Consider the following 576,716-nt stretch of genomic DNA (forward strand, 5'->3'; position numbering starts at 1 on the left):
ACTGGCTAATATATAAGGTCGGAAAATTAGATTATTAAAACTTAGTTCTGGATATTTTTTTATTGTTTTTATTTTGATGAACTTAAAACTGCTAGATAGGCTGATGGAATGCAGAAATCAGATCTAACTTTTATAAATCACGACTGCTATGTACATTTAGACTTTTTATGTTTATTACAAATGCGAATAAGATATAGGTATTTCAAATAAAATTAAACCTTAAAGCGGCTTAAAATATAATATGAATTGAAGTTTTTTTTTAATAATATTGGATTGGATTGAGAAGCCATTGAAAAGAATCTCTTCCTCTCTGCAAATCTTCGTTTTTTTATTGGATGGTCTTGGATAGAGAGTAAAAATATTTTCAACCAATCACAGAGACGATGCCGGTATATTTGGCATTCAAAGCCAAGATGGCTCACAGTATAAATATGACCGAGCGTGGTTGTACATCCGGGAGACATTTATTTATAAATAATGAGTATTTATTAATTAATTCATGTGCAAATCATAAATTGCCATTTGATACTGGTTAATAATTATTGAGGTTGTTGAAAAAAGCCTGAAAATTGAATAAAAAACGTGAATTTAATGCATTGATTGCATTAAAAACTAGTGAGCGATTTCAAGTGTTATTATACGTTTTAGATCGTTTCAGCAAGAATTATTCTTGAACCTAGTATATATATGCATCATTTTGATTAAACTAGTATCTGGAAATGCATGAGATCGATGTGTGACTTAAGTTAATGATGTTTTGTTTACATATTAAAGATTCTGTAGATTTGACCTGGTTGTTTGTTTACGTCCTCACAAATAGCCATCATCCTCAGCAGCTTCTGAGTTGAAGATAGATTGTTACAATTTATTATTTTACAATTATTGAAACAAGTATATTCTTGATATAGTACAAGATGACATCTAGGTAAGCAATTATTTTTTTAAAAAAATTATCTTATTTTTAATTCATATTATAATTATGAATTTCTTCAATTTAATTTTGCTAATGTGAAATAACTACTTAACGAATTAAAAATGAATTTTGTTAATTCACTAATGGTTAATTGATTTGGAAAATTAATTAAGCGCATTAATTTAATGAAGCAATTTGTCAATTGCAGGCAGATTGTGTTCTGTACTGAATCATAATAATTTGACATTAGTCTCTTATAGAATTTATGATGCTTTATTGTAAAGTGAGCGAATTTTGCATTGAAAAATTCAGTTACTAAAGGATTTTAAATATCACCATTATTTTAGTTGAATTTAAATTAACTTTTTGGGAAATTTTATTAATTATTTTCATAAATTTGTTCATTTATTAAACTTATTAACAGTATTATATTTATCTTTCCCTTTTATTATTCAAGAATAAATTGTATTTAGATGACAATTAATTTTATTTGCAATTAATGCATTTAAATGCCTTTTTAAATTATATTTAAATTGACCGTTATTTTTAAAAATATATTACAGCACCATTTGTTCATTAATTTCATTTCAGTTAGTTTTATAAAAATATTTTAACTTCTTTTTTGCTGTAATTTTAAATTATTGGTTTGATTTTTATGAAGTGAAACCATTATTTTAACAATATTTTTGTTACTAAAGATATTAAAAGTAAATTTATCAAAATGAAATATAAAATGTATATGATGTAAACAAAAATAATTTGTATATCTTGATTTCATTAATCAATGAGAATGTTTCATTCATTCAAGAATATGAAAGCATTACATATTCAAAGTGACTGTGAAGATAGAATTAAAAAAGAAAATGCTTATAGCAGATAGCAAATGAGAAATTAACTGTATATTATATTTAGTTATTAATGGGTTAAATTTTTTTATTGTATGCTGTTATGTAAATACAGGATATAATTGTTTTTATGGATTTCATGTCCACTTTGAACAATTTGAAGTATGTATGATTTGTAATGGAACATTGAATGCTATGCTATCTACGAAACAACTTTAAATGTAAAGGTTATTTTAGAATTGCTCTTTAGTCTTTTTTCCTTTTGTTATTGTTTGAAGAAATATCTACATCTTACAAAATTCATTTTTAAGATGACTCTATTGAATAATTGCATGGATATGAAAATTGAATTCTCTGATACGAATTTACAGTATGCAAATTCATTGTAAAAATTTTGAACTGTTATAAAACTCTTAAAATTTTTATCATATCATATAACATGAAATATAATTAGCAATAAGTAGCATATAATTTGCAATTCTGTTAGTTCAAGCTTACTTAGCTTATATGCCCTTTCGAAGCAGCTGAAGTATCAGTAATGAGAAATTGCACAACTATGTATGAAAGTTCTTGATTTCTCTAAGTATTCAAAAATGGATAAAGTTTGGCAAATGCTTTTCTACCAGTTGCAAGTTCTTTGCAAGCAGGGACAATAGATGAGGACTATTTTGTTAAAACACATTACCTATATTATTGTCTTCATAATGAAATTGCTTAGCAGGTGTTGGTTACTTCCTTAAAAAGTAATTGTACCTTCATCATCTCCATATAGTGCAGGAAGCTGAGTTTTCAGATATATTTTAAATAATAGTGGTATTTTTTTCCCTTAAGTGTGACAGCGCAGCAGCAAGATTCTTTGTGGAATTCAAGGAGGGAGGGAAAAATACCAAGAAGTGACAGATTTTTCTGCAATTTTGAAACTTAAGATGATGCGATTGGCACAATTAAGCCTCTTTGTTGGCTGCTGTATTATTTGTTATCTGATATTTAATGGCAGCTGTTGTCCAACTAACAGAAAATGAGTTGTTATTAATTTTTTTTTGCCATGCAAAACATCTTGGTATCTTATATATAAAGAACTTGTGTGATCTAAAAATCGCGAAGTAAAACATAAAGTTGTAAGTAATATAAGCAAAGTATTTTTTTTTTCTTTAATGATCACTTCTAATTTGACTTCAATTTTTTAATCTTTCTTTTTTGTGTGCTACATATTAAGACTTAACATTAAACCAGAGTGTGATGTAATATCAGTTTTTTTTTTTTTTTCATATAACAGACTTTAAATATTTTTTTTAAGTCATTAGAATGTATTTGTGTGCTTGTCCATTATTCTGTTATTCTTTTTTATCAAGTCTGAAAAACATTATAGATAAGTAAAACCAAATGGTGAATATATTTATATTTTTTTTGTTCTTTAGATTGGATCGCTTGTTTCTTTTACTGGATACTGGTTCTTCTCCCCTTACTCGAAAAGCTGCTGCTGTTCAGCTTGGAGAAGTTCAAAAACTTCATCCTCATGAATTACATAATCTATTAGCTAAGGTAAAATATATATATATATATATATATATATATATATATAATATTTAGTAAAATTTTTAATGGATTAAATAACTTTCAGCTTTTTTTTTTTTTTTTTTTTTTTCTAAAAATGACTGAGTAAAACTCAATTTGCTTATTTTACAGCACTATTGGGTACTTTTGAGTAATTCATTGGTCCTTAAATGTCAATAAAATATTCCATATAGAACAAAACTATACATGGTTGTTTTATTTGGTGAAACTGTGTAAATTTCAATGGGTACATTACTGACAAAAAATTGCTATTTCACTTTTGTTGTTAATTATTATGTGATTACCAAAAGTGTCCGTTTTTTGCATTGCTTATCAAACCAATTTTATAAAAACTTTTAGAACTATATTTTGATAAAATTCAAGTCCTGTAAAATGAATTTTTATTTATTTTTAGAAAAAATTCTTTAATCTAAAATTTTTTTGAGGCTTGTAATCTAATTTAGTGATATTCAGTACTGTAATTTTCACCAGTTTCAATAATTTTAAATTGTAATGTGGTTTAAATTCATTACCATTTTTATAAATATGATTCATTCCTTTATGAACAGTATTCCTAATTTCTCAGCCTTAATTTTACTTTAAACTGAGCTGAAAAATGAATTTTATATTTGAAAAATAATAGTGGCTACTTATATACTGTTTTCCTTTATTATAATAGTTTTATTCTTGTACCTATATTTTTTACTGAATATATATGTAAATTAGTGTCAAATTTTTTTATTTTTTTTATTTCCCTTTTATTGCTTATTGACATATTCAATTTGCATGCATTGTTTGGGCAATGATACGTGTTTGCTTGCCAGCAGCAAGAAAGAAATGAAATTGAGATCAGATATTAAAATGGTTTGATAGTAGCTGGAGAGTATTTTTATTTTATTAATTATTTATTTAAAGTTGTCAAAAAGACTATGTAAGTGTGTTACTAGCTGTGGGCTTGTATTTAAGCTCTGGCTTTTTATTGCTTGAAATCGCACATCATATTCCTCATATTTATATCCAAAACTCATTTCTTCTCATGAGTTAAGTACAAATGCATGGTTAAGAAATATGGATATGTCCTTTAATTTCTGCTCTATTTGCTTCATAATATTCACTAGCCTAGTTAGATTAAATGAACCAAATGATGGATTGCTCATGAGTGAATTTCCTTCATGTCTCAGTTGTGAGAATTGAGAGCTACATATTCATGTCTCCGAAGATCCTTTTAAAATTATGACTTGGAAGGCATTAAATGCCTGTGAGTGTTATCCAGGATTCAAATTATTATATCTATTCCCAGATTATCCTTGTATTAAGGCAATTTGAAACATTAATATGATAAATTATTTACTGTTGGATTTGTTGCTTTGATTCCCTTTTATTAAGAGACTTAATTGGTTTATCATACTTCAATTTAGTTTTTCTTGTTTTCTTTATGGTTATTGAAATTAAAATCATTAAATAAATACTATTGACTTTTATTATTTTTAGTTAAATAATAGATGTACTGCTGAAATGTGCAATCTTGTGAACATGTATCCATTATTTTATATTTTTAGGTTCGTCGTTATTTATATAGTTCTAATTGGGATACAAGAATAGCTGCTGGGCAAGCAGTTGAAGCTATCATAAAAAATGTTCCAGAATGGAATATTCAAAATATTAAGCAAGGTTGGTATTTCATCTGCTTCTTATTTATACCATTTCTCATTAGTTCATCAAAACATGTTCACGAAATTAGTATTTTTGTTTGTAAGTTGTAAATTGGTTTAGAGTTTTTAAGATTTGCAGTATTATTTTAGAAATCATTATTAATGAGTTGGAAAATTTATAATTTTTTGATTTGTGTTGTTTTATTTTACCACGCAAAAGTTAGCATTACTGACAAATTTCATTTTCTCTTACTCTGATATAAGTATTTTGTTGAAAATTTGGTACCTCATTTTGACTGAAATAATATTTTTATTTTAAAAAAGAATTTAATATTTTCACAATTACAAAGGTTATTTATTAGAAAATAAATTCCTCGTCAATTAGGATTGAACTGTCCATCCATTTTGGATTGATATTCAGAGTAAATAATGGATGATTTAAACTATATGAATTGCATTAATTTAACTGTGAACGTTATATTGTAAATATTGAGGCCTTTTATTAATGTAAAATTTGTAAAAATTTATTATATGAAAACTGTTTCTGATATTTAATAAAAGAATTATACAAATTATTACTAGTTATGTTTTTTCATGTTTTTTTTTTTTTTTTTTGTTATTTATGTAATTTGATCCTAATTTTTACTGTTTTGTAATTTCAGAGAAAAATTCAACTTGCCTGAATGATTTATCGTTAACTGGTCGGATGAAATTTTCAGAGTTTGATGTAAATAAAGTGATTCAAAATGGTAGCAATTTGCTTGCCTGTGAGAGTACAAAAATTGATATAGCTGAGCAATCAGGTAATTAATAACTAAATATTAATACTTGTCTAGTGGTGGTGTGTCCATTATGGATTCAGACTTCAACATCCCTGTGTTATATCAAATCATTAGTTATTAGTTGATCTCTGAACATTTGTCAACTTTTTCTTCCTAATATTTTATTATTTTGACTGACTGAAAATTAAAGCATAATTAAATCATTAATCACATTCTATAATTGTAGCTAAGTTGAAACAACCTTTTATCACTTTCCATAGCATTATAATTTGCCTAAATTTATATCACTAGCTTCTATTCCAGTACAGAATGGTCATGATTTTGCTCAATATGCATCCTGAAGTGGCATTAAGCTAGAGAAAAATCTGGGTGGAACACTCTTTCATCAAGGGCTGCAATGATAGGGATTGGCCAGCATATCTCTAATCATTAGGGAAAATCACAAAGTGGCATTCTTCTTTTCTCTTTTTCTTCTACTTACCTTGTTTCTCTTGGTTTATTATTATTTTTTTATTATTTATCTTTATTAATTGAATGAAAGAAACACTTCCAGCTTAGCAGCTCTAAAATGATTTTCTTTGCTTTGATCAATCCTTCATAAGAGTAAAAAATAAATATATCCTGGAGATGTTTTGTTAATTCAAAATGGGAATATCATTTTATATGTGCTTGTGAAATTATTTTGCCAATGCACTTGCTTAAATGTAGTTTCTTTTTCTATTTAGTAGATTGACAAAGGTATTGAATACTGATCTTTTAATTCTTTTAAAATGCAAAAATATTCAGCTTCTTGCAATCATTTTTTTTTTTTTTTTTTAAATTTAGCAACAATTTTTCTGGTTACAAAAAAATAGTTGCAATTGTCAAAAAATTTGACTTTGAGATTTTTATAAATCAGAATGTTTTATTGACTTTCTTGAATAATAATAATAATAATAATAATAAAATCAGCAAAGTACTGTTCTGAGCATAATAGTTCAAAAGCACGATTATCATGATCTTTATTCTAGAATATAGATATATCACTAATTTTTTACAATATCCATTAATTGGACAGACTATCACTGTTCATGAATAGTTTTTATCCATGAACATAAGAGTATAAACATGATAAATGGATTTTTATATATTGTCTGTATGGAAGAAGATCCAAAATCCATGCTCAATTATCTTCACTATATAAAGTCAAATGCAACACATATCAGTATTCAAGAAATTTGAAGGGGAGAAACTCCCTTTGGTTTAGATAGATAATGAATTTCAGACCTCCAAAAATGTCTTTTGAAGCACTCTGGATATTGAGTTGACAAGCCACCACTGTGCCTTTTTAATTTTTTGTTCAATAATTTAAGAATAAGTAAACATTTAATGTACTTATTTTTTATAGTTATCATTTAAGGCAGGTGTTCTTCTTTTACTGTTTTAACAAACAGAATTATTAATAGTTTGCTTTAGAAATAAATTAAGGAATAAATATTTGTTATGGTATACATATTTTTGAACTATTTGTTATGGTATACATATAACATATTTTTGAAAATTGCTTTATTTTGTAGAGAATTCTTACTAAAATTCGATATCTTTAATTACTTTATTTTGCTTAAAGGCAGTTTTTGATTCCATTGTATATTTTAATACATGAGAATGTTCGCTTTTATTTTGAAAATAATATAAATAATTTTCAGCATGCAAACATTAATTCTTTAATATAAGAAATCATCTTTGTAGACAAAGATTACTTTTTAATATCAGAATTTTATTTTGGAATCTAGATGCTTTTTTTTAAAAAAATCAAATTTCTCAGAGCCATGTTAATTTATTAGAATTACTTTTTTATTTAAAAAAAAACTGAATTTGATTTCACTCTAGTGTTGTATGAATATTTTTAGCTTTTATATTCTGTGATGTTCATTATATATAATATGTATTTTAAAAATACCTTTTTGATGTAATAATAATTATAATGGCGCTTCATTATTGGACTGTCGTGAAATGTTACATTGCCTTAAATTCTGATATCGGTATTCTTTACTGTCTGAATTGCTTTAAATTTACTATATGAAGTTGATTAAATTTTATGAATGAACTATTTTCTGTCACTGAATGCATAGTATCATGAAAAGTGTTTTGAAAATCATTGTTAAAAGTCCTTAATTTTGATTGAGGTCTTTAAAAGGTCTGTAAAACGGCTTAATTTTCTTGATGCAAAGAAATCTTGATTTGTTTTATTTTGCTCCCACATACATTGAATGTAATGAATTGAAAGTAGTTCTAAGGATTTGTTTACCAAATGTATCAAAAAAGAACCTCCCCCCCCCCCAAAAAAAAGAGACAGAGCGAGAGAAGAATTGGGATAAGGTACCCAGAATGAAATAGATTTGGAGGTATCAGTTTAAGTTAAGATAATGCTTAGTGGACTTTTTTTTCTCAGTTGCCTCTTTCTTCAACAGTATGCATCACCATTTATTAAAATACTCAACTGGTTATCATAAAGGGATAGTACAAAATACTGATTATGCCATACTTGTTTCAATGCGAAAAACATTCAGATTTCAATGTTTAGTGTTTTAGATGGTGAATTTATTTTAATTATGCTTGATAAATGTATGTTTAATCTTTTATGTGTTGTTAAAGATGATATGCAGATTAGGCAGATGAATTTGGTGGGCCAAAGAGATATATTCAAAAAGATAGAAAAGACTGCTCTAAAAACACTTACAGTGCAGCCTATCAGATGCATTATACATTCTATAATTGTTTTCAGTAACATGCTATTTTGGAACAGTTGCTTCAAAGACCTATTATAAAAATTTTAGTGTACTATATTGAATTGTAATTTATTGCAATGTACAATTATGTTTGTCGATTGTGTAAAATCTTATATGATGAAATTTTAACTTGAAACCATAAGTTTTCAATGATTGTGATTTCTTTTTTGTTTGACCCCTTTCTTTTTATTGACTTCCTACATTTAAGAATTATTATGTAATAAACTAATCTCACCAAATTTTACTTGTTATATAAAAAAAAATCTGATAGATCTAATACTTAACATTTTCAAAGATTCTTAATTTTCTCTCTTTGCAACTCAGATTTTTAAAAATCGTTTTTAGTGAATATTTACTCTATGCAAGTTTGTGTAAAGTTAATCTTGATTGACAGAGCAACAATGTAGTATAAAGCATTGAAGTTAGACACCTGAGATTTAGCAGGAAGCTGCTTTTTGAATATTAGAAGCTATTAAAAACGGATTTTTCAATTTTAATGTAGAGGTTTAATTAAAAAATAAAAATAGAATTTTAATATTTTCTGCCACAATATCAAAGCATATTAATGCATAAAAATTATTTTTACACTATCTTAAAGATTAAAAAAAAAAAAAAGTAACTTTTTAATGACATCAATTTTGTTTAAATGAATGCATTTGTTTTCTTTGGCTTCAGTGATTTTTAAAAAGAAATTATTTTTGATGCAATTTATAACAATGATTTTTATTGTATTGATATTAAAACCATACCATTGGTTTATTGAATCATTAAGTCATGTGATTTTACTGCTTTTAATACTATGGTAAAAATACCTTCTTTGCTTTAATTATTTTTGAAAACTTTAAAGCAGTTTGTGGAATAAAGTTCTTCACTTGATGTATGTTAAATTTTGAGGCAGTCAGATATATTATCTCATGCTGGCTTTAAAAAGTGCCTATTCTAAATATGCAGATTTTCATATTCATGCATGTATTAAGATGCTTATTTACTTATTTCACTTATTTATTATTGATATTGTTTTTGCTAAGAAATTTTTAAAAATCTTTAGTTTTTGCAGCAGTTTCACACTATCCACTCTGTGTCATTTTTACCTTTATTTAACTATTACAGTTATACCCGAATAAAACCTCTAATAACAAACATTCTGCGTAATAAGTAAAAGAAAATGTTTTTAAAAAAATGAATGTTTCACATTAGAAGTAAGATTAGGAAATGAATTGTACTCATTAAGAGTGGTTCCTTTATATTACATAACTCGTATATGAATTTTCAACTTTTCCAATATAATTTTAAGTATTAAATATTTATTTCTTATAGCTTCAGATCCCAAAGAACATCTGGCAAAACAGAGGGAGATGTTGAATAAGCATTTGGGATTAACTTTTTCATTCATGGGAATGGACTCAAATTATATTTCAAAAGAAGATTTGGAATTAAACCATTGCCCCTCTGAAGATAAAGTAAAACAGGAGCCCAAGGTAAATAAAACTGCAATTCTTAAAATTAAAGAAAAATTAATTGTTGTAGTTGTAATTGTTATAATTTATTTTTGAAACCTTGCAACTCATAAAGTGATGCTAGTTTCTGTATTTTCTTTTATTTAAATTGACCTATCAGATATAACAATAATATTTTGTGGGTTCTGAGAGAGGTAACTTAACAACAAGTAAATGTTGTTATAATCTACCTTTCTAACAAACCTCCTAATACAAGTTTTTTTAATGGATATCTTTAATTATTTGATTGTTACAAAACACTCATTTTGTTTTAATCTATAATGTGTAATATAGTTTCTCAGATCTTATTCCATTGGTAATCTAAGGTTTTTAATCTGACATCATCATATTGATGAATCTTTAATGACTGAAGCACTAACTCAACTGTTATCGTCATCAATAGAAACATAATTGAAAACTTTGTGAAATATTGTGAAAAGGAGATATTAAAAGAGGCCATGAATCATGGAAAGACATATGCCAAAAGAGATGATGGGACATAAATTATAACAGCCGTATGTAGGGAAACTTAAAATAAGAACATTTGTTTCTGTAGAAAGTATTTTGTTGGAGGATAGTTTTAATAATGTATTTTTAAAATGAAAATTTTTTTTCTTTAATGTATTATTCCTCAAAAGGTTAAACATGGAATTTCCCGTACTATAATAGATAGAAGCCAATACTATTGCCCCTTTTTTTATGTTTTGACTTTAATGGATATTGCAGATGTGTTCATTCCAGATTATCAGTAATCATGGGATAGATTTTATTTGTTTTTATGTTGTAAAATTTAAACCATGAATTTTAAAAACGAAACCTATAAAATAACTGGGACATGCTGTCCTGTTAATGTTTCCTCAATTATCATCAACGTGTGTTCAGTATAACAAAAAAATATATATATATTTTTTTTAAATGAGAATCTGAACTACCATTTTATTCAAGTTTTCCTTCTGCAATTTCCATCTTTTAGCATCCAATATTACTTTGTGTTGAAAAATTAAATACATTTAATTGAAATAATTTTGTTAGGTCGATGGAACCGAAGGACTAAGCAATGACACTTCTCATTTATCTTTGAATTGTATAAAAGCTGAAAATTCCAATTGGTAAGTAAAATTTATTCTCTTGATTTGTCTTTGAACTCAAAACTTTAAATTCTTGAAAAGCATTTTTTTTTTTCTCTCTTTGTCTTTTCGATTAGCTCTGAACCAGCACCTAAGAAACGTAAAATTTCTACTTCATTTGCCTCATTTGAAGAAACAGGTGTAGAGAATAATGGTGTAAATCTATGGGAAGAAGTAAGAATTTTTAAAATGTCATTTTTTTTTTCCTGTGAATGAATATTTTTTACAATTAAAAGAAATAAGAGTAATTCATTTATAGAATGGATATCTTGAAACATCTGTTAAAATATATATTTCATTCTTCATGCATTTTTTTAAAAAGTATATCTTTGAAACGAACTTCTGAAAATTATCTTCAGTTTTCTTGTATCATTCAAAATTGGAAATGGTAACCTTGTTTTATTGTGCTTTTTTTAATTCCTTAATAGAATTAGTGAATGCATCAAAAATAAAATTTAATAAAATATTCAAATTGCTTTTACATATGATAACCTTTAAAAAATTTATTTATTATCATAGATAAATTTCAATTTATAAACTATCATAGATATTTTGCTCATAAATCTACCTCAAGTTTTCTTTTTAATATTTAATAGAATATAGAATAGTTTCTAAAAATGTAAACTAATTTGTTTCCTTGCAATATTCATTGTTTTATAAATGATAGATATAAACTTTTGTTTTCTATATCAATATTGTATTCTTACTTTTAACCTAATTATCTATTGTTGATTTAAAAGTGTACTCTGAATTTTTAGACAAAGCAGTGGCCACTAGAAGCATTCAGTGATTTGTTAGTTCACGACCTTTTAAATGCATCTTGGGAAGTACGGCATGGGGCCGCAACAGCTTTAAGGGAAATTGTGAGGATTCATGGTAAAGATGCAGGGAAACGATTGGATGCATCTCCTGAACAAGTAAGATGTAATTTTTCTTCATTTGTTGACTGTTGTAAAATCAGTTTTCTTCAATTATTTATTTTATTGTTTCATAAAAGTAAATGATCCTCCTCTTTTCAACTTCATACTTCAGTTCTATTTTAGTGAATAGGTTTTTAATGATTTTATTATTATAATCTTTATTAATTCTGATTGTGGACATATTTACTTCTCTTTTTTAAAATAACAAGCTGTTTTTAATCTTTGTATATTCTTTGAAAAAAGCTGCTTATTTGATTTTTTGCAACAAAGATTCATCTTCTGTTTCCAAAAAGTCACAGCTAATTGACTTATAGTTAATTGGCAACAGCTTTAATATAGTTAACATTGAAAAACAGTAGTGTTTAAAAAAGATTCACTGTTACTTTTCTATAACAATCGTTCTAAAGCCCTGTTCCCATGGCCTGTATGTGCCTTGAATTCAGCACATTTTGCCCTCTTTTCCCTTATTTGTGGTTATCTGGATCTCTGGTGTCTGTTCAATTTATTGCCAATTTGTGAGGAGCTCCTAATCTAGTCCACAAGCACTAGGGGTCCTACAATGGGTCAGATGGCAAATTTACAATCGTATCCATAAAGACAATAGGCCATGGAAACAGGATTTAAGCAGAGTGCTATAATTGCATTATTAGTCTTTAATTTTTTCAGAATTTTGATGGGTTCAATAGCTGAGTTTTTACGTGTATTATAGTGTTATCTTCTCAAATGTGATAAATCTTTTAATTTAAGAATCAATACTTATATGCAATACTTTTTTGTGCAAAAGGAGTTGCTATTTATGATATAAGTATCACGAAAAAGTGCATTGAGTAAGTGTCATTTGATTTCTTTGTTATCAAAAGCGAAAGGGTTGAATCTACTTTTCAATTCATTCAAGTTATATTAAATTATCTTAAAATCGTATCAAGTTCGTTTAGAAATGTTTTAATAATCATTTTCAAATCCAATTGTTTATGAAATATGATTATATTTTGTAGATGGATTTGCTGAATCAACTTTGGTTAGAAGATTTAGCTCTTAGGCTTGTATGTGTACTTGCATTGGACAAATTTGGAGATTTTATTTCGGATCAGGTATGCTTTATTTCGTATCTATTTTGGTACACACTGAGAAAAAAAAAATCTGTTTAACCCATTAACTGTGTGGGATAATTTATTAACCACATATGCATAAAAGTAGCTGTAGTTAAAGGCTTAGTAAAAAGTGATTTCTTCTTAAATTAATGTATTTATATTAGTGATATTCAAAATATAATACTAATTTATTGTTGCCATTTTATTGTTTACTACATTATAGTTACTTCCCTTCATTAATAATAAAAAAAACTATTTCATATTACTTAAATGATGTTTATTTTCATAAATGTTTCAAATTAATCAGAATTTAAAATAAGAAAGAAATGTTCTGTATTGTATTTCTTAATTCTCTTAACTAATCTATATTAGTATGGAGGGTTCACAAGGCTGAGTTCTGTTTATAACTTGCAATAAGAAGAAATAAAGGCAAAAAAAAAAAAAGCTATTGCCTCCATTGTTCTTTCAATTGCCATTTAGTTTGCTTGTAATTAAAAAGATTTTAAATGCAATAATAAAAATTTTAATAATTGCCAAAATCAAGATGGAATAAAAAGTTGACCACAAAAATGGATAAAAAAAAACATCACTCAATTGTAAAATTTCACCAGGATTCAACTTTGTCAAAATGTAAATAAAGAGAACATGAATATATTTAAGGATTTTTTAAATACATTTTATTCTTTACATTTGCACTATGTGAGCTAGCAATCATTTTACCTGCCCCATTTATGAACTTATGAAATATTTTGAATTTCCTACTTACCCGAATATTATTTTATGTATAATATTTATTTCTTTTACTTATTAGATAATTATTTCCTTCCTTTATACAGGGTGTCTCAAAAACCTGGACCGCGATTTTTCTTCCTTAAATATTGACCACAGACATATACTATAAATTACAAGGTTGCGTAAAAAAAGGTGCAAAATGTTATGAAATCGATTAAAATTTTCAGGGGATTAAACTTCAAAAAATACAAAATTTAAATTGTTATACGGGCCCCAAACAAAAAAAAATTCCCTAGTGTCAAATGTTCCCCATTCTCTAATAAGGTCATGTACAAAATTTCAGCCATTTATCACAAAAATTCTCAAAGATATAAACTACATAATATATATAAACTACAAAAGTGCTGACTTAAACCACTTTTCGATGCCTGAGTATGAGTTCGAAAAGATGAAAAATCATATTGGATGTTCATGTTTTAGGGGTCGTACTCAAATTAACATAGAAAGTAATGATTGAATAAATAAATAATTTTACTATTTATTGGTTCAAAAGTATTAAGAATTTCTAGAAATAATAACTTAAAGGAAAGATTATATAAGGAAAGGTTACTTAAAGGAAAGATTACATAAATTTTTCTACAAATTCATTAACTGTGCTATTTTTAAGTTATATTCTGTAATTCACGATATAAAATTTTAAAGTATTTTTCAAGAAGCATAGATTTTAAAATTTGTATTTAAAACTAAAGATATAAAGCATATTTTATTTCCTTATGATGCATTATTGTGTCGCGTCATCTGCACTGAAGCTGCAAACATTTGCATTTTAATTTGTGATTGACCTTTCAACAACTTTGTTTTAACATATCATTGAGAGTTTTCATGATAAAATTCTGAAATTTTGTACATGACCTTATTAGAGGATGGGGCACATTTTACTCATTGGGGAATTTTCTTTGTACGGGGTCCGTATAAAGATTTAAATTTTGTATTTCTTAAAGTTTAATCCGTGAAAATTTTAATCGATTTCATAACATTTTGCACCCTTTTTTACGCAACTTTGTAATTTACAGTGTATGTCTGTAATCAGTATTTAAGGAATAAAGGCTCTGGTCAAGGTTTTTGATACACCATGTATAATTTCCTATTTGTTTGTATTAAGTTACTTTCTGAACTCCAGATTTTATTCATTTTTTTAATGCTAGTTTAAAACATGAATTTACATATAAAAATATAGAAAACACCTGAAAAAATTTTGATTCTTACATTGCTTTAAATCACAATTTTTATATTTTTGATTTAAAAATTTAAATGTTTAAGTTTTATTTCATTATTGAAGGAAAGAATGCTTTAACTCTATTATAAAAAGTGAATACAATTTTTGTAATAAAAAGTATATAAAAAAATTTGAGTATTTTTTAAAATTATTTTTAATGTATCATCCTTATTTTTCACTGATTAGTTGTTTTATTTTCATTAGAAAGTTTCATATTTGATTTCTTATTAGGTTGTTGCACCTGTAAGAGAGACATGTGCTCAAGTATTAGGAGCAGTAGCAAATATCATGACTAAGGATCAAGTTAAAAATATTCTTCAAATTTTACTTCAGTTGTTAATAAGACCTGAATGGGAGGCTAGGCATGGAGGTCTTTTAGGACTTAAATATATACTTTCTGTCCGAGAAGTAAGTATTTTTTCTTCGCTTTTTCTTTTTCGGGTATATTTTTTTGTAAGATAATTAATCATACTTAAAATGTGATTGATATGATAAGAGATTTTATATCTCTGCCAATAAAAATAATAAAATTATTTTTTAGGATTGATATTAAGACATATTTCCTTAAATTTCAAGCATTTAATGTTTTTTTTTTCCTTTTACAGTTTATTTATCTTTTAAAACATAATTTAATTTCTTATTCCGTTTAATTTAATTCTTCTTTTGAATAGAATATAAAATTTTATTATTTATATAACTAATACTTAGGTAACTCCAATCTTTTAGTAAATATTAATTTTAATTTACAATTACCTTTTTTTAGTCCAAATTTATGTAGTAAATAAAACTCAAATTCAACCATTATTTATTGTCCATAATAAATTAACAAAATAAATTTGTTTCCAAAAGGATATTGAAAGTTCTAGTTCCAACTTAGTTGTAAATAATAAAACTTTAAGCAGTTATTCTTTCCACTTTATTTAATCCTAGTAAACTAGTTTTGTCTTTAAAAAAAAAAAAAAAAAAAAAAAAAATGAGGGGAAAATGAATATCCAAACAGTTTTTCAAGAAAGACATTTCATTCTTTTAGAAAATGTTTTAAAAATCAAAAAATTAAACTGCCATGTAAATATAGCTTCAAATTTATTAATACTTTTTTTTATCATAGTATTATTTTTAATACAGTTCTGATTTATGAAAATGTAACATTATTATTAACAGCAACATCAGCAAGATATTACTAAAGATTATAAAACAACAAAGATTATATGGATAAAAATTCAAAGTTCCTTCTGTAAATGTAATGAATTTCTGCAGGATTTTTAATTTCAAGTTTCCTTAAATCACCTCATTCTGATTTATTTTAATTATTCTTTCAGTACTTTTTTTTGTCTTTTCTCTCTCTCCATACCTTGAAAAAATTTAATGTGATCAGATGTGAAGCTTTATATTTCTCTTGCACATTCGTACCAATCTCGTAGATATGTAATTTATCAAAAAACTCTTCTTTATTTACTCACCATTTAACATCTATTATTAAGATATTACTCGTTTTTCTTCTACAGCAGTGAAGACAATAATAAACTTAGTATTGTTACAGAAAATTTTTAATCCAAAAATCCAATGTCCCACAAAACCAATGGATCCAGTTTAGTGGGTGTACAGTGAAACAGACCAACAGGTTCAATAACAGATTGAATGCGTATTTTGTATAAGCAGCAGCATACAAAGCAAATCACTAGTAAATAATTGTAATATTACAATATGCTCATAGAGAACTCAAATAGTCTCTCTCTCATCTTAGTTATTCCTGACTCCATGATTCACCAGCTAACTTAATACAGACTGTCTGCTCAACACAGGACTGAATGCTGCCTGAATATTACAATGGACTTCAGTTCTGTTTCCTGGCTTTTGATAGTTTCCATGACAGGCCAAAGGAGGTTCTTGAAAGATTATCACGACTCCTGTTTTAATGGACTTGTCAAAATTCCTGTATATTCTAGAATCTTTCATTTTGTTGCCAAGTTTGCCATTAAGGCCTGGGGTCATTGATCAGACATCCATCAGAGCCTTCTATAAAACTACCTTTCTTACCATGAGACTTCCTGCAACTAGAAGCAATATTACAAATTCTTAACAATATACATATTCCATTAAAGACTATCTGTGAAAGGGGCTTCAGTAAGTAATCTGAAAATCATCAACCTTGATTTTATTTTCATTACTGAAATATCATCCTGATACTTTTTTGTCATTTGGTTTTGTTGTTGTTGCTATTGTTGTATATTTAAATTGTTTCTTAATTATTTTACTTATTTATTTAGGATATGAAGGAATTTATGATACCATTAGTATTTGAATCAACTTGTTTATGTTTGCAAGACAGTGTAGATGATGTGAGTGCAGTTGCAGCATCAGCCTTAGTTCCAGTAACAGACATCATTGTCACAACCTTACCTGAAAAAGTATGCAGTTTCTTGTTATATTATTTCGAGTATTATATTTTTAGATCATTTTGATGATTATATATAGCCATTTGAATTGTGTAAAACTATCTTTAAAGCTAATTTTATATTTACCGGAACTTTATTTTAGGTTCCATCTGTCATATCATCGTTATGGAATGCATTGCTTGATTTGGATGATTTAACTGTCTCAACAAGCAGTATTTTACAACTTCTTGCATCTTTACTTTCATATACTTCTACTTACTGTTCAGAAAGGTATTATTTGTTAAATAAGGCTAAATCAGTATCATTTTAAAATATTGTTATTACATAATTTTTTAGGGAAAAAAAGTATTTTTTTGCATTTGTCTAGTTTGAAATTGTTTATTGAGAATGTATGAGTTCATGAAAATTTAATGAGTTTTAAAAGATTCTGAAATAGTCTTCAGAGTTGAAATTAATGATAATACAATTTTAAATTTTAGTGCTTTCACTTTAAAAAATATTTTAAGTACTTGTAAAAATTCATGGGCTCAATAGGTATCTTTAAAATGGGTGCATTATGTATAATGGGGCTTCACAATCTTGGTATAATCTGAACATTGCTAACTAAACCAAGCACTGTAAATATCCACAAGTGTTATTTTTTTATTTAAATTTTGATATAACGCATAAAGGAAAAATATAACATATGATATTTTCTGTAACTGAATAAGTAAGACTTGCAAAATGCCTAGTAAAGAAACTTTATTATTTAGTGATATAGCAAAAATGTTTAGATTCCACTCATATATGCACATATATAAATGCATTTTAAATTGCATTATATAAATTCCATGTTATTTTTTTATCTAACTCCCACTCTATAAATGTGCCAAAAATTCCATGCTAACATGTTAATTGTCAATGAATTTTAGAAATGCTATCAAGTTCAATTCTCATCTTGCTGTCTTTGTTAAACTGCTAAAATACTGAAATTTTATAATTTCTTCTTAACAAATTCCTAATCATACTGATTTATAAATACTTTTTTGGTTTCACATACATTCTAAAAACATTTTTGCTTTAACCTATGTTATCTTTATCTGTAATTAAATATTTTGATGTGCTTTCGTGGGAGATATGGTATAAAATAATATTCAAATCTTCTTATTGCTCTTTTTTTTTTTTTTTTTACAAAATTAAGCTTTGTATTTCATATTGTCTGAAAATTTGTGTGATATATATAATTTGATAAATTTTAAATAGTGATCTCTGTCTCTTTCACAGCTCCATGGGAAATTTGGAAGAATTAGTCCCTCGTCTTTGGCCTTTTCTGAGTCATAATTCATCCGTTGTTAGAAAATCTGTTCTTCAAGCTCTCATCACTTTAACATCTACTAATAAAACAGGGGTATGTAGTTGGTTGAATGGTTTGTTTATTATTTGTGGAACTGGGAGCTTATTCAAAGTAGGTTAGAGAATTTAAAAAAAAAAAAAAAAAAAAAATGAGCTGTTCAAAATTTGTATTTAATACAAATTGGACGAATTAAAAAAAAAATCAATCATGATTTTGCTGAAGAGGGCTGAAAAGTTCCACAAAATCCATTTTTTGTGTACTGCTCACTTTGTAAGAAAATTATAAACTTAAGTAAAATGGGAAAACAGGCGCTTACTAGTCACACAAGAAGAAAACATATAAGACTGCATGCCAATTCAAAAGAGTCATCGTTAATATTGGATTTAGTATTTAAAAGGAATACGGGAAAAGATGACTAGTTAAATTTAATGTCCAAAAATAAACAGATTTCAAACTTTTCAGTTCAAGAACTCTAATTTAAAATTGAATTCTTATGGGCATTGAAGCTTATGGCTTCACTTTTGTCCTTTAATGCGTTCAATGATATATCGGAAATATTTTCACTTATGTTCACTGAAAGTGAAATAACTAAAAACATGTACATTAGACAGTGCAGAAATGTCGTACCTTATTTATTACAAATTAGGTCCATTAGCTTATGGCTGAAAAATCTGCAGAAATTGATATCCAAATACTTGAATTGGCAAAAATGAATAAATAATAATAATAAATCTTTCTTTGTAATGTTTTTGTTAAGTAATCATTAAATGATTTGTATCATAATAACAAAAATTATTTGTGTTTTATTTCTCCCTAGACCTTCATTTTGAATCCTAGTTCATAATAAAAAAAAATCGTTAAAAAAAATGTTTTATAGAACGAATATCAAAGGGACATTGCGATGCCACATATTGGATTGGATTGTGTATCAGTCTTTTTTGAAGAGAACTATTCAACTGATCTTGTTTAATCAATGAATTTCTTTGGTCAAGATTATAGAGCAAAGATGGAGAGGAATAATATTGTTGAGCTGGTGAAAGAACATAGTTAGAACTACTGAAAAATTTATGAGTTGCATTTTTTCTGTGTCACAATAAAAAAAACTGCTGAGAAAGAAATTTATAAGCTCGACAGAGCAATTACCTTCCAATGAAGGGAGGCAGATGCCGAAAGGATGGGAAATTATTGCATTGTACATTGAGAAGCATCCCATTAACTAGGCAGTAGCTATGCACGCTGCAAATTCATGTAACGATAATGTGGTGTTCCCCACCACCAAATTTTGAAGCTTATAGCAAAAGCAAAGACAACTTTCTTGTAAAAAAATGCATGTATTATCAATAATAAATTACTGTAATGTAAAGTAGTTTTTATTTTCTTTCCTTTTTTTTTTTTTTTTTTTTTTTTTCTTTTTAAAATTAAACGCATTGTTCTGTTTCTCATGCATTTCTATAAGAAAAATAATACGTTTAACAAATGTTTCTCATCACAAGTAAAATTTGGGAACAAATTATGTTCGTTATGTGAGGTTTCACTGTCCTTTATTTTCTTGTTTCTTTCTATAAGAGTATTCTTTAAATATGCCCTTCCTATTTTTAAAGTATATATAAAGAATCTTGTAATATTAAACTAAAATTATAATATATATTTATATTCATAGGGTGACATATCATGGCTACCTAACATATTACAACCTATGATGAGACTTTTATTCCAACGAAGTTTAGTGGAACTTCATTCAGATATACATAACCTTTTATATGAAGTAAGTGTAACTTTTACGCATTGGTTTTTCTATAAGATTTCTTAAAAACAAATAAAAATAGATTTTATAAATGATGAATTTTTTTGTACAGTCATTCAGGAATTAACAATATACATCTATAGGTTTGCCCCATTTTTACATAAATTCATTTCTATTTATTTTTTCTTTTTATGTTATTTTTCTATTCCAGGCATGGAAAAACTTGATTGCCAATTCTCCTCTTGTATCTGTGGCTTTTGCCACTATACCACTTCTTAGCTCTTGGATATCAATGCTGATGCAACCAGCCAATGTACCATACGATTCCAATACTAATCCAGCATGGCTAGATGTTCCACACAAGATGAAGGTTTGTTGAAACTGTTCCTTCCTTTCTCATCTACAATTTTATCATTTTAAATTTCTTTTAAAGACATAAAGTAGGCATTTTCACTCTTCTACTAGATAAGTATATTGAGTTCAATTGCATTGCAGTATTGAGGAACAAGGGATATATAGATGCCCTGAGCACAAAGAAAACAAAATATGAATGTATTTATTTTACTTTTCTAAGGATAATATAAAGAATGAAGTGAAAAAAATATACCTGGCACCATTTATCCTTTTTATATCACTGATTGTATAGACTTAGAATAGTAGATAAAATAATATTATTTTTATTTAAAAAATTTCGATTTTATTCCTAGCAGGGGTGTGTGTGTGTGTGTGTAGTTGTAGTAGCTTAGAATTTAGAAGCTGAAAAGTGATTTGAATCCCACTTATCAACTTCCATTTCTTCTTAACTTAAATTTGTGACACCTTATTAGAAAGCTCTCATCACTTGTATTCTTTCATCCTTTTTTATCATAATGGTTTTAAGGGGTCAAATAACCGAAAGGAGGGAGGGGTTTCTAATATTTCCAGACAAATGAAATATGCTTCTGACTTATTAACATGATTTTTTATAATACACATTATTATTAAACAATTAACAATATTATTAAACAATAGAATCTAAACTTTAAAGAAAAGGATGTGTGTAAAAAGCATGAAGAATTATTAAAGATGACAAGTTAGATAATAATTTATATGTTTTGCTAGTATAATAAACTTTTAAATTACCAAATTACATTGGATGGATAGAACTTGACTACTGTTTTTGCCTTTCAGATAAGTTTGATGCTTTTTTAAACCTTTCTACTGTTTAGTTATAAAGAATTGTCACTAATAAGTATAGTTTTTGATTAAATAATTATGATTACATCATAGTATTTATTCAAGTGTAATAAATACCCTTATTAACAATATTTATAGCACAATTCATAATTTCATGGTCTTCAGATTTTATGAATAGTTTGTTCCAATTAGTTTTTTTTAAATCAAAATTAGTATAACTGTATCATAAACCCAGAGTTATGATCAGAATAAAATAATAATATGAGAATTTATTTTGAAGATTGCAATAGCCGTAAGGTTAAGGATAACTTGTGACAATTCCAATCTGTGCTTGTCATCATTTGATTGATATTTTTTATGTCAATAAGTATTTTATTTATTCTTGTTGAAAATTTTCTTCTTTGATATGAAAATTAGTGGGACAGATAAAGGATATTCGTTTGAATTAAGTAGTTATTTCTATAACAACTGTCAATTCTGTTGTTAAAATTTTCTGTGTTAACAATGTCAATATTATCCATTATAGCTCAATGGGAGTTATAATCTATATTACATTGTGTAGTGATTTCTTTCCGTATATCTTATGATTGATCTTATCTAATCAACTTTGGATAATTTGACAGAGTGCATAGCATTGTTAAAAGTCTTTAAAAATTGCTTATTTCTTATGGTCCTTATATAAGGACCTTTACATTGCTGACATTTTTTGGAATAATACAAGGTTACTATGATCTTTTTTATTTATTGGCTTATTATTATGAAATTATTAAAAAAAATCCAATAATTTGATTTTAATTAATATTTCTTAAATTATTAGGTATGTGTCATCATATATATGTCTTGTGGTATCTTTGAATGTTTCATATCATCCTTTTGCATATTCAAACTTTTATTTATTTGTGACATGATATTATTTCTTTTCATTTTTAAGGACAAAATTTTAGGACGATTTCGTAATTCATCATTTCCTAAAGCAAACCAAGAAGTATATTTCATAGGAGGAAATGATAATGGTAATGAAAATTCTAAAGAAAGAGAAAAAAGCATTGTGAGAGCTAAATTGACGGCTGCCAGGTATTTTGAACTTTGATATTTTACAATGACTTATGGCACCATTCATTCTGAATTTAAAAATAAAACATAATTATATATAACATTTTCATTCCTGATACCTGTAATATTAAGCTAATCCAAAATTAATTAATGGTATTTATCTTTGATTTCTCTTGCCACATTTGTACTAAAAATTTTTCTTTTTTTAAAATTTATTTTTTCTTTTAATTTGAGCTAAATTTTGGTGTGCTCATAAACTTGTGTTTTTATTTCTATTTAATTAATATTCTTGTTTAATATTATTTTAACTCTCCTTTTCTCTGAATTATATTTATCTTATTCATTTATCCTTATTTAAAAATTCATTTCTTTTGTATTTATTGTTAAATTTTAATTTTTCTAATGTAATTTTCATATGTAAAATTTTTTAAGCATTAAACTTTTGCTGAATTATGTAGTAAATGCTTTCTATGTGACTTATGTTTATAAATAAACTAATAAAAAAATTAATTTTTTCTTTAAATCTAATACTATTATAGAATATAAATTACTGATTTGAAACAAAATTCTATTGAAATTAACAATTACTTTTAACTCTAATAGTTTGTATGACCTCAAGCAATTGAAAATGCTTTCTGCAAGTGCTTGACTAATTTTTAAGGAAAAATAGGAATTCAAAAGCAAATATTGCACTCAAGACTGTTTGGATGCTAAATTTACTATGGCTTGTATATGGCTTGGCTTGTATTTAGTTGTCCATTATTAATTGCTTTAGAAAAATTAGAAGCCTTCATGGCATTTACAAAATCAGATTTTTATTAACCTGCTGTTTCAAAAGCACTAGGAAATTAATTACGCATCAAGTTAACAGATTATTGAAACAATTAATTGAGGATATAATTAATGATTTATTGCTGTTGGTAATCGGAATTGGAATTGACTGTAAATTTTCATTTATAAAAGAATGTTATATTCTATTTGTATTAAATTGGCAAAAAACTTTCTTTTTATTTACATGATGTGATAGTTTGATGTTACATGTGGTAGTTTGAGGGGATTATTAGTGATTTAGATAGCCTGCAAAATGCACTATCTTATTGTAATCTTACTATAGTATATAAAGAACTTATTTCTTCACTATATAATTTTTTTTTTCTAGATTTCTTGGCCTCTTATTATCTTATATCATGAAACCATTACCTGATTTCACTAAGTTATTTGGGTATGCACCTGATTCTGAAACTCCACTTGAATCCTTTGTGAAACTTATTGTCTTTCATTTGAACTTCAAATCTGCCATGCAGAGATTTGCAGTAGCATTGATTTTAAATGAATGGGCCAAATTCGGAGAGGTAACTATTTATTGGAATATTTTGGATGTTTTATATTTTAGAAGGTTTAAGAACTGGAATACATTATTTCAGTTATTTTATTGATTAAGTTGTAGTTAATTTTCCCTGATTCAAATTATTATTTATTAATTAAAATTATTCATTTCTGTACAAATCCTGCTGCTGTCTAAGAATATATAAGTGCAATTGATAATATGTATTGATTATTTAAAACAAGAAGAAAAGATTGAACCTCATTAGTGTTATGAAGAGGGGGGATTCTGTGTTCTTGAATAAAAAATGCATGTAACATACATGAGTATTAAAACTGATGTACATTAATTGAAAGGTGATTCTTAATGGAATGTAGATGCTAGCTCATTTCAATACAGTATATGTTGCATATATATTGGTATATGTAAGTATAATAGTTTCAATTTATTTGTGTAGTAAAAATAAGTATTTACACTTTAACATATGAGTTGTGCAGTCTTTTATATTCCCACAATGATCTCTACTTGTTTAAAACCAAAAATGTTTCTTTTGCAAAATTTTATTCTAAAATTGTATAAGTGGAAAGAGACAAGTGAGAAAATATCTCTGCTCTGCCTTTGGACTGCGTTTACTACTGGTCATGACTCCTTACTACAAGATCTTGATAATGGATAAAAAATTGAACTTTTCATAATATAGGGAAGAATAAAATAATGTTAAAGAATTCCGCTACTGCTTATCCTTGAGTTAAAGAAATATTTTACATACTACAGTTTCCCTTTTGGGGGAGGGGGTACAATTTTTGACCAGTTTAAAGTATTTTGAGAAATTTTATGTCTTCTTTTCCATTATATAAAATTGTAATTGTAGCATCATGATATGAGAAAACATATATTTCATATTACTTTTGTATTTTTAGGATATGTGTCCTTCAGCTGCAAAGGAAAAGTGTTTAGAATGCCTTAATGAAACTTTGTATTATGATGAAATAGGTACTGCTTTTACAAGACTCCAACAGGAATGTAAAGATTTCATTGCTCTTGCAAATCATTATTCTGCACCTTTAGATCTCTCCTTTCAAACTGGGTATGATTAATTGCTTGCCAAGATTTTCATTTAATTATTTACTAGAATATTTTTATGTTCACTAAAACATTTTATTTTAAAAGTGTTTTGCAAGTTTTGCATTTTTTCATGGAATCATAAGTTGATATTGCTTTAAAAAATAAAGCAACTTTGAAAATATATTGGATTTGGAGTTTTTGTTAAAATTTAAACTGCACATAAGATTTTAATAGTTGTCTGAAATTGCAAAATAAAATGTAAATCTTTTTAGTAACTGTTATTAACTACTATATGAATGGTTAAACTAAGAAAACTAAAACTAAGAAAATCTCAAATTATTAATTATGTAATATGAGAGGGGTATGTTGCCATAATTTGGTATTTTTATTAGTAGTATTTCCAATTAATATATTGATGTCATTTGCACTTGTACAATTTACTGCAAATGTAAATTAGAATATTAAGTGACAAAAGAATTATTTATGCTTTTGTATTATTATGAATACTGCAACTTACAACTTTCAGTTTGTAACTTTAGTGGTAGTGCATTATTTTATTAATTTTTAGTTGTTTAACATATATTTTAAAGCATCTTTTAATAAAACTGCTGTTATATTGTTAAAAAATTTTACCATATTGTTTAAATGAAATCTGCATTGCTAAACAAATTTGGCAACATAAATGCAAATTTTAATTAAACTTCTAATGTTATGTGCGATTCCATGGTATTTTTAATACTTTTTATGTTATAATTTTTTAAAGTAAATTTTAATTCAAGCCAATTTTAAATATTTTTCAGAGCTGTATTTACTTTTGAACAAATTATCCATCTCACTTCTATAGCTTCCAGGGCATTTTCTTCTACAAAACTGAGACCTAAAATTCTTGAAGTAAGTCTACATATTTACAGAAAAATATGTTGTGTGCTGTAGCAAAATGGGCAGTTTTAACTCCTAAGGTAGCAAAGTAGTTAAAAATAGCAAGTCACTGAAGGCAGCTGGTATTAAATTAAATGGTTAATAATATAAGGAAAAATGGTTAAAATGGGGGGGGGACTCCAGATTTAATTCCAGATAGTGTTCAAAGCATCTGCCAAAAATGTTTTAAAATCTACACATTTGCACTTATCCATGTAATACTTAATTAGTGCCAATTAATGGTGTATCCAATACTTTACAGCTTCTGTCATAAATTTCAAATATAATTTTTTTTTTTTTTTTTGTGTATAGATTCATAATGATATTTTAAAATCTCTCTTTTTCTATCGCATTCTATAACCAAGATTTTTTTAAATTTCATTTTTAATATCTTATTCATTTTGAAATTGTGTAATTATATCTAAATTTGTAATGGTAAATGTATAATAATTTCTACTTTTAGCTTTCTACTACATTAGCAAAATTATTGATAGCTTGTTCACTTCTTTAATTATAGTGTTATAATGTGTATATATACATTTTTTAAAAATATATTTTGCAACATAAATACTCTCTACTACTTATTCGCTCTTAATTTTACTATTCATTGTTTTCCTTTGAACTATGTTTCTCAATGAAAATATATTTCTTCAAGAGTAATATTTTAAATCAAAATTTACATGAACTTTTTTAAAAATGAATTTTTAATATTTAGACCTTAGAAGACAGAAGAAAGTCATTACTAAGAACTGCTACTCAAACAAGCAATGATTCAGCTTCTTTAACTATAATGTAAGTTGATTACCATCCATTTTTGTGCATTTTTAATACATTGTTAATTCTGCGATTGAATCTGTTGAAACAACTTGAGTAAATCATATTTTTAATTTGGTATTTTTAATATGTTTGTCAAAATTACTTATACCGTGTAAAATTTGTTTCTTTTTTACTGTTAAAAGTTTTTATTTTGTAGAATTTTATTGAATATCTGATTTAAATATTGTATTTGAAAACTTTTATTCCGAATGGGATACAAATATGGTTAATGTTATGTACATAGGCTATTGACTCTTTATCAGAGTATTAAAATCTGTTACCTTTGTTGTGAGAGGAACCTTATGAATAGTATATGAAAAAGGCTTGCTACGCCAATGGAAAAATACGGGGAATTTAAACATCCTCTAAAAACAACCAGAAAAATGCAGGGAAATTTGAAAATTTTCATAAAAACCAGTAAAACGCAAGGAATTTTAAGTTTCTTATTTATTTATTTCTTCCATCTCAAAAAGAAAATGTCGATCTCTAAAGATTGCAAGAATTGAAGGTCATAGTTTCTAAAAAGAAACAATAGTGAAAATCTTTTCCTTAGAAGCAAACATACAAAAATATTTAAAAAGATATGATTTCTCTTTCAAATCTCAAGCCTTATATAGGTTAAATATATTTTAATACTTTGTAGCTCAAAAATGTGAATCTTTTTTTCAATTCAATTTGAGCAACTTGCTTACTAAAATAAAAATTAATATTTTGTAAGCTTATGTCTTAATTTTAAATTATTTTATTGTCCTCATTTTAATGGAACTATTACTGTGCAGCGTTATTCATGTTTTTTTTTTTTTTTTTTTTTTTTCTAATTTTTTGCATGTAGAGATCAAATTACAATAAAAGAATGATAATTTTGTTATAAATCTTAATTACAGGAAATGGATACTTCACTTAAACTTTTGAGTTGCTTTTATTTTCCTGTCTTAACTTTTTAACACATCGTGAACTAAAATGCTGCATTGGCAAATTCATTTTTATAACTAAAAATGCTTTGTCCTATTCTCCCCCCGCTTTCAATTTTTTTAAATTGGTATGCTGTGCTTTGCTTATCATGGTTTTGACAAAAGATAAAAGTTGTTGTTAGGGTCTTGATAAAATTTAAGAATTATTGAAGAACTCCCAACTCTAAAAATTCCTTTAATAGATATCAGAATAAACTATTTCTTATTTAAAAAAAAAGATTTCATTTTACTTGAGTGGTATCTCTTAACACTGTTTCAAACAACAAACTATTTATTGTTGTTATTATGTTAATAAATAATATTGCAAAATAATATTTATTAAAATAAGATTTAATACAAAATAATATTTTTATTTCTGAGAGATTTTTATTCCTTAGGGTCCAGGCTTCTATTGCTGGTGCTTTAGTGTCTTTGAAACATTTGCCAGAAAAATTGAATCCAATCATTAGACCTTTGATGGATTCAATAAAGCGAGAAGATAATGAACTCTTACAGGTACTTTTTACATACTTTCACTTAATGATTTACCATTTGTGTCAAAATAGAATTTTTAAATGTTTTTATTTATTCTGATGTGCTAGAAATTTCAATTTGATGCTTATGGGCTCTTGATGACAGTATACTATTTTAGTATTTTCAGAACTTAATAGTCATTTAATTCAATTGAATTTGTATTCCAGTCATGTAGCAACAACTGTTAATAAATGATTAAGGAAAAAAAATTATTTCTAGATTCTATAATTTGTATAATAATCAATTGTAAATTAATGATTGAGGGAAAATAATCAAAATAAGAAAACCTCTTCTATTTTTAATAAAACAATAAAAATACGTTTTAAAAATATCAACCTTTATAAATCTAAAAAAAGTCGTGTGACCTAATTTTAAAAGTTTAATATGCAGTCATCAATAAAAATGATAGAATACCTCTGCAATTTTGTTATTTATCACCATATCTTCACAAAATTGGCATTGAAAGTTATTCAAGAAAACAGGTTGATTTAGATTGAAAAATTGATTAATTAATATAATTAATTAGTATCAGATTTTTTCTCATTATGGAAATTTTTCAATAATTCAATCCAGTATTCCTTTTTACGCTTATGTTTCAAATTCATTCTAAATTCTTAGTAGTTCTTGAATAATAATTGATTTGGTTTTCTTAAAACTCCACATGAAAGGAGCCAAACGTCTAAGGATCATATATTAAGTAAACCTCAGATTTCTAAAAACCAAAGGTGTCCCCCCCCCTCATTCATTTCATTTTCTAAAAAAATTAACCAAGTGTGACTCAGATTGATATTTAGCATGAAAGCATTTCAAATTCCAACTAATATATGGTTTTGGAAATTTAAGCATTTTATTATATATCAAATATATTTATTATATATCATTTTATTATATATTTTTCCCAATCAACTTCTGACTAATTTGTGGCTTCATTCTTTGTAGTAATTTGTTGACTACTATTTAACCTAAATTCAGTTATTTAATTTCTTTGAGTTTCACTGTCTTAAATTACATATTTCAGGAAAAATATAAAATCATGTTTAAAGCGCAGATAAGATAATGATTCCAACCAACGGAAAATCTTAAATAACTATAAAATGGCACTAATTTTAATTCTTCAAAAAAAAAAAAAAAACCATTTTCAGTATGAAAAACAAAAATTTGTAATTATAATTGATAATCCCTTTATAGGCCCCTCTTTGTAATTCTAATGACCAAGGAAACCCAAAGTACTTGCTTTCCCAGAAGAACCAATTAATGCATGAATTTTATTTAAAAATTCATAAATATGTATTACGTGCACATCTAGCCATTGATCATTAAATCTTAGACAGTAAAATGTTAAAAGATTCATTAATAATCACAATTCAGCAACATAAGTATTCTTTTCTCTAATTCTACATCTTTTATATCAACATATTAAATATATTTATTTTTGATATGTAAGGAAATCTTATTTTATATAAAAATCATGTTATCTGCGAATTATCCAATGATTATTTTAGTTGAAACTTGCATATTGCAATGATTATGATCAATGAAATAATTAGAAATAATATAAAGTTCTTCAACAAATAAGCCCATCAAAGTGTTTCTAAGCAATAGTAAGATTTTTTTTTTTTTTTTTAATATTTCAAATTATTACAGATATGCAAGTAATTTTTAGGATTCTAAAACTAGAATTCCAACTTTGCTCGTATGTAAAAATAAAATTCACTATCCCAACCATTTGTTTTTAAAAAATTTAATTTATTTGAACTATTTGTGCAGCAAAATTGCGTTCTTTAAATTATTCAAAGAAAATTTGGGAATTATAATTTCCAAGATATCACCAAAAGTTTTTATGATTCATTTAACATTGGATGCCATTTTTTAAAAACTTATAAATTTTAAAATTTCTGTAGGAAGCTTGCAGATTTTTTCCCCCATTATGAACAACTGATTAATCAGGGAAAAATTGGTATTTGTAATGGGAAAATTTCAAGATACTAATTAACTCTGTAAATTAGCTCAGTTTATCAATGTATCTATCTAAATAAACTTGTCCTGTTAAGCCTTTTTCATCAATTCTAGCTTTGTGTAAATAGAAAGATGTAGAGGTGTACCATTATTTTTGTTGACATCAATGCATGTGTATTGTGCTATAGCATTTAATGCAAAAGTTATTGTGTATGTATATATAATCTGATCTGTATTTCTGTATTGTCTTCATTTTGCATTGAAAATTGAGTTAATCCTGTATTGCAAATAAAAGATGGATCCATTTCTAATTCTGTAAAATTATTTAGTGAAACATATGAGAAATACATTCATACCTAATAATACTATTACTATTTTATATTAATATTTTATTAAAAATGCATTTAACACTAAAATAACTTTTTTGTTTTGTATATTTAGTTAATATTCTTCATACTTTATTTTAGCAATCATCTGCTCATCATTTGGTCAATCTGATGGAACTATGTTTATCTCGAGCAAATTGCCCAAACCCAAAGATTTTAAAAAATCTTACTAATTTTTTATGCTATGATATTGTATGTATAAATTTTGAAACAGAGTCGAATTCAAATGCCCAAACAGGAAATAATAGTGAGAAGTCTCTAGTGAATAGGTCACTCTCTCTGAATGAAGATAGCATTATTACATTAGCAAATATGCAAAAGGTAAAGTATGTTATATTAAAAAAAAAAAAAAAAATGTTAATACAATTTTAGACATTTATATTACGTATGTAAACTAATTCCTATGTTTTTAATTTGAATCAATGACCATAAATATTTTTTTTTCTTTCTATAGTTTCAAAAGATATATTTAAACTTTAGATATCATTTTTAATAGCTATATAAAAGGGTATAATTTTTTCAGTTGTTTCATTGTATCAAAATATTAATATACTTTATTATATTTTCTGCTAATTACATATAGGATAAACTTAATAAATATTTTTTAGAAACCTAATTTTTGGCGGCCTAATGAATTATTTATAATATTACATCAGAGAATACTTTACTTGCAAGTTCTTTTTCTGCATTTATGAGTTTGGTTATATTCTGCTTTTTATGTTATTGTAAATTATTAATATAGTCTTTCCTGATTTTCCAACTCTTTTCTCTTCTTATGATTTAAACAAGCTTTTATATAATGTATCAATTCCCAATAAAGAAATTACTATTTTAGGCTTTTTAAATGCTTAATACATCATTCAATTTATGAAAGTTCAACAGTACAAGAAACTAGTTGTCAGGTGTTATGATAAATTCTTATAGATTTTGGTAGAAATGCAATTTTTTCAAAGAGTTATATATAATAGAGCATTAACAGGCAATTGAATTTAGAAGAAAAAGTATGAATCTGAGCTAATTCCTTTTAATAAGGATATATAAAAAGAATGATTAAATGTAAATAAAAATACCGAAGATATTACAAGAATAATTTATGATTTGTATTATTTTGTTATATGTTCAAAGCAAATTTTGTTAATTTTAACATGCACTTAAAAATAATTTTAAATAATTTTTTAAATTATTATTTTATATTTTTATAATGCATTTCAATAACTTCCTTAACTGTTGCTATTTTATTTTCATTTTTTTTTTCTAAGAATACAAGATATTTAAAAAGATGTGAATTATCGTAATTTTAATGTTTTATATGGCCTAATTTGTATGAGTTATTCTGAATTTTATATATTTACTTTTAATTTGTAGTCTGCTGAAAAGGTGCTTTTACGGAGAAGTAATTCAATTGCTTCAAAAAAGACTTTGCAATCAGTACCTTCAGAAGAAGGTTCCCCTGATGATGAGGTATTATTTTAATTTTCTATAAACAATATTTTTGTTAAATAGAAAAAATTCAAAATGAAGTTGCTAATAATAGAGCAAATGAAAAGCAATTTTTCATAATTATATTCTTTAAAATGTTGATTAGTTTAAACTTTTTTTAAAAATTAATTGCAATTTATGCTTATATTATGATGATTTTTATATATAGTTACAGAAGATTTACGAGTTACAAGCCCGTGGATCTACTTATGTATTTACACATGCTGTTGAACATTTTGGTAAAGGATTGCCTGAGAAATTGCCAAAACTCTGGGAATCAGTTTTTCAACCTCTAAAGAATTTTATTAACCCTGAGGATTTGGGTATGTGCTTTTTATAATTAAAATCAATAATGTTATTTATGTGGTGGAACTTATCTGTTGATTAAATATCTCATTATTTGCATAAAATCATTACTTCTTTATGCTTTAATTATATTTATAGAATAATTGTTTTAAAAGTTTCATGTTAAATGTATTGATTTAATATATGTTCATAAGAAATATATATTCTCATTTAGATTATTGTGGTTGATTATATAACCGTAAGAGAATTGTATTCATTTTTAGGTGAGAAAGTCTTCTCTTCGAGCTTAAATCTGACAGAGCTGCTTTGCAGTCTACAATTACTTAAAGTTATTTGTCCATTTATAAATGCAGAGCTTCATTCAGAGGTATATGAGAATTTTATTATTTTTAATAGAGTTTTAATATAATTTTTAATAGAGCTTAAAAATTTGCACTTATTTAAATTTTATGTTTTATACTACATCATTATTTTAATAATCCTAATTCAATCTTTTTAAAAATTTCAGTGTTAAATCTTACATGATCCATTGTATGTTTATGTCGGCATCTTATATTATATATCATAATTCTTGTTTCTTACTTTATTGTAATGCTGAATATTCTTAATTTTTGTAACAATGGAGATTTGAAATCTTGGATAAAAGATAATTTTTTAATAAATTTTCATTAATATATTGAATTTCAAAAAGGAATATTTCATTTAAAGGGAGAGGGTGCAAGTGGAGCTCATTGTTGGAAAAAAAAAATTAAAATGGAAAGACAAAAAAAAAAAAAAAAAAGAAGAAGAAAAGAAAGAAAGAAGAAAAAAAATCTTAACACATTTGAATAATTATTCATTAACTTTAATATTTGAATTGGATAATTTGTGTTGTTATTGTGCTTTTAAATTATAGAAATGCTCATATTTAATTTAATGTAATTCATAAATATTAACTTTATGTTTTTTTTATTTATATTAACTATTACATGAATTCATAAAATTTAATTATTGTATGGCTATAGAAATTTCAAAATGAATATAAGTGACAGTAATAAAAAAAAAAAAAGTATATTTTGATGTATGATTTTATTCTGGAATTAATAATGCAGATATTGTAAATGGTCAACTTATAAGAAAACTTTTTCTTGCATTTAATTTTTAGAAAATATAGTATTTTATTTCATTGCTTTGAAAATTTCACATTTCTATGTTTAATTTGCAATAATAGTTAACTTAATTTTTAATTTGATCTTTTGCCCTTGTGATGGCACCATGTTGATAAAACCTAATCTTAAAGAAGCATTTACTTTCCTTTTATTTAGAAGCATTTACTTTATTATTTAGAAGCATTTACTTGCAAAATATTTTAATGTATATTTTATTAATCCCTTTAACACCCATCTTAACTGAAAACAGAGATTTCAGTAAGTTTTAATATATATATTAAAATGTTTTTTAAAATTTAGTAAATTATTACAAATTAAAATTACTTTCAAATTCTTTGTTTCCTTGAAAATAAGTTAGAATGATAATGAAAAAAAAAATCAAAAAGATTATACTTTAAAAATCTAGCTGATGAGTGGTATATGCTATGCTACCTGAAAATTGTTTATAAAGCTTCTTGACCTAATGCCAAAGGAACTAAGGAATGCATTAGGTATAACTAATGGGGAAAAGGCTGTTGGATGTAATGAGTTAATATTCTAAAATACAATACTCATCTTTTTTTCTTTTTTTTTTCTTCCCCAGCTTGAAAATGTTTTGCCTCATATATGTTGTTGTCTTGATCATCCAGTTTCCATAGTCAGACACAAAGCTGCCAATTGTTTGGGAAGACTGAGTAAGGTAATAATTGTACAAACAATGAATGTTGTTTTGGATAAGATTCTTGGAAAATTGGGTGCATCTGATAATGAGATTCAGAGACAAGGTTCTGTGGAAGCCATTGCATGTATCCTTTCAAACAAATAAATATTTAATTCAAATATAGTTGTACTCGTCATTCTAGTCATATTTTTGCATTTTATAATTGCAAAATTTTTGTTTTTAATGATATTAATTTATTGTTTTATTTGATTGTTTATTGTTTTTAATGATATTAATAGTCTTGAATATGATTTTTTCTAGTGAAGTTTACTTAATAAAGGGGCATTATTAATTTATATGTTAAAGCATTATGAATGGGAATTGAAAATTATAAAAATAATTTCATCTATTAGTTTGTAATCAAGTAAATTAGTTGTTAAAAGATAATTTTTAGCAAAAAAAAAAAAAAAATACTGTAAAATGTTTTATTCTGAAAATAGAACAAAATTTGTTGAACACAAACTATATTTGAAAAAAAAGTACATTTTAATATAATTTTGAATAGTATGTTATTTTGGAATCAATGTTTAAATGCCACTACCAAATATTTTCTTTATATTATATTAAGATTATAACAAATTAATATGTTATTATTAGTTTCATAGAGCATGCCCTCTGTTATTTTGCATATCAGTTGAAAGCTACATTTTGCAAAAAATGTATTATTTTTTTATGTATATGAATTTTGCAATTAAAGAAATAAGAAACAAATATATTTTATCCATCACAATTTGTGTTTCATTGGGGCATTTTGCTTATGTTTTTATTATAATGAAAATGTTTAAAGTTACTGTTATGTCTGCCTTAATCTAAATTCTAGGCATAATTGATGAGCTTGGCCTTGATATAGTACCCTATATTGTTCTTTTAATTGTTCCAATGTTGGGTAGAATGTCTGATCAGAATGAACAAGTTAGATTGATGGCTACTCATTGTTTTGCTTCTCTTATCAAGCTGATGCCACTTGAGGTAAGACTGAATGATGATTGAAACACTTCATAAATTTTAAAAGTAATTGTTCTTTAAGAAGAACAAACAGCTTTTTATTGCTGTTAATTGTATATGATTTTATTGATATTTCTATTCATTTTTTATATTTGATTTGTTAGGGTGGAATCCAGAATCCTCCAGCTTTAAATCCAAAATTGATGGAAAGAAAGGAACAAGAAAGACTGTTCCTGGATCAGTTGATGAATCCTAAAAAAATAGAAAATTATTGTGTTCCTGTACCTATTAATGCTGAATTACGTTCATACCAACAGGTAATTTCTATAATTTAGTTTCATTGGATTTAAATTTTATATGCAATTACCAATTAGATAGAATTTATAAATTAAGTAAGTTCTACTTGCAAGTATTTGCAATGTTTATAGTATTTTTATATCTTTCATTTTAAAGCATTTCTATTATAAATTTTGTTAAGAAAAGCTTGTCCTATATTATTCCATTTATATTTTGATTGTTTAGTTTATTCTTGCAATTATTTATTCCATTTTGTACATATCGCATGCATTTTGCATACTTGTAAATTTCATTACTTTTTTTAAAAGAAAAACTTGCAATCATAAATATAAAAAATAGAACCTAAACATCCACTTGGTATATATTTTCTTTCCAAATTGAAATTCATTTAGAATATCATTTTGAAATTATTGTAAAGTAGATATGCATTGTTCCCATGCTCTGTGAGCTCTCCTTAAATTTATTGTTAAACTCCACATCCCCAAAAAATATTTGATTTCCATTAGTCCTTTGAAATAGTTAAGATGTTCAGTCATTATGCTTTAGAAGATAAGTGAAAAAACATTTTATGCTTTGAGAATCCCTTCAATCCTAAAAGAATGTTGATATATGACTACAGCCAATCATAGATATAATACAATTGCATCATCCATTATGGTTTTGCAGTGCATTGATTGATTAAGAATTGAAATAGCTAGGTTTTGGTAATTTCTCTTTCAACTATGAATTTCCTTGGAATATAAATTGCTTAGATTCAAGGAAATAAGTCAATTGAGCCATATTTATTGCAGCAAGATAAAGACCTCCCCCCCCCCTTGTATTTTTGGGAGTTACCAATGTCTCCAAGAAAAATATCTTATTTTAATTCAACTTTGTAAATGATTAGGCTTGCATTTGTATAGATTCAAAACAATAACTTTTTATCAAAATATGTAAAAAGTCATAGCAGAAATTGCAGGAAATCATTGAAATTTTGGTTCTATTCCATATTCAAACCATAACTGAAAGAGGATTTTCTTGAATTAAAAATATTGAGATGGAAAGCCATAAAGAAAAAACATATGTTGCAACATCTTTGGTTTTATATGAATTAAAAATTTGTGGTGGAATTGGAAATTTTCATATTGCAAAACATCATAATTAAAAGCAAAAATGCTGTGTTTCAATGTATCAAAAACCATGCACAAATGAAAATTGTGATCTCAAAATGATGGAAAGGAAACTCATTTTGTATAAATTAAAGGATTTAAACTACAAAGACTAAAATTGGAGCCTGTAAAACAGAAGGTAGAATTTACCGAAAGTAGAGACAATAGGAATTTTCTATGCATAACAGAATCAAACAGTTTTAGGAATTGATACTTTAATTCTTATGTTTAATTAATTAATTAATTACTTTTTTTAAAAAGTAAAGTAGAAATATTTTAATACCATGCTGTTCATTTGTTCATTAATTAAAGGTTTAGGGATTTGTACCTTGAATTTTTTTTTTTCTCTTTATATTCTATCTGTGCCAGTTCAAAAATTCAATTAGAAATTCTTTTAGGATGATCTCATTTTATTTTTAATATTTTTTTTTTTTTACCTTAAGTGTGAATGCATTTGTGTAGCTTGTTGGAAATTAATATCTAGTAGTAGGCACACAGGCATTTACATTTTTGATTTTAAGATCCTCTCTGAACTCTTAGATATTTACTGATGTATGCATAATATTGCATATATCATTTATCTTTTGTAAATCATTTTTCGTGTATAGTATCTGACCTACTTTGCATAGTTTTTATTGTGTCATAAATCTTTAACCCAATACCTGCTTCACATTATAATTTCAGTGTCTCGAGACTCTTTGGTTTAATTATCTCATCTCTGATAAATTTAATGTTATTCTTGTTGATTTTAAAAATAAGGAATAGATACTTCCTCTCTGAAAAGCAATCAAAATATTCTCTAATACAGTTCTTAAAAGTTATTATCATTTTTTTTATATCCAGATAGTGGGAATCCGTTGAATATGGTTTAAGTTGAATTTGATTATTTTTATGTATGAAGATCTTTTTACTTATTATGTATGATTTTTCACTAAATGAATTAAAGTTGTTAAGCAATATATCTTGTTTATAATTTAATTTTTTTAGTAAATTCTCTCAATCTCTTTATGTAGGAAGGAGTAAATTGGTTAGCATTTCTGAACAAATACAAATTGAATGGCATATTGTGTGATGACATGGGGCTTGGAAAAACTTTGCAATCAATTTGCATTCTTGCTGGTGATCATTTTTTACGGGAACAAGCGTATAAGGTAAATATGAAGCTATTATTAAATAAAAATTTTAAGAGCATATCCTATGCTCATTTGTTTGAGAAAATAGTTAAATTATAAAATTTTCTTACATTTTCTCTTCAGGAGCATAAACAAGCTGATTGTAGACCTCTTCCTTCATTGGTTGTCTGTCCACCTACTCTTACTGGGCATTGGATGTATGAAGTAGAAAAATTTATTAGTTCTACTTTCTTGAATCCCATTCATTACACTGGGCCACCTATTGAAAGAATGAGGTACTATTATTTGTTCAGTATTCTTTTTTAATTAAAATATAAGTTCAAAGAATTCTCTCCGTGTAGAGATATATGTATTTTCTTAAATTAAATGTTCATCTTTTTTTTTTTTTTTTTTTCCTGTAATAATATCTATTGAAAGCTTTCTCACCCACACACATTCCTTCTTTTAATTAATTAAAAAAAATCATTTCTTTTTTAGTTGTCTTTAATTAGTTGTTTAATTTTAATAGTTGTTTAATTGTCTTTAATTAGTTCCTTTGGTAACTAGTTGATTCACAAAAGAAAAAGGGTAGATTTTACTTTCAATTAAGTCACTTATGCATAACATAATGTTTGTGATTCTTCCAAGAAAATATTTTTAAGCATCAAAATATGAGACATCAAAGCCGTGTGATTTTAATAGCCTGATATCTTTTCTTTTCTTTGTGTTTTTAACCGAATCACTGCCAGGCAAATTTAAAGCATCTTGCCAATTGGCACCCAGAGTCACTTATAATTGCAGCACACATAGACAGCAATTTTGATACACATGCTTACTTTAAGATATCTCATTGTTGGCAGTGTGTGGGTTAATAGAAGTAAATCCTATGACATCATAATACTATTAAAAACACAGCCTTTAAAATAATCTTTCTGTAATAATTTCAGTTTTTTATTTCACGCCAGGTGGTTTGCCAAAAGTACTGATTATATTAATTTTCAAATGAATTTTTAATTAACTTTATGTCTACATTCCCCCAAATTATCAAGTATTAAAACATAATATTTTACATCTGTTAGTCTTGTCTTTAGTTCTATTTATTGTGTACATGAACCATTAATCGAGATGGTCCTATAGCATCATAAGGCCAATAAACTTCACTTTTGTATTGTAACTTCACTATTTTATTCATTCTTGTGAACTTCATAGATAATAAATAGATTCATTCTACTTTAACTTCTAACAAGTGTAGAAAATCGCATGATTAAATATTTGATGAAACTATGAAAACAGTTTGATTTTCTATTGTTGAACTGAGGTAAAAAAGACTAAATAGACTTTTTTTTTTTTTTAATTTTGAAAATAAATGGAAAAGTGCCAAAATTCAGTTTAATTTTTGTTTCAGTAAATTTTTTTTAAAAAAATTGCTCCGAATTGCGCATTTCCACCCTCTAAAGTTTACATGTACCAATTGTTAATTCTCTTTTATTATGTCTTGTCAAACATTTTCTTGTTTCATCATTTTGAGGATTTGCTTGATAAAATTGAACTTGTATTGCAGCCCTCTATTCAAGAATCTACCCTTCAATTAATTTTGTTATATTATTAATTTTTAAACTGTGTCTTGTAATCTTAGAATTAATTATGTAAATTCAAAAATTTCATTAGTTAAATATTGATGAAATTAAAACTTGGAGTAACGAAATCATATTTTATTCAGATATTTTTATTACAGCTCAATGATATAATTTTATGCATTTTTAAAGCATTTTTTTAATTTTATTTTTGTTAATCCATTGTTACATCCTCCTATCTTTTTTTCCCCCTATTTAATATTCTTATATTTTCATTTAATCTCAAAAAAAATCTAATTCTTCTTTTTATTATCACTTTCTATTCACTTAGAAGTATCCCTTAATTTTTGTAGTTTGTGTAGCAAACTTTTATTCTTTAAGAATAATTTTTATTTATAATGGTGTTCTGATGTATGATGTACTTCAGATATGTGAATTTTTTTTCTGCAAATTCAGAAACATAATATTTTTGTGTAATTTCAGATCAAGAGAAGTTTTAGTATAAATTTTATGTTTCTTTTTTCTCTTCTTAGATTACGTGCAAAAGCAAAAACACACAATTTGGTTATTGCATCTTATGATATTGTAAGAAATGATATTGACTTCTTTGGTTCTATACATTGGAATTATTGCATCTTGGATGAAGGTCACATAATTAAAAATGGAAAAACTAAGGTAAGAAAAACTAATGTATTTTAAATTCATTGCTTGGTAGTTATATACCTTTTTGGTTAGACTTGAGCTTGATATCATTTATCTGAATAAATGTTTATTTGAACTATTTTGATTGTCTTATCACATTTGTCCATGTAAATTTTCTAGATTATCTATATAAATAATAGTGAAAAACATTAATAGTTTTGCACTACAGAGATTCAAATTACCGAATCAATTTTCTTCAAATTTTTTGCATAAAAACTATTAGATATAAAGAATAAATATGAAAATCAATTAAGTAATTTAGTTTTTTTATGCAGTGCTGCTCTCTCTTTCTCTCCCCATAAGGTTAATAAGTCAACTATGATGGTAGAAAATGTTGAGGCCTGTTATTTAATTTAGAAAGATGATTGTATTTCTTTATAATCAGGGATAATGTACAAGGAGTTTATTTTTATAGAATTAAACATAGTAGGTGTTATTTTGTTTTAATATTACTTAAAATATATATAAAATTATTGTATATATGTTAAATTATTTTTTTATTTTCAAATTGTCTCTCAAGATGTTAAAAAACTTAAAAATTAATAACATGCAAAGAAAATTGGGTTTTTTTGGCAGTTTTTTTAAAAATCATTTACTATATTAAACTTTTTTGGAAGTTATATGGTTAAAATATTTTTATTTCAAGTAAAAATTTAATTTGCATTCAATAAAGGAAGTCTTTATATACTAATATTTTATGTGCATGCAATTTTGATTTTGAAAATATTAGTGTGGGTGTTTTTTTTTGTGTGTGCTTGGCATTCTGTTAAATATATGTATAAATATGCTTAATTAATAATATTATATATATATATATTTACTATCTTGCATATGGTGTTCACATCGTGTAACTGTAAATAACTAATTTCCTGTAGAATGTAGAATATTTTTATAACTATTTCAAATTCAGGAACATTACCATTACTTAGACACGCTAATATGTTGTTTATAGCTCTTATCAGAGCAAAATTATAGGTACAAAAAATTATAATTATAATTGGTTTTTCTTTTCTATCTTAAGAGGTATGTGAAGGTATATAATAACATAATGCTCTCAAAACTTTCTTCAATTTATATTCAATCATGTTTGCATTTACATATATTGTGTAATAGAATTTTGTGCAATTTTTTATACTACTGATAATGATAATATATATGTTTCAAGTTATTTTTATTTTTGATATAATAATGATCTTATATATTAAAATTTTGTATAATTTGCAGTTGGCCCGAGCTATTAAACAACTTTCAGCAAATCATCGTTTAATTTTGTCTGGCACACCTATACAAAATAATGTATTAGAGCTTTGGTCCTTATTTGATTTCCTCATGCCTGGGTTCCTAGGTAGTGAAAAGCAATTTACAGCACGATATAGTAAACCTATTTTACAGAGCAGAGATGCCAAATCATCTTCCAAAGAACAAGAAACTGGTAATATGTTACTTTTCATTTTATTCTCTTTTGTTTCCATTTTTTTTTCTGAAACAAGAAGAGTATTTAAAATTTATTTGTTTTAAATATAAATATATATATTAGAAAATTTTGTTTTTCAATAATTTAATTTTAAAAATAGAATATTTGTCTTAGTCATTCATTAGTAATAAAAATATCATTAATCCCATAATAGTGAGATTCGTGTTTCAACTACAAATTATTTTCTGTTTTTAAGTTTTAAATAATTTATATTGGTTTAAAATTAATTGTTTATGATAATAAGGAAACTATAAATAATGAATTAACTATTTTCTATTTATGATTATTTCATTTATGACTAATAATGCTTCTTAAAAAAAATGGCATTTTCTTCTTAAAATACGTTTCTGCTGTATCTGTCTTTTAAATATGGTAGGATTTTTTTTTTTTTTTGCAACATTTATTTAATGTATTTATTCTTTTTTTTAAATCAGTTTTAACATGTGTTCTTTCTTTATATAATCATTGTTTTGTTTCATCTTTTTATTTATTTATTTATTTTTCTTTTTTAGGTAATTACACTTAAGATTTTAAACTTTTTTTCTCTCCGTATTCTCTTAATGTTCTCTTCTTTTCTTAATTACTGTGTTTTATGTATTAAAAATATATTTTCCTTTATTACTCCATTTTTTCATCTATTTAAATTACACAACTTAATTATCAATGAATAAATTGCATCGCGTTTTGCAAGTTTATAGAAATGATAGTAGCTTTATTTTCTGGGCCAAAAGCAAACTAATTCTAATTCAAATATTTAAATTTTAAATTAGTTATTTTTTTTATTTATTTTTTTTCTTCTTTAAATTGTGCCAAGTTTGATGGTTTCCTTCTATTATAATTCTTTATATGAAAGGAGTTTTTTTAAATAATAAAAGGTGTAAGCATTTATTCATTCATTTTTATTTTAAGTGTATGAATCTCTTCTTTACTGTACTCAAACTGCCCTCGGCAGTCAATTACTATACTAGAAATTTGGTTGGATTTAGTTTCAATTGGCTCTAAAGCATAACTTAATATTTATGATTCCTGCAACAAAATACTTTTAAGCATCAAATTATGGTATATATTGAAAATGTGTTATTTTAATAGCCTTATTTTTTTGTTTATTTGAATGGAAACAAGTCTTGTTTCTCATAGAGCAACTGAAAAGTATACAAGTAATGAGAATAATGTATCTCTGGGTAATATGTCTTTTAATTGCACATTGTTTTTTGCTGTACAGTAACTTCCTTTCTCATTCCTTATGCAAATTGTACAAATGTTAATCAAAAATTTCACTTACTTTTTAATAGTGAAAAGAAAATTTATTGCATATACAACGAAACATTGAAAATAGTTTGAATTTCTTAACAGTAATGAAAAGTATGCTTAAAAAATCTCTAAAGAGAATATTTTTTTAAATTATCAAAATCATGGAAGCAATTGCTCGACATTTAATTGAGTATAATAAAAAGAAAATGTTCTGTGTTTTAAAATGGCTTAAAAATTGTTTTTGCGCGATAATACTTTTGGAAGTCACCATGGATATCTCGTTTTATTTTTAGTTAATTACAATTTATAAAAAATGACTCTGAGAAACAACCTTCTAAATATTTTTGTGAAATTAAATCATACTAGATCAATCGGCCTCGCCTATGGAGCATTGACAGTTACACATTCTTCTTTATTATTAATTGAAATCTTTAAATTAAACATAATTCAAAATTATGAAAGTGCATTTGTCAAAAAAAATATGTATCATTGTATACATATTTTTTTAACAAAATAAAACTTTTTTAATTCTACTTCCCCCTTTTGTTATAATATATTTTTTGAAAAAAAAAAGTGTTTGCACAAATTCTTAATTTTTGTGAAAATTTGTCGCAGGTGTTTTAGCTATGGAGGCTCTTCATCGACAAGTACTGCCATTCCTCCTTCGAAGAATGAAGGAAGATGTTCTCAAAGACCTTCCTCCTAAAATTATACAAGATTATTACTGTGAACTGAGTCCCTTACAAGTAAGTTGTATTTTTCTGTAAAATATTTATGAAATAATGAGTAATAGTTTTTTTCTCAAAATTCCATGTTCATGTATATTCTAATCTTCTCTTATTTCCATGCTGTTAATTCTTTCTTTTACTCTAGGTAAGATTGTATGAAGACTTTACAAAGAGTAGAGCAAAACAATGTGTAGATAATGCTCTAGTTGAAGGAGAAAATTCAAATGTTTCTGGGACATCTCATATATTTCAAGTATGAAAAATGAATAATCCCTTATAAAATAAAATTACTTATGTAACTTTTAAATACTCCAATTACTGAACAGTTATTCTGACATTCTTATTGCACAAAGCTATGATAAAAAAATGTTTTTTTTAAAAAAAAAAAAGGGTTTCTTAAGTAAAGAAGTGATTGACTGGCATATTCTTAATTTTTGAAAGGAGTAAGGGAAAAAATTAGCAAACGAATGAAAAGCATTGAAATTTAGAGGTCAAATATAGATTAAAATTAATGATTGAAATGTCCAATTGTTCACAGGGTAAATTGAGATAATGTCACTGTGTTTCAATAATATAATAATGCAAAGGCAAAAATTTTAAATATATTCTAAATATGTCCATTTACTTTTCTTTTAGAACAGTTTTGTCAATAACTCTATTATTTGTTAATCTACTTAAATATTATAATAATAATTATTCTTGAAATTCAAAAAAAAAAAAGTTGTGTGAAAGGAAATATTAAAGAAACATTAGAAATTGGAATATATAGATCTTGCTATTCTATTGTTTTCAAATAATTATTTTATAATAGATTTTGTTGCTGATAATGGTTTCATTTAGGCTCTTCAATATCTGCGGAAAGTATGTAATCATCCAAAGTTGGTCTTGTCTCCCAATCATCCAGAATTCAGTTCTGTTTCCAAAGATCTTAAAGAACAAAGTTCAAGTCTCAATGATATTTCTCACGCTTCAAAATTGTGTGCTCTGAGGCAAGTACCTTCATTTCTTGCTTTAAAATTTTGTATAAATATAAACTTACTAGTAGTAGTTGTAGATAACTAATTATAAAGTAAATTTTATCCATTTTAAATTTAACTATTATGTTTTAATTTTTTTGCCTATCCTTTTATTTTATATTATTATAATATTTTAGTAGTAGTCTATTATCTTATTTCTTTTGTAAATTATATTATTTTTTTAATTTTTATTAGAATTTACAATTATATATTTTCTGTTTTTCTAAATTGGAATTCTTTTAAATGAATCATTGATGAATTTATCCAATTTTATGACATTTTAACCTAAATATTTAAATAGTAGAAAAAAATATTTCTAATCTTTACGTACATTTAAAATTTAGGCCATCAAAAACAAATATATTTAATCTTAAAATGCAATGATAATATAAATATTTCGGGGTTGTATTTTATATCAGTTTTGTTTAAAGAATTATGCTTTAAACAACTAATTACCATTTTTGCAAATGAAAGAAATCAAAGTTATATATTTGCAGGTTTATAGCCTATAAATGGAAGAAAGAATGATAATTGAATGCTTACTTTATTCGTTACTCCATGAAGTAGTGCAAATGTATATATGAAATATTAGAATGTTTATTTTATTTAATCTAAATTAAAATTCATTATAGTTGTATTTAGATTTTTTTAATGGAGTTTCTCTATTTCATGTATTTTTATTATATATATAGTATAAAGCATGTTTTTCTTTGTTTAGACAGTATTTCATTATATTTCAAAATATTTATTTATATATCACGATTTTTTTATAATTGATATTTTTTTTATTAGACAACTGCTCCAAGATTGTGGTATTGGCATATCAAATCCAATTACTGAATCTACTGAGCCTACACCAGTTGTAAATCAACACAGAGCCTTGATCTTCTGTCAACTCAAAGGCATGCTTGACATTTTAGAGCACGATTTATTCAAGTATGTAGAAAAATTTTGTTTTAAATTTTTAAATGTTCATTTATTTAATTTTATATTCCTTTAATCCATGATTTAAATTAGTTATTTATTCAAATTTTAAATAGATTTTTTTAAAGCTGTAAATCTGTCTTAAATGTTGTTGTGCATTTTAATATAACTTAATTTTTATATGAAATTGCTTATATATTCCACTGCATTGATGGGAAGGTTTCTGCATTTTATCTTAATGTAGTTTTTTCTGTCTACTTTCCATGTAGAGGTGTGTTTTAAAAGAGGAATCGCTATAGCAAAAATTGTGCCAAATACTTTATTTCATTTTTTCCATGAAACAAAAGTTAAGATTAATTTATTAGAATAACTACAAATACTGAATTTGTTTAGAAAAACGAAAAATAAGGTGTTCCATAATTATAGACAATATTTGTTTTATGAATTATATTTAAGGTTGAGAAACACTTTGTTAGTATATAATCATGTTTGTATTAACTTTAATTACCATAAAAACATAGCTTCCTAGCAAAATGCTACGTTTTACGTTACCTTTGGACAATTCTTACTATGCTAGCTCTGTCACTGAAAAATATTGGTATCATGTGCTTTTTGTGCTGAATGTCCTCACATATTCTCAACTGAGTTTAAGTCCAGACTAAACTATGTCCAAATAATAACATTGATATTATTCATTTTGAACAATTTATTTGTCTAGTTGGGTATATGCTTGGGTGCCCTGTCTTGTTGAAATACACAGTTTTGTCCTTCCAGCAAATCTTAAAGTGGAGTCAAATGGTCTTCTAATATTTGTTATTATTCGTGGGAACTCATTTTCTTGGATGTAATTTGTCACAAAATACAAAAAATGTCTATCCATTTAATCCAAAACCACTCAAGTCATTCACTGAGTCTCCACCTTGCTATCTAGTGAAAAAAAAAAATGGTTCATGTCTTAAACCATGCCAGTAAAGTTTATATCCAACTGCTCCTTCCACTTTTTCTCGTTAATAAATATTATTGACAGCCATTTATCACAATTGCCGAGTGATTGATTTTCTTTGTCCAGTTTTGTGGTATACTCTTAAGCATGTTTTTTGTATCATTTTCTTGAAAGTTATTCATTTAGATTTCAGTATTCTTCTGTGAATAATATTTTTGACCCTCCAAATTTTGATGTAATTTGTCACAATTGCATTTTTTGTAGATGCTATGCTTTAGAATGATTCTGTTTCTGTACACAGATGTTGTTCTTTATTGAATAGGTCTTTTATTACTAGACCATTGTCATTATGCAAAATTATGTGAACACTTTTTAAAAATATCTTTAAAATCTTGGATATATCTTTTCAGATAATTACCTTTCAAGTTTAAAAGTCCATAACTTTGATAATCTCCTCTTTTGAAATCTCTTTACCTCTAGGTTTTTTGTCAAATTTTTTAATTATGTATTTGTTAGTCGAAAACAAGCTGAGAAATTTTTTTTAACCAAAAAAATCACAAAAGCAGATATAAATACTTATCTAAATAAATAATAATCTGCTGAAAAAATTGTAATATTTCTGAATAAGGTCAGACAATGTCTATATTTACGGGAGAGGGATTTTTAATTTTTCTAAAATTTTTACATAGTTTTTACTTATTTTCTAACATTTTTTTCAATAAAAATAAATAAATTAGTTAAAAAATATACCTGAATCATTTCTAAAAATACACAATGTATTTTAATTTGATGTCATTTTTTTAACTGTGTTTATATTCTTGGGATAGGGTATATAGAAACAAAATCTCTTCCTCCTTCCTAAAAAAAAAAAAAAAAAAAAAAAAAATCTGAACCTTAAAAAATAGTTGAAGTCAAAAAAAGTAAGCAACTATATGAAATGAAGAAAATAAATATATCCATTTAACACCATTTTTCAAAAATCTCTAAAAGCGATAACATTCTAATTATTATTAAAAAAATAATAACTAATAATTCTTTTCAAAAGACATAGATAAAAAAAAAATTGACGTGGGGGCAGTTATAGTGAAAAGCTTACTGTATTTGTTTGATTTTGGTACAAAACACTGAATATATCAAGTTTTTAAAAAAAATAATTTAAAATAAAGATTTTATTATCAAAATTCCATTAAAAATGGAGATTTAGAAAAATACCTTTTTAAATGTGGTAAGCCAAATAATAAATCTCATTCTGAAATAATTTCAATTTTGAAGGTGTCTAATTTGTGCTGATTTGGATTGTAAGCAAATAACTAAATTTCGTTACATAACAAAAAAAGGTGTTTTTTATTTCATTGATCAAATTGTTTGAAAAATCCCTGTTTGATATGAATCATATTTATATCCCAAATTATTTAAGATAGAATATCGATCACTTCTGCTTGTCATTACTATTTTAATTCTAGATACATAAATGCCATTATTTACTATTGTCAACTGAAGAAAGCAATTTAATTCTTTTTATTTCAATATTTTTATAGAACTCTCATGCCCAGTGTGAGTTACCTTCGCTTAGATGGAAGCATACCTCCTGGTCAGCGACATTCAGTTGTCCACAAGTTCAATAATGACCCATCCATTGATGCTCTACTTCTTACAACTCAAGTTGGAGGTTTAGGTCTAAATTTAACTGGGGCCGACACAGTTATATTTGTAGAACATGACTGGAATCCTATGAAGGATTTACAGGTAATGTGTTTCATTTTTATCTTTCCCCAAATTAATTTTTTAAAATGATTAATATATCATGATTTAAATTCTTGGTCTTTATAATCTTTAAATGAATGATAATATACAGATTTTAAATATTTATAAATTAAAATATTTTTAAAGGTTTTTCTATGTTCTTCAGAATTAACTTATTTTTCTTCTGTTAATGGTTATTTTTTTATAGTGCTGAAAATTAAATGAAAAAAAAAATTCTGCCCTTTGTAAAATTATTTATCATAAGTGAATTGGTAAATAATTATTATTTTTAACAGTAAATTTTTTCTGAAATTATAAAATATGTGGATATTATATACAGTACACTCCCGATTATCCGCGGAATTGAATGGTGCGGCCGCCGTGGATAACAAAAATCGCAGATAATCCGAAAAAAACTAAAAACGGGTATAGCAAAAAAGAAAACAATCATTCCAACTTGAAAAATCGTTTTATGTACAATGAAACGTAAAATAAACAGCAGGAAATGTTTAACTAACGCTTAATATTTTAGTATATCACTCAAAACTAGCCTAAAATGCATTTTGTTAATGAAAACAGAAAAGTGCTTTGTACTTACGAGAGGCGTCAAGGATGCACAGAAAAATTAATACATATGTACTGTTTTAATACTGTAATGTATTATGTAATTACAAAAGTATAACTGTAAAACTACACCTTTTTGAAGAAATCAGTCATTTGTGTTTGTTTCTTGCTTTGTAAGCATTTTCTCTTTGCTTGGAAGCAGAAAAAAAAAAGAAAAAAAAACTTAGTGCGGCAGGCGCGGATAATCCGCTCCTCGGATAACCCGCCCGCGGATAATCGGGAGTCTCCTGTAGTTGCTCAAAATTGAAAATCCTAGAATATCTTTACATTGTTTCATTATTGTTGTGGCTCTATAGCTCTTACTCATAACCATTTGATATGAAATATTTTACTTTCGTGTTTTTTGCATTTTTTTTTTCCCACCCCATATAAAAGGTACTTTTTTTTAACATGGTGCTGAGTTCAGTTATTATTATTGCTGTGAAAAGAAATCTGTGAAATTGAGTTAAATTCTAAGGTTTATTACTATTGGAAGAATATATCTATAATAAATGGGATTAGCAATACATAAATTAACATGAAATTTTCTGTTAATTTAAGAAATTTTGCAGTATTCTTTCATTTTTAACTTTTTCAGGTAATACAGTTGCTGTATTGGCACTTCTTTCCTTTACTATATTGCAATGCAATTGTAATACTTGCAATTCATTAGGATTCCATATCTCCTGTCTACTCCTCTCTCTTTCATCTAATCTCTGGGATATTCTGATTACCTTTTGTATTGCTTTATTCCTCTATCCTATTTCATTCCTTTGTATGTGTTAGCTACATTGATAGTTGTTATGAATTGCAGATCATGTAAGCTGCAGTTGTCTATAGCTTCCTATTTCTTCTTTAAAAGCTTTACCTTCAGAGATTTCTATAATTTCTCCCCTCCTCCATTTATCTATCTCTCTATCTGTTATCTTTGTATTCTTTGTTTAGCTTCATGTTGCACTCAACTAATTTATAAATTAGTACAGTTTTTGTGAATGTGTGTGTTTTTATTACTAAAAGATTTATTTATTTTTAGGCTATGGATCGTGCTCATAGAATTGGTCAGAAGAAGGTGGTTAATGTGTATCGGTTGATTACTAGAGGAACACTTGAAGAAAAAATTATGGGGTAAGTGCAGCACTTGAAATTATATCATTAGTGTAACATTATTCTGAATTAATACAATTTTTATGAATTGTTCCAATGCTTAATACTATTTGCATGATTTTGATTAGTAAGAGATTTTATGCCTAATTAATTAAATTGATATTTAATTTTGTTGGATATTGCTTTGGTTGTATAAAAAAATAATGTTTATAAAAATTTTGTTTTAAAAAAATTATAATTTTAATATCTAATTCCATATTTCAAACTTTTTAATTATGAAAACTAGTTTACAAACAATTAATATAGTAAAGTATAACATTTTTGTATATGATATCAGATTTTATATTCTAGAGAGATTCAACTCTGTTGTGAATTGTAGAAAATGCTATTAAATTATTTATAGATTGAATCATCGTCTAACTATAAAAAATACTCTTAAGAAGAAGCCAATTTCCTTCATTTTTTAAATTTATGATGTTATATACTTTACACCGAAAACATGCAATATTTATAATCATCAGTATGGCATAAAAATTGTACCATTTCAATCTGTTAATTTTTTTAAATATTCAAATGTTTTTGTGTTGTAATGTTTACTGCTAACAATAAAATAATATTGGTTGGTAAATTGGTCACACTGATTGTACTGATTCTGCTAGTGCTTGCAAAATGAAATTTGAAATCATTATTAATATTTTGTATGTATCTTCTTAAAATTTTCTAAAGAATTTAAGGCTGTAAATAGAATAATTTTGTTAGTACATCAAATAACTTTTGTTACTTACATTGTACATTTTAAAACAATGAATTGAATTTACAATTTTCAGTGAAATAAATATGTGTATCAAGAAAATTTTTATCTTAGAATTTTAATGTTTGTAATATCACCTGAATAAAATTTTTAAATTGCAATTATTGAAATGTATTAAGTACTTGTGGGGAAAATGTGGATGATAAATTTTGAAATGATAATTTGAGCTTCATGATACTTTTAATTAATTGATTATAAGACTGGAGATTGTTTTATAGAGGTAAACTCCTCAATTATTTAACTACACCAGATTTGGTGTATTTTTCCCCCCTACAGCTTATATAAATCCCATTATAACCATAAAATAACTTTATTGGTATAGGATTTTTAACAGCAAATGTGAAACATATTATTTGGAAATTAGAAAATTAATGTTATAATTAATATTCTTTTCCAGACTGCAAAAATTCAAGCTTTCTGTTGCCAACTCTGTGATAAATCAAGAAAATACAAATCTTCAAAATATGGGTACAGATCAGCTTTTAGATTTGTTCTCTTTGGACATTAAAGGTGAAAAAATTACTCCAAGTTCAAGCAAAGAAGACAGTTCTAATGACTTAAAAGCAAAAAATCTACGGTCAGTCTTAGATAATTTGCCTGAGTTGTGGGACACATCTCAGTATGAAAATGAGTATGATCTATCTAACTTTTTACAATCCTTAAAATGAGAAATTTTTGGACTGCTTTATTTTATTTTGCTCAATCATTTATTCAGACGCTTTTCATACGTCACTTTATGTTTTACTTTTCCTTGGTTAGAATATTTTAGGACCAGATTTGGAGAGCTTTATCTTTAATATTTTCTTTCCTTGTGATATGTAAGAGCATCTTTCTTTACACAACAATGTCTTTTGTTTGAAATAGAACTATCCAAATATTTTTGGATATCATCTGAATAATCTAGAAATTGAAATTAAAATCTTCCTTTTTTTTTTATTTGAAAGAACAGAAAGTTCAGAGTTTTTCATACTAATAACTATTTATTTTGGGTCACATTCTTTGTATATATTTCAAATCTTGGCGGTAAAATATCAGTTCTGCATTTAATTTTAACTAGTTATTAAATGTAATCCTAAACTTTAAATTGTATATTATTCTGTTAACTATTTTTATTTTACTACAAATTTAGCAGCTTTCCATTGATAATTGATTATTTTTTTATCCTAATTTTCCATAAATGTTTAGTAAGTACAATAGAGCATTTATCTTGTATCTTTTACCTTACAGCTGGAATTTGTTGCTATAGATTAGTTTGAATACTCAAAAACAATAAATGTTTTGTAAATAAGTTACTCACTATTCTGTAAATTACTTTTTAAAACATCTCACTAACTTAAATACCTAAAACAGTTTGTTTCCAAGAAAAAATTACTTTGCATTTTTATCCAAAAATGTAATATTGGTAATTGTACATTTTAATCTTGATTCATATATTAATGCACAAATGTTTATTTTCTTCTATTGATAATTGATTTTTTGAAATACTGAATTTTGTTTCTGTTCTATCTGTTTAAAAATTAATATTTTTCTATAAAAATAATTTAATTTAGTTGAGAATAATAAGTATTCAAAATCATTTATTTCAGTCCTGCAAATAGTTTTTTTTTAGTTTGTTGCCTAAAAATTTAGCCTTTTATTGCAATGTTATGCATTAGATAAGAAAGAAATCATTGTTGAGATAAGAACATAAATTAATTTCAACATAAAATAAAATTTTTATTCAAGTCTGAAAGCATATTAAATCTCTCTTTGAACAAGTGCTACAAGATATTTATTGTAAATAAATCAATTAATAAAATTTGTGTAATGATAATTATGTATTGAAATTTAAAATTTCCCCTAGATATTGTTTTTAGATCTGGATGATTAAAATATACAGTAGGCAGAATATATAATAAAATATATTCTGCCTACTGCCTTTATTTCAGTCAATTTGAAATCTCTGTGGTGGATCTAATCCATGCATTTTGAATTAAATGTTGAGGGTTTTTTTTTCTTTATAATTTTTTGATGACTTAATAAGACATTTTTGATTTCTAGTTAGTACATTTGATTTATTTGATAAAGGGCATTCATCTCAAAAGGCAGATTGATTCGTTTTCATAAATTATAAGCTTTATAGTGTTTCATATTTGTAGTTCCTACCATCCCCTCTTCCCCCTTTTTAAAATAGTATAAATTTGTAACAATTTATCTATTTTATTCTAATCTATTAAAAGGAAGTAATTCAGTATTGTATTTTTGAAATTTCTTATATTAAAAAAATACAGTAGGAAGTTTCAAAGTATTGCTTTCAGTCTTGAAGTCATTTTGATATTTGAAATGTTTTAATATTTATATCATAACTAAATTTTATTAATTTAAGATGTATTCTTTTCACAAATTCACTAGTAATTTTTCATTGAAAAATCACATTATCATCTGTATATATTTGCTCATATTTATTGCACTTCTACTGTTGTCTTATTTTCTGTCTATGTGTGCAAGTACGAAAGATAGTTGTCAATTTTTATATAACTCAGCTTCACTGTACTCTTTTTATGAATGACCACATTTAATTACTCACTAAAATGGAAGCCTTAGATCTGCAAGTTGGCTGTTTCTGGTGTGTAAATGTACTATCATTAGATTTTACATTTCTAATTCATACATGTTTTAGTGTCAGAAAAAAAAAAATCTTTACTTTTTAAAATTTGTGGCATTTATTCATCCTTCTCTTTTAATAATTGAATTTGAATATGGTGAATATCTACAAAATGTAACTGCAAAAATGCAGATGTTAAAAATATTTTCTCAGTAAAAAAAAATAATAAAATTCTTTTCAAATTATGTGGTTTATTTTTTATATTCTTCCCCACCCCCAAATACTTGAGTTATCACTGAGCAACTCGGCTAATTTGAAACTGATGGGGCCACAATAAAATTCAGTTTATCATAAATAAAATTTGAATTAAGAAAAATAACAAGTTTAGTAACTGTTAGTTCATAGCAGTAATAGAGAAAGGAAAATGGAATGTCAACAATTACTAGGCTTGTGCCTGGTAAAATACTGAGACAAAAAAGAATAGAGAAGTTCAGTTGTTGACTTAAAGATAAGATTATGAGTGAGAGTATAAACAAAAATCAACTGTGGTGAGAAACTATTTCTATTGTTATAAGTATTTAGACTTGCGAATATTTTTATCACAAGTAACATATGTTATATCATCTTTTTTCCTTTTTGACAACGTCATAATGAATTATTGACTTTCTGGTTCCAATTTTTGTTAAATTTATAAACCAAGCCCATTAAGCATATTCTGGTTGCCATTATTTTTTTTTTTTTTAAATTGGCATATTCCAATATTCAGTTAACATGCTGCTGGATATACTCTGTTTTAGTCAATATATCTTCTGTCCCCCTCCCCCCCAGAAAATCAAGAAATTGAAATATTATATAGTTTTTTATTTTTGTTAGTCATAAGTAGCAAACTGTTCTTACCGCTTTAAACTCTTATATAAATTAAAAAAAAACAAACAAAAAAACTTTCCATTATGATAAAAACTGATGGAATTACGAAACATTCAGTATACCCATGTTATAGATCAATCAATGGACTTCTCGAGGAAATATTGTTTGTTGATTATATGATCTTCTTTGAGGCAGCCATTAAAATTTAGTTCTGTTCAAGAACGTTATTGCATTATCAATAACTGTTGCAATTTTTTAAAAATTATTATTATTTAAAATGTTAGTTTATCAAGAATATATTACTAAATGGACTACTGGGACTGAAGGAATTTATGATAATTTAAACTTTATAATTTTTTAACAGCATATTTATTGTTTAGAACAAAATATGATTTATTTGAATAATGTAAATCATTTTTCTAATTAGAACTTATTTTGCCAACAATGCTTATTCTTAGCAGTTTGGAATTAATTGGAACAAGTTTAGAATGGACATATTGTGTATAAATTATTTTATACATTACAGCACTAAAATTCGTAATAGTGTGGAAGAAATCACGTTATGATGTGTTCATTTTGAATTTTAATTCATTCATTAGGCTGAATTTTTTGATGCAAGTGTGCCAGAGTTTATATAATTTGCTGATTTATGATCACATATTTTGTTTTAGGAATTCATTTTATTTATTTATTTTTATTCTCAACTATCTGATGCATCCAATTTTTCCTGTGGCAAAATTAGTTTCGTGCTTTCTACTAATGAATCTTTAACTGTTTAATTATTGGACAAATATCCATTAAAGCCTTGCTTGTATTTCGGTTTCTGACAGCAAAATTTGAAATATAACATAAACAAATATTTATACTAAAAGTTATATATAAATCGGCTGTTGAAATCTGTATTGCATTAACATTGTAATACAAATTTTTTTCTTCTCTATGAATTGTGTACAAGATAGAAATGTGATTTTTAGCTTGCATCATGCATGTGTGTGGTATATTTAACTCCTTCCCATGGCTTTTGCTTATAAATTCTGGAAATTTGTAAAAGTTTAGACCTGTTACTTCCTGTACCTTTATGGGATGGCTAGAAGAAAAAAAGTTAGAACATCAGAAATCAATGAAAAAATGCATCGCGTCTTTTACTGGGAGGCTGTGATCAAAATGACCCCTCTGTTTGTCAGCATTACAGTGCCTTAGTTGTGAAAAAGAGAACAGTAAAGATTTTTAGAGGTTTTTCTTACAAGTGTTCCTACTAATAATGAAAACGATGATAGTTCAGATTCGACAGATATTGAAATTTGGGGAAATGATCATGATACAGAATCGGAACAAAAGGCAGTTTTTGTATACTTTAGGAAGTCTAATCGAACGTAATTTTCTGCTCAAGAAAAAGCTAGGAACTCCTAATATAAAATGCATTTTCTTATAACATAAACAAATTGCTTTAAAAATTCATTTTATCTTACATGATGAATGATAAAGGTGGATTTTGATTATGTATAAAAGACAACATTTGAGGATTTTCAAAGGTTTTTCTCCCTCAAAAAAAGTTTTCAAATGAAATTTTATATGAATAAAATAGGAGAAAAGGAAATGAATATAGAAAAGGTATTGAAAAAAAGGGGAGTTAAATTCAATTTTTTCAAATTGAAAACCACATTTGTGTTTGTGCATGGAAAAATATTCATATACTCTGACCATATTTTATTTTTATACAAACAATTAATAATATTAAGTATTAAGTATTATTTTAATACTTGGAAAGTATTAAAAAAAAGTGTGTCTGCTGAAATATTAATTTTATTAATTTAATTTTTATATTTAAAATATAAATAAAATCCATTTGTTATCTGCAACTTTATTTTTAATGTAAAACATTCTTTTGTAAAAATATTAAAATACACACACAAAAAATCGAGTTAAGATATTAAACACAAAAGTATTCATAAAAATTGCTTGTAAAAAGATATTCTTTTCACAATGACAGCCTGAAATAAAAATACAATAAAATGATATACAAATTTAAAAAAAAAAGAGAAGTTTCTTAAATACTAGCATTATAAAAATTATTTATAGCATTAATCATATTTAACAATATTTAAAAAAAGTTGGGTTTTTTTTTAAATTAGGAATTACATTTTTTAAAACGTTTGCAATTTAAATAATCCAATCAAATTGTACTTTTCCCAGGAGAAAATACGTAATCACTTTGAAATTTTTCTTATGGATTTTAAATTTCAAAATAAAAATCTACCTTTGATTGAAAGTAATAACTACTTTAATGAATGCATTCGGAATTTCTTTCCTGGTCATTTTATTATTGCTACTGATGCATCAAAAACACTGCAGCACATCTCCATTGCTGGTTTTCTTCCATCCAAAAATTCATGTTTCGAATCCATCCTGTCAATTCCATTTTTACTGCAGAATGTTTAACCATTGCTGAAGCACTAGATGTTCTGTTGTTCCTAGAAAAGATTATCTGATTCTTACAGATAGTTACTCTGCGCTTACATCGTTGAAAAATATCTCCATCCAGTCCCCAAAAATTGTTCAACGTATAGCCTCCAAAGTTGAAGCTTTAACCAAACTAAACCAAAAAATATCCTTCCTTTGTGTACCTGGTCACTCGAATATAATCTGGAATGAGCTTGCATATCACTTAGCCAAAGAAGTTACAAAAAACACACCTTGGAATAAGCCTCAAAAAAAGCGTCGCATCAAATCACAATTAATAATTATAGAAACAGTAAATATTTCATCGCCTTAGTAGACATCCCTAGCATTGAAGCACTATCTTCTTGGTTCAAAATTCGGAGGGAAGATGTTGTTTTGGCCAGAATAATCAGCAAAACAATTATAACACCACGACTGTTGAATCGTTTTAATCTCCAAAATGATCCCTTTTGTCATGATTGTAATAACATTAATGATATTGAACACATAATTCTCTCGTGCAAAAAGTATACACATTATAGAGACAAGTTGTGGACATTTCTACAGTTAGATAAACAAGATATCTCCTTCAAAAATGTTTTGGGTAAAATAACTGCAAACAAAACCAATCTGCAAGTTTCTCTTCAAGCACTGAAGCACTTCAACATCTATTAATTTTACTGATCATATTCTTTTGAGCCCTTTTTGAATCTCTCCTTTATCACCATTCCGAGGTGCGGAAACTGTCCGTCTTATCTTACTTCTTTTCACTGGAACTTTAGGATCTCGAATATGGACTAACAAGGGTAGCGCACGGGGTTGAAATCTGTGTTCGGGATGAGATTTAGTATAATGATAGTGTATATTTAGAATGCTCATTCATGAAAATATTAAAACGTAATGGTCAGTCAATTTCGAGAAAATGGTTCTCAAACTTTTGGTAAAGCTCATATACTGATAACTTGACTCCCGTCCGGATGATCCCAATGGCGTGGTTGTCTAGGTAACCATCTCGTATGCGGAAGGTCAATGTTCGAACCTGGCCGTTAATTTTTTTCCTATCTTAATAATTCTTATTCAATTAAAATAAATTTAAATACTTTTAATTAATATGTTTTTAATTTTTTTTATCCAAAATAAATATTTATTATCGAAATACATAATAATAAAATTAAAATTTGAAAAGAAAAAATTATAAATGCAAATGCATTTTTTAAACAAAATAAAATTATTTAAATTTATTTAACTATTTACCGATAGTTTTAATTGATTTGCTACTTATTTTTATGCAGGATAAATGCTTATCCTTTTAATACTTAAATTATAATTTAAAGTTTAAAGGGGGAAAAACTTAAAAGGATTAACTTGCTTGTATCATTTTCAAACAATTAAGTTTCAAATTCTTGGATTTTAATAATAATAAATTATTAATTCTAACTCAACGAAGCTGTATTTATATCAAAAATTGAAGGGAGCGGCTGATATTTGTTAAATATGTAAGCAAACAAATAGTGGAGAGCAGGTGTTAATTTATTGAATGCGTAAGCATATGGTTCACATTTTAATAATTATTTAAATTCGAAGAAAGGCAGAGAAAGTAAAGATTTTGGTGCATCTTATATGGCTCTTTAACTAATTAAAAATAATATAGATATATTTTGAAGTTTAAATGTCTGTGAATACCGATACTGTAAATGTATCGGAGACTGAAAATAAAATCCCGTTAGAATTACTATACAGTGAAGTGTCAAAATTGAGATTAAAAGATGCAATTGTTTATTATCAAGGATTGTTGGCTAAAAACAATCTTATTGCATCGGAATCAATTTCTGGAGAAGCAATTTCATTGGGTGAAGAAATTTATCAAAATACTCTTGACAGGATCTCTGAAAAAATTATCGTGTGTGATGACGAACTTATTCATGCAAGTGAAAGATGTGATGAAGAACTTTTTGAAAATATTGAATGAAGATAATTCTTATCACATGAGTATGAACCTGAAGGAACAAAAAAAAGGAAAATAAGTAGAATGTATTTTTTTGGATTATAAAATCAAAGCCGTCAACATCGCAAGAGGCAAGCACTATTTCTATTTTTTGAATATTAAATTATAATTTATTAAAATAATAAGCATTTATTCTTGCATAAAAATAAGTAGCTCATTAATTAAAACTGTAAATTATTAATTAAATTTAAATAATTTTATTTTTTTAAATGTATCTGTATTTATAATTTTTTTCTTATAAAATTTTAATTTTTATTATGTATTTTGATAATAAATATTTATTTTAGGATAAAAAAATTAAAAACATATTACTTAAAAGTATTTGTAAATTTTTAATTGAATAAGAATTATAAAAAAAGAAAAAAATAATAATAACGGCCAGGTTCGAACCCTGACCTTCTGCATACAAGACCGTTACCTAGACAACCTCGCCATCGGAATGGGAGTCAAGTTGTTAGTATATAAGCTTTATCAAAAGTTTGAGGACCATTTTCTTGAAATGTCTGACCATTGCGTTTTAATATTTTCATGAATGAACATTCAAAATGTATACTATATCTCATCCCGAACTCAGATTTCAACCCCGTGCCTTCCCCTTGTAAATCGCATCAGCGGAACTGCCTTGTAACTGTTAACTGATTGAAACTTCAATTTGTTTGTGTGTGAGCGCGCGCTCTCTTGTGTTTAGTGATATAAATGTTATGCTCTTTTCATCTGGTAACCGGGGATAACAGCCATTGATGTTATAAATCCCAATCTCCTATTTCTTTCAAGCTCAAGAATCAGTGTAAAAATTTTAAATGAAAATCAATCAATACAATTTTAAAAGTTGCTTAGTTGATACAAATATGTGCTTCTTATCCCCAGTACCATTAATTTCAGTTTATATTCTATTTCGCCTTGATTTCATTGAGAAATATGATACCATTTCATTTGTAACAACTGATACAAGCGATTATTTACACTTTTTGGTATTCATAATTTTTAAAAAAAATGCATCTTTCTGTTAACTCTAATGTTTACAATTTTATCAAAATGACTGTAACGATAGATTGTATTGAAACACTGAAAAGCATTATCTTTCCAAAAAGGATTCAAAACTGGCAGAAAGATATTAAGACAAAATCTTTAATGAAGCAATCAAAAAAAAATTTTTTTTAAATAAAAGCGAACAATGCATTATTTATTCAAAAGTGTTTTGCTTTATTTCATGACAAAATTTAGATGACTTAGGCCCGTAAACATAAAATAAATAGCGAAAAGTGCAGTGGCCGAAATAAAGTTATTGTCGCTTCATATCTCACTTAAAATTGATTCTATCAGTTTGAAATTTTCAAAAAATTTAGTGAAAAATTCCTGAATTTTGAGTTTAAAATTGGAAGATAATACTGTTATTAATTGTAGGAATTCTCTAAAATGATATTTACAAGTTTATATACAAATGTGTGTATTCCGGAAACTTGAATATACTATATATATATATATTCTTTTTAAGTTTGTCAGAATAGTCGAGGTATATCCCCTCTGCAATACTGACGAGGTTTAAAATAAACACTGATGAGGTGTCATCATTAAAATATAAAGTTTACAGCTTTCGATGAAAAAAATATCCACTATTTCCTCTGCATTTTAACCGGATGCCCCACCTGAAAACTTTTTTATCTCTTTCGCAGAAAACTAATCAAAATTACTTAATTTTTCGTGCTTACATGAACAAATAAAGTATTGTATATGTATGATTGCTTCTATGTGTTATAAGATTTCATAATTTCCATGTTCTCCAGGTGAGCTTCGGAAACTATTTTCTAATAGAAAAACATTTATTTCTAATAAAAATGCTTAATTTTCTCATTCAATTTTCTCCCCTTTCTATGAAGCAAGTTTCTTTCATTTCCACATTTTTTTTTTTCATTTGCTTTGTAATATAACAAAAATAACTTATACGCAAATCAATATATTGATATTTCCATAACGAATGCATGTAATAATTGAAGTAAATAAAGACCTTTACTGATACGGATGACGGAGCGCTATTTTGCACAAATGCGTTTTCTTAATTCCTTCCATTTCATTAATGCAACCGAGAATGTCATTCTCGTGCTCTGCGTTACAAAACGTCGGCAGCACTGCCATAGAATTTCTTTTTAATTCAGAAATTCAATATGACCTCTGAGAGGAAAAGATAAAAATGTTTTTTTAAAAAGTCGTTCTACGAAATTGACATTTTGGATGTGGAAAATGGCATTTACCTCACAAGTTCTATTTAACTATATTTACACCCCTTTCAAAGCAATATGAGAGCTATTTTGAAATGGGACTCTTAATTTTGAACCTTGAGAATGACATCTCAGTTAGTATCCTTCAAAACTTCTTCACTGTGCCGCGGTAGTCTGCTGGTAAGGTCTCGGCTTTGATATCGCATTGTTTCAGGCCTGAGACCCGATTCCACCGAAGAACCGTCGTCATTTTCCCCGACGGATGCACGTTAAATCTGTCGGGGCGAAACGTCCCCCTGCTGCTGCTGTGGTGTGGAAGTTTGGAAAGGGGATGCCAGCTCAGGTGTTGTCCTCGTCATCTGACCGCGGTTCAAAATGACTAGGTCCGTCCCAAAAATAGTCCTAGAGTTGCTTTAAAACGGGACGTTAATATAACTAAACTAAACTAAATTCAATTCAAAACTTCTTTACCATACTACAGAGAAGACATTTATTCCATGATCATATTTTACGTTTACCAGGTCCATATACTCAATGGATCTATCGTAGAATCCGGTATCAAACCTTCAACCATCCAGTCGCGTGACCGGGTATTCAGTATCAGGTCACCGCTGTCTTCCATCATTTCTAGTCCATTTATAGTCCGACGCAGAATAGCCCCTCGTTATTAAACCCCAGAATTCAATCCATCATTTGCAAGAGAATTAGTTTCAATCTATAACAAGCATGAGAACCATATGGCAGGATAAAGATAAACTTCGGTCGTCAAAGGATATTTCAGCAACAGCTGCTCAAAAAGCATTGGAATTGTTTGATTTTGCAATAGAGATTTGACCTAAAGAAAGAGGCCGATGATACTTTATGGAATTCATTTGAAGACTATGTTTTTTACCGCTATTAATGTTTTTAAGAATTTTATCAGTCACTGTCCCAAGCAAAAATTAGCAGTTAAAATATAATTGGATCGTGTATTCACTTATTACAAAACGTTTTAGTTATTAGTTGTTTCGTCTTTCTGTTTTAATCACAGTAGTATATACGAGTATAATTTAAGCTATATTAACCACATTTTTATTGTCTCGTATACGTAGTACAGAGAAAGCATAGTAGTCGTTAAAAAAAAAAATTCGAACTCAAGATTTTGACGTATCTCCATGTTTTAGACCACCTTGAGTTCAAAAAACACATTTTTTGGAAAATGTTTTGTAAACGTTATTTACAGGCATTATCATCAAAGAACTTTCATTAAAGATATGCCAAACTTTTTGTGAAAGTTCGGAGAATCTGTGCAAGGGTTCATTATAATTAAAAATTATTGGAATATTTCTCTTGAAGGAAGAAGGCAATGCGTAACTAAAGGAACGTGATAATTAAGCTTATATGATATGTCATAGAAAATTACTGTTGACAGGCAGGAAGGCGAAGCCAGATTCCTTTTGCCCAACGATTCTGAATCCCTTTCTTTACTCCATTTTATTTTCGTTTTTCATAAGAGTGAAAACTATGAAGATGAAAGAAGGTAAAATATAATGCAGTCGATGAAAGCTTCCAACAAAATGCTACAAGGTTAGGTTAGATAACAATTGGAACTTAGGAGTTAAAAATCCCTCTTCATCATTTAATATTTAAATTATAGCAGGCATAGAAAAATTTTACTGCAAATAATGGCGGATATAGGTAATTGAGACCTGGTCAGTGCATATTAAGAGACACTGTTTTTAATAAACTGCTCGCATTTCTATATGTGTTAAAGCTTTATTTTAGTAAATATTTTATTTTAATAGTTTTGTGAATATATATATATTGTTACAAAAATTTTTCTACTACAAATACTGTCAATTAAACGTAATGACGCAGCACATTTAATTGCTAGTTCAGCAGCTTTCTTGCTGTCTAATCCTCCAGTTTCTCTACGTGTCGGCGACTCCGACTCCTCTCACACACGACTTCTGACGATACACACGACTTTTTCCTTGTTGAGAGGGATTACGGCTCATTGGGGCCGCAGGCCCCACCATCCGTAAATCTAAAAATGGTTAACTTTGGAGTGAATAAAAATGTTCTTATTAGTTCAAGGTACTAGTAGATGATGAGAGATTATTAAGATGACACCACAGGAGAAGGGCGCACTGGTTTTCGGGGTTCAGATTAGTAGCCAGGAGCCAATGAGGTGCAGGATATTGGGAGAAACTTGTCAGGACCAATCAGGAGACGGCGAGGTTAAGGGAGGCGTAACAGCGCTGCAAGAGAGAAGAGCTGGGTGATTATTCTAACAGAGCATTAATTAAGATGAGTTTCTTTTCTTCTTTTGTCTTAGCCGCTTTTTCGCTGCATTGAGAAGGCCAGGAAATTCCACCAGCATAGACTTGATTTCTCTTAGTGAATCCAAGAGATCTTGAATAGGCATGTTTTCAGGGGTGGTTGGGTTTCCTTGTTTGGGTGGGTCAGGAGCGATAGATTGATGATTACTGAACTTGTATTTTGCAGCATCTGCGTAGGATTTTCTTATCTCCAGATTAATTTTGATCACTGGGTAGGATTTGCATCCACGCCAAGATGCGAGGTGTCCAGCTTGGTGGCAATTGATACAGACAGGTTCTTCTATCTTTTCTTTTATGTCACATCTATTTGTAGGGTGCTTGCCGTTGCATTTGATGCATCTGGGGGTGCATTTACAGTTTCTTGCACTATGATAAAAACCAGCACAGTTGTAGCACATCGTGGCTTTGTTTCTTTTTCTGTAGGTTTCGACTCTGATCTTTAGAAAGCTATTGATTTCAGGTTGTAGATATCTTGAACAGATTCAGTCCTTTTTAGTTCAACCATGAAAATTGGGTAGAGGGTTTTCTCACGATAATTTCTCAGCTGGGAGATTCTTAATGGGTGGAAGTTCCTTTCTCTAAGTTCCTCATTGATTACACTGCTTTCCCTGTTGAGTGGGAGACCCTTGATGATGATTTTAAGTGGGCGGTCTTCAAAAGATTCAGAAAGAACATATTCTTGATTCTATTCAACTAGGAGGGAGAAAATCTTATCTCTTTCCTCTTTGGCATATGGCGAGATTTGGATATAGTTATTTCTGAAGGTGTTGACGGTTCTTGGGAATTGTCGGCAGATTTCTTGCAGTATAAGGTAGTTTTCGGATATTTTCAGATTGATGGCTGGGATTTTTGACTTTTTGGGATCTTCAGAGTGTGTGATTTCTTGCTTTTTATCGTCTTCCAAGAGGGCGTATTTATTCGCAGTCTCAATGTCAGGTTCATTAGTTGTAGAGAGAGTTCTCTTCGCTGTTTTCCTTGGGGATACTGGTATGAAGTCGTCGACATTCATATCTTCATCGGGTTGTGTGGCATCTGTGTTCTTCTGTGGAGTTTTTTCGGGTGATGAGTCTGCGGAAACAACGGATTTGGTGGTTGGTCTAGGAGCAGAATCGTGTCTGGATGGATCGTGAAACTTCTCGAACTTTCCGGTATTATCCATTTAGTCGCCAAATTATCGCCAAGCTCAGCACGCACAGGACGGATCTTACAATGGGTCTGGGTCATTCCTTGGTCCTTGATGTTGATTTACTGTCAAGATTCGGAGCTTTTCGTAGAGTTTATTAAGCTCTTGTTGGGCGTTTTTCTCTAGGGTGGCCAGTTCTCGGCTGTTGGGGTCCTTTCTTATCATGTAGCAGACTTCTGTTACTTTCTTCTTCCCATAAAATATAGCATCTTTGCATCTCTTTATTTCGTCGCTTTTGGCAATTGGATCCATGTTGTCGAGGTCCATAGCTTACGTTATTCTGCGGCAGTAACTTATTGAATTTCTCGACTACTCACAACTTCCCTCTTCTTTCCAAACTTTCACTTCTTCAACTTCCACAACTCACGACTTCTCGAACCAAAACATCTTACAAACATCACGACTTCTTCCCAGCTTCAGAGTGCTCGTCTTTTATAGTTCCGCGAGGCGGGGCTAGAATCTTCAGACCAATCAGGGCGTACCTGGGTGTATCTCGGTTATTACTGGATGGATCGTGAAACTTCTCGAACTTTCCGGTATTATCCATTTAGTCGCCAAATTATCGCCAAGCTCAGCACGCACAGGACGGATCTTACAATGGGTTTTAACGGTTTTTCCCAGGATAACACTATTCTTGCCGGATAGCAAAATTACAGATTTGTAACAATATATTGTGTGTATTTATCATTCATTACTGTCTACTCCACTCACGATTATAATTAAACAGGTGCTTCTTGTTTATTAATATAATAACATCTAAATAAACATCATAAGGAAATATATAGGAACCTAACTGAGAAATTGATAATATTATAATAATTTTATGAAAATTTATACATTTTATTTGTGTATTTATTACTCCTGACTGTATAACATACAATATTGTTCACAATTAAAGGTTGTCCCAAAATTAACGCAAGCTTTGAATTTACCACCATACGTGCAGTAAAGCGTTGGCAACCCTATTAAAAAAACATTTGACAGCTGATTAGGGTTAGTAAAAATAGAACGTGTTTTTTCATTGTTGAATAATATTTCAAAAATAATGAAAGTTTGGGGGCCACAATTCGAAAATTTGAGAATTGGTTCCCTAGGTCGTATGATTTAACATCATTGAATTTCTTTTTATGGAGTTATTTCAAGTAAAAGGTCTATTCCAACGAGCCCACAAGAACGCTTGCATTGAATGAGGAAATTTAATGCTGCATCAACGAAATTTGGCCACATTTATGCAAAATGGTCATGGAAAATTTGAACAAAAGAGTGCGTACTTGCCAGTAAAGCCATGAAGGCCATATGCCTAATGTGTTATTCCATACATAACCCTATCTTGTGTATTTTAAGATTCAATAAAAATATAACAATTTAAGGGGGGAGGGAAATTGTGTTTTTCTTAAATTTATTTATTTATTCAATTCAAATATTGCGTTAACATGTTGTTCTATCATGAAACGCTCCATTTTTACTAACCTTAAACCATCAGCTATCGAATGATTTTTTAATATGGTTGCCAACACTTAACTGCACGGATGGTGGCAAATTCAAATCTTTCAATAATTTTGCGACATCCTTTATATTCAAATAGACGTTTGGTGTTTATAAATGCTATAATATCTAAATAAACATCACTGTGGAACCTATTATAATTGAAATGAACAATAACTTATAACAAATTATAATTGAGAAAGTAATAAGATTATCGTAATATTTTAAAATTCATGGAATTCGTATTTTTTACATTTGTTTGATAACTATACTAATGCCATTTTTTAATAGAAATGCCTCGGTGCACTGGCCATAGGAAGCTGCCCTATTGGAAATTCTCCCCAGAATACAAAAGTTGTTCGTAATGATGCGTTGCTCATTCGCCTATTTTGTCATAATCGTATACTAAAATTCGTTCATTTCACATACGTTCGAATAAGCAATTAGATATCTTTAACGTCAATTTGCTGATCCTTTCACATCAAGATCTGACACAGGTTGTGGTGAACCTTATAAGCCAGATAACAGCTACGAAACACGAATAATTACTTTTGTCTTGTGGTTTTGGTACTAGGCTACGAACTACAAGGTCCCAGGTTCTATCCTCACTCATAACAATCCGCCACATTGGTGAGTTCGGACGATGAACCTTCAACCTTCGTACACCTGTTGTGGCGCCATCTATCCACAGCAACCCAAAGTCGTCATATTCACTTGACGCAGCAAAACGAAGTCGTCAGACTCACTTGACGCAGCAAAACGAAGTCGTCAGACTCACTTGACGCAACAGCAACCACTCACCCACACACGCTCGCCATACGCTTGACGCTACTCAAATGGGTACAGGCGCGTTAGACTCAACAGCTAATGCATCACCACTCAACAGCCATATCTTTCGTCTCACCTACGACTCACTGGAGGGAAAGTAATGTGGTGAACCTTATAAGCCAGATAACAGCTACGAAACACGAGTACTTTTGTATTGTGGTCTTGTTACTCGACTACGAACCACAAGATCCCAGGTTCTATCCTCGCTCATAACAATCGGCCACAAGGTCTACAAGTCCCTTAATAAAAGTGAAGGCCATGTTTCTTCCACTTAATTCTCTGTGTTCTTGAGAACGTTTACAATTGTTATAAGATATACATTTTCACCACTGTGAAAATGAATTTCTTACAAAGTTTGATAGAAAACTGTAAAAGATCAGAAACCAAATTTCATTTGTTTAACTTGTTCCTTTCTAGAGTTATCATGCTCTCATACAAACTGAATAAAAATAGTTTTGTAAAATTCTAAAACGCAAGGATTTCACCCAAAATTTGATTGTTTATTTATTTATTAGATGAAAAGATTACTTCGAGAAACGAAATCATTAAGAAAAAAGAATCATTAATTTACTACTCTTTTCTCTGAAGTTTTCAGTTAAATGATTATTTTAAAAAATTCTTTTCATAATCTAAAATTTGAGAGCAATTATATTCAAGGTATTGAATTTCAGAAAACTTTTTTTATTTTCTCAGTTCTTAAGTTAAATGTACCAAAATTACTTTAAAAATGGAAAACCCTTACATTTTTAAAACAGTAGCACAGAAAAATGGAACACTAATATGAAATTAAAAAAAGTGCTTAATATTTTGGGTCAGGTTGACAGCTTTTAAAATGATTAAACTGGTTGACTTCTAAGTCCTTAGAGTATTTTTCGTCCTAAAATTCAAAAATATATTTTGTCAACATGCCAGAATTTTTGCTACGTTTCAACGCCTCACCACATTCTAAATAGAGCATGTAGTACCCGGTATTCCATTCTAAAGAAGTAATGAATGGTTTCTACTCTAAAAATATTCTTCTGCGTTTATAATAGAAACATAATTTTCTGTAATGAAAATGTATGGTTAGGAGACTTTTCACATGTATTTATTTGGTTTAGTTTTCAACATTATTCTCCTTTTTTTTTTTTTTTTTTTTTTTTTTTTTGAAAACTATTCATTAACTGAACCGTGGTCAAACTATGGAGATATTGTTAAGGAAAATACAAAATCAAAACTGAAGATCGTTCGATGAAAAAAAAAAATCAGCCTAGCTCAGTAACAGATAAAGGTGTTTTATTTTACACGAAAAGTAATACATAATAACAAAATATAGCCGAAGTGTACTAAAGTACAGCACTTGCAGTAAACAGCTGCACATTAAAAGCAAATCATAACAGCATAAAGTGCTCAAAGAGAACACAACGATCCTCTCTCAGCACGAATACTCCAGTCGAAACTAAACATGTATTAACATGTAAGTGATGCTTATTTATAAGCATTTAAAAACTTCAAATGCATTTTCCGAAGAAGAATTTTTTTTCACAGTTTTACTGTACAAATATCATCATATCTCAAAAATAATCAAAATATCTTAATGAATTTCATAATTAGTGTTCGTTATATTTTGTAAAATGGATTTGAAACGATTTCCATTTTGGAACAATAAGTGAATTTATCATTGTTTAGTATAAATATCGTTGAAAAAATTACAAAACTTTATATATTACACACAAAAAATTTATTTTTGAATATAATTCTTAGATAATAGTTCATTACACTCTAGAATATGTTACATATGTAATGTTACAAAGTAAAAGAAAAAATCATAATTTTTTTTCTTCGGAATAATCTTTTTTTCGCAAATAAATGCTAAAATTTACATTGAAATATGCTTTTTCTTCTAAAGTTACATATATATTTAAATAATTTCACTTTTTATTTATCATTTTATTCTTATATCAATAAAAAACATTATAAAAACATTTTCTTTTCCTTTTTTAGAAATTCCCTCCAAATCTAATCGGGATACCTTACCAAAATCATAGACAGTAAAATCCAACCTTCGTATTTCTTTGCAAGCTCTCAAACTCTTTGGTGTTTCTTAATTGCAACTGCTTTAGGAAATAGAGGATGAGGCCTTTGTTGCACATACTCATTTCAAATTTTCAAGGCTCGATTACTCTTTGAGCACAACTTGTCCAACTCCTCGCAGCTTTTTATCCTTTCGGTAACAGGGTAAAAAAGTTTCTAGAACAAACACGGGAAATCAAATCCTAATGGAAGTATTACCAAGATTCTCATATATTATGAGTCTAATTCTTGTCGCGAAAATCGCCAAATGACCCCAGATCTGTCACCAAGGCAGGGGCCATTGATTCGGCATCCATTCAGCAACCATTACTAAATCTGTAAAGCTATTTTCCTTGCCAGGAAACTTACTGCACACAGAAGTAATACTACAAATTCATAACAATACCATCTCGGACGATAGCTCAAACTCCAATTTGCTTGAATGGAAGGTAGATATAACATGCACTAGATCTTCGTGTATGTCGAATCTTCAGCAGAATCGGGTTGTGTACCACTCTTCTTCAGTCCAAAACCCGAGAATGTCATCAGATCACCACGTCACTCAAACAAATGTCACAGTTCAACAATAATAAAGAAATTATCACCTCTTCTAGATATGAAATCAGATAACTGTTTTGTTTTTGCATAGTAGCATTCACTTAAATGTCTAATTTACTTATGTGTTATTTAATAGTATCTAATAGTATTCAGCTTTATTTCTCTTATTAATTCGGTATGTGTACAATATAAATTCCAGTCTGAAAAAAAGTAGATATATTAAGCAAATATGAATAAAAGTATGTTGTGATGCACACATTTTATGAAATTATTGTAATATACCTCATTGTTTAACATCAGGTATAATCAATATTTATAGCAACAGTGCTCGTTATTCGACAATTTTTATCTATTCTGATGAATTTTGTATGTGTGTTTTGTAAAGTGAGATCACCGGTAACTTCTCAATTTTCAAAAATTTGTCTAAACATTAGTTTTTTTCTTAATTTAAGCAAATTTTTAACATTTTCTGATATATTTTCCAAAAAATATTATTTCACAAAGATAAATTTTTGCATTATTTTTAAAGTTCAATCTGTTCAAGATATTCGTTTGACATTTATACGATCCCCCCCCCTTCAGTTTTAGCAAATAAATTTAATTAATTTTTTTTTTGAGTTACAACAACGATTATTTTTTAAAGTTCAAACTAACTTCATTGTTTGTCAAATATTTTAACCATGTTATTAAAGATATAATTAACCCTTTCTAAGGCCGTGGGAAGTACGCTTGCCACCAAATTTATCAATCTTTGTATGAAATTATGTAGGTTGGCATCAGTTCTGACAAATTTTTTGTAGAAAGACAGAAATTTCGGTGCTTCAGTTCTTTATCTCACGCAAAATGATGTGTCTTCGTTTTTTACTTCATTATTAATTAACCAAATTAAATTTATCTAATAAGCTAAATGAATCCCTTTTCTTATTCTAATTTCAAGCCTAAAAATATTTTAACATAATATGACTAGAAAAAAAATGGCCATTTAAAGGGTTAACAAAATTTTATTTCTTTTGTTTTTTTTAAATACACTGATTTCGAGGTAAATTTTCACTTACTCGTAGTTTGATGTTATTTATTTTTACTTTTTTGTATACAAAATATACAATGTATTAAAATAGTTTTAAAAAATAGAACTCGCTATTTTGACAAATTTTCAAAAGATTCTAGATTTTCCTCAGATATGTTACAATTCAGATCTCCTTGAGTCCGAATAATCCATTTTGGAAATTTTGTCTTTCTTTCTTTGAAGACGATAAATCAAAAGCTCATTCAACCAAAAGGTAAAATTTGGTATGTAGTCTTTACATGAAATGTGTCGATTTTTATCAAATTTCGAACGAAATCTATTCTTAAATAGTATGTCTGCCCCACTGTCTGAGTCCAAGTGGACTCAATAGCAATAAAATGTAAAGAAATGATAAAATTAGTATGCAGGTTTAACATCTATAATGTAAATCCGTACAAAATTTGGAACCAAAGCAGCCAAGATGTTGATCCTCTATCGGTCTATAATTTTTCATGCATGTAAACACGCTAATTCAAAAATGTATATAAAATAAATTTGGTTCACAATTTTAGCATCTAAAGTGCACATTTTTATCACACTAACCAAATATGTCAAAATATTTCTCGTCTATTAATCTGTACTTTCGCATGCATGTAAATTGAATAAATTAAAACAATTATTTAAATGTATGAAAAATTTGATATGCCATCTTGTTATAACAATCTCTGTTCTAAGACAAATATTGATTTCAATCGGTTTTCAAAAAAGGATTAAAAATTAATTTAAAGAATTAAAAATTAATTTAAAGAATTAAAAATTAATTTAAAGAATTAAAAATTAATTAAATTTAATAATTAATGAGTTGATATTTGAAAACACTGTATTAACATCAAGTGTCATCCACTACAAGTTTTAAAAAATGTATTTGAACTTGAGTGGATGAATAAAAAGTATTTTATTAACGTTTGAAAATTTGAACAAAATATATAAATATATATAGAGAGAGTGTGTGAACTAATAGCAGGAATTGAAAAAAAGACTGTACAATGCCTGGCATCTCATTAGCTGCATGTAAATATTCTTTTCAAATCTTTTTTTATATATTTCGACAAAATTCCTTTCTGTATTTTAATATAAACCATGGCTATTAAGCAGTTCAGAAATCTAATGTAAAATTTTATTTCTAAAAATATTTGTTTAAATATTTATAAGAAAAGTTAATTATTTGAAATAATTAACTTTTTAGCTCATATTATATTTAATTAGAACGCTTTTTTTCACTCTTTTGGGTAAATGGACTCATAAATAAATATGTATCTGCTGTCATATCATGAAACACATTTTTTCTTCCTAATAACTTTTTTTAAAAAGTATCTTTTCTTTTTCAACATTATTATTCACAGAACACTTTTCTTTTTCAACATCATTATTCTAAGAACACTTTTCTTTTTCAACATCCTTATTCTAAGAACACTTTTCTTTTTCAACATCATTATTCTAAGAACACTTTTCTTTTTCAACATCCTTATTCTAAGAACACTTTTCTTTTTCAACATCATTATTCTAAGAACACTTTTCTTTTTCAACATTATTATTCAAAGAATATTTTTCTTTTTCAACATCATTATTCTAAGAACACTTTTCTTTTTCAACATTATTATTCAAAGAACACTTTTCTTTTTCAGCATTATAATTCTAAGAAAACTTTCCTTTTTCAACATTATTATTCAAAGAACACATTCCTTTTTCAACATCATTATTCTAAGAACATTTATATTCTAAGAATGTTTCTTCATGACATTGCTATTCGCAGTCTACATAAAGCCGTCAAAATAAAGATTTAATGATTTGTAGAGGTTACAGATTTATTTAAACCGTATTCAAATACATTAGTCTGTTATGTCTGTTATGTTAGCTTTGCATAGACTAAAATATCAATATTTTTAAAAATTTCCCAAGATAAAAAGAAAAGGAGTCTATAAAGAACAAACGAGCACAGAAAACTGTTGATGTCATTAAATTGATTTTATTAATTAACAATTATGGATCTACAACTGATCGCGTCTCTAACGAGATAGAATATAAGTATGTGCTTAGGACGAATTATTCTACCTTTTTTCATTCACTTCTTTTGGAATATGAATATCATCAATATTTTTGAGCTAATATAGCATGCCAATATCGTAAATGGCAAATCGTAATTTTCATTAAACGAAATAAAACTGTTAATATAAAGACGTTATTTGTAAAACGCATAAAACTCCGCGCCAGTTCGAATTTATCATTGCAAGGCACGACAAATTCCAGGAAACAATTCGACTATAATGATGTCACGTTAAACCAAATGCAACTTCGGAATGTCAATTCATCGCTTTTGGAAAATTGCCAAAATGAAGGTGGTGGTTTTCAACGTGACTTGAGTCAATTCAGAATATATCATAATCCTTAAATGATAAGCTAAATTTTAGAATTGTTTTAGGTCTATAAGATTTGATTTTACTGACTGTTTTAAGTCCTTCAAATAGAGTTGTATCTTAATTTTAAAATTTCAATTTTTATAAAACTAGAATTTTGTATGGCTTTGAAAAAGTTTTTGCAAAATTTTATATAAAAATAATTTCAATTAACTCAAAGGCTTACAGTTGCACTTTTGAAAGTTTTCATCATTCACTGTTTCTTGCAACAATTTTTAGAAATTTTTTTTTTCATAATCTAATCACTTCCTTTCTTATTTTTTATCGTTTTTGTTAATTATTAATCTCCTCAGGCAAACAGCTGGCCCACCAGGAATTTTGATTATAATTGTTTTCAGATTTCATGCCCGTGATTCCGTTGAATAGTCCGACATTAAAGCAGTGTTATTTTAATTGTCTTACTGAAATACTTTTTGTTGAATACATGTTTTGTTTTCTTGTATATATACATTACAAATTAACTCTTTTTCCGCATAGAAGTGGGAGAAGATTAATTTTTATCTTACTTGACATATTTAATTTATTAAGAAATTTTTCAGAAAGTGGCTATTTCTTTTTGTAATTTTTTTTCCAAAAGTAGTTATTATTTAAAAAAAAGTTGTTGATCTGAAGTCAAAAATCTAATTAATAAAATTTGCTAAATACTCTTTTTATTTTATATTTAATTTTTATAACCATTCCTTTTTTTCATAATTATTTATGTCAATCACGCTATTTAGCATGTATCACTCACATAAAAAATAAATATATTGGATGGATTGGGAATTTCTGCTAAAGTAAGAAGAGAAAAATATTTAGAATTAACTGGAAAAAAGCGTAGAAAAGTTAGCAAATTTTTGATCGAATTTTGATTTTTTTTACTTCAAGTGCAGCTTGTTGAAAAATATAAAGGCTGAAATTTTGAAGTTAAATTTCCGGTACACAACGATAAAGTGGTTACATGGCGTACGGAGTGATATCTTATTGAGACGTGAATAAATTACTGAATTAATATGGCAGCAATATGCAAACTTATATTCCACTAACATAATTTGATTACTAATATTATCTAACTAATTAAATTCTATAGAAATTTTTAAATTTGCATTTAATATCATTGTCAGTAGTAAACAAAGGAATATAATTCATAGCAGAGTGATATATATATATATATATATCATTGATATTAACTGCTTACTTATTAAGATATATAAATACGGCATAAAATTCTGAAACCTGCTTTTTTTTCATTTTTAAAAGCAAAAACAATTGGTAAGTAAAAAGTTCTGCAAAGAAGAAAGGGAATTCTATAGAGAGAAGAGGAAAGCTTATTAATAAAATTTCATTCTTCATATAATTCCCAGATTCAAATTATTTTTCTTCGCAAGAAGACTCAATTCAAATAAATATAAACTATAAAATATGTTATTATTCATTAAAGTAACGGCTTTAGAAGCATTTGATAAAAAAAAAGGAAATTATTTTGAAGCCTTTAATTTTCCTGTCATGATAAATGAAAAAATTATTTATTTTTATTTCATATTATCATGTTACTTCTCTTAAAATGAATATCGTTCTAAAATACTATAATAATAATTTATTTCACTTTTGTTGGCAACAACAAAGTATATTTAAACCATGCGCTGAAGCAGAATGAAGTTAATTTTAATAAGCAAATCCGACTCCTTTTAAAAGCACACTTACTTTCGCTCCACTGCACAATAATGGAAAACACTCTTCTTTAATTACCTTAAAACATTCCACCTTAATCGTACATGAAAATTAAATATCCGCTTACCACTTTAACTAATGATAATTTGCAAAAATTCTCCCCTGTGGAAATTCTAGATGAACAACAACAAAAAAAAAGTGATGAAACTTAATTCACTTTTATATTTTCTTTCACTTTCCCAATCTATTAAGAACGAACAAACAATCTGCGTTCTTTGAAAAGTCATTTTACCACCTAATGGTATGGCCGTGGTCAGAAGAACAATAATAAACAAGAGGCCACAAAGTTACAACAACGGGGAAAAAGTCATTACGCGCGATGCATGGCGGGTAAGCTAGTCTCTCAGGTAAAGTACGTGTACCTGGCAGCGCTGACTTAGTCTTCACTTTACACATTCGACTTCAGAAAACATGTGCTTCGCTTGATATATGCGAGCGGATTCGAAGACAGGTAATTCGACTTTGTTTTTTACTCGTTTAAAAATGGTAATCGAGTTTCAAAAAGGATTGTTAAAATGTAATGTTAGTGAGATGATCTAAAAGAATTAACATTTCAGAAATTATTTTTATTTAGCTTCTGCTGAAAGAAAAGAAGTTTAAATTACCAAACAATTATAAACTTTTGCTTTTGAACTTGCTTTGTTCTTCGTCATTTGATTAACATTTTGGAACAGGAAATTGTCAAAACTTTTTGCAATAATTAAGTTTGTTTTATGAAGAGTTTAAAAATTAGTCTTATCTTAAATATCCTTATTAAATTAAATTCCACAATTCTTTAATATGAAATGAAATTTTGCAAAAAAGAAAATATGCAAATTTTAAAATCTGTTCTTTTATTCAAAAAAGGCTATAGGAATAAATGAATTACTTTAAAATGTTTTAATTATTTTTGATATAATGTAATTTAGAATTTCTTAAATGTTTTCAACTGTTGTAGGGATGGAAACATGATAAAACTTAACGCATAAATTTTTTCCTTATAATTTCTTTCAATATTTAAACATGTTAGCATCATATTTTCAATAATACATGAGTTACACTTTGAAAAATAAATTATTAAGCAATTAGGAAAGCTCAGTAACCGTGTATAAGAAGACATTAACTTCAGTGAATACATTAGAGCAAAAAAATCTAAAGTTAAAGTTGCTTTGTATTTTAAAAAATTCTTAAAAGAGTTATAATATTCTGCTGGTCTCAATATTAGGATTTAATATGTAAATTTTTGTTGAAAATGAAATAGCCTGTGAGTTAAACCTTAAGCGAGTGCTTCCTTCGTTAAGTAAAATAGTTTAAGTTTAAATGAAATTTTATTATCTTTCCTGTTATTTTTGTTAACGTTTTCACTTATTCTCAAGAATTCACATTGCTTTGTAAATAAGATTACTTTATTAATAAGATATAAAATTTCATGAATTTATATTATCAAATTATTTAATGTGATATAAATAAAATTAGCTGAACTTGAAATAAAAAGGGTTTGAACATTTTTTATTGTTTCATGGTATTCAACTTCTATATTTTATAAAAGTTTTATTTATGTGCAAAACAAAGATCTTTTATATATATAAAAAATAATTTATCAGCATAATTGTAACAAATAAACTTGCTTTATGAAAAAGTTAAGTATTAAAATTATATTAATTCAATTTAATCTTAGATCGTGTTTCAGTATTCAAGATATTAAAACAAGATAGCTTGTTAATTATAATTTCATGTAATTATAAGTCGTAGAAATGCTAATAATTAATTAGTTAATGCGAGAAATAAAATTTCAAACAAAAGAGTTGTGCATGCACCCTAACGGAGATATGTTTATTTTTTATTTCGTTGAAATTTGGAAATATAATGAATTTATATATTTATAATAAATTTCTTTACGTATAATAGATTGTTCCCGGTTGAATCAAAATTCAGACACAATATTATACAATACAATAATTGTTATTTTTTCAGTTATTAATAAAAATGACAAATAATCAAACAAGTTATTTCTTTCATTTATTAACTGTTAATTGACTGCAAATTATATTTTTGATTTGAATAAGTTGGTCTATTCAAATCAAAGTTTGAATTTTTAGAACTGTCTTTCAAAAACTTTTATCATAATTATTATATATCTGTTTTATACTGAAGAGAAATTGACTAAATACTTTTACTTTTTTTAACTCCTCGATTTTTTTATTATATTATTCATTAAATTTTATAAAATCTCACAACGCTCCATACTTGTTGAAACATAACATATAATTGTTTTATTCTAAGTTTTAAGGCATTTCTTATTTAATACCATATTTTTATTTGGTGAATCTGAAAGCACAATTGTTTCTTGAAACACAAAGAAAGACTGATCTTTGAAAATTTTTAAGAGAATTAATTTTAACGAAATATATAATGCTAAATGTCTGTATCATTAATGATCTATTTATGCAAATATTCTATTGTTGTAAGCCCATCCATGCAAAAGAAAAAATTTTTTCACTAAAAGTTTGATGCTTTGGAGCATTTTAAAATGAAAACATAGTAATACTTTTTTTAAGGATTTGTTAAAAATCTACACAAACTGAACACACATAGAAATATACTCTTAAAAATTAGTTACAGATTTTGCTAAATTTTTATTCAAGACTTGGAATACCAAGCAAATATTTAAAATAGGATTATTTTTTCTCAAATTTATATTTTTAATTATCAAATTTTTCAACTAGCTTATTTTTCTTTAATTTTTGATAATTAATATATATGATTTTCAAAGAGTTAATCAATATTACTCTTCAACTTAAAAACTTTAAGCATCACTTAATTGAAGAGTTTTAGACTAATAATTATATCTTAAAAGTTTTATTCTAATTCAGAACTGTATATCGTATCACTTTAGTTATTACTTAAGATTATCTCTTCTTATTAATCAATTATTTTTCATAGCAAAAATTGCTACATTGTAAAATTTTTAATTATACTAATAATTACAAATTAATTTAAGAACGTCTAAAAATTCTCTATAATCATCACATTAATCTCAAATTTTTGCCTGATTAGCTGAAAACTTCAATAAAAAATTGAGTAAAGAATTCTATTTTTTAACGCGCTTGTAAGATACTCTAAATGAAACTTCCAAAGAAAACTTCTTTCTAACTAAATCATGATCCCTTAATTAAATTTTATCTTTATTCTACGATAGAAACTCTATTCTTTTAACCCTTTAAAGGGCCATTTTTTTCTAGTCATATTATGTTAAAATATTTTTAGGCTTGAAATTAGAACAAGAAAAGAGATTCATGTAGCTTATTAGATAAATTTAATTTGTTTAATTAATTAATTTGGTTAATTAATAATTAAGTAAAAAATCAAGACACATCATTTTGTGTGAGATAAAGAACTGAAGCATCTAAGTTTCTGACTTACTAAAAAAATTTGTCAGAACTTATGCCAACCTACATAATTTCATGCAAAGATTGATAAATTTGGTGGGAAGCATACTTCCCACGGCCCTAGAAAGGGTTAATATATAATCAATCTTCATGAAATATGGTTTATGTGAATAAAATTTTTTTATGCTTCGTTTCAGAAATTGCTATTTATATTCTGTCTCGAATGAAAATTGTTTAATTTGAACCCGATTATGAATTTAGATTGTTTATGTTATTTTTTTTACTATCAAGTTTCTCAAAAATTTCCAATCGAACATAGTTTTCAATCGCATTTTAATATATCGAATACAAATCTAAAATTCATTAGATATTTTATTTAAAAAAGGCTTAGATCTTTTTTCAAGAATCCTTTGTTCAGAAATAAAAAGCTCTATTCTTCTAGAGTAATGATATTATTCAATGATTACATGAATTAAAAGGCTTTAAAAAAAGTAATTACTTTCTCGTACAGAAAGTATGCAAAAAGAAGGAATTGTAATTTTTCAAAAATTCAACCTCGAGATTTTGGTGAATTCCAAATTGCAGAACTCTTTGAGTTTGAAAAACACATTATATGTTTAAAACATTATATGCTTTGCGCTAGATGAACGAAAAACGAAACCAGATGAAATCTATTCAGAGTAAGTCTGTCTGTCCGGCTGTCCGAGTACATGGAACACGATAACTATAAAACATAAGGATCTATATGGATGAAATTCTGTATATAGGTTTTTGTTTATCTATAAAGTAGATCTATATCAAATTTGGTTTTAAAACCATGAAGGAGTTAACTGGTCTTCTAAATGCACTTTTGAATTCCTCATCATTCGAAAGCCTATCAACTTAGATTTTTAAAAAAAGTTTAGTTCACAATTTTAGTAATGATAGTTTAGATTCTTATCAACTTTTAAACCAAATTTTTCTACCGATTTACCGTCTATCAGTTCAGTAAATTCGCACAAAAACTGTAATTCCGATACTCAAAAACACGATGATTTCAAAGAAATGAAAATTTGAATGTAATCGTGTTACCATAATTGTAGTTCTATGTCAAATTTTAATTTCATTCGGTCTGAAAAAGCATCCAAATTACATATTCGATTTTTGGGGTACTTTTATGCATTACTTACATGCCAGGGATTTATCACTAAAAACAAATTGCCCGACATCGATATATCATAACTATTGTTCACCAATAACATGTAATTAATACACAAAACCCGATTTTTCTTTTTATTGTACCAGGAAACTCACAATTCTGGCGAGTGGGACTCTAAAAATAAAAATCTGAGCTCTCATGGCGATTTCTATGTTCAAGATTCACAATTTTATTCAGAGGGAGGGAAGGGGATGACATGTTTATTCGAGGGTATGCGAGAAAATGTCTTGATGACCGTTCCCTCTGGATTGAATTGATATATGGAAAGGAAAATATTAGATGGCATCCTTTTGCAATCAGTATTTTTTTAATTTGCATATAAGGAAGGCTCCATCGGTGGTAGCCATCAAACTTTATCTAGCAAATACTTCTTCGCGGTAGTTGTGGGTCTGATGCACGTTAAATCCGTCGGGGGAAAACGTCCTTCTACTGGTTTGGTGTGGAAGTTAGAAGAGGAGGTGCCACCTAAGGTGTCGTCCTCATCATCGGACCACGGTTCAAAATTACCCAAATAGGGTCCGTCATAAAATAGCTCTTGTGTTGCCTTAAAACGAGACGTTAATATAACTGAACTGAACTGAATTCGTGGTAGTCAATTCACTTGTTTAGTTATTTAGTTAAATTATAATTTTAATGCAATAAAATTTTGATAATATAATACTATTACTAAATGAAAATTGAATAAACTCTGAAGCAAAGAATACCAGGCATATATAATATGTAAGGTTTAAAATAAATTCTGTTATAGTTCTTTAAAATGTCACTGATAACCACACATTCTTTTCTTCATGGAGGAGACATTTCCATTACTAAGTCACTAATTTAAAAAAATATTTATTTATGACTTGTAATATCGAATTTATTCATATTTTTGGTATAATGTTTTTAAGCAGGCGATAATTTTATCTAAAATTATTTCTGTTTAAAACTTTTCTCCTCAATTTATTTGTCCTAGCTTACTGGAACCAAAGGAATAAATATGAGCAATTTTTACGGTAATCAATACTCATTAATTGCCATTAAAACCTATTCATATTAAAAAGATTTCAAAAAGTTATTTTTATTCTGTTAGGCACGCACAGTTTTATGAGATTTGACGAAAATTAAGATGAATTGATCCAATTCATTAACCGGATGTGCATTTATAAAAGGACAGAGCATAAATACACAAGTATAATGGCAAGTCTCTTGAGAGTAAAATTCAGTTTCAAATATGTCACTTCCGCATCTCAAAGGATCCATAATGAGTACGTGACTTAATTTCTTAATCAGAATACTAAAGCTGTGCTTCGCTAATAGCTCTCAAAGGTCTACTATCTACATCTACTTTTAGGCATGATGATTCAACTATCACTTCGAGATTGTGCAAATTCTCCTTAAAATGCAATACGGGCGTGCCTCTGAGCAAGTTATTAAAATATATGAAAACAGCCCCTTATTTGTCACGTCTGAATTGCGTCATTAAACATTTCCATTTTAGAGAGTTTAAGGTCCGATAAGGGTGATGCAGCTAATATCAATATTCATTCGATTTCTATCGATGTATAAAGAATTATGGACATTATTAACCCATTAGCTGCCACGACCCTGATCAGGTGATTTTGGAATTTTATGTACATCACGGCGCCAAAAATATATTTGATACCCTTGACAGTTTAGTTTAATTCTATGCGTATCAGTCAATATTGCGTGTACCAAAAAGTGTGTATTCTGTATTTCCTTTCTTTACAACAAGCGCGCAAATTTGAAATTTATCTGTAACAGAATTGTTATATTTGAAGCACTACATTTTTGGTTAGGTTTTTTTTAAAATTATAATGAAATATCGTATATAAATATGTTATTTGAGGATTATAGTAACGATCTGTTTCTTACTCAAATCCTCACTATCTTTTGTTTTTTATTGAAATGATTTTATTGATCTTTTTATGATGATGCTCTTTTTCAAAAATATAAAATATTTTCAAAATATAATTTGTATATAATTATACTACTACACAATGTTTTATGTTTATATATAACTTATCAAGTCAAAAATTTTTTAAAAAATGGCATTTATGAGTTAAAAGTAAAGGGATTTAAATTCTATGAAGAATAGAAGAACTATCACAACAAATCCAAAAACATTTCTTCGAATGAAACATCAAAGGATTCGAAAAATTGAGACTTTCTTCAAAATTATCTTCGCTATATTTTCTATCTCAGTTCTGCAACCAAACAAAATGATTTTGGAATGAGGCGATTCTTTGGTACACAAATAATTTATTTGTATGAAAATGCTTTTCAAACACTAAGAATGCATTTTTAATTTAATTTTTAAAAATATTTTTTCATAAACTAATTTTTGAATAATGAAGAAATGGTTCATTTTTTTTAGAAAAAAGTAATAATAGGTAAATAAAAGTTAAAAAAGTAATTAAAAAGGAAAAATTTTGTAAGTTCTTTCATACCAAACTCAAATTTCGAAAAAGTAGAATGAAAGATTTTCTTTTAACTATACTATCTTCTTCACTTAACTTACTGGCTTCTTCACTTCTATTTATTTTCTCATTATTTGAATTTTTGATAAAATTCAAAATGAATAAGAAAGTTATCCGGATCGATGGTACTGAAATTTTCTTGAAAATAATTACTAAATTTTTAATTATTAATTCGGTTTTGAAATCAAATTGGTTCCTTTAATTTTAAATGCCTTAGAAGGGCAACAAGATAGTGCAATCATATTCGCTGATCGAACTAACAAATTTATTCGTTATTAAAGCGCGAATAAAAAAGTTTATTGGATAAATTATAATTCGAAATTTTTGTGTGGATAACTTAAGTGATTTTAGCTGTTTATTATATTATAAAATTAGAACAGTCTTTTGTATAAAGCATTGCAAAGAAAAAATTACTTGTTATATCTTGTATATCTTGATGTTCACTAATTAGATAGATTCCTTATAGAAAGACTATATATATATATATATATATATATATATATATATATATATATATATATATATATATATAAACAATTTGCAATAAGTATGTCCCATCTTGTTAAAAAAATAATGCTCTTGATTATTCTTTTTAACAATAATTTCACTTGGATTTTAACTGATTTACAATATGTTATAAAATCCTCGGGTAAGTTCGTAAATGGGACTTCTAGTTCAAAGGGGGTGGAAATGGTGTGGGGATTAAAATTTTCATTTTCATATTTTATTCAATAATTATAAATTTTGTTATTCGTTATTTCAGAGCTTTTATACTTTAGCAGTCCTTGGTTGGTTTGGTCCATACTTTCTAACAAAGGTATTATCCCAAAACACGCCTTGCATGGCAATGGCGTATAATAGTTGCAAAATATTAAACTTTGGCGTGAATTTGCATTTTTAATCAATCAATCCTGTCATCCTTGACGAGTTATTTTTGGAAAATCTCTGATATGCTATTAGTAGTATCCGGAAATCGAATTTCTGTTTTAAAGGCGTTTTCCCAACTGATTGAAATAAAAATGTGCCATAAAACTGCACTTGTCGACCCAAAATCTTATACCAAATTTCATATATTTAAGTCATAGCGACTTTGAGTTATCGCGTTTACATCTTTCTAGACCGACAGATGGTCAATCCATCGTTGGATTGGGCTCAAAATTTGACCGATATTTAGATTGGAAATTTTAATTCTGTGTATCGAACAGCAGGAAGCCAGAGTACTTTGAGAGGATTTTAATCAAAATTTGATAGAAATCTACAAATCCAAATTTACAACACATCTTCAAATTTGGTGTAAAAAACGCATACCAAATTTCATCCGTCTAGCTCAAAGCCTTTTTCAGTTATCTTTTTCTCAATTGGACAGACAGACAGGCGGCCATTTTACAAACTTATGGAGGTCTAAAACGTGGATATTCGTTTATCTCCACGTTTAAAATCTCGAGTTCGAATTTTTTGACAATTACTATACTTTCTCTGTACTGCGTATACAAGAAAGTAAAAAAGACAATCGTTATAACTTTTACACAAGTATGGGTACTTGTATTAAACATATAATAAGGGTAAATCGCCAAAAAAAATCTTTAAAGATGTCAGGTATTCTATTAACTAAGTTCGGCAATGGTATGCAGTTAATATACAAATACGGAAGTATAGTATATTTTTAAAAATTGTTGACTTTATTTCAAAAAATCCTTTTTACTCCAATTATTAACTATAAATAAAATATTCAAAACCTCAACAAAAAAACCTTAATTCCAATAATCTATATACTTATAATAAAGGTGTGTGTGTGTGTGTGTGTGTGTGTCTGTGTGTGTGTGTGTGTGTGTGTGTGTGTGTGTGTGTGTGTGTGTGTGTGTGTGTGTGTGTGTGTGTGTGTGTGTGTGTGTTGGCGCGTGTATTTGGGACGTGTATACTTTGGAGATTGGGACCGTGCACCTCGGAGCCATTTTATCGAATTTTCAATTAAAATTTTAATTAATTAAAAATCAAGCGAAATTTTGACGTTTTTCCCGCTATGACTTCCGAAAACATTACAGCATAAACTGATTTTTATATTATACTGAAGATCAAAAAATCATCTTTCTATCATACTAATGTTTTAGCCAACAAATCAAATTTCTATTTTTAATGAATTTTTAAAAGATAATTTAATTATATTTTTCAACAGCTTATTTTGTACAAAATAAATATAAAATTTAAGTTGTACGAGCACGTTATACATGCATGGGGAAAAATTATCTAATTATTAGCTTTTATCGACGTGTTCCCATCATATTGACAAAACCTTTAATAACCTTTGTAAACCTTTAATAATAGAAATACATGTAGTAAAATGGTCTAAATGAAGTAAATAATTAAATTATGTATAACTTGAATCTATAAATACTCTAATAATTGACGAATGTTTAACTTCTGTCTTGATCTTCTTCTGTGTGAATCATATTTAACAAAATATTCTTGACACTAATATTTTAAATAAAAAGAACTAAATTCCAATCCATTAAATCAATCTAAAAAACTAACTGATTTATGAAAATTTGAATATCAATATTCAATAAAAACCGGCGATTTTAGACCACTTCATCGACCGTCTCTAAGATGATACCCCAATCAGCGCCCAGGATTTCTCAAGACTCATTGGCCTAGGGTTATGAAAACGCGGACTGTTCTAAATTACTCTATTCAAAACTTCATAAATCGATCATATTTGATAGCAAAGGATAGTAACGTTCATTTACTTTTTTAAAAGTTGCAATGTCAAGAATATTTCGCAGAATATGACCCCTTAGGACCAAAGTACTGTATAAAATTCAGATTTCATAGTTTTTTAAGAGTATTTATGAACAAAAATAAAATAAAAAATATGTTTAATGTCATTTAAATCCTTTTGAAAGTAAAACTAAACTGAATTTTATGACAAATCTGAGAAATTTTTGTTCAATAATTCTTAAGATACTACATAAATTATGAAAATTATTCTGTAGCGCACTTAAGACTTAAATGCCGAACGATTCTGTTTTCAGAACTCATATTTTAAAAAATGCGTAGTTTCAGTAAAAAATATTCTTTATATTGACAGCATTTTAATCATTTCCACTTTAATTTAAAGTTGAAATTTTATGGGCACTGACAGAAAATTAGACAGATTTATAGCACATTATGACTTTAGGCCATTTTAATAGTATGAGTGAATTATATTTCTATCAAAATTTAAAGCTTAAACTATTTTGATGAAAAAGCAATTAAAGACACACAAAATATTTGTATGCAACTTGAAATTTTAACGAGCATTAAGATCGGCGAACCGACTGGTCGTCAAAGGTGGATAGTATATATATGAAATAATCATGATACTATTCGTTACTTAAAGAAAGATAATAATTCTACTGTAAAAGAGTGACTTATTTAACTATAAATTACAAAAAGAAAATAAAGACATTAAGAGAGACAATTTTGGTGTTGAGTCTATTTTATTTTGAGGGTTGATGGATTAAAATAGTATTAACATTAAATGCTATTGAATGCGCCTATTGATAGAGTCCGAAAGGAGATGTAATCCGGCAACGATGTTCACCTAAAGAAAAATGCTCGATGTAGTCGCTGCATTTCAGAGATTTGATCTTCGGCAATGTCTTCAAAGTTCTGTCAAGTTCATTTCATTCTTTACAGAAATGCATAAGTCACAAGTCGGGTAACCGCATGCGGTCATTTAAGTCAAGTCCGGGGCAAAAAAATCCATCATCAGGAAAAATAAGCACAAATATTTACAAATCAATAAAAAGAAGTCCGCAGTGTGAAAACATATAAATACAAACAATACAAAATATATACAAAAAAAATCTATATACACTATATACACATTTGATATTCATGACTTCATTTCCTTCGAGGTCTGAGCGATCCCCATTCCATTTCTTCTAAATCTGGAGGAATTGGTTTGCAAAATAAAAGTCGTGATTATGGAAAAGCTGGGAACTTTCAAATAACCATACAATAGATAAGTTGCTATTGCAGATAATTCAGAGACATTTTTGTTATTGCATTCAGTTAATATTGAAGAATGTTTGCAGTCTGTAGCTATAGAGGACTTCAAATGATGATAGATTCACTTGGCGTTTTTTCTTTCTTGGCGCTTTTCAAAGTTCAATGATCTTTTGGCTGAAGCTGTCAACAGTAATGCTGAAAAATGTCCATTGCCTTTATAACAGAATAACAACAGATTTGAAATTATATCAGTTTCTTTTATTAATTGCTATTGCAGAATTATCATTGATATTTTTATAGCTGCTTTTAGTTGAAAAATGCTTGATGCTTAAGAACCCACTCTGCACATGCAGAAATCCCATCTGGTTCAACAGATTGAAGATCAGCCAGAGGGTCTACGAAGGTAACATAGTCATAAAACGGATTCGTAAAAGGATTGATGGGAACTGAAGTAATAGGCAGCTCTGGTAGCAGCAGATTAGCAGCCTCGTCGATAGTTGAATCATATCCAGTTTCTTGCTCATTAAGTTGAGTTATAGTTGCATCGACAGAAGTGGCTGCATCTGCTTTCACAATGCGTTGTTCATGATCCATTGATGCTTGGCATCCAACCTGATTTCTATTTAATTCCTCCATAATAGCATTTTTAATCATCAGAATAAATGGCAAGAAAAAGATGCACGAAAGCCAGTCATTTAACCAAAAGACTCGAAAATAAGTCCAAAGGAAAGTGCATAAAGAAGCAAATTCCAGTATATCCATTTTTAACTACGGAAGTTTTTTCCTCCAAGAAAAATCAGTATTTAGAAGCGCTCAAAATAGAATACAACACCTCACTCAAACTGATTGAACTTGAAAATGCTGAGTGTAATAATGATATAGATAAATCAGTTCTCTCTGTTTAAAAATGCATTGTTTACTCTATTATCACAATACAGTAAATTCTGCATTTTACACCGTAACAAACAATGCATATAATAATGCAGTAAATAATATAGTGTAACAGTACATGTTAATACATTATTACACTCACCAAAAAATAAAGCAAATAATTCTTTTAATTTTGTTATTACTTGTACTTATAATAAAGCTCAGTGTGTGTGTGTGTGTGTGTGTGTGTGTGTGTGTGTGTGTGTGTGTGTGTGTGTGTGTGTGTGTGTGTGTGTGTGTGTGCGTATGTGTGTGTATGTATGTGTGTGTGTGTTGGCGCTCTACAGGCCAGACCGTTGTACCTACAACTACCAAATTTGGCACGTGTATACTTTGGAGGCCTGAAACGTGCACTTTAAAGCGATATTTTTGAATTTTTATTAAAATTTTAATTAATTTAAAACTATGCGAAATTTTTTCGTTTTTCCGCCATAACTTCCTAAAATATTACAGCACAAAATTAATTTTTACATCACATCGAAGTTCAAAAAAATAATCTTTTCAATGATACTAATGTTTTAAAGAACAAATTAAATTTCTATTTTTAATGAATTTTTATGAAATAATTTAATCATATTTTTCAAGAATTTATTACATCATATTGACAAAAGCTCAAATTAAAAAATAAGTTAACCATCATACCAAATTAAATATATACAATTGTAATTTTCAGCACGTGTCTATATGAAATTAAATAAATCTGAAACATGTTATTTTTTTGAAAAGTAAATGGAAGGAAACGTTTTCTATGATCTATCACAATACCCATATTACTAATTCAATTAAAAAATTTTATTTAAAGTAAATAAAGCTTAATATGTAGAAGATATCTACTCTAAACAGGGTCCAACAGCTGATTTGTAAACCTTTAGAAACAGTTATACATCTGTTAACAAATGGTCTAAATGAAATAAATAATTATATTTTATATAATTTGAATCAATAAATGTTGATGAATTATGAATTTTAAATTTTTACCTATATCCTGTGCCCTGAAGTTCATATTTAACAAAATATTCTTAAGACGCTAATATTTTAAATAAAAGGAGTTGCACTCCAATCAACTAAATCAATCTCTAAAGCTGATTGACTTATGAAAATTTCAACATCACTATTTTATAAAAAAAAAAAAAAAAAAAAAAAAAAAAAAAAAAAAAAACGGGTGTTTATAGATCACTTCATTGACCATCTCAAAGAAGCCAATCATCTCCCAGAGTTTCTCAAGTGTGATTGGCCTAGATTATGGAAATGGTGATTGTTCTGATATTGTAATATTAAAAACTTAATAAATCAGTCAAATTTGAACTAAGAAAATAGAAATGTTTATTTATTTATTTAAAAGTTGGATAGTCAAGAATATTTTGCAGAATATGATTCTTTAAGACCATAGGACTGTTTAAAATTTAAACTTCATAATTTTTTGAATTATATTTATTAACCGAAAAAAATATTATTATTCATAGAGTTTATATCCTTTTAAAAATAATACTAAAAACTGAATTTTAATTGAATACCTTAATTGAATTGAATTATTCTGTAGTGCACATAAGATTTCAATGCCGAACGACTCTGCTTTCAATTCTCATATTTTTCTTTTAAAGACATGTTGGGATTCACTAAAATATGTCTTTATATTAATCGGAGTTTCAATATTTCAACTTTAATTTTACGGACATTATCGAAAATTAGAAAGAAACGCGTAATACAATGAACAGAACGGCTTAAGGTCTACATAATATATAAGTAAATAATATGACTATCAAAACTTCAAGCTTAAAAATATTTTGCTGAAAAACTTATTATGAGAAAAAGTTACATAAAATATTAATTGAACAGTTTAGCTAGCATTAATATTGGCGAAATGGCTGGTCGCCAAAGGTGGCTAGTAATTAAGAAAAGCAGGTAAATTTCCCTTTCGTTATAATTAAAAAATCAAACATAATTTCATTCTTTCTATCATAAACCGGTATTCTCTGTATTTAATTCAAATCAGAATAATTGCAAACGATAGTTAATTTCTTTAAATACATTCAAAGATAAACGTTTAGTTCTTACCGAATCATACAAACCTTTGGCATTTGCTTAATCATTTCAAAGTTTTTCTATAACATAAGCTTTATAACAAACCTATATTTCTATATTACTTTTATAACATTTATTACCTTAATATTATTTATTTTGCAATAAATATTGAACTGTGCAATGAAATAAATTCATTATCTGTGGTTATTTCAAAATTTAGTATTTCATTGCTTTTATCTAAGGATTAAAATGAATTTGAAAACAATAATTTAAATTAAAAATTATACACCTTTGCCTTCCAGCTTGCCAAGAGGAATGTTTGAAAACTATAATCGATGTTAACAGTTATCAAAAATATCTAAATATCTGTTACACAATTAAATATATAATGTAAGCAGCTCTATAGATTTTCGTCATTTACTTATCTTATGAAATGTATGTCATTGAAATTTGGCATTTAATGACTTGAGGCTTTTTCCCTACTAAATTCTGAGCATAGATATGTTAATTCAAATTACCCGATATTCTAAGGACTCATTGTTTCATGGTCTCTATATCAAATAGAATTTTGAAAAATGTATACTTGGAAATTTTAATATAATCTCATAGCAAAAGGAAAGGATTTTTTTGGGGGAAAGTTTTCAGAAAGAAAATTCGTTTTCCGAAGAATTAAATTACTTTCCATGTCTTTACCTCGGAAATAAGGATTTCAAACACAATTTTTGTGTGATTTATTTCTGTTAATTTTCTGGTTGTGGATTTTTTTTTCGCTCTCTCTAAGAGAAAAGGACATTAATTAAATTTAGTTTTAGAATGTTTTGATGAACCCCTGTAACTCATAGCAACCGAAAATAAAATATGTTTTATTATTAAACAACCCGTTTCCTAATTATCATTTTTATGTTCTTAATGATGAGATAGGAGGTCACTGAATTTGATTTTATTTTTTCGTTCTACTGAACAAAAATTGCATTTGGTGTATTCATAGTTAATTAGTCTTGCATGTTTCATAATAAATGAAACTAAGGAAAGGAAATTTACAACATTGTCTAAAACTCATCATCAGTTCTACTGTGAATCGTGAATCAAATGAATCCATGCTGAATTTATAGGAATATAGTTTCAAGCTTCGAATTGTTAAAAGAGACTGAACTGGTAAAAGCAGGCCTGAAACATTGTCTTACTTTCTTGTAGTACTTTCACTTTTTGAAAGTGGCAACATGTAAAAATCAGAGTCAAAATAAAAGGATAGAGCGAAGTTGCTCTCAATTTAGATGTCTGATCAATTTTACTTTTAAAAGATTTATTAGGAGAAAAGAAAACAGTTTGTTTCTGCAAATCTCAACATGGATCGATTCATTTTATTATTTTTTAATAATTGTTTCACAACTAAAATGTAAGGAACCTGCTGTTTAAGTTCAAAATCAAATGCTTATATCAACTGAAAAATTTTTATAATAAAAAAACAGCTGTTATAACTGAAATTCGTTTAATGCAGTTGAATGCTAGAAAGATAATTTATTTCAGAGTTATAACTACACTATACTACTTAGCTCAAAATTAAATGCACTCACATTTTGTTATTTGCTAAAGAAATAAATATAAAATTAATGCTCTGCAATTTTTGTTGTAAACTTGCATGTCACGTATCACTTGCTGCAAAATGGCGCAGTGTGTATTACTTCAGAATTTGTTCTACTACATCGTTTTCGCATTTGTTAACCCTTTAAAAGGCCATTTTTTTCTAGGCATAGTATAGGAAAAAATTTTTAGGAATAAGACAGGCTTAAGGAAAGTGATCCATTTAACTTATCAGATAAATTTAATTTGATTAATTAATTTATTGTGTTAATTAATAATTAAGTGACAAACCAAGACACATCATTTTGTGTGAGATAAAGAACTTAAGCATCTAAGTTTTTGTCTTATTGAAAAATTTGTCAGAACTTAAGCCAATCTACATAATTTCACCCAAAGATTGATGAATTTGGTGGGAATCATACTTCCCATGGCCTTATAAAGGGTTAAATCAAGTAAGGAGATACTTTTTACAGACAGTGCAGTTAATGTATTGATTTATTTTATGTGATGCAGAACTTATATCACTACAGTTTTATTTCCTTTCATAGTTAATCAAAACGGTTTCTTATCATCTTGTAAATAGTTTAACTTCCTTTTTATATTTTATTACATCATTGCTATAGTTAGTCTTATCACTAAGAAGGAATTTAGTGAGTGAATGAGTAAGTATTATTCTAGCGCAAGATCCATTTTCTGGATAAACTGCCCCACAACTAGATGAAAACTTTAGCGCTACATCTTAAAAATATGTTTAAAATTTTTATAACCAGATATTAAAAGGACAACTACAAATTAAGAGCAACGACAAGAAAGAATCAACATTCCAGATTTCCTTGATAAAACCCGCTGCCATTAAATAAAGGAAAACATTAAAATGTGGTTTATACCCAATTAAAAGCGGAAGACAAGGAACAGCTGAGTCAAAATATTTAAAACGCAATGAGTCCAGTGACTGACATTAGTCACTGGACTCATTGCGAGTCCAGTGACTAATGGACGGATCAAAATATGACGGATAGTCATACCATCACCATAGTGGCCACAAATTGGTGGTGGCTGTTTGAAAAGTATATATTTATCTGTTATTCGAGAATGCACAATACGTAATCGTGTCAGAATAACATCGCATCGGTGATTTAGTGAGGAGCATCAAAGTTCAATAAAAGGTTTGACAGTGTGTAGTTTGTTTTCGGTCTCAAGGTTCCATTGGTTCTGCCATTGGAAAAGCCATTTGCGAACGGAAGAACGTACATCAGCATAAGGAATGGTTTATTTGTAGGTTTCGTTTGCTGATTTTGCTGCAATATCCACTATTACATTCCCTTGGATACCTACATGGGAAGGAATTCAATAGAAAAGAATTTCAAAATCATTTTGACATAATTCCTTTAGCAAATTCTTGATATCAGAAATACATGCATGATCGCGCGACTTTCCAAAGAGGGCTTTAAGGGCACTCCAAGGGAATTTAGAATAAACAATTCTATAGACAAACTGAAAAGCCTTTTTTTTAATGACATAAAAAGAAGATAATTATTTTCTTTTTCTTAGTCAAAAGTCTGTTTTAAGAAGATATGAGAGATTTCCTCTAACCCATATTCAGAAGATTAATTGAATTTTTGACCTTAATTATCTCTTTCTGATGTGATACATTAATTATTCATAAACAAAAAAATCAACCGTGTAACTATTGAGGTGCTTTATCAAGAATCTGAACTGTCTGTTTATTCTTCCTACAAATATCTGATGAATCTGTTTCTAAAAACGAGATTGATTTCAAAGTGACATCCTTCCCCCTTTACTAATATATCTCACAGACAGCGTGCTAATTTCAATTCGAATAAACTCTCGATACTTTTATATCTCAGTGGCATTTTTTTTCGCTTATTCTAAGGATTCATTTGAATATCAGGGCGTTGAATAAAAGATGATTTCCGGCAATTTTTCTAGCTGCCACTTCTTCGGAATTCGGATGAAATTTATTTCTTTATTTCGAGCAAGTGACTAACTCAGCTTTTATCTCTTTTGTTTAACAGCTTTTAGAGAGTCTTTGAATATTCCGAAAAACGAGTAGCACAGCAGTGAAATGTAACTTTTTTAATCAGCTATCTTATATCTCTACACCTATTATAAGGCTGCGTGCAAAGACAAATAATTTATATGTCTTTACTAATGACAAAGAAGAATTATTGTGCAAGCATCTTTCTCTTTTTTTATCTCTCTCTTTCTTTCTCTCTTTCTATAAATAAAATAATATTCATGGCGACATATAAAAAGTGAAAAAAAAAATTAACAGAATCTTTATTTTTTTTAACTCTTTCTACTATGGAATGAAATTAAATTGGACGATTAAATATTTGTAGAAAAAATGGAAACAAATTAAATTTCATTGCAATAATAAAAATTAATGTTGCAAGTATTGCATTTCGTGGTATTGGCACTTCTACCATATTCATTTTCCTTTCTTATTTCTAATGTAAACTATACAGACAATAATTTGTCTGCATGTTTCTTTTTAAGCTTTCCGTATTCGAAGAAAATCATACGATTAAACATCTAACGAAACAGCAAAAATGGTTTCAATTTCAGTGTAATAATAAATCTATTTTTAAAAATATGCAAAAAATTAAAAATTTAAATTTAGGATATAAATGCACGACTGCTAAATTGGTATCAATAAAATGATATTTTTTATTTTATAGAGGGGTAAATAATTTTTTGCAAAATTATTTTCTGAAGTCATTGTCGAAAAACATAAAAATCTTTAATTTTAATTAATTAAATTTTTTTTAAAACTCGCATTCGAAATTTATATTTTTACTCCAAAAAATAGGTACACGCGCAAGTAAGAGGGGATGAACTAACATTAAGCATAACTAATAATTAAAAACAGTCACAGCCTTTGTTAGATGTAGATCAAATTATTTAGCCAAGAGATGCACAACACACATTCTCCTTTATTGGTAGAGGCGGGTGCCAGCTCAGGAGTCGTCCTCGTCATCTGATCGTGGTTCAAAATTACGACATCTGTCCCAAAATAGCCCCAGTGTTGCTTTACGACGGGATGTTAATATAACTAAACTAAATTAAAAAAAAAACTTATTGGAAGTAGAGATATATATAAAAGTTAGCCTGCAGCAATTAAAAAGAATAGCCTTGTTGAAAAATGCAACACTCGCAAACTTAACATTTCTCATTCTTCTAATTTCTTTTTAGTTTCCCTCTGTGCTAAAGATAAATGTTAGTAATTAATGATAAAAAGATCATGAGCTAGTTTTCTTGGTATCATTAGCGGCTTTTTAGGCACAAACTAGTCCAAAATGATAAAAAGAATTGTCTTTTTTGACAAAAGTTAAAAAGTTGGAACTTAGGCTCGAATGTTTAGTTCTTTTAATTTCTTAATTCATTTTAATTCATATCCTTCTTGTACATTTTGTGGTTTCATTCAGCAAAATCTTTTAAAGTTTAAAGTTTGGTAAACATTTAAGAAGTACCATTTTAGAAATCTTAAAATATTTTTAAAAACAATCAATTATTCATTACGCTCATATTCTTTACCGTTGAATGCAATTCTTATGACTTACAATCACATTTTAATATAACAGCATGTGTCATATGGAATTATAATTTACAGTAATGTCACATATTCTCCTCTCCCAGTGATATAAATGCATAATAAATAACGAAGTTAATTTGGCTGGCGCCCTTTTTTGTATATCATGAACATTAATTAATTCCATTACGATCTGCAATATCTTCAAAGATTTAATCTTAATTTTTACTTATTATTATTATTCATTTTTTTATTGGTACCTCGACTGATTCAGTAAAGTGCTAGGAAGGGAAGAAATTCTAAAGGGAAACTTGTCCATAAAAATTATAAACACAATCAGTTAGAATCAAAGCTATATAAGCACTGGTAATTTTTTCATAATTTATTTGCAGATTCTACAAAAACCTTCAAAGTAACTCAGTAAGAAAGGAAAGAAGCAAATTGCCAGAAAGAAAATAATGTTTTTTTAATGAAATTATATAATATAGTATGAATAAAAGCGTTTAAAAATAGATAAATTAACAGAAATTTTCATTTTTGTTCCATTCCAGAAATATATCTTGATTAAAATTTTGAAAAAGGTGAAAATTTTCAATAGAAACATTTGATAAGCAAAGAATAGGTGCAATTTTCATAATTTAGTTTCAAAAAAGGAAGAAAACTATCGAATGGAACTGAGTCCAAGTTAGAACTGCTTCGAACAAAAAAACTATAAAATAAGAATTGAAACAGTGGAGTAATTTTGAATTTCATAACAATAATGAAGTATTTAGCTATGTATGATATTTGGAATTATTATTATTATTATAAAAAATTATAATTTTTAATGACAATTTTCTGACCCAATTAACATTAATGGATACATTATTTTTGAATTTTAAATTACTGCAAAAAATATTTTTGCACTTTCATTTCTCCAAAATTATTTTTGAAGAATATCAATTAATCAAAATTCTAATTCCAGATTGTTCCGATTCTAAATTATTCCAAAAAAAATTCCAATAATTATAAAACTCGAAGATGGATATTTTGCATTCCATAATTTGTTTCTGTAAAATTTGATTGTCCCACATACAGATTCACTTTTAATATTATTATTATGCAGGACTGCAATTTTTAAGTAAAGAATTTTCTATTTACTTGCAAAATAAATCAATCTGATATTCTTAAGAAAAAAATTCCGCCAGATCAGTGAAAGAGCTAACAGGCAGAATCGTTTTATTCTATACAAAATTACGGATACGCAATAGAAAAACGCAGCTAAAGCATATATAAAAATATTTGCAATAAACAGCAGACAACAAGCAACAAATAGTTATTAAACAATAGCAACGGTACAGAAAGAACTCGCTGAAAACTACTCTTTAAAGAGAAAACTCACATGAACATCTCTGCTCTAGACCCGACTGACCGCCGACTCACTCTCATTTGTGCGCCTTTGTTTTTTGTATCCCCATAACGGAATATCGAATGTTCTAGAACGAACTGCAGAATTCAAGTCCTGATGGAGCTATCAAAAACTGTTAATTCTCTATAGTCTTTATTCTTATCTCTAAATGGTTGCTAAATTTGTCTCCAAAGCTGGGAGATATATTTCACAAGTGAGCTGAGAAATATATTATTTTATTTTGTAACCGGGGAAGAATTCTTAATTTCAAGAAGTCATGCTATAAAAAAATATTCAAAAGGATGGAGCCAATAGTTTTGAAAGAGCAAATGTAAACAAATATTATCAAACAAAATTAAATCCTTTTTTCGCACATTTTCTGTGGATGCATTCCTAAATGTCTATCCTAATCCAATTACCATTTTATAATCAATAATAAAGTTTCATTTGAAACATTATGTATCATCATATGTTTGATTCAATAGTGTGGTATTAACATATTTTATGTTTGTTTAACTATAAATAATGTACAAGGTAAAATATTTACATATTAACTGAAAGATCAAACATTATAAATCAAGATAATCTATTTCTATGATTTTAACTCATTCTTATTAGACTTTAGCTTTGCTTTGCATTCTAACTAAAAGCATTATATTAAGTATGGAAAAAATTATCTTAGTGAAATACGTAAACTGTGAAACAACTATATATACAATAAACTATGACAAAACATTGATTTAAGATTGAATAAAACTTTAGATCGTTATTAACAAATCGATGCTAGAAAGTTATCGATGCTATCTTCTATGGTAAATCAAAGACGATAAAACAGGCAAACTAATAATATTTAAGTCTGTAGACTCTATTTATAGCTTATAGACTCTATTTATAGTATACTCTATTTTAGTTTTCTTTTAGACCATATTTATGGCGCAGTATAGCCTATTTTAGCTCTTGTGCCATTAAAACTAACAATCCAATCTATTTATAGCCATTTCTTTTAAAATGTTTTATCAACAGAAATATTGCCTTTTATTTGTATGCATTTTTATAAAAATAAAAAAAATTCAATTCTTCAATGTTTTTGTCAAAAACTGAATTCGAAATATTTTCTTTAATGTCAGTGTAATCATTGGCATTCTAATGAATTTAGACAAAAAAAAATTTTGAAAATAATTAAGCTTATTATATATATCTTTGGAATTTTTCATATGTCATTACTTTGACTTTTTCTCAAATTAGTTCCGATATTATAAGCAAATTGAAACGAATTAAGTCTCAAAAAGATCCAGATAAACAAATCAGTATGTAAGGGGGAAAGTAAGTACTTCTTTATTATTGCGTCATGTCTTAAATGATCAAACAATCATCATTCAAAATGAGATCTAAAATAAATGGAACCACTTTCAATTTGAATAGCAGCAGTCATCGCAAATAACTCAGCACTTGTTTAGATTCCTACTTTTGCAAAAATAGAGTTATGATTGATTGAAGATTATGATACCACTCCTGGTTGCAAAATGAATGCGGAATTGGGAAAGTTGTGGCCTGGAGGTGTAAACCGCTATCTATTCAGCATGCTAAAATTATCTGTAAAACTCTCTTCCTTACGATGGAACTAACTGCACAGCGAAACAATACTGTAATTTCGTAACAATATTAGGTTTATAACTTCCAACAAACTATTCAAAGTCCTTTTAATCTAAAAAAAAAGCATTTCTATATAAAATACTTATGGATTAATTATTTGTTTGTTTGGCAAACGTTGCATTAATTAGTAACGTACTCATGATTTTTTTTAATATAAAATACATTTGTATTATAGAAATGTATTAGATTATTTCAAATTATCCACGTTTTTCTGAAGTCTGAAAACTGTCCTAATGTAAACTCATAATTTATTTTTTCATTCCTCTTATCTTCTTTTTTTTGCCATTTCTTTGTACTCGGATACATTTAATTTTCGCCATTATGCTTTCAAAAAAATTTTTACCCTATTTCTGAACATTTCAATACGTTTACTAAAATTGGAGAAAATCGTTTTAAAATTGCATATATAATTCTGCAAATAGTAGACCTCAGGTCAAAAAAATTATTTAAGATCATCGTAATCTTTAAACTTTTAGCCAAGATTGTCATTTTTAGGAAGATAACTTTATTTTTAAATATTCATAAAGAGAAAAAATTTCTCGTAAAGAGCTATTTGGTTGAAAGGAGAAAGTTTTAATGATGAAAAATTTCATTGAGTGGAAAGATTTTAAATCAGTGAAGGAAAAAAGGATCTATACTACGATGCAGGATGGGAAATATTCTTTTAATTGAAGAAAAGGTGATGGACAGTTGATAAAATTAAGGATACACTAAACGAGTCAATACTCGAGCACAGCGTGCTTTTGTAAAACAAATTAAAATAGTTAAAAAGGTCACTCATATTTCCTACTCACCTAAGAAATAAGCATCTTTTTTTTTAAACAGGTACATTCATCTTTTATTCAAAATTATCAAATACTTGTTTTTATCAGCATCGGCAAAATTACATGTCTTGACCTTACCGAAATGTTTTAAATGTTTCCATGGTTTCAGACTCTTCAAATATTGCATTAAATAGCGCCATTTCAATACATACTTAAAAAATAAAAATTCTTATATGTGCAAGATGATTATAATTAAAACTGTACTTTCAAAATTTGTAAAAAAAGAAACACTGATCAAAATGACCTTATATTTTATTTGAATGTATTCACAGTAATGGGAATTTGTTTGGAGAAAGAAAAAATGTTCAAAAGTTATGTTATTATTCTATGGCAAGAGCAGCGCTATCTATGGCAAAAGCAGCGATAGATAGCGCTGCTCTTGCCATAGAATAATAATAAAAATATGCGACCAGTACTAATAAAAGATCTAATAAAATGAAGTTATTGTGTCATTTTTTGATTAAAATCTATCCAAGATGGTGCTACAGCGGAAAAAAAATATAGGAAAAGAGAAAATGAAATTGGTTTTTAATTGTTCTTAGATCAAAAACCATAGAATATTCAAAACTAAAATCAATTTTTAACTGTTTCCATGCCAAAAACCATAGAAAAAGAAAAACTATCAAGAAAAGGAAGTCAGCGCCGATTTGCTTAAGGATTGTTCAATATGATGTTCCCATTTTCTCCTACAAGCTGAAAGCACAAAACAATATGTTCCACAACAGATAGAAGTGTTTTATTGGTATTATCGTGAATGTGATGATATCTGCGCTGTTGTAGTACTGGAATGAACTGATTGTGCAAAAGAGTTTCATGACTCTCATTAACTATACCGGTTACAGGACCTGAAGGACCAATCTCTTCAAAAAAAGAAAGATTCAGTGATAAAATCTAAAATAAAATGGCCTCGTTTCTCCACAAAATGTTCCATCGTCAGGCATTTTCTATTGTCATTATTTCGAGGAATTGCAAGGCAAAGGCTTCTCTTTTTGGTAGAACGGCAGAAATCACCTCCTGAATATGCATAATTTTGAATGGATAACATTGCAAGGAATTTCTTAAAATTTTACGAATCGTGCTGCCAAGCATGTCTAAATTTCGGGAAATTTCCCGTGGCTAGACAGGGGGAATTTGTTTGGTGCTTCCTGTAATATTACAGACACATCCTCCACTAACGTCGAAGCGATTACTTTCCTCCCACTGCCATATTTCATGTCAACTGCACCATCTCTTCAAATTAAAAAGTCATCTTCATCAGATCAAATGCAGATATCGGACCTGAGCCCCTTTTTAAATCCTTTAATATCTAGAATTCTTCAATGAAATTGCCACTCAGTCATGTTCTTGTAAAGGAGCTTCACAAATGGAGCCCAATCTGTCCAGGATGCCAAGCATTTGATATTTAAATGCACCAAGTTTATTCCGAAAAGACGTAAATTTAGGATGTGCCTACTAAAGAACAATATAGCTTGGCCACCTAATTTATATGCCTTTGTACAGAGTAAATCATCTTTCATTTCCTTTTGTACATATATTAATAGTATTTTCCCCCTTATTATTTAAACTTTACTTCAGTGTGTTTGCCTACATATATTTGCATATATACTTATGTATTTGTATTTTGAATATTTTATTTGATCATGCTTCTTCAATTGTTTTATATCATCTACTGTATGTTTCTGTTTGTATGTGAGCAATTTTGTTTCATTTTGCTTTCGTTTGTGTATCTACTAGTTCCCCCATGTTTCTTTCTCCTTTCTTTGCATTTTTTGTGCCTGCTTCCTTATATTTGAAATTTATTCTACTGTCAATTGTGTACTGACTTACATCTGTAAGCCTTGTGGTATATTTGTTGGCACACAAGGAGTTTATAAATCGAGAACAAAAAAAAATCCTTCACTGATAAAGTCATGACTACCTTCTCAGAATTAAGCAGAATGGCGGCAACTACTTGTTCCCCTATTTTTTATCACAAATGTAATGTACAGAGCGAAGGTCAAGAGTTAGCGAAGGTCACGTGTTTTAATTAGCATTTTAAAAGTGATATATAATATTGTTAAAGCAACCTTTTTTAACATCTTATGACGAGTACAGGGCCATATACCGACCAACTTTTGAACCATCTTTTTCCTTCACAAAATAAATTCTCTTTACTTTACATACACACAGATGAAATATCAATGATGATGATCAATGGTTCTTTTTATTATAGCCTTTTGAAAATGCAATCGTTTATTTTTAAATATAATTACCATATAAATAGTTCTTTAAGACTTTCGTGTATCAAACAGACGAAATACTGAACGTCCAAGTTAAACATTTCAAAACAAGTTAAACAGGATCGTTCGATCAACTAGATTACAATTATTCTAGGAAGGATTGAGTTTCTCGTGACGCGAGCCTATCAGAGCAGCTGTCCCATTTGAGTAGTTGCTTTTATTTGCTGGAATCGCGACCTCGTTTAACTTGTAAATTTAACAGGCAAAAAAATGCAGAAATTCTAATAAAATGATATTAAGGAAGTTAAATAAATTCTGATGTCAAACAGTCGTAGTAGTTAATTGCGCTATAAATGCCACCGATTTCCGCTCATCTTTTTACTTAAACACAAGCATTTCAATGAAGCTCCTTATATAGTGTAGGAACCGAGAAAGCGTGTTTCGCTAAATACATTTCGCTTTCCATTAGCTAAATGAAACAAAATTTACTAACATTAAGTTTAATTTGTTGTGCTCCTTTTTCGGTTGTAATAACATGATAGGATTTAAGCATATATGCTTTCTATAAACTGTGTGATGAAATAGCGTATAGAATGTTGGCATTCTAAATGGAAAAAAAAATGAACCATTTTAAGAATTACCACAGAATACACTGCTCTGAAGAAAAAAAAAATTGAACTTAAAGAACTGCCAAATTTGGTGCATCCTCACTTATTAGATACCAGTGCTCACAAAATTTTAATAAGATACGGCAAACTAAAAATTATTCGAAAATGTAATATTTTTTTCGTGGTAATTTTGGAGCATATTATCGCCTAAAATATTTTTTACGCCACTTTAAAATTCATAAAATTAATTTTTCAATGACTCCGCATATTTTTTCTCCATCAACAGGAATGTCTAAATTTAGTCTACAAATTAATTTAGTCACACTTTCTAATAATTCTCTTTATTGTTGTAATGAAATTCGAATTAATCTTGTTTTCTCAAATCTTATAAATGCCTGCTTTTTTTCAAAATTAAAGGTAAGATAAAATAAATTGTTTTCTTTGAACAATAACTTTAAAACATAATTCCTGCTTTCATTTATATTGTATTAACATGATAACATTTTTAAGCTGTAAACCACTTGATGTTAAATTCATTAATACAAAAATGCAATATTTGTGCAATTCAGACGGAAATTTCATCATGTTACGATGTTTCGGATTAATGGTTCGAAATTTTTTTCCTTCGAATTTTAATTTGAAAGCTTTGAATAATTTTTAGATTCCAATAATTTTACATTTAAAATCAAGAAATTCTGAATAAACGATATTAAATACAAATAAGTAGGAATTGAAATAAATCTGCTAGGTGTTTTATAACAACATGGCATATTTTTAAATATATTTATATATACTACATATATGTAAAAAGGCTATCTTCAATTTCAAATAATTTTTCGTGATTGAAAATATTATGCATTCTTAATAAGGTTAGGCTGTTTTCTTCGTGAAATTCGCTCAATTTCGAGAAAAGCAGCCATTATTAATAGAAAAAAGTATTATCAGAAAAGAAATTAATTAAAAAAAGTATTATCAAAAAAGTAATTAATAAAAAAGGATTATCAAAAAAGTAATTAATAAAAAAGGATTATCAAAAAGTAATTAATAAAAATGGATTATCAGAAAAGTAATAATTTTATGTATTATATCCCATTTCAGTTTTAAAATTCCATATATAAGACATAGGAAATGCTTACCAAGAATCACAAGAAAATGCTTTAAAAAGAATTCCCATGATTTAAATTAATGAATACTTACATTTAATTATGAAATTTGCTTTTATTCAGTTTTATCATTTGATTAAAAAAACATAATTATGAGCATACAACATTATTAAGAATAAGCATTATATGCGACATTACCCTAATAGACGCTTATATTGTACAATATTAAACAATATTTTTAATATAGCATTGTCCACTACAGTATTGTGCAACAGACAGTGTACCTTGATATTAAGGATCTTGGAGAAAAACTATTGTATTTACTGTGTAATTTTTGTTGTCTTTTGTAATTGTTCTGTATTGCTTTATATTCTTCATTAAATTTTTTTTCCATAAACCAGTCCTTGAAAATCCTAATATCATTCATTCTAGAAATGAATATTTTCAGAGATTTTTTGAATTTGAATCTTGACTTCTAATTTTCTTTTTTCGTATAGTAAAAAGATCAAGATCCAAAGCAAAGTGATGAAAATTCCATTTTATTCTTTTAGATATAATTATTTATAACCCAAATAATTTTATCTTTTTTTAAGAAACTGTTCTTTTGCATTTCTTATATTGTACATTTGTGAAATTAGATAAAATATTTTTAATGACCAGTGAAAATTATTTAAAGTTATCAAGTTACAAATATCGATCCCTTTTAATAAAATTGTTTTAAACGGAGTTCAATTGCTGCATTAAACATCTCATCCATTTATTTTTCGCTTAAAATACTTTATATTGACCTGACACATTTCATTTTGAATATTATTTTCTATAATTAATTTCCTATTAAGCGTCAGTTGTGTCACTCAGTTTCGTTTCATTGGAAATCGTTCCATTAACATTACAATAGTTTAATGAGAATGTGATGTATTACTTTAACAACTTAAGTTCGACCTTTTTAGTTTGAGTGAAAATGGATTATTTTTGCCAATCAAACCCCATAACCCTAACTTGGAAATTCATCTGAGCTAAAATAGCCATCATAATTTCCTAAATAATTATTTTAAATCTAACTTTTTAAATTAAAATAAATTTATTTGTAATTTTACAATTAGAGAAGATCAACAACACGATACTTTTCACGAGAAACTAGAATTTCTCAAACACAGATTTAGAATATTTTGAAAACATTTTTCGTCTTGAAATATATACATAAACGTGAAACTTTAAGTTCAATAATATGTATTATTCAAGATGATTTTATATCTTAATATGATTGACTATAATATTTCTTAAAATGAAACTGATTTTATATCAAACATTTCGAACAAAATGAAAGGAATTTTTTCCTTTAATATTCGAAATATGTTTACCTGTATTAAATTATTTTACACTTTTTAATCAAAATTTCCTTTTTAACATAATTAACTATTCGTTTCCTTGACAAGTATTCATTTCGCACGCTTCATAAAAACAATTAAATCAATACATTTTATCAATTAATTAAATCGATTAAAATTTCTTTTTTTAAATTTTCCCTATACTTATGTATTTTTCTTTTTACAGGTGAAGATTTCTGTTACTTCCTACTTCTAGATGGCCTCCAATTCTCAATTTCTTCTATTATAAACACTGTACGCATCAACGATGTCAACTACTTCAAAAATTAATTTGTAAATAATTTTGTAATTCAGTGATTTTTAAACTATATCAGAATTCCAGCAGAAACAGCTTTTAGAAATAATTATTTAATTAATATATATTAAAATTTAATTATGAAGACTCTTTTTTTTTTGAAGAAATGTAGCAGTTAAACGTAATTTGTACTACAATTACCTTTTTAGAAATTTATTTAGATCCACATTAAATTCCTTACATAAATTTTATGCTGCATAAATATTTTTTATTAGTTTTAAAGCAGCAGTCCATTTTTTAATTCATAATATTATCTCCACAATGTACTTTAAAAATAAGAAAAGTATTTTCAATAGAAAGAAACCTTGAATAACGAACTACCAAATCCATCATTAACAATTTTAAAAAATCTTCTTTAAAAATAAACTAAGCTGATAATATGCATTGCAGAGAAATTAAGCTTTCTAAATCAAACAAAGCATAATAAATATATTATCATCGAATCAATTTGATTTGTGATTTTAGTTCTCTATGATGTGAAAATCTGAATATATTGTATTAAGTAAACTCAATTTAAATACAAATGAACAAAAAATTTTCATTTAATTTGACTGAATTTGGATCTATTATATCAACAGATACCTATTATTCTATATTTGTGATATGTAGGCATTAATTGTAATCATTCGGTAAAAATTTCTAAATTATTTTAATTCCTTCGAACTTACAAATATTTTTCAGCACAAAATTCAATATTATATATCTAAAACCAAGTACTTTAAACATATAAAAATTTATTAATTAGTAACAACATTTTTATGATTCTAAATTAACTATGCATTTGTATTCAATTATGAGATGTGATTAGATCAATTAGGAGATTATGTGAGATTACTTTTAAAGGAACATATAAGCAGTGAAGCGAACACAAAAGACAGCAACTTTATTTTGAAAGAAAGATTTCAAAGCTTCATTCGGTCATTTCGCAACATTTAAAATTTTCCATCAATAAAATTCATTGAACAAATAGATATTTTAATGACAGTTCAACAATAAACTTATGGAATGACATTCAAGCTTCAACCTTCAGTAAATAAAATAAAAATTTAAAAAATCCTAATTAGCAACTGACTTTTAAATGAACACTGTATACTATATAGAAAAACATTGCTATAATTACGTCGAATAGTGCTTTAAATATATATTCACACACACACACACACACCAAAAGAAGAGATTCGTTACATTCAGAGAATATTTCCATTCGAAATTGGAAAGCAACATACTATGCCTGACTCGAAAGCACGATGGTCATCTTTACCTGTATCTTCGTATTGCTCACCGTCGTCTTGAGTGCATTGTCCACTGTCTCCCTGACCTTCAGCCTACTTTCGAATGAGTGGGAGACAGTCACCTACAAAATGGAAGGGGTGGAAGAAGTGGCAAGACTCAAAAACCACACCCTGCAATGGTTGCCACAAGAACTAGGAAGGCTTGAAATACCAGAAGACCAATTGGACAAATACGAAGACAAATCGAAGACAAATACGAAGAAGATGGTCGTGGTGTATCTTGTGCCAGCTTATGGTGGCGTTAACAATTTATGCCCCAACATTACAGGTAAGCGGACATTTTTGTTGTTTTTGCTCTTGAAGGTTGCGAAGATTAACACCTTTAGTTATAAAAATTTTTCAATATGAAGTTCGAATTCCGAAAGGAGAGAATATGATGTCGATTGCTATTCGATTTAACGCTTGTTTACAGATGTAAATGTAGATAATTTGAGATAATTCGCCAATATGTTCAAAAGAAATATCATTCCATAATATATGATACATGAGGGAAATACAATATCAATCAATCAGAATATCAGCAATGTACTCTAAAAAAAGAGAGATTATTTTTGAAAGAAAAACGTAAATAATAAATTATTTACTTTCAATAAAAGTTTTTATTTTGTTATAATGCCATGTTTAGATTTTTGCTCGTTTTCAATATTACAACTATTAAACTAAATTTTGTGTAGATTTTTTACCAAGACAATGAATTTACTTCATTTCCTTCTTTGAGTGCTGTGCTTACCTTCTCGAAATTTTGAGCATTATAAAATTTATTTGATTGAAAAATATAAAATCTATGGACTTTATCTATTTACTTGTCGAAAATGAATAAAATCTATGAAGAGAAGCCTGTGAGACAAAAATTTGTTTTTCTGTTCCACGGCAAAGTAAGTCGTTTTCATTAAAATAAAAGCATACTAATTAACTCAATATTTTAAACTAAAACTTAATCAAGCGATCTTATTAATAAGGCTTAAGAACAGATACTTTTGACTGGAGAAAATAAAGGAAAGCCAAAATTTTCCGATGAAACAGTGAAATTAAATTTTGTAATGGAATTAACAATACATCACACATTAAGCTCTTGGTAGATTTAACAACGAGATTCAGGCATCTACTTTAAAAGGAGTTGAAAGAAAGTTACTTGAAGATAATTATCGCTTGTCTTTTTCACATGAACGAAGATTGACGGAAAAGAAATTCAAGAAAGTTGAATTTTGAACTTTCATTCCCTGATTATTTAACACATTAAGTTATTATCAAGTAGTTTGTAATGCCTTTAGTTTAAATTATTTAGTTTTCTAAATGGAAGTTCTGATTTAAATGTAATTTGGATTTCATTGGATTGTTATTTCTACAAATAAGACGGCAATGAAGATTCAGTAATTCTAACATCATCTCCAGTACTTTTATTTTCAATTGAAAATGAAATGGAATCAATTCAAATCAGTTGGGTTAATATTATATTGGAAATCATTATGCATTTTTTAGAAGAAGAAAAGAACTTGATACCAACGGCCAGCGTAGGATAATTTATAGTTAAAAGTTAGATAATATGTAAGTCACGTGAAAAAAATAATTGCATTTTGATTATAAATGTGGCAGCAAGGCAACATAACCAAAATTACAGTGTGCAGCAAATCCAATAAGAATTTCACAACACAGCATGAGAATGAAATTGATTTAAATATAGTGTTATTCAAAATGAGAAATTTAATTGTTTAAAAACAAAAAGGTTTTAAATGAGTAAAAGAAAAGGACATTCGACACGATGCTGCCTAAAAGAAAATATTCTTTTATTTAAGGGGAAAAATTGATGAACAATTGATAATAATAAGGACTTCACGTAAATAAATCAAGATGAAGTAATATGTTGGAGACAATTAAAAAAAAAGAATTTAAAAAAAATATCTCTCTTTTTATGAATTTTAAATGCAAGATGAGTGATATTTAATTTAATAATGCCTTTTGCATGTAATTATTCTTCGAATTATATGATTATTTGAATGTTGAAAATAAAAAAAAATCACTCTGCTTCCCGTTTATTTTATTTTTCACTTTTTCTAAAATTTTGCTTTAGTATTCTTTCACAATTTTTTTTCATTTCCATGTGAATGAAGTAATCCATAAGAAGATACTTTAATCGATAAAAAAAAAATTCAAAGTCGAATTTTTTTTTTTTTTTTTTTTTTTTTTTTTTTTTTTTTGTAAACACAATCAAAAATGTTTTGAGTTGCATGGATGAAATTTGGGATGTTTGCAAAATTTGTAGATTCATAGGAAATCTATGTGTCAGACTGTAGAAATAAAATTTTTTAAAAATACTAATCATGAAAAAAAAAAATTTTTTTTCTGGAATCGTGTTTTTTTAACACAAGATGTTATGGGCCACATGGATGAAATTTGGTATGTTTGCAAAATGTTTTAGATTCACAGGAAATCAGTTTGACAGACTGATCGTGTACAAGTAAACACAATAACTACAAAACGTAAAAAATTATACTGATAAACTTTAGTACATTTGTATTAGATTTTGAATCAAATCCGTCTTTGGGTGACTGTCTGTAGATTTGCATATTTACATGTAGCTCAAAAATGTAAAACTTCAATAAATGAAATTTGGTACACAGTTTTTAGAATTAGTGCATATTTACAATAGCTCAAAAATGTAAAACTTCAATAAATGAAATTTGGTACACAGTTTTTAGAATTAGTGCAGATTCTTGTTAAATTTTGAACCAACTCTGTCAGAGATTTAACCGTCTGGCCGTCTGCGCCTTCTAGTGTGTATAGTTCTATATCAAATTTTGTATTCAATCAGTCAGAAAAAAGGCATTCAAATTATATATTCGATTTTCTGATGCGTTAACTACATTCTAAAGATTAATCGCCAAAGATGGTATGCTAGATTCGATAAAAAGGCTAGATTCACGCCAAATATCAATATTTCATACTATTGTTCGCTATTGGTATACAATTAATTCTGTATTGGTATACAATACAGAAGTCCCTATTTTCTTTACTACACTACGATGTACACAGCTTTCATGAGTCGAACTCTGAAAATAAAAATCTGAGCACTCGTGACATTCAGGATTTTAACCAAGATCCAAAGTTTTATGCGGGGGAGGGGTAAAATCTTTATTGGACAGTATGCACGAAAAGTTTAGAGAAGCCACTGCCGCTGGTTTCCGATTTTAATTTTTAAAAAATCTAAATTGTAAATAAAATGAAAAAAGAGATTTCTTTTAATCTACGTAATTGTTTATTAGTTAAATAAAAATGAATTAAAATGCTTCTTCAATTATCTTTGTCGAATGAAGTCAGTTAATAAGCTTTTCCTAAAGTTATTAATATAAAATTCTAAGAGATATTGTTTAAGTACAGCCAATGTAGTATAAAAGAATATTATAAAAATGTCATTTTTTACGTCAAATAGAGTAATTTTCCAATTTTAATGACAAAGGTAGAAAAGAAGCCTTTTTTTTAAAATATTAAAAAACAGCAGTGGCATTCTGTTTCTAAAATACTATATAAGTGCCTTAAAATTTTATATTTTTATATAAAAATTGTAATTTAAGTACTATTAAATTAAAAACCAAAATTTAAGTAAAAAAACAGAAAGGTACAACAGGTATGTAAACAGTAGCTTGCACAAGGAACTATGCAAAAAAATGAATACGTTTGTAGGCATTTTTTTTAATTCAGTAATTTTTTTTTATTTCATTAAATTTCAATTTTATTATTTAAATTTTTTAATTAGTTTAATTTAATTCAATTAATTACTAATTTATTTCAGTAATTTTCAGTTTTAATTAATTTTTAATTTTATTTAATTTTATTTTATTAATTAATTTTTTAACAATTTTTAATTCATAATCAATTAATTTTTTTTTACAATTCAACTGTTCATCTCTATGCCAAAATTGCTTATCTTATGTGCTTGAATTCAATTTTATCAGCCTCAAAAGAAAATTTTAGTATTTCCTAAGAAGCTAAATAATTCTTCAAAGAATTCTGAAAAAAATTAATCAAAATAATTCTAAAAATTTGATAAATACGCCAAGAAAATAATTCGTTAAAAATTTGGGGAATATGTTTCTGAATTTAACTTATTCAGTCCATGGTTTCGAGTTTAATATTTTATTTCAATATAAATTAATGATATTCATATTCAATTTAATTATAATGAATCCATTCAATGAAAACCGTGTATTCATTCTATTTTCATTTTTTAAAGGCTTAATTCTTCTTTGTAAGAAAGTAAATCTTCTGAAAAATGTTAAATGGTTATGTTATATTATGGTTATGTTAAAGTTAATGCTATTTGTATAACTTTTATGTAAACATTTGTTTTATTCTGGTTTTATAAAAATCGCTCGGCATAAAAAAACTCATAATTAATTTTTTAGGTTTACAACTTTTTCCGTTTTATGTTATTTCTACAAAATGATATGTTACTATAATAAAAACAATGAAAAGTAAATTAAATTGTCCAAGAAATTCATGTTATATACATTATCGGTGTTTGCTTTCCAAACTTTGCAAAAATTTATACACTTTTGAATTTCATTAAGATATGCATATTATATTCTTTCTGTTCTTGAGATGTTAATTTTCATTCGAAAAAAGAATACCAAAAGATCCATCTTTCAACATAAATAAAAAACAGTAACAGAAAATGCCATAAAATGTTCTCTAGTGGCTTGGAAAAAGTGCTTGAAATAACTTCATTATTGACGAAAAATAAGAACTCAAAGCAGAAGATCAAATTTTCGGAACTGCCAGATTGAATTTTGGGAATTCCAAAAGTCTAAATTTATCCCCAAATTGAAAAGAGAAACTGCAGTTTATTGCATCTCTCGATCGTAAATTTATCCCTTGATAAAAAGCAAAGAAATCATTTTATGTTAGGATAGCTGGAATTTCGTAATCTATTTAAAGCATGGGATAGCTTTTTATTATTACAAAGAACAGAATCGTGTTTTTTTTTTAAAATAAAATTAAATGAAACTGCCTTCGAACGTTAGATGTCAGGAAACTTTATTAGAAGTGAAAGCGAAATCTGATTTTTTTTTAAATACTCCTAAATAAATGTAATACTCAAAGGACCTATTTTGTTAGTTACTCAGACAGTTGGTATAAATAACAGAAAGGAAAAAGAAACTATCTATAATAAACATTTTAATGGCATAGATTCTATACTAATACCAAAAAACTTCTACTCTGTCTTCCACTTCTTTGAAATTCATGTTGAATCTAAAGCAAGTAGATTTCAGTATCAAAGTTATTTAAATTGCTAAGAAAGAGTAATAGGTATTGTCCGAACCCTTTATTCGGTTTGCTGTTATTGCATTTTTTTAATTATTTAAAAAGTGAAATTATGCATTTGTATTTCGTCTTTAGTATGTAAAATCTGTTCAATCTTACTTTTTTAAATTTTGGAATAAAAATAAACGTTTATTTGCTTGTTAAAATTTATTTTTATTATTAATTCTCAAGAAATACTAACGCTTCTTAACAAAAAAAAAATCTTAATACAAACAGTCCACTGTATTCTATTATTTTTATGTTAATTTATATGTTATTTGTATAAAAATCGATAAGACAAACCTACGAACTCTTTTAATTCCTAATTTCTTATTTTATTTTTAACCTACGATTCAAGAAAATATGGTGTATAATCGAGTCAATTCATGCTTACATCTTACATGTGAAATGCGCCACACCAATTTCATTTTGAAAGAAGCACTCACGTTTTACAAGAAGTTAAAAGACATAACATGAAAGCAAAGAAAGAAATAACGTATAGTTAAATGTTTAAAAAAATGTTTTGAAAAATGCACATTATTGACATACACTACATTAACATGAAATTCAATGTTCCTTATTGTATTTAAATCATGAAATTAGCATTGTATTCTTGATTAAATTAATTGAGCATAAAATGAGCTTCAATGCGAAAAGCATTCTCCCCATGCTTTAGATCAGAATCAGAATAATATCAAAATTTGCTTTCGTTAGAAGTTTTTAAAGTTTGTTGATGTAAGAAAGTTTGAAAGATTAAAACAAGTTCAAAAGTCCGTCTTTTTTTATATGATGCTCAAAACTCAAGTAATTGAAAAAAAATCTTTGAAACACGCCGAAAACTTTTTGAAGAACATGTCCTTTCTGTTGGATTTATTTTTGATAAGGCTTCTGTCACTAAGCCTTGACAGATTCCAAAGCCACCCCTTTTTTTTCTAAGACTGAGAAACCTAAAAGGCCAAAGCTTCTGAGCCATTTTTCACCACACTTTGTCGTATTTTTTAAGATTTTTTACTTGATGCATCGGTATAGGCTAAAAAGCGGTTTTTTTACGTTTTTCTGTCATATGTGATACGAATGTCAGTAAAAAAATTCTGAAACGGAATTCTTACATTTTAAAGATTCCAAATACGAAAGAATATATTCAAGCATTTATTCCCATCATTGTTTTTATTGTATTTATTGTTATTAACATGATAGAGAAGTTGGAATGCCAAATATTAGAACAATAATGTCATCGAATCACTAAGTTAACATTTCATTCTCTATTTTTTTCACAGTAATAAATTTAAGAAGCTGTGTTAAATTGCATTTTTGTAATAAATGAATGTAAAGTTCGCATTTCCTATCGCTTATATCAATATCCATCTTTTGAGGAATGCAGAATTGAAATTCTTATTTAATGTTTTAAAGAATTATTCAGGCATTTATTATCTTGTTAGAATAATATTTGTTGTTCTCGACAGAAAAGTGAATTGCTTTGGTTTTTTGGCTCAAGACCCATTTGGACCATTTATTACTTATTGTTTATGAAGGAATTATTCAGGCATTCCATATCTTGTCCGAATAATATTTGTTGTTCTCAGCAGAAACGTGGATTGCCTTGGCCCCAAAAGCCATTTTTGACCATACTGCTCTAGGCTAAATACCATATTTCTGTATATGTAAAATAATAAAATTATTAACATCTAAATAAAGCTAAAATAAAAAAACCTTATCTCTAGAGGCTTTCTAGTTGTTCTCTAAAGATAATTTGCCAGTTGTAAACTGATTTTAAAGAAGAAATATTCTCCCAGTACATTAACTACATTTGATGAGTATAAATGTCAAGTTAGTATATAGTATAAAGTATTCGATATTAGTATATAGTATATATTAGTATTTAGCTCAATATTAGTATATAAGTGGAGCCTATTCATCATGTGAGATAAAACAATAAATTAATAATTAACATTAAATTATAGTAAAATCAATAAAAATTATTTTTAAGCAAGCTACTGTTACTGTGAAATGCTTTTTTAAAATTTTCTTCTTCATTATTTTTATTATTTTACAATTTTGAAATTTTTAACAGCAAATTTTCTAGCAAAGAAAATTCTTCTATTCTTTTAATGAAAATGTAAAATTTCACCGTTTTCCTTCAATTTTATCATATAATCTTCTTCGAGGACTAGTTGATAAATTGGTGTACCAAAATTAACGCAAGATTTGAGTTTGCCACTATTCGTGCAGTAAATTACTGTCGACCCTATTAAAAAACCAATTATTACTGATAGTTTAGGATTAGTAAAAATGTAGCTTATACGATAGAACAACATGTTAACGCAAAATTTGAATTTAACAAAAAAAACACAGTTTTTTTCTTTAAATTGTTATATTTTTGTTAAGTCATAAAGTGCAAAGGATAAGGTTTTGTGTGGAATAATACATAAGGCAAATGGCATCCATGGCTTTGATGGCATATACGCACTGTTTTGTAGGAATTTTCCACTTCCATGTTGTATAAATGTGGCTGAATTTCGTTGATGCACCGTTGAATTTCCTCCTTCAATGCAAGCGAGCTTATGGGCTTGTTGGTATAGACTTTTGACTTCAAATAACCCCATAAAAAGAAATCCAATAGCTTTAAATCACACTTTCTGAGGTGGCAATTCTCAAATTTTCGAACTGTGGCCGCCAGACTTTCAATATTTTTGAAATTTTTACTAACCCTAACAATTAACTGTCAAATGGTTTTTTTAATAGTGTTGTCAGCACTTTATTGCATGAATGGTAGCAAATTCAAATCTTGCTTTAATTTTGGAACACCCTTTATTTAATCTCAGTTAAATTGTTTAGATATATTTTCATGTCTATGATTCCGCCGAATTATCAGACGTTAAAGTCGTGTTATTTAGTTGTCATACATAGATTCTCATCGTTCTGTTCAGGAATCTTTGTAATGGAGACCAGTGCCATGGCATCACATTGCTATTAAGAACGTAAAGTGTATCTGTTTTCTGACTTTTGTGGCATGCAGTTTCATATTCTTATTCGGTTGTAAATTACACAAATATTAAACAGAATCCTTCTTCTTTAACTTCCAACAATGAAAGAAAAACGCGAGAATAAATATTTGATGAGATAATGAAAACGGGTTAAATTTCAGGCTAAAGCTGTAACTTATTGTAAGAAATTAGAAAAGAAAACATTTTTTTAAAAACTACTAAAATCCAAGTAAACATTTATACGATTATTAAAATGATATTATTTTAAAAGATAAGTTTGCAAATTTTGAAACAGTGTAAAATTCATTTTTTTATGTAATATTATTTTCAGAAATAATCATAAAAAAAAGACAAAATTAAACTTAATTTTTAAATAATTAAAATTCTTGATACATTTTTTTAAAATTTCATAGTTTATCAACACTATAGATGCTAAATCTGTGAACTGAATATCATCTACCTAGTTCTCTTCGTTTGTAATTGTTGTGTTATCTTATATTCAGACAGCTGGACAGACAGACTTCCTAGGACAGGCAGCTTTTAAAACCACCAAGTAAAATTTCCTTGTTCGAATTAAATGATTCCTGAATAAACACAAACAAATAATTAATTCCTTAATATCAAAGATAATTTTTGTTTATCCCAGAAATTTAAAAATAAGAAGCATGAAACAACAGTAGACTTGAAAAAATAAAGCAAATAATTTTCTTACTGACTTAAAAAATAAATACATTTCGTTAAAAGTAAAGGAAACCCAGCAGAAAAATTCCCAACATTTTCTTCAATACTTTCCAATAAAGGTTTTATCCCAAAGAATGCCTTACATGGCATTAGCTTACAATAGTTACGAAATATTTTTTGGTCTGAATTTAGCACTTTTACTCCATCCATTGTGTTATCCTTGGCGAGTTATTTAGGCGATTTATCTCTGGCATATAGTATCCAAAAATCGAATTTGTGTTTTGGACACCGATTGGAAAAAAAATTTGACACAAAACTGTAATTGTAGTTGAAAAGACTCATATTAAATTTAATATGTTTAAGTCATTGCGCTTTTGGATTATCGGTTTTATATGTTTCTGAAAGTACAGACAGACAGACGGTCAAATTTAGGAAGAGGAGTGCGAATTGAACAATTTCAGAACATATTCTGTTTCTAATAGAAAATATAGGCTTATCAAACTTTCAGATTCTATGTTTAATTGTATTTCTTGGTATATTTCTAAATAATTATAGGATATTTTTATACTTTTGTGCGGGTTGAGGTTCGAACTCGCAACGTTAGGGTTCGTAGCCGAGTAACAAAGCCACTAGACAAAAGTGTACACTCTTCTCCGGAAGTTGTTAACTGGCTTATAATGTTACCACCACACTTTGTTACAGTGGAGTTTTCCCCCTACCATTTTGCAATGATTAATAGAAGTTCAGTGGAGAATATAATTGGGCAAATTAATGAAAAAATGTTTTAAATTCATATTCATTTTAACTCTAAATATCTCCTTAGCTTTAAATTCCTTTTTAAGTTAAAATTATATTTCTCTCAGTAGACTTTTGCATACTTCAAGAACCTACATAAGTTTTTCAAATATGAAAGATGAGATCACTATATGGTTTTAGTTTAATAAATGTTTTACTAGTTTTAACTTTAGATAGATTACTAGTTTCCGCTCGCCTATATGTCACGAGAGAAAAATAAACCATAGCATCATAAACTTTCTATTCTAATATTACAACCATCTTAGTCGGCGATGTTGATATTTTCAAAACTTATTCAGAGTATAATAAAGAAATATACATGCAGCATAGTTCCCTGCAAAAAAAAATTTATATCCTACTAAAGTATATCTACAAAATATTGAACGATTTTAGTAGACTCGAGTCGCCTTCACCCACAAATATGTTATGCATGGACTCTTTCGCTGATAAAGTTAAAGTTTATGACGATGGCCACTGTTCTATATTTATGCTTGAAAAAGCGGGCTTACGTGTCCAGAAACTATGCGAGATAGCAAAAAAAGTGTCGTTGCCCATCGATCAGAATAAACAGTAAAAGGCAACGCCCTAAGAAACCACACGTCGCCCACTTCACTTCATTTCAGTCGCAGTTTCTTTCTTGAAAATGTTTTTAAAAAAAGATTTCATTTTACGGCCATTTAATTTTGCTGTCTGTTTTTGGCAGTTTCTGAGGTCACAAAATACGTGTAGGTCATTAAACATTAACTAAGGTTGTTCTTTTGTTGCAAATTTGTTCCAGATTATTGTTTCAGCCTACTACAATTTGAAATTTATTTAAACTAAAATAAGTGTTAGTCTATTCTCTCTGTTGGTTTTCGCTTTCTACTTAATTATTTTAATATAAAAGCATGCTATGACATTTATTTTTAAGAAATGTGCCCCCCCCCCCAAACCTGGAGAAAAATAATTGAAAAGCCCTTGTAAAACTCATGGCTTAATCAAAGACATTTAAATTTTTCTATTTATTAGAATCATTTTTTTAAAGCTGATGATAACAAGCAGATTGATAATTTACCTATATTATTTTTAATGTATTTTTTATAAGACTATGAAAATCTATTGTCCTTTGAATAAGTACTTGTAATTTAAATAGAAAGCGGTAGTAATAATTCATCAAAAATTTTTATTATAAATTTGAAGACGCGATTATTTTCTTCAGAAGTTATGACCATAATTAAATATGCTTTATTTATCTGTATGTCATTTTTTTTTTCTTCAGGTAAAATAAAAATTTTATGGCTATATACTTTTTAAAGCTAATTATTTTTCTAGCAATTATTAAAAGGTCGTTAATAATTTGATTGCAATTGAAACGAAACATGAATAAAAGAAAATAATTAATTAAAGATAATTTAATAACATTTCTTTATTTATCAATTGAATAATTCTTTAATTTGATTTAACAGCCAACAAAAAAAAACACTATAATATATCCAAATCAGTGGTATATAAAATTTTTGTTTGGTTACTGTTTGAGGAAATAAGTGAATATGCTTTAAACTTTTTTTTAAATAAAATGGAATCTCTGTTCTTACTAATCTTATTTTTATCTAATTTAATCTCAGAATTTAAATAATAATAATAATATCCTCATTATAAATTAATTTTTGTGCTTCCACGCCAGTATTTCGAATATTTAAATATGATTTCATAATTTGCCGAAATACGAAAATCAAATTCACTCTAAATTAAATTCTAGTTAATTTCCTATTTTTTATCTTAATTTAGCCCATATTAACTTCATTCTGAAATATTCCATGGTCCATTTCTACCTTTTTTGTTTAATTAATGCTACAGAAGCTCTGCAAAAATGCTTAAGTCAGCGGTTCTCAGGCTCAGAGTGAAGGAATAAAAATTTATTGATCTAAACAAATTCGTTTAAACGATCCCTATAATTCCCTTATCTAAATCGACACATGTAAAGAAATCTCTATTAGAATCTCACAGCATATAATCATGGGAATAAATATTTCGTTGGCTCTTTTCGCTCTTCTGTCGTTCTGTGAAGTGACGTAACTCGTCACTACTTACTTGTACATAAATTATGCCTCCCGAAAATGGAATAAAGCAAAGTTTTAAAATTACAAAAATGTCTTCTCTCTTCGGTGTTTTATGTTGTGTAATATGTGTTTTACATTGTGTGTGTGTATGTGTGTGTGTGTGTGTGTGTGTGTGTGTGTGTGTGTGTGTGTGTGTGTGTGTGTGTGTGTGTGTGTGTGTGTGTGTGTGTGAGTGAGTGAGTGAGTGAGTAATAAATTACTGTTTACAAATAAGAAATTGAACTATGTTACTATAAGTTTTAAATCGAAATTCAATTAAATGTAGTGAAAGTACTTCTAGTCTAAAAGCTTTGATAAAAATCTAAGCCTCTATTAAGTAATCTACTCTTTCTTATCAAATTTTTGTTGACGATATATATGAAAAATAAATTGTACTCATTTTCATTCTAAATAAAAGTCAGTCTATCGAATAAATAAAAAGTGCATCTTAAAAAAATTTAAAAACTGAAGATAAAAATTATTTTCCCATCTTAAAATTTCATGTAATCCGAAGAAATATATATTATAATAAATTCAATTAAAAGTCTATCCTGCCTCTTGAATCATAAAATAAAACAATGTTTTTTTTAAATTGGGATAAATTATTGAATGAATAATATTTTTTTAAAAAAATTATTAAATTATTATAAAGTAAAAGTTAGTTTCCTACCTCAAAAAGCTTATTTCGTGTTATCCGTGTAAATGTCTATTCTGTTAAATTCAACTAAAGGGTTATACTGTATTTTGCAATACAAAATAAAACGATGGTGTTCGAGCACGGAAATCATTACTTACATAAAAAAGAATCAATAAAATATCACACAAGAAAGTTCAATTGTTTTATAAAAGCATAAGAAAATTAATGTCAAATGCCAATATTCTAATAATATACGTATTTCCAAAATCACTACGCAGGTTTAGAAAAATATACAAAAGGCTGCAGTAAACTTGATTTCTCTCTTTGTCTATCTGAATGGAAGCAATCATGTCCCCAAAGCATAATAAAAATATAATTGCACATAGCAATTAATCCTTAACTGCATGCAGTCTTATTCTGCTAAATTCCGTCCCTTTCTTTCCCTGCGCGATGAATTAAAGGATGCCAAAATTAAATTAATGACAACGTACTCGACGCCTGTTAAATGAGCATACATAAAGTTAACGTAGTAGTTATCAAATGCCTCACTTCGATTAAGCTTTGAAAGCCGTCGAGTTCTTTTTATTTTTGATAGTAATATTTCGCTGCAGTACAGCATGTTCGATTAACTGCTAAAGATCAAACATAGTTTCTTTTATCTCGTGATTGTGTCATCACTTAGATTGATTCTGTTGACTTCATAAAATGGGATTACTCAAAAAGTCATAAAAATTGTTATTGCATGCCGATAAACACATTCAAAAATGATCGCCAGTAGTATACATTGTGCAAGATTTGAGAAAGATGCGTGATACTTTCATATCGTAAACTGAGAACTACTTCTAAGAAATTGAAAATTCGAGTTGAAGGTACCAATCGATATTTCTAGGCCAATGATGGAAAAAACTATTGCAACATAGAAGCTCCATCTTATGCTTTGCATAAATAACGATATAATAATTTAAAGTAAAAACAATAAAATAATAAGTAAAGTAATTTTATAATAATTAAAGTAAAGTAAAGTAATTCTGGTCCTAACCTAATTATAAAGCACTTTTAGAAAGAGTGAGTTGCTTTTCATTCACTACATCAATACTGAAGAAGTTTTAAAATAATATATTTTTTTAAACTTTATTGAGTTTTATGATTAATTTTATTTGTTGACCAAATTTGTTTCTATTTTCTGTCTTCCACTCTTTAAAAAGTTTGTTCGTTCTTGTTCTAGACAGCAGTTTTTCAGCTAAATTTGACGTAAAATCACCATTTGTCACAATGTTAGTAGCCAAACTCCCGCCATTTTTTTAACACAGTGCTGTGTTTGAATGGCAGTCATCATCTTAAATATTAATATCAATAACCAAAATAAACAATATCATAGCATACTATCGGATGCTTGTAACAAAGTATTTAGGAATGGAGGTTAATTTACGTTATGTTTCAGTCACGTGGTAAAAGTCTTTGTGAATGTCATCGAACATCAAATTACACGTGATCTTACTCTACGGATTATACTACAATCAACAAATCCATTAATCCTCAGTCATCAAATCCAAATACAGTACGATGAATTCCAAAATTAAATTAGTTCGATCTGTATCACCTGAGATGAATAGACTTGAAGAAAAGATTTCAAAAATAAAAAGTAACATTTAGTATTAAAATACCAGCAACGTATGGTGCATTATTTACTAAGTATTCATAAAATTTCGTTACGATATTTTGAATTGCCATTTTCTACTTTATTCTGACCAGCTGGATTCGAAAGTACATACTTAAAAGCTTCAATAATGCAAAAATTCCAGATTAAAATTAATGATGGATTCAACTTTGGCACCTAGAACCTTAATGATCGTAACAGTCATTAAGACTCCGATTAGTACATATTATGGCTCGAACCATTCGTTTAGAAGGTATTTAATGCAAAGCAGCTTTCAAAAGAAAATGCTATTAAAACGAAGTAGTTATTTACAGAATCCTAATGATGCCTTTCTCTACACTTTTTGATTAAGAATTTCAATTGATTGTTTAAAAATGTAAAAAATCCTTAAATTAATGTCTTTCTTAAACAATGTGCTTAACTATGTTTAATGTAATTAATGATATTTTCACCAATTAGCAATTGTTTTGAAATAGTGAGTAAGTACATACTATAAAGAAATCGAAATATAAATGAAACAATAAATTCTTTTATTTTTTACCATCGTACCATAAAAAATTATCTTCGATAATTGAAAATCATAGATACCAGGAATTTCTTGATAGAAAGTTAATATTTTATCAGTATTTTATAATAATAAGTACCTCCAACTCTTTCTGTTGCTAGACATTCGCACAGTATCTACATTCTGATAGGTCTTCGGCAGCATGATTTTTTTTTTTGTATTAGAGTATTTGTGATAATATATATGAATCACGATGAAATAGAACGATAGAAAAAGATAGATTAATATTGTTACAAATCTGTAGTTTTGCTACCCGGAATGAATATTGTCATCGTGGGAAAGACCGTTGTAAGATCTGTGCTGAGCGGCTGCCGCGTCAATGACCTGAGAGCTTGGCGACCATTTGGCGATTTGGAGACGAATTTGGCGAGTTTGGCGACTAAATGGATACTACTGGAAAGTTCGAGAACTTTCACGATCCATCCACTAAGACCCAAGATACAGCCAGGTACGCCCTGATTGGTCCGAAGATTCCAGCCCCGCCTCCCGGAACTATAAAAGACGGGCACTCAGAAGCTACGAAGAAGTCGTGTCGTGTGTATCGGAAGAAGTCGTGTGGATCGTAAAAAGAGGCGGTGTGTGGTGAGAGTCGGAGTCGCCGACACGGAGAGGTCTTGGAGGATTAGACAGCAAGAAAGCTGCTGAACTATAGCAATTAAATGTGCTGCGCTATTACAATTGATTAGCGGTATTTGTTGTAGAAGAAAAATTTTGTAACAATATCTTAATAATAGAAAAGATAGATAGATTAATATCTTATCAATATTTTATAATAATAAGTACAGTCAATTCTTTTCAAAGCATTCGCTCAGTTTCAATACTCTGAATGGATTCCGGATACATGTTTTTTTTATATAGAACCATCAGAAATAGTCTTCCTGAAACTTTCTTGCATATTTTCTGATGAAGCTGTTATCCCACCTTAGTTGTAACTCATTTCATACTTACGCGAAAACAATTTTAATTTTGTTGTTGTTGTTTCTAATGGCACTTGCCATGGACAAGCCCGCTGTTACGAAGACAGCGATTTTAAGCCGATGGGGGAGCGTCTCTTGTTTTTATAGTAGCGCCAACTAGGGCCAAGAGTACGACTTTGCTACTCATTTTAATTTTTTTTAAATGTTTAATCGTTTTAATTTTTCAAGTACAGTTGAAAAACATACCAATTTAATAAATAATTTACAAACCTATTTATTTGCCTGTAAAATATTCAGCAAACTTTTATTATAATAGCATCATGTTGTATTAATAAAATACATATAATTATTAGAGATCATTAAATTTATAAAATTTGGCTGTACAACTTATTTAAATTGTACTTTTTTTTCCTTTTACTTTTACCTTCCTAAGTTTCTTGTAATAACAATTCTAATGTTTTAGCGGCGGTTTTAAATAAAAATTGTTGCACTCTTTTTGTGTGTGTGTATTAGCTAAAACATTGTTTGTTTGTTTTTCAGATGCTGCCAAAATTTTAACAAAAAAAGATGGCTACGATTTCGACAATTGTATATCGTACCTCTCAACTGAAAAAATTCTATCCAGAGACTCTTGGCTTGATAGTAAGTTTTCGCTTTATTTTTCCATTTATAAAATATACATGCAAAATTTTAATTGTCACAAAATTTTATCTCTAGATCTCCCCAAATTTTCTTTCAAACTATCTAATAAAGATGTTATCCCCATCCCTCACAGAAAAATTCTGGATTTCCTGGGGAAGGCTTACAACGCTTTGTATGGCATTAGCATACAATCGTTATTAAACACTAACCTTTGGCAAGAATTTAGCATCTTTTACTGAATCGATCGTGTGACATTTGGCTAGAATTTAGGCGATTCATCCCAGATATGCGATTAATACCATCAGAAAATCGAATTTTTATTTTAGATGTGTCTTTCCTCAAATGAAAGAAATCAAAATTTGACACCGAACAATAATTGTAGTCACAAAATTCGCATACGAAATTGGATATATTTAAATGATATTTTATGTATTTTTGAGTTGTCGCATTTACATACTTCTAAAAGTACAAAAGGACAGCCATTCAATTCTTTGGTGGATTGGACTCAAAATTTGGTAAATGTCTACAATATAGATGTGAAATCTGTGCACCAGATTTTATCCATTTAACTCTGTTCATTTTGTAATTACCGTGTTAATTTACATTCAAACAACCAGATAAGCATACAAGAATGGATTTTGCTCAAAATTTGATAGAAATCGACAAATTTGATGTGACGACAATGCACCAAATTTCATCCGTCCAGCTCAATGCGTTTTTGAGTTATCTTCATCATTGACAGATGACGGATGGACAAATAGAAAGACATTTTCCAAAAATGTGTTTTTTGAATTGAGGGTAGTTTAAAACGTGATGATTCGTCAAAATTTCAAGTTCGATTTTTTTGACGATTACTATAGTTTCTCTATGCTTTATATATGAGAAAGTAAAAAAAAATCGGAATAACATCTCTTTATCAATATATTAGAGTGTATATTATCTATTTTTTATATATGAGAAAGTAAAAAAAATCGGAATAACATCTCTTTATCAATATATTAGAGTGTATATTATCTATGCTTTATATATGAGAAAGTAAAAAAAATCGGAATAACATCTCTTTATCAATATATTAGAGTGTATATTATCTATGCTTTATATATGAGAAAGTAAAAAAAATTGGAATAACATCTCTTTATCAATATATTAGAGTGTATATTATCTATGCTTTATATATGAGAAAGTAAAAAAAATTGGAATAACATCTCTTTATCAATATATTAGAGTGTATATTATCTATGCTTTATATATGAGAAAGTAAAAAAAATCGGAATAACATCTCTTTATCAATATATTAGAGTGTATATTATCTATGCTTTATATATGAGAAAGTAAAAAAAATCGGAATAACATCTCTTTATCAATATATTAGAGTGTATATTATCTATGCTTTATATATGAGAAAGTAAAAAAAATCGGAATAACATCTCTTTATCAATATATTAGAGTGTATATTATCTATGCTTTATATATGAGAAAGTAAAAAAAATCGGAATAACATCTCTTTATCAATATATTAGAGTGTATATTATCTATGCTTTATATATGAGAAAGTAAAAAAAATCGGAATAACATCTCTTTATCAATATATTAGAGTGTATATTATCTATGCTTTATATATGAGAAAGTAAAAAAAATCGGAATAACATCTCTTTATCAATATATTAGAGTGTATATTATCTATGCTTTATATATGAGAAAGTAAAAAAAATCGGAATAACATCTCTTTATCAATATATTAGAGTGTATATTATCTATGCTTTATATATGAGAAAGTAAAAAAAATCGGAATAACATCTCTTTATCAATATATTAGAGTGTATATTATCTATGCTTTATATATGAGAAAGTAAAAAAAATCGGAATAACATCTCTTTATCAATATATTAGAGTGTATATTATCTATGCTTTATATATGAGAAAGTAAAAAAAATCGGAATAACATCTCTTTATCAATATATTAGAGTGTATATTATCAATAGATATGAGTTTATATATTTTTTGAGTTATGATACCATAACTCAAAACATGATTTAGACAGGTGAATTTTGTCTCTGTTTTTGCATAAAATTTATAAATTTGCATCACAGTGAAATTCTTCAACCAAAATAGGTAAAATGAATCAGCGCAAATCAATGAGTGGAACAAGATAAAAAAAATTATTTAAAGTAATTTTACTCAAAATTCACTACCTTAGGGATATTTAATACCGGATTAAACCTTTTAGGGACCATTAAACAATGTATTTTTCGAGGGTCCTCACCCTCCAAATGTTCAAATCCTAATATTTTTACTTCCTCATATACGTACTATAGAGCAAGTATGGTAAACGTTAAAAAATTCGAACTCTAGATTCTGAAATACCCCCATGTTTTAAACTTCTCTGAGTTCGAAAAAATACATCTTTGGAAAATGTCTGTCTGTCTGTTTGTGACAAAGATAACTCAAAAACGTTTTGAAGTAGACATTTGAAATTCTGTATGTGGTCTTTACATCAAATTTCTAGACTCATATCAAATTTTGAACAGAATCTGTCCTGAGAAAGTCCGTCTGCCCGGCTGTTCGAATAAAAGTTAACACGATAATTACAAAACTAAGAGAGTTATATAAAATTCGGTACACATATTTAACATCTATAGTGTTGACACCTATCAAATTTTGAACCAAATACAACAAGGAATTGACTGTCTGGCTATCTGTACTTTCAGAAAGATGTAAAGGCGATCACTCAAAAACGCAATGATTTAAGTACATGAAATTTGGTATGTAATTTTGTGAGTACAAGTGCAATTTTGTGTCAAATTTTTGTTTCAATCGTTTGTAAAAAACGTGTCTAAAGAATAAATTCGATTTTCGACCCCGAATGCCAGGGGTTAATTGCCTAAGCACTCATTCAGGATGACACGACAAATTCCGTAAATCTGCTAAATTCACACGAAAATTTAATATTTCGCCACTATTGCACGTCATTGCCATGGTATTCGAATTCCAGTATTGCTCTGAGTAAATCATCTCCAATGCCATTTAGCTTTCCAGAACAATTACACTAGAGAAGACATTTAAGATAGTGATTTTAACTGAATGAAAAAAAATATTTTAAAAAATCTCTTATTACTTTATTTACACCCTTCGTATCTGTGTAAAAAGGCTTTAAAAAATAAGTGCTTAAGAATTTGAAAAAAAAAATCAAAGAATAAATTTGGTAAAGAACATCATTGGTTGGATATTAGTTTTATAATGACATAAAAGTGTGTTCATTGCATAGGAGTTTCCGAAGTTATAACCTAATAAACATCAAATAATGATCCCATAAAACACAATAGTTATAAACAGTCAGTGAAAAAAACTGTTCGAAAAATTTTAACAATTCATATGATCTAACGTCCAAGTCCAATTTTGTCTTCCATTGTACTATGTTTTACTTATATAAAATGTACTACATATTCAAAAAAAACTTGTATGTCAGTCCTACAATATGTCAAAAATAATTTTCCATCATAAATTACACTTTTCTGAAAACAAAATTAAAAAGTAGTTCTTCAATTAATACATACATTCTTGATTTTATTGTATTTTATTTTATTTTTAGAATTTGTTGCATGAAAAGTGAAAACAATAAACGTTTTTCGTAAACACTACATATACTTTATTAACAGAAAGAAGATTTTAATATATATTTTTTTCTTTAAGGAATGCGGAACCTGGCCATGTCATGTGCCATGGTATGTCTCATCTTATTGGCTTTTTCTGCACCCCTCGGTCTCTTAGGTCTCTTCAAGAAACAGATCAGCACCATAATGGTCACAGGTGTTATGTACATACTCGCAGGTAAGTATGTTTTCTTATTTTTATTACATCAAACATTTCTTTAATCTATATCAATACAATTTACTATATATAAAAACACAATACTGTTACGAATCTGTGATGCTGCTTCCCAGCATAGTTGGTTCCATCATCAGAAAGACTGTTTTACAGTCATCTGTATTGGACGGAGTCCGGGTGTCGCGTCGGAGGTCCCAGAGCTTGGTGACAAACTTAGCAACCATTTGGCGACTTGGCGACGAATTTGGCGCCTTTTGCGCCAAAATAAATATACCCGAAACATCGAGAATTTTCCCGATCCGTCCATTGGGAACCGAGATACGCCTCGAAAGTTCCTGATTGGTTGAGAGGCTTCTAGCCCCGCCTTCTGAGACCTATAAAAGGAGGCAGTCTGCAGCTGCCGATGGTGAAGAACGAGTCTTCCAGAGATTAGCAGAGCAGCGACGGAGTCAAGCTAATGCTGTACTAAGCTGTGCGCTACTGTCTGCAGTAGAGTCTTATTGTGTGTACGTCTCGGCTGGAGATAATTGTCTTCTCTATGCTGTATATAGTTGTCGTCTTTGTGCTGTCCTGTGTCGATAAACGTTCGTGTAAATAAACGCCGTTGTTTTTTTGTTTTTTTCTACTGCCGCCTGCTGATTGAACGTTCTCCATACCATATCACTTCCACTATCCAAACGAACCCGGAAATTTCGTAACAATACGTATCATGATCAGCGAATGACATCATACGTATTCCTAAGCTTCTAATGGCTCTGGAGAGAGATCTTCATACAATTCGAAAATACTCGCTGGCATGGTAGTAAGGTCTCGACTTCGGAACTGGAGGGTTTATGGTTCGAGACCCGATTCCGCCCAAGAATCACCATGTAAGTGGGTCGCGTGCATATTAAATCCATCAGACGTCGTCTTTCTCTTCTGATTGTGATTTAAAACTGAAGAGGTCCGTCTAAAAAAATATCCTACTATTGTTTTAAAAAGGCCGTAAATTAAACTGAAAAATCCCGAATGCAAAAAAAAAGAATCTACTTTTTTAACAGAACATGCTAATTTCTAAACATGCAAACTAATAGCATTGAATGTCACATAATATTATTTAAAATTTAAATCCAATAAAACTTGTGAATTACTTTTTAATCTATCAAGATTGTATTAAGAATTATTTCATTAGATATAATATTGCATACTATAGTTATCACCATGCTATCAACCTAAATAGTGAGTCTTTAGTTTTATCCTTCATCAATAACTTCAAAGAAAAAAATACTTCAGCAATTAACAGCATCCCTTTACCATCGGATTAAATGTAAAATTTTAGGACATGATGGTAAAGTTTCAAGGTCGGAGGGTTTCAGGTTCAAGATTCGATTCCATCGAAGAACCACCGCTTAAAGAATGTCAGGTGCTTGTTAAATATGTTTTTACCAAATTTCCTCCAGCTGGTGTGATTTAAAAAGCTTGGAGAAGGGGTTTCTAGATCAGGTGCCATCTTCGTTATTTGACCACGGTTCAAAATCGCGAAGTCTGTCCTTAAATATCCGACTGTTGCTTTAAGATGAGATGTGAATATAACTAACTAAAACTAAACCCAATGTTGGATATTTATATGTCCTAACCTCTAAAAAATGTAAAAAAAAGCATATATCATGTTTTCTTTTCATTTTGCTCCATTTCAAAATTCAACCGTTTCATTTGTGGCTAAAATTAACTTTAAAATTTCTTTTTCGTATATTTGTTTCACTCACAATAGTTGTATTTAATGGGGAAAAAAGAAGTAGATGAATTGCAGTTGATGTTATCTTCTATTTCTGAACTTATGAAATATGCTTCATCATACGGAGAGGAAATTTGGATGTAATTACTTCATAGAAAATTTGACAAATTTATTTAATAGTAAACTGCTTCAATTAACATTTATAATTTCCAAAACTTCTTAATATTCTTATATAATACGTAAAAGTAGAATTAAATATTAAAGTTATATAAATAATCAGAAAAATACCAATAAAAAACTACAAATATTTCATCAGATGACAAAAACTAATGAAAATGGCTTTAAAATGGTGAGGTTTTTTTAATAAAATGGAAGCCATTAACTAAAAAACGTTGCTTTTCGAGTAACGCCATATAATTATTGAAAGAAGACATGCATAACGAAGTGATTATAATAATAATGAATACAAAAAATTTTTGAAAAATGCTTTAATTATTGTATTAAAAAGGATTTTTTTCCTCAAAAAATCTTGAGACTAAATCAAAAATTGTAAAAACATGAAATGTTGGAAGAAAAGCTTTGAGTTAGGATTTTAATAATATACACAATGTATTTTACTTTTATATTAAGCTTCTTTAGAACTTTTTTTCTTCAGCATATTTTTCTTATGATATTCATTGTGATTTTATAGCATTCTCTTATAGTTTTCTGCACCTTACGCTTTTGGTTTTAAATAATCCAGATATTTTTTCCTTTTTAAGCTGCTAAAAATGCGGAATTTTTTTTTTTTAATTTTGTGGTTATTACTTTTTAAATTTTTTGTCTTCATTATTCATGATATTTAGCATGGCACAAGAACTTAGTTTCTTAACAGGAACAACCGCTTACACTTCCGTAAAAATTATGTCACGCAAAATATTCAAAATAAACTATTTCAGGGCACTAAAAAAACTAACTTAACTGAACTCTATGCTTGTACTCGGCAGTAGTTCTCAGTGCTGTATATATATATATATATATATATAAAACTCTTAATTTAAACCAAATTAATTTCCAAAACTTTATCTTAATTTAGCCCAAAGAAAAATATTCTCTTATTTCCTGATCTAATTCCACTTTCAGCTTAATTCATTCCTTTGTAAAAGTAATGCGCCATCAGTACTACATATCGAATGAAAGTGATACTTCCGTTGCCCTTCTCAAAGTCAACACATGTATTGAATTGGCACGTGGCCGGAAATTCCATGTTATATAAGACCAGTGATCATTTGTTTCGTTCCTTTCTTCTTTGCTTCTGCTTTTGTGTTGCACTGCGCCTTCTAGTAAATAATCATGCCTGCCACCCGGAAGAAAATAAAGCGAAATTAAAAAATACAACGTCTCGTCTATGTCTTCAAACCTGTCTTCTGCTGCAACCAAAATAATGTTACATATATATATATATATATATATATATATATATATATATATATATATATATATATATATATATATATATATATATATATATATATATATATATATATATATATATATATATATATATATATATATATATATATATGTACAACTCTATTTCATAAATTCCGATGTGATTAATTTATAGAGGATTCTTCGACACTTTCATTTGCTCTTTCGATGATTTCGATTTATAATCAAGACTGTTCAATTTCATTTTTTTTTTTTCGTATCATTCAACTCCAAAATACTAGGGTCGTCTCATATTTTCCAACGAGATAAGCATGTAAACAAACCGAGTGTGCTAGCTATTGTCAAATGACGATTAAAAAATTCTGCCTGATTTTGCATCCAAATAAGAGTTTTATATGTATTTAGATTTATAAATGTAAAAAACTTATTTGATACTCTTACCACTGTTTTATTCACATATAACTACTTCAATCTTACATTTTAAATGTAACTTGCTTTTATATTTCTTAGGAGTTTTTGGAGTCTTCAACCTTGTCTTCATGCACTTCAAACGTGTAAAGTCGGATGGATTTTACACCAGCACCGTTCTTGATCACAATTTATCAGAAGATTATATGAAGCACAGAATCTTCACAGTGGGTTGGCCTCCAACGGCTGAATGGGCAGGCCTCATTCTATGTCTACTTGCAAGCCTCTTTTGGTTGCTTCTTGCCAAGATCTACAGGTTCCAGATACTCAGTCCAACATAAAACTGGCCTGCCAATGGCCTTGAAATATATGCGGAGTTTAAGTGGGAAATATAATTTCCCATACAACTTCTAAAAATACAAACGGATGGCTGCTATGACAAAAAAAAATCTGGACTTGAAATTCTGACGAGAATAATTTTGATTCGATGATTCATTATCACAATTTTTCTTCTACTTATTGCACAGAATGAACAGAGGTGAACTTCATTTAGTGAGAATTTTCTGCACAGATGAAACTTTTGTACAGATGAGATTTCATTTAAATAAATAAGACTCTCAATAAGGCAGTACTATAACCTTCACTTGAAATAAATCTTCATTTTCAAGCCCCTTCAAATTTCAAGTTCTTTACATGCTGTTTTGCTTAACATCTGGATACAGCTCCAAACACCATACAAAATTTGAATAATGTCATACATGTAATGTTCATCAGGAATGAGAGATGAGTTATTTTAGGCTTTTTAATAGAGTTATGTTCATGTCATCTCATATCTAGCTACATACTTTGTTAAAATGCGCTGTGATGCTGCTTCTTTTTTATTCCTCTGACATAGATCCTAATATTTAACAGGTATGGCTTACTTGAAACATTTCTTTTGAATATAAATTAGCTCTATTGTATCCACGATATTTTCTGTACTGTCTCGAGAACTCTATCTCTGTTATGTGCATGCTCCATTATCTAAACATAAGATCATAGCTGATTACACAGATCCACCTGAAGGCACACTGAAAAATCTGAATGGCCGGACGCCACGACAGCGCATTGGCAAGAACTAAGATTGAATCTTAAAAGCCACCTCCCGCCATGATACAAACCCTCTAGTAGGAGGCATGTTCCATCATCGGTAAGGGATATCCACTCCGCACCATTTCTATACCCACTAGGGCGGTGAAAACCACCTGTCCAAAATCTTCTCATCCCCATGGCTGACATGCCTTTCCGTATATCTAACCAAATGATGCATTAAATAGAAAATTCACTTCAATTCAGTTAAAATAATGACAACTGATACTGTTAACACAGATGCAACTTCTTGTATGGGGCATAAAATTATCATTGTCACTATCTGAAGCCTTTGCGTAACAAAACAATGCAAACATAAGAATTCATCTAGAGAGCTTTAAACATCAAAGGAACCTAATAATACCATCATTGCTTTTAAAAGGGCCGTCTTATTCAATGAGCTGTAATTGGGCAATGGTCCGGGGACTCCTCTAATTAAAGAGGGGCTTTGATCCTAAAAATCTACTTTATTAATATTATTTAAATTTTGAGGCAAAAGAAACTTTTTAATTATATTATTTTATTGTACTTAGATACATACTTATTTTTATTTATAGATTTATATAATATTTTAAATTATATTAATAATTTCAAATATTTTAATAGTAAAATTATGTTTAGAGCTTTAACTAGACAACTATAGAGAATTCATCATTAAAAAGGATTAAGAATCATTTAAAGCAGTTACAAGAACAATCTAAGCTTAGTGACTGAAATATTTTATCAATAGAATGTGACATTTTATAAAATACAGATTAAGCCCAAATTGTTGATGAATTTTCCTCAAATAAATGTCGTAAAATAATTAGAAGTTAAGATAAAAATGCTTTTATCGATCAATCAAATAAATAATTGTAAAATGTATTATTATATTAATTTGCATTTTATATTATCTAAATAAATACAGTTTGCTTACTTGAATAATACTTTTTTCAAGCTATAAATTAAAATAATGTTTTTGTACAAATTAATTATCTTAAAAATGTTAAATGAAGTATTCTTTGTAAATATTTTAATATATTAATTTAAATATTAGGTACGTTACTGCGTTTCACTATTAAATAAGTGTATAGATATAATATAATAGAAAAATATCTTTTTATATTATAACCGTTAAAGTTTATCAAGTAGTATATGATCAACTGTGGCGGAATATGACTCAAAATCCAGTTTTGAAAAGAGCTGATTTATAAAATTTTGAGGCTTTAATCAAGAATCAGGTGATTTTATTTATTGATATATTTATTGCTTTTCAGTCATTTTGTTATTGTGTAGATATTTTCGTTGTACTACAGGCGCTGTTATTTCCAAGTTACGATTCTGATCGGACACCAGATTACGTTAACCCAAGGTGCTCAATTTGGTAAGATGGCCCTATGTGATTTTCAAATAACTCTATAACTTTCGTCTTAATAATCATTCAATACTATACAAATGTAATTACAGACAAAAATCAATTTGAATTGATGAAGATTTCAATCAGAACTCAATTAAAAAACTTGTGATTGTTTAAAGAACATGAACATTATCTTATTTATTGGATTCTATAACATATTTCCTGTTGGAAACGTCGTAATATACAGAGATGCACATAAAAGCACAATGTGCTGAAATTTTACAGCTATTGCATATTTTGTTCCGAAAAAAAAAAACCATGACACAATTGGAATTCGAAACTCCAATGAATATCAGCAGGTGAAATAGATGCTCCAAAATTAAATATTAAATTATTGAAATTTTATTGCTTCCTTGTCATATATTTTATGCGATATTATTTGTAAAATATGGAAGTATTGCTATTTCGTGCTCTTAAAAAGCTTTTAAAAGAAAAGTGCATGTTAAAATAAGCTCTTCAGCTTTCAAATTCAGTTTCGGAATAGTTTAAAGTTTCAACGAAAAGTTATTAACTATGTGTCCTATAAAACACCAACTTTGAGACCGCGAAGTACATGTGTTTTGATCATATTTTTCAATATTTGTTCAAAATATATTTCGAAAAGCCATTTTGGCTTGACTTAATTCTCACGAAATTTCTTTTTATTTATCTTACTTAGCATAATTATCGGGGGGGGGAGTCCCTATCTAACTGCATATTTCAGAGCACTAAAAAAATTCCTTTCACACATTCATTCCTTTCCTTGAGATCACGAATACAGAGAATTTAAGACGTTCTATTTTAGGTTTTAAAATGGAGATTTTACTAGCTATTAAGCATCTTATTATCTTCATTGCTCACGTCTACAGAACAATTCGATTTGCACCCAACATTTTAACATCTCAATTCAATTTTTTATATATTCCAATTAGAAATATCGTGAGTTTCGTAACTGTAGAATATTTTTTAATCGTTAGATCAAAGAAATTAAAATTTAAATGAAATAAGTATAATAATGTATTAGGTGAGACAATGTTATTATTAAATGCACTAAAAATGTTGATAATTCTTTTATTCAGAAAAAGTAATTAGAAATATTTCACTGTATAGTGTATTATACATCATTAAAGTTCTCCTATTCAAAAATTGCCTACATCTGTAACCATGTATCAGAAAAGTATGAAACTTTGTTGATGTCTTCGCTAAGGGAAGGAAAAAGCATTCTGTAGAACAAAATTAGTTGCAAATATAAATATTAGAAAGCACGTTTGGTTTCATTTAGTTTAGTCATATTAACGTTCCATTTGAAAGTTGCACGATACTTTTTTAAGTAGAATCTCCTAATTTCGAAAGGTGATCAAATGACGAAAATCTTGCTAATTCAAGCCAGATCGCCTTTCTCAAAACTTTCAACATACCAACGATTGTAATATTACTGTGAAACTGTATTTGGATATTACTGTGTGTGTGGTAGCTAGCGTCTATGAAAAATTTCTATAATTTGAAGCAGCAGCCATTATGAAAGTAAGAAATATTCGCGCAGAATTTATTTTCAGTCTTATCACCATTTATGATATTTTTAAATGACCGAAATGCCAATTTCTTTGTTAAATTGTTTTTATCAAAGTATTGGCTCCACACCACAGAAATTTCAGACTTGGAATAGTTTCAAACATATTCTATAACTACTAAAGCCTCCAAAAATTAAAAAGAAAAATTTCAGGAAGCAAGATGTTATTTGTTTACCTGGGGAGAGGAATAAAATCTCTTTCTACGAAAATTATACAGGAATTAGTATCAAATAAAAGGGAAAAGAGTTTCAAAATTTCAAATTAGCATCAATATCCGTAACAAGTTCTTGACGAATATTTGTCGGTTTTATTGCATTTACTGCATCTATTGGAAGGGCCAAAAAATAAAAATGTTTACTACGAATTTCTTTTCTCGGAAACTCTTTCCACGAGTAATATTTAAGGTCATATAATTAAACTTCTTACTTTCTCGTATGCATTGTATACAAAGAGAAATTATTATTATCGTCAAAGAAAATTCGAATTCGAGATTTTGATGAATCTTTACATTTCGGACCTCCCTTAATCCGAAAAACATAATTTTGAAATTTCCCTGAACACGATAGTTCAAAAACTCTTTGAATTAGATGTATGAAATTTGGTATGTGGACTTCATACCAAATTTGTAGCTTTCTACCAAATTTTGAACAAAATCCATTCGGAGAAAGTCTGTCTGTTTGTTTGTTCGAACATATTTGTTAACACAATGGTTTCAAAACAAGGAGCACAAAATGAATAAAATTTTATGCATAGATTTGTGAAAGTTTGATGTTCGAACACTCCTTTGCGGAGGTTGTTATATGGCTTATGAAGACCATCACAATATTCCCCCACCAGTGAGTCGGTGGAGTTTTATCGCGCCAAGCGTTATGGCGGCTGACGGCGAGTGTGTGTGAGTGGTTGCTACCGGTAGATGGCGCCACGACAGTTGCAAGAAGGATGCGTTTGTTCAGAACCGGAGTCACCAATGTGCAAGTTTGAGGTTCGAACTCACAATGTTAGGGTTCCTAGCCGAGTAACAAAGCTACTAGACAAAAGTGTATACTCCTTTCCGGTGCTTGTTATCTGGCTTATGAAGTTACCACCACAGATTTAACATTTAAAGTTTAGGTATGCACCAAATTTAGAACCGAATCTGTCAAAGGGTTGCCCGTCTATCGATTGGTACTATCACAAGTTTGTAAAAGCAAATTCTTTTTCTTGTGTATATGTTATAGTAACACCCTATGGATCAATCGTAAAAAAAAAAAAATCATCAAAGATCATCCTTTAATAGACTTTTACATAACTATTGTTCGTCAATGCTTACAATGATTGGTCGTTAATAATACATAAGTACATTTATCGTAGAGTGTGCGAGAAAGTTTCGGGAAGACCAGTCCCACTGTTTATTATTATTATTATGATTATTATTTATTGAATGTTTTTTTCTCTCTATTTTTATAAATCATTCATAAGGCTTTCACTTTTTCTAATGAATGATTGATTCTAAAGTCAGTTCTGAATAAGGGAACTTTAATGATGGACATACTAGTGAAGTAGTTATGCAAGAATAATGTTAACAATTAAATTGAAGATATCGGATATAATGAGACAAGGCCAAATCTATCGATATTTCTATGAAACCTAAATTTAAAAAAATAAAATGAAATCATTTGATGTCTCCAATATTCTTGTCATTTAATACTGTTACGAAGAGTCATCATGGACAACAAAAAGTAGAAAAAATAATAAATGAACACATTTAAATTAGTACATAGAAACTAAAAAAATTAACTAATTAGTTATAGAAAATAATAATGATATTCATTCTCATATTTATTCTCTTATCTTTATTATCATTCTGATCTTACGAAAATTCCACTGCGTTTGTTTAACTTAAATATATGGAACTGTGTGCAAAACGAATACAGTTTTATAGTTTATATAGAGCAATATATTTATCGTATTTATATTATCGTGTTTATATTATCTAATATATTTATATCATGTCGCAGCATTACACTTATTATGAAAATGGGATCAAATCACATGATGTCCCACTTTCGTAGTCAACATCACTGTGCACGTCATTTAATATCTAACTGTATATTGTTTATAAACAACACCGTAAGCAAATGGTACAGGATGTGCAGCATATTTCAAAATAGAACGGGCTAGGCGCACTTGACATGTATCACGTGAGCATGAGTTGACTGTACTTTTCACAAGCATAGATAATGTGCCAAATGTAAATATCTTGAATGATTTGTACACCAATTTCAGAAAAACAAACTTTTTGTCTTCCTTGAATTCCAAATAGGATATTTATAAAAAAATGAATGAAATATAAGTTAATTACGTTCTTAATAATTAGAATTATATTTTTTGAGAAATCATACTTCTTTCATCAAAATTCTATTGTTTAAATGTAATTAAAATTAAAAGATTCGATGTTTTGTAAAAAAAAATTCTCATCATTAAGAAATTTTAAAAAACTAAAGTAAATCAACAAATTACGAATTAATAAATCATTTTGTTGATAAATAATATTCGAAAAAATAATATTCGATAATAGTCGAACAAAAATTGCATTACTTGAATTATTTTTTATTCTAAGTAATAATAAAATTTACACTGTTTACTCATAATAAAATAAAAGAAATAATACTCACAGAATTTTTTATGTAAAATGCATTATGTGATACTTTTATTTGGCAACGATTTAACATCCTAAGTCAAAAATTGGAATATTTTTCTTCTATTTTTTTCCTACAGTTATAATCTTTTAAAAAATGGATTTTACCCATAATATGCTCATGAGTAAGAATTTTCTTTACATGTTGAATGTTTTTAAATAGCGTGTATTAGTCATTTTACCATTCTTAAAATTGTGAATATTTATTTATGGTCATCAAAGATGCCAAACACAGAATTATTTGTTAAAGAAAAAAATAACTGGCCATCGGAATGATTGAGCAAAGTTTTTCTCAGCATGCATTTCTTTAACTGTGTGAATGATCTATTGTAATTTCAAATAAATAAGTATCACTCGATGTCTCTGTTATTAATTTTTTCTTTTTAACAAAAAAAGCTATCATTTGTTATCGTTTTGAGTTCCATCGACAAGCATGAAGCCACCATTTTAGCCCAAGTATGAAAATATATCTATAAAAACATAAACATTTTACAAATGAAAAAAACAACAATCGAAATGTAATAAAGATGCGAGTGATTAAATTTCTCTGAAATCGAGATTTTTATACCAAAATATTAACTGATAAAAAATACGTTGAAACAAGCATGGCATAAAATCTGCTAGACCAAAATAATATTCACATCATTAAAAAAAAAAAAAAAACTTGGTGTGTAGTAAAAAGAAGAATCATGAGCAAGCAATGATAAAATTAAAGTATTTCTTTTATTGTATTCCTAATGAATCCATATTTTGTTCTCAAATTCTTCTCAGTACGTATACCATAAGAAAGATTATTTTAATATATGGGTTTATTTCCTAGATAAATATCAAGAATAACGACAGATTGGACCCAACTGAAATTTAGATTTGGGGAATGTAGACATGTTCTACTTCTACAAATCTTAATTTAGAACAATTAAATGTTTCAAATATTGAATGTGAATTTTTATATATTTGGATGGTATAAGGATCTAACTTCTAATTATATTATCTATACCATATTCTCGTTGAAATAGTAAAATCTTTTTAAAACAACCTCTTCCCCCTGTTCCAAAGGAGTTCATAATTGCGACATATGCTCTTAAATAAGACCTAATTCATTATTTCTGAAGCAATCGTTTTTAAGAAACATTTTCAGAAAAAAAAAATTACGTTTTTGCTAAAATTACTGGACTAAATTTCTGGCGCTTGTGTCTGCGTCGATACTTCCTCAATGAGACGTAAAGTAAGCAGCTCTACAATATCCAGCGAATGTTCTTAATTAAAATAGCGCAATATTTATAGAAATTCACCCACAAATCTTTTAAAATGTCTTGACTGGGATTCTTCGCCTCTTCATTACAACTGAAGCCTTATTCGAAAAATTCCATATTTAGCATTTACAGATGAGTAGATATTTTGTATAAAAATATATCAGTAGTCTTGATTACTTCATATCAGTTGTAAATGTCCCATGTAAAGAAAAAATGTAATACTCAATGAAAATGTAAAAATTATGACTATGTGGTATGTATGGACGGATTAAAGCCTGATGGCAATATTGTAATTTCTATATGTATCTTATAAAATCAAGAATTTTAGAAGCATATTTCAATCCGTTGAATTTGTATAAATCAGCTTTTCAAGGTGAAATTTTGGTAGTTAACTTTTCCATGAGAGGAGTTTGGTGCAAGAAGTCAAAATAAAAATTTGCACTGATAATTTCATTTCTACAGAGTCACTAAAATATTTTTAAGATCTAACCCGAATTCGTGTTAAACTTTAAATAATTTATTAATGATGAGCCCAGACAATGAACATGCCGATCACTTTTTCGAAAATTGTTTCTCTTTCTGGGAAGGCAAAATTAATCTGCCTACTCTTTCTTAAAATAATAATAATAATAATTTCGTTAAAGAATTTTAGGCTAAGCACCTGTCAAAACTATTGGATGGATTCCGAAACAGAAGTATTTTATTGGATCTATTGATCCACATTCACTTCATGTAAATATATATATGTAGGGATTGCAATACCGGACCAAAATTTCAATAACGGTATTCGGTATTTTTTAGATCTTAATACCGGGATACCGGTTTTAATACCGGTATTAGAAATTTTAGAAAAAAAAAAAAAGAAACAAGACACAGGTGTTTCTTTGTTTTATTTGCCAGTTTTATAAGAGAGTGTAAATATCACAAAAAATAATATGTCACTTATAAATTATAACAGTGTATAAAGAATCATAAAAAAGTAAAGAAACAACTTATTTATTTAAATCGCAAAAAAATTGTAAATATCACTATTCAGTCTGTGATACTGATACAAATTTTTGAAATGTGATCTTAAAAAACATAATGCATCCGTTGTACTGTCATTAAGCCTGAAAAGTAATTTTGTGCAAAAATTACTAGCTGTCGAAAACGCTCTTTTGGCATCTATGATAGTTAGTGGTACTGTTAGCAATGCATGATATACTTTTTCCAAGTATTTACCTCTAACTCCCTCATCTTCAAATAAATCGATTTCTTATCGGATGGTTTTGGATATAGAAGATTTCTGTATTGTATTTTGGTTCGTTAAAATTTTCTTATTTATCGCTAATTCTCATTTTTGTTCAAGAGACAATTCCTTTTCACTGTCGACATTAGTGTCATCATAATCTTCGATAACTGAACCGAATTCTTCTGAATGTGGATAGGTTTGTTGGTAAAAAAATGTTTTAGAAAATTTACTATAAACTTGATCAGATTTGAACTGGTTAGTCTCTTTTCTTCTTTTTCCTTTTTAAAATCATTATAATTATGTAAATACCGTAAGACATTTTCTATTTCGGTATGCCTTTCTTCTGTGCGATTTTTCAATGTAATATATAATTCTTCAGATAGTAATGTGTGCTGTTCTTTCATGACTGCAACATGAAATTTATTGTTGCATTAGCTGCTAATAAATTAAAATCTCTCCGACATAATGCCTCTATAGTCAGTTTTATTGGAAGTAGATCTGATATAGTTCTGGATATTAAGTCGAATTCACTATCTGAAAAATCAATTTACAGGTTTAAGTCGATTATTTTTGGATTGGATTTCTAAATTTCAAAAATCGTTCCATCATTAGGAGTAAACTGTTTCAATATGTCCAAGAATCTATTATTAACATATATTATGTTTCATTTTCAGTTAGTATATATTTTTGTAATATGGCATTTTTTGTAGGGGAACGTTTAAATATCTTAACAATTTTTCAAACTTTATGAATTATAGGAAACAATTCTTGATGGGTTAATATTTAATCCACATTAGCAATATCTTCTTCAACAATTACATTGTCATTATCTTCATTGTCAATATCACTCTCACTCTTACTCTCTTCAAAATTTGAATCCGAAGTTTCTATATCCACAGTATTTGGATTCTTCTGTTCTTTATTTTTTTTTTGGTATAATACATCTATTACTCCTAATTGAATTCCATGAGCATAGCACAATTGCTGATTTGCACCAATACACTTTCCAACTTTCTTCATAACTGCTGCTCCATTAGTCGTTATGGATACAATATCTTCTTTCAGGAATAATCCATGTTTCGCTAATTTAGATTTAAGCATTTAATTAAGCCGTTAATTAGCTAATTAAATTCACCCGTTAGGGAGACATAAAAACAAAAACGTATACTATTTTGCTATGTTAGCGACCCTGAACATATAATGGAGACAATTTTAAAAATTTCTAGTAAATACCGAAAAACCGGTATTTAAACTTGTGAATACCGGTATTACAAAATTGTACAAATGCCTCAAAATACCGGTATTCGGTATCCCGGTATACCGGTATTGCAATCCCTATATATATGTTTATATATGTAAATATATGTTTATATTAAATATTAATATTAATTAATATTTAATATAAACAGTCCATTGTTTACTTTTCCCGCTTATAACATTTCACATCACCCAACACATTAAATTGCATATAAAATACACTTGAACAATAGATAACTATGCTTCTTTAATGTATTTTTAATAGAGAACTATTGGCCAACAATGTCGCTACAGTCCACCCGACAGAGGCTTATGATCTGTCCAGCCTGCTGAATGGTGAAGGGTTGTAATGATGATCATCTCAAATTTTAGCAAGATCTTTGTAACTTGTTGTAAATTGAACGGGATATAAAAACATTGTCAAATTTCATAGAGCGATTTTCTATGCAGATTACTATTCTGACTACGTACATTTCGAAGCAAATAGTCGCCTGTATAACTGACAAAGTTGTTGCGATAGAAAGTTTATTCAAGAGTAACTAAAATTACTCATATATTATTAAAATTGATATTACAATATTATTCATATGCTATTATTCATACTGAGGCTACCATTTTTCGACGATTCCAAGGGGAGAAACACGAAGGATGAGCGCACTTTCGGAATTCTTCATCATTTGGCCTTGATTTCTGCCCTATTATCGATACTTTTTCGTTCATGTTTTTTTTTCACGTATATGCCAGTGCTATTGTTTCTGACTCATTTATTTTAACTCAAAATTGCGTATTGATTGATTATATGGTAATTCAAATGGCCAAAAGGCTTTCAAGAGTGGCACGAAGAATATTCTATGTAATATTATCTAATGTAATCGAGCTTATCTATCGCTGTCAATCTCAAAATATTATCAGAAAATTCAATAATAAAAGAAATGTTTTAGCATAAAGAAAGTGAAATACAAATCTTAAGAACTGTTCCTGCAACCTTCCATTTATGCACCATTACTAAATGTTTAAGTCCCTTCCAGTAAAAAAAAAAAAAAAAAAAAAAAAAAAAAAAAAAAACTTCTCTAAAATATTTTGTTATGAATTAGTATCTTATCCCGATAATATTACGAGTTATTCACAGTTTTTACGTCTTTTAAGTTCATTCCAAGTTCACCTTGTGTAAAACATTTCGCCCTTTCATCTTTCCTCTCGCTACTATATTTGAACACATAACTCACCACTATTTTGAACTAAATAAGCGCATGCAACTCAACACAAAAGTTTTGAATCTGAGAATGAACGATAGCTGAAAACTTAACAGGCGCCTCAATCTCAGGAGACACCCGAGCACATGTCGAATCTGATTGGTTTGTCAGATCAGTGAATTGAAAATCGATAAATTCGTTTCCCGCCAATTTTACAATAACCAATTTTTATCTGTGAAGCGGTAAGCATTATTCCGTATTGCAAGGATAAGAAATAAACATGGAATTCAAATGTGCGTTATGCGGAACTGAATTTTATAAAAAACGCAGTTATTTTAAACGCATTTTATATATAAAAAAAATTATAATATTTTCTTCTTAAATATAGAAATAAGAGCTTCTCCCTGCGAAGTTATTGCCTTAAGTTCCGAACACATATGTTAAAATGGATCCAGTGAGAGTTTTGTAGATCTGTGCATTTCATTTTTATTGAAAGACAACATTTATAAACCTATATTATAACAGAAATACAGAAATAAGAGCACACTTGGAAACATGTAGCAGACCCTGATTTCTTCTATATCAGCTTTATTATAAAACAGATGTGAGTGTAAAATTTTATTCAACTGAATTACAAAACAAAATACTCCAGTACTGATATCTATTCCCAAATTAATTTCGCCAAAGTACGCATCTAATTACCAAAAGGAAAAATAAATAGCCAACAGAAGATTTCCCATGACGTATAATATGAAGTCATGTGATCGAACGAATCAATCAGATTCGACTTGTGCTCCGGTGTCTCCTGAGATTGAGGCGCCTGTGAAAACTTATGAGGAGGAAAAGAGTCAGATAGTACTGTCTCTAGCAGACTTTTATTCCTATCAAAATTTAAAATATCCAAAAACGCTTTACTTATTGTTAGCGCTTTTTTAACTTTCTCGTATACGTAGTATATAGGAAGTATAGAAATCGTCAAAAAATTCGAACTCGAGATTTTGATGAATTTCAACATTTTAGACCTCCCTGAGATCGAAAAACACATTTTTGGAAAATGTTCGTCTGTCTGTGACAAAAAATAACCAAAAATGCTTTGAGCTAGACTGTTGAAATTCGTATACGGTCTTTATACCAAATGTGCAGATTTCTATTGGATATTGAGTAAAATCTGTTCAGAGGAAATTCGTCTGTCCGGGTGTTCGAACATAAGTTAACAAGATAACTACAGAACGAAGTGAGCTAGGGAGATAAAATTCCGTATAAAGATTTAACAACTTTAGAGTAGTCAACACTTGTCAAATTTTGGGGCCAATCTCACAAAGGTTTCTGTGGTGGTAACTTCATAAGCCAGATAGCATGAAAGGAGTATACACTTTTGTCTAGTGGCTTTGTTACTCGGCTATGAACCCTAACGTTGCTGGTTCGAACCATAAACTTGCACAGTTTGCTTGTCTGTCGTTTTGAATTTTTGGAAACACGTAAATGCACTGACTTAAATATATCAAATTTGATATGGCATTTTATGACTACAAATGCAGTTTTGCTTGAAATCTTTGTTTCAATAAGTTGAGAAAAATGTATCTAAAGCATAAATTTGATTTTTGAATATTATTTACGTTATGCCACGAATTAATCGCCAAAGACTCGATAGATTCAGTGAAAATGCTAACTTCACGCCAAAAGTAAATATTCGGCAACTAGCGCCTATGTCATGCAAGGCCTTCTCTGGCATGATAAGTTTATTAGAGAGCATGCGAGGAAGTTTTTGAGTGACCACTCTCGCTGGTTTCTTCAAATTTTTTAATAATGTTTATGATGTCCTTTTTTTAACCAAAACTTGTATTTTCAACTTATAATAGTTACCTTTTTCCAGTGATATACAGAAAGTACACAAATTTCCTAACATCGGTTCAGCTACACCATTTGTAGTACTGTACCGATGTAGTACTGTGTGTGTGTGTGTGTGTGTGCGCGCGCGCGCTCTACAGACTACACCATTTGACCTAATGCTACCAAACTTTTCACATCGAATTCGGATTTCAGTTTTCAGAATGAATATTAAAAGTATCACATAAGAAATCTTGAAGAATACTAAAGCTATAAATAAAAGTCACTGTCGGATTGTTATTTTACAATCCGAATTATAATTCTGTCCTTAATGCTTGGCAAAGCAGTTTAAGAAAATCGAGCAAGATGTTTTTTTTAAGAATCCTAAAAAAAATAATAAATATCGTATTTTAAATGTTAACGTGTAAACAACGACGAATTCTGCATTGCTTTGAGTAGAAATTAGATTTCATTGTTAAGAAGTCAGAAATAACAAAGATGTATCATCTCTTATAACATTTCATTTTTGACAGAAAATAAGAGAAATACATAATGAGAGGAATAGAATGGTGTAAGACTTTCAAAATACTAGAATGAAATAGAAGACTATCAAAATATTCAACTGAAGATTAAGATCAAGTTACAAAAAAAATTTTTGATTAAAATTTTTAGCGACCATTAATCCCGACGAAGCAGCTGATCATAGAAGGCAACTAGTGTAAATAAGAATCAGGAAAATTTTCTGATATGCCACCTTTTCTTGATGCCGAAAGCAGGTGCTTAATTTGTTTAATGGTTAATCTACATCATAGACAAAATCTAATTTTTCTATGACTTCTGCTCTTATGTAAGATTTTTGTGGTGACGTCTTTCAGTTCTTTTTCATGAAAATTCTGCAGAACATAAAATAAAACTTCAGCAACAGAAAATATTAAATAATCTTGTCATCAGGAAATGCGAATTTGTTGTTAATGTTTTTTAATTTATTCTTGAACTATTATTTCATGCCCCAGGAGCATTTTGGACTTACATTTTTGGGAGAGGGATAAGTTTTGCATCAATCATTTCTTCATTATAAGAAATCATACATACTATTGTAAGTTCAAATTTACAAATACTTTTGCTAAAAGAATAAGCAGTTGAAAATTTTCGATGATTATATGAGCCTAAAAACGATTTTTAAACGAACTAATACTTTTGATTGTTCGCTATTTCACCTTTCAATATGCCAACCAATAAATATTGAGAATTCAGCATGGTTACACCCACTAGCTTGAGGCCACACCTACTTGTGACTTTGTACCAATACTTTTTGCTGCTTGCTGTGCTCTTTGTACTTCCTTGTGTTTGTGAGTAGAAAATACGGCATGTTGATTAAGTAGGTAAACATGGTGCTCTCAGGTGGTTCAATAATGTTATAATGTTTGTGTTAGTTTGTATTTTATTGGAGTAGTTTGCTTGTAACTTATTTATTGCGCATTTCGTAACCATAATATTGTTTGATAAACATGGGTTTCAGGAATAAAAATGATGCACATAATGAAAGTTTTCTCTTTAAATATGTTTTGTCTTCTTCAGCTGCTACTGTTGCCGAAACAGGTAAATTTCATAAAATTACTCTAATTTTGTTTAATATACTTATTTGAATTCATTGTTGATCAACATTAGGATATACAACATATTAATATCCTTAATATGCTAAGTGCTTCAAATTTGCTCGCATATTTACTTATGAAGTTTTGATGACTTTTAGAATGATAATGTATAATACTAATACAATACTATGTCTTTAACTTAACATTTGCAGCAACTTATCCTTTGGATATAACAAAAACTAGATTACAAATTCAAGGAGAAGCTGCTTTGAACAAATGCAGTGGATCTAATGCTCATGTGTACAATAAAGTCAAGGGCCGAGGAATGTTACATACTGCTATAGGGATTGGTAAGTTTTGTTATTTAGTTTTTATAAACTTATTATTTTTTATATATAGCTTATTATCTCATATTATATATCAGAAATCTTTTTTACAAATAATTAAGATGACTTTTCCATATTTAGATATTTTAATACTGAAATTTATGCTGTTTTTGTTTCAGAAATTAATCATTGTTCTACCAAATTATGGAATTTCTTAAAATTTTATTACACACCAGTTATATTATAATTTTAAAAAAATATATAGATAGATATAATGGAAGGAGATTTAGCTATTTTGAAGGGAAAAAAATTATTATATTTACAAGGGTATGGAAACTCAGCCCTGAGTATGAGTTAGTATTTTGATGGTATATTTCTAGAATAATCATTCATTAAAATATTGAAAAGTAATATTTTCCCAATGTAAGAAAATAACCTTGAAACTTTGGGCATAGTTATGATATATATCAATAAATAAGCAGTATTTGTGGCAGCAAAGCAGTATTTGTGGTAGCATATGAGCCTGCTAAACAAGTAATCAAATCTTAATCCTACATAATTATTTAAATAATCATTTCCAATTAAATTAATAATTTCCAAATGTTATTTATTAAAATATTAAACATACTTATCCATAAAATAACGACTTATTCATATGTTATTTTAAATCATAGTAAAATTTAATTTTTAAGCAAAACAATTTTAAATCTAATTATAATGACGATAAATTACAATAATATTTGATATCATTATGTAAAAAGATGCACATGTTTTATTTATGAATTTGAGATTTCTTTTTCTGCATCCACTAAATTTAATTATATATAAGAATTGAAATTATAATTATCATGGAGATATTGAAACAATAAATATTTTGATACCTTGTATTTTTATCAAATGACAACTCTTGTATGTTTGCAAGAACAAAGTTTTTTTAAAAGATGAAAAAATTTAAGTTTTGAGACCTGCCTTGTGTTCGACAGATTAATATCTACTCTTTTAAGTAATCTCATTTTTTTTTTAATTTGAAATTTTGTAATTATTTTAATCATTTAATTACAAAATTCAATTATAATATTTAAAACCTAGTTAAATGATTTTTTTAAGGATAAAAGTAATTATTTATCACAATTATAATTGCTTTTATAAATAGTTATTTATTAAATTAATTAATTATTAAATTTTAACAATATTTCATTTATCATATGTATGGACAATTATTTTATGCATTAGAATGATTAATATTTTATTCAAACTGTTTGAAAAATTATTCATTGAATATAAAATTATTCAAAAAAAAATTTAAAGATTGAACCTTGACCATTTGGTTAGCATGCTGGTATATTAACACCCATACTGCTTTGCTGCTGACCAACAGCCTCAACTTACTAATAAATAACCTATACCAAATGTTTGAAGGTTATTTTCACAGAATTAATTGACTATTGTACTATAATGATTGAACATCTAAAGATACATTATTAATATAACATGTTTTGTCAAAACTTTAATTTCCTACTACATGTCTATCCCTTGCTAGTGCTTGTCATTTCCTGAATTTCTTTTATGAACAGTAAAAACGTTTTTAGTTTTTCTAAGAAGTTATCCGTGAAACCTTTGCATCATAGTTCAACAAGTTCTTTATAAATTTTCATATTTATTAGAAAATAGCAGGATATTTGGTAGTTCTCAGCCCTTTTTCTATCAAAGCACTGTGAAAAGATAGAGAATTATATTATCTAATTACATAGTATTAATTAATAATATTTCATTAATGAGTCAAGTAAATTGAGCAGTCAACTTTGGCAACTATCTTGTTCAACCGACTGTTTGATTTTGTGACTATTAAACTACTAATTCAGAATACATAACTATTTTGCATTTCATTTTATAAATCTGAAATATATTAATTTAATGGAAATTGAAATTTATGCAAACATGAACATTTTCTTAACATACTCTCAAACTAAAGTAATTATCTTAAGTGTTTTGAGCTGAATGTCTGTCTATGGTTAAATTTAACAGCAAAAAATTAATGGATTAGAAAAATTGCAATATATTTCAATCTTTAAATATTTTGGATAATGAAAAATGTGATGCTTTGAAAATCTAATTAAAATAACGAGAAAAAATAAATTTTTAAAAAAATTATCAAGAAAAATCTTTAAAAAAGAGCTTTTTGAGAATTTTCCAAATAAGAAATTTTTTTGGAGAGTAAAAATTTAAATATGTATATAAGTTTTTAAAACTGGTATGGGTGAATGTTTCAACAATAAATGTCATTAAAAATATAAATTTTGATTTTAGATGATGAATCCATTATATTATGTAAAAATCATTTTTGTGATATATTTTTGGAAAATACTTCAGAAAAGTGTCAAAATCTTACTTTAGTCTTAAATGATTTTTAAACTTCTAATTTTTTGTTCACCTGTGCTAACTTTTTCGAGATTGGCCAAAGACCTTAGACTTGCATGAGGAATATACAATTATGTACAAAAGCAGACACTCTACTTAAAATGACATTCTGTTTAATTTTTTTTAATATTTTAAGTTTGCAAGAGGCCATTTGATATATTTATCAAATATTTATATTGGTAAATTATTTGTATTTGAAAAGTTCATTTGTAATTAAAAAATTGCAAATAGTAATTTTATAAAATGCAATAGTAGAAGGAAGTATTTTTTATAAAATATTTTTTCTTTACTTTGATTATAGTTCAAGAAGAGGGTTTGTTCAAATTATGGCAAGGTGTTACACCAGCCATATACAGACATCTTGGTGAGTGACGCTTATTATTTATCACAATATAATACAGGAAATATGAAATCTTATTTTTTGGATAAATATTAAGGATACAAAAATAATCTTTCAAATAAAACATTTGTGCCTGATGAAATGTTCAACTTCTTAATCCTCAGTCTCTAAATTTTAAAGAACTTTGAAAATGAAATTCTATGCAAGCCCTGTGACTAATTTGAAATATAAATTGAATATATACTTTATCAAACTCGAATGAGAAGCCTCATTAAAAAAAAAAGTAACTATCTGTTCTAGATAAAATACACATATCAACTTTATATATATTTTGATCGATTTTTTTTTTCTAGGGCTTTCTTTAAGAATAATCAGTATTCTGGGAATTATTCTGAATATTTAGTCCTGATTTGCCTCAAGGTGGATTTCGAGACTGAGAATGCCCTGAACAGAACCCTCTCTTGTTCATAGTTTTGGTGGGCAATACTATTAAGTCTCAAATACTGTTTTGCTTTATAAGAGCTTTTAAAATGCCTTGTCAAAACATTGCTACATTTTCTGATCATATTGCTAAACATCCGCATTCCATTTCTTTCATTTCCTGCTTTTCTTCATAAAATAAATCCCAAACTCAGAAATTCAGCCTTTCTTTACTATCATGGTGGCTCTTTTAAAGGTTATAAATTATGTTTGTCTGAACTTTTCTGTATAAAAATGATTTTTGTTTTCTAACCTATACTTAAACTTTTGTCAGAGGACTTTTGACTCACCTTGTATGTAATTTGCAGTGATTTTGATGTATTGATCAAATTTGGTGTCAAATATTTGTTTGAGAATTGAAAGGTCTCAGGACCTGTTTAAGCTTAGTTCTTGAGATGTAGGAAAGTTTTCTGTAAGTTCAACCCCTCACCTCATCGGATTATAACAGGCAGGCAATTGCTCTGAAATTCAGTTTAAATGTCCTAAAGCCTGGTCAGCTTTTCAACTTATGCTATTATATAGTTATACAGGCTACATTGTGGTTGAGATTTTAATTTTAAAACCATTTCTCTTCTTACATCTGAATTTGTCATTTTTTTACTGTGTTCCAGGATGAATTAAATCATTCTAATCCAAAAAAAACCTGCATCGTCATACATACCTTCTTTCACAAGTAAAAAGAGAATAGTTCATGGTGTAACAATATAATACACTTTCTTTAAAATGATCAAATCAAAACTGCAATGGACAGTAAAAGATATTTTTTATTTTATTATTGTATAAAAGGATACATAGTCATATATTATCATAACTCTTAAAATGTAATTTAATAAATATAAATTTAAATGTTTTTCATAAAAATATGTAAATTATGAATTATCCTATATAATATCTAGTTGAAAAAATAATTTAAAAACTTTTTTATTTTTTATTTTAAATAATTTTAACACTCTTTTTATTCTTTAGTGTATAGTGGTTGCCGAATGACATTTTATGAAGTATTTCGAGAAAAGCTGTTAAAAACAAAACAAAATGGTGGTCCGGTTTTATGGTATGAAATCAATTTCTTTCTATAAAAATTTAATAAAAGAAATTTCATTTATAATTTTTTGTAATAAAATTTGAATGTTATTCAAGTTTGGATATTTCAAAAGAAAATACACTATTCACTCTTACAGTTTAAATTGCATATTCCTTTGTTGATTGTTATTTCTAAGGTACCTTTTGCTCCTATTGATGTATACTAATATCTGTAGCAACTCCTTTTTTACCATTTGAGTGTAAATGAACCTGTTAGCTATTTTTAGTTAGTACTTCATATTTTTAGTATACATCCAATCATATTTTTTAGAATCAAGAGAGAAAATGTATTGTAATAATGAGTTTTATTTTAATTTCTATTATTTACTTACTTTTTAAATGTAAGTGATCAGTTTATTTTATTCTCATCATTTTACATATGAAAATAATTAACATAATTGTCTTAATTGATTCTAATAAGAATTTTAAAATGGAAACATACAAAAAAATTTAATAAAAATATAAAAAGAATTCGAACAAATTTTCTTAATCTTTTATATCTAGAACATTTTGAATCAAAACATAATAGCTTTTAACAAAATAGGCAAAACAAGATATAAAGAGTTCTCATCTTATTATTTTTTTAATCAAGAACATTTTGTATCATTTGTGTATCAACAGGAAATCAGTTTTATGTGGCAGTTTATCTGGAGCACTTGGACAATTTTTAGCAAGTCCTACTGACCTTGTAAAAGTTCAAATGCAGATGGAAGGAAGACGAAGACTAGAAGGGCACCCTCCAAGGTTTGAATATAATTCACTTTATAAAATGGGCATTATAACTTAATTTTCTGAGTTATTCAAGTCTCCCTACCTTTTACTTAATTATTTTGCAATATGAAGAAAATGTTTTTTAGAGATAATTGCTCATAATAATGTGTTTTTGTTTTAAATTGACTTGCTTAAATTAGTCAAGAAAGTGCTTTTAAATTCATATTTTGCAAATATGTTCAAAAGATTCTTTTAAATGATTATGCAATTAGCAAGATCCATTAAATAAAATATTTAAAAAACAGATTTTTAAAAAAACATACTATTCTATTTCTATCTAAATAGAAAAAGATTGGATTTACAAGAACACTGCTGCCAAAATTAAATGCTTAAAATGCAGTTTACTGTAAAAAGTAATTTGAAATAATTCAAGGGATTTTTTTTTTTTTCCCTGCGTGATATCCTGTTTGATAGATTTCTGTCTGTAATCAAAATATTACACTTCTCCACTCATTTTGTGCCCTAGTATTGGAAATGATTAACTATAATAAGGAAGCACTTGTTGCTTTTGATCAAGTATGTAAAAGGTTGTTTACTAATAAATTTCTAATATTCTACTTGTTGAGTTTCTTTTACTATTTATCACTTTTTAGATAAAATTCAGAAAATTAGGAGAACAGTGATGTTTAATTTAGTAGTTGTGGCTACTTTATTGCATATAAATAAATTAACCACTTAATAATTTCTTAATTCCTAAGTGGTTAATTTGAATATAAATTCAAATGAACCATAGGTGAATGAATATAGGTGTAATATAAATAATACATCTATATTATATAAAAAATATATATTATTTAAGTATATACTTAGTTAAAGTTTCTTTTGGCATGTCTAAATTAAGTTCTGTTGGTATGCTAGTTAATGAGAAGTAAAAAATTTTAGGTTGTACTTTTTTTTTTCTTTTGTAGAAATAATATTTATTAGCATTACAACTGACACTTTTTGAAAAGATTTTCTTTATGGGAATTTATTTTTTAACTTTTGCAGTTATAATTGTATTGATAATTTGTTTCAGGGTGCAGAGCACTTGGCATGCTTTTCGAAAAATCATTGCCGAAAGTGGTGTCAGAGGCCTCTGGAAAGGTTGGGTACCTAACGTCCAGAGGGCTGCTTTGGTCAACATGGGAGGTATGCCTTGTGTTCACACCCCAATCAGTTCAATAATTTCCTGGGCGTGATTATTTTTCATTACAAATAACAAATATTTATTAGATTATAATATATTTAGACTAGAAAATTGTTTGTAAAGAGTAGATTAATAATTAAGTAGTTACATTGCTTAAAATCTCTTGTTAAAATATGTATCAATAACTATAGAAGTGCAAATAACTATAATACTCATATCTTGTTGAATTGACTTGATAAGCTCAGTTTAGAATTTCTGCTTAGAATACCAATCGGAGTTAAATTATTATTTTTTTATCCATTTATTATAACATTAAATTGATAAAATACAACAATTATTAAAGTTGATTAGAACAGTGTTTTAAAAAGTTTTGTATTAAAAATTATATATACAAAATACACTGCAAAAAAGTTTTTTTTTTTTTTTTTTTTGGTTTTATAAATAATCTTATTTTAAATTTATTTGATGGAAATCTTTAAAAAATGGTCTAGTCGTAATCATAAATTGAAAATATGATTCATGCAAGTGTTTGATTCAAAAATCAGAAATTAAAATATCTTTCTTCAATTTATTCTCTAGAGAAAATTGAAAATTTTTTGAGGATATGGTTTAAATTTTAAAAAATATACATAATTGCACTTTAATGATTTGTTTATTTTCATTATTAAGGGAATAGAAATATCGTTTTCCTATTAAAAACCATCATTCAATTAAGAGTTGCTAAATTTCTTTTTTTTTTCCATTATTAACAAAAAAAAAATATTAACTGAATTTTAAATATTATCACATTTTCCTAACTTTATGCTGATATTACTTAAAATGGTTAATGCTAAGTATGCATGCTTATTGTAATCAAAAGCAAAAATTTCCATAATTAAAAATGAGTATGAAAATTTTTCCCAAAATATTGTATGCATATTTATATTCTTTTTATTTATTATTCATAAGTCAAAAGAAATAAGTTGTAATAACTAAAAGAAGGCTCTATTATAATATTCCAGAATAAGAATTTTAATGATCATCAAATACAAGTAATGGTTATTCTTAGACAGGTGAAGAAAGTAAATTTTCTTTGATGATTGGTTGTCTCGTAAGAGATTTATTCTTTACTTGCATAAGACATTCCATCTTGTTTCAAAACTGTATGGTACCATTATATTTGATGATCTTTATATCTTTACTGTAAGGATACTATTAAGTATCTTTACAGGAAGCCTAAAAAATACTTATTTCTGAATTTCATTATATATTTATTACTTAATACGATAGTATGTAATAATTTTGTTAGAATAAAATTGTGTTTATTACAGATCTGACTACTTATGAAAATAGTAAACATTTTATATTGACTCATTCTACTTTGAAAGATAACTGGTTAACTCATATGTTGGCAAGGTAAATATATTCATAATTGAACTGTGATTAATTGAATTTATATAACTATATCATATTAATGACAAAATTTCATAAACTAAATATTAGATATGTGTAAATATTTAATTATAATTCTTGATATATTCAGCATCTAATTAAAAATTTAAATAGGCACATTTAGACAAATTTACTCCTATAAAACACACACTTTTTTTAATGCAGGCAATATATGGATATATATTGTATGAATGAAAAAATTATGGTCATTTCAGTAGTATATAGATGTTTTAACAAAACATTTAACTTCACTTATAATTTCAATTTAAAATATAGAATTATAGCAATTAATCTTGAAATTCTTATTTCAAATAGCCACATTTTGCAACTAGTTTCTTCCAAGATATTAGCTTCCAAGGTCAATTGGAAGCTAATATCTTGGAATTTATTGCCTATATATCTTGGAATTTATTGGCAATAATAGGAATTTATTGCCTATTGCTTGTCAATTTATTGCCTCATTATATAAAATTTCCTCATTAAAAACTTTGCTTATTTTTAAGCAGGCTATCCAAATAAAACATTCTTATGTAAACTTCATGAAGGTGAAGGATTATTATCAAATTAGAAATATATTGAATTATCTATGCTATTGAATATATCAAAGAATAATATGATGCTTGAAAAATGAGAGAAAATAATCTGATAATGAAATGAAATTTTCGAAAATCATTAAAAAGGAACTAAATATCAGAACTGTTATAGAATACTGTGAGAATAATAGTTTCTTTTCATTGTTTATTAATTATAATGTGTAAAATGAAAAATGAGCAAATCGTAATTAGCCGTGAAGAGCATAAGCAGATACAAATACACAGTTGCCTTTATTAGTAATAGAGATGTCCCCTTCATCAAATTCTATTTCATGTCATTCTTAAAATTTTTATTATACATGATGATTATTTATTCTATTATTATCAGAGCATTCTTTTTGAGAACATACTGAAAATAAAGTGTGCAAATACAAAGGGATTCCAAGAAACATTTTAACAAAAGCCTAATAAAGGTCTAAAATACCATTATATGAGCTTAAAGGTTAAAATAAGAAAAGATGTTTAGCAAGCAATACAGTTCCAAAGTACTTGTATTCTGTTTCATTTTTACTACATTTAAAGACAAAAAAAATTATTAAAATATTTAATAAATTGTTCTACAAATAATATACCAATTCAATTTAAAAATAGACAGTTCAGATTTGCATATATTTTTCTTTAAATGCCATGAGTAAAATATTTTACAATTAAAGGATGAAATTGCATATCAAAATAAATGGCTTCTTTTTTTTAAATTTATTTCTGAAAGTTTAAAAATATTCAAATATTTAGAATATTCAAAATATTAGATTCCAATATCTTATAATTAAAGGGATTAACATCTATTGTAGAAAAGTCATAATTGTTTAACAATTATAAATATATATGCATATAAAAACAAAGATAACCAATCTTTATTATATTTTATCACCCTTTGTGTATAAATCATTTCCAAAGTCTCAGTAATTATGGTGCAGCCTGAATGAACCATAATTTTATTCCTAGCAGCAATTAACCTTTTAACTATCAGAGAAATATGGCAAAATTCACTTGATCCTACATTATATATTTGTATGGCCAACCTTACTGTGACATTTTTCCTTCCATCTTAAGTATTTATTTTGATGTATGTAATATGTTTTTAATTTCTAAATATGAAAGAAGATATATAGATGTAGTATGATAGAAGATATAGAAGAAAACTGCTAGGCTTACTTTTATTTAAATGTCTTCTGATCGAAATATTTTTTCCCCAATTTGCAGTAGCTGCTCAGGATTAATAGCAGCCACCTTAGGGACACCAGCTGATGTCGTAAAAACACGCATAATGAACCAACCTACAGACAGTAGTGGCAGGTATGTAATTTATTTCTTTTTACCATGCTGTCAAATACTTATTTTATCCACTAGTTAAAAATTGGATTCTTAAATTCAGTATGAAAGATTGACATTTGACTATGTGAATACTAATATCACTGAGCATATCTGTAATGATCTACATTAGTATGTTCAATTTATTCTAATAATTAACATTTAAAATTTGGTATGAAATTCATTTATATTAGGTAGGAAGATGTCGATGTGGGAAAAATTATCTAATTCTGCTACTGTTATTCAGCATTTTAAAAAAAAAGTGAAAATTAACCTAACATGTTGGTATTGCACATAATGAATATAATCTAAGAAGAATCCCCCTTGAAAAATAGCACTTATTATTTTATATAAGTAATTAGTCAGAAAAGCAATGTCCATATGCATCAGAATGTAGTACTTTTATTACACTGAAAAAGGCAATTTTTAATCTCACTTTACCAAGCATAACTATGAGAAAAATAACAAAATATGATTGTTGTAAAATTATATTTAGCTGATGGTATTTATGGTATGGTATGTTTTGTGATGTTAGTATTTTCTTTTGTGATGTTTGTTTTAAAAGTGATGGTATCTTTTAACCTCTTTTTTCCTATTTACTGTATTTGTTGTCTCATATTTAGAACAAGGATGAATTCTATTTTCTAAATAAATAGCTGATCCTTCTACGAAATCAAACCTTGTGATCTTGAATAATAGGATAAAATAACTTCTATGCAACATTAAGAACTTAGTTTATAATTATTCAACATACAAAAGAAAAGAAAATCTTTGATAATATTAATTTTCTTTAAACAGCATAACATTAAGGCTTATTTTTATAAATTTCATTACAGGGGACTATATTACAAATCCTCAATTGACTGTTTGGTAAGAACTGTTCAAGAAGAAGGTTTTATGGCTTTGTATAAAGGCTTTATTCCGATATGGACAAGAATGGTAAGGATTTTTTTTTTTTTTTTTTTGCTTTCTTTAAATGGGCTTGAAAGAAAGTATTTGTTTCAAATTATGAGTATCCATATCATAAATTCATTAACACTTGGCAGGATTTTGAGTCAACAGTTACATATACATTGTAAATAAATAAATTTATACTGGTAAATTATTTTTAGTTTTAAAAAAATGAAACAAGAATTCTAATTTTTAAGAAAAATATATATGTTTAGCTGCCAACAAAATTGTAATGACTTGTTGATAATGATTGATGTAATCTTTTCACTGATTTAGCATATTAAAAGGTTTTGCACTGTTTTCGAAACTTGTCAGAGAAAAGAAAAACACAAACATATTTAATTTAACTGTGACATTCTGTCCTTTAAATTCTAAACTCTAAAAAAAAAAAGTTGTGGGTAACCTATCTAAGCCTAAAGGAGGATATTAAATTTCATGATGATACTTCCGTTTTGATTTTGTGGGTGTTTTATCAGCTGGAACAATGTACCTTTAGGGTTCTGAAAAGTGCAACTAAACTAGCAATGTGATAAGTGAGAAAGTGAGTAATATTTCTTATATTTGAATTTTAAAAAAACCACTACTTAATACCTGTGAAGCAGATTTAGTGTGACTCAAGGCATGCTCAGATTCGCTATTCAAGGGCTATGCTTGAAGCATTTTTGGTGCTTGGAAAGATTTAGTTGATGTATCTGTGCCATTTTCAGTACAGTTAATTTACATTAAAAAATTAGCTACTGTTATATTTTAAATTAAAGAAATTTTTTTGCTTTTTTACAGCTTTATAATACTAATTGCTAGTTAAGTATACTAAACTAGAAATTTAGCATACTAGCAAAACTTTTGATCGAACAATATTAAGCAAATTTTTCTCTCTCTCTCTTTTTCTCTTTTCCGCATGTGCTAATTTAGCATACTAAAAAAAATCTTTTGAAACATTTAATCAAATTCAAAACATTTAAAACATTTCCATAAAAGTGTATAACATCATACACAGACCAATTAGCCCCCCCCCCCCAATTTCAAACACGAATATCTGTTGATACTAAATCCATTTTTCACAGCATTATTGCTATGTTACAAGCATTTATTACAAGAATTATCTCAGAAAAATCAGGAAATTCTTCTGACTTTAAATATTAGAATACAGATAACCTTTTTTCATTAAATGAATCAAGCTGTTCTTTATATTCAGTTTTTTAGTTTTTTCTGGAAAATTTCAAATTGGATCTTTGTACATTCAGAACATACTGGAGAAATGTGTGCTATGAAATAAAGAAGTTGAAGCAAACCAACCACTCCTTTTTCACATAATAATGCATTATTCTTTAATAAATATCCATTAAATAAGATGTTGCTTTTAGGACAGCAAAATTTCTGCATATGTGTGCGAATATTTTTTAAAGTATTTTTCACAAATAGAAAATACTCCGCTTAAAAGTCTCTTTTCAGCTTCAGTAGCTCCACTGGGTATCATTATTCCAAAATCAGTACTTTTTTTTTCTCAGTCTTAGATTTTTATCTTCAAGCTCTATCAAAAATAAGCTAATAGTTTTGCTTCTTCAATTATGTTTCTTTTGACAATATTTTTCATTAACTGTTTAACAAGAGTGAAAAGAATTGCATATGAAAAAGATGTCTGAAATTTTAAAAGAAATGACTGCAGCAATATGAGAAGTTAACTTTAGTCTGAATCAATTTATCTTGACAAGCATTTATTATATTATGACTTGTAATAGATCCAAGCAGTTTCTTTGTACTGAAATCTATATATTTCCTTATGTTGTCTATAACTTTTAGAGCACATTTGCACACTCTGGTATTTCCTGCCTGTGGATAGAGCAAAACTGTAATGGAAATTCAAAAGTACCTGTATCTTCCAAGAAATCAGCAGCTGAACTATCTTTAAATATTTTATACATTGCTCTAAGAGTAACTGCTTAATATCCAATAGATTCATGCCCATAATAAAATCCTTAATGGATTATGTGTAGTCCACAAGTACCTAGATCTGAAATATTTTAAAATTTTTTGTTACATTTGGTTAATCCATACTAATTTGTAAAAGTAATTCTCCAAACAGTTCTTGAGCAATGATATGCCATAAAAATACGAAATTATTATATCTTGTGGAGACTATTGGTTGATTCACGCCAATATCTTAAATTAAAATCCATTTGGCATTTTTATAAATTGTGGTTCAAAACTTCATCAAAGCATATTACGAACTTTTTGTTTAAAGAATTCTTAAGACAAAGTTTTGAAAACACGGCTAATTCATAATAAAAAATATGCAACTTTTTTGTAAGACCTCACATACATTTTTTGGCTATTCAACTGTCAATGAACGTATCTGAAAATATTTTCTATCTATTGTTGAATGCATTAAAGGATAAATATGATGCAACAAATTTTAATGCCCATAAAAGTTTAGCTTTAAAAGATTGCTTTTGAACTAAAAGTTCGAAATCAACTTATTTTCAGACATCAAATTTGACATGTCATCTGATGTATTCCTTTTAGATACAAAGACTATGTCAGTTATGACTTTTTTAAACTGTCACATAATTTTACACATTTTCCTCAAATTCCTGTTTTTTTTTCATATTAGCTAAATTTATTATTTTCTAATAAAGTAAGTAGTGCACAGCAAATGGATTTTGTGGAATTTTTTAAAACATTTAGCAAAGTCGGGATTAACATTTTTATCTCTTCAATCCATGTTAAATAAAAATCTTGAGCAGTTTATTTTTGAAAAAAAAAATATTCTAATCTACTCTAAATAGACTCACAATTCCTCAAATAACAAACAAAATATTCAATGAACTCATGTGTGAGCAACTAAACATCACCGCAAGGTTTCCACTGATTCAATTTTTTCTATTCTCCCATAGTAGAAAAGACGAATTTCCGTAATTACACATTACAAATTGTGTTTACTTTTTTAGAACTACTAGCTATGATATTTCATTCTTGAAATGTTTAGATATCTTTTTTATATTTATCTAAAAATGTCAAACTAAAAATTTTTTCACTTTTTATGGAAATTTATAAATTTCCAGTGCCGTGACAACCTTGTATATGACAAAAGAAACTGATAAAACTTCGGAGACCCGGTATAAGGATCGGTCATTTCCTAGTATCCTATCACTCCTAAACAATATTCCTTAAATTGAGTTCATTTTTTTAAAAAGGATAGAAGTATAAGAAATGAAGACACAGGTGTTCTCATATCTTTTCATATCATGTAATTTCAATCGATAGTTTCTAGCTGATAGAACACTTAATTTTATCCAATGATTATTTGTGTGGTCTCTCTTTAAAAAATAATAATATAGACTAATTAGTTTAAGATGCAGCCAACAAAATTAAGTTGTAATTTTTTTTCTAACACTCTTATTAGGAAAAAGGAAGGCTTTAACGTAGTGTGCTATAGTTGAAAATTATGGATCTGCTTGATTTTAACTGTCATCCATTATTAAAGTAAAAAGTGAATCCTAAATTTTTTTTCTGTTTATAATTGAATTTAAAGAATTTAGAAGCAAGTGAAGTATTCTATGTAGTGAAACATTGTACTGTAAAGGTTAAATGCTTGATATCTTCATACACACGGGCGAAAAATATATTATTATTGTCAAGTTATTTCAAATTAATAATGATTATGGTTGAAAGAGCTTTAGCATAATGCATTAAGAGCATTTAACGTTTCAGGCACCCTGGTCCATTACTTTCTGGGTAACATATGAAGAACTAAGGAGACTAACTGGAGTGTCATCTTTTTGATTTAGCATTTTATATTGTGATAAGATTTATAGACAGTTATATTTTTTGTAATGTGTCTGTGTTTTTAAATAAAATGTTGTATAGTTCATAGTTTTATATTGGATAAAGAATTTTAATTTGATAAAGTTGCTATATCTTAGATTAGTTTTATTAATGTACTGATTTTAAAAGAAATCAAATTTTTAATAATTCTACTGACTGAAATTATCAATATTCACAAAGTCAAATATTTACATTTTTTTATTAAAATAAATAATTTTCACTGTACAAAATTTTATTCCATTTGAGATATTAAAAACTTGATTATCTGCATATCTTGGCATCTACGTTGAACTCGTTTATAATGTCTATCTGTAAAAAAAAAAAAAAGTTTATTAGGGATATTGATATATAAATGTTCTTTATTTCAAAAGAAATTTTTAAGAAATTTTACCTAAATATGGTAGAGCTTCTTGAATGTATTTAGACATATTAGGCATTTTCAATAACTCTTCACTATCATAGCTACGGTAAATAAAGTTCATAACAAGAATGCCAGCATAATATCGTTTAGAGTTGGTAATCCATTCCATGGAGAACTTCATGAGAGTTTCTATAAAAAATAATATAAAAATAATTGGTTAAAAATGCAGGAAATTTAATAAATATATTCTCTCTCCCAAAAATAATTGTTTATAATTTAAAAAAAAAACTGAATTATTTTTCTTCTGCAGATTTAAACCTATCTTGGAAAAAAGAGCAAAATATTTTACTTAAATTCAAAATGCATAATTTGAATCAAAATCATTTTTCTGTATTTTCAGTAAATTAATATATAAGCTATTCAATAAAGAATAATCATAAAATAATTACTGATATTTATCTTTCAAATTTTGATGGTATTTCTTAAAATACTTCCCATATTCTTTTTTCCGCTCTACTGATAGTAGAAAATTCCTATCTTGAAGGGAAAAAAAAAGTACAGTAGTGCTATTAGGCTTTGAGGTCACTCTTAATGCTAAGTGTAGTTTATCCGTAGACACACAAGTAGCATCCAATAAAATGTTGTCTTTCTGATAGGTTTCTTAATGAGATTTGACCATCTCTCTTCATTCTCATAGCAGTTGTGTTGATATTTTACTGGGAGAACTGGACCTATAGTCCACCTCAGTATTGTTGGCGCTCGACGGTTGAGTCGAAAACATCGAATTAGCAGGAAATGGGTAGGGCCATAAAAGCAAGCCGCAAATCAAGGTTTCCATAGTTGGCGCATTAGCGGGGGGGGGGGGGGGATTTGTCTCAAGTATTCAGTTAATTTTTTTTTTCAGCTTCTATGATACGATATTTGTGAAAATAAAAAGTCGTGGCGAATGAAATAATACTACAGTTATATGGCTGAATCAATCATTTATCTTATGATTTAATTAATTAATTATCATATGATTAAGTTAATTCAGCATTACTATAATCAATCAAGATAGCTGGTATTTGCATATGCAGTTTCAGACTTTATATAGATTCCCAGGAACTTAGTGAGATGAGGGGTGACACCGCTCCCCCTAGATTTGGCTTCAAATCGGTAATATTTAAAAGGAACTCGAACGTGATATTTTATTCTGCAATATCGATGACATCTAGATAAATACGATTACATTGTTAAGAGAAAACAGTAAAATACTCGAGTATTCCGTGAAATACTCAACTACTTCCTCCCGAAAAGTAATTTTAAAAAAAATGTGTTGCAACTTTATTGAAATAATTTAATCGAAAGAAAAAGCTGTTGCTTCTCTGATTTTTAGAAAAATCTTTATTGCCTTATATAATAAAATTCAATATTATTTAATCAAGTTTTACATTAGCCAGATGAAATTTCATGTTATTACGCATTAGCTTTCAAACCAAATCATTTTTTCAGAGATATTTTTGTCTTAATTCTATCAAAAACAAAGAATTTCTAATTTGAATATTAACAATCTATAATATTTAAGCATCAAAAATATTTAAGCATCATAAGAACCGTCAATAGAGAAAGATATATACTGAAAAACCAGGATGCAAATCATGCAAAAAAAGAGAAAAATCCACAAAGCTGATGAATGTTCAATTTTACGGTGTTCTAGTCGAAACACCGGTCGCTTCTGCAGCTCTTTTGATCCGTTGACAAAGTGGGATACTTAATTCGTTTTAAGAACATTCATTTTCAAAATATCCCAAAACATTCATAATTATTTTTCTTTCTTTGGAAACAATGCGATTCCCAGGCATTATGGCACTGATATTTAGATGGATTTAGATTAGAAATACAAGAAGTCGGAAAAGCACCAATAAACGCAAGGCACTCACAAAGCCAATCGTAAACAAATAATGACGCTTCACGAAGGAAACTTCTTTCGCCAACGCATGATTATAGCAACCTTGGCTCGTTTTGAAGTGGACTCGTCTGAAGTCGAACGCCAACAATCGTGAGGTGGACTATACCTTCCTTTGATATTGACATCAACATTATCAAACAGTGCTCTAGAGGACAGATTCCCATAATATCACTAATGATTTTTTAATGCAAAAAACAATTTCTTTATGTGTTAGTCATTGGTAAAAGCAAAAAATGATGTACTTGGCCAGTTATCAAAATCGCAGTTCTGATATCATAATTATGAAACATGCTCTTTATTTTTCACTTCCCCACTAGCCATTTAATATTAATTTGAATTATTTTTTAAGGATGATACTTAAAAGAAAAATCATAATTTATTAAACAATCTCATATGTATTAAATTCTGAAATAATTTTTTATATAGATCTAAAAAATACTCATTATTTTATATTATATATATAACAATTTTTTTTAAGAAATTCTTTTTATAAATTTAAAGCAATATATAAAATTATTCTGATTCTGAAACACTATGTTTTTTTCTTAATTGAAAATATTCCTTCATATACGAATAAAGTACAAAAATAGTGAAATTTTTTTATAACCTTTCTGGTCCTCTCTCATTTTATGTAAAACATCTTCAAATAAGCTTTTCCCATCTGGCTGGAGTAGAATCTCTAAAAAAATCAGAATATTTATAATACTGAAATATATATAAAATTCTTGAAAAACCTATATATAATATTCTTATATATTAAATTCTTTGCTGGAAAATTATCTATAAAATAATTTAATATGTATTACAAAGCTTAAACTTTTAAGGTTGGAATAAGATTACTTAAAATAGTCAAACTCAAAATTAACCCAAGTTGCCATTGCAAGGAAAGTATTATTTAAAAAATAAGCATTGAAATAAATAGAATTTAATGTTTGACAATCTGTGAGAATCCTCTATACTAAAAATAAACCTTGTATTTCATGGCATCATTTATAAAACTATAGTGCTTAGAAATAATTACTTCATCATTCAAAGGCAATAAGAATGTTCATAAGGTACTTAAATAGATGTAATCAATCGTATGTTACAACTAGTAAAGTATCAGATATGATGCATTAAAAATTATACATGACCAATTCATTTTTCTAAAACTAAAAAATGTCATCATAAAAAGAGGTAATTTTAATTTTTAAATATAATTCTGTACTTTTTAACATTCAAACAGTATTAAATATAATTTATTAAAATACAAAGCAAATGATAGCAAAAATTATCTAATGCCAACCCTTTAACACAGTATGCAAATTTTTAGTGCGATTCATTAATCTGTTCATGTGTAAATGAAATAAAATATTCAGTAAATAGCTTTTAAATTTTAAAAAGTGAAGAAAAATTTAGGCAAGGAAGAATTCTACAGATAACTCTAATAGATGTAATTAGATGCCAGATCAATAAGCTCCATGCTTGGTAACATAAACAAAAAGTTCCTGAAACTGCTAGAATTTTACCAATAGATTGATTAAGAATAAAAGTTACGATATTTTTTTAAAAGTTTCTTTGCCCTCTCCCAAAAACTATAAAAAGCTAAAAAGTAAAACTATAATCAGTTGAGATACGCTTCAGAAAGTTCTCTTTCAGTGCTTTAAGCTATTACAGTTATTTATTACTGATTTGCTGCTACTGTTTACTGTAAGTATTTTGTGTGTACTTTGTCTATGCTTTGCTTTAAAAGAATTTGGATTTCCTGTTGAATAAAGTATTTTGACGTTTTTAAGGCCTATTTGATTCTTTTTCACTGAACACCCATGAGACAGAATTCCATAGTAATAAAAATAAAAAATAATAATAATAATCCCTTGGGTTACCTCAAAGCTAAATTAAGGTTTAAAAAAAAAAGTTTCAAAAGGAGAGCACTTTGACTTCAAAATCTACCTAATGCAGGCTGAAGAATATTTAGGAGCTTTGGAATAAATGATTTCATAGACAAAGCAAAAAGAAGCAACATATTGCATTCAGTTAAACTAAGGAAATGTAACTATAATCCTAAATAGAATGCTGAGGCTGACAGTTTGTTTCTTTTTTTTCTTCCCTTACAAGATTTCAATGGGCTATATTTCATCATATTTTTACAAAATGCTATGTTGAAGTTTGTTATGATATATACTATGAAATGTTTATAACATTATCTCATTCAAAACCTTACTTTCAATAATAAGGTAGGTTTGGTATGGCTTATCCAAAGATATAGCCAAACCCAAAGCTTTGGTCCATTTCTCTTGTTTAACCAAATTGAAAAGCTCCTGTTCTCTGGAAAATACAAAAAAGAAACAACAAATTTAAAAAGGGGCAATCATAGCATATCCTAGAGAATTTTATAATAAGAATTCATTGTAATCTTATATTTTGATATGTGGTAGAAACAGCCTTTATTTGATAAAAGCATGCACTATGGACAATGCAAAATATATATATTTTTTTTAACTGTATTAATAAATAATAGTGAAAAAGTGCCAAAACAAATTATGTTAAATTTTAGCTCCAAATTAATGAAGTATTTAGATCCTCAGTTTTAACTTAAGTCTTTTGATGCAAGCAACCCAATCAATTTTAACTGGATACATAATCTAAATATATGTTGCATTACCATGATGTCATGCATTTACATTTTTTTAAATAAAAAAAATTTACAAGAAAAATAAAGAGAAAAAGAATATTACTGTATAAAAACAGTTTTTAAGTATTTAAAAACCCTGAACATGCAAGACTGAAGGATGAAAAATCTGGGGAATTTTTGCTCCAACATCACACAATGCGCTAGGTTCGTTTAGGCATTAAAAGATTTTTACAACATACTGATTACTAACTGAGATATTTATTTATTTATTAACTAACTACTTTAAGGAAAATAAAAAAATCATCTAATAAACAATTTCAAAATTCCCGAAATATATTTTAAAATTAAAAATAATCCAATGGATACAAAACAAATTTAAGATAAAAAAATAACAAAGCTGTTCAATAAAAGCTAATAAATTATATAACAGGAAAAAAAACAATTGGATCAAACAATAAAAAAATCTTTAACATACCAGCAAATAGAAAATGAATTATAGGTCCTAAAATTTTAATTGCCATAGTAACTTTTACAGAGCATTAACTGACAGCATTTCACTTATTTTTAAAAATTCTGCCAGCTCTTTACTTTGGTAATTATAAATAATAATTCAACATTTATTATTTTTATTTTTTTCCTTTTTACATTTTTTCATGCTAAAATTAACTAAATAAATATCATTGATAATTCAATCAAAATAACTTTCTTACTGCAGTAGATAGCCTTCTTTTTCGGCCAATTTCTCTTGTTTTTCAGTTTCTGTTGTATCCTAAGAAATATATTTAAAATTATCATTATGTTTAAGAACAAAATCATTTATTAAATGATTCATGATACTGAGGATTTTGTTAAATATTGAAATTACTATAAAATTCAACCAGTAAATTAAATTTTAAAAAATTCATTCACCCTATTTAAAAACATTAAAAAAAGAGTGAACAATTATATATTTCTTTTTACAGGTTTAATTAAAAATAAATGGATTATCTTAATAATATCATAAAGTTAGGTCTTTTGAAAAACATGCAAAAGAACTTTCTTATTAAAATCCAAAACATTCACTAATATAGTGGTTATATTTATTATGTAATAAATTTAACATATGTTTAAATTTTCACACTGAAACAGAACAGACATTTTTGTCTGAATATAAAAAAAATTATAATTACTAATAATGGTAAAGTTTCCAATTAAAACATTTTTTTATCTGCTTGTTTTTTAACAAAAAAAAAAAAAAAAAAAACTATATTTATAATATAAGAAAAGGGCAAAAATTATTCACTGCATAATAGTGTGTTTGTACAGCATAAAGTGCATAATTATTCTTTATCCTTTCATTATGACATGAAAGTCTAGTTTGAATGATTATATAATATTTTTATTTCAATGTACCTGTCATGAACATTTATGCATAGCTAAATTACAAGATCTTTGCTTTTCCATTGAAAAAAATATTGCAAATAATTAATTTTCATGAATATTTACATTAATTTCAGATATGATAACCATTACAAAAAATAAGTTCATGTTTAAATCATTATTATTGCCATTACAAAATCAATGACAACTTATCTTTTCCTAAAAATGAATACATAACTTACTTTCCAAACAATAACCGTTGAGTCAGCTCCACCAGATACAAAATATTCTTCAGATGACGATGAGGCTAAAGTCCAGACACGTTGTTTATGTTCATCCAGTGTTTTTATACTCATGCTCTTCATGATGTCCCATAAACAAATATTACCATCTGCTGCACTATAAATACAATGCATTTTGATAGTTTTTCACTGAACTTCTGAATGTATATTTTATATTATGTATTAAACACTTTAAAAGTATCAAAAGTATATAAACTACCCTAAACAGTTAAACATGATAAAAATATTTTAATTTATGAAATGGAAACTTTATCATTCCCTCAATTACTTTTATTTTAATCATTCAATCAACCCACTCTTAAGCGCATGGAGAAAAATTTAATGACTGGTACACAGAGACAGCATTGGCAAGAACCAACCACCATGCCAGAAGCTTCTATTCTCAAATTTTCCAGAGAAATGTAATGAAAATGTTTCAAACAACTGTTTTCAAAATAAAAGTAGGAATTTATACACTTAATAAAAACAAATAATCCATTGAAAAAATATACAATTTTTCAATATGTCACATAATGAATTGAATGAAATTAAGTACCCTGGAACAAAAAATGTCACCCATTAATACCCAATATCCTATTTACAAAAAATTAATTTCATTTCAAATGCTACACAAAATATTTTCCATTGCTTCTTTTTCCTTTGTCATATGCATTCTTAAACAATTCCCCACTATATATGACAAATTACTTAAACTTCAAGATCTAGTTATCGTTAATGTAATTTTTTTTTCTTTTGATTTATTTTTTCAGGATAATGCAAGAAATTTGAGTTATTTTTAATATATATTTTATACTTATTATTTTAAACTGGAAATTGATTTTAGTTTACAATTATATCGAAGCTTTCAATAAAATTTTAAAGAAACTGACTGAAATATATGCTTAAAATGAAGTTGAACATTAACAAATTAATCACCAAGATATAACCCCAAGTTTATAAAATAATTATATTTTCTCTCATTAGTATTATTAAATTCTGAACTGTAAGAAAACAGAAGTGATAGCAAGTAGAGTTAATCCCCCTTCCCTTTCCCTGCATTATTGATTTTGAATTTAAAACTAAACATTTTTAAAAACTTTACTTATGCAAGTTTAAATTTAATACTCATACACCATCTTATTCTAAAAATATAAGACAGTTTAAGGCATCTTTTAAAAGAAAAGTTTTATATGGCACATAAGATAATTAAGCCATCTCACCTGGATAAAAGCTGTGTGCCTCGAGTTAAGAACATCACTTGAAGAACTGATGCTTCATGACCTTGAAGAGTCTGCCAAAAATAAATTCCATTAGACCAAAAGCTCTGTCTTTTGAAATAAAATCACAAAGATGCTATGTTCATAGAAAAATAATTTACCTTTAAGCAAGAAAAATCCACTAAGGACCATATTCTGATTGTTTCATCACCTGATGATGTAACTACAGCCTGAAAGAGAAATTTATAAAAAATGTATAAATAAAATAACACATCTGCGCACTACAATTTTAATAGCCATTTATAAACATATATTTTTAAATCATGAGTAGTATTTATCACAATTATTTCGTTAAAATGTACTTAAAGAAATATAAAATTACTTATTTAATGTTAATTACCCAACCATACTATTAATTCTTAAAAACTTTTCCCCCCACATTATATCAGGGAAAGCTTATTAAAATGGTATATAAAAATTAAAAACTGTAAATTAATTTATAATGTATAGAGAAATAAATGAGTGGACAACAAAATTTAAGTAAGATATTTTCTAATCCCATATCAAACAGTACTTTTGTCACTTCCCTCCCTTTTGTAATTTTCTATAGTTTTTCACTATATATCTGTAATTCTGTAGTTTTTCACCTAATTTCCATAGCAACTACAAAATGTCATAGCAATTGGAGGGTAACATAATAAATGATTATGAACAACTTTCAAAACCTCCAAGATTATGAGGATATGACTAAATAAAAGTCTTCATGATTCATGTGCCCTCACTTGATGAATTGAAATGGAGAATAGTTTTTAATGGAGAATAATAGCAATGATGATGACATTGCTATTACATGATTATACTTATATTTATAAGAAAATATTTTAATTCTTTACAGATGTATTATATACCATAAAAAGCTAATAATTATTTAATTTTATTCATACAATTATTCAAATATTTTAGTTGCCTTTCTGAAATATAATCACTTTTTATTGAAAAAGCATTCTAATTGTCAAACACATATTACACACATTTTAATGAGATTCAGATAATTTAAATTACTTCAAGTAGATTAAATAATTTTGAAATTATATTTATACATGCCAATTTGTCCATATACATGCGAGCATTAGAAATATGCAACACAACTAAATTAAAGGATTGAATTTTATTTTAAAACAGTAGATTTAGCTCAAATTTGGAATTAAAAAATAAATCTGACAACAGGAGTTTTTCCTATGGCAGTACTGAATAAACTAATTGTAGTATGACATTACACACACACACACACACACACAGCACATAAAAAAAATGTGAAATTGAAAAATTAAAATTCAACTCTCCCAATAAATAAAAATGTTACTTACATTCATGTTAGTTTTTTTTAAACACAAAATGCAAATATCTGATATGATGGCTATAATTTAAAGTAATTTTTCAAAAATTAAACTGAGAAAAATGCCACAAAAACCAACTTAATGTTGTTTTTTTCTCTCGGTTTTTTTTTTTTTAAGTTTGTTTAAAAGAGTTAATTTTTTTAAATATTTTATCAAAAATTCTAGGAAATTTAAGCATGATTTGTTGAAAATAATACATACCAAGTCCACAGGAGAAAATTTAACACTCCACACACCTCTTTTATGTCCTCTTAAAGTGCCAAGGAGAGTTAATTCTTCACTGTCCCAAATCTAAAATAATCAAACTTGAATCAACTTTTCTGACTGAATAGAAACTTTTGCAATATTTATCCCATCCCTACATTCACTAAGTTTCATAAAACTAAACCTTTTCAGTGACAATAATGTTTCAGAAGCTATCTCATGGAAGAAGAAAATGTACCAAGGAAATACATAAAGCAAATGAAATAAGTAAAGAGACTGAAAAACTATGAAGTAATTTCTCATAGAGTCACAACATGGTAAAATTACATAAATAAAAACATCAAAATTAAAGTAAACTTAACAACCAAAACTAACTTACTATGATGATATTTAAAAAAATTTATTTCCTGAGTATTTCTACCAATATTCATAACTCAGAAATTTGAAAAATTATTGAAATAGTTTTTCACTCTTGAAATTTAATTTCAAGTATGAAAAAATTAAATGTACACAATTTAAGTTGAAGATGAATAATTATTCCAAGTATAGTCAAGTAATAAAGAATTCTCAATATTCTATCTACATTTACAACTAATACTTTAATATTACATAGAATTATAACTAAATTTCAATAAGCAAAAAAAAAAAAAAAAGGAATTAAATGCCTAATAAGAAAATTCTAGAAGAAGATCATAAAAATTAAAAATTAATTCTCTTTATTAAAAAGATGACATTTTTATTCTAGAAACAGTATTTTATACAAACTTGTATGGCATTTATACTGCCAGGCAGCTTAACTCTCCAAGCAGCCGACCCTGTAATGCCATTAATTCATATAGCACACCATACCCACAATAAACTTATTTTAAGTTTATCTTTAAGGGCATACACATTGAATAAGCACGTGTGCATAAAAAAATACAAAATTCACAGCTGCAAATTAAAAATAATAGTGACACTCAACTTGATAGTAAATAAAAGGGAATGATACATAGGATCATCACTGAATGATGTAATATACGTTTCTATACAAACTGAGGCAAAAGAAAGAATTTGTTGATTTTGTTTTAAATATAATTTTAATATAAAAAATATTAATCATAGGAATTTAAAACAAATATATTAATTACTTTTTAATTCAAAAAAACAATATCCAGGTTTATATAACAAAGTGCAATGATAAAACATATATTGTCACTAGAAGAGCAAAAAGCTGTATATAAAATTTTCTACTAAGTTGAAATTAATTAGATGGTACCCTTTCATATCATCACCCAATACTAATAAATGCCAAGTAGTAGGAAAGTTCTTAAGATAAACAATGCAATGAGCCATTTAACTGCAATGATGACTTTAATAAATTATACATCAGTAATCTAGTATCCCTTGATGATATGGAGGGGTAATAGTGGATCATAATGAAATGAAATTTTTAATATACGATCTCTTACATTTTGGGCATTGATATTTTCATATGCACAATCAGATTGCTTTAACACTACACTACAATCTAAATAAAGACTTAAGTCCAAAAAAAGGAATGTCAAAATTAGGCAGAGAACATAATTTATCTATATGTATTTGTGAATAAAAAGAGCTTATGCTAAATAAAGTAATTTCAATAATATAATTTTTTTCTCTTCTTTTAAAGCCATAATGTTACATTCCTATCATGCCACTAATAAACTAACATTACACACCCATTCAATTTATTGTGACATACACTGTAAATACTGCTGATCAGAAAAGCTACAGTGAATCTTGAGGAAGGTCAATTTTATTTTTAAATTATTTTAAGAAAGGAAGGAGAACTATTTCGTTTTTTTTAAAATTAAAATATTATTTTATGACAGCTTAAATTTCACTCATTTCATTTTAATTCTAAAGCCACACAGGGAGAAAATAATGATTTACATCACTTTATTATAACATCACTAATTTACCTTAGCTGTATGGTCTTGAGAACATGAAGCAACAAACTTATCATTATCAGAAATGTCTATAGCATTTATTAACTTATCATGCGCCTTCACTGTTTTGTATGGAATTAATAAAAGTTTCACAGCTACAACTGGTGTGCTTTCAGGTACTTCCCACAGCTTAAGAGTTGTATCTTCAGAACCTGACACAAAAAATCTGGCTTTGCTCCTAAGAAAACATAGGATGGAAATCAATACAAATAAAATTTAAATATGTGTGTATGCGTAAACAAATAATTACATATAAATGAAAAAAAATTTCGAACAAAAACTGAAAAACATAATAAACATTGATAATGTTCAGGGAATTTTTTCAGTAGGAAAAAAATGTACATGTAAGAATTCATGCATCCCAAAAAATGAATACACCATATGAATATTTGCTACATGGGCATGATACATTGAACATAAATACAAGATATCATAACACACATGTGAGCAATATTTTACTAATTGTGGGTCCTTGCAATTAGTCCAATATTAGCTGATCATAATATGTAAACATTGTGATTCCAGAGTCCCCACAAAAGGAAATTTAAGAATATGTAATCTAGTGAACATGGGATAAAACTCAAGGCTACCCTTTTGGGCATCACCCACTAAAAATTAACCTCACAAACTGATAGTAATAATTGCATTATTTCAATAAATAATGAAACTTTCATATATGAAATTAATTGTTTGCTTAGTAGTTATTCATCATGTGGTACAGTAAAAAATTAATAGGATTGCATTTTATGGTAACATATATATAACATCAAACCAAAATTATGAAATATCAGCAGCACTGTTTTCTACTCACCAATATTCAGAAATAAACTTCAAAAAATAAATTCTATAGACATCAGTAATAAAATATCTAATATATGTAGCATAAAAAAAATTAGTTCTGCTTAATAGACTTGAGAAAATTGGCTTTAATACAATTGAGAAAAACAGCCTAACAATCTTGTGATGGTAAAAAATATTTTCTAGTCCCAGTTTATTAAATATACTAATTAATTAATTAATATTACCTGCAAAATGAACAAAACAATAAATGAAGCATTTTTATAAACATTTTACATACAAAATATTTGCTTGAAACTTATAGTGTCAACAGATATCAAAAATTTCAAGATAAAAATAAAATTAAAACTATTTTTTTCATTATTAATAAAATATATTCAAAACATATTTTATTTAAAAAAATTCCAAGAAATGACTTCTTCCAACTAATATGTAATAAAAAAAGGACAGAACCTTTCTTGCCTAATGACGTAGTTTAGAAATAAATCAATGATATTAAAGCCTCTAGAGATAGAAAATTCTACAAGAAATTTAAATATTGCAAAATCATTTATTTTTTTAAAAAATTACTTTATTATTTTTTCAACTTAATTTACTCAACTTATAATTAAAATTATTTTCTCAACTTAAGTTACATCGTATGACTTCTTTTGCTTTCTTAAGTGCTTTATTTTAAAATGTTCAAATGTAATCAAAAGTAATTCATTATTAAAATTGGTTAAAGATAGAAAAGTAAGAGCAAATATGTCTCTACAAGCATCAGTTCTTTGATGGATTTCAAATTATATCCAATGATGCATATATATATATATATATATATAAATATATATATATATAATTAAATACAAAATTGCAAAAAAGTGAATTTCTAGGGATAATTAATTTTTTCATAAATTATGCTTTCTTAAAGCATTTTATGATCTCCATAATTTAAATAAATCACTTAATTTGCAAACCTATTATATATGTATTGAATTACTGTATTTTAAAAGCTTACAGAATTAAGCAGTAACAGACACTATAATTCAATAAAAAAAATTAATGATATCCATTAACATCTATGGACTTAGATAAATCAAAACATTCCAAAAAAAGAAAGCGTATTTCAATAAATATTTGAAAAACTGAACTTTTAAATAATCAAAATTCTATCTTAATTATAAAAAATATATATCAGCTTATCAGTATCAAAGAAAAATAATATAAATAATAAATCTGATCAGCACTTATACTACCAGTCAAAGTATCACTTATTTTTGCTGGCCTTGTAGTGCTTAATTGCTGTGGCACATTGTAATCAAAATCATGCTATGAAGAGAACATGATTTTTGACAAAATACACCATCATGTGCTTCAGAATTTATGAATTTGCTAAGCATATCTTAAAATTTCAAATATCTAAAAATAACAAAATACATATTAGGAAAAATAAAGAACTACAAATTATCACAAAATGATTTTTCTTGTTAACAATATTAGAAAACTACAAGACAAACAAATTACGTAAAAAATAAAGAAGAATGGAATTTTACCTGCAACAACATACAGCAGTGATGGAATCAGTATGACCATACCCAGTATATACACTGTTTATAGAAGGTGAATCTGAATCTAGAAACCATACCTTTATGTTGTTGTCCTAAAAATAATAATGCACGATAAGAAAACAATAACTAATAGTAGGGATAATCCAAAATTTAAAATTATTTTAATTCCATTTTTCAATCTTTTAAACCATTTTTTTCTACTTTTATTATAACAAGTAACATTAAACTGGAGTGATTAAATCATAGAGATCAGTTCATTGTTTCCATACATTATTTAAACTGATGAAAGATGCTTTTAAAATATTTACACAGTGCCTTAGACATTTCCAAACCAAGGCTATTATAGAAATATTATGTAGAATGTTATTATATATTAATAATTTGTCACATACATTAAACTAATTTTTAAGATTAATCCATCTCATTTTAAAGAGAGAATAAAGAAGCATATGTCTAGTCATACCCAGATCATAATAAAAAATTATTTTTTAAAAAAACTTGTGCCTTGTACATTATGCATTTGCAATCATTATTATTATTTGTTTAATTTACAAAATAATTAAACCTTTTATGTAAAGACTTACCGGAAATACATAAGGTTACAAAATCACAAAGATGGGGTTTTTAAAAAGTTTGCCAAACAGATAAGATAAAAAATACTCAAGTCGGAAAGCTTTAATTACCAATCACATACAACATACCTTGGATCCACTGACTAATATTTCTTTATGTTTAGGAAAAACATCAACACACAGAACAATATCATTGTGTCCTTTCAACAGCTGACAGTTAAAGGTTGGCAACTGGAATATTTTTATTTGAGAACTGTTAGTTGCAACAACTATCTTATCTTCTTTGGAACCAGTAAATTTGACACTTAAGACATCATCTATGTAACCTATGAACTGTAAAAATAACAAAATAAATTACCAAAATCCTTTACTTTACTGCTAAAAAGAATTCTGCAGATTAAACATAAATCAGTGAATAAATTTATTTCTAAAAAAATAATTATAAAATGATCATTGAAAATGTGAGCTGATGAAAGTGGAAGCTTCAAATTAAATAAATACAAAGTGCAATTCATTGATGAAAAATGTAAGTTATTAAAAGAAAGACAATAGTGAATGATGCAAAAACTGACTTTTTCGGAAGAAGGGGCTGGAGGGGGGGGGGGCTATAATTCAGAACAACTACTCGCAATTGCCTAAGAAATGGGAGTCATTATAACCAAATCAATATTTGATGAGTATTCACTTTTGCAAGTGGATTATATCAAAATTTGCTTTAATTTTTTTTTTATTTGATTCTTTTTTTCAAGGACGTTGCTTACAAAAAATGCAAGCTTATTACTGTTAGAAAAAGGTTAAGTTTGAAATGAACTAAGAAAAGTATAAATTAACAATAACTAAAAGAAAATTCAATTTAACACTTATTGAGCTAATTTTATTAATTTGTTTATCATAACTATTCTCCCTTACAAATGTAAAGAAACTCAAATACAAGAAAGCATTGCAAGAAATTCAATGACTGTAAAAAAAAGTATCTGAAATGCAAGTTTACCCAATTTGAGATGGGGGAAAAAGAATTCAAGAGTAATGACTAATGACTAATCAAGAGAGAGAGATTCATAGTATTCATAATAAAAAATTATAATTTAAAATAATGAAAATAAAAGATCAACTTTTTAGTAAAACAGGTTTAAAACTGTTTTTAATCCCTCTCCCCCTCCTTCACTAGTATCAATTTAACCATAACAGTTCTTTCAAATCTGAAAAAAGAAATTAATGACCAGGTGAATGAAAGACAAATAGATTATATAAATAAGGAAATGAAATATTATTTGTTAAATAATATATCAATTGTACCAGTATGCAAAATCAAAAGGAAAAAAAAAATCAGCTAGTATATCATCTATACTACCCACAAGGTAAGGGGGGGGAGGGAGATTAAGAATTCTGTGTTCTTATATGTAAATTAGGTTATAAAGCATATAACAAAATATCAGCAATAACATACAGCTAAAATAAAGATATCAGTTACCTGATTTTTAACAGCAAAATTTTCTACACTGTACAAAATCACATTATGTTCAAAGGTCACAACAGCTATAGCTTCTAATGATGGAATATAACATGCTTGAAAGATTAATGGTCCCTGATAATCAGAATTTTCAGAAAGAACAATTGAAGAATCAGTCTGTTCATATATACATTTACCAGAGAGAGTACTCCAAACCCTTAATACACCTGTAATTGAAAATTAAATAAATTAAAAAAAAAAAGAAAGAAAGAAAGAAAAAACTAAAAAATTAGCAATTAAAAAAAGAAATAAGAATGTTTCTTCAGAGAAAAAGAAAAATATAAACAATGTTTGATAATAAAAATTTATATGTTCAATAGCAAAGCATGCAATAGCCATCATTTGCCAATCGAACTCCACACACAAATGTACATTAACTTCTTGTGAGATAATAAAAACCACCTAATTAGACATGCATCTCCGCATGAACAACTAACTCTATGAGATGTGAATGATACTTGAGTAATATCCCATTCTCCAATAACACACAAACAGGCAGATAATTGACCTCTCTAGGATTAAATGAACACCAAGCTCATATAAAGAAAATGGATCTTGAAACTACATACTCCAATGTTAAAACCAAGACTGACATATGGTTTCTCTAGTTCTTTCGAAACATGAAAATATAAATTAATCAGGGTTATAAATGATTTAATATTTTTTGTAACTTGTCAGTTTTCTAAAATTTAATGATTCATCAAACTGTCTCCGAACTAGATTTAATGTTATCTCACTAAGAATAAATGTTGATATGTCTCAATATGAAGAAATTTATTAGGTTTTTTTTTTTTTTTCCCTTAAACTTTTGATATTTAAAATCTCTAAAATAATTTAGTTGCAAAATATTTTACTTTAGAATGTTGTGAACAATTGAATTTCAGTATTAGAAACAGATCCTGAATATCAGAAAGGAAAATTATGCAAACAATACTTCCTTTTTTTTTCTGGTCAATAAATACAAGAAAGAAATAGAAAAAACTATGTGAATTTTTAACAACCTCAAGCAATTCATGAACCACAGAATGATTATGAACAAGCTATTCAACCTTATCTTAGCCTCTGGAGGTAGCTGAATGATTATTGTCACGATAGCATTTACAAACTGAGAATAGTATCTACATACCAAGTTGGGCCAACCACAAACGTACATTCAAACAATAAAAATGATTTCTAAAAATTAAATTTCTGTCAAAGAATTAAATTAATGAGCAAATGTTGGGAAAATGCATATATGAAAGTTATGCTTAAATCAATGCCTTAAAATGGTAAAGTTAGAAATATGCTTGATTTAATTACTTCAAACATTTTTACATTGATTTAAACAGAATTACAAAAGAGCATTAAAACAGATTTACCTTTATCTCCAGCAGTCACAAAATAAGTGTCAGAACTATTAAATGATACATCCATCAGAGATAGGTTCTCTGGTATTAAAAAGCAAGATTCAACTGTCTAAAGAAAATATAAAATTTCCCATTATTTTAAATTACTTCAATATTAAAATGTTACAATACAAAATCTCGTAATAAGACAATATTATTTATGAATAGAAAACATACTTCATATACAGGGATAGTCTTTAAAAGTTTTAAAGCTGTCAAATCCCAGAGCATAACAACTTTATCTCTGCTACAACTAAAAGATAGGAGAGAAGAAATAATCAATATCAAAATTATAAAAGTAGTTTCAATATGGGCACAGAATTTCAATATTAAAGTATCTATCTCTCTCTAATATTTTTAATTAAATGAATTTCTAACTTTGTTACCTAAACATTCGACTGTTTTCCTTAAAGAAAACAAAATCTGTGATAGTACTATAATGACCAGTCAGAGCAGTCACATGCTGGCTTGTATTCAAATCCCAAACGTGAATTTCATAATCATCTGCAGCTCCAAACACATGATAAGCAGAACCAAGTTTCTGGATTGAAACTTTACTGTAGAAATAAATAGAAAAAAAATGCAAATTAATTTAAAACATGAAGAACATTAAAAATTATAATTAAAGAAATCAGTATAAATAAATCAGAATTTGTAATACTTTTTAAATCCATATGAATTTAAATACTATTAAGTATTGAAAAAAAAAAAGAAAGTTAAAAGGATGGGCCACATAAAAATAAAGAGACAATTATGAAATTGGCATAAAAAATTACATTTAAATTTGATGTCATTTTTTAATTAGTAAAATAATTAAAAATAAAAATTAATTTTAGTAAAAAAAATATAGCAATAATATAAACATAGTATATTCATTCACAAGATATTAAAATTGTTTGCTACTTTTCCAACAGTTCAACAGCAAAGAACTTCAAGTATAAATAATGGTGCAATAAGCTATTTTCTGCCAAAATGGCAGCTACTAAATTATGAACAAGCACTCCAAATATTGCAGTCTAAAACTGCTATGTTGATTAAATGAGTAAGTTGCTGTGCTTGGTGGTGCCTTATGCATGTGATTTAATTGCTGCCCAACTCAAGAAAAAGTACTAGATCCTTCATCAAGTAAACAACTTGCATTTCAGATTTTTAACGAGGCAATGTGTTTAGGCTAACACATATTTGTAAATTCCAAGCTGTACAAATTGCTCAAAAGACACTAAGAGGTAGAACACACAGCTGCCAAATTTGGTACATACTTATTTTTAGTGTTACAAATGCTTACCAAGAAATATTTTCCAAAATGATCTATATGATTGTTTTCTCTATTAATAATATTTTTTCAAATAAATAGCAAAGCAATTCATCATAATGCTTTTTATTATTATAATGAAAATCCAACTAATTATAGTGTTTCAACAAAGTAAAATTGCGGTAAAAAAAATATATCTTTAAAATGTTAATTTTTTCATGCTTTTAATATCATCATAATTTTTTTAGATTGGTATTCTTTCTATAAATGCACAATTTAAAAATCATTATGATCAGAATGCAATAACTATTATGAAAAAGCCATACAAAAACAAGATAGATGAGTAATTAACACATTAACACTTAAAACATTAAAATATTATGATATTTTGAACTAAAGGCACTAATCTTTTTTTTTAATCATTAAATAGTAGTAAGGCTTTTAATATTACAATAACAAACAAAATATGTAATTACTCACCTATACACACCCTTGCCACCTTTTAAATGATGTGTAATATATTTACGTACAATATCCCACACTTTTACTGTAGAATCAGACCCACCAGTTGCTAGCAGAGTAGTAGTGGAATCAAATGCCATACAATTTACAACACCAATATGACCTGACTAAAATGTAAAAAGAATCTCAATACAGTATAGTATGTGTAGAAAAGTTAGCTATCAACTTAATTACGGAGAGGGAAAAGTTAGTTGAACATCAGATAAATTTTGGAAAATCAATGCAAGAATTTAAAAAAAAAAAACTAATCAAAATTACTATCTCTCTCTCTATATATATATATATAGAATAAAACTTAAGCCTGCACAGAAGACAAATGAATCTATTAGCATTTTCCTATATATATATATATATATATATATATATATATATATATATATATATATATATATATATATATATATATATATATATATATATATATATATATATATATATATATATATATATATTATATAAAGTTTTAATCCAATTGTGTTATAATATTACACACTAACAGCTCTAAACAAACAAAAATAACTTACATTTCATTTTTAAAAAACTATACTCTTCACTTAAGCACTAATTTAATGTGTAGTTAATATAATGTATTAATGTTTTTATTAACTAATTTAAAACACAAAAATCAGAAAATCAATCAAACTGGAAGATGGTTTACAGAACCTTCACAAATACACATATGTTACAAAATAAAATTTGCTTGTATTTTAGAGCTTTTACAGCCTTCTTAGTTACAAATTTAATAGCAATCAAAGTTACAAATTGATGCAAAAATGCTCATTATTAAAATTATTACAATTAACTATCATTAATATAAAATAATTGTTTTAAACAACAAATTTAAAAAATTGATTGCAAATGAAAAAAAAAAATTGATTTTTTTTCTGAATTATTCCTATTAGTAAGATGGGGAAATAACCGGTTGGTAGTCGGAAATAATTATACTAAGAAGTTCGAATAACTCAAGCAATGTAATCTCAAAAAATAATGTACAATTTTTTCCCCTTCTTTCTTGTTTCATGAACATTTTCACATAGAATAAAAATGAGCATGTGTTTATGCATGTATATTAGCACTCTTTAGACCAGGCCATTTGACCTAAAGCTACCAACTTGGTAAATATATACTTTGGTGATGAAAATCTGCACCTCATAGCAATTTTTTAAATTTTAATTCGTTAAATGTTAGTATTTTTCTATATAATTCCCAAAAATATTACAGCATAAAAAGGATTAATTAAATCATCTTAAAATTCAAAGAATTATCTTTTCAATAATAAAGTAATATTTTTAATATATAAATTAAATTTCTATTTTTATCAATTTAAAAAGGATATTTAAAGCATATTATCCAACAATTTATTTCATAAAAAATAATAATGATCAACTTGTATAATCATGTTGTGCATGCTTTTCTCACTATGTATCATGAAATTGGCAAAAGCTCAGATTGAAAGATTAAGTTTATTCTTATTACAAATTAAACAGAAATGATTAGTTTTCAGTGCATGCCTGTAAGAAATGAAATAAATGCAAAATATGATATTTCCTAAAATGATAAGAGCTAGAAAAAGGTTTATGTGTACTTTAAAAATATTTATGCTATTAATTCAATAATTTAGTATTTGACTAGTTGATTTATATTCTTTCTTTTATTTAAATTATATATACTGTTTGTTTCAGTATTCTGAGACGACCACTTTTCGATGGTTCTATCTCACTTGGGTTGTGAGCCATTTCCAGAATTTACTTTATTGTTAAATGTAAACATCTCCTCCTTTCCTCTCACCCCTATTTTGTTAAATTAAACCCATCCCAATGCATGTGCAAAAGCGTGGTGGGTTTTCGGGTCCGTAGGCAAATAATATTCAAATTAGTTCTCAACAGTTACTATTAGGCATATGCATCTAATAAAAAATGGTATAAGTGGAGTAAAAAAATGCTATTTTATGCAGTTTGAATTAATAAAAGTACTGATGAATTATGAATTTTATATTTTTTTAGGTCCTCAGTCTACGAGTCATATTTAATAAATTATTCTTATGATGCTGATATTTTAAATACAGAAAAAGCTCTAATTGTGATTAAATCTAAATGAGTTATAAAAAGTTGAATACTATAAAAGTGTATATTTGTATAGTATTATACCACTTCATTACTGACTAGCTCGAAGATATGTCAATCAGTGCCTGGTGTTTCTCCAGGATTAATTAGCCTAAAATTATGAAATTGTCCTTAAATAATGATATTCAAAATTTTATAACTCAAACAGATCTGATCACAGAAGACAGAAGCATTTTCTGGATTTAAAAGTTGGAGTGCCAAGAATAGTTTATTAAATATTCACTTAGAGCCAAAGCACTGTAAAAAAATATCATTATTTACACCATTTATATTCTTTTAAAACTAAAACTGCATTTAATGATGAACCATACAAATTTTTATTGAATAATTCTATGAGATATTACATAAATGATAAAAAATATTCTGTAGTCCAATAAGACTTTATTTCTGTTCGATTCTGTTTTCTATTTAAAAAATATATTTGGTTTCAGCAAAAAAGTTTTCCTATAACTGAAGTTTAATCATCTCTGCTTCAATTTAAAATTCAAATTTTATAGTAGCTCACAGAAAATTAGAGAGGAACAAAGAACAAAATGGCATAAGACTTCTATAATAATATAAGTTATATGGCTACCAAAATTAAAACTATTTTGCTGAAGAACTGTTATAAGACAAAGTTACATAAAATATTTAATTGAAAATTTTAATTAGCATTAATTTTGGTGAACCAGTTAGTGCCAAAATTTTCAGGAGGATAGTTATCAAAAAGATTACTAAGAAAATTGTCAAAGTGAAGATCTTAAAAAATAATCACCAATATTTAATGAAATTATTTCATCATAATAAAATTGTACATCATTCAAATGCCTTTATTACCTATGTAAACAGTGTATTAAGAGTTTTAAACCTTTTTCAGGGAGGGAAAAAAATGGAATTGCATAAAATTGTGATGACTGAAAAGAGGTCAGAAATAGAAAAAATTTAAAGTATTTTTTTAAAATACATAAACAAAAATATAAATAAGACACACAGTCAATGAATATACATGTGTATAATACCTTAAAACAAATAAGAATTGCCTGATGTTAAAAGAAACAAATGATTTCACATTAATATAATTCAAAATGCTAACTGTTTTACATTTCTTCTATTTTCACATTAATACCCAAATAAGGAATTTCTAAGAAATAAATAATAGCACATATAATTTCATATCAGAATCAATAATATATTTTCCCATTAATTATTGAATCTACTACAAAAAATCTAATTGATGGATACAATGAATTCAAATTTAAATACAGAATATTACACAAACTTCACACATCATTTTCTCTGAATGAATATTGCATAAAATAACTTACCTTCCATCCCTTTTCAAGCACTTTTGTTCCAAGATGCCACTGTCTCATAAATCCATTTTTCGTTGAAGTGACAAGAGTATCATCATCATCAGCAAGAAGGAATGAGATGATTTCTTCACCTTCAAACTAAGTTTTTTTAAATGAATAATAAAATAATAATCAATAAATCTGAATATAAACAACAAAATGTCTTTATATTTGATTTAAAAATTCAGTTTGATTGATGATATAAAAGAGAAGGTGTAAACCTAAAATTCTATGTGAGATGATCAGACAGTTTAGTTTGTATTTCAAATCATGTGCAGCAAAAATAATGTATAGAATTTCAGCTTTGCAAAAATTAAAGATGTACTGTTATAAGCAAGGGATGGTAACTAGTATTGCATTTACTGTTTAGTTCAAGATCCTAGCACTTTTGAGTGGTTTTACTTCATAAAAGCACGATACAAGAAAGAGGAGAGCATTTCTGGAATTCTTTGATAGATGTGTCCCATGAGGTACAATTTCTTTCATCTCCTCCCTATTTTAGCAAAATAAATGGCTCCTAGCACATGTAAAAAATTGTGAAGAATTTTCATATCTCAGATTTGACAATATCTATACTTTTTTTTTAAAAAAAAAATTGTAAACATTTTCCAATTTAATCCTTATGGTTGGCCAATACTTTTTAAATTATGGTTCTTGATTAAATAAAGTAGTAGAATAATTGCAGAATATTTAATAGATGAAATGGAGTTCAGAATAGAAAATATAAGAAACATTATATGAATTTGTGTAACATGCCACTTAATGAATTATTTTATTATTAATTTTATTTCATCACATTAAATACCACACTAATTAAATTATGAACTACCATTTGTAAACTCTTCACAGAAAAATATATAGATAATAAAGAGTTTATAATTATCAATAATTTATTTGCTTAATTTAAATTAAGATACCTAATATGCAAAAATGTACTTTTTAAAAAAGTAAACTTTTGTGAAGACTGAAACAAATCATTTAACAATCATTTTTTTTTTCTTTTAAAATTCTAACAAACAATTATTTCAATCAATAAAATTTTTGTAGCCTAAAATTCTAAAGACATTTTCTATTGTCAGAAAAAATTTAATGATAGAAACTTAAAACACATTCACAAATGAAGAATGTTTTTGTTCACAAAACAGTAAACTATATACTGTTTATGAAATATCACTTTACAGTTGCATATGAATTAGACAGAAAAATTTTTTTAATTTAATAATTATTATAAGATTTCATTTTCAAATATCACAAAAAATAATATGCAAACAGACACCACACAAAATTCATAACACTTTTCTATTCCCAACAAAAAGTAATTATCATCAAGAACAGATTCAATAAATAAATAACATTACTTTCATGCTAACAAGTTAAAATATGTACAAGTGCATCAAGCATTGAAATCTCACACCACCATAGCTACCTATTTTGAGATGGTAGTATGTTATACTTGGCACATTTTAAGCCACTTATTCATAAGCACATCATACCAAAACAAAATATGACTGTATCAACTAACCAAACTATTAAACTAGTCCAGATGGAGTAGGAAATTTATAAAGCTACACTGCAGTCCTTTTGAAATTTTCTCACTATCTGTCAGAATAGGCGAGGAAAGAGCTTTGGATACAGATAGAATTGTGGTGTACTGTATCAAGGCATGCACTAAGAGATTTGCAATATAACAAATGTGGAGTACTGAGCAATATCCTTACTAAATAGATGGATGAAAAAAAATTGAATGGCATGGAATGCCACTACACCATTTGTATAGTGTAAATGACTGTCCTTAGTATTCTTTCTAACAGAAAAGAATCTGTTTAACACTGCAAGATAAATGAACAAGAAATTGCCATAAATGATGTATTATGAATTATTTACTACTTTAACTTTAAGGTAATAATTACAAACAGAAGTTTAAAAAATTATAATTACTTATGTCATACACAGAAAAAAATTCATAAATCATACAAGTTTTTATGTATCAAATGGTGAAATACTACAAATCACTTTTTCAACGTTTTGCGTGATAGAAATCTTAAGAATTAAAATATGAAAAATTGCTAAGCTGTTTTACCTATGGAAATTCAATGCCAATGTTTGAAAAAAGATAGTTGAATATAATATACAGTTACTGTAAATAGAAAATATTATTTTTCAAGCTAATTAACAGAATTTTCAAGGCGTACAATAATTTTTTGTCATTTTTCTCAGTTTCTACATTGTTATCATATTATAATATATTTAATTTAATAGTTTATTAGAAGAATATAAAAGCTTAATAAGTTAAATTATTTGTTTATAAAACTGAAAAATAATACTGAAAATATAATTTGAATTTGTTCGACCTGGTTCTGTTTTTAGCTATACATAATCTTACAAATGGCTGAAAATAAAAACTCTACAACACAATTATTGATGCATCAGTACTTGCAAAACTTATATCAGTCTTCATTAATCAGAAACATAATTGACCACAGGTCTTTCTTTCAAAGGATTAAGTAATAACTCAGCATAAAAAAAAGCGACATACTTATAAAATCCAATGATAATAGCCTTTTTGATACAACTTCAGTGATCGACTCACAATGCAACTATTTAATTTTCATACTTTCTATATTGTTACCATTTAAGAATAGTCTTTTTTTATGAAAATTAACCCTTTATCAAAAGTTTGGAAATGGAATAAAACCTAACTTTCCATCACATTTGTGTGAAAATTTTTTTTCTTCTATACATGGATCTTGTTTATTCGCACAAGCCAAACAAATGAATAACTGTCGATTGAAGTCATTTAGCTGTATGTTCTTTTAATCTTTGCATAGTCCTTATCATACTCTTAATCTGATATGACTAGATAAAAGAAAATTTTGACCGATTACATTGATTAAAGATTTCTTCAGCAATCTGTAGCCTGAATATTACTGCCATGTGAAAGTTTCTGCTTTTATCATTGCATGCATCAAAATATGTGGTTATATGCAATATGCTCTTGAGCAGCATTCCATTTTTTCAAGTCGCACATGACGCTATTTAGTAATCCACTAAGATCTCTAAGAGCTACAACCTTTAACAGTGTGTTTCCTAAACATGAAAGCAATCAAACAATGACCTAAACTCACAATTTAAGTTAATAGAAGTCAAAATTCTTTGGTGGTAGTGACTTGTAGCATTTTGCCATTAGAGCACAGATTCAGTAACAACTGTTTTACAAATCTTTCAGTACAGATTAAAAAAATAATAACTTTTCTGAATGTCAAATCCAATTTAGAATAATTTTCATCTAAAGATATATTTAAATTTGCTTAAACCATATTCAATATTTAAAAAACTCTATGAAAAGTTTTTCATGTAAAATATCACATTTTATGAATATTTTTTATCAAAATCAGAAATGTTACTTACATTTTCTACAGCATCGCTTGTTTTTCCACCATCAATATCAAAACGCTTTAAGCGACCATCACACAAACAAAGAATTGAATTCCCATTTTTTAAAAACTGAAAATAAAATAAACCAATATTAGTCCAAGGAGAAAAGCAATAATTAGACAAAATTTAAAAATATTTTAACATTATTAATATTTAATTAATAATCACTATAACAGAATTTTTTGAAATTAAAAAAATTATTACCTAATTAAAAAATGTAACTAACCTGGATTTTTCCAGTTGTATAAAAGGCTTCAACCTTTCCCACAACTTCAAAGCTAGAAAGAAGAAATGAAATGAAAACAAAAATACGAGATAAAGATATTTATTAAACATATTAGAATTTTAATAATTGATTTTAATTATGTAAAAATTGTTATGATTTAGTTTTTAAAATTTAACAATCCAATTTTTTTTTCTTTAAAAAATGCATAAAATTTTAGCATACACTCTTACAGAAGAAAAAAAAATGTATTATTGGTTAAACTATATTAAAATTCAAGTATTATTATAATCACTAATAACTGAAGTTGGCATTCTGTGAAAACTACCATAAGTATAAATATACCCATGAATACATGTTAAAATCTATAAAAATAACTGGATATTTAATTTAAATATATCAACTCTAAAACTAGATAAAAAAAAAATCTAAATTTAACAGAAAATATTTTTTTTTTTAATATCACACACCTTCTTTTTTATATATACTCCTAAGACTGATTGAAAATGGGTATTATGTCATTCATTCAAATTGGAATATCACTGACTACAAATAACACTATGCAAACAGGTATAAAATAATTGCAGTTAAAAACTTTTAAATTATGAATAAAATATGTTTAAAAATTCACAAAAAAATTACATTAGTCTCTTAACATTTAGTAGATGAATATCAAGGAGTGGTATAAATTCATTACCAATAGTAATTAATGAAAGCTCATAAATCATTAAAAATATTTCTACCTTATACTGCAAAGGGAAAAATGCTTGTATTATTTACATTTTTGCCTCTCAAAAATAATTTTGATTATTAATTATAATTTAGGTCTGGAGCAAATAAGTTATTTCAATACAAAATTTTGAATTACACAGTCGTTTTTATTTATTTATAATTAGGGTAAAATAAAAAATAAATATATAATGTGAAATACTATCTGTAATGAAAAAAAGGCCATATGTAATCTTTCTGTTTACCGTAGAGATATATAGAATTTGTATTCTTCTTGCTGGTAGTTTGGCATTTAAATATTGCTCTCTTCAATATTAACTGTTCATAGATTTTGAAAGTAAATTTAATAGTATTATTTTAAAAAATCAGATTTATAAGACTGTCAAATGGAAATAAAACTTTTTTGAACTTCTGGCTCTTCCCCTTCAAAATGATATCCATCAATAATAAACCAATTAAAAATAAAATCTACGCTTCTTGTTTCGATTTCAATGATTCATTGAATTATATTGATTTTTTTTTTCTTCTTCACAAATACACATATGCACACATATAATATAATATAAACTACAACAGCACATTTTAACAATACTGCATGATGATTAAATATGCTGGTTGGATGTGTGACGTTTATTAGTACAAGAACCATTTTTAATTATACTGCACCAAACAAAATAACAACTTGGCAAAAACTTGATTAAATAACAAGCTACTGAATAAATAATAATCGATTATTAGAGCAATGCTGTTAGTATTCTCCAAGCTCATAAGAATGGAAAAATGCCATCAATTAAAGTAATAAACAGAAAATCAAAATAAATACTTGAGATAAAAAAAATAGACCTTTTATCATACAAATATGTATTCACCTTAATTTCTCATACAAATATAAATTATGATATCACATTTACAAGATATTCGAAGAAAAATTCTTAAAATCTTTGCAAAAATAAAAAGGCTTACGTTTTTTTATAAGTTATCTTTTTCTTTGGCATGCTTGAATTCTATTCCATATACTTTCAAACAAATATATATATCAATCTAAATGAAAAATAGAAAAAAACAACATAAGAAAATCAAACTAAGTAGAATTTTTACATTATACATCCGAGAAATAGGTTATTTAGATGAATGCTGTTATCGACTGTAAGTACTATGATTGGCACAATTTAGCATACATAAAAATTGTAATAATCAAATTAATTCCAGAATAGCAAACAAAATATCAAAATTATAGAAATCCAATTACTACAACAATAAATTCTGAATCACTATTTAAAAACTACTTACCGATAAATTTAAAAACAAAGTTCAAGAAATTATATAAAATTGTAACAGAGCCAATTTTCTAAAAATTAATTAAACTAAAATCACCGATAATAAATTAAATAATAGGTGATATTTAATTATATTACTAGTATTATATTTATTATGATATTAGTAGCATCATACTCGAAATTCGAACGGCATGAAAGAATTACAAACATAAAACATGCGGCTGGTGAGTTGAGCAGTATTCATGCTACCGTTTCAGAATACTGATGAATCGTTCACTCCAGAACGAGTAACGGTTCAACCAGAATGCAAAATAAGCGGTGCGGAAAATTCGAGTCCAACACTATCGATAGTTACAGAACTCGATAATTTTAAAATAATCTATAGATATTTCTCGATCAATATATCCATAGCTTACAATTCACTGTTTCGACGTTTGTAATAAAAGCGATTTTTGCACCACTTATGTTAACGTTATAAATAGATGGATTTCTGTATTAGTAGCGTGGCGGATTGTGATGTGCGCGAGGATAGAACCTGGGATCTTGTGGTTCGCAGTCCAGTAACACGACTATGATACAAAAGCAATTGAGGTAGCGTAGTTGTTAACTGACTTATAAGCTTTCATCTCCAGTGAGTCTGAGATGAGACGAACGATATGGGTGTTGAGTGGTGATATATTGAGCTGTTGCACCAGTACCCATTTGAGTATCGCCAAGCGTTATGGTGAGCGTGTGTGTGTGTGGTTGCTGTTGCTGCGTCAAGTGAGTCTGACGACTTTGGTTTGCTGCGTCAAGTGAATCTGAAGACTTTGGCTGCGGGTAGATGGCGCCACAACAGCTGTGCGAAGGGTGAAGGTTCATTGTCTGAGGTCACCAATGTGGCGGCATTTGGGTAGTTTGATTTATTTTTCTATCTTCAACATTAAGGAAGTTATAGCTAAATGAAAATTTCAATCCCCCTCCATTTCCACTTCTTTTGAACTAGACGGCCTATTTACGAATTCATCCGTGTATTTTACATTTCTTACAACATATTCCAAGCCAGATAAAATCCAAATAGATTTACTCTAGTTATCCTATTCACAAGATAACATGGACAAAGCGTTATACGCATATTATATAACCTTCAAATAAAGGGTGGTTTTTGGTTCTAGGAACCATGATCGGAGAAAAACTGCAAACTTCCCAAAGTCTCGTCATGAGAACCATTTTAGTAAGTAGCTTTTTACAAGAATCTACCTAAAATTTAAAGCATGAATAAGTCCCACATATATTTAAGAGCCTTTAATGGAATTTGGTTTTATAATTGTAAATTTTCAATCTCGAATAATATAGTTGAACTAAAGTTGTATTAGAAAAATTGTTCAGGTTTTGCTAAATGCTTATATAATCTTTAGATGTTCAAAACACTTTAAATTTGACTTATGTTCTACAAGTGTTTTTCTACAAACCCTGGTAGTGGTTCTACAGGGAGAAAAACAGGATTTTGCTGTGAGGGTCCTCATAGACACTGGAAGTATTATATTACGAAAGAAACTGCTAAGAAAATGAAGTACCCTGCATTGAAAGAGACAACTCTTATTCATACTTTGTTTGGAGGGGTGCAAAATCCCCAGAAACATTCAGAATATAAGATTTTTGTAAGTGATTTTGAAAAGGATTATCATTGCACTTTTAACGCATTTGATCAAGCGGAAATCTGTGCCGAAATTTGCCAGATACCAACCGGATTCTGGTCAAAGGAACTAGAGGATAATAGAATTCATCTAACGGATCAAGAATGTTTACTATCTTGTTTTTCATCCACAATCCATTTGCTTATTGATACTGACATAGCAGGAAAATTGATGACTGGGAAATGTGGATTAACTGCCATTGAGACTTTGCTTGGTTGACACTTATGCGAAGAGCACCAAGCAGTTCAAACTCTATAAACATGACAGTGACAAATTTACTTATAAAAGAATTTAATATAAGAATGTGACTTATATTACATTATTGTAAACAAATACACCCCACGGTTCTTCTCTCTGCAACCAAGCCAGCACAGTAGTAGAGTCTGTCCAGAAATAAACATTGTCTGTTGGAAACTCTTTCAAGACAGTGGAAGAAAGACGAGCAGATATAGCAGCACCAAGAAGTTCCAGCCTTGCAATAGTTGTTTCCTTTTTCCCACAAAGTGCAATTCTAGTTTTACTCTGCACCAGTTGTATGTGTACAGAGTTTCCACTATCAACTCGTAGGAAAACAACCGCAGAATAGGCTAGTTTCCTTACGTCGCAAAAAAATGCAACGAAATATGCTCAAATCCGCTATCACAGTGTAACCATCTTGGTACTTTAACATGCTTCAAATATTCCAGCTCCATTAGCCACTTCAGAAAATCTTGACGTGTTTTTAGATCTACTTCTTCATCCCAACCGATTTTAGATTTCCACAAATTTTGTAGCCAGAGTTTTGGTAGTAGCAACACTGGACTAGTAATCCCCAAGGGATCAAACACTTTGTGGGAAGCAGCAAGAATATTTCTTTTCGTGATTACCTCTTCCATTAGTTCTCTCAAATCAGGAATATTTATTGAAAGAGTATCACAATGTCTGTCCCAAATCGTTCCTAGGATGATTGTAGGACTTGTTATTGGATCAGATGGGCTAGAGTGCTCCCACCCTCGTAAGTCGAATTTTCTTTCAGCCATGATCTCCGTGGCTACATCAATAAATCGTTCTAGTTCCGACTGGGTTTTGACGCTTGCTAAACAATTGTCCACGTAAAAGCTGTTCATCAACTTTTGAATAATGCACTCAGGGTATCTTCCACGGCCTTGCTGCGCTTCTTCCAACTTTCTCTCCAAGTGGTATTGGATTGTTGACCCAAGCAAGAACGGGCTGCTGGAAACACCAAACACCACTCGGCAATGTCGGTAATGTATGAGCTCTCCTTCTTCACTGTGCCACAAAAATCGCAGGAAATTTCGATCCTCCTTATATAGACTTATTTGTAAGAAGGCCTTCTGTATATCAGCCGAAATGCTTAACCTATACAATCGAAACCTTGTTAACATGGAAGGGATCAATTCAATCAAGTTTAATCCCTTTTCCAAACAGTCATTGAGGCTGACCGCTCCCTTTTGTTTTGATGAAGCGTTAAAGACGGGCCTAATTTTCGTAGTGCTGTTCGGCTTCACCACATGTCGATGGGGCAGATAGTGACAAGCAGACTTTATTTCCTCTAGGGGAACTTCTTCAATTATGCCTTCTCGTTCCCATTCTTTAAAGACATCACCGTATTCTTGAAATAAGTTTTCCTTCTTCAGCTTATGGGTTGTCACTTGCAACCCTTTGAATGCCAAATTGAAGTTGTCTGGAAGAGGCAAATGACCGTCGAGCCAAGGTAGGGAGACAAGGAATCGCTCTTCTTCATCGACCTTGACAGTTCTTAAGAAGTGCTCCATTGACGCCTTATGAAGCTCCTCTTTGGATTTTTGTTCTGAAGGATCTTGGATCGCCAAGGAATCCCATCTCCATAATTGGGAGATATCCATCTCTTTCACAAATAGGGAGGCCACCAGCATAGCATTGTATGACGACATCTCATTCTCAGGAACTTTACCTGACAGAGTCCAGCCAAGTAGTGTCTCCATGACAACAAGCCCACAGGATAGAACTCTGCGCTGGCCAGTCATGAGCTTCCCTATCACATCTGAACCAAGAAGCACTTGAACCGATTGTGGCTCCTCCCCTATATCTGATAGCTTGATCTTCATCTCATGAAGCTCTGTAATCCATGAACCTGGAGTGACAGATGAAATTTGGTCGCATATAGATGGCTGGTCTAATGCTTCCAGGTTGCATGAAACACTGTTGTCTTGATTTCTCAGTTTTATCCTATAGCAATTATGTTCGCACTTGTCAGATTTAATGCCCCCAAACAATGAGTGCATCAGAATTTCTTTTCTGAGTGGGATATATCCCATTTTCTCAACAACATTCTTTAATACATAAGTCTTTTGTGACCCAGAATCTAGAATTGCCCTAACTGGGATTTCTTTGTTACCACACACCATTTTTAATTTCAACGTTTGGAGGAACACCCTGGGACTAGAAGTGTTGTTGGCCATATTAACTTCAACATTTGGACTCTTATTCTCACTCTTGAATGAATCTTGATTCTTAGCCTCTAGAGACTCACACATAAGTGGGACATGCTTTTTCCCACATATTACACATAGGAATTGCAATACCGGAATACCGGGATACCGAATACCGGTATTTTGAGCCATTTGTACAATTTTGTAATACCGGTATTCAAAAGTTTAAATACCGGTTTTTCGGTATTTACTAGAAATTTTTAAAATTGTCTCCACTATATGTTCAGGTATCGCGAACATAGCAAAATAGTATACGTTTTTGTCTCCCTAACGGGGGAAATTATTTAGCTAATTAATGGCTTAATTAATTGCTTAAATCTAAATTAGCGAAACATGGATTATCCCTGAAAGAAAATATTGTATCCATAACGACTGACGGGGCAACAATTATGAAAAAAGTTGGAAAGTTGATTGGTGCAAATCAGCAGTTGTGCTATGCACATGGAATTCAATTAGGAGTAATAGATGTATTATACTAAAAAAATAAAGAACAGAAGAATCCAAATACTTTGGATATAGAAATTTCGGATTCCAACTTTGAAAAGAGTAAGAGTGAGATTGATATTGACAATGAAGATAATGACAAAGTAATTGTTGAAGAAGATATTGCTAATGAGGATGAAATAGTAACCTATCAAGAATTGCTTCCTATAATTTATAAAGTTAGAAAAATTGTTCAGATATTTAAACGTTCCCCTATAAAAAGGATATAATACTAAAATATATTCTTACTGAAAATAAAACAGAATATATGTTAATATTAGATTCTAAATCACGTTGGAACAGTTTACTCCTAGTGATGGAACGATTTTTGAAACTGAGAAATCCAATCCAAAAGCAATAATCGACTTAAACCTGTAAATTAATTTTTCAGATAGTGAATTCGACTTAATATCCAGAACTACATCAGCTCTACTTCGAATAAAACTGACTATTGAGGCATTATGTCGGAGAGATTCTAATTTATCAACAGCTAATGCAACAATAAATTTCATGTTGCAGTCACTGAAAGAACAGCACACATCACTATCTGAAGAATTATATATTACATTGAAAAATCGCACAGAAGATAGGCATACCGAAATAGAAAATGTCTTATGGTATTTACATAATTATAATGATTTTAAAAATGAAAAAGAAAAGATCCAATTCAAATTTGATTAAGTTTAGAGTGAATTTTCTTAAAATTTTTTACCCACAAACCTATCCACATTCAGAAGAATTCGGTTCAATTATCGAAGATTATGACGTTACTACTGTTGATAGGAAAAAGGAATTGTCACTTGAACAAAAATTAGAATTAGCGATAAATAAAAAAATTTCAACGTTCCAAAATACAATACAGAAATTAGCTATATCCAAAACCATCCGACGAGAAATCAATTTATTTGAAGATGAGGGATTTAGAGACTTAGAAAAAGTATATCGCGCATTGCTACCAGTACCACCAACCAGCGTAGATGCCGAAAGAGCGTTTTCAACAGCTGGTGATTTTTACACAAAATTACTTTACAGGCTTAATGACAGCACAATTGATGCATTATGTTTTTAAGATAACATTTCAAAAATTTATAATAGTACCACAGACTAAATAGTGATATTTACACTTTTTTTTGTGATTTAAATAAATAAGATGTTTCTTTACTTTTTTGTGATTACATACTGTTATAATTTATAAGTTACAAATTATTTTTTGTGATATTTACACTCTCTAACAAAACTGGCAAATAAAACAAAAAAACACCTGTGTTTTCTTCCTTTTTTCTGAAATTTCTAATACCGGTATTAAAACCGGTATCCCGGTATTAAGATTTAAAAAATACCGAATACCGGTATTAAAATTTTGGTCCGGTATTGCAATCCCTAATTACACATCTTAAAAATGCCTTACAAGAACGAGATGTATGCTTTGGTGTTAAGCAAGCAAAACAACATTGCTTCTCTCTTAAAATATTATACCTTTCAGCCAAACTCATCTTCTGAGCTTGAAAACAGTCTGGGCTCGAGTGTTTTCCAGTACAGAAAACACATTCTTTCTTCACTTCTTTTGAAGCTGTAGTCAATAAATTGGCAGCTGTAGGTACCTTTTCCATTGGAAAATCTCTTACTTTTTTTCTTAAATGATTGGCGATTTTCATCTGCACCCACGCCAAAACCAGCCATAGCCAAGTTAATTCTTTCTTCGCCCTCCGTTTCTGCTTTAAGAAAAGTCATCAAGTTGGTTAAACGGTCTTTAGCATCAGTTGAGACTGCCGAAGAAGCACTTCTATTCCATGCTTTCAAAAAGTCCTCTTGAAAACAAGACTCCACCATGGGATAAAGAATTGAAGCACATTTATCAGTAGTCACTCCTAAAGTCTCTAAGGCTCTCAGATAAGATTCGAGTTTATCATAGAGAGATGTCATCGATATTTTCTCATGTTTCTGAACTGAGATTATCAGTTTTAATAATTCCCGAACATAAACTTCTACTAATAGTTCATCTCTCCCAAATCGTGCTTTTAAACTTTCAACTGCTTTGACATAATTGGCTGCTGTTGCCGGGAAGCTTTCTACTACTTCTCGGGCTCGTGATCCATTTACAGTAGCTTGCACAAGATATTGAAATTTGTTCTCAGGCGCGATTTCATCATCGTTATGAATGTGTTGAATTGACCCCATTGGGGTCAATTCATGTGACGTAAAAGTCACATGTCATGTACCTCTTGCGCATGGCATTTAAGTTTCATCCGCGCCGCTCTCGTCGATCAGTCTGCCATTAACGTTCTCCGCCAAGTATGAAGCGGATTTTTTGTTTACATTTGAAGTTATAATTTTTGAGTCATTTTGTTTCCTCTTATTATGTGTTAACAGAGGAAATACTGGTGTGCTGATGGATGCATGCTTTAATGCGAAATACAAGAGTGACTGTCATGATAAAATGTTTTTTTTATTTTAATTTCAACAAACCTGACTTGGGTTGATAGCTTTGGTATAGATTTTTTCAAGCCTTCGAAGTCAATGATATGCTCCGATCATTTTGAAGAATTCCTTCAGTTTGTGTCCATTTATTAAATATAGCTGTTCCAGTAATTTGTTAGAAAAACTCTTCGAAGAAAAAGAAATCGGTAAGCGATTTGCCACCAAAAACAATCAAACAAAATCATGAGTGCATTTCTAATTTACTTCATTCACATTTGATGAAATTTCTGATAATTTTGAATATGCTTAGAAGGTTTTAAAATGTTTACATGAGTATTACATTGCATTTTTTTACAAAATCTTATCTAAATTTAATTAACGTAAGTAAACAAACTCCTATTGCAAAAATAACAACTGCTATAATGCTAAACTTAGGTGGAAGGGAATATTACTAGCTTTCTAATTACATTTGCAGATTTGTGATGGATTCAAAGTGAATTTATATCAAACATCTTTTCTATTGTTCAAAATGAAATGTCAATAGTTTATTGTATTTAAACTGAAATTGACTGTTATCATAATATCCTGTTATAACACTGTGCACCTCAGTGATTTCTGTTTTAATAAATAAAGGTCTTTTCATTGAAAATCAATTTCCATATCAGCATTTATTATATAATTTTTATTCCCAACTTCATTGCTACATGCATGTTTCACTTTTTTTTTTCTATTTCTTTAACATATCAATTTTGAATTATAAAATTCTGTGAAAGCATAAAAGTGTTTCTTTCAACTCCTCTTTATATCCTATTTAACTTCTCTCTCTATATATATGTATATATATCATGACCTTATTGTTGTTTATTAAATTTACTCTATTATATGTTTTTGTTTTATTTTATGATATTCATTCAATTTAATTTTTATCAATGTAACTTTAGCATTTAAAAAAAATTTCATAAATGTTCTGCTTTAAAAGTATACTGTTCAACATTATGTTTTTATTAGTGATAAAAAAAACTGTTCTTTAGTATCTAGGATGTTTCTGTTGAAAAAAATTGATTTCATCATTTACATTGACATTCTTGTCATACTGTGTTTATATTATTTCTAAGTGTCTAGAAAAATAAATGTTGATAAATAGTTAATAGTTTTTTTTTTTAGTTTTTTGTATTAGTGAGTACATTGAAACATACATTGGATCATATTTTTTCAAATAATTATCACATATATTTTATATCTCTCTCTCTCTCTTTATATATATATATATATATTTGTAATGTGTAAATAAAAATTATGAAAGCTTGATTTTGTTTGTTTTCCTTTAATGATTTCTACAAATTAAAATGAAATTATTTATTCATAAGTTGCATAGATTTAAAAAAAGGTATCCATACCTTTTATATTTCCTAATTTGAAATTGTAAACATAATTTATTCAATATATACTAATTTGAGTTTCATGTTCTTTCTTTTAAGCAAACTGAAAACATCAAGTAACTAACTCTCAATATTTATAAAAGTAATTACATAAGAAAAAAAAATACAATAATTTCATTAGTAAGCTTTAAAATATTAACTTATCTAAGAGTAATAATTATTTTTAAAAAGAACTAACTGGGGGAACTATATTCATAAAATTCAACATTCAATACTATTTAAATAATATGTAAAAAAGAACATATGTAATTTTTCAAAAACACTGCCATAGTCATTTGTCAAAATGTATCCTTCGGATGAAAAAATGGGGGTGGGGGATATGGGAAAGGAAAGAATAAAGCGGCACCAGACGAATTAAAAAGCGATGTTAGTTAATTTTGCATAAACAATAATTCTATTGAAAATATTAATTAAAATTTTAATATAAGAAATAAAAATATATAACTAAGAAAATTTGGAGAAAATAATTCAGAATAATATCTTTAAAAAAAATCAGAAGTTTTTAATAATTGATCGGCTAGCTTAATATTTACTAAACAATGTCAACAACAATGTAAACAGTGTCAACGTTATCGGCAGACATCACGACATGCGCAGAACGGTTGAAAATTGAACAGAAACGGTTTGTTTGGTACCTGACACGTGACCGTGAATTGACCCCAATCCAAAATTGTAGCCATTCTTTAATATCGCCATTAAACTGTCTAAATTCTAATTTTGGCAGATTAAATTTCTTTTTAGCACCAGATATAACAGTATTTTGAGACTCACCTGTAATTGGCAACGTTGCTCTGATTCTCGCCAATTCCAGTTCGTGTTCTCTTATTTTTCCACTTTCTTCGTATTCTGTTTGCTTTTGTTTTTGTTCTTCTTTTACTTTTCGCTGGCTCACGGCCGTTACTAAAATATTTGTCACAAAGTCTGGATCATCCAAATACTCTTTGCTATTCAAAATAATATCTTTCAGTTCAGAAATTTTTACCTTATCAGGCAGTGTCTCTCCAATTTCTTCTGCTACAAACAACAAGTCCTCTTTCAAGAAGCCCTTAGCTGTTTTAAACATGCAGATTTGTATTCAAAAACAATGTCCTTTCGCGTAACGCCAGAAGATAGAGTTACTCAGACAAAGGTATTTGAAGTAACAGGTGTAGACTATGCAGGTTCTCTTTATCTTAAGTTGAAAGGAAAGACCTGGATTGTTTTATTTACTTGTGCTGTCTACAGAGCAGTGCATTTTGAATTAGTCCGATCACTCACTACTGATACTTTTATTCAAGCCTTAAGACGGTTCATTGCAAGAAGAGGCAGGATTTCAGTACTTTACAGTGACAACGGTACTAATTTCGTAGGGAGAAATAATGCGTTGCGAGCATTAGATTGGGATAAAATTTCTGAGTACTCAACTGCTCAGAAAATCACTTGGAAATTTATCCCACCCACAGCAGCCTGGTGGGGTGGATGGTGGGAGCGTATTGTGAGAATGCTCAAAGAGCTTTTACGTCGAGTGTTAGGAAAATCTATTGTAAATTATGAAGAGTTCCTAACCCTCTTATGTGACTGTGAGTCAATAATCAATGTTAGACCGTTGACATACATACAAGATGATCCAAATGAATTGCTACCTTTGACCCCAGCCATGTTTATTCACGGAAACAGCAACTATGAAACGCCAGATTTCGATAAAGTAGATCTATCTTCGTAGGTAAAGCGCACCAAATATTTGCAGAAGTTGCGTGAAGATCTTAGACAAAGATTTAGAAATGAATATCTTGCTCTTCTGGTCCACAGAGGGACAAGGAAAAGTGATGGTTTAGAAGTGGGCGATGTTGTACTGATTGGGCATGACAATATTCGACGCATTGATTGACCTCTTGGTGTTATCTTGGAAGTTTATCCTGGCAAAGATGGTGTCCCTAGAGTAGCGAGAATTAGAACCTCTCATGGTGAGAGGATACGTCCCTTCCAAAGGCTTTATCCATTGGAAGTGTCAGCAAAAACTGAAATTGGTGTTTTGAAGATCATAGAAAATAGCGACTTATCTGTTGAGAAGACTCCTGATTTACCTACTGACCATGTTCCTGATTCACCTGCTGATCATGTTCCCAATTCTCCTGTTGAAAGGACTGATATTTCTGAGGAGATACACCATACCAAAACCAGATTAGGAAGGACCATAAAAGTTCCTCGTAAATTGGATTTGTGAACTCCTTTCAATTTTATAGATTTCACGAGGAATTAAGTATTATAAATTTCAATTTGTTTTATATTGCAAAGTTCAGTTTGTAACCCATCACTTTGCAAGGTGGGAGTATGTAACATGTTGTAAAATATTTTACTCTGTTTATTTTTTTTAAATGTGTTTGTCCGTTAATAAAGAGCTGTGATATGCAATCAGGTCGTTAATTGCATTTAAGAACACTGATTAATACACTTTTTCATGAGTATATCACTCATCTGGAGATCTTTTGATCATTTGAGTGAATTGTAATAGAAAAGGCGTACGCAACGATATTTTTACTGACATTGTTTACAATTATATTAAGTTAAAAGCCATTAGAATTACTGATCCTGCTAAATCGAAAAAGAAGATTGAAATGCATCAAGATAGAATATTTTCGAAGCACTTTGACGATTAATGAGGAAGGGAGGTACGAGGTCGCCTTACCTTGGGTGTTAGAAACATCCCGGCATCCTGACAACAGACAAATGGCCGAGAAACGACTTTTTTTTTCTGTTTATAAAAAACTTGTAGAATCCGAGAAGATTGGACTATATGCAGATGTCTTTAAAAATGGATTGCTGACGATGTCATTGAAGAAATACAAGACAAAAGAGTTAAATGTACACTATCTCCCGCACAGGCCTGTATTTAAAGAGAACAGTATTACTACGAAAGTGAAGCCAGTTTTCGATGCATCTGCATGTATAAAGGGTATACCCTCACTGATTGCCTACTTAGAAAGCGGTCCGAATTAATTGAACCTGTTCCTTGCCTACTGAATCGTTTCGGAATAACATCAGACATTGAGAAGGCATTTCTTCAGATCGCAATCAGAGAGAGGGACAGGGATTATCTGCAATTTTTATGGCAAACCAAAATAATAATAATAATAAAAAAGAATGAAAATCTACAGACATCATAGAATTGTGTTTGGAGTCTTCTGCAGTCCATTCCTTTTAGCGGCAACTTTGAATTACCATCTGGAACAAGTCCCAGAAGAGCTCTTGAATACTGCAGAAATTTTGAATTTCTTTTATTTGGATAATTGTGTCTGAAGTTTGAAGAATATAGATGAAGCGAATAAATGTATAGTTGAATCGCAAGCGTTGATGTCTTCAGGAAAATTCAATCTACGAGGCTGTTAATCAAATACTTCACTTGAAATTATCGATCAACCCGACAGCCACCAAACTGTACCCTTATTGGGCATAAACTGGGTCCTAAAGCAAGATACTCTGTCTTGCATCATAAACTGTCCAAAAGATGAAACCTGGCTCTTACTAAAAGAAGTCTACTTTCTTTGGCTCAGAGTATATTTAACCCTTTGGGTATATATCTTTTCTCGTAACCCTAATTCCAAAGTTTATGCTTCAAGAATCCTGGACTTAAATGGGAGGATATCTTGCCAGAAGATCTATCAAAACGATTTCGGAACTGGCTGAAGGGCATAAAGAATCTTTCAGAGGTCAAAATACCTCGGTGGATGAAATTGAGTCAAGGTGAAGAAGAAACCGTCAGTCTTCATGTCTTTTGTGATGCAAGTGCTAAAGCGTATGCCACTTGTATTTCCCCAAGAGTGGAGGTTCGTGAGAAATGTTTGTTAGCTCTGTTCAGTCTCGAGCTGGAGTTTCAACTTTAAAGAAATTAATGATTCCACGTCTTGAACTGCTGGCGTATTGTATTGGTTCTAGGTTGAATGCAAGAATTATCAAAGATCTAAAAATACCGAATTAGAAGATATTTTATTGGAGCGATTCATTGACGGCAGTTACCTGGATAAAGAGAAATGCGCCACGGAGAACATTTGTGTGGAACCGAGTCCAAGAGATACGCACCATTACAAATGTAGAAAGTTGGAGACATATTCCCGGCACACAAAATTCGGCCGACCTTCCCAGCGAGGATGTTCGGCGGAGCAATTTTTCATTTGAAATGGTGGGAGGGACCTATGTGGCTTTATGAAAATGAAGAACATTGGCCGAGTAGCACAGAAGGAAACGAAGAATTGATAAATACTGAGAAACGAAAAACCATATTGTCAGTTCACAATCACACCACAAAACCAAATAATTGACATTGCAGATCATTACCTTTTCATTTGAATACTATTCGCATGCTTGCATGGATTCGCAGATTCTGCAATAATGCCAGAAAAAGAGAGGCTTCGAATTCCCCAACTCTTACTTGTTTTGAGCTAAAAGAAACCCAACATCCATCTATTCATTCTGTTGATCTAGAGAGGTGTTTAATGGACCTTCAGATCCGAGGTTGCACTCTTTAAATGTCATAACTAACAGGAATGGCTTATTACGAGTTAAGATCCGAACTATTTACCGTCAAGATACAGAAGACTTCAAGTACCCGGTGATCCTGTCAGGGGGACATCCAGCTGTGGGGAAGTTGATCATGTATAAACATCGAACTCTGATGCATTGTGGAATTCAAATTTTGATGGCCCTTCTCCGAGAGAAATACTGGATTCTGAAAGGAAGTCTATTCGAAAAATTTTAAGCGGCCGTGTCCGCTGTAAGAGTTTTAACGCTAAACCTGTGAAAACAAATTCACCTCCTTTACTAGAAGACCGTATGAAAAATGTAGGTGTATTTGAGGTTACTGGAGTGGATCTGGCTGGCCCATGGTTTCTAAAAGACGATACCAAAACATGGATCGTGCTCTTCACATGTGCTATATATCGAGCGATCCACCTTGAACTTTTTTCCTCGCTGTCAAAGGAAAATTTCCGACTAGCGCTGAGATGTTTTATTGCACGACGTGGATGACCTTAAATAATATACTGAGATAATGGAACCAACTTTGTTGGAATAAGTCGACTATTTCATTGCATTAACTGGCAATAAATAATACAATTCCATGCGACTGCGAAGACATCGTAAATTTACGACCACTTACCTACGTTTCTGAACACGATGATTTGGAACCTATAACACCATCTTCATTCCTCGGATAACATAGAATTCTAGATCTTGACCACTTGGAACTATCTTCGCAAGCGGCGGCTGTATAGGTGTAAACTGCAAGATCTCAGAAGTCGATTCCGACTGGAATACTTGGGGTAGCTGAGGCAACAAGCCAAGAAAATGATAAAAACCCACGATTTTCAATGTGGGAGAAGTGGTTATTGTCAAAGTATCCAATCAAAAACGTCTGACTTGGTTTCTGGAAAAATGACTTGGAAAAATAACAAAAATATTCCCTGGTAAGGACGGTTCAGTTCGCCTTGTGAAAGTGAAAAAGGGAGAACGGCGAATTTCTGAGATCTGTACAACGTCTCTGCGCCCTTGAGGTTCAAATGCCTTCAGCAGAGAATTTACTAGAGAAGAGAGCATCTGAAATTGAAGATGAGAAAGAAGAGGCAGTACAACAGCAATATGTTGAGAATCTACCAGAGTCTGACAAAACTTTTCTACCAAATCTGAATACGATGAAAACTCGTTTGGGCCGTAAGATTCAAGCTTCCAAACGACTGAATCTGTGAACTGTTTGGACTAAAGAACATTTTGAGTTTTCTTGAAAAGAAAATTTCAAAAAGTGGGAGTGTTGCGTGAATACGCGATCTTTGAAGAAACAAGTGATAACTCAACTCAGTATTGGAATTAAAACTGAAAAACATTATGAACAGCAGCTGAAAAAACTCTGAATTATTTTCCTTTCGGAAATGCAATCATTTAAATTTAATATGTATATAGAATAACTTGTCCTGTCATAGAAATAAATGTTATAGTTATTTCAAGGAGAGTAGTTTTCAATCACAATAAAAAAAACCGTGTACATGACACACCTTATACACGGAGAGTCTTCGGCCGGCTGGGTTCGAACTCACTACCTAAGGGATGCCAGTCCAACACCCTACCAACCAGGCTATCCCGCCCACAGATTCTAAAACATTTTTTAACATAGTGCATATATCATAATTTATAAATGATACAACAGTCACAATTATGATAACAATATCACAGGTTTATTCAGAACCGAAATACAGTTATACAGGAGTTTCTAAAATAAATGGATACACTTTTTTATATATTCAGACATTAAAATTATTAATCTTTACTATAACTTTCAAGAAAAATAAAAGCCATGCATATAAGAAAAATAAAAACAATTCAATGCACAGGCCAGCAATGTAAAAATAGAAATAGATATAAATTAATTAAGAAAATCCAATGCAATTTTGAAAATATCGTTACCTTAATAAAAATAAAAGAAATAAATTCATTGTCAAAATCATACAAATTTTGAGTTGCAAATGTTGATATTTAAAAAATATATATATATACTTTTCTAAATTTTTTTCAGAAATATGCTGATATATATTATAAGTGCATATTATATAGTAAAAAAAAAAAAAAAAGGAAACATGCAATAAATATATAGTGATAAAGATTTTGCTTCATTTCTCAAATGATCTAAGAATATCACAGACAAAGTAAAAACAAGACACGTTTTTTTATTTTCCTTCTTTCATAAGAAAGAAAAATAAAACGTTGAGAAAAGATGATGAATAATTTTTCAATATGAAAAGAAATGACTTTCAATATACTAAAGAAGGAGAAGAGAATCACTTGGAAAACATGGAACAACACAATGATTAATTATGTAAATTTATCCAATTAAAAATTAAGATATTTTTAGTAATTCCATATTTATCATGCTTATATAATATAAAAGTCTAAATCAATGTTACATAAGAAATAAAGTATGAAGGAATTTTGTTTTTTATAATAAAACAATTTTTTTATCTACATTTAAAAATGCACTAATAAAAAATATTAATATATTTTAAATTCATAATTTTTCATCAATTAAACAATTTTTTTTAGAAAATAGCAAAGTTTTGTATTTAACCTTCTTACTACAATGGTAAGTAAAAATGTTCAAGATATCATATGCGATGAATGCAGTGGCATTAACACACATCTAAATGAAATTGTCTGAGCAATGATACAGTATTTAGCCATACTAATCAGTTTACATATATATGTATTTATCAGAATTAAGCAGAGTTGAATTGGTTTACAAGAGTAGCAGCCAAGATTAGTGGATCAAAATTATGAAAATTTGAAACAGCAATTTACATTGTTGTTTTGTAAATTGGCCACGATTATGTTATAATTAAAATTATCTTTAAAATAAAATACAAATATCATAAATTGGTAAGGGAAATTTATGTGTATGTAATGTAAAAATATTAAAGAAAGAGTTTATAATATACCAAAGTAGTATATAAAAATAATTTAATTTTTAAGCATACAAAATCTTCATCATTAAAAAATAAATAAGAAGTAATTTCAGATAAAAAGAATACAGATATTATAGAAATAGAATAGTGCACTTATAAAGGAAATTTATACAATATTTAAAAGGAAAGGGGGGAAAAACCCATGAAAAATGTTTAGAATTTAGAACAAGATTAAAATATAATTAACAATTTAAACAATTAATGATTATTAAAATTTTAAAAGTGCCAGCAACATACATTAGAATAGCAAGTAAAAGCATTTCAAATTTCGAAACCTGCTGAAAAAATTGTTATGAATTAAATAATTAAAAATTTTTTAGCATATAGAAATGGAACAGAATTATACATATATATATTAGAATCATAATTTGATTTTAAATAATTCATGACAAACGCTTTGTAATTAAAAAAAAAATCACAGAAGGTTTGGTTTTAGCTTCTATGCATAAAATCCCCAAATAATACAACAATTTGGTTACAAAACATATAATGCAAAAATTTATATTTAAATTTCTGTCTTCTTCAGATAACAGAGAATCTTATATCAATTCAAATAGTCAGTTTATTATTTCATTTACAATTATGAACCTCAAATAATTTCTTTCATTAATTTATAATTATTTATTAGGCCCCTTCAACCTGAAAGTGATCATGAAATAAAATATAAAAGTTATCTAAATTAAAATTTAAACTCAAGGAAAAAATGTCATGAACAATGGAAAAACTCAAAAATGTAAAACAAAAAATAAATTAAGAGCAATGAAAAAATAATACTAATGAAGCATGGAATGTTTCTAATAAGGAGAAAGGAAAAAAAAAAAAAAAAAAAATGTAACAAATATTCAAAAATAAACTTAAAAGTCTTTCACAAACATTTTAATTTAAATTTAGCATTTTTAAAAGACATATAAATTTTAAAAATAATACTGAACATATATTAAGACATATCTTCAGAATTCACTGATGCAGTGAATGTAGAACTGCAAATGTTTGATATCATTAGAAATAATTTATTAAAAAAGTAGCATACTTAAAAAAAAAAAAAAAAAAAAAAAAAGACATATTTCAGCTCATTTTTCAAAGCTTTTAAAAATATTTATTCATTATACACCTGCATATTTTTCTGTGTAAAAACTGTTTTGAGGCATTCATAGAAAGCACATTTACTCCAAAACAATTACATATAATAAAACAAAATTATTATTATCATTTTAATAGAGGAATTTTTTTTTTTCGTATGATGCATATAAAAACTTTTTATTATATCCATCTATTTTCTTAATGCACCACACTCAAAACACTAATTTCATTTAATGATTCCTTTCAAATCTTTTTATAACATCTAATCTAAAAACTTTAAAAGGTAACATTTTTGGCCAGTACAGTGGCCAATCAAGCTTATTTATAGATATAATTTTTTTTTTCAAATAATATACTTCACTAATATATAATCTGATGATATTACTAGAAGAACATCAATGAAAATGCAATTTTAATTACAAAAGAGGTTGAAAACAAGCATTATTCTTAGAACAAAGAATATTTTTGGGTGCTAAAAAATTACAAGTTCAAAGAAGCTCTCCAGTTATACAATTTACAATGTAAAAAGAATAAACAAAATATAGTTTCATTCAGTTCTTTTTTAAATTTATAAAATGAATAAAAAAATCATTCTTTCATTTTAAAATAAATTTATAAAATGAAAGAATGATTAAATAATATCTTTTATTTATCAAATCGAGATTAGAAATAAAAACTTTCTGTACTGATGTGAAAATTAATCTTGCCATTTATTTGCACATCAAGTAATCGATCACATATAAAATATTTTTGTTATTTGTAGGGGAAAAACTAGTTTTTAACATTTTACAACTGGGGTTACTTTACAGTATATATAAAAGAATAATGTAACATATAAAACAGACAAGTACCTGATAGAAGCAACATGAAAAATGCGAAATTGTATAACAATATAAACATGCAGGAAAAAACACTCCATCAGGGTTTTAAACTTTAAATGTGATCTACAAGAAATCTATAAGTCAGACATCAATAGAAAGATATCTTTGAAACATCTAGGTGCAGGAAGAAAATATCTAAATATTTCAAAAGTAAATAGAAATCAGATCTATTCATAAAAAATATGACTACGTACATGAACGCACAAAAAGCTAAAACAGTTAGCATCGCAAAAGCCAACAACAAGATATAAAATTTGGAAAACAATACTAGAATAGTTCGTTCCCGGAGGGAAAAAAAACTGTAAATATAATAAAGCATTCATACATTAAAATCCTAACTGCTTGAAATTTTACAGAACTAAAATAAATCTTTGATACCATGTTAATTAATATAAAAGTTAGGAAGAGTATTATACAAGTAGTAAACCAAGTACATAGAATTAAAAAGCCAAGGTTAGTAAAATGTTTTTCTAGTCTACAAACAATTTTTTTAAATTATGCATCTTTTAAAATTGATTAGATAACTCTGGTGTAAATGAGATAAATTTTGGAACTAATTTAACTTCTATCTTGTGAAAAATAATATAAAGACACACATATGTTTATATATATACACACACAGTAAAGCATCGTTTATATGTTTTACATTGATATATCGTTTCATCACAGTCCTACTTCATTCGCAACTATTGTAATTATAAAATATTTCGTTTATGTGACATAAACTGGTTTTATGTGAATTTCCCCACTTCCAATGTTAGAAATTTTTCCCTCCCACCCACCAATCACTCATCTCCACTTATTAAGGGGAAAAGTCTTCTTAGAAAGCGGGAGTGAGGGGCGGGGGACAACTCTTTTTCATACAAGTCATTTACTTAATAAAAGCAATGATAAAAAAGAATGTGGAAAAAGTTCTTCTACCTTCTTTTGCAGATAAAATGAAAAATTTCAGACTTATTTTGTGTATCAAAATACATTTAATATGCAAAACTTAAAATATATTTCCTTCAATTCACACTGCTGTATTTAATATTCATAAAAAGTAAACTCGTAAATATTTAAAGATTTTTAAAAAAATTAAATGCCTACCAGCATCCATATAAATTATATAAAATAAGAAATATATTATTAGTAGTCAAGATTTGCAATAAAGGAATAATTTGATTTTTTCAATTTGACGATAAATGTTTAATTTTCACATTATTTTTTCAATAATATATTAATTATCATTATCTTAAAATTAGTTCAGTTATTATTATTAAATGAATTCGCACATTAAAAACATTATATTCATAATTAATCACCTTCACACCAGCTGGTGTGCTGGGAGAATTCACTATATCTGATTTCAGAAAAATCACCTAGATACAATTTCAAGTCCATGATCATGCCAAACTGTAAAACAATAAAACATGCAGTTTTATTTATATTTCATATGTTCAATTTATTTTGGATATGGATCTTTACTGTGGAAACTAACCCCGTTAAATCATAGTACAAATGAAAAGGTGTGGTTTATATATCCTCTAAATATAGTAACTCCATGTTCTTATTCATCTTATAAACTCTAAATATTTAAATAGAATCATTAACTTTCACCAATGAAATAAAATAATGTGATTAAATATTTATTAAAATAATGAAAATGGTTTGAATTGCAGGACAACAATGTGATGTAACAATTTTGTTGAAATGTAAGCAATTTTTTTTTTTTTTTTTTTTTTTTAGAGAAGTTTTTTTTAGATTCAGAAAAAATTTGCACGACTATTAAATTGGTATCATTAAACAATTTTTAAAATTTTGAACCCGTAAAAAATTAATTTCTTGTAATCATATCTTTGGAAGTTATTCAGGAAAAACACCAAAATTCAACTTAATTTTTGACTAAAATTTCAAGAAAATTGCTCCAAGATATATTTTCTTATCCTACAAAGTAGATATATTTCCGAATTATACAAAAAAATTGGTAGCTGCAAGGCAGTTTAGACTGTACAGCGCAAATGCTCGTGCACGCACTTACTTTCAGCTTTATTATTGGTAAAGATAAACAAAGTTTTCATTAAAATTTTGATTATAAATCTTTTTTTTAAACCATTTTATGCCAGTCTTCTGGAAGAAATATAAACGCTGCTTTACTATATATATATACATACATATAAAAATAAACATACAGATTCTTTTAAATGCCAATTGCTAAAAATTAAACTGTTGAGTTATATTAAGAAATTATTCACAATAAAATATTATTCTTTGAGATTTCTTTTACTTTAATTAATATTAAGTTGTTCATTCCATTTTATTAAACAATTTTGTTATTATTTACATGATGTCTGAATAAAGCTTCCAAAGAAAACTTTTTACAAACTAATAAGACAACTTTAAATGCATCTGATTACTTCTCAAAATAATTGTAATAAGCTTTTCAAAGCAATAATATTAAATTAATAATACACAATAATTTCACTATAAAAATGATTTTAGGAACATATTAATCAGTTTAGTATGCACAACAATAAATTTTCTCACAATGGAAATTGTCAAAAATACACAGTTTTATCACAGAAACATGTAAAGGTGTTCTGTCAAATTTAAGGCATCTGTTATTTTGCCAAAAAATTCTTCAGTCAGTTGCCTAAGTTTAAACAAAACTAATAGTCACCATTATTCAGTCAAAAGTAAAAACACAATGACTGAATTCTATTCTATTAATACAATAGAATAGTTGAAGGTAACAACAGTTTTAAAATTACTATTTTTTTTTCTTTTTTTCAAAAATAGAAATTCTTCCCATAAGCATGTATACATATATTTATACTACAACTTGTTCATAGAAATCAGGCTCATCTTCTTCATCTGAGCTACCCTCTCCTTCTCCATCCAACTAAAAAAGATATTAAAAATAATAAGAAATAATTATAATCTAGTTTCATGATGAATTTCCTACTTCAAAAAATCTCTCTATCTTTAATATTTATTGTTACTATATTATTTCCTATTTTGATAACATGAACACTACAGTTCTGCCAGTCAGTTTTAAAGAACAAAGATTTTCAGTATTTTTCAAAGGGTAACGTATAGTTACTTAAAATTTCTTTGATTCAATTTGTATATTTATCATTAAATCATTGGTGAATTCAAAGTCAATAAACCAAGTTGAAAGAATACAAACAACAATGATAAAAATAAATAATATGGAATCTCTATTTCTATGTTAGTAAGACAAAAACCGTTTCTCCATTAATAAATTTGTCTTTAATATATTAAAAGTTGTTCAAATTTCATTTTACACCGAATCTATATCTTAAGGTCGTAGATTTGACTTTCAGCTGTTTCTATATACGGGTTAGAATATGAGCTAACTGAACCAATATAAGATGTATAAACAATTATATAATAAAAGTTTTGTGATGAAAAACAGAAATTATTAGACAGAATAAAATACTTAAAAAAAAATTTGACAAATAATTTAATGAACTTCAGTGAAAAAATCCAATAAGTATTCACTTAAAAACAAAACAAATTATATTACAAGTTTACTTACAGCTTTAACTTCTTCTTCAGTAAAAAGGCGCTTTATTTGTGAATGCACCAGTATCATAGATAGGAGAGCAAAAGGAAATGCAATAGTAGCATACATTTTGATTACCCAAAGGATAGCTATACAAAATATTTGTATCAATGTATATAAATGCATTTTGCTCGTTCGCACCTATAAAACATAAACAGAGGGTTAAAAAAATCAAATTGAAGCTTTAATATACAGATTAGATAATCTCAGAAAATATATATTCATGTTAGAAAAAAATTCAGCATTCACCATCCATCATTATCCATAGAAAATAGTTTTTTGCATCAAACTGTCATTTGAAAATGACTTAAAAATGAATAATGATAGAAAAAATTAAAGAAAATATATATTATAGTTGCAAAATTAAATTTAAATAGCTATAAATAATCAATCTGAAAATGAACAGTAATAAAAAAACACTATGATATAAAGTAACATAATGTACAACAAAAGACTTAGAACTGAATAAAAAAATAATTTTCAGTTTGTGTATTATTGCAAAATATGGATAAGAGGAAAACAATTATTATTATTAATTACTCAATTCAAAAATCACTTATCTCCATCAAAGAGCTGTTGTTAAAGAGACACATAAGAAAAATTCTAACTGAAAATATTTTCAAATATTAATTTTTTAAAAAAATTATTTGTACAGTTAGAAAAAAATATTATAGACTTTTGCAATTTTGGTATATAGCCAGGAATCCTGAATTGTAAACAATATTAAACATTATTACTGGTGAACTTTTAAAATAGAAGATTAAATAAGCACAAATAATTACTTTACCTTACGAACAAAGTTGAAATCTGGATAATGTTTTGTTGGCATGAATATTAGAAGAAAACGTTCATATAAATGAATGCCACTTAAAGCTGATATGCCCATATATAAAAACACACCAAATAAAGTAGCTTGAGGTACTTGCCTCAAAAGAGGAGTCATAAACATGGAAACACCTGAAATAAAGAAAACATTTCACTGAAATAACAGTAAGCTGAAGTTATTTACATTTAAAATTAACATACTTTTAGCTATAAATATATTGCAACATATTAACAATCAATGATGTTGCATTTGTAGTCAAGAAAGTATCTAAACTTTCCTTTAATTTTGAATCTCTAGAATAAATATTATCGTATGATAATATTTTAATCTTGCTCTATTTATTTTGATTAAACCAGCTGTAGCATTTTATGTATAAAGATTTCCATATAACATAATTCAAGAACAGAATAAGCCTTAAAATGTTGCCCTGTTCAAAAATGTGAAAATTCAATTTCGAAGTTAATGTGCAACAAAAGCAATTATTGTTATCTAAATTTTTATTATAAGTCCAAGAAAGAAAGATGTGATGAAACAATAAAATTGATTTTCCATTTCACTATTCATTATATTAATAAAAAAAAAAAAAAGATTGTTACAAATTGCACTGAAAATAATTCTCTCTCATTAAAATAAGTAAACAAATTGCACAGAAATAAAATTTTATTTTAAATTCTTGTATTTGAAAGTGATGTAACAATGATGGTTGTGCAATGTGATAATATCTTCCACAGTTATTAAATTTTAAAAAAAGTTAAAATTTCAATTAATTTTTTTATTATTTTAAAATTTAACCAAAAGTTTGAAAAACACTTTCTGAGTGACAGCTATATTACTTAAGGAGAAATTAAGAATTAAATTTAATAGCTCTAAACCCAATGGTTCACTCTTGTAAAATGTCACATTTCAATTCATATTGCATCACACTCCATTTATACAATTTTTACTTAATGCAATTTACAGAAAATATACCAGACTGAAAATATCATGTTAAATAAAAATTAAGGATTAGACCATATTAAATTTAAAATAAAAAAATTCTCTTTGAGACAAATGAATTTTCTCTACATGCACATATAGATCAATGCAGAAAAAGAAAGAATAAAGGATTTTGTTATATTATAAAACAAAAATAAGAAAGAAATAAAATTGATAAAAATACACTTACTTAGATAAATACACTTTTATTAGAATTCTGATATTTTTTTTTTTATTTTAATAACTTTTAATTCTTACTTTGTAATTAAATATTATAAATATTGCAGAATCTTAGAATCTATTTTTTCAAAAATTTATTGCGAGGTGGTACAAATGTTAAAAACTCAAAATATAATAAAATTAAACAATTTATTAATAATTAAGTTCTATCTAGCTCTATATATTAAAATAGTGGTTTTATGATTAAGGACACATAAATTTAAAAAGCATATCAGGAATATATAATATTTAATATAATATATATATATTATTATATATTAATATTTTAATATATATTTATATATTTTAGAAAAATATATCTTCCTAATATATCAGGAAGTTGGGGAAAAAAAGGATTACATAATTTCATTTTTACAAATATAAAACAGAACAAGACAAATAAAAACGTTTAGTTAAAAGAATGAGAATCAAAACAGAAACTTTGAACCTATCAATTAATACGAATATATAAGAATATGATTATAGAGAATGAAAATCATAAAAAGACTAGACACACTATTTTAATGTTTATAAATGTATTAAAAGTGATAAACGTAAAATTTTACAAGGCCATCATTATTGCATAATTTTTTTTTTTTTTTAGTTTAGAAATCGTACATTCAATACAAAGTATTAAAAAAGATCTAATTTGATCCTTAAATTGCTTTACTTAAAAGATTTTAAAATGAGAATGGAAATCAATAATAATAATAATAAAAACGATTATATTATTAATAACTGATTTAATTTTTTAGAAGTTTCAATTTTGCAATTTCAAATATGCAATATTGTTATATTTTTAAGAATTCTATTTTATCAACCTACAGAGAATACAGCTAATTATATAAAAACTTAGTTCTTTTCAAAGGAATTTGACAAATATTTTTCATTATGTAACTAGACACTAATTAATATATTTCCATTAACAATACCTGCAATGATATAACGAATGTCCATAATATAACGAACTTCAGAAAAATTAAAATCATATTAATGCAAAATAAAATTATAAAATGGAATCAAAATAAAAAACAAACAGCAGTGATGCTATACATTTATTTTTCATCGTGATAATGATATTATGTGCTAAACTGCAGACAAAATATTAAAATATATAACTGAAAATGAGGATACATAAAGAAAAAGAGAGGGAAATCAGAAAGTTTAGTGTTATTAATGTTAAAAAAAATAATTTTCTTGATTCTTGAAATTCTAATTTAGTTCCTTGCTAAGTTAAAACTGAGAAGACAATAAGTATCCAGGCCAATAAGTATCCTCAAGCCAATAAGCTTGTAGGGGGGGGGGGAAATCTTTATGCAACCTTTGTATTCAGCAGATTAAGAAATATTTGAAAATAATTAATTAAAAAAATAATAAAAAAGTTCTTTCTTTGTCTTTGCTCCAAATTAGGTATAAATGTACTAGTTATTATCATAGAGAATTTTAAAAAGATAAACTTAAAATGTAGGTATTTTAATATGCACGAATAGTATATAAGAGTTTTAGTTTATTTTTATTTATTTATTTATTTACCTTACTATCATCAGAAATGATATTACAGGCTAAGAAAGAAGAAAAAATACTCAAACTAAGACTAAATATTATATAAAATTTTTACATATAATTTCGCTTTGAGATACAATGAGTCATCATTATGAATACATGTAACCAAATTTCATGGTTACAAATGCATTAGATTCATTTACATACCACAGATGTATGCACAAACAAATACTTTCTTTTATCAGTAAAGATTATTTACAGTTGCTGAAACATTTACATCTCTTAATTTATAAGAAATAATTCAAAACTGTACTGCTTAGCATTCAATATATTTTTTAACAAAATTTTAAATCAATAAAGTTTTAATTTTTGTCTTTCAAAAACTATAAAACAAAAATTAAAATAAGTTCAATTACTACAATTTAACATATATAAACCATAATCAGAAAAAAATAACTTAATATTTTTAAATAAGAGCAAATTTCAAAAAAATATGCAAAAGAAACACATACCAATTAATAAGGAAACGAGTAAACCAGTTAACCGTTGTTCTTTGACTTCAACTATTCTAGGGGTTTCTCCAGGTGCATGTGTTTTGCTTAGCACTATTAAACTTGAAGTATGAGTAATGGATCTCACAGCAGCTGCACACTGCCAAGGACAGCCAAGGAAGCCATTAAGCAAGTTTAATACACCCACAACAACCATGTCTACATGGAATCCAGAGCCTTTTTTTACTTTCTTTTTGCTTATTATCAATCTAAAAAGAGAAATTTTAAATTTATAAATCAGATCATGAAAACAGAATTTATGTTATAAAGATAATTTCTCCTTTTGTCTTACTTTTTCAATGTGCATTAAAAGTTCTTTTGTTTAATTTTTATATATAGTATAACAAACTATATTGCACAATAGAAAGCAATAATACTTCATTTTTCTTGACTTCCTCATATGAAAACAAGTCAGTCGAAAGTTATATAAATTTAATTTTTGAACTTGGTAATCTGAAATTAAACTTTTTAAATAAACACTTAAAATTACTTATACTTAAAATGTGAAAAAATTACTTAAAATAACTTACTTACTTAACTTACTTACTTACTTACTTACTAAAAAATTACTTAACTTACTTAAATTACTTAAAATGTGTACTTACTTTACAGTACACATTTTTTACTGAGAATGTGATTGCACCTTATGTGATTGTACTTTACAGTACATATCACATTTTTTCTAAAGTCACAAACTCTTAGATACTTTATTCCCCCCTGAAAGTCCATAATTTTTCTTCTGTTTTACACTAAGCATTTAATTTAAATCTCAATATATATATATATATATAAATAATTTCAATACAATTTTCAAAAACGGATAAATATAGAATTGAAGAAAAGATATTTTATATTTCAAAATTCAAGTATGAGTGGATAGATGACAGTATGAATGAAACAAATGAAAATCAAATCTATAACACAACTAAAAACATATGGCAGAAATGCAGAAAAAGCTACTTACTCACAAATTTGAGTTTCCATGAACAATAAAATAAATACTAGAATGCCACCAACAGCAGCAAGTGCAACTTCATAAAAAGCAATCGGATATGGTACAAGCCCCCAACTTCGGTCAGTACTAGGATTAAAACCTTCAGGAACAGAAAGTTTCTATAACAAAGGAAAAAAGATTTAATGTTACCATGTACCTGAATTTGAACTGAAACATAATTAATTCTTAAACTTATATTCCTAATTGTATTTTAAAATATATATATGAAATAGCAGTAAACATAATTAAACAAAGCATTCATAAAATTCAGCTATCCATGATTTTTATTTAAAATTTAATTTAAAAAAACAGTTGTATGAACATGTTTTTTCAAACAGAAAAGGAAAGAAATTTGAATATAGATTAACAGCATCCAAAAGAAAACGAATCTGTTCAGCAAAAACCAATCAATCTATTTTCTTCTGCATCTCTCAATTTTTGTGAGTGAATTTGTTTAACTACTGCAAACTTGAAATATATCATGCTATTATCAGGTAGCATATGATAATTTATTTGATTTTAAAGATACTTGAACTTGTTTACAGATGTTGCATTCAAATAAATATATATAAAATTTGTGCGTCATTTTTCAGTAATTATTTAGAAATCACTATAATTATGATTATTATTGCAGACTCTAAACATTAAAAAGGATTATCATGAAATCTAATTATTATTTTTCTCACCTTTTTTTCAAAACAAATAATTAAACATGCATTTTTCCTGCAAGCAAAATGCTTTACTTCCATTCTAAAGATCCAAGTTACTTCTTCTTATTATTTTCTTTTTCAGTTATGGTGAATGATGGTAATGCCAATAATATTTTTTTCTTTCATTTCTTCAAGAAATATATATTTATTTATGTATGACAATATATTTGGATATTTTTTAAATTATATTTTTTATGCTTGGAAGTTGTCAAAATCTTTATAAGGACTTTAGAGATTAATTATCTCTATAAATACAGTATTTTGTTTGTAATTAGCTGTATTTTCTTTCTTTTACAACATTCAATACAAAGAGATCCTATCTTCTCTAAATATATTTATGGAATGGATGATGTAGACAATGCAGACAAATGTTTCTCCATTTCAATACAGACTGATACTCTAATTAAGAGCAAAATTTTTGATGTATTGATCTCACTGACCATGGTTTTAACGGAGAATTAAAATCTAGTGTCTTTATTTGAAATTACACAAAAGATATTACATTACTTATGAATATTAATAGACCGCAATATTATATATATATATATATATATATATATATATATATATATATATATATATATATATATATATAAACTGAATAAAATTTCTTATTAGGATACTCTTACAGAGTTCATAATCACACACTTTATCAATTAAGGAAACACATTACAGAGATAAAATAAAATCCGATCTAATTTCTACTACTAATAAAGAAATGTGTATGTTGTCACTCTACATGACAAAAGCATTTGGTCTAAAGCAACTAAATTTGGTACAGCTTGGATATTTAGAAGTGATTTTTCAAAAATTTTAATTAAAAATCAACAAGATTTTAGTTTTTTTACAATTTCTGAAAATATTCCTGCTTAAAACTGTGATTATACCATTTCAAATTTTAAAAATTCTCTTTTTAATTTAATACTAATTTAATTGTTGTGAGTAGAATTTATTTGAATTTTTAGAATTTAAATTTTTTTTCTACCAAATACAAAAATGTGTGATTTTCTTTAATTGTCACACACTAAAGAGGGTGGATTCAGTTTAATATCTGCATAGTTTAAATCAGATATTAGGAAATGAGGTTACAATAATGCAAAAGTTAGGACAGATTATTTTGAAAATTATTAAATAATGTTTAATAACAATAATCAAATGGTGCTAATTAAATAATAAATTTCAAAAAATGTTTTTTAATGTTTAAGTAGTGTTTAGACTATTAGAATGACACAGTTTTGATATCTGTCATAACCTTGTGATTAAAAATATTGTTCTTTGGAGAATCATGCACATTAAGTTATTAAAAGCAAATTTAATCAGAAATAACACAAACACTAGACAAACCAGCTAGTTTAACATAAAATAGAATTTTCAATGAATACAAGATAATTCTGAATTATTCAAATTTTTTCCAAATAAAATGTTTCAAATTTATATGTGTTTAATAATGAATACAGACTTTTATCATTTAAGATAAACATAACAAAAAAAATTACATTAACTCTCCCTTTTGCAGCTTTCATACAATGTAATTCCAAACTTTTGATAGATACATTTGAAATTATTTTACAAACATTCTATTTCATTCCATAAAAATAAAATATTCTTTCAAATACATATTTTAAATAACATAGAGTTTAAAAAATATTTTGAAATTAAAGATAATATTTATTGTCATCAATTTATCTGAACCATGAGATAAATATTTATCCATCAACTCTAAAAATGTTAAACTATCACTTGATAGAACAAAGTTAAATAAGAAAAAGTACAAAGTTATGTCTTTATTAACATTAATTACTTTAATTATTATAAATAATTTATACAGATTTTATTATTTTATTAAAGCTAATAGGAAAATATTATTGCACAATATCCTTAGCTGCCAATATTATTATTTTATTAATATATGTTGAAATGGTTTTAATACAAACAAAAAGAAGTAATTGATTCTAATTTTAAAACTACTGAAATTACTTAAACTAAGCCTATATATTTAACAAACACCAAGACAACATACCTCTGTATATGTGTTTGGTACAAAATAATCCATAATAACCATAGTAAACAATCCTATTGGTACACCAAAATCCCCTAAGGCTCTCCTTGCCTGAAATATTCATGAAGGTACAAATTATCATATTTTTGTTTGAACAAGATTAAACATATATTCTGGAGATCAATTTTTAAAATTAAAAAAAAAATTACATTACTCTGCATTTATAACATTTAATAAAAATATTTTTTTGAATATTATACACTATTAATGTGTATATTATATATATATATATATATATATATATATATATATATATATATATATATATATATATATATATATATATATATATATAAATTGGAGCAAACCTGTAAAAATAAAAAAATAAATTATAGAAACTGCATTAATAATTTTTTTTTTGCTTTCCCTAAAAAATTATATAAAATATAAATTATGATTTCCTTTCTTGTCCTTCCATATTCAAATTTAAAATAATATTTACATGTTTAAGACATTTGATGGTCACAAAAAATAGTTATTCATTATATTCAAATAAAATTCAGTCTCTCTCGTAAGAAAACTATTAAAGTCTCTAAAGAAAGAAAAAACAAAAAAGAAATTATACTTAAATAAAGTAGAAATGAAGCAAATGTACAATACTAGCTCTGAAAATTTTGCTTTTCACAGAATACTTTTTAAGTATTCCACTAAATCTGCAATTGTGAAAATTTTTGCTGAAATTCTTACTAAATCTAAGAAAATTGTATGTGGGAAGAAAATAAATTACTTATATAGCCCTTTTTTCATAACAGTTTAGGTTTCTTTTGAAGAAGACAACAAATTGAAAATATATTTAAAATTACTCTTCTTTTAAATGGAACTATGTACCTAAATTTAAAATTTGATTAGAAGGGAGAGTGAAGTGGCAGTATTTGGTTTTGAAATATTTAAACTATATTCTCAGAATATTTGAAACTTGCACACTTAATTCTGATTTTATATAAATTTTTCTGTCAGAATATAACTCTGGAAGGAATGGTATATGAAGACAGCAAAAATATATTTGAAACTTCATCAAAGATGACAATTTTTAATTATTCCTTATCTGTGAAGGATTATGCCCTATAATAAATCCAAAACTTTCATAAACTATTTGGAATCTACGAACTATAATGAAGGAATCAAACAGATTGGCAGATCATGCTAGTAATCTGCCAAATAATATATTAGTTCATAATTATGTTTCATGTTTGTATCTATTTCTGATTCAACAAAGAATCTAATATATAAATAAGTATTGAAAGAATTGTCATTATGCAATATCTAAAAGTTTATGCTATCGTAAATTAAATGTTACAATTTCATCATGCTAAAACTAATGTCAAAAAGCAAATTTAGAAAAAGAGAGAGAGAGAGAGAGAAAGCAAAAAAACTTCTTGAATGCTCTCTCTCTCTCTCTCTATATATATAGAATTTATGCCTTATTTACATATATATATTTAAAGAATTTATGCCTTATTCATAAAGAAGTCTACACATGAAATTATTATTTTAATTATTAATTATTTCTACAAATTATTAATATAATATCTACAATTATTATTATATATCTACAACTTTAAAAAAAATCTGATATGAAAAGTACTACAAGAAAAACAAATTTTGGGGACTAAAAAGCAAATAAGCACACTTACACTTCTACCAAGAAATTTGCTGTTTCTAAAATGTCGCAAAAAATAAGCAATATAAAATGTTCCTATCATCAAAATCGTTGAAAATAATGCTGTATTAGGTTTTGGTGAGCCAGGAATACTCTGATCCACATTGTAATATGGACTGCTAATTGAATCAACAGGAAAGGAGGAGCTATTGGTAAAATCTTCATCAAAGGTAGAAATATTACTTGAATCCATGATAAAATATGATTCATTTGAAGCAGCAGCAAAGAAAGAAGTATTACTAATAGTTTCATTACAGTATACTGGAAGTAATGGATTTTCAAGAAATATCTGCAATCAGAGAAAATATAAAATTTTAGATTAGAAATTCAAAACAATCAAATATCTTTTTACTATTAATTCTGCACATAATATATACAAATATTTTATACAAAAAATATAGTTATTTTTGGCCAAACTTTTAGATTAAGAGTACATAGTAAAGTTCACTTTGTTAAGATCATCTGCTGTGGCATTTTCCTCACTGTTCTTGGCGAATAAATGACTTTCATATGTGAAGATTCAGAAACTTCAAAAGGAGTTTTCCAAAATTTGGAGCTACAATGGAATTTCTAACATTTTCTACTTTCGTCACAGGAGCGAATGCCTACCCCCCTGTTTTTTTTAATAGTTTCAAAATCCGTTCCATCATATGAATCAGTAAGAACATTATAATTTGGAATCAATTCATAGAGTTGGTTGGAAGAAGTGGGAAAAATTAATATAATAGACTTTCCAATAGACTTTGAAGAGGTTAACAATAGAATTTGTCTAGTTATATATTGAACTGAATGTATATTTTTATAGAAAAAGTATAACTGATTCGAGGAAGAAATATTTTAGCTTTGATAATTCTCTTGGCTTCATGGTATGAGATCTGTTGATTTACTTATTATTATTAAAATTGATAAATTGATATTTTTAGCAGCAAAGGTTGTCATCTTTCAATGTCAGAGTGTTGATGTACTTTATACAAGATTACTTTTTTGTTTTCAAAACTTCTAAAGAGGATAGGAACAAGATAAAGAAATGCGATTGCTATTAGAATTCACAAAGTTCTTCTGTGCAATACACTGTTGGTTACCGAGATTCTATTCAGTACAACGTCTATGAATGAGGATACTGTGACATGAGCTTCACATGTTTGACAAAGCAATGCAGGCTTATATAAATATAAGACAGTATGGTCAGTTTCATATAGCATGATTTTATTGATTGAAAAAATTTGGAAATGTTAAAAGTCAAGACCAAATACTTAATTTTCACTTTTTAATTCTTCGGTTATTTCATCTATCCTTTCATTCAACGTCAGAATATCAAGCAGTCGATTTCCAAAATCTTTCTGACGTCACAGCGCCCGCAATAAACCGACATTCATTGCACCGAGATCTCCACATTTCCTAACGACTAGGACAAGGAATTCATTAATATATTTTTAATATTCTACACTTCCAGTTGAAATTTATTTCATTTTCTAAATTTTAATATTGAGCGGGACCGAAATGTAAGGTTTCAATCGCCAAAACTGATAGCATTCATTTAAGATTAAAGAACTCGTATTAATCGACTGGCCGAAACAAAGAATAAATGCCAAACAAAGAATCTGCCATATTTTCAAGGGAACAGTAATGATTCTATGTCTCTAAGCAGTGTGTTATGAGTCCAAATCTGCGACAAGAAATATTTGTTGAAAAATTCAGTGAAGCATGAAGGTAAACACTGACCGGGAACGAAACAAAAGACTTAATTTTCACAATTTGTTGAGATTGGGGTTTTGATGACATCTCGATTAGTAAGTTACTTGATCGAAGTTTACACATCCAATCATTGCTTTTTCAATTAAAAAAGAATTTAAAAAAATGCAGGGTGAAATTCTTAATACAATAAAAAAAATCGAATGATTTTTCACTTGTACAAATTTCTATCTGATGTCCACTTCTTGTGTACAGGTTCTTGCGCTTTATCCATTTTTTTTATTGCCTAATTTTTTTATCAGCTTCATTTTTTATTTTTTTTATTTTTTGGCTGATTATTTATCAGCGTCATTTTTTTATTTATAAACTGATTTTTTTCACCAGCTTCATTTTTTTAATTGGCTGATTATTTATTAGCTTTGATTTATTTATCAACTTTATTTATTTACCAGCTGATTTTTTTTATCAGCTTCATTTTTTTTTATTTTTTGGCTGGTTATTTATCAGTTTCATTTTCTTATTTATTGGCTGATTTTTTTATCAGCTTTTTGATTTTATTTATTTCTGGTAGAGGGCGCCACAACAGTTGTATGAAGGTTGCGTATTTTTCCCTATCGGGTCACCAATGTTGCAATTGGCGATAGGCGAGGATCGAACTCGTAACCTTATGGTTCGTAGCAGAATAACAAGACTACAAGACAAAAGTAATTACTCATGTCTCATAGCTGTTATCTGGCTTATAAAGCGTCACCACAGGACATTCAATTCAATCATAAAGTTTATAGAATGAATTTTATAATTGAATGAATTTTAACACGATTTAAATATAGATTTATTTACAATAGCTATTTGCAGTTAATAAAGTAAAAGAAGTTCAGTCTTCAACAGACTCTAAAAGCAACACATTTTTTTTCACTCGCAGAGTATATGGAAAATTCAAGATGCTGTAAGGCAAATCGCTACAGATTCGCGGCCTAATTTAGCAGTTTCGTAACAGTAAAAAATAACGATGATTACACGTCGGTTTCATTCAGTGAAATTCCGTTATTGGCGATTGCTACAAAGTTTTGATATATTCTCGGAAAAGTTAAGAATTTTCTAGAAATGAGTAGAAATTTTGCGATGCCAAAATGACAAATATATTGCCAAGTTTGTCCCCAATTCGTTAAAAATGTCGCCAAATCATCAAACTTGTAGTCAAAAAATTCCCAAAGAAGCTAAAATACTTTCAACTTTGCAGAATTTGTGACAACAGAAAATCTGAGGTCAACAAAAAGTGTTATAAATTATAAGAAAATAGTACAGAAGGGATCGTAAATGCAGAGTAATACTGTATTTCTTTGAAATCAAAACATAAAATTTTCAGGGAAGGCAAATATAAAATATTGTTTAAAATTCAGTGGAACATCTTCAAGTAAATTCTAATCCTCAAGCTTCTCTGTGTGAAATATTTGCACAAATTTTACAGATTCACTTAAAATATCTTTCACCTATTTTTTAAAAAATCAAAGATTATATATATATATATATATATATAACTCTACTTTCAATTTAATTAATTTCCAAGATTTTATCTTAATTAAGCCAAAAGTAACTTCATTGTAAAATATTCTCTTATTTCCTTATCCAATTCCACTATCTCTACTTAATTATTTCAAGAGAAGCTCTGTAAAATTGCTGAATCGGCAAAAAGCCTCACTTTCTCACACTCCGAGCGAAGGGACAAAATACCGCTGACGTGACAAATTCTTTTTTAATAGATCCTTGTGTTTCCCTTGCCTCGTCGGCGCGTGTAGCGAAAATCCCTATCGAAATCTCATTATATATGAGTACTATGGATAAATATTTTCCCTATCAATATCTCAGGTTATATAAGACCAGGGATAAAATGTTCAAGAGCTTTTCCCTCACTTCTTTCTATGTTGTTTGTGTGCTCGTCTCTTGTACTTCTCCAAGATGAAATAATACGACGTCACGAAATCGAAAGTCTCTTCACTGTCTTCGAAACTGCATTCTGCTTCTTATAAGATAATGCTTACATATATATATATATAAATGAAACACTTTATGCAAAGCATCACCATTGCAAATTCTATCATGATTGCATATCACATCAAAACAACTGAAAATTATTACATATGTATAAATACATATGGTATTTTCTACAATGAAAACAGAAAAAAAAAAGTAAAAACTTATACATTATAAAAAGGATAAAAATTCGGATAAAAAAAGCTACATACCCTATGTAACTTATTAAGTGCTTCAATAATAAATATTAAAGAAATGATTGTTGCAAATATTTCTTGCATGAATCTTGAGAAGAACTTTACTAAAACAGATCCTTCAGCAGCAACAACTACAGTTGCAAAAATAGCAATCCATATGCCCATCCAAATTCTTATCACAAGAAAAGGAGATGTGAAGCGATCTTCAAGCTGAAAAAAAGAAACATGATGAAATGGTGAAAAAGTTTATAAATTAATTCTAACTGGTCATTTTTATGATAAGAAAAGCTTTTGAAAGAAAAAAAGCAATAATTAATTTTTTATAATATTAGTGTAAAAATTATTCTTTCTTTGTAAACACAGACACTCTTTAGCTTTTAAACAAAGTAATTTTATTAATTTAATTCGAGTAAATAATTTCTGTAAAACCTTTGTAAATGAAAAAATATAAGGAAAAAAATTAATTTAAAAAAATAAAATAATTAAGCATGGAATAATTACATTCCACAAAGAAATAGTTTTTTTGAATAATAAGAGGATTTCAAATTCTATAGGGATATTATTTATATAACAAAAAAAAAAAATATGGTAAGTAAATATAAATGATATCTTTTTGCTGCATTAATTAGTATCAAAGCAATCAAAAGAAATATTTAAAAATCAATTGTTACTTAAAATAAAACTTAAAACTGATATACAAACCTTATATTATTTGGCTGCAAGTCCAATTCTACACTTAAAATTCTCATTTAATGCTTTATACAACCACCAGGTTAATAATGTTAATTATTTTTTACACAAAGTTAGGATTCATCAGTTTAATTACACTGAGTCATTATAACAACAGTCTTATTATTTAAAAACTGAATATAATTATCAGGAATACAATGCATTTCCAGTTTCAGCATGACTGCTTTCAATTTAAGTAAAGAATAAAACTGTAAAACTTAAGACACGATGAAGAAAAACTATTCATAGAAAGTAATTATATGTAAAAAATCAAGAGAGAAAAGATAATATTGTCAAACTGTAACTTTTAATATTTATTTTTCTCTTAGTTCAACAAAAATTATATACGATTAAAAAATATTATAGTTTATGCAATATTAATATGCATAATAAAAAAACATGGATATTTAAAATCTATTACTTTTTATTTAAATTAGCCACTATGTTTAGTTATTAGTACAAGATGATTTGTTGTAAAGATGGACGGATTGTTAATTTCTTATGCATCGCTGATTTATCAAATTAAAAAACAATTAATATAAAAATAATTATTATTATAAGCAAAAATTGTTTTCAATTAAAAGTTCTTCCTATACTTCTTTGGAAAATATATATTAACTACAGAGTCTTCAAGTTGAAGTTTTTTTAAAACAAAATTTATTAATAAATTTGGAATGACCCTTTGAAGAGAAAAAAATCTTCAAGAATTTTGGTTTTTAAAATTAATTCATGAATTTATTGAAATCTTGCTTTTTCTTCTTAACAATATTCGTTTACAGAGACAGAAATGTTCAGATGTGTTAATGGTGCTATAACATTACTGTAAATATTCTCAATTTTTTAAGATATTTTTCATTGCCAGTTTTTTTAGATATTATTTAAATCATAATGTAAAAATTTTCATAGAGTAATGAAATTTTTTAAGTGCATTCTATTGAGATTACTAAAATATTAGACTTATTTTAAGTTTCTTCAAATTCCTTTGCACATAAATACCTTTGCTTATATATTAAATAGAATCTTTATGAGAAGTTTAGTTGCAATCATATCACTTGCACCACTTTTTGCAATGTTTACAGATTTAAAAATTATAACTTCACATTATAAAGTTTCTTTTTTAGAAATTTAAACCTTCAATCCAGTATGAAGAGAGTTTTTCCCCCTTTACAAATAACAACCATAGCTTCAAACACTGTAATAATGATAAAATTTAAATTTTTTCATATTTGTGAGAGAGAATATAATGGGAAAAATTCCATAAGTAGGATACATTCCTCTTTCTCGTAGCTTGGTAGTAATAAGCAAAAAGTTTGAAACATCAGCTGTTAACATTATCTAAGCAGCAGTTCAAATAGAATTTCAAAATTTTCAACAAAATATTCTTTTTTTATACTCCATAATTTATTTGTTGTGTTTGACTATAAAAACATCAGTATTAACAAACTAAAATTAATAAATTAATCTTTTTATAACTTACTTTGTATAGAGTTTCATCAATTAATACCAAAGGAGCAGTGGTTCCTATAATTATGAGTGGTTGACCAGATAAAAGAGCAAATAATATCCCCGAAATACTTGTTCCTATTAATGTTTCTGATACTCCAATATTATTTCCAGTTTTATCAGCTGCGAATTCAAATACAGTATTAGCATAAATTTTGTCAACACATTCTACCAAATACTACTGGCACATAGAAAACAATCACTTGAAGAGTAACTATATGACTCACCAACTGCTTAGGATATGAAGAAAGTGAATAAATTTATATACTGAAATAGAGACACTTCTGTTAACTTAATTAACTATACTAATAAATAATACATATACTAGACTGAAATGAGATGCAGTTCCAGGTAATACATCTAAACAAATGCAATGAGTTATATTGTAGTTTTAAATAACATTATAAGGAAAAGACAATTTATTGTTATATATTTACTTCAATTACTTGAAGTTTTCAATCTGTATTTAAAATTCAATGGGAAAAAAAACCACTGCTAAAGGTTTAAATCCTTTAAAAGTATTACTTCAAAATGAAACTTTTTCATTTATAATTTTAGCGACCTTAAAATATGAATGAAGTTAATTTTAGATCCCATTTTTTGCCTATTTTAGACAAATCCAATTTCTTGCTTATGATTACATGGCATATATTGAATTACATTAGTCTTAAAACTTCTTTTATTATCATCAATTTATATCTTTATATAAACAAGAACCCTGATTTTGTTTATATGTGAACCAAACAGATAAAGCAGTAAAATTTATTTATGTATACAACATTAAAAAAAATTATTATTATTTATTTCTGCACAAAATTTCAATTTCAGATACCTAACATTTTCCATTTTTCAGTATTTTTATAGCAATATTTATACCACAACTCCTTACAGAATTACTTAATTATAAATAATTTAACTCAGAAGTTTTCAATTATATAGTATTTATTATTTTATAGCTATATCAGGCAGTTAATTATAACTGATTGCTGATTATTTCCATAAATGAAAATTTCTTGATTTAAGAGATTTTTCAGAATGATTTGTCTTTATCATTTAATACTTCTTCATTCAATAAACACATATAGTAAAACATGGTAGTAAAATCTGTTTCTCATCCCCCCCTGAAAATATTTAGTTTCTTGATTCACATTACAATATTCATTATATATGAGGAAATGAACCAAATTTTACTTTCATAAAAACTGGAATTGCAACATCCATTTAATTTTATTAGTAAATTTTCATTTCATCCCTATGATTAAAAGGATGAATTGCATCATCGCTTGATAATTAATCAAGTTCAAAAAGAAAACGTAATGGTAAATGTTGTGATAGAGTCCCATCCTATGTCATGGTGTCTCCTTTAATAGTAGGTAAAAATAAAGTCCAAATGTTAGAATTACCCATTCTAATTCCAATGAATGAAATATTTCTTTAATATTAGTCTCATCATTGAAAAGCCAGCGATTTACCAACTGTGCTGATCAGATTTAGTCAAAAACATGTTATTAATATACTTAAAGTTTGAGAGTCGTTTCCTAGAAATTGGGGTTTTCTAGAATTGGCCGCTTCACAACAAATACGCCTATTTATCTATCAGCACATAAAATTAGACAAGAAAATCACAAAAATAATGTCGAAAAGAAAATTTTTTAGATGCAGTTGAAATGATCAGTAGCGATAATTGTAGATATACACAATAATAATTATTCTAAATAAACACAAATAATTTTACGTAACATTCATGAGCTTTTAGGAAAAAATCGAAAAATATCAAAATTATAAAAATGAAACTCAATTAAATTGAATTTCTGGTCAAAATGATCGCTGCCGTAATGTTAATATGTTGGTAAACCAAATTTATAATTTTTTTTAAATACTACTATTTTGAAAGTTTTCATAAACATTATATGGTTTAAGATTTAATTATGTAAAGTATTAAATTTTAGAAGTGATAAGAAAGTAGCCCTACCTCAAGTTTTAGAAAAGAAAAGAAAATGAAAAGGAATAATAGAGAAAAAAATCATAACACCACTTCTCAAAATTCTCCAGAGATCAGATATGTACTCAGGGAATAAAAAAGTTTTGTTCAAAACAAAATCTTTTCAGAGGAAAGAAGTGATGTGAGTTAGCTAGATTTGATATATATATAATGTTATGCAATAATATTTCATCATACTATTCTGCATAAAGAGAAAAAAGCTCTTGCTGTTTCAAAAATACAAATTTCAACAATCAAACATTATGTTTCTCACTGCCATTCATACAGTTTCAGCCTTGATAAAATAACATTGTTTTATGAAAAAAATGTTTGCTTTAAAAATTAGATATTAAAAATTCCTAAAATGCCCTTTAATTTATTACACACCCTTTTAAAGAATCAACCAGTTAAAAAAAATTCTAATTGGAGGCTTATGCTATAACTTCTGTGTTCAAAAGGGGAGGAAAAATTGACAATGATTAAATATATTACTGTCCTAATGCCTATCTATTATTATGCTTTACCTTACGCATGGTCTCTCTTTAAGAGAATGCATGGGAGAAAAGCCAATGCATATAACCCTTTTAGCCTAGAATTACTGACAATTCATATTTTAGGTACAAGCTTCAAAAACAGTAGTTCTGACACCAAACATTTGTATAAAAAGTATAGTTTTTGTATTGTGGAATGTTTGTATATTTTTGTTTTTGTTGTTTATATATTTGATACAGTTTATTTTTCAGCCACAGACTTATAATTATTATTTCTTTGCATTTAGTCTGTTTTAGTTCTTATCAAGAGATTTCAAGAATTTTTTTTTTTTTTTAATTTATGAGCTTTTAAGAGTAATTTCACAAACTTTTTTAGAATCGCCACACACAAAACAAGCATTAATAAATAAATCTTGAACCACAATAATTGTTTACATCATACAAACCAAATTTATTATTTGGATTAAAATATTTTATGTGTTTTCATTTCCATACTATTACCATATGTTATTTTATCAATTGTATTTGACTTTCTTTCATACTTGAAATTATTATATTATATTTTTGTAAGTTAAATATTTATTTTAAATCATGACTAGTGACAATTTAGTTTTACAAATGAAACAAGTTTAATAAATTTTTCCCATTATCATATAATCAACGGGAGCAAAAAACATCACTTCCATACTAGATTTGTGGAGGGGCATGAAGGGAATTGCGAAAAATTAAATTTATCTTCATTCTTGAAATTCTTTATTTTTTAAAAATTCAACATAACTTCTGAGTCATGTGAAGTTCTGGTTTCAACATGCATCTCAGGTTCTAATTTCTGTAACTTTAATTATAAGCCACATGATTATTATTTGTGGATTATTATTACTATTTATTTTACCCATATAAAAATCATAATCATGTGTCTAAAACAATTGGCAGCTCGGCAAAATTTTAGTAACATTCTCTTTTTGAATGTATATAAATATTGTATGCTTTTACAGAATTTACTCTTCTTGTTTTTGCATTGCTGTGATGAGTATGTTGCACAAGTTCTTGATCATGGATTTAACACAGAACATTGAAAAGATTCTAAAATGGAGCTTTTGCTTAATCATGAAGAACAATAAAACTCTGAATGAAAAGCATGTAACTACTAACTTTCTGAAAATAATCATTATCTAGAGAAAATACTTTTGGAAAATAAGCAGGAGAGGATAACCTTAAAAATACAGCTTTATTACTTTCCTTCATTATTAGATAAGATGTTCATTTTTCAGTGGCTCTTAGAAAGTTTTTTTTTTTTTTTAAACCATGATCAGAAACTAGCACAGCATCTTCTCAATATTGATACTAATACAGAAAAGACATCATGGAAAAGTATTCAAATTTTATGTACAGCATTAGAAGAAGTAAGATTTTCAATTCAGAAGATTCTAGAATGCATTCTGTTGGTCCAAATGAATAAAATTTGAACTACAGATAATTCAAATGATGAGCTTAACATTTATTAAATAAAAAATGTTAGTATAAAAATATACTGAGATGTGGTATTATAATACACATGAAAACATTTAATACAATTTATAAATGTTAAAGAATAGAAAAAGTTAGCATTAAAGCTATTCAATATGTCCCCCTTCAGGTTCAATAATGTGCTCTAACTGCAGAATCATATTTTCCACAAATGAATAGGGCAAGTCTGCAAGAATATCAAAAGCATGGTATCAAATACCGTTTTTCAGATTTGGCATGATTTGATGACATACAGTGTCCTTCAGGAAATACAACAAACTAAAAATCACAGAGAAAGCTTTCTGGTGAATGAAGATACATGCTATTGGAAAACGATGTTTGATCATTCATGTATCTGGGAAATGTTGCCTTAGTAATTGCTTTACATGACAAGTAAAGTAAGGAGGTGAGTAATCCTAGATAAAAATGATAACCTGAAGATATCCATGCTGTGTTCCTCACAGTACCATTGTTCTGTGCAGAACACATTTGGATTCCATTTACAGTTAGCACTTCAAAAAATGTGTCCAAGTATAAAGGTAGCAGCAAAACCATAACCATACTGTCACTTTTCAGGATGCAACGGTTGTTTCTAGACAGCATGAGAATTTTCCTCCATTCAAATTTGACAATTGTGGGTGTAAAATAGTTTATTGAGCTGAAGATAGGTTTTTGTAACCTCGAAGCTCCATGCCCAAATGATGTTGACCATCATTCTAACAAGGAACTGAAAAGCAAAAGTTTTACAAATCTCTGAGTTCTTATCCTGCAATAGGTGCACAGCTTGATTTTGTAGGGACAAAAATGCAAAATCCGCCATATCCAATGCAGAGAAAAAAATTTCCACACTCAAGCCAGCATGCAACGACTGACTGCTAGCTTCAATGATTACGGTAGTAACATTTTTAATAGTAGAAGAGGGGATTTACTTTCATCCTCTACTTGGAAAAATGCCAAATTGCCTAGTTATTTCAAATTTCTATATCATCATGCGTTGATGCACAAGAATGGCATATCTGTAGCGCTTGTTATCTACAGCTCATTAACAAGCAACTGATGTTGCCACTTTTAAAAAGACAAACTGGCAAAAAAAAGATAATAAAATAAAGATATAGCTGCTACAATTCTGCTTCATATGATGGAATTTGAACTGCTAGCAACAAACTTATGCTGGTCGAAGTAGATCAATTTTACCAGTAGCATTTTCTATTGCAATGAAGGCATAATGTGCAGAGTAGTAATTAATGATCATGCAGAATATTTTAGTTAAGAAATGTCAAGCATATTATTTGAATTATCTGTAGTTCAAATTTTAATTCCTTTTTTGGACTAACAGGACGATTCTGAACATTCTCCTGATGCAGGAAACTGAAGGGGAATTTATCGAAATATAGCTAAGCAAACATTTGTGTTAGATACATGTTTTTAACTGTTCAAGCTTAACATTGGAAAGTTAAAATTATGTATCTTATGTATTTCTGTAGTGGAATATGGAATATAAAATAATTTTGTAATTAGTTTATAAAAAGAAAATAAAAATGCCTTTAACTTTAATACATTAGCCCTCAAATTTTTTTAGAGATTAAAGAAATTTTCCTAAGGAGAGTTAGTAACAGTTAAAAAATATCCACTGAAAAGATAATTGAAAAGCACTTACCTTTACATTATTGAAAAAAAAATCCACATTTATAAAGAACCAACAATGTTAAAATTAACTTTAATCACAAGATGATACTCATAATTAGGCTTCAGCAAATTTCAGTTTTGCACATTTAAATCATGTTTCAGCTGAAGTATAAATAGTTGTAGATTTAAATTTCTTAAGAACATGAAAAGAATTTATCACACAAACAATAAAAAAATACTAGAATAAAAACTAGTCACTATAAATAATATTATAGAAAAAACTGAACTCACCCAATAATCCACCAAATGCTACTGCTCCTGAGACTGAAGCAAAATAAATAAAAATTACACTTGCAAGACATTGCAGATTCAGACCATCCACAAAATCACTCCAATACCATGGATAACGATTAACAATATCTTGTATAAACCCAGCAAATATCCGTCCTTTTCGCTGCAAAGGATCATATACAGGTTTCTCTGGTTCTGAAAAGCAGATTGAAAAATATTTATAAGTTTTGGTAATAATTATTGAATTTCAAAATTTCCATATACAATAAAATATAAATTCTATTTAATATTTAATTTTAAAAATATCTCAGGACTTATAAAAATATTAATTCACGAGATGATTATAGGATTACTGTTTGGTTCATTTTTTTATCACTGAAATATCTCGATTTGCACAGATGAAACTCAAATTTAAAAAACTTACATGCAACTAAAAGTGTCCCCCCCCCCTCAAAATTTCCATTAGATATTTAATCAATTAAAAACAGAAAAATGACATTTTCGATCAATAATTTGAAAACAAAATGAAGATTATTGCAAAATCTTTTTTTCTGATTTTTTTTAAAAATTTCTTTTTAGATATGCACCAATAATATCTATTTTTGCAGTAAAGCTCAATTTTTTAGAAACAATACTTTAATCACTTTTTTTTTTTTTTTTTTTTTTTGTTAAACTAGCTTAAAATGGTATTCTTTCATCTATTCTTCAATCAATTTTCAGTTTCTATTTATTTAATAACCAAGAGGAAACATATTACCACAATTTTCTCTTCAATTTATTCTTTTTTAAGCTACACTTTAATTTTATATTAGCAATTATTAGTTCATTAAGTCAATATAATATGTTTACTCTTTACTTCCAAATTGTTATCTCTAATAAATGCTAAACATTTCATTTCATGATATTTTTTGGGTTTGATTGCTTCTATTTATCTTGATGATACTTCACTACTTATCTAATTCAACCAAATGGATCCAAAGAAGGATTTTGCATCTTATTCAGCAGATTTTCAGCTAGATTTATTAGTAGCTATTTCTAGTCATCGCAGACAACGAACCTTTACAATTATGATTGCTATTTATCTTTTATTGCTCCTTAATGGTAAAAAATGACATCATCAGATCAGTTGTTAAATAATTTCATCATATTAATTATGCAGCTTTAGCTAAACAAAAAGGACATTTACAACAAACAACATATTTAAATGAAACCCAATTAAAATAAAAGTTGATCTAAAAACTATATATGGTATAAATATACTTTGAATTATAAAAAGGTATATTTTAGAGCTTTTTTTAAAAAATTGAATTAGAACTTTGATTAAAAATTAAGTCAGAATTTAGCATTTTTCTGCAACAAGCTTCCCAAAAGAACATAAATTATGTTTACAATATTTTTTAAATTATATCAATCTATTTTTATACAGTTTTTTTTCTTAATTTTGACAATTTTTAAAATTATTTTTAAAATAATTTTTAACAATTTTATTCATTATTGCTGTAAAATCATTATTTCAATATCAATCGATATTTAATCATGTAGTTTTTCTTCTTACTGTTCCAACTTGTGAAAAAAATGGCTGCAATATCATGAAATTTAGAAGTCAAATAGAATAGACAATTACATTTTTGATGTTATATTATCCTGTTATGGGACTTGACTCTTTAAGAATGATTTCTACATACACAGTGAACAGAACAAATCTTGTTTTATTAAGCTAATATAGTTTTAATTTCTGACAAAATTTGATGCTTAAAAATATTTTCTTAAATGTAGCATGGATATCAGTTATACTAAAGAGCTAAAAAGGTTTAACTGAAAATAAATATAACCAATATTTACTGCGAATTAGCAGTAACTGAAAGCGACCAGTTTCATAATAAAATTCAAACATCAAAATAATTCAAAAGGTAAAAAAATGTAGATGCCATATGGCAATTATGTTAATCATCAAGGATGCTTTATATCAGTATAAATAATTTTTTTAATGTTCCATTTCAAAGCATTTTTAAGCTACCAGTCTGATTTATATATGCAGTTATAGCAGTCTTTATTATTAATAGTAATTTTAAAAGTAATCAAATATTATGTCCATATTTCCCTGGAAATGAAGACACAAAACTTCTTTGAATGGTTTCGTAATTCAAAATAAAGTTTTCAAGAATTACTTTATTTTAATTAAATGTTACTTATAATAATAATTTTTTTCTTCTACAAATGAGATAAGCAACTACCTAAGAAATGGAAAAAAATATTAAGTTTCAAACCTTTGATAGGTTCATCTTTATAACGTTTAGGAGGAACTAGACTTTTTCTTCTGATTTCATCTATGGGCAACAGAGATTGTTTTTCCCATTTGCCAGGAGGTACAACAGTACTGGTATCAAGAAAACTGTTTATTGCTCGTAATAAGTCTTTTTTGTTATTGGCTTTGTATGCAGCAGTGTGAAAATTCTGTTAAAAAAATTCAGAAATTAAAGAACAGATCTGACATATATCAACATTTAACAAATGAGGATTTTATATGCATGCCATTGATGATCCAAGTTTGATAATAAATGTAACCATTTCTAAATATTAAAGTTTTCTGTTTTTCTAAATTTATAACAGCAGTATAAATAAACATGCAACATTTTATATAAAGTTACCAGTTTCAGATTACCAGTTAGTAAAAGAAGAGTTAAAATAAATTTATTATTAAAACGCACAAAGCAGCATTGTATTTTTTAAAAATTAACTTTCAATTTGTAAAATATTTTTTCCTCTTAGAAAAATAAAATAAAAAAAGGACAATAAATCGTAAAAAGTAAGTTAAAATCGATGCTTTGTTACAATACATAGAACTTCATAAATGGAAGAATTAAGAAACAAATTTCTGAAATTTAATAAATGACTGTTTAAAAAGTACAGTTCAAAAAACTTTCTGTGTAAAACTGAACATCACAAAAAAGGAAAAATTACTTTTACATATTCTTGCTAATCATTCTTATATGTAAATGTATTATTTTATTATATAAATTTAAATTTTTTGCTGAGCAAACAATTATTCTGATTTTATTAAGATGTTAATGTGACATTAAAGTAACATATTATATGCATGTTTATGTCATCTTCAATTTAATTAATAGCTCAAACTTATTAATTATTAGTTAATGGTATAAGAAAGGAAGTAAGGGGGCAAGAGGAATATAGATGTTTTGACTGTCAGTCTAACCAAAAAAGTAAATTCTTAAATTTATGCTACTTTTCAAAATTAATATGATAATAAAGCATAAAAATAAGTATACCATGACTCAGTACCATTTACATTTTGAAGTCACTGCTGCCTATTAATTTTTTTAAAAAATGTGTCGGGCATTATTTAGTCGTCACACTATTGCCATAAGTATTTAATTACAAAAACATACATTTTTCCGTCTGTTAATAACTAATTTGTCTCATAAGTAAATTATTTCCATTACAACATGTTAGAAGAACATAAATAATGAGCTTTTTACCTTACGAGTTTTAGATCTCCACTAATGCATGCATTAATAATGGAAAATAAAAAACATATAAAAAAGAAATACAATTCATAAAACATATAAATAAATATAGCAAAACTTTTTTAAACAGCCACCCTCAAACAGTGATTATCTTTAACAACAGCTGCTTTTGTTTGACACATAGATATAACGTTACATATCTCCTAAAAAAAGACACAATAAAAAGCAACTTCAATAAAATAGCAATTTTCGTCACAAGCACAGGCCTTTGATCTGTGAATGATGTCTTAAGAGGCCTTTTTAAATCTAAATCAATATAAAAAGCATTATATAATAATAATGAGAAATCAACAAACAAGTTTTGAAAACTGAATCATTCAATAGCTGAAGAATGAAAATAACGCAAATCATCAATCATTAGTTCAAAGAGACTGGTAAAAGCTAATCTGATAATACTTAATTTTTCCAATTAAAAACCAAACCGAAAAATCAAAGCACAAACAAATAGTATATTTTTAAAAAAATTATTTTAAGAATCTTTTAATTAAAACACTTTTTCCTTCAAATAAATATTTTAAATATTGAAAATAAGGAATAAAGACTTTTTTCATAATTTTTTTTTTCTAAAACTGAAAATTTTCTTTGAAAGGACAACTACTTTGAATGGTCGATTTTTCTTGAAATAGAGGGTGGCTATTACAGAGAAGTTTTACTGTTATGGAATATAAAACTACAATGGATTTTGCATTAATAACAGAAAAATACTTTCTAAGAAAAATTTCTGTTTTGAATCAATTCTAGTTTTTTCTGAAAAACAGTTTGTTCATTTAATGATATGTTAGAGTTACTGATGTTAATCATCAGTATATAATCAAACTAAAGAACCTTATGTGGGATTAATCAACTAATTTATGGTCTCATTTTGATAGTTTTGATGTTTCACATTTTAAAAGAACAGAACACAAAATCTTTAGATATTTAACTACTTGCTTAAAAATATACAATAAATAATAAATAAAAAAAACTTTTTTTTACCTTTCAAAAAGGAAATATTCTTTTAAAAAATTTCAATAACTGAATCATTATAAAAAAAAGCTAAAAATATTATTTTTCCTAATAAAAATAATTTTTATTAGTTAATTACTAATATAAAGCAAATTTTAGCTAAATTACAATAATGAACTGGCAGGAATTATCAAACAGACTACTGCCTAGAAGCTATACAACTTTGGGATGGATTAAAGATTTTTTTTAAAGGCAAATTTATCTTATAGCTTCCTTTTATTTACAAGACTATGTACATACTTTTATGATTTTTCTTCATGTTCTCAAATTTGCTTGCAAATCAGTGTTATCCTATTTTTGCAGCTGACAAATTAACTTATAAGTCAATGCTATGAAGCTTAGTATTTAAAGTTATAGAACATTCAAAATATTTTGCATAAAACTGCTTTTAAATTAAATATTAAATTTCTTTTATAAGAGAGAGAACAGCTGTCTTGAAAGCAACCAACAATTAAATGTTTGGTTATTTCAGTTTGATGTAATATTTGTTACTTAAAAACTCTTTATAAAGAGATTAAAGCAAATATTTGGTATAATTATTAATAAATTATTATTGTTAATAAATTGGCAATAAAAATTATCTGGTTTGAAAATTAGGAAGGAAGGGCAAAACTAAGATGGGCCTTTGTCAATGTAATGGGTAATGACAATTCTTGAGCACATAATCTGGCCTTGATAATGAAGCTCACAACTTTTAAGTGCTAATGCTCCTCCAAGTTACATAGAAAAGTTCTTTATATCTGAATATACAAGTTCAAAACAAGCAATTTATTACAAAAAAGAGTGACTTAAAAAGTATATTTAATATATGGAAACTCTGTTTTAAAATATATCCAAATGAGGTAGTTATATGAGAATATTAATAGTAATCAGAAAAAAAATACAACACAGAAACATAATAATTTTAAATTTTAAATCAAATATGTTTAAATTAAACAGTAACATACCTCGTTGCTCATTAAAGCACCAATTCCTCTACCTATTTCATGATAATCTAAATCTATATCAGGTTCAGATGGTCCTAATAACACAATCAAAAATCGTACTTCAATAGGTATCTGAAAAGAAATTCTGAATATAAGGAGAAATAGGATTGAATTTTTTACAAATAAGAATAGTTAAAACATTTTTGTCAGTAAATATAAAAATAATCTCAAAAAGGCAAAGTCTTAGATTATTACATAGTAGTAGAACGAACCATATGGCATACATATGGTTTTCTTAAGGCATAATGAATTTCAACATAATCAATACCGCAACATAAAATAAAATTACGAAAATTGAAGTAAAAAAAAAAATAGAAATTTTACACATTTATTTTTCTTTATGACAATGATATCATATAAAAATCGAAACAAATAATTAAAAATGAAAATAAGTATATAAAACACACACACACACACAGAGAGAGAGAATGGAATAAAAATATCAACTACAAAAATGCAGTTAGAATTAAAATTGTGCAAAAATAATTTTTAAAATTCTTGGAATGTAAAAAACACTAATAATTCAGTTAACGAAATAAAAATTTAATTTGTCACCTAAAATGTTTAATACTCTAGATGATATTAATTATTTTAAATTAAAGTCATCCAACAAATGATTCCAATGAACGTTATACAAAAAATTCGTTATTTTTAAAGTGAAAACAAACAAACAAATAAATAAATAAATAAAATAAACACTTGAGATTTATAAGAATGACTTTCATAAACCGAATAAAACAATAAAGAAAAAAAGCTGAATGAAATTTAACATGAGTTAATATATATCAATATATTTTAAAAGACAATGTCAAAAATAGTTTTTAAGAAATTCATATTTATTTGAAATCAACTTAAAGAAAAAGATGATATTTTCAGAGTGATTATTTTAAACTACATTATGCAAATTAGACATTTGATTTCTTTTTCAGTTTCAATTACTGATTTTTAGTTTGTCATTGTGAATTTAAATAAGCTAAGTATTTTGAATTTAAGTATCATAAAAGTAAAAGAGAAGAACAACATCAATTTCTATGGCAGGAGTATGCATATCAATGATTTTATCAAGCTTCAAATAACAGTATTTAACCAGTATAAATAAATGCTTGTTCCAAACTGTATAAAATTACTACAAAGCATTGACAATTTTTTAAAAACATTAGTGTTCATTATGCATTAAAGAATTTACCTCTAAAAAGTGTGGCATCTTTTTGCCTTCAGCTAATCGCACAAAAACAGTTGCTGGCTTATGAAGACAATCCAGTTGACCAACTAAAACAGCAGCACCTTCAGCATTCTCAGGAACTCTACGCTGGATTCCTTGAATGTTTTGTTCAACAGTTTTATCATGGGCTAAACTCTTTCTCTTAGATGAAGGCACAACCTCAATATTATTCTGAAAGTTTTGATACAAAAAATTTAAAAATCTAATTTGGTATTGAAACAGTCAACAAGTTTATGTATTTCCATGCTTATATTGGAGTTTTTAAAAAAACTGTGGGCAAATAAAAACTTTTCTGCTATAAACAAAAGTTCTTAAAATCATGAAATTAATGACATAAAATGAAGAAGACATCAAAATTAATGTTTCTTATTCTCAATGAAGATGTTAATATATTTTTTATGGATATATCTATTAGTAATAAAGAATGTGTAGCTGATCTTAATAAGGCAGACCATTAAACTTAGAGCAACCAAATTTAACTGAGATACAATTTCTTAAAAATTTAATTAGTTAAAAATTAAGTAAAATTTTGCCATTTTGCCACTAGAACACTTAAAAGTATTATAGCACAAACTGAACAGAATGAATTTTTGTACCGTCTTCAAATTTAAAAAAAAAAAAAATCATCTTTTTAATTATACAGAATAGCTTTTCTGCTCTTTGATTTACCCCTGACTTTTCTCTAATATTTTCAGGCTATATAACAAATTTCTCTGAGGTTTTTTTTTTTTTTTTTGACGTATTTAATATTTTCAGAATGATGTTACTTTATTTTCATTATTTATAGCACAGTATGTTTTTAAATGTTTATGAAAAATTGTTCTACTCTTTGAATTAAATCAATATAAAATAAAAATTAATTTATAAAATAAATTTAATTTAAATAAAAGAAAGCACCCTCACCCCATTATTTTCACTTATGAGATTTCAGATAAGCTTCAGTTATGTAATCACTTCCCATTTTTTGCAAAAAAATATTATTCAACAATAGATGATACATGCTTATCTAGATTAACTTTTAATCATATCTCAGAACTGTTCGTAAGATTTACTCACAAAAGATGAAGAACAAAAACACATGTACATTGACAAAATGCATGTGTAGATTTGATGAAATGATTTGAGAAATAAACAATTTGTTCTGTTCTAGTGGGGTCTCTTTTATTCATACCAATTACCAACTTATAAATCTGAATTGAACACTAATTCTATTAACAGAAAAATAAATTCATTTACTGACACAAAATGAAAACACAGTAATATAAATAAAATACTGTATCAGCTGGTCACCAAAGATGCCAAATCTCATATTAATAATAAAAAAAGTATGTAACACAGTAAGAATAAAATAATGACAATTTCTTCTAAGAGGTTTTATATTGTATTTAAATTAATTTTCAAGAAATCGAATAAGAAACAGACTTCTATAGTGGATAAATCTATAAACACTAATTATTATACAATGCATACTTACAATACTGTTCTCACCAGGTGGCATCAATATCACTGTTTCTGATGGAACAGATGATTCTTCATCATTTTGAGGGCGATTTATTTCATTTTCTTGTTTGCTTTTAAAAGATTTTAAAAACAAAGGAGACCTGCTACATAAAAATAAAAAAATCAGTATAAAATTATTGCAAAAAAAAATGAGAAATGGCAAAAAGGCACATAAGTAGCAAGGCCAGGGATTAACTCAAAACAGCAAAAATTAAAGTTTGGGACAAACACTGACAAATAAAGTAGCACCCTTCATATACATAGTTCACAATATATAATGAATAATAAAATCAAATATATATCACAATGATTTTTTCCTTTAATTTCTCTTTTCCCAATGAGTAGTAAATGTATTTTTTGTCAATATACAGTTATGTTCTGAAATTGTATTTTTCAATTATACAAGAATTTAATAAGATGATAGTGAGCTGTCAAAGTTTTCACAATATATTATTTGTCTGTAAACTAAATTAAAATTGAAAGATGCAATTTAAAAAAACTGAAAAATTGCAATGATGTAAAATGACTCCAATTACAATTTAAATGCAGAAGGCATGATTGCCAAGATAAAAAGGATGCCAAAGAAAAAAGAAAAAAATGCTATAAAAATATTCACTGAAATTTTATGAAATTATAGAAAAAGAAGTTAAATCCTAATTAAAATAAAAGGAGTAACAGGATGAGCACAAAATCCTTTTGTTATTACAAAATGTTAAAGCTAAATAACCACTGAAGATATTAATTTTCATAAAAGCAAATTAAACTAAAACCAAACAATTTTTTAAAAAAAGAAAAAAAAAAAGCGTTCTTTTTTTAAAAAAAAAAGAAGGAAAAACCACAGCAAATATTTAATCGAATTAAATTTTAATTTTTAGTAAAAACTCAACTACCACTAACAGATAATTAACTTAAACTACCAAGTTACAACAGCGGCAAACAAAACACAAACACACACACACACACACAAAAAAAAAATCAGCAAACTTCTGCAAATATATATATATATATTTTAAGTAAGCTTTTATACAATTAGCATTTAGTAAAATATCACAATATTTTTTAAAATTCGAATCAACAATCTTCTTGATCAGAATATTGATCTCCATTGTTCATTTATATGAGTTTTCTCATAATATTTTAACATTAACAATTCTTCATATGACATATTCCATACAAAACATTAAAATACATAAAAAGTCACCTGAATATGTCAATTTTCCTTTAAACTAATGCAATCAATTAAATTTTTCCTTTGCATAATGAGTAATAAGTTGATTTCAGCATAATTTAAAATCTATAGAAACCCTTTTTTGGTAATAGTGAAATTTATGGCATATTGATTTCATGGCAGTTTCCTTCATATAATATACTGAAGTGTAGTACATCCTCTAGTAGAATTCATATTACTGAATTCTTAATCTAACAGTTGAACAAATTTTCATTAAATAGGATGAATTATCATTTTTCATGTGGAATGTAGTTTTCTTTTTTAAAAAAATAAAGAGGATAAGTTATACTATGTATTGGTTAGGTCTTTTTGCTATTCCACAGAGAATTCATAGATTTTCAAAAATTATTGAAAAGAGTTTCATTTATATCCTTCACCAAATTACACATAGTCTAACTAACCAAGGAATTCAATTTAATTTCTTTACCATTGGATTTTTTATTCATAAAAAGAGGTATCTAATATTAAGAATATGGTTGCACTTTTGATAACATCACTGCAATATCATAAAATTCTAGAATAGAAAAATTAATGAATTTCCCATCTTCAATCTCCTTCAACACTTTCCTCATACAAAAAAGGGTAATAAATGGCATAACTAAACATTGAAAATTATTTACAAACAATTATTTAAAACAATTTATTTGTAAAAACAACATTTTTTTTCTTTCTCCAATAAATTTTATTTGATATTAAAAAATTGCAATAACATTTAAAAGCAAACTTCATCTGGTTCAAAAATTCTGTTTCTAAAAATATCGGAATATTATATATCATGAAATTTAATATTTAATACCTGTTTTTATCATGACTTAATAAATTCAAATTGCCATAGCCTGAACTGTTTCTCCTTAAGGCAGGAAGCATTTTTTCATTCACATGCCGGTGGCGTAACATTAGACAATTTAAAACTTCTTCTCTTTGATCAGAATCGATTTGATCTGTTTGTACCATGCAATCTACAATTCTCTTGCATATGCTGAGCAGATCTCTTTCTTCTATATCTAAAAGAACACCACCTGTAAAAGAAAATGAAACTTAAAACATAAATCCCATCTTTTCTTAAAACAAAACTTTGAATAAATATTTTACATAATAATAATAATGCATACAGTTCAAAATAAAAAGATTAATCAAAATTATGAATTAATATTTGTAGAAATTTGAAAAAATAACAGAACCGAAACTCAATGAAAGTTTAATTGCACAGCTAATTTTTTTTCGTGATGAATTGTTCCCTCGAATTACATCAAAAAATTGCTGATATAAAAATAATAACACAGAATTTTTAGATGCATAAAACTGCTTCATAAAAGAACAGATATAATGAGTTTCAATTTTTAATACAACATGAGGAAAACTAAATGACACTATCAAGGTTTAGACATATGCTACCAAGTTCTGAAAATGCTACGCTGTTTGTTAGCTTTAAACAATACTCAACACATACTATTCACTACATAATAAATTTTTTAAAAATATGAATCATCTAATCTATCTCCAAATAATAATAATAAAAAAAATCTTTTTTGCATTTAATAGATAGTACATTACATAAGCTTTAAAATTATGTATAATACAGGTGAAGTAAAGTAATACAATATTTTTAAGTTACAATATTTTCTGAAAATATTTTTTTAAGAAATATTTTTAATAGTTTCTAGAAGAAATGACAATTTAAACATGCATATTAAAATAGTTTATAAATATTTAATTACATATGCTGTAATGTACATTAAGAAATATATAGCACAAATTTCAACAGAATTAAACTGTAAGAAAATTGTAGATTTTATTGTGGTTTCATGATCAAAATTTATAATTGCTGAATAACTATGAATATTCAATGGGTTTTATGAAATAACGTATCTCACCTGAATCTAAGCATTGCCGTAATTTCAACAGGCTGTGAAAAGAGAGAGGAGGTACATGAGGTTTCCCCCATTTGTCAGGACCTAATTCTACATCTTCTTCATATTTAATCCATCTGGCTGTTTGTCTCCATTCAACAAAATCAGTTAATTCATGTTCTTTCAATTCATGAAGTTCCACAAATAACTATGAAAGACAATAGGATTCTTTGATTATGACCATTTTCAATCCCATACCACATAAAGAAAAAATATGATTTAGAAATATTTATCCTCAAGAAAAAAATAATTTTATTAATTTTTACATGCATTTTTTCCACATTATATTATAAGAAGAGGAGTTGGCAAGTCATATGATTAAAAAAAATTAAATCAATTTTTACTATCTTCCATTTCAAAAGAATTAATTTCTTTTTATGAGCATTTGAAAATCTATTTTTTCCCAGAAATAAAATCAAATGCAGATTTTTCACTTTCTAATAATAAAACTTAATTTGAATGAAAACAAACAAACAAAGAAAAAAACATTTATGCTCACAAACTTGAAATATACTGCTTTTTATATCATCAGAATTATGCTAATCAATGAATTCAAGCATTTTTTAGCATATTTTCACAAATATTACAAAACTGTAATATTGCTTTCTTATGCAATTAGTTTCATTATAAAAGTTTTACAGATATTTTAATGGCTGCTGAATGAATGCCAGGTAAATGACCCTCTACTTTATCGACAAAAATGTGTGTGTTTACATTGTGCTACAAGAGCAAAATCTGTTAAAATTTTCCGCCGAGTGTTTTTACTAAGAGATTCTTATAAGATTTCTTAGATATATATCAATTTAGTAAAAGAAATCTTGAGTGTCTTTGAAAGTTATGCCACAGGCATTAGGCATTTTTATTCCTTTAATCAGAGAGTGAAAAGTTAAAGTACCAGCAACTTTTAAGAGCATGTGCTAAAAATAATTAAATAAAAAAAGGGTGAATGGATTAGAATGTAAGAGAAAAATTTTGAATAAGGTAATATAGACTAATTTAAAATAAACAAAAAGGAATTTAACTAGGATTTTTCTCAGCTACACCATTATCTATATAAATAAAGCACAGGAACTAAGCGGGACATATTAATTATATTGTTAAACTTCTCGATCAATAAAAAGCTTTATTATAAATACCTCATGAGGATTATGATCAAAGGTTTTCTTGCTAAATGGAAATGTTATTGCTCCAATGTCTTCTTTTTTAATACTAAAGGCTGAGGTTCCATTCTTTGCTCTAATATCTTTCACCTTATGTCTTCGCATTCCTTTTGGATCATCAAAGCGATGACCTAAGAAAAAAAAAAGAAGAAGAAGCCTTAATTGTTTATGTTAGTTTTTACTTTCATACTATTTATTATACTGTTCTCAGCTTATTACGAAGAAAACAATTATTTAAAATAAATTTAGCCTTTCAGAAAAATAAAATATCAGATTGCAAATATTAAGGTTTTAACCTGTTAATGAACATCTTTATTTAAAGCATAAATTTCAGTAAATTAAAAAAAATGCATTAAAAATCAGGATTGTAACTACCATAAGGACAGAGCTCAAAGATTAGGTGCCCCCCCCCCCTCAAAAAAGGATTTTTTTTTATATTGGAAATTTAAAAGTTAAAAAAAAAAAAAAAAAAAAACTGTATATTTATATTTTAAATCTTTAAATAGTGAAAATACATGTATCACTGTTTGTAGAAGAGTGCATCAACTTAAGAGGATAAAGAACACAGGAAGGAAGTTATCGAGCATGATGTCTTCGTAATGTAACCAAAGACCCAGAGATGAAACATAAAAATATAATAAATCAATCCAAATCAACTTGATGACCATTTTCCAAAATGATAAGCAATAATACTAACTTTTATTTAACAACTATCACTATTTTTCAATTAAGGTAGGATTTAAATTAAGTAAAAATTCATTATAGTACACAAAGACACTTGTTATTTATTGTTTGTACGTTGGTTGCTTTCTCAAGAAATTCATAAATTCACTCAAAAGTTCTCAAACGAACTCAAAAATATTCAATCAACAGAATCAAAAATTGGAGAAGCGTATTTCAAAGCATATAACAAATTATACAGTATCCTGAAATCACTAAACAAGTAAAGTTAGATTTTTAAAAAATGCTGTGTGAAAGATCAGAAAGATCTAGCAGTAATGTGCGATACATACTATGGTATGTAGTAACATATAAAAGATATTTAGCAATTTTAGACAGGCATTTGGCAATTTTTTGAGGCTGTCCAAAATATATATTGCTATTTTGATCTTAACATTATTTGCTGGAAGAACAGAAGACATTATACCCTAATTGTGACATACAACATAATTATGATTAACAAGGGGAAAAAACCTGAAGTAATGCAATTATAGAAATAAACTGGAAACATCTGGTTTTTTCCTACTCTTAGTTAAATAGCATAGTTTTAGGATCCCTGGACATTGTTTTAAAACTCTTAGACAGATTTATAATCAAAGCATGGATTACTGGAAAATGCCTTGCTTAAAACTGTAAATAAATAAAAAAATAATTATTATTTGAAGTTTTCTCATAGAGAGATTTTTGAACATAGGAAAAAGTCAAAGATTTTTGTCAGAAAAAGTCTGAAAAAATGAATATTATATATATATATATATATATATATATATATATATATATATATATATATATATATATATATATTATAATAAATTTTGTAAAAACGAGCAATTCAAAGACCTAGAATCTGATATTAGATCATTGTGGCTTATCAATGATAAATACAATATATACCCACCTTAATTATTGTTTTCAAAACCTACCAAGTAACTGAATCTGAATATCTCAGGGCAGTAGATGTAAAAGATATCAATGATAAAGCAGTTAATTTTGTGAGAAAGTTTCCTCAGGATGCAACTTCATTCCATATATCTTTAGCTAAGGTATCATTTAAAGAGAAGTTGGAAAATAATATTGTCAAAGAATTTAGAAAAATATTGTAAATAAATCAGTGTTCACAATGACTGAGTTTTCTTGTGCCATGCAGAAGTGGATTTCTTATAAGACAGCTAGCTGCAGGATTGAGAAAGAGCATTGAGGATCTGCAGGATTGAGAGCCTTTTATATTGGAAATTTTAATATAAAATTTCCAATATAAAAAAAATTAGTACTTTCTTCTTTCCTTACTTATAGCCTTGGAATATAATTCCATTTGCCTAGCAGTAGTTATGATCCTGATGAGTATTTATAGATGTTATATGCACATCTTCATATTCTCCTTGAAAAAATATGGACCCCACACTAAATAATTACTTCTGGAGAATTACTTCTTCCTTATTTAATAATATTAAAATAGAAGGATGAAGCTTTACCAATGACGAATTTATTCATTTTGATGCTATAGGCAGCATACATAATGAGGACCCTCTGTTACTTAAATAGTTAATTTAATTTCAAATTTTCAATACATTTGAATTATTGATCAAGTTAAAAATACATGCAAACTAATGCTTTAAAGATATTGATTTGGACATTTTTTTATATTTCATTGACTTTGAAAAAATGAAGGATTTTATTTATTTACCACGACTGGATGGCATCCATTTTGTACAAAACGTCATTGATGTAAAGTTTGATGTTTAAAAATAACATAATAACCAAGTAAACAAAATGAATCTTCTCTGAATCAGTCAACTTATACTTTAGGAAATGATATTTTATAATGAATTTTTTTAAAAAATTTCCTCAAATCTATTTGGCAACCAGAAAAACTGGAGGTTTTAATTGACCTGCTTGTGTCCTTTCTTGGACTAACAGCCCTAGGCAGTTGTCTAATCAGTCTAGTCATAAATCTGCCACTGACCTCTGCATATTTGGAAGTCAATGAAAATTTGAAAAGTCGGCTTTATATTATAAAGGTTTTTAAAACTCATTAAAATACTGAATATATTTATCAGAGTTTCTCCAAAAGGGAACAAACAGATAATTCTTCACTGTTAGTTTAAAAGTTTCTTGAACTCATGAATTACAAAATTTGAATTATTATAAATAATATGTAATGGTAATATATATATATATCGTCAGCAGTTCCCACGCACCGAGTGAAGGAATACAAAATTGCTGACATAAACAAATTCTTTTCAAAGATCCCTGTGTTTCCCTTGTCTAAATCAGCCTATGTAGAGAAATCCCTATCAAAATTTCACTGTATATAAGTACTGTGAAAATTATTTTCCCTCTCTTTTATGCTAATCTGCTCTTGTATCGCTCTGTGAGCAGACGTGCCCTGTCCGCGTATATTGTAAATAAATCATTCCTCTCGGGATGGAAATAAAACAAAGTTAAAAATTCAAAGCCGTCTTCTCTGTCTTCGGCCACGACTCTACTTCATTTATTATATATATATATATATATATATATATATATGATTTAGTTTTATAGTAGTTTCCATATGAAACATGAGCTAAAAATTTAACAATGCATAAAAAAAAACAACTAAGAAAGAAATTAAGAAATAATTAAAACTTTTCAGATAATAAATGAAAACAATAAATATAAACAATAAAATAATTTTTCATAGGTTTTTAACATTTACTTACAGTCTGTCTAAGCAAAGATTCTTGTTTCTTGGAGTAAAACTTATTATTCCACATTCTTGATTTAACAAGCAATTTTCAATAGTAATCACAGAATTTATAAATAACTATCTGGCAACTATATAAAATTATCTACAGTCTTTTATTATTAGATACCAAAAGCACAACTTTAAACCAGAATGAAATTCACCAAGTTTAGAAATAAATCAAAATTCAAATCTACTTACTAGCCATATAATCCAAATCAGAGATCTGAAGAGTTTCTGCTTCTTCAGGTTCAAAAACTGTATTGTAACATTTCTGATCAATATTAAAACCATGATGCTTTCGTCTTATAGATTGCCTTCTTGGATATCTGTGAATAAATTGATTCAATCCTATATAATAAGATCTCTTAAATAAAAGAGTCAAATGGTATCATGCAAAACAATATAGGGTTGCAAAATATTTATTATTGCAATGTTTTTAAGGCAAAAATTTTATGAAAGCTTTCTTAACATGATGTATTAAAATGAGAGTTATTAAAAAAATGCAATTTTAAATAATTTTGCTGTATATTTACACATAATTTTTTTTAATTTATTCTAATTTAATTAACAATTTCTTTCCATAATTTATTTCTAATTTACTTTTAAACTCAGGAATACCAAAGTATTAAAATTTTTGCAACTTCAAAATTAAGCAATTTTTTTACTTACAATGAAATTTTTTTTTTATTCAAAAATCTTTCCCATTTGAAAAACAAATTACTTTAAAATTCTTGTAGCAAAATATATTTCTGTCTATTTAATATCAATATCATATAATTTACAGTATTTATAGAACAAAAATAAAAAACAAATAGAACAAAAATAAAAAACAAGTGAGAGGAAGTCATTACAATGTTTCAAAAATCTTATAAAAGCATGTACTAATAGTATTTCTTATGATACAAGAATCCTAAATATTCCTCTAAGGAAATATTCTTAGATTAAGGTAAATTAACAGCAATTTAAAAATATATATATATTCATTTTTACTTTCTATAAATCTTCAATAATTTTTCTATTGTAAATACAATGCAACTTCTCTTTAAAACACCACATTATGAAGAATACAGACATTCTAAAATATTCAAATATAGTTTATGAATAAAAGTATGGATATTTTTTAAAAAAATTTGGACAAAAAAAAAAAAAAAGAGTACAAGAAGCTTAAGAAAGCCTTTGTGGATCTGCATCAGCAAATAGCCTTGCCTTTCAGATGTAGCATATTCTGAAATGGACAAGTGTCAGCATATAGCTTCCCATGTTTATTCAGCAGTTCTAAGCAACAAAATATGCAAACTCATAAAGTAACAAAATCCAGATATGGAATCTTCCCATGAAAAGCTATTCTGGTTTTTATAAACAAAGTTGGATACTGAAACTAATGAGCAGTACCTTGGTATGAAATTTTCTTGCTATCATTAATCTCTAATTGAAATCAACACAGTGTTAAATTTTGTTTTGAATAAGTAATAACAGATAAAAATGAAACAATCTGGGCAGTGGATGTGGCATATATGCAGTTACAAATAAAATCAAGCTCTACTCATAAAGAAGCAATATGGAATTAAATTCTCAGCAAATTATCAAGCAGAAAAAGCCAAAGTTTAAACTTACTGAGGACTAAGTCATTAATAACTATGTTTTGATGCTAATACTATTATTAACTTGGAAGATAATAAATGATATATTTGAAGCATTTTCATCAAATTTAACAGTGGTCTCCTATAATATTTGCAAAAGAAAGCAAACTGAAATTAATAAATGATTATAAAAATAATAATCTTACAAAGTTAATAAAATAGCTTTTCTATAATTTTTATAACCTTTGATTTGTTTTCAAACAAACATCCCATTCTAAGGTATTTTAATTACATCTTGATGTAAGACAAAAATATGAAAGAATGCTCACTTAAAACGATTTGTTTCACTGGTCTCTGATGGAGCTTTTTGCAAGTCTTCTTTAGATTCTTCTCCTATATAAGACAGGATGCATTTAATCTTAGAATTTATTATCTATTATAAATACAAATGTGGAAATTGATGTAAACGGTAAGAATAATTGCACATAATACACTTATTAAAGAAAAATCCTTCTATAAATAAATATAACAGGAAATAAAACAAGTCAAAAATATTGAATTATAATAGCAATGCAATTTAAACATAATACATATTAGTGCATGATACTTTTCCTATTGCAGATTATACTAATGTGTTAATCCAATGTTCTATTCATAAAATAGAATTTAAAAAAATACAGAAGTGATTATTCAAAAAAATACAGGTGAAATAACAGAACAATTTTTATATGAAAAATGTCATTGATAAAAATAAGTAGTTTAAATGAGTAAAGCAACAATAGATGTAACAAAAAAACTACACATATTTAGATTTAAGTAATATATAATAATATATTTCAAATAAAAAAAAGTAATATATAAGTAATAAATAAGTAATATTTTTTTTAAATAAAAAAAATGCATTATTTTTCCTTTCACTTTATTATTTAAATAGCAATCATTCAAGAATGTAAAAGGAAAAATAATATCCAAATATTTGCCATTGTCAGTAGAAATGCAATATTCATACCAAAGAAGAATTTCACTTTGTGCATCACTGAATCAATGACTTCTACTGCCTTTTCCTTCTCTGCTTTATGCTGTTTGTTACCAATGGCTTCATTCTGCAAAGTTGTTTCCTCCTGGGATACTCGAGAGCCAATAGGTGTAACTTGGGAAGGGCTGGAAGGTAAGATGGTTTGTCTTCACTGACAGACGCTATATAACAAAAGAGAAATTCTAACGCTGGTGTGAACTTAGAGAAAATGCTTAAAATTAGCACTTTTTTTCCAAAATTCAAACCCTATTCAAAGATCTCATTTTTTTACAGTATTTTAATTGCTGTTGATGTATATGATTTTTGCATTGCAAAAATATGAAAATAACTTTTTTCTGAGAATGGTAGTAAAGATTTAAATATGAGAACACTTGCATAAATAGAATTTATATAGGTCATTAGATATAACAGCATTATTATCGTATATTATATTTATATATATATATATTCTAAGGATAAAGATACTTTAACAGTTCACATAAAAAGAAACAATTAAAATTACTAATTATTTTATTTATTAAAAATATGGGATAAAATTTAGTTATTTCTTCTCTGGTAGTAAATATTTCTAAGCATCTTTAATATTGATGAAATATTTAAGTAATCTGCTGTTATAGATAAATTATACAATCAAAAGACAGTGATAATAAATGACAGTGACAAATAAATTTTTAGCCTCAATAACCATTAGTTTTTTCATGCACCAATACTATTTAATATAGCAGCAAGTAGTTTTAGTATCATATAATAGTACGAAAAGAAATTTTCACATTTAAGAAATAAATTAACAAGAATTTACTAAAAATGAAAACTGTTTGTGATAGTTAATCAATCAATAAATCAGCATCTTGATAAAAAATATGATAGTAAATGAATATGCCACTTAATAAAAGTAACAAATTATAAATAAATAAATCTTCCAAAATTAATTAATAAAATATGTCAATAAATTCCAGCACAAATTCAAAATAGTATAAAGTATATCAAATTCACAATTTTTTTGCCATTACCATACAGAAAAAAAAGTGCTGAGAAAGAAAGATACCTTGATACTTCACTAGGAAATAATTTTAAATCCTTTTAATCTGCAGCATAAGTTACCCTGAAAGCAATTCTGACATAATAATAGAATAGTAGTTTAGAATATAATGAAAATATTTATTACCTGTCAATATTTAGTTAACAAATATTTCAAATAACAGAATTATCTTAAGAAATGGAACTATGAATATTAAATAACACTCTAAAATTTATCTGACAATAAAAGGCCATAATAAAATTTGTCTAAATTTAATTGAATACAAGAAATTCTACTACAACAGATAATATAATCAATGAAGAATTAGATACTTAATATGCATACATTTCTAAACTTTAAATAGGATAATTATTCATCAACAAAATTAAAAATTAAGAACATAAAAACTCAATCAGCTATGTTAGCTACAAAGTATTTAGTAAAAGTTTTATTTAAAGAATTTTCATTACACAGACTGATAAGAATGTTACAAATTGATGATGCATATATTGTTGTTCACTAGCAAATAACTACTACTGAAAGAAAAAAAAATGGATCATTTTATCACTAAGTTAATGCAATAATTTAATAAAGGATCTCAAAAAAGGAATTTATTACAGTGATACAGCTCCTACAACTTCAATAGACATAATATTCTTGAAAGCTCTAAAAAATGAAACTGTTACATACCTTATGCTACTTAATGAAAAATTAGTAGATTCCTTAAGAACTGATTTAAGAGGAATTTTTTCTTTAAGGGATATATCAGAAGATAAGACAGCTGAATTTTCTAGTGATGATGAACTTCCAACATAGAACTGGACTTTATCATCTAGATCTGTTGGTGCTTCCACCTACAATTAACAATACTTTAGAAGCGATTTTTGAATTATTTTAATTTAAATGATTATACAACAAAAATTTCTATTGTATTTGTATATAATATTAATACATATATACATTTGTAAACATAGCTTAACGTTTTTCTTTCTATTTCATGAATGACTAAATGACTTTTTGTCAATTTCAAACAATTAATATGCCAAAATATTCCAGACTAATAATTTTAGATAAGATCTCTTTATAACAAAACAATATTGTAAAATACCAGCCCATTTCCACTTACCCTTCCAAGATAATTATTCATGCATTTCACTTCACTCAATGAATAGGATCATTTCAGATTTTGAAAGAAAAGATAAAATAAAATCAGCAAGCAATATTTATAGATATCTTATGTATATATGCAGATTATTAATATAAGAATGTTTCCAAATTTGATCAGTGCCCCCTCCCCCATTTCAGCTACAACTTTCTAACTTATTTTTTTTTAAAAAAGTAATAAAACAAACATTTTTAGAGTAAATATAATTCTTATGAACAATACATTATATCATTCAGAGCAATTCTACAACATTGTTAAAATTATTCAAAAAAAAGAAAAAAGAAGTTAAACAATACCAATGCAGCTGAATCTTCAGATTTTTTCTCTAAAGAGTCACAAGATGGCACCTCTTCAGGTGGTTCTTTTCTTTCTTGAGAAGGGCTTGATGGGAGCTCTTTACAAGATTTAGATACTGATGAGCGATGTTCTCCTCCTTTTCTGTGAGATGATTTTCTGTGTTTATGGTAAAGTTTGCGAAGAGGCTGATGATACTGGAAACTCTCCCTACGATGCACTGCATTCATAAAAGAAGAAAAAGAAAAAAAAGATATTTGTTCTCTGTAAACACAATAAAATATTAGGAATATTTTATTGTGTTTATAAAATTTATAATAATATAAATTTTTATAAAATTTAAAAATAATAAGTAAAACGAATAAATGGGGAAGAAGGGAAGAAAAAAAAAAATCATATTTGTCAAAAAGATGAATAATAATACAAATAATAATTTGATACACATTTGCAGGGTAACAATATAAAATATTAAAAGGAGCTAAATGTAACAAAGCCAGTAGACTTACAAGTGACCACTTTCAAATTTATTTCCATAATACTGTATTTGGTAAGTTAAATATTATTTTTCAAACTTACTGCTCTGAAAAGATAGATAAGAGTTCTGATAAGAAAGAAAATTAATTGACAAAATGATTACTGCAGCACTAGTAAATACAGTACAAGCATTAAATTGATAAATCAATATGACTCTTAAATTAATTAAATAAAAGAAAATATAAAGAAAAATTTTTACAATCATAATCAACTTCATCCAAATTTGATCTTGTATCAACTGGCTTCAAGTCCAATTTTGTTCTTGCTTCAACTGGCTTTTCACCAGTAAAATCAGGAATTTCAAAATGATCTGATGCAGGATGAAATATTTCTTCCATTTCTTCATCCAGATCCTTATGATCCCAATCATCTCTTTCAGGTTGCCTGGGCTGTTAAAATTTAAGATAAATTTTATTCAAAATAAGGAGGAAAAAATACAAATCTAAGTAAATTAATACAATATTACTGCTAATATTCATGCAGAATTTTTTTAACGCATTCTTTTTCCCATAGATCCCTTCTGTATTGATTTCAATAATAAGTTTTTTAAAAATTATATTGTAGTCTTAAAAAAACTGAGTGTGGAAATTCTGAATCTAAATTTAGTAAGACAATAAATAATTTTACAATTTACTTTTTAATACAAAAATCAAGAAGTTATGAAGAATTGATTCTCGAACCAAAAATTTTTCTAACAAAAACAATTCTTCCCTTTAGAAAGTTGTAAATTATGCAGGAGGAAATGCCAGGTCATTCATTTAGTAAAACACGATGATGCAGAAAATTAAGCATAAGATAAATAAACTTCATCAGTCTTAGATATTAATGCACTTGCTTAGAAATATAGGAAAACAGATTTTATAAATCTTTCACACGACTGACATAATTGAAAAAAATGAGTAACAAAAATTTAAGAAACTGCAATGATTAGAAATTTAATGCCACTATTGCAAATTCAGATAAAAGTCATAATTTTTTTTTAAAAGATAGAACTGGTATATTAACAATATACAATTGAAAACAATAATTGAATTTTAAAACTTAAACATTTATCATAAAAGTGAGAAACATTATTATGTATTTTCCTATACCAATTTTACATTCCTTATTTTACGCAGTTTATATGCATGCAGGTAGGCGTTTTGTTAAGAATTCTAATATTTGCTTGATATGCTGATTGTCAATGAATATCAAATACATTATGAATTTAATTAAGTTCAATGAATATTTTTTCATTAATGTTTTGACAGAAAATAAATTCGCCGTTTTCCCCATGAGTCCATTGCGAATTTGAAGGAAGTCCAAATATTCACATTCTTTTTTCATCATTGCTTAAATTAACATACAATTTGTCTTTGATAAATTCATCAATTGCAAATACATTAAAAATCATGATATTGATACCATGATGTATTCACCAAAAGTAATAAGAAAACGACCAGGGGAATCCGATCATACAAATGAAGTAATTTATCATTATAATGTTTATAAACTGGGACTGATGAAATGATGTATAAATTAGTAACATATAAATTACTTCAAGAAAACCTAGTCATTGATACTCTGTTTGAAAAATATTAAAATTTCAAATGGAAGGTAATACGGTTTAGGATTCAGACAGACGTGAAGAAAGTAAAATTGAACTATGTCGTTCAATTAAAGCAAATATTGAACGACATAGAATTAATGATTAACCTTTGTTTTTCCAGCACTCGACTCTTTTCTGTCCCTGCCATCTTTGGATTTTCTTCTATCCATAACGGAGATGACCAATCTAAAAAATAAACACAAAAATTTGAAAAAAATTGAGAATAGCAAATAATAATATTTAAATTTCATCAATGCTTTCTTTACTATTATATTATTATATATTATTTATACAATTATATATTATTAATATTGATTATATTATATAATAGTTGCTTGTGTCTCTTTACAATATTATAAAGAAAATCGAATACGCATGAAGTAGAAAAGTATCTCCCCAGTAGATAAATTGTTCAAAATCTGACACGGATCAACAATTATAGTGTAAGGACATGTCAATTTCCCGCGTCAAACTTTTTTTTTTTTTTTTTTTTTTTTTTTTTAGTTATTGAGTTCATGTACTAAACATGAGAATGAATTTTATCCGAACGCTTTATTACAACAAAACTTTTAAGTAATAAGCATTTGAATAGTGGTAAGAATTATTTTAAATAATGTAAACGCTAATTTAAAGGACGAATTTTCCCGCCGAAAATGCTAGAATGCTATTAAAAAGGATATAACGAATAACAACAAAAATAACATTTAACCGTTAATTGAATTGTTTCCAAAAATAATTTCGGGCGATTTTTTTACATCTATTTAAGAGAAGAAATTAATTCCTTTCAATAAAAAAAAGCTCCTCCCCCCCCTTTTAATTTCTGCATAACAAAGTTTCTTATTTTGACCGATAAACATCAAAATCAATAGTAAAATTAGAACTGTAAACCAATTTCTATTATTAAAAAAATACCAATGAGTGCAACAGATTTAGCCAGAGGGCACGCGTAAGTCAAGACACTATGACTGGAGAAAAAATTATAAATATAAAAAATAAACGCAATTGATAATTGACTATTTTACTTGAAGATGGAATAAGAGAAGCTGATATCTCAATCAGTATTTATCAGACATAATCACACAGATCTATTTGGATAATTAAGATCATGGTTACGGAAATTAACTACAAACTACGCAAAACTGTAAATAGCACCACGGCTATCTACAGGATGAAGACTTGGTGCTTCTTATTCTTATCAAACAAGATTGGTGCATGCCTTTTACGAAACACGACTTCTGCTAAATAAGTAAAACTGCGAGTGAGCATTACAAAAACAAATCAATACACTTTCATTGTGCAAGACAGGAAGAAATTCCGCCAAGAAAAGAAAAACTCTTCCACATGTGGCATTATCAAAAATTATTGCTCAAGCACGAAATTCAATGATACTAAATTGACTCAAAGAAAGATCTCGTATTATTTTAAACTGTTGAATTTCGCTGGCGCGCAAACTAAATTACAGCCAAGAATCATTCAATCATTTCGGAGAAATTTTATTTTAAAGCTAATAAAGATCTTTCGCGGAAGTTCGGGAAAGATGCACGAAAAGGAAGAACTTCTTCGATCAAAAAGGACAATTTATATAAAAAATAATAATCATATTAAATTGTAAAAAAATTGTTAAAAATCCATTATCTGTCTTTTTAACAATAGGTTTAATTAATTGAATAGAATCATAGCAATAAATAAAATTTCGATTAATCTATTATGCTACATAATATTGCAATTTATATAATATTACATAATATTACAATTTTTATTATTAAAGAATTTAAAATCTTTACAAATTTTATAATCTAAATACTAAGTTATTAAAATAGGCCTCTCAATAGAAACAGTAAAAAATTAATTAAAAAATTAAACGAATAACAAAAATAAGCCGAACTAAACATTCGCCCATTGGAATAATTTATCAATTAACATTAATTCAAATGAGTCATCAAAGGATATATAAAGAATGAGGGGAAAAAAGTAAAAGAAAAGAAAAAAACAATCAATTCAATATATTTTTAAGTTCTACAAAAATCACTTTTTTTAACACAAAATTTCTTATTCTAAGCAAAAAGACAAGAAATCGAACTTACGCCAATTTGTCAAAGAAGTCTATCCTAACATTTCCATAAAAGAAAGAGAAAGGGAGTGAAGTGGTGAAAAGAATTCTTGAGTAAATAACTGGCAAAGCAAAAACCAGATAAGTACACTCGTAAACGCCCGTTTTCAAACAGATATCCAAGAAAAGAACCTTAAAAAAACCTTATAACACAGGAAGGTCGATTGGGCGGTACGTTAAATACGAATCAGTTCTCTGCTATTGGCTGATGACGAATACGCATGCAAAAGAGAAATTTAAGTGACAACAATTTTCGAGACCAGAACATTAGCTCTGTAGCACGTCCGATTTCTGCAGAAAACATTGTTTAAATCTTTGTTTTTTTTTCTATATTACTTTCAGCATTATTATTCCAGCACATATTTGCATTTATTACAACACTGATCATCTTCATTTAGACTTAAATAAATAAAAATTACTGAGATAAGCATTTATGAGATTTTTTCTGGCTCCAAACTAGTGAATTCTTACGCAAAAATCTGGCCTTAAAATAGAACAGTAGAAATAGATTTCGAATTTTACTAAATAACACAAGATAAATAACTTCGACACTTTGGTTAATTATTTAGTCTGATACAAACATATTCATTCGACATTAAATGAAATATTTATGAAATTATTTTACTGGATTTCACGCTTTATAGAAGTTAGAGGCACTCTACATGCTCAATAAATATCTCAAATTTTCTGTAAAAATTTGTTCAAAAAATAAATATGGAAGTAAGCGTTTACACAATAACGACTAAAACAAAATTACTCAACTAGATGATCAAATGCATTTTTCTCAAGGAAGCTCAAAAGTAGACACAAGACGCATTCGAACACTAACGAAAAATATTAATATAACCGCAAGATGAACGGAGGTTCTAGAACATAGTGAAACCGCAAAAGAACTTTCAATTTCGAAAATTTCTAGATATCTTAACCCCATGAACTGAAATGTTGAGCAAACTGATAATAAACAGCTGCATTCTATAAAAAATCAGAGTTCATGACACCAGACAGCATAGTATTAAAATGCACGGTAAAAGTTATATAAAGCATTTAACACAACATTTAACAATGAACAAAGGTTTTAAAGACATAAAATTGTTAGATGCATTTAATAATTAAGGATTTAAAAAGACATAAAAGCATTAAAAAAATGACATAGAAATTTCCCGCCACTAATACTGAAGCATCAGTTCAAAAAAAAATGAGGAACTGGATATTCATTTAAAATACAGAATCGTGTTCCTTAATCGATGTTAAAGGTTATTTTTTGAAATTAGAAATGATATTCATACAGAAATAATACTCATATAACTCTAGTAAGAAACAGCTTCGGTTTCTTCCTGGAGATATTTGCATATTATCTCGACGAAAGATCGTCTTTCAAGACAAAAAATGAAACAGAATGCTGATGCCGCTTACTTTATTTGAATTAACAATATACTATATTGAACGTATACTTTGTCTTTTATTATATTACAACGAAGATCTTACTCTCCAAGAAAAATATTATTTTCCTGATCTTTTAAATTTTAACTTTATTTTTAAAATTAAGTTTTTAATGAAAGCTTTTATAATTTCGTGGATCAGAAATTATTCTTACGTAAGTTTTCATACGATTAATTCTGAAACAGGTTATTACATACAACATAAATTCTAGTTTCTTCACCTGTTTTAAAGAGTAATCCTTTCTCGACATTTTAACTGTGTAAAGAAAGGAAAAATTTTCCTAGAGTAGGTCAATTTCCACTTACCGTTGCTAAATATCCACACCTCTTAAACTGTTTTCGTTCTTTACGACACTGATATAAGTAACCAGTGGGAATAGTCCCCCGGAAACTTTCTCGTACACTCCCTATTAAAAGTATCTTCAGCCTTCCTCAGTTTAAAAATTGTGAGCTTTCAGTAAGGCTATGGATGCTTAGATTTTCATTTTCAGAACACAACACATGAGTGTTTTGTGCTTCGTTGTAAAGATGAAAAGTGCATGTAAAAATTTTGAAGCTTTTTGTCCCGACTGATTGAAACTAAAATTTGGCACAGAACTACAATTTTAACAACAAGATTACACACCAAATTTCATTCATCTAAGTCATTGCGTTTTTAATTTACAGCATTTGCATACATATAAATAATTATAAAAACCAAGATATAGTCAACCTGTTGATGGATTGAGTTCAAAATTTGAAGTGCATTTTATATATTAAAACTATATTAAATTTTATCTTTCGAGGCTTTTAATTTTGTAGTTATGGAATTCAATTATTTTCAGACAGACAGAAATATCTCCTGTGAAAAGATTTCACTCAAAACTTGAAGAAAATCTACAAATTTAGTGTAAAGACCACGTGCCAAATTCCATCCTTCTAGCGCAATACATTTTTTTTTTAATTATCTTATTCATAGACAGAGCGACATATAATGACGGTGACAAGTGTGTCTACTGAACACAAATTTAATATGTGGTGAATCACTAAAATTTTGTGTCCAGATTTGCCGACCACTACAATTCTTTCTCTTTGTATGTTTAATATACGAGAAAATAAAAACAATTTCATTTTTGTGTAATAATAATTCTCAAATTAAAAATAAAATACTTATAAGCAATGAGAATTACTTACAAGTATTGTTGTAATAATAATACGTCGCAATTTTTGTGAAAAGTGCATTTCATTCTTTTATATATATATATATATATATATATATATATATAACCGCTCATAGTACATGTAATACTTTAACACAAACATTTCTTAAATTCGTATAAAAATAAGTTTGAAAATTTAATTGTAAAGTTGGTATAGGTAAAAGAAAACACACTATAAGCTTTAGAAAACTACATATGTTTTTTATAGGAAAAGTCTAATAGCGAGAAGGTATGCAATTTAAAATTTAGAAACAAGTTTCACAAAATTTCCATTCTACAGATAAATAGAGACACTATAAGCTTTAGAAAACTACATATGTTTTTTATAGGAAAAGTCTAATAGCGAGAAGGTATGCAATTTAAAATTTAGAAACAAGTTTCACAAAATTTCCATTCTACAGATAAATAGAGACGTTCTAGTTAGAAGGCGACCACATTTGGAAAAAGAAAAAGAAAGAAACGCAGAATATTTCCTGTATTACAACCCACATAAAACTGAAGAAGCTGTTTATCACTACAGCATTCCAATACACTCATTTCTTTGCTTTGTCTCCTGTAGCCAGACTATAATAAATCTACTTGATGAAAAAAAAAATGTAAATTATCTCTGAGTAGTTTTCTTAGAATTCCGCCTTATAAAGAAACACCTGGTATGTCACTAAAAAAAAAGGACTATTAATCAGAAGTAAAAATTCTACATTTTACTGACCTTTTCTTTTACCAGAAAATATTCACCGAGTAAAAAAAAAAAGATAGTAATAACGTTTTGCAGCTACTTCAGAAACAAAAGGCAAAAAATACACACAAAAATATAGGCTAAATTATAAAAGCTGGAATGCAATTCGAAACTGCTCATGATAAACATCTATTTCCAACAGATATAGAGTTATAAAACACAAACTTGGAGCTAAAGAAAGAAACAGTAATGTAGTGAACGCTACAGCGAGTGCAATTACTGTTTATACATCACTAAACAACATATTTCGCAACATTCTGATGTAATAAATGTAGTTTTAAGTTAAAATGCAAGCAAACTTTGTATTTTATGCTCTGAATAGAAGAGTAATGTAAATGATATTTATGACTAATGTTAAATGAATAAAGTTTCCCGTCATTTCAACAACACGTTCCCTAATCGACTCGTATATTGGTTACAATTATGAGTGATGATATTTCCATTTTTTTAGATAATGGAATCCTTAACGAAAATGTGAATGAATACAAACTGCAAAAACAAATGAATGAATGCAAAAACAAATTCTCACCTTTTGATAATATTGCATCCTTCGAAATTCATTTGTGAATTTAGTAATATTCGCAAATAAATTCAGCTGATATAATTTTATTATGAACTAAATCTTAAATTTGTATGCTGAGTTTCATTAAAAACAAGCCAGAAGACTTTTTTTTTTTTTTTTAAATCCAGGACACACTTTTAAGAAATACCTTCTTCGAAATGCAAGATACAATTCACTTCGGCAGTCGGTTTTTTTTTTTTTTTTTTTTTTTTTTTTTTTTTTGCAGACTTACGGCTGATCGATTGAAGTCTCGCAATGAATAAGGCTGATTGGGTAAGTTCAGATGAAGCAACTTGATTAAGACAGCAATTCTTAAAACGTTGAATGCTACGCTAATTTCGTATGGCAATTTTTCATTATGCGTTGAACATTTTCAAGAGTTCTTGCCACTAAGCCAATCAGGAGCTATTCTGTCTTAATTGCTGCTTTTATAGAAGAGTTTTGATTAGATTTCAATTTAGAAAATGTAATCTCAGTTCCAATTTCAAAAATTATATATTATAAAAAGATTTATGAGTAACATTTAAAAAAAAAGAATATAAACACTTACAAAATTTTCCGTCAGTTAAAAAGGAATACTCCAAAATAATAGATACGGAATTAAAAGTATGCTTTTCCGAAATTTACAAAATTTAGTAAGCGAATGATTAATGTACTACTCTATGAAACATTCTGATGGCAATCAACGAATGAAAATTTCATCGTTCAAAGTGCAGCAAAAGCAATGCTACGGGGGAGTGTCAAATATGATATTAAACTCACTTAGCATTTCTAAGTAATATTAATTCTGTGACTATGCACGAGACATATACACCTCATTAACTTCTTAAAATTAACTTAAATGTTTTTAGATGCAGTAGGTTTTTTAGGAGATGATTTGATTATCATACCCCAGTCTCTAGCTTAAAAATCGTTTAGGGGGAAAAATCGTCTTATTCAGCGCCTATTCTCATCGCTTGTGTAGTAAATAAAGAGAAAAAGATTTTAAAAAAAAATTCAGTTAAAAGATTAAACAATAAAAAAAAAATGAGAAATAAAATAGCTGGCGATGTGAAAAGTCCTTGATATGAAAAACGAAGTTTCTTTTCAACAAGATTTATTCATTAGTCAGCAATTTTCCAATTTGACCCGTGATAACACGGGAAAAGTCGAGCACAATGGAAGGCAGACCGACACGATAAACAAATAAGCATATAATTCCTTTTGGAAATGTAACGATGACATGGGAATTGAAGTGGTGAAACTCGATCTTTATCAATGTAACATCTTTCGAGCACAAAAGAGATCAGCGTAAAGTGAAATTACAAATAAATACATTACTCATTTAAAGGAAAGAAAAAAGTAGTCATATTTATTTTGTTATTAAGTTTTTCTCTAGTTATTGAGCTGCCAATTTATTTCGCTTCAACTTTAAAAATTAAAATATGACCAGTCTTTCAATTTCCTTTATACTAATTGTTTCCCCATTTGTTCTATACCAACTTCCGATAAAAAAAACTGTAATTAAATGCGTAAAATTAATAGAATTGCATTAGTGCAAAAAAAAAAAAAAAATTAACATATCTAGATTACGACTTCACAAATGTTAAATACTGATGATGTTTTTTTAAATTACAACAGAAAAAAATTGCAAAGGCATAATTAAGAACGAAAATAAAATAACCAAACAGAACACTGACTAATTGTGAATCAAAAGAAAAATAGATAAAATATATATATATATATGTAACAGATTTCGAATCCTGTCGGCTCTTTAATATAATGTTACATATTAAAGAGCCGACAGGATTCGAAATGCAAAAGCGGAAGTGGGGAAGAAGGGACGAAATAAATTATCCCTCGCCTTATATAACCTTAGATTTTGATAGGGAAAATATTTCTCCACAGTGCTCTTATATTATTAAGATTCTGATAGGGATTTCTGACGCATGTCAATCACATGTAAGGGAAGCACAGGGATCTTTTAAGAAAGAATGTGCTTACTGGACATTTTTTACCCCTTCACGCCGAGCGTGTGAAAGAATCGGCGTTTCACCAATTCAGCAGTTTTATAAAGCTTATTTTGAATTAATTAAGTAGAGACGGTGGAATTGGATCACGAAACAAGAGAATGAACTCACTATGGGCTATATTAAGATAAAACCTTGGAAATTAATTAAATTGAAAGTGTTTAAAATATCATTACATATATATAAATATCTATATCGAAATGAAACACTTTTCTTCACAAAACTGAAGAATCTGATATTACTAATAAATGTATTCTATATGAAATAACTTTTCAATAAGATGGGGGAGGGAAGGTTTCAATAAGGTGGGTAAAATAAAAGAAAGTATTTTTCACCTGGGTTTCGACTAGATGGAACAGTCCCATATTTTGATTTTTGTTTCGAATTTAACAAGAATTCGAATAAAATGCTCCTGATTTGTTCTAATTTAATTTATTTATTTTACTTTCTCGTTTATAAAGAGAAAGTACTATAACCATAAAAGAATTCGAACAAGAGATTTTGAAGGATTTTTAAATTTTTCAAATCTTTCCAAATCTGAAAAACACATTTCTGAAATTAAGTCAGTATGACTGCGAACATACTAATTCATGAACGTTTTGAGCTAGTAATTTAGTATGTGATTTTAACACCAAATTTACAGATATTATCAAAGTTTGGACATCTGTTGAACAAACGTTCATAAACGTTGTAAATCTATAAACGTTTGTTGGTCTGTACTTCCTCAAGAATGAAAGCGTGATAATTAAAAAAATGCATTCGCTTAAATAAATGAAGTTTCTATATGTGATCTTGTGACTGGAATAGTAATTTTAAGTTAAATTTTGTTTCAATCGTTTGAGAAAAAGGCGTTAAAACATATATCCAATTTGCCAGATAGAATCTATGTCTCTATCGAATCTTGAATGAAATCCGTTCAAAGGATTTTTGTCTGTCTGGCGATATGAATGCAAGTGAACACAAAGACAACAAATTACAGTTATATAAAATTTGAGATACAAGTTAAACATCTAAAATGTAGATCCGTACAAAATTTGGAAATAAATCCCTTAAAATGTTGATTGTCTGTCGGTCTATACTTTCTTAAACATGCATGTAAACGCAATAACTGAAAAATACAATGACTTAAATAAATGAAATTCAATATGTGATTTTGTGACTACAATTGTACTTCAATAACAAATTTTGGTTCCAAACGTCGGAAAAAAAAAGCGTTCAAAATATATATTTAATTTTCTGGTATTCATGTATTAATCGTATTTCAGCAATTAATCGCCAACAAATCGCTAAAAATCGCAATCTCGATTTAGTGAAATCACTAGATTTACTCCAAAGATCAATGTTCCGCAATTATTTTTCGCCAATGGTAAGCAATTAACTTTTGACTGTAACTGTCGCATATAAGTGACCGGCGCAAGTCAGTTCAGTACCTAACAATCGCTACTGCCTATCGCTTACGTGAAGTGCAAGTGCTTCAACTTCAAGCAATTAGCAGGTAAACAGATAAGTATTCGGATTTTTTTTACTATATTAAGAAGCATACTTCAGGTCACTTTATTAAAATGAAGTGACATGAATGTATGTAGAGAACTCTGAAAATAAAACCAGAATATTTGGTAATCACGGCCTTTCTCAAAGTCCGAAATTTTATGCGGAAGTGGAGGATTAGAGTTGCTAAAAAGGTTGTTTATTTTTTATTTTTTTTATTTATTTTTTTTAATATTATTTTCTTGTTTCTGGATTCATTTATTTATTTTCAATTCAATCCAATATTCCTTCTTACATGTCAGTATCTCAAATCACGCGCTCGATCTTAGAATGCCCTTCAATAAAGTTCGAAAATCATATCACTTTATTTATAACACAAAATTTTCATATTTAAAATAACTGTGTAAACGAGATTAATAATCATGTCAGACAAGCATTTTTGCGTTACATAATAGAACATTTATAAACTGAATGGCATTCGACAGTCACTTCGCTCTGGTTTTCGATAAATTTTGAGTTAAGAAACAATTTGTTTAATATTTGTGGAAAAATCTAATCTATCTCTAATTATATCTATGAGAAATCTAATAATGCAGAATGTCATGGTCTATGTTTGAATCAGTAATTCGAGCATAATTTGATTTAATAATGCTTTAACCGTAAAACAAAACAAATTTGTTTGAAATTCTGAACTAAAAGTCTTTTATTGTAAATTAAAAGGAGGATAAAATGTTTTGAATGGATATTAAAAGAAACTGTACTTCTGAGTCAAATGAAGTTATAAAAAAATATCGTACATTCTAGAAACACATTTGAATTAATTAAGCTATAGAAAGATGCTTCTTATTAAATTGATTGGGGAATACAGAAGTTTCAGCTAAGTCTTGAATGCTCAAATTACTGAAAGTCCAAATATAGAATTAGAAAAGCATTCCTTTTATTCACCACAACTTTTGATAATTTCAACAAGAAATTCGAAGAGGAAGATTTAAGTCAACATGTTTTCGTAATTAATTTGCTTTGCTATCTGTAAATATCATCGATCTTAAATTAAATGACAAAAAACTCAAGCTTGCATTTTATAAAATGAAAACTAAAATAAGAGATTTTTACAAAAATGTTAAAATGCTTTCATTAAGGTTTAGAAATAACCATTTTACAAATATAGAAATCTATATATAATTTTGATGTTCAATATAATTCAATGTCTAAAAATCGTTAAATTCATTCTAATCTGAAAGAGAAACGAATACTGGAAAACATGAAATGACAAACCACCAAAACTGTCATCACAATTACTCTTATAAAATCAATTCCAATATTTTTTTTTAAAACTTTTCTCTCCAGTTATAAACCGATTTCAATTTCGAAACGTAACTAAATTCTAAATAAATCATATCTGATATTTCAAATATCAAAAAAGTACTTCAGCCTGAAATCGAATAGTGATTCATATTTTACCGTTGCTATCTCTCTTCAGAATCATTAAATTACAACTACTCTATTAGTTCAAGGTCAAAATTCCTATAAAAATGTAAATGAATGGAAAGACAGGAAGAGAGAGGATGCTTTGATTTGACAGGCGATCAACTCAATTGTTAGCACAATGACCCCCCACCCCCCTATTTTGTCATTGGTTCAATAGAATCCCATTTACCAAAGGTACAAGGGAAAAAAACTAATTCTCAAAAGTTTTTTTAAACTCACGTGGAAAAAGATATCAAAAATATCCTGAAAAATCCGTATAAAATCAAAATCAATAAATCAAGTAATTATCAAGAAAAATTCTTACATAAATCGGTTTTCTACAAATATCGACGAACTAGTTATTTAACAGTACTGATCTATTTAGAGAAAAGGGAAGTTTTAAAAAAAGCATATCGATTAATTTATTTTTCCTTTTTGATCAAATTAAAGATGTTAATGATATCAAATGTTAACGGAGAACGTTTCAACGTTCAGATTCAATATATGATATGCTAATATTAAAAGAATCTTTCGATGGGATGCAAACAAAAGATATCTATTTGTTTTGCGTACCGTTGGAGGCAAAGGGAAAAAAAATTAGAGCTCATCTGACAGATGGTTTATTTAAAACGGACCAATGAAAGGAAGCGATTCGAAACAAATTACGTTATTCTTCAGACTTAAAGTAATGATCATGGAAGTGGCTACAATATTTGTTGAAACTTAATAATAAATAAGGAATATGGCACTTACCTATATAACTACAAACATAATAATAGCCGCAAATATAATATCAAATGATGCATTTAATATCAAACAATTCAAAATACATGAAGAGATAAATCATTTTCATCTAAAGTTGGTTCTAGTACAGTTAACAGAAGACTTATTCTACAAACTGTCCACCAATCTTGAATATATCGGTATATAATTAATTACTCAAGTACTGTGAGACTGGAACGATATGTTGTCTTAATTATACTCTTCATTGAAAATGCAGATTCGCACAGGTAGGTAGAGTCAAAGAACGATGTTAAATGATATACAACTTTTTGAAAATTAGGATACTTTACTTCTTCCGTTAGATTCCAAAAGTTATTCTTAGGTTCTGAACTGCATGCTTGTAAAATTATGCCATTTTGGAAGAGAAAAACTTTGTTTTCCTCAAGAGATAAAGATGATATATAATTTATATTTTCAGTCATTTCTTCCACATCAACATTGCCAAATGGGAACACATGAATTTAAAAACTAGTTCTATAGTAAAATCTCGAATTCAGAGTGAAGTTTTATTATTTCACCATATTATTTCTCTTTGTTTAATGTACCAAGATTTTTAAACAACTCATCAGAAATATTTTTTGAAATTTTTCGTCGGTGTTCCATAAATATGTTTCTTTTAGCATGCACATCTTAGATTTTAGTAAAGGTGATCACCCCAAAATGTCTTGGCGGTCCAGCGGTCGATCACGATCGATCCTGGTCTGCATAATGAAATTTGAAAACACAAAAAAAATCGTGCCGGAATTACACACTAGGAACGTCAATAGCATTAAGTACAAAAACTGTAAATATATAGTATCTTTTATTGTCAAAAAAAAAGCGTGCATAAATTTAATTTGCACTTTCTTTAGAATTTCGATTTTATTTTTATAGTAAGGATAAGAAATGAGAGTACAAGATAAGATCGGACCACACAGAAATACAAAATCTTCAAAACTAACTCAACAGAAAATTCTCTAGTTTCATGTTTGAGAAATCCAAGTTTTTATAGCTCTTGAAACTATGGTAACAATATGTTTTGAAAAAAAAAACATGTTTTATATCGAAAACAATTCCAGAACTAGAAATGGAGTTAAAGCGATATAACATACGATTATTGATTTGATAAGCGTAAAAAGCGTGATGCTACATTTTTCACTGTCCAGAAATAATTTGTCGTCTCAAAATTCGCAAACAAAATCATTGAAATAAATTACCCAAATCATTTTGCAAAAGAGCTATATCTATATCTAATTTTAATGTTACTGTATCAACGTTTTCACTATTTTGAAGGATAAACACGATACTTTACCAGGTTTTGAGTGTTGAATACACATTAATTTTATTTAATATGAAGATGACATATTTTGGATACATATATATATAGATTTAGCGATGAAACTACACCTCAAATTTCTAACCCTGTTGAGTTCCATATCCTAAACAATATTCTTTCCCAATCGTCAAATAACTTTTAATAATTCTTTATAGTAATAGAATATCTATAATCAATAGTTGAAGTATGCTGATTACACCGTTGGAAAAAAATATATAAAAGTTTTCATTGAAAAAATATAGAATAATATACCATTTGAAATTTAACATATCAGGCAGCTAAAAGAAAGAAAATAATTATCCTTGTACAACTAGAGCCAAATTCGAATGATTAAGTCGGGAAAGCGCCAAGTGTTCTGATTCACAAGCAGGTATAGCGAAAGAGGATAGAGGGGAGCAAAATCCCCGAGACCTGGAAGGGAGGGGGCGTAATAATAAGATAAAGAGGAGGGAATTTCTTTTACTTATCATTTTAGAGCATTTTATTTTTAATATTTATAGAGTATTATATTTTTTTATATTTTGGGGCCAGAATAAGTTACATTTTTACATTTATTTTTTCCGAAAATTGGGAATATTTATTTTCTCTGAAAGGTTAGCTTGAAGTGGGTAGAATAAATATACATTAGAGTAGATAGAGTGAGGATGAAGACGGAAGAAACTGATAAGATTACTAGGATGTAATTTAAAAGATTATGTCATGACAATGGGAAAAGGATGGGGGAAGAAATGGGGAAGTATTGAGTGTGTGTGTGGGGGGGGGACGTGGAAGCATGCCAGTACTTTGCTGCGGAATTCTCTTCCGAGTTTGTCATGGACAGTCAGTATATGTGGAATCTTGTTTCCTTCCTCTAAACTGCAGATTTATCTTTTCAAAATGATTTAGTGGATAATTTTCTTATGAAAAATGCCAGTGAAATTCAATTTATTTGATTTTACTTCTTCATTTAAACTTAGTATATTATTAAATAAATTTAAAATAATACTTAATTTTCTTCCCCTTATTACTAACTAATCTTCTAAAAAACTTAAATATTCGTTGAAAAACTTATAAATATTTCTACAGAAGAAGCATAGAAAGAAGGTAAAATATCTGTAAATAATGTTTTATTCGTTGCTACGGTACTTGCAAATAACATTTCATTCACAAGTACAGTTGCGGGGGAAAATGAAAATAACTTTATTCTGCAACAAGACATCGCATATGGAAATTAAAATTAGCATTTTAAAGATATTAATGTGTACTAAAATATTCACCATAAGGAAAAATCTACATATTTAATTTTGTACTAACTTAAAATCTCCTATGGCATTTTCTTTCCTTTTATTTTTTATTTATTTATTATTATTATTTTGATGCTATGAATAGATACTGCATAGGGGGGGGGCAGAATACAGATTTTGGTTCATATCATATGATTATATCAGGAGATATTTAACACTTTCTGTTAAAAGGATGTGTCCATATTTAGATAAGATTTAGATAAACACTAGGTTTCGGTAATAGAATATTTATTTTTCTGACTTTTATTTTTGTGATATAAACAAGGCATTTTTAAAGTTACAATCTATATTTTGTATTCGATTGCTACTTGATAAATAACAAAATATTACTGTGAAAATTTCTGGTACAAATTTATTACTTTTATGTGAAATAAAAACATTCAAGATCATTGAAAACTTTGTATAAATGGCACCTGCGCCTGAATCATCATTTTGCTCAAAGTAGCAAAGTCAACTTTTTTTTTCTTTTCGTATGAGCAAAAGAAATAAAATTAAAATATCTTTCATTGTTTCACAGTGAAAGAAATATTAACTTTAGTGTTAAAATTAATATATTACTCATAGAAAAAATATTAACTGATTTTTACTCCTTTTGCGCTTTATTTCTGTATTTCTTTATCATTATATATTATTCTGAGTATCATTGTTTCCTACTCCTAAACAGACATAAAATGCTACGCCACTTTTTTTTTACGAGTAAAAAAAAAAAAAAAAAAAAGTAGTGCATTTCATTTACTGCTACATGTAAATCACATTTCTTCCATGCTTTATCGCCAACTTTCTGTTTTACCAACAACCAATAAATTTACAGAAATTGCTTGATTGCGAAAGACTTCACTATGCAAAAACATGTAATCAAGATACATGTATATTATAAACATACAATGCAAATCGCGGAATATCACTTTAAATATTCATTCATTGATTCGATTCTTTCATTCCACTATTCTTTTTTGATTCTTTCGTTTCCCTTATTATAGCATCTTTTTAATTAGTAAAACTATTGATTCATCACATTTTTTCCCCATATATGAATAGATATTTGAAAGCAGATCTAATTATAGTAATAATAATTATGTATACAATTATAGGAATAATTATTCTATATATGTAATTATAAAAATAATTATTCCATAGAATATCTTTAAAAAGTAACTAGGAGAATAATCAAAAATTTTTTTGATTCAATACAAAATAAGTTCAATTAAAATGGAATGAAAAATAAAACGTACATATTAAAGGAAGTAAAATATATTAACCCAAATATATTAAACAGTGCAATAAAAATAATAAGAGTTAAAAATTGTAAGAATATATTCAAATGTAATCTACGAGTAAAAACATAGATATATTTAAGTATTTTAAGGACATATATAGGTTTAATTTTTGAATTCTCTTTTAAAACTCTTTTCAAAAGAAAGATCTTCTCTGAGCTAAGAAATGCGTTTTATTTCGTAAAAAAAATATTTGAAAAATAACGACTGCTCATTTACTTGAGATCAAATAAAAATTACCCGCAAATAAAATATTTGAGAAATCACTTATAATCTTTTGTCTTCTATGTAAGAAACAAGCCTTTAAAAAAGTAACACATTTTTTAAAAAGTAATAATTTAAAAATGAATTTCATACGAAATATTGTGCTTTACTTTGTAAGAAAATAATTGTACTTATTTCAAAAGATATTCTCACAAAAACATATTTTCTAAGAAGTTAATATTGACATTCAGAAAGAAAAGAAAAAATTATTATTTAAAAATTTTATTTCAACACATTCTATTTTTCATTTAAATGCAAAATAAGAAATGCATAATTTTAAGGTGGCAAAAATTGTGGTAACCGAAATGAAAATTATTATTTCATAAATCATTAAAATTATCTGAAACGATTTGTTTTCGTAAGTGCATGGGAAAAATATAAAATATATTTTAAATCGGAGAAATTAATACTTAATGCGTAATCTAACAAGATTTTGATACCTCAATTTAATTTAATTTCTAATTATATACAATGTTATAATAGTTTCAATTAACTACGACAGATTAATTTTATGAAATGTGAGACTTAACTAATAAAACTCTTGAACATATAAAATAAAAATCAATAAATATTAAATAAAAGAAATGGATCTTTCTTATTACAAAATGCGGAATTCATTATACATAAATTATCAATAGAAATGTCAGTATATTAGTCAAATTACAATCCCACGATGCATTTCTATGGAAATAAAATTCACATTTTCCATTGACTTTTTATATTCTGCAAGTATCATTCTAAGAACTCACGAATAAAAATTTTAACTTTGCATAAGGACAGAAACACCGTCAGATTTAAAATTAGCAACTATTAATAAAATATTATGGTAATGGAAAGTATTTTTTAGAATTTTGTCTAGATATTTTTTTTTATTGCTGCAGAAATTTTTCATACATTCTTACATTACAGTATATGCATAGGTATAATCAGTAGCATTTGAATGTCAAAAAGATGTTGATATTTTGATATATAAAATGCGCCCCTAAATGCATCATTTTAAAAGCAATACAGAAAACTTAACCATATAAAATATCACGATGAACAAGACCAATATAAGCAAATCACCACTTAAAAATTTATAAACTATAACTCTAAATATTTTTGCATATTAAAAGTTACTTTTTAATGATAAATATACGTGCAAAATGTGTAGAATATTTTAAATTTTCATAAAAAAAGGGTTGAGATCAATAACTATATTATTTTTTCAGATAATAGTTTAAAATTTAATTTTAAATTAGAGCTTCAAATTTTTTTACCTCAAAATTTTGAAACGAAGAGATCTAGACGAATGAAATTTGGTTTCTGGAAAATAACTTTTGATGCAGTTTCAAATTTATGAGGGAAAAAAGGAACTGTCAGTGGAAATTTTGTTTTTATTTCAATGCATAGATGGCCCCTTATGAAATTTTAAATTCAAAATTCTTTAAGAGTACATTAAATCTTTTCAAAGAATGCGTTTTTCTATAGTATGATAAATGCTAAGATAAAGCTGGATGGCCTTATTCCCAACCCCTAATTACTTTCAGAATTTTATCCGTGGGAACAATATTTGCAAATAATTCTATTCAATAAAATACAGCTGCTTTACCTTTAAACTCAAGTTTGCTTTAGCATATGGGTGGGTAAATAATTCATTATTTCCTTTTTCAACGAAAAGTGTTAAAAATGATGAATGAAAGATAAACCACCTGTCTTTTCCATAATCATCAACAAATCTCAAAAATATAAAGAAAATAACTCGTTTGCAGGAGCTATTCACACTTTTAAAAAAGAGATGCTTGAAGGTGATCTTCTTTTACATCTAAGCAAAGATGATGTAGCAGCATAATGATGACTCTTTTATTTGAAATAAAATTGAAAGTTATTTTAAAGGATAGCGCTGCGAATTGAACCAGCAACGCACATTTTACAGCTATTTATCGTTCTACTTTGAAAAGTATGTATTTCAAAATTCATTTTTTTTTTAAATCAATTATTATTTAGCAAATCAAATTAAAGCACTGGAAAATGGAACTTCTCAATATTTTAATTGAGTATACACAAGTGTTCAAAAATATATATAATTACAACTGTCTTAAAACGCTTCGATTATATACAACACTTTTATTGCATGCAATAAAGCATACTTAAAGAGTAATGACAAATGATCTAAAGAATACTTAATATTTTGCATAGTACAACCCATTTACTACCCCTAATCTTTTATAATATAATACATACTTTCAATTACTTAAAATAAATGCACTGTAATATTATGCTAACTTAATCAAACTCAGAAATTTTATTTATTACTAACCGAATGTTTTAGAATTTTATGTAACTTGGTCACTTAGATGCCTTTTTCAGGAAAATATTTTTAAATTTCAATTAAATTTGACAGTTATATAAGGCATACATTATATAAGCCTTAAGTCGTTCTATAAATTGTACTATGTATGACTCTAATTTTTTGAGCTCCCATAAAACTTCAATTTTTAATTGAAGCGGTTAAATTTTAATTATAACTTAAAAATATGACTACAGAAAATATGTCTATAGAGAATGTGTCTACACAAACTTTGACTCTCATTACTTTAGGTCCATCAACCTTGGAGAAATTTTGGGTGCTGATTGCCATACTTTCTTCAAGACACTCGGTGGAAAGGTCCAAAATTGTACGTTTTTAGAGAATAGATACAATCTCAAGAATTTTTTTTTAATTATTAAATATAAATCCAGGACAAGAGATCTGTACAAAAATTTTAAATTCGTAATTCATCAAAGCATTTAAGGAATCAAACTACTTAAAATAGTATTTTTTTTTTTTTTACTTCAATTAAATTATTTTTCTTATTAGATGTATATACCTAATATTAACTACTCTGAAATGTGTTGTTGGGTCCTGACTAAAGTGGATATCCTATATCATAAAACCATACTTCAATTAAATAAAACTGAATTATTAAATTAATAATATAAATATTGTAGAGGCAACAGAAAACTTTATCTAGTATTTTTTTTTTTTTTCAAATCGCATTTCTTATTTATTTCTTTTCATACAGACATAGTGAAAATTAAAATTTTCTAGATTTAGTTAACATATTTTTTTTTAATTTTAGCATCCATCAACATGATAGCAACACGTTAATAAAAGCTAATTTTCCCCTCATATATGCGTAACGTGCTCCTGCAAGTTAAATTTTATTTTTATTTTGTGAGAAATAAATTGTAGGAAAATAAGGTTCAAGTAATTGTTTCATTCATTAAAAATAAAAAAAATAATTTATAGCCTACAACATTGACATCATTGTTTGGTATAATTATATAAACATTGGTGTAATTTTTTGAATTTTAAATTGTAAAAAATCTTTTTTATGTTGTAATATTTCCGGAAGCTAACGAGGAAAACACTAAAATTTCAACTAATTATTAACTAATTACATTTTTTAAAAAATCGTTCCGATATGCACATTTCCATCCTCTAAAGTCTATGTGCCAGGTTTAGTAGTAGCGACAACATAAAAACACATACATCTTTACTATAAATAGAGATTTCTCATTAATTAATTTGGTTTAAAAAATTATTATAAAAAGAACAATAAGCTAAACAGTGTTTTTTTTTTTTTTTTTTTTTTTTTTTTACTGCACGATTCAAATTGCAGAGCAAATATAATTTTTGACATTTTGCCCGCCATTAGTTGCGCTTCTACGAAGCTGACCTACACGTGTACTCAGATTTAGGAAAAAAATTCACCGATGCGTAATCTTTCAATTCAAGCAATTTAGAAGCTCATTCACTAGGTCGGAATTGCTCGTCCCAGTTCCCAGTCAAAGTAAATTGGTTACGGCTAGTAGCAAACAAAGTTACGAAAAGAATTTTAAAATGAAATAGAATTAAAATACCATATATTTATTATAAGTAATGTACTCCATGTATTTTATTTAAATTTAAAAAATTGAAATTTAACTGAATGATCGCATCTATGAAGATACATTCTCCCATAAAATCATAAAAGAAGTATAAAATCAATAGATGCTCACTATTCTTGCTCTCCTTGTAGCACTTCTATGGAATATTTTAAATTAAAACTAAGATAAACAAGAGCAAATTACTAGACATCGCTTTATTTTAATATTAGAATATTTTTAAGCTGGCTATACTTTCTGTATATTGCCTGTAGCCGCTACACAAAGAATGCAGCTCTCTGCAAATTACTGTTTCATGCAGACTGATGGAAGTAAAGCAACAAAATTAGGGATGAAGTAATTTCTTCGGAAATAGATGCTCATAATTAAGGCCTTTCAACATTATTATAAAAAGCTTAGTAAAAAATAAAACGAAATTTTTACTTTTTTTTTCCCCCAATAGCTTCGAAGCATATTATTGAACAAAATCGTTTTTTGTATCATTTTAAAACTCAAAAAATTAACTTTTCAGTCATATAAATTTTATTTTCGTGCAATTTTTTTCGTTAATTTTAATAAATTATTCGAATTTATTATGATTATTTTCTTACATTTTTTTAAGGTGTTTTTACCGTTTTTAGCATTCTTATTTAAAAAATTACTTTCTTTGGGCAATACATTCAAAGAAGCTCCGCTTTTATTAATGTATAAATGTTTGTAAGGCTGGCATTCGTTTTGTAAATTCAATGATGTAAACATCGTTAAACACAAAATGCATCCCATAATACAATCAAGTTAACTGAAAACAAGATAGACACATAAATCCTAATACACTATCGGTCTAAAAGTTCGAATTTAGACTATTTCTTTAACTTATATAAAGCGTATTATATAATGACTAAGTCATTTACGAAACTGTGATTTCTCTATTTAAAAAAAAATGTGACAGGTTAGCAAACACATTCAGATAAAGAAAAATGAACCTCACTATTTGCGGTTTTTTATTTGGCAGGTGCTGAAAGGTTTCTGAGATAAAAAAATCACTTCAATCAAAATGATTATACACTTAAAAAGCTTCGCAAATATTTACTCATTATTATTATTATTACACCTACATCTTGGTATCTGAGCATAAGAAATTGATATTCTAAGAGTAATTTGCGATTACCGAAATGGAAACAAAATTTACATCAGTACTATCATTCTTCTCCGTCGTATCAAGGACAACAGGTTACTCAATCTTTGGAGAATTCCAGTTTAAGTTGACACATTTCTTACGTTCACCTTATCGCTGGTATTCTTTTGAAATAATTTTATGAATTATTAATAGTATGCCAAGAAAAACTTTTCTAAAAGTTACGACGTAGTGGAAGTTTCTATTTATCTGATAAATTATCTTAGAAGCACCTCATTCTCAAGCTACATGTTAAATTTTAAAAAAAAACAACAAAAAAAAAAACAATGAAATCATTTCCCGAATTTAGATTTTTGAATTTTGTTGATATAACTAAAATGGAAATAAAGTAAAAATCTTAGAATATAAACTGAAATAAAAATAATAGAATATAAACTGAATTTGAGAAATCTGTTACATTCTGAAAATTAAATAAAGACAATATTAAATTGAAATCAGACGCACACGTGAAGACATATTTAAAAAAAAAATTATATAATCTTTCTTTCGTTCTCTTTAATCTAAAATGAAAGTTCATCATAAAATATTTTAAATAAGCTCAAGTGTAATATTTCATTGAAATTGCTATTAAGATAACGTAGAACATCAAAATATCCCACAAAATGTATCTATTCACTTCAACAACAGTCAAAAATAAGTAATAAGTAATTAGTGATTAGTTAAAATTATATCATTAAGATCTTAATAAATTATTAATCGAAGATTATTTTTCTATGACTTCTCAAACGTTAAATTGCGCAGTAACCTATTTAAACATTCTTGATCAATCACATATAACTAAATAGAGACATTTATGTCACTAAAGCACTGAACTGAAACGAAAAGTATGCTTCGCTTGTTCCTTGAGTTTCAAGAGTAACTGATGAAATAGAATACTAGTCTCAATAGTAATTTTTAGTTGATTAAATAAGAAGTATCATAAATATATCTAAATATATTAAGTAAAACAAATTTTAATAATGAAAATTAAGGTTTAAGATTTAAAATAATTATCTAAAAATCAAGAGTATGATCTACTATTTCATTCTCTGTTCTCAAATAAAAAAATATATATATTTTTAATTATATGCAAATTCTAAGTACCAAAGTGGAAATCTTTATACAAATTAAAGATTAGACATATATTTAGTAACAAATATTTACAAAGTACAAATTGAGTTAATTATATATTATAATATATTTGATTTATACAACAAACGCTTGATTTGGAGATTTTTTTTTTATATAATTAGCATTAATAATTTTCGCAAAGCAAATAATCTGATCTTTAACACGATTTTAACAAACTGAAAAAGATAAATATGCCGCCTTTTAATTTTATAAATCTTATAAATACTTTCTTAAAAATGCAATTTTATATTAACTATTGTTTAAAAATGAAATATCACAGAGAAGCAAGGAAAGAAGGTGGTCTTTTTATTTTACTGATTTATTATATACAATTTTTTTTATTTATTTATCTAGTTATTTCTTTAGCGAAAGCAATTTTAATACATATATCTGTGAAGATTGGAAGTGGCAGGGATCTCCAAATTGAAAGAAAAAAAATGTATATTGTACATACCAAGAGCGAAAGGAAGATACAGAAATTCGAGCACAGAACGGCAACCACTGAAAACAGATCGAAGCATTTATGAATACAACTTTAATTAGAATTCAGAATTCATTTATCATCCATCTGCTTGCGTCAACAGTGGCTTCGAGCTCGGCTTTTTAAAGCAGGATGTCTGCAAGCTTCGTTATAAGGTGTAATTAATATCCTGAATTAACTTCTGGTTTCCCCAACAAAAGTGATAAAAATTGAAGTTATCTTTAAACACTATAAAAGTGTATATAATATTACTAGGAATCAAAATAAATTTCAAGGAAACACGTAACTTCCGGAGTGTTTTTCTTTTTTTAAATATTACAGAAAATGACTTTCCACAGGAAATTCTGAAGGAAATCTGATTTTAACGCGATATAGTAATCATAAAAAAAGGCAATATCATATATATTAAAAAGAAAAGGAATAAAAAATGGTTCGCGAAGCTATTTTCTTTATTATTATTACTTTACAAAATTAAAGCAGTATTAAAATAAAACTATAGCGAAAAAAAAATTTAAAGAGAACGATAACACAGAAAAATGAAGCTTTGAATAATGTCTTCTAATTCTTCTTCTCCTAATGTTTTCTGTTCAACTGAAAATATTTATGGGTGCATTTTGAAAATGAATAACGAATAAAAAACAGTGGAAGCCATAAATATATAACTTTGCCACTATTTAAAAAAAAAATCTATAAAATTTTCAAATTTGGAAAAATCATGAATTTTCTGCGGTATTCAAGACTTCAAATATTTTTAATTTGCACATTTATCAATCAAACTGATTCTCATTTATTCTCTTTATATACCAGTACAATCCATTAGCCAAATAATAAATCAAGTAGCCTGTGGATAGGCAATTTAAAAATAACATAGCTTCACAAATTATTCGTTTATTAAGCATTTAATGCTTTTTTAATTCGATTTTTTTTTAAATTTATTTTTGTTTACTTTAATACAAACAGATGGTTTACCGGGAATATTGATTTCAAACACATTTCTTATGAATAACTTGAAGTTCAAGTTTCCTTCATATTTTTAAGCATATAAATTGTTATAGGGACTTGTTACTTAAGCTATTTATTTAAGTTTAAGCCTAAAAATGCCATTTTTTTTATATATAACGCTACACTTTTTTTTTCGCTCCTTGTATATACAAGAACCTTCCTAATAGAGTCTCAGCGGTAGTAGAATAGTTGTCATCAAAGTGCCATTAAAAGTAATTTATCGTATAATTGCACACTATCTTTCTCGGTTCGATAACTTCGTCTTTTTGATTGCACAGATAATAAACGGAATTAGCTTTCAACAGCAGAAGGGAATCGCGCGATTAAATATTTAATGAAACAACGGAAATGTTCGAATTTCTGGACAACAAAGAAATGTATTCTTGAAAATGATGCGATAAATAAATAATAAATTTTTTAAAAAAATTGTCTTATCACTAATTTTATATCTTTAAAAAGACAACTATTTCATTTTTACAATGGCATGAAAATCATTACTGTGCAATTACATTTCAGGAGGTTATTGTATAGAAACGCTTAATTCTGGAATGATATTTAATTCACTAAAATATAAAAAAAAAATTAATGTTCCGAAGTTCACATTTCCATCCTTTGAAATACATTTATGTCAGATTTGGGAGTTTTAGCCCGATAAGTAATAATACTAACACTCCGTGAAAATCGCAACCAAACACTTCTTATTGCTTGCGAACAACAAATAATTAAATCAAGCAAAATGTGTCAATGTAAGTTCTTTAAATACATGCAAATCGCATTTCGTTAAAGATTCGCATTTTTATTTTCTTTTATATTATTCAATTTTTCCTAATACCAGCCTCATTTTTCCCCCCTTTTCTTTCTTATTTTAAAAAGATTTTGCAAATTAAAATCCTATGAATATGAAATTTTATGTAATTTGACACAAAGCAACCGGAAGTTATAAAGAAAAAATATACAAGTTGTCTCAATATGCACAGATATATTTATAACTCTTTACTACATTTTACATTTTATTAGTTTATTAAATCATGTAACAGTCAAACTTTCAGCTGTTAGCAACGAATGGAACAATCCAAAAAATTATCGAATTATGAACACAAATTTACAATTTCTATTTTCATATCCGTTTGGGGAATAGGGGTATTAAGAAAAACTACGAAAAAAATAGTATGTAATAATATTACCAAAGCTCTTTTATTTTCCTTTTCTTATCCACAAATAAATTTTGCATGTACCTTTTTTTCAAAAAAGTTTATATTAAGAAAAATTATAATTTTTTGAAAACATCAATAGGATAACAAAAGTTTCAGCTTTAATTTTTCAATAATTCACTCCTGAATTATGAGCAGATTAAGACGAAAAATGCTGGAGAGAAAATGCTCCCTTGTAGTTGCAAGAAGTAGAAGATATTACAGGATGACGGCGACTCCTTTATTAGGATTGCAAAGTTGGAGTAATGGCAAAAATTAATTCAAAGTTTTATTTTTAATTATTTTCATAATAATTCCCGATTGTCCCTCATTGATAGTTCAATAATCTTATATAATGAAAGGTAAGAAGAATTTATTGACATCTTTAGAAGAATTTATTGAATACCACACAGGGTTGTAATAAATAACCACTAAATGGTTATTTACAATTTTAAATCCTTTCGTCAAACCATAATGAAGAAGTTTCACATAGGAAGTTCTGTTTGGAATAAAACCTTAAGGCACTGATGAAATGTGGATGCCACATAAAAGAATGAAGTCGACAGCATTTTAACATGACTTTAGTAACAAAATAAATGCCAACTAATGCATAATGCATATATAGGAAAAATGCATGGCTATATAATAGAATATATTCAAAATTCTTTCTAGCAATTAAAATGCAAGCTGCATAACGTCGAAGTGTGCATTTTCAGACTCGTTCAAATGACGAAAATATGTCAAGGAAACGTGCCCTACTTCTATGGTCCTGGATATCGATGTTCTAGGTTATGGATACAACGTATAATATGGATTTCATGAATTTCCATAAGAAGAAATTCATTTGTGTAACATCAGGAACTCGCAGAGTTCATGGAATTGGTCACTAAGCCAATTCATCAATCAGAATCGGAAAAAGTAGTGGCATATGTCCATGACACATCTGTCCAGTTTGATGCTTTGACGTTGTGAAGCCTACATCGAGTAGAAAAGAAGAATTTTAAGCAAAATTCTATGATATAGCCAGGAAATTTCCATTCATGAGCATAATTACATTAATTTTGTTAATAAAGTCATGTTAATACCACATCGACTTTCTATTGGATATGTTGTTCTTCAACAGCAATATGTTCTTCCTCAATTTATTTCGAGCCTCCAATTCAAAGGACACAGAGCATTCAAACTCCTTTATTAGATGGTTTCGTAAAACTTGAGAATTTTAAGCAAGTCTATTACAGTCTATGATAAATGTATGCACTTTTAATAAAACTAATCACTAATAAAGTTATTGTAATTAAAATTTCATTTACCAAAAGCATAGGATTTTCCATGCATTATGATGTTGAATTCATGTAGTATCTTGCATAATATTTCCAAATTATGATATTTAAGTTAATCAAGATATTAGCTATTAACTAGACGATTTATTTAAGAAATATTTTTAAAAATTTCCAAATATGTCGCTTGATTTTACTCGTTTATGCCAATTAAAATCAAACCTGACTGTGCACCATATAAATGAAAATTTCTTTATAAAGTTAATTAAAAATTAAAAATATTTATTTAATTCAATTCAAACCCACAAATGATATTCTTCTATCCAATTATTTTGATAGTCCTGAGAAATTCAAAATTTAGTTATATGTTTATGTTTACGATAAGAACTATAAATCATTTCCTATCATCTAATAACTTGATCGTCCACTTGAGACTGATCAAGCAGCTGCAATAGAAACATGTTAACTGTGGCCTATTATAAAATGGCCATCAGTGGATTCAGGACCCTCCGTAGGACATATACCTTGTCAGGGAAACGGAGTCAACATAAATCTCTCAATATTACTATGCCTCCAGAAAAAACAAAAATCCGCTTATTTTTGCGGCGACTTCTCATCTAAGTATTCGTGGTCCTTCCCTCAGCGTCATGGCTGAATATATTAAGAACTTCAAAAATATACAGGATTTTACATAAAGCTCGTAGGTGAGGTATACAAAATCATTTTTGCAATTGAACAAGAAGCCATAAATGCAGTGGAGGAAACTGCTACAGAGGACTCTTCATCAATGAATTAAATAAAAGGATATAACAGAAAATATACCCAACAAAGATAAGAAATAATAATTAAATGGTATAATCTAGTTGTACGAATGATAAGTGTTTGCTTTACATCCTACTTGCCGTATCTGTTATGCTGCTATGATGCATAAAATTGTTATTCGCGGAATTGAATGTTATGCTATTTTAATTTTTCTCCCCTTAAATCTGTTGTGAATTTTATCTAATATAACCTTTATTCTGATTTAACCCATTGACAAAAAGCTCTCTGTAATGCACTTCCGACCTCAGGTTTAATTGCAAAAATGCCTTGTTGGAAATGTTTCTATAAACTTATCTTTAAAGTTTCTAATTGCCGCCATTTCGGGACTCTTCGTATAATTTATTTTTATGAAAATTCTTTACTGAAACGCTTGATTTTCTAAAGGAGACAAAAATGCTTGGTTTTAGGATTTCACGACAGAACAGTAAGGCTTCATTAATTTAAAGTTCGACTGTAAAAAGACGAATCATCTCAATAAAATCAAATAAACTACTTCAAATCGTTCACACAAAATTCATTGGCAAAAATTAAAAGCAAAGAAAAAAAAAGAATTTTATCTACATTTTTGCTAAAACAAATACATTTTTATACAGTGCAGGTCGATTAATATATCAATATGTTATCAGTTTTGGAATAGCACTCTTAATTTTTAACAAGCAGTTAACATTCGTGGAATTCCTTGTTCCATTTGTAAGGAAACATTTGGAAGTCATTTTTACCATGAGATAGGGTTCACATTCTTTTGTATGGACCAGAGGACTATGGATTGGTTTAACCCTCTAGCTGCGTAATTCTTTAAAATCGCTATTTGGATGCGATGTTTGCAAATAAGTTCAAATATTTTTCAAACTGATACTATATGTTACACGATAATAATATAATATAATAAAAATCCGTAATCGTAAAAATAAACACTCAAAACTACGAAAAACGCGGGATGCAACAGAAAATGGATTGATTGCAAACCCGCGGAAATCGCGGCATACGCAGCTGGAAGGTTAAAGGAGCAACTTCACTGTTAGCAGGGGTGTTTGTGGGACCCCAAAAAATCCCCTGAAACTTTTACGGACTTACTACCGACATTTTGGAGTTTCGAGAAGGGGGGGGGGGAGAAATGAAAAATTACGATTATGAAGTATTGAATGACCTAATTATAAAAGTTCAATTAATTACTTTTTTTGCAAAATTAATAACCATTAATTTTGCAAAATTAAGACCTTTGAACCCAGGTCACGTGATCGCACATCTGGTCGAACGAAGTCTCTCCCTTTTTTTTCTACCGCGCCTACTTGCCGAAAAGAATCCAGAAGAGAATGTCCGAGAACCGGGGGAATGAGTCATAACTCGCAATAAGGAAAGAACAAAAAAGAAGTTTTTTCCCCCTTTTCACGCATTATCACTGCCTTTGGAGAAAGAAAGGAAAAGTTTTCACCACACACACTGACCTTGCGTTTTCTGCTTTCAAAGCAAACAAAATTACCCAGATCAAAATAAATAATTCATTATTATTCCTACTTCCTTTTGAACGACGATCCCCGGAATTTCCGGGTATCGAAGTTCAAAATCCCCGGAATTCCGGGGTTTCCCCGGAGCACAAACACCCCTGCTGTTAGGTACGGTATCTGTTGAACAGCCATATATTGTTTCCTGCGATTAAATTACAAAGGCAACACGGATAAAAGAAAAAAAAAATTAATTTGAATTTTTTGAAGCTCTCAGAAAGGAAGAAGAGTTACATAAAATAAGTCAAAACAATTCAGCAGCACAATTGAGATTCTTAATCATTTTAAAATCTGGAATAATTGTGAGATTGTTGCAAGCAAGATCAGGCAATAAACGTTAATGATCCCAACTGAAACTAGTGTTAAAGAAAGCGTTTTAACGAATATCAAAATGAATTAAACACTTGATGTGTTGAAACGTGGCATATAGAATCGTTCAAGTTAAAAAAAATAATACAGATTATATATATATATATATATATGTGGGAAGCGCTGACAGATCCCGTATCCTGTATGGCGCCATGCTGGCCATGTTGCGTCACGTCATTAATCACGTGATGCTTTCCCGCCATAATTGGCAGGCGAGAGTGAGGCAGTGAGACTGCAAGACGTGCAGCTCACGCTCATGTATCTTTTATGTTCTATGTAGTAATGTTTTGTCCTTTTTACTTTAATCTTAATAAATATATTTCAAATATTAATGCTGGTCGTTGCCTTTTCCCACATTTTTGGGGGCTCGGCCTTTCTCGTGAATACCCCTAGCAAATCCCGCCAAATTGTTGAAAAGCTGTGGACGTTAGTACAATTTAAGACGTTAAATTGATGCTAAGAATTTTGATAAGAGTGGATTTTTGCCGTGGATATTTTAATGGACGTTAGTGCACGTTTTGGATGGATATGATTCAAGTGGAAACGTTAAAGGTTCAATTACTTCGTGTTCTTGTGCAACTGTGCTGACATATACTGGCTGCTTTAAAAAAAAGGAACTTTTAAGAGTGAATAATTCGACTGCTCCCAACCAGGTAGGCGCAATTTTTTCCCAAGTTTATAATTTATAGTATAGTACGTTACTTTATGCCATTCTCCCTTTAAATTTTAATCCCGAGTGAATGTGCATTAGTTCTGTTTTAATTCATTACAATGTCTTTAAAACTAGGCGATATTGAATTAATCGCTAACTCCCTTAAATATGCAAAAACTAATTCCGTAAAATTGCTTAACTCTGTGTTAGGTTACAGTAATTTTGACCATTCTTCTCGAAAAAGAATGAGAAATTTTGAAAGATTTGAAAATTTAGATGTAGAAAAACATAAACAAGAATTGCTGAAGATTTTTTCTTTATCTGATTTTATCTCCGTTTCTAATTTATTACACTTAGAAGTAACTGAGACCGACAAAGATGCTATGTGTGAAAATATTTTTAAAGCCCTAACAAATTTAAATGAATTTCAGAACTCGCTAGATATTAGTTTTTTATCGGAAACAGAAAAAAAACCTTTGTCTCCTCAAAAGGTTTCTCAAACCGAAACTTCATCTATTAATAACAGCTCTATGAGTAATACGGGTAATAATTCTTCCTTCCCCATCCCCGTAACTTCAGACGAAACATTAATAAATAACAGTCAGGCATTAATTACTGGCGCCAAAAGGGAATCGCTCGAAAATGATCCCTCGAATAAACAAACGATGAATGAAATAAACCTTCAGTTTTGTTTTTTATTACGCGATCTCTGTGGTAGTAGCAGAAACTTCACAGGAAATGATTCCTATTCGATTAAAAGTTTTTTTTATGATGTTGAAGAGAATTTTTCTCTTTTTCCTTCTTTAAGCGAACAACAAAAATTAATCTTTGTAAAGAGATTAGTTTCCGGCGCAGCTAAATCTTTTTTATTCTCTCAAAGAAATCTAAATTCCTATCATGCTTTTAAAAGTGCATTAATTAATGAATTTTCCTATAAAGTAACTTCTATTGAAATACATAAACAACTAGAAAGACGTAAAATGCACTCGAATGAAACTTTTATGCAATATTTTATTGCCATGCGTGAAATTGCGAATCAGTCTGAAACCCTTATTGATGAATGTTCTGTTATTCAATACACAATAAATGGGATACAGGGTTCTCCTTCTGATAAAATTATTCTTTATGGTGCAAAATGTTATTCTGAGTTTAAAGAAAAATTACGAATTTTCGAAACTATCGTAAGTGCAATGAACGCAAATAATTCAAAGATGTCGTATTCTAGATATGCTAATGACGGCCAAAGACGTGATACAGTACATAAAATCCCTATCCAAAAAAGAGAATCAAAATCGAATTTTAGTAATCCGACTAACAGTAACATGCGTTGTTTTATTTGTAACGATTTTGGACATATCTCAAAGTCTTGCCCTAATCGTAATCGTGGTCCTAAATGTCTTTCTTGTAATCTTTTCGGACATAAATCTTCCGATTGTCACCGTACTACTCGGAATGACAGTTCTACACCACGTGATAATGTCAACACTTTACATTTATTGCATTCTCCGTCGAATATGCATAAAGAGGTTGTTATTCTTAATAATACACTTTCCGGATTAGTCGATACTGGTAGTTTTTCGACACTTCTCAAACATTCTGCATGGATTAAACTAGGATCGCCGCCGTTGACGAATAACAAGATGACACTAACTGGATTCGGTTTTTCCCAAACTAAAATAATAGGTTCCTTTGAATCTGAAATTATTATTGACAAACAAAGTTTTCCTGTTTTTATTTCTGTGGTACCTAATAATTGTACTACTTATGACCTAATAATAGGTTGCGACGTAATAAATCAGGCAAATTTGACAGTTAAACCTGACGGTGTTGTATTTTCCAAAATTTCTAAATCTGATGATCCTGTTGAAACTGACAGTTTTATAATGGCCATTTCTGCCGATACTTCCACGTTTGATATAGGTCCGAATATTTCTAAACAAACTCGCCATGACGTTGAGCAGCTTTTGTTATCTTATAAACCAAACAAAACTAAAACCACGAACATTGAACTTGATATAACGCTTACTGACGATGAGCCAATTTTCCACACTCCTCGACGTTTACCCTTTGCCGAACGTGATATAATAAATGCTCAGATAGTCGAATGATTAAAAAATGGAATTATAGAACCATGTTCTTCACCTTATGCTAGTCAAGCTGTCGTAGTTCGTAAGAAAGATGGAAAACATAGAGTCTATATAGATTATAGAAAATTAATTCGTAAATATTAAAAGATCATTAACCACAACCGTCAATTGATAACATTTTAGACCGTCTTCAAAATGCGAAATTTTTTCAGTACTCTCGATTTGCGTAACGGATTTTGTTACATGCCGGTAAAAGAAAAAAGTCGTTGTTACACCAGTTTCGTCACAAATAAAAATCAGTTTCAGTTCCGTTATATGCCATTCGGTTTAAGTTCATGTCCTCCTGTCTTTATGCGATACATAAATGCCGTTTTTCGTGATCTTATTGCAAAAGGCATTGTCCTCCCGTATATGGATGACATCGTCATTCCCGCAAATAATGAATCTGAGGCTCTCGAACGCCTTAACACTGTTCTAAAAGTAGCTCGCGATTATGGACTAGATATAAACTTTAAAAAATGTCAATTTTTGCATAGCCAGATTGAATTTTTGGGTCACGTAGTAGAACACGGCAAATTGCTCCCTTCACCCTCCAAAACTAAAGCCGTTCTTAATTATCCTGAGTTAAAAAATGCAAAAGACGTACAACGTTTTCTAGGTCTTACGGGATACTTTAGAAAATTTATTCCCTCATACTCTACTATAGCAAAACCACTTAGTGATCTTCTTCGTAAGGACAGCCCCTTTCTATTTCAAGCTCAGCAAAAAACTGCGTTTTTACGCTTAAAACAGTTACTTTCTGATAAACCCGTTTTAACTATTTTTAATCAAGGCAGTCCCATTGAAATTCATACAGACGCGTCAATTGATGGCTTGGGGGCAGTCCTACTACGAAAATCCAAAGATGATAACAAATTCCATCCAGTGTATTATATGTCCAAGAAAACGTCTGACAGCGAAAGAAAATACACCAGCTATGAACTGGAGGTACTCGCCATTGTAGAAGCTCTTAAAAAATTCCGAATTTACATCCTCGGATCACACTTTAAAATTATCACTGACTGTAATGCATTCGTCAAAACGTTAAATAAAAAAGAAATGAATTCCCGCATTTCGCGATGGGCATTATACCTTCAGGATTTTGACTACGAAATAGAGCATCGAACCGGTTCAAAGATGACTCATGTCGACGCTCTTAGCCGAAGCCCATGCTGCATGATCATTCAAGACTGTGTCAATCTTCAAATTTTCAAAGCTCAACAGACAGATGAGCATATTACAGCTATAAAAGCATTACTTCAAAATGCACCTTACGAGAACTACATAGTCAAAAACAACATTTTATATAAGAACTTAGACGGAATCGATTTATTTGTCGTACCAGATGATATGCAGGCCAACATTATTAAATCCTGTCATGAACGAGGCCATTTTGCAGTAAAACGCACGCAGGAAATGTTAAACAAAGAATTCTTTATTTCGAACTTGAAAGAGAAAATTGAACGATGCATACGCAACTGTGTAACATGCATTCTAAATAACAGAAAACGTGGCAAATTAGATGGCACTTTGCATCCACTTGACAAAGACGATACTCCCTTTCATACATATCATATTGATCATTTGGGTCCTCTTCCCAGCACTTCTAAGAAATATAAGCATATTCTGGCGATCATCGATTCCTTTACGAAGTTTGTGTGGCTTTACCCGACCAAGTCCACCGACACCGCTGAAGTTCTCAATAAGCTCGAATGCCAAAGATCAGTTTTCGGTAATCCTTCAAGGATTATTACGGACAGAGCTTTCACATCTACGTCATTCAAAGAATATTGTGAACATCAGCATATCACCCACATTGCTATTACAGCTGGACTTCCTAGATCAAACGGTCAGGTAGAAAGACTTAATTCTACTATCATATCTGTACTCTCCAAGCTATCCATAGAAAACCCTGAGAAATGGTATAGCCATGTTGCTTCCGTTCAGCAAATTATTAATTCTACATTTCAACGAAGTATCAATTCTACTCCATTCGAAATTCTGTTTGGAACTAAAATGAAATCTGAGCATGATATAAAAATCCTCGAAATCGTCAACGAAGAGATCCAGTCTGCATTTCTCCAACAGCGTGATGAGCTCCGTAAAGATGCAAAACAGCAAATCCTCAAAATCCAAGAAGAAAATCGCCGTACCTACAATCTGCGTAGGAAACATGCTCAAAAATTTCAATTGAATGATCTCGTCGCAATCAAGCGCACTCAATTTGGCCCTGGTCTGAAATTGAAACAAAAATTTCTCGGACCATATAAAGTGATCAAAATTAAAGCAAACGACACATACGATGTTGAAAAGTATGATTTCTTCGATGGACCATCAAAAACTTCAACTTGTGCAGAATATATGAAACCATGGTCCAGCAATATAGAACATATCACTTGAATTGTGTTTCAAAAGAAAACACTGAACACTACTTAAAGAGAAAGAGAACTATTTTCCTTCTTTTTGTGTGTGTATATTTGGACGATATAGACTTTGATTTTTTTTTCTCTGTTTATTTTGTGTTTTTATACTTTTATATGTTCAACAATAATATTATTTTTATTTTTAGTTAGTTATTCGATATTTCCAGTGCACGCTATTGTATTGCTATATACTTATGCTGTCACGGATGGTATGACTATTTTATTTGTTTTATCTTGTGAATATTTCAATTTTACAAATTATTTTCCTGTATTTGCTGTTTGTTTTATATATTTACTTCATTGTACTGTATACCATAAGGCGAGGTCGCCTATCCTGTCATGATGGCCGATGTGGGAAGCGCTGACAGATCCCGTATCCTGTATGGCGCCATGCTGGCCATGTTGCGTCACGTCATTAATCACGTGATGCTTTCCCGCCATTATTGGCAGACGAGAGTGAGGCAGTGAGACTGCAAGACGTGCAGCTCACGCTCATGTATCTTTTATGTTCTATGTAGTAATGTTTTGTCCTTTTTACTTTAATCTTAATAAATATATTTCAAATATTAATGCTGGTCGTTGCCTTTTCCCATATATATATATATATATATATATATGAGCTATTAAGAGATAATTGTCAATAAGCAACAACTAAAGAATAATTTTTAATTATTACTTTTGCAATAAATTATAGATAGCCCTAAGATAAGTATTTTTTCCCCTTGATCGGATAAAAATACAATGAATTCACCCGATTCGGTTATTATTATCAATTGGTTAATGTTATCGCAATTCTTATGTCTCGAAGTAATCATATTAAAGCGGCAGTTATTGTCCAACAAAAGAAAAATCAAATGAGTTATCCACAGAATAGTGTTATACAAGTACCTTAGGTTCTTTCTAGAAATGTAAAGTCAATGCTGCAAGAAAAAAATATATATATAATGCACAAGTTATTGTATAAGTTCCTGGAAATGAAACGAACCATTGTTTGGATAGTCAAATGCAGAAAAGGGACTGACAAATGCGAAAACTGATTGTTTATCGTATTCCTATTTTTGACACTCCCACTGCTGACACATTTTAAGTGCAAACGCTTACTTTCAACTTCTAACATTTTAAGAAAAAAGCGGGTCAACTTGTCAAATTTCTGTAGGGTGTGGCTTAATTTCTCGAAAAATCATGAAAAGGTCAATGAGTAAAAAGTCAATGTACGGTTTTAAATAAAAAATAAATTTAGAAAAAATGAGCGCTGAAGAGAAGTTTAAAACATATTAACTCAAATCAAGTTTTAATTTAAATATCTAGAGGCATGTGGCTTTTTCGTGCAGTGCCAACAGCATTCTACGGTTATAAATTTAAGCATTTTTTATTAAGTTCATTTACATGAGCAGTTTATCAGTAACATCAAATGCAAATGATCTCTTAGAAGAATACACAAGAATATCTTTAACAATCTGAAAAGCACAAAGTATAGCAGTTGATAACATAAAAAAGGCTAGTTTCGAAAGAATTCTAAATTTCATGTAAGATTTAATATACTATACAATTAACCGCAAACAAAATTAAATGTATTATAAAATCTACCTACATATTATTCCCTGGCATTCTTATGTCATAAATATTTATATTTAATTCAACAAAGATTATAAACAAATGAATTTTATTAAGTGCAAGAAATAAAATAAACTTTATTCTGTTGAAAAATACTTTCAAATTCTTTTTTCAAATAATACAAAATATATTAATTGTTACACAGAACAAGTTGTTTTTTTTTAAATGTAATTCATTCTAGAATTATAACTTACTAAATTGTCACCAATTCTACCAATCTAAAAGGACATAACGTTCACACTCAAAGTGAAAAATAGTTTAAATCTCTCTCTCTCTCTCTCTATATATATATATATATATATATATATATATATATATATATATATATATATATATATATATATATATATATATATATATATATATATATATATATATATATATATATATATATATATTTATATGTAACATTATTTTATGTGAAGCAGGATGCAGTTTTGAAGACAGTGAAGAGACTTTTTATCTTTTTAAATTCTTTTTAATCCATCGGGAAAGCATAATTATTTACAAGCAGAGACGCGGACAAGACGTCCGTCGCAGCGTAGTACAAAAGCCGAAGTGGGGAAAAAGGGGACGAAATAAATTATCCCTCGCCTTATATAACCTTAGATTTTGATAGGGAAAATCTCTCTCTCTCTCTCTCTGTCTGTCTGTGTGCGTGCGTGCGTGCGTGCGTGCGTGCGTGCGTTATCTTGGATATGCAGTAAATAATTAAATATTAAATATCTCTCAGCTATCATCCCTTTCTTTGTACAGATTCATTCTTTTTATAATCTTGTAACATTAAGAAGGGCGTTTTATTTCATGGCGAAACACGGTGCGCAACTAGACCTTACGTATAACTTGTACACGCTTGCATCGTTATTAATCGAAAGGGGGAAAAGATCCGATTCTAGGGATTAAATTACCACTTTAAGCAAACCAGAAATAATAATTAAAAAAAAATAGACAGAGAATTTTATTACTTTTCGGGTTTGCTTTGCTGTCGGGCTTCCATTTGTTAGAGACATTTGAGTTTGTTACTTTTTCACAGAATTAAGAATCCATACAAGCATTTTATTGACTTCTCAAGAAACACAATACAGTCTGCAATACTAGCAACTGTAACTGCAGCTCTGCCTGTATTTTATTTATTTTATATATATATGAAAGAAAAACCAAAACGCGCACTGTTTCAAACTATGCAATTTTCGAGTTCTTATATTTAACCACTGAAAAGGTTTTAGGACCCTCAATCCAAATTAAAAATACAAAATTAACTATCAACTTAGAATTTCTAGGTAAATGGCATTTTTAATCTCATTATTTGGCGCATTCTTACACTAGGAGTCTTCAGTCCAGAACATGCAACATAAAATTGGTCGTAGAAGAAGTGTGGAGCAGCTTTTAAGACACTGCTCTACAGCTATATTAGAAGAAATGTGGAGCAGCTTTTAAGACATTGCTCTACAGCTGTATTAACCATTATTTCGAAAGTAAAACTAACTAGAAATTGAAGACATTAAAAGTAGAACAGGCCTATCACTTAGGAATACGAGAAATGTAAATGCTTTTTCCTTCTCTCTTATTTCCAAAGGTAGTTGAGTAAATTATGGTTGTTATGTTTACTGACGCATAATCTTGTTTTACTGCATAATTTTGGTTACATTGCTACTAATAATAAAGAAGAATTTGGGCGTAGATGCTGGTTCTCTGCAAATCAGATCGTTTGATCTAGAGCAATCTTATTTGGTATAAATATACCTTAAAGAGTAAAAATGTGCTTCTTGGAGACATTGTTTTTTAAAATTTTAATTAATTAAAAATTAAGTCAGATTTTGATATTTTTTCAGGATAAACTGCGGAAATATTATCGCACAAAAATTATTTATATACCTATTTAAAATTTCAAAACTTACTTTTTAACGATATTAATTTCTTTATCGTATAATTTCCGTTTGGATTTTGGCGAGTTTTCAAACGTAGATTTTGGCGAGTTTTCAAACGTATTATATACTTAATTTTTCAACGATTTATTTCAGTATTGAAGCAAGATTCAAAACAATCTCGTTGCTTCTTCAGATATTTTTAATTTTCTTCCACCTAGGGTTTGACGGTTTTTCAAACCCGGTTTTTAAAAGTAAATTTGTTACGTTTGAAAACCGGTTTTTAAATTAAGAAAACCGGTTTTCCGGAACGTCTGGATATTCCTCTTCTTCAATAAAATCAAACAAATATTTTGAATTTTATCGGTTGGAACCAATTCGTCTAGCAGTTGAAGGCTTAGGGCGACGAGATGCCAATTTATTAATAAATGAAGGTCTATTTAAATTTCTGTTAAATGAATTTAAAAAAAATTTAAACACTAAAATAAGTTTCAAATTATTAAATGCTTTAGAAGAACGAATTCAAAAAAGAAGACAAGTAGAATTAGCAGCTCTTTTGCTGTATTTGCAAAATCCACAAAACATTTCTAGATCAGCGAAGAAATCTAGTGTACTTTCTTTAGCTTCAAAAACCGAAATGATCAAGTTATCTGGAAAGATATTGTCTAGAATATTTCCGACTTTTTACGTGGAAGCCAATTCTGATGAAGAGCAAATCGAAGAAACTAATCATCCAAGTGATGCTTTTCTAAAGGAAGCCATGGAAAAATCAATTCATAAGTTTCTTCAAGACCCTAAAGGAAAACTTACAAATCCAGAGACATTGAAAGCAAACGATTCTTATTTCATTATTTGAGGCAAGGAATAAAAGAACAAAAAACTTTTGTTATTTGATGCCATGAAAACTATAAAATCACGTTCAGTAGCTAGTGAACGAGTATTTTCAATTTCAGGCAATATTGTCTCCAAAATAAGCACAAGACTTAGCCACCGTTCAGTGGATATCTTTTTTTAAATCCTATTTCCTTAGGAGAAATTAAAATTAGTGAAAATAATATAAATATTATTTGAAATTCCTGTTTGAGGTTTCGTTATTTTGTGTAATATGTATATGAATCCTTAATTTTTTTTTAATTTTGACTTTGATAATGATTTTGTTTTTTGTTATTTTATATAAATTAAATATTTTTTTCCTATTCTTTTTTTTTTTGATAAAAATTCGAAAACCGGCTAAAACCGGTTTTTTGGAAATACTGAATTCGAAAATCGATTTTTCACAAAGGATATTAAAATTGAATCGATCTAATGCATAACATAATCTGATGATTAAAATTATTTTCTTTTGGGGGAAGGGGAAATCACGGACATTAAAGTTATGCAAAATAGATTTAGTCTCTCCAGTCTCTTGGTCTCGATGTATGTCATGGCATTCTAAGTGGATTCGAAGAATTCAAAAATTTATCAGGATGGTAAACAGCTGGCTTATCATCGATCATAATGTCAACGGATTTGATATTTTTTCCTGTAATATCCGTAGTAGAATTTCCTGTAATATTTCTCTAAGGATAATTTCATTAATTCTGTTAATATTTTCATTCTCAAGAATTTAAAACGTGCATTCAAAAATCATCAATGGTTATAATATTTTTTTTTCAGATGTTTTCCCAAAATTTTTGCATTAATTCAAAAAAAGTCGGATGGAGTAGAAATTCAATTTAATTCGATTTTTTAAGCAGATTTCCATATCCCAACAGTTATTCTGTCATGCTTTCAAAAGGGATATCTTTGAGCATGATGTCCCCCGCATATCAGGCATAATTTTTTTTTCTTTGAATGCATTTTAAAAAGTTCAGATTTTTCAGACATGCGTTTAAAAATCGCCTGCTGGTTTTACCCTTGAAATGACAGGTAGAATTTGACGCAACTCACCTGATAATCGGACTCTCCACAATTTTGTCATCATTTCGGAAACTATACATAGTACAATCACGCTTCAAAAACCATTTTGTTGACTTCGTTACTTATCCCAAACGATGCATTTGAAAGCCTGTACACTGCAATTACCTTACTATACAATTGGTTTGTATTGCTAAAGAATTCTTAATTTCAGTTACTTTTAGAGGTAGCTATAACCTGAATGTGTCATGCATAATTCAGATAGCAAATAAATAATATTCTCGGTGAATAATTCACTCACTAAATGAATTAAATAAACATATTTTTGCAAATAATTTTAATTATGTTTACAGTTTGCAAAAATATATTTGATTTGGTTCAAATCTTGACATCTACATTTACAACTGCACTACTTAAAGTGTCTTTATACTATATCCAAAAAATAATCAATATTTAATCAAATATTCAAAATCCGAATTAAGAATTTTGATATTTCATGATACAGCAGCAATTGGTTCAACTAATGATTGAAAAGGAAAATTTCTGAATTCTAGACACTACGAAGTGTAAAAGTCACAAAAAAAAAATCTATAGTTAGCTACATATAGAAAGTTAATCTTGAGTTTCCGTTGACACACAAAATTTAAAATTTTGTTATATATTTTATCTCACCGGTTTCAATGAAATAAAATATAACAATAAAATAGGAAATACAAAGAAAAAAATGAGTTCTGTTTAGTGAACTTGTTAGAGCTGTGCTGCTTTTATACTGTAACGCAATTGTCCCGATTCTACTATAATTTTGCAAAATAAACTTGAAGTAATGAAATTCATAAAAAGGAAGAAAGATGTCGTATTTAATGGATGAAAAAAAAATTTAACGGAGAAAAAATGAATCACATTGAGGAACAAAAAAGTCTTAATTGCCAGAATGGCATTGATAAAAAAACAATATCTGGATGAGAAAGGGAACAACAAACAGATGTTCTTTAATAAGACATATGATTTCACCTTTCGCACCATCTCTTCATACTTGAAATAATATTATTAGGCAATTCTTGAGGCAAGAAACCCATTTCTTCATAAGTGTCTGTATAAACTGTCTACTCATATCCGGATAATACAATATAATGCAGAGATTAACTAAAGCATTTCAAATGCGTTCATTAGGATTTAAACCAGGAGAGACTGCTGGCCTATCATTCGATATTCACTTTTGAGAAGCTTCTGAAAAATGAATTAACAGATCTTTGTGGTCGTTTATCCTGCCCATAAAGTTTGGGCCAATGGTATCTCAGGACCGACGCACAAGGAGAAAGATAACTTCACCCATAATAATGATCTCTGTTCACCGAGCCTCTATCAAAACTCCATTCATCAAGAATTGTTTGTGAAATTAAAACAATTCTTATTGCTAAAGAAGACGACTGGTATATCGTCATGCTTGCAAAAAGAGACCGAAACTAGACAGCTGACAACATTGCTAAACACTTATATATGGACGAATTTGGATTAATTCTTGAATTATTGAAACTTTTCTAATTTGTACTCTATTTTGAGAAAATCATTACAAATTATAGAAGCATTGGCTTGAAAGTGAATAGGACTGATAATACAATTTTTTTTTTTACTAGTGTAAAAATATTGTTCGTGCGATGGTATTGTTAGGAATCTGTAATTCTGCTTTCCTGTGCAACTGGTCTCAAAGTAAGGGAGAGAGATTTAAATACATTTTAATAGATGCCAGATCAACGAAATCCGACCTTAATTACGAATTTAAGACAAAAATAAAGATTTTAATATACAACAAGTAATAGTTATTCCGATCCAAATTCCGGATATACTTCTAATTTTCCCGACCTATATAAAGCCAATGAAACAGTCGAGTAAATTCTCTTTTTCAAATGTTGATCATGGAGCGAGGTATCTAGCATTCTCTAACAGAAGCACAGAAGCATTCCGAATGCTTCTGTGCTATGCTGTTAATTAATTAGTAATTTGGTATTTGGGTACGTATTGTTAATTTCTGAAAGTGCTTTGTGTTCGATTCTGTTGTATTTTGTGCTTTCTTGTAGAATAAAATATCTACCCAGCTTCTCTTACCAAAATATTTCCGCCATAGTATTTCAAAGTGAAGGCGAAAAACGAAATATCTTTTGGTGCATAAATATTCATTGGCATTCTTCGACGATTCACCCCCCCCCCCCCCCCGATAAAGTTACATTTTCTATAAAATAATGTAAACACCGATCTGAAAATTTTACCAGAAGTCTCTGTTTGCAGAACGCATACTTAAGGTATCCAAAAACGTTAAGAAGGTCGATTTTCGCCAAAAAAAAAAAAAAAAAAAAAAAGAAAGAAAGAAAGAAAGAAAAAGAACATTTGAAAAAGAACATTGAACAGAAAGAAAAGAACAACATCTCATTGGCATTTTGCATTTTGCACGGCAAAATGCAAAATGCCAATGAGAGTTTCAATATTATTTTGTGGACATTTGTACCTAAAGATGTCTTTGTTGAGCTCCGAGCCGTCAGATTAGGGGCATTTATGTCTGTAATACATTTTAATGAAGGTCTTATAGGATTACTGAATATCCTTAAGGTTACTGGAGTGTATCCTAGAGCAAATGCAGTTACAGCATTTAATGCAGTTAGCTCGACAAAGGCCGAATAAATGAATCCAAGCGGCATTCACTGCCAAATGCAAAAATTGCCAGAAAAAAAATGATTAAGAATAGAAAATTATTAAAAGCTGAGGAGGAAGAAGATATAACCTATAAATGTGGTGAATTTCAAGTATGTACACACATAATTTATTATTAAAACATATTATTGTATAGTTTAAATGCATTTTTCTCAAAATGGATTTTTTATTATTTTTTGCTCACTTCAAATCAAATAACTCAAAATATAATTATCATATTATTATGAAATTTGGTGGACTTCGTCTTTATACTATTTTCTGAGGAATAAACTAAAAGAATTTAGATAGAGTGAATATTTTTTTTTTAAATTTACAGTCTATTGTTTGAATAATAACATCAAAAATTTACTAAAAATGTCATGATAAATCTTCGACTGGTTCTAAAATTTTTATTTATTATTATAACCATACGACTGCAGTTTATTCATTCCCTAGAGGCAATTATGTAGTTTATTTTGGTACAAGTTTTGTTCAGATGAGCGTAATAGTTTTTGAAGTATTTGCTTAAATTTATGCTATTAAATGCCAATTTTCAAAAAAGTTTTAATGTTTATTTTAAATACTGACATCCTATTGCTAATTTGGAATGGTCTTAAATCCAGAAATATGGTTAAAGTATGTCTACACCATGTTTTTCTAAAAAAGTGCTCCGAACGTGTTCGAATACCGGAAGTGCAATTCGAAAGATTTCGTAAAAATTAAAAATAGTAATAATAAATATTACTATTAGATTTATACAAACTATAAATCTAATTTATAGTTTGTTTGTTTGTTTCTTCGTATTTACTTCAGTTCTATTTAATCCAACGTCATTAGTCCAATAGCTCATTTGATAGGACTTTTTCATATCAACAATTTTTCGAATTAAACGTATCATCTTAGATTAATAGCCTTTTATTTAAACCGAAAACTCGAAATTACAATTTTTCCATCCATCCTTTTATCTGGTCCTATTTTCTGGAGCAAATATAAAGGACTATAGGATAATCAATCAAGTAATTTTAGCCTATAAAACTACTGTCATGCCTTTTTATTTCCGTGTGAAAGTAAAATTCGACAATGAAACCACTTGAAACTGGAAGACACTTGGGAGTAAGCAACTGTAAATTAAAAATTGACGAAATCAATGCATTGGATGGTCTAAAGAACTCTGTAATTGACGTTCCTGGTTATGAAAATTCACTACGAAAAAATATGTTCGAGATTTCACTCGAAAATGGATTGTATTGGAAGACAGTCGATCTTTAATGGCATATCCTGAAGCCATGAACATTCATATGAAATAAAAATTGATGGAATCCGATCAATGATTGGAGCTGGTTAGATTTTTAAAATTATTTTAAATATGCCGTCAGATCGCATAGCACAATACCATAAAAATACTGCACAAAAAAAATTTAATATTTAATATCTAAAGGTCTGTGCTAAAAATATTAAAAATGCAGGCAAATATGTGAATTAGGGGATAACGGCCTTTGTTGCCAAAAATCCCATTCTCATCCAATTTCAATCAATCAATCATGCAAATAAATAAATAAGAATTCAGCATATTTATTTTCTTCTTTTATGTTTATTTTAAACCGCAACGCATGCCTATTTTTAAGCGTGCTAATGTGGATTACGAATTGTTAATTATGTCAACCCGACGAAACTCAAAAATAATTTCCCCCATTAGTTAAGTTCTCTTTCGGGCTTCATTTATCACATTGTTCGTGTAAACTTTGTTTTTCCTTCAGACAGTAAATAGTTTAAAATACTGTTGGTTTCCTGTTAGCAAATGTGTCACAGTCAAAAAGACAGTTTTACCCCAACGACGTAAAAAGATTAATGGAATTCTCAGACCGTGTAGTAATGTTAGGTTATTTAGAGCTCCTTCTACAAACTGTTTCTTGGCTAGCAACTACTAGATTTTTTTAAAGTTTAAAATTTCTTTTATTTAAAAGTATTATATTTTTAACTTTAGATTTGAATGCTTCAATAATCCTAATCAACTAACAAAATTTATTTTCTAAACACTACGTCTATACTTTAGCTAACACAAAACACAATTTACAGGCAACCGAAGTTTTATTTATCTTGTAAATCTAACATCCCGTAAATTTCAATCTAAGGAAAGTAAAGCTTACCAATCAGAGGCTCGTTTTCTTATTTTGCACATGGGAAATGGATTTTGAAAACTCTTTTATTTCTGCAAGGCCTGCAACATTTGCCGTTTCACTATATGGAATAAATGTAGTAATACGTAATATTAAAATATTTTTAAATGCATTCACGGATACATTTTAAGAACACATTAAATTCATCAACAGTATTCATTTGATTTAGGAATAAAGTTAAAATATATTTACAAAACACAAAACAAAAATTAAAAAGAAAAAAAATGAGAAGGAATGAATCCAGAAAAAAGTACTTTTTAACTAAATAAAAAAATAATAAATAAATAAATAACAATTCTAGTGTATTTTAGAACAAGAACAATTAGAGCAGCCTTTGAAGCAACCTTTCATTTTTTTTTTCTTTAAATTTTAATACCTCATCTGAAATGATTGAAAATAGGATCCAGTTGAAAATAAATAAAACGAAAATATAGCATTATATAATGAATCTAATCACAGAGCTTTCAAATAAAATTGATATAAGTTTACGCAACGTTTCATTAAATAAGAATTATTGCTTTCAAAAGCATAAAAAAATAAATCAGTAGACAATTCATAAGTAAGATTTTGCATTTTAAGACCATCATTAAAAATCAACTCCTAGTTACAAGATGATCATACGGCTCCAGAAATGGAAAAGAGGGAATAATGAATAAATCGTCTACAAATTTTTCAGCTCTTTCATATCTTAGGAAATTTAAACTAAAAAAAAAAAAAAAAAATACTGAAAACAGACCATTTAGAAGATCAAAAACCTAATTTGTAGACAAAAATAATAAATAACTAGATTTTTAATGTAAATGTAAAAATTTTGATGGTGATACAATTTTTATAAAAATTTTTTTCCCCAAACAAAATGCAATCTAACAAACCGAAACACTGGAGTTCATGTTTTATACAATGAAATAAACATTTTTATTACATTTTTATGAAGATATTACATTCAAAATAGGTATTAAAACAAAACAAAAAACATTTTCTATTTTTTTATTCTTTTTTTTAGTGTATTTCTAAAACAGACAGTCACTACAATGCTACGACTCTTTTATAATCATTTTTTTTTTCAGCTCAACAACTGTCACGTCTAGAATGTCACGATGCATTTGAAATATTATTCGAGAAGAAATTTCTGCAACAGACAGATCTGCGATAAACGAAAATATTCTCTGGATAAAATTCAATTTTTCGCTAACAATTCAGTAATGTATAACAATATCATATCAAATTCTAAATAAATTAATACAGCAGTAAAGCTATGTATTTGAAATTTAAATTCACATCGCTACCAGTCACAGCTGAATATACATGTTATATTTAAATGTTCTTTGTGACTTTGAGAGAATCGTTATTTAATTAATCGAATCATTAACAAAACGCATATTTTGCAAATTTAAATACTATATTTTCCAGAAAGGATTTAAATAACTTTTACTTATATTTCTCAACTATTTGAAACCATAACATTGTTTGCAATTTACTTAAAATCTAGTTCTCTTATAACCTAGTCTTAGATTTACTTCATCGTGAATGTTTATATTCAGCCTTAAATAAAAGGAAATGATGAAAATGTATTGTGATATTAAAAATACATCCGAATTCTAAAAGACAGATATTCTGCTATTATTAATTCAGAGTTATTTTGCTATTATTAATTCAGAGATATTTTTATTCATAAATTCGGATTTAATATTTTTAACTTTTTGTGTTATTGTATGTTAAACAGATATTACAAAGATGGTGATAATATCCATTAAATTCCTTATTATCTTGTCTTTCAAACATTAGTAGATATAATAAGCAAATCTAACAGAGTCGAAAAAAAAATTCTCTTTTGGTAGAATACAAAATTTCTCGAAACAAAACTTTTAAAACAACTTACTGGATAAATAATATAATGGTATGAAACGAATAATGGATAATTTATTTCTTACATTTTAAAACCATCGGTACAATTTTTTTTAACACAGTGAAAATTATAATATAACAAGAAAAATGTTCAGACAAGTGAACAGTAACGAAAATTAGAAAAATTAATAAACCACAATAAAATAAATGTATTTATGATGCAGACAGCATTACTCAAGAAACTGTTTTGAAACTCGGTTACAAGTCTTGAATAAGTAAGTATTTTACATGAATTCAAAAACCTATGCGCAACTAGTCGTTTAGAATGGCAGGACTAAAAGAAGTGAAAACCAATCCGATTTAAAAAGATTCCATCCACGTTTTCAAAACAGTCTTATTTTCATAAATGCTACTCTCTGCGTGAAACTTTTTCAAAATTCACTACTTTAAAAGAGAAGTCTAAGAAAAAAAAACTAATAACCTTCGAAGACACGTCGACATTTATTATCGTTAATGGAAACAGAATGTAAGAATTTCTTTTAAATTTAATTAAAAAGTTCATTCTTTTTACTATTCGATACGGCTAAACTCTGAAAAATAATGGCTGCCAGTACTTAGAAAAATAAATATTCGGACTTTATATTATATAGCACGACAACAGTTAAAAAAATTCATAGAAAAATAATTTGCGAAACAGTAGGAACTGATGACTGGCCAGATAATTTAAATAATGGTAGACACATCTGCATTTCGAGTAAAAGCAGACATACTTCATAACCAGCTGTGGGTGAAAGAAACTAGTAAAAATAATTAGAAGTTCGATAGAAAGAAAATTGAACAAGTTCAGTAAAAAAAATTCCAAAGCTATTCGACAGATTCTCAATTTTCAAACAGCTTGTTCATTTTAGTCGGCTGAGATGAATTTTTAATTGACTGACTATTGCTCACTATTACTCCTCTAGGAAAAAGACCTCAATGCTACTTAGACAGACATCTCGAATAAATATATTATAGCAATGCAAAAAAAAAAAAAAAAAAAAAAAACAAGTTGTTTATTAAAAAAAAATGCAAGCGAATTTCCTTCCAAGTATCATACAGTTATTAAGTAATAGTAAAATAAACCAATCTTATTCATCAAATCGATATACTACCTACATTTACCATGAAAAGAATAGAATGTTTTAAGAACTTTTTTGAAAAACAGTTTGCACAAGAAGCAGAAACTCCATCCCTGCTTATAAACATAATTTAGTAATCTTGACTTTCATAAGCGCAAGAACAACGGAATAAAGATCAGCTTCAAATAATAAATAAAAACAACTTTCAAAAACCATGAACAACAATACCAGCTAATAAATTTAGTGACAAAAGTAAGACGAATAAATATATTATGAGTCACGAAAGCAAGCAATAGCCTTCCTTTAACTTCCCGTTCCTTCCAGAGAATAACATGAGAAAGGGAAAAAAATAATAAATAAGAATGTGACGACTCGAAACTTTAAGTTATTAATGTTCCGCAAGCCTTTCTCGAACAACAGCGTAATTTGGTGTAGACAGCGAGCTCTCAAAAATATGATGAAAGACTTTGGAAGGTACGTTTTTCTTTAAGGCTTTTCTGGTTATAATGTTCGGTCGTGACACTGTTGTCAAAGCTAAACAAAGAAAAGTAATATTGAGATAGGAGGAAAAACAGATCTAATAATTCAAGCGACAAGCCAAATGACGAAGATTCTGAAGACTCCAGCGTCACTTCATTAAACATATAAACATGTTGAAAGAAACGCAATAAATTGCAATTGAGAAAAGCTTATGGGGTATTATAGAGAACCATTACTTTGTTTCGTTCCCAAGGAGCATGCCTCGAGCTTTTCCACAAGCGAATATGTCTTTATAATTTATATTTTTATTAATGTTAAGCAGTAGAAAGTAAAAATGCTGTATAAATAATAAAAAAGGTCATCCACCTGTTATCTTATTTGCTATTAATTATAAAAACTGGATTTCAAAAACAAATATTTTTAAAAATACCACAAAAAAAAACCCTATTTTAATATCGTCATGAAAGTTTAAAAAAATGTGCAAAATGCAACTGTAAAACTAACATTCTGTCATTTTGTGCATTCAACACGTTTTTCATTTTCTTACCTATTCAAATAAAATTTCTATACATTTTTCCATGTAACACGATATTTTTATCACATGATTTCAGAACTCTTACACAATACGATATCCTAAGAATAAGGCGCCGCTCTAACACAGTTGAAGAGTCAGAAAAATTTTGATCACATTGCTTAATAAATTATTCACACTGCTTAAGCTTACATTATCAGGAGTCTTTATAAGTTAACACAAGTCTATTAGAAGAAGAAAATTCAGAATATAGCACCGGAAATTCACCAAATGCCCACAAATAATTTCCCTAAGACACAAACTAGAATTAAATAATCAATCGATGATTTATCCCTTTTCTTTTGATTCTTATTTCTCCTCACTATTCAAAATTCTCTTCAAGCTTGTTATGTAATAGTGTTTTATTTTTGCTGTAACTTCATTCATAATGTAAATGAATTTATCAAGTATTTTTCTTTAAACACAATTGTATTTGTTTGGAGGTTAAGAGTCGAGTTCAAGAAGTTCGTCCAATCTATTGAATATAGGTTTAAACCGCAGTTAACTACATCAAGTATCTTGGCGAGATTACGGTTTTTTTCTTTCGATGTAATGTTTATATGTTTTTAATATAATGTTGATATGTTTCAATATTAGTTTTTTAAATAAATGTATTGTGTATATAATACAATAATATAATGTACATAACGTAGCTCTTAATAAAAATAGTAACACTAATTAGATTTTAAACTAGCCGCCTTTTGCGATCAGCAGGTTCGTCGGAATTAGAGGTCGCTAACATTTAGCCTTCATGGCTTCTTCAACAAAATAATTTTAAGCTTTAAATTTTGATAGTTATATAACTCATACTGTTTTCAAAGCTCAGCATCATTCACTTCATTCTCCTATCTATTTCGTCTAATTTTCTGTTAACTCTTCAAAAATTTGTAGCAGCAGTAACATAACTTCAACTAATAAAAAACCCTATTATGTTGAAATCTGAATTTAAATATAAGTGAGAAAATATAGAGTAGGTTAATGAAGTCTGATGTGTAACAACAGAGATTCTTATACAATTTATGCATTCTAGAAGATTATTCAATAAATATATATCTGATTTTCCTAAAATTACTTTACAATAAGAAAGCAATTTTCAAGTGATAAATACGCCAATTTTTTATTTTTATAATCAATTATATAGAGAACGTTTACACATTTTTAGAACGATTTTGGAACCATTTAATTATTATTTTAAATGAAAAGACAATTCTTTATATATGTTCAATCTGATTGTCTTTCATCTGAACTATAAGTCTGGATCGTGATTTCTATGATAGAAGGGCTTCTCCAGGAGTACTAGTTTCCTAATTATAATACTACTGCCCAGAATTTATCAATCGTAGTGGGTTAGTGTTTAGAAAAAGTTTTTTTCCAAAAAAGTTTCACTCTCTAAAAGGCCTTGGGATAAAAAAAAAAAAACGGAATTTCTTCTGTAAATACAGGCGTTTACTAACTTTTGATAATTGAATTGATTTCAACATTTTCTCTCCATTCTTTTTAATTTCCCATTGTAAGAGAACCCTGCGACAATCAAACGTTTTATTAAAATTTTCTTTGCACTGACGGAACCAGGCTTGTAAATTTTTTTTCTCTTTTCGTTTTCGATAATAAATAAGATTATTTTTGTTTCAAGCATTTAAATACATCCATGCATCATCAAGGGTCACGTATTTTCATTTATATCCTGTTAATTAACTTTCATCCAGACTTCTACAAATTGTTCTACATTCAACTACATATCACGGCAAAAACTAATACATTATTTTATTTATTTTTTTTTAATTTTTAGGCTGTAAATCAGGGTTTGCTGTTTTATTTACAGTTGCTAAAGATATATTTAAAGATTTAGCAATTGATTTCTACATCGATGAATTTCCGTTAATAGTCAACAATGCCAAGAAATATTTGAAACAATACATACCTTTTTCGGATATTCATTTTGAGTTTTCTTTCAGTGTTAAAGTTATGATTAGCAATATTTCCCTTTCGATTAAAAATGTAGCTTATCTTGGTACTTAGAAATTTTAACACCATAATTTCACAACGTTTTTGGTTTATGGAATAGGGATATTTCTTTTAGCAAAACGTAAAAATATATTCGTCATTACACAGCTTATTTAAAAGACGCCATTTTAAATGAAGAATAAATTTAAACATAGCAGACGATATTTCACATTTCAAATAAAAAGCTGTTGCCAGCAATTTTTATTTCACAACATTTGCAATTTCAAAATCATTTATCGAAATTGTCCCATAAATATGTAAATACCTTCATCATCACAAGAATCATCATACAATTCAGTTTTCAACTTTGCTTTCAAAGAGATTTAGATGGAAGTAAATAATTATAATTTATTTTGTTTTGATCAATAAATATACTCCTGCAAAAAATTCTGAAAGCTAAATTTTTCATAATCCATCGGTTTTATGAACCATATTTAGTAAAATACTCTAGTCATTCTAACATTTAAAAATAAATTATTGTATCAATTTTCTGCGACCAAATTTGACCGAGTTATAAAGAAAAATATTATTTTAGGATACTTAACATTTTCGTTTTCCCCAATCAGACGGGGAACTCCAGGTACTAGTTGGCGTATCTTCATCAAAACGGTCAATGAAGAGATCTAAAATCGCGCGGTTTTTATAAAATAGTAATATTTAGCATTTTATAAATCAAATCAGTTTTTGTCGCAAAAGATCGATTTCTTTATCAGAATTTCAAGAATGTTTTATTAAATACTAGCCGCCTTTGGCGACAAGCCGGTTCGCCAATCTTAATGTTCGTTAAAATTTTAATAATTAAATATTTTATGCAATTCCAACTTTAATAGATTCTTCAGCAAAATATTTTAAAACTTCAAATTTTGATAGTCATATAATTCACTCATAATATTATAAAGGCCTTCAGTCATAACGTGATATGTATCTCTCTCATTTTCTGTTACCCCTCGTAGAATTTATGCTTTAAATTAAAGTGTAAATGATTAATCTGCAATTAATATAATAATATTTTTTACTGAAACAAAGCATTTTTTTAATAATATGATTACTGATAATAGAGTCACTGAGCGTTTAAACTTTATGGGCACTAAAGAATATCCTTCTTAATTTATGTAATATCACAAGAATTTGTCAACAAAATTTTCTCAAATTCATCATGAACAGATCGATTCATTAACAATGTTTCATTTTAAATGCATCAAGCACAAAAAAAATATAATGAATCGTTTAAAATAATCGGTCTAAAACAGGTTTAAAAAAACTACTTAAAAAACGATGTACTTAAAACTATAAGCATATACAAAGAATATATATAACTATAATAAATACAATTTAATTACAAAAGCATTCAACTAACTTAAAAAAAATAATTTAAATCATCCGTTGATAGTGGTTGTCATGACAACAATCCGAACAATGGGCATGCGTGAATTTTCTTCGCCAGTTAGGTAACACAAATGCGTGAATTTTTCTATGCCAGTTGGGGTAACGCTATGCAGATTATACATTTTTAATTTCCTTTATTCTGTGTTATTTTAATTCAAAAGTACTTCAGAATGAATCTGAAACATGGATTAATTAACAATGTTTAATTTTAAATGCATAAAACATTAAGAAAATAAGCAGAATCGTTTGAAATAATCCGCCGAAAAATGTTAACGCTAGCCTCATGACTGTTGGGAGAAAAAAAAACTGAAGTCTTACTCATTTGGCGGTGGAGAAAATGGAAGATTATTTTGACGGAAAAGTTGGCGGTGGGGAAAATGGAAGATTTTTTTGGCGGGAAAGTTAGTTTTTAATTAATAATTAAAATTCCAATTGAAATTTCAAAAAAAGGGACCCCAGGTGCACATTCTCGACCTCTAAGGTATACATGTACTAAATTTGGTAGCTGTATGTCAAATGACCTGGCCTGTAGAGCGCCAAGACACACACACACACACACACACATTGAGCTTTATTATAAGTACTAGCCGCCTTTGGCGACCAGCCGGTTCGCCAATCTTAATGTTCGTTAAAATTTTAATAATTAAATATTTTATGCAATTTCTACTTTAATAGCTTCTTCATCAAAATATTTTAAAACTTCAAATTTTGATTATCATATAATTCATTCATAATATTATAAAGGCCTTCAGTCATAACGTAATATGTATCTCTCTCATTTTCTGTTAGCACCCGTAGAATTTATGCTTTAAATTAAAGTGGAAAGAATTTATCTTCAATTAATATAATAATATTTTTTACTGAAACAAAGCATTTTTTTATAATCTGATTACTGATAATAGAGTCACTCAGCGTTTAAACTTTATGGGCACTAAAGAATATCTTTTTTAATTTATGTAATATCTCAAGAGCTGGTCAACAAAATTTTCTCAGATTCATTATGAGCAGATCGATTAATTAACAATGTTTAAATTTAAATGCATCAAACACTAAGAAAATAAAACGAATCGTTTAAAATAAATGGTTAAAAACAGGTTTTAAAAAAACTACTTAAAAAAACGATGTACTTAAAACTATAAGCATATACAAAAAATATATAACTAACATAAATACAATTTACTTACAAAAGCATGCAACTAACCCAAAAATAATTTAAATCATCCATTGATAACGTTGTCATGGCAACAATCAGAACAGAATGCGCATGCGTGAATTTTCTTCGCCGGTTACGTAACGCAAATACGTGATTTTTTCTACGCCAGTTGGGGTAACGCTATGCGGATTAGAAATTTTTAATTTCCTTTATTCTGTTTTATTTTAATTCAAAAGTACTTCAGAATGAATCTGAAAGATTGATTCATTAACAATGTTTAATTTTAAATGCATCAAACATTAAGAAAATAAACAGAACCGATTGAAATAATCCGCTGAAAAATTTTAACTCTAGCCTCATTACTGTTGGGAGAAAAAAAAACTGAAGCCTTTCTCGTTTGGCGCTGGGGATAATGGAAGATTTTTTTGGCGGAAAAGTTGGCGGTGGGGAAAATGGAAGATTTTTTGGCGGGAAAGTTAGTTTTTAATTAATAATTAAAATTCTAATTAAAAATTCGAAAAAAGAAACCCCAGGTGCACATTCCCAACCTCCAAGGTATACATGTACCAAATTTGGTAGCTGTATGTCAAACGGTCTGGCCTGTAGAGCGCCAACACACACACACACACACACACACACACACACACATTGAGCTTTATTATAAGTATAGATATAGATAGATTAGTCGCCTCATGCGACCAGCTGTTTCGATGGAAATATTGGTTTCATTTCATTTCAGATAAATCGTTGTTTTTGTTTTTTTAATAACTTTATGATTCCACAAAATTTTCTGACCTTAAAGCCATTTGTCTTAATTTTCTGTTTATAATGTAAAACATTTTTAATGGAGACAGCCCCTATAACCTCATAACGTTAATAAAAAAATTGAATGTCCGATTCTGATAATAATGTAACGTCAAACATATATGCTTGTCGTATATATTTCGCGATATTGTAACTTCACTTTCATATTCGTCTTGCAAATTACACAGGATTTTTTTCATTAGCTTTCAAAAAAAAGAAGAAAATTAGGTTAAAAACCTTAAAAAAAAATTCGCACGAACATTAAATAGGCATCATTAAACAGATCAAATTTTTTAAATTTTAAAACAACGTAAAATTTATTTTTGTGCAATAATATTTTTGGAAATTACCAGGAAAATGTCAAAATTCCGCTTAATTTTTAAATAATTAAAATTTCAAAAAAATTCGCTACGAGGTGTATATTCCCACCCTCCAAGATCTATTACAAATTTGGTAGCTGCGAGTCAAGCGGACTGATCTGTAAAACACCAATAAAGAAACACACAAACACGCGCGCGCGCAAACACGGACATACATTTAAAGTTGAATCCATTAAAATCGAACCTTTTAGTTCCTTTTTTCCCCCTTTTCAGCATATAAGTGTTCCGTTATATTCCGCACCCGCCGGAATTATTTCAGAACCAAAACCTCATACGTAAAACAGCAGATATTAAGTTTTATGAATGATTTATTGAAAATGAAACACGTAAGATTCTTATTTTGCATCAATGCGTAATAGAATTTCATTTTATAACGCAAATTAAAAATCTTTTACTTCAGTTTTTAATATTATATTTAGAAAGTTCTAATTCTTTTTTTTTTTAAGTATGAATCGCGCCAATAGCTTAATATGGCCTTGAAAGAATATTCTGACTATCATACACTTATGAAGTTGGAATGCGATAAGATATAAATATTCATATATTATATATAATCCCCTTCTTTTTATTGGTGAAAAGGAAATAGATTAGAGGGGGAAAAAAGATAGTTCTTCACTTTATGCAGTAAATCATGGCTTCTAATGTAAAATTCTCACGCATGTCAAAACTATCCATTTATTAACATTTATTAATAAAGGTGCACATTCTTTCTGCATTTCATCATTCAATAAGTCAAAAATTTCCAATTTATTAAAGAACTATCCATCACGACAGAAAATCTTTCTCAAATTCAATTTTTTCGCAGAACACATAAATTTTGTAAAATATCTTCTGCTATAGAATGGCCCATTAAAGTTGATATCTCACATCTATATTATATATTTTAAAGATAAACCAGACTCAGACAGAGCATCCTGAATGTATGGAACAATATCAAATATACAAATGCACCCTTACAAGAGCTATACGAATAGAAAATATAACCACACTTCCATTTCAATCCTGCATTTAAGCATTTTGACCCCGAAATAATATCTTCTGTTGATGTATCTGTTGAAGATTCTTTTCTTGTGTGGTAGGTAATCTTTTTTGCAATTTTCTCTTACCCTTTTCAGAAAGAAGATAAGAGATTGTCAGGTCTCCCATTTCAGCACTCCTTTTCCCTTGATAAAATTCTTGAAGCAAAACCAATAGTCTCGTCAAATTGTTATGAAAAGAGTTAAGATATGGAAAAAATGCATAGTGTCCATATTGTTGGTTTAAGTTGTTGAGTTGGCTATCCGAAACAGGTTTCTAAATCTGCATCCGAATATGTTACCGAATTAGAAGTGGAGAGGGAAAGTCGGAAATCGTTTTGTAGCATTTAAATTAATGGGTATTAATCTAAGAGAAAAAATTTCAGACTTGAAAAATTATAATATTAAAAAGATCTATAAAATGAGCAGTCGAATGTTAAGATACCTTAATTATATCAAATAAAAAATTTTTTAAACAATTTATAAGATTTTTTTTAATGAACATTTTGTAATTCCATTTATTACAGATGTGTTAAACAGGAGAAATAACTAATACAAACTTTCAATTAATAAGCATCGATCGAAAATAAGCATTCGAATAAACGATCGAAAATAAGCATCAGTTTTCGAAAAATGCAAGTTTGTCAAAAAAAAAAAAAAAGCAGAGAGGTCGAAAAAATGACTATAAGACCTGTTTAAATAAACTTCTATTCAAAAAATATATATATTTCTACGATTTCAAATAGCACAATAATAATCTGCTGTCAAAAAAAAGTGCTGGAAATAAAATTTCAAAAAAAAAAAATCTTATATATTTTTGAAAATTGTTAAACAATAAGATTTTCGAAGATAACGGTCATCAGAAAAATGCGTTTATACTAAATAAGAAAGATAAAATATTAATTTCAATTTTATTTTTCACCTCCTTTTTCGGAAAATTGACTATTATGATGTCATCTAAAATCTTTGAACAACGTTTTTAGAATAAGATTTTTTTTTTATCCGCAAAACCAAAAACTGGACGCATATTTATTTTTTTAAAGGATTTTCATCACTCCAAATGGTATGGAAATTGATCCTGAGAAAACATCTGCAATGTAGAATATGTTTGAACCCCAAAATGTAAAGCAAGAACACTCGCCTTTTCTACAAACTTGTAACTGGTACGGACGTTTCATTTCCAATTTCTCTGAGGTTGCTTGGGAATTAGGAAATAACTTGGGATTCAGTTACCACTAAAATCTCCACAGTTAAAGTATCAAAATCAATAGAAGAAATATGCTTCATCATAATTCTTCCAACTATTCTAAATAAATATTTCTGTTGCCTTAGGATTAGTTATCATCCTAAGAAATTCATTAAGAAGATTTAGTCACATCCGATTTTAAGTTTGACGAAATGAAACTGGGAATCAAATTTCATTTCAATCGGCCCATTTGCTCTATGTATTTTGGCGACTCGTCCTTATCTTGAGAGATTAAATTAAAGTTAATTTACCCCTATAATTTTCTAAGTGCGTATTCGAAATATGTATCTCAAGTCTCATCAAAATTGACCCAGCCATATTAAATTTCAATCAGTCTTAATCCTCGCCCACCCTACCATGAGAAGTTATGTTGGCTATAGAGTCTTTAACTGGCTAACAAGAAAACTTGTGTGCGAAAGTTTATTCAAATCGCCACAATGGTATGAAAATTCATGTCGATTTTTTATTTCAAATCTTTAGAATCGTAGGTTATTAAATATTACTTTATTTTGAAATAAAAAGGATTTAGTTTTCCCATCACGTTATATTTCTGCTGTATTATATTTCGATAATTATGTGCAAGCTGGATATCTATGTAATACTTTTCAATTCAATATATAAACTATTAAAAAAATAACTACACTTTTAATTTCATTTAAAGATTTACTTTTTCAAATTGTTCTTTAAAATAAATTTATCTATACATATAAAATGAAGTCTCCTGAAAGCGTCTGTAAACTCGAGGAATACTTAACTGATATTGGAGATAATTGTACCATTTTGTAGGGCATTTATTGAGAAAGGTTTTATTATATTAAAGTCATAGCAAAAATAAAAAAATAAAAGAATTTTATAATAGCGATTTTAATCGTTTTCCTACAACGATTCGTGCTGTGCTTTGCACTTAACCGCGCGCGTGCGAAAACCTCAAACTGCGCATGCACAAATAGCAAGAGCTGTGGTATGCATATGCGATACATTTCTTTGTTTACGTCTGATTTTAAACAGCGATTCAAAACTCATTATTAAAACTCAAAAAAAAAATTAATGATATTGGAGATATTTGTACCATTTTGTATGGCATTTACTGGGGAAGGTTTTAGTATACTGAAGTCAAATCAAAATTTTAAAAAAGGGAGTTTTATTGCGTAAAATTGACTTAAGCGGAGAATGTTTTTTTCATGGACAACTTTATGTGGCACTTTCTAGAGTTACATCCAAACAAAATCTTTTTGTCTTGGCGCCAAGAGGAAAATCAGTCAATATAGTTTACAAAGAAATATTATGAAGTAAGCTAAATTTTATTTACATATCAGATTATACAGAGTTGATAAACAAGTGTGGAACAGTGAATGCAATGACTTATTTGTATATTTTTAAATTTTTAAACGGCTTTTCTACAGTATATTTTTAGTAAGTTGTTTTGTCTATGAACATATCATAGTTTTATCTCTTTTTCAGTCTAAATATTTCTGAATGTGTGCTATAAAAAATTGTTTTGTAGTTATTTTTGATGATTTCTAAATATATTTTTATGTTTGATTGATGTTGGTTGTGTGACATGCTCATGTTATATCGGGTAGAGTCTAGTTTAAGAGTAATTTTTCCTCTTGGATACTATACCACGGGCAACGCTGCTAGTATAAGATAATATACGATAGTATGCTAGTATACGACAAATTAAACAGCTACAGCTCAGTAAATTCTAATCGAAAAATAATGATGCCTTTTTTTTTCGCATGTGTTAAATGGTTCGCAATTTTTTAATAAATATGACTTACAGGTCCTGGAGACTGCATAAAAAGTTAAAATTCGCAACTTTTACAAAATTTATACATTTATTTTATTGACTCAAACAGTATAAAATAGAATTCTTTCAGCAATCGAAAGCACTTTTATAGAAATCAACTAGTGGTATCACGATAAGATTGAAGTTGATGCATTTAATCTAGGAATTTTAGAGAAAATCATATTTTGTCATAAAAATAGGAAGGGATACAAAAGTTATAAAATGATATATATTTAAATTTTAAAAGAAATCAGATTGAAGATAGAAAAATTCGTTTTTGAATTTCTTGAATAAATCACTGTTTTCAAATTAAAGTTTCATGAAGAGAGAAGAAAGGAAGTAAACGATACGAAAGGCAAAAGGCAGCCATATTATCTTAGACTGATAGTTCTTTTATGAGTTAGTACAAGTTTCTTTATAAGTTGTATAAGCATATTTTCATACTGAGTACAGTACACGAATAACCAAAATAATAATAATAATAATTTGTAAAACAGGTATCAAATATTATTAATTGTCTTGTCAAAAAAGTATACTTTCTTTTAACTATGCGCTTATATTTTCGAGTAAGAATGGTAGAATCTAATTATTAGAGCATTAAAATTCGCAATTATTCTTGAAAATGTTTTCATTGTCAAAACAGTAAATATAAAATTATTTTACACAGTTACTCTTTAAAGCAAAATTTATAATTATGTTTTTACGTTGTTTGCAACTGCACAATATAATTAACAAATCAAAGCATTTTGCGTCCAAAAAAATTTTGTTAGACGCGGAATTACTTCTAATGAAGTGGAATAAGAACCCACTTCTTCCTATTTCTTATTTCAAGTGAAATATCCTCAGAATTATGTTTCAACACCATTTTAAAACATATTCAAACAATCTGTGCAATGTAAACATCAAATTTGTTGCTGTTTGTGAATCAATGTTATCAATATAGTGTCCGGATCTGTGTGTTTTCCTTGTGCAGTTAGTCTCAAAATAAGAAAGATGATTTTACAGATATTTTAATTAATTCCAGTTCAATGACCCCCAGCATTGGATATAAAAAGGAAGGCTCTAGAAAATAAAAGAATTACGGTGATATCTTTATTAGGAACCAGTTTTGGAGATTCTACGAGATTTTTCAATGCCTATAAGAAAATTTATATAAAGCAAGAAACTAAAACTTGTCGAATAAATTCTCTTTATGGAATGGTACCGTGCATCGAGCTCTCTAACTGTAATTTGAAAGTTGTGATGATATTTAATTAGCGATTTGTCTTTTAGTGTATGTACTGTTAATTTCTAAAAATGTTGTTTTTGAATATTCTTCGGCTGCATTTTGCTGCCCGTGTTTCTTGTCGAATAAAATATTGTTATTTTTATCAAACATATTTGACTTCTCACTGGACAAATTTTCCGTATTAATAGAGTGTTAGTCAACGTATCAGCCAGTTTTTTAATGCATTTATTTTATTATTTCTTCTTGATATGTATTTAAAATTATATCAGTGATGATTAATTATTTTTCTAAGTAACCCAAGTATTCCCTCAAAGCAGAGTAATAATGTAAAAATATATCTTAATTTTATAGCATTATGCATTACTTTTTTACATTCATAATATTAACAAATAATTTAAGATATTACTAATAAGATACTAATAACATAATAACTCGAGATGTTTTCTTCATAATGAAGATTAAGATAGTTATCAGATAAAGTTATTCGTTATTAACTGTCACTAAAACCAGTTTTTTAGGATAAAATATACTATTCTTTAAAAAAATCATGCTATTATAAAAACTTTTAGCTCTAAGCTTTATATCGATTTGATTATAAAAAATTCTTATTAATTTTTTATAAATAATTTTTCGAAACAATTTTGATTTTGTATTGCAAATTCAAATTATTAGTAAAATCGTCAATTACAGTTTAGTTTCGTTATATTAACGTCCCGTTTTCAAAGTTTGGGGACGGACCTCGTAATTTTGAACCGCGGTCAGATGACGAGGATGACAATTGAGCTGGCACCACCCTCTACAAACTTCCACACCACACCAGCGGGTGGAAGTTTGGCCCCGACGGATTTAACGTGCAACAGACCCGCTTACACGACGATTCTTCGGTGGAATCGGGTCTCGAACCTGAAGCCATCCGGTCCCGAAGACGAGACATTATCACCAAGCCACTGAGGTCCCACTAATTATAGGACAGCAAAGATAAAGTTAGTTTCCTAGAACTAGGTCATTCTAATTCTAGAAATTCGAATAACAAATTAGAAGAGTTTCGGCCTTTCAATTCAACCTTTGCGTGAAAAGAAAGCCTTCAATTTTATAGAATTGAAATCGCCATTGCAATACAAAGTGCATCGCGAATTTCATTTGTCACTATTTTATGAAACTTATAATTGGGAGACTGAGGAGAGTAACGGATATAAATCATTTATAATATACATTATAACAAAAACAGTGAAAATATACAAAAAAGTTTGTCAGTCAGGAGTAATTTTTTTCTGCATAATTTATATAGTATGAAAATTTATTGTGTACTGAATATTACAATAGTGAATATTTTGCTTGTTGCGGAATATTTTTGAAAGAAGACTCGTATTTGAACACACAAACATGAGCTTTCCATGCAACCGAGAAAATAACGAATACAGAAAACTGTTTAAAAGTTATGGAAATATATATTCATTTCTTCTAACAAGTGATACATTGAATTCTATCCAGATATGCCCCTAACACTAAACATAACGGCATTTCACTGATACATTGAATCTGCCATTTGAAAACATATTTTAATTGCTCGCGTTAAGAATTCATCATTGTTTCACAGATCAGAAGATAATAGGGAATAACAGAAATCGAAATTTTAAAGTATCAAGAAGGAGACAGAGATCAAAATTCAGTTTATAGAAAACAAACAGGTCAAATACTTCAGCGGGTATTTCAAGTCTTTCAAAAAATTATTCAAATTTCAATCAGTGTATGAAGAATTAAGGGCATAGCACAAAACATCCAACGTAGAAAGGAGCATTAACAGAGTTCACTGCATAATTTCTTTAGAAAAATACAGCAATCCATTATCGAATAATTAATGCATGCTATGAAAAGAAAGTTATGAAAAGACGCATTACCGCGATCAACCCTTAAAAAAAAAAAAAACGAGAAAGAATAGAAAAACATCATTAGAAAGTGTTCTGACTTAAAGACCAGTTGGTTAAACTCAAAACTGGAGAGATATACCGGGGTGGGGTGGGGGGAAGAATACGATATTCATGCGTTACGCACGTGCTGTTCCTTTCAATGGCCGAGACCCAGTGATTCAGAAACGTGTACGTGTTCAATGATCCGTGAGAACAGCGTGTTTACAAACATTCCCATTGCAGATATTAAAATCGCTCAAAATAAGAAGAATAATCTTCTGCTCCAACCGGTTTGAAAGAAGAATTCATCACTTATCATCGCTCGCTTGCCTTTGCCTTTGCATGCAACTGGAACTCATTTGGCATTCCTTAAGAGTCGGATTACTTTAATTTTCGATAACAGAGCCTGTCAACACAACACACGTGGTTTAAAAAAAGAGTTGTAACAAATCATATCAATCTGAAAGTAACATGTTTTTTAGATACATGAATTTAAATTGTGTTTAATTGACTAGAAAACAATCTAGAGTTCCAACACGATGAGGTATAAAATGAAGACATAATAATGATGCTGCAATGTTTGCTTTAAAAAAACAAGCAAGTTTACTCAGAAACGTGAATGAACTATTAAAAATACCACCGTCGTTTTATAACTTTAATCATACAGCCAATAAATCTATGTTTCAGACAATTTTCTTTCAATTTAATATCAAAATTTTTCCTCAAAACAAATAAACGAAGAGAAAAAAAAAAGGATAACATGATGAGAATGAAAAAATGAAATGATGATGAAAGTGAAACGTGATTTCATCTGTTAGATAAAGCACCATTTTGAAAGGACATAATGAATTATTAAAAGGAGACGTTAAAATGTTGAGCTTATAACAAAACAAAGTAGTTCAGCAATTCTTTTTTCAAATATTATCACCTCAATGCAATTAATGATAATTCAGACTATAGTATAGAATGTTAATTACATTAAAAATGAAACACTTCTACTAAAGTATTTATCTTCACTTCGTTGCAAAATTGGGTATATAGAAATATTAATTAAAATAGTAAATTAACTACTACCTTGACATTTTTCCATTACATTAACCATTTTTTTCACTAAATGCATTTACCATTCAGTGGTGGATTTTGTGTAGCTGCTCTGTGAAAATCAAAAATGCATTAATTTCAAACAGTCTGCATATGCATTTGAACTAGAAGAAAAAGTTAACAATGTTTGCGAGAGATTCTTAAAATTAATTCTTGAAAAACAATTTTCTTGTTTTTTTCCTAATTACTAATGCATCTGGATCTTTTCATATCTTTACAAGAATAATGAATTATTTGAAAAACTCTTCCATAAAATTTTAACTCGTAAATGTAGTATTTTTTTTCCCCCTAAGTCTATATTTGTTCGAAGTGACGAATTCGATAATGTTATTAAATATTTTGCTGCTTTAAAAACACATAGAGTATAACTGTAAGTTGGTAATTATTCATTTAAAATATTGAAATATTAATTATTCATCTAAAACGTTGTGTTAGAATCTTGATCGGTCGTGAAAAACAATAGTTTTTAATATTTGTTTATTTTTAATATTATTTTATTTATTTTTATAATATTATTTATATCATAAGAAATGATATTTAATATTTATGACTAATATTCAAGAAATTTATTATTTTAGCAATTTTTTTAAGATGTACTAGAGACCTTTGGCAATCAACTGGTTCACTAAAATCACTAAAAATTAATTAAAAACTATTAAACTCACTAAAATTTTCAATTAAATATTTTATGTAACTTGATCTCTTAATAACTTAACACAAATATATTTTTAAGATCCAAATGCTGATAATCACACACAATTAAAATGGAAATTATTAAATTTAAATTAACATTTAAAAAAAATTCTGAAATCAAGCATGATTTTAAAAAAAATATGAGTACAAAAAAATAGAATCGTTCGGCTGTGAAGTCTTATGTACAATACAGAATAATTTTTTTATAATTAATTAATTTATCTCAAAGAATTAATCAATAAAAATTTCTCCGGTTCATCATATAATTCAATTTTTAGTTTTTAATTTCAAAAGGATTTAAATGACGAAAACAATATTTAATTTCATTTCAATCAATAAATGTAGTTCTGAAAAAAAAATTATGAAGTCTAAATTTTATACAATCCTTTGGTCCTAAAAATATCATTTACAATGAAAGATTCTAGACACTAACAATTTTAAATTAAAACAAAAACATTTGTATCACCTAGGAACAAATCTGACCGCAATCGAATGGAAATACTCACTATTTGAATGACCGTATTTTATTTTTATTTGGGTGCTCAGGTTATTTACTCTTCGAGAAGCAAAAGAATTAACGGCCATTATAAAATCGAGGTTGGATAAATATTTTTATTTTCAGGTCAAACGTTATTAATATAATGGATTTTGCTTTATTTCTAGAAAATTAAATAATTTTTACTCAAATAGCAAAAAATTTATATGTTTAATCAAAAACAATTTTTTATTAGAAGAAAAAAAGTTATTAATAATTATATGTGGAAAAGATGCATATTTAATAATTTTTAAAACAAAATTTTAATAATTATCGACAGTTACAGCATAGAAGGTTCAAATATATACAGGTAATGAATAATGAAGACGTACTTATAAATGGAAGTTAAATATATTTTATAAACACTTGCGTTATATTTTGCGAATTAATTTTTCGAGCATGCAATTAAAAAGAATGCTAATTTATATTTATTTAAAATACTCAAATTTTCTGGAAAATATTTCTTTAAATGTAATTTAACGCTTTTTGAAATATATTGATTAAAATCGCATTATCCAAAAAAGTTAATGACTGAACTAAATTTTAATAATGCGCAGAGAATTATCGAGTTAATAATGAGCAATTATTATAAAATTTGTATTTATCATAAAATGGAACATTTCCTTAATTTACATAAGGAATAAAGATATTCTAATATTCCCAATAAATGTTAGAAAATTTTAACATTAGTCCCTTCAGAACGAACGATGCATAAGCGTGTCTATGGTAGATTCCTTTCAGAGCTTAACTCCGTATCCTTATGGAAAAATTTAATTTTCAGGACTATTGATGCACAAATGTATCGTGCTTTTAAAATGCAATTTAGATGCAATATTTGCAAATAAGTTCAAATATTTTTCAAAGAAAGTAAACTGATACTCTGTGTTATGCGATAAAAATATAATATAATGTAATAAAAATCTGTAATCGTAAAAATAAACACTTTAAACTGCGAAAAACGTGGGATGCAATAGAAAATGAAAAGACTGCCAACCCGCGGAAATTGCGAGATAAATGGTGTTATTAGTCGGTGTTATTGTCAAAAGATTGGTCATAAGCATTAAAATTACTCTCTCCGATGTCAGATTGAGGTTTCGCAAATATCTCTTAATCATTGGATTTTCGCAAATATAAACAGAAACACGTGCTAGGAAGTGTAAATAGAATCTAGTGCTCCTTTTTAAATGGTTATTCATAAACTTTCCTTTTTTGAATACGGCGTATTATGAAAAATATTCTAGCAAAAATCTGTGTCAATAATCTAGAATTAATTTAGGGACATTCCAATGATTATGAAATAGTAGATTTTTATTTGTTTAATATTAGTTAACAAGTATTTTAATTGATTTTTATTATAATTGGAAATGAGATATGTATTTATCACAGATTTAACCAGCGGAACTGGTCTCCCTAAAACTTTCACGCATACTCTCTAATAAACTTGGCATGCCAGAAAACGCCTTATATAGCAATGGCGTACAATAATAACAAAATATTAACTTTTGGCGTAAATTCAGCATTTTTACTGAATCTATCGTGTCATCTTTGGCGAGTTAATTGGTGATTAATCCCTGGTAAACATTAATAATATCCAAAAATCGAATTTGTATTTTAGACACGTTTTCTCAACCGATTAAAACAAAAATTTAAAACAATACTGCACTTGTAGTCACAAAATCATATCCTAAATTTGATATATTTAAGTCACTGCGTTTATATGTTTTTGGAAGTACAGATGGACAGACAGTCAACCCGTAGTTGGATTTGGCTCAATATTTGACAGGTGTCTCTACACTATAAATCTTAAGATGGTGCACCGAATTTTATCTATCCATCTCTTTTTATTTTGTAGTTCTTGTATTAACTTATATTCAAACAGCAGGACAGACAGACTTTCTCCTGAACGGATTTTACTCAAAATGTGTGCGAAATCTGCAAATTTGGCATAAAGGCCGTATACGAAATTTCATCCGTCTAGCTCAAATCGTTTTTGAGTTATCTTTGTTACAGATAGACATACTTTCTCCAAAGATGTATTTTTCGAAATCAGGAAGATCTAAAACGTAGAGATTCATCGTAATCTTGGGTTCGACTTTTTTGCTAACTACTACATTTTCTCTATACTGACTTCATTTTTATGTAAAGGTTATATTTTAAGCAGTATTAGAAACCTTTTAAAGAAATTTAATGTGCATTAGGGTTTAGCAGAACTGCTCCGACCTGTGCGAACAGTCCCGCTTTCTAGGCTTCTGTGGAACCATTATTTTTAGCACGCGCCTGTAAAGTTTTTACGAAATAGACGAAATCTGAAAATAAAATACTATTACAAAAGTTCAAAACAATAAAACTATTCATTTTAACTTATTCTTTAAAGGGATGGAAATATCCTTACTTTTAAATTAATAGTAAACTTTAATATGACTAATAATACTTTGGTCAATGCATTATTTGTTTGAGTTACAAGATTTTTCAAACATCGGACATGTTTGTGACATATCTCATGTCGAAACAGTATCAGAGAAGAACTTCATTCGTGAAGCAAAATAATATTTCACTGAAAATGCATGCGAAATATTTCCAACTAGCAAATTTTATAGCAGACTAGGCACGAAATTTCAAATACCGACGATTACTATCTTCGCAAAAGAATCTGGCAACATTCTTACCGCCATACGTTTTCTCCCCATTAAGATTTTTACAACTCTTATTCTCGTAAATATTTTTTTTTTCTGCGAAGCAGACAAGGCAGGTGTTTCGTAGTGGATTTTGCTATGCTTGAATTACTTTGCAGGGTCTCGCTTTGCATCTGCACTATGTACATACACGAATATTAGCAGAAAATCGAAGCAGGATATAACAAAATGCAAATTTCCTCTGCGTGTATCAACTAACTCTACGCAAGAAAAATAGCATCTCCTGTTCTTCCAGACGTCTGGGACAGCTGTTACTCTCATTATAAGATATTTGAAAGCAGTTAAATAGTATATCCGTCAAATAGTGAATTTAGATATTTTGCGGCTCTAAACAATGTACATTATGAGGCCTTTCTTTTAAGCCCATTTTTAACACATCAGGGATTTATTTTGGGCTAACATTTTTTATTTTTATTTTATTAACTTAGTGGATGTATTTTTATTTATCTATAAGAATTTTAGACTGCCAAGCGTCCATATTTGTACATAATATTATTAAAGTAGATAACATAAATCAACTTCATAATATGCTATTTATATATATTCTAACAGCAAAGAAAAAACGCAATGTAATGTATAAGAATTTGACCATTTATACTTAATAAAGTGTTAATGTTATCCTAAATTCTATAATTCAGTAAATATGCATTTTTTTCAAACAATTTTCCTAGATGCCAAATAAATATTTTTTTTTTCTTACACCCTTACATTCTTGCGGCCCCTTCTTAGTCAATCTAATCGACCCCAGACAACTGCGTAGTCGGAAATCCGCCACTGAACCCATCGTCTTGAAGTATATAAATATGGCCAAGTAATGACTTTTCAAACTAACATTTTTTTTTTGGGGGGGGGGGGGTTGAGGGGAAGGTAATAAAATAGGGAAAACAAAACAAGTAAAAATACAATTTATAATTCAATACAGTACACTCCCGATTATCCGCGGAATTGGGTGGCGCGGCCGCCGCGGATAACTAAAATCGCGGATAATCCGAAAAAAGCTAAAAACGGGTATAGCAAAAGAGAAAACAGTCATTCCAACTTTGAAAAATCGTTTTATGTACAATAAAACGTAAAATAAACAGCAGGAAATGTTTAACTAACGCTTAATATTTTAGTATATCACTCAAAACTAACCTAAAATGCATTTTGTTAATGAAAACAGAAAAGTGCTTTGTATTTACGAGAGACGTCAAGGATCAACAGTAAGGATCAGAAAAATTAATACATATGTACTGCTTTAATACTGTAATGTATTATGTAATTACAAAACCATAACTGTAAAACTGCACCTTTTTTAAAAAAAATCAGTCAAAAAAAAAAAAACTTTGTGAGGCAGGCGCGGATAATCGGGAGTCTACTGTATATATTTTGACAGTACGGTTATTTCAAAAGTATGTGCTTTTTTTTTTAAACTCATAATTCTAATTTTGGGAAAATAGAACAACGTGTTAATGCATGATTTGAATTCAATAAAAACACAGTTCTTTTTCCCTTTAATTGTTAAATTTTTATTGAATCGCAAAATGCAAAGGATAGGGTTATGTATGGAATAAAACATAGGGTAAATCACCTCCACGGCTTTGCTGGAGGCACATACGGTTGGCTCTTTTGTCGAAATTTTCTATGACCATTTTGCATATGGCTGAATTTCATTGATACAGTGTTGAATTTCCTCCTTCGATGCACGCGTGCCTAAGGGCTTGTTGGCATAGACCTTTGACTTCAAATAACCTCAAAAAAAGAAATCCAATGGTGTTAAATCATACGATCTAGGCGGCAGTAAATTCTCAACTTTTCGAACTGTGGCTACCAGACTTTCATTATTTTTGAAATATTGTTCAACAATGAAACACCTTTTCTATCGTGTAACGCTCCATTTTTACTAACCCTAAACTATCGACTGTCAAATGTTTTTTTTTTTTTTTTTTTTTTTTGTTTTTTTTTAAATAGGGTTGCCAACACTTTAATGCACGAATGATGGCAAATTCAAATTTTGCGTTAATTTTGGGACAAGCTTTATAAGCCCTATGCCGTTCTATTCATTCTATTATATATCTCTCTAATTTTCTCGTAAAATTTGACCTTTAAATTGAAAAGGAAATGATTAAATTTCAATTACCACAAAAATTGGGTCGACAAATACATATTTATTTTAAATTATGAATACAGAAAACAAAATCGTTGAGCGCTGAAATCTTATATACACTAAAGCATATGTTTTTATAGTTTATGCAATATCCTAAAAAATTATTCAAAAAAAAAAAAAAAACTTTGATTCATCTGAAATTCAATTTTTAATTTTATTTTCCGAAGGATTTAAATAACATAAATAATATTCTGTTTCAGTCATTAAATGTACTTTTTTAAAAATTATGAAGTCTAAATTTTTTAGTCTTCATGTCATATGGAATAATATTACGTGAAATTTTACTAACGCTCCAACTTTTAAATCAAAAAAGGATAATCAAAAACTTCATAATTTACACTAATCAACCTTGACGAAACTCGGCGAGTTGATTGATTAACTTTTTGAGACGATCAATAGAGTGGTTTAAAATTGCCCGATTTCGTAAGATAATAATATTCTAATTTTCGAAATTCCAATCGCAATAGAATGGACCTTTCTTTTTATTTAAAATGTCAGTTTCTCAAGAATTATTTACTAAATATGTCTTATAACGCTGAGTCTGTATAAAACTATAAAACTCGAAATTCATTAGAACATTTACTACCTTAACCCACTGACCGTCGACTATACAGCATCTGAATTTTTTTTTTAAACCGTATCTTAAAAGAGAATTTTGGCGAATTTCAACGTCAGAGCCGGTTTTAGGACAATATTCACAAAACAATTTTCTACGTTTCAGCCAGTTTTATGATAATCGAAGAACTATTTATTTAGAACCGCTACAGAAGGACTCGTTTAGATGACTTCCTACGTTCTAGTCGGTTAAAAGGTTAAACTCCAAAAAAATAGTTTTCTTTATATTCATTTACAGCATTTTTTTTCTATTAAATGTGTAAGCGTAATAATAAAGAAATTTAGAAATTAAGTGTTGGGACCCGATTGGATTGGATAATCTGTAAATATATAAACCATGTTTATCAATCAATCAATCAACTTTGATCTCCTTCCAGAATTCTTAATTTTGCTCATAGTGTTATCATTCGCGATGCGTTTACAATAATTGTTCAGGATTCTTATCATTCTAGTTGGAAAATGTGCTTATAATAATTTTTAAAAATGATTAAATACTGTATAAACACAGAAAAATATATATACAGTAAAAACTGGTATTATTCAAGATATATATTTTTTTTTATTATTTTAAGATGACGTAAAAATCATTTTTATGTTTTAATATTTTCAGAAATTGTCGCCGGAAAATGAAAAAATGTCGCATAGTTCTTAATTAATTAAAATTTTAATAAAAAATTTTTTTAAAAGCTCTGGTGTGCATATTTTCTTCCTGCAAAGTAAATTCGGTAACTTTAGGTCAAACAATCTGGCCTGTAGAGCACCAAAACACACAATTCATCTCTTTTATTATAAGTAAAGGTAAGGTCATTGAACAAGGTCAGTAAGGCTGCTGAAAAAGTTCCACAAATAAACATTATTCCGAGAAAATAAAAAAAGAGGAAGAAACCCTACGAATCCTGCACAAAATCTGAGCACTACATGAGGTCTAATCAGCAGGATACATTAATCAGCCCGATATACAAAAAGCTATTGAATAGCACAACTGCAAACTCAGCACGCTATATGTTACATAAAAAACACATTTGTAAAAGAAGCATTTCGTTTTATATTCACTTTTTCAATTGAAATATACCGTCGGCTAATTGTCAAAGAACACTATTTATAAAAATTGTAGGGTTTCGGAATATCAAACAAATTTAACCTTATTTTTGTTGGTAGGTCAAGGAATCAATTCTATCAAGGGAAAAAAAATGGAGTAACAGTTGTGAGATATGGTGCAATAAGTTATCAACAATTTTCATATATACTGTTCAACATTATGGCAATATTATTGTTTAGTAGATTAAATGATTTTGAGAAATTATTGGAAAAAAGCGTTTCAATTCCAACAATTGAAAATGCCTCAAAATATCAAAATGTAATCTCAAGCTTTAAATTACTGGAAATATCCTAATACAAGCCTTTTTACATTTTAAAACTAAGATAATATATTCATTTCTTGGTGCTTAAAATACGAAAATTCTGAAGTATAATTTGAACGATCAATTTGAAAACATATTTTGAACTCTTCTTAGTTCCACACATTTAACTGACATTAAATAAGTTTTATAAAACTCTAAGCCGTTTCACAATTTCAATGAATTTTTTAATAACATGTTCACATTAGTATTAGTTGATATTAGCCAACATTTGAAATTATGGTTTATGAAAAATCCCACTTTTATTCAACGAATTTAGACATATTCTATTAATACAATTGAGATGTAATTATCACTAATATATTCCATTAAGATTTGTCATTAAATTTGATTATTTAATTGAGCCTTGAGTATATCTTAAAAGTGTCCACTAGTAAAAAGTATCTTACAACTAGTCCTATTCATATTGTCACTAGCTCTGCACATCGTAAACTGATGTAACTCAATGAAATACAAGAAATGTGCTGGTGAATTACGAGGAATGTAATGGTGAAACACAAGAAATAGTTTACTTTGCTCGTACATGTACGTGTTTGTATGTAATGCCTAAAGAATGGGATTTGTAAAATCTCAAAGATTTAATATCCAAAAAAATAAAAAAAATAATAAGAAACAAGGTGGGTGAAATCACGAATTTAAAAGCATTTGAATTAAACGGATTCTTTTCTTCACTACTACTACTCCTATAATATGTTCTCTTCTGTCAGAGCGAATGTAATACTCGTATATCAAGAGGGACGGGAGTCATTATCAAAAAATAACATCGGACCCCCTTTGACCCCATCAAATAGATAAATAAGCAAGCAAAAATAAGCACTCTTCCAAATTTTATATAGATTAAGCTACTCAGTTCATTTTAATTTACTTATGCCAGTTTCATTTCCTTTAATGTACACATCCAAATCTAATGTCTCTAAAGTGTTTCAACACAGATATGCATCTGGAGAACAGATATGATCAAAGTGCATCTTCTGTGTAATGGTGGAGAACACTTGGTGAGAAGAAGTTTGTTGACGGTTTCCGGTTTGTTCTTTTAGTTGCTTGTACTGCTGTGCTGAGTGGTTTTACATCGCAGCGATCCATTGTTTAAACACACGGCTTCAAAGTGGTTTGGTTTCAACTTTCACTTCTTTTTTAAAACAACAAAAGAGAGGGTTAGTAGTTTTGGGCAAACAATAGGAATTATTTATTCTTGATATTCTTAACCAGCATTTAATATAGTTCATCAAACGTGTGAACATTGCAATGCAGGTCACAACAAAGGATCGTTTCATTCTCAAAATACCGTATATTCAAAATATACATTGTACAAATGAATAATATATGAAAATAACAGCGAACTCATCAAGTTTTCTGCATACACTGTAAATGTTCTGCGTGCGCCTTCTGAATCACACGACACACATCAAGGCGATAACTGAGCTCGTTTCAAGCGTTTTGCCGCATCACCCTGCCAAAGGCCATCACTGCATCATTGTTTCGTTCCCTGCTTTTCGTTCTAATGTTTTTGGTAATGTGGGATATAAACTAAATCCTTAATGTGCTCCCAAAAGAAGTGACAAGACGTTAAATCAGGTAACTTCGAGAGGGGGTGACACAGCCTCACCAACATATCTAATCCACAGATGCATAAATTTATTGTTTATATATCGAGGGATACTTAAATGCTTCCATAAAGAGGTGCCTTACCCTGTTAGAAAAAAAAAAAAAAAAAAAAGAAATCTAAAATCAGCAACCGGTTGCTGAAATAAACCTTACAATATCTTGCACCAGTCACAGTCTTTACACACACAAAAAAAAAGAAAGACGTATACACTTTTGTCAATGTTTATGTATTCCACAACTCAGAACATTAGAAATTATCAAGGTATCCAACAATGCTGCAGTAATGACATTACAAAATATGTGGAGCAGGGTGTACCAGATATTTGACCCACGGGAGGCAGAGTATTTGCAGAAAACCTGACGAGTTTGCGATTATTTTTATATATTACATAATTGTACGTGGAATACTTTTGAATATATAGCGTTTTGACAATGAATACACCTTTTATAGAATCCTTGTAAAATAGCAGAATAATGCAATTTACAAGGTTAACATATTAAAGCGCAGATTAAGTGCAAGGGATAGGTGGAAGAAAGCCATATGATTCACTACTATATCAATTACGTAGTAAAAAGAAAGAAAACAAATCTACTGCTAAAATGCATAACCACCTGTAAAAAACAGGTTTCTATTCTTTTCGTAATAAAACTGTACTATGTTTATTTCAAAATATCTAAGTGATGAAATGGTAAAATAAGATCTAAATAACAACACCAATTAATTTCACACGCATAACACCTGTCGAAAACAGCTTAGCACTCGTGTTTTGCAAAACGCTGGCCTAACTTCCTGGGTCACATAACAGCTTTCGAAAATGGATCATAAATTAAAAAACAGCTTCGACCTTGACTCTTCAGCTGCCACAGACATTAAAAATAAAAGGAGAAATGTCACGAGGAAGACCCACCACCTATTGTGTCTGAAGAAAACTGCTTCCATTCCCAGCCATGAGTGTCTGTCATAATGGGAGAAAGAGAAGATAGAATATATAAGGACACGAAATTTGCATTGTACTCGTGGCATAAAACTAACAACACAGGTATTATGACTTCTTATTGCCTTCTCAAGATTACGATCTTGTATTCTGAGATCTAAAATGAATTTTATCGCTGGGTACTTGGAAAGACAAATAATAAAGATAACGACCAAGAGGGTTAGATATAAAACAAATCTTCGAAGATCACAAAATTCGAAAGAAGAGAAGGATAAGTTTGTCCGCCATTTATGTATATACTTATTCCATGCATTCTATTTTCCTAGAAATGTGCCACAGATGTTTTTTCTAGAAATTTCTCAAGAAAAGAAATCGACAAGTCAATTAATTAATTAATATATATCTGGCCACTTTAGACCATCAGCTGTTTGCCCATCATCATCTATTATTTTAAAAAAAATTAACAATACCTGAAAACTATTCCTCCTTATCTCTCAAGCACAGAACCGATTTCGTCAAATTTTATTTCACATAAAATTAATGCCACCAATGATCATATGAATTTCACATCAAATCAACAATACCCTTTTCTCAACCATTGTCCATTTCAAAGAAAACTTCAACAGCAATACTTTACATTTTCTAAAAGGGGGGGGGATATCTAAAGGGGGAAAGAAACTGCCAGTCACGACAATTAAATAAATAAGATCTAATGTGCCGATTTTCCCCCTTTTTATTTTGCCTGAAAATTAATACCCCAAGATACATCAAAAGACCGACTTCGCATTCAACCATCATTTTGAAGAAATATTGCAAAATGAAACTTAAAGCTTCCCAACCACAACAAATCGGCCAATTTCATTAATTTCCATCCCAATTAATTTTGCTACTATGCAAGCATATCTAACTAATCAGACTGCTCCATCAATATTATATAATCATAAGGAATTCAAGTAATGATTTATCACATTTTTTTGGCGATTAACTCAACATTCATGTTGATAGATGCATCTCAACTGTGCCAAATTAATACTAGGATCCACTGAAATTACACGGAAGAAAAATGAACCAGATGTCCCATACATATAGTTAGACAAAATAAGGAATTTAGTTTATCCCGTCACTACGTCATTGACACCGCGGCAAATTTCCGACAAGGCAGTTGCCTAGAATTACTAAACTAAGAGGAGTTACAGGAAAGTCGATTTTTAAAAAAAGGTTATTAGCCTCATTACATAAAAAGTAAATTTATAAAAAAAATACAAATTCTAAGAATTATAAAATATCATGATTATATTAATTAACAATAGTCAATACAAACACAGAAACAGGAAGTCATAAGAAGTAGTAAACAATAAATAAAAACATACACATTTTCACAAAGTTGCCACAATAAACAATGGAAGTACTGCCCCCAAAATTTTAGAGCATATTTTCTAATAAAAGTATTATCCTACAGAAAACCTCGCATGACATTCATGTACAATTGTTAAATAATAATAATTTTTGGCGTGAATTTAGCTACTGAATCTATCGTGTCATCCTTGGCGAGTTTTTTATTTTATTTTATTTTATTTTGGCGATTAACTTCTGGTATTCCATATTAATAGTATCCAAAAATCTAATTTGCGTTTTAGAGAAGTTTTCTCAACTGATTGAAACAAAAATTTTACACAAAATTGCATTTATAGTCATAAAATCACATATCCAATTTGATATATTTAAATCACAGCGTTTTTGAATTTATGAGTTTACATGTTTCTGAAAGAACAAACCGAACAGAGGTCAACCCTTCAATGGATTTGATTCAAAATTTGATAGGGCATCTACAATATAAATGTTAAACCTACGTACCGAATTTTGTCTATCTAGAATTCTTCGTTTTGCAGTTATTATTTTAACTTCTTATTTTCGAATAACCGAACAAACAGATGCCCTCTGAATCGATTTTATGCAAAATATGATAGAAACCTACAAATTCTGTGTAAAGACAAATGCCATCAGTCTAGCTCAAAACGTTTTTTCAATTATGTTTGTCACAGACAGACAGACATAATACCCAAAATGAGTTTTTGAAATTCAAATCTTGGAGGTCTAAAACTTGGAGATTCCTCTAAATCTCAAGTTCGAATTTTTTGGCAATTACAATACTTTTTCTATACTTCGTATCCGAGAAAGCAAAAATGCAACTTAAACAAAATCATTAACAAATGCTGAGATATGTAACTGGATTGGCGGATTTATTAAAAGAGAGCTCCATTCCAACTGATTTAAAAAAAAAATAGTGTGCATGTATAGTGCGCGTGGGCAATATCGGCTGTGTTTAAGTTATGTTCTGGCGCTCTACAGAGTAAATACCGCTATCAAATTTGGCACAACTACTGTTTCAGTATATTTTGGAGCATGAAAATGTTCATCTAGGTATAAACAACTTCTTTTAATGACATCAATTTTTTTTTTTTTTTTTTTTTTTTTTTTTTTTTTTTGCAAAATTTTCAGCAATACATTTTATTACCGCAATAAAATTCAAACCATTTTCATAGTTTCATCAAATATTTAATAGGGCGTTTGTTTTTGTTCTTTTCAGAGGAAAGAAAAGACAAGCAATGGAATTGACTTTTTTTGTTGTTGTTGCTGTTTGTTAATTTTCATACAAACGACAAATTGTTTCACAAAGCAATCTATCTGTATTTTTTATTTAAATCTTTTATATATAATTTGATGTTTATTATTCCCTCATCAAAGTGTTTTTAAGAATTATGTTATGATAAACATTAAAGCTGTATTAACAGGGCTAAGCTTTTTCTGTTTATTGTAGAATGAACCTTTCAAATGCAATCGATCCGTTGTCATCATAGTGTCATTAAAAATATAACTGACCAGATATTTGATCTTAAAAATCTGCGTGCTGCCTTTCTCCGTACGGTAGCTTCTTTTCCTTCTGCCTGATTGAACTCCGAAAATAATAAATATTTAATCTTAAAGCTGCGTGCTGCCTTTCTCGATACGGTAACTTCTTGTCCTTCTGTCTGAGTGAACTCCGAAAATAATAAATGGAATCTTTTTTTAACTTTCAATTATACATAAAAAAAAATCACATGATTCAATATTTAATGAAACAATAAAAAAGGTTTGGATTCCATTGCAACAATGAAATTTATTGTTAAAAAAATAATCAATTCAGGAAAGGAAAATACACGGCAGTTAATTTGATACTTTTATTTAGTTATTTAATTATTAGAATTTTAAAATGGAGTGAGAATTATTTTTGTACAATTACATTTTTGGAAGATATCGCGTAAAAGCCTTTTAGTTAATACATTTTTTAAAAAAAATATCGCTTCAAATTGCACATTTTCACGATCCACAGTATATATGTGAAAAATTTGTTAGCTCTAAGTGAAATAAATAGTCAGGCCTGTAAAGCGCCGACACACACACAAATTCTCCTCTATTACGAGTAACGACTTGGCAATGCTGCAAAAAATTTTTCTTTTCTAAACTTCATTTTTTTTTCAGAATATATAAACGTAGATCATTAAGATACTAAATTTACTAGAAAATAAACCCAATGTATAAATGATTGTACTTGCCAATCTTTAATTTCTTATGAGTATGCTAACATGTTAAGATACTCATAAAAAAAAAACATTTTTATGCTCTTTTAATCTAGCTAACATGCGTAACTACAAGAGTAAGCTCACATAATGTAATGTTGGGATCAAATAATGCATAAGAAATAATCAATTTGTAATCCACAATTCCTCCAAAAAAAATATAGACCTTGGGTAAAGTAGAGAACGCCTTGTTTGGCAGTGGCGTACCCTAATTTCGCAATATTAATCTTTGACGGGAATTTAGTATTTTTAATGAATATATCATGTCATCCTTGGCGAGATTTTTCGGCGGTTAATCCCTGGTTTGGCGGTTTATAACTGCCGAAACCGAATTTGTACTTCAGACGCGTTTTTCTCAACTAATTTAAACCAAAACTTGACACAGAACTACAACTTGTGTCACAAAATCACATACCAGATTTGATACTGTTAATGCGTTTTTGAGTTATCGCATTTATATGCTATGGAAACCCCTTGTTAAATCTGACTAAAAACTTGATAGGTGTCTATATTATTCTTGTTAAATTTGCGTAAGGAATTTTATATCGCGCTGATTTCGTTTTATAGTTATCGAGTTAGCTTATATTCGAACAGCCACACTTCCTCTGAATGGCTGTTGCTCAAAATTTGATCGAAATTTAAAACTTGGTCTAAAGACCATACGCCAAATTTCATCAGTATAGTTAAAAGCGTTTTTCAGTTACCTTTATCACAGATAGACGAACATTTTCTCAAAATGTGGTTTTCGAACTCGGAGGGGGGGGGGAGCGCTAGATAGACAAAATGCGGTACATACATTTAACGTTTATACTGTAGATGCCTGTCAAATTTTGAGCCACATCCATTGAAGGGTTAACCGTCTGTTCGGTTTGTTCTTTCAAGAACATGCCAATTCAATGATTAAATATATCAAATTTGGTATGGAATTTTGTGATTATAAGTGTAGTTTTGTGTCAAATTTTTGTTTCAATCGGCTGGGAAAAACGCGTCTAAAATACGAATTCGATTTTTGGATAATATTAACCGCAGGCCAGCAATAAATTGCTCAAGATGACATGATAGATTCAGTAAAAATGCTAAAGTCACGCCAAAAGTTAATATTTCACAGCTATTGTACGCCAGTGCCATGCAAGGCGTTCCCTGATAAGAAAAGTTTATTAGAAAGTATACGAGAAAGTTTTGGAGAGACCACAACCACTGGTTACTTAAATAAATATCACAGATCATTTTCATTTTCACGTTGTTCTCCAAAATACAAAGTACAACACAACCATTTTTAGTACGATTTCGCTTTTGTAAACATCATCAATAACAATGAATTCATGTGAACGTTGGTCAATAAATATTTTTACTAAAAGAAAAACTGGCAGTAAAATAAACATAATGCATAAGGGTAATGCAAACTTTGCAGAGTTAAAAAAAAAGAAGCATAAATTTATCTGATACTAATAATGAAAGTATTAACAGAGAAATATTAACAAAAACGCGAAAATAAGTGATTAATAATAATAGATAATTTTAAACTTTCTAGAAACGCTAAAATAATGCTATTTAATTTGAAATTAAGAAGCATTATATTAGAAGTACTACGAAGACGAAACCACGACCATATTCCAGGGGAACCAGATAGTCGCAGAATGTAACTAGTTATAAATATAACCGGAAATTACAATCACCAAAAACTTTTTCTCTGACACGGAATATTAAGTACACTCAAACTGCGGTTTACACAACAAACAACAAAAATGTTATTCCTGTAAAAATAAGAGGAAAAACTTTTAATGAATCAACCATTAATGTTTTTACTTCCTGGTTTAGCATCAATTATCGCATATTTGGGGAAAAAAGAAAAAAAAAAAAACGAAATAAGCTATGATACGATACCACAAATTTTAACCCAAGCGTTTACAAGAAATATTATGTCCTGAATATAAAAATATTTGAGCAATCTGGCTAAAACATGCTTACTGTGTAGATAAGATATATTTCTGAAACCGCAAAGTGCAAAAAAGGTAAAATATATTACATCTACAGTAAATAAGGCTTTCTTTGAACGGCAATCAATAAACGGCATGTTCATAGGAAGATATTCTTAAACTATGTAATTACGAACGATTTGGGGGGGGGGGGGTTCACACAAAACATAAATAAATAAAAGCTACATGTTTTAATACTATATAATTTATACAATTAAATTGTAAATTGTATTAATATAATTATACTGTATTATTATATTTACAATATGACCTACTTTAATTCTATACACCTAATTAATTACAGTATTGACCTAATTATGACCTACTTTACATAACTCAAAAACCAAGCAAAATCAATCTGCATCATACAACATTTAAGTAGAGAACTTTTTCATTCACATGCCTTTAAAGAAAAAACTCAATTGCATAAAATCCAACTACAAAAAAAAAGCACAAAACACTAACACATTTTGGATGTTACTGAGTGCATTATCAGCTAGAAATTGTTTTAACCACCTGAATAGGGGTCCCCCTCCTGATTATAAAACCTTTCACCACTAAGAAAACAAACATTTTCTTCAAGAATCCCAAAATTTAAAAAATGTAATTTACACAAAAAAAATTTCAGAAATCAAAATATTTTTTTAGCATTTTGAAACAGTATAATAAGATTTTAAAAATATTGTAAAACAGATGATATTAAAAATAAGTCTCTCTCAAGTGCTTTTTGTTAAATATTGCATTTTTTATACACTATTTTGATTTGTTGTATTAAAAATCAGGTTATTTCTAACAAATTTGATAACAGCCAGATGCAATCAGATATGGAGACCAATATCTGAGTTGCTATCCTATATTTACTAGCTACATTTCCATTTCCCCTAATAATATCTAATATCCATCAATCTCAAATACGCCTTATATTAATTTTAGACAATTTCTCAAAGTTATATTTTATACACATAAAACAAAGAATAACAGTTCTAAATGTTATATATAACAATACAAAATTACAATTAAAAAAAAACATATAATACTGTCAGATGAGAAAAAAAAATGCTATTATCGGAGTAAAATTGACATTTTATTAATACATAATGCCATTTTAAAATTAGAATAAATAGATGAATATTGCATTGAATATCTTGCAAATATATTTAGCATTGAATATCTTGCAAATAAATTTAATTTAAAATATTGTTAAAAAATAATATTATTAAAAAAAATCAGATACAAAAAAAATAATGCATTAGGTTCATTCACTTAGTGCATTAGGTTCATTTTAGTTCTTAGATTTTAATTCACAAATGAATTTTTTCCCTAAATTTGAAAATTGATTCATAATTTTTTTTTTATTCATAAAGGTAAAAGATCATCTAATAGAAAAAAATATATATATATTTTTACCATTAGATTTCACTAAATTTATAAAAAATATATATAAACTACACAGATAGCAGAAAAAAAAATCAGTAATATATATAAATTTTTGTTTCATTCAATTAATGTGTTTTCACTTCAGAATTTTTCTACACGAACAAGGTAAATAATAATAATATGAAAGCATGGCATGCAAGATTCTAATTTTTAACATTTAAAACAGAAAAATGCCACTTTCACTGCTTTATGTAATTAAGTTTTAAATCTATTCATACTGTACACATTAATCAATTAGACTTGGTCTAGTGGAATTTATTATACAAGAAAAATCATCCAAACACAGATTTTGCAATTGAATAATTTTTAAACTGAAATTGGATACTGAAATAACTTATTGATTTTCTCTGTGTTTTTTTTAATGTATTTATTTATTCTCTTTGCTTTCTGGTTTAATTTGCAATTTACAGAAGAATATTAAAAGGGATAGGAAGGTAAAATAAGACATTAGTATTACAAGTTAAGATTAATGAAACTGCATTAATAAGTTTCTCCAATTATCATAGTAAAAAAAAAATCACTATTGGGCACTAAAAATATACAATTGCAAAGAAGTTTTAAATCATATCTTCATAATTGCCAAACATCACTATAATGGAAATTATCAAGATATAAAAGAAAAAAAAATTAGTTCATAGTATTTGCAATTCTAAAAAAGATTATTAATAGAAATTTATCCTGAGAAATTGAAAAACAATATGTCAAAATTTGCAACAAACACAAAAGAATAACTCCCTCAAATGTAAGCAGCTATTATATTATGATGGAGCTTCCTAAAAGAATAATATCTAACTATTATTCTTTTAGAATACTAAATAAGACTAATTTTCTTAAAAGACCCAAAAATATTTTTCATAATCTTATGAATTCATGCATATAAAAAAAAAGCATAAATGAAGCATGAAAAACAAAAAAGAAATATGGTAAAATCAGAAATGTCAGAGACTTAGAACAATAAAAAGCTAAACTTCACAAAATCATGAATTGCGCCAAATATAAAAATTGAGAAGTGTGATTGTGATTAACTGGACTATAAAATAACAAAAAAATTGTACAAAAAATGCTTAGGCATTAAAAATATTGTAAAATTATTTTATAAAAGAATAATAATCGATTTCACAAATAAAATTTGATTCCCAAAACACAGACATGGGAATTTGGAAGTCTATAAAATGTAATTTTTAATAAAATATTTAGAATTTTTTAATAAAATATTTAGAATTTTTTAATAAAATATTTAGTATTGGTACATTTTAAAATTAATTTTGACTACAGAGTGACACCATATTTCAAAGAGATGCTAGTTATTTATATTGTTGAATGCAAATTTTCTGTAAGTAAACCCCAAATTAGATAAAAAAAAAAAAAAAAAATTAATAAACAATGTATTATTTTAGAACAGCATGACAATTGCACAAAATGCTCTTCAGATAAAAAGTGATAATTATACAAGTATTCAATGAATCTAAAAAGCAGAATAAGTTAAACAATATATTTTGCATGAGTAAGAATATTACTAAGAAAAATCAAATTATAAAATGGATAGATGATTCCTATTTTCAAGGTTATACAAATGAAAAAAAATATATATATAATTAAAACAATTTTTTTAAAAAGGATATTATCTATTTTTATAGCCTATATTACAATCATCAATTCTCAATTTCAATTTTGATAATTTACACACACAAAAAAAAACAAAAAAAAAATTGAACAAAATATATTTTTTAAAAAAAACTACAAAATATATTTTTTTTTAAATTTTTAAAAATTTATTTTGGGGATTTTGGAAAAATCTATATTCATAATATTTTGTGATGATCAAATAAGGGGAAATTATTTCAATATAATAAAACTTACTTTAAAATTTCTAGAATAGATATTTAATTTTGAAATGTTAATTATATAATATTATAAGCATGAAAGGTATAAGAATATAATGTATTGAATGTAAATCTAGTATCTATATTAAAAAAATCACTAAAGAATCTAAACAACATTTTAAAGTCACAACCATGTTTAATGAAAATCGCTAAAAAAATGTTATCTAAATTTATTTTTATTTAAAACCCTTATTCTTCCAAACTAGACTTCTTAAATTATAGATAGAAATCTTAAATAGCAATACACTAAAGAATCTAAACAACATTTTAAAGTCACAACCATGTTTAATGAAAATCGCTAAAAAAATGTTATCTAAATTTATTTTTATTTAAAACCCTTATTCTTCCAAACTAGACTTCTTAAATTATAGATAGAAATCTTAAATAGCAATACACTAAAGAATCTAAACAACATTTTAAAGCCACAACCATGTTTAATGAAAATCGCTAAAAAAATGTTATCTAAATTTATTTTTATTTAAAACCCTTATTCTTCCAAACTAGACTTCTTAAATTATAGATAGAAATCTTAAATAGCAATACAGATAAAATAATTATTGAGAAAATTTCTCACAAGACCTTCCTTTATTCAATCCAACAATAAAAGTTTAAAAAAAACTATTAAAATTACCAAAATAATTATTGATGACATCATACAAAAAAGAATTGGCAGTAAAAAAAAATTAAGGGGTCAAATGTTATCATATATTCTAAGGTTTAACAAAACAAAATTTAAAAAATATTTCAAACCATGCATTTTTTTATAAACCAATAAAATTAAAATCTATTTTAATATAAACTCAATACATTACTAAATCCCAGGAACAAATATTAAATGTAAATAAATTTACATATTATTTTCTGAAATGTTAAAAATCCTTAGAAATGGAAAATAGTAGCAGCTAAAATTGAAAGAACTAGTAAAATTTCTTACCCAAGTTAATCTTTTACAAATTTTAATAGAAGAAATGTTTATTTATTTGGTATAGCAAACAATCAATTAACAATAATGTTTTAAGTTTCAACATTAAACCTCTTATCAAATCAAGATAAGCATGTAAACTGTAAAGTAAATGAAACATTAAAACTGTAAAATGAAATATTAAGATTCTAAACCTTATTAAAAAATAAAATAACTAAATGAATATTGCACATCAAGGATTTTCTTAAAACTAGAATCAGTGACACATTACAGTATGCTATAGTATAAGGCATAGATTTCTATTTTCAAAATATAGTCTTAAATAATTAATTCTTAAATTTAAAAACTATACGTGAAAGTAATTCATCATTGATGTAATTGTTTTCACTTAAAAAAATCTTTCATAAATAATTCAGATTTCTTATTATATTGCTTACCTTAATTATATAAATCATTAAAAAATGAGAAAATAGTAATATTAATAAATATTTTTTTTATTTTTTTCACAAATTTAAACTATTGAAAATGCTAAGCATTTCAAATTTATTAATGAATGTAAAATTTTGAAAAATTAAACTTTATTATAACCATTTAAATTTATTATTTATAAATAAACATGTTTTCACTTTAAAACAACAAAAATTTAATTTTAAAAAAGCTGCATATTTTGAACATGAAACAATGATTTGTGCAAATTCATGTGAACTAATTCAAAAGGAATAAAACCCAGGATATCATTTTTTTCAATACTATGCTTACATGAAAGATTAAATATTGAATGACAAAAAAAAATCAAGCTAATAAATGCTAGTAAAATAAATAAATGTAAGCATAAGAATGGAATATTAATATTCATTTTGAAAATTCTTCGTCTTAAAATCTGCTTACTTCACATTCATAATTTTTTAAGATTATGCATAAAATACGAGATTCAAAATATAGGTTCCTTGGAAGAAAAAAATATTTGAAATTAATTATAGTTCGTCAGCGGTTTGAAATTAGTTTCAGTCTCTAAAAATATTTCAATAGCTTCATGTTCTTTTATAGATTTTAAATAAAGAGCAAATAAAATTTAATTCGATAATTTTTTCGTACAATTTTTATCAGGTTTATGTGTCAATGAAGGAAGTGTCAAAATTCCGGAAATTAAAAGTAAATAAGTACTATAAACATAAAAAAACTAATATAAAAGTAACATCTGAAAATACTTCACAGATCTAAAAATGGTCTTGACACCTCTTATCAAAACAAACAGAAGCTGAAGTGTAAACAAATGAAACAACCTAAAAAAAGAAACTGTTATCGGTATCCCGTGCAATTGCCGGATACTAAAAATATCAGTAAAATAAACATATTTTGATAAATTTATACTCACACAGGAGTAACTGATGAGATAAAGTGCTAAACAAAACGCAATCTGATACACAAATTCGAATTTTTCTTACGTCTTACGCCGATTTAAATCGCCGAAAGAGCTATCAACAACAGCACATGTTCTCGAAGCCGACAAAATATAACACGATCTTGCGCGCCGCGATTTTGGAATGAATTTAGTAGAGGACATAACGTAGAGCTCAATGTTGTAGAAAATACATTTCATATAGAGAAAACACCGGTAGGGTTCTTTGTAGTCTTTCAGTCATTCACAAGAGTGCGCTCTAGAGGAATTATTAAAGCATAACATTATTTTTAATATTATAAAGTGATGAATTATAGAAAATTTTCTGCTGTTTATAATCTAAAATTAATATTATATTCTATTCAACAAAAACTACTGATATTGAGAAAAAAGCAAATTCACGCTGAAACTGGATATATAAACTAGAAAAACATATAGACCTTGATAAATCCCAATATGTCTTCATCCCCTTTCCGATCCTGAGCTCCGAAAGTAGTTGCAGAAGCAACATTTCTCCATTTTCCCTAAATAATTTTAATTATTTTAATTCTTCATAATGAGATGCTAAATAACTAATATTACATCAAGTGAAAATACCAAAATATCTACATGTAGGTCATCGTTAAGTATTAGTTGACTCGCATATGTTTTTTAATCACCTTGGTGATATTTTTTTAAATTTTTTAATGATTTTAATGAATAAAAAAAGTAAGCTAAATTTTTGTGTTTTTTCGTAGTGACTGCCGAAAATATTATCATACACAAATGATTTTTACATCAAGTTAAAGTTTTTTTTTTAAAAAAAATCTTTTCAATGATACCAATGTTTTTAACCTATAAATTTTATATTTTTAATAATTTTTTTAAATATGTTTTAATTATTTTTCCACCACTTTATTTTGCACCAAATGAAAATAAGCACGGTGAATGCATGGAAAAAATTAGCTTTTATCAGCGTGTTGTCATTATGTTAACAAAAATTCAAATTTAAAGATTAGTTAATCCTTTCTGCAAACTAAACGTTGGAAAGTGTAATGTTTAGAGGAGTTTTTATGAAACAGAATAATTATGAAATTAATAACAAAATAATTATCAAAAAATAAATGGGAATAAAAATTTTCTGTGACATTTTCAAATAGTATATTATTAATTCAATAATTCAACTTTGTTTAAGGTGTACATACTTTAATAGGATACCACTCTCATCAGGAACCTGCAGCTATTTCTAAAACTTTATCATTTGGCGTATATAATAAAAAAAATGGTTTAAATGAAACAAATAATTACATTTTATGTATTTTGAACAATAATTGTTCTGATGAAACAGGAATTTTACATTTTTATACAGATCCCATGTCCTCTAAATCATATTTAATAGAATATTCTTGAGACACAAATATTTTAAAGAAACAAATTATACTCTTTTGCAATTAAATTTGACTGAGTTATGAAAATTTGAATGCTTCTATTCTATAAAAAAGTGACACCACTTCATCAACCATCTTGAAGAAAGTACCCGAATCAATTCTTGGACTTTTCCCAAGCCTTAGTGTCTAAAATAATGAAACTTTTGATGGTCCTAAAATAATGATACTCAAAGCTTTATAATTCGGTCAGGTTTTAAACGTTCGATTGAAAGATTGAAATGTTAAATTGTCAGGATAATTTTACTGAATTCAATTTATAGGATCAAAGGATTGTATAAATCATAATTGTTTTCAGAATTACATTTATTGATTGAAATAAAATATAATTTACCACATTAAAATCTTTTTTTTAAGGTAAAACCAAATTTTACCTTAAAAAAAAGTTAGAAAAATTTGGGAAATCTGAGTCAATGAAATTTTTATTGAATAATTCTTTGAAATATGACATAAATTATAAAAAGAATATTCTGTGGTACACATAAGGTTACAATGCCGTAGGATTGGATTTTCTGTAATCATATTTTTTAAAAATATGTTCAGTTTCAGCAGAAAAAAAAAGTTTTAGTTTTTATTGAAGTTTTATCTCTTCTATTTTAAATTCAAATTTAAATCTTAACAGTAACTGTCAGCAAATTAGAGAGGTATTTAGTATAGGCATTTATTAGAGGTATTTGAGAACAAAATATCGTAAAGTTTCTATAATAATATGAGTTATATGACTATCAAAATTTATAGCTTAAAAATATTTTACAGAAGAAGCTATTAAGACTCTAATAACATATAAGGTTCATAAATAATTAGTTGAAAATTTTAGAACACATTACTCTTGGCGAACCAGCTGCTCACCAAAGGCATCTAGTATCAAATAAAGTTCTCTTAACTAAAACCGAAGAAAATATTTTAGCTTTTTTTGGGGTGGGTGGGGGAGAGGGAGATAAAACTGTTCATGATTATAATCAGTAATAAATTTATCCATAAAAATAAATTCCCTAATAGTTTTTTTTTTTAAATTTTACTCAATAAATTCTTATTGCCGGAACTCTGCAAAATTACCACGCATAAAATATTTGGCAGTATGCAGAAAGTATTATCTCAAAAGATAATGTAGCAAAAATGGTCGTCACTCATCCCTCCCCCACCTTCTCGCTTAATTGACTTTTGAAAAATATTTGCCGAGCTATGAATCAAATATGTTATTGATATCGATAAGTTATATATCAATAGGTCAGAGATAAATTGTTATTTATTCTTGGGCTATTCTATGCAGTCTTTTCGATATCGCTAAATCTAACAATATTTATGTCAATCATTGTGCATGTCAAATAAAAAAAATTCGAAATTGTTAAAATCTAATTTTGGTACAAGAAAGTATTATAAAATTTAAATAAGCTGACATAAAAAAAAATGATTTTGCTATGTCATATATATTTCTCTGAGTATTTAATTTCAACAACCAACAAAGGCTAAAATATTTTAAATAGAAGAGAGGTGTTTTGAATGTTCGAAATCTTCTTATAGATTTTCTAGTCTACAGAGTAGTATGCTGCATTTTTCAAAAAAAAAAATTAATTACAAATAAACAAACAAAGATATTCACTTAAGTTTTTTTATGTCCCATAAAGAAAATAACAGATTTTTTTTTTTGCATGATTTTATTGTGGGCACTATTAGTCGTATACAATACATCAAATCTATACGAGATTTCTAGCCAGGTTTTATATCTGGAGATCTAGGTGACCACGGCATTGGATCTGCTCTTTCTCTCCATTCGCCCAGGGAACTTTCATCCAAAATCTTTCTTATTTCCGAACTCCAGTGTGGTGGAGCTGCATCCTGCTGGAATCATTTGTCAAGTTGCAAAATGCGAACATTTTAAGCATATCAAGGTCAGAGCGGACTTCGGAAAAGAAAAAGGACCCAATAATACAATCATGCACTAAACTACACCACAAATTTGCTTGAGGACTGACAACATGAGGCTCTTACTTCCACCAGTACGGCATGAGGACTTTCTAATTACCATGTTCGGATATTGTGTCGTTTAACAGTACCTGATATGTGAAACATTGCCTCATCTGAAGACATTTTCATGTTTATTTATTTATTTGCAAATGTTCGACATCGAAACTTATCAGGTTTTAATTCATACAACCATTGAAGTTTATATGTATAAAACCGTAACCTTTTTTGTACTATATCTTCACAGTTGATCCTGGTATTTGTAATTGATGGGCTGAGTAGCGAATCGATTTACGAGGACTACAATAAAATGATTTCTTGTAATGTCATCGTAGCTTCTGCTAGGTTCATCAGATTTTTGTTCTAACAATACGCTACCTGTCATCATAAATCTTTCATGCCACATACAAATTGTGTGTCTTGAAAATTATACTTCGATTGTAGGTAATTCGAAATTTACACTGCACTTGTGTAGCAGATTTAAATTCTACAAACCATGATACATCTTGCGCTCGTTCTTGTGGTGAAGCAATTTTGAAAAAAGAAGGTTGCAACACGTTGACGTAGCGCCATCTAGTTTACATTTCATTAAAAAGAAACTTTTATCTTTTCTTTATGGAATATGAAAAAACCGTAAATGAAATTTTTTGTTTAGTTTTAATTCTTTTTGAAGGCGTAGCATACTTTTCGATTACCCACTCCCCTTTATTATTTCTGTGCCCACATCCTCTTTTCTTAACTAATCGAAAGTCTGCAGGATGTATACGGGAAATATGGATGTGCTTTCTTTATAGATGTAACATAAAATATTCACTTAAAATTAAATTATGTGTATTTAATGTGAATTTAAATATTTTTATTAATAATTTAAATTTACATATTATTTATCTAAAATTTAAATTAACAGAAAAATTAGGTTCCTATATTCATCGGTAGAAGGTAGCACAGTAGTAACTATACATATAGTAAATATAAATGAATGAATAAATAATTCTGTGGTTATTATTCTTTTTCTTAAAGAGGTGAATAAGCTAATGGTAATAATTAAAAGAAAAGTATTGTACACATTCGGACATCATCGATATATAAAGGAAGGACTGAATGCGTGGAACGTTCGTACTAATTTTCAGGTTGTTTATAAGATATATCGGGTTGGTTTTTTTAATAGAAGCTGAAAAATAGCCATTTTTACTAGCCTTTAATAATTTGAAAAGTAGTTTTTTTGTAGGCATACGTCTCTTAAAATATTCCATTTGCTTATCTTAACTCCGAGCGCAATCCTCATCCCTTTCATCATTTCAATTTAAGTTTTTAACCAGATAATAAAAGGACTGTTCAAAAGTGACCGTGGACTGACAATAATACTTCGTATCTAGCTGAACTAATAATAAACACTCTGTTAGCAGTATCATAGTTTATGCAATGCTATACAATGTTTTCTGCAAGGAAATAAAAATCAAATCATCTTCACAATTTACCAAATTAAAAATATATGTATATATATATATGCGTTTTCTGCTATTAAAAAGGATTTTAACTTTTGTTTGTAAATCCTAAACTAAGCATAAAGAAAATCGAGAGCATGTTTAAGTAAAGTACCCATATGGTAGTCTATTGCTCTAAAAAGATCAAATTTTGTAAAATAATAATAATAATTAAGATAGTCATTTGAAGTGTAGAATTCAATAATATTGTTCCAATACCACTTTTTTGCTTTATTTAAGTCTAAACTTATGTCAGAAAGTCAGATACATTACTGCAATTACTGTGTGAATCACAAAATCAAAATGCGGTTAATACTTCAAAAACTTTCTAAAATCGCAGTATTCAATTGTTTGATAACCGATGTCATAGAACAGTCGGTTCTATTTCTGTCTGCATATAACTGACATTAAAAGTGCATATTTGTTATGATTTTATAACTAACTTTCTTCGCGATTTTTATAACTAATTTTCTTCGCTTTTCAATATATTTACAATTTCCCAGCAACCAAATGTTTTTTCTTGGAGAGAGGGGAGGGGTAAGAAATTTAGGAGAAAAAGACGAATATACCCAATCACTGAGAACCTAGGATACCAGCAGCTTGGCGAACAAAATATTTTCAGCTGTTTACATAATTTTCTTTTCTTTATAAAAATTAATATGCGCATCCTTCTTCAAAGTTGCCGTAAAATAATGAAGAGTAAAAACATCTTATTCATTGAATGTACAAAACGATGAACTTTTTCCTATGCATTCTTCATTTAAAAGGAAAAGAAATAATGTGGCGGACTGGAGATTATTATGATCTGTGCAGTGGAAACAAGAGTACTATTTCCAACTACGCAGGTTAGGCAGCTGTGTAGAAACGCCAGGATGTAAAGGGACCAGACAAAGCTCAATTAAAAACTTTATTTTTCTAGTTTCCAACAAAACAAGTTTATAAGATATACAAATACTTTCAATAATAAAGCATTACAGCAATAATAACAATTTATCAAGTATAATTGGTCAGATTCCTATATCTCACATTATGTTCATTTAGTTATTGAAATATTTATAAAACGTGTTTTAATAATATTGTATACAAACAGGGTTGCTGAGCAATCTGCACCACAATAGATGAATAACAACAGATCTCATTCATGAAGTTAATCTATCTAATCTATCTTCTATAGTTATAATAAAGCAGAATGTGTGTGTGTTTTGGTGCTCTACAGGCCAGACCGTTTGACCTACAGCTACTAGATTTGGCACATGTATACCTTGGAAGTCGAGAAGGTGCACTTCGGGGTAATTTTTTAAAGTTTGTAATTAGTTTAATTAATTAAAAATTAAACAAATTTTGGCGTTTTTCTGCTATAACTTCAGAAAATATTATGGCACAAATAAAAATTTACTCTACCTGGGAAGTTTATAATATTACAGAGATATTTTTATTGATGCTATAAAGATCATGGAGTCTATGTTTTAAATATTCAGGATTGAAATCCATTAAACTGCACATACTTTCTACTCAGGCAAGTCATATTTCTTCAAAGCAAATGCGATGCAAGAAAGTAGTAAATTACATTGCTTTAATATTCAACAGACATTGCACCATAAATAAATATAATTTGTGTTGCAATATTTAAGGAAGGGTGTGAATTTTTGTAACACCGAAATGTAAATGTATATCTTCAAGACAAAAAGAAGTACACTTTTTTGCCAGTTTAAATAAACATTCTTTATTTAAATTTATTGTTGAGTAGCCTCTTAGCCGATGCAGTTCCAGGGAACTGCCCCGTTGCCCAGGGAACACCGCATGGAGGTGTGCTACTCTCGTTCCCCTCTCGCCCCCCCCCTTTTCACCGCTGCATCTGACGGCTTTCTTGATTCCAAGACAGGATCTTTTAACTGACAACAATCTTTGAAAGAGCACTTTGCAATCGATGACAATACTTGAAACCGCATGACAGTTTTTGATGCAGCATCTGGCAATCGAAGAAGACAGTTTTAACATTATTGGGCAGCTGAAGATAGTTTTGATGTTACACTGCTTTCTGCCGTCGTCGGTACTCAGATGGCAAGTCCAAGGCCACACAAAATTGATAGACCGCATAGGATTCCACAACTGGAATTCCTATAGGAGCCAGTCGTGCCGGCAAATTCAAGGCACAGCACATTTTGTAAATCGAAAGAAATTTTACAAGTGGAGCCTCAAACTTCTGAATTTTAACAGGCGTCAGTTCAGAGGAGTTCTAAAGCCTGGCATTAAAGGTGCATAATCCACGATTTTTTGAATAACAAATAATTTTTCTATTGTTATTTTTAAATATTTGTTCCAAATATCTGTTATTTCAATCATATTATTAATTAAAAATTATTACTTAATATTAAATATAAAATTTAATACTTTAGTAACTACTGTACTACTACTATTTTAGTAACGTATGATTGAATTAATTTATCTATTTTAGCTTACTTCTTAAATTTGATTTTTTTCAAAACTATTTATTTAATTTCTTTATTGGAATAAACCATTTTCTGAAAAATTTGAATTAAATATATATGTCATTTCTTTAAATTGTTGACTTTAGTTCTATATTCTACCAATAGATGGCGCCAGCAGTAAACAGAATATATGCAAAGTCAAGTCACAAGCAATAAAAAAGGATTTGTATGGTGCATCATCAAATGAGTATATCGGAAAGTCAAGGTTACTCTCATGAAGTGGAGCGGCAACTTAACACTTTCCAGTGAAGTCACCGCTCCGATAAATTTCAGTGATATGCAATTCAATGATACGATAATTCCAATAACCGGTCCGTTCACTTTTCAATCCATTCGCAGATTTATCCTTTTCTGTTTTGTTCGAGAGCTTCCATTGGACAGATCGTATCGATTGTTACTTCCCAGTGAAGCCACCGCTCCGGTAAATTTCAGTAATATCGTATCGATTGTTACTTTCTATCGTGATCCAAAACCTGCAATCGAAATATCACCAGTAAGATCGTATCAAGGATTTGAATCATACCCCTTTTTGAAAAGTATTGATCACTGGTATTTGTGACTTTATGATATTGGTTACATAATAACCGCTCGTAAAATATTCTTCATCCCTACGTGGCATATCTTATGAACTGTATACGAGCGCACAACAGCAACTCTCATAACAGGCGGACGAGATAGAACATCCGTATCAAGATCGAAAACTAGATATGAATCAACATCTCTAAGAGATAGTAAATTGGGGGGAAAGGAAATACTTTAGCATTTCCCTAATCAACTTTAAGACGAGGTATACAGCAATAGCCGTAGCCTCTTTAAAATTCTCGAAAATCGCACTAAGCATTATTATTCAGCAAAAATAGTCGCATAACGTTAGATTGCAAAACTGTAAATGAATTTTAATAGAAAGCCACATGGCATGGATTCATTGTTTGTTCTGTCAGATTGCTTGAATTTGTAACTTTGTTGAGTAATTAAACAATTATATTGCTATTTATAACAATAACAGCTGATGACTATTGAAATATTTTGAGTTTATTAACAATTGAAATATGGCTAACAATTATTTTCATCTTTATAACTGAAAGCAAACCCTAATGCTTTGGAAATTGTTTGGGGGTGAATGGGCAGGAATTAATATCTAAATGAATTATGTAGATGTAAATATAAAAATTTATTTAAAAGTGATTAGTAATTAGAAATTCTAAGATCAGTTAAAATTCCCCCATTTTATTTGAAATTGCACGGAAAATATAAAAATAATATTTTTATTTCGCTTTACAGGGGAATTTCCCCACTTGCAGGGTGAAATAATTGCACCTTCGTACATCATATCTGGCATAGGAGACATGGAACAAAGAGGGATATGGTTGCGAAAAAAATTAGAAACAAGAAAATCGGGAAATTAGTATTGAATTGAATAATTAAATGTTTAGTAAATTTTAATACAGCAATTTATATTCATTTATAATCAGTCTTTTAAAGGGAAAGAGTTTAATACAAACTGAATAGAAACGCATATTACCGGGAAAATAAAAATTTTGCCATTTTGATTTACATGGGGAAATAAGCATCTGTGGTATTTAATATGTGTGAAGTATGAATACAGCAGTGTGTTGAATTAACGTCATTCTTCCAAATAAAAATGATCGCAATAGTTCGTCAATGAATGTTAATATTTTCAGACATTACAGCATTATCACTTTTTTTAAAAATAAAGACTTTCAGAAATGTTCTTACAGAAATTCATAATGCAGAAATCAAATGAATAGTTTACAAAATTATTATTACGTAATAGTGATTAGTATCTCATTTTCCGAAACCGGCCATAAGTTTATGAATACTTACTACTTCTGATTTTCAATTTCCGTTCTTATCGTTTTGAAATAATTTTCCTACTTCTAAATTGTGGTAAGATTGCTCTAAGTTGTGATACAAATTAAGATTTCAAAGTACATTATAGATTTACATTGTGTTTCTGTTAATTTCAAAAATATAAAAAAAACTATTTTTTAAAATGTACAATTTAATGAGTATTTGGACAATTCTGACGTTTTCCAAATATTTTTGTACTCGAGCAACGAACACACGCCTGAATAACGAACGATTTAATCTAATATATAAAAATGAATTTTTGTTTGTTCATATTTAATGCGTGGCCGTACCGTTCACCCGATTGCGATGAAACTTTGCCGACTTATTGCTTGCACTTGCGCGAAGGTTATAGGAATAGTTTAATTATTAGCATTTGTTTTGAGCACAGTAAAATTTACAAACAAATTGTTTTATACGTTTCTATGATTCAACTTTATTTTAAAATTGACAATGTGTCAAAATACAAACGGTAAATGGCACTTGTCATTCGGAGTTAATCGCACGTATATCAAACAAAATAAAATTATTATCATCGATGGAAATTAATGTGAGTGAAATGAAATCAGAAAATATTTAGAAAGAGGGCAAACTTTTCTTCTTTTCGTTAAAGAATAGTCATCTACACAAGATATTGTCATTCAACGTACACAATATTTTGGCTGCAGTGAACCGCACATATTATTCAAAGTTTATCTCCCATATACAAAATAGAATTATTATTATCGATGCCGATCAAGGTAAGTTATGGGCAATGAACATTTTCCAATGCAAACAGCAATTATTCTATTTATTCAGTGAATCAACAAATGATATTTTGGTTATACAAGCGTACATTGTGTTAGTTGCTTCTTAAAAAAATATGCCTCCCAAACGCTCGTCATTTAGTAGATCTACCACCGCAGCACATAGAAATAAGCAAATTCGAGCTTCTCAAACAAATGAAGAACGACAAGCTAGCAATGAAGTGGATCGTTTACGAATTGCAAATTCACCTGTTTCAGAATCTTAATATCAACATGCGGCAACAATCGAAAGGCAACATTTATGTGCTACCCGATCATGTATATCAGAATCAAAAGATCAATATGCGGCACTATTCTTAACGAAAAATCGATCGGAGAAGTTGTGCTCATCCTACGCAATCCTACCGACATGCCTTTTGATTTCAAACGACGCAGCTCTCCATTCGATTTGCATTCTCAATGACCACAGACAAGGAGGAAGGTCAATTCCTTCAAGTGCGCGGATTGAACCAAGAAAATTCATGTTTTTCACATGGCCGTTGTATGTTGAAGGTTCACGAGTCGGACAGCCAAGAAATTTATTTGTTTTTGTTGAAGACGGAAAAACAAAAAATATTTTCTACCCTACAGCACTGAAATAATAAAGTTAAAAAAAATAGAATAAATAATATTTATATTTCTCCTTTATATATCATTCAATTTCAAGGAATGTATTCATTGTCAACAAGAAAATAAATATCCTTATTTCTATCAATCCTAATTAAACAAGATAGATATTTCACATTTCAAACGATACTTCCAAAATTATTTCTTCTGAGACAGCAACGCCCCTGGTATCGGATAGCAAAATAATTAAATATGAATCTTAACATAATCATTGGTATGTTAAAAATGTGTACCTTGTGTAACCAATTATTAAAATGAAGACCTCATAATGTGCGCTATCTTGAGTTGTAAAATATATGAATCCACAACTGAAAACATACTACGTCCGGCACAGTTACAGAAATATCCATGTATGCTTTCAAATAAGCATCTGATGCAATCATAAAAATTACATCATATTAAGATTATAAACTATAACACTTTTTAAATTTTCCATACTTTTAAATATATTTGAATATTTCTCCTTTCTCAAACTTAAAAAAAATCTATATTTTCTTATTATTATGAATAATGTTGTGCTTTTTTAAAAATTACATATCAGCTATGTAAATTTATTTTTTTCCCGTAACTTCTTGCGCACAAATAAATAGATTCACCGAAAATAACTACTACTATATCTTCTCTCTATTTATAAACTATCTACCAATGAATATTTGGACACTCATTCAAATGAGGATATCTGCGGTCCTGATTTACGTCACGCCATCTATACTTAAATATCGTGTGATAAACAGAGTAGGCATTAGTTGCATCATCCCCCTACAAAATTACATTAATAATCTCGAAAATTGGCTAACCCGCTGGAAAATAAAACTCAACGTGGACAAACAGAGGCAATCTTATTCTTCAAGAAAAATAATAACTGGCCCCAAATCCAAATATACAACACTGATATCAGCTGGCGAAACGAGGTCAAATACCTGGGAATAACACTAGATAAAAACTTAAATTACAAAACGCACATAAATAAAACAAGAGAAAAATTTAATTTGGCTTTCAGAATCCAATACCCGCTAATTTGCAGAAATTCAGGTCTCTCAATAAACAATAAAGTCCTCATCTACCTAGCATTTCTAAGACCAATACTTACTTATGCATGTCGGATCTGGGCTGCTACGGCGAAAACTAACCTACAAAAAATAGTCGCACTGGAAAACAAAACATTAAGGATGATAGTCAGGGCCAGATGGTTCATCAGAAATGCGGAAATCATTAAAGCTCTGAACATACCCCCCCCCCCAATCAAACAATTCATCCTCAAACAAGCCCAAAACTTCTATGGAAACATCATAAATATAGACAACCCCACCCTAAGTAACCTACCGACATATGATATAAACGACACCTGCAACAAACGCAGACCTCGCTGTGCCCTTGCAATTTAAATTGCAGACAAATAATACATAGCCTTTTTTTTTCCACACACAAGAAAACAATACTTCCAAACTAAAATAAACCATGTATGATGCACTATAATTACTAAGGTCAGTTTCATATCACTCCAAAGTTAACCATTTTTAGATTTACGGATGGTGGGGCCTGCGGCCTCAATGAGCCTTAATCCCTCTCAACAATTTAGGCATTAGTTGCGTGAAAGATGCCACGGAATTCAAAGCTGTCTGCCTTCGAGAAAGGCGTAATTGTCGGATATCATAGAAATGGCCGATCCTTAAGGGACATATCTGGTAAGTCAAACATTCCAAAATCCACAGTGGTTTTTGTGATTAAGGAATGGAAGGTGAGAGGTGATAATCGGAATGTGCTTCGACCTTGGACTAAGAGACAGAGAATGACAAGTGCTGTTCAGAGAAATTCAGAAAAGGCGCATCAAACCATTTTCCCACATACTCCAAGAGTTTCAACAAGCATCCGGGACTATTATTTCGATAAATACCATCCGTAAAGAAGCAGATCTTGGTTTCCACTGTCGTGCTGCCGGTCATAAGCCTTTGATTACAAAATCCAACCGCGCTGCTCGGCTGAGGCAGTGTAAAGTACGTCGAAATTTGACCGTAGAAGAGTTGAAACAGGTTCTCTGGGGTGATGAATCAAGGCTCAATTTCTACCAGTCGGATGACATGGTCTGAGTTTGGTGTATGTTTGGAGAACGCCTTTTACCAGAATGCATTGTGCTTACAGTAAAGTTTGGCGGAGGTGGAATTATGGTTTGGGGATGTTTCTCATGGATTGAGATCTTTGGTCCCAATTCATGATAAGTTCAATGCTGACTCCTACTCCATTATTCCAAAAAACAATGTGCTTCCGTCATTGTGACAGTTTTACGGGTTGGATCATGGTTATTTCCAGGACGACAATGCCACTTGTCATGTTGTGTGGTCCACCATGGATTGGTACGATAATAATGGGGAAAACCGCGTGTACTGGCCTGCCCAGTGTCCAGACTTGAATCCTATAGAGAAACTCTGGGACGAATTGGGTCGCCGAAATATGAGGTGCAGCAACCGTCTAAAATCGGTGAAAGAAGTTATAAATACCACTGTCCATCAGCCAAATACTTGTGGAAAGTATGTCCCGGAGGGTTAAGGCTGAAATTATCTGAAATGGAGACTCTACCAATTATCGTTTATGAATGAATTGTATCTATTCTCTCACAGGGTCGCGGTGACATGGTCGTAAGGCCTCGGCTTCGGAAACGCAGCGCTTGAAGTTCGAGACCTGTAAGCGGAGAATATTTGGGATCAATTGTTCTCCCGCTGGTGTGGTGTGGAAACTTGGAGAGGGGGTGCAAGTTCAGGTATCGTCCCCGTCATCTGATCGTGTTTCAAAATTACGATGTCCGTTTTAAAATAGACCTAGTGTTGCTTTAAAACGGGACATTAATATAACTAAAATAAAACTGAAAATCTTTTAGGTGCACAATTACTTATTGGTCGATAGCGTATATGTATATTTATAAAAAAAACTCGAAAATCCATGAATTCCTCATGAAAAATATGTTTATCACATATATGTTTTTAATATCAATTTATCCAATTTTAGTAGATTATTTTTGGAATTTAAAAATTTTATTACATTTTACAATTTTGAAGATAAATTATACAGCATTATCATTTTCCATATGACTTGTAAAATGAGCAACATTGAATCGATAACATTTTAAATTTTTAAATTGTACAAAAATCATTCAGATAATGGCTTTTGAAATTTCCTCCAGAAATAACAGCAATTCTAATCTAAAGCAATATTTTTATAATATTGCTGAAATTACAAATATAATCTCCCTCTATACTTATGCTATATTAGATTAAAATCTGTTTTTTTTAAAAAAAGAATTGAATTGATAACATTTCAAATTTTAAAATGGTACAAAAATCATTCAGATAATGGCTTTTGAAATTTCCTCCAGAAATAACAGCAATTCTAATCTAAAGCAATATTGTTATAATATTGCTGAAATTTCAGATATAATCTCTCTATACTTTTGCTATATTAGATTAAAATCTTGTTTTTAAAAAATTGATAACAGATTGCATTAGAATAAGTTGCATAATATTGAACAATCATCCGACGACAGGGACGATATTTGAGTTGTTAGCTCACTCTCCAAAAGTTCTAATTCACACCAACATAAGGACATTATTTTTTTATTACACATGACATTAATCGATCGTTATTAATGTGCTAACTATATTTTGTTTACTAATGTGCTAATTATGTATATTGTTTATTAAGTGCTAATTATGTATGCTGTTTATTAATGCGCGTCTTTGTAATATAATAATTTCGATAGTCAATTAGATTTAATAAATTTTATGGCTGTGATCAGCAAGATCATGTATAGTTGTTTTAATTCTTCTATGATATGAAGTTGAATTATGTTAGATTAATGTCCCATTTTAAAACTAGACAATGACTATTTTGGTAATGGAGGATTTGGACTGTATAAGACAAAGACAAAAAATTATTTTGAGGACCTATGAAAGCTGTTCAAATGATAAAAACATAATATAAAATAAGTTTTTTTTTATTTTACATTTTTTTCTTATCATCTAATATAATCCTTTATGTATATTTATATTTTCATTATATTTCGCACATAAATTTCTGATTAAAAAACACATTTCTCTCTTATTAATTGAATTAAATTTTATTTTTTTATATTTAAAATTTAAAAAGAAAACTATATGTATGCAATGATATTTTTAAAATCCAATTTAAATTCTAATTAATTTCCAAGGTTTCATCTTAATTTTACCCTTAATAACTTAATTCTAAAATGTTATCTTATTTCCTGATCCAATCCACTGTTTTTATTTTTATTTAATTAATCTTACACGTGTGTTCTAAAATTGCTGAAATAGACAAGTTTCTGCACGTGTCTCGTTCGTTTCCGTTCTCGTTCCTCTCTCCTGCACGTGTTTCCTTCTTGCTTATACAAAAATTATGCCTCCCGGGATGGAATAAAGCGAAATTTAAAAATACCATGTCTCATCTTTCTCTCTCTTTATATATATATATATATATATATATATATATATATATATATATATATATATATATATATATATATATATATATATATATATATATATATATATATATATATATATATATATATATATATATATATATATATATATATATATATATATATATATATATATATATATATATATATATACTATGAATATGAATATTACACTAAATACTATGAAGTTCTTTTTTGGTTTTAGTTTGAATAGGTAATAAATTTTAGTTGCGATTTCGAAACTGTTTTGTTTTGTTTTCAAACTATTTCTTACTTTAGATTGGTTATATATATATATATATATATATATCAAAGATATCAAAAAAAGATTCAAAAATGTATATTTTATATTCCTTCTAAACGTCGAGATGAAATAAATATAGCCAGATCCATAGAACTGAATCAGATGCATATTGTACTAATAATACAGAAGAAAAAAGGAATAAGATAAAATTGTCTCTCCAAAAAAGTTTTAAAAAATTACATTTTTATGATAATATAAAATAATCCTTTAAAATATAATTAAAGAGGAACAAAATAAAATGACCTCTCCAAAAAAGCTTTCATAAAATTACATTTTTTGAGATAGCATAAAATAACTTTCAAAAATATTATCTAGTTTAATTACAAAATAAATCATTAATAATATTCCTGTCGTTTCTTTTTTATAAAATGTCTTTTTCTTTAAAATATCACTAAGAATTGTAAATTAAAACAAAGAGGTAACAATTGAAAGCTAATAAAACCAAATAAGACTGTACATGAATTATACTTATATCCTAAATTTACTTTATTCAAGTGCTTTTTGTGCCGTTAAATAAGCATTTTCAAATAGCAATAAAAGTGAATTATAATATTAAATGATAACAAAGAAATTAAAGTTTCGAGGAAACAAGAAAATTAATGTTAAGTGGCATTAAAATAGTACTTCTTTTGAAATGGTAGTAAAAGAAATTACGACAATTGAGAACAAAAAAAAAAAAAAAAAAAAAAGAAAGAAAGAAAAGTATTATGTTGTAGTAAAAGATATCAAAAATTAAAATATCCATTTTCATGTTTATAATTTTAAAGAATGGAGAATGTATTTTTCATAGGATCATTTCCAGTAACAAGAACTACAGGTCATGAAGTGAGATATTAATCCGAAAATAGTCCTTAAAGCATTTTGGAACACAAATCAGGATTCTGCCCGCTCGCATTACTAATTGGCAACATAAGAAATTGTTCACTAATAAAAATTGCTGAATGTAAACATCTACAGTTTATTTATATATATGTTTGAGGGCATTGACTAATTGGGTCTGAAAATACTGGTTGCTAAGAGGCAATGAGTGACCACTCACGTCAATATTGTCATCATTCAGTCTTTATAAAGCACAGATAAAATTTCCAAACAAATTAATGAATTGAAACAAGAGTCTAAAATTAATTTAACGACTATATATAAATTGAAAATCTAACTATATAAATAAGAAGGAAATTCATGAATAGTTTACATATTATAGAAATCCGTAAATATGCCTCAAAATTTTCTTACAAATACTATAATCATTACAATTTCGTAACAATTAATAAAATGATTAAGTTTTATGAAACAAAAATTATACTTCCATACAAAGAACATTGACATTTAACTTCTATGATGACATTCCTGTTGAATAAAAATACTGTAAATATTTTAAATAATTTTATTTATCTGCCTCCGAGACGCTACTCGCAGTGTTTAATTAAAATCTGTATCATTCTTTAAAGACATTCTTTACAGAAAATATAGTTCTCGGTAAATTTTGAAAATCGTTTGGTAGTGAATTAATTTTTCTAAAACACTGTGAGATTTATTAGTAGTTGGTGCAAAAAATGCCAATGCTTTAATTATTAATATTATTATTTTAATTAAAAATGATTTGTACAATAAGAGTATATTGGATAGCATAAATATAATTTCATTTAAAATTATTATTTTAATTTAGCATAATAGTATTTTTATATAAAACTTTATTATACCAGTATTTAAAAAATGAATTCATTTGTGTGTGCGCATGAATTTTTTGAAAATGTTATGAAATATTAGCCTTCTTTGGCGAACGGCTGAATCATTGGGATTAATATATTTTAAAATTTTTAATTCAATATTTTATGTAATTGGGTTTCTTAGTAGCCTCTTTGTCAAAAAATTTTAGGCTTCAAATTTTGATAGACGTATAACTCACACTAGAATAAAAGCCTTACACCGTTCAGTTTATTGCACTATGAATCTCTCTGATTTTCTGCTAGCTTCCGTAAAATTAGAGCTTTATATTGAAGCGATTCACTTCAATTAATACAAACACATTTTTGATAAAAAAAAAATATGAGTATAGAAAATAGAATCGCTCAGAAACTGATGTCCTACATGCCCTGCGGTGTGTGTGTGCACGCGAGCGAGCGCATGTTTGTAATAATTAACCACCATAAAATTTAGCTATTGGTTTTGCTTTCAAAAGAATTTAAATGATGGAAAATAATAATGTTTTATTTTGTTACAGTCCATAAAGTAACTATGAGTCCAGCTATAAAGTTAAATAAATAGATATTTAGACTTATTATGAAAGGAAAGAAAATTATATAATGTCTTGGAACAAATAATGACGTCTTAAAAAAATAACAATGCAGTAAAAAAAATTGCAAAAATGTATAAATTAAAAAAAGTATTTATTGACTTTTTAAAAACATGAATAATTTAATAAATTGCCTATTCATATAATTATGAATATTATTCAATAGATTCCAGCATTATGCAGACAATTATTACCTTTTCTTTCAAGGAGCACATTGTTAAAAAAAATTAAATTCAATAACAGATAACAACGGTAAGGAATTACTATAGTCCAGATTAGGGTTTATACAAAAACCGACTTTTTGAAAAACCAGTTTTCAAATTCCATATTTCTAAAAAAACCGGTTTTAGCCGGTTTTCGAATTTTTGTCAAAAAAATAGAATAGTGAAAAATATTTTCTCTAAGTTATATAAAATAACAAAAAACGAAATCAATATCAAATTCAATAAAATTAAAGATTACATATACATATTATTTACACAAAATAGCGAAAACTTAAACAAAAATTTGGAATAATATTTATAATGTTTTCACCAATTTTAATTTCTCCTAAGAAAACAGGATTTTAAAAAACATAAAATATCGACTGAACGGTGGCTAAGTTTTAAAGCTAAATCTAATTTTGGACACAATATTGCCTGAAATTGAAAATACTGGTTCATTAACTACTGAGCGTGGTTTTATAGTTTTTCATGGCATCAAATAATAAATCCAAGATTTTTGTTCTTTTATTCGTTGCCTCAAATAATGAAAATTCAGCTTTCAGTGTCTGGATTTGTAAGTGTTTCTTCAGGGTCTTTAAGAAACTTATGAATTGATTTTTCCATGGCTTCTTTTAAAAAAGCATTACTCTGACGAGTAGTTTCTTCGATTTGCTCTTCATCAGAATCGGTTTCTACATAAGAATTTGGAAATATTCTAGACAATATCTTTCCAGATAACTTAATAATTTCGATTTTGGAAACTAAAGAAAGTAGACTAGATTTCTTCGCTGAAAGTGTGCGAATACAGCAGGAGTCGCTAATTCTACTTTCTTGAATTCGTTCTTCTAAAGCATATAATAATTTCAAACTTACTTCAGTGTTCAAATTTTTTAGTTCATTTAACAGAAATTCAAATATACCTACACTTGTTAATAAATTCACATCTCGTCGCCTTAAGCCCCCCGCTGCTAGACAAATCGGTCCCAACCGAATTTTTTTTTTTTTAATTGGAATATCCAGGCGTTTCGGGAAACCGGTTTTCTTACTTTAAAAACCGGTTTTCGAATGTGACAAATTTACTTTAAAAAAACCGGTTTTTTAAAACCGGGTTTGAAAAACCGTCAAACCTTAGTCCAGATTACGATTAGTAGAAAAATATTGCAAAAGTACGCATAATGCTAAATACATCAACAAAAATTTATAAATGCCACAAATTTATATAAATAAAACTAAAATTAAAAGTTTTTCATTTTTACGAACCAATGTAAGAATATTTCTTTTATTTATAAACATCAAACTAAGACCTTGGTCTACCCGTTTCATTTTATATTAATTTTGAAAAATCATCAGATTTTATATATTGTATGATTTTAAACAGAACCATCACGATTGGTTTATTTAATGATACTGCTATATTAAGTTAGATAAACGTCCCATGAGGAAATTAGACGGAAGACATTTTTGAGATGTAAATTGCATTTTTAAAGGCTCAATCAATGATGAAGATATCATCCTCGAATCTGCCATCGCACTCTCGAAATTTCCACTCCAATTTATTTTCACATATTTTATATGCATAACACGCAGACACAATTATTTTTAATCACATATCATAAATGACATTTTTATATGCAAGGTTACGAAAATGTCGAATGCAGAACTCATTTCGTTTTTCAAAATTCGATTTTTTTAAAAATTGTTTTGAATAGTATTATTTTGAATTTGAGTTTGTACCTACGCATCTTATTCATCATAATCGTATTAAATTTCATTGATAACGTAAACAGATTTTCTTTCTGAAAATTTAGTATGAAAGTTTATTTTTCAGTTTTTTTTAAAAATAAATATTGAAAAACCACATTCTTAAATGAATCTATACAAACATGATATTCAAATCTTTAATGTTCAATCAAATATTCACATTTCGGTATCTGAATTTTGAGCTTTGATTATATGATAGTAATTAATAATTAGTAAGATAAAAAAAGAAGAAATCCTTGAATTGTATATACTACGAAGCTAAAAAGCGGTAAAAATATTTAGTTGGTCAAAGCTGAAAAAAGGTGACCATTAATACATTAATAAAAAGCTTAAAAGCCTAGGCTATAAATTATATAAAACTAACTAAGTAAATATGTAAAAAATAATGCGATAAATATAACTGAGAAATATATCGAGTGAAATAAAATCTTTTTCGCTTGAGTCGAATCTAAAAAGCAATCAAACAGAAGGCATATGATATGTCAGAGGATACATTGAACTTTTTGCAGCGCCAAATTATGAGATAAATTTAAGGCAAATAGTAAAAAAAGAAAAACAATAATTTTAAATAACAATATTTAAAGATAAATTATTTCACTCAGCTATATATATAAAATAAAGTCGTAATTCGTGTTAGTTACACCATTTATAACTCAAAAACGGCTGTACCGATTTTAATGTTTTTTTTTTTTTTTTTTTTTTTTTTGGATTCGTCTCAGCCCTAAATAGCAGAATAATTATTAAACAATTAATAAAATAATAATACAAAATTAAGGGTGAATCGTAGTTCAACCCCCGGTTTCTCTAGCCTAGGACTCCTACGAAAAACACGGCGTAAGCTCTTGGTTGGCGATTTTTGAAAAGTGCGCCTATCTGGGGGTTAAACTAGGATCGCGCCAAAATTAATCTTGATCTTAGGGGTATTTTTTTAGGAGTTGGTAACACTGCAACAACTGTCAAATAGGTCAAAACTACTAACTAAATGATTTGTTTTGTTTTTACCAATTTAATGACTGAGCTTCGTAACAATATTAAAAATATTTTAATAGATTGAGAATTCAACTATGCTATTACCGTACAGCATTTTCTTTATAAACTGTAAGAAAAATAATCGCAATTAATTCAAAATGATAATTATTAAATATCCGTGAGCACGCCAAAATATTTTTCAAACTTCTTAAACAAAAAGCAGAATTTCTTTATGCTCTATAAATCAGTGATCCATTAAAGCGTGTGAACATCATATTCAAATAAAATATCTTATTTCCCAGAAACGTCTCCACGCGCAGTAATAAAAAATTCAAACATAAGAAAATAATACTTGATCCGTTGCAACGTATCAAATTTATTCTACGCATTAAAAAAAAAATTCTGGAAAGTGATATCTTATTTCTGAGACACGTTTCAGGATAGGATCATAAATAATTCGAACATTTGGCTTCAAAACATTACAATTTAAAAATAATTGCCACTACTAAAAAAATGAAATAGGTTGAATCTATAGAGGCTGGATTCTAGCTTCCCAGGATACTTTTACAGATTTTTGATTGGCAGACAATTTTCAGCTCGGTTTTGCTTCAAAATGAACTGTGACGGTGAGAGTTTAAATTCATTTCTTGAACTTCGATGGCGGTGTTTCGAATGGAATATTATTTGCAATTTTCCGTTGCGTATTTAAAAATGATTTTTTATAATTCATTATTATTTCTTTAAAAACTTGAAAAATTTACAACAGCGAGATAAAACTTCGGCGCGATGCTTCAAGCGTTGATTTGAATCGAGCACCGTTTCTATACAATTGCACAATTGATTACAGCTCGCATCCTTTCGTTCGCATTGGTCAAATGGACGTTGTTTGCGAGCATTGTACCGCTTTGAAGTTTGCTGGAGAAACGCTTGGATTGTGCTGCCTTAATGGCAAAGTGAAATTGCTATTATTGATTTCGCCACTGAGCCATTCCGTTCATTGCTTTTCGGCGAAACACCAGAATCACGACATTTTCTAGCGAGCACTCAAAAATACAATGGCTGTTTTAAAATGACTTCATTTGGAGGCAAACATTATCCAAGAACCAGGATTTAATCGAACATTCAATGTAATTTAATTTATGTTGAAGAGAGTCAATATTCATTTTCTTTAAAAGATAAGTTTTGTTTAAATGATGAAAAATTGCTCAAATGTAGTTTCAATTACAGACGAAAAAATTTAGGTCAATGTATTTGTTTCCAAAATAAATGAGGCATGCTAGTATAAAAAAAAAAAAGAAAGATTATAAATGAATAGTATTGATTTCGCTTTCCAGCAGATTCAAGGCCAGATTCACCTTCAAACTGGATCATTGCTACCTCTTGATGATGCACAGCATAAATTCTTGCAAATATGCATCATTGGTAATATGGAGGAACAACTTGATCGACGTGAAGAGATCGACCCAGCAATGAAAAGAAACAATTCTTCATGATCTGCAGCAATTACTTCATGAGCATAATGCATTAGTCAGGCTGTTCAGAACGGCGTTGAAACGCATGTTTTGTTTTTACCAATTTAATGACTGAGCTTCGTAACAATATTAAAAACATCTTAATAGATTGAGATTTCAACTCGAGTAAATTCGAGTTCAACTCAGCTCGAGTTGACACGTCACTATCGTGTTTTTTTTTTTTTTTTTTTTTTTTTTTTTTTTTTCATGTTGTCTGTGATTTGCTGTGAAAAAGCATTTAGGTTACCGGTCAGTTTGTTTGTTGTATACTATTATGCCGCGACGCAGAAGATCTAATCTTTCCCAACAAACCCGTAATACAATTAGGCTTCGGAACATTGCGAATCGATTCACCGAAGAAGAACGAGAAAAGGCACACGAAGAGCGCCGCATTAGTATGGCGCGGCTTCGAGCTTTTCAAACAGAACAGCAAAGAGAGGAAGCCCGTGAAACGACCCGGTTGGTAATGAAAAATCATCGAGCTCGACGTAGAGATCTACAGCGAGATAAACTTCGGCGCGAGGCTTCAAGTGTTGATTTGAATCGAGCAGCGTTTCTATACGTTTGCACAATTCCTCATATCATTGCTTTTGGCCACTGTTCGTGCGAGCTCCTTCTGGCATAGCGGTCACATTGTTGGAAGGATGCCATACGGCTCATTCAGCGTTAAAGTTGCCGTTAAACCTACAAAATTCTGAACAAGCGACATGTAACATTTCGAAACAGTCCGCAATGGCCAAAATTTTAATAGCATCTAATATCATCATATAGGACGAATGCACGATGGCGCATAAACGCGCATTGGAAGCACTTGACCGGACATTGAAAGATCTGCCAAGGACTTGAGATACTGTGGAGGCGCAATGATTTTACTATCTGGGGATTTCCGCCAAACAGTCGCCAGACATTCCAAGATCGACTGCTGCCGATGAAATAAATGCTATCCTCAAATCATCAAATCTGTGGCGCTATGTGTGATATTGTTGAACGATCCATCTGTTGAAGATTTCTGCAAGCAATTGTTGACTATCGGTAATGACCGTGTTCCTGTCGACGAAGCGAGTGGATTGATTTCATTTTTTCGGAATTTCTGCAATTCGTTTCATCGAAAGATAAGCTCATTAACAAAGTGTTAACATCATTGATAACTACAAAAATCACAAATGGTTGAGTGCGCGAGCAATTTTGGCGGCTAAGAACAAAGATGTGGATGACTTAAACTTCAGAATTCAGAATCAAATCGTAGGTACTCTGCATTCATTCAAATCTATTGACTGTGTAACAAACGAAGTCACCAACTATTCATCTCAATTTTTAAACTCCTTGGATGTGCCTGGCTTATCACCGCACAATTTACAGCTGAAGGTTGGCTCGGTGGTCATGATGCTTCGAAACCTAAACCAATCAAAAGTATGCAATGGAACGCGTTTGGGGATAGAAAAAAAGCTGAAGATCAATGCGATTCACGCGACTATACTCAAAGATGAGGAAGTTCTCATTCCGAGAATTCCCATGATCTCAAGCGATATGGCCTTTGAGTTTAAACGAATTCAATTTGCATTCGTGTTGCATTCGCGATGACGATTAACAAATCAAAAGGCCATTTGTTGGGTGTTTCTGGTCTGAATCTAGAAAACCCATGTTTTTCTCATAATCAATTATATGTGGCATGTTCACGTGTTAGTAAACCATCCGCATTATTTGTTCTTGCGCCTCATAACAAAACAAAAAAAATGTTGTATATCAGAAGGTGCTTAACTCAAGAGAATAATCCCGAATGTATATATAGATTGAATAAAGAAAATATCTTTATGACAAGCCATTGCAATACTTATTTTTGTAGTTTTATTGAATTTTTTTCCTTATATTATTATTACAAGTCAAATATGATTAAAATCGGAAGAGCCGTTTTTGAGTTATAAATGGTGTAACTAAACTTTTCATTGATTGTTAGGTGGTACGAAGTTCGCCGGGTCAGCTAGTATATTAAAAAGTACTAAAAGCGGAAGTGAAAATGTGCGAAGAAAACAATTTTAACTTTAACAAAAGCACGCGAATGAGAGATATGTAACTGAACAGTAAAACTGACTTAATATTTCAACGGGAAAAAAGACATTGTAATGAATTCTGTTGAAATTAATTCTGAAAAAATTGATTAAAATTAAAGAAATAAACGTTAATTTTTAAAATTTTACGATGCTGTAAAAAAAATTTTCGTGCTTTGATATGTTCCGAAATTATGGCAGAAAAGTGTAAAATCATTCTATCTTTATTTCACCCCTTTTAGAAAGTAGTAGAAATTTTAGTAGCATATTTTGAGGAGAGTATATGACAAATTTTCTTCGATTCTGTGAAGGGTTGTGGAAAACTGTTTAACGCTGTAAGATAAAACAGATATTCAATTTTATATATGTATAGCTTTCAAAACAAAATTTTATGATATACCAAGAATAATGGCTTAGTTGATAAACCATGAGCTCCATACATCTGAATCTTTATAGGCAAGAATTCGAAATGATCATCAATGAATAACAAGCCTTTGATTGGTATAGAACAATCATGCAAAGCAAAAAAAAAAAAAAAAAAAAAAATGCTCTGGCCTTGGACGCCCTTGGACAATACTGGTAAAGAGAATAATAATAATAAAATATGAACAATCTCTTTTAATTCCGATTGTAAATGGGAGGGGAGATATGAATTGTAAAATGATATGTACTGTAGTTGTTGAGACTCTACCTGAATTTCATTTCATTCAGTCGTTTCTCCGCTAATAAGATTCAAAGATGTGGGATCGTAATGTGAAATAATCCACTCGTTATTAATCTGACTCCATTTTATTATCTCTCTAACTATATACAATTCTATTTACATGCTATATTTATATTTAGTTGCCATATGCAAAAACATACATTGGTTTCGCGCGCAGTTAATTCTGATTTTAGAGTTGTAAAAGCAAGTTATAGCTCTAGTATGATTAAAGTTAAAATTAGTTTTTAGCCAAAGGCGCTCGTAACATCCTCCCACCTTTTGATTTTTAAATTAGGAGGTTACAAAATCAAAATTAACAAAATATTGCATTCAAAATATTTAGAAATCAAAACATGAAATGAACATATTTGAAAAGTACATAATAAAGTTCAAAAGTTAGTTAAAACGTGAAGGTTTAACCACTCTTCTTCCACTTCTAGTTTTTGTTTCATAGTTGTTATTTTCCGAGCTTGGGATTTCGATTTCTTCATACGAAGCAACCGGTTCGTTTTTTCTCGCACCCACAGGATCGTCATTGTCTAATTCAAAGGGGTATAACCGTTGCACTGGACGCACAAGATCCCCACTCGCTGTTTTCAGCTTCACTACTCGGATGCAGCCATCTTTCCCAGGAAACACTTCGATTACCAATCCCAAAGGCCAGTCTAGTCGCTTTTTGATATCACTTTCAATTATAACAATATCTCCCACTTGCACTTGTCTAGATTTCTTTCCTTTTGGCTTCTTCTGGATTAACAAGCTTAGATATTCTTTTCGAAATCTTTTCCTCAAGTCCTCTCGTAATTTTTGTTGATACTGATATCGTTTGGAGATATTTTCTTTATCCAAAGTATCCGAATCGGGAACTCCTACCTTTGTAGTCTCTTGAATGAACATTGAGGGAGTCAGTGGAATTAAATCATTCGGATCTTCCGATAGATAATTCAGAGGTCTAGAATTGATGTTGGCTTCTACGTCACAAAGAATAGTGAACATTTCTTCGTAATGAAGCGATGCCTTTCCTAAAACTCTTCTTAAAAGCTTCTTCACCATCTTAATCATGCTCTCAAAAAATCCGCCCCACCAAGCAGCTGTTGGGGGGTTAAATTTCCACTGAATTCTTAAGACGGAGGCGTCATTGACAATCTTGTCCCAATCAAGAGAACCCATCAAATTATTTGTTCCATTATCGCTGTATATAGTCCTAGGTCGCCCTCGTCTTGCGACGAATCTTCTAAAACCTAGAAGGAATCCATTAGTTGAAAGACTCTGTATTAATTCCAAATGAATGGCCCTATATACAGCGCAAGTAAAAAGCAAGATCCAGGCCTTTTTCCCATCCTTTAAATGAAGCGGCCCTGCTAAATCCACTCCAGTGACTTCGAATATCAAGGCTTCCCGTACACGATCTTCCGGTAGTGGCGCAGGAATTGATTCAATTTTCTTGCTCATATATCTTTTGCATCTTATACACCTTGAGAGCACTTTCTGGACAGTTTTACGGCCCTGCAGAATCCAAAATTTTTGACGGATATCTGTTAGGACAACTTGAACTCCAGCATGGGAAGAGATCAAATGATGTTCGAAAATCAATCTCTCCACTAATGGGTGCTTACAAGGCAATACTAGAGGGTATCTAAAATTTTCTTCATCATCTCGTCTAGTAATTTTAGTTTTCAATCTAATTAGTCCATCAGAATCATTAAACACACAGAGTGATTTAAGTTTTGATCTTGCATCTTCGTTATTAAAGGTTTCTTGTTGCACGATTTGTATCACCTTTCTTTCGGCGGCATCTAGTTCTGCAACAGTTAAAAGATCTTTCATCTTGTTAATTGGATTTCGGCAATTTTGTACAAATCGTAGCATCCATGCTATCATTCGCACAATTTTGGAATATCTTGAGAACTTGTACAAATACCAGGATTTATTCAGATCTGTAGAGTTGACTAAAGTTACGACCCTCTTTTTCCTTTCCCGGAAAACCTCTTCAAAATTGTATTCAGAGTCTGTCGCTGGCCATTCTTCTTCTGGAAGTTTCAACCACTGTGGACCCTCCCACCATCTCGATTTCAAAAATCCTTGGATTGAGCAACCACGGGAAGGGAGATCAGCAGGATTGCAAGTGCCTGGGAGATGCTTCCAAGCATCCTTTGAAGAAAGACTTCTTATTTCTTCTACTCTGTTATTCACGAACGTACCCCAATGATCTTCTTTTTGAATCCAATAAAGAGCAACAGAAGAATCTGTCCAATAAAAAGTAGGTACGTCTTTCAAAGACATAGAATTTTTAATATCTGAAGTTAACCTAGCTCCAATGCAGCATGCCAATAATTCTAGACGAGGTATTGTAATAACCTTTAAAGGTGCTACTCTACTTTTTGCTTCTATAAAATATATTTTGACTTCCTCTCCCAAGGTATTTCTCAAAAATACGACAGAACTGTATGCAACTTTGCTGGCATCACAAAAGGTATGAAGACTTAGTCCTTCTGTGCAGCCATTGATCTTTACACATCTAGGGATCTTAACTTCAGACAGCAATTTCAAATCAACAATCAAAGTTTTGAATTTTTTCTGAATGTCATCTGGTAGAATTTCATCCCACCCTAAGTTTCTTTTCCAAATATTTTGCACTAAGAGTTTTAAACATATTGTCACAGGACATAAAAATCCAAGTGGATCAAATATCTTTTGAGACGTTGACAGAATATTTCTTTTACTGCAAACATCAAAATTAAATTCTGTATTTTGTAAATCACAGAAAAGGAAATCTTCATTTGTATTCCATGACAGTCCAAGTACTGAGGTTGGAACGGTTGGCTCGTCCCGACTTAGGTCCCTTGTATATTCCCAACCTCGAAGATCAAAACAAGCCTTAGAAAGCAACAGCTTTGCTTCTTGAATGAATCGGGTAAGATCATCTTCATTGCGCACGGATGTCACACAGTTATCTACATAAAAGGAATTCTTCAATATTTCGGATGTTTCAGGAAAGCACTCTTTACTTTCCTCTAGATGATTCATCAAAACCGCTGCCAAGAGGAAAGGACTACAAGTGAGGCCAAAAACAAGACGGCGGTGACGAAGTATCTCAAATTTTCTTGTTTCGTAATCTTTCCACCAAAGAAATCGCAAAACATCTTGATCCTCTTTTGCAATTGAGATTTGAAGAAAGGCTTTTTTAATATCAGAAATTACCCCAATGTTATTTTGTCTGAATTTTCTTAAAATGGGTGGAATTTGCTCTATTAAATTTGGTCCCTTTTCCAGACAGTCATTTAAGGACGGAACTTTCTTAACTCGACAAGAAGCGTCAAACACTGGACGTACTTTGGTTGATGAGTTTTCCTTAAAAACACCTCGGTGCGGCAAATAATAACTTGGATTTCCTTCCTCCATTTTGGGCACTTTCTCTATTATATTTTCCTCAAGCCATTCTTCAAAAACAGCTTCATATTCTGCATATTTCTTTTCACCTTTTAACTTTTGTGAAGTACGGATACAACGTTGTTCAGCTGTGGATCTATTGTCTTGTAGAATTTCTTTTGCTTCTATCCAAGGTAGCTTAACTATGTATCTGCCCTTTTCATCTCTATCCACTGTTTTCATAAAATGATCCATTGCGTTTCTTTTCATTTCTTCTTTAGATTTAGTTTCAACTGGATCCATAATACCTAAAGTTTCTAATTTCCAAAGATCAGCGATAGAGCTATTTTGTATTAGCATTGAAGTCACCAGTTGAGCGGAAGTATTTTCCTCTTTTCCTCCAAAAACTTTACCCATGATCAGCCAGCCTAATTTTGTTTCATATGCTACTAATCCACATTTCAGAGCATATATATTTCCTGAGAATAACTGTCCGCAAAAGTCAGCCCCTATCAGCAATTCAATGTCAGGACAATCATTGCCTTGATCAGAGAGTATTATATTCTTTTTCTTCAACTCCTTTTGCCAATTTCCTTTGTGGATCCGAGGTATTTTTCCGCATATAATTGGTTGATCGAGGACTTGCATATCGTAAGTGAATCCCGTATTCAAATTCTCAACGGTTATTTCATATAGTCCATGATCTTGTTTTTCTAACGTAGATCCACCAAATACCGAATGTATGATATTTTTAACTTCAATGGGCCTCAGATTCATTTCTCTAATTGTTTTCTCTAATAAGTATGATCGCTGCGAACCACTGTCAATAAGAGCTCGTACTCTGCGTGTTTTTCCTTCTGCTTTAATATTAACTTGCAATGTTTGAAGGAGAACTTCTTCAGCAGCACACTGATTGGATAAATTGACATTTAGATTCTCTTCCACCTCAGGTGTTTTGACTTTTGGTTTGTTTGTTGGCAGATCTGGACACATCCAAGTCCAATGCCTCTTATTACAAAGCAGGCACTGTACATTTGACTTGCAAATTCTTGACCTATGGCTAGGCTTTAAACAAGTGAAGCAGCATTTTTTATTTTCCAAAATCTTTTGTTTCTTTTCAAAATCAAATTTTTTGGCATAGTAACATTCTTTGCTTTCGTGAGGTTTTTCACAAAAAACGCATATGGTATTATGTTTTCTTTTTTCTGTACCTCCTGAAAACAAATCTGTAGCAGTAGCCACAGAATCAGAATTCCTCTTATTACACATCTTGGGTGCAAATCCTGATTTCGCTAAGCGAATTCTTTCCTCACCTTCTATTTCTGTTTTCAGAAAGAGTAATAAGTTTTTCAGTTTTTCTGAATAAGCATTGCTTTCCGGGTCATGATTTGCTATTATCATTGGATTACGCAGCCATACCCTGAAAATATCTTCAGGTATGCAGGATTCCACCAGGGGGAAAAGCATTGCTGAATACTTGTCTGATGTTAAACCAATTGATTCTAGAGCTCTTAAGTAAGTTTCTAATTTATCATAAATTTGCGACGTGCTTAATTTTCTTTTAGCTTCTAAAGCATTTATTATAACTAATTTTAGTAGCTCACGAACGTAGTATTCAATAAGCAACTCATCCTTTCCGAAACGCGATTTTAAACTTTCTATTGCCTTGCAATAATTCGCATTTGTTGGAGGATAACTGTCTATAATTTCCCGAGCTCTAGTTCCTTCACTTACACATTGGATCAAATATTGAAATTTGTCTTCATTTTCTAATTTATCACATCATGAATACGCTTAAATTGACTCCAGAAAGCCAGCCAATTCTTAATTTCACCGTTAAATTTAACGAGTTCTATTTTAGGTAACTTAAGTTTTCGTTTAATTCTAGGAGAAACAGAACCAACGCTTTCCTTTTCAGCGTAAGAGAGTTTAGTCAAATATATGTCCACATTTACTTTCGCATCAATCATTTTTGTGCTGTATTCTTCGATTTTCATATACTCATCTTCATACTTTTCGGTATCCGAATTTTCCAGAAGAAAACTACATATTTCATTATCTAATTTGGCCAAATCCGAATAAATTAGTTCCAAATTGCAGAAAAGTGATTTAATTTCTTTTTCCTTAGGTTCATCGACCTTTAATCTTTCAATTAAAACATTATACGTTTTCGTAAAGTTAGATCTAATAGGTATTCGCTTCTTAACGGACATCTCCATTTTTATTTCACTACTTAATTCTTATTGCAAATAAAAACAGACGTACCGTATTTTTAGCAATCACGTCCGGGACACCACAATGTTGAGACTCTACCTGAATTTCATTTCATTCAGTCGTTTCTCCGCTAATAAGATTCAAAGATGTGGGATCGTAATGTGAAATAATCCACTCGTTATTAATCTGACTCCATTTTATTATCTCTCTAACTATATACAATTCTATTTACATGCTATATTTATATTTAGTTGCCATATACAAAAACATACATTGGTTTCGCGCGCAGTTAATTCTGATTTTAGAGTTGTAAAAGCAAGTTATAGCTCTAGTATGATTAAAGTTAAAACTAGTTTTTAGCCAAAGGCGCTCGTAACAGTAGTATTTGAAAAGCATCCCTTAGAAAGCTGCTCTCGGTTTTCCAAAAGTGTCGATATCTTCGAGTTTTTCATTGGAGGAACGTGTAAAACTACAATTACAAATGAAAAAGGATTGCAGAAAGAAAAAAAAAGAATAAATTTCTTCTTCAGCTAGAAATAAGTACTTTTTATTTACAAAAAATTAATTGTGGGTGACTTCCGTGCAAGTGCAATAAATAGTATTTTGACAGCCTGTTGTACAACAAATAAGAAGAACTTTAAAAAAATCTCAGTAACTTGGCAAAAGATAAGATAAAACAATGAAATGTATTTTGAATAATAAAAAAGGAACTGGTTCCCTGATTGTGTTTAATTTCCATTAAATATTTTATGAATAAGTTTAATGTTTATGATTTATTTAAAGAAATAAATTTAATCATCAAAATAAAATATGCATAACACGTGTTTTTGATTTATAATGACATTTTTATTTATTCACCTATTTTGATTTAGACGGACTTTGCACTCGAGCATATTCTACTTAAAATCAACATTTTTCTAAATTTCAGAATATTTTTTAGAATTTATTTCAAATTTGTTTGCAACTCAGTGAAGTTTTGTTTGCTCTAATTCGCTGACTGATTCATCAATTATTTTTCTATCATAAATTAAAAAAAGAGAAAATATATATTTTTCCTTGATATCATAAAATAAAGAAGAAAAATATGCTTAAACAGTTCGAGAGCTTAGGGTCTGCTACTTTTGCAAGAAATCCTTCACGAAGAAAAGAGACTCTCCTTGATCTTATGCCCAACTGTTGACATTGTGTTTTAGAGATTTCTGCTCATTTTCGTTTCCTATTTGTCCTCATTTATTAAACCAGTATCTTATATATCAGTCGCTGTTTGTAATTCTATCACATATAATATATTTAAGTACGTTAAAACAATTTCTTCGCAAAATGTTACAATATACAAAATTCTTTTATCGTCTGAAAATATTTTAATTAAAATGAAGATATTAACTGAAGTAGACGATTTTAAAAATTGCCAATGAAATACAGAGATGGGGTATAGTAAAATTAATATCATATTTAGATGTTTGGTTGATTTTGAAAAAAGAATCAAAACTATAATTATGGAAGCTGCTCATAAATTTAGAGAATATTGAAATTGAGTTTGGTGATGAGACGGTACATTTTAAATATATCTGTTGCAATTTCTCGAAATAAATGAAGACAAAATAATTTGTGCAATGGATTCATTTAAACTGATATGTGATAATATGGTACAATAATCATTTCTAAATATAATAATGGTGGTGAAAATTAAAATACCTTATGGTCACAAGTACAAGTGATTCATGATTTTTTTTTTTTTTTTTTTTTGAAATTGAAACTACTGAAGAACCTTTATAGATAGTTAACAAACCAAAAACACCTGCACATATAGACAATAAACATAATGTTGAAAAAAAATTGATTTTCTAGATAACTTAACTAAACCCTTTCCTTAATTGAATTTTTATTTAAAAAATTGAGGAGTTGCCATATAATATAGTACATTATATATTATAAATTAAAATATAAATTGTTTTATAAAATTATGCTGCCTTTTTATTTTGAAAAGTCTGATGGTCTAATTAAAGAGTCTTTAGATTGTGTAAAAAAGTTTTTACATTTTTTTAACATTTTGTTTAAAATTAAATATTTTTGTTATTTTGTGATATAAAAATTTTTATTTAAAAAATCCTTTTACTAAAAAATAATTAAAAAAGTAAGTAGTTTGAAAATTATTAATTCCATTCAAAGTAATTAAAAGTAAAGCTCAAACTATTATCTTTAGTAATAATAAATTTATTAATTCAAAATAATTAATTAATTTAAGTAAGATAACGATAGCAATTTGATTATTTATAGCATGCATTTTTACTAAAAAATGTTATTTAAATATGAAATCAAAGTTAAAAATATATATTGGGCTTTTGAGAGTTCAGAAAGGCGTGCCCTGAAGACTGATTTGACTATAGACCCCTACTGGGCTTAAAAGTTATTGTTAAAAGTCGCTAATAGAATGCAAGACTTTGTTTTCATGCCTTACAATACAGATTTATATACATAATATTATTAAAAAAAAGAGCAGCATAAAATTGGGAAATTAAACTTTTCTCCTTAACATTTTCCAGCCTTTTAGTTATAAATTAAAATAAATAAATGAAGGGGGAAAAAAAAAGAACACACCGACAACCTTTTGATTTTATCTAATTTCTGTTATTAGTTTAGAAATAATAGTAATAACAAAAATCGAAAATATCTCAATTAAAAAAAAAATCAGTTTTTAAGTCAAGTCTTTTAGACATTTTAATTCGTTCCCCCAACCGGCGTCCTTGCATAGGGGTAGCGAATCTTCCCCGTGTTCTGGGTGTTCCGGGTTCGAATCCCGGTTCGGGCATGGTTGTTCTTCATCTGTGTTCTATCTGTGAGGTGTGTGAATGTGCCCCACTGTGAAAAAGGGTTATGCATGCGAATGTGTGAGTTTCATATTCAAATGAGCTAGAAGTCAGACTTCTGACCTCGGGTGCTCAGGGGTCTTTACCCTCAGAAGCTACTACACTCCCTTTCTGTGGTAACGCGGACACGACATTATCATCAATTCTGTCCCCCTCTTTTTAATGTTTTTCTGTCATTTACTCGGAGCATTATTTTGAGCAAAATGATCAGTTTACTACTGGGTCTCCAAGATTTGGATAAATTAGAGAAAATAAGAAATATATTTTACAGAATTAAAAAAAAAGTAATAACAGGAGTTATTTTTCATGAATACGTACAAAATATCAAATTATTCTTTCTCTGTTTAGATAGCACTTTTTTTAAGTTGTGAAATTGAAAGAAAGGAATTGTTCATGTTGTTGGTGGGCTTGTCTAGACAAGCCCACTGACTTGTTTATTGCTGACCATTCTGATCGGATATCTTTTATCATATTCATGGTTCTTTGCGAGAAAAGACTCTTTGAATAATATTTATCCTTTCTTAAAAATAAACAAACAAACGAACGAATAAATATAAAAATAATTATAAACGATATTGGATGTCATTTTTAGTCATTATTATTTTTTTTTCAGTTACGCTTTAATACATCTCAACTCTCCTTAATTTAAAAGTGGATGAAAATAAAAATATTTCGTATCAGCGGCGGGGCTTTTAAATTTTTATATTATTGACACAGGATGAAAAATGGAGACTTCTGCCGTTAATAAAAGTTTCAGTTCATCGTCAGATAGTTTTCCAGAAAAGGCAGTTAAGGTAAAATTGTTAATTTATTCTCTATTCGCAATTAACTTTCTGTAAATTTACTTAGAATATCAAAACTTTCTGCGAATATACACTGAATATCTGAACTAAGAACATATTTTAAAATACAGTTATAGTTCTGGTTATTACAACTTAACACACTGTTTATAGTTTTAAAACCGAATTTCAGGAAATAGAATCGAAAATATAGCTAAATCTGAATTTTTTTTTGATTTTTTTAAAATACTATTTAAAGATAATTTAATTTTTAGTTACACTGATCTTTTATTTGAAATTTAGTTTTAAAAATGATTACAAATATTTAAAAGCAATTAAATATTTGAATGATATATTAAATATTTTGTCACTTTAAAAAATATATTGTCACAGTATCTAGTTTAATTTTGCAGTATATTATATTTTATTGTAGTTGTTTAATAAAGATTTGGCCATATAGGAGAATCAGATACACGGTAGTGAATGGTGCCATTGTAACTTTTTTTTTTTATAATAAATGGCCAAATGTATTGAACTTAAAAAAAATAATAATAATTTTTTTCTTGTTATATTAGTTAGTTTGACGAGTCTTGATAGGTTTGGCTTGAACCTGTCTTGGTGAGACCCTAGCACATAATTCTCCTGTTTATCAAAGATTTATTTTAAGAATATATATATACTATTAGTGAAGAACATTTAATTAAAATAAAAAAAAAACTTATTGATCAAATGATAATTTTATATTATTTAGTTTTGTTTGCCTTTGATTTACTTTATTTTTGTTAGTCAGAATTTGTATGAAATGAAGGATATCATTAAAATCACTCTAACATTATTAAGCTAACATATTATGCAGTGTTGAATATATGCAATAGATTATAAATTTTTTATGATATGATATTATTTTTTATGATATGATAAACAAAATGATTGAATGCACTTAGTGCAATATCATTTGATTTGTAACTGTTATTTTCTTATCAGTGTTGGTAATCTAACCTAAGATTTATTTTTCTTTGAAAATTAGAGAAGGATTTATCTTATTTTCTAAAATTGTATCTTTAATAATTTTAGCTATCATTTTTTTCTCATTAGTCATGAACTCATTAAAGGCCATTCATTAATAAACTTTTAAAGAATTAAACTCAAATATTATTATTGTGACTTTTATTTGTATTGTTTTATAAAAAGCAAAATGTGACTCAAACATTTTGTATGCTGCATCTTCATAAAAGGAATGTATAATTGCTAAGACAGACAAAAAAAAAAAGGGGAGGGGGAAAATATGTGATAGATATTGAAAACTATTTCGTATTAAAATACTAGGGGTAATTTTGAGGAAAAAGCCATTTCAGTTTTGCAAGTTAAACCTCGCACATAATCAAATAACACAACATAAATTAAATAAATCATTATTTTTCTTTATTAATGATATAAAATTGATACTTATCGACAGTAGAGATCATGGAAGTAAAACAGTGTGAAATTGTGGCAGCATTTTAAAATCTCAGCAATATCTTTTACACATGCATATTATTATTATTATTTTGCTGACTATTACAAAAAATGGTTGCAACACATACGGTCTTTAACCTATAAATTTAACAGAATCTGCCATCATGGTTTTATCTGCAATGTACTACTTTATATAGAAGTACAACAAATTATTATTTGTTGTATTTGAGAATAGTAGTGCTGTAAAAATATCTACGAGTTTAACCTACGTTTGTTAAACTGCGTTTGTAATATTTTCTTCAAGACTAGAGAATGACAAAGCAGTCAAAATAACTCATCTTGAAACTAACAGTATACTGACCTTGAGAAAAGTATTCCATCCTCAGATTTTCAAACTTATAAAAAAAAATTGTATGTGATGGATAATGGCATCAAAAAGACATATGATATATATGTTAAATATATTGGAACTTAAAAATTTGATAATATAAAGCAAAATTTAACTTTCTGCCTAGTATGGTGAGCATGCAAAGATTCTCATTTCTATCTGCTTTATGTTAAAAAAAAAAAATCAGTTTAAATGAAAAATTATCAGAAAAGAAGTCTACTGTTATAAAGTATGATGTATAGAGTTATGACTGCAATTGTCATAAGGTAACGATTTACCTGAATTACAAACTAAAACAATATTTAAATGATACATACGTAGATTTTCGTACAACAAAATGAAAGTGTTTTGGAGTTAATGCACAAAGTATGAAAATTTAATTCATAACTTTAACTATTAAGTACATGTAATTAAGCATTTTGATGAAATAATGAAGTTATATTGAATTTCATAAAAACTATTAGCATATTGTTTTAATTTACAACTAAAAATTAATTTTTAAAAAGTTTTAGAAATTAAAGGAACAGAATAGATAATTCAGTTTGATAGTTAATTTTCAATAAAAACCTAATTTTTTGAATTTTAAAATTATTTTATTTATTTATTTATTACAATTATATGCTGCAAGTTAAAAGACGATAAAAAAATTTCAGTTTAATTGGCTAAAAATATAATTATGTGAAAAACCATTCAAAAAGTAACTATTTGTTATTTTTTATATCTAAGTTCATACTTGGGGAAATTTTGTAATGAGGTTTTCAGTGGCATTTGCTTTATATACATACATTCAAATAAAATTAGATATAAAAAGTGGACTTAATTTTTTTAAAAATCTAAACCTTTATATTGCTCACCTTTATATTTCACCTCAATATTGCTGCTTTATATTGCATCACAAAATCCATAATTTTGTGAAGATAAACACTGATCTGATAGTTGAATTATTAAACTGTGAAAATGTGATTTTGATACTTATTAATTTATAGTGATTTTTGTCAATTAGTTGGCAGTTATTTTGTTGATTAAAATAGGATTTTCTTCCTCTAAACTTTGTATAAAAAGCAGTTGTTTTTTTCTTCTTCCAAGTTGGAAGTGCGCTCATAGGGTTGCAATGCCAATTTTGTTTTGGTGCTATATTTGTCGAGTTTTGACTCTTTCACTCTTAATTAAATAGTACTCTGATTTCAATCATTATCAGATCTTTAAATTACAAAAAATTGTTGTGTGAAATTAAATTTTAGAGGTAAGAAGTTGAGTTATTGAGAAATGAACACATTTTTCTTCCATGTCTGTAAATTTGGAAAAATCATTTCTTTTAAAATATTTAGATTTTGAATATATCATTAAAATATTTATGTGATTTATTGCTAATCTCTTTCATTAATGAAAATCATTTGTTTTCTTAGTTTCTCACTTATATAATAACGATATGCTTTTTTTTTTTAATAATCTCAAATTAGTTTCAATTTTGGATGTAATCTTTCATTGAAATGGCTTTTCCATTCTCTATTGACATTTGCATCAATTTCCTTCAGTTGTGAATTTACTATTTTGTAATAGATTTAAAAATATATTTAAACAGATAATTTGAAAAATTCTTAATTTGATTTGCTCTATTAAAATATGCAATCTAAAATATTATTTTAATATTTTCTTGAAAAAATCCGAGTTTCTGAAATTGCCATCAAAACTTTATGAATATCTAATTTAAAAAAGTTGAAGGTCAGATAACAAATCAGTTTTAAAAAATAGTCAATAACTTTTTATGAATATCATAATTATGGGTTTTTATATCAAATTAACTTAATTTTCATAGTATACAGATAAAATATATTTGTTTGATATAAAATTATTTAGAAAACTGAAATTTTATCTTTATACTTACATTTTGTAAAATTAATAATTGATCTTATAAAAAGCAGTACAGGCCATTGTAATTGTATAGGCATTGTTAAAAATTGCAAGCAAAAACAAATGAAAATAAAATAAATAAATATTTAAATGCATATTTCCTTCATTAATTTGCATTGCAAGAAATGAAATAAAAATTATATAATTTGTTGGTAGTGGTTGGAAATTGTTCAGTTTTTTGAGTTCTAAAGAATTTTAAATGTTTGCAGTTTGTTATAGTGATTGTTTCTTGATATGAAATTAGTCAATTTATTAAACTATGGAAATGTACTTAAGCAGCATATTGTGTAGGTTAAGAGGCTTCTTTTGTATGCCTTATGAGATTTGTTATTTAATTTGTGAAATAATTATAATTAAATAAAAATAATATGGACAAATTTGTCATTATTTTTTTAGTACAGATGCTTATTAAAATAATTTTTTTTGAAATTTATTTAATGTATTTCCCACCAGTATTTTTTTTCCTTCTTTTTTGCATAATATTCAGTTTTTTTTCTATGAATAAAATGTTACAGTGATTTGAATTTCACATTTTTTTTCCTAGCTTCCAAGCATTGCTGACTTTACAATAATAAAACCTATAAGTCGAGGAGCTTTTGGGTAAGAATTTTTTATTTATTACTTTAAGAATTGCTCTTTATTTTTCAATATATTAAGAATTATATAACTATTTCATACAAGGGCATTTCTTTTTAAAAATATGGAGTATGATAAATGAAAAAATTAGTATAATTTATTGTTACAGTGCATTATTTTTATTTAATAATTGCAAAGCATTATTAGCATTTTAACTGTTTCCCATTAAAATTGTTGACTGCAAAATTAATTTTTTTTTTTTTTTTTTTTTTTTTTAATTTAACCAAGCAGAAAAGGTTAAAGTAACTTGCAAGACTTTTAAATCATCTTTTAACATATAGAACAAGAACTTGAATGATTAGAGATGCTGTGCAAAAATGGTTAGGAAAGAAAGTTGCTTTTTCATGAGATTGATTGCTGCAGTCATTAAGTGTAACTATTGGTTTTATCATTAATGGATCAGTTACCAAAATGTGCTTCAAGTCCTTTTCTGAGTAAGAAGTTGGTGTAAAATCACCAACCTAGAATTTCACTGACAATTGATGTAGTTAATGTTTGTTTTAGCCTTTTCAACCCAGTAGAAAATTATAGAATAAATTCTGTTACAGTGTACTTTTAATATTTTATAACCATATTCCATTTCATATTTTCTCAACTTGTTTTGTTGTTGAAATATAGATTCAATTTATAATTCCAAATAAATCAGGAATCAGGCACATTTTCTCATTTCAAAGATTGCTTGCTGCAGAAAGACAACATTCATGTTAAATATAAATGGCTTTTTTCCTTGCCATTTTCTGGCTGGTATTCTTGTTAATTAAAAAAAAAAACTGAAAGGAACTATTTGTTAAAAATCTTTACGTTTGAAAAGCACATATTGCTTTCCCAATTATTTTTAAAAACTTTTATGCAATGTTGTTTGAAATCATGGGAATTTATTGTGATAATTTTACTTTTTTTTTTTTTTTTTTACTGCTTACATGTATATTATTCCTCTTAAAAAATGTTTTGCATATATTAAATAACTCATTGCAAGTTTTAAAGGAAAGGTCTTTGATTATTGATAGTAGTTAATATAAATAGAGTATAGAAGAATATGAAATTGTCTTCTCTGACTTCTGTAACTATTTTTCTTTTGCATTTATTATATTTATATTTCTTTTGTTATTTATTAGGTTTTAAAATCTAATAAATAATATTTTTAATTAAAAAAAACTGCATATCTGGATTTATTAACTTAGTGATTATAACTAATATTTTAGTCCTTGTCAAATTAAAGTTTTATTTAGTCGGGAAAAAAAAGAAGCTCAAAACGCATATCTAGTTTTCATTACTATATTATGAAATACACAATTGTCGTATGAAAAAAGGGTGTACTATCATATAGCGGCTGTGTTAGCTTTATCACATCTATATAAGGTTTATGAACTGACTTAGAGAAAATAATAGCAATAAAATAATGCTGGCCCTATGGTGAAACGATATTGAGCGTTATGAGATTCCAATCTGCAAATAGATAGAATCCCGACGGAAAAATACTCCGATAGCAGTTCATGACATTGGTAGATATTTCGGAATGATAAACACTTTAAATATGATTAAAGATCAGTTGCACTGGGTCCATGCCTGTGAAGCTCGAAAGAGAAAGTAAATATTGAGACGATTATGACGTAATGCATGTGCCCCATTGGACAGAAATGTTTTGCCATATTCGGATCTTTATCCGTGGCATCTAAAAACCATCTATACATACTGGCAATTATGGACGATTTTACACAACAGCCTGAAGCTGTACTTATAGTGTATCAAGAATCATCGAAAATTGATGATGTACTCTTGGAAAATTTGTAGCATATTTTGGTATACCCCTCATACGATATTAAAATCCAGATATAATTTATATTCATTATTTCCTTTACTATGTAAATTTCTGTTCTGCAGCATTGCATTCACAGTCAGTTGATGGTATGGCAGAAAGGTACAACCGAAATATTCTGAACTGTTTGTCAGTATTTTATTTCAAGGAATCAGACATATGCATACCGCTACTTCTCATGGCCTACGAAAATGCTAAGCATGAAACAAACTGGGAAACATCTACAATTTCAGATCGACATACATTCCAGGCACCTCAACAAGCATCATGGCAATTTATTAACCGCCAGGCTTCTTTTCTGTTTTTTAATTATTGGAGATTAGCTTCTTCGGGGCTAGTTTCTTCATCAACCTCATTCTTAGAACTGCTCGAGTTATTGAATGCGGCGAAGCTTAGCTAGCTCTGTAATATCTGCGATGCATGCTATTATATGTTCGTGTTCCATTGTTATTGAGCTTTATATGATATAAGCATACTTCAAACATTTAAATTTGTGACTCTTTAAATTAAATTATTATAATCCAAGTGTGTTTTCTTTCACTGCTGAAAGATGGCGCACGATGCAGCAGTTTGTGTACTGTTGTGCAACGAAAAGGAAACATATTTTTTCACTTTTTAATTGTACTCAAAACTTGCCTTTTGCTTTAAAAAAATACAAAGATAAAATTTGGCTGTTTATCGATCTGCATATTCGAATGCATGTAAACGCGATACCTGTAAAAAGTAATGACTTAGGTAACTAAAATTCGGCATGTGATCTTGATACTAAATTTGTAGACTTATCCCAATGTTTGCTGTTAATCGGACGACAAAAAGATGTTCAACATGGTTACTCTATTTTCTTCACTATACTATGAAATGCGAAATATTCGTGCCTTCACGTTCTGTAATTTTTATCCGAAAAGTGGAAGGGTATATCACGTTTGTTTAGGGAGTGTGGGAGAAAATTTCAAGGAGACCATTCCTACTAATTGTTCTTTAGATGAAAAAATTAAGGGCTTCAATGCATTTGGAGGACTTAGTTGGAGACTAGGAAATTGTCTTAAATTTCATGTGGAATCTTTTTTTTTTTTTTTTTTCCCAATTGAAAATAGTTTTTTTTTTTTTAAAATTAGAAAACATTACTGATTCAAATACAGGTTAGAAGTATTTCTTGGAAATATATATTGTTTTAATTAGTGAAAAATGCCAACATTAATGTTTAGTTTATAGCGGAGATTAAGTCTAGATTGTTGATAGTGTGATTGATTTATGTCCTAATTTCCCAGTAGATGAATCCAAATCTTTACACAATCAGATTTTTAAATTTGAATAATTTTCTAAGAATTTCAAATATTTAATCTCTTTGTGGAACCTTAAAATTCTGATATAGGGTAATAAAATTTTTAATTTTTTTTTTCTGAATCTAAAAGGCAATTTTTGGCAGTAATTAGAAATTTCGAATTTAAAAAAAAAAAGGAGGGGGCAGTTTTTTGTTTTACTTTTATAAAAGATTCACCCTGAAGTAAGTATGCTAGATGAAATCTAAAGTTATTCAAAACGTTTCCTTGCCGTTCCGCTTAAAAATGAAGTCTTAATAAATTTAATAACTTAAATAACTCTCTTATCGCTTTAAAATAGTGTATTAATCTAATTATTTCCACTTGCTAATCTAAATACAAGTTACAAAAATTTAGGATCTTCTGTAAATATTCCTTTCTGATTAGTGATTCTCTTACATTGTTTAATCGCCTTGAAGTATCATAGCGAATTGAATTTTTTACCTCCATTTTTATATTCAAATGTTTTATTTTGTGTTTTGTAAGTTTACATGTACAGGAACCGTATAAGGGAATTATATATATATATATATATATATATATATATATATATATATATATATATATATATATATATATATATATATATATATATATATATATATATATATATATATATATATATACTAGCCGCCTTTGGCGACCAGCCGGTTCGCCAATCTTAATGTTCGTTAAAATTTTAATAATTAAATATTTTATGCAATTCCAACTTTAATAGATTCTTCAGCAGAATATTTTAAAACTTCAAATTTTGATAGTCATATAATTCACTCACAATATTATAAAGGCCTTCAGTCATAACGTGATATGTATCTCTCTAATTTTCTGTTGCCCCTCGTAGAATTTATGCTTTAAATTAAAGTGTAAATGATTAATCTGCAATTAATATAATAATATTTTTTACTGAAACAAAGCATTTTTTTTAATAATATGATTACTGATAATAGAGTCACTGAGCGTTTAAACTTTATGGGCACTAAAGAATATCTTTCTTAATTTATGTAATATCTCAAGAATTTGTCAACAAAGTTTCTCAGATTCATCATGAACAGATCGATTAATGAACAATGTTTCATTTTAAATGCATCAAACACTAAGAAAATAAAATGAATCGTTTAAAATAATCGGTCGAAAACAGGTTTTAAAAAAACTACTTAAAAAACGATGTACTTAAAACTATAAGCATATACAAAAAAATATATAACTAACATAAATACAATTTAATTACAAAAGTACACAAGTAACCTAAAAATAATTTAAATCATTAAAAACAGGTTAAAAAAAAACTACTTAAAAAACGATGTACTTAAAACTATAAACATATGCAAAAAATATATAACTAACATATATACAATTTACTTACAAAAGCATGCAACTAATCTAAAAATAATTTAAATCGTCCGTTGAAAGTGGTTGTCATGACAACAATCAGAACAATGCGCATGCGTGAATTTTCTTCGCCAGTTAGGTAACCAGGGGTGTTTGTGCTCCGGGGAAACCCCGGAATTCCGGGGATTTTGAACTTCGATCCCCGGAAATTCCGGGGATCGTCGTTCAAAAGGAAGTAGGAATAATAATGAATTATTTATTTTGATCTGGGTAATTTTGTTTGCTTTTAAAGTAGAAAACGCAAGGTCAGTGTGTGTGGTGAAAACTTTTCCTTTCTTTCTCCAAAGGCAGTGATAATGCGTGGAAAGGGGGAAAAACTTCTTTTTTGTTCTTTCCTTATTGCGAGTTATGACTCATTCCCCCGGTTCTCGGACATTCTCTTCTGGATTCTTTTCGGCAAGTAGGCGCGGCAGAAAAAAAAGGGGGAGATTTCGTTCGACCAGATGTGCGATAACGTGACTCTGGGTTCAAAGGTCTTATCTCTACTGGCGTGGCGCCAATAAGTAGAGAAGGGGGATTTTTCGCCGTATTAGCTATTTGTCATTGATCGCTTCGGAACTTTTTTTTCTTCGCTGTGTAAAATTTTCGTTTCATTTATTGATGCACGTGTAAATTTTTCGTTTCGCTTATTGAAATATTTTTTTATTTATGTACGCAAGAGAATTTCATTTAGAAATTTCAGCATATGAAACAGAAATTACCCCTTAAAAATTCATATCTAATTAGTTTTACAGCATTAGATCCAGAGCTAAGAGGTAAAACCAGTACAATATTAGCTTTTGAAAAATTATCATCTTTTATGTCCCATATTTTTAGTGATAATGAAAAGTCAAAAGTAGAAGCTGAAATAAGGTTATACCAGAGTGATATTGATATCAAAAAAGAAATGCTCTACACATCTGATGAAAGTGGAAATCAAGTCAAGTGTACAATTGATAAATATTGGTCTAAAGTTTTTAATTTAAAAGATGATTTTACAAATGATTATAAGTATCCTACATTGGCTAAATTGGTCAAAGCCTGCCTTAGCTGCTTCCATGGCCCATTAGTGGAAAGTGCATTCAACTTAATGGATACACTTGTCACTGACTATAGAACCTCTCTTAAGATTGATTCCCTAGATGCAGTGCAGACTATTAAATATGATTTAATGGCTTCTAAAGAAACCTCATGTGAAAAATATGGCTCAAAAAATCCAATGACTGATCCAATTCACAAAGATCTCTTACTGAATATGAACAGAAGTTGGAAAACATATCAAGAGGACTTAAAAACATGTATTTCAGATGAGTCACCTATAAAAGTCTCTGAAAAACCTTCTACATTAGCAGAAAAGCAAACTGCTTCTACCTCTGCATGTGCAGTTCTCGAGGAAATTTCTTCAACTGTAAATGAGGAAAATAAAAGTCAACCTTCCTGCAATTATGAAGTTCACCACAAAAGAAAGACAAGCCCACAAACATCAGAAAATAAAAAAAAAAAGCAGCAGAAATTAGATAATTTTTTTAAAAGAATTAATTCAGGTAATTTAAAAGATTTGCATAAAATGTAGTAGTTTATATGTTTGAAAATTTATGGTTATTAATTTTGCAAAAAAAGTAATTCATTGAACTTTTATAATTAGGTCATTCAATACTTCATAATTGTAATTTTTCATTTCTCCCCCCCCCCCTTCTCGAAACTCCAAAATGCCGCTAGTAAGTCCGTAAAAGTTTCCGGGGATTTTTTGGGGTCCCACAAACACCCCTGGGTAACGCAAATGCGTGAATTTTTCTACGCCAGTTGGGGTAACGCTAGGCAGATTATACATTTTTAATTTCCTTTATTCTGTGTTATTTTAATTCAAAAGTACTTCAGAATGAATCTGAAACATGGATTAATTAACAATGTTTAATTTTAAATGCATCAAACATTAAGAAAATAAACAGAATCGTTTAAAACAATCCACCGAAAAATATTAACCAGAGCCTCATTATTGTTGGGTGAAAAAAGAAACGGAAGCCTTACTCATTTGGCGGTGGGGGAAATGGAAGTTTTTTTTTGGCGGAAAGGTTGGCGGTGGGGAAAATGGAAGATTTTTTTGGCGGGAAAGTTAGTTTTTAATTAATAATTAAAATTCTAATTAAAATTTCAAAAAAAGGGACCCCAGGTGCACATTCCCGACCTCTAAGGTATACATGTACCAAATTTGATAGCTGTATGTCAAATGACCTGGCCTGTAGAGCGCCAACACACACACACACACACACATTGAGCTTTATTATAAGTACTAGCCGCCTTTGGCGACCAGCCGGTTCGCCAATCTTAATGTTCGTTAAAATTTTCATAATTAAATATTTTATGCAATTCCTACTTTAATAGCTTCATCAAAATATTTTAAAACTTCAAATTTTGATAGGCATATAATTCACTCATATTATAAACGCCTTCAGTCATAACGTAATATGTATCTCTCTCATTTTCTGTTGGCTCCCATAGAATTTATGCTTTAAATTAAAGTGGAAAGGATTAATCTGCAATTAATATAATAATATTTTTTACTGAAACAAAGTATTTTTTTTTGTAATATGATTATTGAAAACAGTCACTGAGTGTTTAAACTTTATGGGCACTAAAGAATATCTTTCTTAATTTATGTAATATTTCAAAAATTTGTCAACAAAATTTTCTCAGATTCATCATGACCAAATTGATTAATTAACAATGTTTAATTTTAAATGTATCAAACACTAAAAAACAAAAACAAACAAAAAAAAACGAATCGTTTAAAATAATCGGTTGAAAACAGGTTAAAAAAAAACTACTTAAAAGACGATGGTCTTAAAACTATAAGCATACACAAAAAATATATAACTAACATAAATACACTTTAATTACAAAAGCATGCAACTAATCTAAAAATAATTTAAATCGTCCGTTGATATTGGTTGTCATGTCAACAATCAGAACACAATGCGCATGCGTGAATTTACAACGCTAGTTACGGTAACGCAAATGCGTGAGTTTTTCTAAGCCAGTTGGGGTAACGCTCTGCAGATTAGAAATTTTTATTTCCTTTATTCTGTTTTATTTTAATTCAAAAGTATTTCAGAATTAATCTGAAATATCGATTAATTAACAATGTTTAATTTTAAATGCATCAAACATTACGAAAATAAACAGAATCCTTTGAAATAATCAGCCGAAAAATCTTAAGCCTAGCCTCATTACTGTTGGGGGAAAAAACTGAACTCTTACTTATTTGGTGGTAGGGAAAATGAATAATTTTTTGTCGAGAAAGTTAGCTTTTAATTAATAATTAAAATTCTAATTAAAAATTCAAAAAAAGGGACCCCAGGTGCACATTCCCGACCTCTAAGGTATACATGTACCAAATTTGGTAGCTGTAGGTCAAATGGTCTTTTCTGTGAGCGGCAACACACACACACACACACACACATTGAACTTTATATATAAGTATAGATGTTTTTTTAAAGCAAGCGAAGAGGGGAAAAAAACTATTCTAAAAAATTAGGTAAAGCAGGTGTTCTTATTAAATAAATAATTTTTTTTAAAAATTAAACGAAAAAGGGGAAAAGTTATTCTATAAAATTCTGTAAAGCAGATGTTCTGTCTTAGAAACTTCTTTTCCCTTTCCAGCTGCGTTGCCATAAAAACCGGCGCACAGCTGTTTACACGTTTATGTTTATCTATTCAGATTTTATAACATCTAATCAGAGTAACGGTGAATATCAGTGTGTTCGTGTTCTTCAATAAATGTTAATTTTTTTTTAATAACATGATTAACGAAAACAGAGTCACTGATCATTTAAACCTTATGGGAACTAAAAAAATATCTTTCTTAATTTATGTAATATCTCAAGAATTTGTCGACCAGCCGGTTCGCCAATCTTAATGTTCCTTAACATTTTTATATTTAAATATTTTATGCAATTCCTACTTTAATAGCTTCTTCATCAAAATATTTTAAAACTTCAAATTTTGATAGTCATATAATTCACTCATAATATTATAAAGGCCTTCAGTCATAACGTAATATGTATCTCTCTAATTTTCTGTTAGCACCCGTAGAATTTATGCTTTAAATTAAAGTGGAAAGAATTTATCTTCAATTAATATAATAATATTTTTTACTGAAACAAAGCATTTTTTTATAATCTGATTACTGAAAATAGAATCACTCAGCGTTTAAACTTTATGGGCACTAAAGAATATCTTTTTTAATTTATGTAATATCTCAAGAGTTGGTCAACAAAATTTTCTTAGATTCATTATGAGCAGACCGATTCATTAACAATGTTTAAATTTAAATGCATCAAACACTAAGAAAATAAAACGAATCATTTAAAATAAACGGTTGAAAACAGGTTTTAAAACAACTACTTAGAAAACGATGTACTTAAAACTATAAGCATATACAAAAAATATATAACTAACATAAATACAATTTACTTACAAAAGCATGCAACTAACCCAAAAATAATTTAAATCATCCATTGATAACGTTGTCGTGGCAACAATCAGAACAGAATGCGCATGCGTGAATTTTCTTCGCCGGTTACGTAACGCAAATACGTGATTTTTTTCTACGCCAGTTGGGGTAACGCTATGCGGATTAGAAATTTTTAATTTCCTTTATTCTGTTTTATTTTAATTCAAAAGTACTTCAGAATGAATCTGAAAGATTGATTCATTAACAATGTTTAATTTTAAATGCATCAAACATTAAGAAAATAAACAGAACCGATTGAAATAATCCGCCGAAAAATTTTAACCCTAGCCTCATTACTGTTGGGAGAAAAAAAAAACTGAAGCCTTTCTCGTTTGGCGCTGGGGATAATGGAAGATTTTTTTGGCGGAAAAGTTGGCGGTGGGGAAAATGGAAGATTTTTTTGGCGCGAAAGTTAGTTTTTAATTAATAATTAAAATTCTAATTAAAATTTCAAAAAAGGGACCCCAGGTGCACATTCCCGACCTCTAAGGTATACATGTACCAAATTTGATAGCTGTATGTCAAATGACCTGGCCTGTAGAGCGCCAACACACACACACACACACACACACACACACACACACACACACACACACACACACACACACACACACACATTGAGCTTTATTATAAGTATATAGATAGATATATATAGTTATGATACCTCTCCTTAATTTACATTTATTATCTGTTTTGAAGTCTTACACATAATTGTTCTTAAGTGAACAAGTGGGAGTAGTCATCCCAAAACTTTCTCGCATACTTTCTAATAAAGGTATTATACCGGAGGACGTCTTGCATAGTAGTTGGCGTACAATAGTTACGAAATATTAACCTATGGTGTGAATTTAGCATTCCGTGTCATCCTTGGCCAGTTATTTGACAATTAAGCTTTGGCATGCGGTTACTAACATCCGAAAATCAAATCTATGTTTTAGACTCGTTTTTCCCAATCGATTGAAACAAAACTTTGTTTAAAAGCTACAATTGTAGTTACAAAATCTCATTACAAATTTCATATATTTAACTCATTGCGTTTTTGAATTATCGCTTTTATATATTTTTGAAAGTACAGATCGACAGGCGGTCAACCCCTTATTGGATTTGGATCGAAATGTATCAGATGGCTACACTATAGATGTTAAATCTGTGTTCCGAATTTCATCCATCTAGATCTCTTCGTTTTATAGTTATCGCGTTAACTTATATTCGAACAGCCAGACAGACATACTTCCTCTGAACGAATTTCGTCTGAAATTTGATAGATATCTACGAATTCGATGTGAAGACCATATACCTAATTTCATCTGTCTAATTCAAAGAATTTTAAGTTATCTTTGTCACAAACAGGCATTTTCTAAAAATGTGCTTTTTGAATTCAAGGAGGTCTAAAATGAGGAGATCTGTCAAAATCTCGAATTCGAATATTTTGACGATTACAATACTCCCTATGTACTACGTCTAGGAGAAAGTAAAAAGCAAAGAATTCTTTTTTGTTGTGACAAAAAATAAGCACACGTACCAAGAAGAGACAGAAGTGCCACACTAATTACAAGAGGTTCTACTATGGTATGTGTCAAGATAACAATAAACCAGAAATGAGTTTTGGGAAGATGTATTTCTCAAACTCTAAGAATGATAGATAATGCGCGTTTAAGTAATTTTTTCATTTTTTAAAAATTTCTAGTGTACGAAATATAGAGAAATTATTATAATCGTCAAAATATTCGAGATTTTGACGAATCTTCACCTTCTTTCTTTTAGACCTTCCTGAGTTTGAAAAACATATTTTTGGCATCATATCTATCTGTCTGTCTGCGGAAATGATAACGCAGAAAAGGCTTTAAGCTAGATGGGTGAAATTTGGCATATGGGCTTTCGACCAAATCTGTAGATTTCGATCAAATTTTGAACAAAATTCATTTACAGGTAGTCTGTCTGTTCGATTACAAGTGAACTTGACAGCTCCAAAGCACAAAGATCTAGGTTGACAACATATAGTACATAAGCTTGTCAAACATATTCTTATCAAATTTTGAACCCAATCTGCCAAATGATTGACCGTCTATCAGTCTGTAGTTTCACATGCATGTAAATGCAATAATTTACAAGTGGAATGACTTGAATTAAGGAAATGTGATATGTTATCTTGTGACTACAACTATAGTTCCCTTTCAAATTTTAGTTTGATGAAGTCGGCAGAAAAGTTGTTCAAAATACATATTTGCACAATACATTCAATAACAAGGTTAGATTCACCCCAGAGATTTATATTTCGTAACTATTCTTCGCTAATGCCATGCAAGGTATTTGCAATATTACCCAAAGGCCATAACTTCATATGAGGGGGAGGGGATAAAACCTTAATTGGAGAGGAATTGCAAGAAAGTTTGAGAGAACTACTCCAGCTCATTTAATAATATATTTTAAGTTTATTTTAATAAGTTGTTAAGTATGGTAAATTATCATTTAAAGCTGATGTCATGTTTCCACTAAAATTACGCTATTATAATACTATAAGTTTTAAAATTATGCTGAAATGAATAAATAAATGAAATCATAAATTTTAAAATATGAAATCATGCTTATTTAGAATTATGCTGAATATGCAATAAATTATTTAATTCTCTTTAAAATTATGTTATAAACATATATAATATGTTCATGGCATGTATTAAATGCTTTTTTTTTCTCACAGGAAAGTGTACCTGTGTCATAAAAAAGAGAAGCCAGATCAAATATTTGCAGTGAAGGTAATGAAAAAAGAAACTATGGTTAATAAAAACATGATGAAACAAGGTAACTTTTAGTTTCATGAATAATTTTTAATGTGCATTTTATAATTTATTTTCACAATATTTGAAATTGTTATTATCTTTTATGTAGTGTTGACTGAAAGAAATGCATTAGCTTTAAGTAGAAGTCCATTTGTTGTACAACTTTTTTATTCCATGCAGTCCAAAAATAGCATATTTTTGGTGAGTTACACTTATTTTAATGGATTGACCTTACAGCATTAATATTTTTCAATGATTTATGTACCTAATTATAAAGTCTATATTTTTGACAATAGTAAGTTTATTGGAATATAAATTTAAAATCAAATATTTTAAATTTATTTAATGATTCCTTTAAATCATTGTATATGAGTGTAGAGCTACAATTAAAGAAAAATGTAAAAAATCCTTTGGTGATATATAATTCACTTAGAATATAGGTACTTTAAAGTATTCTTATTTATGTATCAAAATTTTCTTTAAAGAAATTCTAATATAATTAATAAATTTGTGTTTTAAATTATAAATATACAGGGTGGTTATAATTAAAGTGCAAGTGTTTGAAGGACTGTAAAAGAAAAACTACTTGGAGTATGTTGAAGAAATTTGGTATATGTTATATTTACAACATGGGGAAATTAATAACACAATAAAAAAAATTAGTTCATTTTTTTACGATAGATGGTGTTAAAGATTATTAAAACGTTGTTTTTACTCTGTACTGTGTCAAATGAATACCACTTCAATTTTAAAATCATTATGATGATAAAAGTAATGTATCTTTAAGCTATAGCCATGCCTATCAAAAATAGAACGTGTTCTGTTAGTAAAATATTATTACCAAAAGAATAACATATAGTGCTGCTTTGAAAGAATATCGCTGTCCTAAAGATTTGAGAAAAGGACCGATGTCTGTGAATGGTTTAAAGAAAATGATTAATAAATTCGAACTCGGGTTCCAGGGAGAACTCGGAGTGCTCCCTGGAACTAGAGGAAGAAGATATGTGAATCCGGAAGTTGTAGAAGAAATTAGGGAAGCAATTGATTCAGGGTTAGTGGATGAGCGACCTGTAAGTGCTAGAAGTGCATCAAGACTTTATCAAAACCATGGGCGACCGTACGCAAAACCTTGCGCTACATTTTAAGACGCTATCCGTATAAAATTAAAATTTTGCAACACTTGCAAACCAGGCGATCCACAACAAAGAATTGATTTTGCCAACTTCATTCTTGCCAAAATTGATAAAGACGAATCATAGACAAAAGATTTTATGGACTGAAGAGGCGCATTTTGCTTTATCGGGACAAGTCAACACCCATAACTGTCCCAAGCAGCAAAAGATCGTTGGCCAACCATTGGCCAAGTATCGCCCCACGGAACGAGCGAGATTGGGGCGAGATCGCCTCCGATCTCGCCCCGACATTGGTCATGTCCCCCGGCGGTACGCCGCGCGATGGTCGCCCCGACTTGTTTTCGACGAATTTGCCGATCCTTTGGCGACTTGTTATTATCACGGGCGACGTTATACCAAGCATTTCGCGACCTGTTTTATCAATGGGCGACCCAATACCAATCATTTCCCGATGTGTTTTAACAATCGGCGACCCAATACCAATCATTTCCCCATGTGTTTTAACAATCGGCGACCCAATACCAATCATTTCCCCATGTGTTTTAACAATCGGCGACCCAATACCAATCATTTCCCCATGTGTTTTAGCAATGGGTGACCCAATACCAATCATTTCCCCATGTATTTTAGCAATGGGCAACCAAATGCCAATCAATAGGCAATTTATTTCTGAACACTTGCTGGTGTCAAATTGAAATATTAGTTTAATGGTTATTCAATTTTCTCAAACTCTAGAAACTAGTGTCATAATATTTAAAACTATCATACTTAAAAAATTTTGTCAAAAGACTGAAAATACGAGATATTTTGAATAGTTTACTTTTCTTTTTTACCTATTAATAGTAGTGTTTGTTATTTATTTTGATAAATTTAAAATTCCATAAAATACTTGTTTTCGATAAAAATTCATGGAAAATGTCATTCTAACAATTCTTCCAACCTTTTTTTAACTATTATTATAGCATAGATTTTACCACAATCTTACCCTATAAAATGTTTAAATGACATTTTTTTACTGCTCTTTAAAAAAAATAAACAAATGTTAAAATTATCTGAAATAATTTTAAATTTGATCACCTCAACATCTATTTACATATAAGATTTATTGCCTATATCATCTGTTTTTAAAAGCTATTTTATAAAAATTCGAAACAGAAAAATATATAATTCTTATTAATTTTTTTTTTTTTTTTTACTATACACACTTTTATATTGCTTAATGTGAACAATAAACAAATAATTCCTAAAGAATAATGAATAAAACACAAATTCCTATTTTAACACCCTAAAATTTAATGCATTGGTTAAAAATAGTTTAAAACACTAAATTATATAATTCCTATTATATGTTTCTTCAATAGAAAATATTTTACAAGCACAAATTAATAAGTTACTTCAAATTTCTAATATTTTCATAATTTATGTTTAGTGAGGTTTAGATTCGTAGCAAAATAACAAAATTTGATCAATGTTAAACCCCGAATATTTCACAAATATGTTTCATAAAAATTTCATATACAAAAATGTAACGCTTCTTTCAGTTTTACTGATTCTATTTACTATTGATTTTACAAAATTACTTCATGAAAAAATTTTATACCTCATTATAAATTTTAGTGTTAGCTAATGTCCAATAGATAACATTTTACAAGCACAAAATAATAATTTACTTCAAATTTCTAATATTTTTTTATTATCTATGATTAGTTTAGTTTTATGGCACAAGAATTAAATTTGATCTTTGATTAACACTGAATATTTCTCAAAAATTCCATACACAAAAATGCAGCACTTCTTTCAATTCTACAAAATTCCTTATATTTACTATTAACATGCAAAGTTTCTTCAAGTTGTAGAAATTTTACACATTATAAATGTTAGTGTCGGTTGATGTCCAACATACAACATTTTACAAGCACAAATTAATAATTTACTTCAAATTTCTAATATTTTCTTGATCTATATTTAGTTGTTTGGTTTTGTAGCACAAGAACCAAATTTAATTAAGGATTAACACTGAATATTTCACAAAAATTCCATACCCAAACATGGAACACTTCTTCCCATTATAGGAAATTTTATTTACTATTAATTTACAGAGTTACTTCATATTGCATTAATTTTAAACCTCATTATAAATGTTAGTGTTAGCTAATATTCAATAAACAACAATTTACAAGCACAAACTTACTTCTTATTTAATAACTTATTTCAAATTTCTAATATTTTCATAATTTATGTTTAGTGAGGTTTAGATTTGTGGCAAAATAACCAAATTTGATCTATGATTAACTCTGAATATTTGAAAAATATGTTTCACAAAAATTCCATGCACAAAAATACAACACTTCTTTCACTTATGCGAAATCTTATTTATTATTAACTTACAAAGTTACTTTATGGTGTAGAAATTTTATACCTCATTACAAATGTTAGTGTTAGCTAATGTCCAATTGATAACATTTTACAAGCACAAATTAACAATTTACTTCAAATTTCTAATTTTTTTAAAAATCTATGATTAGTTTGGTTTTGTTTAATGGCACAAGAACCAAATTTGATCTATGATTAACTCTGAATATTTCACAAAAACTCCATACCTAAAAATGTAAACACTACTTTCAATTATACAAAATTTCTTTAGACAAATATTTTTTTTTAATTATTATTTTCCCCTCTTTATTTTTAGGAGAAAAGAAAAACAACTATGCAAAACAATTTATTTACAAAGACCTTCATTAAATAATATTTTAGAAATACAAAGTAAAATAATAATTTACTTGATATTTTTTACTGAATTTTCTGTAATGACTTATACACCCATGCAAAATCCTGAAACTACGACTTATAATTTAGAAGAATAAATAATATTGACACAAAGTAATTTATAAAAAATTTATTTAAACTTTATTTATTATGTAATACTTGAAGAGTTTGAAATTTCTAAAAATCCACACACATTTATATAAATATTATATATATGTATAACTGAATCTTCAGCTACATATAAAAAATTATACATTTATTTATACATTTCATTTTCCCTTTTTGCTGAACCTAGAAAACAATTATAACAGTAATTGAGATTTCGCTTCATTTAAAAGTACAAATAAAACATTTGTTGACAATTGGAGATGAGTAATTAACAAGCAAAAGAGCTTCTTTTTGCAGATTTGATGAACCTAAAAAACATATTCCTTAATTAGAATAATGATTGAGCTTTCACTTCTTTTAAAAGTACAAATAAAATATTTGTTGATAATTGGAGATATGTAATTAAGGAGTAAAATAGATATATAGAACTTCATAAGCTTGATAATGTTTTCAATCTGATAATGAACTATATAGGCAAATATTATAATAATGTTTAGGACAATAGAGAAAAATAATATAAACTAATGGGTGTAAAATTTATGTTACTATTTTATGAAAGGTGAAATAATTATAAACTATTCACATAAGAGTATTCAAATATAACTACATAATTGCAAGTTTTAAAGATTTTTTTTTTTTTTTTTTTTTTTTTGAAATTTACAATAAATATATTCTGCTAATCTATTTTTTTAGCCTTATGTCGAAATAAAAATAATAACACAAATGTTATTGCAAAATCAAAACATAAGAACGCAATTTAATATTTTTTTTAAAACTTTTTTCATTAGAAATTGTTGTTAACAAAAGGAAAGGCATTGTAAATGAAATGGAAAAATATCTGCAATAATTTAAGAACAGACACACACACACAAAAAAAAGATAGGAAATAAAATCACTTGAAAAGAATACAAACAAGAAAAGAAATGATAATGGTCGCTTACGCCTAACGCTAATAATATCACGTGCAACTCCATGTTTCAGGTAAGCAACGAATTCGAACGGCTTCAACAAAAGTAATCTTTTTTATTCACTATTTAGAATAAATAATATATTATTTACAAATATATAATAATAAAAACTTTACACTTACCAAGTTTCTTGAAATGACAGTATGCGTTGCTGGTTGAATTTCAAAATCCAATACACGCCAGGTGATTCTTGGGAAATTTCTAAAATATGTTCGCATAGCGCCACCTAGGAAAAGCAACTTTTCCGACATCGAGGCGACTATGGGCCGATTGCTTTGAGCCGGTCTTTTTCACTAAGTCGCCGTAGGAGTTCGCCCCGATGAAAAAGCGATCTTCAGAGGCGACAGAAAAAAATATGGTCAAAATCCGATGTCGCGCCAATGCAAAGGTGACATTGGCAAAATACGGGCGGCGTATATCAGATGGCTGCGATGCTTGGCCAATCGTTTAGCGACTTCTCTTGCTGCTTGGGGTAGGATATGGGGCTCATCCAACCTGCATACTGTTTTGAGGAACCCTTGCATTCAACGTTTGTTACAGTTTGCTATGGTATGACTGCTGACTTTATTATTGGTCCTTTTTTTTTTTTTTTTTCGAAAATCTTACACCAACAGGGCTAGTTTGCTGCACCGTAACAGGTACTAGTTACATTCAAATTTTAGAAAGTAATGTGATGCCTGCTTTGACAGACAGAAACTGCCACGATTCAACAATATTCATGAAAGATGGAGCATCACCTCTCATTACTCTTGTGTTACACACCTGCCTCACCGAACTTTTAGTGAGGATCGTATAGTTAGCAGATGTTTCCAAAATGCGTAACCACCTTGTTCACCTGATTTGAATCTTTGTGATTTCTATCTGTGGGGATATTTAGAAGATCGCGTCTACAAGGACAAACCTAACTCTGTTGTTGCTTCAAAAAGCAGCATTACTACACATGTCCTAGAAATTCAGCAGGATACATTAGGTATTACTATGTATCACGTTGTCCTGCGTCTGCAGCATTTGATAGGACTTCAAGGATCTCATACTGAAAAAATATTGTAATACATTAAGCATTTCATATTTTATCAAAGAAAAATGTTATAATTACAATGTATAAAATATTGCAATTAAAAAGCGCCACCTATGACAAAAAGTTGAACTAATTTTTTTTATTGCATAATTCATTTCCCCATGTTGTAAATATAACATGTACAAAATTTCTTCAAGATACTTCAAGTAGTTTTTCTTTTATAGTCCTTCAAACTCTAGCACTTTAATTATAACCACCCTGTATGTCATTTTGTTGCAGATTAGTTAAATAATAAGAATCATTTTACTAAATTATGAACTTTTAGTTTTTATCTTACACCATCATAAAATACCTCTATTTTTGAAATAAAATATAAATTTTAAGATTATCTGCTATAAATCTCTGACTGATGTAATTTTCAAATAATTACATTCTTTTATTTTGTTTTTTAGTTTTTAAATATTGTAATTTAGAAATTCCTCACTGAATATAATTAATAATTAGGTTAATTGATTTGTTTGCTTTATTGATTTATTGCTAACTAGCCGCCTTTGGCGACCAGCTGGTTTGCCAATCTTAATGTTCGTTTAAATTTTAATAATTAAATATTTTATGCAATTCCTACTTTAATAGATTCTTCATGAAAATATTTTAAAACTTCAAATTTTGATAGTCATATAATTCACTCATAATATTATAAAGGCCTTCAGTCATAACGTAATATGTATCTCTCTAATTTTCTATTAGCTCCCGTAGAATTTATGCTTTAAATTAAAGTGGAAAGAATTAATCTGCAATTAATATAATATCTTTTTTTACTGAAACAAAGCATTTTTTTGTAATATGATTACTGATAACAATGTAACTGAGCGTTTAAACTTTATGGGCACTAAAGAATATCTTTCTTAATTTATGTAATATCTCAAGAATTTGTCAACAAATTTTTCTCAGATTCATCATGATCGATTGATTAACAATGTTTAATTTTAAATGCATCAAACACTAAGAAAATAAAATGAATCGTTTAAAATAATCGGTCGAAAACAGGTTAAAAAAAATACTTAAAAAACGATGTACTTAAAACTATAAGCATATACAATATATATCTATATATATCTATATATAACTAACATATATACAATTTAATTACAAAAGCATGCAACTAACCTAAAAATAATTTAAATCAAGAATCATCCGTTGATAATATTGTCAACAATCAGAACACAATGCGCATGCGTGAATTTTCAACGCCAGTTACGGTAACGCAAATGCGTGAATTTTTCTACGCCAGTTGGGGTAACGCTATACAGATTAGACATTTTTAATTTCCTTTATTCTGTGTTATTTTAATTCAAAAGTACTTCAGAATGAATCTGAAAGATCGATTAATTAACATTGTTTAGTTTTAAATGCATAAAACATTAAGAAAATAAACAGAATCGTTTGAAATAATCGGCCGAAAAATGTTAACCCTAGCCTAATTACTGTTGGGGAAAAAAAAAAAAAAAAAAACTGAAGCCTTACTGAAGGGGAAAATGGAAGATTTTTTGGCGGGAAAGTTAGTTTTTAATTAATAATTGAAATTCTAATTAAAAATTCATAATAAGGGACCCCAGGTGCACATTCCCGACCTCTAAGGTATACATGTACCTAATTTGGTAGCTGTAGGTCAAATGGCCTGGCCTGTAGATCGCCAACACACACACACACACACACACACACACATTGAGCTTTATATAGGTATCCTAACCACAGATTTTAACAGTTTATATTTTAAATCTACACTATATAGTGATGCATTTTTATTTACATCACAGTAATTTCTTTGCCTTTTTTTTCAACTGATATCGAATAATTTTATAGTTTATTTACTACTTTTTTGACTTGAAGAAGCATATATTTTGAAAAGAAGTTTTAGTGAATTATTAATGCTTTTTAATTTTCTTCTTTTCACACTTTTATTCCTTTCTCTTTTTTATATAAAAAATTAAAACAAAAATTATGCAATAATAATTTATCAGACAAATGGTTTATTTTTAGGTTATGGAATATATGATTGGGGGTGACGTAAAATCTCTCCTTCACATTTATGGTTTCTTCGATGAAGAAATGGCTGTTTTTTATGCTTCAGAAGCTGCCCATGCATTGGAATATTTGCATAAACATAATATTGTTCACAGGTATTCCTTTATTACAAGTTTTTACAATTTTCAAAAATTTAAAAAAAGCTGCAGAATATTATTAAAATGTTATAACATTGATATTCTTATATTTATTTCAGTATTGAAATTTATGTGAAAGACCAATTTGTTTAGAAAGAAAGATGTTGAAGTTCTTTTAGCTATTTCAGAATGATGCTGTTAATTTTTTTAAATTAATAGCATGACTAATTTCAAAATAATTTTTTAGATTTTTTTTTCTTTTTGAAAATACATCAATATGATTGCTGCTAATGTTAAATATTTTTATTTTTTAAAACTGACGCTAATTTGAGTTAACTAAAAACAATTTATAAAAGGCTTTTTACAATTACTATAAATCTGTTCAGAGAAACACGAGTACCTGTATACAATCTAATATAATAATTTTAATACACATCAAGATCGCAAATTATTTCAAGATATACTTGTAAGACAAATAAATATCTGTGAATTTTCTTTTTAGAAATTCTTTGTTAATTATATTTTTTTTTTTGAAGTCACATTGCACTTCTACTATTTTCTAGAGAAATTATTAAGACATTCATTTAAATGTTTTTTTTTTCTATTGTTTCAGGGATCTCAAACCAGACAATATGTTGATATCTGCTACTGGACATATAAAACTTACTGATTTTGGACTATCAAAGATCACTGTAAATAAACGTAAGCTATCAATTGAATAAATGTCACAGATTGTAACATTTATAGTAAAATTTTTATTAATTTCTTATTTATCTGACGAAATCTTGCAGGACTTTGTTTTCTAACATTAACTGATTGGAACACATTTATTGCCACTGAATCCCCTCTCCTCTTATTCTAAACAATCACCATGTCTTAGCTAAACTATTATTCTTGATAATTTTATTGGAGATTCTATAGGTTATATAGTCATAAAAAAAAATGAACAACTCTGTAATTTTGTTATTTTATTATTACATTTCCATAAAATTGGTGTAGATGGAACTGATTCAAGGTGACAGTTTTATTTCAATTGACCATAGCCGAATTAATTAACATAGTTGATTAATTACTATACCAATTTTTTTCATTATGGCTATCTAATTTTTTTTTTGTTGAATTAATTTTCTTCATGAAATTAACCTCTCAATAAAATTTTATAGAGTTCTTATAATAGCTTTGAGAGTTATAGGGTTTTGAAAAATGAAATTTCCAGTGAACTTTTGATTATATCTCTGAAACAATCGCATATTTCTCAAAACGAAGGGGGGAAAAACATTAACTCATTAAAAGAAAATTATTTTATAAAATCATGGAATAAATGGATGAATAATTCACATTAGAAATTTTTAAACACGAGTAAGGGAAACTAGTGAATTGTAACATATTGAAAGTACTGCATGGAAGCAAAGTTGTTATCTGAAAATGTTGGAATTCAAAAAATTATGTGCATGCTCAAATAGTTCTGAAATATTCACAAAAACTATAAAATTTTGACAGTCAATTTGCAATGGTTTCTTTTTGGAGGATTATATAATATATTTATTTGTATTTTTAGATGTACTCTTCTGGAAATATAAACATTAAAAACCATCAGAAAATCACAACTGATTAAATATTAAATTTATGATCAGACAATTTTAATTTAGCATAGATTTGATTAATTTTTTTTCACTCGGATGGCATAAAATTTAATTGTAGGACAGATTGACCATTGGAATGTTTAATTAATTTTTATCCTTTACTACCAGTTATCATTTGAAAGTAAATGAAATGAAAATTCTAGGAAATCTGCACCATTTCTTAATGTTCAGCAAATTAAATAACACTAAAATGGGGAAATTATTTAATATATTATTGGCATATTCAATAACTTAGTGATGAGTACTCACTCATAAATTTCTTTGATTAGATGGAGAATATTTTCGGAATAATCTTAAAATAAATCCTCAGAGTTATAAAGAATTTTAATCTTTGCAGTTATGTTTTAGTAAAAATATAATTTTGGAGCTCTAGCTGGAAAAATTGCACGTATGTTTGTATTTGCTTGTTTTGATTGCATCAATTGTTGCATAATAAAAAGAATATCTGTCAATCTGTTATTGTTACTGAAGCCCTTATTTCTTTTGTTTTAATGAATGATTTTTGCAAACCTCATCGTGCAATTTACGGACAGCATGACAATCTACAAATATTCCTAAAAAGACTGAAAGGTATCTTAGTCCATCAAGAATTTTCATCCAATTCGCAATTCTAAAGTGCACAATTTCTCCCATGCCAAACAAATATGATTTTGTTAAGCTTTTTCGCTTAGGAAATACAGTTCAATATAACTTTTAAGTCTCATCTCTTTGACTGATAAAATCCAAAATTCAATAAAGAACAGTTTATTTGTCAAAAGTATAAATCGGATTTCACGTTTCTAGCATGTATTGTTTCAAATTCTATCAAATTTTTACTATTGGTGTTGGTTATATTTTGATTTATGTTGAATGTTTTTTTATAATAATTCTGCAATGCTAATTTAAATTTATGATTCTACTGTTTTTTACCTATTCAAATATCTCCTTTTGATGTTATCAGATTTTACAAAGGAGTGATGGGAAATTAAAAACAACAATAAAAGAAATATATAATATTAAATTTCGCTCCTTTCAATCTTGATGCATTTCAGTTAGGTAGCATTTTTCTAGTATTTTCTGCATGAACTAATTTTTTAAAAGATGAATTATATTAAATTTTATTTTTGAGTATTTAGTTGTTTGTTTTTTAATTCAACCACAACTTGAAAAAAGTGTAAATGTATATATAGTTTTATATACATTATTCTTCATTGCTTTTATGTGATGAACTTTTTTATTAATTCATTTCCTATGTTTTAGATTATAAATAATATTTTAATTTATTAAATAAAAAAGAAAATATTTTAATCATGATTAGTTTTTATGATATGATTATCCTCATTTCTGTAGAATTCTTTCTTAAAATTCAAAAAAAATCAGTTTGCAGTAACTTTCTGATTTTTTAAAAAAATTATTTTAATTGACCACTGAGTTGACCATTTTGAGACAAGCATGAAAACTTTTATTTCAAAAATATTTACTACTTACAAAGCATTTTAACTTGATTTATAAATATAGAATAATAACCATAATTAATTGATTCAATTTTAAAGTAGTATACAGATAAAACTATTTTTCAGAAAATTATGATATTTTTTTTTTTGTTCAATGTAATAAGAGAAGCAAGTTTGTTGCAGCAAATTAAAAAAAAAAGTTCAAAATTTATTATTAGAGGGCGTTTTCTAATTTATTACATATTCGCGACTGCTTTTAATTTATATTTCACTATCTGTTTATCCACAGATCATTCTAACACAATAACGTTTTAAATTACAAAGTCTGTAAAATGAACTGTAAACATTAATTTAAATACTTAAAAATATTCTTGGTCATTCTTTCGATAGCAGCTGCCATCTATATGACCACATTCGACCTCAACTGAAACTTATATATATATATATTAAAAAAACCACTTTGACAGTTAGCACCAGAAAGCAAAACATTCCAGAGATGAAATGTCTTATGTTGCAGGTACTCGAGTTCCGTAATGAATTAATCTTTGAATGCGCATACGACACTGCTAAGTCTTGTAATGCGGTATCATTCCATAATTGCATTCAACAGAAAATTTGTTCTGTAATTAATTTTCGAACAAAAGATTTAAACGAACCAAAAATAAGAAACAAAAACTCAGATTTGTGTGACTCAACTCAAATCTATGACTCGCAGCAACTGTTATAAAACTTGAAAAAAACTCGCTATTGTCAATCAAAATGTTATCACATTTAATGGATCGAGTTTTGTTACTTAAACTGTTTTATCAAAATGTATTCTACAGTAGATGCTCTATGGAAATATCGATCTTTGAAGTTGATGCAAAAGGATTCATTGACTGTAGAAAGTTTTTGATTAATGATAACCAAACTTGAAGAAACAGAGCCATTTAATATTCGTAGGCTCTGTTGCAGTTGCCAAAAGGAACAATATAGTGTGGTATTACTGAATCATTTATTCTCGGGCCATTTTTTTTCTTTCGAGGAAGTGCTTGAAATTCTGCAACATGTTCGGTCATCGAGCAACCCCATGCATCATTGTTACAGAAAAGAACTATTCCAGATTAGCAAACACTTTATTACATTTCGCGCACAATTTTTGTGCAACATGGAGCTACACCACATATTAGCCTTTGTGGTAAGGACATTCTAAAAAAGAATCACCTTCTAGAAGAACATGTCATCTGCTGTCATTTCCATGATCTGTGGCTTCTCTAATCCCCTGATCTTAATCCATGTGACTTTTTGCTTTGGAGGCATTTGAAACAGCTAGTAAATCGTAACAAGAATTTTACTTGATCTTTAAAATAGCATTTCCCAGAATGCAAAATGGTCAATTGTGGATCATGCTGTCTTACAATTACAGATAATAGATGAAAGTTATGGACATCATACTGAACATGTTTTTTGTAATAAAATTTGGTTCGTAACTAATTACTGTACTGATAATAGCAATTTGAACTGTATAAATAATAGCATACATAAAATGCTGTAAATGTGTAATAATTAAAAATTAGGAAACCTCTGGTGGTGAAATTTTTCAAGTTTTTTTATTCACTCAATTTCCGATCACTTTATTATGCCCTTCATTGATTTCTGAGCAATAGTTTTGTCTGTAGATATCTTTAAAATAGAATCGTTAAGTTATACCCTGTATCAATAAAAGATTATTATGCCATTTTATGTTAAACCATATTAGGTACAGTTATTGCTGACATATATCTATGTGAAATGATAATTTTGTTTATGTTTTAATTCTGTAAGATATATGTAAAAAAATGTGAATCAAATTCAGAACCATTACTGTTAAAAATATAGAAGTGTATTCCAAATATAAAATGGTCTTGTCTCTTATCTAAGCATAGTCAACACTATTTGAACTCTACTGCTTAGTTAAATAATGAATTCCAAACATTCTTTGTTTTGTGATCTATTATCTGAGCATAATTAGCACTATTTGAACGGTACTGCTTAGTTAAATAATGAATGCCAAATATTCTTTTGTAAGTTTATACAGCTCTTGTAAATGCTGGCCTTAAATGCAAGAAAATATCCTGAGTGCTTGGTGAGAAAATGAATTTTCACTGTGGATATTTTACAACTGATTTTAGACAGATAAAAATCACATTTTTAAAAAAAATCAAGATTTTTCGAAAGTCTTGGAAGAAACTTGAATGATGTTTTCTGAAATATACTTACATACATTAAATATAAAAATAAATGGTTTAACTGAAAAGTAATGATTAATAAAAGGTTTATTTGATATTAATTTCAGCTATAAAAATTATTGACCTCCTTGGATCTCCTAACGATAACAGTGAATCAAATGATGGCCTTCCAAATCGCACACCTGGACAACTGCTATCCCTGACATCTGCTTTTGGATTTGTATTGTTCTTTATTTGTTACATTTTTAAAAAAGTCAAAATATGGAAAATCCTGTCTTTAAGCATTTAGTGATATGAATTATGGATTGAGTTGAATTCAAAGAGTTAATGTTGAAATCTGAAAAGGGATAAATGGAGGCACAGATTATAAAATTTATATAAATATTTGCATGATAAAGTTTTATATTACTCTATAATTTTTTTTATTGAAGCTATTGAAAATTAATAAAAAATGAACTGATTATAAAAAAAGTAATGCAACATATAATCTATTGCAAATATATCATAATTGCAACTATATGAATAAGCATCAGCAATTCGATTTAATAAAGCACTAGGAAGAGTCCACAGACATAATGCGCTGCATCTTTCTATATATTATATCATCATAGAATTTATTCCATAATTCACAGCTTTTTCATATTGTCTGAAATTACAGAATTTCTTTTAGCTCGACAATAGGATATGGATCTGTATTTTAGGTGCCAAATCTTTGCCCTAAATTTTATCAATTTGGCTTTTTAAGTTTTATAGTTATGGTATTCATATGGATAGATAAATTTCCTGTGAATATATTCCATTCAAAATTTGGTAGAAATGTATAAATTTGTTGTAAAGACAATATGTCAAATTTCATAAATTATACATGAAAAGTTTTTGAATTATTGTGTTCGCACAGATGGATGAATGCAATTCCAAAACTATGTTTTTCTGATTCAGAGAATCTGAATGTGGAGATTCACAGGAATCTCATTTTTGATGATTATTATACTTTATGTACAAGAAAGTCAAAAACAATGTCTTTTTAGGTATTTTTGCTATTTAAAAAGGAAGCTTAATATGTACAAAAAACTTTAATTAGAAATTTATATTTATTTTAAGATCAAATTTATGTTTACCACTTCACGCACACCAACATATATATACTTCCTTTTACCTATTATGCTTTATATACTATACTCTGTTTCACCCTAACTTGGCAGTATTGTAAAAGGTAGAAAATGTGACGCTCCGCGTTGGGAAAGAGTTCCCCATCAATTCTGACTTTAAAATAGTTAAAATGCGCAGAAATTTATCAAATAATATTATAAATTACAGAAATCCTTTTTTATCAATATGTATTTAAAATTATTCTCAAGTTAGAAGTGCTTATATGTTAAGTATTTTGTAAATAAAGCGAACGAATAAAACTAAAAGATTGACATAATGAATCCCACTTTGGCTAGAACCGGTCTTCAAGGTCAATATTTGGCGCGCTTTTCTTTTACGTCTCCGCCAACTCAACTTCATTCAGTTCGCAACCATTATCATCTTCCGTACTTTTTTATTCTCGCTTTTTTAGCAGCTGATATTTTTGATACTATTAATCGCATTAGTAGTTATTAGTTTTGTTTAGTGAATATTTATTCGATTCGTCATTTCTATTAACTTCTAAAATGTTTGAAAAAGAGAAAGTGTTTTCACCGACTATGCTGTGCACACCTTCAAGAAGAGTGAAACCAACAAAAAGTGCAACATGTAAAAACATATTAAATGTTTATTCTCGACTCCGAGAAAACCCTTAAGATTCTATCAATCAAATCATTGATAAAGTTTCGCATCTTACAGATGTTTCGCAATGAACAGTTTTCCTTTTGAAAAAAGAAATAAAGGCAAAGTACCCCTAGAAAGAAGCGACCAGGCTCAGTAGATAAACATTCAGGTCTTGTAAAATATGATGATTTTACATTATTCTGTATTTGACGAAAAATCCATGCATTTTTTTCGCTGAAATGAGATCCCAACATTAGATAAAGTTTTAAAAGATGTGAACGATGATACAGATATCTTTTCGAAAAACATTAGCCGAACTACGTTTTACAGAATATTGAAAAATATAGTGTTTTCTTTTGAGAAACGGTGAAACGAAAGGAAATAACTTTAATGATTTATTAAAATAATGTGTGAATAATATTGAAAAAATAATGAAAATAAGGAAACAATTAATTCTCCGATAAAGTGATAATATGATAAAGTAAATAAATATTTACTATTTGGCGAAAAATTTTCGAGATAAAGTTTCGCCAGCGATCTGCATTTCTAGTAACATTGTACTTTAAAGTAACCCTGTTCCCCTGACGACGACTGCGATTCGGCATGCCTAGAATATACACTACTGCCAAGTTAGGGTGAAACAGAGTATAACCACCTTTGGTGGCCATCTCATTGAACAAGAATATTGAATGTATTTAGTTTCAATTAATCTCTAATGCATTCCTGTTCATGATTTCCACAATAAAATATCTTTAGTGTCCCATTATAACAACACTAAACTATGTTATTTCAAATAATTTTATACTTGTTCTGTTTGTTATGTACATGAACCTTTCTAATGCAATTGTGTGCCATATCATCATAGTGTCATTAAGCATTTAAGTGTCAGATAATTCTTTACAAATTTGTTTTGGTAGTATGTAGGAATAATATTACACTTTTATTACTCATTTTAACAATGTGATTATGATTAAATAAGCATCTCAAAATACATAAATTTACATTGCTAACAAAAGGGATGTATGGAAGTTCCCTTTTCACAGTGTTTGATTTGGCCATCAAATTGCATGTTTTTAAAGAAAATGAATGAACGTACGTATTAGGAGCCTGGTTCATTAGTTGTCGATAGTAAAATGCAATTGCAAAAATGAAGGGGAAGGGGAAATTAGTGATAAAAATACAGTGGTAAAGGGCTCTTCCTAGAAATACCACAGTATCCTTGATATGTAAAAGGATTAAAGATTTCTCATGCTGATTTCTTGATGTGTAAAAGGATTAAAGGATTTCTCGTTATGATTTCTTGATGTGTAAAAGGATTTATTCTGCTTTGGCAAGGCTTCTGAAAGTAATAAAAAGCTAAGTGCCTTTGGTATCCCTAGCCTTGCTTGGAAGACATTTTGTGTTTATTAAATAAAACTAATTGCTGTGTTATTTATTTGATTGAGAAGAGTCACAAGATACTTGCTTGAACAGATTCTTGCTTTTCTCTTGTTCACACATGCAGGAGTCTATAATTCTTTATGGGTAAGAGACCCATTGGCTGTCTGGCAAGTGTTAATCTGCCCAACTCTTCATTTCAGGTGACAATGATGACATATATTTAGGAAAGGTCTTGAGTTTTTAGATAAAATAAAAATGGTCAAAACCGATTGGTGCCTGAGCTGGGGGGATTGATTTTTGTCAATTACTTTAAAGATATAGATTATTTTTTAAAATTCAAAATTTGCTAAACATCAATTCTAAAAATAATTTAAAAAATACTGCAATTATAAACCTAAAATCCTAATATTTAATAAAAATTTTCAGCATTTTTTCCCCCTGATATTTTAGACAATGATAATTTTTAAAATTATTTTTCTTTTAGTCTTCAAAAAAAGGCAGCTTGAATGCAGCAAGTACTGCTAGCCCATCTTTTCCAGGGGAGTCTTCTGTGGAACGAAGGTCTTATATGTCTGACTCGCGGTGTAGTGTAGACCGTCACAGTTCAGATTTTAGTTCAGTTCTGTCACCTTTGGCTTTGAATTTTGAGACTCCAGACAAATTATTGGAAGTAAAAGAAACAAGTTCTGGTAAATAAATGATAATTTTCAAATGAAACAAAGTTTTAATTATTGATTAAAGAATGAATATTATTTTGTGTTTTTGTTGAAAGTCATTTTTTTAAAAATGAAATGATTAAAACAATGGTATTAAACAATAACTTATAGCAAATACAAAAACATTTAAACATTTTGAATGAAAAAATTCTTGGATAAAAAAATTAATAATATACATCAGTTTCATAAATCATAATAATTAATATTGATGCAGAATTAGTGAGGAATTTAGGTAAAAATGAATTTTTGGATTTGATTGCCCTTTATTGACCAATGAAATTAAGGATTTTGTTATGCATGCCAGTCAATGTTTTGTAGCATTCTCTTTGTACAATATTCTCAACTCATTGACTTTTGCTGATTTTGACAATAAGCATTGTTTCTAGTATCTCTTCCGAAAGAAATCCATTAGAGTGAGATTTAATTAGTGTGAAATAAGTCTTTCCACTTTGCTATGATTATACTTTTGTTAGAATTCTATCAAGATAGATAAATTAATTCATGATTCTGATGAGTTTCTATATTAATTTTGATAGCAATTAAAATTTTTAATAATTTGTTTTTTAAAAATTAATTTTTATTTATGCTATTGATATTCAAAATGTGTATATAAATTTTTGGTGACATATGATTTAAAAATATGTTTTATGCTGTAATATTTCTCTAAGCTACTACTTTTGCTTAGATCTTTCCTCTCAATGACCATTTTTATTTAAGATGGAATTTTCAATCTATAGACATAATGTTGAATCAAACACAACAAATGTCCTTTTAAATTCTTTTGATTGGTAGAATCGCTTGTTCACCCTTAATGAAATTCATTCATCTCCCTGATTTTAAAACTTTTAACAGGAAGGGGTGCAACTGAAAGTACATACATTCAAAAATAACACTGGAGTTAAACCTCTTCCCACTGTGAAGGGAAAAAAAAAAAGAATTTCTCCCTTCACTTTGGTGAGGTATTCAAGCAGCCACAGTTTCTGAATGCATTCAAAAAGCATCTTTGTCACAATTATAAACTTTTAATCTCCGAGCAACATTTAAGCATGTCTTTCTTAATTTAGATGAGCATATCGAAGTGCTATATTATAATAAATCTGCCAGGAAGTTAAATCAGATTTTTCAATTGCAGAAGCACACAAATAATTAAAATCACCAATCATTAATCCAGCTCTGGAAGGGTAGGTAAAAAAAACTTGATACTATTTTCCATTACTTATATAAGCAAGTATCAATGAAACAATTATGGATTTAGTTTGCCAATCTTAATGTAAAAAAGTAATTGTAGCAACATATGCATATATCTATGTATATATGCATGTTACCACACTTCATGTATTTATTCTTTTAGACAAAAGAAAGAACACTGTCAGTTTTTCAAAGAATAAATGTTTATTATTCAATTAATTAAAAATTGACCGAAATGTTGTCGTTCTTCTGCTGTAACTTAAGAACAAATAATCTAACAAGAAAAATATTTTAATACTTAAAAATCGAAACTTTATCTTTTCAGTGATATCAACACCATTTTTGTGTATTTGTTTCAATTGTTATTAAAAAATTTAACTCATTAAAATTAATGGTTACTTTGTCTAATTACTAATCTCTCCAGGCCGCGGTGGTTTGGTGGTGAGGTCTCGGCTTCAGAACCAGAGAGCTTCAGGTTCAAGACCTGAAGAACCGTCGTGTAAGCAGATCTGGTGCACATTAAATTCTTCGGGCCCAAACGTTCCCTTGTTGCTGTGGTGTGGGAGTTTGGAGAAGGGGTGCCAGCTCAGGTGCGGTCCTTGTCATCTGACCACGGTTCAAAATTACTAGGTCCGTCCCAAATAGCCCTAGTGTTGCTTTAATACGAGACGTTAATATAAGCAAACTAAATTTGAACTAATCTTCCACTTAAAAAAAATCTCATTTATTTTATACATAACATTTGCCATCGTTTTTATTGGCATTGTTGTAGTGATTTAACATAGCCTAAAAGCAACATATTAATCTCTCAGATGGAGGAAGGAAAAGTAGATTTTTCGCTAGCAGATTAAATAGATGTTCAACAAGAGACAAAGTTTCAGGCTAAGATAATTTGTTACCTTTTGCAAAATTTTGTCTGTATTCTTTAGTAATTTTGGGGGAGATTACATCAAAAAAAAATTACAAAATATTAAAATTCAAAATTTTATCTTAAATAATTCGACGATATCAATTTCATTTCTGTGCAACTTTTCAATCGGTATTAATTAAAAAAAAATTTCTTTGCATAAGCAGGATAATTAGCCGACCGGGAATCATCAGAGAATTCCAAGAGGTAGGAAAAGTCAGGAAAAATTATTTTAAAACTGGAATTTTTTTTATATCATTAATTCTTATTGAACATGACAATTTGACAGAGGCCATCCAAGTTTTTGTGCATGCACCAAGTGGCTGAAGATTTAAATTCTGAAAAACTGTTGGGCCTCTAGTTTATAATGGTCTCTTATTTATATTGTGCTGGCTGTTTTTTGTAAATTAACCAGTTCATTATTTGCCTACATTACATTGTTGTAGAATATAAAATATGTAAAAACAGGTCAGAAGTTTTTTTTTTTTTTTTAAATTCTTATTGCTATTGTTTTTCCTTGACAGAATCGCCCATAAGATCAAAACTGGCAAGACATGACTCTTTTAGCTCTACGTCTAGCAGCAATTCCACCTTCACACCTTATTGCCCCAAGAAAAAGAGAAAAATTCTTTCCTCTCGTTCTACAAAAAACTTGCGTGAGATTCGTTTATCTGGATCATTAACCACTGCTCTAGAAATGAAACCTGAAACAAATGAAAGTGAATTTAACTGCGGCTCTAATACATCAAAACCAAAACATAAAAGAAAACATTCTTCTAGCTCCGATGATGAAAACTTGCCTAATAATAAGACTGGACTATCAGCTGTATTATCTGATTTGCGCTTTGAAGATCATGAAATTGACAAAGAAATAATTTCAAATGAAACCACAATGTGCAATGTTTTCTCAGACAGAAATGTGAAGAAATGCCGTTTCTCATTGGAAAGTCCCAGACACAAGACGGAATATAAAAATACTCATTCACTTTCTGAATCTATGTACTTAAAAAGTTTCCAGTCTCCTTTAACGGAAGCTAACTATCCTAAAAAATCTGTAAATTTTTGTTTTAAAAGTGATAGCTCAGCTGAACAGTTGGGCAGTTGTTTCAGCAACAAGGTAGATGAACAATCCCTTGCAATGTCTGACCAAAATTCAGTTTTTTCGACTCCTGGAGACAAAAGAATGTTCAGTTCAAGGTTTGTTGTAAGTATTTGTTTTTGTCTGCTCTTAATGCATGTATACATTGGTTTACTATTTTATGAGTTTTTTTTTTTTTTTAAATCTTGATTGGCTTATTATTACCAGACTATCAAAAATATTATTGATCTGGACAGAACATTCAATTTCTTGTGTTATACTTGATGTTTCTTGGATAAAAATATTTTTTCCCCTAACATTCATACATTTTTTTAATAATTGTTTTAATTAAATTTTAATTAGTTGGTGGGTAAAAATTAAAAGGCATCTAATGCTCCTTTAAATGCTTTTTCTGTGGAAATATTTTTTTATAAACATTTTAATATTTAATTAATTGTCACAATAAATTCATCTATTATGTTCAGGCTTGCACAGTCAATATGTGTAAGGTCATGCAGTGCACTACAGCACCAAATTCTATTCTCTTTAAAATTTCTAAACAGGAAAAAAAATTTTCATTATGAAAAATGTAATTTTGCATTATATTTATGATGACGAGGAAATTCTAATACTCATAAAATTAGTAGTCTGTCATAAATTATTTTTTATGGATGAACTTTAGCATTTGAAATTTTGTTTATTGTATATAATCTGTGAAAATTATATTTAAATAGTTAAATAATTGAAATTTGGATAATTTAAATTCCACTTTCATGGTGATTTAGATTTTTAATTCTGCTTTTGCAGGACATCAGTAACTTTAATTCATAAATTCCTTGAAATACAAATCATTAAAAAAATTGCAATAGTTAAGAGAATGACAACTGAAGAGGAAGCTTGTTATTTGATTTCCTTTAGGTTACAGCCTTTAACAAATAAAGAACAAATCTGTCCCATGCTAGTTTTCTATTCGCACATGCACACACACTTGATCCATTTGTAACTGTCACAAGTGTCTATATACTACTTCCTTTTTGTATTCTCTAAATAAATAAGAGTAATTAAAAAAAATCTTTTTCTTATCCTATATTTACTGATGAGCCATTTTTTATATGTTTAAATTTTTTATATTTGGATTGATTATAGATTTTTTTTTAAACTTTTAAATTGCAGTGTTGCAATGAAAGTTTCAGTTTTTTTGCTTTTAATTTTTTAACATATTTTAGCTATATATTATAGCATATCCACTAAATTTATTTCTCATTATTTAGAAAGGCACAGAACAATGGGGTTTGTAGTGAAATATCTCATTCAAAATCAAATAGCAGTAGTTCTAAAATTTGATTCTACTCGAGATTCTTCATGTACATAATCCTTATTGCTGAATGTCTTCCTTCTAATGTAATGTCAAAGTATGAAATAATTATATCAGCTTGGGTGTCTTCCTTGTCACTTGAAAATAAATTAGTATTATGAGATCAGATCAAAATGTTTTATGTAGTTCCAGATTAATATGACTAAATTAAACCAAAGAAATCTTCCAAATCAAGAAGTCCTTTTGAAGTCAAATGTTATGCATTAATTTATTAATGTCAAACTTAATTAAAAGTATAGATTTTAGTAAATTACTTTAAAAAAATATTTTAAAAATATCTAGATAACTATAAAATTAAGTTATTATTATTATTATTTTAAATTTATTTTTAGAAAAAAATTATATATATAAAAAAAGGAATTAAAAGTAACCTGAAGAACATTTTTTCATCGATATAAATTAAACGATTTTCTAATTATTATAATATATAAAAGAGATTGCCTTGGAATTCCTTCTTTTTCTCTGAAAATAAACCAAACCACAGCAAAAAAAAAAAAAAATCCTAGTTAAAAATTATGCCATTTGAAAACAGTTAAGAAATTTAAGAATACATATTGACTTCTTAGCAAAAAAAAGAACATGAGAAAAAAAATGTATTGAAGTTTTGCCACAGAAATAAAATGTAATTTCCTTCTATATAGGACTACAGGCTTTAACGGGTTAATATGTACAATTGTGTTTTTAAATTTTTTTCTTTCTTCTGAATGTAAAAGTGCCTTTGCAGACCCCATTGCAACGTTCTCGAGCACGATTCAGAACACCCAAAAGTGTGCGCAGGGGGCCTGAACCAGATTCGAGTGAAAGAATACTTGGGACTCCTGATTACTTAGCTCCTGAATTATTACTTCGCAAAGAGCATAGTAAGAGATTTTAAACATTACTTTATACCTTCATATTTAATCCATGAAGATGAATTCTAAATGTATTATTTATATTGCACGATTTTTATAAATTTACCCTTGGTTTTAAAAAATGAAACTTTTTTACAAGATAGTTTGATGTTTCTTTGTCCAGGGCACAGAAAGAATAATATTTTTAATTTCTTTATAAATAAGGTATATAGAAAATTGAAAGAATTATATTATCATTACCTTAAAATTAATCTTACTATTAATTATTTTGTCATTATTATTAAATTAATAACAGCATGGCATTTTAGATTAGTTTATTTTTAAAACCTCCAGTAATATTTTTTAGAACATACATGCTGTAAATTTAATATTGGTTTCATTTTCAATTGATTTTTGCATTTAATTGGCCTTATAACATTAACTATATGAATCTTTAGGAACATTTAAAAAATCTTTTCAAAGAGTACCAGATATGTACTACTACTACTTGTCTTATTGAATGTTGAAAAAGAGCCAAGCAATATGATAATGTTTATTTTGTTTGCATTAAAAAAATGCCAAAATTATTGCAACTTCAGGTTTTTTAAAAGTTTGTTTCAGAATTTTGATAGAATCCAAATGCAGCAATGTTTATACATCAAAACCAGATGTAGTGGTGCTTTTTTGACATGAAATTAGAACCTTACAATCATTTTTTACGATTAATAAAAAATTTATGTTTTTCTTGAATATTTAAAAATTCAGTCTATGAATTTTATGCATAATTTGAATTCATTTTAAAGGTTTTCCTGTTGACTGGTGGGCTCTAGGTGTTTGTCTGTTTGAATTCCTGACTGGTATTCCACCTTTTAATGATTCTACAGCAGAAGCTGTTTTTAATAATATTTTGCAAAGAGGTATGGATTTTTCCTCCTAAAGTTACAGTAAATGTATTGTATGTAACCCTAATTTGATGCTTAATACTCCAAATTTTTCTTTAAAGATATTACATTGATATAAATACCATGAATAAATGTTAATTAAAGATGGAATGTAGCATGAATATTAACTATTGACTTTTCATAATAATAATAATAAAATCTTATCTGTAATTTATGCTTACAAGAATCATAAACTAAATTTTTTTTATTAAGTTTGAAATAGTATTTAAATATTAAATAAAAAACTGAAATTTATACTTGTATTTTAATCAAGATACATGTATGCAAATTCATTTACATTTTGAGTGTAATTTTTAAACTAGTTTGCATTCAACATGCAATATTTGATATTCTGAATGTATTAGAAAAACTATTGAATTATATATATATTTAAATTCTCACAAGCAAGTAATTATGGTCTAATGATATATATTATATATATATGATGTACTGGTTATTATTCATAAATAACACCAAACTTATTGGTAATTATGAATAATCACCGGTAATTATATATAATTACTGGTGATTATTTGGGAAGGTGGTCATGTGAATATAATTAAAAAGTTGGGATGTCGGTATGAATGTCCGTGTGGAAGAGCATCTTGTGTGTATTCTTGCATATATCACAAACTACCAGTAACCGTTGCTGGAAGTATGACCATTTCGCCAGTGTTGTTAAATGTTTCCAACATTCGCAGTCACATCTCATAGACAGATGTATTCCTTTGAGCACAAATATATTTGACTAGTTGATATCACCAGTGTTGCTAAAGATTAAAATTTTTTCACGTGTGATATTTTTAATGTAGAAGGTAGTTTTGTATAAAACAAATATGCCTTAAGCAAAATTCAGGACATAGAGTGTATTACTGAACACTTAACAAAACTTGATATTTCAAAAAAGAGGTGACCAGTTATGTTGACTTCATTTATAAATACAAAATCCTCTTTCTTATCATTTGCGGAATTGGCTGACATTTGTAAATATAAATAACATTGCTCTTGTATTATAATCTAGAATTATTGCTCATATTATTAAATAATACTTTATTTGGTATTGTTTTTATTCTCGTTTTCTTCTATTCCCCAATTCTTCTTACCCTCTCTTTTAATATTTTTCACTTCAATTTTTTTCGTTTGTGTGTTTCTATTTACTTTTTCTTTTAAGTTTGTTTTTGGTATTTGCTACTTTGAAACATTATTTCTAAAATCGAAATTTAATTTTAAATTCTCTATGAACTTCTCTTTGTTGTAATTTATGTCTTGTTTTTTGTGTTAGTATATTCCTTTTAAGTGAATCTTGCATTTATATTTTGTCCTATTTTGCTTAGTTTCATCTCTTTTGGGTTTTTTTTATTGCCTTTTAATTTTTTAAAATTTTACTATGACGTTTATTAAATTTTTTGTGTATCTATTTAAGCCTCGTATTGTGGAGTATTGTGCATTAAAAGTATTTAATTTTCAAATACAAATAAATGGATGCAAATTTTAGACATTCCATGGCCTGATGGAGAAGAAGCTCTTTCTGATAATGCAAAAAGTGCTATTGACCAATTGCTTACTCTAGATGCTAACCAAAGGCCTGGAGTCAACGGTAAGAATCTTTTAGAAAATAATCTTCTCAAACGGATTAATTGTGTGTGTGTGTGTGTAGCTGTGAAATTTTAGAAAGAATTATATTTGATTTTTTTTTTGTATTTAACATTAATTATTTGTATTTTATAATATTAAAACATTTATCATTTTTTTTCTTTATCTTCACTGTTTCTATTTCTTCCATAATTGTACTAAAAACAGCCAGTCTAAGAATAATGACCAAGTGAGTGAAATAATGACTAAGAATTAATAAGCAAACTGCCAAATTAAGCAATTTGTGTATATTTGTATTGTAGCAATAAGTGTATTATGTGGGTATAAATACTGGTAGGCAAAACATAAGCAACAATGTAAATTTTAAGCGGCTATCCGTGAAATTGCTGAAAAGGGGTTATTGCGATCAGCACAATGAACAAGCAGTTCAGTAGAAAGGTGATGCATATGCAAATGTCAGGAACAAAAAATCATAGGCGACGTAAGTGTATGCAAAACACGTGCGGTCGGCGCGCGCAGCTCAAGACTACAAAGGAAGAAAAAAAATAGAGGCATAATTAAAGACATTCGCTGCAAGTGCAAATGAGTTCTTTCTTGAAAAATGGCTAGAAGAAATCACCTGGACAATTTCACATGTAGATGAATACTACGCCTCTCATCGAAAATCTCGATGAGAGGCGTAGTTTGACCAGTGTAGATGAAGAGTTCGTAATCAACAAAAGTGTCGTTTCGTGCGCTTGGAAAGCCTTTCAAATCATAGGTACAGCTGTTAGAAAGGTTGGTCGTGGCCGCCCTAGGAAAACAACTGCAGTGGATGACCGATATATCGTCCTGCGGGCGAAAAGAGCTCGATACCAGTCAGCAAGTTCCATTGTTCAGCAACAGGGCGGCAGTGTCGCGGTTTATTGTGGCCAAACGCTTTACAAAGGAGGCCTATTCGCCCGCCGCCCTGAACGCTGCATCCCTTTGAAAGTTGGCCATGACATAATTTAGAGTGGTGTAAGGAGCACAAAAACTGTACATCTTATCAATGGAGTCATGTCCTCTTTACGGACGAGAGTCGCTTCAGTGTCACAAGCAATTCTCAACGCCAGTTGATTTGGAGAGAGATCGGGACACGGGAGGTTTCATCCCAGTAACATCACGGAAAGAGACCGTTACGGTGGTCCTGGAGTTGTCGTTTGAGGAGGCATTATGCTGAACGGGATGACTGAGCTCCCCGTTTTCGACAGAGGTTTTGTAACCGGAGATCGCTATTGTAAGGAGATGATCTTTCCCCATCTGCATTTATTCCGAGGTGCTATTAAACCAGCTACTGGAAAGTGAAGCTATCACTCGAATGGAGTGGGCAATGTTCTCTTAGCTTGGTGATTGAGGAATGGACACTTTTACCTGAAGAACTGATGAACAATTTGGTGCTGTGTATGGAGAGACGGTGAGAAGCAACCATTGCAATAAGGGGAGGGCATATCCCATACTAAGGAACATCTGCTTGTTGTTCTTCCTCTTGGACCATCATGTGTAACGATACTATGAGTTCAATAAAGCCTTTTTGTGTTTGATTCAATACTATATGCATCATATTCAATTTTGCTGAACTATGTTTTCGTCATCGCCAACAGTACAAAATGCTGTCTCTCATTTCTGAATTTCATGTATTCTCAGATCATTTCATGTGGAGTTATGGTAGAAAGCACACATGTTGCTTAAGTTTTCCACACTAGTGTATGTGTATATTTAAAAAGGGCCTTTAAGTCGACTTAGAATATTTTTTTCAATGTATTTATAAAACTGTTTTACTTTTTTCTGTACGAAATATAGAAAAACATAGTATTCAAGTTTTCAAGAATTTGTTGTTGATTTTCATGTTTCAGACCTCCAGAGTCTGAAAAATACGTTTTTGGGCTTATGTTTGTGTGAACAAGATAAATAATTCTAAAACTTTTTAGTAGACAAAATAAAATTTGATTTTTACACCATATTTGTAATTTTTTTAGAATTTTGTGCAAAATCCTCTTAGAAGTTTGTTTGTGTAGCTGTCTGCATGCAACCAAATAGACAACTTTAGAACTATAAAATGTAAAGAGGTAAATAATAAATGGGTAGGTAAAATTTGGTAGACAGGTCAATGTCTTAAATGTTGAACTACATTACCAAAATTTAATGGAAATGTGTTACCAAATCTTTGTTGGAATTGACTGTTTGTCCATCTATATTTTTGCATGTATTTGAATGTGATAACTCAAAAACATACTGACTTAAATAAATGAAATTTGGTATGCCATCTTATTACTGAAATTTTATCTATTAACAGAACTGAGAAAATGGCCATTATTTGGAAAGATTGAATGGGAAAAAATCTTGAAGTCAGCTGCTCCTTTTGTACCTATTCCTGATAGTAAAACAGATACAGGATATTTTGAAGGCAAGTATATTTTTTATAAAAGATATGAATTCATTGTTTGCATTTTTTTACAAATTATTATTTCTAACTTATTGATTAAATGTATGTTATTAGTTTATGTATTATATCTTAAATGTTCATTGAATAATGTTAATGATGCTGCATAAATCATAATTTCTCATAATAACATAACAGATGGATTATAAAGATTATTCAAAATAGTGTTTAATTTAAAATATCTAACATTTCTTTTGTGTTTTTAAGATGTTGTTCCCAAAGAGAATTTTTTTAAAGAAAATATTCAAATAACTATTCATATTCTTTTAGATTTAAATATCTGGTATATTATTAAATCGATTAAGGGTTAAACTGTTTTCTTTGTTTTTATTATAGGTATACTCTTTCTTAGCCAGTGAATTTAATTTCGATTTTTTAATACATAAATGTTCATAAGTTGTAATTTAAAATGATTGTAAGAATGTATTAAGGAATGATTTTTTATTTTCTCATATACATAGTAGGGAGAAAGCATTTTAATCATAAAAAAAAGTTGAACCAGAGATTTTGGCGAATGTCCATGTTTTAGACCCTGAATTTGAAAAGTACATTTTTTTTACACATTTGCACTTTTTTTGTCCCTCTGTCTGTCTGTGACAAAGATAAAGTTTTGGCTTGACGTTTTGGGCTAGACAAATGATATTTATTGTACATTCAAATTTGTAGATTTCTGTCAAATTTTAAGAAAAGTCTGTTCAGAAAAAGTCTGTCTATCCAGCGGTTTTTTTTTTAAAATATAAAAACATGATAACAACAACATAAAGAGAGCAAGAAAGATAAAATTTGGTACACAGATTTAACATCTAGAATGCAGCTCCTTATCAAATTTTGAGCAAAATCCAATTTGAGGTACTTTTAGAAACACTTAAACATGACAATTCAAGATTGCAGTGGTTTAAATATGCCAAATTTGGTATGGGATTTTGTGACTAAAAGTGTATTTTGTTTTAAATTGTTTCAATCGATTTGGAGAAACACGCCTAAAACACAAATTTGATTTTCGGATATTATTAACCTTATGCAAAAGATTGCCAAAAAAATCATCAAGGATGACATGATAGATTCCTTAAGAATGCTAAATTTTCACTAAAGGTTAATATTTCGTAAATATTGCACACCAGTGCCATGTAAGGTGTTCTCTGGGCAAATATCTTTATTAGACCGTATTAAAGAAAATTTTGGAGAAACCACTTCCGCTGGTTAAAACTTAACTTTTAATCTGCTTATTTTTCCAAATCATTTCATGCCTTTATGAAGGAAAATAAAAAATTATGTTCTTTTGATGGCTGTAAAGCACAAGAAAGAACACATGCATTTCATTTTCAAGGGGATAAAAAAGTTTTTATAGAAGTTGGCTGTATATATTCTTTTTAAGTGAAGCTATAAATCAACAGAAAAAAAAAGTAATTTTGTTAATTTCTGAAGATTTGCCTGAATTAGAAGATTAATTCTGAAGATTCTGAAGAAGATAAAAGATATGTCGGGTCTTCTTATCGTTTTTTGGAAATACTTTCACAAACTTGCAAAAAAGAGTTGAAGCTATTTAAAATTATTTGTTTTAGCTATTTTAAACTGTATGCTGTTTCTATGGGCATCCTATACCTCTATAAACAATCCCTAAATCAAATAAAATTACTAAGTGTATCTTATTTTAATTGCTGTTAATTTGTAATCAAAGTAAATTTTATATAGATGTTAAAATGCTATCTCATTTCTTTATTATAGAAATTATGCATTAGATCATAGTCTTTCCAAATCATTTACTAGATAAATAAGTTTTGAGATCTGAAATGGAATTAGTTTTACTGCAGAAATACATGAATCTGTATTCTTTATATTCTTCTTCCCCTTAATACTATGAAACAATTCCAATACATTAAAAATTTGTTAATGTTTTGTAAATTATGAAAAAATTACCATTATTGCTTTTTTCTATTCATGTTTTTGTTTGTTTTGTATTACAGCACGGAATGAAGAACAACATATAAAGGTATCAAGCTTTGAACTGTAACAAATTCTTATGAGCATAAGAAATATTTTAGAATATGCTCTAAAAATGTATATTTTAATCAAATTTGTGTATTGTTGAATTGAATCATATGTAAAGTATGAATCAAACCAATATTTTTGGAAATGGTTCTATAAATATATGGCACATATTGTAAATATTTTTAATGTCAATGCAAGTACAAACAAACCCTACAAATGTATTTTATGTCTAATTTTACTACATATTCTGTACTTCAATTTATTATATATATCATGTACATTGTACTCAATTCCAAATAAGGTGATTTCACATGTAAATTTTTAGTTTTATTAAATTGCCTTATATGTCAATGCCTTTTAGTTATTTGTTTCATTTTAAAATTTAATCTCACCATTTTACTATATAATAATTAACTAACCAGTATATAAAAATTTATGGTGTTACTTATACTGTGGTACATATACCACTAATGGTGCTTAGCATTATTCTGGGTGAATCAGTCTTTAGAAAAAAAAAAGTTTAAATGTATATAAAATGGCACCCTTTTTAATATTTTGTTTTAATCTGTAATATTATAATTTTTCTGTTTTGGATACTACTGTATTTAAAATTCAGTTGAACAAAGTAGTCAGAAGATAATAGAAATCATATGAATGATTTGATAAGCCTAATTTATGAAATTTTTCAGTTTAAGTGAAGCGATGATAGAATTGTATTTTTGATGAAATGGCAAACTGTATATTATCTTTCAACACATCATTCCTTGTGAATTTGGATTTTTAGCCATACTATTAATTAGATATAATTATTGGATGTGATGGTCATTTGAATCTAGCTTATACTTGTCATTAACTGAAAGCAATTACAACAAAACAGACTCCTTTATAACATTAGCTCTCATCAATAATAAATCTTAATATTTGCTATTATGTATTATTGCCCATATTTTGTAATGATATGAAATTTCATTTACAAAATTAAATAATATAAATTGAAAATTTTTTATTTTTTTCTAGGGTGCACTAACTGAAAATGTTTTTGTAAAGATATGAATATTTTAATCTTTATTTAGGTGATATGATACAAAGTTTCAAAAGATTGAGGAATCCTTCAAGAAAATATTCTTTTAAGCTTTGGAATAATTTTTAAATGAATTCTATTTATAAAATTTATATTTTTAAAATTCATATTTTAGTGAATATTAATGAAAATATTTTTCAAAATATAATTTAGAAGGACTTGAAACAAAAAGTGTTCATTTGTTTTGGAAAGTGTCTAAAAGATAACTTTGATGGTATTTCAATACGGTTATGAGATCTGAACATACACACATGGGGTGCATTTACGTTTCTAAATTATTTCCATTTATGATAATTATGAGATAAAACGAATCATGTTTTTTTTTTTTTTTAAATTTAGTTTTAAAAATATTAATTTGAGAAACTTTATTATTAAAAATGAGTCCTTGTATTATTATGATCTCTGGCATTCACATTTACTTAGTGAAATTCAGCTGACAAATAATTTATCATTTGCATTATTGGTAATGTTTTATTTTGATTTAGCCAATCTAATTTTAATTTATCAACTTTAAAAAGTTAAGTCTTATTCATATTAATTATAACGAAGGACTGTTATTGTTTCTTAAAGTAAATGATTTGCATAACAAGAAAGATAAAGCTACTGAACTTAGCATATATATATTTATCTGAGGTTTTTTTTTTTTTTTTTAAAGCAAACAATGTTTAAATTTTTATTAAAAAATTAAGTTTAGCTATCTGTTTTTTTGGGGGGGGGTTGCTTCTAAATTTCTGAATAAATATTGGGGATAAATAATTTTTATGCTATTACTTAGGAAAATATCTGTAATATTAGCTTAAGTATTGTACAATATTTATTCTAATTTTTTGAAAAATGTTCTGTGTTCTGAATCAAAGATATATATCTTTATCTTAGCAAGAATAGAAACACAACCCAAAAGTGGAATATTTAGAATGATTGTAGTGGAGAGGAAGTAGTTCTAATATCAGTAAATTAATTGAGAGTGCCCCAATTATATAATCTTTGCGTCAAATTTGATTTAAGTGAATTAAATTGTTTCTTTTATTTTTTGCTAGTAAGTATCTCATATTTTTAAAAAAAAGTCTTAACTAGATTTAATCTTTTTTCAAATTAATTTCTGGGTGATTCTCCTTCCTATCTCTTATTAGCATATACAAGATGATCAAAATTAAAGCACCATATATAGTGACACCCTGAGCTCTCTATATAGCAAACTACTCAATGTGGAATCCAAAATTGTTGAAATTACTATTCAAGATGTGGGGATCACTGGAAGGGGAAGAAAAAAAAAACTTGTTCCATAAACACTGATAAATGGTGCTGTACAACAGAAAATATGCTAAAAAGGCACACACACACAAACATGTGGTGTAGAGTTTTCCCTTTCTAATTTCTATTGCTGATATGGGGAAGGGGGGAAAAAACGATAAAACAGTGAAGAAACTAAAATTGTCATTGTAATTGCAAAATCGCACAGTAGAAACCAAAAATTTGAAGGAAAAAAAAAAAAAAAAAACCTTGGTTTGCTGATACAGTTCTAGGGATAAAGATGGGGAAATGTCATTTTTATTAGCGATGGCTTCGCGCTTTTTTGCTTGTGAAGTTGCTTTTCGAAAACAAGGGAAATGCTGCAGCTGCACCTTGAGAGTTTCATCGACTTGAGAATTTAAGCACATCACCAGAAGTTACCAAAACATGCTCGCTTATTTTTTTGTACTCCAAATGCAACAGCGCCAATGTCTTCCAGCAGCCTAACCATCTCGTTCTACACATCTTTATCCCTGTGACATTTGGCTTCGGGGATACTTAAAAAATCTTGTTTATCGAGATGCGTGTGGGTTAAGACTTTCCGTTTTAACGTTTCCAAATATGTTTCGAACGGTCTTGAGACAGGTGATCGAGCATTGTTATGGTGGAAGTTAACTTTGTCATGTTCCTGATGTCGTTGTTACAGTTTTCCCCTTCAACGCCCAGTTCAAACGCATCAATTTCATTCGATACCTTGTGGTGGTTTCGTTGGTTTTCAACAGCTCATAACATATCCCCCCCAGCTGGGTACTTGAAATGCAGAGCATAACTTTGGTATCGTAAACATTCGATCTGATACTTTTGAAACCATTCACATGTCTTTTCATTAAGAGCAGACTCACCGTAAGTATTTGAGAACATTCGATGCGACTAAACTGCAGTTTTCTTCAAATGGGAGCAAAAAACAAAAACTTCCCGCAAATGACGAGAACAGATGTCTAAACCTGCTGTGTGACATCTTCAATCGGCTTATTTCGACCAGGATCTAAAATTTATTGCCATAACCATTTATCCAAAAACGGCGAAATAAATTTGTACATCGAATTTTTATTTTTTATTTATTTATTTTTTTGTTAAAAAAAAGTCTCTTGATAAATAATTTTTTTGCAGCAATGCTAATTTTTTAGATAATGACCGTCACTGATCGTACTGCTTGCCAACATCTAAATCAAAGTTGATCAGTAATCCTACCCAAAACTTTCTCGTATACTTTAATAAATGTATCATACTAAAGAACACTTTACATGGCGTTAGCGCACAATAGTTACGACATATTAACTTTTGACGTGAATTTATCATTTTTACTGAATCTATTGTGTAATCCTTGGCGAGATATTTGGCGATTAATCCTTTGCATGCGGTTAATAAATCCGGAAATCGAATCTGTGTTTTAGACTCATTTTTTCCGATCGATTGAAACAAATATTTGTTTAAAAGCTACAATTGTAGTCACAAAATCTCATATTCCTGGCATGCATTAATGACATTCAAAAATCGAATTTGTGTTCTAGATGTGTTTTTCTCAACAGATTGATACAGAAATTTGACAAGAAATTGCAATATCTAATTTGATATATTTAAATCATTGCATTTTTGAATTATCGCGTCTACATGTTTCTGAAAGTACAAACCTACAGACATTCAACCTGTAGTCTGATCTGGATCAAAATTTGACTGGTGTCAACACTATAGGTGTAAATCTGTGTACAGAATTTCATCCATCTAGCTCTCCGTTTTGTAATTATCGTGTTTATATTCGAACAGATGTTCCTCTGAACAGAATTTGCGTAGAAATCTACAAATTTGATGTAAAGAATATTGCATTAAATTTAATCGTTCTAGCTCAAAACATTTTTCAGTTGTCTTTGTCATCGATAGACATTTTTCAAAATTCTATCATAAACTAGATACATGACAATTGCTATTAAGAATTGAATTAAGCGACTCGAATATGTGTGTTGGCGATCCTACATATCAGAAATTTTGGTTCCTCAGGAATTTAAATGTGAACATCTCGTTGTTTAACGTGAGCGCAAAAATGCGAATACCCTCTGTTCCCGATTGTCGGTAAACGACTGTTTTTAATGGTAGCTGATAATGTTTCATTCGATTTATATATATATATATATATAAAAGTGAATTATCGTATCTGATAAGAATAATAAAAATAAAATAACACTAGATTAAGAATTGCGTGATTTTTTTTTTCTTTTTTCTTTTTTTTTCCGATCTTCCGATGCTGGCCACTTTATCACTGTTCCTGAGTCTAGTTTACTTTTTATTTTATCTTTTGGATTTTTTTAGAGTTCTTCTTCTCCTTATTAGCATTCCAAAAACTCGTATTTAAACAAATTCGAAATATTTTCAAATTCAGAAAAACTGTTTTCTTTTGGAAAAAAAGCGCAGTAACCTAATTCTTGGATTCGGTATTAACAGCATGTTTTGGAAAGTTTTTGTAAAATATTAATTCAGTACAAATTGGCATAAACAGGATTTTGACTTTTTTTTTTTTTTTTTTTCGGATAAATTTGGAAATTATTTTAAAACAAAATTTTCTCGATTTCTTACAGATAATATCTTGGTATATATATAATTAAATACATAAAGTTACTTTAGCAGCGGCTATGCTACTGTTTAAGCTGTTTTTTTAATCAAATGTTTAATTCTATTTCAGCTTACATTTCAAAATAATAGTTATATGAAATTGATACGAACATTTCAAAAAGGAAGAAAAGATGTCAAAGTATAAACTTTTTGGAGCAACATTTTTTTAAAAATTAATTTCCAGTTTTAAAGTTTTTTTGTTTGCTTTTAATTATTTTTAAGCACTTCTCTGAAATATAAGTTTTAGTAATAGGAATTACATTTTTTTTTTTTTTTTCATTTTTAAGAAATCTTTATTTGTTATTAATGCTATGTTTTCTTGAAGATGAAATTTATTTTAAATATCGATTATGTGGTTAGAAACTCAAATATAATGTTTAGCAATTGGTAACAAGTAAGAGAGTAATATTAAATTTATTTTGGCTACTGTCAATACTTGAAGCTTGAATTTATATATTTTTCACATTTATACATTTGAACTTTTTTCCCTTTTTCTGGTTGAGTAGGGGTACAACTAAATTTAACTGATGATTTTGAGATCATTTTGTTCGATTTACTAAATTTGAATGATGATTCTGAAATAATTTTATTTGATCGACTAAATTTGACTAATGGTTTTGAGGTCATTTTGTTTGACTGACTAAATTTGACTAATGATTTTTTGATCATTTTGTTTGATTGACTAAATTTGACTAATGATTTTCAGATCATTTTGTTTGATTGACTAAATTTGACTAATGATTTTCAGATCATTTTGTTTGATTGACTAAATCTGATGACTTTGAGGTCATTTTCTTCCGAATTATATTGTTATTTTATTTAAATAAAAAAATATTTTTATTTGATTTTTAGAATAGTATTTAATTTTTCAATTTAATCTAATAAATAGAATTTTTATTTTTGTATTGTTTCTTTTCAAGGAAGAAGAGATTATATGCGAACTATATATATTTTATATAGCTTTATTAAAAGATATTGTCAGAATACACAAAATAAAATAATGAAATAGAAAAGGTAGTTCTCAATAATTTAATTAAATAAAAATTCCTTTGTTGAGAAAAATCGATATAACTAATCTCAGTTCATTCAATTACATCATATCGCTCTCACTTTCTCTAGTCCCTTCATAATATTTTTATGAAATTTCCACTCAGATATCACACCTCTTCCGGTTTGCCGATATCTTCTTTTATCTGGTCCAGTTTCCTCCTCAAACTCGAGTTCCTCGCATCTCTTTTTGCAAAACTAGTTCCTGCGACAGATGTTTGGTTTGCACCGAAATCCACCATCTGAATACTGTTGACACTTTCAGTGTCAAAGGAAGGATTGTACATGGAGTGTCTAGCAGAAACGATTGGTGTTCCGAACGCATTATCCAAGTCTTCGATTCCAGCCAGTATGGTGCTGCGAGGCGTTGGTGATCTTGTGTTGTACATGGAAGTTCGTCTCTTGAGTGCATCCAATGCATCAGGATTTCTACTCATTCTTCTCACTTTTGAATTGAATTTTGGATCTAAAAAAATGAGAATGGGTGTTTAAATTAATATTAAAATTTTGAAAACATACCCGAATAAATTTCATAACTTTTAACTTTCTCGTATACGTAGTATAGTAGAGAAAGTATAATAATCGTCAAAAAATTCCAACTCGAGATTTTGACAAATCTCCCCGCTTCAAACTTCCACGAGTTCCATTTTTCGAAAATGTCTGTCTGTCTATGACAAAGATAATTCAAAAACGCATTGAGTTAGACGGTTGTAATTTTGTATATGGTTGTAGCGGATTCTTATGAGCGAGGATAGAATCTGGGATCTTGTGGTTCGCAGCAGAGTAACAAGACCACGATACAAAAGCAGTTGCTCGTGCAGCGTAGTTGGTCCCAGGTTCTATCCTCGCTCAATCCAATTCGCTCCAGTCTCAAACTTTAGACGGAATGCATGTGGAAGTGAACATGATAATTCAAAAATATAATGAACTAGCTGGGTGAAATTTGGGATATGATTTAATAACCAGAATAAGAGATCAGCATCAAATGTTGGATTAAATTCTTCAAATGGATGACTGTCATTTTTGTGCGAGGTTGTGTTTGTTTGTAAACGGATAACTTAGTAGAGCTAAAGTAATCAATTTTACTATGTGATTTTTCACATCACAAGTGCAGATATATGCTCAATTTTATATCAACCTTTTCAACAAAAGAAGATATTGCTCATTAATGTGGTCTCACTTTATTTCATTGTGTGAAGCAAGTAAAGATAAAAATGTCATGTTGTGAAAATAAATTCAAAATTCGAGGGGATAACAATCACTCTCTTTCGATTACTTCGAATTTTCGTGCCATCGGAGTTAAAAGTTTTGTTGCGATAGTTTTTTTTCTTCTTCCTTGCTGTTTATCGAAAAGATTTATTGTTAAAGATGTTTTAATTTTAAAAGAAAAGATTTAAAAAAATTTCCAGATTTTTTTTTAAACATTTAGAACTTCCTTTCAATGTTAAAAATTGACAGTTGGAGCTGAAACTTATCATCACCAGTCGGCAACACATCAACGGAAGAACGTTTGATTCTCGATTTTAGATTTTGTGTGCTCTAAGCATTCATACATAAATAATTTGCAATGAAATCTTATCGCGAATCTGTGTTTCCGAAGCTGGGATTTTGTTAGAAGCTCACCCGCATTAAAGAGTTAAGAAGTAAAGTTAAGTGAAATTTTGGACTCTGCCTCGGCGGAGCCATATGTTATTTTACTACAAAGAAAAAAGGGACTTTTTGTTGATTATACCTTGTGGTATAACAGTTTTGCATTCTTCTTAACACTTCAAGTGTTAATGCCTTTTTAACGATTGCAAATTTTAAATGGAACTCTACCATTGCCCTTCAAAGTATGCATAGAGGGTATGCATACTTTGTACAAAGTATGCACTGTTAAAAGTAGACAGTATCTTGTGAGTATTAAAAAAAAAAAAAAATCAAAAACCCACAAGCAAAGCGAACTCTTTTTCTAGCCTTTGTTTTTGATCATGGACTCTACCTTAGAGCCAATGTATCTATTTATTTAATTTTTTCATTTATTTATTTATATTTTTCCTCTTTTCTTTAATTTTTTTTTTTTTATTTTCTTTTTACTTTTCTGTTTTCAAAGTTTAAACTGCCTATTTTTTGGTAGATTTTATTATTTACTAATTATGCTTCAATGATACTGTTATTGTGGAATATTATGTACGCTCTTCGGCTTGAGACATTTAGATCTTCTCCACTTTTTCTTTTTATGCATGTTCTTTTATTTTTTGTCCCGGCTTTTTTATTTTCTTTAGATGTTTTTAGCTTCATTTAGTTCGTTGACAGCTATTTAAATTTTATTTGTTTTATCTTAGTTATGAGCTTTTCACAAGTATAACGCCATTTTTGGCACTTACCTAATTATCATCAGAATGCAGTGAAATTTATAATATGGACTTAATGAAAGTCTATTCAGTTAATAGAATAAAAGAAGGAAAAAACATCGCAACGATGTTAATAAATAAAGAGAGCTAGCTACCTTTGTCAAGTATTTTTTGCAGGTCTTTCTCCAGAGCAATACTGAGGGATCGAAACTTTGGCCTCTCTCTTATTCCTGATCCTAACAAAGAAATGTGTTCAGCAAAACCATTTGGAATCATCGTTCCCCTTTTTTCTCTCATCGGTGCATTCATTATCGTTTGGTCCGGCATATCTCCATCAACTTCATCCTCATCGTCATCGTCCTTGAGACCTTGTTTTTGCAGTAGATCTGTCAATTTCGAGAAGTTGATTTCATTGGTGTCTTTATCATTCTGATCGACGAGAGTTGTCGATGCCAGTATGTGGGACAGTGTCTCCAGTCTGTGGAACAGCATGGCGATGAACTGTATGACCAGGATGAGAGTGAAAAAGAATACAAGGACAAGATTAATAGGCTCTAATTGAAGATACGTCATTTCTATTTTGATTTCTGTGTTGATTGCGATATAGGTGATGTTAGCTTTTCCATTCAGCGGCCACTCTACGTGCAGCGTCTCTTTCTGCATTTGAAGCAGGAATACAATGAGGATGAACAGAGAGTTGAGCATCAGCACTCCAAAGACGACTTTGTTTCGAAGCTCTATGAGCTGTCTGGAGACTTTTGCTTTCTCTTCTGGGTTGTCTATGAGGGGATAGAGATAGCGATCTATGAGCTCGTTCCAGAATACCTTTTCTTCATCAGAAAGTTGTTTAGTGTGGCTTTTCTTGAGGGAAGAATCAGATAGCCAATGGTCGTTGTTATCTGGCTGATTGTATGTGTGTTCTTCGGGATCGTCATCTAGAAGAAAACAGTGAACAATAAATAATACTATAAATTATTTTCGTTTTAAATTGTGCTACAATTTTTAATAATGCTCTATTGATATACTGAATATGAAATGATATTTTGTAGCACAGTAAGAGTCATATTTTTTTATTATTTTGGGGTTAAGCATGAAATAAAAAGAGGCGAAGTTCTAATTTATGATAAAATGCAGAATAAATATTGAAGCTCCGTCGTTACTATTTGGAATCGTTTGAAAATGTTTTTTAAAAAATTAAATTCTAAAAACTTAAATAAATAGTATTTTTCAGGTTGTAGTCGTCAGAATGAAAAGGTGTCAGAATTTAATTTTTTTACGCAAGCTTCATATCGTGGGTATACAAGGAAAATCAGCTAATTCAATAAATGTTCTTTTTGAGATAAATAGATTTTAATTTTCAATAAGGTAGATAAAATCAATAAGACTTATTTATTTGTCTTGTTACATTCCCTTATTATTTTTGACAAAAACTTTTAAATATCAACATTATATTATATATAAAATTGTCTATTTATCAGTATATATAATATAAATGTCTGTATATATAATTGTTACCGCCGTCTGTAATGCTTAGCGGAGTTAAAAATATTCCCAGCCCCTTTTGGTCTTTATCATTATCGGATGTAAAATCTCGATTTCTATTTTGGCGTCTAGCAACGAAGATAAAATTTTTTTAATGTTTAAATTGATTCATTTATCGGTGTGCAAATAAACTTAAACATTAATAATAATAGCAAAGGTCATTGTGCTGAGATCTGCAATTTTAATTATTTTATACATTTGCTTTTTCATTATATTCTTCCTTCATGAAACCAAATTGAAAGCTATTGCTAATATTTTTTGGGCATTTTTTAAAATTTTGTATTCGATATTTCATTTGTTTCGTTAGTAGATTATTATTTGTTTCAATTTGATTTTAATAATTTTTACGATTTGAGTGTTCGTGAATGTTATGCATAGAGAAGATCCCTTTGCAAGGAAACAAAGCTTCTAATGTTATTATATATTTACATCTAACATATATTGTAAATAATATATATATTCTGCCAATATGCATGATATACTCTATCACAATTTTCATTAGTTAATCTGTGATAATCAATCCGATAGCAGCCATTTAAAAGGCGTATCTTCTAGTTGATAAGTAATAGAGTAGTCAAATGCTTTTTCCAGGACCAATAAGCCGTATTCTGCAGTTAAAAACAACATTTTGATCTATTAACCATTCAATGTAATTAAATTATTTATCTAATTTAACAATTTTAAAAAAATAATATAAATTTATATATTATTATATCAAATAAAATAATAAATAATTATATCAAATTCTTCTCAATTAGACAGTTCATCTAGCAGTGGCAAATCTGGAACCATGTTTCCAGCTTTAGCAGATACGATTAAGTTCTTGAATGGAGTTCTTTTAGATTAGCGTAAAGATTCAAAATGTATTTTTTTTTCGTAATATATTGTAATGCATAGGTATGTTTCGATTATCGAGTTTAGTTAATTGACAAGGAAAAGTTGATGACCTTCCCTTTTCAAAAACGGAGATCAACTTATATTCTGTGGAATGTTCATGATAATGGATTTTTCTGCAGGAAAACTGAAAATTCTCCACTTTGAGTTAATTCTTATTTCTTCTTTTTTTCCCCCTTGTGAAACCTTAATGTCGAAGGAAGTCCTAGTAATTTAAAAATCCTTGTCATCTCATTTATATAACACTGGTTGCTCCTGTTTGTTTCGATGTCTCTTTGATCCTACAACAGTCTTGGATATACTTTTAGTAATCTCTAATATATTATGCATAATCCACTTCTATGCAGCTATGTCCACTCTCCAAAATTTTTTGTTTGTTATCTTAACACATGTTATCTGTAATAAATGAAACAACGTATCTGTTTAGGTTTTGTCACTACATGATCGGAAAAAAAAAGACAGTTCGGTTATCTCCAAGGGTAATTTAGATGTATTTATAGAGTCCACGGTGGCCTGGCGGTAAGGTGTCGTCTTCGGGACTCAAGGGTTCCAAATTCAATACCGATTCCACCGAAGAACCGTCGCGTAAGCGGTTCTAATACAAGTTAAATCTGTCGTGGCCAAATGCCTTCTCGCTGGTGTGGAAGTTTCGAAAGGGAAATATCTGACCAGATGTCGTTCTCGTCATCTGACCACATTTAAAAATCACAAGGTCCGTACAAAGGTTTCCCATTTTGGACTTGGGTTGAAAAAGCCCTCTGATTTCGGGCATTTCAGTGCAAGATGTGGATTTGGAATATTTTTTGTATGTAGAAAGCAGTAATTTTGGTCTTGGTGATGATAAAATATAATTTTTAAATAAAAAGAAATTTAGCTGATTTTTTTGTACGCCCACGATATAGTTTTCCTTTATTATAAAATTTAATTTCTAAAACATAAAAAAAGAAGAACAATGTATCATTTTCATTAGAATTATTTACATCGAACACTTAAGGATATAAATAAAATGAAAAATTTTAATCGTTTCTTTTTCATTTGAATAAATTTTGATTATTACAAATTTTGTTGAAATACAAAATTTTAGTAAAAAAGACATGCTTAGAATAAAACTTAGAAATTTGGAACAATTATCATTTTTAAATCTATATTTCGTTAACTATGGTTTCTGTTTTTCTTTTCTATATTTTACCAGCAAAGTATGAAATGCCGGCATTCTATAGAATGCTTAGGCATAGTATATAATGCAGGACGGTTTTAAGCAAAGTATGAAATATAAGAATTACTACTTACTTTCCCTAGGAATTGTATATAATACCTATGTATTATATACAATTAAATAGGTAAAAATTATAAGTATAGGTATATAGGTAAAAATTATTCAAAATGCGGAAAGAAAAACAAATTTATGCCTTTCTTTCTAAGGGAAACAAAATTTTCATATAAAAAATGAGAAATTAAAATTTACCTACTCGTTGCACCAGTGTAGGATTGAATGACATTTGAAATTACATTCCATTATATTTTTCATGCAAAAACATTTCATATTTTGGCACTTTATATATATAATTTCTATTTGAATATGAAAATTACAACAATTTTTTTTTTATAAAATGGATTTTGAATCGGAATATTTACTTGATTCTTCTTCATATGCGTCATCTTCTTCTACATTTCCATCCTCTGGAACTGCATTTAGATCCTTTTGCTGTACATTTAAAATGGATCTGAAAGGCATTAAACTGAATAAATAACCCCATTAAATATATTTTACATCATTCATAAGGAATTAGAAGTCTGCCGTTGTCAAATATAAATCTCATCTAGTTTAATTTTGAAAGAACTGGTGATTCCGTGATTAATATAAAAAGTAAAGGTTTTTCGTAAAATGAAATAAAAAATCCGGAATAAATAAGTTTGTAGTATTTAAGGATTCGCTTCACAATGAAGACTTCAGATCTTAAGTTGATTTTCTTTATTGGGCATGAATGTCCACACTGCCTTATTTCTTCAATCAGGTTACAGTTAGGAGAAAACAACAAGGAGGCAGTTGGAACCAAATTTCATTTATTTAATTCATTGTATTTTTTGAATTATTGTATTTACATATATGAAAAACAATCGGACAGTCTTTCAACACCGTGGCAGATTTAGTTCCGATTTTGATAAGAATTTACTCGACAAATGCAAAGCCTGTGTCCTAAATTTTATCTGTTAGATCATATTTTGTTGTAATCGTGTTCATTTATACTCGGACAGTCGAACAGAAAATTTCCTTTGAATAAATTTCGTTCAAAATATATTATATACAAATTTTGTTTATATAGAATATTTTATCACTCAAGCTCAAACTGTTTTTTAATTTTCGTGTTCACAAACAGAGTGACATACAGACATAATTCCAAAAATGTGTTTTTCGAATTCAGGAAACTGAAACCTGGAGATGCGTCAAAATCTCGAGTTCGAATTTTTTGACGATTACAATACTTTATATATTTCGTATACGAGAAAATAAAAAGTCCAGAAATTTATTTGATTATATGTAAAATTTTCTAAAATGTTAATTTAAATCTAACACAGTATATTAAATTCAATTTATCATATCGTATTGCATCTTTTTACCTTTTATATCATGTTTATTTAGATATAATTGAACATATTTTTCTATGCCATTTCGGGTACTACTTCTACGAGTTTTTTCAGGAATCTCAGTGCTCTGGGAATATAAAAATTCCTACATATCCTCTAATTCACACGCTTAACCTTGATATTTACAAAGACCCATTGTGGCATATGGCAAGGCAAATTTTAAAACTATTATCAACTACTTATAAAACTATTATTAACTATTATTTTAAAACTATTTATTACGTTCATAATTTCGTATATATAAAATAAATAAATTTTTAAGTTCATCTACCTTTGTAATGGCTTAGCCTTTTTTAAAACTTAATTTGGAAAGTAAAGAAAAAAAAAATCACTATATTGACATATCCAATTGCAAAACTCACGACTATATTTAATTGGAACCAGACAGACTAAGGTAATGAATAGGGATTAAAATCGAAAATTCGAACTTAATCCAGTAACTATCAATTTTTTGTTGAAATTTTTGGCTGGATAAGTCATATATATATATGCACAAAATTTTGTATAATTATATTCAAATAATGTCTCGTTTTGAAAATATTTGATATTTTTCAAAAAGGGTATTGTTATAAATAGATCTATGAATTTATTTCAACACAAAACAAAATACTGAGTTAGCAACAGAGGGTTACTATAACCTTTAAATTACATGTTTATCTGCTGTATTTCATTAAAATATAAAAACCAAACAAAAAAATAAATGCTTCAAATCTTAAAATTTTGTTCCGTTCAACTTACAGACAAATTTCAAATTTGTTCGCTTGTGGTAAAGAAATAAAGCACAGAATTTACACTTTCTGCTATACACAATATTGTATGATATTGTTACAAATCAGTAATTTTGCTACCCGGTACGAATAGTGTCATCCTAGGAAAAACCGTTAAAACCTTTGTAAGATCTGTCCTGTGCGTGCTGAGCTTGGCGACTTGGCGATGAATTTGGCGACTAAATGGATCATACTGGAAAGTTCGAGAAGTTTCACGATCCAGTAGGAACTAAGATACACTCAGATACGCCCTGATTGGTCTGAAGATTCTAGCCCCGTTCCCAGAACTATAAAAGACGGGCACTCTGAAGCTGCAGTGAAGAAGTCGTATGTATCGTCAGAAGTCGTGTGTGAGAGGAGTCGGAGTCGCCGACAAATAAAAGATTTTAGAGGATTAGACAGCAAGAAAGCTGCTGAACTATAGCGATTAAATGCGTTACGTTATTATGATTGATCGACGGTATTTTATTGTAGAAAAATTTTTGTAACAATATATATATATAATGAAATTAAACTGTCAGGTGTACCAAATGTATTTCTGGAGCCGAGTTGGTTACGTAAAATTCCAAAATACCCAAAATGAGTATCGTAGCAACTAAAGAGTTAATCAGAAATAAAATTAATCGGAATTTGCACATATGAAAAAAAAATTACCTTCTTCTGAATCCCGAAAAGCGCTGATTTGTAGAATCTAATTGTTTTTGCATGCTCTGGATGTTATTGCTGATGTCCTTGAGATAACCTTCCAACTTGATCATCTGCAGAGCAGAGGGATCGGGCTTAGGGTACGTACAGCACATGCAGCGAAACAGGTTGGCGAATCCGAATGAAATGCTACCTTCTTCTTCTGCATTGCTACCCAGGAAGGGCATCCAATCTAGTATACCGCTCTTCTTTGATACCTACAAAGAATTCAATATAAAAAAAAATTATAATTTTCACACAAAAAAAAATGCACACATCATTGTTTTGACATGAGTCGAAAAAAGACATGCGTAATGAAATTGGTAAAATTTTGAAAAAGTTATTCGAAAATTGCTTAAGGGCAAGGTTAATTAAGCGTCCTGCATTACAATGGAAGGGTGAAGTATCATTTTATCAAAGCCATTCACAATGCAACTTCAGAGAGTTAATTAAAGTTTTCTCAGAAATTTAAAATTTCGTTTGAAGAAGCAACTGAAAAGTAAGATAAAAAATAATAAAATTTATAACAAAATTATATATTTTTCTTTTGAGATTCTTGCCATGTATATATATTGTAACGAAACTTGTTCTAATTTGGCGTGGACTGAATGGCTCAGTGGTAGAACTGAAAGCGCCAGTTCGCAAGTTTGTGTCTGACTGCAGGCAAGTTGTCTAAAAATTGCTTTGTGATTGATTTATTTTCTGTTATTTCTCATTTGTTCTAGAATGTTCTTATAATTTCTGTATCTTTCTACATCTGGAAGATTCGAGTCATTTCGTCTTGTGGATAAAAACAGATGTAAGGTTTGGTTCCTTGAATAAAGTCTCGAGTTGAGATTAGCGAATGTTATCTTTGATTTTAGTTAACACACGGTTTATCTAGGCGACAATATTAATGAGAAATAAATCTGATATCTTAATCATAATCTTGTACATAACGTGCATGAATAAACCCAATATTAAATTATTCCTGTCTTTTTTCTTTTCTTTTTTTTTTCGTATACGAAGTATAGAGAAAATATTGTAATCATCATAAATTCTATCTCTAGATTCTCCATGAGTTTGAACTAGAACCCCCATGAGTTTGAAAAATGCATTTTTGGCATTATCTCTATCTACTATTTTTGAGTGAACACTATGATTCAAAACTACTTGAAGCTAAAAGCATGAAATTTGATTGTCTTTACATTAAATTTATAGTAAGTCTGTCAGATTTTGAGCCAAAACTTTTTAAGAGGAAGTCTGTCTGGTTATTAGGATATAAGTTTAAGTGATAACTCCAAAATCAAAAGAGTAGATAAATAAAATTCGGTACATAGATTTACCATCTGTGTAGACATTGGTCAAATTTTGAACGAAATCCAACAAGCGATTGAACGTCTGTCTGTATTTTCAGAACATGTAAACGCGATAGCTTAAAAACGCAGTGACTTAAATATATTAAATTTGATATGTGGTTTGTGTGACTGTAAGTGTAGTTCTGAATTGAATTTCGGTTCCAATCAGTTGGAGAAACCGCGTCTAAATCACAAAATTGATTTTCCGATACTATTAACCGCATGCAAAAGTTTAATCTCCAAAAAAATTCACCAAAGATACACATGATGGATTCGATAAAAATACTAAATTCACACCAAATGTTAATATTTTGTAACTATTGTATGCCAATGCTTAGGTACTTAGATGCCGTCCTCGTCATCTGACCGCGGTTCAAAATTACGAGGTCCGTCCCAAAATAGTCCTAATGTTGCTTTAAAACGAGACGTAAAAATTAAATCTATAGAATAATGTCAGCTACTTCACCTGTTGGGTAACAGCTGCTTGGGCTTGCAGTTTCTCTGCTTCCAGCTGTTTTCTCGTTTTCTTTGTCTGCACTTCTCTAGTCCCCCAAGAGACCACGTGAAGGTTGATGAAAGAATACAGAGCCAGCAGAAGATACATGGATGGGACGCTCAAGAAATAGATGAGTCCGTGTACCACGCACCAGAATTCTTGAGGATGAGCCAGGGCCGCCACTATGAAACTGGCCGTCATCGACAGTATGAAAATGGCCCCTGGCGAAGTGATTCCGTCCGTCACCACTTGAAGAGAGATTCCAACAAGGACGGCCATCATCAGGAGGGCATAAAGAGCGCTGAATATTTCAGCTATGAGAATCTGGTATAGTTGTTGAAATTTTTATTATTAAATTCAATTCTCAATATAAATTCATTATTAAATTTTTTTATTCAATTTATTCTTCATTCTTGTTTTGAAAAGAAAGGATTGATTTAAAATTTTATTTTGCATAATCATTTGTTTTCGAATTTAATTGTTAATATGAAGCATCAGAATTGGCTTTATCGTAAATCAAAAATGTTCCACGTGCACTATCTTATTTAGTTACCAACGTTACGTTAATGATTAAAAAAATTTAAATAATTTAATAATTTAAAAAAAATCGTAACACTCTCAATTGGTGAACTACTAAGAAGAGATTAGTGTATGTTTTAAAATATTTGGTATCGTAAAAAAAAAAGTGGAACAAATAACAAACAAAATTGTGAAATTAATCTTTTATTGCTCTTATCATTAAAATTGAAATTAACCCTTTTATGCTCTTATCATTCTTTCTTTTTAAATTTAAAAACTAATTATTAAAAAAAAAGTTTTCAAATTTTTTTTTTTAAATGAATCAGCTTGAAAATTTATTCTTTTAGGTCAATACCAACGCGCAAAATTCTTTCTATTTTGTTTTGTGAACGACTACATTAATTATTCGTTTGTTTTATTTCATAAAATTTGTTGGTAAGAATCGGAATTATAAAATGAATTTGGATACATAAATTCCTGCTGTATGTGATTTCTATTATAAAAGTTTAATAAATATATTAGGGACATTTCTGTTTTGTATTTCTTGGTTATTTTGTACCTTTCGTAATTCATCGGATTTCACAATTCTTTGTAGCTCACGATAATTCCGAAGTTCAAAACACAACTCGCCTGGATATGCTAATAAAGTCTAACCCTTCTCGGTTTTTATAATTCAAGAGTCTCTGTCTTATATTTTCCATTATGAATTGCTCGCTTCCAACTTACTTGTGTATCGTTTTTGGCATAGAAGCAAATCAATATGAAGAAAATGATGGGCACCAAGTTGGCGATGAAGGACTGCCAATTAGATATTTGAAAAGCAGACACCATTGCTCCAACCAGCATTAGAAATATTGTCCCTGGTCCCAAAATAGTTCCTATCATAAGTAGAACCTGAAAATACAAATTCGAGACCTTTAAATGAGCAGAATATTCTAGATATCTGAATATTTTACTACTCGAACTCGTCTTCATACTTTGAAATTACGTAGAATGTTTTTTCGATATGAAAATAAATAAGAATAGCACATGAGCCAAGTTTAATTTAACGAACAAAAATATTGGAGACACTGATAATTTCATTTAAAGACGTAGAATGCTTAATTTCTCTTGGTCATTTTTTTATTTGTAATATTGTGAGAGCAAGAAATGGAGTAATGTAATACAAAAAAAAGTAGAATAAATTATTATTATTTTATTGATGGAAATTCTCTGAATTAAAAAAAACAATATGTAAATTAAAATACTTTTCTTTCATTTGACTATACAATTTACTACATTTATATTTCTTATGTTATTAGGCCTGTCCCATCAGGGCACCCGCAAAATGGAGATGAGAAACCTCCGGTATGGTGGTTGGTTTTCGCTTCCTTGATGGATAAAGTGATGATGTTATAGTCATATTGAGAACAGGACATAAAAATACATCCCTCACGATGGCCAATAACACTAAACTATGGTTCTCGCTAGAGTGCTGTCCCGATGATGATAGTCATTAAATTTAAGCGCTAAGATGGGGCAAGTGTAGCCTTTTTAAGAGTACATTGTTAGACCATTTTGGGTCATCTGTCTTTTCAGAAAACCTGGATATAAAAATTATATTGGCTCTTTAACATTTATTGAATACTAGTCGCCTCAGGCGATCAGTTGGTTCGCCAGGAATATTGGTTATATTTGATTTCAAATAATTCTTTTTTTATAACTTCATGATTCAGTCGTGTTATTTTAATTATCTTGCATTTGTTCTATTCATTATGTGCATGAAATTTTCTAACGGAAACAGGTCCATAACATTATAGTGCTATTAAAAACATAAATATATGATCGATCTATTTTCTAAATTCCATGAGATGGTAATTTCATTTTTTTATATAGTTGTCTTCTAAACTAACTATACAGACTTCAAACAGAATCCTTCTTTCTTAGTTTTCAACTGTGGAGGAATTATAAGATAATTTGTGAATAAATGAAAACGGCTTAAATTTCAGGGAAACAATGTAATCTATTTTTTAAACTTAAGCAAAAATATTTTTAAAAAATACCACAACTAAGCAAAACGTCGCACGATAAATAAATTGGTATCATTAAAAATACAATTTTTTAAATGTTGAAATGGGGTGAAGCGTATTTTTGGAAATTACCGCGCAAAAATGCAAAAATTAGCTTAATTTTCAATTAATTAAAAATTCTGACTAAAATTTTGAAGAAAAAAAAATCGCTCCAAAGTGCTCATTTTCATCCTCCAAGGTATACAGATGCCAAATATGATAAATGTAGGTAAAACGATATGGTCCGTAGAACATCGACTCTCTCTCTCTCTCTCTCTCTCTCTCACACACACACACACACACACACACACACAATTCATCTTTATTAAGCCGCATTCTGACGACATGTGCACACCTTGAGACCTCCCCTCTCTTGTGGTTTTCCCAGGTTCGTTGATGTCTGTTCATTTTACCGTCATTTTGCTGGAAGTTCCGGATCAACGTCCACAGGTGGGGGGGGAGGGGTCCAACACTGGGTCAGTTGGCAGATTTACGAACATATCTGTAAAGGTCAAAGGTCGTCGGAATACGGCTTTAGTAGTATTGAAGATATATCGTATTGATACTATAGTTGCGAATAAGAAAATTATGTTTCTGATGTGTACACGTAACTTTGAAGGCTCATTACAATCCACGGTCACTTGTGTTCACTTGTAAGTTTTGTGAACACTTGTATTGTGTTCAATAAATCTTAAATTCCTCTTTTAAGCTATCAGACCATTTATTTGCTAAAAGCTGTTCAATGAAAAATTAGTCGAACTTTTAGTGTTCTGAAAAAAATATTTACGTGTACGTTCCTATTTAGGATGTCTTCTCTTATCTTGGTACAATAATTCATTTTTAAGCCATTAGAAAGGTTAATAGTAGTAGTTGGAAAAAGGCTTTAAGAGACGGAATAAATGACATTTTACATTGTTTGAGTAAATCAATATATTTCTCAATAATTTATGAAATCTAACTTTTTATACATTACACAGGTCCTATCAGTTATATTAAGTAAAATATTTTTGACACTATAATATAAAAAAATGAAACTTTTCTGCAATAAAAACTGATCGAGCTATGAAACAGCGAGAATTAATATTTTTGACTAATTTTACACCCACATTCGCGGATTCGAGAGAGATCTTAAATGGTTGTTGCAAATTGAAATTATACACCGTTGTGTTACTTTTTCAAATTGTTCCTTAAAACAAATTTGTATATAACCATTATTTAGATTAAATAGATATGAACTTCATCAATTTTAATCATAAAACAATGAGATTTTTTTTTATCGTATAAAGGGGGTGTCCCAAAATGAACGCAAGATTTGAATTTGCCACCATTTGTGTAGTAAAGTGTAAGCAGCCTTATTAAAAAAAACCATTTGATAGTTGATAGTTTAGGGTTAGTAAAAATAGAATGTTACATGACAGAACAACGTGTTTTTATTGTTGAACAATATTTCAAAAATAATGAAAGTCTGGAGGTCACAGTTTGAATATTTGAGAATTGGCCCCCTAGATCGTATGATTTAACACTATTATAGTTCTTTTTATGGAGTTATTTGAAGTCAAAGGTCTATGTCAGTAAGCCCACGAGCACGCGTGCATTGAAGAAGGAAAATTCAACCCTGCATCAACGAAATTCAGCCACATTTATACAACACGGTCGTGGAAAATTTCGGCAAAACAGTGCGTATTTGCCAGCAAAGTCTTAGAGGCTATTGCCCTATGTGTTATTCCATACTTAACCTGTGTGCTTTAGGATTCATAAAAATATAACAATTAAAAAAGCTGTGTTTTTTTTATTGCATTCAAATCTTGCATTTAAACGTTGTTCTACTGGGTAACTCTCCATTTTTTTTCCACACGATTTTTTTTTCTAACTGACACTAAACTATCAGCTATCAAATGTTGCATTAATTTTGGGATAGCCTTTATTTTACAGCACAGACAAATTTTTATTAAATGACTAATAGGACAGTTAGACCGTATAAAAAATTAGAATCCGCAACATTTTGAGAAATATTTTTATTGACTCAAACAATATAAAATATAGTTTCCCCATCACTTAAAGCATTTTTCCAATTGGAATTATATATTTATATCTAATAGTTTAGAAATTTTGGTTTCTATTCATTCTTCTTCTAGAAATTCTATGCTCTATCTCTAATAGTTTATAAATTAGCTATTGAGTTACGATCAAAGTGGACATCTTGTATGTAGATTTGAAGCTTAAATATATTATTGAACCTAGAAGCATAGACAGCCAACTCACTTGGTAGGCGATGTAAAGGCGAGATATGTTATCGTTGCACTTGATTGTCTTCTTGTAATTGATGAGCAAGTCCATGATGTTCGCCATGGTGGATGGCGCCCATCGTCTTCGTTGAGTGTAAAATTCGCCAAATGTTTCTGGGCAATGTGTGTAGGCGTCAGAGGCGGCACTGTATTCCACCCGATAGCCCCTTTGCAGAAGCAACGTGCACAACCATCTATCTTCACCTGAAATAAGCACCGGATAATGTCAAAAAGAAAATTCTGATGAGTTATAAAATTCATTGTCGGACTTTACAAAGTGATGAATAATCAATAAATGTGACACAATGCTGAAGTTAGCATGAAGTTAAAAATCAATGAAAATTATTCTGAAAAGTTTAAAAATATATTCAAACTAGTCGACTTTAAATACTAGTCGAGAATTAGCGACCAGCTAATTCTCCCAGATGGTTGATTTGCTTAGGCTGTTAAATATTAATGTGGAATGTATATTATTTTTAAAATTTTAGACTGTTATTTAATAAGGCCAAAGAAAAAAACGTGAATTTAATTTAATAAATAAAAACAACTTATAACGCACTCAGTTTAAAAAGTGTGTGGTGAGAGCTTATAATGCCAGTTAACAGCTACGCTACCCGAGAAATTGCTTTTGTATCGTGGTCATGTTACTGGCCTGCGAACCACAAAGTCCCAGGTTCTATCCTCGCTCATATCAATTCGCCACAAGTGTATATGCTACGAAATAAAAGCAGAAATGAAAATCCTATTTCCTAATTAATTTTCAAAATGACGTTTTGTTATCTTAATTTTAATAATGGCAAAAAACATGCAACTGAATATTTTGTCAGATAAGTCTGAATATCATCCTAACCTCACGAATTATGCCCTACACTTAAAAAAATGTATTAAAAATAAAGAAAACATTACACAAAAAAATAAATTGATACCATTAAAAAGATAATTTTTTAAATAATGCCAAAACCCTTTTTGGGAGGTAATATTTTGGAAAATATGATCATCGATTTCCATAGGGAAGTCACAAGAATTACCCATCTGGCAATGGTTAAGCTTATTTACATGTCCGATTAAATTTTTTTACGATGCCTATTTCTTCATTTCTTTTACATTCTTTTCTCTATGTGATTAGAGTTTTTGGTGAGCATTATCCAGAGCATTTATAATACTATTTTTCAGTTTCATTCATTAGCGAAGCTCTTGAATCAAGTGCAGTTGTAAAAACGTTCAATGAAGCACTGTGAAACTTTCATATAATGATTTTCTTACATTTGACTGTTGCTATTCAACAGTAAAATATAAGCAAATCACTATACGAAATAGGAGCAATTTTTGTGCCACGTACGTTAGCATTTTATATATGTATATATTACTCGCCTTTGGCAACCCGCTTGATTGCTCAGCTTTACTTTTTACACAACAAAACTATTAATATGGAATGCATATTAATTACTGCAAAACTGTTAATATGTACCAGCTCAGGTCTCGTCCTTGTCATCTGACCTCGTTTCAAAATTACGTTATATTAACGTCCCGTTTTTAAAGCAACACTAGGGCTATTTTGGGACGGATCTCGTAATTTTGAAACGCGATCAGATGACGAGATCCGTCCCAAAATAGCCCTAGTGTTGCTTTAAAAACGGGACGTTAATATAACTAAATTAAAAAAACTAAACTAAACTATATATTTGTACCGAAAGAGGAATATTGGCCGAGTTCGTGAAAAGACCATCCAATTTGTTGGGCATAGAGATGGAGAGTTTTAATTTTCTTTTCTCCGTAAATTCCTTTACAACTGAACATAGAAAAATAATTAAAATTATTTGAACTATCACCCCATAATAACAACCAACCAAAGCATCGAACGTTTTGCTTGAAAGTGAGAGTCTAAAAATTATTTTCAATTCCTCCTAACTTCAACAATAAATTTGTAATGATAGCTTGTTAGATAATTGTTCAGTTGCTTGTCTTCCATACTATTTCATCCCGATAGTTCTAACCCTTGCGTGTGTATGGTTGTGTGTAAAATTTTTTTATCGTACTATTCGAGACAGACGAAATGTATCTTCGCTTGCCGATAGGATTTTTTTTTTTAAATTCAGTCTTGTATACGAATCCACGTCATCCCATACACATATTCTTAAATTGTAAATGTCAATTCCACTAATACCTTATAGTGACAGGAAAATGCATTATTTGCCTTTAAATCAATTTAAAGAAATTCTAGTCACTTTTATTTCAGCCAAGACTGCTAATCAGATTTCTTTTGAAATCCTCAATCATCTACCAAAGAAATCTCAAAATTTTACTACTTGAAATAACAGTGGGTCGGATTTTAAGCATTTTGCAAGCCTAGGCAGTGGGAATCGTTTTTGATAGTTCTCAAATTTGAATCCATTTTCAACTTAAATCCACATAAAATTTTATTTCATTTTAATTTATTTTACATTAGTAATTCTGTGAAAATATGTGTTCATATTTATTTATTGTTAATGTGTATAGCATAGAGAAAACAAATTAAAACAATAAAATTTTATAAAAAATGAACCATAATTATTTATTAATGTTTTTTTTTATTTAGAAATAAATACTTCTTTTATAATTATTATAATTGATTATAAAAATAACAAAAACTTAACAAATCATTAGAAATAATTATTGTGCAAAACGTTTCAAGTGTGATAAATATAGCATGTCAATTAAATGAATAATTAATATTCCATCATAAATAAGTATTTAATTACACATTAATTTAATAAGAATCATTTTAACAATGCAGTATAAATATGCTGTCTAGTCCTAATATTTTACGCTTCATAGATTTTGTACTTTTTTACAAAATTTATTAATTTGGCAACTAATCTAAAAATATTGTTTAATCTATCTATTTGCGGTCGCTTTTAGCGCAACAGTCTTATGCAACTACCTGATTGCAAATACACAATTGATTAGAACCCACCCGCATTTGCTCCTGTTAGAATATCTTAAAGCAATGTAATTCATCGCATACCTTGATCAAACTGTACATATTCAATGGCCTCTTTTGATTTAGAGGCGTACGTTCGAATGGTATTGTTCTTCATAAGAGCTTCGGCCCGAAAAAGTGAGAAACATCCGGGACTGCAGAGAACGCAGCCGATCATGTGTTCGGTCGCCTTTTGTAGCCAGTGCCCTATCGCGTATTCAAACTTCTGATAATAAACCATAAAACCTGTAAATAGCCATAAGATTTATGATTAGTCACAGAGTACGAGGAACATAAGTTTGGTTTGTGGAAAATATTTAATTATTTTTAGACCTTTATTTAATCAGAATTTCAGTCTTATTATATTTTAACTTTCAACTTTTAATTGTATCCTGAATCACATATTATGTTCTGCGTTATTTCGATATGATGATCGAATACTTCCGTGATTTTATTCTAAATTTTCCCTACCACTTCAAATTTATTGGAAACTATCATCCAAAATAATTCACTTGGAATTTTAACTCAATAGATGGCGCTTCAATTATGATGACGATGCATTATGACGAAACGTGGTAGGCGTATATAGCTTTAAACGCGGAAAAATTAAATTTAGTTTCATTTAACGAAGTGCAATTGCACTAACAAGTTTTTTTACCTCACACTGTCTTTTGGAATTGTACTTTCAAATGGTAAGTGTTCTGCTTTCTTTTTTAAATGAATTTGGTTTTTTTTTCATGGTCTTTTGTTGTTTGATTTGCTGTGTTTTTATTTGGATTAATAAATTTGGAAATGATTTTATTTGTTATTGTATAATTTAATTTTGAGATACTAATTTTATCTCCAAAACCTCAATTTCTTAGGATTTTCGGGTCAGGAGGGGTCAGTTTCTTGGACGAAAGTCAGACCCCTCACAGAAAAAAAATCCCTGGTTTGAATCCTTGCCTGAGTGTGACCCTTGAGAAAGTCTTCAGGCCGGATTCATTATATATTTCTTTTTGATTCTTCGGTTGTAAACTTAAAATTTATTTCTAATAATTATTCTAATTTGGTTCAAATTTATTGGATAATTATAATATGATTAATAATAAAATTTGTCCTAAAAAGTAAATGTGATATTAATAACTTTAAATTAAAGGAGACGAAAAGCGAAAAGTAAAAATCCTGGGTTGACTGAGAAGCAATTCATTTAACTCTTTGCACTTGGAAAAGTAATTCGATGTATAATTATTCTCCTATATCAAAGACTTGTTTATTGCTCCGAAAAAATATATATATAATTGTTTTAAGTTGATTTCTACCGTTTAATTAATTTGTATCTTCTTACTACTCTGTAGCTGTTTTTAATAATCAAAATTAAATAAATGAATAAATAAAACGTCAAAATATTGCACCGGCTTCAATGGTGGATGAGAGGCACTATCCGAGTGCAAAGGGTTAATTTCTTCTTTGACACAAAAACATCAGAAATAATAATACATAATAAAATAATTTTATAATGCGCTTTCATTATAAAATTAATACATCAACAATGAAAAGCATTTATACAAAAATTATATATATCAAATGATTTTTGATGTATTTAAAATCAATAAGGCACTAAGGGGGGGAAAATTCACATTGCAAATTACGAATTTTTCGATTTAAAATAAAAAATTATGGCAATCATTGTCCATCCTATTATTATTTACTTAATCGGACATAATTGACTTGAACGCAAAGAACATAAGATGTATAGCAACAAAAGACTGTTATATTTCTGATTTACAAAAGGTTACATTAATGAACGTCAAAGTACTTGAGAGATTGAATGAAAGTAGTTGGATTATTATTTTTTTTTTATCCGTAAGAGCTTGAGACAAATTTAACAAAATTTTGCTTTAATACATTTCTATTATCGTTTTCTTCAGTTCAATGTCATTAATTTTTTTTTCTTAATAAATACTCCCACGTATATCCTTTCAACCAACAGGGAATCCCAGAGATTCCAAGTTCAGGGATATTCTGTGGCGAAAAAAAGAAAATTCAATGTCATTTGCTTGAAAATCTTGGAACTGCATATTCCTATATTATTTCCTACATACAGGCGGAAAATTTTAAACTTTTCGGAAATACAGGATCTGAAATGAATCAAAACAGAATTTGCTCACTTATTTTGAAGAAGGAATACCTGTTCCGACGGGATGTATCCTTCCACAAGCAGCCCCCAAATTCTTGTTCCTGTTCATCAGGTCAACCAGCAGCTGAACTGCATTGGGCTTGAAATCGATGTCTCCGTCCAATGCCAAGATGAATGTGTTTTTGAGGAGATCAGCGGATGATTTTCCATAGGCCATACTACTCTCCAGACGATAACCAAGGAGGTAATACATGTACATCACCTGTACATTGGAAATTATTATTTTTGTATTGCATTTGTAGCAATGGTATAATTACCAGATCAAATGTAAATCAAGAACTTATCCATTGCATAGAATGCGTTCCTTAAAAAAAAAAAAAAAACTATCTTTTAAACATCTATTTTTAGCTGATTTCATTTAACCCAACGTGTTTCATGCTCTTAAAGATTGAAATTTGGATGCAATTTTTCTCTCATTTGTTGATGTACTAGAGTTTTCAAAATGTGTGTACTTGCGTATTTTGAACGACAATACAATATATTAATAGTTTCGCCGGCGTCCTTTCTTAGGGGTAGCGCTACTTTCCCATGATCTGGCCGTCCTGGGTTCGAGTCCCGGGTTGGATATGGTTGTTCTTCCTTTGTTCTATCTGTGAAATGTGTGAATGTGTCTGTAAAAAGGGGTTGTGTAAGCGAATGAGTGATGCGTGAGTAGCTAAGTCATACTCTTGGCCCTAGTTGGCGCTACTATAAAAACAAGAGACGTTCCCCACCGGCTTAAATCGCTGTATTCGTAACAGCGGGCTTGTCCATGGTAAGTGCCGTAAGAAACAACAACATTAATAGTTTCGGAACTTAATGATCCACTGCTAGAATAATCAAGTATAAAATGAAAGTTTGCATCCATTACAAATGGTAGCATTTAATTTGAAAAAAAAATGAATTAAAAGATTCTATAGTATTTGTATTTATAAATTACTGACTAAAAACTAAAAAATAATTTTTTTTAACATTTCTGTTTTTTTTAATTCACTAACAGAAGTGTGTATCTATCCTTTTTATTATATTTGTAATAACATTTAATTGATTTCTTTTTTAATGCCTTTTTTTTATGAGAGGAGGATTTCCTTTGTTAAATCTCTTTTAAAGAAATAACGAGTTTCGATTCTTTAAGGCAAGTTAATTAGAAAGGAATATTCTGAATGTTTCCAACTATCATTCATGTTTTGTGAACAAGAGAGCTGAAGGAGAATAAGCATAGGAGAGCAACAATGTGGCTAAAGAGTTTCTTAGCTCTGAAAGGTGTCAAATTTATGACTAAAGAGTTTCTTAGCTCTCAAAGGGTGTTAAATTCATGATTAAAGAGTTTCTTAGCTCTCAAATTCAACGTCGTTTCTGATAAAAATGGCCGTGGAGAGAAATAATAATAATAACGAGAAAATAATATCATTTCTGGCTAAATATAGGCATTCTATTGATTTGTGACATAATTTATAAATAAGCATATGATTTGTCATAACATCTAATTTTCAATATCATTTATAATAAAGACAATTTTATCTTTGGTTAAAATAAGTTTGTATTTGCACGAAATATGTGCAAATTAACACTTATCTTTTTAACCCTTTCTAAGGTCGTGGGAAGTATGCTTCCCACCAAATTTATCAATCTTTGTATGAAATTATGTAGGTTGGCATAAGTTCTGACAAATTTTTTTAGAAAGACAGAAACTTAGATGCTTCAGTTCTTTATCTCACACAAAATGATGTGTCTTGGTTTGTCACTTAATTATTAATTAATCAAATTAAAATTATCTAATAAGCTAAATGAATCTCTTTTATTATTCTAATTTCAAGCCTAAAAATATTTTAACACAATATGACTAGAAAAAAATGGCCCTTTAAAGCGTTAAAAGAAATAAGTATAGTCACAGTTCTGGAAATTCATTTTAGGGAATTTCACCGTAAATTTCACCGTTAATCGGGACAATCACCGGGTAGAATAGAAAATATTTCATTAATATCAGGTTACACTGTCAGGTTAATGACAGGTTACACTGTCAGTTTTATAACCGCACGTTAGATGATTGGTGGAATTAATTGTCCTGTTACTTGAATGAATGTAATTGATTTCTTATTGCGTCAAGAAACTTCTCCATTGTAAATTCAGCTTAATATAGTAAGCATTACAGATATTTTAATTCAAGCGTAGCATGAAGATGGATTTGTTAAAGGAGACCTAATAATTAATAATATGTTGTTGAATGATTATTAATTGACCAGGTGGTCAGGCCGATTTAATAAATAAATCACAATGATAATCATATCAGAGAAACTAAACATACTGCAAAATCTTTGCAGGAATTTATATCTGGACAAAGATTCGTTGTTACCAGAGGTTGATGGCTGCATTGAACTTTTTTGAGATAGTAAACATAAAACTTCATACATTATGTTATTTAAATACGCAGTTCTTCCCCTTTATTAGAGCTGTCTTTCGAGAAACAGAAAACAAGTGGTTATTTTAAAATGTTGTTTTCAAATTTATATCAGATTGCAGGTCTTTCACGTATCTTTATAGAACAATAGAGCAAGAATAGAAAAATCTTACCTGACTCCATCGCTTCTTGTGCCTTATGAGTTCTTTGTTCTTCAGGTGGACGACGAGAGCATTGTCTCCTAGCAAGCGCCAGATGAGACGCCCTCCGTATGGTGTCGGAACTTTGATGGGAGGGTCAGGCTGCTGGCATTTCTTGCTATAAACTTTGCTGCAAGACAGTACGATGTGACCGTTAATAATCTCATAAAAAAAGCAGTTAACAAAAATGGCCCTATAAAAACTTTTGAAGTAATTAATAAATTTCATTAGTTTTCTTTTTTTCTTCTGGTGATTCTTAAACCCCTAATACTGCCCGCCTTTTTATTAGGTCAAACAATTTTTCTTGATGCTAATTTTACTACCAGTTTTTCTTGCGCCGTATAAAATATACACGGAGGTCAAAGGAATAAGAAGTTGAAAACCTTAAAAAGAAGATGCATGCGAGGAGTCTGTCTCACATATTTGTAGATATATTCTTTTAAAACTGAGAGTAAAAGCCGATCAAAAGACAAGTTGAGAATATTACGTCTTGCAATATTTGATATTTAGCCTGAATAATATGATATTGTTTTTATACATTGTTAGTGTCCTTGGTGGAAATAAAGATTTTCAAACATTCTTAATGGATATCAAGACAATGACCCCAGAGCTATTCAGTTGCCAGAGTCCGAGATCATTAAATATTCATTAAGAATACATATAAATCTCTCTTTTCAGTGATCATATTATTACGATTCTGTAATATAGCTTTCCTACAAATTTAGTATCATCGTTAAAAAGAGAAATTTACAGATATTCTCACATAAACAATGTACAGATACAGACAGTATCCAGGAATAAGTGTTAATTTAGCTCTTTTGCTTCAAAATAAAGTTTGCGCAAGTTTATTTCAAGTTTTGTCGCAAAATCAAGTTCAGGACGGGCATGAACCTTACTTAGCCATTTGGTTACATTTTTTTAATTTCCATTCTTAAACTTCACATGACTGTTCCAAGGGGCAACAATGAATTTTGAAAATCCTTTTTTAAATGCTTTTCGATAAACATTTGTAGAAAAGACCGATATATGGCAACAGCGGCACTAGAATTAGATTTAAACTGGAAATTTGATAAATACCAAGATGGTTGTTGTATGAATAGTTCTACCACTAAAAATACTATCATTTTTTTCATTGTAAAAACTGGTAAAAAGGGACTTTATTTCCATTACAGAATTGTTATAATGTGATTTGTGTCATTGGGATATTGTTTAATTCATACTATAGTTATTTGGTACATTTTAATTCTATTAAAATTTTACGAAAAAATAATTAAATATTTTTTAATAATCTTCCTAAATTCTATAAATCTTTTCAAAACATATATATTTTTTTGTTAAAAAAAATCATGCATTCTACGGTTAATTTTATGCGGTCAGAAAGGACTTCTTAAAATCTTTAGCGTTATATTTTATTTTTGCAGATTTTAACTCACTATTGATCTTAATAAGTTAAGGTATCATATGGTTGAAAAACATAAATCTGATTAAAAATAGCTATGACTGTGCTCTTAACAAACATTATTAAAAAATCCGTAAACTGGTATCCGCTTTAGTAAACAATTTTTCTTTGTTGATGGGTTGATTATCGGAGTTTTATCTCATGCGCAACACAAAAGTAGGCTAATTTCTCCTGATAGTTTTCTAGACAGCAAATTATCTGCATACTTTTGAACTAAGGCGAACTCCTACCTGAGATGCTACAAGATCAAGTTGACCGATTGATCTGTCTTTTCATCCTTGTATTATTTCCTTACATCTTCGATATGTAGCATTGGGTAGATATGCAAGAGAAATTAAAATCATCACTATAGATTTTAAAGTATACTTTTAATCAAAAATAAAGGATTGCGTCATCCAGTTCCAGTTCACTTTTATCGCAAGGTCAACCACATTGCCGTTGTAGGATCGTTAGTTTCATAAAGTAGAATAATTCATGATTTTATGGTTTTCTTATTTAAAAGAATTCTAAAACTTTTAATTTCTAAACAGAAATTGAAATGTAAATCATCTGTTTACTTAATTGCAGTTAACAGATTTATTTAATTCTTCAGGATGTAAATTTCAAATTCATTAATGGATTGTTCTTCTTTTCTCATTAATAAGGAATTATTGAGATAAGATAAAGGACAAACCTTGCAGCCGTATCAACTGCTGCAATAAAATCTTTTACAAAGCTGTTGATGGTCATTTTGTCGTCGTCATCATCACTCACAACGAAAGCATCATCGAAAAATATATGAGCTGAAAAGAGAAATTGATATTTGATTCAAAAAAAGATTTACTATCAATCTTTGTACTCTTATATTCGAAGCCGCAATTGTATAGTAATATTAAGTATGAATTTGTCAATTTTTTAATGTATATGTCCATGTTTTATAATTTCTAATTGACCTCGTAAAAGAATAACTGAACATGTTTAAGTTTTAAATTTTAAACTGTGAACTCAAGTTTTGCATAATTTTTACTCAGACTTGTCGCATTACGCTTATTGAAATTTGGATAATGACTTATAAATATTGCCAGCTTAGAAAATATTATTTGAACATATGTTTTGCTTCATATATTTAAAATACATTGGAGCTCTTTAAATTTAAATCAGTTACGTGCTTAATGGATCTTTTCATGTTTTATATGTCATATGCTTGACTGATCCAATTTACTACCCACCTTGGAGAAAATAACAAAGAACTTCGCTCGTGCCCCCACCCCCCAGAATTACATTTTGATTCTCTGGGGATCAGTAAGTGAAAACCGCCTCCTTTTGCTCGCCCGCCATATATTATGATTTCTGGTACTGTCGGGATTAGTTACCTTTCCTAACTCCAGGTGGCAGCGGATTCCCGTTGTCTTGAAAGTTATGCAAAAAAGATTTCTTGTTTGCTTGGCAATCAAGAAAAGTAAACGATTATGTGAGAATGAGCGATGAGTAGCTCGCGAGGAAAAGCAGAGCAAATTTATTTTAACGATCACACGGAAACCCAATGATTTCTTGTGAAATTAGTAGTTTATGAAGAAAATAATTTTATTGTCTTGAAGAAATATTCGTGATATGGAATTGCTTATCGGAAATTGTATAAAGATAAAGTGTGGCTCGATATGAATAAATGGATGGCTAGTCAAGAAAATTGTTTCTTAAATTTTCTTGCGTTGAATCTTCTGTATTTTGCAATCAGGAGAAAAAGGTATGTGCTCACAAACAGTACAGAAATACTTCGTTAGGCAAATGTCCCCTATATTCGATAGGTACTAATACAATATTATAAACACATTTATTATTAAAATTAAATTTCAATTATTCCAAATCCAAAAAAATCCAAAGGGTCAACCCTGACTGAAAAAAAAATCAAAGCAAAATTTTTCTTAAGCGAATTTCTAAAGAAAAAAAAAAGCTTCTAAAACTATGAAGCTTTCTAAATTTATTTAAAACCTCTTCTTGTAATACGAACATTCAATTTTAAATCTGCTTTAAATTTCGCTATTTTTTATGGGAAATCTATTAAACAAATATTAATGAGAAATTCATACTTTCAATTTCGTAGTAATCTGGATTTCGAATTACCAATCCATCTTGGATAGTTTTCTGAGAGCATTGGTGAACATCCATTCTGAAACAGAAAATAATTTCCAATTAAAAAAAATTCTTAAAGAATTATTTAAAATATAAAATCAAAACTTTTTTATATTCCATCTTGTAGTCTTACCACTAAGAAAGTTGTCACAATAGCTATGACAGAGTTTGGATTCTACCGTATTATCTAGTCTCCGTTATTCACGTTAATGTATTTTTACATCAAAAATATCAATGTATACTGGAGGCTATGTGTAATTAGCATAGGAGAAAAAAACGTGAATGGCAATAGATTAAAAGAGGATCAACATTCTCCTTCGATTGTTTAAAAAGGATGCAGGCTTCAGAAAGGAGAAAGCCCAAAAAATGGAGTTGAAAAGGGATGAAACAGTTGAGTGCCGTTGTAAGAGGAAGTTGTCAACTCTGAGAAGTTAGTTCTCTTGGGAGTGCCTTTTTTTCCCGGTGTCACTTTCATATTTCAATGTTAATATTACTGTAATTCAGTCGAACACTTCTTGCTGTCTTTTGCACTGGGTCATTTTTATCTCCCAGTGACACTGTAAATTATAGGAAGAGTAATTTATGAAGAATTGCATCAGCCAATCGTAGTTCAAATTTTAAATAGAACCATTTTCTTTTTTTCTCTCTCTCTTTTCATCACAGGCTATTCGCGGCTTCGGAACCTCCCGGATTCCCTATCCAATTGAATATATATATGCGGAAATATTTATTGCTAAAAAAGCATGGGAAAATTATATTACAATACACAATGTTGTATCAATACAACACCTATATAAAATGGAGTATGTTTGGTAAGAAACAATAAGTAAATGGAATTTGATGTTAAGTTTAATTTACATGGAGAAGGGATTGATTGGAAATATCGATATTAATAATCAAACTATTCTGGGTTTGTACTTAAGAAAAGTAGATCTTCATTATTCTGAAGTAACTGTTCCAGATTTCTTGGTTTGATCTTGGACATTTTGTTTTTCATCACTCTGCTCCACTAGATTGGTTCGAGGTTCTGATGGGTTGGTTTAGGTAAAATGACATAATGAGTGGAATTCATAATTTCAATGCGGCCATAGTAAACAGCAGTGGTATGGAACCACTTAATATATGAGGAGAATGTAGCATGCGCTAGAAATATTGAGAAGAAATTTTCTTTGTATACAGTTAAGGATTCTTGACAGCCGAACTAAGAAGCGGTAGATCCAAACGGAAGATCCATGAAAGAACATTCTCTCGGTGATGCTGTGGTAAAAATTTCCATCTTTATCATACCTTCCGAATTCTTTTTTCAGTTCCTATGTTGAGCCAGCAGTTTTTCAGAAGTTTTGATACAAAGGAGTTGCATTGGTTTTGAAGTTGAGGAAGTGAGATGCCCATTTATGTTTATTGTCTGTGATAACACGAAATATTTTAATGATGGATATTTTTATAGAGATATATTTTTTTTTGATTATCACATTGCTTCATATGATTGTTGCTGTAAACTAACTTGATAATTACGTTATTGCAGGATTTTTTAGTTGAAATTTTAAAGTAATATTTTTAGCCCGGCGTTTGAAGATTGAGGACTTCCTGTTTGATTGGTGTGAGTTTATCCTGAGTCGATTCAGTAGAAATAAGACAAAATCGTTTGTGAATGCCTAGAGATTACTGTTGAGTAACAGTTTTTTTAAAGGATTTTTATTAGCGGCAAGGTTCTATAAGATTGATTCAGAATAGAAGCTTAATGCATAGTCTTTTTAATTAGACCAAGAGGCAGTAACTTGAGATATTTGAAGTACTTCTCTGTTGTTAAGAATATATTTAAGTGTTTCAGTAGTTTTAGAATGGAAATTAACTTTATCGAGGTTATTGAAAATAGAAACAAAATTTCTTGAATATCTCAGGACATTAAATATCTCCTGAGATATTCAAGCAATTCTTATAAATATGAGCTCTTTTTAATATTAGAACTAATGGATTTTGTGCTGGATTGCATGTTCTCTAAACCAGTCTCAATTGTTAGAGCCAAAACAGAAGTTTGGATTTCCAACTGATAATGACACAGAATTGATATCTGATATTGACATTGGGGAATATTTTAACCCCCCACCCCCAGCGTTACAGACGGCAGTGGGCAATTATATATATATACCGGTTGCAATCATCTTATGAAAAGCTCAAAGTCCGTGTTCCACTACCCTAGCAAAAGTGTTACTGACCTCATGATGGACTTGAGGAGCTGTTCCATCTCATCCGGGGTCTCATGCCACATAGTTGCGCAAGCAAAAATTCGAGGGACATCACTCCCGTCCATTTCGGACGCATTGCTGTCCAACCGGGCATGGCCGTCCGGTTCCACCTGTAGCAGAACGTAATAAATATAGAAAGTGAATGCTCCTCGTAAAACATTCAAAGTCATTCTTATTAAATGGTTGCATAAAATACTGTCTAATGCAGTTTCTACTAACAAAATATTGCTCATTTTTCTCCTATATAATATTCTAAATATCGCCAGAAGTGCGTAAAAAATAATACTTTTTTTATTAACTAGTCTTATGTATCGATAGATAATATCACATTTATTGGTGTGTATATTGTATATTTTGGATAGAAATCTTAGGTTAAAATCAGAACAAAGAATAAAAAATTATTTTTGCTTAAAAATGAGAAGACACTTTAAAGGTCTTCTTTTTTTATTTAAAGTTTGACATCCCCCCCTTTGTTTATAAAATAAAGCAGAAAATACAGGACATAATTCGTTTGTCGGCCACAAAAACTCCTCCTAAAAGATGAACAGTAGTGACCTGATGGACAGTTTTCACACTTATTCAATGACAATTCAATTAAAAAAATCAAAATAATTAATTATAATTTTTTATTTCTTTTCTTTAGTCTTGACACTTAAACTGCATGTATTTACATGCGTTTTGCAACAAAATAATGATAATAATAAGTAAATAAAAATATCGTATACTGGGGTTAAAATTGGAATTAACAACTTGTATAAATAATTAAAAATATAATAAATAAATAGAGTAAAAAATAAATAATTAAATGTTTTCATTTGAAATAATAAAACGGAAAAACCAAACAATTTGCCAAAAAATTTATTAAAAACAACAACAAAAAGTCTATGTCTGCATAGACTAAATAATAATAATAAATAAAAAAAAACATGCAATGGAGTAAAACAGGAATTAATAATTTATATAAATAATTAAAAATATAATATGTAGTTTAATAAAATAAATAATTAAACGTTTTCATTTGAAATAATGAAATAGAAAGACCAAACAATTTACCAAGAAATTTATTTTAAAAAATCTATGTTTGCATAGACTAGATAATAATAATAAATAAATAGAAATATCATGCAGTAGGGTAAAACTGGAATTAACAATTTGTATAAATAATTAAAAATATAATAAATAATTTAATAAAATGAATAATTAAATGTTTTTATTTGAAATAATAAAATGGAAAGATCAGACGATTTGCCAAAGAATTTATGAAAAAAAAAGTCTATGTTTGCATTGGAGCAATCTCCAATGCTGCTAGTGAATGAGAGTAACAAGTAGGTTCTGAACTTACATAATAGCAAATCTTACAGAAATTGCTTTGTATTTATTAATATGATAAATACACTTTTAATTCTAATCGAATTTAATAATCGTCTTTCGTATAAACTATTGATCATTAAATGTCAGATGATAGTATAAAACATAAGTAAACTAATTAGTGACAAAATGCATATCATTTAAGTTTTAAAAAATCAAACAATTCTTTTGACAAAGTTGTTTTTGAAATCTCGAACATCTCGGAATAATGGTCATTAAGACAAATAAAAGAATAAAAGCAAATGTGAGATAAGAATATCCGTTAGACAGTACCTTTTCATTCCTCCGTCTGTTTAAAGCCAGAGATTGATCAATGAGTGCTGAGCAATACAATGGATTTACAAATAATCTGCAAATGAAAAAAAAAATGAATATTGAAAAACAAGAACATTAATTGTATCTCATGATTTGTTTATCATTACCCCTCCCCAGTTGATTTTGACTGTTTTAACTTTTTTTGAGAAGACATACTATGCATTGTGAAAATACTGTGACTAATAAAGATCTATATTCATGGTTTTCCTAAAAATTGAATCGAAATGAATCGAGCCATTTTTCATTCCCTTATCTGAAATGCCCTCCCCTACCCCCGAGAATTTTTTGATACACAAGGAGAGCAAATATTGTAAAATTTTTCAAAACTTCTAGAAAAGGTAACTATTATATAGTGTTCACGGGGTACTAGAGGTATTGGGGGTACTGTGTACCTCCGCAGCAGTTGTTAATAAATTTGTTTGTTGGAAGTAAGCAGCATTATTTTGCCATTGACATCATCTGTCGATAGCATAAAAATAATACAAATGCATCAATAGTGCTAATACAATGGAACGACGGCTGTATGACCACATTACTGATGAAGAACTTGATATTAAATATGCTCACAAATTCTAATGCGATCATGGACATTAGTTTTCTGTCATCATATAAGTGACAGTCGCAAGTGGCAGTGTGCTTAGTACATAATTTTTAAAGAGAATTCAGTATTTTTCTGTTTCTACAAATGCATCAATAGTGCTAATACAATGGAACGATGGCTGTATGACCACATTACTGACGAAGAACTTGATATTAAATATGCTCACAAATTCTAATGCGATCATGGACATTAGTTTTCTGTCATCATATAAGTAACAGTCGCAAGTGGCAGTGTGATTAGTACATAATTTTTAAAGTGAATTCAGTAATTTTTTGTTTTTAGAAAGCAGCTTATGATGTGTGTTTATCTTGCAAACATTCCCATTTGAGTCGAAATTTCAAAAAGGAAAAATATGAACTTACTTGTTTGTCGAAGCCATTCTTTCATTTTGAGGGTTCCAGAGATGAATTGTGACCAATACTTGAGACAACAACCACAAAATCCAAAAAATTCTAGTTTCCATTGAAAATCCCGATTGATCCTCCGGACAATTCCAGTAATGGTACGTCTTCGTCAATCTTTTGTAGCCACACTCATGTTCGCACGCGCTGTTCAAAAAACTCATTGTCACGGGCACAGTTAACAGGACGGGAAGAGCATAACTGAAACCTTGTATACAGATCTTGCAAACAAACTTGCCGCAAGAATAACACAAAAATGAAGCCGTCATGTGAATTGCAGCTATTATCAATGGCAAATATGGTTCAGTATGGTCATTAAAAAACGTAAGGGTCTTAGGAGGCTTCAAAGTGTCTGATATAATCACAGTATCATCTATATTAGGCCATATCATGGTTAAGTTATGCCGCTTGAAGCAGTTAGGAAAGGTTTTGAGGAATATTCTCACCTCGTCGCTGTTGGACGAGAGACTTAAACAAATCAGAACAGCAAAGTAAACTAAAATTATTTTCCACGATGAAATAAATATGTAAATGAAATTTCTGCTTCTTTCAATGTCATTCTTGAAAGTTTGCAAAATGTGTGGCGAATTGATGTTCACGAAGTTTTCCCACCATGCACAAGATATTAAAATGGCGGCGACTGTTGCACAAGACATTAAAATAGTGGCGGAGTGAGAGTTGGTATCGAATTCATGCGAAATTGCCTCATGTCCATACATAGAGGCCCATATGATAATTATAATCTGGCCTACTATAACGAATAAACACAATATATTGTTCATCCAGGCTTGTACAGTGTTTTGGGAATTCCAGCTAGCGTACACGTTTAGAAAGGATGGAACAATGCACACTGCATTTGTCAGAGCCAATGCTACTATTGAATTTATTTGGGGAAAAACAACGAATACCATGATAGTAAGTCCAACGATATGCAAAGTTTCGACGACAAAGACCTGAAAATAATTATAAATATAAGTTTTGGATCATTGTAGAATTGTTTATATATCATGAAATCAAAAGAACATCTTGTTGCCCTTTTACTAAATTACATTTTTGCGAGATGTGGCTGGAAAATAATACTTTTGATATCTAAAAATTATTTATAGTTTTCAATGGAATAATTTAAAAATGTTGTATAAGATGATACCTTAAATTATCTTTCTATAGGGTTTTCAACTTCATTTAAGTATTTTTCAAAATTGTTAGTCAATTTGTTTCCTTTTTTCAAGGAAATGTTCATGTTGACGAAAGAAGCCATTATTTTCATAATAGAATTTTCCGAAAAATCGATTAGTGATTACACTGAACTGAGGCATAGAAACTGGAGAAATAGGGAAGAACGATGTTATTCGGGCTATAGGGGTAAGCTGTTTATTTCTCATCATAAAGAAATTCAGAGATTGGCACTACTCGATTACTTTTATTTTTCCCCCTCTTTTTCGTCAATTTGTTTTTTTGTGCATTATTCTTAAATAATAAAGCGGGGCTGTGATTGCCTGGTGGTGAGGTCCCGACTTCGGAACCGAAGGGTTTCAGTCTCGAGACCCGATTCCACCGAAGAACCGCCTTGTCAAGGGTCCTAGTGCACGAAACGCCCTTCTGCTGGTGTGGCACGAAAGCTTCGAGAGAGAAGCGCCAACTCACGCGCTGTCCTCGCCATCTGACCGTCTGATTTTTGTTTATTACAGGATTTTTAAATGTTTCATATTTCGCCATAAATATACTATGAAGAATAAATTATTATTCGCTAGAGTAAAAAATTGATATTTTTTTCAATACATTTTTAAATTTACACTCTTTATTCAGTAGAGACAAGGTTATGTAAACCTTCTTGTTATAAAATTTAATTTTAAATATAAAATTTTAATTAAAAAAGATATGCATACAAGATTTTGTAAATATCTTCATCAACACTGCTCGTTTATGAGTTAACGAGTTTTGAGTTTCACAGATCTGAAATACAAATTACGTATCTCCACAGGGAATAAAAGACAATTTTAGTAGATCCTGTTTAAAGTTTTCAAAATTTCTAAGATTTTTTTTCTCTTTTTTCAAAACTATTGTATTGTTAAAAAAAAGTATTTTACGGAAAATAGTAGAGTTAGACAAAACTAGTATAAAACAGTAAAGTTAAAGATTTTTTTTTTCAGAAACTTTTTGTAAAAAGAGTACTGCAATTTTCAAAATGCTTCTTGTTTTTCGTTCCCCAGAAAGACAAACACACACCAAAAAAAACCCACATTGTTTTCCAGAATAATAAGTTTATGCACAAAATTAACTCAAATTCCGATTTTACAGAGGTGTTCCGCAGTCACCTCTGTAAAATCGCTACATGAAATATCATAGAATCGAGAAAACTAAGATCCCTTAGATGCTCAGTGACATGTTTTATTTCATTCTTTGCATTTTCTTGCCATTAAATTTATTAATCGTATACCATTATTATTATTAATAGGAAACCATTATTAAAGCGATAGCTAACATATACATCGTTATCACGAAAAATGATTTTTTTTTTTTTTTTTAATTATGGTAGTTTTTTTTTTCCGCCACTTCAAAATTTTTATATTCCTTTTATAAGAAGTCACATAAATCTATAACATCTTACGTTATTCAGAATCAGAAGCTTCCTAAAGCTAAATTCAAAAGAATTTTTTAAATATTAACTTACCAATATGAAAGACGGGAGTTTTGGCTTTTGGTATTTTTTAAATATGCATAATCTAGCCGATCGAATAAACGTCAATATTTCGGGGACAAAGAAAATGAATAAAAGACACCACATCCAAGAATATCTTTCTTCTTTAGAAAGTTGAACGACATATTTTTGGTCCCTTTCCAAACCTGAAAAAAAAAGAAAGAATTTTAAGATAGATCGTTCAATTTCAAGTAAAATACGAAATAAAGTAAGTAAAGGTAAATATCATGATAGAAATCAATATATATTTTACTGGCTAAGTATAAAATCTGGCATTCTATAAAATGAATTTAGATATTGTATATAATGCCTAAAATTAGCTGGTAATGTGACAAACGTTTCATATTTCACATATTTCCTAGACATTCTCACATTTATAGTTATTGTGTGTTATTTCACACATTTTCTAGGAGAACTCCTTCTCTGTGGGCATTCTATAGAATGCCAAATGAGATACTGGAAAACTATGAAATATATTCGATTCGTTTCGAATATCACGTTGCAAGATACATGACTTTTAACGCACGCCCCATGTATCACCGATTCGTTTCGAATATCACATGGAAAGGCACGTCAAGAATATCTACCTGCTTAGAATTAAGGATATTCTTGACCACGAAATTCCTCTATGGTCAGTTGTGTGGTGAAATCTTATAAGACAGTTAACAGCTAAGCTGCATGAGCAGTTGCTTTTGTATCGTGGTCATGTTACTGAGCTGCGAACCACAAGGTCCCAGGTTTTATCCTCGCTCATACCAATTCGCCATAGTTGCAATTGCTCAATTCGGTGGAAGCGGCCAATGATTTATCAAATGTATGTACAAAACAAAGTGCCAAAATATGGAATGTTTTTGCATGAAAACTTAATGGAATGTAATTGAAAATTTCATTCAAGCAACGAGTAGGTAAATTTTAATTTCTCATTTTTTGATACGAAAATTTTATTTCCCTTAATAGGAAATGTATAAATTTGTTTTCTTTCCGCATTTTGAATAATTGTTTTAAATCGCACTCTCGTTTTTAAAAAAATTAGAATATTATTTCTATTTTTGAGGAATACGCGTCATTTATATAATAGCTTTATCAGAACCTTTTTTCATTGCTTAAATGCATTTGTCATTCTATAGAATTATATTCTACAGAAGTTACAGAATTATACTCTAATATATACAATGCTTAAAGAAGTATGTAATAATTCACATATTTCATACTTTGCCAAAAAAACGTCCGGCGTTATATACAATGCTTACTTATTCCATAGAATGCCTGCGTTTCATACTTCGCCTGTAACATATATATAACACTAACATACGAGTCTCAGAAATCTCTTTTATCGCATACTGTCAAATGTAAACAAATTACTACCGAACAAATTAGATAAGTGAAATTTGTTTCACGGTTGCAGCACCTAAATTGCAAATATCAAATTTTGCATAAAATTTCATAAAAAAATATATCATCTGTTGGTTTGTATATTTTCATGCATGTAAACACGATAATACAAAAATGCAAATAAATGAAATTTGTTATATGATTTTGTTATTAAAACTGTAATTTCATATAAAACTTTGGTATTAATCGGCTAAAACAGTAAGTAATTAAAATCCGTATTCGGTTTTCTTCATTATATTACGCAGCACAAAATACTCATGCGCTGGATTTTGAAAATAAAAATCTGAGTACTCGTGATATGCACTTCCTCATTTAAGAACCACAATTTTTATAGAAGGGAGACAGGGATAAAGTGTTAATAGGGAATATGGGTGACCCCTTCTAGTGATTTTATTAACCCCAATGATTATGAAATTTGTTTTTTTCAGAAACTTACCTGAGATATTGCACGGAGAGAACGTGTTTTTTTCGTGAATTACTGAAGTCATGAAAAGAAGCGTTGCTTTGGAGAGAACAGCACAAGCCAAAATGATGCCGAATGTAGCGAGGTACACGAGGATTTTGAGCAGTTTTACTGCTTTGTTGAATGTGGGTCTATCTTCTGTCAAGCTGTCTTTCTCTACTGCAGATTCATCATACAAATCCCACTTTCTTTCTTCATCAACAATCATGAGCTCGCTGAAACCAATAAAAACCATTAAAAAGTGATGGTGTTTCCAAAGCACTGGTATTTCAAAGATGATTGCTTAAAAACAAACATAAATTTATGGCATAGTGCAAAGAGAAGAATTTAAAAAAAAATTATATATTTTACTATAACAGAAAGTATTATTGTTTTGAGGCTAATTGCAAAAAAAAAAAAAAAAAAAAAAAAAAAACACCATATTGGCCTTTCGTTTTAATGGATTTCAAATTTTCATATCATCGAATTCCCACACGTTGCAATTATTTTGATTGTTAGATCGCGCTACAGATAGCTCAATTTAATTACAGAAAGAAGTACTTTAGATCATTTCTTAATTTTTCTAAGAATTTGCTAATGTTTCCAGCATTTTAATGCAACGAGGGAATTTAGATATTTTTTTCTTTTAAGGTCTCATTCATATAATGGGATAATATTTTTAAAAAATAATGTAGAATTTTAAATAGAAAGCTCGATTGTAATTTTCTATTATTGCTAGATTTTATTTAGTACATAGAAAAATACACATGTAATTGGCTAATAATAACTGCTTTTACTGATAATGATTGCAGTTAAATTATTTAATCTTTGATGCAGGGAAACTTCCTTTGTTGAACACTAATTTTAGATAAATATAATAAAAATTAAGTACTCAAACTTTTCTTATTTAGGTTAATGCAGCAATTTCCAGAATCAGTTAAAAAAATTACATGATTACATCGCATGGTATTTTCCACTTTTTGCAAAAAATGTCATTATACTAATGAAGAAGTTTTGAGCCAAATTTTGAAAAAAAAATATCAATAAAATTGATATAGAGATATGAGAAAACAAAAAATTAAAGTGAAAAGTTCCGGGGAAAAAATGTCAACGAATTCAGAAAAAAAAAAAATTGGAAAGATCTGAAAAAAAATTAATAATTTGATGAGACCTTAAAAATGTTGCAAACCTCTATGAAAGTTATTCAATTTATAAGATATAAAAATGCTGAAAATATTTGAAAATATATTGACATGGGAAAAACGTCAATTAATGATGATAATAAAGCATTTTAAAATTATCTTTTGAGTAAAAAAATTACCTCTCTACGTCTGATACGTTCTCATTCTGCGCTCTTAAGACTTCCTCTAAAGCAGGACTTTTCACAGTAGTGGATTCTTCCACGGTAGCCATCTCTTCACAAATATACACTTTTCATTTGACTAAATAAAGAAAATCACTTTATTTGCAAAGTGTCTATTGCTAGTGCTTTAGACACTATCCAAGAAAGTGATCATTGATTTTAAATAACCACTTATTTTAGAAATGTTTTAGAATGAAACACTTAAAAATTCTTCGCTATTATATATATATATATATATATATATATATATATATATATATATATATATATATATATATATATATATATATATATATATATATATATATATATATATATATATATATATATTATTTAGCAAAATTTCTGGTACGTTAATGCGTATTGAAGATTTTTCATTTGGCATGCTTTAGGTTTACAATATTCGGCAAAAATATATGATTCTACGAGTTTCATGAAAATACAATTAATAATGTAAAATTATTCTTAGTCAAAAAAAATTTTTTTTTAGATAAAACTTTGTTTACCAAGATTTCCGAGGCAGGTAAATTTAATCTCTGATTTTAAACTTTCATGTAATTTTTTTAAAGAAAAAAAATCGCATTCTTTTGCTGAGGATAAAGAAAAATTATCAATTCGCTAAATATATACTTAAAAAAAGCGAACTGTATTCAAACAATACCCTTTTTCTTGAAAAATCTAAATTATTAATTTTATTTTAATTTTTGAAGCATCTGCTAAAGATATTTCGATGTCAACCTCTTCAATAATTTTTAATTTTGTAAACAATTTTAATATGAAATTTAAAACAAATATTTGTTGATGACTGAGATGTTTTATTTTTATTTCCATCAGACTCAGCTAAAAAGAAACTAAATTCCAGCCCTACTTTCACTTTATATTAACTTATTAACTTAACCATATATTATCATTGGTATTTATTAAGAATATAAAAATCTTACATATTTTTAAAGATAATCGAAGCTATATACTAAAGGTTAGCAGTTTGTACCATTCACAAAGGAGATCAAAACGTTCACGCTGGGTTATTTATTGCCTTATCTTAAGTTAAAATAATGGTTATGTCTCAAGAAGTATTTAAATTTTTTTTTTATTAGAGGAGAGAATTATACAAAGTCCTTCATAAGATGTAAGCTATCCTGATATTCATTATTGTCGTTCAATTTTTTAAAAAAATTTGTATTTATCTTTAAAATTAATTTGTAAATAAGGAAAAGTGGAAATGATATGAAAATTTCGAAAGCTAGTGAGTTGATGAAGACTAGTTTTAGCGTCCGCGTTAGGTAATCCAGTCGAATGGATATGAAAAATATCATAATGTTCAAAAAATTCATAACAGTAACATTATTACATTAAATTGTGCAGAAATTGTTGTTCCGAAAAGGCCTCTAATTTTGCACCCCTTTTACTATCGGATAAAGGTTAGGGGTTGTATGCAGAAATTGAGGTACCGGTTTTACTTGTTTAAATAAAAAATTATTATTTTCAGTGGAAAAAATTTAAATTAAACAGTTGTAGATATTAAAACGCTTTGTATAATGAGTCATCGAACATTATTATAGCTTAACTAGGATAAAAAGTAAATTAAAATATTAAGTCGGAAAAATATTTTTTCAAAGATATATTTTACACAGAAAAAATAATTAATATAATAGAAAAAATAATTAATATCAATTGTAATATTAAGAATTGATACTGTTAATATTTAGTAAATGTATCAATAATAATTGTAAAAAGAAACTTGAATTTAGATGAGACAAATTCAAAGCTATTTTATGCTAATACGAATTGCAATGATTGTCTTCTTGGATGTGAAATGTTGTGCACATCGAGGAGTCTCAAAATATGGTACATGTATTACTTAGAATAGTTCATTAAATTATTTTTGGTTGTACGACTTTTATATAAATGATTTAAATGAAATCCAAATTCGATATAAAAAGACATTTTTTTAAACAATTTATTTTAATTTTTACTAATCATATGCAAGTTACAAATATTTTATTGAACTTTATTATTCTAATATATGTACATTTTTTGTTCAGATCACGTGAGAGATATCTTGTGAATGAGTTTAAAAAAAGTCTGATAAAAAGAAAAAAAAAATTCTAGGAGGGCGCTAAAATTTTTTAATGCCTTTCAATACATTATTCTTCTGCGAGACAAAATTTGTAGTCATATTTCTATTAATCTCTATTAATAATAACGGAGAATATGTTTTTCTCTTTCCCTCTATCGCTCTCTCTCTCTCTGAATGTGTGTATGTGTGTATTGGAGCTCTGCAAGTCGAGCCATTTGATTTAGAGGTATTAACTGTAGCACAAAATATACTTTGAAAAATGAAAATGTGCAGGTCGGAGAGATTTTTAATAATTTATTTGGATTTAATTAATTACGAATTAATCGAAATTTTGGTATTTTCCGCTCTAACTTCTAAAAATATCACAGCACAAAATTAATTTTTATATCGTCTCAAATTCAAATAATTATCTTTTCAAGATACCACGTTTTTGTCTTATAATATTTCTCTGTTTTTAAAAATTTAGTTCAAATATTTTCAGAGTATTTTGCTAAATTGCTGAAGTGTCCTCAAATTTTCAATGTTGTTTCTAATGTTTCATCATGATCTTTTTCCATAGTTGATGATGACCGTATGAAGTTTATGAGCCGTATGTACCTACTGTTTATTTTCCCGCAATGAGTAGGTAGGTTTCTATTTAAAGCATGCCTTTAATATGGTCTTTGAAATTTGTTTTACTTAAATGTTAAACTTACTATAATTTTTTTTTAAAATGTTCATTTTCAATGTTTTTAAAAAGTGTTCATTTTTAAACACTGCTACTCTTTAATGTAATATCATGGGATTTATAAAAATATGTTATTGCTAGAAAATTTCTTTCTTATTTTAGTACAATGTATTTTTTGCTGAACGAGTGAAATTTTTATTGAATATTCCTCTATGTTATAACATAAAATAGGAAAAATGTTATGTAGGCCATAAAATTTCATTTCTGAATGATTCTACTCATGACAGGAGTTAACCTCATTTAACCTCATGACAGGAGTTTTCGTAAATAGTTTAAACATTTCTGTTTTAACAATTAAAGTTCACATTCGAGATGAGAGAAGATTAGAGTGATACATTGCACATGAACGGCATGACGCAAACTTTTAAAACAATGTGTGTTACATTCTATCCAATTTGAAATTTAAAATTACATTGCCTAGGAAGCCCTCATGAAAAAGCTGCACAAAGTATTTAATAAAAAATTTTGCAAACATTAATATTGTCAAACCATCTGGTCGCCAATGGCGATTAATCAAAAATAAATATAAGCCATATTTGCACTTTGAACTGACTTACACTTGGTATCAAAGAATATAATGCCCGACATATAGAATATGGTTGCAAGGAAATAAATTCACTCATTACAATAATCTTCTCCATCCCACCAAATGGCATCTCAAGTATGAGGATAAGAAGTTGAAATACAAGTAAGCAGATTCTACTTTCTTAGAGGGTATAATAATGACGGTATTTCTCAAGTGGTCCATAGCCAATGATCATCGTATTTATGCACGAAGGGAGCATGTATTGCTTGGCCTGAAATATTATTATTCGTAGAGACTCGATAATTCAGTCCATACTAGGTGCCAAGGTAAAACGAGGGATCACTCTCTTTATATAAATTTTTATCAATAATAAATCTTAATAATTATTATAATGCTTTATAACCAACGTTTAGTGCAATATTCTATAATTATATTTTATTATAAAGAAAACATTTCATTTACGAGTATAATCAAATAGTTTTTTTAACGTTTTATTCTTTGATTACGAACATTTCATATTAAAAGATCTCAACTTAATCAAAAACATTCTTTTTTTTTAGTTCATATTTTTTTATTCTTAATAAATATGGTACATAATTTAAAAGTTTGGGAACTTCTGCAGTTCATCCATCTAATATTTAATTAATTTTATCAAAAATATTTCCTTAAAGCACAATTTTACCAAGTACTAAACAAAAGAAATATTTCCATTTTAATATTTTTTATATATTTTAATTTTGAAATACTTTTTTTTTCTCAAACTCGGCCAAGTAATGTTATTAATGCATAGTTAAATTTTAATTTAATTAATAATTGAATGAGAATTGAATTCAGAAAATATTAAAATAATATACTGCTACGAAGAAAAAAAAAGTATGCAAAGCTTTAAAATTCTAAATATGAGAACGTGAGCGAAAAATCGATCGCCAACTTCCATCTTTACAAACCTGATGCATATCACATTAAATTAAAGTCTTTAAAACTACGCTACTATGTTTATTCTCCAACCAAGCACTGACCAAAACACTGAACTGAAAGTGATTCTAATAGATTGTTTTTCTTTTGACGGCTATGAAAATGGTCAAAAGAATCTTCTGTTGCGCAATAATAATCAGATTCAGATTAAAGTTAGTGTTTGTCACGAAAACTATAATCTGAAACATCTGCTTAAAGCAGATTTCTAAAAGCAAAAATTTTAAAGATTAAGTTTGCTGCAAATCAAAACCCAGAAAAATGTAATTTTTAGCACTTGTCTGTAAGAAAGGAAATAAACATGAAATACTCTATTTTCTGCAAAGGTAAGTGCAAGAAAAAGGATTCTGTGCACTTTTAAAATATCTACATTATTAATGAAATAATTCTGTAAAATTTAAGACAAACATGATTTACACACACGCGCACAAACACACATACACTGAGATGGCAAAAGTCATGAGATAGCAATATACAAATATAGAGAAAACAGTAGTATCGCATACAAAATGTATAAATGGTCAGTGCATTGGCAGGGCTTTCATTCTTTTCCCAAGTGAATCATGTGAAATAATTTCTGGCATGATTATGGCCGCACGACGGGAATTAAACATGGAGTTCGATGTATGAGACATTTCATTTCGAAAATCTCTAGGGAATTCAACATTCCGAAATCCACAGTGCCAGGAGAATACCAAATTTCAGGCATATCATTGGCAGATAATGACAGAGACCAGAAGCGTGTTCGTGGAATTATCAGTATTAACAGACAAACAATAACTGAGTGAAATAACAACAGGAATCAATGTGTGACGTACGACGGACTTGTACGTTAGCGCAATGAGGAGAAATTTGGCTTTAATAGGTTATAGCAACAGAAAAATGACTCGAATGCCTTTGTTAACAGTAGGATATCGTCTGTAACGTCTCTCCTGGGCTCGTGACTATATTGGTTAGACCCTAGACGTCTGGGAAACCGTGCCTTGATCAAATGAGTCCTGAGTTCAGTTGCTAAGAGCTGATGGTAGGGTTCGAGTGTTTCGCAGACACCACGAAATCATTCACCAAGTTGTCAACTAGACACTGTGCAAGCTGGTAATGTTTTCATAATGGTGTTAAGCTATTTTTACATGGAATGAACTGAGTCCTCTGGTCCAAATGAACCGATCATCGACAGGAAAATTGTTATATTCAACTACTTGGAGACTACTGCAATCATTAACGGGCTTTAAGTACTCAAACAACGATGGAATTTTTATGGATGGCAATGCTCCCTGTACCGGCAACACTTTCGCAATTATGGACGTGTAAAGAGGCAGAATAGCATAACGTCTCAGCAAGGAACTTCCAACGATATTTTCAGTCCATTCCACGTGCAGTTGCTACATTTTTCTGGGCAAAAGAAGCTTAGACACATTATTAGGTGATATTCCATGACTTTTGTCACTTCAATAGCACAACGTCTCAGCAAGGGACTTCAAACGATAATTTTAGTCCATTCCATGTGGAGTTGCTACATTTTTCTGGCCAAAAGCAGCTTAGACACATTATTAGGTGATATTCCATGACTTTTGTCACTTCAATAGCACAACGTCTCAGCAAGGGACTTCAAACGATAATTTTAGTCCATTCCATGTGGAGTTGCTGCACTTTTCTGGCCAAAAGAAGGTTAAACACATTATTAGGTGATATCCCATGACTTTTGTCACCTCAATATATAATATATACATATATTATATATCTATATATCTTTTTCTATCTATCGCTCTCTATATATTTATAATTGGGTCTTAACACCTAATTTCTGAATAATTAGTATAAGGCATATGCATCTAATAGGAAAAATGTTCAAATGAAATAAAGAATACTACCGTTTCAAGCAGTTTGATTCAATAAATGTTCTAATAAATAATGAAATTTATAATTTTATACAGTCTCTCGATTCAATAAGTTCTGTTTAATAACATTTTATTGAGACGTTAGCATTTTGAATAATAAGAAAATTAACACTATTGCTACTAAAATTAAAAAGAATTAAAAATTTGGATATTACTATCATATAAAAACTCGAGAGTTTAGACCGCTTCAATTACTGCTATAAAGAATATTTGCCAATCAGCTTTAGGAGTCTAATTAGTCTAAAATTATGAAATTATCTATTAGCCTAAAATAAGGATATTCAAAACTTCATAATTCGGTCAGATTTGGTAGCAAAAGATAGAAACTTTTTTTATTTAAAAGTTAGAATGTCAAGAATATTTCACTGAATATGATTCCTTAGAACCAAAGGACTCTATAAAATTTAAATTCCATAGTATTTTCAGAAGTACATTGATTGACTTAACCCTTTCTAGGGCAGTGGGAAGTATGCTTCCCACCAAATTTATCAATCTTTGTATGAAATTATGTAGTTTGGCATAAGTTCTGACAAATATTTTTAGAAAGACAGAAACTTAGATGCTTCAGTTTTTTATCTTAGACAAAATGATGTGTCTTGATTTGTTACTTAATTATTAATGAGCCAAATTAATTAATTAATGAAATTAAATTTATCTATCCAGTTAAATGAGTCCCTTTTCTTATTCTAATTTCAAGCCTAAAAATATTGTAACATAATATGACTTGAAAAAAATGGCCCTTTAAAAGGTTAAAAAAATAACTATTTACGTGATTTAAATTCTTTTGAAGGTAAACTAAAAACTGAATTTTATGATGAATGCGGAAAATTCTTATTGAATAATTCTTTGAGATATTGCATAAACTATAAAAAATACTCTGTAGTGCATATAAGATTTCAATGCTGGTTGATTCTCTTTTCTATACTCATATTTTTTAAAAAAATATTTCGCTTCAACAAAAATGTTTTTGTATTAATTAAAATTTAATCTCGATCGTTTCAAAGTTCAAATTTTACGGGAATTGAAAGAAAATTAAGGAGATGCACAGTAAAATGAACAGAGCAGGCTTCTCTAATAGCAAAAAGTATATGAATATCAAAATTTGAAGCTTAAAAATATTTTGTTGAAGAAGCTATTAAAAGAACAAGTGACATAAAATATTTGTTTGAAACTTTTAGAAAGCATTAAGCCTACTGAACAAGCTGGTCGCCAAATTAGCTAGTTATAAAATAAACAGTTTTCTTCTTAAGTATTTATGTTCTGTAAACATAAATAAGAAAATAATTATTTTTAAATAGAAGAATGCAAGAATAATTAAATAATTAGATTTTCTTATTTAAATATTTGCTATTGTAAAGCTAAATAGAAAAACGGCTTTAAAGAAATTTAATAGCTGGAAATTTATCAAATAAGTCCTTTTTCCTGTAAGAATTTATCAAAAAAACTTTTTTTAATTAACTGGATGTAAGAATACTTTACTTTTATTGAATTAGTCATTTTAATTAAGTTGTTTGGTTCTGAAAAAAGATATCTTAACAATCATAATTAATTTGCACATACCTTTCGCAAATGCTTTGTGATGTGAATAGTTTAGAATTATTCTAAATTTTTTGTAAAAAAAAGTAAATATAAATTTGCATACAAACATACCAGCGTATATCATTTCACCAATACAGAAACGGAATTAAATTTCCAGAGTATCCCTTGTTGTTCCACCTGTTACATTTCTGAGCAAAGTGAAAGTTCCAAAAGGCACTCAAAAACGCAACTGAAAATGTATTGATTAGAAGCTTATGAATATTTACAAAAAAAAAGAGTTATTTTCTTATCGGAAAATTACTATCAGTCACTGAAATGCAATAATGCGAATAATTGCTCACTTTTTTTTTTGTTTTTAATACTTCTACTGATAATATAAACTGATATGTAAAAATTGGTATCGTGCATTTTCTTTTTGAAATAATTTAAACTGCATTTATGTTATTTGATACAGCGTGAGAATTTTTTTCTTCAGCAAACTTCTATATTTCCCCTCTGACATTTGATATTAAATAGTGGCAACACAGATGAAATCTCGGTTACATGACAAATGCTTTGGCGCATGTATTTTGTGCTGCGCCGTTTCATCACGTTTTCCGCGTTCTTGTAAGATGTAATAAAATCCAAAATTTAATCAATTTATTTCCACGTGATACACATAAAATGTGCATCGCTAAAATAATTATCACACTAATATCGAATACCTAATTAGATATTCGATAACATAAACAAATATTCGATAACATAGCAGTTGCATTTGTTATGTTACTGTGATCTCGAAAATGAATTCAATAATTTTGGGGGGGGGCTGAGCATTTGACGGGAATCAGGTGAATATGAATTGACTCCGCAGATGCTTCTTTTCATTCATGTTGAAGTGGGAGCAGTGGCCTGGTAGTAAAGACTCGGCTTCGGAGCCGGAGGGCTTCAGGTTCGAGACCCGATTCCACCGAAGAACCCTCGTGCAAGCGGGTTTGGTGCTCGTTAAATTCGTCGGGGCCAAACGTCCTCCTGCTGGTGTGGTGTGAAAGTTTGGAGGGAGGTGCCAGTTCAGGTGTCGTCCTCGTCATCTGGTACATCGTGGTACAAAATTACGAGGTCCATTCCAAAACATTCTAGTGTTGTTTTAAAACTGGACGTTAATATAATTAAACTAAACACATTCATATCGAAGTCTCCTCAATGTTTGGGATTTGGTGCCTAACTTTGAATGGGAAATAATCTCGATAAAAAAAATATTCAGTACGATAAAAATAAATGTTTCACTAGTTAATATTACTCCATTTAAACAAACATCAGATGAAACATTGTTTAAGGTTTCAACTATTTTTCAAAATTAATCTTTTAAAGTTGTCATCGAATCATCTTTAGTTAAATTCAGTTTGACGATATTGAAAACTTTTGCTTCATTTTAGCGCCAGAGTTTTTAAAATGCATCTTAAGTATGTATAAAGAATTGATTAAAATGATCTCATAACCCACTTTTAATGGGGAAGTCATAGACTGACTATTCCCTGACCTGCCCGAAGGCACATGGAAAAATTTCTGTGACCGTACCGCCTCAACAACAACACTGGCGGGAATTGTGGTTGAATTCTAAGGGCCATTACCGGCCACGGTTCCACCTTCCCTAAGAAAATAATACATCCTGTCATCAATGGAAGGAGCCAGACCCTCACCTTTTCGTGTACTCAAAAGGGTGGAGAGAACCAATCACCATGCCGGAAACTTCTCATCCTCATTTACGAGGTGCTCCCCCCCCCCACATGGGACTACTTTTAATAAGGAAAATATCATTCTTCAAAATAGTATTGATTCTATTCAGTTTCTAATTTGCTCACAATTTTGTTAGCAATTGTGAATTTTTCTACTGTACGATTGGGATATTGAATAAAGTAAAATCATAAAATTGGCTCATTATATAATAAACAGCTCATTATTTCCGGTTTTAAAATTCTAAACATTTGTAAGAAGAGTCAAGTATTTATTCAAAGTAATAACTCTAAATAGTCATTTTGTGCTAATATTTGTACAATATTTTAATAATGCATTATTCCGAAATTTATCTTAACAGTTTGAAGTTACAAGGCTTGTTATAACACACGAATAACAAAATAATATTTAAAAATTTTTTTTTGGAAAAGCATAAGGAATGAATTAATCGAATGGCCTTAATTATCTGTGATAATTAATGATCGATGATAAATTTGCAAACAATGTGGACAGCAAACATTGAACGCCTAATTTTTAACCGACCACTCTTGAGAAAAAGTCGGCTCGACAATTTTCCGTTTTAAGAATAAAGTAAAAAATTGGCAATATCTTAAAGAAAAATTATAAGATAAAATATATCAAAATTCTGGTACTAATTATTAAACAAAAATGATATAGTGTAAACATTTTTTCCCATCTAATCTCCAAAACATTTTTTTCCAGGCAGGAATGCTTGATTTGGAGATTAGTACATCTTATGAATGTTATCATTTTCGAGTGCTCTTCAGAATTGTTTTGTTGATCAATTTATTTATCTGTTTCTCCCTATTTTAAGTTCAGCCAGTGAAATGAGATATAACTAGTCGAACTTTCACAATTCATCCCATTAAACTCATTACAACGTCAGTTGAATAATTTTACAGATAGGAAAAAAAGATAAAAAGAAACGAAGGTATATTGGTTAAAAAAGAAACTATTGTACATTCGTTTTTCGATCTACTGATTTTTTTTAGAATATTAATATAAATTGGTTTCATACGGAAGCATGATATGTGAAAATTATTATTAATATATGCAAAAATGAAAATTTTCTACAAACCGCTTTCTTACTTGTTTAATTAAATGTAAGAAAATAAGCAGTCAATTTGATGAAATGAAAATTTTAAAAATTAGCATCATTAATGCAAAAGAAAGAATTCACCTTATGTGGCGTCACCACCCACCTCAAACATAACTGTGAATGCCATGTAGAAGCGGGCCGCGGTGGCCTGGTGGTAATGTCTCGGCTTCGGAACCGGAGGGTTTCAGGTTCGAGACCCGATTCCACTGAAGAACCGTCGAGTAAGGGGGTCTGTTGCACGTCCTGACCAAACGTCCTTCCGCTGGTGTGGAGAGGGGGTGCCAGCTGTGGTGTCGTCCTCGTCATCTGAGCGTGGTTCAAAATTACGAGGTCAGTCCCAAAATAGCCCTAGTGTTGCTTCAAACGGGACGTTAATATAACCAAACTAAACTAAAAAATCCAGGTGCCCTCAGCAAGCATGTTCCGGGTTTGACCAATTGAATGAAGGCAAACTGATTTCATAATTTTCTAATGTACCAAAATTTTCATTCGATTAACTAGTAAAATCTCATATTTAAATATTTTCAATAATTTAAACTATTAACATTTCGAACATTTCCTGAGCAAGTAATACAAAATTTCATTAGAAACATTGGAAATGGTTTTAAGTTTTTTGAAAAACATTTTTATGATGTTGCATTATGATTCCCTTTAGATAAAAGAGCCGCCTTTATTTTACGTTTGTTAACAATTCTATTTAGTAATACTAAAAGCAGAAATGTGTCTGTCTGTCCATTGCGTATGACAGGCCAAACTTGCGATTAAAGTTGTCAAACTTCACAAATATACTTTGGAAGATGGAATTGTGCACTTGAAAGGAATTATTCAACATTTGGATTCGATTCATTCATCAATTATTAGATTAATTAATCGGCGAAATTTAGATTATTTTAATGATAATTTCTGAAACTATTCCTTCATATAAAAATAGTTACCAAATATCATCTTAAAATTCAGAAAAAAATTACACCAATTTAAAATTTAAACATTCATTTGATTTACTGATATATGTAATTGTGCAATTCTCACCTAACTTTAAAAAATATTTTGAATAGTTAAATAAAATTTAATTTTAAAGAAAAATAAATTAAATTTTAAGGAAAATTCTTAGTATAATAATTTTTAATAGGTCTAAGTTAAATCTCAACAAATGAAACTACTGCTAGAAATCATGTTTCATTTCTTGATATTTGAATTAGATCTACTTCCTCATTTCATCTAATTTTTAAATCTTGTTTTTCTTCTGTTGGAAAAATATGATTGCATCTCAGATAACTTTTTAGAATAAGAATTTTTACTTTATTCCTAAGTTCGGTTAGTTTCTTATAAAAGTTGCGATGTTAGTCAGTATTCTAATCTAATTTTTTTATATTTTCAATGATTGTAGCATTGTCTGCTGAGTTATTTTCTTTAATATCATTCAATAAAAAACGAGTTTCCAAATATTTGAAGTCAATTTTTCTATTTCAAATCAATGTACCTCAGAAGCTCATTTGAAATGTTCGTTTTCAAGCGCCTCACTAATATTATGAGAAAAAAGTTTTTTTTTTTTCTTCGCTGTAACCAAATGAGTTTACAATGAAATATATTCATTCTTGCCACAAAAAGTAGCTAAACTATCCAACTGGTTATTCTATCCACGCCTCTTCCATGATGCGTTTTATTTTTTTTTATGTTCTGTTATAATTTCTGTACTGGTACTTTTACTAATGAGGATATTTATTTACAAGTTTACAAATTACAAATTTAATAATAAATTGAATCACTGCTTATTATCAACGACTGAAATTTCATCCAAGACTCTACAGCATATACAAATACAGACACGCATGCGCGCGCGCACACACACACACACACACACACACACACACACACACACACACACACACACACACACACACACACACACACACACACACACACACACACACACACACACACACACACACAAGACTTGAAAGATTGTTCGGTAAAGTCAGTGTTTCTGTGTTAAAGGCTATTCAGACGCTGTATTTAGTGTCGTAACCCACGAGAAGATGATTTTTGCCAATCCCTTTTTATCATCATCAGAGACTTAGAAAGTATAAATGGCTCCCACCTTATTAGTTTCAATTTCCAGCAGAATAATGGAGAATGTAGTTTTACCATTCCCATGATCACCTCAATCTAAAATGCTTTCCTTATAAATATGCTGAAAACTTTCAGCAACAAATGCTTTATATTTAAATATCATACAGGGTACTGCACAGAAACTCGGACAAAGTTATTACATCTTAGAATAGAAGTTAATTCATTTCGTTTTAATTTTTGTTCATTTCTTTTTGTCTAAGACTTCAATTATAACATATTTTATAATGTATCTTTTAGTTTATGTACTGATTTTTGACCTTTTTACGGAAGCCAAGCAAAGGATATGCTATTTTAAAATTGGAAAACGAATAGTATGAAGTCGTTTGTTTGCTTAATGTGCCTCGGCAAACAGTGTCTCATGCAATCTATCGTTTCAAAGAGCTTGGCAATCGGTACCCGTAGGTTATCAACAATCGAGTTCAATGAAATCCGAAGGTTCCCATGGGAAAGATCACTCGTGAACTGGAAATAAGGGCCAATCAGAGCTTGGACTGAAGCCTTAAAGATCCAGAAAGTTCTGCTTCTCACTGAAGAAAACAAATTCGTGCGGCTCCAAAGATGCCAAAAACTTCTGAAACGGGCCGCAGGTCAAAACTGAGAAAGATTCCTTTTCATTAATGAGAAGCTCTTTACCGTCCAAAAGTTCGCTATTCCTAGACCTATAGGATCTGGTCTGTAGATGCACCAAGCACTTCAGCAGTTGGTGAACATCGCAAAAATCCAAAGTCTGTCATGGTCGGAAGCGGAATTTGCGAAAGCTGCAAAACATCTCTGGTTTTTGTGGATGAGGGAGCTAAAATAATTCAAAAAGTGTACCAGTGGGACATTCTAGAAGCTGTTATATTTCCGTGGACCAGAACGCACTTCGGCAGTGTTAAGTGGGAGTTTCAACAAGACTCTGCATCAACTCACAAGGCTAAAAAGACCGAAGAGTGGTGGAAGGAAAATTATCTGGACGTGATATAATCTGGAGAATGGGCACAATACTCTCCTAATCTCAATACCATGATTAAAGTCTAGTTGGAGTCTAGGGCTTGCACTAAAAGACATAAAAGTTAGGATTCTCTAAAGCAATGGCTTCTGTTGAAATGGGATAGATTAAAGGAAGAAGATTTGCGGCCCATCGCTGAAAATTTCAATGAACGTTTGCACTTCTGCATTGCTTCAAAAATGACCACTTTGAAATTAATTAAATTTATTTATTAAAAGTTTATTGTTATTAGAAGTTATTTATTATATTTTGTTTATTTATTTTTAATCAAGTTATATTAAAAAATGTCTGTCTGGGTTTTTCCTGCCGCACCCTGCAGCTTTATTTTTAAAATCTCCTGATGTTGTATATATCTTCAGTTATTGTTAATTTATCAATATAATTACATGTTTTATTCCTTTGATGATGATGATGTTGTGTCCGCGTTACCACGGAAAGGGGATGCAGTAGCTCGGCAAACTGAACGAAAATAATTCTGTCTTTCAGGCAGAGCGGTTGGCCATTAAGGAAGCATGTAACTGGGCTAGCAAATACGATCATAACGCTAAAATATGGAGTGATAGCGAGTCCAGCTTAAAAGTGATCAGTTCATTCTCCACCTCAAGCCCAATTGTTCAGGAAATTCAAGCCATTCTGCTCCCCCAACCTTCTATTAAGTTAGGATGGGTTAAAGCACATGTAGGCCACAGCGGAAACGAGGTTGCAGATTCCCTAGCCAAACAGGCCATTTCTGCAGGTACGCCCGTTCAATACCCAGCTCCTAGAAGCCATCTGAAAAGTATTGTAAATGAATTGAGCCTACAGCGATGGCAAGAAGAATGGGATAATGGCTCAACTGGCAGAAACATCCATCAAATCATCTCGAAAGTGTCCTTTAATCCATCATCTTGGAATAGGCTTGACATTATCTTTGCAACTGGCCATGGCCCTTTCCCTTCATATTTCAAGAGATTCCATATTAAAGGATCTGATCAATGTGGCTGCGGCGAAGTAGGCGATCCCCTTCATTATGCCACTAGTTGCCCTCTCACCACATCTTTTCACCTCAAAAAACCCATCCACGACCTAGAAAATATCTGGTAGACCAACGTTATAAGAAACAAGATGTCCAAGGTTAAAATTAGAAATCTCGTGCGGTTCCTACAAGAGAACGAGAAATTGATTTCTCCAGACCCAAGCCCAGTATAAATTTTCGTTTCATTTCTCAACCAAGCTCTTCTCCAGAATATATTACCTTCAATAGATTTCATCTACTCATACTCCCCACCGAACACCTCCCTTATCATTATAATATTGTATATAGTTACTTTTTATGTGTATTGATGATATTTTATGTCTTTTTATGTGTATATTGATATTTTATGTCTTTTTTTGTGTATATTGATTTTTTTGTCTTTTTATGTGCATTTCTTTTATCTTAATAAATACTCCCACGTATATCCTTTAAACCGACAGGGAATCCTAGAGATTCCAAGTTCGGGGATATTCTGTGGCGAAAGAAAGAAAGAAGAAGTAGCTTCTGAGGGTAGAAACCCCTGAGCATCAGAGGGCAGAAGTCTGACTTCTAGCTCATATGAAGATGAAACTCACACATTCGCTTGTACAACCCCTTTTTACAGGGGGGCACATTCACACACCTCACAGATAGAACACATATGAAGAACAACTATGCCCGAACCGGGATTCGAACCCGGGAAACCCAGATCACGGCGAAGATGCGCTGCCCCTATGCAAGGAGGCCGGCTATATTCCTTTTTAAGTGTGAAATTAGTGTCCTTCACAGAATAGTTTCTTGAAGGTTTTGGATCCATTTATTTATGATATTAGACAAAAAATGTTAGCAGAACTTCTCGACTAGTTTTTTTTTTTTTTAACAAAATCAGTTCGAAAGAAATGGAATATATCTTTTGTCATTCCAGTTATTAGATATCCGAACTCTCTATTTTGCAATAACATCGAACCATCGTAAGATCTGAATTTTCCTGCATTTAATGATTAAAAAATAATTCACATCCCACCAGTGCATTAATTTTACTGGACATGGGAAAAGTCGGATCTGCAAATTTTATTTCACTAAAGAAGTATACATTTGATAACTCAGTTCGAATAGATCAACTCTGACAGCTGTCAACTCCGTTATTCTTTATTATGAATAAAAATGGCACAGTTCTCGAAAAATCATTATTTTTCATGTGATATTTGAAGTTGATTTATTTTTGATAAAAGATTCATTTCTGATGATTCCTGAAATTGATGTATTCAATTTTTTTTCATCTTCTCATGTATAACGATTAAGTAATATCAGATCTTAGAATATTAGCGTCATTTCCACCATCCAACAGAACTTAGTTTTTATCATAGAGTTGAAATAGTGAAATATCATAACAGTGGAATATCAGAATAGTTGAAATATCAGCTCTATGGTTTTTATCTTTCGACAAAATTAATTTCCAGTTTTTGTGGTAGAAAATAAATGGTTATACTGCAATTTGGAATAACTAGCAAAGATCGCTAAAGTACTAGAACTTTGAAAATATTATTTAATGCATTGGGCTTAATTTATTTTACCAGGAATTCCCTTCTGATTTCTCAGTATGTCGAGACTCCCTTAAACAAACTAAAGTTGATTTAGAAGCTTCAAAGAATTTTTGCTCAATTGATGTTCTTTAAGAATTGTATTCGATTCGTATACGAATGCTCATATTTAAAAGTTCACAACAACTACGTAACGAATATTCTATCTTGCATAAGATGCATTGTAAAGCAGTAAGTTTAGTTTTATTTGATTTAAACTCAAGTTCTTATTTATTACACTAAGATATTCATTCTGGAATATTAGAGCATGTTATTAGAACGGATTTCCCCCAAACTGATTTAACATCATTACTTTTGTCTAAAAACTGTAAAAGTCAATTTGAAGAATAGAGTTTTTCGACTCGAGCGATAACTTATAGTTTTTTCTGGTGTTTGTCAAGTGTTTCTATTATTATATTTCTTAAAATAGCTTTTATTAAATCGTTACATTCTATTTCTGAATTTTCAAGATTTTGTTAATTGTATCTGCATTTCTTAATCTCATAGAATTTAAATTTAATATTTCTAATTTTAACATATTTTGAATGGTATAAATATACAACGGTTCTTTAATTCTCGAAATGATCTTCGAAAATTGAAAACAGATTCTCAAATATATCGCCACTTACGTCAATAAATATATCTTCTCTACGAAGAACAGCCTTTAACAAAGATAAAATTTGATCGCATGTCAATACTTATTATTCACATAAGCTGGTTCTTAAAATTAGAGAACTCCTCTTTTAATCCTAAAAATTCGGAACTGGAATTTTAGGTAATTTCAATTTCATTTCAATATGATTTTAGATCTGAATTTTAGTCATTTTTATTTTCCAAATATTTTATCAACTTTAAATGCAGAAAGCGAAGTATTTTGGACTTGCCTCTAATTCTTGGATCAGTGCTTATAAATTTAGTATTTCTTTATCATATTATTTGTTCATTTCTACATCTTCATCATATTTTAAATAATTATCGTTCAATGGTTCTTTATCACTTTTTTATTTCTTGAACATTGTCTTGTTTTTGTTGAAACATACCACAAGTACATTCTTTCTCTCTCTCTCTCTCTTTTCTTTTACTTTTCTTTTCTATTTTTTGATTGAACATTATAGATGACTTTTTTTAAATTTGTTGATTTTGATTTTATTCTCGGTTGAAAAGCTGTAAAATGTTTCATCAAACCGCAATTCTTAAAAATAAATTAAGTTTGATTTAGTATTTTTTCCGTTAAAAGAGAATAGCATAATATTTTTCTTTCCTTGCAATAATTGAAGATTGGGATCACATGTAGGTGATGCTACAAACATGGATTTCTAATTGAAAAATTGATAGTTTATATATATATATATATATATATATATATATATATATATATATATATATATATATATATATATTTGATTATTTGAGCATTCTGCAGTATGTACGCGGAATTAGATGATGATGTTCATGAGCGAGGAATCAACAGTCTTCATGATATAAATGAATCCTGAACCCAATCAAATATTCTTCGTCTCAGATTTTCCTGTATAGTTCAGGTTATTCCAATTTCTTGTATCCTTAGGCAGTTTTTTATTCTTTCTTAAAATAAGAGAAAATACTTAATTTTTTCATTTTAAAACTCAAGGATTCAAGAAAAAAATTTTGGAATTTGTTTACTTTTTACATGACTGAATAACGTGCCAAACTAGGAAAAAAAATTGGTATATGACTTTTACACGGAAGAGGAAGATTTCTTTAAAACTTTGAACAAAATCTATCCGCACATTGGACTATCTTTACGTCCATGATAAATCATGACAAGTCGAAAAGCAACAAGCTAAGTGGAAGAAATATTGCTTTTTATTTTTTACTTGATTTGTAAATCTGTAGGAATTTTTGAATCAAATACGCTATGGGTTAACAATGTATCGGTCTGGGCATCTGTATAGCATCATGTACAATTCGCACTTTATGGGGTTTTTTCTTGATTGACAAGCCAACTAGTTCTATTTAGTGATTTTTTAATAATTGAGCTGCTTTATTTTGGATCCCGTTGAGCTATATTAAGAGGACTGAAAAAGAAAATATAATAGAGAAAAAGATGCTTACAAGAGACAACGAACAAGATTTGCCGTTTTTAGTTGACAAAAAAAACTGAAAATACTTTTGAAATGTGAAATGAAGTTGAGCAGTTTAAGAAAATCATGTAAAAAAATAGAAAATTTAAAAATTAGAAATTTTAAAAATGGATATGGATGCATTCCAAAATATGGAAGAATCTGAAGAGAGAAACTGAGACAAAAGAGATTTTTTTTTCTTTTTTTTAGTTTTTTAGGGACTAAGACGAAAAAAAAATTTAACTTGTAATAATAATGATGAGAATGTTAATGTTAATTCTGCTTTAAATGATTCGAGATCAGATAAGTAAATATAAATAATTCAGGCATATTATTATAATTTGCTTGAAATTTTCTTACCTAAATTATCACGTGATTATGACGGTGTAATTTTAAATATAGTTTAAAACGTCAATAGATTCAAATGATAAAATATTTTACTCTCAAAGGCTCCGCTATTTGAAATCAACTTTTAGAGAAAGCACTTCAGATATTGTAACTGGAAATGAATCCCAAGTTTGACTTTTGGAAACTCGGATTTGAAAATCAACGAGCTATAGTGAATAGTCATATGAGTGAAATATTATTGTTAGTTTAATTATATTAACGTCCCGATGTAGAGCAACACTAGGGCTATTTGGGACGGACCTCGTAATTTTGAACCACGGTCAGATGACGAGGACGACACCTGAGCTGGCATCCCCCTCTCCACACCACACCAGCGGGAGGACGTTTGGCATGACAGATTTAACGTGCAACAGACCCCCTTATACGACGGTTCTTCGGTATAATCGAGTTTCGAACCTGAAACCTTACTGCTCACAAGCCGATATTATTGTTAGAAAGAACAATGGAAGATGTAACGAAAAGTTTAGGGATATAGATGTTAAAAACGTATTTGAGCTTTTATGATTTTTGGATTAGAGCTTAATTAACTTTCAAAATAATTCTTAAAAAGATAGCACTTAAATATAATTAAATATAATTCATAAAAGCTGTAATTCTTAAAAAGCTGTATGAAGGATAAACGAAAAATGAATTATCATTGAAGATTGCAAAATTGGCAAGATTTCATTAATGCAAAAACATTATTGTATAGTTACATTGTAACATTATTGTGAAGTATTTTTAAAAAGCAAGCCTAAATATATATCATGTAGTTACAAGCTTGAAAACTATTTCGTTTAATAATAACTACGCATGTGTTTTGTGTAAGTTAAATAAAATTCCTTATAAATGTAATAAATTCTTGGATCAATTTTTCGGAACTAGATATTTAATAACAAAGAAATTTCATATTTGTTTAAACCGCCTCAGGATAAAACTGCGCAATGCCTTTCGAAAACAAGTTATCGGTTTAGTTCAAAAAACATAGTGCATTATTGTACAGACAGTAACTGGCTAAGAGCAAACACCTGCTAATTCAAAACAAACAAATCAAGGAGAGAAAGAGATCATTTCGTCTCCGAAGGAAATAAGTAATCGAATCAAAATTTGTAAAGATATTACTCAAACTTTTTTGTTATGAAATTTATACATCGAAAGGAAAAGAAAATATGTTGCTTTTAATGACTTGTTTTGTTTACTTAGAGAATTCTAATGGTATGAAGATTTCTTGTATATATTACTCGATAAATGGATTTGGAAGTTGTTTTATTACAAAATATTTTGGCGATTCTTTGAACATTGCCATGTAAACAAGCGTCACCTTTATTTATTTATTTGACAAAGTTTGTTGCCAGATTGTGGCAACAGCAAATAAGATACAAAAATAAAGAGAGTGTTCTGTTGTTAATAACTTGTATTTTTTATTTAAAATAAATTATAAATAAATACCTTGAAGAGTGTCTACTAAATATCCTTTCGAAGCTAAATAATTTAGGTAAAATTATTAGAAGCACGAAACAAAAATTAAGAAAAATAAAGCTTTATGTTTATATTTCGGGTACAATTTTAATATAAAAAGTCATTGTGGATATATCTATGAATAAAAATTAAGCGAAGACCATTTTTATAAACACATCAAAGATATAACACTAGGAGGTTTATATTAACTACATCATTAAAAGAAGACCCTAATGATCTAGGAGAATTCCGGAGTTAATTGCGAAGAAGATTACAGCAATAGAACCGTTTGCAAAAAAAAAAAAATTCCCTTGTTTTGTGAACTTCATTATGATTGTATAGAAGAATATAAAAATATCTTGCTCACATGCAGAGGATGAAAGACGATATAGAAGCAGCATGCTGTTATTATCTCCCGTGTCATGAGGTTTACCAGTCCCTAAACCTTACTGCTAAGTCGGATTACTCCCCGTTTTTTATTAAATATCTTTAGCCCAGTAGGCAATGGAAGGTCGTCTAATGATATTCATTAAATGGTGGATAATATGATATAATGATCCGGTTTAGGAAACACAGATACGTACTTTTAGCTGACATAGAGAAGATGTATAAATTCAGAATAGAGAAAATTGTTAAGAATTTTATGAAAATGGGATGTTGAAGCCCTCATAGAAATTTATAAATTCAATACAGTGATTTATGGAACAACATGAGCTTTATTTTTAGAGATACTTGTTTAAAAACAAGGGTCGCTAAAATCAGACAAGGATTTCAAGGATTAAAAACAAGGATTTCAAAATGTTAAAAATGATAATTTAGATGTCTCTCGCTATATTTTTTAAAGATGAAACCAAAGCCGTAGGAGTTGAGGAAATTTAATTTACATGTCTTTACGATTAAGATAACAACTATTCCGCTAGATAAACGATTTAAAAGTCATATTGTGTCAGATATCGCCACGCTTTTTGACCTGCTGTACCTGTCAAAGGATCCTTGTTGAACCTGTTCAAATGAAAGATAAAATTTCTATGCAAGATTTCTGTGTAACTGAAACTTTGTGGAAGTGATCCTACTCCTTAACCAATGATTTAATGTTGGATTAAATTTGCCTCATCGTTAAAAACTTCAGATTGGTTGTTATACTTTTTGTTCTTCGTCCCCTAACATATATATTAGGGTGTCCCAAAAGTTTCTTTCACATCGCGCTATGAATAGCCTTATCTGGCTCTGCTTGTGTAAACATGCAGACTTATCTATTAGCCGTCTGTGTCATCGATTTCAGTTGTACCAGAGCTCTACTACACCCCAAAAAAGTTCTTCTATCCATTTGGTGGGATTAGAAAGGCTTAATTTTCTACGAGTTCCTCACTCAAGGTGAAACAATTCTACGAAATACTGCCATCAACTGGATCAATTAAAAGCTGCCATAGCAAAAAAAAAAAAAAAAAAAAAAAACGGCCAGAATTAATGAACCGACGAGGTGTTGTTTTTCATCCTGACAACGCGAGACCACATATTGCATTAGTCGTAAGAGAGAAGCTCTTACAGTTTTATTGGCATGTTTTACCGCATCCTGTATACTCACCAGATCTTGCTCCATCTGATTATTACTTCTTTTTGTCCTTAAAAAATTGTCTTCTCGATAAGTGCTTTAAATCCACTAGTGAAATACAAGTGCACCTCGAGGATTATTTCTTATTCAAAACAACAATTTTGGAAAGAAGGTATAATGTGGTTTCACGAGAGAAGGAAGAATGTTATTGAGCAAAAGAGTTCTTATATAACAAAATAAATAATATCTTAAATAGTAAATATTGTGCATTCTTTTCATATTAGAAATAAGAAAGAAACTTATGGGACACCTTGATATTTGTGCGGATTTGCAGATACTTCATTCGTTGCATTTGGAACAGTAATCTAAACCCTAGCTTCTGATTATAGGGAATTTATTATACTTGCATGGGTTATCCCATTGCATGTATTTCATCAAATGAAAAAAAAAAAGAACACATTAGCATTCCAAATTCCTGCTCCTTGTTCGAATTAATAGTATTCAATATTACTAATTCAATAATTCAAAAAAAATTTATGAATTTAAGATGAACTCAGAACTTCATTTCTGATACTTTAGAGTTCATTAAAAATTTTCTTATCTTTCTTATAAATTCTTATCTTTAATGTTAGGAGCCTTGCATGAAAATAAAAATAATTTTTAATTTGCATAAACAATAAAAACCTCTAAATGCGTGAGTGACTTTTATAAATATCACTTCGCGTACAATGACTTTTGAATATATTAATATATTTTTATTTTAAAATATGTAATTAAATTAAAATTGCAATTAATATAAAAAAGAAAAATCAACTGAACAAGCTTATACAGCTATGTGTCCTTTACTTTCCCATATGGATTGAAATTCCAATAAATATCTCAGATAAAGAAAAATTATAAAATTAAAAGACAATAATTTGAATAGAATAAATTCATGCTTCAAGAGATTAAAATTGTTGGAACCACAAGTCAGTCATAAATCTTAATTTCTCGCAACAATTTAATCCTGTTAGAAACTGAAACTCATATAAAGAATACGAAGTGTAATAAAATTCTCAGAATTTTCTTAGATGTGGAATAGAAGTTTGGACGCAAGGATGAACAATCAGGTGTCGTTCTCGTCATCTGACCACATTTAAAAAATTATGATGTCCATTTCAAAATAGCTGTCTTGCTGCTTTTAAACTGACTTATAATATGATTAAACTGAAATTTTTCCACTAAAATAAACCTTCTATCTTCAAGCAATCTCTGAAAATTGCCACTAATCTTTGGATTATTTGCATAAACAATGAATCTGTATTCAGAAAAGAGAAATGTAAAAAGAAAGAAGATACCAATCATATCTAAAACCAGCAGGAATGTCCTTTTCGAAATTTTCTATTGGTTTCTCTCCAGTAAAGGTGTTTTCCCTTCTTTTCCGCATAAAATTGCAGTGAATACTCAGATTTTTATTTTCACACTTGAAAATTGTATGCTTCGTAGTATAGTAAAGAAAATCGATACATACATATTAATTACTCACCATTGGCACAGAATGGTAACGAAGTGTGGATATTTGGTGTGAATCAAGCATTTAATCTCTGGTAATTTTTATGGTGGTCCGTCTCTCACATAAGGTTAATACACAAGTATAAGAAAATCGAACATATATTTTATTCGACTTTTTTCCAACCAATTGATATTAAAAGTTGGTATAGAACCATAATCATACTCACAGCATAACAGACCTTATTTCATTTACTTCAGACATTGCATATTTGAGTTATGATATTTAATGAATGAGAAATTATAGACTGGTAGACAGTCTTTAATTTCGTATATAACGTATTGACAGATTTGGTTCCAATTTGATAGGATCTATATTACAGATTCTAAATCTGTGTATCAAATTTCACCTATCTAGCTCTTTACGTTTTATAGCTATCGTGTTCACTCGTACTCAGATAGCCAGTCAGACAGATTTCCTATAACTGGGTTTCTTCTAAATTGGAAAGAAATATAATTTTGCTATAAAAATCATATACCAAATTTCATCCGGCTAGCTCAAATCGTTTTTGATCTATCGTTTTCACAAATAAACAAAATTCCAAAAATATATTTTTCGGATTCATGAAAGTTTGAAATGTGGAGATCTGTCAAAATCTAGACTTCGAATTCATATCACGATTACAATATGAGAACTTGAAAAACCAATTCATGTCAAAAATCAAAGAAAGGAAAGCCTAAAAGGAATAAAAGTAGAAAACAGCCCTTTAAAAAAATCAACTCATGTTCTATGTACCGGAAAAAAATGTAACTTCTCTTATCATCTAATCAGCACCCGATTTACACATAACTTTGGATTAGTTTAGTTGTATTAACGTACCGTTGTAAAGCAACACTAGGGCTATTTTGGGACGGACCTCGTCATTTTGAACCGCGGTCAGATGACGAGGACGACACCTCATAAACTTTGGAAGCTATAGCTTAGGGTCTCCCGTTTTCTTGAGGCTCTCCTCAAAAATTATCAGAATGAACGTCTGTCATATATACTAATTAAATAGATTTATAAAGGGTCTCCATATCTTAAATAGCTTAAGGCATCATGAATTTTCAATTTTGGCATCTATCATAAAATTGAAACTTGCATATTTATGATATGTTGTTTTTTAAAGTAAATTCTTATTGGAAAATTACCTATTGCAATGGTTTTCATGACTTCGGAAAAATTTTCTTCAGTTCTTTACCGATCATAGTTCCTAAAACACAAAACTATCTTTCGTTCAAATGTTTGTGTGTGTGTGTGTGTGTGTGTTTGTGTGCGTGTGCGTGTGTGTTTGTGTGTGTGTGTGTTTGTGTTTGTGTGTGCGTGTGTGTGTGTGTGTGTGTGTGTGTGTGTGTGTGTGTGTGTGTGTGTGTGTGTGTGTGTGTGTGTGTGTGTGTGTGTGTGTGTGTGTGTAGATATGAATGGAATATGTTGTTAGAAATGTAAAAATCTCGGACGAGTTCGTAAATAGCCCATCTACCTCAAAAGCGGTGGAAATGATGGGGGTGGTGAAATTTTAATTTCATTATAATTTTCTTAATATTGAAGATAGAAAAATCAATCCAATTAGCCAAATTAGTGGCTCATTAAGACGAACAACTTTTGAATTTAAAGCTTTTTGATAACTGCAATATCTTAGAAGTTAGGAGTTGAAAAGTGATTTTCAAGCCGAAATTTTGACTGTTTCTAACATTAACGATTTATGTTGCCAAGTAGTAACTTAAATGTAAAGAAATCTACCTTTGACTTCCAAATTGCCGAGAAGAATTTTTTGCTATTGTAAGGTACACAGTGAATCCTAAAATGTAATCATCAACGCCCACTTTGTAGCATATGAACATGAATTTATTTCATTAGTATTACTTTCACTTTTAAGAATGGAATTTTAAAACAAATTTGCAAATGTTGCAAAATGCTCTGTAAAAAAATTATGCTATCTAAAATGGGAAGTCTACATATTTTATCAACTAAACTTCAAGGCTTTTTCTGATAAGCATTGTTTTCGAATACCTGAAATCGAAACCATTGTTCTGTAATCGATTTTTATTATTATTATTATTTCTTTCTCTGTTGCTTCTTAAATATTCAAAAATTAAATTTTTTATATGGGTATAGGTATTCACATCTTGATATCATAGAATCGTTCACACTTGCAATCATCATCTTAGATCAAAACATTGACTTAATCTTAAGGCGCTGGAAATTTTTCTGCTTCTAGTGATGGTGGAGTTGCAATTCAGAGAACGAAGACATCCTACACATCCTCAGATGAGTTATCGCGTTTACATGCATTTGAACGTGCAGACCGACAGACGTTCAACTATTTTTTGGATCTGGATTCAACTATTTGTTGTATCAAAAAGTCATTCGAGTGATCTTTTTTTAAGCATTCTGATACCAGAAATGTTCGATATAGCTTAAAATTTCTTCTCGTTAGCTATAATATGATGTCCTATGTTTTGATGTTGATGATGTTTTGATAATGTGATGTCACAAGCATAAGAATTTTAAGGCACTTTTATGGACCCATTGTCGTAATTTCGGGTCCAGTTTAGAACTGAGATATAAGTCGAATCAATTTTAAGGCCTCCACAGTCTCGAGATGGAAGGCAAGTTCTCCTAACGCCAATGTGTAAAATTGCCAATGATTTGCAAATAATTCACGATCAAAGTCAACCCTTTAGCCGGCGACCTGGCATAAGGGTAGCGCGTCTTTCTGGTGATCGTTTTTCGAGTCCCGGTTTGGGCATGGTTGTTCTTTCGTTGTTCTATCTGTGAGATTGTGAATGTGCCCTCCGGTAAAAAGGGGTTGGGCAAGCGAATGAGTGATGCGTGAGTAGCAAAGTCATACTCTTGGCCCTAGTTGGCGCTACTAAACAAACAAGAGACGCTCTCCCACTGGCTTAAATCGCTGTTTTTGTAACAGCGGGCTTGTCCATGGCAAGTGCCATAAGAAACAACAACAACAAGCCTTTAAAAGTTTTATGTAAAATTGTTAGACTAAGGTCTGTACATTTCTAGCATATTACAGAATGTCAATCAGAGTTATGTATTTCGATGCTAAGAACTACTGTTATTTTACCCCGAAGCAGGAATTCATTTTTCCAGGAAGTTGTATTTCACAATCGAAGATAAGTAAGTTGCAAATGTGTAAGACACTCCAGAACAAAGAAAGTCATTTCAGGTTATATATGAGTCTTTCAGTTAATAGTACAAAGTCCATTTCCTCTTAATTACTTCAAATATCACAGAGTCACTTTTCTAAAGACCAACCTCTCAGCCGGAAAACGAAATGAGTGGAACACATTAAAACTGAAAAGATTGGCTTTTTCCTTTACTGACCAATCTCAGCAAATCTGTCTGCAGCAAACTGGCATAAGCGAATTTCCAAGGCAATTTTAAATTCTGAAATCGATGTTATAGTAATCTGTTCATAGCTTCCTTGTACCGATAAAACGGTTTTAGAATACAGTTTTGGTTTTGGCTGTTCTTGATTAGACTGCTACGATCTGATCCGTTATTTAATATGTGGTTCCACGGTTTTCATATCATGACAAGGTCATATTTTGACAGAAATTCAAATCCTTCTAAACCTTGTTTTATATTTGATTCCCCGGCCTATTTAAATCTGTTATATCAATGGATCATTATTTTTGTCTTTTATCTAAATGAAGCATTTTTAATCATTATTAATCTCTTTTACTCGTTTAGTGATTTTTAATTTTCCTTTTAGAATTGCTCTCCCAGGAGAACTATCATAACTAATGAATACTGATGTCTCTCAGAAAATAATGTTAGCTTTAAACAAGACTTACATGAATTCTAACATGCTTCTATTGCAGAGTGTGCGTCACTTGCCAAATTTGCACATTTCATGCGGTAAGTATGCATAAGCAGGAAATATTGCATTCATTTACCGATAATTACTTGGTTAGAATATTTTTTTGTTTTGTTTTTGTTTATTTATATTCAAGTGCAATCAACTTTTAAATTCCTTATACATTTTTTATAAATATTTTTAAGGGTTAAAGATTACAAATTTTAAATTTTTACGTAATATGATTCCGAATATATATTCTTCTATGTTTTAATACTTTTGTTAATATTTCCTCTCATAATATTTAATATTTTTTAAAGTTCATATGTTACTACTTTTATTCTTTGTTTAGACTTTTTGTGATATGCACTCTATAAATGATTTTTTAAACAATGTGCCCTTTCTTTAAATAAATAAATAATTATCATGGATAATTAATTACATATCGGTGGATCAATTCGTATAGTTTTTTTTAGATATCTTTACAATTTAGCCTGCAGTATATGCCTACAATTATTACATAACAATAATTAGTTTCTTATGTATGTACGTTATAGTAAAGGTTATCTGGGTATATTATAGTTATTTATAGTAAAGGCGTAAGAAAGCGAACGACAATGGAATACAAATGAAAACTAATTTGAAAAAAAAAATTAGTTAAATATAATTATTTCAATCCATGAAAACCAAAATTAATTTGTTAACATTAAATTTAAATTTTTCATTCATTCACGAAAAATTAAAAGTGAGTTTTTAAGTATTTTTTAAAAAATAATTTATACTCCCCACACCATAAAATGTGAATAGTAATAGAATAGTATTTGAAATTTTATTTATAAATTAAAATTTAAGGTGACTGAATCTGACAAAAATAAATATTTATAGTAAAGGAAATGGTGCGGTGTCATTGAACTAATAAACAAAATCAATAAAGCTAAGAAAACTTCAGAACGCACCAGTCTCCATTCATAGAATCAATTATTATCCAGACAAAAAAGGTAGACGGAAAGAAATATTCTTCCATCAATCATATTCTCAGAGAATTATGTTCTATTCTGACGGTTTATAACAATGTAATAAACTTGTTATGTCTGCACAATGTTGATGGGAATACAAGAGTGCCCTTCCAACTCAAAAACGAACAATATTGAGGAAGATATAATTTTTAAACAGGCTGTTAAGTTTTATTGTTTATCATGTACAGAAAAAAATAGTAAAAACAAAGAATTATTGTAATTGACAAAAACCTCACGGTTTCGTTGAATCTTCACATGATAGACTATTCTGAGTCAGAAGAGTGTATGTTTGATATTATGTCTGTCTATCTCTCAAAAACGCAATGACCTAAGAGCATGGAATTTAATTTATGGCTTTTGCACCAACATTACAGATTTCTATCAAATTTCGAACGAACTTTGTCAGAGTGCATGTAAATATTATAATGCAGAAACACAGCAATCTAGATGGATGAAATATGTCATATTAGCCACCTTCAGCGACCAGTTTGCTCGACATGTGAACCGATCTATTAAACGATTTATATGGAATAGTTAAATTATAGAGATTATCCGTCTCATAACAGTTAAACCTGATTTAGTGCTTCTTAAACTTTCTGTTTGAAGCCTATTTCTTTATTTCTTTTACATTTTCTTTGTTCTCAATTACGGAATGCCACTCTTCATCGAAGCACTTCTGCCTCTCCATTAATTAGCTAAACATTGGATCCAACACAGCTGTAAAAACATACATTGAAGCAATCTGAAACGTATTCTTAGTGATTTGTTTACTATTCACTGTTGACATTCAGCAATCTATATCTATATCTATACTTATAATAAAGATGAATGTGTGTGTGTTGGTGTTCTACAGACCAGACCATTTGACATACGGCTGCCAAATTTGGTACATGTCTAACTTGCAGGTCAAGAATGTGCACCTCGGTAGATTTTTTTTATAGAAAATTATTTATCACTTAATTAAAATTTTAATTAATTAAAAATTAAGCGACATGATACCAATAATACCAACAATGATACCAATATTTTAACCTAAAAATTAGGCATCTATTTTTAATGAATTTTATATATATATATTAACCATATATTTCAACAATTTATTTCGCAGAAAATAAAAATAAAATTTAACCTGCAAGAGCACTTTACGCTTGCACGGGAAAAAATTAACTTTTGTCAACGAGTTGTCATCCCATTGACGAATGCTCAAATTAAAAAATAAATTAACTGTTATTGCAAATTAAACCTAGAATAGTACAATTTTCATGACGTACTTGTATGAAAAGAATGAAATATGAACTATGATATTTTCTAAAAAACAAATGCAATGCAATGTTTTCTATGATCTTTTACATTATCTATATTATTAATTTAATAAATCAGCTTTATTTAAGGCAAACATGGTTATATATAAATAGGAATCCATTCAAATGATGATACAACGGCTAATTTTTAAACCTTTAGTAATAGACATACATTTATTAAAATGGTCTAAATGAAGTAAATAATTATATTTTATGTGTCTTAAGTCAATAAATAATGAATGGGAAAAAATAGAAACCGGAACGAAAATGTCGCAAGGATTGTTACAAAAAAATTAAACTACAATGTTTTCAACATAACTCCTATTTTCAGCAAAAACGTGGTGCAGTCTAAGGCAAAAATTTCCAGACATCCGTGCGAGTATGTCAACTGGAATTGTCTCATATGTAGTGCAGCGTCACTTGTTGGTGGAACTGTTAACTAAATTCCTAGTTTGGTGGAATGACATTCCCTGATTTCCCAAGCGCAAGGCCACAAGCGATACATTTCTATCAAATTCCATTTCTTTTTTTTTTAATGATTTTCAAGATGCATCAGCCACTTTTCTGGGACACTCGGTAGGCGTCGATTTGAAAATGTATTCCGAAACATAGGAATACATTAATTAAAAGTTCCCTTATTCAGAGCAGCTTATAGTCATAACCAATCGTCTGAAAAGCGTGTAATAAAAAATACTTTACAAGAGAATACAATTGAGATGCAATTCTTAGAAAACAAAGCTACCTCTAAATACCGCAAAATTTTAAATTGTATTTTTAAAAGTTTTTACAATTTTTTTTTTGTCTCGAAGAATGATTTCAGTTTAAAGAAAAGAAATTATATTAAAACAGAAGAATTTCCGACCTTAGCAGCGTAAAAGCAAAATCTTGAAGGAATAAAAAGCAAATAATAATTAATTTAATAAATATTTTTTAATTTTTAATAATAATTTAATAAATAATAATAATTTTATTTAATTAAGCGAGTGAAAGTGAAACAATTTCAAAACAGCAAAGCCGAGTTTTGCTCTGGAAAGTCACATACAAAAACAAACGGGATTAGTCACCCCAAAGCTTTCTCGCATGCTCTCTAATAAAGGTATTAATCCCCCCAGCCCCAGTAAAAAAAAAAAAAAAATGTCGATTTTGAGTAAGGCAGAAATGTCTTATATGGCATTGGCGTACAATAGTTACGAAATATTAGCCTTTGGCTCAAATTTAGCATTTTTACTGAATTAATCGTGTCGTCCTTGGCAAGTTGTTTGGCGATTAATCCTTGGCATACGGTCAAAAGTATCCGAAAATCGAATTTGTGCTTTAAACATCTTTTCCTAACCGATTGAAACTAAAATTTGATACATAACTATAATTGTAGTAAAAATCATTTGGCAGATTTTATATATTTCAGTCACTGAGTTTTTGAATTATCACTTTTATATGTGTTTGAAAATGCAGACCGACAAACGTTCAACTCTTTGTTGGATTTGGCTCAAAATTTGAAAGATATCTACTATATAGATGTTAAATCTGTGTACCGTTTATTTGTCTATGTTTTGAAGTTATCATGTGAATTTATATTCGAACAACCGGATAGACAAACTTCCTCTGAATAAAATTTGCACAAAGTTTGACATAAATCTACTATTTTGGTATAAAGATCATATACCAAATTTCAACCGTCTAGCTCAAAGTGTTTTGGAATTATCTTTGTCACAAATCGAGTTCGAATTTTTTGACGATTACAATACTTTCTCTGTACTTCATATACGAAAAAGGAAAAAAAAAAATAATAATAATAACTTACAGTTAACCAATCCTGGTTTGTACTCAAAGCGACCTAGCTACCCCTAAACTCAACATCCTTAACATCTAATGCTTAGCGTTGAGAAAATGTGTTTACGTAAAGTTTGTTTTTCACGATAAATATCATTAGGTATTTGAAATTTTTTTTTTAATTTGTCGAATGTTTTCCCCTTGCCATCCATCCAAAGCCATCCAAAAGGTCTCACGCTTTTTTGATGAATGATAGCTGTTACAAAAAAATTTTAATAATAGAAACTTTAGTTATGGGCACCCTATATGTTAATGATGCACAACTGAAGTCCCTTTACTTTCAATGACACATCAGAAATCATTTTATGATTATCGATAGTTCAAACCGATACTGTAACTAAAACTACAAAGTGTATCAATACGCTTATCTAAAATGATATTGATGATTTGATAAAACAATTGATATAATAAAAATATTATTAATATGAAAGTAATTGGTGTATTTGAACAAATTCTGCATAATGAAATACAATATTTTAAATAATAGTTGTTTACTTAAAATAATCTCTGTGCATCCTTGGTAAAAGTGTCAAGTCATTCAACTATGGATCAGCCTCTCGCAGAGGCGAATTCTAGTACCCGTATTCTAAAAGTTTTAGGAAATGCATAAAGGAAGGCTCCAACTTTAATAAAACGATGAATTTAGTTTCCCGTTTCAATCCATATTAAACTTAATTGACATATTAATGATTTATTTTAAATTATTTCTCCTTTTATTTCATGAGCATTGTAAAAATGGATTTATCTTTCTTTATCCATTATTTTAGTATTTTTCAATTATGATTTAAGTCAGCATGATTTTCATGCTTGCACAAAATATCGTTGTAGCAGCAAGTCTGTGTTTATAAATATTTTAATTACAAGTGAGCGCAATAAAACTTATTTGAATATGACCAATTATACTTGGGAAAGTGATAATACTATCGCAATATTTTATAATCGATAGAATTAATATTTTTTTACAAATTTTTTTGGGAACAAGGAAAATAGAATTAAAAATATCGATATATGGCCCCTTTTCAGCGTCCTGACCCTAGGTAGCTGCCTAGTTTTCTAATTGGGAATCCCCCAGTGGTCTCTCATAGCTTTCTCCACACTATTCGTTTCAATATTATTAATTGACTGATTATATCCATTGAGAAATGATATGCCGACGTCCTGCTTTAGGAGTAGCGCGTCTTCCCCGTTATGTGGGCGTCCCGGGTTCGAGTCCTGGTTCAGGCATAGTTGCTCTTTACCCTGTTTTCTGTCTATGAGGTGTGTGTGAAAGCGCCCCCACCCCCCTTCTGTAAAAAGGGGTTGTGCATGTGAGTGTCATCTTCGTATGAGCTAAAATTCAGACTACTGCCCTCGGGTACTCAGGGGTCTTTACCTTCAGAAGCTACTGCACCCCTCTTTCCCCGATTTCTTGGACTTGGTTTGAATTGGTGTTCAATCCAAGGAGGACAAGCAACAACAATAGCAAACAACTCGAAGGCAACGAAAGTTTTAAATTAAAGAATAAGTGCAATTTGTTCAATAATTAAAAATATGCTTATAGCAATGCCAGCACAAAATGGCCATTCCCACTGAAACCTGCATAATTAATTCTCAAAGTGTACCCACCTTAGAATTTCATTTAATGCAAGTGCTTCGCTCCATAGTTTGATTTATTTGGTCCTCTTAGATATTTATAGTACATTATTCTCGAAGGATTTCTTGTTTGTTTTGCATTGATTTAGAGTAGAAATGCTTAGGCTGAAATAATATCCAATTTCAGTCAGATTCAATTGAATAAAACATAATCAAGGAAAAATTATAATGAGAAGAATCTAAAGAGAACGGAAATCAGCAAAGCATTGTTATTAAGCATTAAAAAAGATTATCCTATTTTAGGTATAGAAAAAGTTGGAAGGAGAAATGCGAAGCGCGTGGAAAGTGCGTGAAGAAAAGTGCTTTTGACAAAAATTGTAAACATTAAAAAAAAATAATAATAACTTCAAGTTTTAGATTAATTTTTCCTTTTAAATTTCTCTAAGCCCGATGAAGAAACATCTTTGTTTCTCCTACACGAAATATAAAAGTCCAAAATAATAGTTATAAAGCATAATAATTTTCCAAATATTTGAACTCACGAATTTGATCAATGTCTATATTTCAAACCTCCTGAATCCGAAAAACACATTTTCGGCATTAAATCTGCTTGTTTATGTTTTAGACAATCGATTTGTCTATAAGCACGGTGACTCAAAAACGCTTTCAGTTAGATTTGGTAGGCATATTTAACATCTAACAAATAGATACTTATCAAGTTTGAAACCAAATATGTTAATGTGTTGACTTTTTGTCAGTCTGTATTTCCATAAACATATAAATGCGAAACCTCAAAAGCCCAATGACTTAAATCAATGAAATCGGGTGTGTAATCTTTTGACTACAATTGCAATTTCGTGACAAATTTGGTCAATTGATCGGCAAAAAGAACGTCCAAACCCATTCTCACGGTAGATTCAGTAAAAAAAAAAAAAAAAAAAAAACTGCTAGGATTACGCCAAAAACTCATATTCCTTAATTATTGTTGACCAATATCATGCAAGGTAATCGCGACCTTACGTAAAACCTGCAAATTTTATGGAGGTGGGAGGATAATGTGCAATACGCCTACCTAGCCAGAGGCCATGTGGGAAACCTGATGGGGCAGTCGAAGAGCAACCCCGTCTTGCACGAAGGAACAAACAACACTTTATGACATTGGACCTTTGCAAACAATAAAGAATTCTCTAGAGAAAATACATATTGGTACAGAAAAAGAATAGAAGGAAAAAAATATATTACATTTTTTTTTATGCGGGAGATGTAAAAAAATTGACTGACGGCGGGAGGATAAAAAAAATATTCGAGAGTATGCGAAAAAGTTTCGGAGAGTCCACTCCAGCTTGATAAAACTGTATCTATCTGTGGAAAATGTAACCAAAATCACAATGAGCTAGATAAATGAAATTTAGTGTTCAAACCTTATAACAAAATGTAGAAAAGTCTTCCTATTTGCCGTCAGAGAACGCGATAACTGAGGAAAAGAATAGGTTAGATAAATGAAATTTGCTAACTGGTTTTATTATTACAATTGTATATTTGTGTTAATATTTTGTTTAAATTCAATAAACTAATATACAATGTTATATTTTTTAAAATTTTTAATTAAATTTTTGTTAAATGTTTGGCTAAATTTTGTCGATAAACTTGAATTCTATTTATCTGCTTTAAATCTATATTGTTACGGATCACCGGGTTCGCCTATACTGGGTGTATGGTGTGAAAACACAATCAGCAGGCCTCAGTAGAAAACAACAACGACGTTTATTAAACGCAAAAATACAGACGCCGAATACAAAGACGACAACTATATACAGCCGAAACGTACTCACAGGACAGCGCACAGCAGCACACTACAGCAAACAGTAGCCCACAAGTAGTAATCGATCATAGCACACAAAGCGGCCAGACAGAATCCAGCAGGAGAGGGGATTCTCGGAGCTTCGCTCTACAGTCTCTCCAAACGGCTGAAGTTCTCACTGTCGCCTCGCTTTAGCGTATCCAATGGTCGACTCACTTCCACACGACTGGCTACTCCATACAAAACTTGATGCTGCTTCCACCATAGACGACAGGACTCGGCACACAGCCCAGTTCAGCAATAGCTTGAGCTCCACACACGCTGGCACTCCGTCTTTGCTTCGCTATCCTCTCGAAAACTCGTTACTCGTCCGATCTGGTTCACCGCAGCTTGAGACTGCCGGTCTTTTATAGCTCCCGGGAGGCGGGCCGAGAATCTTCCAGTCCAGTCAGGCGTATCTCGGTTCCTAATAGACGGATCGTTAAAATTCTCGAAGCTTCAGCATAATCTGTTTTGTCGACAAATTCGTCGCCAAATGGTTGCCAAATTTGTCGCCAATCTTTGCGAATAATGGCTCGGCACTCGAGCAGCATCCAATACAGATAATTGTAAATCAGTCTTTCTGGTGATAGAATTAACCGTGCTGGGAAGCAACTTTACAGACTTGTAACAAAATGTTAGCGCGATAACTGAAAATGCAGCCCGCAGGATAGGTGAATTTTAATATAACATCGTTACATAACAATTATGAATCTCCCTGTCATTTTGACTAATATTGCCAAAAAATAAACTGTCTCCTTTTTGTTCGTTAATGAGTATGCGAACACAGTAATTTAAAAGCTCAACAAGTTATATAAATGGACTTTGATATATTGTTCTCATTTTTATATTGTATGTATGTATAAAATTTTGGATCCAACCAGTAAAAGAATGGGGGTCCAAAAAGCATATTCTATTTTTCTTCCCTTTACTACCAAACTAAATACAAAATGCTTCAAACAGTGTATCTCCTCTCTCTCTCTCTCTCTCTCTCTCTCTATATATATATATATATATATATATATATATATATATATATATATATTTAATGTTAACGTACCTGAAGTAGAAATCGTTTTTATTATTTATTGTAGAATGGCTGTAGTCAAATGTAAACAAAGCGTCATACAAAAGTTTGACTGTGTCATTGAACGTTTTTACATCAACATTGAATTATATACTTAACTAATTAACAAAATTGCAAAATATTATTAGAATTTCATGGGTGTGAACTTGTCATGTCATAAAAACTCCATTCAGTCAGCGGAAAGTATATATAAAAGATGTCAAGATGTTAGTCAAATGTCAAACAAAGTTTGGAACTCAAAAAGTAGGCTTAATCGTCGTCCGATGGATAATCGTTATGGCTTGTCTATGAAAACTAATGTTTATATCTTCCGAAGGTAGTATTTCCCAAAAATGATTTTTACAAAATCTTAAAAATTCAAGAAATGACATTTTAATGATATCAAATTCATTTCCGCACAATTTTTTCTTTATTTTTCACTTTTAAAATGTTATTTTGGTTCTTATCTGAAACAATTTTATAGTAAAATTCAAGCTCAACCATCAAAATACTCTATCGTGAGCTCTTGCCAATGTTTAAATTAAATTTTGGATATTAATGGAATCAGAATAGCCTTTACAAAAGTAACACACTGTTATTCATTTGTTAATACATTATACGTAACTATGAACAAAATATTTTGGATATTAATGGAATCGGAATAGCCTTTACAAAAGTAACACACTGTTATTCATTTGTTAATACATTATACGTAACTATGAACAAAATATTTTGGATATTAATGGAATCGGAATAGCCTCTACAAAAGTAACATACTGTTATTCATTTGTTAATACAATAAACGTAACTATAAACCAAATATTTCAGATAGTAATGGAATCGGAATAACCTCCACAAAAGTAACATACTTGTTGTTATTCATTTGATAATACATTATACGTAACTATGAAGAAAATATTTTGGATATTAATGGAATCGGAATAACCTTCACAAAAGTTGTTATTCATCTTTTTTTTTTTTTGCGTATCGACATACGGATTCCGGCATTGTTTATAGTTACATATAATGTATACGTAACTATAAACACTGTAGATACAATTATTGTAGCGAATATAGTGAAATAATTTACTGAATCTGAAAGAAATATCCAGTAATTGTTTAAAATTTCGAAATGTCAACTTTTTAAAATTTATTCTCTCAAATATCATCTAAATCGTTACTTGAAAATGTCAATACATTTATTGTTTTCAGTGAATTACGTGTATTGGAATGTTTTTGCCGATCTAAATCAAATTTATTATCAGTCATTTTGCGCCACGTTTTAAATCCTTTCTGAAAAGAAAACGACATTTTTCGGATTCTTTTTAGATATAAACTTACGAAATTTCTAATACATTTCCCGAATATTTTAATCTGGAAATATCATTTTCATTGAAAATTTTTGCAGCATTAGAATGCTTATTTGAGTTTGACAGTTGATATCAGACGATTTTCTTATGTAATCTATATAAACCTTTTGATATCAGAATATTTTTTAACCTTAATCCCAAAACAATTACAGTTGACGGATATTCTTTATTGCACTGTGAAACGATGAAAAAAAATCTTATGTTATTCCATATAGTGTTATGCCTCCTGTTTCAAATCCTGTTTGTTTATATAGTCTGTTTAACTTTAAGGATAATTTCAGTTGTCATAAATAACTTCTTAAATTAAATTAGTTGTATTTTCAAATAAAGATGGCAGCGGTTCCTGTATAGGAAAATATACATATATCAAATTACAAACATTGACAATTATTTACCTCATGCAATCAATTGGTTCGTCTGAAATATTAATTACACTTGATTTCAGAAAAATCGTTTAGATATAACTTCATATCTATGTTGATGCCTGTTTAATTTTTGTAAAATTCTTTAATCTAGATTTAATTAACTTTTAAACAAATGTATCATTGCACCATTTTAAAACTCAAAAAATTTTCATTTTATTGATGCCTGTTTAATTTTTGTAAAATTCTTTAATCTAGATTTAATTAACTTTTAAACAAATGTATCATTGCACCATTTTAAAACGCAAAAGAATTTTCATTTTATTGATGCCTGTTTAATTTTTGTAAAATTCTTTAATCTAGATTTAATTAACTTTTAAAAAAATGTATATTTCACAACAATAAAAGTATTGCTATGAAATACAACCGAAATCGTTTTCATTGTTTCATCAATCGGGGTCATAGGATTTTTCTTCCATTGTTGAAAGGCAAAGAAGGATCTTGTTTAATATCTATGTAATATACAGGTCAATAAAAAAAAAAAGCGAAGTTATAATACTGCTAAATTTAGAGACGAACCAGACACAGTAGCGCTATGATGCCATGGAAATGTTCTTAGAGAGTTCATACGTACAACGAATAAAACATTCGTAATTTTCAATAATTTTTCGTAAAAATTTGATACAATCATGGACATGAAGTTTTATCTAAATGATTTACTTGGAATTAAATATAACCAATATCACCACAGAACCAGCTGGTGGCCGAAGGAAACTGGTTACAGTAATAAACACAGAGCGCCTGCTCAAATAATATTGTATACAAACATAGATGCCATTTAACCCAGAGTTATAGCAAATCTCTACTAATAATAAAAATGAATGTGTGTGTGTGTTGGCGTTTCAGATCTACAGGCCAGATCGTTTGACCTAGAGCCACCATATAAAGTTCATATACAATTTGGAGGTTCGGAATATACACTTCGGGGCGATGTTTTTGAAATTTTATTTAGAATTATAATTATTAAAAATTAAATGAAATTTTGACATTTTAAACTTAACTTCCGAAATTATTATAACACAAAAATGATTTTTACGATTTCTTAATATTTAAAAATTATCTTTTCAATTATTCTTTAATATTCCTGCAAATTTTTTCTGAATTTTGACAATTTAAAAAAATATTTTTTGCCTGATTTCCAACAACATTATTGCCCTGAAATTCAAACCGTTTTCTTTTTTCATCAAATATTTAATCTCGTGGTTTTCTTCCATTGTTAAAAGTTAAAGGGGGATTTTATTCAATGTAGTTTAGAAGATAAAACAGCGGAAATGGTTCTCCCCAAAGCATTTTCACATATTCTCTGATGAAGATGCCATTCATTTCCCGGCATAAAATTATAAACTTTGTAGTAAGACCTGGAATGCCTTACATGGCACTGACAAACAATAATTATTAAATATTGATCTTTGGCGTGGATTTGGCATATCTTCTAAGTCACTCTTATGATCCTTGGTGGTTTTTTGGGGCGATCAATCCCTGATATTTAACATTAGATACCTGAAAATCAACGTTTGGGGAAAAAATTGATGCAAAACTACAAATGTAGTCACAAAATCAATATCAAATTTCCATTTTACCATTGCGTTTTTGAAGTATCACATTTGCATGTCTTTGAAAATATAGACCCCTTGATGGATTTGGCTCCAAAATTGATATCTACATTTTAGATGTAAATCTGTCTATCAAATTTTGTCTGTCTAACTGTCTTCCTTTTGTAGTTAACGTGTTAATTTTTATTTGGATATTAAATATGTTGGATATTTGGATATGACTTACATTTTATATTAGACTTCCTCTGAACGGATTTCGCTCAAATTTGGTAGATATCAACAAATTTTATATGAAAATCATCTATCATATTTCATTAGTCTTGCTGAAAGTATTTTTGTGTTATATTTGTCATGGATAGACAGACAGATAAAATGCTGAAAAGGTGTTTTTTGAACTCGGGAAGTTCTAAAATATGGCTATTCATCAAAATCTCGATTTTTTTTTTTTTTGGCGAAATTTTGAATTTTTTGACGATTACGATACTTTCTCTAATACTTTGTATAAGAGAAAGCAATAAAAAAAATAGGTTACAATTCCACGGAATTTAAAAAATACATGAATCGTACATTTATGTTTCTAATAGTGCTATGATGGGACTAATCTCCATTAAAAAAGTTCATATACACAAGGAGCAGAACATATATGAGATAATAAAAAATAGCGTGATTTTAATATCTGAAAATATGATGGAATGGCAGACCTTAAATTATATCTAAACTATTAAATTAAAATTAAATATAGTCAATGCTTCTGACTCACCAGCTGGTCACCAAAGGGAGTAATAATTAACAGTAACAAATACAGTTTCATAAATTTACTAAAATAAAAAATAACTTTAAATAAATTATTAAAATGTTGATTAAGCTAAATATTAAGTCGAAATGTGAAACTAAATTCACCAGTTTGTGAAAAGAATCGCCTCATAAATTCACTCCTAGGGCATGCCGGAATCCACTACTGAAAGATATCGAGAAAAAAATGTACCCGAATTTTTTTTCATCAATTGATATCAATATTAACAATGTATATACATTGAAAATTTTTATAATTCAAACCATTTCTGTTTTTTGCAGTTAAATGCTGAGCATAACAAATTATTTTTTTATGAAGTGTAAACACAGCTTTTTTTTATTTTCATTTTTTATTATAATTAACAGAAAAATAAATTTAATAAAAACAGTTTTTAAGCTCTCTAATTACTATGTTAAAATAAAGAAATTAGTTTTGTTTTAAATAGTTCCCAATTTTAGTTTTTAATTAGTAATATATTGTTCTAAATGCTATGGGATTTTTAAGTCATATTTTTTTTCTCAAATTCACTACTAAGTGGTGTTGCTGCTTTGAAACATAAATTTAATTAAGTTTATTGATTAACTAGCAATTAAGTTTTGAAAATATTAAAATAGAAATCGTGTACAAAATTTGACTCTAGAAAAATTCCAGCATGTCAGAAAGTAAGTGAAAAAAATCTATTAAAAATTTCTATTTTTTCTATTTCTATCTTATTTTTTTCTATTCAAAATAAGCCATGCCAAGTGTGCAAAAGACGCAATAACTTAAAACCAGGTTGATTAATTTATTTATAAATTATTTACTAAATTTTTATATCAGATCTTTTTTGCTATCTTTTTAACGAGAATATTTTTAAACACATTTTTACAGTAAGGGTTTATTGCATCATTGATTTCGGGAATACAGCAAAATTTTGAAGTTTTTGAATATTTCGGTGACATTACTTTTGTCAAATTCTCTGATATTAAAATAAAAGAAATCATTGTCATTACGATTTTTTCAAAAATACTTTAGATATTATTTAACTAGAGCATTAAAATAGGCCAGAAGGTATTTTATATTATTTTTTTCGTTTTATCATTTATTGCTTGTTTTTATACAAATATTTATATTAGATCTCAAAAAATTATACAAATAAAAACGGAATTTAGAAAATTTGGTTTAATCAATAAATTTTAAAAGCCTCGGTCTATAGCTAGAACCAACTTTTAACAACAACAAAAAGCTTACCTTTCACAGATTCAATTTTAGGAAAAATGATTCTTTTCTGTATTTAATAACGGATGTCAGCTCTTGTTCCTGCTGCCAATATTGAAGACAAAAATTATTCCCATTTTAGAAAATAATTGAAGGGACTATATTCAGTTATTGTATTAAATGAGGAAGAGCGATTAAGAAGACAAAATAAAATTAGACAACTGTGTCAAAAACCCTTTGAAATAAATCCATCATCCTTTCCTGTTTAGCGACACTTTTTATCTTATCAATTCATAAAAACCAGATCACTGTTTAAGTAATTCAGCTGAATAGATAATGCCACTGAATTATCTTATAACGCGAATTGCAACATGATGAGCCGTTTTTTGACAGGCGGTCTTTCTGCTTGAAATTCCAGTTCGTTCTTTTTTTTCTCCAAATAGCAATAAAATGAATTATAAAAAACAGTGACAATTAATTATAATGATTAAATATTACTTTCATTAATTATAAAATTTAAAAAAAACTTGTCTTTAAATATTTATTTTGCGTCGTAGAAATTTATGATCTTGTTTTGCTTTTAAATAAATAATTTACATCTTTCAGAATGTTTTAAAAATCGTTTGCAATTGGCAAAGAACTTTTTTTCAAAAGAAATTTGTTGACAATAATATGTAAAAAAATTAATTAAGCTCAGGAAGTTATGATTCAATTTTGTTTTTAAAAAATTTACATAATTTGTAAGCAAATTTTTTCAAAAAAAATGCTGCTAATAGCGTGAAAGAAATTGAATTTTTTTAATATTTCTTTTTCATTGATTAAATCTGATTCTAGACAATTTTATTTTAAAAATTTGCTCTTTAACCCTTTAAAGGGCCATTTTTTTCTAGTCATATTATATTAAAATATTTTTAAGCTTGAAATTAGAATAAGAAAAGGGATTTATTTAGCTTATTAGCTAAATTTAATTTGGTTAATTAATAATTAAGTGACAAACCAAGACACATCATTTTGTGTGAAATAAAGAACTGAAGCATCTAAGTTTCTGTCTTTCTAAAAAAATGTGTCAGAACTTATGCCAACCTACATAATTTCATACAAAGATTGGTAAATTTGGTGGGAGCATACTTCCCACGGACTTAGAAAATGTTAAAGTAATTTTATTTCTTTAATTATATTTGTTAATAATTCAAATTATTCTTTTATGTAGTTTATGTCTCTCAGTTGAATTTCAAAATTTTTTAGGAGATGTAATTCAATTAAAAATAAAATCTTTAAAAATAGATTCATTAAAAATTATGAAATTAAGAAATATCTCTACATATATACGTTATTTAATGCTCTGGTATTTTTCAAGACATTATAAATAATTGGATTCGAATGTCAACTTGGACTGGTGCTTATCACAATTTTTAAAAAAATACTAATGATTTTATTAAGTTGAAGCTTTAGCCAATCACAAAAACCTAAAATGTTCCGAACTGTTAAAATACCATTAATTAATTTCTAGTCAAAAAATTCAATTTTTTCTTTAAGTATCAGAAAAAATATATAGGACAAATAATATGGTCAATTTTTATTGTGTAATGTAGAAATATTTTGTATGCAAAATAGTTAGAAAAACCAACCTTCCAGCCCAACCACTAGCCTCATTTAGTCAATTTTTGTTTCATATGGGAGCTCATGATTTTTAGATATGTCATAAATGGTCTCAATCCCTTCGTCAGTTTCCATTACCGAGAATATTTTTGCATAGATAAAAGAGAATATCTTCACATTACAACAGATATTGAAATTTTAAAAAAAACTTTGACATTACCTATAAATTTAACTAAAGCAAATTTCGCTAATTTTCTTCACCAATTAAATTAGCCACTTTAAAATATAGCTAACCAATTTAGAATCCTCTATCATTGTTGTATAATTTAAAATCCTATTTATTTATTTATTTATTACTTGTAATTATGCTTCCATTATATTTTTATTGCGATAAAATATGGCTCATTAAAATTGATTGGCATGGCTAAATTAAATTTTATCAACATTGGACGCCTATGGCTACCATGTTAAAGGCATTAATGTAATCAACTCGATCCATTTTAATGAAATATATCTTATCAAAATAAAAAAAGAACTATTTTAAATTATGATGATAATAATGCATAATAATGATAGGGAGGTCTCGAAATCCAGTCGAATATATATATATATATATGCTATTCCAGCATACTATTCCAGAAAACACTTGTAAGGCATTGGCATACAATGATTAAGAAATGTTAACCTTTGGCTTAAATTTAGAATTTTTATTGAATCTATCATTTGATCCTTGGCGAGTTATTTTGGCGATTAATCCCTGGAATGTGGTTAATGCTCAAGCGGACTTGCAAAAATTTCACTGAAATTTCCAAAAAATTTTCCGTTTATGCACTTTTAAAAATTTATTCCTAACCTAATTAAACTATGATGACATTTGATAGCTCACTTCATATGCCTTTTTAATATTTACAAATTTTTAAATTCATATTTTTAATTCAAATTAATAGCTTTTTATTTAAACCTGAAAAATCAGCTTCCAACTTGTGGCATATCCGGGTGCTTAGAAACCTATCTAAGATAGATAACTCAACAAGTTAAATCAACGGGACTATTTTTATATAGTCAATAAAATGGTCTTTTTTTATGTCAACCATTATTTTTATTCAACCATTATTCCAACCTATGCTGTCATAGCATCCCAATGATTGAAATTATCAAAATGCCTATGGGAGGGGCTTACTAGTGTGGTTATACTGTCACAAAATTCCAATCCAAGGTCAAATATTTATCACACCGTTTTTTGATGTAGTTCTTATGAGAAGATTAATGTGAAGTTTAATATCTCTGTTGTTGTCATTGCAAGCAATATTCAACTTTCTACTGTTTTATCATGCCAACTAGATGTATAATACAATTTGTTTTTAATATTTTATCCAGTTAACAAAAATATTCTAAGCATATATTTAAGAAATTGGACATACAGAATTAGGCGAGACATTTCTTACTTTCGATACTCGCTTTTTGGTTGAGAAAAAATTCGAGATTCATTCCAAATTTGAAATGCCCTTTTTATTTTTATATTTTATTTATTCATATTTTAATTTTCTATAGTTTTTTTTAATTAAGAGACTGATTCGATTTAAATTCTTACAAATTTAGTTGTTGAAAATAATTAAACAATCCTCCTCACGTTTATAAAATAATATTGGAGTCCCTCTTTTTTTAATTAAATTAATTTACTGCATTGATGACTATCAGATTTCATCAGAATGGAGGACACCAAGTTTTTAAAAATGTAACAGAAACGGTTGTTTTTTTAGAATTTAAAATAAAACAACATAATTTATTTTAAATTTTTTTTAAAAAAATATTATTGCTTTAAAATAAATTTAATGATTTTTATTATATTGAGTTTGCAAAGTGTTAGTATACTACTTAATTTCTTTATAGTCTATATATTATTATTATGATACTAATTACTGCGAGTTTTTAGCTATACGTTTTATATCTCAAAACTATTGCAATGCTTTAGTCACGTAGAACTGAAGCTTCGAAAGACCAAAATTGAAAACAAGTTTTCAACAAACGAGGCTTTGTTCCAGAAAACAGAAGAAAAATATCAACAGGGAAAGTATGATTTCATTTGGAAGTTACTAACTAATATCCTCTCCGAATTTGATGTCAGCTTGTATTGGTTCAAAGATATCTGATGATGCTGACTACGGTATGCTTTATCTGAGAGCTGTCAATCAGAGTTTCCCCTTTTTTGCTCAGAATGCCATGGATGTCAAGAAAACAGAAGCACGATCATAGACTGCGTGACACCTTTCTCTTTCTGTCTGTCTTCATTGTTCTTTGTCCGCTTCTTCTTTCTATCTTTAATACCACATGTTTAACTATACGTCATTACATGCTTTTATCGTTCTTTTTATTTGTCTTATTCATTGAAGTTTATAAGAACAAATTATCAACCGTATAAAAGGAAATAAAAGGAACAAGTAAACATCAAATCAGAAATCATCTGCTAATGACGTTGGCATTCTCCCCCCCCCCCTCTCTGCGCATATTCTGGGAGTAATGCAGAAAAGAATATTCCGAATGATGTTTTGAATACGAATGTCAGGTGCTTTAACTATCGAGTAAAGAATTTTGTAGCAATGTTTAGCTACATAATGAAAAAAAAAAAAAAATTAAAAGGATTCTGGAGGAATGACTGCTTAGGACCATAATTTTCTGTACTTGAGTGTTAACAGTTAATTATATAATTGTTTAGAACATTAAAAAAAAATTATCTAAAACTCAACGAAATTTTTTTTAACGAATGTTAAAACTATTAAGGCAGATTTTAGTTCAAAATTAGAGAACGTTTATCTTTACGTACGTGAAGTATACAAAATATTATCACCGTCATGAAATCTGAATTAGAGATTATCATGAATCTTTATGTTTTAGATTTTCCTGAGTCCATAAAATGAATTTTTGAGTTATTCTGCCTGTGAACACTATAACCCAAAGATGTTTTGAGCTGGACACATGAACTTTGGTATATGATCTTTACATTAAATTTCTCTCAAATTTTTAATGAAAACCATTTTAGGAAGTCTCTGTGTCCAGCTGTTCGATTACAAGAAAACCCGATAACTATAAAACATAAAGAGCTAGACTGATAGAATTTGGTATGCAGGTTCAGTATCTTAAAGTAGATATAGATTTCAAATTTAGAACCAAATCCCTCAAAGGGTTAACTATCTTTATGTCTATACTTTTGCATGTATGTAAGGGAAATGAAACGACTGAATACCTTGTATGCTTCGTGCAATCAGAAGCAAATAATTTGGGTTTAATAGCTGTTTGTTAAGCAACTTTTAAAACAGAACAAAAACTTGTTATAAAGCACAACTTCCTGTAGTAAATGTAAACAACTCCGTGCTAGCTACAACATGAGCGAATGAGTGCAGAACTGGATTAATAACTTGTCAAAGTAGGTAATTGCTTAGGGAATCTCTGATGTCCACAGATTATTATTTTTTTAGAGAAATTTAATTTACAAGGGTCGTGACCTCGAACTTATTCAAATAATATCATGTATCGTTTAATATTTGGGACATTATTCCAACACCATTCCTAATTGATCATCGCTTGCAAGTTTTATATTACGTTGCTGTAAGACTCTAATAATATATATTGTTGCTTTATAACACAAAGGTCTTCCGATTAACTGACTAAATAATATTTAGACTGTGTTTAAAAAAATTTTCATTTTTTAAAAATTTCTTTAAAGTTGTTTTCAATTTTTTATATATTTATATATTTAAAGTTATTTTTAATTTTTTATATAAATATTGAAATCAGTTTCCTTGAAAATAACTTCAAATTAAATGTTTTGTTATTTCAATTTATCAAAATTTAATATTTAAAACTACATATAGAGAAATTAAAATTAATTTTTAAAAATCTAGCTTCCAAAATTGGAGAAGATAAAGTGTGCCTAGATTCACCAAGAAACCACCTCGACCACTATTTGTACTATGAAACTTAATTAGTTTATCATAATTAGCTGATAATTCTAATTGATTAATAACTTAAAGACGCACGTTTTTGGTTTGCAAATAGGTTTCTATTATAAAATATTACTATTTAAGAAAGAAATAAAGGGGGGGGGGGGATAAAGCTTTTACTGAGACTTATGATTCCCATTTGAGTCTTTAATATTATAGATCTTGATATCTTAATAAGCAATTGTAGTCGCTCTTTATTTCTTTTGATTGATTATCATTCCGCACTAAATCATGCAAAAGTTTTTAAATTGCTATAGAAACTACCAATAGTTTCACACAAAGAGACTTTTAGTAACAAGATATAAAAGAAAGATAATTCCAAAATCAAGAACCCATCTTTCATTATACTATCACTTTACAGATATAAAATAAAAAAAGTGAATCCCCGTTAATTTTAAGAAATCGAGCATTTATATATAAATCATTATGATTTTAATGTTGAATATTTTTAACTATATACTTTCTTTTTTTCCCTTCTCCCATTCTCATTCTAAGCTTAGCAGCATTTAAAATTTAATAATGATAATAATAATAACACTCTGTTTATATTTTGAAAAGGCTTTGTGCCAAGCATCTACAATAAAAGAGTTAAAATGCATTTTCCTCTAATACAGAAAGTTACTTTATAATTTGATTCTTTATGAAACCTATATAAAAATAATATTGCTCTATAATACAGGGTGATCATAATTCAAGTGCAAATGTTTGAGAGACTTTTGACGAAAAAATGTTTAGAATACGTTGAAGGAACTTGATATTTGCTATATTTAGAGCATTCAGAAATGAATTATACAATAAAGAAAATTTAGTTTAATTTTTTTATAGATAGGTTGTAGGTTATTAAAACTTTTTTCTTTCTTTATTATATCAAAATGCCTACAACTTCAATTTTAAAAACATTTAGCTGATAAAAGTAATGTGTCTTTTAAATACGTACATGATGTTCTCGAAGGTTGAATATGCTGTGTTAATGATATGTTTTTATCAACAAAAAAAAAAAGTAACTCTACCGCTGCTTTGAAAGAATTTCGTCGTCTTAAAGATTTGTGAAAAGGACAGATGTCTGCGAATGGCTTGAAGAAACTCATTAATAAATTTGAAGCTTCAGAAAATTCCAGGGGGTAAGCTCCCTGGAGCTAGAGGATGACTCGATGTGAATCAGGAAGTTGTGGAAAAAATTAAGGAAGCAATTAATTCAAGATTAATGGATCAGCGACATGTAAGAGCTAGAAATGCAGCAAGGACTTTATCGATATCATATTCGACGTATAAAAAGTCTTGAACTTCATTTTACAACGCCATCTTTATAAAATTAAAATTTTGTGGCACTTGCAGCCACGAGATCCACAATAAAGAATTGATTTTCCCAACTTCACTCTTTCCAAAACTGAGATGACAAATCATGGATTCGAAAGATTTTCTGTGGAGTAATGAGGCGCATTTAACTTTATCAGGACAAGTTAACACTCTGATTTGTAGTATATTTGTTCGATCCAACCCTCATGCTATTTCTGGAAAATCCTTGCATTCAACGTTTGTTACAATTGGTTTGATATAACTGCTGACTTTATTATTGATCCATTTTTTTAAAAATCTTACAAGAACAGTCCTTGTTCGCTGTACTGTGACAGGCACTATTTACAGTAAAATTCTAGAAAATAATGTGATCCGTGCTTTGCAAAAAAAAAAAAAAAAAAAAAAAAAAAAAAAAAAAAAAAAACTCCTAAATTCAACAATATTTATGCAAGTTGGATTCTCATCTCATATTGCTAAGTCTGTTAAACAACTTCTTCACCAGACTTTTAGTGAGGATCATATAATTAGCAGATGTTTCCGAAATGTTTAGCCACGCCGCTCACCTGATTTGAATCTTCTGGCTGTGGGAATACTTAAAAGACAACGTCTATAAGGACAAACCTAACTCTTTTGTCGATTTAAAAAGCAGCATTACTAGAAAAAAGAGGAACCTAGAAATTTACCAAGAAATATTAGGTACTACTATAGATTACACTACCTTGCATTTACAACATTTGATTGGACTTGGATGAATTGAGAATTCTTTTAAATGCTTCTTAACCTTTTATATTCTGACAACAATTTGAAAGTACCGCTTCACCCAAATGTTTATAATTTCGTGACGTGACACTTTTCCTGATAGTATTCACAAGTTCGTGGAGAATGTAGTTCCTATAACATCCAACAGATGGTAGTAAAGTCAGAAATTAAATTATTTTAATTATGAATTGAATTAATCAATTATTTTCCATTTGGTTGTGGTAATTCCGAATCAGAACTTATCTAATGTGGAAAAAAAGTAATTAAAAACTTGCTATTCAATTAATTCAAAATAAGAAAAAGTTAAGTTATGGATTCCACCTATACATTGTCGAACGCATTAACGTTGGGATTGTCATAGCATCATCATCATAACTAAGCTCTTATTTTACATTTTTTATCATACGCAAAAATATTTTTCCATATTCCTAAAAATGAGTAATCCGCTTAAGTTCTACCGAATACCATTCGCTTCTGTAGTTGTAATGAGATAATTTTTAAATTGCATGTCCTTCAAATGATGATAAATAAAAGTTTCAGCGCAAAAGTTGTCGCTGGGGCTCACAAATGACTGTTCAGTAGATCTGTACATTAAATGTGACATCACATAAATACTTAATTTATATGCCCAAGGTGTCATTCTGTTCTTTTCCCTTCTGTTCTTTTGAAAGATTAAAACCAATGTTATTCTAAAACTTAAATTAAACTAAATTATTAAAACTTTTAATCACCAATGTTATTGTTTTCTTTTGCAGAATTCCTTTTGTTTACTCGGATGCTGGAATGCGGCATTGAATTTTATTTTTCAGAGTTATAAATATTCAACTCATAACGTTCAGAATTTTTGTATTTTGTAATACTGTATTTTGCCAATAACTCCCGATCATAAGTTGAATTTTACATTTAACAACTGTGCATTTCTTTTAAAAGAACCAAAGGACCTAGAACCATAAGGAAAGATCGCCTATAGCATCCATCCCATTGCGAAGTCATTACAACCAACCCTAAGAAGATTCTGTCTGCAGAGACATGGTGCAACAGCATTACTTTAGCCATAATATCTTTAATACCCTGAAAGCTTTTTTCATATTCCGCAGCTCCACTGAACCTCTCTTTTATTCCATTTCTTTGCACCAATCAATAATCGATTAAACGGCGATAAGATGCTTGGAATGTTGAGTATAAACCTATGGTAGTAACTAATCATGGTCAAAAACTGATGCGAACATTTAATGACCACACGTTTGATATACTCAGCAATTGCCTTAACCTTATCGCGATGTAGAGTGCATCTCTTATTATTAATTGCAGTCCTAAAAAATCGATTGTTTCGTTGCGAAATTCTCACTTCGACTGCTTTATTACGATTCAATAATTTCTATATAGAATGAAAATTTCTTCCAAATGCCTTTTATGCACAATCTGATTTCCACAGGCAATCAAGAAATTATACAGAGTAAGAAAGCAGTAATCAATTATCTGTAAAACTTAGATAATAAACCTCGGAAACCAACCTAAAATTCAAAAACGGAAATTCAGAAATTTTGAACTGTGTAATAACCATGATTTTCGCTATATCTGGAAAGTGTGTGTATATATATATATATCTGATGATAAGCTTATCAAATCTATTTTTGAAAACACGCCTTTACCCTGTACCTGTACATAGACATACAATCCTAAATATGAGGTATTTATTAGGTACAGTAATACACATAGAATTCTATAATCTTCAGTAAGGCGCCAACCAAATGCTTCTTTAAGGACTTAATGTAATGGGTTAGCCCAATTACTCTAAGATAATCAACAAATTTCCCTTTCGAACATGTAGTATAATAATTTTTAGAAATTTTATTGGAACAGACCAAAAAACAATGAATGATAAAAGCAGTGAATTTATCCAGTGGATTGACCCTAGATCGTAGTGTGTGGTAGGCACGGGACTTGCGGTGCATTCACCAACGGGTTAGAGTGAAGCCGTAGTATGAATGTCCGACCTAAGTGTATAGAATAAAAAATATAATGGCGAGGAATGATTAAATCACATATGCCAAGTATGTTAAAATAAAATGTGTAATGGAGATAGTAGTTTTTAAAAATCTTTCGATTGATTCAGTTTTCCAAATGTGTGTCGAACATCATATTGCAATTATTGATGAGAACTAGAATTTTTTTCTTTATAAATTTGAAATTACATAATCAGACTAGTATGACAACCAAATTTGGTTACATTCGGCTGAAGATATTTTTCCATAATCAAATTTTAAATATGAAATGTTATTTTATGATCATCGTGTAAAATATATTTTTAATTATCAATGATATATTCTGATAACAGACAATGCATTATAATTCGTAGAAAATGGACATAAATTAACAAACTCGGAATGTATTACAATCTGTTGAATGATTTTTAATAACAATCGAATTATAACTTTTTTTTTCTTATACGTAACTGACCATGAGAATTGTAAAAAAATAAAATTCAAGAAAAAGTTCCATGAGTGTATTTCAATCTGTTGGAGATATATTTCACAGCATTGTTCATTTCTAAAGAGATTAAATCACTATTTTTTTATCCAAAAAACAACAAACATTTAGCATCAATGAAACTGCATTTTTTGTTGTTGTTGATATTAACAAATCATTTTACTTGCTATCATAACAAATTATTTTGCTTATTAAATGTTTGACACAGAAAAGATACATCTTTTAATTTTTGCTTACATTACAATTCCTGTACCAGTTTTTTTTTTACCTTTGCTTACAGACCAATACCTGTACCAGTAAAAAAATTGGAATTTCATTCTCCTATGTAAAATTTTCTTCTGTACTCTAATTGCACATGAAATCCCTTCCTTATTATATCGTGCTTCTCTATAAAGTCAGGAGATTTTGATCAGCGTCTATAAAATCAATGTTGGTGCCAATAAATTTTGTGAACCATGTTTTTGTGACTTTCTTTTCAAAGAAGCATTCTTATTAGGGAACACACATATAGTGTAATAATGAAAAAAAATTAAATAAGTAGCAATTGAAAGAGCAGAGTGAAACATTTTTGACGCATAAATCATTTGCAATCGTCTCCCCGATATCTATACATACGGTCTTAAAGTCTGGCAACATTTTAAGAAAAGTCGCCAACTTTTCGAGAAAAATGAACGAGAAATGAATTTTTGGTGAAGTTTCTCCAAGTTTGTGAACAACGTTATCCCGTCCATGACAAAGATTCACGTATTAAGGCTTTAAAAAGCAGCACTTTGCTAAAAGTTATGGATTTCACAGCATATCTCGCTTGGGTACCGAAATTTAAAAATCAATACAACATTGTGTCACGAAAAATCATGAGTTTAGCCTAGAGGATAATTACACAGAATACAGCTCAACAGGAAAAATCGATCACCAGTTTTTCCACTGAAATATGCACAAGCACAAAAAGTAATCCATTCACCTGGTACAATTCAGACCAAAGTGATTTTCAGAAGGAAACACATAGTGGCAAGAGTCTTGATACACGTGGAGTAAAAAAAGTTGAAGTTGCTTCTCAATCAAAACACAATGTAACTCAGAATTATACTATTCAACCAGTGATTAGTGCTGATGGTTGATTACTCTCACCGATGCTTATCGTACTTCAAGAGTCCAAAAGCGAATTGGAACTACGCGTAAGAGAAATTATGTTCAAACCTGATAATTTAAAATTGCAATTCTTTTACTCTTTTGTCAGTAGTCAGCTTGAGTAAATGTTGATTTTGCTTACATTCGTTTTTTAAATGGAAAAGTCACAAAAGCGTCGATAAAGACATGACTGCAAGATATTTATTTTCCCTTTGCTGGAAACGAGTCCCATCTTGTAGTGGATACTGTAACGCAATATTGCAACGACATCATTGTAAGTGAAGCGGTTCCTCAAGCTGGGACATCTCAATTAAAGAAAACTCTACCATGTGCTACTGCCAAAGTTCAACCTTCGGATGTTGGATTCTTCTGAACCTGAAAGCAAATTGCTCGACGTATATCCGATAGGTCAATAACATTGTTAAATTTCAGTCACTTGTTTAATTCCAGTTTAGTGCACAGCAATATTCCAACATTATTCGCTATACTTGGTACAAATCTGGGTTATTGCAAACTAGGTGAAATATTATTCCGAAAATGTAATAAGAACAACTGATTGGAACAACACCGAATTTTATATAATACTGCTCATTAGATATAGCACTGAAACTTCTATATTAAACAAAACTGGATAATTTTGTGAAAAATATATCGTAAATTCCACATTGAAAATGTTTGACAATATTGTGAAAAATAGACTGTAAATTATATATTTATAAACGATGATCAATACTGTGACATAATACTATAAATTATATTTTTAATAATATAATATAATAATTTTTTTAATGTTTTTTACCTGAAGTGATGAGACAACGCGGATACAATTTTTGATACCATGATTCTGATTTAAAAAGCATCCGAGTTTTAATAAAATAAATGACTTAACTGGTCTTTTATTAATTTAAAGTAAAATCAATTAATATTAGAAAATGAAAGAAAAGTAAATGTTAGAAATTAAAGGGAGTAAAATAAAAAAATAATAACAAAATGTTGCTTTTGATAAATTCTTCATCCAACTTTTGTTATAACCTGCTAAAATTATCATGTATAAGCTCAAAACATCTGTGAGCAACCTATATTTTAAAAAAAGAGCATTATTTTACCTTTTCCTTAGTATTGAAACTTTAATTTTCATAAATTAGAAAAAGGGGTCAATAGCGGATAAGACTCCACCACTAAACAAAGGAGCTCAGGTTCGATTTTTGAGGAAAGTGTGAAATAAAGATATAGTACATGAAGATAAAAGTAATCCCGAGAAGTGTCAAATTGTTTAATCATTCTTTCACACTCCAAAAAGAAATTAAAATTAATTTTGAGTATATTTTAGAGCATTGGTAACTGATTTCGTAAATACAATATTGTATCGTAAAAACTATATTGTATCGGATTCCAATATGGATATAAAGGAAATCATATGAATTAAACGATTTTTATATTGTACAAAATTCTTTCCCCAAATTTAACAGTATTGTGTTCTACTCTTTATTCATGGATTCTAAAGCCCTCCGTGTTTTAGCAATAAGATGAAGTCAGAAGCGTAATAATCGCTTATCTTTCTGCGTTTCATCCCTTAGGGAAGTATAATCGTTGAAAAGTAGTAGTCTCGGAATCCTGAAACAAGCAGAATTAAGGCTCTTACAATTTTTAAAGTTTATTATTACTATTATTTTAAATTCATTGTAATTTTTCTTGTAAATGATTCCTTATACTCAAATACTATTTTTTGAAGCATTTTGTTTCTAGAGAACAACACAATTTTAAACAATCGAAAAACAAATCCGTGTTAAATATTTTTTAATTGAATTGAAAAATCCTAATCTAGCCAATCATTTTTTTTCAAAAATTGAAGACGTTTTAACTAGCAATTTTTTTCAGTCATAATATTTTACTGAAATAAATATTTCTTGAAAGTCTCTCATGAATTATCACTCTTGAATATTAGATATCACTTTAATATTTGTTGATACAGGTTGGTTTGATGGGATTTCCAAGGGGACAACAGCCAAATCTGTCCATGCTACACTAAATAAGTTTATTTAAATCATAGGTAAAATGATGTTTGAAAGAAGAACAATGACAAAATTGTATTACAGACATAATTTTTAAAAATTTCAGTTTTGTTAGTTATTTTCGAGCAATACTTACAAAACACAGTTCATAAGATTATAAGCATGGTGGAAATTCTTTTATTTCGTAAGCATTTTAAAATAAATTTTCAGTGTATTTGTAAATAATGCTGATTGATTTACAATACGATACATTACGCTGCATGATGCCCGTTAAGACTTCTCTGAATGTTAACAATAGGGTTGAAGGCAAAATATTACAGCATTTATTTCACTTTTTCAAGCCACGTATGACAAGCTGGTGTTAACTTACAATGTACTGCGACATTACAATTTTTTTTTTTACAAGCGATGTCCAATGAATTTTAAAATTGCATTGACGTGAGGCTTTTGTTGCGTGTTTTTTGATGAACAGATATTTATTCTATGAGAACATTTTTTCTCACTTTTTTTTATTTTGATAACAAAAAATATTTTCAATTTTTTTGATTGCTTATAGTTTGAGTTAATCAACCACAAAATTTCTGAAGTTTCCCCAATTTTTTTTCAGTGGAAATTAGCTCCGCATAAAATCTCTGAATGTTGCCAAAGAGTAAAATTGCTTTTTATGTGTAACTGCACTTTATTTTTATTTTAATTATCTAAAGCCATTGCTAGGAAATTTCATTTATATAACAGAAAATTTTCTGTTCCAAAATAATCATAATTTAAAATTAAAGGATTAAATTTTCTCTATAAACTTTGTTTTAAATTCGTATTTCATTGGCTGCCGCCATCGGAATTTCCTCAATGCACAGCCAATCAAAACTTTTATCTTCTCTTCCAATTCTTTTCTCTTTGCCATGTGGAGCGCGATAAGGCAGATTGCCGGTATTTCGTGTGCTTACTTACGTAGGAAAGAAACTCGAGTTTTTAATAATTGTATTGTATAAGTTAGTCATTTTATTTTATTGCGTTCGAAACCAGAAATCTATGAATTATGGATTTGATCAGTATCTTGGAAAAGACTGTATCTCCAGGTATATGTTTTTTGGAAGTTACTCCTTTTTTTTGTCTTATCATAGGCTTAGTTGATGAAATCCGTTAGTTAGGCTTAATAGGCGGCAAATTAGTGAGATTTCTCTGTTGCCGTATTTCACGTGTATATGGAAACTATGACAATTTATAGAATCTGAAATGTGTATTCAGATGTGTCATTCATTTATTATATATTGTCATTGAAGGGTAGAAAATTAAAGTTCATGCTGTCACTTAGAATTAATAAGTATAGTATTATTTATTTTGACTTGAGTAGTAGTTACCGTATGATTGAGAGTTCTATTTATTAAATTTTACCTATTTTAAGTGTTTTCTCCTGTTAATTGTTGTGGCTACTTTTGGTGCGTAATTAAATGAAATCGTTAGACGATCGGTTATCAATTCGTGGCTGGTTCTAACATTCTCGACAAAGAAAACGACGAAGTAATTATAAATCAGTTTCTTTGATGAATCAGCCGCCTTTTTTTGAGTTGATCGAGTGAAATAATTATTAATTGGATTAAATCGTGGTCTACGCAGTATGCTGTCTTCCAGAAGATGCTTCACAATCGTTATTAATTGCCTGCAAAAAGATTTTATTATTTCATAATACAAATGTTATAATTTTTATTTCGATTGACACATTGATATTTATTTAGAGAAATTATAATCATAAAGAGAAATTCATTAGTTCCGCCTGAAGATTTATTGTAAAAATTATCTTCATTTTTGAATACAAAATCTTTTGTACGTATTTCGGTAATTAGTAGAATATAAGTAAATTATTCTAGCCTTTAGATTGTTCTAGATTTTCTCTTTTGCTGATAATATGGAAGGATATCTTTAGTGATAATTAATCAAATCATTTTATTGATTTGTGATTTATATTCTTGCTTTGTTTCAAAATAGGTTTTTAAAAAAATTCATTTTTAAGATTGTTATGAATTGTTTAAAGCTGCACATTTTTTTGATAAGCTTATTCTTAAAAAAATTGATTTGCTATCACTTTTAGAAGCAATAAATCGCGATAACTTAAAATAATGAATGGGTATAGATAATATCTTATCTGCATTTGGTGAATATGTATGACCAATAGATTTTTTAATTATGTGTTGAAGGCGAGTGACCATTTAAACTTGATTTTGGGAAATCCATTACAAGTCATGTTAGTTTGAGAAATGTAAATAAAATGCTTTGTTAGGGAAAAAATGAAACTGGGAATGTTATTTTTTTATGTATTTTACTCATTAGAATTCTTTAAAAAAAATTCTATTCATTACCCTCCTCCCCAGTAATTTGTAAATTTATAATCTTGTCTTCTTTTACTATGTTGACCATTAAACTGTTTCATTTTTTTTGTACCACCATTTAATTATTATCTCAGCTGGATTGACTAGTGTGTCACAATAATATTTTTCCATAAACTTTATTTAAATACACATTTTGTAACAATGCAATAAAGCCAGATAGATGCCTATTTTTCTACTTCAAAATATACCTTCTTTGTAATTAACAAAAATATATCGAGTACATAAAAGTGAAAAGATGAGTATTTCTATAAAATAAAAAATTATTTCTTACATACTTTATGAATTGAAATAAACTTGTATTTAAATTAACTTACAGCAAACTAGTGTAACATTTAAAAATCTATAATTTGTGATTTTGCCTTATGAAATATTACTATGGCAAATTTTACATTAGTTTCTTGTGTAATTACATTTCCAACATAAAATGATTTGTATGCTGAATTATTATACATTATTTAATTCTTAATTGTGTTAAAGAGGAATATATTGTGTGTTATTTGATAGTTGGGATGTTTCAGTAGTTTATTAATTGAATGAAAGTGATTAATATTCCCAAGCATGATAAATTTAATTTTCTTTTAAACATGTTATTTTAATCATCTAATTAAATTATCAATTTTTCTTAAAATATGTGTTTGGATGTCTGACAAGGAATTCGCATTTTTGCTTGATCTGTAAAAAGTTTATTAGTCAAACTTTATGTTAATAGTTAATAGTAAACATTTAAATTGTAAGTTATTTTAAAGTATGGAAAGTATAATTTTAATTCTATGTAAATACAGTCAAAGTTAATATTATAGAAAATTATAAACTGATATCATTTGTTCTGGCCATACAGAAGAATCGGGAAAATTGGTGTTAAGTTGTAAAGTTTTTTAAAAAATGTTGCAAAATGTGTCAACTTTTTAAAATTTCTCATTATATTAGTTTTGCAAGTCTTAATAGGTTTGACTAGTCTTAATAGGTTCACCATGGTGAGAATCTGGTACTGGATTAATTGTTTATAAGAAGAGATTTAAGAAATAAAATGCCTTCTTTCTAGAATGTGAAATATGTAATATTGGAAAAACTGAACTTATAAACCAGCTTCTTTGTAAATATAACAAAGTATTTATTTAATGTAATAGAATCAAACTTGTTCTATATGATATTCATCTCGCATGGAAAACATTTTACAATGTGTTGGCATTACAGCTTTAAAATGTCTTGGTTATTTGTTATTCCTTTTGCATAAATATTGTTTTACAAACTAATTCCCATATTGTCAACTAGAATTATCATTCGCTACAATTTTTCTTCCCATTTATTATTGTATATAGATTATTATTTTACTGTTTTAGTGCCTAATTCAATTTTCTCAATTTAAGATAAAACTGAATTGGAGGCAGCACAAGTTTATTTGGAACAAGCTGCTGCAAATAATCTGGTAAGTTTCTTATTTACTCTTAATATCTTTAAACATATTTGTGACTGAATTAATTTGATTAATGAATGATTATTTTAAATAGCATTTTACTTTACAAGATTTTTTATCTGTATATTGATTTTAATATTTACTTGGGAAAAAAACTACTTTGATGAATATAAGCTGCATTTATATTTATCTTCCATTTTTAAAGAATCAGTTGGAAATTAGCCTTAATTTAGCTTTATATGTATGATTTGTTGCATGGAAAGCTTTAAATAACTTAGATTTTGATAATTATTACATCTGATAAAAAAATTAAATGTTATAATACTAATAGGGATTTTTTTTTTGTATCTTGAATATTCATGGATAATAATAATTGGTAAAGTTATACCAAGTTATCATATTTGAGTATGTCTTTTACAATTTATTCTTTTCTTCTTTTAGCCTGAATTTTTAAAATCTTTATCTAATGTTCTCCAAAATGCAAGCAATACTCCTGTGGCTCGTATGGCTGCTGGCCTGCAGCTCAAGAATGCACTCACTTCAAAAGATCTTGAAATTCGCCTCAAATATCAAGAAAGATGGCTGCAGTTTCCGGCAGAAATTCGGAATTATGTGAAACAAAATGTAAGCTGAATTTGGTGGCAGACATCAATTTTGGGTTTTTACAAAGATAAATATTTTATGCATTGTAATCATTTTATGTTCCAGATTTCTATTTCTTTTTTAAATTTATGCTTTGATCTAAGAAAAATGACTTATTTTTATTTTTCTGATATTTGATTATCAACTACCTTCCGTGATTTTGAAGTTTTTGGGATAGTGTTGGTAATGTTAAGCAGTTTCATATTGCTGAATCTGGGTGCATTTGATGGAATGTCCTGTATTTGTTTGAATTCATGTTTTTAATTCTAATTGGCTTAAGTCATCTCAATATCATGTAGCAGTATATATTCTGAATAATGAGAAATAAATTAATGAAAAATGCCTAAAAGCTACTGCTTGCACATGTTCAAAAAATTAAATGTGCTGGAAATACAAAAGTTTTCAAATAAATGTGTAGTCAAAGGGTTAATGGTTTTTGAGTGGAGTATTGACCTGGTATTATATATAGCTTGTCCATATAATGAATTTGAGGCTGCTACTAAATAAAATTTAGATATTGTTATTTAATTTTGGTAATAGATTTTGTTTTATAATTCTTTTGCTGAATAATATTGCTAAATCTTCTTAATTTTATATGGGTGTTTAAAAGCTTTCTGACAAATTGATAAAAATATTTTTGAACAAACCACATTAGATTTTTTGGGTTTTTATTTATATTTTACAATTTCATATGCCCATCATTAGTTGAGCCATTAAACTGATTAAATTATCATGTTTCTAGCATTGATGGAATTAAATTAAATAAAATAATACATTATTGAAATCTTTAGGATATTTTTGATTGTTTTACACAACATACTGTTATGAATATTCCATTTCCCTGTCATTCTTTACATATTTTTTAATATATATTTGTAGGTTTTGTCTGCTTTGGGTACGGAAACAATTAGACCTAGTTCTGCAGCCCAATGTGTTGCTTACATTGCTGTGGCTGAGTTGCCAAGAGGAGAATGGCCAGAATTAATACAAATGCTTACTCAAAATGTAACAAATGCAAACAGTACTGAAATGACCAAGGAGGCAACGTTGGAAGCTATTGGTTATATTTGTCAAGACATTGTAAGTATATATTGATGCTTCATAAAAATGGCATTTATATGGGCAATAAAAATTTGTTTTGTTTGGTGCCTGGAATTTAACAGCATTTAATGTACTAATTTCGAATTGATACATTTATCACCATTAGCTGTAATTTTTTAAAGTTAAGATAATAATTGTAATAGAAACTATTTCTTGTACAAGGGAATCTTATAAAAAGAAAGAGGAAGAATATTGGCATAAAATGTCTTGTAGTTAATGAGAAAACTTGCCATAGCTTTGGCTGTAAAAAAAGGTTATAGAGATAAATGGCTAATTTGTGTGAATTTTAAAAATTACTTTCTAATTCAGCAGAGTTCATAAGAAATGTCTTTACTTCTTGAATCTAGAGTAGCAGAGCCAAACAATGAATGACATTGAATTAAAAAAAAGGGACTTATAGGAAATGTTGTTATGGAAGGGGGAATATATGAATCTTTAAGAGGAAGTTAGATTTTTTACTTCCCTCTGCTGAGTATAAGGCTAATTGTGGTTAATGTAACAGTTTTATGAAAGCCTATAATGGTCGCATTGTTTGGAATAAGTAGAAGAGATGAAGGGGAAAATCTAAAAATCGTTAAGATCACCAATTTAACGAATTTTCTATATCACTTTAGTAATACAATTCTACTTGCCTCTGTTGAATATAAGGCTAAATATAGTTAAAATAAGTTTTATGAAAGTTTATAATCAGTGAAGAAACTTAATGTGTTAAAATACCCTATTGCCATACTTTGCATATCGAAGCTAATGAAAAAAATCATTTGCTCTGATTAAATTAGTAGTTATATGAATTTTTCATTTAGGTTATCATAGAAAATATGATGCATTTACTATTATTATTAAATATTTTAGTATGCATGAACAAATTAACTATTTTTCTGAAATACATTATTGTATTCTATATTTTTCTAAAACATGTATGAAGGGATAATTTAGTATTCTTTTCTAGAAGAATTATGAGTGACTTATTTATAATATCTATAGTTTTTGCTGCTTTGATTTTTAATGAATTTTTACATATTTTAACAATTTAGTGTTTTATAATAAAACAATACATGTATATTGATTGCAAGCTATTATTATAAATTTATGTTATAGGTAAACATGGGCAATAATATGTTTTTTAGAAATTAATTGCTGTATCTGGTGCATACGCATTGTTTAGACTAAATACTTGAGTGATATTTATAAATAAGATAATGAACTTATGTGTATGCACTTTATTTAGAAAATTTTTTATACAGAGCTGAATAAAATTTATCCTATTGTCAGTAATGATATTGGCATATTAATCAAGATAATTATCCATTAGCTGAACATTTTTAATTTTCAGATGCTCTTCTTATACCTATAAATGAGATTTGTTTTAAAGATTATTACTGTATTGATTGCTTGTCATTTAAATATATCTTATGATTTTGGGGATTGAATTAAGTGTAAACATTTTAAAGATATTTGATTTTTTTTGGCCGTTAAATAATTGGGGGGGGGGTGAATAAAAATATACTTTGCAAGTTATTTTAAAATGCTCTTAGCTTTTTTAGTTCTTAATGTTTTCAATTTTACATAGATTTTTAAAAGAATCTGTAAATGCCATTCTTAACCTTAAGCTGTATATATTTGTAAAACTAAAATTTGTCTAATATTAGTTAATAATTATTTAGTTTTATGCTTCAATATATAATTTTAATATATATCCATGAAATATTTTTCTTATATGTTCTCAGTTTTAAAAAAATGTCTAGATAAAATGTGATTCATATCCATGGAAGAATCTTGTTTTGTTTCAGGAACCAGAAGTGTTAGTTACTCAGTCAAATGATATACTGACTGCTATTGTCCATGGTATTCGAAAGGATGAGCCTAGTGATCATGTTAAACTGGCGGCTACAAATGCCCTGTTGAATTCTCTGGAGTTTACAAAAGCAAATTTTGAGAAAGAATCTGAAAGACATTTTATAATGCAAGTAGTCTGCGAAGCAACCCAATCTTCTGATACTAAGGTGAATTATTTTTAAATTGAATTATATCTATATGTGCATATAATTATAGCTTTTTTCTAGTAATCTTAAACTAATTGTTTCTAAAATTACTTCCTTTCCTTGTTTCTATAACTCAGTTCATTTGCTGACTCTAATAATATTTCAAACTTGCTTAAAATTCCAAACTGTTGATTAAAAAAAATTGAAATATTTGATATTTAATAGTAAAAAAATATTTTTTATGATTGATAGTGTTAAATTAAATAAAAACTAGATTATTAATGCAGAGCATAAATAGAAAAATATTTACAATTTTCATAATATTTATAAATAAACATTATAAAAATTGTAGTAATGCTTTAGAGCTGTACGAAAAATTTTGAGACGTACATAGATCAGTATAGAAACTGACAAAACAATTGTTATTCATGGACAATGTCCATTTATCTAATTTCGAGTGAACTATGCCTCATCTAAACTTTTAATCATCTGTTTTATTATAAATGACTGAATATTTTATCACTGTCATCAGAAAGGTCCGTAGATCCATCATTCATATATTTACATTTCCTCCTGGAAACAAGCAGTTTTGTAGCGATTGGTGTACAAAGGAAACTGAGGAATAACATCTTATCTCAAGTGAAAATATAAATTATGATAGGCACTTCAAACTAAGCATTTGTTTTTATATTAGCAAACATGTGTTTCTATTTTTATTTGTGAAATCCTAATGATTCAGACATTTGCTGAACCCAAATTTGACTTCAGAGAAAGAGGCAGAAATTTTATGGGACCATTAATATTCCTTGAAAAACATGGATTAGTAATGACATTTAATAGAAATTGCTCCAGAAATCTGACACCCATGCATTACTAAGTCTTTTGTGCCGTTTCTGTGGTGACACAAAGATGCAGTTTCTCCTAAAAAAGAGTGGAATCCATTGTAAACATACATATGTGTGACCTTCGTTTCGGAGAGTTTAAAAAATAACAAGTTTTACCTAAAACATAACATATAATTTTAATATTACTGAATTAATAAAAATTGTTTAAATTTTTTAAAAAATGTTAGGACGCATTAATTTAAAGTTCATAAAATACCTTCATGCTATTTCCTGTTATAGTTGCTTAAAACATTTTTCCTGTTTTAGATATTTATTTTACAATAACTACTTAGATTGTAAAATTCAATGAATTTATTTACTTTAATTATTATTTTATGAAATAGATTTTATACTGTAGTGGTAGCACAACATGACCCTGTTCATAAGGTGGCCATCACTAAATGTTGTAACATTTTTTTAATCTTGAAAATTAATAATTGTATACTTAATGTCATTTCTACAATATAAACAAATCATTTTATTCCAATTGGGACTCTAACTTTATTCTTAAGTATCCTTGATAACATTAACGTAGATATGTTTGTAGTATATCCATATGTTTTAATATGAAGCATTATGCTGATTGTATTATAAAAAATATGATTTCTTGTTACTATTTTGAAAATTTCCTAGAAACAGGGTAAAATAGTATAAATTCATGCTTTTCTTAGAAATTTAAATATTTCTTGCTTTTTAGCCATTTTGGCAAAATATCCCATAAACTTTTAACTTTCTTAAATATTTGATTATGTATTAAATCCATAAATTTTTGTATAAAATAAATGAGAATATTACTTGGAAATCTGAAATGCATCTCTTTTTTCTTCTGCAGGTTCGAGTTGCTGCCTTACAATGCTTAGTTAAGATAATGTCTTTATATTATCAGTACATGGAAGCATACATGGGGCCAGCCTTGTTTGCTGTAAGTTTGTAATGAATAGTTATGAATAGTAATTTTGTATTATTTCTATAAAAATTCATCTTAAACTAGCTAATTCAACTTGTCTAAGACTATAAAATGTTATTATTTTGAATAACTCCATCAAAGATTTTATTTTTTGTTAAGAATAATTTTAAGTTTTATAAATATTAAGGACTTCTTTAAACTGTCGAAGTTACATACGAATCAAAGAAAACCATCTTATTTGATAACTAGCTGCCTTTGGCGACCAGCCGGTTCGCCAGTCTTAATGTTCGTTTAAATTTTAATAATTAAATATTTTATGCAATTTCAACTTTAATAGATTCTTCATCAAAATATTTTAAAACTTCAAATTTTGATAGTCATATAATTCACTTGTAATATTATAAAGGCCTTCAGTCATAACGTAATATGTATCTTTCTAATTTTCTGTTACCTCTCGTAGAATTTATGCTTTAAATTAAAGTTGAAAGAATTAATCTGCAATTAATATAATATTTTTTACTGAAACAAAGCATTTTTTTATAATATGATCACTGATAACAGAGTCACTGAGCATTTAAACTTTATGGGCACTAAAGAATATCTTTCTTAATTTATGTAATATCACAAGAATTTGTCAACAAAATTTTCTCAGATTCATCATAAACAGATCGCTTAATTAACTATGTTTCATTTTAAATCCATCAAACATTAAGAAAATAAAATGAATCGTTTAAAATAATAGGTCAAAAACAGGTTAAAAAAACTACTTAAAAAACGATGTATTTAAAACTATAAGCATATACAAAGAATATATAACTAACATAAATACAATTTAATTACAAAAGCATGCAACTAAGGTAAAAATAATTTAAATCATCCTTTGATAATGGTTGTCATGTCAGCAATCGGAACATAATGCGCATGCGTGAATTTTTTTACTCCAGTTGGGGTAACACTATGCAGATTAGAAATTTTTAATTTCATTTATTCTGTGTTATTTTAATTCAAAAGTACTTCAGAATGAATCTGAAAGATGGATTAATTAACAATGCTTAATTTTAAATGCATAAAACATTAAGAAGATAAACAATCGTTTGAAATAATCGACGAAAAAATGTTAACCCTAGCCTCATTGCTGTTAGGGGGGGGGGGGAAACTGAAGCCTTACTCATTTGGCGGTGGGGAAAATGGAAGATTGTTTTGGCGGGAAAGTTAATTTTTAATTAATAATTAAAATTCTAATTAAAAATTCAAAAAAAGGAACCCCAGGTGCACATTCTCGACCTCTAAGGTATACATGTACCAAATTTGGTAGCTGTAGGTCAAATGACCTGGCCTGTAGAGCACCAACACACACACACATTGAGCTTTATTTATAAGTATAGAAGAAAGGATACAGCTTAACTGTTGTATTGCTTCAAAGCATTAAAAAAGCCAAAAGATTAGTTTCATATTCTGCAATTTAAATTGAGATAAATACTATTCAAGATACTCGTATATTTGCTTGTTAATTTGTGCTCCTTACATTTAATTTTAGTAATCTTTTTGATTAAGACTTGCATTTTCATTTTGAAATTTCTTTATTTTCATTAGATAAGTTTGAATGTATAATTTTATGTATATATTCTTAGATTCAATTCCCCCCCCCCCCCTATAATAAGGATTTGGTCATTTTCACTTGTGTATAATCAGTTTTGATTGGTATTTAATCAAAAATAAAATACAAGTTTTAACCTTTTTTTTAGTTTTTTTGTTTGTTTTTATTTGATTTAAATAGTTTTCTGATTCCATAATATTAAGAACTTTGTTTAGAAATGATACTTTATTCCATTTTAGTAATATAATTGGAAATTTTGTTGATTTCGATATCTTTATAATTATAGATCACAATGGAAGCTATGAAAAGTGATATTGATGAGGTAGCCCTTCAGGGTATTGAGTTTTGGTCTAATGTCTGTGATGAAGAGGTGGATCTAGACATTGAAGCTACAGAGGTAAATGAATGTTCCTCTTCATATAAATGAGTTTGGAGTGGTCTCTTTTATATAGATAATGTCATAAAAAACTTTTATTTGTAGGCTGCTGAGCAAGGAAGACCGCCTGCAAGGACATCACGGTTTTATGCTAAAGGTGCTCTTCAGTATCTGGTACCAATTCTGATGCAAACATTGACAAAACAGGTAACTTGGATTGTGTAATTCTAGATTTCTTAAATGTTTAACATTTTGCAATAAAGGTTAAAATGTAAAACTACTTTTATTGTAGTATTTTTGACTTTTAAAGAGCATAAAAACTTAGCAATTTTGGCTTTGTTTATAATAAGAGGATTAATTAGAACCATATATATGTAAATTAGATTGTGTTATTAATAACCAGTTAAATATGGTAAATCAATCTTTTCTGGTTATTATTTATAACCAATTGATCTTGTTGATTGTAACATATTAATTGAATGTAGGTTTTACTTATTGAAGTATTTCTATGTGAAAAAAAAATTTAAATGATAGTTTATAGTTATATCAATGTACTTTTAATTCATTAATTTTATTCAACTGAGTTTTTTTATCTGATTAAATGTTTGAATATTAACTGGGATGCCATGACACTGGGAGAACCAGAAAAATATAGGGAATTTCAAAATTATGTAAGAATAGGAAAATTTGAAAAATTCCATAAAAACTGAGAAAGTACTGGGAATTTTAAGTTGTTTTTTTTTTTCACCTTTTTGTCTAAAAAATGCCAATCTAAGTCATTCAATTGATCAGTATCTCCCCTTTCCTATTTAATATGTCAATTTTGTTTCAGGAATAAATAAATAGAAATAGTTTTTTTTTCTTTATGTAAATATAAGTATACTTTTAATATGCTGTTTCAAGAAATGTTAAATTGCTGCTCCCTTTGCTTTTTCCATTCATTAAAACTATGGATTCCACTATAACCAACACATGATTGCAGTTTGTCTATTTCCTCTTATATTGCATATGCATACAGAAAAATAGATTTTTTTCTCTTTCTAGATTTGAATGACAACCCTGTTCAATCTGTGAACATACATTAAAAGTGTGTAGCTGTTAGTAAATAAATAATATTTAGCAATTGGTTATAATATATTTGAAAATGATTCATGCAATTAAGTGGTATTTTATTTTAATAGGATGAGCATGATGATGAAGATGACTGGGTACCTTCCAAAGCAGCAGGAGTTTGCTTGATGCTTATGGCTGCTTGTTGTGAGGATGATATTGTTATACATGTCCTTCCTTTTGTAAAAAACAATATCAAGAATCCAGATTGGCGATACAGGGATGCTGCTGTTATGGCATTTGGTAAGGAGAGAAAACCATAACTTTAAAAGTATCTGACATTTTTAAACCCTTTACTCATTCAATAAATTGTCTTTTAACATTGTTCCATTATGAAATTTATGTTCTTGGAACTCTATTAGACTTATTACACAGTTGGATAAATGTTAGTTTGAAGCTTTCATTTAGTGAATCTAAACCTATTTATTGTACATTTGACATCTTGATTTGCAGCTATTTGTAATAGATGTAAATATATAATATACACTTCGTTTCTTTGTGATGAATGTTACAAATATGATGCAGAATGTGGTTATTGAACTTAATATTTTGAATGTTTATAGGTAGTATTTTAGAAGGTCCCGATCCAGCTAATTTGAAACCTGTAGTGGAACAAGCAATGCCAATGTTTATTGAATTAATGTCGGATGAAAGTGTTGTTGTTCGTGATACTGTTGCATGGACAATAGGAAGAGTATGTGAACTGAATCCCGAAGCGGCTGTTAATGAAGCCTATTTGAAACCACTTTTGGAGGCCTTGGTTAAAGGCCTAAGTGCAGAGCCTAGAGTAGCCTCTAATGTGTGTTGGGTATGTTTTGAAGTTTATCTTTAATTGTTTTGTAATTGTGAATAAAAATTGAGTAAATTGACATTTTTATGAAATGTTTTATTACTTTTCTAGGCTTTTAGTAGCCTTGCAGAAGCTGCATTTGAAGCTGCTGAAGTATCAGAAGAGAATCAAGAGCCTAATACATATTGCCTCTCTGGATATTTTGAAATTATTGTTGCTAAACTGCTGGAAACAACAGAAAGGTAAATTATTTTGTATATTAGCAATGATTTACAGACTGTTGAAATAAGAGTTAAAATCTTGGTGTCTAGGTAGTTAAATGTAATTTCAATATTTCCCATACATATATTTCAAATTACAGCACACAACTGCTTTTAAGCCATTATCATTACTGCTTTCGGATATTGGACGAACAGAGAATTTATCGATTGCAAAATCAGTTGCTTAAACTTACAGTGCCCTTGTGTTTGTTTTATGGTTTCTTCAAAATATTGAAATTGTTAACATGAATTCTGCAGACTTGAAAGCAGCATGAAAAAATAAATTAGAATCAATAACAATATTTAAGATAATACAATAATTTTGTCATGAAACAAATATGTAAAAAGATGAATGTTTAGGACTTAAAAACACACCTTTGTTCATAGTTTTAGATAAAGTTTCACTTAGTACAGAGTACAGCTTCCCAGGAGTACAGAGTACAAGAATTTTTTAAAATGTTGTCATCTCTAATGTGATATTTTCAACTTGGGTGAAAAGATAAAATATCTGAAAAGAATAGTACATTTGTGTTTAAAAAAAGTCTAAAGCTGTTTTAAGAATTTTTATGAAAAATGTATTATGTACTATGCATATTCACTTGACAATGATTAATTTTCTTTTCATGAAGCTGTTTTATTTCATTTTTCTCATTATATGAATTGTTTTTATCTAAATATTGAAAAGCTTCTTAGAATAGTCACTGAATTGGAAAATTTTCTCTGAAAATTGGAAATTATTCATTTAAATTCTTTTTCTGTTTATAAAAATAAAATAAAATTTTTCCTTTTATTATATTTTATAGAAAATAATAAAAATTAAAAATAGATCATATTAATGAAAATAATGAAGATTAAAATTTAGCCAGTCTATTGTGCTTTTTAATTAGGTACAATGCAAGTAAGCTTTAACTTTAGAAGCACTTGCCATTGCAAATGTCCTAAATTATTTTATTGATAAAAATATCAAAAATTGTAATCTTATACATTAATATAATGTAATTATATATAATATAATTAAACATAAAATTAACATTTAAAAGATAAAATGTTAAATTAAAATATTTGACATGACCATTTTTATTCTTTTGTAATATATTATGCCTTTTTGCAGCTGTTGTTATGCAATGTTCAATATACTTGACATGTTGTAACTTTTTGATTTTTCACCCTCAAATTTGATATTTTGTTTATAATATATTCTATTCAGGTAGTACTCGGTATAATAAATTCATTTTTGTTGAAATACTTCATAATTTTGATTTGAATGTAAAAATAAAGAAAACTGGACAAAATGCAGTATTAAAGTTTAAGGCACTGTTTTAATTAGAATGAAATATGAACCTCTTCAGATACATTTGGAAGACATTTGTACTTTCTATAATATTTATATTTTGTTTGCTTTGGTCTTTTTTTTAAAATTCATTTCTGAATAATATGCCTGTTAATTCCATTTCCTCTATTTCTTTTTCTCCAAATTTAACTGTCAATACATTTCAGTATTTAGTTTTAATACATACTCTTAATTTTCACCATAGATTGTCCCAGTTTTAATCATGTTTTGTTAGAAAATTCAAGTAATCACTTTTTAGGAAGAGTAATGTTAGATTTATATTGATTTTAAACTATTGTTGAAGCAAAGGCATGATTGCTTCCATCTTTTATTAATGTCTATATTTCAGAAATGATTAATCTTTTCAAAAATAACAACAAAATATTCAAAAGCTTTTCATTCTCTTAAGTGTTATTGACAATTTTATAGCATACTGGTTTTAGGAATGTTTCTTAAGCCTTTTAGAAACTTCAGCATTCGTGAAATTCTGTTTTAAAATTTCAAGGTATGTATTAACTGCACAGCATTTGCAAGCTTCATTTACAAAAGAAACCTGTTAGCATTTGATATTTGGTGATAAATCACGTATGAAGTTACTACACAAGTACAAAAATTTCTTGCTGTGAATTTAAATTATTCTTTTGTATTTAAGATTCTGTGAATGTATAATTTTTTATATTTAGACCTGATGGAAATCAAGCTAATTTAAGAAATGCTGCCTATGAAGCCCTTATGGAGTTGGTTAAAAACAGTCCAAAAGATTGCTATGTTTGGGTACAGAAAACCACAATGATAATCTTGGAGAGGCTTAATCATGTGCTTGCTTTGGAAGGTCATATACAGAACACATCAGATAGAGCCCAATACAATGATCTACAGTCTCTATTATGTGCAACTTTACAGGTATGCATTATGGATTCTGACAACCCTTCTTTAATAATATAATTGAGAAATTTGTGAATATGTAATATTTTGAAATATAATAGCATTAGTATACAAAACATTTAATGCATTTAAGATGGGAATTTTAAACAAAAACTGGGGGAAAAGACTAGTGGCATGGTTGGAGATAAATTTCTTAAATAAAGATTCTTCTATTGTAAGAAACAATGCATTTCTGTGAATTTTTTGTGTCAGCCTTAAATTTGTCAAAAACGATTTTTTTTATCGCATATTAGTTAGTAACAGCTTGTTCAAATAAGGAAAAATGCAGAAATTTTTATCCGATAAGTCAATTTTTCTCTTAAAATGAATATTCTTGCATAGAAAATAATAATAGAAAAATTAAATGTTTTTAAGGAAATCATTTAAATCATCTCGTTGTCTAAGGTTTCTCTCCTATTTAATAATATTTAAATTCAAAGAGTGAAGTTATTAGAAAGTAAACATGCAGCAATGGCAGAAAACATTTATAAAAAATGCCTTTAATACATTTATCTTTAAATATTCAGTATAATATGGGTTCGCTTAATTCTACTTAATCTGAATAATTCTGTGGAAGCTGCTTAAATGTTCAGTATATTAAAAAAATTTTTTTGTCATAATTTAATTATAACTATTTCACACAAATTTCATTCATTTTTTACTTTGTATATAAGTCATTTGATACTTTATCCTTTAGTTTACAGTTTTAATGTAAAGCATAATCTTATCAAAAGTTTCCTGAATGAATCTTATTTGAGAAATACAAAATTGAGTCTTGAGCCTCGTGTAATATCTGTTTAAATTATTCTCTAAAACTAGAGGCTAAATTTTTTATTTTCTAAAATTTCATCTATTTTGCCTTATTATTTAAAAATTTCTAGAGTGTACTGAGAAAGATGACTCCTGAAGATGCTCCTAAAATCTCAGATGCCATAATGTCAGCTTTACTTCAAATGTTCAGTTCTTCTAGTTGTAAATCTGGTGGTGTACAAGAAGATGCATTGATGGCAGTTTCTATGCTCGTGGAAGGTAATCTTTCCTTTATTTCAATTTTAATAGAAACTGCTGTTTTTTTTAACTGTGAAATATTACTGAAAATCGTGGTACCATTAGTAGTAGTAGAATCATTTAGTATTTGAATATTCTGAATTTTGCTATATAGAATTAATATGAATGTTTCCTATTTTCATTTATAGTTTTAGGGGAACAATTCTTGAAATACATGGATGCCTTTATGCCTTACCTTGCTTTGGGATTGAAAAATCATGCAGAATATCAGGTAATCAATATTATTTTGTTGATGAAGAAAAATACCTTTTCAAAGGAAAATTCATTTTATATCATGTAATTACTTTAAGGATAAGATCTAATAAGCAATTGATGACTATTATTAATCGTAATTTTTTATATGCTGATGAAGATTATTTATTACCTCTTCTGAACATGATTGTATCTATATTTGTCTCCTGCTGCTTAATTAAAAGCTAGAGAGGAAACACATTCATGTTGTAATATTTTTAGCATAAAAAGCAAACTTTTACATGAAATATTTTAATGTAAATTTGTATTTTTCCCATAAGTAATCGATTTTTAAATTGTAATATGAAATTAAACTTTAGTTTGTAAGCAAGTTTTTATTTTCAATAAATAAAAATGAACTTATATTTGGGAGCATACTTATTTATGATTGAGAAAATAAGCTTACTTTTCTTCATCATATTTGTAAGCAAAATTAATACAGAATAAATTTTCTTTATCATAAGCAAACAAATGAAAAAAAAAGTCTTAGTGTATTTATATCTAGAGTAGAAGCCAGTGATAAAAGAATTAAGTGTAGGTACAGTTTCATTTGGAATGTCTAATGAATAATAATAATAATAGCCATGCTTATCTATCTGCATTAAGGGGGCAATAGATTCTATCTGGTACTTTTGAGAAGTATTCTTGTTGTGTTATGAAATAATTTTAAAATACTCCTTGTAACTTAATTTTTAATTTTTTCAATTTTTTTCCTAATTTTATATAAATTCTATTCTATTTCTTTATTATCCTAACTCATTTGGAAAGAAATTGTATGATTTTGTAATTCCTAAATAATTAAATGTTAATTTTTAGAAATATTTTAATGCACAGCCACTGAATTTTCATTGGAATTTTGTCTTTCTGAATTAAGATTGACATTTTTCTTAGTAAAATGTGAAATATAAAATGTATATTCATTTTCCTTTTAATGTTTAACCAAAGCATTGATTATCAATTTTATTTAATTCCACAAAAATAAAGACATCTGGCACATATAATTTTTTAAAAGTCTAATTAAAATATTCTTTTCAGAAAACCCATAAAAATGTATTATTTTAATTGAATATAAGCATATTTTGGTGATGAAACAAAAAGAAAATTTCACATTTATGCTTTATTTCAAAATCCACCGTCTTCTTAAAAATGTATTGTAATATGCATTTAAGTCTTAAGACCACGGGTTAGAAATCTTAAGTGAAATCATCTGAAACTTTTAAAAATGGCTAGCTCAAACTACCCCATATAAACTATCTAACAGTGAAACTTTCTGTATGATAACTGATACTAAGCTTGAGAAATAGAAGCTTAATTCTTATTAAAATGAATTGTCAGGATTCTGTAGTTTGGTTTTCTATAGCTTTTGGTTTTCACAGCTTTTTAATTTCATTTTTATTATATAAATTTTCTGAACTTGACTAATATTGAATTTTTACTTAATTTTTTTATTTTGTACTTGAAGTTGATACATAAAATCTGTGTTAAATGTTCAGGTTTGCAGTGCTGCAGTTGGTCTGACTGGTGATATCTGCCGTGCTTTGTCTATAAAAGTTTTACCTTATTGTGATGATATTATGACATTATTAATGGAAAATTTATCTGTAAGTATTGTATATTAAGTATTTTTTAAATACTTTCTGTTTTCTTCACATATTGAAATATTTTGCATTTTTTACATCGGTGAAACTTTTTATATTGTAAATTTTAAATAAGTTTTATTGCCAATGAAATGCTTAAGTTTGTTTAAATAATTCAGAATACGTTTATACGCATTTAATTTTTTTATTAATTTATTATTTACTTATTTTTTGCAGAATGCAGCAGTCCATAGATCTGTCAAACCTCAAATTTTATCAGTGTTCGGAGACTTAGCACTTTCGATAGGTCCACATTTTAGGAAATATTTAGATATTGTTATACAAACTTTATTGCAAGCATCTCAAACACAGGCTGAAAAGGTATGTCTCAATATCAAGTCTTAGATGAAAACATTCTTCAAAAATTACATGTTGATTCATTTTTTATGTGTTTAAGAACAGGCTATTCTGAAAGTTAATTTAGAATTTGCTGCTTTCATTTGACATTACTGTTCATTTAAGCTTATTCTCTTTAATTATAGAATGATTATGACATGATTGATTATGTCAATGAGCTTCGCGAAGGGTGCCTTGAAGCTTACACTGGAATTATTCAAGGACTTAAAGGCGACCAAAATACACCTAGTTGTGAGTAATCTGTGATAATTTATAATTGTTGTCTGGCATATGTAAATTTATTTTTCAGTTAAAAGTTTGGTATTACTGGGTAAAAAGAATGGATAAATTTAAGGAATCATTTATATGTTGATTTTTGTTTTAACTCCAAGCCCAGTTAGAATAAAAATTTAATTTCCTCAGTACCTGGAGTAATTTTTTTTGTTGGCAGAAATAGAGGTAAGTCATCTTTTCCCTTAAAAAATGAAATAAAAAAAAAACATTAAGAGATTTGGGGTGGGTTGGTGCTTTGTGCTATGCTCAAACTGTATTTCCCAGAAGTATTGCTGTTCAGCTCTGAACTGAATAACTTGGCCATTTCAAAATCATCTGTTTTTTTTTCTTTCCATGGGGCCAGAATTTTTTCCTTGAAAAATCAGTTTGAAACAATCGCATGATTATCAGATTATGAATGCATTTGTATTTAAAAAAAACAATGCTCCCCTCCCCATTTCAAAATTGTCTGAGCTCGAAAACATGGAGCTCACACCCGGAAATCCTACTTAAACTGTTTTAGAATGATCGCATGACAATTGCACAATCATCAACGTTTAGAAAAGTAATGGTTTTTTTTCATCTCAAAACTATTTCTAAATGGCAAAAATCATTTGAATTCTACACCTTTTTTGTAAATTAAAAAAATTATATTTTATATAACTTTTGATACCTTCCGTCACTGTTTCCTGTTGATTCCTATTTTCTACTCTGTGTTTCTTTGGGAGATAACTTCTTATGACCCTGCCCTTTATTGCCAAAACAGAAGAATTAGGTGCATGGCGTGTATTTGCATCAAGTTGTGACTTTAACATGCATAAGTTGCCAAATGTGACAAACTTTTCTATCATATTTCATAGCCCTTAAAGCGAAAAATTGATGCCACAAGAGTAATAAATCGCAATTTTCTGCCCATGCATTTTGAGGCTTCAAAACCCCCAAACCAAAACATGTTCTCCCATGATCAAAAATACTATATTTATAGAATTGAACAGATTTTTCTTTGCATGATGTTGCATGCAATTCAATAAAATTTGAGGAGTGTGAAGTATCTAAACATTGACAGGTTCACATCAGAATATTGAAAATGATGCAATCTGATGGCTGTTAGACAATAGTTGAAAGAGAACTTTTCTTAAATAAAAAATATTGTGGTTAAAAATTGTTTTGATATGAAATTAAAAGTAAAAATAAATAATTTCAGATTGATTGAAAAAATTTGTTCTTGAATAGAGTTTTGAATTCATTAAAGAACTTGTGTATGAAGACAAATGCCCATGTGAAAATTACAATCTTAAAATAGTGAAGAAAAGAAAAGGAAACTTTTGCAGATAAATAAATGATTTAAAATCAAAAAGGGCGAAAATTGGAGTTAGTTTTTTTACACTGCGGAAATCTGCAAAAAAACTAATTTTAAGGTAGAAGAGAAGAGATTTTCAATGTATAGCCTAATCAAATTGTTCTAAGAATTTGAATTTATTATTATAATTTAGAATATTTTAGTAGTTAACTGTTTCAAGTTCGTTTGTGTAATTTAAATTTTTTACTCTGTACCTATCTTTTGCATTTTTCTCTTCATTCTGCAAAGTGCTGGTTAAAAGATTCTTCTAGAACCAACTTTTTAAAAATTAATTTTGTGTTATCTGAAATGTGAATACATTTGTTTTGTCAGCAATAGCTTTAGTAATTTGTGTGAAATTTCCTTCTGGTTGTTTTTCTGTGATGGTTAATGGTAAATATGCTTGTATTGTTATCTTGCAACCTTTTGCGAGTTTAAGTTTTAACTTAATAACTGAAGATGCAAATAATAGACCTCTTTATTATTTTCCCCTTATGTATTTATAAATAAGAAAGTAATCATGCATCTGAAAATTAATTAAAAAAAATGTTTTATTTAAAATTAGTATCTACATTTATATATTTATACATTGCAGATAAACTAAATGATTTAATAGTCTTTGAGTTTTCCAAATATGGTCCTTGAAAATCCTTTCTTATATATGAGTGTGACTCAATAGTTAGATTTAGTGAGAAAATATATTTTAATTAATATCATTATAATGAATGAAGAATTTGCATTTTAATGTTTGTTTCAGAAATTAGAGATTTTATTATGCTGATGAGTCGTAATAAAATACATTCTTTGATTGCATTTTTTTTTTCTTCGTTATTTGTTATTTCTGTAAGACGAACATAGCTTTTCATGAATATGTGTATATATTTTATTCCTTTCAAATGATATAAAATCTGTACCTATATATCATCATATTATTCAGTATTTAGCTGAATTTATTATTTTGCTGTGCCTTTTACATCCTCTTATCTCCCAATTTTATTATCCATTGTATAATTTTACCATTTCGTTCTATCAATATTGATGCACATCTAATGTTTCTTTCAGCTGAAGTAAACGTAGTCCAGCCCCATGTACCTTATATAATTCAATTTATTACACACATTGCACAAGATCCTGATCATTCTGATGGCTGTTTAGCTGCTAGTGCAGGTGTTATTGGGTAAGCATCCGATTCTTACCAAGTGTTTGCATTTTTGCTGATTATAATTACTTTGACTTATGCTTTTTTTTTTCTTTTAGTGATCTGTGTTCAGCTTTTGGCCATAGCATGATCAGCCTTGTAGATAACGATATTATTAATGAACTTCTAACTAAAGGTAGACGTTCTAAAACTGTAAAAACTAAAACTTTAGCAACATGGGCTACTAAAGAAATAAGAAAATTGAAGAATGCAGCTTCATGGTAAGTTTTCTTATTTATATTTAAATTGTTAAGAAGTAAAGTATAAAAATTTACGCCTTAATGTTTTAAATTTCTTATTTTTTACTGCCTGGATTCAGTATATGAAATTGAATTATTTTTTTGCCAGCTTTCTTGTAGGGGGACATCTTTCTTTTAAGATGGTTTTGATTTTGGGTTATTTATTTCTACAAAGATTTTATTCTATTCAATATTTTAATATAAATGCCTGCAATTTCATTTTTTGAGCACATTTAATGGCAAGCTTTTGGTTTGAATTTTTTAAAAAAATGGATACTTGCATATTAACCATATACCAGCAAATAATCTCCTTGCCTTAGATAAACAAGATTTTATGGTAATCAACTATCTGCCATTGATAAATCCCCAAAGACCACACAATAGTTAAATTTTTGGTAATTAAAGTTGACTGTATTTGCCATTGGTATGTAATTAAAATGCAAGTTCTAAGAATAGCATTTTTATTTCATATTGTGTTCACAGTTAATAAAGCATTTATGATTAAATCATAAAAATGAAATAAATTTAGACTCAGAATCATGATAAACTTTTTGAAATAATATTGAATTAGAAGTTCATTTCATATCAAACGATGATATCAGAGGAAAGATATAATTTTGATACACAGTTGGAATTGAAAATTATGAGGTGGAATCTTTTATGTAATCTGTTTATTAATCTTAGAATACATGAATGTAAATGTTAAAATGGGCAATAGTATGTTTTTGTATGAATGAATGTATTTGTGACAGTAAAATTAATTTGCATGATTTAAATGTTCTTCTCTTCCTTTCTGCAGATTTTGTTCATGGATGGCAGTGCATGTGCCTCTTCTGGCTGTGCTCTGTCCCATGCAAATTTTCTGTATGCAGGAGAGCATTAACAAAAGAAGCCAAGCGCATTATAGTGTTTGACAGAGAGAGAGAACGCGTGAAAGTGTGCATGTGTGCCCCATCTTTCACACCAGTATGATTCGTCAGTCTCTTTCCGTAACTTCCAAGCCTGCCAAGCTTCTTCATCCATACATAGCCAGCAGCCATTCAAGCAGCAATACATCGAGGATCCGATGATGTCTATGTACACCAGTCTGCGACAGGGGTTCTCGTTTCAACCCACCGCAAAGTCGGTTTTGTTCAAGGATAAATTATTTAACAAAAATAAAAACAAACTTTTATCCTGAAAAGTTGTACTCTTTTGGGAAGTGCCTTTTCAATCGAGGTGCATTTGACTTGTTAGTCTGTTGCCTCGTTTTTTTTGTCAGTCGCCGGCCGATGTTTTTCCGAGCACATTTTCCTCGTTGCTCATTCAGTGTGCTGATTGAATAGGAGTCTGCTGTTAAAGAACAAGGGTAACTTAAAGATAAAGTATTTTATAAAAATCATTAAATTTTAATGTACACACTTTGTTAAATGAACATTTTCTCATGTATTGTATCCAAGATTTATTTTTTGGCAGCTTTGTTTTTCTTGGAGTTACTTGTTCCTGTTTTAACTGTTTTATAAATATGTGAATATTGTTTATTGGGAACTGCACATTACAGCTTTTAAAAAAAGCCAGTGCATGTTTCATTTTTTTTCAAAAATAACAAACCTATGCCTTATGTAAAATATATGGTTACCCTTGTTTTTAAGCAATTGCTGGGATCATATATTTGTTGTGAATAATTTTCTGTACAAAAACTGTAATTTTTAATATTATATTTAGGAATCATTTTGTCTTGATATACACTATTTCATTGTTACATATGTTGGGACAGCCAAAATTATCATAGTCATTTGTTCCCAATATTTTATTTCTGTGATGTATTGGTAAACAATCTCATTCTGTCGACATCTGAGTTGGTGTGAATATTAATTTTCTGAAACTATGTTTTGTAAAAAAATTTGTTTATATTTTTTTAGACTTTTTTTTTTCTCCCTCAAGCAAATCTAATCATTCATGTGTGAGTGGTGTGTATGTAAAAATGTTTGTTTTTCTTTTCCATTTCCTTATTCCATATTCTAAATATGACCAATAAAATTAGCTCAACCAAAAAGTATTGTCATTATTTAACTATTGAATACACCATTAAGAAGTGTTATTACAAAGTGATAATTATTGAGTGTGTAAAATAAATCGCCTAGAAGAGAAGGGACCGAAATTGAACTTGAGTTTAGGTTAATGTCTAGAATTCCAATATTTGTTTAATGATATAATTAGGTTTCCATGTCTAGTCATTTCTGTTTATTTATTGCTAGTCACTTATATTTTATGAGACAATTGTGTATTTATATCAAATTAATAGATAAGAAGAGGCAAAATCACAGATGCACTTCTAGAGAGCCATTTGTTTATACATAAACCAATGCCTGCCCATGAATGAAGGTCAAATGCTATATAATAAGACTGTTAATTATTTCATAATGGAAAGGTAAAATAGATTTAAAAAATTTGCAAAATAGTATGTTGCAAACCCAAAACTGCAGAGGACAAATCTATTCCTCCTACATAAACCACAAGTATTCCATCCTTTCCCCATTGAGTCAAAATATAAACAGAAACACATAGCAAAACAATAATCTTCAAATGCTCCATCTTCTCAAAAGAACCAAACATGTACAATTTTCTTATATGTTTAAGTACTCTGGATCAAGTAAAAAATAAAAGCTCAAACCCGAAGGCATATGTTGAAGGTCAACACTACGAGATAGGCTTCAAAATTATAACGGACTTCAATCGCCATCTAGTGTTTAAAAATTTTAAATAAAATGTTCGAAATAGAAACCATACCGACGTGATCATGAGCTGATAGAGATGGAAAGGCTCATCTCGTATATGATACCCAGGGCCATGAATGGAGAATCGCATATCAGGCATATGTGATCATGGTCCTGAATGGGTTATAAAAATGCACAACAATAAAGAAAAAGGTTTGAAATTCTGTCACCTAATTGTGAAATTTTGCATATAATTCCCCCCCCCCCCCCAGCTTTAAACATTTCAATATTAGGGTTGCAAAGGGCTAGAACATCCTTCAGTCACTTCTATCATTTATCCTCAATGTGTGTAGTAACATTAAAAATCCTTAAACAGGTTTACTTTTTGGTTCAAGTAATTTTTTTCTTTTATCTTTTTTTTTTGGGGGGGGGGGTCTTATATATTTGTGAAAAGCTTCATGCATTAGATTTAAAAGTGATATCAACTCGTGTGCTTATCTGCACTGATTATTATTCAGGGGTGTTTGTGCTCCGGGGAAACCCCGGAATTCCGGGGATTTTGAACTTCGATACCCGGAAATTCCGGGGATCGTCGTTCAAAAGGAAGTAGGAATAATAATGAATTATTTATTTTGATCAGGGTAATTTTGTTTGCTTTGAAAGCAGAAAACGCAAGGTCAGTGTGTGTGGTGAAAACTTTTCCTTTCTTTCTCCAAAGGCAGTGATAATGCGTGAAAAGGGGGAAAAAAACTTCTTTTTTGTTCTTTCCTTATTGCGAGTTATGACTCATTCCCCCGGTTCTCGGACATTCTCTTCTGGATTCTTTTCGGCAAGTAGGCGCGGCAGAAAAAAAAGGGAGAGACTTCGTTCGACCAGATGTGCGATCACGTGACCTGGGTTCAAAGGTCTTAATTTTGCAAAAAAAAGTAATTCATTGAACTTTTATAATTAGGTCATTCAATACTTCATAATTGTAATTTTTCATTTCTCCCCCCCTCCCCTTCTCGAAACTCCAAAATGTCGGTAGTAAGTCCGTAAAAGTTTCAGGGGATTTTTTTGGGGTCCCACAAACACCCCTGATTATTCTAGCTGCCATTGGTAACCAGCTTTGCTTGCCCAGATTTGCGACTTTTTATTCACTGAAGTGCCTAACATGGAATGTATTAAAAAAATTCAATGACTGGAAAACATGGATTTAATTATATCAGTATGCTACAAATTACTGGGATTCAAATTTAAATATATATATATATATACAGGGTGTCTTAAAAACCTTGACTGTGGCTTTTATTCCTTAAATATTGATCACAGACATATATTGTAAATTACAAAGTTGCATAAAAAAAGTTATAAAATCAATTAAAATTTTCAGGGGATTAAACTTTAAAAAATACAAAATTTAAACTTTTATATGGACTCCGTACAAAACAATTCCCAGTGAGTAAAATGTGCAACATCCTCTAATGAGGTCATGTACAAAATTTCATAATTTTATCCTGAAAATTCTCAATGATATGTTGGAGAAGGATCAGTCACAAATTAAATGCTTTTTGTACTAGGTTAAATATTGACGCTTGTTTCTAACATCTTGACTTCTTTTACATATTTTTCTTTTGACTGAATGAAACTAGTGAAACAGCAGGCCCACATCCATGGAAATCTAATATTTTGCAGCTTCATTATTTAGTTCAGCGAAATGTTGAATGAAATGCAGCTGCGAGAGTGAGAGAAGTGTGAAATGAATGATGCTTATTTACATTTGGCTGTTGCTATTCAATAATAAGTAATAAGATTCAGTTCATTAGCATTTTGTGTGTGTGTAAATATATATATAGAAAGAGAGAGAAATTTATATAAAGCATTTCTAACTTATATTTCAACATTAATAAATCTCCAATAGTAGTATATAAATATTTTTACTGCAAAATTTTTTATACAAGAAAATATTTTTCAACAATATTTTGGAATTATGTAGTTTTAAAAATGCATATACTGAACGATTCAAGGCTTCTAAAAATAAAATATAAAACAAAATGTTCATGCTGCTTGAAATTTACTTGTGGGTCATTTCAAGATATCAAAAATAAATGAATATGAATAAAATTATTCTACTTTCCCATGTATCAAAAGGAAAAATTAACTTGTCAAAAAATGTGAGCTCAAAATTTTGCCCTAGCTCCACTATTCTGTTTTGGAATTGCATGTCTGTGAATGTGGTATCAAAAAAAAAAAAAAAAAAAAAAAAAAAAAAGTTGCAAGTTAAATGAATGAAATTTTGTATGATTTCTTAGCAAATGCAAATTGGTGTTATCAGGTTTTAAATAAATTTTTAATTTTTTTAGGAATAAATTTTTTTCAGGTAAAATCATTTTTTCTCTAAATAACTAATGCTAGCTTAATTTTTTTTTTAAATAATGCATTGTGTTCTGTAATTGATAAAGTGAGTGTCGTTGTGATGCAGAGTTGCATGACATCATGGAATTTTGAAATTGCATTGTTATATTTTTTGGTTAAATAAGCATTAAATGGTTTATATTATAACAAGAAGGTTATTTTGAGTATTATTTTATCCAAGGCCTTAATTTTTTCTGACTTCCAATTAGAGAATAAGAGGTAAGTAATCAATCTTTTTTTGTTTTTTCATTTCTGAGATATTCGAATTTAGGTACTTCAGATTACTGAAACGCCTGTGTTCTTGTGTAATGGATAAAAAAAAGGGGATCCATCTTGGCTAATGTCTGGTAAGTAAATGAAAATTCAGTTATCTTTTGAAAGTTTTCAGAAAACTTGTCTGGTCCTCAAACCTATTTAGATGAACATTTCTAATGGACAAAGTGCTAGTCTTGGGTATTCAGTCAATCATACTTACAGAGAAGGTGAAGAATTTTGCAGTGATATGCATGGCATCTGTTGGTAGTTTTGCAAAGAAAATTTTTTTCTTAAAAAAAAAAACTTTTTAGTTTTTTAGTAACTAAATATAAACATTCATTTTATATACTAATATTTCAAGAAATGTTGAACACTTCCTGTTGCTTTTCCCCAGATAAACACTAAGAGGCATTCAGTTTATCAGTATGGTTCATCCATTTTTTCTTATACAGTGTGTGTATATATATAGGGAAGACCTTAGATCTGGTTATTTCTAAATTAAATGCTAATGACAGAAATCGCCATGAAGACATTCAAAATACAACACTTAATACTTCGAAAGGGATTTGATTTTTTAAAAATTGCAAGAGAAAGTGCATATTCCAGTTTGTGATTATAAGAATATTTTATAAATGCTAATATAATCCATTGACACTCAGAAATTATAGCAGTTTCTATATTTTATGCCTTCTCAAAAACTTTAGAGGTAACTACGAGATAGAGAACTGGGAATGCAAAACTGATAGAAAGTGTTTCTGTGAATTACTATATTACTTGGGGAAGAATCAAAATATCTGTACATTAAAATAGTTTAAGGATATTTCCATATCTTGTACTTTTACAGGCCATGTAGTGAGAAATTGCAAAAATTAAGTACTTTTGTATATGTGTGTATACATAAACCTGTGAAATTTCAAACCACAGGAATTTTTTCACTTTATAATAATGCATAGTTTTCATTAAAAAAAGATCTTTAAAAAATAAGTTTTAAATGTATATTCATAAATTTTGTTAATTTTATATTTCTATAATGCTTTCTATTGTAAAACATTGTCATTTTAGTTTTGACAAAAACTTAAAAACTATCAATGCCAAAGAATTATGTCAACTGTTATTACATTAAAGATCTTTTCAACATATCTTAAAATTAACAAATTACCAATTTATTTAAATACAGACATTTTAAAAATTGTCAATAGTGATGTAGAAGTATAACATGATCGAAAATTTTGTATTTGATTTTTAGGTATGCACAACAAATAAGATTCGACATGTCTAAATTTCTTCCTGCACTAATGCATGTTTAGCAATTAATTTTATCTGCAATATTTTAAAGCTAAAAACTAAAGCATTCCAGAATAGTTACCATCATAAGACTGGCAAAACTGCCTTGAAATTGAAAATAAAGCAATGCTATATTTTAAATGATATTTTTAGGTCATTTTTTTTAACAGAAAAGAACAATAATGTTCAAAAAATAGACAAAATGAAAAAAAATTGTCCTTTTGCTTCTCACATTTAGTAAAGGTCTTTTTTCAATGTTTAATGATTTAAAAATTTAATAAAAACTGCTTTTTAACGTATATACAAAACGAAATTTGAAAAATTACAGCATTTACAATGAAATGAAAATACTTTTAACGAGTCCTAGTTTTCATAAATAATGAAAACAAATTCATGAAGTTAAAAGAAGCTAGTTCTGAGTTAGAAGCAAAATGAAAATTTTAAAATTCCAAATGAAGCAGTTATTTAAAAAGTAATCTTTAAAGCCAGTGTAAGACACTATATCATATTGCTTCAAAATTTAAGAAAATCATCAAATGAAGAATCTTATTCGGTGAGCTACATATATTTTTAAAAATTTTTTAATTAAAGCAATGAAAGCATTTTTACCACGACTTTAGCAGTGGTAAAATCATACGAATCAACGTTCTGAAGAAGCAATGATATTGTTTTCAGTTCCATTATAATCAAAATCTTTGTTAGAAATTCTGTCCAAAACTAACTTTTCAGAAATTACTAAAATTAAAGAAGGATGGGGAAAAAATAATATATTCAAGGAAAATTTGTATAATTGAAAAGCTATTTTTACCTTTAAAATGATGTAAAAATATTTTCTGTGTGATAATATACTTTGATGTTGTAGTGAAAACACATTAATTAAAAAATAGAAAAAAAAATTTAAACTTCTAAAAATTGCGAATTTTTTTAATTGCTTCTTAAACTTTGAAAAATTTATTCTTAGTGGACCTCTAATACTCCAAAAATAAATTTCTAATTTTTGTGCTTCAATGGTTTATGCATCATGTCTATCTGACAAATCTTTAAATGTCAAGAGATTTCATTAGGAAAAAAATCGTATGGAATTATAGAATCTGAACATTAAAAAATAAAAATATTGAAGAACTTTTTAAAAAAGTTTTTGAATGCCTCCATTCATTACACCTGGATTCACTATTTAAAATATCACACACACACACAAAAAAAAAAAAAAAATCAAAGAAAATTTATGGCTTCAAGTTAAAATCTCATCATACATTAGATTATCATGTAAAATCTAGTAATTGCATATTGCAATTAATTACAATTCAGTATAATACAGTAAAATCCCTTTAATTAGGCCATTCAAGGGATTGCTCCAAAATGGTATATTAACGAGAACGATGATCAAATGCATGATATATTACGTAGAGGCTCCATTGTAAGAGTAAGTCCGAGTTCAATGTATCTCTAGCTTATCAAATTTATTCTGCTGAAATCTTATTTTCAACTGATTAGACTAAATTGAGTATTCTCTTTCCAACACCACATAATTCCTTTCGTTATGTCAGATAAATGTAATTCTTCATATTTAAATTCTATACAAATCAATACAAGTTCGAAATTTTCCAGTATTTTAATAAACGGCAATGCATACTGTTGAATAAAGAGGGAGAGGGAAAAAATGCCCATTAAGCGTTCTCTTAATATGTGTTGGCACCCTTGGATATAAAAATGGTAGGGAACGGAGTCGGAAAATTGATATATTTCATCCTGGATCCCATCTCCAAATGCTTCCCTTTTGTTGATTTTCTTTCTTGATACATTCGGCAAACAAGCCTTTATGACTCTGTTTTCGAATTATCACAGTTAGTGTGCAAGGAAATAATACAAACTTTATTCACACTTCGAAAATATTAAGCACCTTAAAAATGCTTAATATTCACATTCAGAAATTTAATTTTCATGACGCTCTGCACTTTATTTTATTTGTAGAAATAAGATAATATTTTTACAGTATTTACATTTTAATTATTTCTCTTTTAATGTGAGAATAGGTAGCAGCATCAAAAGATAGTAATCCCCTTTCCTTTAATCATACAACTGCAGGTACAACCTCGTAAAGCACTGGCGCTCGACTGACTTTGACTTGCGTGTATTAGCTGTGAAGCATCATGCTCAGTGTGTCAATTGAATGCACAGATTTTACATTGTTTTTAACTTTAAGAAGGATAAAAAAAAAAATTAGGAATCTATAATTGAGTTAAAATTTGATAGTCTGATTTGCATAGTTAATTTTTAAATAACAGGAGTAGAAATATACTTCCCCTTTTTCAAATCATTTAGGATTTATATTTTCTATCAATTATCTGGAAAATTGCTAATTCTGGTCCTTTCTAAAAAAGTAATAAATTTAGCTATGACGTGTGAACAAAACAGTGAGTAAAATGATATACAAAATTGGTAACTGGTACAGTAGCTGCAAAAAAAAAAAAAAAAATGAAATGATAAAAAGCTAATAAATATCCAATTGTCTTTGAGTCTTTTTTTTTCCCCCATTAATTTAACTTTTGGTTTCAAGATTTTCAAATCAAATTGCAAAAATATTCAGAAAGACATTCACTCTAACAAAGAATTCAAAATTTTATTGAAAAATTTATTTTATTTAGTAATCAATGTATTAACAGCAAATTTATCTTTTTCATTGTCGTTCATAAAAAAATACAACAAAAATGTTCCCAATATAATAATAATAATAATAACCAATTGAAGTATTTAAGGACCTCTTCACTTGTGAAGTCACTGGTCAAAACAATAAAACAATCCCCAAACTACTTCCTTGGCTGATGGATAATATTTGGCTTGGTAACTTGCCTGTAGTCATGGGAAGGAAGAGGCTTGTTATGGAATGCTTGGACTGCTTCTGTAGGAAAATCAGCATCTCCCTAAAATACAATGATATATGAATTAAATATTAAAAAGATTCCTATCAAAGAAATTGAAACACTTATCTAAATTTCAACTTAACATTTTTTTTTTTTTTTTTGGCCTTTCTATGATAATTGAATTACATTGATGTATCTTGTTGTTTGCACACGAATATAATGCAACACAATTTCAATCCCAATTGAAATTTGGGAACTCTTTTGCTTGGAGGAAGAGGATATAATTGCTAAATTCTGTTACACTTTTGCTATAAGGATCTAAGCATGTTATTGCATTCTTTGTAATTATATAGAACTATTTGTATATTGATGACTGTAATAGTTAACATTGATATAGATGCAAATCAATAAATATAATGATAATTTCTCCGTTAAAATAGGTACACATGGAATACCAAAAATTAATCGGAAACTATATCTTTATTTCAAATGAAAATGCTTAGTTAGGTAATTATGCATTTGAAGGGGGAAATAAAAAACATCAAGCAAGGATATATTTTACTCAAGACCATGTATTCATGTTTATATACTTAGGAAAATTAATTCTATTCATGAAATCAAAATTATATTTAAAAATATAATCTTTTTTTTCATTTTTTAGTATGCATTCAAAAGACATTCATACCACATTAGGATAAACTAAGTATGTATACATGCATACACACATACAGAACAGCATTAAAGGAAGTGATAGATTTAAAAGATGTTCTATTGTGTATATATATGCATTAGGAATAGCAAATGAAAAAAAAAGAAATAAAAACTATGATAAAAATTGATGACAATACAGTCATTAAATGTAAAACACAGACATATGAAGTTTGAAATTAAAAAGAAAAATTTGCCTTTTCATTGCCGCTTATTTATAATGGGTTTCCTAGGCACAGAATTTTTAAGAGCATAAAAATAAGCATTCAGATGAAAACGATTCACCCTGAATACTCATTTTCTTTAAGCAAATCTTCATAGTTTTACTAATAATTTATTTTAATTGTTTGTATTTTTAAAATTTCATAATGGAAACTCAATCTAATTTTTCATCTCCCTTAGTAGATGAAACTGGCACAATTAAAATTTTTAAAACACCTAATTGAAATTGAACAATAAAAAAAATTTCACTAACAAATACTGCTCATATATAAAATAAGCAAACTGATAAATCTGATTATCATTAGAAAGATTTGTTACTTCTCATGATACAAGTTTCATTTAGGTTTATTTAAGTCTGAATTCTTAGAAATAAAACGTTTATTTGAAGAAAAAACAGTCAAAGAATGTCAGTTGTTTATTTTAGGCAAAGAATAAAAAGGTAAAATTATGTAAAAAGTTCCTATATGAATATAAAAAGACTGACATATAACAAATAACATAATCCATTGGTCATGTTATAAAAGTTTTAATAATTTTTGAATTCATTATTAAAAATAACAGCTACAGAAAAGTTAAACAAGATATAATTATAACAATGGCCTTACTTCTATGCTTTTCAAGAGACCAGATAAATAAATGGAAGAAAAACTAATTGCAGGACATTTAAGGTATAATCGTAAAAAAGAAATGATACAGTAAACTAATGAAAATACCTAATAAAGAGTTTAAAATGAACCATTTTATGTTTCTTAAAATTCTTTTTTTTTTCTTTCCTTCAGTATCATTTATTACTCCATGCTTTCAAATTCAATCAAACAAAGTAAGCATTCTTTTGACCTAGACTGTCTAGAGATTTTTCTTTTCAGCACATTAAATAAGGGCAATTCAATTCTAATGACCCAATATTGATTGTTTCTATTAAACTATAATTAAAATGTTTAAATTATCCCTTTTATTAGAAGATATTACAATACAAAAATTCAACTAGTAATAGAAAAAGTTCTAAAAATTTTATGTTTAATTAATCAGCCATATTGTAACAAACCCTGTAAAACATTCACACTCTTTTCTTCTCTTAAAAAAAAATGATATTAATGTTAATAAAAATCTAACAGCATTATAAATGAGAAGAGGAAGGGATATATTTATTGAGGTACAGAATAATTAAGAGAAATAGATAATATTATTTCTAATACAAAATTCTAATTCTGGACTTGATTAGTTTAATAAAAGCTCTTCAAGAAATTATTAAAACTATTTAAATTCTTAGAAAAAAAATCTACATTTGCACAAAAATGTCGCAGGTATGCGAATCTATATTTAATCTGTTTCTATGTATACAATATACAGCTTCTCTTAAATGGAATTGTTAAAGACAACTTAATTCAGTAAATCAAAATCATGTTGGGGGAAGAAAGATTTAGTAAACAAGGAACCTTGAAAAATTACAAACTGAAAACATAAGAATTACAATACTTATCCATATAACTGATCTACAAAAGAAAAACAGCATTTTTTGGCATTGGAAATAATCATGTACTAAGGCTGTTGATATAACAGATGAAAAAAATATCTAAATATGATATGCTATTTTTTGAGCAAAATAAATTTTAAGTAGCAAGAAGTAATCAACATTAAAATTGTGAATGAAATAGAAAAACTGAATTCTCCAGTAATCATAAAGAAAAATATTTTCTGCTTTAAATACATTTTGAAGCACACTATCATAATGGATACAATGAAGCTGGTTCTACTGAAATACTAAAGTGAATAAAGGAATAAATATAGAACATATATTAGGAATATAGATAAAAATATTGTATGACCTTAGTGAGGATTCTTTTAGTAGAATATTCTCGAAGGATTCTCGCCAATTCATGCAATTATCATTTTAAAAGTTTTAATATATAGTAAAAAAGTTTTAAAAAAATCAAATATTATTTAATGCATTTTGTATTCTTTAATATAAACTAGCTAAACATACATTTTCTCATATAACACTCAACAATTTAATCTGTTATACAATAGATTATTTTTAGGAAAACTCAACATTTTTATTTCTGCTATAGTAAGCAAAATCAATTACATCTAAAAAAAGTATCTTTGAGATAATATTCTATTTCTTAACTATGTAAAATTTCTATCAATATGAATCACTTAATAAAATCTACTTACCCGTGCTGGTACACCTGAAATAATCAGCTGCTGCTTGGGAGGGCTGGAAAAAAAAGTGTACAAATTAGTATTTTACAGTTGGTGATTGATTGAGTTAAATTTAATATACTTTTACAGCCATAATAATTTGAAATATGAATGGTAGTATGCCAAGGAAGATAATTTAATAACACAAAATCTTGTAAGTGCATCTTACATATGTGAAAACCCAAATTCAACAATTTTTAACACATTTGTATAGAGTCTAAAGAAAGCAGTCAAATACAAATACTTGTCAATAAAAAAAAGTGAGTTTCTTTTCTATTTTTTTGAATTGTCACATCAACTAGGATATTACTTTATAAATATTTTGAAAGAAAGACTAACTCAGAATATAAAAATTTAACGTTGCTAGTTTTACTCACATTTTAAAACTGTCTGTGAATGTGTTAAAAAGCATCTTAAAGTGAATTTCTTAATGTGTGTTTTATCAGCATTTATATATCATTTGACTTGGAAACATTTAATTGTAACAAATACAATTTGCATATTGAGATTGTCAATATCTTTTATATAGAATAAAATTTTGTGCATTTTGCTAATAACTCCTCAATGCACTTCTAAAAAAAACTTCTTGATTTAAAATGTATAGAAAACTGCAATTTTCACAATATTAATTTCAAAACTACAAATATAATGCTTAATTTTAGTAACATTTAAAGGCATATTTTTCTTTTTATAAATGCATTTTAATTTAGAACCATACAACACCATTATTATAATAGGTAATGAAATTTTGAATTTTAAGAATCAATCTTTTTGTCACTGTTGAAATTAAAGTACACAAAGTTATTTTTATTCTATTATATTTCATGTACGAGGAGGATTTGTAAATATTACAGCTACCAGTGAATAAATATTATATTTCAAATTTGACATTTATTCATTATGAAATCTGTAACATACTTCAATATTTTCTTTTTGTAACACCAACCATTCTGCAAAATCACACTTCCTATTTAGAGCAACAACTCCCTAAATGTATGTATATGTACAATATTGAAGTTGGTGAAAAATTAAGATTATAAGTGTTTATTCCAGCTGCTATCCATCCAATAGGAAAGTAATGAAGTTTTAAAAATCATTTCTCAATGGAATTTTACTTAATGCTTTACACATTTTAACTTAAATTTACTAAAAAGAAGAATCAAATCAAAACAAAGGATATAAAATTATTTTGAACTTTCCCTTCAATTTTAACAAACAGTGAATTTTTAGGCTTTGAAGATCAACATTTGCATAACTTTAAATATAATTAATATTTAAGAAATCAAGCAGACCACTTAAATTCTCTTATTTATAATTTCAGATGACATTCAATCAAAATGAAACAAAACCAATAATAGAACAGAAGGGCTGCCAAAGAAGAAATCTATTCATGATAAAGAACAAAAATGCATGCATGTATAAAAAAAATATAACTTGCGCATTGTAAGTTAACTGACTGAACAAAAAAAAAAAAAAAAAAAAAAAAAAAAATAAAATTAAAATTATTTAAAATATTCAATAGCCAATGTCTCTAAAATATGTTACATAATTTATTTTCACATAAAAATGTTACAATAAAAATTAGAACAAATATTTTAGATTTATCCATCAAAAGCTCGGTAACCAGGTAAAATATGACAATATAGTGATCATGCAAAATGCATTTAATCAAAAATGACAATATGCAAATAAATTAGGATTAAACAAACCAACATTTAGGATGGAATCTACGTCACACTCAAAAGTTTCACAATATAATTTGATTAATAATTCAACTTTTTTTTTGGGGGGGGGGGCAAAATTTTCAAACACACAATCTCTATTCAAAATAAGGTAGAGATTTTGCAACAATTGCACACAAAATTTTTTAAATAACATTTATCAATTTAATAAAAATTAAGAAAACAAAAATTCACAACCATTCAAATTATCATGCAGGTGCCTAGATTTAAGAATATATCTGACAACTTACCCTTGAGAGCTTGAAAGGTGAACCAAGAATTGGATCAAGTTGCCTTTTTGAAACTCATAATACGGTGTAAAGCTAGACAACTGATATTATTCCAGAGCTAAAGATTGAAAGAAGAATACGAAACAACTTGTCATTGCAATAAACACAACTTCTAACCACAGAGAGTACTTTTGGAACTGTCTTTGTAAAGTACAACACAAAGTGGTTGAGATCTATATGCTCAAAATAATCTTCAAAATCAAAATCCATCCATAATGTGATTCAAAACGGTGGTTCAGGATTGTCCATCCACAAAAATCAAGGTCTGTTTCAATACTTTAAAAAAAAATTCCAATTGTTAAATCTTATATTATGAACAGTCCCTGCCTCAATAAATTAGAAGCCATCTTTAAATATGCAAAACACTCACATTAGGTCAACAATACAGGCATATCTTTACAGCTTCATAAAGAAATCTTTTCATTAAATGCATTTTGAAACTAAAAACCAAGTCCTTTAAGAAAAAAAAAAAAAAAAAAGTTGCTTGTAAATAGATCAGGTAATTAGCCGAAGGAAGAGAGGAATGTATTAATGCCATCTCACTTTCTTAGAATAAATTTCCATACATAAAGAAGGCAAAGTATTTCATTAAGTTATGCTCAGTACACATTCAAAAAGAACATCTAACTTTTTCACTTATTTATTTAGATAATATAGGTGTTAATTGGTGGCAAAACAGCTCTAACAATTTATAAAAAGGAACAAAAAGTAGAAGACTGAAGGGAGGAATAAAACTAGACCAATAAAATACCAGAAAATAACAAACCATCACACCTAGACAAAAAATGATCCTAAAGAATATAGATAACTACGAATATACAAAAGTACACGTGTTATTAAATATATTTTTATCCATTAAATAGTAAAAATAGAAGGTTAAAATATTAATTATAAATAACACATTTCTAAATAATGTAATTCCTTAAATATGACATACATATACTTGAGTAAAAATGTATTACATTTTTTTATCAGACTGTCAACAACACTTCACATTGCTTTATCTTTTTGTTGATATCTATCTTATAATCTTATCCATCTTATTATATAATCTCTCTTTTTAAGGTTAAACACTTGAATGCATTTTCTTTTCTTACATTTATTTTTTACACAGGCTAATAAAATTAGAAAGACATTTTTTAAAAAATTTCTGTACAAGTTTTTGGAACTTAATGCATAAATGGTGGACGGTAGTATAAAATTAAAAATATATATATGCTAGAGAGATAGATAGAATTTTACAAGTATGCAAATCTTTTTTTCTAAAAAAAAAAAAAAAAAAAAAAAAGCTCAAATAAATGTATAAAAACTTTAATTAAAATGAAATATTTTATTTTTAAAAGACAAAGTAAACTTTGATTTGTGTAGATAGAAAAAACCAGATTCAAGTTAATAATTTTAATCTCTTTGTGTATTTTAAATATGTTATAAAATTATATGTTGTAATACTGATTATGCTTCTGAAATATTCAAACATTATTATGCTTCAAACATTTTATTTTCAATAATATGTCAGTGAAAAAAAGCTATATTCTTCATACGATCAAATCCTTTACAAACATATTCTTCCTAAAACAATGACAGTTGAATGCAGAGAGAACAACTTTCTATATTCCAGCTGGTTGAAGGGTTAAATTACACTTGTACAGTAAAAAAAAGTATTCCGGCTGATATGCACACAGAGAGGCAAAATTAATGAAATCAGTCTAGTGGTGGCTATGTCATTTTATTTTACAATATCTTTTAAAAATGTGACTTCCTAATGAGGGTGGGGACAAGAAATCATATGACATATTTAGGCATCATGAGGTTTTGTATGAAAATTGGAGTAATAAGTATTTGGGACAGTCAGTTTTTTTTCAAATTGTGTATATATATTTACATTGCGGCTTTGAGATTACGCTTCAATTTTTGAGAGCAATGATTAATATATTCAGGGGTGATGAACTTTCAAACAAAATAAAAATTGGCGAAATCGGTATGCAAATTAATTACTTCACATACGATATACAACTCTCAAAAATTTTCATGGCTTTATTTTTATTTATCTATTATTTTAAGCTTCTTGGGTTCAAATTATCCTCAAAACTGCAAGTCCAGTTTAAAAAATGAAATATTTAATTGATAACATTTAAATTTGAAGAAACAGAATTTTGTTGATAAATGCAAGATGTTGAGTTAAGAAATTAATCAAAATTTGCAAAACTTTAATAAAATTACTCGAAGTTCGGAATGCCATCTATTAACAACCTACAATTACTTTTTTCATGTAATATTATATATATATATTTAAAAAGTTCAAACTCGTGTATATTAATTAATCTCTAAAATTCTTTTAGAATTAAAAACAACACACAAAACATAATAAAATACATTTCAAAATTAAACAAATATTTATTTATATTATTTTTTGGAAACAAGATAATCTTTTTGGAATTACAAAATATTGGATGCCCAATTTCAATGATTTGAGATAGTTATTTATCCCAAAAGATAGGGATGCAGTTAATTTTGGAATTTTAACTGACTGTAAATTGACTAACTTATTGAAAATAAAATCACGGTTTAAAATTTTTTTTAGAATTTTAATAAATATTCTATAATGCCTGATTCTGATTTTGTTCCTATCAATTGAACTTCTGGTTTTGTTTGAATTAAAAGATGGCTATACTTTCAAGTAATATAATGGATTATTTAAAGTTAATATAAGAATACTTTTCAATGAAATTAAGAAAGGAAAAATTACCTAGGTGTTACTTCCACTTCCTCCTCTTCTTCTTCACCTTCAGTCTTTTTCACCTCTGGAGGTTTATCATGAGATGGAACTTTGTGCTGAGTAATTCTCATGCCACCAGCTTTCACTAGAAATTTAACATTACGTTAACCACCAAATAATGATAAATTCTATAATGAATTAAGTATAAGGAAATTATATAATGTTAACTTCAAAAGATTTTTTTTTTTTTTTTTTTAATGAGTGCTTTTATTTATTCAAGGGAAGAAAGGTCCCAACCATTTGACAACTGGAAGAAACAAATCTGTGGACTTTTATCATAGACGTATCAATACTCTTTATTACTTGAATGACAAACAAGTTTTGCAAGAATTTCTATCAATACAACAAACCAAAGTAATATGCATTCACTCTGAAATACATTGAACAGAAATTTCTTGAACATTATCAAAGTACAAGAAAAATTTATGACTCAGAAATGACAAACCATGTCATGCATGTAACAACTAAAATTTGTAAGCATGTCGTATTCCTCCTTCTGCGGAATTTTCTTTTAAAATACATATAATATAAAGTATGAAACATTTAAACTTCATATGACTATATTATAAACATTATGTCTTTAAATTTATTATACATTTAAAATATTTTTATTTTACAAATAATAAAATTTGAAAAAATTCATTAAAAAAATAAAAATTTGTATTTATTTCTATGGATGAAAATCATATTTTTTTAAAACACAAATAATACTACAACTGGCATAACAATTAGGATCAAGTAAGGAGCTATATTTTATCTTTCTAATGGAAAAATTGAAAATAAATTCTATTAAGTCAATTATTAAACATGCAAATTTTAATAGTTACATTACTTAAAAAGTATTTTTCTGTTCTATACTATATAAATATTTAAAACAAAAAAAACACAGTAACATTTTTTGTACTTAAATTAATATAATAGAATAAATAAAGAGCCCTTTAGAAATTATTTAATTGATTTAAAATACATACTTAAATTATTACAAGAAAAGCATTATTCAAGTATATAATTTTTTATATATTCAAATAATATAAAATATAAATTAAGCTAACAATATGTATATAAATATACTAGTACAATTTTAACATTTTATTTGAAACTTTCATATTATAATAAATGTATATTAGTGAAAACTACAAATTCTTAATCTCTGGAATATTCTTTTTAATTGATAAATATATACAACATAACAAAATTAATTGGGGTCCAGCTCGATCAACTCAACATACTCTGTAAACTTCACCATCTCAGATTTTCATAAAATTTGGTACAGATGTATTGTTAATATATATGGAATAAATCCTTTTTCATTAAGATATGTGAACTTGACTTTGAATTACAGCTGTGTAAATGTCCAAAAATTTATGAAAAACTATTAATGGAAATTTTTTAATGGATCAAAAAGCTTTCTTCATTGAGTTAGAATATTAGTAAAGTGTTATTTTACACCTTACAAATTTTATGCTCTTTCTTTTGATATCCAATATGCTACAAATTAATACACAAAAAATTGTCAAATTTTCATATTTTTTTAAATGGGAGAGTTAAGAACTAGTTGTAACAGGGATAGGTCCTAACATCATAATATCCAAATTATGAAACAGTTTTAAAAAATTTGTTATCAGTATTTTTACTAGACATGATTTTTATGATGGACCCTGTTATGTCCGTACAGTCAGCAAGTAACCAGAGTAAATAAGAATGAGATGATTATTAGAACTTTGGGTTTTACAATTATCTTTGAAAAATAAAAGAAAATTTGAATTGAATTCTTTTCAAGAGGTAAAACGAAACAGACTTGACTGTTGGATTGAAGTAGCGATACCTTAATATAGTATATAAAATAAAAATATTTCTTTTGTACCATTAAATGTACAATAAGAATGAATTAAATGCTAAAAGCATATATTTTATTCCCCAAAAACAAAATTTTTATTTCTTTGTGGAGAAATTTGTACTCCATTTTGGATAAAATGCAGAAAAAAAATACTTTGTAAATTTTCATTTGTTTGATGTTTTCTTCTTATTTTTAATGTTAAAAACTGAACAAAACTCAGGATAAGTTACAACATATTACAACTAAGAAAATTTAATTTTTGACTCGTGTAGTCTTGTGACTTTTTCAGGGTTGCCACTCAATACTCAAAGGAAAAAAGAAAAAAAAAAAAATCTCTACATTTTTACTGTTTATATTTGCAATATAAAAGGAAATGCGTGAACAGCACTCCTTTTATAAATGTGGCAAAAAGCAAGGTTCTTTTATAAATGTGGATTTAAACAAAATGCAATTTTTGAAATGGTAAAATGTTTAGACATGCATTCGAATATATTTTAATAGTATTCTTCACAAATATAAAACCCTCAGTTAAAAAGGTGTCCCCATCCCACCCCAGTTTCAGTAGCTCAACTAGTAATTAAATAACTTGTATTCTTTATTCCTATATGGGTATTTTTTCTCAACCTTAGATTTTAGGATCATTAAGTTCTTTCAAAAATAAAAGTTTTGGCTTCTTTGATTATAATTCTTTTGATAATGTTTTTAATTAAACATTTAACAAAAATGAAAAGATTTCCAAATAAAAAAGGCCCCATTGCTTCAGGTGTTTGAATTTTTTAAAGAAATGGTTGAAGAATATTAACAATATAAGAAAGGCTACGTTGTTGTTATAAATTGTCAAAAACTTTTTAAGTACTTTCGTAAAGACTGATATTTTCTACCCAGTGGAAAGAATAAAATTTAATGAATATCCAGACCCAGAAATTTCCAGGATATTGCCATGTCTAGTTAGAATATCTTTAAATGTTGTATACATTGCTCTAGAAAAATGTCTACTTTCCATCAGTAGATTTACATTCATACTGATATGTTCAATAAATGTGTAGTCCACAAGTAATCTAAAATTCTAAATTTTAGTTATTTTGAAAGGAAAATTCTTCTTTGATACGTTTTAAAAATTTTAAATTTACATTTAGTTCATTCATACTAATTTGTGAAAATAGTATGGTCAACTTCATATAACCTCTATAGAATTCTCAAACAATTCTTGTGCAGAGGTATGCCTTGAAAATATTAAATTGCAATATTTTTTGGAAAGTATTGGTCGATTTCCACCAATATATTACAATAAGATCCATTGGGTATTTTTGTGAAATGCAATTTAAGGCTTCATCACGGCACATTATAAATTTTTTATTGTTTAAAGATTTCTTAACAGATTATTGAAAAATTGAAGCTTATCCCAACAAATAATGTATGGCATTTTTATACAACTAAAAGTAAATTTTTGGTTATTTCACTATAAGTGAAAACATGAAAATATACGTAAAAAGATATACCAATGAAGTGCATTAAGGGACAAATATGATTCAACAAGTTTTAATGTCCATAAAAGTTTAGCTTTAAATGAGTTCTTGAGGCAAAAAGTGAAAAACTGGCTTATTTTCAAACAGCAAATTCGATATTTTTGGACTTAGCATAACATCTTCCTTTTCGATACCAAGTCCTATATCAATTATGACTTTTTTTAACCAACACACAATTTTGTATGTTTTCCACTTTTGGCATGACTAATAAGTGTCTGTTTTCCCATATTACTTAAGTTTTTTATCTTCTTACAAAGCGAGCAGTACATAGCAAATAGATTTTGCAGAACTTCTCTAATCCAATCAGTAAACTCGGGTTTGACATTTTTATCCATTCAATCCATGTTAAAAACAGATTTTGAGCAACTCATTGTTTAAAAAAATTATACAACCTACTTTAAATAAGCTCACAATTTCTCAAATAATAATAATAATAATAATAAACCATTCAATAAATTCACATGCAAGTGACTATACACCATTTCCATGCTTCCACAGATTGAATATTGCTATTCCAGCCCAAGAAATTTATTCTATTCTTTCGCACAATTACAGTACTCTTATGCATTCCCATCAACTGCAATCTGGGAATCGCATGGGAAGAGAACTACTTCTAAAATCTAAATTATACTGATCTGTACAGAAAAAAAAAGATGAGTTCCACAATCACACAGTTGTATTATTTTTAATGCTATGACTACTATCTTTTGTGCTTGCAATGTTCAAAGATTGGCACTTAGATGAGAAAAGAACTAAGAGACTTAAAATTTCCTCTATTTTACTGTTTTTATGGAAATTTAAAAAAATTCCTGTTTTTCAAATTAAATTCCCTGCCTTTTTCTAGCTAACCCAGCTCTCCAAGTGCCATGGCCACCCTGTTTCTGCTTTAAATATTAATACGTACCCTTAAAAATCAGACCTCTCCCTAGAGATTCACCCTTGAAAGAATGCAAAACTCAATTAAGAGACATTACAAACAGGCCATTGCACTCTGCAATTCTGATGCAGATAATGGATTTAATGCTTAATTTACAAAATGCTAATACAAAAAGTATTCGAATATGTATCATTTGCTTGATTAACAGCAACTAATGCAGACTGACTTTTATGTTAATCAGCTTACTAATGTTTATTTTACTGTAAATCACTTGGTATCAGTTATCGTTATGCTATCAAATGCCTTATTTCTTTTATAAAAGGATGATAAAAAGAAAATTTTAAATATTTTTGGTTTTATCGTTAAATCTTGACTCCTATCTAATAAAGTTGCAACAGTTCACAAGATCAAAAAAAAAATCGTCTATATAAATGGCATATCCTCATAAACTGCTTTAAAAATCATTCATGGTAAGAAATTGTTGATTTAATCTAAATTGGCCCAATGCTATCTATCCACAAACAAGCTTTAATCTTATTTTGACTTTCATAATCAAAATTATATACAATTCATTTTTAAATATTCTAATGCTAAGCCCAATTAACTCATTGTAAATAATAATTTAAGACAGGTAATAAAATTAACTCCTCTAAGAATAGAATAGACATCTTCAAATACTTAAGTAAACATTTTGATTTACGGTTTTGCCATAATCTAAATAACTTATAATGCCTATAAGCGGCTATCTCATTTTCTTTATTATTGACTTTTATTATTTTTTTACATGCATGTCGCTATCAACTATAATTTTTAAAATTTTTTCATCTATTTTATAAAAAAATGAATGAACTTATAATAACTGCTTCACAGCAACTTAGAAAAAACATGGAAGTATCCAAATTTTTAGCATTAAAATGTTTTTTATCCAAAACTTGCAAGCAAAATGAATTTATAGAGAAAAATGCATAATTCAGCATGTATTCCATATTAAAGAGATATTTAAAATGTATGCTAATTAATAATTAATACATTTATAAAAACAACGGTAATGATATTCTTCCAAAATTTATTTATATTTCAATTTATCATTAGATTTTATCGGAAACAGGGATTTTATTTGTTTATTTGCTCGAAAAATTGCCCTTACTTTGTTCCATGCTAATTATTAAAGGTTCACGAAATGACGCAATGATGTACAAATGATGAAAATGAATGTAATTTTATAAACTCAAGAAATACAAAATAAGAATTCAAAATATTTATCAGAAGAAATGCATCAGCAGAAGTAGAGCATGCATAAAATAATTAGAGTATGAAATGATCAAATAACTCGACAACAAGCAAAAAGAATTTTTTTCTTTATATCAAGCTTATAAAAGAAATTGAAAAAACATTGTTAAAAGGTATATGTTAAATGATCTTAAAATTTAAGATCATTTCCTTTAAACAAAATTGCAAAAAAAAAAAAAAAAATGAATAATAAGAATGTTGCTAAAAAAATGATGTATCAAGAAAGAATTTTATAGTTTAAAGTCCAGTTTGCATGCTTTCTTTCAAAGACAACTGAACATAAACCATGTTAAAATTCAGAATATTATACAATACCTGCAGGAGGATGTCCTGCTTTTAATTCACTGCTAGAATCGGGAGAAGACATTTTTCAAATAAAACGTTGTTTAATTGCAAAATTTAATCTTCAAATACCATGCCACGTATAAACTATACGCACATCTGTCACCTTTGCACAATACACACAAATTTTAATAGCGGTTGCAGTTTATGCGGAGATTTAAATATTGGAATGTTTTTATTTTTGTTTACGTAATAAGTAGAGGTACTTTATTTTCAGCAAATGAAATCGGCTTTACCTCTGTGACGTCAAACCTTCGGAAAAGAATCTGGTGACTAGAATATAACTAGAAAATAGCAAGTGACCTTTACTCGAAAATTTACTTTTCCGCGGTTTCCACGCGAGCTTAAATAGAATGAATTTAAACTCGTTAAAATTGATTTGAATGAAAATCTTTGGTATAATAACTTTATATAATCTTTGCTATAATTAATATATTCACTGATAGAAAAACAGAGCAGCAAATTAATGCTGTAAAACAAACTAAAGAAAAACTGTTATTTAAAAAAGTAGAAAAAATTCAAAATTAGTTTAGTAAGGGGTCATCAAATAAGCAAGTTAGATTGACTAGGAGGCCTCAAGCCCTAGATATATTTTTTATGGTATTTTTAAGAAAATGCTATTTCGTACTTTTGTTGGAATCAGATGTTTAATATATTGTTATTGCATACTGAAAATGATGTGCACACATAATGCGTTGCATCCAATAAGTACTACAAATGCATGTATTTAAGGTTTTTTTTTTTTTTTTTTTTCTTTTTTCAAACTTTAAGTTAATCTTAATTCTTTATTTTTATTTTCTTTTGAAGGGGAGAAATGGGAAGAAAACGTCCTTTTTCATTCTTAATAAACAGAGTGTCATTTTATAAGTACTGTTTTGATCTAAATTTCATGAAATTTGATTTATATTACAAAACTTTTACAGGTTATGAAGAGAGTTTTTTGATGGAAGAAAAATTACACCGATACATTTTCTTGATCACTGTATTTATTATTAGTTATTACACCGATATTCGTGAATGTTCTAGACAGAGAAGTATGGAAACGAAATTTTTAATGTTACCATATAGTATTTATATATGAGTGTGCTGCAAATTTTTTTACAATGACTTTCATTGTTTAATCTGTTGCAATCCTATCCGACAGATATTGTTAACAGGATTAAAGCCTGCCTAGATATGTACATCTTTTAATTTTGTTGATAACTGAAGTAAATCATGATTTTTCTCTAACGCGATTTCATTTATTAAGGTAAGAACAGATGGATTAGCTTAAAAAATTTTTTGAGCTATTTTGAATAATACATGTCTGTAATCAGTAATCCATTCCAGTTTTCTTTTAACCAGAAAATTAAAGAGCACTCATAAATAAAGAAGGTTTCTTTAAAGAATGAAATTCTTTATTGCTCTTGGATTTCTTAGAGTGGGAATGCTAACAATTACAGATTAATTTGATAAAGTACAGATTAATTTGGTAACAACGATATTCGAACTTGATCGAAAATCAAAACGCTAAACGGTGCCTTGATAATCTTTAACAGATATTTAGTATGCTTTCATTGAAAGAAATCTGTCACAGGCAATAAGTGAGTTTTAAACAATGTTTTTCTGCAATTATATTAGCACATAGAATTCCATTAAGAAAATTAAATTTTTCGAATTTCATAAGAATGCAAAAAATTTTAAAGCACAGAAAGTTTGTCCCTATACATTAACATCAATTCAAATATAACACGCTAACTTCGCTACCGTCATTAAATTTTAAATTAATGGATTTGAATTCTTAAAAAAATTAATTTGATAAAACTCTTTTTACTGCTTTCTCATATAAGTCTTTTAACATAGTTTCTTTGCTTATTTGCATATCGTAGAGTTAAAATTGAATTTGAATACAAGTATAGATATATTTTTAAATTTGCATTAATTTAAAAACTTAGTAAAATTCTTTATAAAGTGCACAAAATTTTATTATTTCATAAACTTTTGAATTCACAACTTAAAGCAAAGTAATAACCATATATAACTTCATTTTTATGTTTGTGTTAAATTCTAATTATTACAGCATTTATGGTTTCCCTTTTTAATAGCTGAAATTTCCGCATAAAGAGCAAAACTGTGGCTTTCCAGTTAACCCTTATGTTCATTTTGTATAGTATACCATACATACAACTTTATAAAAATATACTACCACTATAAAATAATTTTTAACTTAGGTTTATTAAACGATTTTTATTACACGATTTTTTTTATGTTTTTTATAGCGTAAAGAAGCTACCTATATGCATTTTTTTTTTTTTTTTTTGCTTTTCTTCAAAAAAGCAATCTTGCCACGATAAGGATCAAGCAACTCGGGTATAAAAATAGAATTAATTTTGGGGATGAGGCATAGCAAATGGGAAGAGAATGATTTGCTAAATGTAAATTATTTTAAAAAATTGATAAGTTATTCAACAAATTATCTTAGGGTTTGGAAATTTATTTGCTGATCCAAACACATCACATTTTAATCACAACACAATGCACTTACAAAATATATCATAAATAATATTACAATATTCTTGATGAGATGCTTCAACTTAATACAGTCTAAAAATTTAAATTTATTTAATCTCTGTAGTATATTTGTCCTTTAATGAATTTTAAGAAGGAAGATAAAGAATTCATATTTTACAGCTACATTTCACAATTTTTACTTTTACAAATCCCGATTTTAGAGAGTAAATATTCATAATATATCCGAACCATAGTCAATTTTTTTTATTCAGTTGCTGTGCTTTTTCTGTTTAGAAAATACTTTAAGAAGTGCGTAAATGGATTTTTTTTTTTTAAAGCATCATTTTGTGGAATATGTTGTGATTTATTTACTTTTAAATTATATATAATTAAATTATTAATATATTTTTAACAAGTTTTCTAAAGAACTTAATATTTTGAACATGCATTTTGAGTCATTTTAAAATTAAATGTTCAGACTTTTTAAATTCGTAATATTTTTAAAAAAAATTCTTGTAAGGTTGAAAGCTATTATTACTTTACAATTTCAAATTTTTTTTTTTTTTAATTTTTAGAATTTTTTAAATTTTAATTATTTAATATGTTTTTTTAATGTATTTAGTTTTTACAACTTTTATTCTTTTATTTTTTTATGCTCATTTTGTGTATAGTAACGTTATACTTGGAATCTTTTTTTCTATAGTATGATTTTTTTTCTTGCAGTAATCTACAATAATTATCTACAAATTTTAGTCAAAGGAGATTGTTTAATTCCAACAATAATAAAAGTTTATCCTTACTACTAATAAAATAGAGTATATGCGTACATCCAGTTGTTCTCTAATGAATATATGACAGAATGTAAAGTAATTAAACTACGCACCAATATACTTTGAAAAAAGAGAAAAGTTTTTAAACATTTAATTCAACAATTAACAACACTTTTGTGTCTCTTATTGATAATATCTGGAAATATTAACACACAAAAATGCTATTAGCCTCTTTTTAATCCTTTGCATTCTGAAAATTACTTCTTTGCATAATTATTCACCTAATACAAAGACTTGTTTATTGCTCTTAGAAATAAATATATATAATTGTTTAAAATTAAATTCTCCCGTTTAATTACTTTACATTTTCTTACTATTATGGAGATATTTTTAACAATCAAAATTGAATAAATAAAACGTCAAAATGATGCACGGTTTTGAAGGGTGAGTGAGAGTTCAAAGGTTCAAATAAATAAATTACCATTTTATTTTAATAATCCTTCATATTTTTTCTTTATTTTGACAATTATTTTTAAAAATACTTTTGCATATAGCTTGTACAGCTACTTTCATTATTGAAATGATATTGTAACATTTTTTATTTTTTCACAAATCTTAAACACGCGTTTTCTTTCATTGTAAAAACTTAAAGAATCTGGATTATATTTATTTTCTTACATTCTACAGTGGAATCTTTATTTAATTATTATTATTATTTTTTTTGTGTGTATGAAATCTTTTAACACGTCCACTATCATGATTTATAGCTTTAATTCACATCTTCCATATAATTAGATGACTGACTGCTTTTTGCTGCCTATTAAGTATAGTAAAGAAGATGTCTCCTCATTAGGCAGTTGCTCAAGAAAATAGTAACAGCATCAGCCAAAATGTTCGAAAAGACTTTTAAGATATTGTAGTGAAACTTACCTTTCAAGTGTGAAACTCTGGAGCAATCGGTGGTGTGGTAAGCTTACGTACCTCAGGTCGAAGCTACGAATCATCGATTCAAATCCAGCTATAATCAAAATTGAACAAATTTTTGAGCTTATGTTGTTGCCTTTCGTTTCTTTCTTCTAAATTATTTATTCAGATTATTATTAGTATCAACTCTAATTATCTTTGTTAACTGTAGCTTTATCTCATCTCTAAAAGTACTACAAATTTTTATTTACTGTTTATAATGATATGCAAGATTGAATTCTACTTTATATAAACTCTCAAATTAAGTTAAGATAGCTGTATTTTCCTTCTAGCTTAATTTAAAAGCTTCTTTAGCTACTTTTATCTATGCGGCCACATTAAGCAATACATCCGGAATGCTGAAAGATTGTAACTGCTATTCTTTAATTTCGTTTTATCATCTGTTTCAATCCAGTTTACATGTCGTGAGATATGCTCATACAACACAAGTAAAATACATGGCGCTATTTTATTACTGATCTTCTGACGGATTTCCGACTAAGCCTAGAGTTGTTGGGTTGAAAAGGAGCCGCAAGCAGTTCGTTTAAAGAATAATATTTGGCAAATAAATGTAGGACTCAGGAATCACTACTATTTTAGAATCACGCACATTTAATTACATTTAGGACGGACAATTACATTAATATAAAGGAAACGAACATTAAACAGATTTCGTCGAATACGTCGCAGGATTAATTCACATGTTAATATCGCAGTCATTGCATGGCAATATTCGTCGTTTCGTCAGCTGCATTCATCGTCTCACAGCTCTCGTCCAGATCTTTCGTTCAGAGACCCGTCTGATCTCAGACGTCTTTACTTTCGTTCAGACCCATCTGATCTGTACTCCGTCTAACAAGCATCAACACCTGTTGGCCAGCAGATGGCGCTCGTCATCAGGCGTTCGTTATTACATAAATAAATTCGGAAAAAAACATTAATTCTCTAAATTATGAAAAGTTAGGTTTAGTTAAGTTATATTAACGTCCCGTTTTAAAAGCAGCGTTAAGGTAATTTTAGGACGGACCTTGTAACTTTGAACCACGGGCAGATGACGAGGACGATACATGAGCTGACAATCCCTCTTCAAGGTTCCATGTCACACCAGCAGGAGGACGTTTTACCCCGACAGATTGGGCGTGCACCAGCCCTGCCTAAATAGCTGTTCTTCGATGGAGTCGGGTCTCGAACCTGAAACCCTCCTGAACTTAAACCCCGTTCCGAAGCCAAGACCTTATCACCAATCCACTGCGACCCTTATAAAAGGTTAAGAAAATAATACTTTGTCAAGTGTAATTGTTCAGGTACCTATTCGTTTCATTATGTTCACTTAATTATTACATTATTTATAAACACTAAGGGTCTGCTTATGATTAAAATTGTGTGCGGAATCGAACATTTTTATTGAATTAGAATTGAGGCATTCAACTTTTCATAACTCAGTCAGTTTTCATTGAAAAAGGGTGAACTTTTATTATTTAAAATATTAGTGTCTATTTAGTGAATTTATAGTCTATATTAGTGAAGATTTCATTAAATATTACATCCAGAGCAGGGAATCTGTAAAAAATTTTAACATATGTAATTCATTAGAATATTTATTTTTTCAAACTGCATAAAATATGATTATTTATTTCATTTAAACCATTTTTTAGCAGTCTATTACTATATGTTTACAAATTAGCTGTTGGACCGTGATTAGAGTACATATCCTGTACATATTAAACTACGAATGTCTTAAATAAAGCTGAAATATTTAATTGATAATATAGCTATTTTAAATCATTGCAAAAAACTTTTTCACCCATTCATTTTTTAAGAAAATATCACATTTAGTACTTATTCCATTTTATACAGACACATTCTGAAAATAATATTATTGAAAATTAAACAAAGAAAGTAAACTTATTTTTTTAAAATTTGAACTTTTGTCAGTGTGATGGCAACACGTTGATGAAAGTTAATTTTTTCCCATGCAGATTCAAATGCTCGTGCTCGAGCAGATTAAATTTTCTTTTTATTTTGCGCGAAATAAATTGTTAAAAAATATGGTTAAAATATTTTTTTAAAAGATTCATTAACAATAGAAACATAATTTATAAGTTAAAACATATCATTAAAAAGACCATTTTTTGAAGATACAAAATAATTTTTGTGGGATATTTTCAGAATTAACTGAAAAAACACCGAAATGTTGCTTAATTTTCAATTAATCAAAATTCTAATTAAAAATTAAAAAAAATAGCTCCGAGGTGCACACTCCCGACCTCCAATGTCAAATTTGGTAGCTGTAAGTCAAACAGTCTGGCCTGTACAGCGCCAACACACACACACACACACACACACACACACACACACACACACACACACACACACACACTAAGCTTTATTGTAAGTATAGATAGATTAAACATGCCATTTTTCAAAAATCTTTAATTCTGGAAATTTTCATAAGAAGCACAGAAAAAGAAATTTGAAAGCTAATTTCATGACAAGCAGTCGATTGAACGAAAAACATTGGCAAACGTAATGGAAAAAATTGGCACAATTCGTTAAAATGTCTAAACTAAGATGTCTTTTTGAGCTATTTCCAAGAATACCAGCTTTGTGAAAAGGCGATAATAAGTAGCAAAGTTGAAGATGTATCCCATTATTTTTGTTGGCGACTGTACAATGTTTTTACTTTGTTTTGTTTGTGATAAAGTAATTTTCTAGAGTCGGTGTACAGAGAAACCCCCAAAATCTGTCCACTGCATCCTTTAAAGTTTCACATATTTTTATTTCTCTTTGTCTTCCATTGTTTCTGAAAAGAGGAAATCAGATATGTTTTTCTCTGTCGGTGCCAGTAAAAAATACCCTCTTTCAATAAGGCTTCTGACAGATTTGTAACTTTGAGACAGATATTTGAAGCATTCCACATCCTCAGACGGTGATTTTATAAACAGCTTAACTTTAAATAAAGAAGTGGTAATAAAATTTTGTCAAGCTGTAATTACGGCATTTTTCCGCCAGACGTTAAGACACTTTTAAATTGTTGTTAGTTTTAGACCAGTAAAAATCTGTGGCTTTCTTCCATTTAGATATTTTGTGTAACCTACCTTTTGTCCCTACAACATGGTTAGTATTTTAAAATTCCCATAAAACATCCAAAGATAGTTGATTAGCTGAAGAGTCGTATACAAATCATTATACTCGATGCCTACCTGCATCGAGTGTCCTAAAGGAATACGCTGCAAGATTGCTTTGACGCTTTTTCTAAACAAACTTATGATCTGGTGTCTGATAATTCATATGTGAAAAGTATTTGATTAATTTCTAAACATGCTCACAGACAAGTGAGAAAGGTTTTCCCAAAAATTCCTTGCATACTCTGTAATTAACCAAGAGAACGCCTTTTATGGCACTGGAGTACAATAGTTATGAATTTATTAAAAGTCTTTGGTTTGGATTTGGCATTTTTACTGAATCTATCGTGTGAACTTTGATGAGTGTTTCATCGATTAATTTAAATTTAGGAAAATTTAGACCTTTAACTAGAACCTGAGGCTCATTCTGACAAAGTGGTGGGATTTTCACGTCAGCAGAAAAATCTGAGCTAGATTCGTTCTGGGGTGGTAATTTGTCTTCATCTTCAGAATTACTCCGAATATCAGTCAAAGTGGGTGTAAAACCGATATTTCTGAGGTATGAGTCATTCGGTGTATGACTGGATTAAGGTTTGATTAAAACATGTTCTTTTCTATTTGATAGCAATTCTAATACTAAAATATCAATCAGTAGTGTAGTTTTTCTTACACTGTACGTCATTGGAATACCAAATCGAAAGGTTTTTCATTCCCTTTATTGGATTGCGGCAGGAAGGAACACATATTTTTGCTCAGTTTCAGACTCGAAATATGCTTTTATATATATTTCATATATATCAAAGCATATATTATATATATTTCTTTCTTTTTAATTATCATGTGAGAACATGACGTTCTTTTCGTTACGGGGTTTTGAATAATTGAAGGTTGAAATCGCATAGGCAATGAATAAAGCATAAATGGCAATTATTCATCTTCATCTGCTTCACCTGCTTTTACCAGTATTGTATTATTATTATGTATTCTTCTTTGAAAGCAAATATGTTTTTAAAAGGTTGACCTGCTATTAGAAACATGGGGTTTTCGCCGTAGTAATCCTACGGGGCTATAGAAGACCGCCCCATGGATTCATATATTGCGTATGCGCAGATAGTTTTCGTTATATCTCGTAAACTACATATGTTAGAGACACGGAGTTTTCACTTAGAAGTACCCCCGGGGATCATCTACCCCCCCCCCAAGTTTGGACCCATTGCGCATGCGCAATACGAATTTTGCTTAATATTGGTGAAATCAATGTCGGATCGATACCATAGAGTTCCTATGGGTCTGGGGATGTCGATGATGTCAACTTCCGGTCAGACCGGAAGTTATTATATCTCGGATTCTATGCAACGTAGAGACGAGTGCGATCCCTCAAAACACTCGTCTTGATGAATATAGTCGAATGATGTTTCTAGCAAAACTCTGGTCTCGATAGGGTCTCCGTTTCGATTCTGAGTTTCAAATATCGCTTTCTAGCTCTAAGCAATTCATTGAAAAAAATTTTTTATCACATGATAACTTTAAATTTGCGATAGCAGATTCCAATTTCTTTTTCTTTTTCCTTTTGAATATTATTTTTTATACTAATACTATAGTTACACTGAATTATTTCGAACTTTATATTTTACAAATAACATTTTACGTTAAAATATTAAAATATTTATTTGAAGATTTAAGTCCGAGGATCAAGCACATTTTCAGAAATAATTCCTATTGTTAGCAATGTGCCTTTAGACTAGATTCCCACCATATTTGAAACTTAAATTGGATTATCGTATTAAAAATCTTAGACACTTCACCTGCTGTCGTGATATGTTGCTCAATGGATAGCGCTGCAGGGAGGGACACATACTTTTGCTGGTTTTCAGTTCGAGGTTTGAAACTGAAAATGCTTTTATATATATTTCATCTTTTTTTCCCTTTTTATTTATTTTGAATACTAATTCTATAGTTACATTGTATTATAACAAACTTGATGTTTTAAAAATAAAATTTTACGTTAAAATATTTATATATTTATTTGTAATTTTATGTGCCAAGATCATGTACATTCGCAGAAATGATTCCTATTCTTAGCATTGTGCTTTTAGACTAGATTCCCACCGTATTTGAAACTTAAATTGGACTGTCGCATTAAGAATCTTAGACAAATCATCCACGGTCGTGATATGTGGCTTGGTGGAACATTTATTTTTACTTGTCTTCAGTTCGAGTCTCGAAACTGCAAAATACTTTTATATATATTTCATATTTTTTTCTATTATTTATTTCCATATTAATTCTGTAGCTACACTGAATTACTCCAACATTTAAATTTCAAAAACAAATTTTTACATTACAATGTTTATATATTTATTAAGTCCCCAGATCATGCGCATGTGCAGAAATGATTCCTATACTTAGCATTGTGCTTTCAGACCAGATTCACACTATATTTGAAACTTCAAATGGATTTTCGTATTAAGAATCTTGGACAACTCAATCGTTATAGTGATATGTGGCCTGGTCGCTAGCACACCAGGGACTGAAACCTATTTTTGCTGGTTTTCAGTTCGAGTCTTGAAACTGCAAAATGCTTTTATATGAATTTCATCTTTTTTTCTATGATTTATTTTGAATACTAATTCTATAGTTATCTCTACATTTATTTGAAGTGACAAGATCATGCACATGCGCAGAAATGATTCCTATCGTTAGCATTGTGCTTTTAGACCAGATTCCCTGTGATTCCTGTGAAGTTTACAAGATTAAAAAAAAAGTGAAGTTACAATATCGCAAAATTTAGACTAAAGATGAATGAAATATTTACGTTTTAATAGCGCTATGATGTCATGAGAGTACCTCCATCAATAAGGTTCCTGTACACAATAAATAGAATTCAATTACGACAATTAAAACACAGGGCTTAATGTCAGAAAATTTGGAGAAATCAAAGACATGAAAATATAAAAGACGTTTTTTTCTGAAATCAAATATAACCAGTATTCCCTGCTAACCAGCTGGTCGTCTGAGACGACTAGTAATACATATAATATTTAGTTGCCAGATTTCCAAAATTTTCGGAATCCGAATAACATTAAATGAGCAAACTTTTATTGTTTGCGTGTATGTTTTGTCTCATTGAACACAGGAACAAAAGTTTAAAAATGCACGACAAAGCATGTTTCTTCCTCTGGCGAGCAATTTTTAAATTTGAATAATTATTTATATAAAAGGAACTAATTAAATAACGAGAAATAAGCAAGAAGTTGATTGACTTGAAGTTTATCAATGAATTTTGAGCAATGAAAAATTAAATAATAACCAAAAAATGACCCACTCTTATAATTTAATGTGTAATATTGAAATTTCTGCATTGTGTTATACTAATTCTATTATTAAATAATAAATGTAACGATTTTCCTTTTTTCCAGTATATAAATATGATCAGAATTAAGATTCTTTGTGTTGTGGGTGTCTTAATAATTATTGTACCCCATTAAATACATTAATAAGTTTTAAATCTCGTGAGCTAAAAAATCCGCTTCTCTTTAAATGCAAAACATTTTCATTTAATTTAATATAAAGTTCTGACAATTTTGTTTTCAAAACGAATTTTTCCAAACCGATCCGATTTTCATACTAAAATCTGTTTCACATGTAAATAAGCAGTAAATATTCACTTAACTATAAAAAAAAACGATAAATGAATGGATGCAGCTTGTCCTAAATGGAAATTATTCCCCGAAAACACCAATCATCCTGTCCGATTGGATTGAAAACTTTAACTACGTTTTCATCTTTCTCTAAAGCCATTTGTTAATTTTTCGAATAAATTATGCTAATCAGTGTTTTGTCGTCATATGTGCTCGCGCATTCCCGTTTTTTCCTGAACTTTCGCGCTTTTCTCAGTTTGATTTCGTCCTTGGATCGGAGTTGGTGTTCGGCTTGTTTGAGTTAAATTTTAATATGCTGGCATTCGAAAGTGGACTTATGCGAGTGCAATATTATCTATGGATCTTTTACCTAATTATCACTCCGTATTGCTTGAGCTCTCAATTTTACTGTAACTCTTCAATTGAACCTTAGAAACTTGAACATGGACTGAATCGCATCAGGGTATCTGCTGTATAACTGATAACTGGCTGAATCTTCAATTTATTTTTGTGCGCTCTCTTGTATTTGTAAGGGATAACAGCCATTGTTATTATAAATCCTTACCTACAACTTCTTTCAAGTTTATCGCTAGCTTTCGTATGAGCCATACTGGAAAACTTTTACGAATACAGCTTTGATTGCTTAGGCTGCTTTTATCTTAGATGTTTGGATCATTTTTAAAACGCAAGAAAAAAGTTTATTTAAAAGAATATAGAAATAACCATAACTTATACAAATAAACAATGATATTAAAACTAAGTTTTCAAGAAAAGTTGATGAATATGGAACAAATCTGCCTGAAAGTCATCTATGAATTCTATAAGCTACGGTAAGTGGATATTTATTGTAATATTTTTACTGTTAAAGTTCTCTGATTATTGCAGTAATAAGCTTGATTTTGTGATGCAATTATTTTATTTATGCATGCAGTTATTTGTGCATTAAGTTAGTAATTATTTTAGAGACGAAAAACTTTTGTATATTATTATAATGAATCGGCATTAAAGAAAGATAATTAATTTTAATAATACAGTAAAGCGCTGTTTATAACCGTTTTTCAAGGGATTGAAATATTTTTTTAAATGAAATAATGTGCAATCGAAATCCTAATAAGCTTATTTTATTGTGTTATGCTTATAATCTGATTTCATCTATACTACTATTATAAATGTGAAAGTTTGGATGGATGTTTGTTAGTCAATCACGCCAGAACGGCTGAACAGAATTGGATGAAATTTAGCTGAGAGATAGTTTATAGTCTGGAATAGGACATAGGCTACTGTTTATTCCGTTTAATTGAGTGGTTAATTGTTTATTAATTAAAAACTAACTTTCCCGCCAAAAATCGCCAAATGAGTAAAGCTTCAGGGTTTTTTTTCCCCCACGCCAATGAGATTAGGCTTAACATGATTTTGACTATTATTTCAAACGATTCTGTTTATTTTCTTAGTGTTCGATACATCTAAAATTAAACATTGTTAATGAATCGATCTTTCGGATTCATTCTGAAGTACTTTTGAATTAAAATACAACAGAATAAAGAAAATTAAAAATTTATAATCTATATTGCGTTACCCCAAATGGCGTAGAAAATTCATACATTTGCGTAGTCCCAATTGGCGTTGAAAATTCACGCATGCGCAGGAGTAAAAAAGATAAAGTCATTGATACTATAAATTCCAAACTATTTCCACGCGTACGAAGTCGCGGGTAAAAGCTAGTATATAAATAATTTTAAATTTTTTAAGTGAGTGTGGTATTAAAAACAGTAATTCTTAAAAATTTATCGCAAAAGTACAAAAAAAAAAAGTCGCCATATAGTTGTTTATCCTCGGTACTTAAATATTCTATATTTGATATGATTTTTATATGCATGTAAATACGCATCTAATTGGAAAATTCTTCGTCTTCTGTTTTGCTGATTCTCTAAGCCTTAAAATCAGAATGCATCTGTTTAAATTCTTTGAGCATTCTGACACTCGAAACTTTTCGAGTTCTGCTGCATCTTTAAAGAAAAGTGATAATCATATTCTTTAGCATTGGGTGTATTAATACTAGATAAAAAATTTCGCATTTAATTCATCAATTGTGAATAATTCCGATGCTGTCATATCGGTTTTATAGTTGCCATACTCCTCAAATGTAATTCCCTGCTTTAGGAGAGTCGAGTCGAGACGAGTCGAGTCTTCAAAACCGAAAAAGATATAATCAAAGCGTTTCGTCCATTGTAGGTTATTAACGAAATACTTATTCCTTACAGTGATGACGAATGAAGCGGGTATGTGATGAAATAATCTATAAATGAAAGCAGCATGAAAACGTATAAATGGTGCTTTACCGCAATTTTAATAGAAACTCATTTACGTACCGCATGTTAAACAATTTCGTCAGAATTGTTCGAAATAATTAGATTCGTAATTTTTTAAATTTAAAACTCGTTTATCATTAAGTGGCAGCAGTAAAGTTTTTATTTTCGCGTTATGACACAGATTCAATATAAAACAAACCAATTTATCTGTGAATTATCTCAACATTTTAATTTTTTTGGAATGTGACTTTCTTGCTACCATTAGTCAATGATTCAATTAATTAAAACTCGCCAAAAATCTGCAAAACAATACATGTCAATTAATATATTTGGCAATTTTTCACTTTTAAAAAAATTGCAGTTTTGGCTATTTTGTCGTATTCTTTAGTTTATGTAGTTCGAATTCATATTAAAGAACTCGTACTAACAGAAACAAACTATCACTCCTTTGGATTTTAATTGTTTGTAAACTATCTGGAAGAATGTGTATTTTGTTAAGCAAAACTAAACTAGTGTTAGAAAAATACAATATAGGTTTTTGTGTAGTGCTAAAATTTTGGAACGATGAGTATTTGAATTCATTGTGATCTTTTTGTATAGTAAAAAAAATCATATAGATCTTATTTGAAAATTCTGACCATCTGCCCAAATCTGAAAGGTTTTTCTATTGATTTTGATCTATATCAATCTTTAAAAAAAATATTTCATTGCGCTACGAGGATTCTTAATTTTGTTGACGCTTTTCTTTTCGTATGAAACTTGTATTTGATTTTTTTTTTTCCGTATGAAACTTGTAAAGGAAATATTTGTACACGAAGTGTACAAATATTTCTTTTAAGTGATGTGTAAAACTCGCAAAAATTTAATTGTAATTTTTTTTTTGTATTTCCGGTATATTGTATTTCCGGTGTATTGTATTTTTTGTATTTGTATTTGTATTTTGTATTTTTTGTATTATTTGAAGTAAATCCAGTTTTGAGGTTGGATGAATCTAATGCACAGAATGTCTAAATTCAATGCTCAAATTTGAGTGTGTATAATTTTAAGTATACATTTCAAAGATGCCAATTGTTCTGCATTTTATCAGCTAAAATCGCAGATATGTCTATTCTATTTGTAATCCAATACTTAATTCCTAAACGGTTATAAAATGCATGTACTTCTAATTGACTTCTTCTCTAAACTGATTTAAATAACATAAAGAAATATATTCAGTGATGGTAAAGTCATTAAGTATTTTGCTGCTAAAATGATGAAATCTGAATGTTTTATATTATTTGCCAACGGATTCTAAAACCTTCCGCTCTTTTTCGTGTGCATCAGGATGGGTTTAATTTATCAAAAAAGGGGTGAGAGGGAAGATGAAAGGAGTTGTTTTCATTTAAAAAAAAGTAACTCGGATTTTTCACGGATTTATGAGGCGTAAATATTGCAGATAATTCGCAATACTGTCGGAAAAAGATACTAATTCACAATAAAGTATTTTAGAGCACTTCTTATTTACTATAAGGGTCATAACCATTAAATTGTGATGAATAAATGGAAGATTTCATTATAAGATTAAAATTTGGTAACACTTTTTTTTAGAAGATAACGATTTTTTTTAACTTAAAATGCTTCTTTTAGGATATGTTAATGAACTTTTTGACAATATTTTGAAGTAATCGAGAGTTTACTCTATTTAAAACATTTTTATTTCATTTATGGAGTTGCTGTAAATACGGAACGTCTTGAGAAGATTATAAATATTATTTTTAAATGGTATGTTTAAAAATATTAATGCTGATTTTCTTACTTCAACATATTATTATTATAAATATATTACATGAAGTAATTAGCGGAATTTGAACCAGTACTTTAATTAGCCACATAAACAATCAATACGAAATTTTGAACTAGAATGAAATAATGTGGTCAAAATCGAAGCACGCGAAAGAAATTTGAACGAAAAAATATTTCGTAGGGCGGAAATCAAGATCTAAGTATGACGAAGAATTCATCAAATCCTTCTTGCATTCTCATCCTTCCGCGTCTCACCCCTTAATGAGATAGAATCGTGGAAAAGTAGTTTAATTATGTAAATTATACGTTAGATTATTATATATTTTTATATTAGTTTGTCTTTAGTTTACTTAAACGATCTCTGTCTATAAGATGCGTTATAATTGAAGGAATCTTGATAGAGGCCATCTTTGTTTCAGGTAATAATAATTAAATTTAAAGTTAGTGATTCATTATGTTTTAGCCGGTGAGGAGTGAAATGCATTTTCCTTAAAATATTAAGAATATTTTTTTCTATGATGGATGTTGGACCAGGAACTAAAAAATTTAATCTCCCATTTTTCCCTAGCATTACATTTATTGATTCAAACGTCATAAAATTATCATTATTTACATCATTTAAATTATACATTTAAGCCGCGATTCAAGTATAAACACCCTTTATGTAATTTAATGGGATTGATATATAAGTCTGTTGAATGGAAAAGTGTACATTTCGATGGAATTGTTAAATGAATCAACAGTTAAAGTAAATATGAAATGGATTAATTTCAAAGTTGAATGAATTTTTATTCATCTTTTTTTAATTCTATTTTGTTAAACGAAGACAAACGATCCTTTTAATAATTATAATATGGCATTTGAACTTCCTGACTAATATATAATGTAATGTAATGATATTTTAACTCTAGTTTCAATGTGATTAATTTCTAGGATTTTGTCTTGGTTTGGCCCATGGTGAGTTCATTCTCTTATTTCGTGATCCAATTTCATTTTCTCTACTTAATTTAAGAGAAGCTTTATAAAATTGCTTAGCCAGCTAAACGCTGATATTTTCACACGCTCGGCGTGAAGGGGTAAAAATGTCCAGTAAGCACATTCTTTCTTAAAAGATCCCTGTGTTTCCCTTACATGTGATCGACATGCGTCAGAAATCCCTATCAGAATCTTATTAATATATTGGCACTGTGAAGAAATATTTTCCCTATCAAAATCTAAGGTTATATAAGGCGAGGGATAATTTATTTCGGCCCTTTTTCCCCACTTCTGCTTTTGCAACGCGCTGTGGCGGACGTCTTGTCCGCGTTTCTGCTTGTAAATTAATTATGGTTTCCCGATGGATATTAAAAAGAATTTAAAAAGATAAAAGGAATCTCTTCCCTCATTCCTTTCTGTGTCGTTCTGAGTGCTCGTCGCTTGTACATATGCTTGCTTCTTCAAAATGAATAAAACGACGTCACGAAATTAAAAGTATCTTCATTGTCTTCAAACTGCATCATGCTTCACAACAATTATTATATATATATATATATAATAATATAATGTAATGATATTTTAACTCTAATTTCAATTTAATTAATTTTCAAGATTTTATCTTAATTTAGCCCAAAGTAACTTCATTCTAAAATATTCTCTTATTTCGTGATCCAATTCCACTGTCTCTACTTAATTCAAGAGAATCTTTGTTAAATTGTTGAATCAGCTAAAACTAACTTTCCCACACTACGCGTGAAGAGATAAAATACCGCTGATCAGGCAAATTCTTTTTGAAAATCTCCCTGTTTCCCCTACCTTCTCCGCACATGTAACGAAAATCCTTATCGAAATCTCGTAATATAGTAGCACTGTAAAGAAATATTTTCCCTATCAAAATCATAGGTTATATAAGACCAGGGATAAAATGTCCAAGAGCTCTTCCCTCATTCCTTTTCTGGGTCGCTCTGTGTGCTCATCGCTTATACATATGCTTGCTTCTTCAAAATGAAATAAAACGTCACAAAATTAAAAGTATCTTCACTGTCTTCAAACTGCATCATGCTTCACAACAAATAATGTTACATATATATATAATATAAAAT

General features: G+C 28.5%; 11 protein-coding genes across 18 annotated transcripts; 6 read left to right on the plus strand and 5 right to left on the minus strand.

Annotated features, from left to right (window-relative positions):
- Positions 1-443: 443 nt before the first annotated feature.
- On the plus strand, positions 444-52,251 carry LOC129960990 (TATA-binding protein-associated factor 172-like). Its single transcript, XM_056074781.1, has 39 exons — positions 444-925; positions 3,177-3,300; positions 4,872-4,983; positions 5,627-5,767; positions 9,832-9,992; positions 11,043-11,119; positions 11,215-11,311; positions 11,896-12,054; positions 13,053-13,148; positions 15,388-15,564; positions 17,424-17,564; positions 17,695-17,822; positions 18,816-18,939; positions 20,546-20,650; positions 20,841-20,999; positions 22,737-22,879; positions 24,018-24,210; positions 25,103-25,269; positions 26,048-26,138; positions 26,881-26,957; positions 28,330-28,447; positions 30,889-31,128; positions 32,173-32,268; positions 32,456-32,609; positions 32,856-32,959; positions 34,324-34,525; positions 35,261-35,409; positions 35,550-35,702; positions 37,844-37,981; positions 38,087-38,238; positions 40,050-40,191; positions 41,443-41,650; positions 43,559-43,689; positions 43,817-43,924; positions 44,512-44,660; positions 45,480-45,623; positions 48,093-48,300; positions 49,934-50,025; positions 51,213-52,251. Exons 1-39 carry the CDS (start codon positions 915-917, stop codon positions 51,481-51,483), a joined length of 5,442 nt encoding a protein of 1,813 aa, XP_055930756.1. The 5' UTR covers positions 444-914; the 3' UTR covers positions 51,484-52,251.
- A 51,495-nt stretch (positions 52,252-103,746) lies between these two features.
- LOC129961642 (uncharacterized) lies at positions 103,747-128,812 on the plus strand. The gene is made up of 4 exons (XM_056075168.1): positions 103,747-104,702; positions 120,587-120,688; positions 124,379-124,516; positions 128,169-128,812. Exons 1-4 carry the CDS (start codon positions 104,390-104,392, stop codon positions 128,405-128,407), a joined length of 792 nt encoding a protein of 263 aa, XP_055931143.1. The 5' UTR covers positions 103,747-104,389; the 3' UTR covers positions 128,408-128,812.
- A 14,085-nt stretch (positions 128,813-142,897) lies between these two features.
- Positions 142,898-157,879, plus strand: LOC129955828 (mitochondrial uncoupling protein 4-like). Its single transcript, XM_056068253.1, has 10 exons — positions 142,898-143,177; positions 143,386-143,523; positions 146,219-146,281; positions 147,704-147,788; positions 148,439-148,561; positions 149,604-149,716; positions 151,025-151,109; positions 152,942-153,034; positions 153,886-153,988; positions 157,712-157,879. Exons 1-10 carry the CDS (start codon positions 143,087-143,089, stop codon positions 157,781-157,783), a joined length of 966 nt encoding a protein of 321 aa, XP_055924228.1. The 5' UTR covers positions 142,898-143,086; the 3' UTR covers positions 157,784-157,879.
- Positions 157,880-158,006: 127 nt separating this feature from the next.
- Positions 158,007-186,105, minus strand: LOC129955812 (transducin beta-like protein 3). Its single transcript, XM_056068252.1, has 22 exons — positions 185,894-186,105; positions 185,567-185,644; positions 183,878-183,929; positions 183,625-183,720; positions 180,190-180,315; positions 176,721-176,869; positions 175,375-175,545; positions 175,166-175,241; positions 174,962-175,058; positions 173,565-173,770; positions 172,223-172,426; positions 171,507-171,613; positions 169,150-169,354; positions 167,204-167,293; positions 165,767-165,835; positions 165,609-165,679; positions 164,350-164,506; positions 163,459-163,517; positions 162,338-162,441; positions 160,742-160,813; positions 158,217-158,375; positions 158,007-158,134 (listed from the first exon to the last, which is right to left on the minus strand). The coding sequence occupies exons 2-22, from the start codon at positions 185,596-185,598 to the stop codon at positions 158,058-158,060; spliced, it is 2,379 nt and encodes a 792-aa protein (XP_055924227.1). The 5' UTR covers positions 185,599-185,644; positions 185,894-186,105; the 3' UTR covers positions 158,007-158,057.
- A 1,760-nt stretch (positions 186,106-187,865) lies between these two features.
- On the minus strand, positions 187,866-190,072 carry LOC129962157 (uncharacterized). Its single transcript, XM_056075895.1, has 2 exons — positions 188,219-190,072; positions 187,866-188,078 (listed from the first exon to the last, which is right to left on the minus strand). Exons 1-2 carry the CDS (start codon positions 190,070-190,072, stop codon positions 187,866-187,868), a joined length of 2,067 nt encoding a protein of 688 aa, XP_055931870.1.
- A 5,379-nt stretch (positions 190,073-195,451) lies between these two features.
- Positions 195,452-196,570, plus strand: LOC129962158 (uncharacterized). The gene is made up of 2 exons (XM_056075896.1): positions 195,452-196,065; positions 196,336-196,570. Exons 1-2 carry the CDS (start codon positions 195,452-195,454, stop codon positions 196,568-196,570), a joined length of 849 nt encoding a protein of 282 aa, XP_055931871.1.
- A 9,003-nt stretch (positions 196,571-205,573) lies between these two features.
- On the minus strand, positions 205,574-336,368 carry LOC129959402 (band 3 anion transport protein-like). Of its 5 annotated transcripts, none has more exons than XM_056072228.1 (27): positions 336,216-336,368; positions 296,308-296,398; positions 252,245-252,323; positions 250,749-250,938; positions 250,018-250,235; positions 249,247-249,410; positions 247,512-247,663; positions 246,832-246,895; positions 245,121-245,248; positions 241,454-241,608; positions 240,282-240,465; positions 239,204-239,426; positions 237,154-237,280; positions 235,644-235,850; positions 234,419-234,529; positions 232,419-232,439; positions 231,189-231,375; positions 228,922-229,116; positions 223,001-223,149; positions 220,810-221,004; positions 216,849-217,163; positions 215,176-215,265; positions 212,416-212,564; positions 211,413-211,660; positions 208,165-208,334; positions 207,351-207,518; positions 205,574-206,690 (listed from the first exon to the last, which is right to left on the minus strand). In XM_056072228.1, the coding sequence occupies exons 3-27, from the start codon at positions 252,305-252,307 to the stop codon at positions 206,619-206,621; spliced, it is 3,945 nt and encodes a 1,314-aa protein (XP_055928203.1). In that variant the 5' UTR covers positions 252,308-252,323; positions 296,308-296,398; positions 336,216-336,368; the 3' UTR covers positions 205,574-206,618. The 5 variants fall into 5 exon arrangements, with proteins under 5 accessions (XP_055928203.1, XP_055928196.1, XP_055928205.1 ...); XM_056072221.1 differs by having other exon boundaries at positions 237,154-237,283; XM_056072230.1 differs by lacking the exon at positions 232,419-232,439 and having other exon boundaries at positions 237,154-237,283.
- A 33,896-nt stretch (positions 336,369-370,264) lies between these two features.
- LOC129961861 (serine/threonine-protein kinase greatwall-like) lies at positions 370,265-416,911 on the plus strand. The gene is made up of 14 exons (XM_056075459.1): positions 370,265-370,401; positions 374,685-374,740; positions 386,491-386,591; positions 386,679-386,770; positions 394,603-394,742; positions 395,338-395,426; positions 400,115-400,227; positions 403,624-403,828; positions 406,475-407,154; positions 409,128-409,263; positions 410,037-410,150; positions 411,670-411,771; positions 414,082-414,192; positions 416,193-416,911. Exons 1-14 carry the CDS (start codon positions 370,333-370,335, stop codon positions 416,237-416,239), a joined length of 2,055 nt encoding a protein of 684 aa, XP_055931434.1. The 5' UTR covers positions 370,265-370,332; the 3' UTR covers positions 416,240-416,911.
- A 5,236-nt stretch (positions 416,912-422,147) lies between these two features.
- LOC129956508 (chitin synthase chs-2-like) lies at positions 422,148-501,218 on the minus strand. Of its 3 annotated transcripts, none has more exons than XM_056068430.1 (19): positions 501,007-501,218; positions 459,858-459,978; positions 458,531-458,772; positions 456,676-456,848; positions 453,966-454,957; positions 452,961-453,036; positions 451,290-451,429; positions 449,031-449,110; positions 447,638-447,746; positions 445,479-445,635; positions 442,920-443,130; positions 440,795-440,995; positions 437,768-437,994; positions 434,184-434,351; positions 432,909-433,262; positions 431,076-431,323; positions 428,644-428,732; positions 424,728-425,507; positions 422,148-422,705 (listed from the first exon to the last, which is right to left on the minus strand). In XM_056068430.1, exons 2-19 carry the CDS (start codon positions 459,947-459,949, stop codon positions 422,350-422,352), a joined length of 4,695 nt encoding a protein of 1,564 aa, XP_055924405.1. In that variant the 5' UTR covers positions 459,950-459,978; positions 501,007-501,218; the 3' UTR covers positions 422,148-422,349. The 3 variants fall into 3 exon arrangements, with proteins under 3 accessions (XP_055924405.1, XP_055924410.1, XP_055924415.1); XM_056068435.1 differs by lacking the exon at positions 501,007-501,218 and adding an exon at positions 467,753-467,868; XM_056068440.1 differs by lacking the exon at positions 501,007-501,218 and adding an exon at positions 467,753-467,852 and having other exon boundaries at positions 459,858-460,033.
- Positions 501,219-515,144: 13,926 nt separating this feature from the next.
- LOC129957631 (importin subunit beta-1-like) lies at positions 515,145-538,312 on the plus strand. Of its 2 annotated transcripts, XM_056070063.1 has the most exons (20): positions 515,145-515,331; positions 518,007-518,065; positions 518,495-518,677; positions 519,575-519,775; positions 521,569-521,799; positions 523,495-523,584; positions 525,453-525,563; positions 525,648-525,749; positions 526,724-526,895; positions 527,216-527,460; positions 527,554-527,684; positions 529,716-529,935; positions 530,838-530,985; positions 531,153-531,235; positions 532,749-532,856; positions 533,070-533,213; positions 533,375-533,480; positions 535,903-536,017; positions 536,098-536,259; positions 537,077-538,312. In XM_056070063.1, coding segments are annotated over exons 1-20 (2,652 nt in total). In that variant the 5' UTR covers positions 515,145-515,291; the 3' UTR covers positions 537,078-538,312. The 2 variants fall into 2 exon arrangements, with proteins under 2 accessions (XP_055926038.1, XP_055926043.1); XM_056070068.1 differs by lacking the exon at positions 537,077-538,312 and having other exon boundaries at positions 521,587-521,799; positions 536,098-536,263.
- Positions 538,313-545,512: 7,200 nt separating this feature from the next.
- Positions 545,513-559,698, minus strand: LOC129959325 (death-associated protein 1-like). Its single transcript, XM_056072145.1, has 4 exons — positions 559,532-559,698; positions 553,657-553,771; positions 548,873-548,915; positions 545,513-545,827 (listed from the first exon to the last, which is right to left on the minus strand). The coding sequence occupies exons 1-4, from the start codon at positions 559,581-559,583 to the stop codon at positions 545,714-545,716; spliced, it is 324 nt and encodes a 107-aa protein (XP_055928120.1). The 5' UTR covers positions 559,584-559,698; the 3' UTR covers positions 545,513-545,713.
- Positions 559,699-576,716: the final 17,018 nt, after the last annotated feature.

This window comes from Argiope bruennichi, chromosome 2 (assembly GCF_947563725.1).
Source record: "Argiope bruennichi chromosome 2, qqArgBrue1.1, whole genome shotgun sequence".
Lineage (NCBI taxonomy): Eukaryota > Metazoa > Arthropoda > Arachnida > Araneae > Araneidae > Argiope > Argiope bruennichi.

Excerpts from the sequence above, each read along its gene's own strand:
- LOC129960990 (XM_056074781.1), top strand. Across the intron at positions 11,120-11,214 it reads AAAGCTGAAAATTCCAATTG|CTCTGAACCAGCACCTAAGA; the intron begins GTAAGTAAAATT and ends CTTTTCGATTAG. Across the intron at positions 13,149-15,387 it reads GAGATTTTATTTCGGATCAG|GTTGTTGCACCTGTAAGAGA; the intron begins GTATGCTTTATT and ends ATTTCTTATTAG.
- LOC129962158 (XM_056075896.1), top strand. The coding sequence starts at position 195,452 with ATGTCCTTTCGCGTAACGCCAGAAGATAGAGTTACTCAGACAAAGGTA. Across the intron at positions 196,066-196,335 it reads GATAAAGTAGATCTATCTTC|GCTTTATCCATTGGAAGTGT; the intron begins GTAGGTAAAGCG and ends TCCCTTCCAAAG.
- LOC129955812 (XM_056068252.1), bottom strand. The coding sequence starts at position 185,598 with ATGCCAAAGAAAAAGATAACTTATAAAAAAAC. Across the intron at positions 175,546-176,720 it reads GGTGGCAAGGGTGTGTATAG|TAAAGTTTCAATCCAGAAAC; the intron begins GTGAGTAATTAC and ends TTATTTCTACAG. Across the intron at positions 172,427-173,564 it reads ATTTTGCTGTTAAAAATCAG|TTCATAGGTTACATAGATGA; the intron begins GTAACTGATATC and ends TTATTTTTACAG.
- LOC129959402 (XM_056072221.1), bottom strand. The coding sequence starts at position 252,307 with ATGGATAGAAGAAAATCCAAAGATGGCAGGGACAGAAAAGAGTCGAGT. Across the intron at positions 229,117-231,188 it reads TAAAGATGAACCTATCAAAG|AACCAGAGAAACCTGTATAT; the intron begins GTTTGAAACTTA and ends TCTGCTTTTCAG. Across the intron at positions 221,005-223,000 it reads TTGATGAAACTCTATACAAA|CTTGAAGATCGCTTCACATC; the intron begins GTAAGTTATAAA and ends TCTTTTTTTCAG.
- LOC129956508 (XM_056068430.1), bottom strand. The coding sequence starts at position 459,949 with ATGGCTACCGTGGAAGAATCCACTACTGTGAAAAGTCCTGCTTTAGAG. Across the intron at positions 458,773-459,857 it reads AACGTATCAGACGTAGAGAG|CGAGCTCATGATTGTTGATG; the intron begins GTAATTTTTTTA and ends TATTGGTTTCAG. Across the intron at positions 440,996-442,919 it reads GATACATCCCGTCGGAACAG|GTTTTATGGTTTATTATCAG; the intron begins GTATTCCTTCTT and ends GGCTATTTACAG.
- LOC129957631 (XM_056070063.1), top strand. The coding sequence starts at position 515,292 with ATGGATTTGATCAGTATCTTGGAAAAGACTGTATCTCCAG. Across the intron at positions 525,564-525,647 it reads TAGACATTGAAGCTACAGAG|GCTGCTGAGCAAGGAAGACC; the intron begins GTAAATGAATGT and ends TTTTATTTGTAG. Across the intron at positions 533,214-533,374 it reads CTCAAACACAGGCTGAAAAG|AATGATTATGACATGATTGA; the intron begins GTATGTCTCAAT and ends CTTTAATTATAG.
- LOC129961861 (XM_056075459.1), top strand. The coding sequence starts at position 370,333 with ATGGAGACTTCTGCCGTTAATAAAAGTTTCAGTTCATCGTCAGATAGT. Across the intron at positions 370,402-374,684 it reads TTCCAGAAAAGGCAGTTAAG|CTTCCAAGCATTGCTGACTT; the intron begins GTAAAATTGTTA and ends TTTTTTTCCTAG. Across the intron at positions 409,264-410,036 it reads ATTACTTCGCAAAGAGCATA|GTTTTCCTGTTGACTGGTGG; the intron begins GTAAGAGATTTT and ends TTCATTTTAAAG.
- LOC129961642 (XM_056075168.1), top strand. The coding sequence starts at position 104,390 with ATGGTCATCTTTACCTGTATCTTCGTATTGCTCACCGTCGTCTTGAGT. Across the intron at positions 120,689-124,378 it reads CAGAGACTCTTGGCTTGATA|GAATGCGGAACCTGGCCATG; the intron begins GTAAGTTTTCGC and ends TTTTTCTTTAAG. Across the intron at positions 124,517-128,168 it reads TGTTATGTACATACTCGCAG|GAGTTTTTGGAGTCTTCAAC; the intron begins GTAAGTATGTTT and ends TATATTTCTTAG.
- LOC129962157 (XM_056075895.1), bottom strand. The coding sequence starts at position 190,072 with ATGTGTGAGTCTCTAGAGGCTAAGAATCAAGATTCATTCAAGAGTGAG. Across the intron at positions 188,079-188,218 it reads AATATTTGAAGCATGTTAAA|AGTAAAACTAGAATTGCACT; the intron begins GTACCAAGATGG and ends CAACTGGTGCAG.
- LOC129955828 (XM_056068253.1), top strand. The coding sequence starts at position 143,087 with ATGGGTTTCAGGAATAAAAATGATGCACATAATGAAAGTTTTCTCTTT. Across the intron at positions 151,110-152,941 it reads TTAACTCATATGTTGGCAAG|TAGCTGCTCAGGATTAATAG; the intron begins GTAAATATATTC and ends CCCAATTTGCAG. Across the intron at positions 153,989-157,711 it reads TTCCGATATGGACAAGAATG|GCACCCTGGTCCATTACTTT; the intron begins GTAAGGATTTTT and ends TTAACGTTTCAG.
- LOC129959325 (XM_056072145.1), bottom strand. The coding sequence starts at position 559,583 with ATGTCTTCTCCCGATTCTAGCAGTGAATTAAAAGCAGGACATCCTCCT. Across the intron at positions 548,916-553,656 it reads GAAGTGGAAGTAACACCTAG|CCCTCCCAAGCAGCAGCTGA; the intron begins GTAATTTTTCCT and ends TTTTTTTTCCAG. Across the intron at positions 545,828-548,872 it reads TTTCAGGTGTACCAGCACGG|GGAGATGCTGATTTTCCTAC; the intron begins GTAAGTAGATTT and ends ATTGTATTTTAG.